We start from the raw sequence: 576,716 nt of genomic DNA on the forward strand, positions 1-576,716 counted from the left end.
TTGCTGTTTGGTGTGAGCCAAGGCTCTGTGTTGAAGGCCGTACCTTGACCTATAATGGTTTACTTTATAAATTGTTACTTGGATGGAGAGTTGTCTCATTGGCACTCATACCACATATTCCTATATCTAAATATATAAGGTATGAAATCAATAATAACTGCTAGACAGACTGACTGACTGATGGATAGACATAAACCAATATTCCTCCAAAACCCATGGTAGAGATTTAAATTAGTGACAATATATGGCATGAAATGCTCTTGTCACATTCAAATTGAAGGGAGATTTTTAACTGACAAATTTTCCACAATGAAGAAAGGACAGATTCCTTATTTTGCAAAAGTCAAAATAGTTTGGATACTTGTCTCATTGGCAATTACAAATCTTTATTCTACATGGTAATGACTAATAAAATGTAAAGACTTGCACTAAAATTTACTAGGACAATCATACAAAAAAACATGTATAACAAACAAATAACCACAAATAGACTACCTTGCATGATTATCTCCTTACTCAAAAAACATATTTCATCACAAACAAAGCCATGTACAAACTAAATGTATAGCATCTCTGAGAAAAAATATCTACAATCACATTAAATATTTCTAAAAAGTTAAACATCTCTTTCTTGCATAATTTTTTAAACACAATATACAAATTTCTTTTTCAAACATAAATAATACATATACAACATTTCTATCAAACAACTATTTCTTTGTCGTCTAATGGTTAATGAGAATCTGCAGCAGTTTCCATTTCACGCTGAAAGAAAAAGAGAAACTATTTTTTTTAATTTCATGTCATTTGGAATGAACTTTTATATTAGTAATACTTGCTTTGCTTATTAATCATACTCGAAAAAACTTTTTGATAGCAATTGATGACTAACAGTTAGTTTTTAAACTGTTCTATTGTTCTAGTCGTCTGTATTCTTTTTATGTGTTTTTTTTCTTCATCATGTTCATATTTTAACTGTTTTGTTTTTATTTCTTATGTCATAAGTTTTTTAATACTGAATAAATTAACTCACTGCCCAAATTTGAACTGTGTTTTCAAATTTTGGTTCTTAGCATTGCTTATCAGTTTCATAAATTTTGCAGGAGGTAAACTTAAATTAGAGAGTAGAAACAGTAGTTGGATGGATAGTCAAGGGCATCATATTTTGCCCCCTTTCGCCTAGCATTTACTAAAATCAAATATTTCTGTGACAGTCATTACAGATCAGGGATTTCCATAATGCATGATTTACACCAGTGATCTAGTTGCTGACATTGCCAAACAAAATATTTTTTAAGAGTGTTTTCAATTTTATAAAACATTACAAGAATTTATATTTCTGCAAATTTTCAAATCGACCAATAGTCCAGTCAATCTAGCATAAATTTTACCCTAACCCGAAAGTAATTGCAACAGAAGAATTTTAAGTTTTAATCTTTAGCATTATACAGTAAATATACACAGAAAAAAGTCCCATTAAATCTAACTTGAGGAAGACTAAAAAAAAAACACCATTTAAAATTCCTATGGAGATTTGCATTGAAAAGGGAGATAACTCTTGCAAAAAAAGGCAGAAATATCAATAAAAATTGATATAAAATTATAACTTTACCACTTCTATTCATCAGAATGTATTGATTCTTGATTTTTTAGTGGTCTTTAGAGTATGACAAACAACTCTAAAGGTGTTTTCATATCTTTTATCAAGCTATAATTTAGATTTTGTAATTCATTAGTTGACCATTTATTGAATTTTTTCAAGATGTCAAGGTAAAGAATCTCAAATTTAATAAAAATAATTAAGCATGTATTCTTCATTTTGTGGTATAAAGTTTATCTAGATAAGTAAGTTGCTGAAAAATATAATATACAGATATAAACAATACCAAATTTTCACATTACTTTTTCAAAATAGTCACAAAGCTTCAAATTTGAAATTTCTTTAATGAAAAATGCACAAAAAAAAATTAAACTACCCATAACACTTCGGTTTTGTACATTTCATGAGCAGACGATTATATAATTTAGTCAAATACAAACTTATAGCCCCATCAAAGTATTATACTTTAAAAAAAAAATCAAGAAAAACAACCAAATATTGACCAAAAAAGACTCATTTTTGCAAGAGTTATCTCCCCTTCCAATGTTAAGTTCCCTAGGAAATAAAAAATGCTGATTTTGAGTTTTCCTCAAGTTAGATTTTAAGGGACTTTTTTCTGTGTATATAAATGGCATTTTCTGTTGCAATTAGTTTGAGGTTAAATCTTAGTTTGACTGGAATAGAAAACTTTTGAACTGTAAAAGGTAACATAACTGGTTGATTTTAAATGCCTTTATTACAGATTTAAAAAAAAATAAAAACTACACGAATAAAACTTATTAAAATTCTAAAAATGTATTTTTCAAAATAAATTGTTATATACAATACAGAAAAAAAGACAGTAAAAAACTGTTTATGAACAAATAAAGAAATCTGGTATGTAGTAAGTAATATATTTTCTGTACAAAAAGAAGTTTGTGTGTGAGTGTGAAACTATTATATTACAATGCTTCACAAAAATTATCACTTTTTTGTGTGCTCTTTTCAATTCAGAAGTCTCTTAATTTCCAGATGGAATATCAATGTTATGACAGGCCCCAAAGAAGTACTTCTTTAGCTCAATTGGTTAGAACATCAATTTTGAACATAGAGGTCCCAGTTTTGAGTACCACAGTACCGGAGGTGACAATAGGAATTTCTGGTGGGAATCTTGCTCTACTGTTACAGCTACATTAGTAGTTTTTTTTTCATTGGGTTCTATACTTTTTAGACTATGTGTGTGTATGATACATCATTTAATGTCTATATCTACTAATAAAGTCTTACCTGCAGACAAAAAACTACATCCCATATGAAGTCAAGGAATTTTCTGTTTAATATGACATGTCATCAAGAAAATACACAGAACTGACAAGTCCTTTGAATTTAAACTTGTCGGGAATATTTCTTTGAAATTGACTTCTTCAACTGTAGCTTTTTATAGTTTAATTTAAACACATCACTTAAAATGTATTTATAAATCCTTATATCCTAGATTAACGCAGCACTTATGTAACCATCCAGCACTGATTTATGCACTCCAAGGTCCTTGCAATGTGGTAAACAATCAGATCCAACACACACATGGTATATTTCTTCCAATTCATTGTAATAATAAATATATAAAATGACATAAACATTAAAGTTCTCCTTCTTTTGATTCAAATAGTATATTACATCCTATTCACAAATATTTGTGCCATTTAATATGTCCAAATAACTCACTACATCCTATTCACAAACATAGTTGCCATTTAATGTGTAGTCTATGAGATCCCATCTTAAATTTGAAATATTGCTTTTAGAACTAAAAGATGAGATAATGTCTTTTCTAATCCTAATACTATTATTTTTTTTTTTAAACTGTTTAAACCGTAATCACATAATAGTTTCAGATGAACAACACATTTAGCCGAGTATTATTGAGAAGGGTTTTCCTCCTTAACCACATCCTTAGATTCTAACGTCTGATTGGATGAACTTGTTGAAACCCCTGATGTCATTGGTGCTTGACTAGTCTCATTAACAGTCGTATTACTAACAGACAACTGTTTACCTTCCTCTGTACCTGAAGTAATCTCTTTATGGCTTTCGTTACTTGATGAAGTGGTAGTTTGACTAATACTATGACTAGATGTTGTATTGCTTTGCCCTTCTATTGGTTGTGATGTGGAGACAATGGACTGTGAAGATGAAACAAACACTTTGGTTGATGGGATTTGTCCATGTGAAATTGTCCCCATAGCTGAGTATGTTGTACTTGTCTGTAAAGAACCCATTGGAGTCTGTGACATTTGTACAGAAGTGGGTAACACATTTTGATTGGAATTTGGTGGTATGTTTGTTGTACTTTGAGGAATATATGACTGTTGTATATGATGAGATGATCTAGGTATAGCAGATTCAGTAGGATTTAAGCTATTTTTATCTTGTCTTAATCCAGGAATTGCTGGTTCAGATGGGTTAAAACCAGTCTGCTCCGACTCTGATGTTCCTGCTGATGGTTGATTTCCTGAAGATAACGCTGGTGCAGACTGACTTGTAGGAGAAGTACCTGACTCAGCTGATGTTACCTTGGCTGTAAACCTTGGTAGTTGAGCTAAAGTTGATTCTGCTAATGAGGAAGTCACAGATTGTGGGTATGGATACATATACCTCTGTGACATTGGTCTCTGTTGTTGTTCTGAGGAAAACTGAGGTCGAAAATTAGGTTGCTGTTGAAATCTATTTGGAGCAGAGTGTTGCATCATTCCCGGTCTGAATGCATTACTGGTACCTTGATTATGAAAACTTACAGGCAGAGTAGATGGTGGGTATGGAGGCATACCTCTTCCCATAGAATTAGGCGCAAAGCCTTGTCCTGGTGACTTTCTACCAGGAAACTGTGTTAACATTTGAGATTGTGACATCATTTGGGTATCTGAAATAGGTGAAGGCTGAGACTGCCTTGGAGAAACCCTTCCAGGTGATTTCCCACGAGGTGGTATCTGATGAGGTAAAGTTCTTGACATAAAATGAGATTGTTGAATTCCAGGCATACCCTGATGTTGTGGATCAGCAGAGAAGTGCATATGTCCTGCTGGTGAAATACTTGGTGGTACTCTAGGACTTCCTGTTCTTGAACTATCAGAATTTGCTGATCCTGGTCTCTGTGGGTCCATTCGAGGACTAGGGATAGTTCTTTGAATATCTTTCGGAGATGGTGCATTAGAAACTCTTGGACTTGTGGCTGATTTCTGTAAAGAAGCATCCAAAACCCTTGGACTTGTAGACCCTGACCTATAGCCTTCAGGAACTGGAGGATGACGATAAGGTACACCTTGACGATACAAATCAGGAGGGGGTCGCTGATTTGGTGACTGAGGAATTCTTGGACTACTGGAAGTGGATCTTGCTCCATCCTGAGTTGGTAGAATTCTTGGACTTCCCGAAGTTGATCTCATCATGTCTGAAGACTGTGGAGTAGGAATTCTGGGACTGTTTGATTGGGGTAAAACTCTTGGGCTATTTGAACTTGATCGAGAGGTTTCCTCTGTCTGAATCATATCAGATAACTGTTGACTTTCTGGTTTTGAAACAGCTGTTTGTGGCACACCAGCAGCATTAAACATCTGTGGCATTGTTACCCTGTGTGGCATGCTTTGCTGATGTATCATTACATTCATAGGTAAAATAGGTTCAGAATCTTGTGAATCTTCTGACTCTCTTGACAGTTCAGCACTTGATGGTAAATTCAAATTAGAACCTGTACCCTGAACAACTTTAGATGCTAATGGTTGATCACTATTTTTAGAACTAGCCACTGATGAAGATGATGGTTCAGGTGTTGAGGAGGGTGTAGTGGCTGTGTTTGCTGCACTATGTGTTGTCTCAATTTTTGTCTCTTTTTGAGCTACAGATTTACCCGGGGTTCCAGGCTTACTCGATTCTTTCTCTGTCTCTTGTTTCTCTTCCTGTTGTCTACGGTGTAGTCCTGCTGTACTTTCAAGAATTTCCATGATACGTTTTTCTGTTTCTGACTGTGGTGTGAAATGAACAGGAGGCCTTGGTTCCAAAGGAGCTTGATTATGTGCAGGACCTGAAAATAAAAATTCTTCTTTATTAATGTCTCTTTAAATATGTTTTTTAAGTTGAGTTTGAACAAAGATTTCCTATTAAGGATGTTTGTTGCTCTGTTAAAAAAACCCAAGTATTTTAAAAGACTGTTAATATATTATAGTGTATAAATAAGGGAAATAAAACCATTAGGGGAAAAGATGGTCTCAAGGCTTTTCACAAGTTTGATGTTGGCACCTTTTTTCTTTAAAAACTAAAAAAAAAATCATGGCACTACATGGATAAAATCAGAGGGTTTTGAATATCTGACAAACAATTCAATAACAACAGCAGTGAATATCCTTTTAAAAAACATTATTGTGTTATGTATTTTAGTCTCGTCTGTAATTGTACCTGAAATTAATAATTATTTGTAAGTGTACCTAAAATTAATAATTGTTCGATTACACTTGGAATAACTGAAATCGATTACCTTCAGTTTTAGCCTATAAACTACAATTAACAAATTAATTAACTGAAAAATATGAAAAACATTATAAATTATTTACCAACCTCTTATAAAATAAATAATGGTTGTAAATAAACATAAATATCTTAATATTACAGAATCGAATCAATTCATTAAAAAAAGATATTCTGTTTTTCTATCTTATATAAAAATTGAAATACTTTCAAATGCTAAAACATAACATCAACTTCAGAGTGAAAACAAAAATAAAAACAAAGTTGTGTTTTTCTAATATAAACAATTGTGCTAGAAAACAAGGAGACACAGAATATAGCAAACTTATAGGCAGCTCTTGTAAACTTTTATTAAATAAAAAATTGTCAATTAAGGAATCCTTATATACCAAAAAATTGAAAGGATCACAATTATTTCATATAATTTCTCATAAAATACTTCCTCCTACTATTTAGATGGTATTAGCTGGGCTCATTAAGAAATATAGGCACTGGTGCTAGAAAAGTTATATCTTTAAAACTGTTACAAGAGTTGAAATCAATTAATCAAGAGTTCCAATGTATCAAGTAATATTGTAAAAATTTATATCAGCCCATGGACAAAATCTTCTTTTTTCTTTGAACTTTTTAATAAATATCTTACAAAGAAATGTAGGAAAACAACAACAAATATCTGCTGAATGCAAGATTTCAGATCATAACAAATTTGAGGTAATGACTGATTTTTGGGGACAGGAGGAAACCAACATTTTGAATACAAATTTCAAAGAAAAACAGAAAAGATTATCATAAAAAAATATTCTACACTAAATGTTCTATTTTATACTTCAGAATAAAAGGATAACATTTCTCGATACATCTCATTTGATTTGACTTTTAGTTATAGATTTCATATAAATTGTGAGGGTCATGATGTCATCATATATAAATTGTGAGGGTCCTGATGTCATCATTTATAATTTAAAAAAATGCAAAAAGCTTGATTGGCTGATTGTAGCATGTAAAAATCTTGAGAGGACAACAAGAGATGCAAAGTGATAGCAATAGCTCAAATCTTTCTTAAATCAGGTCATCTAAAAAGACAACATCTATTTAAATACAAATAAAGCAGAGAAAATTAGTGTATCTGAAGACTTCTTTAAAATATGTCCAGTGAGGTATTTTAGGGTTGTTGTCTTTTGTTTACATGTTTTGTTGTTTATTTCCATTCCTTCCACATTGATCTCAACCCAATTTTTTTTCTGTACAATCTTCAAATTTGTAAACTAGAGGCTTACAGGGTAATTAGTTCTATGTTGAACATGAGTGAAAAGATTTAATCCCTCCCCGGGGTAATCAGTTCTATGTGGAACATGATTGAAAAAGAGATAATACGGATATGAGAATGTGGCATTCTCTATATCATACCAAAATCTAGCTTGGCACCAAACACTAAGAAGTTATGTTTTTTAATTCCTAAGATTAATTGAGGGTTGATGTTTAATGCCACTTTCAGCACCATAAGCTATATTGTGGCGATCAGGTAGACCATGTACACAACAAGAACCAAAACCCTCGACAGGAAAACTGACATCCCTACTCAATTAAGATTGAAGTTTATTTGTACCTGTCGCTTGCAGGGACCGAACTAAAAACCTCAGTGTTAAAAGGCTATTAATTGATACAATAGATGAACTTCTATTTAAGACCATCAATCACCAAGGCCACAAGTCCTGAGAAAAATCTGATAAAATTACTTATAAATCATATAATGTGAAGAAAAAATATGTATGTGGCTAACAAAGTAAATACTGGAGGGCAGATGTCTCAGACCATAACTTATATCAAGCTTATTACCAAATACATGTATCTAGATGCTTTGACTAGTAGTTGTTGGGAGGAAATGTACCTAAAACTTTGTATAAGTGCATAAACATAAAGAACACACATGAATGTGGCAAAAAAGAAGGATTTGAAAATGTGTCACACAGTTTAGCTTATCAATTTAAAGTTTGATACAAAATATCAAGAAGCTCTGTAACTGCTGAGAAAAAATTCAAGAGAAATGTTTTAGAGACAAATAGATGAATAGAGGTAAATTGCTTTAACTATCACTTCCTTAGGAACAGGGGTATAAAAACTGTTGTCTTAAATAATAGCATTTTAACTGTACAATATGTTATAAACATTTTTTTATTTCTAGCAAAAAAATCAAAAAAAAGCTGTGAACATATCCAAGAACTTAACATTTTTTATATGGTCTTTGAATGAAAAAAATGATTTGTTGGAAGACCTCAGACATGAGTAGTCATAGATGATTACAGACCACGAGCAAAATAAACCATGAGAAAAGTGAAAGTAAAAATCTAAATATAACTTCATATAAATAACTAAATACAAAGTTGTATTTAATCAAAGCATATGTAAAAATATCCATGAATTTATGTAAAATGTGTATGTGAATATTCAATTATAGAATAACAATAAACAACATATAACATTCAGTCATCACAACATCTGAAGGCTCAATTACACGTTTCAGCACTATATTGGTATCAGTTTCTGAGAGTATAACTTTACAAAAACTAAATTAACTGTAGCAACTGTGAATATGCAAATCAATTTTCTTAATGAATTTACTGTAAATTTATGAAAATGTGTTCATTATTAATGGGAATAAAATTTAAAATTGATAAATAACTTCTCATAAGAAATCTCTCTGTACAGTACCCCCTGCCACTAATAATTTGAAAGATGAAACAATGATTATGTTCACTGATCATGTCTATTCATGTATGATCAGTTTTGGTCTGTATCTGTAAAAATCAAGATTTTTCAATTTTAATATGTTCCAAGGTTTATATCGCAAAAAAATTTGATAGAATTTTGGAATGTATTGCGTTTTCAAATTTCAAACTTTATATTCCTTTCCTTTTATTTTAAAACGGAATTGTAATCTCTTCATATGAGTTATAGAAAGAAGATTGAAAAAAGCAATTCAAACTGAATGAGTTGAAAAATGAGTACAAAAGGTAACAATGAATATCCCTCTTTTAACATAATTTTTGCTAGAGTATGATGAATAATAAAGGGCAAGAATGCCAAAATGGGGGGCAATAGATATTCAAAATTCAGTGTCAACTTAGGTCTTCATAATTGCTCATTGCAGAGTTACAATCAACTCTCACAGCTTCACTATTTAAATCATGTTTGTGTTTCTGTGAACCTACATATTAAATTGAAATGTTGAAGAAAAAAATAGTAAGAACCTGTATTAGGACAGTTTCAAATCAAAAGCAAACAAAATATAGACAGAAACAGTATAAATGAGCCTTTGTCTACAGCAGAAAGCACACAACAACCAGTATTACTCTCGGCTTTCTTTTTCTTTTTCCTTTTCTTTGGTTTCTTTTCTGCCTCAAGAGGTATGCTGAGGTCTGGTTGGTTAGCAATGGGTGGTTGTCCATAGCCTAGAAACAGCAGTTAGTACAAATACTGATATTCTACCTACTATTCTAACTATATAATCCCATAATAAAATCTTTAAGAACATTATCTAATTGTATATTTTGCCTTCTAGAGAAACAGATTTAACAATAATTTCCTGTGTCTAGATGTTCAAAAAGGACAAACAGATTAGACAAATAGCACAAACAGATTAGGTAAAAATCATTTAAAGGGAAACTTTACAGCGAGCCTATACTTATCATAAGAAAATAGAAAATAATGATATGCAAATGTATACTTCTTTTTACCTTTTTACAAATGTTCTTTCCATACCCACCTCCCCCCAAAAAACAATTATACAAAATTTAAAAAGCCTAAAATAATATTGTAGGATCAACCTTATAACATATGAACTATGATCATTCAGGTCAAGACTAGCGTACATACTAGCTGAAATGTGTCACCAAGTTTAATTGTAATTTTTAAATGTGAGGGTGTCGGAAATTTTTTAAGGTCAAGCATTTACTACAGCCATTGTATATACTTAACAATGTCAATGATCCATGAGATTGAGGTCAAGATGGACATGTTATCCTTACCACCACATGCTTGGCCTAAAACTTATAGAACTGAAAAACCGACCTAATCACAATAACTACATATTGATGAAATGAGGTGAAGTCACACATTCTGCCAGATAGACAGGAACACCTTACAATCATTCCATAAATCAAATAAATGTGGCTTATTGTTTATACATTGTAGTATCTGAGAAACAGACCAGGAAAATGTAAACATTTACCATGCACCCTGAAAACAATCCATGTAAATGGTGTCAAGGTCAGATGAACCCTGCCACACAGACATGTACATTTGACATCATACCATACACCAAATATGATAGTTTTCCTATCTTTTAAAGTATCATGGGAAACAGACATCAGCCAATAAAACTAAATATTGGCAAATGAATCATGAAAATGAGGTCAAGCTCAAATGAACCCTGCCAGACAACATCTTCACCTTACTATCATTCCATACACCAAATATAATTGACATATTGCATATAGTATCTGAAAATTAATTGAAAACTGAACTTAGAGCAATTGAATCCTGAAATTTATGTCAAGATTAAATAAACCCTGCCAGAAGGACATGTCCACCTTACAATCTATCCATTCAAATTAAGTTTTCATTAAAATACCAGAGAAAAGCACCTAATAACAAAACCTATTATGTTTGTCACTGACCAATGAAATGAAGTCAAGAAAGAAGAACACTGTCAAACATACTTGTATACCTTGCAATGATTCTTTATACCAAATATATTAGTACATCAGTGTTCTCCCAACAATTTTTGGATAGCGCTGTGGTAAGCGCATAATTTTTGACAATTCTCAGTAACCGTGTTGCGACGCGCGGTTTGTTTGTAATTGATTTGTTTTGTGTTTTTCTTATATGATGCTATTGATGTTTTATCTTGTAATGTCCTCATCATGCTTATGGAAGTTACCCCTTTGTTTGTTAATGTTATTGTCATGATATAGAAGAGTCTTTTTTTCTCCATTGACATTGTAAAGTCATATAATTACATTAGATGTATGTTTGATCATAATACTTTATTCTGATTGGCTAACAGCACATCATGTGTTATTCCGTAAGCAATTGCATCACTCAATAAAACTTTTTATTCATGATAACACGTGGTCCCACAATAAAGTGCACAGGTGAATTAAATAAAAACAATTTAAAATTCGTTTTTTCTTAATCATAGCTAAACTAGAGGCTCTAAAGAGCCTGTGTCGCTCACCTTGGTCTATGTGCATATTAAACAAAGGACACAAATGGATTCATGACAAAATTGTATTTTGGTGATGGTGATGTGTTTGAAGTTCTTACTTTACTGAACGATTTTGCTTCTTACAATTATATCTATAATGAACTTTGCCCATTAGTAACAGAGAACTATATTTGGTAAAAATTTACATAAATTTACCAAATTAATGAAAATTGTTAAAAATTGACTATAAAGGGCAATAACTCCTTAAGGGGTCAATTGACCATTTAGGTCATGTTGACTTATTTGTAGATCTTACTTTGCTGAACATTATTGCTGTTTACAGTTTATCGCTATCTATAATAGTATTCAAGATAACCAAAAACGGCAAAATTTCTTTAAAAATTACCAATTGGAGGGCAGCAACCCAACAACCAGTTGTCCAATTCATCAGAAAAATTCAGGGCAGATAGATATTGACTTGATTAACAATTAAACTTCTTGTCAGATTTGCTCTAGATGCTTTGGTTTCATAGTTATAAGCCAAAAACTGCATTTTACCCCTATGTTCTATTTTTAGCCATGGCGGCCATCTTGGTTGAATGGCCAGGTCATCGGACACATTTTTCAAACTAGATACCCCAAAGATGATTGTGGCCTAGTAGTTTCAGTGGAGATTTTGTAAAAGATTACTTAGATTTATGAAAAATGGTTAAAGATTGACTATAAAGGGCAATAACTCCTAAAGGGGTCAACTGACCATTTTGGTCATGTTGACTTATTTGTAGATCTTCCTTTGCTGAACATTATTGCTGTTTACAATTCATCTCTATCTATAATAATATTCAAGATAATAACCAAAAACAGCAAAATTTCCTCAAAATTACCAATTCAGGGGCAGCAACCCAACCGATTGACCGATTCATCTGAAAATTTCAGGGCAGATAGATCTTGACCTGATAAACATTTTTATCCCCATGTCAGATTTCCTCAAAATGCTTTGGTTTTTGAGTTATAAGCCAAAAACTGCATTTTACCCCTATGTTCTATTTTTAGCGGTGGCGGCCATCTTGGTTGGTTGACCAGGTCACGCCACACATTTTTTAAACTAGATACCCCAAAGATGATTGTGGCCAAGTTTGGATTAATTTGGCCCAGTAGTTTCAGAGGAGAAGATTTTTGTAAAAGATTACTTTAATTAACGAAAAATGGTTAAAAATTGACTATAAAGGGCAATAACTCCTAAACGGGTCAACTGACCATTTTGGTCATGTTGACTTATTTGTAGATCTTACTTTGCTGAACATTATTGCTGTTTACAGTTTATCTTTATCTATAATAATATTCAAGATAATAACCAAAAACAGCAAAATTTCCTCAAAATTACCAATTCAGGGGCAGCAACCCAACAACCGATTGACCGATTCATCTGAAAATTTCAGGGGAGATAGATCTTGACCTGATAAACATTTTTACCCCATGTCAGATTTGCTCTAAATGCTTTGGTTTTTGAGTTATAAGCCAAAAACTGCATTTTACCCCTATGTTCTATTTTTAGCCGTGGCGGCCATCTTGGTCGGTTGACCGGGTCACGCCACACATTTTTTAAACTAGATACCCCAATGATGATTGTGGCCAAGTTTGGTTTGATTTGGCCCAGTAGTTTCAGAGGAGAAGATTTTTGTAAAAGTTAACGACGACGGACGACGGACGACGGACGACGACGGACGATGACGGACGACGGACGCCGGACGCCGGACGCCAAGTGATGAGAAAAGCTCACTTGGCCCTTCGGGCCAGGTGAGCTAAAAATGTAATTATAAGTATTGAATGCTTCTTTTTGTAACTCCATAGGGTTGTAAAAGCGTTGACCGTGCGCACATTTTTAGAATGAAGCGCTTCTGCGCTTCATACAAAATGTACTTCGGTCAACGCTTTTACACCCCAATGAATTTACAAAAAGAAGCATTCAATTCTTAAATAATCCTCATATTGTCTGTGTATAAAACCCAAGAAGAAGTTTTTTTCCATGATGGGTCTATACCAGACAGCCTATCTGAAGATTTCTAAGAACTAACAGGTGATGTTGCAGAACATGTAGGACCAACAATAAAGTCATTGTCAGCTTCTCTGTATTTGGTTTTGTAATCCACTGTAGCAGTGTACTGTTAACCTTACGACGTTTGACATGAATTGAAATTTTTAGCATAATGATTTCTCATTTTTCTGACCTTAACGTTATATAATATTCAAATGGCTTCATCCAAGCTAGACATCGATAAAGTGAATTTCTCAAGTTGTTTGTTTTTCTAATCATATCCTCTCAATTGTTTTCAAGTGGTAAAATTCATTACTGCAGAATTGGTGACTAACCAATTATTAGTTTGAATAGGTGATAAATAATACTTCAAAGACTTGCTCATTTTCGGGGTTCGTATGGATAGTAAACCTGGCAAATTGTAACAAACCCCTGTGTTTGATCGTTTTTAAAATCATTTTTTAAAACACATCGTTTGTTCAAAGTTCGTAAAACAAGTTTGTGAGTGTCGTCGGGAAATGCGGTTAATTAATTTCATCTCATTTCATTCATAAACGCCTGTATATATTCTTTTAATTGAAAAAATAGATGTCAACGTTGAAATCTTTGTTTATTTTGATCTTCCAAAGTCACCATTTCGTAAAATTTATTAGACTGGTCCCGCAAAGTTACCTAATACAACGGAAATAATTCATTTAGAAAAAGTAAACCAGTCGATCATGTGATCCAAAGTGAAAAATAAGCGGGAAATTTGAAAAAATGACGAAAAAAATATAGCGACGCGCTTGCGTTGGATATCTCTGCGGTCAATGCAATAGAACAGCGGGAAATTGGGATCGGGCTGAAAAAGCGCAGCGCTAAAACGGCCTTGGGAGAACACTGTATACTATTACTCATAAATAGTGAGAAAATGACAGGACAAATCTACACTTTCCTTTTTTTCCAGATACCTCTTAACACATTTTAATCTAACATTTGATACCAATATTGAAAATTTAGAGGTGTTTCTCTGTACAGTTATGTTCATCCAGTCATTTAGTCTGTTGTCAAGTTTCATTAAGAATAAACTTGAATACAAACATAATACTGTAAATTCAGAAATTATTGCGATGTTTTTATTATTGCAAATGCGACAGGGTTATCATTGCAATAATTAAAACTCGCATTTTGAAATTTTTTATATGAATCAAACAGGATTTTTCTGAATATCGCAAAAATTAAAATAGCATTTAAGTCTAAAATGACAAAATCACAATAATAAATGCATGCAATAATTTCTGAATTTACAGTATATAAAAATATCAGATATAAAAAGGAAAATTCAAAACAGAAGCTCCCTTTTCAAATGGCATGGTATAGCTAATATATTCGAATCTGCCGCTTTATTGCATGGATATAATAAGCATAAATGACCAAACTATAGATGATGCAAATTCCATTAGTTAGTAGTAAGTATAATCAAACAAGCCATTCATAATTCATTTTTTAACTGTTTTACCTGGTCCATATGATGGAGCCCCTTGTCTGTAGACCATCCTTGTCTGGTCCATAGGTGGTCCTGGGAAACCAGTTGGCATGGGTGGCCTTGGTCCTTGGTCTCCCATCAAACTTGGATCTGGAAATCTTGGACCTTGAACTGAAAATAAAACCATAGCAATGGTCAGTTATTAGCAAAGGCTAATACAATTAGCAACTAAAACCACTGCTCTTTATTCAACAAAGAGGAAAATTACCAAAGATATCTTACAAAACCTTTTTTAACACAAAGCTTCCTCAAAGTGAATCAAATATAAAAGAAATGAACTAATGTATTTAAGTATGTTCTTTGATTCCATCAAAGACCCTTAATTCAAGAGGCAAAATGGCCTGATCATAATTTTCCTTCCTTCCCTTACTACAACACTTTTCTTTTAAAAAATTGGTAACTTCTTTTTGCAATTTCCTAAATGATTTAATTAACTAGGACTAACGATGGTATCTTTGTTGTTCACCATTAGATGATGCTGGCAGACGTATACTTTGATCATATGACATAGTTCTTTCACCATAAAATGGAACAGGTCTATCAGACTGGTCCCCTGTAAAATGAGACAATAATAAATTAATAAACCATTTTTTATCAAATATAATAAAGATCTGTGTCTTTCTGCAATAGCAAAAGAATTTGTTTAACTGCCCAACTTTGTTTGTAATTAATAACGGATGAAGCATTAAATTTTACCTCTGGGAACTGGAATGCTTCAATATATTATATCCAACAGTTTTTTGGATAACCTAAATATCATGCAACTTGAATGAATCAATTTTGTCCTAAATTTTTTATTTTCTTTATTACATATGTGTCAGCAAAAACATTGAAAAAAGTTTCTTGTGCATGGTTTTCAGATGACCGTACCTGTTTCTGCTGATGACATAGGAGGAAGAGCTGGTTCTGGGTGGACCTTCACCATTTTCTCACGTTCTTGATATCCTTCACTAAATGGATTATTATCCTTGAAAAAAAAGTAATTCAACAGATAAGTTTTCTTGCTACTTTTTTTAGTAAATTAAGAAATAAATACAGTTAAATGAGATTGCTACAATGTAGCTAAATATCTCCTCCAGCCTGCTTTGGAAAAAACATATATCACAGATAAATGTATAACATATTGATATAATAAGATACAAAATACAAAAAGTTTAGAAGGGACATAAAAATTTCTAAAAATAAAATGATCATCTTCACAACCAATAAAAACATGAGAGAATACATTTAAATAAAATACAGCAAAACCCCTTCTGAAACTTCATTAAATAAAAGAAAATCTCAGAGAGTAGTTTCCTAAAACATAATTCACCCCAGCCCAGCCCAGTGGCCTGGATGATTGAATAAACCATTAACATAAGGCATCTGTATGCAAGGGATGTAGCATCAAAGTCTTCTACCCTCTGAAATATAAAGCTTTATACCAATAGTTAAGGCTGACTAGGCTACCAGATTGCAATCCATATGTCATGTATTTTAAGATGTTGTAGCTGAGAAAAAAGATAAAAGTATAAAATATGCATACATTTTAAGACTATGGAAATAGATGTTTTTTTGTTTTTATTCAAATAATATGCTTAAAACTGATAAAAAAGCTAAATGCAAATGCCTGCCCAAAAAGGGAACTATACTAAACTGGAAGTGTAAAGTTGAACAGGTAAGATACGTCTCTCTTTGCAGGTGAAAATATAAAAGAGATAAAAGATGGAACTGTATTATGAATCAATTAATGTTATTCATGTATATTGAAGTTTTTGAGTATGTTCCTCTTGCAACTATTGGAATGTCAACAAATATATGCTGCGGTTTCTGCTTCACAAAATTTGTAAAAAAATAAAGATAGTACAGGTGCTGTCATTTTTTAAGATAATGAAGTCAGATTGGGTGTGACAGACTGACACACTGACCATCATGTGGCAGGGATGCATAATTGACAGCCAGAGACAATTCCTTGCAAAACACTGAAATACTGTGAACTCATTATCAAAGATGGCTATTTATTCGATTTAGCGGTAACTGGGTCATTAAATTCAAATTCAAATTCGCCTTTTATAAATTGATACAAGAGTGCACACGCTGAAATGTCTCGCCTTCTATACTAATCATTGATATTATGTTGATAGTCCTAAGTATAAAGCTTAGTTTTATTACAACTGTCTCATAAACTTAACATTAACCAAGATAACTAAACAAAGACCAATGAACCTTGAAAATGAGGTCAAGGTCAGATGAACCATGCCAGGCAGACATGTACAGCTAACAATGCTTCTATACAACATATATAGTTGACCCATTACTTATAGTTTAAGAAAAATAGACCAAAACACAAAAACTTAACACTGTGCAATGAACCGTGAAAATGAGGTCACCGTTAAATAAAACCTGCGCGACTGACATAAAGATCATAAAATATTTCCATACACCAAATATAGTTGACCTATGGCATACAGTATTAGATAAAAAGACCAAAACTCAAAAACTTAACTTTGACCACTGAACCATGAAAATGAGGTCAAGGTCAGATGACATCTGCCCGCTAGACATGAACACCTTACCATCATTCCATACAACAAATATAGTAGACCTATTGCATATAGTATGAGAAAAACAGACCAAAACACAAAAATTTAACTATAACCACTGAACCATGAAAATGAGGTCAAGGTCAGATGACACCTGCCAGTTGGACATGTACACCTTACAGTCCTTCCATACACCGAATATACTAGCCCTATTGCTTATAGTATCTGAGATATGGACTTGACCACCAAAACTTAACCTTGATCACTGATCCATGAAATGAGGTCGAGGTCAAGTGAAAACTGTCTGACAGACATGAGGACCTTGCAAGGTACGCACATACCAAATATAGTTATCCTATTACTTAAAATAAGAGAGAATTCAACATTACAAAAAATTTGAACTTTTTTTTCAAGTGGTCACTGAACCATGAAAATGAGGTCAAGGACATTGGACATGTGACTGACAGAAACTTCATAACATGAAGCATCTATATACAAAGTATGAAGCATCCAGGTCTTCCACCTTCTGAAATATAAAGCTTTTAAGAAGTGAGCTAACACCGCCGCCGCCGTAGCCGCCGGATCACTATCCCTATGTCGAGCTATCTGCAACAAAAGTTGCAGGCTCGACAAAAACCATGAAATAAAGATTTGAAAAAGATACAAATTTTGCTCAATCCCCCAAAATTGGTACCCACAAAAAATGAACGATTCCACAGTATTGGCTAAAGAATGAACGAGCAGATATTTGTTTTTCAAATCACATACAATATCATGCCTCTTACTGAGCTCTCAGGCAGATATAAAAATATGATGTTGATTTATAGAATAGGTAATATTCAAATAGAGAAAAATATTCAACGAGTGACCGAACAACACATTAATTCATGAATGAGCGTAGCGCACGAGTTAATTATCAGTGTTGTTTGGTCACGAGTTGAATATTTTTCGATATTTGAATTCTTTAAGTAGTTATTCTTTTTATTACATTGGCAAATGGCTCTTTTTAAAGAAATTAATGTAAAACAAATAAGGAACTATATCGTTTTTCTACGCATTCACAATTTGTTTTAATCTGCCGCTATCGGCGTCTTGACAACGCCTATTGTTGTATGACATCAGAGTGAAATAAGTGAAATTATCGGTTTTTATTTAACTGGGAAATCAATGTAATTCATTGCAACCAATGTAATAATATTTATTACCCGACTTATGTTGAATGAGTAACAATAAAACTGAAGAAACAGAATTTTAAAGCCCTCTGAAAGTACAATGTGCTGAATGTTTAGTAAACATATATCTAGCTAATTTCAAGTTAATGAAAAATGATATACAGACATAAAAAAAATTACAAGACAAACATTTATAATAAAAGACAAGATAAAACAACGAACAGCAATTTCCAGATGATGAGCTATTTTCAGAAGACAAATGCACAACATAAACACATTTAAAAAAAGATGAGATATTATGCAGTTTTCTTGGTTATTAAAATAAAAATCATTTCATAAGAAAATAGAAAAATGTGTGGTTTTATTTTAACAAGATCAATTGTTTGATTGCCAGTCATCCTCTATTTCACTTACCGAAAGGCAGTGCTGTCATTGCCAATATTTACACAATTAAGAAGCACCTGATTACTTTTATGGCAATTTACTTTTTTAAAGCAAAACAGTCAGTTGCATAGCATCCTGTACCAAGTGACATGATAGGGTCTCCTGAGTGTTTCTTTATGAGGAGAGTGGACTTTCTGTGAAGCATTTCAAAATCTGGTTGTAAAAAATTCCTGATTTTTAGGGTGGATACACAATACAGATATGTGTAACTATGAAACAATGGAGTGTAAAAAAATCATATGTTTTCAGCATGGTTGCAATATGTCCAAATGTGAGCTTTAGATTTTCTTCCAATAATAAAGGCCTTGGTAGATGGATTAAGTTATTACAGACAAAATATAAGGACAGTAATAGTGTATCTTAGATGAAAGGGTCATTTTGTTCCTATATCAAAAAAGACAAATGTGTTTTTTTCCTTTTAAACATGTAAACAAAAGTTTTACCAAAGCGACATTACAATACAAAAGTCTGAAATAACTTCAGAAGCATAATACCGACTCCTCACCAACAATTTTCCCTAAAACAGACAAGATCTAACTGGTTTTATTCTGCTATAAACTGACAACCTATTTCATTCACCAAAATTAAACTATATAGTGCTTCTGCTGTTTATGTATGATTAAATCATGGATAACTCAACAATAACACAGATGAACATTCTTTTAACTATTGCTCATGTGAAACAGTTTTCTTTCAGGTGACTTTTCCTTGGATTTACCCTGGTTTCACATGGACAATATCACTTTTAAATTATGTTAAGAGCATTTATACACTTAAATATCACATTCAAACTGGATTTGCACTTTTGTGGTAATAAGTATTCAAAAAAATTTTGGTTGAGGCAAAGTAATAAGAAGGAAAGGCAAATGCAGCAATTTTCCCATCTATTAAGGGAGGCAATTTAAGAATGGTGAAATTGATGCCACCTATATTCAAACTGGATCTGTTTTTGGTGGTAACAAACATTGTGTATTCATAACATATGGTTGAGGTAAATTAATGTTAAAGAAGGGAAATCAATTTAGGATGTATGGACAAGGGTTAATCTTAATGCCCCCTTTAAATTTCAGCGAGGGCATTAAAAATAACAAAAGAGATTTTAACATGTTGGTTCCTATTTAACCCATTGGTATGGAAAAGCACTGTGAATCAGCAACCAAACACTATCAGACGACAATGGCTAATGCAGGTCCTCTGGCAGAAATAAAGGTGTATTAATATTTGATAAAATGTCTTTGAAAATGCTATTTTAAAAATGTTTTGAAAATGACAATAACTGACCATATATACCATTATATCATACCAACTACTTTGAATAGCACACTCTTCAACTCTTAAATTTTTTACGCCCGAAAAGCAAACTATGAAGAACACTGGTAAAAACCTCCCTTTAAAAAATTAAGAGGAAAAATATAAGTCTCAATGCTATGATAGAATCCCAGAATAGGGAATATAAAAAAGAAGATGTGGTATGATTGCCAATGAGTAAACTGTCCACAAGAGACCAAAATGACACATTAGAAAGGTAAACACAGATTTTCTCATATGTCTCTATGATATAGTTACAGAAATATCACAGTAAGGACCATGCAAAAGATGGGCTTTTTTAACAAATGAGAAAAAAAATTAACTTAAGAAAAGTTTTAAAAAATTCTATCATTAAATAATTAGTTAATGTACAGAGACATTTTTATATGACATTTTCTGTATTGCTCCTATGTCCTTGAAAAGTTGATAAGCACATGGTTATTCCTTAGCCATAACAGCTGAACAAAGATCAATAATATGAACACTACAGAAAATATCTTATAAGTTTCTGTGAGATTATTGAGTAAAACCATCATCCTATCATAAACCAGTAGGTTCAGCATCATAAAAAGCGATCTGCAAACATCAAGACAATGTTAATTAAAGCGGTGCATGCACTGACTAGGATAATATATATAGATTGAAATTCTCACCTGTATAATTGCCACAGGGACTTTAGATGACTTTTTGGGCGATTTCTCTGGGTCATACTGTTTAATCAAAGAGGGCATGTGTAAGCAAACAGGCCAAGGAATATAATTATCCCATGATCTTAAATTTAACTAAGGGAATGTAGTAAGATTCCTTTGACTTCCAAACATTATTCATCTTGATTTGGCTGGATCCTTTCAATGCAGGAAAGTAGTCTTACAGATAAAACCAGAAATAGATGACGTAGCTTGAGGTAGCATGATACATCCATTTTTTTCATTGTAATAAAGAATGACTTAATTTGTGTTTATAATATAATCACATGTGATCTAGTTTTAAAAATTCAGTAAACCTAATTTTGAAATAAATAAAATAACATTTGCTAATTTCAATGTCATGTGTATTGGCAGTTCTTGATGTTCCACTGATCTAGCCAGATACCAATAATACTGCTTGGAAGTCAGACAAATCTCCCAACTAAAGGCATGCAAAGACATATTGTTCCCTCTTTTAAACTTGTGTATAATAATAAATTAAGTATTTTTTTCAGATCATGGGTTACATTAAATATAACCTTATCTGGCCAAAGCTTAGTTGGCACAGACCTAATATTATGACTGCTATAAAACAGCAGCATAAAAAGACTGATTTACAAAATATTTACTTCAAATACAATCCTTGCAGAATTCTCATGCATCAAGATTTGAAGGTAGTTTAAACTAGCAAAATCTTTAAACTACATGTATCTGAAAATCACTAATTAAAAATGTCTGGCTATCATAACAGAATGAAGTCCATGTTAGCAACTTTTTAACAATTAACATTCAATAGACCAAAAACAACATTTTTCTTAAAAGTTGTATGAAAATCAAAAGACAGAAGCTGGTAATTTTTTACTGATAGGGTGCAAAAGAAACTTGCAACTTGAATCTCTGCCTCATATTAATATTGACAGTTACTTCAGTAAACATAATTAATTGGATTACTGTAAGACCAATTAGACTACATTTATGCAAACGTTAGTTTATTATCTCAAATAATAATTTATTAAGATCTGAGAGATATTTCCTCATCAATTCTTAGAAAAGAGCCTCAACCTCATTAAAAGTAAAGAGTCAAACAAGATATATATAGGACTACAAATTGAACTAAAGCCATACTAGTACAATCAAAAGAAAATGTGAATCAATGTGTAACAAGACACTTTTCTACGGAGTAATGAAGTTTGGAGTAATGAATATATTTACAAGATTCATTTTTTTTTTAAAGATTACTTACATCTATTTCAATAAATGTGAATAATACTCTAAGGCCAAATTGATATATGGTATAAAGATAGTGTTACTTACTTCGACAATATGTACAGGTGGGCGTGGTGTTGCTGCTGCCATTGGGGGCTGTTGTCCAGTCATTTGCTGTTGACGCAATTTATTCATCATGTAAGCATCATACTCCTGTCGTACCGACTGTGGTAGTCTATTTGAACCATTATGAGGAATTCTTGGTTGTAGGTGTGGTGGCTGATTTTCTGGCTGTATTGAGACTTGCGGTTCACCAAACCTTTCCTGAAAAGATATGATAATCAGTGCATTATAATCAGGAGGAATTTATAACACAAAAATTGTAGCCTCTTTCACATATTTCGATGAAAAAGTCTGGAAAAATAAGATAAATTCCATAATAGCAGGTTCACAACTGAACATATGTGCAATCTTCTTCTGAAGGGATATTTTTTGAAAATTGTAGTAGTTGATTACCCATATTAGATGCACACTATTCCCCACCCACCCATCGACTTAACATCACCGTTATCAATTCATGCTTCCAATTATAAACAAGCTAGTTTTGGAATTAGTCAAAGCCTGCCAAAGAAAAAATACATACATATTACACATTTTATTTAAAATCGTGTACTAACCCTTTTCTTTGACCTGTAATCCTGTGTGACCATTTGATGATGACGTAGCTGCTTCCTCATGCCTTCAAGTTGCTTCTGTAACATGGTTTGTTCCTGTGTAGTTCTTTCTAATTCTATCTGATCATTTGGTGGAAGTTCCTTACCAATCTTCTTAGCCTAATATTAATAATCATCTTTTATTATTGGATGGTTCGAAAATCACTTCTTTTATAAAGCAAAACTATAATGATCAACAGGGAAACTTTCATGCAAATACTGTTATTAAATTATTTGTTAACTTCGATAGATATTATGATATTTCTATGTTGATTTATGACAATATTGACAAAAATACATGGATTGTTGTGCTAAGCCTTGCCACTCACCTAATTCAACCAATTAATTTATCAGATCAGTACACAAACATTACAATTTATCACTGTTGAGCGTCTGATTAATTATGAAGTTTCAGCAAAAATCAGTTGAGCGAAACCAAAAGTAAACTTGATCTGCAACTTATCATATTAGACTCACATACTAAAAATAAGCTAAATCTGTGAAGGACTTCAGAAAAATTCTGTATTACTGTTTGTGGCAAAATGAAAGAATGAAGGATAAGGGTAAAACTTTGTGGCACTGACAATGTAGTTGCAGGGCCATTAAAATGCATATGAAGCCAGGTATTGTATTAAGTGCACAGTATGATACAATCATTTACCATTTGATAACTTACAGCTAAAGCTATTACTGTCATATTTAACATTTATAATTGTTAACCTTTAGTTTATTTTATTTGTTTGTTATCTGAGTAAAGAATAACTTTTATTTTTAATATTAAAATTTAGAATGAAATTTGGGGGAATGTGTCAAAGAAACAACAAACTGACCAAAGATCAGAAAACAGTCCATGGCCATTGTATACTATTACCTGTCTATTTCTAGCATTGATAGCTTTTTTTGTACGTTTACATTTTGCTATTTGTGTTTCTAATGCTTTTATTTGCATCTCTAAATACTGAGAATGTTTCATAAGCCAGTCTTCATACTGTACATGCTGCCTTTCTATCTCTGGGCTAACCTCACCTGTAAAAAAATAAAAATAATTTACATGCACTGGTAAGGGTAAAGAACTGCAGCACTGTCAAACTAGAGGCTTTTAGAGCTGTGTTTCTATTACATCTTTGCACTAGCTTAATCTGATCACAATTAATTAAGCTCTCTAGGGGCTGGCCCTTCCTTATATATTCTAATACATGTTTGTGACTTACTTAAAACAAATTAATCTATATCTAAAAGACAATACTCAATTTCAAGAACTTGGTTTAAACAGGGGTCATCCACAATGTGTCTAAGTGAAGTAATCTTATCAATCATATTTGTCTATTACGTAGACAAATTATATCAACATGCTTTTGAATTCCACTTACCCTGCATTGGTGGGAGGGGAGGCTGAGGTGGGGGTGGTATCCCTTGAGGACCAATTCCCTGACCTGGGAATGGCGCTGGAAGTCTTGGTCCTTGACCCATCTGTTGTCCTGGCATGCGAGCATGAAATTGTGGCTGACCATCTGGAGACTGTGCAAACATCCTTGGGCCTATCCAGTTTGGATCTACTGGATGCCTAAAATGTCAGAAAATTACTTTGTCCAGAGATTTAGAACTGATATGAAAACCAATGATATTTTTACCCATAACTTTTAAAATCCAAAATCTGTATTTAATAATAAAGAATTGCAATATTCTGCAGCTTAAATTTGTAAAGGAGTGTTCACAAAATGACATTTTTAAAGATTATTCCAACAGTTTTCATTTAATTAATTTACCTCTGCATCACATTTTGTTCTATCATTCTTGGTCTATAAGCAGCAATTCCTGCAGGGACAGACATCTGTTGTGGTCCAGTGCTCATCATGCCTTCTACAGGACCACCTTCCCTTCTATGCATCATTGCCTGCTGTTGTGCCTGTCTTTGCTGTTCTTGTTTCTCCTACACAAATTTAAGAAGACATGTTTTACAGAGAAATTGACTGACACATATTGAATACGTATTCCATAAAAAATCTTTACAGTAAGAATTGAAATATCAATGTTAACTAAAATATTTATACTCAAAGTTTAATTTGGTCTATAATGGTATTAATTTGCTGTTTACTGATCTGTGGCTCGGGTGTGATAAATTTTAGTTATCTATGTGATCTTTAATTAATCAGCTACTGAGAATCATAATGTTCAATAATGTTAAATGTCATTAATAGCTAAATGTAACATCAATCTAAAATTTTACAGGTTTCAAAATGTGGATTTGAGAATTTTACCAAATTCAGACAAATAAAACTCTTATGTATGGTGACATGTGTTTCTTTACATCATCTTCCTAAGTTCTCTGAAAGATAGTTGTCTGATTGGCAATTATACCACATCTCATTATTTTAATAGTATGCCTGTATGTGTGGGAAAAAGGATCAATCATTATATCCATGCAACATTGCGATGTACAAATAGTTTGCTTTGTCTTTTTACCATGATGCAACTTCAGATCAAAATTTAAGAAGATAAAATAATCTATATTTTGTTTGTACTGTAAAAAACATTGCACCAACCTTTTCAAGTAAGTCTTGAATTAGTAATGGTTGCTCCTGTAATAATGCTGGTCTAGCTGATGGATTCATTGACGTTGGTATTGTCACCCCTGGAGATGCCATTCCCGGTGAAGGCTGCCTCATTCTCATTCCCTGTGGAAATCCTGCCATACCTGGTTGTCCTGGAGGACCAGGGAATCCTGTTGGCATTCCCTGTCCTCTCAGCTGTGGTTGTCCAGGGAACCGTGGCATTCCATCATGACCTGGTTGGTAAGGCATGGTACTTTGGACTGTTGATATTGGCATCCTTACTCCTGACTGTATAACATGCATATTTGGATCAACATCTGTAGCATATCCTTCACTTGTAACACCTGTATAAGGAAGCCTTTGACCAGCCATGGCTTGTCCATACATCATGCTATTTGGAGATGGTCCAAGACTGGCTCCCTGTTGTGAGACCTGTACAGAGGGTTTTCCATAGGGTCCTCCCTGTATAAACTGGTTGGTCGGTGTAATAGCACCTCTAGGTGACCTCTGACCAGGACTTTGAGAGGAGGTCATGGGTGAAGACTGAGTACCAAATGCTGCCTGAAGACTTCCTGGTGGTAGCCCATATGGAGGTTGTGACACAGTGGGCCCATATGGTGACTGAGGTGCAGAGGTTGATGCTGCTGCATTGAAAGGTGACTGAGAACAAGTAACAGATGGAGAAAAAGGAGAATTAGTTGGTTGTGAAAATGGTGACTGTTGCTGACCAGATACATTTGGAGTTGATGGTTGTTGACTGAAAGGTGATAGAGCATTAGGGGTTTTCGGCGATGGAGCTGAACTGCGAGGAGACGGCTGGATTTTAGGTGATACTAGTCCAGGAGTGCTTGGACCTTGTTGGAAACTACCACTTGCAGATCCTGGCGATGGCACTGCTTGAAATGACGGGTGCATTGGTGAATTTATTTGTGCCTGATAAGTTTGTCGTCCAACAGACATTCCTTGTGGTGGAATATTTCCAGCCGCATCAATCATACCTGATGGAGTATTAGGACCAGTATGATCCTTTCCACTTCCATCAGATTTCTGGGAATCTCTACGTTCTAGTTTATGACCTATCTGTTCAGACTTTTGTAATAATGCTGCAATATGATTTATCTCTTGCTTACTTTTTTCAGTTTCACTTAAATTATTAGACCTAGTTTGATCATCTGGTTTCTTCTGACTAAATTCTAAAAATTTGGTCTGAAAATCACTTTCTGGCTTGCTTTGTACATTTTCAACTTTAATGTTGTCTCCTTTTTCATTTGTTTTCGGTTTATTTTGTTTACTAGCACCTTCATCATGACCTTTATCTTCAGAGTCTGGAACAGGTTCATCCTCAAGATCATCAAATATTGTTTTTCCTTCAATGTTTAAATCAAGTTCTGGGTCTGCATACTTTAGGATATCAAATGATCCATCCAAATCTGCAAAAAAGAAAAAAAAAACATTTGAAAATTTGAAGGCATCCTTCCACGTTGTGCTACTTAACCTTATTTATTCTGAATAAAATAATGCATAAGTATCATCAACAGTCTGACACAAAGATAATGTCTTACCTGCAAACATTAACATTAAAAACCATGTGTCAATATCAACCTTATTCAACCATGGTTGCATTTACTACTAAAATACTAAAAACAATTTGAGAGAAGTACTTAAATAGTAGAAAAAGTTAAATTCAAGAAATATTTAAATTTTAACATAAATTCATCAGGAAAAACTTTCGTTACAAAATTACATTTACCCCTTATCCATTTTAACAATGCCAAATTTCATTGAACCTTGACCTACACATATTGAAGGGTCTTTCATTATCATATTGACCTTCTTTAAATTTGAACCATATTACACACACGCCTTTCAAAAATAACATGAATTATAAGTAGGTCAAGGTAAAATGTCCTGGACAAATAAAATTGAGAATGGAAATGGGGAATATATTTTCTCTATGACTCTAAGTCTAAACCAGGAACGTACATGACCAGGACATTAAAGAAGAAACAGGCAAAATGTTACTAAACCTCCAACTTTATTTGTACAGGTGACAGAAAAGCCTTTGATCAAACATCTGTTGGCATATATAAAAGCTTGAACAAGACAAATAAAGAAACAAGTTAACAATAACAGAAACAAACTAATGAAGGCATGATCATTACCTTAAACTAATACAAAATGACTCACCTGCTGTTGACTCATAAAGCTTCTGTTATCTATATTTCTATTGAAAATTCGACAACTTAAAATTACAAATACTAATAGTTGGAGTAAATCTGGGTAAACAGATTGAGCCCATTCATAATAATCCCCTATTAGAAATCTGGTTAACAAGACGTTGATGAGTAATGGGTGTGAAAAAGCATCACATGTTAAAACATGCTCACTCATATGAAGGCAGATACCAAATTTATAGGTGCTCTAATAAATAATTCCCTGAGAAAAAACTTTACTGATTTCGGACAAATTATCGGTCATAATCCTGGAAAAATACAAGGAAATTTCATACAAAAGCCATGATGTGTCTGTTATAAAGGATGATAAGTAAGTGCCATCAGATCATTAAGATATTATGTTTTGCAGTAGTGGTGATCTGGATTTTAATGAAGTTCACTATTATCACATTAGCTAGCCACATAAATTATGTGTCATGCCTACCTAGGAAATCATCAATATTATCATGTTCCTCTGTTTTCTCATCTGATGATGACATAGCCAGTTTTGGTCTAGTCATATCAGTTTTAGGTCCTCTGGGTATCTGACCAACTTGTGATTCAGTTGCTATTCTGGACTCCAATCCTTTCTGTTGGGCCTCCGAACCAGAAGTTTCTGGAGCACTTCCTACAGAGGATGGGGGTATTTGTTGTACTTTACTTGGATCAAATGCCATCCTCTGTTGGTGTCCAGGGTGTCCAGGGTGTCCTGGATGTCCAGGGTGTATTGGCATGTCTTGCTGTCTGTACCCCATGGGCATCTGGCCTGGTATTGGTGGTTGTGTGGACTGTTGCTGTTGTTGCATCTGTTGATGATACATTTCCAGTTGATTCTGTAATGTACAATGGGAACTTGAATAAAAGTAAAAAAAAACATGAGTACAATCAAAACAATGATAAAGATGTCTTATAATGCTCAGTAACCTAAAGTAAGCTCAAAGTAATTAAATTGATTAAGTGAAATCAGCCAATCCTACTCTCGTTGCTGTCCAGTAGATTTTATACAGTTATCTCATAGACTTGTGTATTATGGATTTTATGTTTTTGTTAAAATGAAAATCAGTAAACCCTAGTTATTATGACAAATCCAACAGTCATGATAACATTCTTTATGTGTATGTCACATCTCAGGAAGCTGTCATTCTGTGGTTGAAGTTGGTTTCTGTTTGTCATACAAGGTATTTATCTTTTGTTTACGGATTTGTCATAAATTAAGTTGGTTTTATTGATTGAATTGTTTTTGTTGAAGGCTATACAGTGACCTATAATATAGTTGCTTACATTCACATCATTTGGACTCTTGTGGTGGATAGTTGTCTTATTGGCAATCATTCAATATCTTATTTTCATGATTTTTAAGGTGTTTTTTTTTACCTGAGGATGATGACCTGGTTGTAATACCTGACCAGGTAGTCTATTCGGAGAGAAAGGTCCAGGTGGTCCTTGCATTGGTCCACCAGGTCTTGGTTGTCGCATAGGAACTCCTTGTCGCATCCCCTCAGGAAATGGACCCCTCATTCTCATTTGCATCTCTGGTTTCATATGTTGTGGATGAAGTGGTGGAGGTCCCATCACTGGTGGACCCTGCCAAGGTGGCATTCCAGGTACCTGAGGTACAGGGAATCTTTCATCTTGGTGGAATTGTCCAGGTCCTTAAATAATAAATTAAGAATTAAAAAAAACAACGTTGCAAGACATGTGATTATTATTCTTCATGGAGATATTTACACAAGCATCAAAATATCCAATGGAGTAGACAATTCCTTGTATAAAATCCACTGACAGTCAATTGTTAACAATTAACAAGTTAAAAGCATGCATATTACATTTATTTTGGTGGTACAACCATGAATAAATGTAAAATCTAAACATATTTTATAAACAGTGTTGCTGACCAACAGAAAATGTAGTACTACCTGGTGTCCCATCAGGCCACTGTTCTTTCTTTTTCTGTCTGCTCTTGCTTTTCTGAGCCAAAATTTCTCGCAACTGTTGCTTCTGGTCACCTTGGGGTGGCTTATCTGGTACCTGAATTAAAAGATTCTTGCCTTTTGTATGAAAGAGAAAGATAATTACACTTTTTATAAAACAAAAGATTAATAAACAATGGTGGAAAAAAGTTAAATGGATTTTATAAGGGATCCAACTGAAATATTGTTTTCATGTGTTTGTCAAACCAAGATTAGGCCATTTTGTACACAATATGGGTATGGTTAGCAAGTTTTCTTTTTATACTGACAGAGTGAGTAGTAGCCTTTATCCAACCAAAGAGAAGATTTAAAATTAAAACTATGATATAAGGGTAACTCTCCTACATCTACTTTCATCACCTTTGGTAATAATTACCATTTAATTGTAGAAAGTATAATTTCATTTAAAATGGGCATATATTGGAGTTTAGTATGGTGTTCATTATCACTGAACCAGTATATATTTGTTTAAGGGCCAGCTGAAGGACGCCTCCGGGTGCGAGAATTTCTCGTTGCATTGAAGACCTGTTGGTGACCTTCTGCTGATGTTTGCTCTACGGTCAGGTTGTTGTCTCTTTGGCACATTCCCCATTTCCATTCTCAATTTTATATACATATATAAAAGCAATACATTTAAAATGTGTCTTCTGCTTTTCCAATTGACAATGAGCTATAACATACAGACATCATGATTTATCAAGACCATCCAAATGGTAGTTAAAAATGTACTACTAAAATTCATTACAAATTGACAAATTAGCATAAAATTATTTTTTAAGTAAAATGTTATATCAAGTGTTCAAAGCAAATTACATGTAATTGCATTTTCTATGTAATTTTACACTCATTATACACATTTTAAAATAACTTTGCAGGTGCTTCAGGATTTAGAGAAGTAAATCCAGAAGTAGACATCCGTAGAACCAGTTCACAAATAGTTTTGTTAAAACATTTGGGTTTCATTGATAATCAAGACCAATATATCACACATTTGTTTTATCCTATATTGTCTCCTGTGCATCAGACTTGTCACAAAAGTCAAATTAAATAAATTAAGATTGTTTTTTTCGAAAATTTATCTCTCCCATAAATTCACCGATTTCCCTTACAACACTTGAATTTTTTTTCATTGACATGTTTAAATTTATGACCAATGAGATATTAATTATGTTCCATTCTTTATACTACAGAGTCAGGATCAGCAGACAATGACCAGTCTGACCAGGTGAGCTACTTTGAGGTTGTAAGAACCTGTATCACTTACCTGACTTATGTATTGTAGCCTAATTTTAACTATTGATATATTCATCACCAAGGCAACCCATTACTTTATTCAATTTGGGTTTGCTCTTGTTTAGAATCAAAGATAAAATATACCAGGTCTGATGAAGTTTGCTGAAGTGGTTCATTTAAGTCAGGTTCTTTTATCTGGACCAATGAATTCTTAACTTTGGTTGCAATGCATTTTAATATAATATAATTATCAATATGATTTCCTAGAGAAATAAAAAAAGATAATTTCATATGTAAAATAATTTCAGTTATTTCACTCCTATGATGTCATACAAGAATAGGTGTTGTTAAGATGTTGTCGATGACATGGCACCAAGGCAAATCATGAATGCGTAGAAAAAGATATTAAAAAAAAAATGTTGAAAAAATATTCATCTATTGACTGAATAATACTGACAAATAACTCACGCGCTACAAGCATTCCTCAATTAATGTGTTGTTTTGACCACTCGTTAAATATATTTCTATATTCTAACTTTTCATTTAGTTATTCTAGGAATCATTGTAAATACATTTTCCAAAACTGACAAAATTTGTTCTAGGCTTTTGATCTGGTAATGACAGTGTCAAAGATATTCTCACAAACATCAGTGAACTTGCTAGCAGAAGAAGTAATGATATCTAGCATCTAACTACTTTACAAGTGACAGTAAATATCAAAGTTGTATGCTGAAAAAGCAAAAGCCTTCGTATTTGATATTGGAAAATAAGTTAATTGATATTTTTTAACTGATAGGCCATTTCTTATGCTGTGCTGAAAAAACATATTTCTTGTTTTTTTATTCATACATTAAGTTGTTAGGGATAAAAAGTAGTTAGGGGGAATTTACATGCAAAAAAAAAATACTAATGGTGAAACAAAATATAAGAAAAGAAAGTGCGGGTTTTTTAAAACAAAGCAAAGCCAATTGAGATAATTAGCAAAGAGTACTTGAAATCTCTAATAAATAGTCTACACTCAAAACATAATATAAGAAAAGCAAAATATATATTTCAAATTTCATTGGGGCAATATAATACTTTTGATCTCATGTTAAATTCATTATTGAATTTAAAAATTTAGACTAAAAAGAGCCTGAATCACTGACCTATTACAGTAATAATATATCCACCTCAAATAAACTAAGATTTCTAAAACTTGATGGATGCTCATGTCTGTCCCCCAAATAATGATGATAGTCTAGTGACATACATCACCATAATAAATATAAGTACATAAAACAACATTTTATGTTAGTGACATTACTATCTCCCCTATAACTGTATAGTTTACGGCTTAGATTGGAATAGATGTTCATAAAAAGTTATACAGTTGTATACAGACTGATGAATTAGACACAGACAACAAGTGATGGCAAAACCTCATATTGGCTGTTTTGACCAAGTAAGCTAAAATGTCAAGCTGCTGACCAATGTCACGTTTATTTTTCAAATACTAATTAAAAGCAAATTCTAAACAGATTAAATTTTGCATGCATGTCTTGAAATATGGTCACACCAACAAATCAGCCGCCAGTTACACTGAGCAATTTTGGTTAAGCACATTAAGTATATTATATATTAACAGGTTTTTTTTTTGCATTTTACTTATAATTCATACAGAAGTATGCTATTACCGGATAAGAAATGTGTAAAAACACTCAATCTTAGATGAACAGTAATTGCACATTTTATAAAGGTTTTGTGATTTGTGTCAGGAACTAATACACAGAACCCATTCTTTTTTCTGTCCATTTATTTGATATAAAAAAAAAATATATTTTCATTGTTTAAAACTTGAACTAGGATAAATATAAAAAAGAAGATGTGGTATGATTGCCAATGAGACAACTATCCACAAAAGACAAAAATGACACAGACATTAACAGCATGGACAACTTTGAAATCAAGCAAAGTTCCAACTTTAGGTCAAAACAGGCTCTGTGATCTAAAAAATAACAAATTCCTATTCCATTGTTTCCACTGATCATCATGTCTGTTGGAGTTAAAGGGTAGATAGAAATAGCATGTACAAATTGATCCTTTAGGAGCTGCGAATATTTAATCCATATTCAGCCAGTACATATATTTTGGGATAAAACTCCTGATAAAAGATGAAAAAAAAAAAAAACAATTTGAGTTACAACATTAAAAGATTTGATGGTTTCTCTAAGATACACATTTTGAAGCATTATTCAGACAGAAGAAACACAACAAAAATAAAATAGAATAAATTTGCAAATTATAAATTCATCTAACACAGCCACTTTAATAAAAAAAAATATCTTACATTTTAAAAGAACCCTGTCTCACACCTGTGATTGCTGATGTCAGTGTTAAGGTGTTGACTTTAAACAGGGGGGGGGGTGTCCATTTATCAGTAGAAAAATTTAAGATAAGCTCGTGTCCAAGTTTCATATCAATCCATAAAGGTTTACAAATTTGTGATGTTAAAATGAAGGGAAGTTCTGTTGAAACCAGCCAGTCTGACATGTACCTCTTGCATTCATTCCATACACCAAACATAGTTGATCTAATGAAATGGAACTCTTTATAAAGTGAAAGTAAAAATGATAATTTCTGTTATATATATCTAATAATTTTCTCTGTGTTGGTTTAAAATATACAAATGAGAAACAATATCAAAGATTTGATATAAATAAAACAAAAATCTTGCAAACAAATTGCATTTTTTATATTACAGTTTGCTAATTTCAGTTAAAAATCTATGCTGTCCAAATGAAATCAACCTTAGTTTGTAATTGGGAAGTGCTTTATATATTAAATTGAATAATATACATATATATATATATATATATTACTGAACGAAAAGTGTCTGATTTGTTAGTGTGACCTTTGAACTCAAAAACTGAAGCAGCCCTACAACACTTACCACATAGTTTTGGTGCATGAAAGAAGAGAACATTCCGGAAAAAGGAAAAAGTGTGGGACGTCTACTGGCAGCAGCAAACATCTGCTGTAACTATGGTAACAAAGGTCAAAGGTCAGCAACATATAAACTAAATCAAACTCAAAGAGAATGGTGAGTTAACTAAAGACATAATATCTACAATTAAATACACTAAAAGCTAACTGCAATTTGCAAATTTATATCCTTTTCTTAAACATGGCATAACTGAATTTATTTTCTTCTAAATTTACATTAAAATCATTTTGGAAAAGTAAATTAATACTGTATATTTCAACATTAACTTTGATATCTAATATGAATTAATCACAAATTTCAAATGTCATACTTTCCAAGTGCACAGAATATGTGACACAAAATTGCTAAAATGTGTAAGATTTATAAATTATTGTTACCAAATGAGAATGTTGTTCATTCTTAAATCACCCTTTTGAAAAGTCTCACACCATACAATTTTTTAATACACACCAACCCATTTCATGCAAATTGCAGTTTATTGTTAAAATAATCCAAATGTTATTGCACTTCACTACATCGATATTGCCATAATTATTTCCTTTTCTTGATTTTTTATTCAAGTGAATTCTTTGCATAAAAATGATTGCGAATTTGTTCATATTACTATACATTTAAAATTATAATTCAGAAAATTGAAAACCATGAGAACAGGATTGAATAAACAGTGACTGTTTACAAACACCAATTATTTTTGTATTTGTCATCTAAACTCTTAATTATTTGGAAAATTCTTAAATTGAGTAAAAATCAATAAAAGGAAATACTGGCAACAATACTAAACACATCTATTGTGTATTGTGTATATAGTGTGTAACATGTGGTATTCGACAAGAGATAAAACTATTCATCTATCCATAATTTAATATATTGTAAACAGAGTAAAATTCACAACTCCAATATATTAATATCATTCTTTTTAATGTACATAAGAAACCAGGAAAAAGGTTTCCATTGACAAATATATTAATAGCAAAATACTGAAAAGCATATTTTTTGGTGAAAAATCTTTAAAAAAGACTTTCAAGAAGAAGAAACATAATGAGCAATCTTGTTGCAATGAAATTTTAAAGTTTGACAATATTGTGCAGTTTTAGAATATGTTTCTTCATACCACAATTCAGTATGTGACAGATAATATAATATTAATTATGAAATAAAATAGAATACTTATATTGAATACCACATGTAAGTAAAACCACACCACCCATTACCAAGCCTTTATTTATTCGTTAATTGTAAATTTTCTACATATTGGGTTTTTATGTTAAGCATTATACAGTAATATTCATATACATATTTGGTTAATGAAGCATTTTTATGGAATAAATCATTTCGTTAATTACTTCTGTAAATCTTTTGTTCAATTTTTACATATTTTTGTGTTTTGTTTTATTTTTATCTGAGAATGTACATAATAAGGGCCTGTATCGCTCCATCATCTGCTCTGCAAATTTAAAGAGAAGTGGAGTGAACAGCAATATTACTTTTAACAACAACGACGACAACAAAATTCCACTGATTTCCACGGGTCCTTAATAACCATGACGGGATAACAACAAACTAGTCAACTTAACCTGTAAATCAACCTATTAAAGGTTATACTGATTCCAGGAAAAAATTACCTCAAGGCATTTTACAAATAATAATATGTTGAGGACTCAATGTGATGTTCTAATTACCAAATGCAGTTGATTCTAAAAAGGGGGTGGGGTGGGGGTAAGGGGTAGGATCTTTTTCGGGATGTCCGGATCAGGTGTTTTTAAGCTTGGGATTTCGGGATTGACCCTTTTGGGATCCCGGAATTTTTCTTTCAAATTTCGGGATGCTGGTATTTAATTTGTTTAAAATTCAGGACCTCAGGATTTCATGTTTTTAAGCCCGGATTTCGGGATCAGGACCCCTCTAAGAACTTATCAATTCAGATCATCATATTTTTCTGTGCAGATTGTTGCCTAATTGTTGTAACTCCATTACCACAAGTAAGGGACAAACTGAAGGCCTATTTCAAGTTACCTTTGCTCATTGTTAAAGACCAAAAAGCAAACTGTAAACTTGAGCATTTTTGTTTATCTTTAATTAATGTCTTATTGATTATCATACCAAATCTTTAAATTTTAATGAAAACTTTTATATTTTCTAGACTCTTAGAGTTACAAGAAAACAAAAATTAATAATTATTTGAAGTTGGACCTCAATTTTCCAGCTTGAGGCAGAGATAAGACAAAATTGATGTCAAATTTGTTCCAAGAGGGTCATTTATCAAATTTTCACAGAACACAACTTTGTTAAAAAACCTTTACAGCCAGAATTGTAAAAACTTTATCTGGAGACATTCCCTTAATCATGTTAATGTTTTAAAACTAATTATTTAAGTTTGGGTCAAGCTTTCCAAGGGACATTACTTATAAAATTTAGAACCTGATTTTTTATTTTCAATATTCATTTAGTGGTAGTGAATTAAATCTTTATTCCAATGATATGCTCAATTTCTGCCAATCAGATTGACAAGTGCATAGCATTTCTGTATACAACCTCTCCATGTAATCATCCCGGTCCTATAAATAATATAGTTCTGGCAGTGCCTAAATAGTATTAACCACCATGCAGTATTTTATCACCAATACTTACCACTGAAGGTTCTCGTGATGGATCTATTCCAGGATGAGGGGTACCAGGCTGTTGACTGTATGGATCATAACTAATTGGAGGACGTACCATTGGCTGAGATGAGGGTGGCATATGTGGTCTAAATGGCTGACGCTGCATATGGAAATTCTCCACACCTGGGGGCATTGTTGGCATTCCAGGACCTGACATAGATCGCTGCAAAAACTGAGGACGAACATCTCCACTTGGAGATGGTGGCATGGACATACTTGGATGTCTTAGCATTGCGTGTGGTGGCATTCCAGGTGGCAAACCCTGTGGTTTGTAGCCCTCACTTACAGGTCTAGGCGTGGATGGTTGGAATGTAAACTGATCATCTGACTGACTTGTAGGAGCCATTTTAACAAAATGATCACCCTGAGAGGTCTGTCTAACAAAGTTTGGTCTTGACATATTAGGTCTTACCATTGGCTGTGAAAATCCTTCCGGTAATTTTGGTACTTGCCTTCCCGTTGGTGATTGTAAACCTTCTGGTATTTGTTTAATAGGAGACTGAGCAAATGGATCAGATTCCTGAGCTGCCCCTAGCCAGTGAGAGGGGGACTGTTGTGGTGTGCCAGGGTGTGTGCCAGACCTTGGTCCAGTTGGGGACTGATCAAATGGATCAGAAGCCACTGCTGTGAAAGAATCTCCTCTTTGGCTTGCCGCTGTTCCAATTGACTGGGGTCTAACATTAGCACCTGATGGTCCAAACAGCTCTGAAGGTCTTGGAGTTGCTGGTTGGTGAGCATATGGGTCCATTCCTGGTGGCCTTGGGTCCATAGGCATTGGTGTTGAAGGCTGTTGAGCATAAGGATCCTGTTGACGTCTCTGAATTGGTTCTGTCTGATTACCATGGTAGACTCTATGTATTGGACTACTTGGTACACCTGATGGGGGAATCTGACCTACAGGTGAATTTCCTGAAAAAAAAACAGTTGGACATTTTTTAACACTAGTATAGTGACTTCAATCAAACCTATGATAATATATGTAGATGTTAAATATAAATAGCCATTCATTATAGAATACCTATATCACATGATGGTTAAAAAAAAACTAAGGCTACTATACTATTCATCTTTTAGTCATTACAATCCAGCTGGCATCAGTTTTAAATCTAATCTTTAAATCCATCCATAGAAGTTATTTTTCAGTGTATATATGTGTTCACTTATAATCTATGTCAATATTTTCCATTCTCCTTTTTGAAGTGTACCTGAAAACATGCATCTTTATTGTGAATTAAACATAACTAGAATTTTCTGCTAACAGTTGTATATAAGAATCTAAATTACACACAGTTGCTACATCTAAACAAGAGTGCACACACTGAAATGTCTCGCCTTCTTTACTAATCATTGATTTTATGTTGATAGTCCTAAATGTAAAGCTTTATTACAACTGTCACATAAACTTAACATTAACCAAGAAAACCAAACATTGATCAATGAACCATGAAAATGATGTCAAGGTCAGATAAACATGATAAACCATGCCAGGCAGACATGTACAGCTAACAATTCTTCCATACAACAAATACAGTTGACCTATAGCTTATAGTTTAAGAAAAACAGACCAAAACACAAAAACTTAACACTGAGCAATGAACTAGTACTGTGAGAATGAGGTCAAAGTCAAATAAAATCTACGTGACTGACATATGATCATAAAATATTTACATACACCAAATATAGTTGGCCTATTGCTTATTGAATTAGAAAAATAGACCACAACTCAAAAACTTAACTTTGACCACTGAACCATGAAAATGAGGTCAAGGTCAGATGACACCTACCAGCTAGACATGTACACCTTACAATCATTCCATACACCAAATATAGTAGACCAATTGCATACAGTATAGCAAAACAGACCAAAACACAAAAACTTAACTATAACCACTGAACCATGAAAATGAGGTCAAGGTCAGATGACACCTGCCAGTTGGACATGTACACCTTACAGTCCTTCCATACACTGAATATACTAGACCTATTGCTTATAGTATCTGAGATATGGACTTGACCACCAAAACTTAACCTTGTTCACTGATCCATGAAATGAGGTCGAGGTCAAGTGAAAACTGTCGGACGGGCATGAGGACCTTGCAAAGGTAGGCACATACCAAATATAGTTATCCTACTACTTATAATAAGTAAGAACTTAACATTACAAAAAAATTTAACTTTTTTTTCAAGTAGTCACTGAACCATGAAAATGAGGTCAAGGACATTGGACATGTGACTGACGGATACTTCGTATCATGAGGCCTCCATATACATAGTATGAAGCATCCAGGTCTTCTACCTTCTAAAATATAAAGCTTTTTTAAGAAGTTAGCTAACACCGCCGCCGGATCACTATCCTTGTCGAGCTTTCTGCAACTAAAGTTGCAGGCTCAACAAAAATCAGGAAACAAGAATTGTAATAAAAAAAGGGTCAAAATTTTCAAAATTCAACTCTGGTAAAAAAATATTAATGGCAACACAAATCCCACTGTTGAACATATCTTTACATTTCAAACGTTTTTAATATAAATTGCACAAATTCTACAATGATTAATTAAATTTTAAAAGAAAAGTGATATCTTTTAAGACATTTATTACTGTAAAGTTTCCTACCTTCTGCTATTTGGGGATTGCTAGCAGCTTTACGCATCTCCGGCAATGGGGAACCTGAATTACATAAATTATCTTTACAGAGATGAAATAAAACTGTATAACTAAAATGGATCATCACATCCATGTTAATGGATACTTTTTGTAAAAAACATTTTCAATATGTGTGGAATGTCAAATATCTGGTTGAAGCAATTGTTATATAAATGGGTGATTTATAGCTAGCAAGACAAAAATTATAAATGTGAGGTTACTCCTCCTGGTTACATCACTGCCAAGACAAAAATTGTAAATGTTAGGTAACTCCTCCTGGCTTTGTCATGAGCAAGACGAAATGATAAATGTGGGGTAACACCTCCAGGCTTCATCACGAACAAGACAAAAATTATAAATGTGTGGCAACTCCTAGCTTCGTCACGAGCAAGACAAAAATGATAAATTTGAAGCAACTCCATCTGGCTCTGTCACTGGCAAGACAAAAATTAGAAATATGAGATACTTTCGCTTGGCTTTGTCTGTAGTTTAAAACTTTTAAATATCTTTATTGTTCACATATAATTCCATATTACATGTAATAGTTCATATGTATATATATAAAAGCGTGTCGGTCTCAGTGCTAAGAGATCTCAGTAGCATGAGTTCAAATCCCAGCTATGAAGAACAGAGTAAAGAAAGAATTAACCATTGTACAACTGATCTGACTTTTTACCTTCTGTACTCTGCGGGAATGGTGGCGGCCCTGGTGGCATCCCTGGTGGCATCCCAGGTGGCAATGGTGGACCCATGGATGCAGCAGCTGCTGCAGCTTTTTCTTTCTGCTTCTGCTTCTTAAGATCATTACTGACCTGAGTGAAAGACAAGAGAAATGACATAGTCTTAATGTTATAAGTTATTAGTAAGCAATCATTCCTTAAGAAGAAACAAATGTGCTTTTCATTGTATAAACCCACAAAATGATATTTTTTAAAAGAACATGTTAATTCTTATTATCAGATAAACATATAGCATTCATTATTTAAAAACACATATATGTAAAAAGAGTTTTTTATTCTACAAATAAAAGCAACATAATTAGTGAGCATGCTCACATCTGCAATGCTCCACACCAAGGAAAAGATAATGCTAAGACAATGAAATTGACAATGAACTAAGTGCATCAACTTGCTGATTGGTTTCAGTATCCCTCTCTAGAGAATAGATAATCAACAATTAAAAAGTTTGTTTTGTATCCCTTGATTAAATTAAATATGGCTAATCATTTAACACCGCACTAGATAATCTCAGAGCAATATAACAGCTGTTTGGTTATTTGGTGCTGAATGAAGAAAAACCTCTGGTATCTGAATAATGACTTATTTACTAAGGTAGATATCAATATCAGTCTCACAATATCATACAGTGTATAGAACCTAAGACTTTATACCTTGATAAAAATTTAAACACATGATATAAAAAAAATAAAATGTTGACCTTCTCACTAACAAAAGGATACAAACCAAACTGACTAACTGTAGATTGGATATTGATCTTATCATTTTAGAAAAGTAGACAAAACTGGCAATTTTCATCTTCTTTCTGGCTTTTTCATGACATAGTATTTATGATATGATCTTTGATGTAAACTTGAACAACAGTCAGAAAAACATGATCTATTCAGTAAAATTGACCTTAATTTAAGATTTAATCATTCTTAGACCTATATATAGTCTAATGTTGTTGAATGGACATCTCTGGTAAAAAAAATTAAAAGGATCCTAAAAATGCAGAGAAAAAAAACCCTCATGAAACATTTTGGGCAAGTTATCTACATACTAAGCATAACCTAGCTTGGTGATTTTCCCAATTAAACTGTTGACAAACAAAAACAAATGTACTGTGAGCTATTGTTCAATAATGATATCCCTGCTACAAGTATTTGGTAAACAGTTGATGAGCAATTGATGTCAAAATGCATCAAATGGTATAGCATGCTCACATGAAGCGTGATACCAAATTTCAGGAAGCTCTGATTTGTAGTTTGCAATGAAAGAAAAATATATAACTTCAAGAATTATAGCAATGAAAACAGATACAATGTTGAAAGATACAGTTTTGCTTGGTTTTAGGTTCACCAATTTTTAAAGACATAGAGTAAAATTTATCATGCAAAGACCAGTAATTGTTTTTATAAATTTCATAACATATTTATACCCTCTGCTCAAAATGTGTCAATCTAATCTGACTCAGAGTGGTCTGTATTGTTTACCTGGCATCTTCCCAACATTAACATACTAATAAAAATCTGACTATTTTTAAAATTTAAGCAGAGTCTGAGAGATGATAATTCCCCAAAAAGACTTTTTAAATTTCATTTATTTTAACTTTGGACAAATAATTTTTTTTAAAGATTTTTTTTTCTTTTACTTTATTACATTAAAAATGGTGAAGGTCAATGAGGGTTGACCCTTAATTCTTGTACGTAACATGTATAGGAATTAAAAACTTTGGTAGCTGCATACTCTTTGCATGATACTTATAAATTATCGGTGATCATCTCAACGAGATTGATTTTCTCGCAATGATAATCTGTTCATTGCTATTTACCTATGACGACATAGTCAATTTAATGTCAATTTCGTAAGAAACGCCACATGCCTCCTTAGTTTCTAGAAATAATTTTCCATCTCGGGCGAGAAGCATGATATGGAAAATTATCACAAAAAAAAAGATCAAAGGAAAAATGCACAAAATAGCGATAATCATAGTTCTTTTTATTGAATCACTTGGTAAAATTTATTTTTTCAGTAACTGGATGATTATGTTTATTGCTTTTTTTAGGGCATCAACTGATTGATTGATTGATTGTTGGTGTTTAGCTCCACTCTGAGCACCATATCATGGCAAGTGCACTGACCTGCCATATGCAGGATACAAACTCACAATGATACATCCTCAGTGTTGACAGGCTAGTGACTGCTGTAGATTGACTTCTTAAAACACTAAGACTTGAGTATAACATAAGATGTGGTATGAGAACTATCCACATGAGTTCAAATGAAGTGGATCCATTCATCCACTAAAATTTTGAAAGTGGATCACCACTGCATTTTCCTACCAAAGTCTAGTAGCAACTAACCATTGTTGGATTTTTCAGCTTTTTATTTTAATTCCAGAGACATTTGTACACATGTTTAATGGTGGATAGGGTCTGAAATATTATTTCGCAAGACAAAACAAAAATACAATTTTTTTACAAAGAGCAAACTTTAATAGAATTTTGAGATTTTTTTTTTTTTACTGAATTTTAGGTCAACTTTTGTTCAGTAACAGCAATAGCCATGGTCCAATAGTCTGGGACTATGATGTATACTTGGTAAAGGAAATTTCCCCAGTTTTGTAAAGTAAGGATACTGACGACTTCATTAAGGGTTTTTAACTTTTTTTTTAATTGATCTATTTCACGTCTTTTAGATTTGACAATGGTATTCCTGTTTATTCCTGTTCCAGGTCACCAATCATGACTCTAAAAGGCTAATAAGTTTACCATTAATGCCAATGTTTGGTAACAATTTGCAACTGACAGAATTTTTCAAAGGAATGTTCATTTTCATTTGATTCTGCTTACAGTATATATTTTTTTTTCAATAACTGCATTCATTTTGGGTGATAAATGGCAGAGCATATATGATTTTGAAATACCCTGATGTCAGTTTGCAGCCAAGACTTTTTCAACATGGCCATGTGATTTCAGAATAAAAAAAAAACAGTATAAAAAAGTTTAAAAAAAAAAACCACCTTGATGTTAGTTTGCAGCCAAGTCTTTTTCAACATGGCCCAGTGGTTTCAGAATAAAAAAAAAACTGTATAAAAAAGTTAGCAAACATTGGTACCAAGTGATGAATAAAAAGTCATTCAAAGCAAACTAGGAATATGTTTGTGTATCTTAAGTATAATTAATTCAGAAATTTGTTGTAAATAAATATTCCATGCAATGTTATTAAAATTCCTCTTAAAAACCAACATTGGACATTCTAAAATAACTATAAAACAGATATTGTCAGTATATACAATTTCTCAGTAAAATTGTCACAGTGCTAGTTTATACAATACTATTACAAACTTTTTGCTGTGCATCTGAATATTTTAAATATCAAAGTTACATAGATATTTAAAACACACTCAATCATATAACCAATAAGGAAAACCCTTTTTCAGACTTTGTTAAATGAGACCCATTTTTTGTCATTGAAACCCCCCCCCCCCACCCAAGTATGCCTTCAATGAAATTACTGTAAATTCAGAAATTATTGTGATGTTTTTATTATTGCGAAAAATGCAACAGGGTTATAATGGCAATAATTTAAGCTCGCATTTAGAAATTTTTTATATGAATTAAACAAGATATTTCTCAATATCGCAAAAGTTAAATTTGCATTTTAGTCTAAAATGACAAAATCGCAATAATAAATGCACGCAATAATTTCTGAATTTACAGTAATAAAAATAAATCATGTTCACTCACATAATGCCTTAAGATGAAAGAGACAAAAGGGTATGAAATGTTTGCTGATTCCCAAACTGCAGTATTAATGATAAAGGATGAGATAATTCTTAAAGTTTCATTGCAAATTCACAAAACAAAAATTTGATGATGTACATTAAGAAATATTGGATTTAAAAAAAATTCTGAATTTAAAACTGTTTTTTTTTTATTTCATCCCCATAAATCTGGAAAACCTGGTTAAATAAAAAAAATCCCATTATAAAATTTGCTGGCACTGTGACAATTTTGACCAAATGTCTTGACAAGATGCCCAAACCATATCATGCATAACTGGTAAAACCTTAAACTTACATCATTATCAAAAGCCTAATAAAAGTAAGAGCTATAGCATTTCACATCTTTATACAAGCAAAGAAGCAAATTCCTATATATCACTAATGTACAATGAGAACAACTGTCCTAACCAGTGACAGACAAATAACTGCCTAAAACTGTCAACAATTGCTTACTTGACAGCCCATGGTTGAAAAAGTTTTATCCCCCCCCCCCCCAAAAAAAAAAAAGTACCAGTAGTTTTATATTCTTTTTGTTGACAGTTTTAGCAACAATTATTCGTAATTAGGAAACAAATGTCAATGTTAAGGACTATTGCACTTTTCGTACAGTTATGTCAAATGTTATTATCACAAATTACAAAACTGACAACTGCATTAAAACATGTAGGTAGAAAGAAAACATAATCCAAATCATTGAACACAAGATTAAGGTTTCAGTTATATTCTTGGCATCAATCATTCAATGATATTAACTCAGAAATTGCTTCTGCATATATACTACTCTATTCACACATTTACAAATATAGCCAGTCAAGATCGTTAAAAACTTCCATTTGTTTGATTTACAAATATTTTCATACTTATCAATCTCCTATAAAAATTTCTCTTTCTGTTTCAATTTCCCTTATGTATTAAACCTAACAAAATGTGTTTTTTTTTAACACTTTACAAAATGTCAAGCTGTTTTATAAACATGCAGTTGTGACATTTTCAAACTTTTGTTATACCTTTGTGACTTTTGTATTCTGTCTGTTCTTCCTGGCTTGAAGCTGAAAAAAAATGTCATAAATAATTAGGGCTTGTTCATAGGCATAGAATACAATTTCAACAGCTGAAGGTGTATAAGCAAAGGTGTATTAAATTAATGAAAATAACAAACTTATAAACAAATAAATATCTTATAACATATCTGCACTAACAACTGTCCCCAAATTATTTCTCATAAAATAAAATTTATTATAGTATCTGAAGTAACATCTTTCCCAAAATTATAATGTATCAAACAGTATCCAATGATACAAGTCTCAAGGAACCAGTCTCAAGCTTAACCACAAGTCTTACAGCATTGGCTTGTAAAATTTTTCTCTACAAGCCAACAGAATCCAACTAAAATTTGAAAAAAATCAGCTTCTGGCTTGTGGACTTAAAAGTTAAGCGTAAAGGCAGAGGAACCAACAAAGGCCTTACCAAGTATGGTTGTTTTTCATCTGCACTAAGAGCTCTCCATAACTTAGCAATTCTCTTCACCCTTTCATTCCATTCTGGGAACTGTGTACGTAGTTCAATATGATTCATGTTACAATACAGAATAGCTGATATTGTAGCATTAGCACCTAACTCTTCATCACACTCCCATTTTAAGATTTTACGCCGACTGTTGCCACTGTCTGATTCGTCATCGTCTCCCTCTGCTCCAGGTGGCCAATTAGAAGGGTCAGGAAATTCTGGGTGAAATCTTGGATCCTGAAATCCGGGATGACCTGGTTTACCACTAAAATATAGTCGAAATTTTGTAAAAATGTTACTGCTAAAAACATCACTTCACAGAAATATGTACAAGATATTAACATGATATTCAAGAAAGGATGAAATTTTAATTCTTTAATGTCAAACAAGAGTACCTAGAAAAAATTCAAGTGGAAGCACTTAGGTCAAATAGCAATATCTCGCACTGATTTTTGGACAGACATAATATCAACTGGTATACATACCTAAAGCTTGGAACAAATCCTGAAGGATCAACGGCAAATGAAGGAATGTGCCCTGGGAAGTTTCCTGAAGAAGGACCTTGAGATCCTGGAACACCTTCATTAAAGCCCTCTGCAATGTCAGGTAAAAAAAAGTTAGGCTTGTACATGTCAACAATACCCATGTCAACAATTCCTCACAAAAGTTTCTTATCTATCAATTTTCTTCAATTACTCTATGTAAGATATATACCTTTGTGTTCATTTATTAATTCAATAATCAAAATTGATACTAAAACTAATACCCTGCTTCCATAAAAACACAATAACAGGGACATCTTACCAACAAGCTCATCTGTATACAGTAATTCAAAAATATACTTTGTGTCAAATGGACCAATAAAGGACTGTGATTACAATTATCAATCTCAATTCCCCCCTCACCTGCAGGTTGTTTTGCATGTCCCTCTTGTCCATCTTGAAGTACCCCTTTAAAAATATCTTCCACAGTTTGTCCATCAATATGAGCTAGACCTTCAGACAGCATCTTCTCAACATCAAGATTGTGTGGACTCAACATGCTCTCCAAATTTCCTGGTAGTTCTGATTTGTTCTGGTCACTACCATCTTCAAAAGATTCTGAAATAACATTTAAAATCTTTGGTTTCTTAAGTAGAACTTTATTTTTCAAGATTTTACAGAACCCATATTCAGTTGACAATAGTCTGAAGTTTTGACATTGTTGTAAGTTGTGAGATTTTTAATTCATATTTTAAGACAAACTTTCAATATGAAGAACATCATTAAAAAGAACTGATCCTTTAAAGTATTCATTGTCTACCAATACTTAATTTATTGATTTTTGATTGCTTAAAGACCAATATTTAAGAAGATTGGGATTTATGTAAATCAAGCCTACATTCTTTCTTTTCTTTTTAGTGCACTTCATTAATTAGAATCAAACATTGGTACATCTTCATAAAAACATTGAAATGCAAGTTGCTATTTGCGGTCAGGAATGAGGATATAGCAAAATACCTACCATCATCTTTGGTTAGTTCTGGGCCAATAATACTGAATAAATCCTCATCAGCAGGTACATGTAATTCTGATAAGTCATCTGGTAAAATATCTTTGAAATCACTATCCTCTATTAATGAGAAAGAAAAAAAAATAGGCAGTATACAAATACAATCAATTCAATTACATAGTGAATAATGAATATAAGTTGTTTCTCTTCAAAAACAAGGTTTAAGAATTTAATGATATAAAGCTCTTTATTTTATTTTAAGGACCATATTAATACTTAATTAAGGGCACATGACAAATTATTTTTTTCCTGTATTCATTTTTATGATATCCTACAAATATAATATTTGACAGTAAGAAAACAAATCTGTGATCAATAATATTTCAAAGCTTTATTCTATTGTGAACGAAATTTTTAGTCACTCAGGAAGAGAAAAAAGTAAAACTTAAATCTAAGGATAAATTCAAAGAGATTAATAACATTTTAAAAAAGTTTTCTAGCATAAAATTTTTATTACAAAAACCTAAATAAAATACTAGCTTTCTATCATTATAATTGGAATTATATGAATTGAAATTTTCTTTGCAATTTAAAAGATCTGTAAACTGGATTTCCAACTCTGAAACTTGTCAGAAAATACTTCCACACTTTAAAGTGTTTGAGCTTCTGTTCCAGTTTACACATATGAGCTTCGTCGGATAAAAACCAACCTGATAGAAGTGCACATATATATGTACATGTGTAAGTCTTTGATTGATTTTTGGATCATTCAAAAACAAAATTAAAGATTAATTTTGGTCCGTTTTATAGGGGTCTTATATCAACTCAACTTTCAAACTGCAACAGATTTTGTATAGAGATTTTTTCAACCAGAAATAGGTAACTTTCAAACTGTAACAGATTTTGTATAGAGATTTTTTCAATCAGAAATAGGTAACTTTCAAACTGTAACAGATTTTGTATAGAGATTTTTCAACCAGAAATAGGTAACTTTCAAACTGTAACAGATTTTGTATAGAGATTTTTTCAACTAGAAATAGGTAACTTTCAAACTGTAACAGATTTTGTATAGAGATTTTTTCAATCAGAAATAGGTAACTTTCAAACTGTAACAGATTTTGTATAGAGATTTTTTCAATCAGAATTAGGTAACTTTCAAACTGTAACAGATTTTGTATAGAGATTTTTTCAACCAGAAATAGGTAAACAGATGTATTGATATTCATTTGCATAAGATTGATTTTTTTACTACGCAGATCACATATTTACACATTTTATGAATAAGAGATTGTACATTACCAATATTATCAATAATATGGTCATTGTCAGCTAGTTTATGATCTTTAGATATAGACACCGGTGGTAACATCTGTTTTAGTGTTTGTCCACTGTCATTCAATAAAGATTCACCACCTAAACCGGGTATCTTTGGTGAAAATGGAACTTCTTGTTCCTCCTCAGACATGGCATCTATTTTTAGTCCTTGTTTGGCATCAAGTTTACTTTTATCTAGAATTTCCTTGCCAAAAAATGCCTCTTGAAGATAAGAAGGGAAGCTGTTTTCTAACTGGCTCTTTTTTCTGGCCTGCCTCTTTCGCCTTTGTTTTTGGTCAGGATCAATTGCTGCTTTTTCAATGCCATCCTCTCCAACTGCAAAAAAATATCCATACTAACTAATATTTATTTTCCATATTTACTTTTTGACCCTTTTTATAATAAAAGATAGGTATTTTAACACTTTCAGGACTTCAAAATTTAAGAACAATCTCAAGCGTGTTAAACGCTTCGATTTGAAAAAACAGAGATACATGACACAAACAACACAGCAGAAGAAAAAAATTCATATCACATTTTTCCAACAATGTTCTTTGTTCCTGAATGGCATAATAATAGCAGAGACTATGACTTCTCTTTTTTTCTAATGGAAAGTGGTTTAATTCTTTAAAGAACCTTTCCTAATTGTTTTGTTACTGTACAAACCTTCCTCCCCATCAGGAGCTCCTCCTTCAACTTGTTTACTTTTGTTAGGAGCACGATGTCTTTGCCTTGCTATAAACCCACCAACACCTAATAATATAAAATATGAGCAATTTAAGACGATGAAGTTTGATTATCAAACATAGTTACTAAAACATACATAAGTGTCCAGGTAAAACTTTCAAGTCACAGAAGAATAAACTAGAATAAAGTGATCTAGTAATCACAGATACCCCTGATTGCAGAAAAACTGTTAAAACAGGAAATGACATAACAAAAATTCCAATTGAATGTGACCCTGTATTTTATATTTCATAAAAATCTGTTAAAATCTAAAAATATTTTAACAAATGGTACTTTTTACAGATTTAAAAAAAAAAAAAAAAAAAGTTAAAAAAAAGGCCATCATTCTTTTGATCAGTAAATATCAAAATTATAAAAATCTAACTTAACCAGTAATTTATGATCCATGACATCGGATTAAAATTTCATTTTGTTACTTATGTTCTTATTTTACTTGAATTACCTAATCCAACAACATTTCTCCTTCTTCTTTTCTTTTCTTCTGCCACGGGTTCTCCACCACCTAATATTGGGACTGGAGGCATGCCTATAGGACTAAGTAGAGTGTCGTCTGTATCCCCAAAGGTCATAGTTGACTCACTATCTACTGACATCCTCAGCTCATCTAGTTCTTAAATAACAAGAAAAGCATTGAGTATATGCCTTATGATTATATATTAATCTTTATACCAGTATGGCCAATACTAATTGAAATTCTAAAGCTTCTGGAAAGACAACTTATGAAAGTCTTGACCTCAGATCTATACGCTGTAAAAACAATATTATTGTTGTTGACATTATCAGTCAGCAGTTTATTTCTTATTAGCTGCATGCATATAATTTTACTTTTTGTTTACTGGACAATGTGGCTTTAAGTCAATATTTTGAAATCAATTGCATGCCTCATTTACTTCCTGTTTATAAATGAAAGGAAAAGGTCCTTCTCAAATCCCCAAAATCAAATCCTGCTCTGTCTCAACAAATACCTCATTATTCTAAAATGTTTCAAAACGTCTGATTACTAAAACAGAGGAGACAGCATGGAAATCTAATACGAGGAGACGTTTGATTACTAAAACAGAGGAGACAGCATGGAAACCTAATACGAGGAGACTGCAAACAAATCAAGACAAAAACATGCACAAATTTATTCTTACATTATAGATATTACTTTTAATTTATGCTACCAAAATCTTGCATAAATCCAATAAACATGTAAGGGCTATTCCAGGGTAGGAACGGAAATTCAATTACTGAATGCAGGTCCTTGGCATTATGCAAAATTATCTAAAAACCAGATGCTCCGCAGGGCACAGCTATATACGACCGCAGAGGTTGAACCCTGAACAGTTGGGGCAAGTATGGACACAACATTTAAGCTGGATTCAGCTCTAAATTGGGATTGTGATTAAATAGTTGACACAGCATAGGTTTCTGACACAGAATGAATGTGGTCTAATGAACTTAAAATATTTTTTTTGCCTTTGAGCAATTCACTATGCTGTTGAATATTAATCCTCTCAAAAAAATGTTTGAAGAAATTTTAATTTTATTTTTATTTATGAAATCTGAAATGAGAAAAATTTAACCCCCCCCCCCCCCCCCCATTTTTTTTTCACATCCTCCTTTCCCTTTTTCCAAAACTGATCTCAATTCAAATTCCTAATGGAGTTTGCAACAATAACTACTCATTTAAATACATCATAAAATATTAAAATGTAAAATAAAGTGCTTGTTATCACTGAATGGTAAAGATTGTTTTAATTTATCAGTTGGTAGTAAAAGTGAATATACATTGTATATTGTATAAAACAATGATTTAAGTTGATTCAACTACTATTCTGGACAAAGAAAGATAACTCCAATTGAAAATTTCTTGCTATTGCACAATATTGTGCAATTAGTGATACTGTGCAATTGAAAATATTTGCTATTGCACAATACTGTGCAATTGAAGATTTCTTGCTATTGCGCAATACTGTGCAATTGAAAATTGCTTGCTATTGCACAATACTGTGCAATTGAAGATTTCTTGCTATTGCTAAATACTGTGCAATTGAAAATTTCTTGCTATTGCACAATACTTAATATAATAATTTTGGATCCTGATTTGAACCAACTTGAAAACTGGGCCCATAATAAAAAATCTAAGTATATGTTTAGATTCAGTATATATCAAAATAGCCCAAGAATTCAATTTTTGTTAAAATCAAACATAGTTTAATTTTGGACCCTTTGGACTTTAATGTAGACCAATTTGAAAACGGGACCAAAAATGAAGAATCTACATACACAGTTAGATTTGGCATATCAAAGAACCCCAATTATTCAATTTTTGATGAAATCAAACAAAGTTTAATTTTGGACCCCGATTTGGACCAACTTGAAAACTGGGCCAATAATAAAAAATCTAAGTACATTTTTAGATTCAGCATATCAAAGAACCCCAAGGATTCAATTTTTGTTAAAATCAAACTAAGTTTAATTTTGGACCCTTTGGACCTTAATGTAGACCAATTTGAAAACAGGACCAAAAATTAAGAATCTACATACACAGTTAGATTCGGCATATCAAAGAACCCCAATTATTCAATTTTTGATGAAATCAAACAAAGTTCAATTTTGGACCCTTTGGGCCCCTTATTCCTAAACTGTTTGGGACCAAACCTCCCAAAATCAAACCCAACCTTCCTTTTATGGTCATAAACCTTGTGTTTAAATTTCATAGATTTCTATTTACTAATACTAAAGTTATGGTGCGAAAACCAAGAATAATGCTTATTTGGGCCCCTTTTTGGTCCCTAATTCCTAAACTGTTGGGACCAAAACTCCCAAAATCAATCCCAACCTTCCTTTTGTGTTCATATACCTTGTGTTTAAATTTCATTGATTTCTATTTACTTATACTAAAGTTATTGTACGAAAACCAAGAATAATGCTTATTTGGGCCCTTTTTTGGCCCCTAATTCCTAAACTGTTGGAACCAAAACTCCCAAAATCAATCCCAACCTTCCTTTTGTGGTCATAAACCTTGTGTCAAAATTTCATAGATTTCAATTTACTTAAACTAAAGTTATAGTGCGAAAACCAAGAAAATGCTTATTTGGGCCCTTTTTGGCCCCTAATTCCTAAAATGTTGGGACCAAAACTCCCAAAATCAATCCCAACCTTCCTTTTGTGTTCATATACCTTGTGTTTAAATTTCATTGATTTCTATTTACTTATACTAAAGTTATTGTACGAAAACCAAGAATAATGCTTATTTGGGCCCTTTTTTGGCCCCTAATTCCTAAACTGTTGGAACCAAAACTCCCAAAATCAATCCCAACCTTCCTTTTGTGGTCATAAACCTTGTGTCAAAATTTCATAGATTTCAATTTACTTAAACTAAAGTTATAGTGCGAAAACCAAGAAAATGCTTATTTGGGCCCTTTTTGGCCCCTAATTCCTAAAATGTTGGGACCAAAACTCCCAAAATCAATCCCAACCTTCCTTTTGTGGTCATAAACCTTGTGTTAAAATTTCATAGATTTCTATTCACTTTTACTAAAGTTAGAGTGCGAAAACTAAAAGTATTCGGACGAGGACGACGCAAGACGACAACGACGATGCCAACGTGATAGCAATATACGACGAAAAATTAAAATTTTTGCGGTCGTATAAAAATGGTTCTTTGTTGTAGGGATACTTCGAGTCCCTTCCAACCCTCCCACATACATTTTAATGAAATAGCCCTAATGATGTTATTGAGATATTACCTTCATCTCCATCTATTGACGACTGAGTTGAAAGCATTCTAGCAATGGATGGCGTTTTAAATTGTCCTTCCAGCTGAGATTTCATTACTATTTCTGGTTCTACATTTTTCTTCTTACGTAGACGTTTGACCTTTGGCACCTGTGCCATTAGGGTCTGTATTAAGTTTATTCCAGGTTGATTAAGGTATACTCCATCCATTAAGAATCGCTTTGGAATTTCTACATGAAAAAAATAAGTCTATCCATATAAAATCACTTTTGTATATATCCAGTAAAGGAATATCATTTCTATGTTAAGAAGCAATTGTATACATGGTAAAAAGATTGAACGTTAACCCTGCAATTTGATTTTAAACTGATCCAAAGTAAGGTACAATATATGGCCATAAGTATTGGTCAATTTTGATTTTTTTAAGGTAGTAATGGTACATGAATTTTAATTAACTTTGAATAATACCTAAAAGGAAGGGAAATACGTATTCAACTAATCATGAAATGCAGTACACAGGGAGATATTCGTAAGATTATTATTTTTCTAGATCAATAATTATGATATGAACTTACCTGGCTCTCGTATAGGAGGTGGTAATATTGGCAATAATGGTGGTGTTGGTGACCTTAATTCTTCTGGTGTTGGGGGTGACGGTGGTGGCGGAGGTGGCACTGAAAATTTTAAGTAATTTATTAATGACATAAACATACACATGACCTGCCTTGTCAGCAAATATTGAAGATAACAAGCATTTTGAGGTTATGACTTTTGAATACTGCTTTTCCAAACTGGAGGGTTATTGGAGGAGTTAAAACTGTTTTGAATTTCCATTCTGATTACTGTTTTAATTTTAATTCAAAATCTAACCAGATGCTCTGCAGGGCGCAGCTATATACGACCGCACCTATATACAACTGCAGAGGTCAAACCCTGAACGGTTTGGGCTAGTATGGACACAACATTCAAGCTGGATACAACTTTGAATTTGGATTGTGATTAAATAGTTGACACAGCATAGGTTTCTGACACAGAATGCATGTGGTCTAATGAATTTAAATTTTTTCAACCTTCTAATTATGGTATTAAACATTGTGGTACAATTTCAGAACAATTGAAATACTTATAAACAACTTATTGTTCTGAAACTAGATAAATGCTATTTTTGGGCCCTTTGGGCCCCTAATTCCTAAACCTCAGGGACCATAACCCCAAAATCAATCCCAAGTTTCCTTTTGTGGTTATTAACATTGTGTTAAAATTTTATTGATTTCTGTTTACTTATAATAAAGTATTATCCGGAAAGCATCCATCTTAAGACGACGCTGGCGACGACTAAGACGACGTGATACCAATATACGACCTCAAAAATTTTGCAGTCGTATAAAAAGAGCTGTAAATAAAAATGTTAAAAAGACTTTATATTTACAGATGCAAGTATCTTAAACAAACGCCTGTCTGTCGTCTCTAATTAATCATATTATTCAAGAAATTTTTAATGTCACATTTTCACAACTTTTTACAACTCAGAATAAACACTACAATAATAAACCAAAAAAGTCTTACAAGGTCCTGGATGTCCTGTTCTTGGTCGACAGAATTTACAATTGTATCCAAAGTCAGCAGCTCGTTCAGTTTCATCTTCATTTTTTAATCCATCACATAATGCATGAAGCCAGCGATCACATGCAAGACATTGAATAATAAGTTCCTCCTCACAGTAAGATCTACGACAGCATGGACAACAGATTTTACTGTTACAAGGTCCACATTGTGTATAATTATTCTGCCACTGACATCCAAACCCTGGTGATGTTGTTCCACAATATACACATTTTACACACCTGTAAAAATAATGAAATAATATTTGAGAACTGTTATTTCAATATGAAGTTTAAACAGTTTGCCATATAATTAGGCAGTGGTAAATTTGAAAATTAACATACATTCAAAATATGCAATTATTTACCAAAATAAAATAAGGATTTGATTTAAAATGTATACAATGCACTGCATTGAAAAGGGAGACAATTCTGTAAGATCTGATTTTAAACTATTATTGTGGATTCATTATTTTTCCTTGGATACCAATTTAAGTAGATTTCACGGGTACATGAGAACCAAGAATTTGGATGTTCAAAGAAAATAAGAAATTTTCATTGACTTTATGTTGACTTTGGCACAACCCCGAAATTAAATATCCAGGAAAGTGTAAGTTTTCCTAAATCTTCCAAAATTGGTACCTACGAAAGTAAATAAATCCATAGTATGTTAAAGAAAATAATTTGCATTTATATATGATTAACATTATAATCTATGATACACATGGGTTGTAGTAATTCAGACCATATTTTGAAAAAAATGTGTAATTTTTTACAAAGTCTTAACTGGACACATGTCCAGAATATTACAATAAAAACTCTCCAATTTTCTTTTTTTTTTTAAACCTGTTCCTAGTGACTCACCATTTACATTTCCATGTGCCTTTAGGCACATGATCTAACGGTGGTTCTAAACAGTATATATGATAGCTGATATCACATTCGTCACATAGGATCAACCTTCCTTCATCATGAGGTTTACCACAACCTTCACATACTGTACAATCCAAACACCTCCAGCCTTTCTGAAGAACAACTTTAGTCACCTGAAGTAACATATAAAAAGATTCATAAAAAAGTCGGTAAAGTTAAGTGATAACTAAGATTAATATATCTTAAATGTAATGCTATCAAATCTAATGTTATTATGACTATAAGTTTTGATTTAGGTTGAGGTTATCAACTTTTACATAAGTTTTATTCAATTTGAAATTGCAAAAGTGGCAACTTGAAAAGATATTTACACCAAAAACTATATACAGATCTTTCTAAAATCTTTGTCAAAGACAATAAGATAGAACTTGGAACTTGGAAAGGGCTGACATTATATCTGTGTGTCAAAATAGCACAAGTCTGAGATAGCTAGGCAGCACATTGTTTTGATAGTGGTCTCTGATAGTTTGCTTGTAGTTTTTTTTTATTATTAAATTCTTTCCTATAAATAGAATTACAGAACTTGTAGGAAAACTTCCCATTTCTACATTATATCATTTTGTACTAAATATACCAAATCACATAACTTAATGCAACTCTTGGTCATATATCTTCTCTCAATTCAAATCTTTTTTTAACTAAGGTTTATTGTTTAAGATGTCAGAACTTAACAGCTTACAATGTTTACATTATTCTATAATTAACTCTACCTTGACTCCAACACAATATGGATGATAGCATTGTCCACATTGGGTACAAACAATTAACTTTCCTTCTTCTCCTTTACCAAAACTTCCACAACTTTTACAGACATCCTAAAATGATACAAAAGTTTCCAATATTTAGTCAAATATTTAAATTAGAATCTTAGGTTCAATTAAAACTTCCATAATTTTCAAATTTTGTGTTAAAAAGTATTAAATACAACTGACTGAATAAACATGATTTCAGTTTTTATTAAAATCAAATCAAATCAAATATTTTAATATAGCCTCACTTCGCTACATGTACAATACAAACATGAAAACAATATCTACAGCATGTTTTAATTAAAAGTATAAAACTATCTTAAAAACATTCGAGAGCCCGTCTCAAAAATGTTATGAGAGACTTTTACATAATCAAAGCACTGTAAGCGCTGTAGGCAGTTAACCAAAAACCAAGCCAAACATAATTATAAAAACTGTTGCAATGACGAATGTTGCTTCAATTTTTTTTAGATTTTTAAAAAGAACAAACATTAAACATTCATATATTGTACATTTATGTTCATTTAATGAATTAATCATTAAGGCAAATAATTCATATTTTGTCAAAGTTTTTAAAAGCAACGCATATATCAAGTATATTTTTTTCATGGTCATGAGTCTGCAGTGATACAAGTTTGCAATGATTGCAGTTCTTCTAGTTGATAGTTAACGTTGGTATTAGTTGACTGTTAGTAGTTCAAGTTGACTTTAGTACGAGCTTGTAAAAGTATGAATGGACTTGCTTCCCTGGGAAGAAAACTGAGTTTGTGTTCAACAGTACAAAAGTTATGAGACACAAATCAGACAAATGTTTACTACCGTAGATACTCGCCTATTAGTCGATCCGACTATAAGTCGGATGCCCTTTTCAGCTCCAAATTCTGAGGATTTAGTCCTGACCCTCGTATAAGTCGGACAAAATTTGGACATTTGTTTTGCAGTTGACAGTTACTGAACGCCGGTCAAACCAATGCAAATCCAGGAATTATATTCATTTTCTGCATGAATATTTGTTTTGTTTGAATTTAGTTGATGTTGATTATGATAATTTATATAGCTGTTAATAATAAAGATTTATTTATTCCTGTTGTTTTGTTCACTGTTTGATTACAGATTAGCCATGTGTTGTTTACGTAATGCATCAATGATTTTGTAGGGTATGACTAACAACCTATTGTTTGAGAAAAGCGAACATAAACCAATATGAACCTGAAAAAATTTAAAGTCAATCAATATTTTTCACAGCACACATAACTCAGTGTTAAAGGAGCATGTACACTTCATAATTCTTATTATATTGTGATGATTAAAGGATTAAAAAAATTAAGTGAAGCTAATCAACTTTATATTAAAATAACTCCCAACTCATTAGTGTCATCTGTTCACCTATCACTGATATTTTTCACACCTTTAGTGAATACAACTCTTTGTCTCTTAATTAGGGGTTATCAATGGATTATATTGGCTTGCCAATCAATTTTGTAATCTTTGTGTTTACCTGAGACATTTTAATGAATAACATTTTGATCTTGGGAATGAATCTTAAAATTATTTTTTATTATTGTATGATTTGTAAGTATTAAATTGATATCATGATATCACAATGATGACACGATAACTCCGCTGAATACATCTTTTCACATAGTTGGTACATTGTTATCTCGTTTTCATTTTTGGTTCTTGGCTTTCTTTTGGGTTTATGCACAAACCATTTGACCATGAAAATCAATACACAAACCGGAAACAGTCGAACATTCAACACAAATTGACAGAAAACGGTTAACAGAGAACAAATAAAACACAAAGATAGTATTGTAGTCATTTATTTTCAACAAAAACTTTTAATTTAGGGATTTATGTAGGTTTGGCAATCACCGACGTAGTTTTGACCAGGAAATTCACTCCTGACCACTTTTCTCGAGCTTGGATTTTTCCTCTGGTCGCTGGATCTCGCTTATAAGTCGGTACCCCTCTCTGGATTCTGAATTTTACTCCCAAACTTCCGACTTATAAGCGAGTACCTACGGTACTACAGGGATCAAAGGTGAGGGCTGACTAACCTGTCCATAGTAAATGTAAATGTCCCCCACCTTCAACCCAAGTCTATGATTTCTGAGTTTGGAATAAAATGACAGGTAATTATAAAAACAGTTGGTCAAACATTCTTGGGCTTGAAAGATATGTTTTCTTTAAAATGAGCCATATGAAAATGAAAATTTTTATAGGACCAGAAATAATTCAAATTATAATTAAGGTAAATTCTTTAAACCTACTAATTTTTTTCCATCAATAAAATTTTATAATTATCAAAAAAATGATTGTAACATAATGCTGTTATGAAGTCTTCCAAACAAAGCTCCCAAAATTATTCATTCCCATGGTCGCCTGAAATTGTACAAGGTCTAGTACACATTGGTTAGGTCTAGCAAAGTGACATGCATATGTGACGCCCATGAGATTGACATTGTATGTCATTCAATCTTTTTGAAATGACAAACAGGAATGAATATGGTTTAGTTTAGGAGTTGGTATTTCAATCTTATACAAGTTCTCAAAACACACACAAGAGGGGGTGGGGTGACCCTAGGAACTACCCTTATATTTCATTTAATGTGTTATCTTGTCCCATACATGAATATATATGGTTTGGGGTGGGGATCTCGACCGTTACCAAGTTCTCAAACAGGAGGGGTGGGGTGACCCCCAGGGACTCCACCTATATTTCATTTGATTATATATATATTGTCCCATACATGAATAAATACGGTTTAGGGGTGGGGATCTCTACTGTTTCCAAGTTCTAAAACATGGAGGGGTGGGGTGGCCCTAAGGACTCTCCCTATATTTCATTTGATTAGTTCTCATACATGAATATATATGGTTTAATTTAAAGGTGGGGATCTCGACTGTTTCCAATTTCTCAATCAGGAGGGGTGGGGTGACTGCAGGGACTCCCCCTATATTTCATTTAATTTAGAGGTGGGGATCCCAAATGTTTCCAAGTTCTCAAATAGGAGGGGTGGGGTGACCCCAAGGGAATCCCCCTATATTTCATTTGATTAGTTAAATTGTCCCCTACATGAATATATATGGTTTAGGGGTGGGGATCTCGACCGTTACCAAGTTCTCAAACAGAAGGGGTGGGGTGACCCCCAGGGACTCCGCCTATATTTCATTTGATTATATATATATATTGTCCCATACATGAATAAATACGGTTTAGGGGTGGGGATCTCGACTGTTTCCAAGTTCTAAAACATGGAGGGGTGGGGTGACCCTAGGGACTTCCCCTATATTTCATTTGATTAGTTATTTAGTCTCTGACATACATGAATGTATATGGTTGAGGGGTGGGGATCTCATCCGTTTCAAAGTTATCAAACAGGAGGAGGTAGAGTGGCCCAATGGACTCCACCTATATATCATATGATTTGCTTACATTCAGGTATCATATAATATAGTTGCACTATTTGTGCCTGTCCCAAGTCAGGAGCCTGTAACTCAGTGGTTGTCGTTTGTTTATGTGTTACATATTTGTTTTTTGTTATTTTTTTAATATAAATAGGGCCGTTAGTTTTCTCGTTTGAATTGTTTTACATTGCCTTATCAGGGCCTTTTATAGCTGACTACAGTGTATGGGCTTTGCTCCTTGTTGAAGGCCGTACGATGACTTATAGTTGTTAATGTCTGTGTCATTTTGGTCTCTTGTGGATAGTTGTCTCACTGGCAATCATACCACATCTTTTTTTTTATATAAGAAACTTTCAGCTATTTTAACTGACCTTAATTGAGTAGAAAAAAATACCCCTTGAAATTGCAGTAATATGTTTAACTTTAAAAGCATCTAACATGCATTACCAACATTTATCACTGATAAAGAAAATTTATACTGTTACCAGGAACATATATATTGTCAGATAAACTGTTCCCAGCTGTCACATTGTATTGGATTTTGACATTAAAATTGGTGTACAAAATATTTTCTGCTTTTTCTTTCTTTTACATATATGTTTTGGTTTTCAATTCTAGTGCTTATATTTCTTTACCATGCAAAGATGTATTTTGTCACCTGTCTGGATTTTTTTAGTTAATAGCCAAAACCCCGGATTACCCTTATCCGCTTCAGGAATCGGATCAGATATTGTAATTGTCTTCTCGCGGCAGCCATTTTGTTTTCAATGTTGTTTTTGACAGATAGTGAGATACGATTTTACTCGGATTTACACATTATATGTCGGCGATTTTCTGTATAAAGCTAGCGGTTGAACAAATTGAACATCGCTGTCATAAATAGTAATGATGAAAATAAGTTTGTGATCGTTTATTAGATCGAAACTTTGGTAAAAACGTTTGCAAAGTTATTTTTTATTTTCTTTCAAGGTCCGTCGGGCATGTCGGGCGTAGCTAGTAACCAAGTAGAAAGTCCGACTGCAAAAGTGGAATGTCGCAGACCTCGGACAACCGCTTATTTGAACCCCTGCGTCCAAATTGAAAAGATACGAAAATTTCGTCTTCTAATTCAAAATTGCCGCCAACAGCGTGATCAGTTGAACTTATATTAATAGACTACTGACGTAGTTGACTACGTATTGACGACAAACAATATTCCTACGACTTTTGCAATTTGGGAAATCTTAACTACTTGTCTTTAGAGATTTACGGCAATTAAATATTTCATACATTTGTTCTTTGACATCTTAGCCAAAAGCTCAGGGGATAATAAACTACATAAGGATTCCTAATGTGCTCTACTTCCTATGTGCAACTTCAAAACTTTTGGGAAAATCGACGATCATTTAAGGTTTTTCTGGTCATATTTTTTGTAATCCAGAATGAAAAGTATGAAAAAACTGTCCAATAAGTTATATATAACATAGTAGCCAGCTAGATGATAACAATGGCACGTATTTCAGCATTTATTGGGTAGAACACAAATCCAGGGTGCTCGCATAAGGCAGCTTAACTGCCTAAAAATGAACAAATCGTTAAAAATAAAAAACTCTTTTTTTAATCTATATAAAACATTCTTCCTTTGAATTACATTGTCTATTTGTATGTCAAAAGATGATACAACTCATCAGTAGCTATGGCCTACAACAAAGCTCAAAATAATACAAAGAACTAATAACTTTACTTAAACTGTACACAAACAAGTGATTATAAACAGGATGACAATATACTTTTCTTCAATTGGGAAGCACTTTAATAACCATACACGAGTTAAAATGTCTGGTGCAAGTAATCTAAAACATTGAATTAAAATAGATATAGGAAGATGTGGTGTGAGTGCCAATGAGACAACTCTCCATACAAATAACAATTTAAAAAGTAAACCATTATAGGTTAAAGTACGGCCTTCAACACGGAGCTACTCATTTATTATCAGGCGGAAACCCAGTTGAAATAGAACAAAAGAATCGCAGCTCTTGGTTAGAGAAGGCAATATATGCTTACTGTAATGTTAACTATAGTAACAAACATTTTAAAAGTTAATAGAAACAAATAAAACGAAAATTTTCTTCTCAATTACAAAGCGTTTTATTTTAAAAACAACATTTGCATAAGATTTCAATTTATCTATTACATAGTAATGCAGAACAAGAACAATTAGATATCAAGTCGATGATATGGGTATCTATCAAGTCGGATGTAGAAAATGCATAACCTTCGATTTAAAAAAAATAATTACCACTGACGGAGAACATATCAATCTATTAGTTCAGTTATTTTCATGTCTGCCCTTCCGTTATGTGACTCAAGAAAAAATTCCAAAGAAATATATGGGTCAAGTGAAATACCTATCTAATGAATCACAAAAACAGAGTAGGTGTGTTCGAATAGCTATTTTTTTAATTAAAATACTTGATGACAGCCATTTAAGTTGGATGATTAAAATGCATATCTTCGAAAAAAATATAATTTTTTGTGTGTGATAAATAGGGTTTATAATCTTCAACCACTGAAATGTTTTAGTCTGCCCTTCCACAAAATATTTTTAGAATTTTTTTAAATGTTTAAGAATTTTGGAAAGTTCCACCTAACAACCAATCACACAATAGTTTAAGTTGAATCAATGCAGACAAGATCATTAACTGATGCTCGTTAGCTAGTAGATACACATGTCTTTTAAAATACAACTGACATATAAGGATTGTAATGGTGCTACGTGGATAAATTTATTGGTTTTCAAGAGAAAAATTAGCAGTGCGTCATCCCTACAATGGCTTCCATTTCTACCATTGTGAGAATGAACTGGCATAATGGGGAGATAATTTTGACGAAGTAGAATCCTGACTGTTATGTCACATTTTAAGTTGCTTTGTTGACAGCTGTACCATTAATGTCCTCTCCAATCTCAGATTTTCTCTTGCTAATTTTAATGAATTGAGGAAAACTTTCATTTTTGTAGATATTTGATTTCCAGGTTTTGCCACAGTCTGTACATAACCTTATAAAAAAAGTTGCAATTCATTGAACACCTAAATAAGTGGTTTATCTGTATCCAGAATGTTCATGGAAATTGGTATCCAACGAACAATAATGAATCCACAGTATCTACATTTATCCACCCCTTAAAACTGCAACTGTATCAAATTGTTTTATACCTGATTAAGAACAAAGTGATCCTCAGCATCAGCCATGATGAGTGTCTGAGGATGATCATCTTCATCATCTTCATCTTTGACCTTGGCTTCACCGACTGTAATTGCTACTCCAAGCTGAATAAAAATGAAAAATATTCTATACAATCCATTCAACATGAAGCTACAAATGAATCGTATCATTCAAATGCAACAGTTACTATCTGATTAATTTCCCTTATATAAGATATTTTTAAGGTTAGGGAACATATTTGTCACATCAAGCTTCACTCCGATCTAAATTTAAGTCTAAACCTTAAAATAAAACTTCTTTATCTATCTATCCAAAATTATCTCTAACAAAATTCTCAATGAACATCTAGATCATCCTGTAAAAGTCATGATGGTTTGTAAGTCGAAGATCTAGAGGGTAACCTAATAATATTTTAAAGTAAAAACTTCAGATCCTGTTAAGAATTTTTATAAGATTTTCTGTACAAACTTACAGGTCCTGTTGACCCCAATCCAGTCTTAAGTTTGGGTTTCGCTCCTCTTTTTCTTTCACTGAAAGATGAAGTTCTTTTCTTTTTTTCTGCTAATGGTGGTCTCCCCTGAAAAAAAACATTTCCTCAACAACAAAAATGAAACATCAAAAACAAAAAAAATAATACTTTTATTTATAGTCATTTAAAGAGTTCATCAGAGCACAATTTTCATTGTTACTGTGCACATATAAGCAGACTTTAAATACAATTTACTTATAAAATTACTTACAGGGAATTCAGAGCAGCATGCTGTTTTAACCAGGATAATACTTCCTCAGAGCCAGTAAGAGGTTATGCATCACTTACCTGGATTCTTTGCATTACTCTTACTCATTATTTTTATGAGATGCTGGCACGTTCATCATAATTGTACTTTTTTAGAGTTGTCAAATTGAACATTTTACCAAACCAGTTACTCAGATAATCTTGTAAGTGTTTGACCTCTATCAAAGTTGATGTTCAAAGATAATACTTAATAAGTAGATATAGGAAGATGTGGTATGAGTGCCAATGAGACAACTCTCCATCCAAATAACAATTTATAAAAGTAAACCATTATAGGTCAAAGTGCATAGTTATATAATAAATAGTTAGTTGTGACATGCTTTACTAGATTATTTTGTTCATGTCTGCATACGACTGGCACAACCAGTTTAAGCCTTACACAACTTTTTAATCAGTATTGTGTTTCCTATTTGACTTACCCTTGTTTTTCCTACAGCTAATTTTTTCCTGCTCATAACACTTAGCTTTCCACCCTTTCCACCTGTGCTATGTTCTGGATGGGGATAGCTTGACTGTCCTAATTGCTGTGCCCCCTGTGAAAAGTATCAAATCAAAAAACATTGCTTGACTTATTGCTATGGGTAAAATCTGTATTGTTGAAAATATTTGTTATATTGAAAATATCTTGTTAATTTGTGGAAAAGAATATAGTGCCAAGGTCATGTGATGTCTGTTAAAATAAGATTCACATATATTTAGAATTTTTCTGATATCAAACAACTGATGACCAAATTTTGATATATCATATTGTTAGAAAGGGCTTAAAATACTGCATGGAAATAAAACATACCCATCAAATGAATGTTTAAAAGATGCAATTCACAGGATTCAATGTGAAAAATTTTCAAAGCTCAAATGAACAGCATATATTTAGTCATGAATAGCATTAAAGAAGAACACTGGTAAAATTTACTATTTTCAAACAATCTTTAATGAGATTAAAAGAGACGCCTATTAACACATATAAGTGTGGAGATTTGAATATGCAATTCATTATCATTGGTATTCTGTCAACTCTGAACAGATTAAAGATAAACAAACCACTTGAGCTAGTCTACAACATCTTCGTGTTTTTCCAAAGCTTAGAAGATGTCCTTGAAGAAGATGTACTTTTTAATAAGTTTGATCCTTTCATACCTTTTCTATAACACTGATGTCTATGTCCATACTGCAAACAGAGTCCTCGTTCAGGAAAAAGTTACTGTCTAACTGAGAAGAGTTGTCTCCTATTGAAGAAATGTCATAATCTGGATCTGTGTGAGAAAAAATTACATTACTTATCAACAGTGAATAGTAAATATTTTGAACATTAATAAACAAAAAATGTACATAAATCAGTCTGGTTTGTTAATCTAACAAATTTTCAAGTCCGGACTTTTGAAGCTTACTAAATATTGTGGGTTTTGCTCATTGTTGAAGGCAGCATGGTGACTTGTAGTTGCTAACTTCTCTTTAATTTGGTAGATAGTAATCTTACTTGCAATCATACTACATCTTCTTACTTTTATATAACAGGATTTTCAAATATATTTTATTATTCCAATTCAGACTCATCACAATCATACTTGAATGACAAAAGTAATTACTTCTACATCTGTGTTATTCATAAGCAGTAAGAACAATATCAAATTTGTCTCAAACCAAAGAATTTCATCAACTCTTTCTCAAAATCAGACATATATTAAAAACTTAAATCTTTGGGTTTTGGCTCAATGAATACCCCACTTGTACTTTATAAAAAGACTTTCCTTCACAATCATCAATTAGTTCAACATTAAAACCAAGTTCTTGCATACACTGTAAGCTTAAGATGAAAAACAGTTCTATTTCTTTTCTTTTTTTATGAAGTGTCAGTACGGATTTTGTGTTATGAATTAACACAATACATCCTTTGTATAAATTGCAGAAACCCATCCTTACCCACTCGTTGTTATATATCAAACTTAAAACACAATAACCAGATTTTGAGTTTTAAGCCAGTGAATCACATTTATCTTGCCTTTTAAAACGTTGATAATATCAGAAAATAATCCATTTTTTAAATAAAAGATCAACAAGTAATTTTTTTCTCAAGAAATATGTGCAATGCTATCAGCATTGTTTGTAGCTATATCTTGTCACTATAATTTGTACCTTTCATTATAAAATCATCACTAGGAACTTTCATAAATTCATCATTGCTCTCTTCAGGTGGTCCTGGGAAAGAATAGGATGGTAGATCTATGTCCATCTATCAAGTACAAATAAAATATGTTAAATATAAACAACTTTAAGATTTCAATATATGAAACACTCATACATTATAACTAAGTATATATTGTTTTATTTTGAAAAAAAATCCACTCATAGTCATTGCATAAATTGAAAATAAACATTGTAAGAAAATGTCTTTGATAAAGTCTTTCCATGAGAAAAGGTTGTTATTCATGCAAAATCTAAGGTTAATTATTTACCTCAGGTCCATTTTTACAGGTGATACAAACATATTCTGGTTGCTGCTCTCTTAATACAGGATCCATATACAACTCTATGTTTTCATCACATCCTCTGTGCACATGTCTACAAACAAATTCATTATCAAAGTTTGCTTTTGACAGAAAACATGCTTCTCCTTTTCCTCATGTATAGTTACAAATGATAGTAGGATTGTGACTATAAATTATACATCTTAAAATCGCAACACTTTAAAATGCCAAATAGCAAATATAAAGATACAATGCTGTCTACATTTTTCAGTCTTATCAATAAAATTGAGAATGGAAATGGGGAATGTGTCAAAGAGACAACAACCCGACCATAGAAAAAACAACAGCAGAAGGTCACCAACAGGTCTTCAATGTAGCGAGAAATTCCAGCACCCGGAGGCGTCCCTCAGCTGGCCCCTAAACAAATATATACTAGTTCAGTGATAATGAATATAAAAAAGAAGATGTGGTATGATTGCTAATGAGACAACTATCCACAAAAGACCAAAATGACACAGACATTAACAACTAGAGGTCACCGTAAACTGTTTAAGCCTCATATAGAAGAATGTATCTGTGGACATTACCGCCCTCGCTCAAGCTTTGCAATTTTCCAAGTTAGAGAAGACATAACTAAATTTCAAACTCTTGTCTGCTTCTTCTTGTTCTTAGCATTGTGTATGAGTTCTCGTAAAATTTGGATGTGGCAAACTTAAGTTAGAGTGCTGAAACGAAAACAATTTGCAATTTTCCAAGTTATAAAGAAGCATCTTTCTAGTAAAGTAAGACTTGAACTCTGTTTACCAGCTTTTGGTTCTTAGCATTGTGTATGAGTTTTATAAAATTTGCATGGCAGAGACAAACTTAAGTTAAGAGTGTAGAAAAGAAAATGGACGGCTGGATGGTCAAGGGTGACACTTTATGTCCCTTTTGACTACGGATGGGTATAGAAATCCGGAAATGGTTAGTCAAAGTTTTGCTGTAAGAGCTCCTGAAAATCAATGTGATGAATGTGTACATTAGTTTCACGAATACAAACTTACTTTTTACAGGAAGTACATAGTAACATAGCATTACTGGTGAACTGTCTGTAAGCCTTTCTACAGACAGGACAAAACAGTCCTTTGTTTCTTTGTTGGTAACAGCTATCACAAACAGAATAATTATGGTGCCATCGAGAACTTGGACCACTTCCTGGAGTTCGTGACTCACAGTCTGTACATACACGACAGTTCTAGAATAGCAACATTTCATTTTAATAATTATACTACACCAAAAAGACAATTTTAATTCTTTGTAAATTGTATGTAAAATATGGACAAGGCTATGATATAGATGTATATGAAAGTAACTACATGTATATCATATATCAATTGAATTACATTTCTATTATTCCAGATATCATATCGTTCGTAAATTGGCAGTTGTTGAAATGGATTAAGTGTATTCTAGTGTGGCTCATTGATTGCAGTCTGCAATTATTGATTTTAACATTAGACCATGTGTTGATTTTTTGTTTTAATTTTTTCACATTTTCTAGCTTACTATAAGGCATGCTTATTTTTCATTGTTTAAGGCTAGGTAACCTGTATTTAATTACATCAGAATCCTTTGGTCTCAGGTACATAAATGTTTCATTACCAATCATGTGAATGCATGTGAAAGCATTGGTTTAGTTTTTTCGTTTGAATTGTTTCATTGGCAATCATACCACATCTTCTTTTTTATATTATATTTTGACCATTGCCAACAATTTAACAATGACTAATAAGACACAGGTTACATGGTTATTGCTATGAACATAGAAATAAACAGGTTAATCATGTGTAAAACGGATTTCAAATTATATTCAAAACTTACTTTACATTTCCATCCATTTTTTGGAATAGTTGTCATAACTGGTTTGAGGCAGTATGTATGGTAACCTTTATCACAGGTGTCACAAACCAACATTTTATTGTCATCTCCAGCTTTTCTAAAAAAAGAAAAAAAAAATTGTAAGAAAACTATGTGAAAATGATGGAAGTTGAATACAGATCTCCAAGAAAAAGTGAAATTGTTTAAGTAGACATTCACATGAATGATCCACTGACTAACTTATCATGAGTGTATGTTGTGTGTTGTACTGCAGAATGAACATATTTGTTTTTCGTTAACTTTTTTGGTACATTAATTAGGCTGTTAATTTTCTTGTTTGAATTGTTTTACATTTGTGATTTCAGGGTCTTTTATAGCTGACTATGCAGTATGGAATTTACTCGTTGTTGAAGGCTGTACGATGACCTATATCTGTTAATATCTGTGTCATTTGGTCTCTTATGGAGAGTTGTCTGATTGGCATTCTTCTTTTTTATAGGTATGATGTGTGGTTTATAATGCCAGATTTAACAGAACGTACACTGACATTAATCATTAATTCTACTTCCTCATTTCATTACTAGCATTAATTGCAGGTAAAATACTTTTCTATCAGAGAAATAACCTCAGATGTATGTATTATTGATATCTTATGTTGAGAAGTAGATAAGGACAAACTTAAACTTTACCTAAAATAAATGTGCAGTTATTTACACTGAAGTTAAATTGCAAATTGGAAAAGCAATTCCCATTTCATCGCAAGTGAGACATGAGAAACCTTGTTTTGGAAAGAGCAATATCAACTTTTTATACAAGAGGCTGTCACAACGACAGCAAACCGGATTTATTAACATTTATTTGTGTCCTGGCAATATCACAAGAACCATTACTGATGAATGGTGAAAGTGAAAATCGTCAATATCAAATTTGACCTCCATTTTGTCATCAGTATCAACATATTAAAATTTGAAAAGCTTAGATTGAATGGTTCATGAGTAAATGCAACAACCTGAATGGAAACGCCATTTTAGGATCTTTCAAGAACCATAACTCCTGAACGGTAAAAGTCAAAATCGTCATTATTGAACTTGACCTCTATTTTGTCATCAGTAACAACATATTAAAATTTCAAAAGCTTTGGTTGAATGGTTCATGAGAAAATGCACGGACACGACGGGAAAAACCATTTTTCAATCTTTCAAGAACCATAACTCCTGAACGGTAAAAGTCAAAATCGTCATTATTGAACTTGACCTCCATTTTGTCATCAGTAACAGCATATTAAAATTTCGGAAGCTTTGGTAGAACAGTTCATGCATAAATGCACGGACACGACTGGAAACTCCATTTTTCAATCTTTCAAGAACCATAACTCCTGAACGGTAAAAGTCAAATACGTCATTATTGAACTTGACCTCCATTCTTTCATTAGTAACAACATATTAAAATTTGGGAAGCTTTGGTAGAACAGTTCATGCGTAAATGCACGGACAACTCCATTTTTCAATCTTTCAAGAACCATAACTCCTGAACGGTAAAAGTCAAAATCGCCATTATTGAACTTGACCTTCGTATAGTTGTCAGGAATAACATATTAAAATTTTAAAAGCTTTGGTTGAACGGTTCATGAGTTAATGCACGGACAACATTTGATTGCCGCCTGCCCGCCCGCCCGCCCGACAGCCCGCCCGCCATACATCCCCAAATCAATAACCGACATTTTTGTCACAAAAATCCGGTTAAAAATCTTAGACATTTGAATAGTATGATCAGTTGCTAAAGGTACCAAGTTTCAGCTAGATGACAAGGATTACTATACCTGCACTTTTGACAGACTTTACAATCAGGACACTGCCAACCGGCTCTAACCTCTGGGGTCAAAGATACTACAGGATTCAGACAATTACTATGGTAGTGGTGTCCACAACTGGTACAAAACAGCTGTTCTAATACATTTCCTACTGTGTCACATATAACACATAATGCTTCCTCTGCAGCTGGAAAACACACATTATAAAGTTTAAAATAAGGAAAAGTATGATACATTCATATCATAGTAATATGAAAAACATCAGTTTCTTTTTTAAAAGAGAGTTCAGTATTATTTGTGACAAAGTAAGGTGCTGTTTTACTAAGTAGTTAGTACTGTAAATGTTCTCTTATCTTATTTAAAACAATTAAAGAGCATCACAAATTTTTGGTAATATTTTGTAGGAGTAATCACTTTGGAAATAAACTAGAGGTTGAAAGGAATCTATATTCCTCATTTACTATTAAAGCAAAATATTAACTTTAATTTAGTTTAAGCAGCTGAAATGTCCACCAACAAGAGTATAATCAGTAAACACAAGGACCTGTTTAACGATGGAGGTCAGTCATATAGATAGTGTTTCCTCAGTCTCAAATAGTAAAAAACTGTTTGAGGTATGCTGTAAATAAACAAAAAACATCAAGTTAAGCTATTATAAAATACCCACCTATGGCATGAGCCTGATCTGTATGATCTGGACAAAGTAATGTCAGAGTTTTGATATCCTGAAAGCAACCCCTTGCAGCTGCACAGGGATAATGATACATATTCTCACACTTCTGAATACGACATTTGATAGTTGACCCAAATCTATGGCAGTAATTACATTTCTGAAAAAGAAGTGAGGTAAGTTCAGAACATTTTATAGGATTTAATTTTCATCAACATTAATTTCCTAAATTGCTGCATAATAAACATTAGCAAAATAAGATCATTTAAATCTACAATCATAAATACGATTTTTGAAAATATACTTATGTTTGGAATTTCAAGAGGACACCAAGGAACTTAAGAAACCTGCAAAAAATAGTATAAATCAAAACATTATTCTGACAATGTTCACACCTGAAGATCACATAAGTGTTACATTGGTTTTTATAACTATTGATACCATTATATGGTTTACCTGTGATATTCCACCAAATACAGCTTTGTCCACATATAACAAAAGTAAATTACAGGATTGGACCACTCCCTCAGACCAAGCAGCACAACAGTGATGGGCCCAAACATGTCCTGAAAATATTCACATATTTATCATATATATTTTATAAATCCTAATCTTTTCTAAAATATCAACTTCCATTTTTGAAATTTATGTTCATAGAAGGTGCAGAAAGTAATAAAAGAAGATTGAACTTAAGATGCTCTAGCTTGTAAATTTCTATTTATAAAGGGAAATAACTCCAGAATGGCATAAATGAGGCCACCCAAGTTCAATATAAATTTGTGTTTGTTGATTGTCATACAAACCTGAAAGTTCAAATAGCTGACTAGTATCAAAATCTTCTGTAAAACCAACATATGATAGTTCATTTCCAACAAAACAGGAATCATCATCCCAGTTATGTGGATATCTTCTGGGAGATTTACTTCGTTCCCTGTAATAAATTCATAGGATTTATTTTTTAGAAATTTCTTACAATTTCAAAATATTTTTTTTATTAACTAACAATGATCAATATAAAATTACAGATGACAAATTATTCTATTTCTGGACTCTAGAAAACTTTTTCTGTTAAGAGAATGTTATATTCAAAGTCCACAATCATTTGTCTTTGTTCAAAGGTGGCGTTTTATCAAATTAAACAGTCTATAATTATTTTGTATGTTTTATATTATATCATTTACTTTTGGTTCATGTATTATTATGTCTCATTATTTGTGCAGTGGTATAATGATATAGATCTTTCTTTTTTGTCCAAAACATCTTCATTTTTTACAAGACAAATATAAAGCTTATAAAGAGGATATAAGTTGAACAGCACAAATGGTTAATGAAAACTATGAAACAATTTATTTCTATACATACTTTATTCCTTTAACAGGACCTCTATTTCTTCTCCACGTCAAAGGCTTTGGACCTTTTTCTCCATCTTTTTCTTCGGGTTCTGGACTAAACTTTTTATCTAATTTTGACAATGTTTGTTTGGATGGATCAAAACCAGGTGTTGGCTCATATCGACAAATATCACCTTGTCCTAATAAACTTCTTTCAGCCAAATTACATAAACTGCACATCCTTAAAGGACTGGAAATAAAAATTAAATCTTTTATCAACATAAATGTATCTTTCACAACTTTTTCAGATATTTAAATTGGGACAAAAATCAAGAATATCTGTCCATAGGACTGCAGACCCTGATCACACTACCATATTTCCATGTTCAGTAGGCAAAGTAATCTGGGTCAACACCAGAATTTTGAAAATACATAAAAAAAAATGATATCAAATATATATTGGTACTTCTGTGGCAAGAATATATGTCAGTGATCTAGAATTCCTAGTATTTCTCATATAATGTGACAAGTGGAAAATTTAAAATCAGTTCTACAGTAACATTTAATTGTTTTTAGATTGATAATGATGTATAAAGTTAGCAGGTGTTTGTGCTCTAACATAAAGTCAACATAATCATGATTACATGTACTAAGTATAAAATAAATGGAAAACTGCCATCTGGGCAATGTATTGTTTGTTCTTGTTCGTCTTTTTTCCCCAGGAGTCATTCATTGATATGGTCTGTTGTAGTCCCGTATTTTTGGTGATTCATCTTATCCATCTTATGTATTGTTTGAGAGAACCACTTAAGTTTATGCTATTGTATTAATACTAAATCTTCAATTACTCCTGAAACCTTGTTTCAAGATCAAGAAAAATAATAAATTGTCCTTTTAAAACATAATTTCTTTGAATAAATAAATAAATGCACATATTGTCCTTTTAAAACATCTTTTCTTTGAATAAATACACATTTTGCATGATTTATTTTTTTAATTAACTCATTTTTTACTTGAGTTTAAAGAAGTTATTCACAACTTACTGTAAAAATACTACTTACATATCTACACCTTCTTCTAACTGATACATACAATCTACAAGAACAAAATTTGTATTGCAAAAGTATCATATATAAAATACTCAAATATATAAACATAAGAAAAATATGTTGTACTTTGTTCACAAAAATACATGTCCATTTCAACATAAGTGGAAAACTAGATATCAGTTTCCTACAGTAACTTGTTTTTGAGAGTTATGTAAAGATTTGATTTTTTGTGTTTTAATGCCACTTTTAAGCACCACTTTTGGGCTATTTTTTGGCAGACTGTTTTATTGGTAAAGGAAGCCGGAGTGCCCAGAGAAAGTGAGAGTTATGTAAAATATATACCTTTAACATGAGAAAGCAAAAAAGTTTAACCTTTTGTAATTTGGGTCATCATTGGTCTTTAATGTGATGAGTCTTTAGTCGACCTAACATGTGTCAGGCATACAAATTTAAGTCTAGTATTTATGATGAGTTTATTTCCAGCCCTCTATCCCATAGAAGGTACTGATTCTAAAAACATGAAAAATACTAGAACACAACACTTCCTGTAATTCAAAGTCTCTAACTATTAACTCATACAACATTTTCTATTTATATTCAAAAGGCCTACTTATCAATTTTTTTTTTTAAAACCTAATATTATATATAACTTACTAGATTCTTCTTCTGACATACCAAAGTTTTCCATATTGATTTCTGAAGATATTTCTCCTAGAGAGGAGGATCCTTGACTACTGTTATCAAGAACTTCCATCTGAGAGAAGTTACTGCTAGGATGCTGTGACATGCTGTGTATTCCCTTGATACTACTTTTTATTTTCCTGTAAGATATGAATTTATATCAGTATGATGTGTATGATTAGAAGCTAACAGTAGCCACAGTCAAAAGGGAAATTGAAAAATCAAGATCATTTACTGTGGTACCTTTTTATTTATTCCTTCATGGATGCGACTTAATGGATATGACCATTTTCAGAGCCATGCATAAAAGTATTTGTATCTGTCTATTCTGATAGAGATAATTTTGGCCATGAGATCTTCATGGATTTATAAAAATTAGACCAACAGATGTGAGTTCGGTGTTGAATGAAAACAGATGTTGGGTAACCTTCAATGAGACAAGAATGCAGACTAAGGACTAAATGTGTCCAATTACCAGTAATGACAATGTATTTCGCTACAGGCTTATTTCATTATATTTCAGAATTGACTCAAAGGTCTTTAAATCAAGTTTGGATTTAATTGATCCATTGGCTAAAGTTTCAGGCAACAAAAAGATTAGCAACTCATAAAATTTTGAAAAAGTATTGATTTTACCGACTTATGACTAAGTAAATTTTATAAAAGTCTTTTATCAAAGTGAAGTGGCAAATTTACAAATTCCAAACTCACGTTTTCTTTTTAGGCAGAAACTCTATCCCATCTTTCCTTGGTCTACCTGGTCCACGTTTAATTGGTAGCAGTTGTTGCTGTTGTAAATGAACATTTATCGGTTGAGCTCCCTGTACAGGTAAAATATCTCCTGGACGTACAGATAAAATATCATCAGGAGCAACAGCTAACAGAGTTTCACTATAACGGGACTCAGAAAATCTATTGAGCTGGTAAGTTTTTGAAACTTCCTGAGCTAAAGAGATGTCTGTTCCAGATTCTGATATAAATGGACATGAGTCTTGTGGAGAGTGAGCTGATAAAAATGTCTCACTTTCAATATTTACTGAATCACCAGTGTCTGTATTACATGCTTCTGCTTCAATAACATCAGGGAAATCAGATTCTTCTATTCCCAATACCTCCTGGTTACTACCGTAATCAAAATCTTCTGAGTTTGTTAAATCAGGTGGACCATTGCTATCAGTGATTTCTAAAGTATCAGTGACAGAAACAGTTTTAGGAAGATGGTCGATTTTATCCAAATCTGAATCTTCTGGATTTAGATCAGGTGGGTCACTGCAGTAAGCCTCGTTTTCATCTTCAAAAGATGATGCAATCTGTGTGATATCAGGAGGAGCGCCTGTTGAAGACTGACTGTTATCAGAGTCTGTCACTGTTGTGGTTGTGTCTGCCAAATCCGCCTCTAAGGTCTTAAGGCCCTGGTCTCCGGGGTCTACAATTTAATTTAAGATAATCTTTACAAATCTATGAGGTAAATAACAATTGATCTATCCAATAGGAAGTAATTGTCAAATTTATGACAATTCATGATCAACATCCTAGAACTCTGGAGTGACAAACCAAACCATTCTTAATCAAAAGCGAGAATACATTCACCAATCTCATGATCAACAGAGTTTTTACAATTTGATCCAACCATACATGAACTACCCCATGATTTAACAAAATGCCATGATGATCAAAGTCCTATCACTCTGAATTTCAGAGTCTGAAACGACACATCATATTTTTTATTTAATTTTACAGTGTGTTTTATTTATTAATTCCAACAATTTAAATTTCTCAGTAAATTAATCCAAGCAAATTCAGGATATGGTACAACATGTGGAAAATTAATTCAATCTTACAAATAAAGTTCAAAACTCTGGAATAACAATCCAGAAAATAATAAATTGCTTTGCCGGCCGCAGCTGGATACAACCACAGAAGTCCAATCCTGAACGGTTGGGGCAAAAATGGACACAATATTTGTGCTTGATACTGCAGGTCTGAATTTAGATTGTAATTAAATATTTGACACATAGACATAATAGGTTTATGACACATAATAACTGTAGTCAAATAACTTAGAATAGGTTATATGATTTGAATTTTGCTTTTGTGCAATAGACTATGCTATTGCGTATTGACCCCCCCCCTTTTTTTTTAAATTAAAAATGTAAAGAACTTTTATTTAATATCTGAAATCTGAAATGAGAAAAAAAATGCCCCCTTCCCCTTTTATTTTCCAAAAACAAAATTCTTTCCCTCAAAATATGGTCATAATCTCAATTCAAATTTCCCATGGATTTTACCACCATAATTACCCATTGAAATACATCATAAAATCTTAAATATATAATTTAAAAGCAGTGTAAGGAAGGTAATCCAACATTGTACAACATTGCACAATTTTGTTTTTTGGATTACCTCCCTTACACTACTTTGAAATTGTCCATTAACCAGGAAACCCTTGTTTTTCCCCCTTTTTGCCCCTAATTCCTATACAGTTAGAGGCATAATCCCACAAAGCCAATCCTAACCATCCCTTTGTGGTATAGTTTCAGAGAGATTCATACACTTAAACACAAGTTATTGTCTGGAAACTGAAAAAAATGCCTTTCTTGGCCTCTTTTTGACCCCTAATTCCTAAACTGTTAGGACCATAACCCCCAAAATCAATCCCAACCTTCCTTTGAGGTTATAAACTTTGTGTTTAAATTTCATAGATTTCTATTGTCTTATACTAAAATTTTGTCTGGAAACAAACTGTCTTTGGACGACAACGAGGGCGTGATACCAATATACCACCACAAAATTTGGTTGCAGTCGTATCAAGAAAAATAATAAAAAGTAAGCTTCCAATTATCTTTCCCAGCAATAACATATAGATTTGTGGAATTATTCAGTTATACTAGTGTGTGTTATGTGAATCAACTACATGGAATTGTGAAATGCCAACTGATGCTTTTAAATCTGCATATCAAATAACATTGAATTATTGGTTCCCTTTTAACCAAGGATTCAGAAAAATTTTCACACAATTTTTGTCATTTTGAGATGTCTAAAAAGTTGATACTCTTTTTTCAAGTATTAGATTTTACACAAGATTCTTAACATCAAGAATCTTGTATTGACTGTTTCATCCTTTTTATTTCATAAATTTTCTTATAATTCTACTTAAAACCTCCTAGAACATTTCAGGTAAGGCATCAGTTAAAAATGGAAATGATTTTAATGACCAAAATAGTAAATTTCTTAGACATCGCTAGCATTTATATCGGTTTTTGAGACGAAATTAAAACCAGAAGTATTGCAACAATACTAAAAGTACAAGTAATTATGGATTCATTTCTGGGATTAGTTACTCTTACCAAAATGACAGGTAATCACTGGGTTTTTAATTGTATTACCTTTTAAAGTGTTAAAATATAATAGATATTAGTTGCATTTGTTTAATTAAGCATGAAATCATTTAAGGGTCCTATCTGCTGAAAACAATTACATGCATGCATATTAAATAGTAAATAAAGCACCCGTGTTCCTCATAAAAAAAATACTTTTTATTCTACGTAAATAAAATTGAGTCTTAATTAGAACTTAGAACCAGGATAGTAATGATGTATAATGTATAAACTACAAAATGTTATAAAAAAAGAACAGCACTATCTTAAATGGAAATTTGTATGCTATTGTTGTATTTATTAGGTACCAATTTTCCACCCACTCGATGGTATTTTGTTGCAATTTTCACGTTTTTATTCTATTTCTGGTTAATGACAGACACAACCTTTCCAATGTAATTCTTTGTGAATTTGGCATATTTTAACATTTGTGAAGTATTCTAGAAGCATTTACAAGCACTTTAAAACTTCTTCTTGATGATGGAAAATGTTTGTTTTTAATGAATATACAGCAAACACCAACATACAATGTAAAATTATCAGAGTTTCACTAGACTTTTTAATAAACACATGACAAAATGTGTTTTTTTTTTCCATAGAACTACCATTAAAAAAAGAATACATCCTATTTATTAAGTTTGATTTTTGTAATGAAAGAATGTGAAACCATATTCAAGATATTTAAAATTACTTTACAATTGCATTAGTTCAATATTTATTTAAGATGGCTGTTTTAGGTTCTTGCTTCATTTACTGTTATAAGACACAATTGTAGGCTTAACATAATTTTGTTCGAAAAAATTTGAGAAGCACCAAAATTTATTGAATGTATTATTTATCAATTCCTCCATTTATTCATTCAAACTATAGCTACAAGGCAATATGTTGGGTGTCCACTTCTCCCTGTTTGTTAATTCTGAAGTGTGGTGAGTCACTGGTGGCCCCTGGACATCATTTTAAAATATTTCTTGGTGAAAAAACTATTGTATAGAAATTAGAATTCAAAAGGTTAACATCTTTTTATTTGTTCAAGTTTAATATCCAACATTTACCATCAGGCAATGTCCAATTACCATTCTGGTCTAAAGAGTTCAGACACCACCATGTGGGCCAAAATACTGATTGACAGTGTCATATTTTTTGTCAAAATGTGCATATAACATGCCTTTGCCCATTATGGAAATTGTAACAAACACAAACTCCTGAACTTGATAATCTACTGAAATAAAACCCTCTCACTGCAAAGTAAGCAAAGTGTTCATTCAAAACTCAATTCATACTCATAAGTGATATTAATAAATAAATATAAAATGCATAAATGAAACAAAATCTTTTCTAATCCATGCAAACCAAACATAAAAATAAATAGATACAAACCTGACATTTTCAGCTTGACAACATTGAAAAATGCTCAGGTGCCTTTGAACTTGTGTAGACCAAAACTTGCTGTGGCAAAATGGCAGCTTTTGGAACAGAAATTATAATAAAATAAATGTTCAACAAAACCAAATGTGTAATGGTAAAATAAAAGACACAACATTTTAACTGCAACACAGCAGGAGTCAGATGTTTTATTGAAATGAGAACAAGTTCTTGAATTTTTCTGATTAAAAAACTGTATACCATAAAAATAGCACAGGCAAATTTCTTGAGAAAGATAAAGTTGCAGCTTAAAAATACTTCTTTCAATATTTTTTTCCCTATCAATAAAACCTCCAGCTCAAGCAAACTTAGTTTTACAACATATAATATAAGATTTGGTTGAAAAGTGTGTTTTAATTTGTTTTCAAATTTTTACTATCATGGTCATTCATTGACAGGTGTCAACCTAATGTACATATACATGTATAGTATCAATTTTTTCTCTTCACTGCATATTCATGTTTTATTTTGTAACTGCATAATTAGCTCTAAAATTTGGACTATACATGTACATCATTATGCAATTAACATGCTTAACAGGAATCCAACGTACATTGTACATGTACAAATTTATGTTGTCCTAAAGCCTGGTTGGTCTCATGATGTTGTGCTCTCTTTAACTGCAGGAGGTTATTTTGGACCCTTGGCCAGATCAAGTTTCAGACTTCAAAGGTTAATTTTACTTCTTTTCCAATAAGCACATGGTTTAAAAATGAAGCAGCAAAAAAAAATTTTATGTATCCATTTTCTCATTATTTTCAAGAAAAAGTCCCTTTAAATTATTTTTAAGACATTCTTTAACTTAATAAATATCAAATGGAACATTTGCAATAATGTTTATCATAAGTCTGTGATCAATATCAATTTTCCTATGAAAAAGGTCTGCTTAAGGGGGCTCGTGGGTATAAATAAAAAAAAATGAATATAGGATTTCGCTATATTTTTCTATAAATGAACTTTAAAAATATGGGGTCACTGTTCATTTAAGCTCACAATTCAATCTGCCTTTGAAAGAAGCATACATTTTTGTAAAGACACTTTTTTTCTGTTGAAGTAATAAGAGAAATAAAGGTAATATCGAAATTAGAAAAAGGAACTTAATTACAGCAATCGCTCAAATTTTACAATAGTTAAGTGAAGTACAGCTTATTTGAAAAAAATAATAAAAAAATTTCGCTCGCCAGTGAGTTAAAAAAGATATTTCACTTTTAATGCCAAAAAATGGCATTTTTGTACCAAAGGGAGATAATTTGGAGCTTTTTCAATGATATTTTAAAAGTCGTCTGGGGACAACAAAAATTGATTTCTTTGGATGATTTTAGTACCATATCATATGATAATGTAACAACTAATAAAGTAATAAAATAAATTTGTAATGAAAAAAAATAAAAATATGTCTAATTTTTTTCTGAAAATTTTGTACCCTTGATTGAGCCTCCTTGATTATAAAAAAAACCCACCCATATTGAAATGAAGTAGTGAAATATTTAAGCACAACTGTTAAACAATTTGAATAGAAGAACAGAGTTCCAATGTACCTCACATTGCACATATTTTATTTATCCAAGATACCAGGTCAATAACTAAAACAAGAATGTGTCCATAGTACATGGATGCCCCACTCCTATTATCATTTTCTATGTTCAGTGGACCGTGAAATTGGGATGAAAAATATAATTTTGCAATTAAATTAGAAAGATCATATCATAGGGAATGTGTGTACTAAGTTTGAAGTTGATTGGACTTCAACTTCATCAAAAACTACCATGACCAAAAACTTTAACCTGAAACTCCCACTTTCATTTTCTATGTTCAGTGGACCATAAAATTGGGGTCAAAAGTGTTATTGGGCTTTAAAATTAGAAAGCTCATATCATAAGCAACAAGTGTACTAAGTTTCAATTTGATTGGACTTCAGCTTCATCAAAAACTACCTTGACCAAAAACTTTAACCTGAAACTCCCATTTTCATTTTCTATGTTCAGTGGACCGTGAAATTGGTGTCAAAAGTGTAATTGGGCTTTAAAATTAGAAAGATCATATCATAAGCAACTAGTGTACTAAGTTTCAAGTTGATTGGACTTCAGCTTCATCAAAAACTACCTTGACCAAAAACTTTAACCTGAAACTCCCACTTTCATTTTCTATGTTCAGTGGACCGTGAAATTGGGGTCAAAAGTCTAATTTGGCTTTAAAATTAGAAAGATCATATCATAAGCAACAAGTGTACTAAGTTTCAAGTTGATTGGACTTCAGCTTCATCAAAAACTACCTTGACCAAAAACTTTAACCTGAAGTCGGACGAACGAACGAACGAACGAACGGACGGACGAACGAACGAACGGAGCCACTGACCAGAAAACATAATGCCCCCCTACTATCGTAGGTGGGGCATAAAAAACATTTTATTTTAATTTCTTCATTTAAACTTTTTATAAATGAACAGCACTAATTTTTTAACATCTTTTCTAGCCATCTACTGGCAGATAAAAGTCATTGCCCAATTCCAACTACATGTACATTTTTCTTGTCCAACAACAGCACTTGAACTCTCTTTAATGCAGAGGTGTTATATGGTTTTGTCTAGTGTTTATAAATTTTGTGAAGCAGGAACCAATAACAATGTTACATACGTTGACATTCCAACATTTGCATGAGAAACATACCCAGGAACTTTAATTAGTCAATTAAGAACTTAAGGTGATACCTAAAACTTTCACTAAAATTAATTTGGCTCGTTAAATTTTCATAAAATTTTGACAAAGTATTCACTTTGACCATTTAACAAAAATATCAAAATATCAAAAATTTTGAACCAACCATTTTATCAGAAAAATTACACTTATATAGCAGTTTGACAAATTTATACCAATTTTGATCATTGAGAAACTTTATGTTCCCTTTACAACACAACGTAATTAAAACGTTTCGCTGACTTTACAGAGTTATCTCCCTGTAGTGTTAGGTACCACCTTAAGAATTGTAACTAAATATCGTCCAATGTTTTGAGTGTAAAGTCTAGATGCACAATCAGCATATGGTAATTGTTTAAGTTAATTTACATTTTCGACATTGACACATGCGATATATTGCTTCCAAAACGGTCCTATATTCCAGACATATGAATTTACCAAATATTGTCTGCCTGGGAAAATCCTGAAATGGACATCTACTTTTTAATGTACAAGGCTTTCTTAAGAGACAGTTATTTTAACATAATTCATTGAAATGGAAGTTTATGTAATCTTTAAGACCCAACCCTTTTGCCTTAAACAGCCACAAATTTCTGGTCATAAAAGTGACATATTGATTAAGTACATTTTACTATAATAACAAACCATACTTTAATACCTTCTCATTTCAATCAAAGCTTATAAAAATGACTAGTTGTTGGACAGTTGAAAATATGAGGCACTGTCAATTTAACAATTTACGTCAGAACATAGAATTTATATTAAAGTAATTTAAAAGTTTAATATCGTTTTACAATATCAATCATTGGTTTTATAATTGCCAAAATATTACTATTATTGCCTTTTACAAGTTTGTAGTATGTGCACATTTTTTTTTTAATGTTTATTATCTATTATGTGTGTAAATTAAAATTTTCTTTAGTTTACTATCTTGCAAATATAGAGAAGGAAAAAGTTGTTCAATGGAAGCACCTTGCTTACTTTTATGACAGAAATATGATGTAGACCAAATCTTTTGATAATAAACTTTTACATTTAACATTTGTAAGATCAACATCCAGCTTCAAATATTATCTATTATTCTACCTCAGTATGTTTTTTCTATATAAAAAATAATGAAATAGTTGTGCTATTTCATTTCACAGACTATTTGCAAGTCAATAGTTTCAAAGACTATTACCTGGTTAATAGTTCCATAATCATCTTTCCCGTACTTTTTCATGCTTATTTTTCATTGGACAATAATGATGTCATTGACTAATTTGCTTGGCTACGTCAAACTCTAATATTGTAAACGGTATGATCTGTTTGTGTCGATTGTAAATTCACTTACAAGAAGCAATTAAAAAAGAGAGAAAATCTTCGTGTGCATTTTTTATAGATCTAAAATATAGTACCTTATTCATAATATGGGTTTCGATCGTCGTATTCTAAAAGTAAATTTGCGTTTGGTGTACTTTAAAATAGCTTAAATTTATCACATGCACGGAAAATTAAACACAAGTATTTCTAGTCTTGATTGCAATTAATGAAATATTTACAAATACAAGAACTATAAAAAAAAAAAAACGTATAGTTCATCTTGTGCATGTCAAGTTATGTGACATTTTTTTTCTTTTCTATCATATGATGTATGTACACTTTTAGAAAATTAGTTAATTTGGTATATAAAAACACTTAATGACTGTGTTGTTCAGTATAATAAAACACCTAATGACTGGTTGTGCGGGTAATAGCAAGTTTGTTGTCCCTTCAGATACAAACTATTGCTTTCGGCTTGGCCACAAGCAACAGTTGGTATCTCAGGGACAACAAACTTGCTTTGTAACATAAAATATTGTCCTCCATGAAATATTTTCAGTCGGACAAATTTTCATATAAAATATTGTCCACTGACAGTATTTCATAATGAGATATTGTCTTGGACAATATTTCATTATGAAATAGTGTCCTTGTCCATGAAATTTTGTCACCTCCTTCTGCATGTTCTGGACAATATTTCACTATGAAATTCTGTTCATGACAATACTTACTATGAAATACTGGCTTTGAAAATATTTTTTAATCGAATTATTTCACAATTAGAAATAGTACACAAGCATGCAGCATGCACATTTCTAGATTTATAACTGAAATTGTTTTGTATAGTAGAGAATTTATATTATTGTTAATAGTGAGTTTCAAATTTGCATAGATACATTACAAATGGTTAATTACAGATTAAAGAATTGTCTAACAAAGGTTTCATTTTATTACATTATACTGTACAAATATAAGTAATGTACTGACAATCGCTTATTTTGTAAATATAAACACAGGTATGTGTCGCAGAAAAAAATCCTATATACCTTCTGTAACATGAATATATGTTGATAGGGTATTGGGACCATTCGCCCTAATAATATGTTCGCCCTAGGTCCGTTTGCTAGTAAAATTTACACGAAAAATATTTTTGTTCCCGATAATGAACTTTTGAAAGTTTTCCCAAGGGAGACAAATCGTGTCTGACAAATTTCATCCAATCAAAATTTAGTGATCACGCATTTACCAGTTGATTAATGTCGGCATAGTAAACAATCAAAGAATCGAAGATTGTTAGGTACTTTGAGTTGTTTTTTTTAGCTTGGGTGTTAAATTTATAAAAATTGGAATCATGATGGGCGAGTTATCACTTGCAAAATGGTTCTGTTACCGCCTAAGAAGAAAAAGCGTGTTGTTTCGTGCAAATACTTAGAGAAGTGGGAGAATGATGTCAAGTACAGGGGCTGGTTGTCTAAATCAACGTTAGGATTGTCACATGCCTTTTGTAAAGTTTGCAACAGAGACTTTAAAGTTGACCACGGTGGCCTTAATGATGTCTCCAAACATTCTAGTACTGCTCTTCACCAGAAGTCATTCAACACACAGAACATGCCTTTTGTGTTTGACTGTTTGACATTACAACTTGTGATATTGATCTTTATAATATATTGTTGTTTTTTTGTTATTAAATTATTCAAATTATTACTTTTTTTATTTCTTGACAATGTATCAGACAAACATAAAGTCATCTTACTGGTGTTTATCTCAACAAAAAAAAACACAACAATCAAACAATTTAAAAAAAGATGGGTTATCTTCAACTATCACCATCCAAAAAAGAAGTATGTCAGCCACTTTTAAGAGCCAAATCATCACTCGAAATAATGCCGCGAAAATTTTCTACCCTCAAAAATGGTACCGTGCACAAAAACCCCCATGGCCATTTTCAAAAGTTGGCAGGTATGTGTCTTGTGGTACAATATTTTGCTTTACACTTTTACCCTCACACCCAGTCAATTTGTGTATACTATTGCCCATTAATGGCATTATGAATGTGAACCGTTACCCTGTATATATATATATATATAGTATTTTTTTTAAAGGGGTGCACAGCTTTCATCTGAGATCTTCTTTTCTGTGGTCAAACATGTCAATAACTGAAATAAATTGGATTTTTAAGTTTTAAATAACGTCTTCGCACACAGGCACTGGTTTTCTATCCATGGGAAGATCTACTATCCCTATATATTACGGGGATAGTAGATCTTCCCATGGATAGAAAACAAGTGCCTGTGTCTTCGCACCAGTTCGGTACAGGACTTATTGGTTTGCTCAGTCTTTTATTTTATGTAAATTTTGGTGCATTACCTACAAATTATTGTGGCTGCAAAATTATGTTCCTTCAGTGTAAATGCGTCAATTACGAAGAAGATATAAACCCGCACATCCAATCGCTTCTTTTCACGGCTTTTGTTGATAGATTTTGGCATCCATTTTCATAGTTAAACAAAAATAGTTCTTACTTCCGGTTTCAGAAAGTTTCGAGTTTTTGTTTGTTTTTAATACTTTAACGATAAAAATATATAGTTCTAAACAAAATAAACGTGAGAGAATTCGTTTCTGGATGAAACTTTACACATTTACATCTTTATCGAAAAGGTCAAAATGTGAAAGGGCGATATTAGCGTATGAAAATATGGCCGAAAATATAACGGAGAGCTTCGGTAACAGTATTACTTCCCTTTAAAATGTACTTTTCCTTTAAAAATAAATTATAAAAAAAAATATTGGATAAAAAATATTTGTATTGGAGTGAGATTTTGGGGCTTTGTTTTTTGATAATTCAAGTAACATTTCCATTTAAAGGAAAAAATCCATAAAAAAAACTAATGATAATTTCACCAGAGACATATATATATATATATATATATATATAAAACAGAAGTGACAGAGCTGCAATATGTAAGATCCGTATAAGCGCTCATATACTGATGATTGAAAGAGGGAGACATCTAAATATTCCCAGAAATGAGAGATACTGCTCTGTATGTAATTCTGGTCAAATTGAAAATGAAAAACATTTTCTTTTACATTGTGAAAAATACTCAACTAAAAGGGCCATATTTTACCATAAAGTTTCAAATATAATCGTTGATCCTACAAAATTTCAAAAACATGAAAATGATATAATCTTTTTATTAAATAATAATTCATACACAATCTGTAGGTGTACTCAAGGACGTATATTATGTTAGTTACACGTCCTTGGTGTACTATACAAATCCTTGGTATAATACATGTATTATATTACTTATGGTTACTTATAGTTGATTTCCAGTACAAGATCCCTCAAGGTTCGATCCTCTTCACCAGACTCAATTGATTTAATGTTTTTCTAATACTGTTTTGTCCGTGACTTCCGGATATTTCTGCTCTGTAGTCATTAGTTATAATATATCTCTTCGTCTGACCAATATTTGTCTATAGTCTTTTATATGCTTTTAGCTTTAATACCTAGCTTATGCTTATATCCTGCTTTTAGTGCTTCATTTTTGTGCTGTGAAATTTATTGCATGTGTATTATATTATGTGTTGTATTGCTATAAATGTTGTATTAATTGTTAAAAATGTCTCATATGTCGGTTAAAAGCTCATGATCCTCTATGTCTAAAGATAATTTCAATACATACTTTCTTTTTCAATGTTCAACTACTTTAAAATAAATTCAAATGCACACTTCTCTTCCAATGTTCAATTATTTTAAAATAAAGGCCCTAAATTGCCTCGTTCAACTTTATCGAATACACCTGTGACTACATTCCGCATGTACAACAGCGTGTAATAACACTAGTACTACCCGTCTAGGTACACAAATATTGCAATTCTTAGGCCGCACCTATCTATTGCCAATAATTAAATTAAAAAACATTTATACCTGTAGCTACATTTAACATGTACAACAGCGTTTAATAAAAACTCTAGAACTATTCGACTAGGTACACAAATGTTGCAATTCTTAGGCCGCACCTATCTATTGCCAACAATTAAAATAAATAACTTACTCAGTTAGTGCACTGACTCAACATAATGTCCCAAATGGACAGAATGACAGGCCAACTGTTCAGGCCGACAGTTCAGCAAAGAATGACAGGATAACTCACCTTGTCTATTCTCGTGAGATCTCATTTAAGATATAGTAGACCTATTGCATACAATATAAGTAAAACAGACCAAAACACAAAAACTTAACTATAACCACTGAACCATGAAAATGAGGTCAAGGTCAGATGACACCTGCTAGTTGGACATGTACACCTTATATAGTCCTTCCATATACCGAATATACAAGACCTATTGCTTATAATATCTAAGAAATGGACTTGACCACCAAAACTTAACCTTGTTCACTGATCCATGAAATGAGGTCGAGGTCAAGTGAAAACTGTCTGACGGGCATGAGGACCTTGCAAGGTAGGCACATACCAAATATAGTTATCCAATTACTAATAATAAGAGAGAATTTAACATTACAAAAAATCTTAACTTTTTTTTCAAGTAGTCACTGAACCATGAAAAATGAAGTCAAGGACATTGGACATGTGACCGACGGAAACTTCGTAACATGAGGCATCTATAAACAAAGTATGAAGCATCCAGGTCTTCAACCTTCTAAAATATAAAGCTTTTAGGAAGTTATCTAACACCGCTCAAGCCACCGGATCACTATCCCTATGTCGAGCTTTCTGTGACAAAAGTCGCAAGCTCAACAAAAAAAAAAACTATGGACTAAAATATCCATGAAAATAAGGTCAAGGTCAGATGAACCTTGTTAGACAGATGTGTGAACCTTACAATTATTCTATTCATTGAATAAACATAATGAATTACTTAGTTTCAGAGAAACAAATACCTAATCCCAAAACTGAACATTAATCACTGAACCATGACTTTTGTAAGGCTAGGCGATGGTAATGGTGGACAGCTGTTAAAAGTCCTGTGGCAATTAAATGCATATTCATATTCAGGACAGGTACATGAATATTAACCCTGCTTTGTGCAATCCACAAGAAGAGCAGCAGCAAATACCAATTTTTGAGTCGTTTAGGTTTTAACATGCCAGAGTTCCAACTCGAGGCGAACACACTGATGTTATTGTATAAAAGACTCCTTAGTTGTAAATGTCTGTGTCATTTGGTCTCTTGTGAAGAGTTGTCTCATTAGGAATCGCACCACTTCTTTTTTATATGTATACCTAGCAATGAATCCATATACATTTGTACCAAATATAGTTGTCCATATTACACATAAAAATGGGGTAACTAGTCAAATAAAAAGACCATTTGGCATCTTCATACAAATATGGAGCTATCCAGCACCTTTAAAGTTTGGACAATAAAGCTTAAAAAAAGTATCCCTAAGTTCTGCTGATGATACACTGCCAAGCCAATGATGATGATAGACGCCAAGTGATGGAAATATAATTAAATACAAATAAATATGATTAAATATAAATAAATATAAAGCATTTGCATGTGTCATACCCTCGACCACAGAAACCTCTTCCCCCTTTACTTGTCATCCAGATACAAGTAAGATAAGATGATTTTCCAAATAAATTTTAATTACCAATTATTATGATCCTATATGATACAAAATAACCAAATGAAACCAAACACAATCTGCTTCTTTAAAGATGTGTGTAAATATCAAACAAACAGTTACTTGTGATATGCTTTTGATCACGGTTGTAAATTATCTTTAAATAAAAAGGAGGAAAAGGATCTGCATCATGGATTTGGTATCAGTAGCAAAATATTACAATAATGCAAAATAAATGACAGTACTGAAGATACTATCTATTTTCCTGGTTGTTTTTATTATAGGGGGAAATAATCCTAATGTAATTTCTTAGTCTATATAATTACATATAAAAGTTTATGAATAAAAAATAAAATCATGTAATTTTTTTGATACATTCAATAAATTGTGTAATCATTTAGTGACTATTCTTTGTTTAATATATAAACTTAAGGCTTTCTAGTCCTTACTTAACTTATAAATAAATAATAGAATTACATATAAAAAAAGAATCCTCAGTTTGTCTCAATTTTTAAAAATGACATCCAAAAACAATACAATTCTTATACAAAGTAAAACTGGTAAAAGCTATATTATAAAAATATTAAAACATGCATGTACAAATTATTTTTTGAGAATTACTCAACTTATTTACTGGGTAATTAAAACAAACTAAATATCTTGATCGGTGCAAAAATGATTAGATTACCAATGAAATAGCAGAGGTTGGAAAAATTTGGTTGATTATTTAGGAAATCACTGAAGTACCACTGGAGAAGGCCCCTTTAACAATCGTGAGCACCCCCCCCTTTTTTTTCCCTTTATGAAAATCCAGTGAACAGATTACATTTCATTCATTCACATTTTTAACCTCAAGCTGTTTTAAACTATATAGTTTTTTACTTTTTCCAAATTTCTAAGCTATTTGTTTTTAAAATTAAGTAGTATATTTTTATATTCATTTATGGAACCCAGGAAGGGAGATAACTAGTGTATAGTCTAATTTATGCATTAGGCCAGAATGTGGTATAGTGATTCAGTGTATGATCTATTTGCTCATCCATCTACAACTTTAACCCACAATTATCAAGATTAAATGGGACTTTCCCGATACTTTCAAATAATCTTCAGTCTCTGCCGACAATGTGTACTATTTCTTATAACTTCTAAAGGTTCTCTAATCAAAGAATGGATTTTTTCTTTTCTTATATCTTATTACTCATATTGAAGGATAGGTTAGTTCAGCTGATATCAACATAAATTAAGTTAGAGCAGATTCTCAACTTGCATCCACAAATCTAACAATTTGATCAATCTTCCAAGGACTGCATCAATAGTTGAAGGGTGAAAAAGAATGTTTATGAATTTAACAGAGTTAAAAGCATAAAAATGTCAGATCTCATTATGAAAATAAATATCTGCATGTAAAAGTAAATTTTTTTAGTTTCCAAACACACCCAATCATATTAAGATTTGGTACAACAAGATTTTACAATAAAAACAAATAAAATCAGATAAAAACCACTAAAATGAGATAAAATCATATAAAACACAAATGTTGTTATAGCAAACCTTATATATACTTCAAAGCTAAAGTGGTAATATACTATTGTCTTGAAGTAGAATATATTGAAAATTTGTATTAATGTCATGACAATTTTGTCATAATGAGATCCAACTTTTTAAGACAAAATTAAAAGCAGGATAAAAACATAATAAAAAAATTTCAAACTAACTTATCCGATTATATGATGAACTCATTTTAGGAGATGCTTCCAAAAGTTAAAACAAAGTATTTAAAAGGTCCATTCTTTCAATTGGGAACCCCAAAATTTCATTATAATAAAACAAAATACACACTGCCATTAGTTACAGAAGATAATCTGAAAGTTTCAATGAAAATCTACCAATAGTTTATAAGCCGTGGTTGAGAGATGATGATGGACAAACAGACAGAAAACACAAATCTTCCCATTGCAGAGGCGGTTTAGAGGGTTCCCCCCCCCCCCCCATTTTGTGGGAAAAAAATTGTTGATATAAAGGGAATCACTTGGGCTGGCCTGGTCCCCTCTAAGCCAATCAGTGGAGTAAAACCCAACTCAAAACCCAAACATTTTTATTTGGGGTCAAAAACTTAGTAGTTAAAATATTTTAAAACAGGGGACTAGTTTCATATTCTCTTTTCATAGTGTTTGGCCATCAAAATCCTACTATTTTGGATTGTAACCGACAAAATTCATTTCACAAAGCACTTGTAAGGCTTACATGTACATAACTTTAAAATATATGTAAACCTATGTACGTCTTGTGGGTACTTTGAGAATCCATATGGCATACCTTTGGGACCCCTCAAATAAGTTTTTTATAACAATAATTTCAGTTTAATTTTTCATCAATCACAAAACAATAATTGAATGCAAGTAATATAGATAAAAAAAAAATCTATAATTTGAAATTCAATACAGCAATAAAAATACAATTTGTTAAAAACTCATTCTACTAACAAGACTACTGTCTACAGATTGTTCCAATAGAGATAGTAACAGTTCATCCGATTGTTTGCAGGATTATTGTCTGAGGATTTTACCAAACAAGGCAGCAACTGTTACACTTTCAACTGAAAAGAAATAAAGTTAAGTTTCAATTATTTTATCAAAATAATCTTAAGGGTATATAATAAAATTCAATTAAAAAAAACAACATATCAATGAATATGAAAACTCTTCTTATTTTTGCTACTCCATTTTACGGGTATCTGTCAATACACAAAAATAAATTTTCCAAACTTTACAATTATGAGACTTGACATCAAATACCTGAGCAATTATTGGAAATATTTAACACAGTGAATGCAGAAGCTGCTGGTAAGTTCACTTAAAAGTAAAATTTAATGAATATTTTGTTATTTGTTGTTTTATTGACCCTTACTGAGATCCAAACAAAATTTTCTCCATGATAAAAAAGTAGGAATAAATTCTTTTGAAATTTGTAATGAAAATATGAATGACTGAATGTAATGCAGTTATCATACATGATCATCTTTTTTATGATAGCTAGGTTTTACTTGATATCAGATTATCTCCCCTTCACATCTGGCCCAAGACCACAATTAACGACCCCACTTTTCGTTGTCCACGAATATAGTTCCCTCTAATTATAGTGTATTTTTTCTTTATTTTTTTTCTTTCCCTTTCTCATACATTTCTTAGTTTTTCTGGGGTGGAAATGAAAGAAGAGAGCTGAAATAAACTTTTGGATGTTTTATTTTAACTGATTTTGATAAGGAAAGAGTGATTCGGCCAATGCAAAAAGGTAGTATTTACACTTTTCGGAACATCTCTTGACTTGCCTATAGGGGTATGGATGTGTATTGGCCAAATTTGTATGATGTAAACATGCAATTTTTCTGAAAATTGCATATCAGAAAAATTGCATATATTTTTGGACTTGAACTGTACATTACACACACCATAAATTAGACAAAAAGAATAGGCAAATTTTTTTTAAGGCGAACAAAACGTTATAAAGAACTGATAGAGGAATTAATTGTAGTCTCGGGCCTAATCTTGTTCAGGGCAAGGGAGACAAATCAGTAAATATAGATACACTTCTAAAGTAAAGGTACAACATTTTACATTGACATATATTCAGGATAGATATATAGATATCTAGGGGCATTTAAAATTAGATACATGTATAATAAATAAATTTAAATTGTTTGTTGATTAATAAATTCTCACCTTAAAACAGCTCTTATAACTCCCCAAGCAAGTAACCCCAAGGAAACTTGTGATGCTAACCTGTAAAACAAAGTTCAAGGTCAGTTATTCTCAACTTTCAAAAAATATGTACATCATAATAATTGTTTAAAAGTTCTCATATAACAAACAAAATTCTGCAAGAAAATAATTGGTATTCAAAATCAAACTAATGGTTATGTTTTTTGCCCTTTGTAAGTTTGTTTTTTTTATCTCTCCAACACAGTCCCGATTTACATTTTCAATTTTATTAAGTTAGCAAAAAATAAACTTGTATTTCATCATATTGTATAGTATTTCAAACCTTCAAAAAATTTATTGATGTCAAATACTATTAAAATTATTAAAAATAAAAGCTTTAATACCTACCAACATGTTAACAATATCAGATATCCATGTCTTACTCCCAACACCAGGTTAACATTGTAATTTCAACAACCTGAAATAAAAAAAATGTTTAAAAGATAAAATTAAGAAGAGAAACATAATTATGCCTTGTATCATTTCTTATGAATTTGTTATATAATATCTTCAAAACATTGACTTGATACATAAGGTAGAAAACATTTTCATTAAATACAAGTTATAATAAAATGTTATGAAATGATGCAGATATTTTCAATATCACACAAAAACCCTTAATAAATAAAAAGTTTTAAAAGTCTATAATAATATTATTATAAATTTTGTGGAACATTTCAACTCACCACAGATTTTTCCTGGTAAAGCCTCAGACTTGGTTTAAGATATAATTGACCATCTTCCTTAGAGCAGCTATCATAACTACCAAGGAGGTCCATGTCCTCATTATCTTATTGTCCATTTGCTTTCAGAAATAACATTATACATGTATAAAAAAAAAAATATCAGATGCACTTTACAGTTTTAACAAAATCAGTTTTTTTGAAAATTTCCCCTCATCAATTGTAGTTACCCACTATTTCTCAAACTCTCCAAATCTATTATCTATATATAGAGCTCTGCTTACATATTTTTTTTTATTTACAGAGCTCTAAATAATAGTCATTTTAGCTAGTATACATCTGATATTTAAAGAAAATGTGTAAAAAAAGTGAATATTTAAATAAAAAAAGTTATATTCCCTATAAACACTTGGGAAATTTAAAGTATGAGGAGTATAACAAGGAAATTACCTCCCCTTGCCTTGAAAATATGACCCTGTCGAGACTCCACATCCTTCCTACATTTAACAACGATACAAAATATAGTATAATTAAAAAGAAAAAATAAAACTTTATGTAAAAACTACAACACATTTCAAAAACTAATTTAGTACTTTAACTTTTACCTAAGGGCCTTATTGGCAGTGGTCTAAGAAGTATTATTGTATCTCTAGCATGTCAAAATGAGGTTGAGAATTCAAACCCAACCTGTGGTAGGTGTGTTTGACTCAAAGCTTAATTAACTAAAATTGACAGTTCCCTGGGGGAAAAGTTGGTGGGTATCTACTGTTACTTTCAACTTTTTCAACCCATAAAAAAATGGCCATCAAGATATTACAAATTGGGCTGAAAGTGGCATTATACACCAAAATTCAATCAATCAATCCATCTTTTTTCATCAATATGTTCTACTCTGCTTCTAGTGAAATAATTTTAATTTTTAAGCTAAAAGCACTGCAAAAAAATAACAAAAAGTTGGAAAAATATATAACAATTCAGGAAACACAAAAAAAACTATATTCTTTTTCAATTTTTTTTTTTTTTTTTTTTTTTTTTTTAGATTCTCCATTCTTAACCGACTGAAAGCCTTTGGACTAGACAGACCATTTTTAAGTTTATTTTTTCTGTTTCATTTCATTTTCAAAGTAAAAATGAAACAGAGTTACAGGGTGTTGGGGGAATAACGAATAAGATCTAAATTATGAAACATATAAAGTTTAGTTTCTATAAGGACGACAAGAAAAGTATGAGTAATTTGAAATTTTAACTACAAGCTTCCAATCTAGTTGAAAGTGGAGAATCTTTACACATTCTTTTTTTTTTTGTTTTTTTGTTGTTATAAAAAAATTACATTTTTTGAAACATATACAAAAGTTTTCTGACTAACTTTCTTCACTGTTATATCATATAATCATTTTATGTGGCAGCCACAGTCAAAGTTTCCTGAAAAAGAAATAAATATTCTTAAAAATATCTGTCAAAACATATGATCAAGCCTATATCAAAATTTAAACTATATCTAATACAATTATTAGCAAATAAGGATGAAAAACTAACCAATGGTTGGTGTGTGTCATGTTTATTTTTTTCGATTATTCTTTTTCATCAATCATTGCGTTGGTTTTCTTGTTTGAAATTGTTTGACATTTTGTCATATTCAGTTGCTCTTATAGCTTACTTTAAAACTGGTACTGTAAATTCAGAAATTATTGCATGCATCTATTCTTGATTTTTTAATAAATTGATAAATATGCAAGATTAATAATTCCGATTTCAGAAAAATCCACCTTCAAAGTTATGCATCAGAGATTAAAATTATGAATACACCAAGTTCCTATTGTGATATTCAACCAGTTGCATTATTTACATAAATAGTCATATAGATTTTGCTCATTTCTGAATGTCCTACGGTGACTGTAATTTGCTTCCTTTATTGATAGTTGTGTAGTTGGCAATCTTATAACATCTCTTTATTCTTATATACTCCTATCCAGATTACCGGTATAAATAAACTTTTAATTTAGATTTTCATATTTTAAATGTTAGATCTACATGTGTACATAAAAAAGTCCATGGTGCATTTACATACTCTTAGATGAATAATGAGTTCAATCTTTTTTTTTAGTTCTTACCATAAAATTCAGCTCCAATGGCCCTTTCCCAGCTTCAATCCCTACAGACAAGCTGTGGTGCTAACCTGAAATATAAAATGCTTAGTCAATCAAAATTGTTTTAAAGGATCACTTCTGGAATACTGTATCTACTTTATATACATGTGACAGGTTTTGAGAACATTGATAAGACATCAATCAAACAACCCAATTCAATCCTTAAAAGCGGTAGGTTTAAAAGGGCTAAAGTTGGCCATAGGATTTTAATCTTTTTTAATTCAGGTCCAAATGCTACATATAAATTGTTGTGGTATCATTTTTGATACAAAATAACCACTTCTTTTTTTGGCACGTAACAATATAAACTACAAAGTTATGACCTCTTGATTATGCAATTCTTGTGTTTTTGCAAAAGTGCCAATTAAGGTCCAACCAATTCTTCACAATTTAGAACAGTTTTCAGCATAATTCACTTTCCCTGATCCAGTAATAGTGTAGGTCTTGTAATTAATATATTACCCTCGGCACCTATAGGTTACTTAACATTTTGGATCAAAGGTATTCTTTAAGCTTTTAGGTAAGAACATCGCATTTTGATAATATCTCCCAATTTAGCTAATTATGGAGTCTACAGTGTATCATAAAGAAGCTTTTTCTTTTATGTGGCCATAAGTCTCTTGATATATCCATTTAAAAACCAGATTGGGGCCCTTTTGGAATTCTATGATGAAAGTTGAAATTTAAAATCTATAATAAGGCCATATTTTGCCAAGTGAACATTATCATATGGTACTGATAAAATAAAGAGTACCGGTATACTGTTGACCAAACTTTTATAAACCTTTAACCCTAGTCAGTATTTATTTCCAAATAATATTATTTATAGAATTATTTTTTTTAAACAGGATTAACATACTGGTACCTACCTTCATATTAGCTGTATTTGACCACCAAGTCTTATTCCAACACCATGAAAACATGCCACAGAAAGTACCTAAAAAGAAATAAACACATTTATTGATTTTTCAAACCAATTTCTATGTCAACCTAAAGATTACTTTACAAATTGTTTTGATTTCTTGCTTCATGTACCTATAGTATAACATCCACATATTCTGTAAAATTTATAAAGATTGAAAAACCAAAAAAAATTGTCAAAGTTTTATGATTTGAATTTCAACTGTACTCAACTAATTTGAATAATGAAAATGAGTTGTCTCCCATTGAATGAACAAATGTTGCTGTTAATAAAACTAGTCTCCCCTTGAGATATAATTCCTATCTCAGGATTTACTCCAGTAATTGTGATAGAAATTCTTGTTAATGTAACTGGTATCTCAAAATATTAAACTGGTAAATACATTCTTCAAAGATGTTTTTCACGCAGAAAAGAAAGATGTTTATGCACTTTTTTATCAAATATTTCTAGAAAATGTATAAAAATGGTTTGACTTCAATGAACTTGCCTTCTAAATTGCATGGTAAAGCCTCAGACTTGGTTGAAGATTTTATTGACCATCTTCCTTAGAGCTGCTCTGCTGGCTGCCAGGGTGGCTGTCATTATTATCTGATTGTCAGTCATTTTTTTGGTCCATTATTTAAAGAAATGAATAAAGATATCAGATGCACTTTCAATTAATCTCCTATCTTGAAAATTTCACCAAATCAATTCTACAAGAAGTAACCCATGATTTCTCCCACCCTCAAATCTATTATCTAGAGCTCTGTTTACATTTTTTTATTTACAGAACTCTGAATAATAGTCCCTATTAGCTAGTATACATCTGATATTATACCCAAAACTTGTACAAATGTGAAATTAAAGTAAATAGTTATATATTCCCTACCATGAGGAAATTTCAAGAATAAGGAGTTAAACAGGGGAATAATAAATTACCTCCCTTTGCCAAAAATTTCACCTGTTTGGACTCCACATCATTGCTATATCTAACAACAAAAAAATGGTATAGCTATAATTAAAACTAAATAATTTGATATAAAATATTCAAACATTTAAAAAAATTATTTAGTACATCAATTTTCAAATTGGTGGTTCTCTCCCATTACTTTGACTTTCTCAACCAATAAAAAAAATGGCCACCAAGATATAATCAATATTGCTGAAAGTGATGTTTAACACTAAAAATCAATCAATCTTTTTTCACCAGGATGTTTCTTTACTTCTATGCTTCTTTTGAAATAATTTGTTTGAGCTAAAACATTGCTAAAAATAAGTATAACAAAACATTGGAAAAATATTTATATAATACAAATCAGAAAACTAAAAAAAATACATTTCTTTTTCTTTTCTTTTCTTTTTTTTTTTTTTTTTTTTTTTTTTTAGATTCTCCATTCTAAAACTACTAGAAATATTTTGGATACACAAAGACCATCATTAAGATAACTTAAGTAGGTCTATAGGTAATAAAGTAAAATTATGAAGTATCAATTTAGCCTACAACTTCCAGCTTTGTTGAAAATGGAGAATCTTTACAATTTTTTTTTAAACATACACAAAAATAGTCTGAATTACATTCTTTTTTTGTTTCAGTTGAATTGCACAATAATTTCCTGCAGCCACAGTTGAAGTCACCTGAAAAAGAAATATACATTCTAATATCTGTCAGAACAATATTCAATGCAAAGAAACAAGTACATGTAACTGGCAATTACACTTATGATGCATAGAACATTGCTTTTACCATTATTTTGAAGTGATGTATAGACATGAATTTACAATCAACCAGTCTTCCTTTGCAAACAAGGGATTTTTTATTATTTCATTGTTTCATCATAAATGACAAGCTATTGGTTTTCTTGTTTGAATTGTTTTACATTTTGTCATGTTGTAGACTTTCATAGTTATATGTAAGGTATAGGTTTTGCTCATTGTTGAAGGTCATACAGTGACTATTAGAAGAATGCATCCATGTCATTTGGTCTCTGGGAAATCTTTATTTCATTAGCAATTAAGCCACATCTCATTTACTTAATTTACAGGGACAATTTTAGATATCGTAAAACAGATTGAAAGATTTTTTTTAAAGTTACAGCATAATTTTTTATTTTGTTTATTTATCTTGTTATCGCCTTCCGGATTATATATACAGATTTAGAAAAATTAAAATATAACGCTTCTCTACACAGTTTAAATATAATAATTCTATGAATAATCAAAATATAAAACTTCTTTGCATAATAACATTCTATGGTATTTACATGCTCTTGGCTGAATAATTCATTAATTTTTGTATTGGTTCTTACCATAAAAGTCAGCTCCATTGCCCACTCCCAGCTTCAATCCTTACAGACAAGCTCAGTGATGCTAAGCTGAAATTTAAAAGAACATAAAATGCTTAGTTAAACAAATTATTTTGAAAGGTTCACTGTTAATGTATGAAAATTATAAAGAAATGGGTCATATTCATGTAATAGATGTTGAGGACAGACTAGAGAGCAATCCAACTAAATAATCAGGTTAGAGCCTTTAATTTACACATATACATTGTATTTGTACTCATATAAAAAGTGAGAGTAGAAATTAATTACAGAAATTAAATGTTTGAATATTTCAAGGCCAAGAGAGTAAAAAACATGTATCTTTATACTTTGATAATTGATAATTTATTTCTTTTCAAAACAGTACTGGTACATACCTATATATTAGCTTTATCAGACCACCAAGTCTTATTCCCACACCAGAAAACATCTCACAGAAAGAATTTAACCTAAAGTATAAAAATTGACAATTTATATACTTTACATTTCAATTTCCCTGACATTAACAAAATATTGTTCCGATTTCTTACTATAACCTAAATAACTGAAAAATCAATATAAAAGATTAAAAAAAAAAAAAAAAAGTCTTATAAGTTTATTATTTGAATTTCCAACTCCACAAAAATAAGAATTTAAATATATTCCATTGTTCATAAAGGTAAATTATGAGTTATCTCCCATTGAATTGCAAAAATATCATTTTACATTAGCAACATCATTATCTCCACTGTAACTCCTCTATCATATGCCCTAAATATACATTTTAATCAAATTACCAATAGCATGTATGGAAATTTTTGACCTTTTTAAACATGCCTTCTATTTTAATCAAATTACCAATAGCATGTATAGAAATGTTTGGCTTATTTAAACTTGCCTTCTTATTTTCTTGGTAAAGCCTCAGACTTGGTTGAAGATTTATTTAACCATCTTCCTTGGAGCTGCTACCATGGCTACTTTTATATGCTTTTCAACATAGGTTCTTGTACTGATCAGTTCACTGAATCCATTTTATCCAATTAATGAAATGTCCTTTCTGTTGGATTTCACCAAATATACAATTGTCCCAAGAATGTTCCAAAGCATCTCCCAATATTTTCTTTTTCATGGCAGCTGAAGTAATTCTCGATATAAAACACAAATAATTGTTTGAATTCATACATAAAACAGTAAAAATATCAGATGTGCTTTTAGACATGTAACTTGTATTTTCAAAATTGACCAAATGTTTTTTGAAGTACACACAATTTCTCTTTTCCGTTATTATTTAAACTATGTTTACATTTTTTTTATTTACAGAGCTTAAACAATAACTTTTATATAAATTAGCAGACATCTGATATGTAAAAACTTAAACAGAGGTAACACAAAAAGAACAAAATAGTACTGTAAATTGAGAAATTATTGCGTGCATTTATTATTGCGATTTTGTCATTTTAAACTTAAATGCGATTTTAATTTTTACGATTTTGAGAAAAGTCATGCTTAATTCAGTTAAGATATTACCAAATGCGAGTTTTAATTATTGCGTTTACAACTCCGTCGCATTATTCGCAATAATAAAAACCTCGCAATAATTTCTGAATTTACAGTAATTGGCTAAAACCAATAAATCACACAACATTTTTTAATATTTTGGAGCAATAAAATATCCCTTGTTTAAAGTTTTGCATCATGCACATAAGCATAAAAATTATACTCCAACAAGAATGTGTCCACAGTACACGGATGCCCCACTCGCACTATCATTTTCTATGTTTAGTGGACCGTGAAATTGGAATAAATTCTTTAATTTGGCATTAAAATTAGAATGATCTTATCAGAGGGAACATGTATACTAAGGTTCAAGTTGATTGGACTTCTACTTTATCAAAAACTTCCTTGACCAAAAACTTTAACCTGAAATTTGCACTATCTTTTTCTATGTTCAGTGAACCGTAAAATTGGGGTCAAAACTCTAATTTGGCATTTAAATTAGAAAGATCATATCATAGGGCACATGTATACTAAGTTTCAAGTTGATTGGACTTCAACTTCATCAAAAACTAACTTGACCAAAAACTTTCACCTGAAGCGGGACAGACGGACGAACGAAAGGACGGATGGACGGATGGATGAACGAACAGACGAACGGACGAACGGACGCACAGACCAGAAAACATAATGCCCCTCTACTATCGTAGGTGGGGCATAAAAATTGATCATAGCCATATGTAGCTCAGTTGTGCAATTTGGTGATGACAATCAACCTTAATCAATTTGCATGCTCATTATGAGAGCTCCAAAGATATGAGTTCAAAACAAAAATTGTTACCGCCTTAAAAAGTTTTATACAAAAAGCTCCCAATTCAAGAAAAATTAGAAATATTATAAACTTTTCAAACTGCAGATTGAAAAAATGGGGGAAAACTCCTCAAGCAATTTCATACTAGGAAATACACAACTTCAACATGTGTACAATCTTTCTGCAAAGTTTCGATGGTGCAGAAACACTGAAAATAGAAAATACAAATATTATGCCAAATGGTGCTATATAGTGAAATATTTACACAAAGAACCAAATTTAGTAATGTGAAAGTGAACTCAAAGATGATACTGATTCTTTAAAATAAAAAATAATTGTTCATATTCAAATTGCATGTAATACTTCATTAATTTAGTTTAAACTTTAGTAGTTAAGAAAAATAGTTCTGAAATTAACAAACAAAAAAGTGATGTTTTTTGTTCCCAAATTAAGTTTCAGATAGCATTTAGATTGGTGATATCAAAATTTGTTTTTTTTATAAGATTCGCTTCCTATGACTTCTGTTGGAAAAGAAGTGAAAACACAGATATCCTGACATTAATAGAGATGGACTGACACAAGGTAACCTTTTAGAATGACTGGTTCCTTAAATGGAGGATAACAGTCAATACGGAACCAGCTCCATTTTATTCACAGACTTACAGGAAACAGCTGATTTTGTCCATTTGGAGAGGAAACAAATGTCATGTAATAACTTAAATAGATTTTTTTCCATCTTCAAATGATAAAAATGCAATTATTGAACACACCCCCACCCCCTACAGGGTTGGATCCAGCCATTTCTAAAGAGAGGGGGTTCCCAACCCAGGATAAAAGGCTAGGTTCAAACTAGTTTATGTTCTTATTCAATTGCATTGATCATCAAAAAAAATTGTAAGGGTGCCGCAGAACCCAGTGTCTTGCCTACTTTTTCTGTCAATTGCAGGCTCAACAAAAATGAGGGGGAAAAATCAATAAAAATATTCCTCTTGGTAGTATCTTTTGAATGTAAAAAGCTTCTGTCCAAGTTTGGTAAAAATCAAGGATAGTTTATGAATCTCATAAATGTTTTAAAAACTTTTACTGCAGACTGTATATTATATTACTGGAAGGAAAACTGGAAGGAAAACTAATTCCATTTATAAGTAAAATATGGATAAATAGATACAAAATTTTAACAAAATTTCCTTCTAGATACTTAAGCTTTTGATCATAAACAAGCTTCAGTCCAAGATTGGTACATTATCCAGGATAGCATAAACTTATTAAAAATTTAAAAAATTTATCCACAGTGTGAATGTATTGTATCCTGGCATTAATAAGTAAAATATGGAAAAATTAGTTTGTTTTATTTACAAAATTTACTTCTGGATACAATCTTATGATCATTAACAAGCTTCTGTCCAAGTTTGGTAGAAATCCAGAATAGTTTTAGAAAGATATTAAAATTTCAAAACTTTAACCAAAGAGTGAATATTTGTGATCGCCAACGTTGCCGACAGAATGAAGGATGACTATGTCTCATTTTTTTCAACTAAAGTGGAAGGCTCGACAAAAAAAAATATAAATGGTATTTTACATTTTAAGTTACATTAAGTGAAATTCCAAGTAAAATAAATAATCAGCAAAATGCATAGTATTTTTTTATTTTTTTATTTGAATGGTCTATAAAAGATTCACTTATGATAATACTTATAACAATTGATTATGAGGGATTGTTGGAGTAATTTAACTATACAGTGTATTGGCATATTTTATTTTCTATGGCACCTTCATCAGAATAAAAACTAAAGAGTACAAAATGAAGAAGTGATAATTTGCACTTCACAATGTCAACAGGAGGGAAAATAATAAAAAAAAATAAAAGAAGGTATGAAGGTAAACTTTAAAAAAAGAATGTTAAATAAAATTTGTTGAATAGTGTTTAATCAAATTTTGCAGAGGTACATGCTTCCAATTGGCTTCGCTCAGAGTTACTGCCTCTAATTGGGACCACTCTGCCGGGGGTACTGCTTCTAATTAGCTTGAGCAGACAGAGGTATATATGTACTGCTTCCAATCAGCTTCGCAACAAGACAGAGGGTATGTGCTCCCAATTAGCTTCACTTAGAGGTACATGCTTCCAATCGGCTTCGCTCAGACAAACGTACTATTTCCAGTGTTGAAATGGTACCGTAAGCAAGTCTGTACTACATCCAGCATAGTAAATGGTACATAATTGCAAGTCAAATGTCGTCCAAATTTACAAAAACATATTTTATTTTTACATTCTTGATCCAGTTAAAGATAATTCACATCTACCTTCACTCCCTATTTATAATTTATTCTGATGGTGTCATTGTGAAATGCAAATTATCATTACAAAATTCTGTACTTTCTTGTAGTTGCAATCCTGATGATGTGCCATAGGAACCAAAATATGTCTATCTTATTAAATCACTGTAGCAATCCCTTAAGTCTTTTTTTATCTTTTAATTGAAAGAAGCATTTGTCCAAGTTCTGTCCAAGTTTGGTAAAAATCCAGAACAGTTTATGAATCTAATAAATGTTTTTAAAACTTTAACAGCAGACTGAATGTAATGTTAACTTGAGGAAAAACTAAGTCCATATATAAGTGTTAAACAGAAAAAATGGAATTTTATTTTTACAAAATTTACTTCTGGACACTATCTTATGATCATAAACAAGCTTTTGTCCAAGCTTGGTATCAATCCAGGGGAGTTTAAGAAAGTTATTAAAATTTCAGACTTTAACCACAGAGTGAATATTTGTTGAGGCTGCCAAGGACGATGCCAACGACGGAATGTAGGACCGCTATGACTCACTTTTTCAACTAAAGTCAAAGGTTCAACAAAAAGGAGGATCCAACACCAAAACTCCCACCCTCTTAATCTGCCACTGCCCTCAAAGTATGGTACATGATTCAATTGGAATCTGCTTGGTTAATATAACTGATTGTGTGCAATTTTTAAAAGAAATTTAAGGGGAATTTCGAAAAGAAATGTCAATTTTATCTACAAATCATGATGAGCAATTGTTAAATGTGACAAAAATGTTTAAATTAAAAATAGTTGTCAATTATGTACTGATAATTATAAACCAAATAGTTACTAAATATTTTTAAATCGAATAAAAATTACATTGATTTTAGAAAAATATGATCTTGAATGGACAAAGAAGACTTAAACAAATAGCCTGTTCCCAGAAATTATTTTTAGAATTTTCATCATAAAATTAAAATTTGAAACAAGTTATCTCCCTTGCTTAAAAGTAGTGGATTTCAATTGTGTAACAAAGAAACAAACAAAAAATGTTGCTTATATACAACATTTGAGGCTTAATGATAAAACTTGATTACATTTTTTCATGCAAAAAGTGAATACTGTGGATTCACTATTATTGACAGTTTTTTTTTATTATTATTCATGAGAACCACAAATTTTAGTTTTTCACAAGATAATTTTTTTGGGATTTGTATGGAGAATTTGTAAAATGTCTGAATGAAAGCATATTATTGGGGATTTGAGTTGAAAAATTAACCCAAGAATGAGATATCTGAACCAAAATAGATTTTACTACCATTAAAGCAAGGGATGATTATTTAAATTTCTATGGGAAATGATGATAGATTTAGATAACTCAGAATGAAATTTTTTTTTAGGGGGGGGTGTGAAATGATTTAATTAATTGCTTTCCCATTTGGTTAAAGATTTATGTATTTTTTATAGATAAGAGATACATCCAATTAGATTATAATTTTTAAATGTTGCTTTTACTTCACCATTACCTTGTTAGCAATAAGTGCTTTAAAGAAACAGATACCCTGAAATAATTTTGTTGACGCTCAAGTAAATAACATTTTGGGACATTTTTCACAATACTGTATTTGAATTCAATACAAATATACATTTAATTTTTTCGTTTCCAATACATCATAATATGTCAAATACAATTTAGAATTTGATTTAAGACATTTGCTTTTGACATTGTTTCAAAAATTATAAAAAGTTCAAAGTAGCTTTAAGCTCCAAATTGTTTTGTTTTTTTTTAATATTTAAATAACCATACAAATATACTTTCATTTCAGAATTACATATGAAGATTCCTTTGAAAGCAGAACACTTGAAAACCATAACACCATCCAAAGAACAAATGAAAAAACAGAAGAAATAACCAGACCCTAACTACTGAAAGCTACACCAAAAAGAAACTATGTTATATGTTAGTAAGAGACGCAGCGCTCAAAGCTCAATGTATTTCTGAAATGATAATTTGATATTTGTTTAATCTTCTAAAACAACTTTCAAGATGAACAATAATGTTCAGCTATGAAACTCTAAATGCAGATGACTATGACCTAAATTTAGTTTCAAGTACAAATGTACTATGTTATTCTCCAATTTGACAATCAAGATGTATTGAAAACAGTAAAAAAATTGGGGAAATTGTTTAATTACAAATCTGAAATTTCAGTTTTAATCCTTTTAAACAAGTGTAATACCAAAAATTGCATGAATTGCTATGCAAACCCAATTCCAACCACCCAAAAGCACTGGCAATGCAAACAAGACAATGTTTAAAAATGTTTTTATTAATATCAGTTGATCATTGGACCCAACGACCTACAACTTAATAAACCTCATCTAAAGTTATTTCAACTACCACCATTTCTACATTAATCAATTTGACAAAATATTATAAACAAATCAAATAAGCGGGCTTTCCACTCTGGGTTAATCTCCAACCTCTTTTTTTAGCTTCAACTGTTGTTACATATTAAAGTATGCCAAATTGAACTACTGAAATTGATGGGCAAATCATTTTACTGCATTCCAGAAGAAAATTTTGTTCAATGGTTAAATAATAAGGGAGGCTTTTTGTGTATGTAGTAATCAATTCAAATCAATCTTCTTTCTGAGTTTTGTATTTAATTTCCAGTTTTTATAGTACTTTCTAAATTATATCTATACATCACTATTGAATGCCCAAATTTTTTTTAAATTTTTTTCCCGGTCAAAATTCTAACTACTTTGTTCTCATGAAATGCTTACTAAAAATACTGTCATTTATGTATTCAAACTGAATATTTTCTAAAGGAAAATACTTTTTGGTAAGTTTTAAATATTAAATGAAACTTAAATTATTCAAGAATCCACCGACAAGAATGTAATATTATGTACCACTTGGATTTATATTGGCATATCTATCTCGATATTTTTTTAATTATGAGAAAAAAGAAGGTGTTATGTACTTGGCTATTATTAATCAAATGATCATTTGGCTTCTGTAATAAATAACATGAGGAAAACTTTTATAATTAAAAATGGCTCATCATAATCCAGAAACATTGTTTAAAATTTTAATGGTGAATATTTGTGATACTCATAAATGATTTTGTTTTATATATAAATATTAACTAATTTCAGAAACTCAGAATCAAATTCAATCACATTTTCCCAATTACTAAATGCTTCTACCATAAAATAGTGGAGGAGGCTTTTTCACCTGGGCAAACTGATTTCAATTCAGATAGTATCACATTTAAGCAGTATATTTTAATAATAAAATACCCTAGGTTTAATAATGTACCCCCTCAACTTTCCCAAGTGTAAAATATACATGAATTTGGATCTTGGCATAGTGTACCTGAATTTTACTTCACAAATTTTGAGCAAAATTGCATCACTTAGTTGAAATACCATATCGTCGAAACCCTCATTTCATACGAGTTACCTCCCCTTCTAATTTAGTGAATTTTCATTTCACTACTCAGTGGCGAATCCAGAACTTTTCATGAGTTCCAGTCATGCTACAGTGATTCCTTATATAATCTTCCCACAAAAGGGGGGGGGAGAAGGCTCCCTGGATCCACCTACGCTATTGTCATTCAAGCTATCAGTGTTTTCATGTAAACCCGAGTCATTATATTTTCTGTAAAAAAAGATAAATTATTAAAAATTTTAACAGTTCAATTGTAAAAATTCATAGATGCATATCTTAATTTACTCCAAAAAATATAGAAATTTGTTATTTTTAATCTTTTATTTAACACATTTAATAATTTGGTTATGCATGAAAAAGGTTTGAACATTTCTTTTTTCATTCGTTGATTAAAGTAAATTAACATTTCCATTTTTTTTTCTATTCAAGAAATTATTTACTTATTATATTTTAGTAAAACATTTTGAAGAAAGAGATGAAAAAACACATAAAAAATTCATGTTGCATTTTGACAATTTTTGATAGAAAAAATGGAGCAAAGAATGAAAAAAAAAACATTTAACTTAAACAATTAGTAAATAAGTTAACATATCAAATACTTGCTACCATTCTGTGGTGCCTGAGATCACCCTTTTTTTTGTTGGTGCTTGGTGTCTGAGATCATTCCTGGTCTTTGGTAAGGTTGGTGTGTTGTGCCTGAAATGATCCCTGGTCTTTGGAAAGGTTGATGCTTGGTGCCTGAGATCATCCCTGGCTCTTTAGTTTGGTTGGTGCATGGTGCCTGAAAACCTCTTAGGTCTTTGGTTGGGTAGGTGCTCTTTGCCATAGTTCATTTCTGTTCTTTGTTTTGGTTGGTGCTTGGTGCTGGAGATCATCCCTGATCTTTGGTTGGATTGGTGCTTGGTGCCTGAGAACCTCTCAGGTCTTTGGTTGGGTTGTTGCAGTACAATATTTTGTTATCAGTGTAGACATTTTCCGTCACTTCTTTTGTTTATGTGTTGTCATGTCTTTTTTCACCACATGGTTTTAGATTGGCCCTTTGGTAGCCCTCCTTTTTTTATGTATGATCTTGTTAATCATTATACCTCACTGTTTGAATTTTGAGGATTATATTATGGAAATACCATTAGAGATATGCTATTCCCAGATGTTCCAGGACATGGATACCTTCTTGATTAGACTGTGTGTGCAGCTTCATTGAAAAAAGGTGAAAATTAAGATGTCTGGTGTGTTAAATTTTGTGAGGTAGGATATTTCTTGTGTTCCTTCTCAAATTTGTACACCAGTTAATACTTCTGATTGATTTTTTCTGTGTGTTTTATCTCATTGACAAAAATATACAAAAAGGCGGAAATAATAAATACCGTATACCCATACATCTTTGTAAGAACTCTGAAATGATATGAATAAGAGCGATTAGTAATTTATCACTTCCATCAAAGAAATGGACATACAGAAAACTATATGCCACTTTTCTTCATCTGTTACACCATAGCCATACTCTGGGTCTATGACTGAGGTTGCATCTGCAACAAAAAAAAAATTGTAAATTATCAGTGTTGGAGAACGTTGGTGTCACTTCCATCAAATGGGACCGTGACTGAAACATCCTCTCTGCTGCATCTGTAAAACAAAATCTGTAGTGTGTTGGAGAACGTTGGTGTCACTTTCATCAAACGGGCCCTTTAACAAGCTCATGGTAGAGTGATCTTGTTACTAATGTATAGTGCTGCGGAAACTATAGGCTACCCTCCCTGGTCTAGTACAACGGAGTCTATTCAAGGTCTATGACTGTAACATCCCCCTGCTGCAATCTGCAAAAATCAAAATTATAGAATTATAAATCTGTTGGTGAACTCTGAAATGAAATATAAATACATATACAACATTACACATATAAGAATAAAATCAATTAAACTTTTTTTTTTTTCGTTGAGGTAAATTTTAAAAATTAAATATATATTTTTTTTTAATTGACTTTTTTTACTTTATTTTTAGTGTAGCTCTTGTTGATCATTATACTGGACTGTTTACTATTAGAGATGTTCTATTTCTAGATGTTCAAGGACATGCATACATTCTTGATCACACTGTGTGTGCTGCTTCAATGAAAAACGGTGAAAATAAGATGTGTTAAATTTTGTGAGGTAGGATATTTTTTGTGTTCCAGGGTGTTCTGTCTCAAATTACACCAGTTAATACTTCTGATTGATTTGTTCTGTATGTTTTCTCTCATTGACAAAAACACACAAAAAGACAAAAATAATAAATATTGTATACCTATACATCTTTGTAAGAACTCTGAAATGGATATGAAAAAGAAAGATTAGTAATTTGTCATTTTTATACAAAGAAATGGACATACAGAAATCTATATGCCACTTTTCTTCATCTGTTACAACCAAGCCATACTCTTGGGTCTATGATTGAGGTTGCATCTACAACAACAAAAAAATTGTAAATTATTAGTGTTGGAGAACGTTGGTGTCACTTCCATCAAATGGGTCCATGACTGAAACATCCTCCCTGCTGCATCTGCAAAAAAAATCTGTAGTCTTTTGGAGAACGTTGGTGTCACTTTCATCAAACGGGCCCTTTAACAAGCTCATGGTAGAGTGATCTTGTTACTATTGTATAGTGCTGCGGAAACTATAGGCTACCCTCCCTGGTCTAGTACAACGGAGTCTATTCAAGGTCTATGACTGTAACATCCCCCTGCTGCAATCTACAAAAATCAAAATTATAGAATTAAACATCTGTTGGTGAACTCTGAAATGAAATATAAATACATATCCAAATTACATTTGGGCATATAAGCACAAAATCAATTAAACTTTATTTTATTTTCTTTAAAGTAAAATTCAAAATTTAAATATTTTATTTTTAATCAACTTTTTTTACTTTATTTTTCTATGAAAGTTAGCATTGTCACTGCTGTAAAAATACCAAAACTATTGCCATTTGGCTTAGTTAGTCTGTTTCTTATGTTACCTTTTCTGACATGGGACACAGACTTCTTTTTAAAACTTTGTGAATTGCTGTGTGTTTGTTTTTTCTACATTGGCTCCTAGAGGTATAGGTGTGGGTTGAGATCTCTCAAACCTATTTAACCCACTGTATTTATGCACCTGTCTCTAGTTAGAAGCATCTTGCCTTTGTTAGTCTTGTATGTTTTTTAAATTTAAAATTGAGAAAGGAAATGGTGAATATGTCAAAGCGACAACCACCTGACCATAGAGCAAACAACAGCCGAAGGCAACCAATGGGTCTTCAATGTAGCGAGAATTCCCGCACCCGTAGGTGTCCTTCAGCTGGCCCCTAAAATATGCATAATAGTACAGTGATAATGGACGTCATACTAAACTCCGAATTATACACAAGAAACTAAAATTTAAAATCATACAAGACTAACAAAGGCCAGAGGCTCCTGACTTGGGACAGGCGCAAAATTGCGGCGGGGTTAAACATGTTTATGAGATCTCAACCCTCCCCCTATACCTCTAGCCAATGTAGAAAAGTAAAAGAATAACAATACGCACATTAAAATTCAGTTCAAGAGAAGTCCGAGTCTGATGTCAAAAGATGTAACAAAAGAAAATAAATAAAATGACAATAATACATAAATAACAACAGACTACTAGCAGTTAACTGACATGCCAGCTCCAGACCTCAATTAAACTGATTGAAAGATTATGTCTTCATCATATGAATATCAGGTACAATCCCTCCCGTTAGGGGTTTAGTATCATACTATCATAAAATATATGAGAAGAACATAACCCGTGTCATGCCAACAACTGTTTTTTTAGAAATAAATGTGTTTAGTTCCGATGCAAAGACCCTATCAGTGAATCAATGTTAAAGCCAAAATATGCAATCTGTAATGACCTGACAACAGTATCGTAACTATATCCCCTTTTAATAAGTCTATTTAAAGGTTTTGTTAGTTCATTTATATTTTTTTGAGTGTAGTATGACATCTACTTTTACCGAACTAGTACACATTTTTGTGTAGGACCTGCTGAAGCCTGCCTCCTGATGCTGAATTTTCTGGTGGAGTTGAAGAGCCATTAGTGGCCTTTGGCTGTTTTCTGCTCTTTGGTTGGGTTGTTGTCTCTGACATTATTTTCAATTTTGTATAAGATTCATATTTTTTGTTGGAAAAACCAGTCAACAAACCTGTTGTGTGCGGTGGCTCCCCTGTTTCATTTTTTTATTTTGACATTCTGTTCTTTTTATTATCTGACCAAGCTGAGCAACCTTCTACTACAATGGTACCTATTAAATGTTGCATGTATACAGACCAAAATGAGGTTAAATTATAGTCTTGGAAAAAAATAATAAATATTCAAAGTTTTTAGCTCATTTTTACAAAATTTAACTAAACAAACTGCTACCCGTTGTTTTTCACGTTTGAATGGTTTTACACTAGTAATTTTGGGGCCCTCTATAGCTTGTTGTTTGGTGTGAGCCAAGGCTACGTGTTGAAGGACGTTCATTGACCTATAATGGTTTACTTTCATAAATTGTTATTTGGATGGAGAGTTGTCATATTGGCACTCACAACACATCTTCCTATATCTACTTGCTAATTGCATGTCATTACTTCATTATTCTACTTTAATATATGTTTATCAAAAATGAAGTGCTGTTATTTATTGTCTTTTTTTTTTTATAGCAAATGCCTCTTTAAGTGATAAATTATCTTAATGCATAATCATTTTTTCAAACTTTTAAAAAGTGAATGGAAGCTGACCAAAATACACAAGATACTTCAGTAATTTTTTTTTTAACAATTTCAAGCTCCTATGTCTGTAACATATCAAACCTTAAGCCTAGCTTTACAAATTTGATGGATTCTTTAATGTTTTTTGAGTGAAAGTGACGAGCTCCTTGTGAAAAAAAGCATATTCTAGTATTGCACAAACCATAAGCCTTGCTATCAACAGTAAATTTGGTGAAAATATTAAAATCAAATCTTCTTATCATGTAGAAAAAGTTATGCTGCATTTTGTTGAAACTCATTTATACTCTTCAGAAACTAAAAAAAAATCTGTCAAAGTCAATCAAATGTTTAGCATTGACAATGCATTGAACATTTCAATGGAACTAACATACATAAGGTCTTTATGACTCAAGAGGTCAAAGCCCATAAAACAACCAACAATGACAAAATGCTTTCCATGTCCTCAACCATAAGTCATCACTAAGGCCATTCAACTTCAATAAACATTTTGTTTGTCTTCGTCAAAGTCAAAGTGCAGTGCTAGTGAAATAGTCTCAACAGAGTAGAAATGAGTAAAAAAAAAAAAAAAAAAATGTTTTTGAAGATATTTGAATATTTATAAAATGATATTTATTTCAAGATGTAGGACACACATTGGACATTTTAGTGTGCTGATTTGGGTCTCCATGCTGTGGTATTTTGTTAGAAGAATGGCATCCTACATCTTAGCCTTGGAATTTATTTTGGAAAATGAAAAAAAAAATCTTTTGTTGATGAAAGCATGGCAAAAGGCAATTTAATGTAAACAATTTCTGTATTTCTTTTATCTTAGTTATCAATTATAGATATGAGGGTAGATAGGACCTATATCGGGACTCCGGGATTGGGTGTTTTTGAGCTCTGGATTTCGGGATTGACCCTTTCAAGATCCGGGAATTCTTTTTTTCAAATTTCGGGATGTTAGGATTTAAATTTATTTAAATTCAGGACCTCAGGATTTCAAGTTTTTAAGCCCAGGATTTCAGGAAAAGTTTTCAAAATTATGATCCATGTGGTCACAGTTATCTCCCATTGATTAAAGGTAACCTTCATCAAAACAACTCCATCCACTTGTTAAATTTTGAAAAATGACCAGAGCAACTGAATTAATTTTAAAGACCATTGAGGTAGTGGCCATTTTCCTCAATAATAAGAGTAACATTTTTCTCTTGCAGGGGAGTCAAGATTTCCAAATATTTTGTTGTTTGTTAATTGCATCTGGCATTTTTTTTTTTTAAAAGAACAAATTAGCTTATTCAAAATTTGAAACCCTTCAATTTGAAAAGTTTTCTGTATGAAATTTTGTAGTTTGGTTAGGCATTGCACAAAAAGGGTGGGCTTTATATAAAAAAAGTTCCACCATGCAACATGCTCATGTGCTTAGGTCAGATATTGGTGTGTATGTAAGTTATTTGTTAGTCTGTTCATTTTATTCACAAATCTTTTAGACTTTGGATGATTTACAAGTTCATGTATGGTATAAACATCAGTCTATAGTTGAAGACCTGTAGATGTCTTTGGTTATTTATTTTCATTGGGTAGCTGCCTTGTTGATTTATACCCTACATCCCCCTTTTTTCATAATGATACATAATATCTAACCAACAAAAAGAATACTTACCAAGTTTGATTATAGATGAGGTTCTTACCATAATATTTGGTAACCCCAGATATACTTAACAGCTGTCTTACTGTTCTCATTGCTTACTCTTCAAGGTCATCAATCTCTCTTCTGCTCTCTGCTCAGTTGTTGGCTCCTCTAAAACATCATTTCTTTTTAATAAATATGAAAGAATGGAACTTAAAACTCTATATTATTTATCATTCTTTATAAATCTTGGTTGGTTGGCCAGGCACCGCACACATTTTTAAAACTAGATACCCCAACGATGATTGTGGTCAAGTTTGGTTTAATTTGGCTCAGTATTTTCAGAGGAGAAGATTTTTTGTAAGAGTTAACGACGACAGACTACAGACGACAATGACGGACGCCAAGGTGAGCTAAAAAAGAGTACTTAACTTATATTACCTTATTATAACTTATAATGATAAATTTCATTGATAAAATGTATGTCTATAAATTTCTTGTATATCAATAGCAACAAAAAGTATATTTTCATAAGTTTAATTTTTTTTTAAAACTTATTCAAACTTTTGAGTGAAAATGATAAATTTTGTGCAAATTGATTATATATATGAGATGAAGAACAGCAATAAAAGCACTTTTCCTTTCTTTTGTTCGTTTATTTATGCCGTCTATGTACTGATTTTGTGTTCTGGATGGATATTCCTGTGTGCATATTCTTTGTTTACCTATTAAACTGTAGCACTAGGTCTATTAAAGATGAATACCGCTGTATACTTCAATGTCCAAATCATAATAGTCAAATCTGAGAAAAGTTTATCAAAAAGAATTTTGCGAGAAATTCATCATCAAAAAACTAATCCAGAAGCTTTTGGTCTCAAACATTTATGAATTTTTTTTTTAGATAAATTTAGTTTAGATCACCACAGAAACTTACAATCTAATTGTTAATATACATTTAGTACAATATATTATCAGATAAACCTGCTAGTAATCCAGATGGTAAACAAAAAATTAATTAAGTTTTGTAATAAACTATTTGACTATACCTATATTCACTTGGTCTACTGTATCAAGGGAAAATCAACATGTTTGTGAAATGAAGTTGATATACTGTCTTGCTTTCCTAGATGCATCTGAATATCAATTTAGATTTTAGATTACTAATTTTGTAGTGACAAAGTACTGAAAAGAAACATTTAATATTAAAATTATTCCAGAAAATATGTTGCAAACAAAAAAGTATGTGTGTTTACTGTACCCATACACCTTCCCTAAAGTTTTGTTGGGAAAGTTTTTGATTTACCAATGTTGCTCCCATATAGACTCAATATTTTTGGGTCTATTGACCCTACAATACCAAGGTTTTCAACATAGACGTTTTCAGTAAGTTTTGCCAACCAGTTCAAAAACTTTACCCAAATTTGATTGGTTAAACTGTTAATTGTTCCCTAGCCAGATACATTAATGTGAGCTCTATTCTTCTTGTTATATTTGCCACTGGACATTATGCAACCAACAATCAATCATGAATCTTAAATGGTTAAAGTAAAAGCTCTATGCTGTAACTCAAGTAAAGCTTGTAGATATATAGACATGCACAGACATTAAGAAGATGTTTTACATCTCTACTAAATCAAACAAAACAGATCACATTAAAGAAATTCTTCTTCTTCTTCTTTATAATTCAGCACTCCATCAACATACTGATGATAACGTGCCGGGCACTGATTTTACTATGCCGCGCGTGCGTGGGATATGCATTTTATTTACAGTGAAAATACAAAAATAAAAATAAAAATTTCAACATTTATAACTTCTTTTTCTTCTGTTTTTGTACTATACATTTTGGTTAAAACTATATACATTGTGGAATTTATTTAAATGTTAAGATGTTTATTGAGAACAGATATTGGAATCTGTTCTCGGAAGCTTTCAAGAGTAGTACATTGAACTGCAGCTACTGGGAGAAGGTTCCATTGCAAGATGGTTCTAGGGTAGAATGAATACTTGTATGAGTCTTTAGTGGTTTGTATGGGTCTGAAAGAGTAAATATGTGAATGTTGTCGTGTTCTTGTATCAGATTGTGTAAGTAGGTCTGTCGGATATATGGCAACAAGATGATGTATAATTTTGTAGAGGAAAATGATGCGGGTTCTAATTCGCCTTTTCTCAAGTGTTGCCCAATTTAGAGTTTGTAGCATTTCAGTGACTGAGCTGGTGTTATGGTATCTGTTGCAGGTGTACCTTGCTGCTCTGCGCTGGACCATCTCAAGTTGGTGTGTTTGAGATTTGGTGTGCGGGTCCCAGACGCAGCTGCTGTATTCTAGCTTTGGTCTTACTAGTGCAATGTATGCTTTTTCTTTGACTGTTTTTGAGTTGACTTTTAGATTCCTTTTAATAAAGTTCAGCTTTTGTGTGGCTGCAGCTGTGATATTGTTTACATGTTTGTTCCATTTGAGATCAGTTTGTATAGTTATTCCCAGATATTTTGTGGATGTTTCTTTTTGAAGTACATGTTGGTGGAGAGTATAGTCAAAATTTAATGGGTTTTTCTTAGTTGTTATCTGAAGGACTGAGCACTTGTCTGGATGGAATGACATGAGCCAGTCCTTCTCCCATTTTGCAGCTGATGTGAGATCTTCTTGCAGTTTTTGTGTGTCTTCTTTGTTTCGTATTGTTTTATAAATTATGCTATCATCTGCAAATAATCTGAGGGTACTGTGTTTGATGTATTCGTTAAAGTCGTTTATGTATACAAGGAAAAGGATCGGACCCAAAACTGTTCCTTGGGGAACACCAGATGTTACGTTTATTTTGTCTGACTGAACACCATCAATGATCACTGTTTGTGTCCGAGATGTGAGAAAATCTTCTATCCATTTTAAGGTGTTGTCATCAATGCCATAATGTTTTAGTTTGTAGAGGAGTCTTTTGTGAGGAACTTTGTCAAAGGCTTTGGCAAAGTCCATCACAATTATGTCCGTTTGGATGTTACTGTTGTTATTTTTTGCTAGTTCTTGGATGAAGGATACTAGTTGGGTTTCGCATGATCTATTTGCTCGAAATCCGTGTTGAAGGTCGTACAAAATATTGTTATTTTCTAGATGGTCCATCATACTACTGGCTATTATGTGTTCCATGATCTTACAAAGTATGCATGTGAGAGATATGGGTCTATAATTTATTGCGTTGTGTTTATCACCTTTTTTAAAGACAGGACAGACATTTGCATGTTTCCAATCTTTTGGGATTTTTCCTGTGTCGAGTGATTTTTGGAAGATGTAGGTGATTGCGGTTGAAATGTCACTACTAAGTTCTTTGAGTACTGTTCCGCAAATTTGATCTGGACCAGTTGCTTTGTTAGGATTGATCTTGTCCAGTAATTTTATGACACCTTTCTTGGAGATGGTGATCTTGTTCATTTTTGGATAGTTCGATTTTCCTTTATCCGGAATGGGTTCACTTGTTGTTTCTTCGGAAAATGCTTTTTGAAACTGACTATTTAGAATGTTAGTTTTGTCAGATGTATTGTCAGTAAGTTTACCATCTTTTCTAAGTGCAGCAATGCCTGTATTGTCATTTTTCATACTTTTTATGTATGTAAACAAGTTCTTAGGTTGTTTTTTTCTGATGTTGTCATCTGGTTCATCTACTGGTAGGTCAAATATCATTTTTTCAATGTATTTCCAGTAGGCATTACGCATTTCTTTTTGTAATGTTCTTTTTAAGTATTTGTATTTTTTCATTTGCTCTGGACTGTTTTTGCTCTTTTTATGTAGTCTTTTAACTTTGTTTATCATGATTTTTAATGTTTTATCAACCCAGGGTAGTTTTTTCTTGTTTGTGATTGTTTTCTGGGGGATGTTTTTCTTGACTGATTGAAGTAGTCTTTCTGTAAATGTATTCCATAGTTCATCAGTAGATGAACTATGGTAATGACCTTTGATTTCTTGTGTGAGTTTGTTCACATCTTGTTTGATGTTTTCCCAGTTAGGGAGCTACCATTTGATTTTTATGGGGGGGCTAGGATGAAAAATTTTGTCCTGCATTTTTTTTTAATTGTAATCTCTGTCCTGCCTTTTTATTTTTCACTCTTTTCGGTCCTGCCTTTTTTTTTAGTTTATCCTGACTTTTTTTTATACCTAAATTGTCATCCTGACTTTTTTTTTTTGCAAGTGTCTCATCCTGCCTTTTTTTTTTACTCAAAATTCCTGTCCTGCCTATTTTTTTCAAATTTCATCCTAGCCCCCCCATAAAAATCAAATGGTAGCTCCCTTAGCTTTTCTGTACTGGTAAGTTTTTCGTGGCATTTTCTTGTTGCGTTTGAGAGATAGTGCACATTATGATAAATAAATGATACCTTAAATCTTCTATAACTTTGAACTCATTTGATGTCCCTAAATTTTGTTAAGTAAAAACACAGGGGTTTGTCCAAGTAAAGATCAATTTAAACTAAAATGAAGCCCAATTCAAACCTGTTGATCACATGATAATTTATACACTCAAATCTACTCACTTCACACTTAAGTAACCAGCCGTGTAGCCAAATATTTTCACCTGACAAAAGTATTGCAAAAAAATATGTAACTGAATTTTGCTCAGATAACAAAGAACTGCCCTCAAGGGAATTCTTTTTAACTTGTTAAAGAACAGTAAAATCTGAAGCATGAGGCTCAAAGAACCTGCATTCAAATTTTTAAGTTTGACCACGAAAACTGATAAACTAAAAAGTGGACCAAGGACAGATATGAAGAATCAAGTTCTTCTACCTTTTGAAATATATCTTAATCATATATACACTTCAACCCCAGGCTGCATCTTCATGTTAACTTTAAAAAAAAATATAAGTCCATTTATCAGTAAAATACGAAAAAAATAAAAATAAAAATTTTAAAAATTTTTAAAAACTTTGCCATCGATAGTTGAGCAAAACATATGCTATCTATATTAAAATGAATATTCCTTTTCAGTTGGTGTAACTTTTACAAACATCAATATATTTGCTATTGCAAAGTTGACAAATCATGACTGCATCAACCCAGTCTAGTTTATTGTTGGTTGCTTAAAGTCCAGTGGCAAATATTTCATGCATATTCTAATTTCAGAACGATAAATGAACACGAGCCAGCTTCTCAAATTTCTTCAGATGGTTTTCGTTTTCGGATCCAAAATAAAAGCGGTGTTCTGAATGATCCATTCAATGAAAATAATCTGGAAGCATATCAAGGGGTGAATATTTACCTTGGGTTTTTGTGGCTTCACGAACAGTTTCAAAGTTTACATCGTAAATCTTTTGCTTCTGTAAATTGTCTCCATCTTGTTCGTTTGAAAACAAAGTGCTATTTGAAACACTTTGGCGGGAAGTTTTCCAATGGCCAAAAATGAAGGGTCTTAAAACTTCAAACCAATGAGAACTAACAAAACAAGACACACCCTTGGTATTAAAACTACTCATAAAATTTGTTTGACCACTGCCTTGTTGAACAATAAACTTAAGATCTCCAATCGAGCATAAAAAAGGTCTGATAATACATTTGATATGAAAAATGACATGTAAAGATCTTTTTAATTTATGCTTCAGCAATGGAAAACTAACGGAGTTCAAGGCCGTAACTACCCTTGAGGCAAGTGAGGCAACTAAAATTTCGACACTGATTATTTTTTTTATACTTTTTTTAAATATAAAAGTCATTTGTTGTTCTGTCTCAACCTTAATTTCTATAACTTTTCATCATAATGACATTCCTTTTAAACTATTCCTCCTGGATATAACTCAGCATCTCAACGGGTGAAGTTTCTCGATTACATTAACCTAGTAACGATAATCATCATGGGTCTCTAGTTAAAAACAGGCTCTTGAAGAAAAAGGAAAAGCGACACTGAAGGTAAAGAAGGAATAATTCTAGTAACTGACTAGGTTTTTTTTGTGAACAGAGTCTGAGTTTTGCATATAACTTCATAAGAACACTCAAAAAACGATAAGTAGACTGACAAATCAAGTACTGCAAATGGTCTTCGGAATGGGGCTGTCCTGTCTGTATATTCATTTCTCCGTTTCACCATCTTTTGACAAATCAAGTACTGGGCATCGCAAGGGGGCAGTGCTGTCTGTGTATTCATTTCACGAACTTTAATCTTTCTCTTTACAGATGAATAAAATATAAATAATATGAAGCATGCATGGATTAGTTTTTATCCATGTTTCTTTAACCTTAAAAATTGAAAGAATACCCGGTATCCCATATTCCAATTTGATTTTAACCTTTAACACAGGATTTTTCTTTACTTATTCGGGACTACGGAATTTCGTTTCTTTATATTCGGGGTTTCGGCCAGTATCGGATACCCCCAACCCCTAACCCCTAAATTTATAGATTCTGGAACTAAAATACCACCAACTATTTCCAGAAATAATTTGAAATTACGGACCGACATGTAAACGTCATAAACTCCATTCCAATTCCCCTGTACCCATATTATATATACTTACTCTATAGAAAGAATCATATACATGTATCTTATTTCATTCTCTCCCTAGTTTGTCTACTCTTTGTCAACATAAAAGCGAGTTGAATATTTGTAACTGCGACTGTATGATGGTGCTTACAGGAAAGCTTAATTCCCTTTTGCAAACAAAACTGTTACTACCGATGCTGCTACCGAATTGCTGATGGAGAAGGAATTGGAAGAAGACATTGATCATTGTGTTGATTATAATGTGCACCTTTAGAAACACAGACTGCCCTGAAACGACGGAAAACTTTGAAAAGAGCATGCATGAGTGGCGAGAGATTGTGCGGTCTTGCCATGCTCCATGTTCATCGCGATAAGGATATCAGCAGACCAAATTATGATTCTGAAACGATTTGACTGAACCGGTCATAGAAAAATTTGACAAACTCTACTGAATCGATGTTTGTTCTATGTTCTGGCAGCAGACTCAAATCAGTGATATTTGGATGATTATCTTACATATAAATTTAAATAAAGTTGTTAAAAATTTGGTGTTAGTAAAAGTCTTAAAATATGAAAAATTTATATAAAAAGTGTCCAAATTCAAAACATTATCAAACTCTCTAAAAATGCCTAGAATGCAGGATTTTGCACCATTCATTTCATACCCTCGAAAAAAAAAATTCACCTCGCTTCGCTCGGCTCAATTATTTTGCCTCACTAAAATAAGATGCCTAGTTACGGCCTTGGAGTTTCCCTTCAATCATGGATACTGGTTTCAGGTAGATGCTTAATAAGTGAAGAGTTTACGAACGTCGGCGAAATCCAGACTCCGCTTCTGCTTCTGATCAAGACGATTTTGTAGAACCTGCATCAGAAGAAATAAAGAACGCAGTTCTTGTGGCAACAGATACCTTTGTGGATATAAATTACGACGATCTGGTCAATGAAGATTATGATAGCCATCCAAGTGGTGTCATTCACGCCATTGTTCGTTCTGGGTCTCAGGACGAACACAGTTCTTCAGAACACAATGACACATCCACTGACGAAGAATCAAGTGGACATCACAATGAGGTCATTATATATCATCTCCTGTCAGAAATAGTAGATTTTAATTTTGTGCACAGTCAAGGCCAGCTAACAATGTTACGTCATAATTACGTCGTGACAATGTCATGTTTTCGTCGCATGGACGTCAGGTTATTACGTTTTATACTGCAATCAGCTATTTTACTATACAGATAAAGCTATACGTATAAACGTAAGCTTTATACGTCAATGACCCCAACTAACCTATAAGCCCCGCCTCCTTATTGTATTTCATCAACAACGATACGTCACGACCATGACAACGTAAAGTAACAATGGTCAAACTTTTATGAATTTAAACTTTTATGTCTTCAAATTGGTTATTTATATACCATGGTTATCAAATGTTATCAATTAAGTTCATTTTCCCTTTCTAATTCCTTAATATGTCAATGTTTTACCGCCTGGACTACGCTCTTAGGGAAATACCCCAAAATGGTACCCCAAGAGGGAAATTCCAAACACTTTTTTTAACAATTTTTGTTACATAGTTTTTTCATTTTTAAATATTTTTTTTCGATTTCAGTATAAAAACAGTATACGTATAGTGTCTTGAAATATGAAATTTATTTGTATTCGGCACGAAACGGGAAAATGCTCGGTAGAACCTCGCATTTTCCCGTTTCTAAGCCTCATACAAATAAATTTCATATTTCAAGACACTATACATATATTGTCTAAGTATTTACGTAAAAGTGTATGGGTTTCTTGACGTTGTCACAACGTCGTACATTAACGTTGTGGTGACGTAAATTTACGTTTCTACAACGTTATTCCTGACATTTCAACAACGTTTACATCACGTTACATGTCAATGTTGTCACAACGTCATACATTAACGTTGTGGTGACGTAAAATTACGTTTCTACAACGTTATTCCTGACATTTGAACGTTTATATCACGTTATCACAACATCATACGTTGTGGTGACGTAAAATTACGTTTCTACAACGTTAATATCACATGATGTCGACGTAATATACTTTCACTTTTATATTATGCTATATAATTGGCCCAAAAATTATCATATATATATATACACACATAGTATCAACTGTGTTTGGGACCATGAGGTGACCTCTAGATGATATATGTTGGTGTTATTCTCTGAAGGAATTCGTATATTCTGCATCATCATCTTTTTTTTTTGTAGCTTCAATCGAATTACTGTTTCAGTAATTGTGATATAACAGAAATGAATCATAGGGCCATCTATAGCTGAGTGGCTGCCTATTCGTATGTAGTTCTTGATAGTTGTTGCTTTAAAACAATATGCATTTATCATATATGTTACTCTATAAGAGGGATGTTGCCCCGGTCTCTTTAACCCGTCTTTTATTGCTGTCTATACTATGTGGGATTTGCCCATTGTTGAAGGCCGTACAGTGACCTCTATATATTTTTTTTCTGTGTCGTTTGGTCTCTTGTGGAGAGTCTCATTGGCAATCATACCACATCTTCTTTTTTTTATATTCAATTTATTTCATCGTAGTATACACTTCTCATTAAGCATGTTAACGTTCTGAATATAATATCTGGCTAGCTACATGTAAATACCCACCCATGAAAGTTATAAAAAAAAAGTTTATAAAAAGTAAATAATGCCTGTATATCAAAAAGTGAAGAATTGATCTTAACTTTGTTTATTTTAAATGTTCTCCTGGGTCCCTGGTAGTGGTATTTCCGGATCTGCTGCAATTACCCTCTTAGCAATTGGTTCCTGCAATGTACAGTGACCTCTATAGTTATTTTCTGTGTCGTTTGGTCTCTTGTGGAGGGTCTCATTGGCAATCATACCACATCTTCTTTTTTTATATTCAATTTATTTCATTGTAGTATACATTTCTCATTAAGCATGTTCACGTTCTGAATATAATATCTGGCCAGCTAAATATCCACCCATGAAAGTTATAAAAAAAAGTTTATGAAAAGTAAATAATGCCTGTATATCAAAAAGTGAAAAATTGATCTTAACTTTGTTTATTTTAAATGTTCTCCTGGGTCCCTGGTAGTGGTATTTCCGGATCTGCTGCAATTACCCACTTAGCAATTGTTTCCTGCAATGACAATACAAAAACTTATTTGTACAAAAAGTTAAATTGTAATTATTCTAGGTCAAACAGTATTGCAAATAAATACCAGATCTATGTAGCTGTGTGTAAGACGTGGCTTTCCAAATCTCCTTGAAAAACACATAAACCACATAATTATATATTCAGTTAAATTTAATGTTACCCTTTATTGTCCAAAAAAGAGTATCTTGATCTTCACTATGCTAGTTACAAATGCATATCTATAATAACAATTTTGTACTGAACAATAAAAAAAACCAACATAGAATACAAACAATAACAATTTTGGGAAATATTCCAATACAAGTTGCACTATACCATGGAAATAAGGGTATTATTACCTTATAGCTTGTTCCGCCTGGTTTTGGGGGTGTATGTTTTAGGGTTTCCCCAATCAATTCTTCAATATGTGATGTCCTTGCTGAGGGGTACATGTAGTTCTTCATATAAGACTCATATTCATATATTATAATGGTAAATTGGCATGAGAATGGAGAAAGATGCACTAACTATTTTTGTAAGTTAGAAAAGAAAGCCTTCTTAGATAAAACAATGACTGAACTCATTGATGACCAAGTAAATCAAATTTCTGATCAATCTAAAATACTGTTTGAACAGGAGCAGTTTTATAGGACACTTAATACATCTAAGTCATGATGACAATCAATTTTTTAATCATGACATAAAACTCAGTGCAGAACAAAAACTTTTTAGTGAGGGAAACTTATCTTATAGGGAATGTGGGGAAGCTTTAAAACAGATGCAAAATGGAAAGTCTCCTGGATCTGATGGATTTACAGTGGATTTTTTCAAATTTGTTTGGAAAGATATTGGTCCATTTGTCTTTAGATCTCTGCAATTTGGATATGAGTTGGACCATTTTTCAGATTTTCAATACCAAAGTTTTATTTCTTGTATTCCTAAGGAAGGGAAAGATAGAAGGTACATGGGTAACTGGCGACCGATCAGCTTGATGAACACAGATATGAAAATTGCATCTGCAGTTCTTGCTGGTAGAGCTAAAAAGGTACTGTTCGCCATTATTAGTGACACACAAAAGGGCTTTATGAAAGGGAGATTCATAGGAGAGAACACTAGACTTCTATGTGATTTAATGCACCATCTAGAAAAAAAAATTATATAGAAGGATTGTTATTAATAGTTATTACTAAGATTTTGAAAAAGCCTTTCATTCTATAGAATGGGATTTTTTTAAAGCAGGCTTTGGTTAGTTTTAATTTTGGTCCTTCATTTTGTAAATGGTTTGGTGTGCTTTATGCAGATGCTAAGAGCTGTGTCATTAATAATGGTAATATGTCCCAATTTTTCAACCTTGAAAGAGGCTGTCGCCAGGGGGACCCGTTATCTCCCTATTTGTTTATTATTGGGGTGGAATTACTTGCCATACAGCTAAAAGGGAATCCAAAAATAAAAGGGGTGAATATAAATGGGAATCTGCAACTCATTAGTCAGTATGCAGATGATACGTTTCTTACACTTGATGTAAGTGAAGATTCATTAAAAGAGACCCTTTCTTGTTTTGAAAAATTTCACAAAGTCTCAGGATTAAAGATAAATACAACTAAAACAAAAGTTGTTTGGATTGGAAGTAAGAGATATTCTGACTTGGTTTTATGTCCTGAAACAAATCTAAGCTGGTCCTGTTCAAACTTTAAGGTTTTAGAATTAAATTTCTCTTTAGATATAAAGTGTATGCCCAGTTTGAATTTAAGAGCAAAAATCATTGATATTTCAAAATTTGGCAGCATAGGAAGCTAACACTACTTGGCAAGGTTATCGTTATTAAGACTCTTGCACTTCCGAAATTGATTCATGTGCTTACATTTACCTAATATTTGTCAATCCATGTTGAATGAAATCAACAGATTATTCTTTAATTTTATATGGGATGGAAAAACAGAAAAAATCAAACGTGATACACTGATTGCAGATAAAAAGGAGGGAAGTTTGAAAATGGTTCATTTAGAATCTTTCAACTTTTATTTTAAAGTCGCTTGGGTGAGGCGATTTTTTGCAAATTTGAATGGGGACTGGCAAAATATTCTTAAGTTGATATTGAATAAATTTGGAGGTGCAAGATCTTTTTCTTTACAAAACTTCAAACTTTTGGAGATTGGAAATCAACTCAGCAATCCTTTTTGGAAAGATGTCTTTTGTGCTTTACACTCATCTAAACAACATGTTAAAACTAATGTCAAGGAGTGCCTCTCGCTTGATATCTAGAATTTTGTGAAAACAGAAGATTTCTCTTTATATAACAGAATGGGAGTTGCTGGTGTGCAAAACCTCTGTCACATAGAGATTTTTCACATTTGATCAGATTAAACAAAAAGTTCTGACAAATAATTATATGCACCATTACAGTTTAATATCAAATATCCCTATGGAGGTAAAACAGTTTATTAGGGAAAACACTGATACTGACTTAGAAAATTTTACTCCACAGGATAATTTTTTGAGAAAATTACTAGCAGTAAAAATATCAAATTTATATATAATAATCTTATTTTAAATGTGCACATCCTCCAGTTGTAAAATTTTCAAAATGGGAGGATGAGCTGCATTCTAACATTGAAGACTGGAAGAAATACTTTTGTATACTTCAGAAAGGTTGTAGAGATACATATTTGTATAATTTCCAATATAAGTTTTTACATAGGATTATTCCTACAAATACATTTTCATATAAGATTAAAATCAAAGATACAAAGTTGTGTTCTTTTTGTAGATGTGAAGATGAAACTATTGGACATTTATTTTATGATTGTCAAGTGACATCAAATTTTTATATGTGTTTTGTGCTTGTCTGAAAAATTTCTATGTTAACATTGAATTTAACAAAAAAAACTTTTTTCTTGGTTTTGTAGAAGAAAGCTTATTTTTAAATTTCCTTGTAATTTTTGCCAAAAAATACATCTATAAATGCAAGCTAGAAGAAAAGCTTCAAAATGCTATTGAAATGAAAAATAGACTGAAAAACTTTTATAACTTAGAGTTATATACAGCAAGAAAATACAACAAAGTTTTTGAACTTGAAAAACTTTGGGCCCCTATGCTAATTATTTATCCTGAATAACCAAATTTGTATCAATGTATATCTTTTTGATCTATTTATGGAACAGAACAAACAACATGTAATATATGCTTGGCACATGTAAACCTTTTTTTCTTTTAAATAATCTATAGATGTTTCTATATAAAGAGATTGTGAAATAAGAGAGAAAGAGAGAGAGAAAAAAAAAAGAGATTTTCAAAAAAAATATATTTTAGTTTGTGTCAATCTTGATAAAACAATAGTCTTTTGTTGTTATATATTTGAAACCCTGTAACACCTTAGTCAGGTGGTGCTGTAAGGGTGATGTTAAATCCTGACTATTGAAAAAATAAATTAAAAAAAAAACAAACTTGAAGCTACAAAGAATAAACAATTCCAAAAGAAACTGCAAAAGCCAGTTAAGAAAAGCAGAATGGAATTACACAAATGACATCATAAATGCAGAATTTGAAAAGTATTTTTCTAAAGCATTCTGGAACTATATGAAAGCAACGAAACAACTCAAATGGAGGCCTCACAAACGCCAACAAAGAAAAGGCAGAAACTTGAAACAATCAATTCAAACCTGTATTTACAAAAGCAGATCCAAATTCACAAATACCACCGCTAACAAAGAGAACAACTTCAAGTATTTCAAAATTGGACAGAACTTCTGAAGGCGTATCCAAATTATTGAAAAATATAAATCCTTCTAAAGCAATGGGACCAGACTGAATACCAAACACTGTCATAAAAAAACTGTGCAGAAGAACTCGCACCTAGTATCACTGTCATCTTTCAAAAATCAATTGACACCTGCATCCTTTCCTGAAGATTGACTGAGTGCATATAAAGCTCCAGTATTTAAGAAAGGAGACGTCCACGCAGCAGAAAATTACAGACCAGTCTCACATACATGTGTATCTTGTAAGCTATTGAAACACTGTCTGTAAACACATCCTCAAATATACGGAAAAGGACATTATACTGACAAACTTAATCACGGGAATGTTGACAAATAGGTGCGCTGAAATCATTGCCTATGTCATAATTTTCAGTTATTCATCAGCATAAAAAAAATGCAGACCTTTTTGTCCGTGGTATTCTGAATTTCACAAAGAATTTATAGGAAAATAGTAAAAGTAAAAAAGATCTTTTAGAGTACACTCTAAGACGCTTTCATCTTGCAATATTATCAAACCATTTGACTGTTCTACACAAGTATTCCCCGTCCCAGACTTTAAGACGAATTGCAAGAGTTGGTCATGCTTACTTTCGTAAAAAGAATGAAAAGTTGATACAAGCAGTGAGGGAAAACTCTTACTTTGTAAGAAATTTCCTCTGATTCGAGCAACGCATTTGTCTGAAACTAATATTATCAAGATGCTTGATTTATTGATTACAACAAAAAATCGGCATTCTCATTGGAACCATCTGCTCCTTTTCCTTGCCAACTTTTCCTTTATTCATATCAGGTGGACAACATGCAGGAGTTTCGTAGGAAGGAAGAAAATCAGTTAGCATTATCCTTTCAAGTGCCTGCATTCAGAGTATATTTCTAGGTCTTTTATTTCCTATCATGATTTCCTAGCTAGAGTGTTGCTGTGTTCTGCTGTATGTCCTTTTCTGATTTGCAATGGAGTTGACAGTTTATTTTATACTCGTGGGTTGGAATGTACTTTTGGTATCTTTTGTCTCAACAAAACAATGAATGTTGAATCAATTATTTATAAAGGTTAAAAATGCAGAGCGTTTCACATTACAGTCATAACTTTCTTTCATGTTGAAAATTCTAAACACAAAAGTTTTTCTTGGAAGATGCTTTGCTATTCCCTACATGTACTACCTACCCTTTTAGCCACATCAAACCTTGATTATTTTCAAAATACATGTGGTAGAAATGACGTCTTTTTAAAAGAAAACCTTGTAAAAATGAAAGTCATCCTTATTAGTAAAGACTATAATCAGATTTTAGGATGATTCGAATATATATGTATGTGTTATAAGAAGTATCTTTGTTACAACACGCACATAAATATCACTGACCGAATTTATTATATAATAACCAAAATATTATTTCATTGAAAAACGTGTACAGCATTAAACCTTTTAAATTGTAGTTTTTGAGTATTTAAATTTAAATGTTTTTAACGTGTGCAGTTACCCATAACTGTCATATTATCATTACATGGTTATGTAGATGCAGGAAGTTTTATCTGGTAAAAATTATGTTATTGCGTACCACATATATCAATTAAAGTAACTAAGGAGAATATACCGAAATAAAATGTGAGTATTATTATTTACTTCTTTATTTTGTAGAAATGAAGGTGTATGGATTTAATGACTAGAGAATCTCGGGTACTTTTACGGTCCAATTGGTATTGTTTTGTAAATTCCATATCTTTTGACTTTAGGTTATTGTTCTCGAAATTGTAATGAAAATTTAAAATCCAGATCACTGCCGCGAGACGAGTAAATACCACTTATTTATTCTGTACGTGTTAAAATCATACTTAGTCTATAAGTAGAACAGACAAATTCTTCTGACTTTTGTACTCCAGAATCAGAAGGCTCAAACCAATTTGGTATATATCATAATTGATATAGTAATTTATAATTTCTGTTCAAAATAGGTGTACAAATATACAAAGTTTGTCCTTACACTTTTAAAGTTGAATTACTTACCCTTTAAATGTTTAAAATAAAATGCAGTAAACATTTTTCAAAGCATTTTTTACCCGTGGTAGAAATGCATATTTATGCCCCACCTACGATAGTACAGGGGCATTATGTTTTCTGGTCTGTGCGTCCGTTCGTATGTCCGTCCGTTCGTTCGTTCATTCGTCGTCTGTCCCGCTTCAGGTTAAAGTTTTTGGTCAAGGTAGTTTTTGATGAAGCTGAAGTCCAAATTATCAACTTGAAACTTAGTACACTTGTTGCTTATGATATGATTTTTCTAATTTCAAGACCAAATTATACTTTTGACCCCAATTTCAAGGTCCATTGAACATAGAAAATGAAAGTGCAAGTTTCAGGTTAAAGTTTTTGGTCAAGGTAGTTTTTGATGAAGCTGAAGAGTAATCAACTTGAAACTTAGTACACATATTCCCTATGACATGATCTTTCTAATTTTAATGCCAAATTAGATTATTTACCGAATTTCACGGTCTTTTGAACCTGGAAAATGATAGTGCGAGTGGGGCATCCATGTACTTTGGACACATTCTTGTTTGATTATCTTTTAATTTCCATTAATTTAGAAAACAATTCTCATCTGAGACAAGGATTAACCTCCTAATCTCTTGATGTGAAATCACAAATCTACTGTTTTCAACGGTGAGTTCTTGTTGTTTTATCGTTATATATCTGTCATTCTGAGAAGAGCGACATAGGCTCAAAACAAAAGTAGTTTTTGACATCAAAATGTCACTCTGAGAAAGAGGATTCGTAGTTACAAAGTTTTTGATTTTCATGTAGTATTTTGTCGACTGTTGTTTGTCGTTTAGTCGTTTTTTGTCATGAGTGTGTCAGTCTCTTTTCGTTTATGTGTTTTAATTGTCCCCTTGGTATATTTTCCCAAATTTGATTATATATAGATTTGAGAACATACATTATTTTACCAAATAGAAAACATATAGTTTTATTTTCAAGAAACCAAGATGAATAACTAGGAATATAAAAAAAAACAATTGTATGTATATTTATGTATTACACATAATATTCAAAGGGGTAAACATGGCAGTGAATCACTATACAAACATAATTAAAAGAAACCAGATAGATATTAGACATACTTTTTAACTGGCAATTGTACTTAAGCTTGAGTACTATTCCTCACCTTTAACCTCTATAACTATTTATGATCTATATTTTTAAAACTAATATAATCTTTATCATACGATGATGAATGGATTGTTTAAATCAAGATATTTTTCAGCAAACTATATCCAATTCTTTAAAAGATTATAAACAAAAGTATCATATGGAGCTCATGCAACTTCCTCGTCTATTTACAGGTGATTGTTTTTTTTTATTTTTGATAAATAGATTAGAGTTCCTTGGATGTTTATTCTTACAAAATATATGAGTAAATTAGTAAAAACTAAATCATAAAATTAGCAATCAGAGGTAAGAATTCAGGTGTACGGATTTTGTTTTATTAAAATTTTGTTTTACAAAAAATTAGAAATTATTTTAAGTTCAGAAATATGTCTCCCTCATGCAAAGCTCTGATTCCTTGTACGATTTTGGATATACTCTTTTTGTCGTTTTGCTTTATATGCTCGTCATTTTTTATAAGCTTCTGTACTATAAGTTTTTGATAGTCTGTTTCTATGTATGTACTCGGTGTTTGTTTATGAAGCAGTTCAGTGTTTCTGTTGTTCCATTGTTTTCCTATTATAGTTGTTGTGTTTCCATCGGTTTTGGTTTGTGACCTGCATCCCTCGCCTAATCGAAGTACAACTACTGAACACGGAAAACTTCTGTTGCCGTTATTTAGATACGAGCATCACTGCATAGATATATATTGTCGTAGTGTTCATCTGGTGCACAAAAACTGGAATTGATGTTAATTTTACTAGGAATATTTCACAGGTTTGCCTTAAGTTTAAATAGCTAATCCTATAAATGCAATCAGATGTTGGATGTATATTTATATACGTAAATAAGAGGCACCAGTTGTTCACCGATGTGCACAACCAGCTAATTCACCTGAACAGTAACCAAAAAAAAAATAACAACATACAAATAAATCTTAATTTGAAACATGCAATTTGGTACACATACAATGTATGTTCTGGTCATATGACAGTGAAAAATCTAACTTTTGATTTGTTAGCAAAGTTTATTTTCAATCAAATGATAATGTATCTATACCATTTTTTTTTTATCCTAACACAGAATTTGAAAATATAACATTTAAACTAGGTGTCAATAGGCAGATACTATGATTAAACAGTTAAAGGGACACTAGCCGTCATATTAATGTTCACCGATTTGACTCAAATTCTCATATTTGATTTATAACTATGTAAATAAACTCTATCAGAGATACCAGGACTAAATTTAGTATATGCGCCAGACGCGCGTTTCGTCTACAAAAAACTCATCAGTGACGCTCGAATCCAAAACAGTTAAAAAGGCCAAATAAGGTACGAGATTGAAGAGCATTGAGGACCAAAATTCCTAAAAGTTTTGCCAAATACAGCTAAGGTAATCTATGTCTGAGGTAGAAAAGCCTTAGTATTTCAAAAAATTCAAAAATTTAACAGTAAATTTATAAATATAACTATATTTTAACATGACAATTCATGTCAGCACATTTATCCAAATTATTAAAAGTCTGAAAAAAACAATTTATAGAGCATGGGCTCGATAACATGTAGCTTTTTTTCGTGTGTATTTTAATGTAGAAGCCGACGCCATCAAATTGACATCCAAAAACCTCCGATGGCCATATAAACATATGAACATAAATATAAATATAAATAGATTAATTAAACTCGTGTAATTGGATTTTTCTAGGTGTATTTAATTTCATATTATAGATAAAAAATATATGTTAAAATCATCGTTTTTACCTGTACAAGAATGCATTTTGTTGTCGATCGAATCAGTTAATTAAATGATTCACCTTTGTTTCATTTTCAATGTTGACATTCTTTTCCTTTAAATGACTGATCACGCACAATTCATGCGTTATCCATCTCTAGCTAAAGGGTTAAATTGAAGTTCACATGAATACAGACTCAAGAAGGTCGAATTATTCACTTGCCATGGAGAGAACTGCACGAATTTCAAATACAGACCTTGTGCGTCGATAGGACAAGCGTCTTATGCTAAAATATATAGGAATATCCCCAGTCGATCGAATCCAAACTTTGTCAAAATGTCACGTTTCGAAAGGAATTAGAACGCAAGCAACAAATTTGCAAATCAGACGAGTTTTCTGGTATTTTGATGTTCACAAGACCATGCCAGGTGTCTCTCGCGAGTTAAGATACAGACCGTCATAAATGTCAACCAATTCTTTATTGTGGCCATACAACTCTATTTTAGTTCTTCATTCTTTTGATCCTACTGGAGGACTTTGCATTAGGATATTACCCTTGTGTTAATTCAGTCAATGTTATGTTTATGTATAACGTATCATTGAGATATGAAAACGACATACGATATGGCAGAGTGTATGTTACAACTGAAAATGTGAAATTAACACTAGAAAAACTGAAATCATCACGGTTGTCATGGATTCTAGTTTCAATTTTAAGACAGACATCGAAATATAAAGCAGACAATATATTTCGTAAGTCCAAAATGTATACCTAATGTCAAATTTACTGGGATATATGAGGTTAAATACTCACGTAAATGTAAGTTATTGAGCGATAGGACATCACCTGTACATCTGAAAGTGAAATGAAAGAACTTTTTCTTTTCCTTTTAGCCTTTGAAAAGGTTTTGTATGATTTTGTCTGCTTATGAAAACATTAATAAGTCTGCCAGTAGGGATGCTTACTTAATACGGACTATTTGTTGAAATATTGACCTACCTCTCGCGACAAATATGTTGTCAATAAAACGTTCAGCGTTTAGATGATATCAATTTCTGTAAATTTGTTGTTGAAAAGATTTTTTTTGTTTTTTTGTAAATTGAAATTTTACATGACCAGAAAGAAAGCATTTTAAATAAGAAACCGTATTTCAATTTAGCATTGGTAGTGTAGTGATTTGTATAGAAAAATTGAAAGTTTGATAATATTGTAATGTTGAGTGTGATTTATGATTCGAAGTAGATATTTTAGCTGAATTTTTAAGAATCGACATATGATTTACAACTCTAGTCGAGTTTACATCATTACAGTATTCTTTAAGTAAAATTAAGAATGGAAATGGGGAATGTGTCAAAGAGACAACAGAGCATAAAAACAGCTGAAGGCCACCAATGGGTTTTCAATGCAGCAAGAATAGTTATAAAAGGTACCAGGATTATAATTTAATACGTCAAGCGCGCGTTTCATCTACATAAGACTCATCAGTGACGCTCATATCAAAATATTTATAAAGCCAAACAAGTACGAAGTTGAAGAGCATTGAGGATCCAAAATTCCAAAAAGTTGTGCCAAATACGGCTAAGGTAATCTATTCCTGGGAAGAAAATCTTAGTTTTTCGAAAATTTCAAAGTTTTGTAACAGGAAATTTATAAAAATGACCATATAATTGATTTTCATGTCAACACCGAAGTGCCATATAAACTAAATATTAAGCTGTATAGATATATAGTTTACATGAGATAATTTAACTATACATTTTTATTATTCCATTCTATATCAGGGAGACACTGTAAATTCTGGCTTATATTTAAGCCAATAAATGGTTTATCAGGAAACATTTTTTCTCTATTCATGTTTTGTACTTAATGCAGTTTTTGATTTAATTCTCTGAGTTGACGATATAATTGTCACTTGACCTTAAAATTTAAAGTTATCAATTTAAAGTCATTTATCAATAAATTAAAATTATGCTGAACAGAATACATTAGGTAGATACACATAGTTTAAGTAGTATATTCCTTATTGTAACTTTAAGGGTAGGTCAATTGATTATGCTATTTAATTGGTAAATTTCCGTTTTTTTCCTTGGATAACGGTATTTTTGTTAGTTTACTTCTTTGCGATTTTTATTGTCTCCTTAGGTCCTTTTTTCTTAAAGATATCATAAGGTATTGATATAGAAATATTGCCGTCTTTGAATTGAATTTATTTCGCTATTTTGTAATTTTGTCGTTATCATAAGGGCGGCTATACTGAATTAAAAAGTCTTGCGTATAAAGATTCAATTATTAAAAAACAAATATCTTTTAAACATTTTTACCGGGGTTAAGGTACAATTAGATAATCGATACAACATATTTAAGGCAATGCAATCACAACAGTGTAAATATCATAAGAAAATATATTTTAAGTGACACATTTTGACCCGAATGTCAACTTCTGTAAGTACAATGATTTAAAAAAAAACCGGTGGAAAGAAATGAAAGAATGGCTCGAAAAAGTAATGATTATAATCATAAGTTTAAGAAATTTTATTTAAGTATACTGCTTTTATCATTTTCATAATTATTCTATTATGTACACTTATTATTCGTGTTGCTCAGACTTTATAGGCGATTGACAGTTTAAAAGAGGACGCTTAGGTATCGACGTTAATGCACCCACCTACCATACCGTTATAGTTACCGTTATAGTTATCAAATACCATTCGAAAGCTTATAAAACGGTTTTTTCTGGTTTTTTCCACGGTCGTCAATAATTCGTATAGCAAAATTTTCGTAAAATCGAAGTCGAAGGTAAACATTGAAAATTCGTAAAGTTTGTTAAAATTAAACAAAATGCCCGTTTCTTTGAACCTCTTTAATTTACAGAAAATTCCATTTCTTGAAAAAACTTCCAACAAAAATGATAAAATCGCAATAAAAGCTAAATGTTTCCTGGAGTTTGAATATTTATTTGTCAAAAATACAATAGATTAATCGTTTATAGGTCAGGGACTTTTTTCATAATTTTAAAAATTCTAATGATGCTTTAATAGTTGCCTTAAAAACACCATCTGCAAAAATGGGTTATTTTGTCTTTTTTGGCTAGATAATATTGTCAATATCGACAGAAAATGGTTAACCTTATTTTAAAACTAAAGATAATGGACGTACTTTAAGGAACAACAGGTATATTAAGTAAAAATAGTTTTTCGACTTCGGAAGACATGTTACGAAGTTTATCTTCGTTCCATATTCGAAGGGGTTCTGTTTGTACAATGCACTTTTCATTAGCAAATCCTGCGAATTGCTTTTTGTTAACCTATTTTTAAAATTCAAAATGGAAATAAGGAATGTATCAAAGAGATAACAATCCGACCATAGAACAAAAACAGCCGAAGGCCATCAAAGATTCTCTTCAACACAGCAAGAAACTCCCGCACCCGGAATTCAGCTGGCCTCTAAATAAAAATGTGTACTTAAAAGGCTATCTTTTTGCAGATTGCGGTATTTTGGGCAACTGCATGGGTTGTTATAATTAGCTGTTTAATTACTAAGAAGGGTAATTGCAATAATTGTATGATGCCAAAAAGCACTAAATTATGTTATTATTATTTTCACGGGACTGAAAAAAACGGCGTTTTTAAAATTCCGACATCAAATATTTCAATGGGATTTATATAAATAAATTTCATATTTCCATACAAAATATTATTATACTTATTAAGACAGAATATGCAAAAATGCTGACATCTTGTAAAATTAGAAATCTGTCCGACCTTTCAACGTTAGGGACTGTGCAATATTTATCTGAGGGTGGGACAGGTGTAAAGCAAATATTAAAAAAAAAACTTTACGCCCTGCCAATATTTATTATAGAAAAGTTCTTATCCCTCTTCAATTAATGAAAAAAAGTCTTTGCCCCGCTGGAAAAAATGAAACTCATATATGGAAACATGATATTTTTAAACTAAAATGCACAACATGCAATAATGCATGTATATCAGGGTTGATATTTCAACTCAAATGCATATAATTCGATATCATAAAGATTTTATTTTTGTGAAGGAAGTCAACTTAGGAGCGCTGTGATTGAATGTAAGGGTACAATATATTTTTGTGTATTTTTCTATGAATAACTGCAGTGTGTATATTTACAATATAAATTTTTGAAACCTACTGAAATATTTCTAGAGACTTATTCAAAAAGATTTCTAAAATTTCATAAATTTGGTGTAAAATGACAGTGGGCATTAGACTTCAGTTATGTTATACTATTTTGAAGCTTTTGGTTAGTACATTTGATTTTTATCACAAAGAATAAAAATTATTTACTGAGAACAATACTGTGTTGAGAAAAGTGCTGATTCATCATTATAAGTCAAATTGATGGGTACTGATATAAAACTTTATGCTAGGAGTTCAATATTAACTATAGTGTATGAAATACACCAAACTATAGTTCTTTTGTATTTCTTTTCACCTTTCGCTATATAGAGTTCAATTGGAAACACCAGAATTCAAGTCGCGACAAATGTTTTTAACTGTGATATTTGCCTTCTTTGCTGTGTAATTTCCTAAATGTATCACTTGGGTATTTCTCTATCTATAATCTATTAAAATGGGAAATGTTCTGGTTAAGTCTGTATACTGTTTATAGAACAAGGCAATATTAAGTCATACTAGAAGCATTTTCAATGTTAAAATTGTCCATCTAAGAAAATTGAGGCCAAAATTAGATAGAATTTATATTCTTCTGTGTAAAGAATTGTTCACATTCTTGGCAATTCATGCAAAAAATATTTCAATAGTGGTTGATTTTGTAGTTTCTATCTTTAATTATATCAGGCATATATAATTTTTCCCAAGGGACATAATTCAGTTTTTTCATAGATTAAGTTGTAATTCTTTTAATGTTTAAGAATTTAATTTTATTATGTTAAAGATTTATTTAAAATACAATTGAAGTTGTTTTATGTTTAAGCATTTATTTACCATATATTATGTCATATGTTTAATTTACAAAACATTGTTTATAGTTTTCCAGATATTTTATTTATATAGACAATGCTTAATAATAATGTACTATAAGCAATTTGATATTTTGATATTTAAGTGACAAACATTTATTTTTCTTATTTTAGTTTCAAAATTCGTTGTCCGTGCAATGTACATGTATATTTTATACATTCTGTTGATCAGAATTTCACTTTTTTTAATAAATGATTATTAAAAGCATAAACACATAAAAATATATTGAAGCACTGTATTAGGTTATTTTGTTTTAGATTCAATTGTGTATTTTCTTTTCTATGAAGTTACTTTTTCCTAAAGAAATCACAAATATATGTTTTGATAAGAATATTTAGACCTTTAAACATGTTGCATTCAGATAGTTTTAATCTGCTATACTCTGATTTTTTTATGCACACACGAAGAGTTTTCAAAAAAGTGTGCGCCCTGCCAAATGTTTGTTACAAAAAATTATCATTAATTGCATGAAAAAAATATTTGCCCCGTCCATGTTTGCACCGGCCCCACCCTCAGATAAATATTGCACAGTCCCTTATTTGACGGAAACTGCACCACATGAATATTTGACGACCGGGCAAAAAAAGTGGTTGTAAATAGTTATCAAAGGTACCAATCTTATAATTTGATACAACAAACCCACGTTTCGTCTACATAAGACTAATCACTGACGCTCGGATCAAAATAGTTAAAAAGCCAAACAAGTTTAAAGTTGAAGCGGGTTGAAGATAAAAAATTACAAAAAGTTGTAATATATATACGGTAATCTATGCATGGGTTCCGTATATTCAGATTTCTTGTTGTCAGTGATCTTCAGCTGCGAATGAACATTTAACCTGTCATTTCTTATGGATTCGAGCGTTACTACCGGCGTCTGGCGTACAGAAGTATAAGATTAGTAACATGGATTCGTTTTCTTATGTAGACAATAAGCTGGCATCCTGTGTTTAATGTATAAGCCTTGATGTATCTTTGAATTTTATCGTGATATATATTAAGTATTGGTATATGACTATTCTTACATTTATTTGTATTGTATTACTGTCTTGAAATGTCATTTTAGCGGTTTATTTAATATTGCGCCAGGTTTGGCTAGCCACAAAACCAGGTACAATCCAACATTTATTTTTAGCTCACCTGGCCCGAAGGGCCAAGTGAGCTTTTCCAACCACTTTGCGTCCGTCGTCCGTCGTCCGTCGTCGTTAACTTTTACAAAAAATCTTTTCCTCTATAAGTACTTGGCAAAATTAAACCAAACTTGGCCACAGTCATCACTTGGGTATCTAGTGACCCTGCCAACCAACCAAGATGGCCGCCATGGCTAAAAATAGAACATAGGAGTAAAATGCAGTTTTTGGCTTATAACTCAAAAACCAAGGCATTAAGAGCGAATCTGTTCATCAGGTCAAGATCTATCTGCCCTGAAATTTTCAGATGAATCGGACAACCCGTTGTTGGGTTGCTGCCCCTGAATTGGTAATTTTGTTTATTATCTTGAATTTTATTATAGATAGAGATAAACTGTAAACAGCAATAATGTTCAGCAAAGTTAGATTTACAAATAAGTCAAAATGACCAAAATGGTCAATTGACCCCTAAGGAATTATTGTCCTTTATAGTCAATTTTTAACAATTTTCATAAAATTTGTAAATTTTTACTAAAATTTTCCACTGAAACTACTGGGCCAAGTTCATTATAGATTGAGATAATTGTAAGCAGCAAGAATGTTCAGTAAAGTAAGATGTACAAACACATTACCATCGCCAAAACACAATTTTGTCATGAATCCATCTGCTTCCTTTGTTTAATATTCACATAGACCAAGGTGAGCGACACAGGCTCTTTAGAGCCTCTAGTTTTTATAAAAAAAATGTCCTGTACCAAGTCAGGAATATGACAGTTGTTATCTAATAGTTCGTTTCTATATCTGTTGCATTATCGTTTGTTTTTTTGGTGTTTCAATTGTGTCGTTGTCTTCCTCTTATAGTTGATGTGTTTTCCTCGGTTTTAGTTTGTAACCAGGATGTGTTTTCCTCGGTTTTAGTTTGTAACCAGGATGTGTTTTCTATCAATCGATTTATGACTTTTGAACAGCGGTATACTGCTGCTGCCTTTATTTAAGGAAAAAAGACATGCCAATTTAAAATAAAACACTAAACATATCGATAACTACAGGTATACCTATCAATCAAAACAATAGAGTGTATAATAGCTTCAAAAGGGTCGAAATACGTAAACATTATTTTACATTGTATATTTTATTGTCTTGATTAGTCAGCATCGTTGAAGTAAAAACACAAATTATGTACAAATATGTTATTTGTGTGATAAAGACATAGATTTTATCCCTTGTCATAGCTTTTATGAAAGGGGTTATTTATCCTTTCAATCGGATGAAAAAAATCCTTCTCAAACTTCAATATTTAAATATTTATGTGAGGTAATAATTCCAATTATTTAAAATCATAAAGGGATAAATTATATCATAAAGTCATTCTTGTTTATTACATTTCATATTCAGAATGGCGGCAAAACGATCAAGTAGTATCGACAGTGGTCTGTTGTCCTCCGACGTCCAAGCCAATAGAGAGGAAACACTGCTGAAACCAGTTTTCTCAACTCCAGGTCGTAAAACAGACAAATCCAAAAGTGACGAACAACCTTTATCTTATTCTAAACCAATGACACCAAAAGAACGCACTAAGAATGCTGAATATTATACCAACAGAAGAAGTTTCCATGCAGTACCTGATACAACACCCCCGTCTTCAAAAGCAGACTCTGATTCAGATCTTGGTATCGTACCTGATGTGACTAGGCTACTTTTAGGCAGTAGACAGCGTAGATCTAATAGACATCCAACATCGCCAACATATTCAATACATATCAACACATTGTATGTGTATCAGAAACCAACATTGCCGGTCGAGAATCCACTGTATGGTCAAGTTCCCGTTGGGAAACGCGATGACAAACCTCCAGCACCTTGTGTGAAACCAGCGGGATACCAGTATGTATGGCCGTCCGCAAATACAGGTAAATTATCTTGTCTATTTTGGTCTTATTTCATGCCTTTTCGTAGTGATTTTTATAATTTCTTAGTGGTTTAATGACCAAAGGGTGTATATACACTAGACACCAATTCAATGTGCAGACAAATTCTCTACAAAACTAACCTAAGGTTTGTGAATCATTCATCCGTATTATGACGTCACACAAAAGTCATTCACGATACAATTTCCTAAAGTACGTTGATGGTTTATTACGCGTTTATACATACAAATGTATATGTCCATTGATCTAATTAAAAATAGATACTAGTAGGGTTCATCAACTGTTTATGTCTATGATCTTTTTGAAAATACATACAAGTAGTTTTATTAACTGTTTATTTTCTATTGATCTTTATGAAAATACATACAAGTAGTTTTTTTCAACTGTTTATGTCTATTGAATTTTTTGAAAATTCATGAAAGTAGTTTTCAGCAACTGTATGTCTATCAATATTTTTGAAAATACATACATGTAGTTTCATCATCTGTTTTTGTCTATTGATCAATTTGAAAATAATTACTAGTCCTTTCATCAAATGCATATATGTCTTTACATCGGAACTAAACACATTTATTTAAAAACCAGTTGTTGGCATGACACGGGTTATGTTTTCTCATATATTTTTAAGATGGTATGATACTAAACCCTTAACGGGAAGGATTGTGCCTGATATTCATATTATGAAGACATAATCTTTCAATCAGTTTAATTGAAGTCTGGAGCTGGCATGTTAGTTAAATGCTAGTAGTCTGTTGTTATTTATGTATTATTGTCATTTTGTTTATTTTCTTTGGTTACATCTCTGACATCAGACTCGGACTGAATTTTAATGTGCGTATTGTTATGCGTTTACTTTTCTACATTGGCTAGAGGTATAGGGGAGGGTTGAGAACTCATAAACATGTTTAACCCCGTCGCATTTTTGCGCCTGTTCCAAGTCAGGAGCCTATAGCCTTTGTTAGTCTTTTTTAGTTTCTTGTGTACAATTTGGAGTTTAGTATGGCGTTCATTACCACTGAACTAGTATATATATTTGTTTAGGGGCCAGCTGAAGGACACCTCCGGGTGCGGGAATTTCTCGCTGCATTGAAGACCTGTTGTTTACCTTCTGCTGTTGTATGTTCTATGGTCGGGTTGTTGTCTCTTTGACACATTCCCCATTTCCATTCTCAATTTTACTGTTGATTTACATACAAGTAGTTTTCATCAACTGTTTATGTCTATTGATGTTTTTTAAAATACATACTAGTAGTTTCATCAACTGTATATGTCTATTGGTTGTTTTTTGAAAATACATACTAGTAGTTTCATCAACTGTATATGTCTATTGGTTGTTTTTTGAAAATACATGCAAGTAGTTTTCATCAACTGTATATGTCTATTGATCTTTTTGAAAATACATGCAAGTAGTTTCAGCAACTGTATATGTCTATTGATCTTTTTGATAATACATACTAGTAGTTTTCATCAACTGTATATGTCTATTGGTTGTTTTTTGAAAATACATACTAGTAGTTTCATCAACTGTATATGTCTATTGGTTGTTTTTTGAAAATACATACTAGTAGTTTCATCAACTGTATATGTCTATTGGTGTTTTTTGAAAATACATGCAAGTAGTTTCAGCAACTGTATATGTCTATTGATCTTTTTGAAAATACATGCAAGTAGTTTTCATCAACTGTATATGTCTATTGATCTTTTTGAAAATACATACAAGTAGTTTCAGCAACTGTATATGTCTATTGATCTTTTTGAAAATACATGCAAGTAGTTTTCATCAACTGTATATGTCTATTGATCTTTTTGAAAATACATGCAAGTAGTTTTCATCAACTGTATATGTCTATTGGTTGTTTTTTGAAAATACATACTAGTAGTTTCATCAACTGTATATGTCTATTGGTTGTTTTTTGAAAATACATACTAGTAGTTTCATCAACTGTATATGTCTATTGGTTGTTTTTTGAAAATACATGCAAGTAGTTTTCATCAACTGTATATGTCTATTGATCTTTTTGAAAATACATGCAAGTAGTTTTCATCAACTGTATATGTCTATGGATCTTTTTGAAAATACATGCAAGTAGTTTCAGCAACTGTATATGTCTATTGATCTTTTTGAAAATACATACTAGTAGTTTTCATCAACTGTATATGTCTATTGGTTGTTTTTTGAAAATACATGCTAGTAGTTTCATCAACTGTATATGTCTATTGGTTGTTTTTTGAAAATACATGCAAGTAGTTTTCATCAACTGTATATGTCTATTGATCTTTTTGAAAATACATACAAGTAGTTTCAGCAACTGTATATGTCTATTGATCTTTTTGAAAATACATGCAAGTAGTTTCTTCAACTATTTATGTCTATTGATATAGAATGTATTTGAAAATACATACTAGTAGTTTTCATTAAGTTTATATCTCCATTGAACTATTTGAAAAGTCAACAAATTGTACCTCTGGATTTTACCACTGTGTAAGTCCATTGGTGTATTTGAATTCAATAAATTTAAGTAATCTTAATTCTAATCAAATAGTCCGTTTCTATGTATTTTCGCGTTTGTTTCTGTGCGGTTCATTGTTTCTGTCGTTCCATTATTTCCTCGTACAGTTGATGCGTTTCCCCCGGTTTGGTTTCTAACCTGGATTTGTTTCGCTGTATCGATTTATGACTATTGAACATGGGTATATATTACTGTTTCCTTTATTTAATGCTGGTATTCACCATGATTGAAATTTACTCTTTGCAATTGAAGCACAGGAAATTATAATCCTTGATAGCATCTGAGTTCATACTGGTTTATGGAGTAGTTGTTGCTTAATGTTCAGTTTTGCTCTGACTGCTTCGTTGGTCTCTGTCTTTTCGACGTTTTGTTTTCTCTTTTAAACGAGGATGTTGCATGTCCGCTTTTAAAATATATTTGCCTGTAATATATATATGACACAGTTACCAATAGTTCGTGATTAATAAAAAAAATGCAAACTTATTAATTTACGATTTAAAGACCAACGACCGAGTTTTATTTTCTTGATTTCCATCTCTGATATAGTAAATTTATTATTATATTTACCTGTTGTGACGCAAGGTCAGTAGTATTTTAATTCGTAAAGACTGGTTTGTTCATTTGTATTTTTTTTTATTATACGTATGTTAAAATAATTCAATACTGTTCGCAACTGAAAGGAGAAAGTATCAACAAGTGAAACTTTACGACGCTCTTATACAGAAGAACGAGCTGAGAACTGTAAAACCGATTGGTTAAAAAGTAAAATCACAAAAATACTGAACTCCGAGGAAAATTCATAAAGGAATGTCCTTAATCAAATGGCAAAACCGAAAGCTTAAACACATCAAACGAATAGATAACAACTGTCATATTCCTGGCAAAAAAAGAAAGACAAGAATACGAGAATTATTATAGAACAATAACACAATCACCTTTTGGAGATTTTCATGTTGAATTATGTATCCATAGTAGAGGAAGCTGTAATTATAAGGCGAGTTGGAATAGTCACATGTCAGAAGGTTTTCTAAGTAGTGTTCTAACTCGAGATTCTGCAATGCTTGTTTATAATTACATATGTTGGGTGCAAAAGTTTTGGTGTTACTGTATGATACAATAGGAACAGACTGATTTTAAAAAATAAATTGGAATTTTAGATGTTACCTCCTTGTGATGATGAACGATGCTGATGTTGATTACATCAATTTCTCTATTGATACAGTTAACAGGAAGGAATTTCCTCTTTTCCTCATGTAAAGGTTCCGATCTTACTTGTTTAAAAAGACGGAATAGAGCTACATCAAAAATTATACTGACAAGTCTGCATAACAACCTGATCTTATTGCGTTCAATTTATGAACACTGTTCTTTTATATTTTCATTATGATTTTTGATATTTTAAAAATATGAATTACTCCAACCCTTAGGAGCCGAAAATCCCAAATTTGATGTAAATCAGCAATTAAGTCATTTAAAAGAAACTTTCAGGTTAACGACAACGTTTTTTCCCAATCCTTAATGAAGAAAAACAATTATTTAAGTGTTCCATTCTGGACCGATAGCTTTTTCGATAGTATATTGTCAAATTCTCTATGTAAATCTCCATATAACTGAAATGAACTATTTACAACTTTTCATTGTGTGACATTTATAGAATCTAAATTAAATAATTGTTTGTCTCATCATTAATCTGATCTCATAGAAATAGTTTTAAAGAGATTTTTATGTCAATTAAATCATAAGTACTAGAAATACTGATCTACTTAAACTGTATTACATAGAAATAATCGGCGTTCCTTTATTTGGAAAAATTATTTTCTGATAGAATATAATTGACCTTATTTTCGTCGTAACATTTTATCTTTGTGAAATACTTTGTATAGGTGTTTTATATTAAGATTGTAAGGCCGAACTAACTGATTTAGTTTTATTTAAGGATGGGCTATGTTTACGTGACAGAAAACATTTCGTCTGGTCCCTTTTCTAACATAAAGTTCATCGGAGGATACCAAGACTTTGTTAATAAATATTACGTATCAGCGTCACCCAAATAATACACGATGGTCTTTAAGTATAGATTATAGGTACTGGTTTATAGGTTTTCCATCTTAGTATAAAATGTTTTCATAAATTTTTACGTCGTATTCTTCATTTCCTCATGGCACTTGACATTTCTTTTAGTATAACGCAGATATGATATAGACTTTTCATGAGTATCATTTATGTCATTTTTTAATTGATATTTTATAGTGCGTCTTTCTATATTGTGATGTTAAACTATTGTTTCAAGTAAGAGTGAAGGTTGGTACCTATTAAAACTTTAAAACCCGCTGCATTTGTTTGCACCTGTTCTAAGTCAGGAACCTGATGTTTAGTGGTTGTTGTTTCTTGGTGTGGTTCATAAATGTTTCTCGTTTCTCGTTATTCATATATATTTGAATGGTTTTACACTAGTCATTTTTAACCTTTTATATCTTGCAGTTTGGTCGGAGTCAGGGCTCTGTATTGAAGACCGTACTTTGACATATACTGGTTTACTTTTACAAATGTGACTTGGATGGAAAGTTGTCTAATTGGCACTCATACCACATCTTCTTAATATATAGGAGAAAAACCACTCAACGAAATTAGATGTTTTACGTAAAATGGCGCCATTAATATAGCTATAACCTTTTTTTGCTTAGTCTTAATTAAAATGCAGTGTTTTGTGTGCTGCTGTTTGTCTTTTGTTCGTTTTTTTTATTTTTACAAAGGGATGTCAGAATGTTTTCGAGTTTGAATATCCCTTTGGTATCTTTCATCTCTCTTTTGAAGGATTTTGCTAAACGCGACATTTGTTCTCCCATTGTAAGGTTGTGTATCACTTTTTATAATAGAAACAACTATAATCTTGCTTGGTCTTTACAAATTTCTTCAATGCATTATTATTGAAATGACCCCTTTTTGCTTAAGCGTCATTTACTTATAGTCTAAATGCGACCTATAATATGACCTCATTTGGAGATCAAATGCATATGGGATCAGCATTTTCAGTTATTGAAAGAATGTCAACTAAAACAGTGAAACTTGGCAAGCCAACAGAAAGACCGATTTTATTGACAGATTTGGTCCGCACAAAATATTTTTTTAATGAAAGGGAAAAAGAAAAATTAATGTTTTCCATTTTTTAAATCCCTGATTTGAAGTCAAACAGATCATTAAACTAAATTTAATGCCGCTTTTAAATATTTATAGGTAAGGGTGAAGGTTTGGTACCAATAAAACGTTTATATCTGCTTCATTTGTTTGCACCTGTCCTAAGTTTGGAATCTGATGTTCAGTAGTTGTTGTTTGTTGGTGTGGTCCATAAGGGTTTCTGGTTTTTATATAGTTGAGACTGTTGTTTTTCACGTTTGAATGGTTTTACACTATTCATTTTTGGGCCCTTTATAGCTTGCTGTTCAGTGTGAGCCAAGGCTCTGTGTTGAAGACTGTACTTTGACCCTTAAGGGTTTACTCTTATAAATTGTGACTTGGATGGAGAGTTGTCTCATTAGCACTCATACCACATCACGGGTACTAAAAACATGTTTGGTTCTTTTACTTTTTTCATTAGTGTGGATATTTTAAGGTGGTACCTAACACTACAGGGAGATAACTCTGTAAAATCAGCTTAATGTTTTAATTAAGTTGCGTCGTTAAGGGAATATTAAGCTTCTCAATGATCACAATAAGTGTTTGTCAAACTGCTATATATCTAGTGTAATTTGTCTGATAAAATGGTTGGTTCAATTTTTTTTAAACTTTTATATTTTTTTCAAAGGGTCAAAGCGAATACTTTGTAAAAAATTTATGAAAATTAAACGAGCCAAACATTTTTTTTGTTTGTTTGATACAATGTCTAAAGTTATTGGTAATAATAATATAATTCAGAATAAAACTCATTTGTACAAATCTACACTTGTACTGCGAGCAAAAAATCATCTTTGACACTACCATATGATCGATCTTTACTTCCTTATATATTCTACCAAGCAGGTAAACATAATGCGGGTTTTTTTCTTCATTCTTTCAGGGCAGTCTTGTTTTCTTCTGTCCAGTTTGTGGTGTAAATGATATTTCACTTTGTTTTTAAAGCGTACGTTGAAGTTTACAACCCCTTTTTATTTGTGTGAATACTCATATATCAAATATTTTGCAATTATTCAATTATTCACTGTTTATAATATAACTGTATAATTATTTTACTGATTTCAGAAGACGAAAAACAACCAGAACAGCACCATGACAGTTTTACCTATGACAACTCAAAACCTTCATCACTTCATTCAGGTTCGGTAAGTTACGTTGCAATTTATATTTATGTTTTATTTGTGATATAAAAAAAGAAATAATCCCTGATTGGTTTTGAAAATAAAGAATATCACTCAAACATCTTTTTCTGTTTGTTGTTAGTTAAGAAATCCCGATTTTTATATAACTACATGCATTTTTATGTCTAGGATATTCATTTCGCAAATCTACGATATAAAACGTCAATAGCATGCAGATATCTTGCAATAACTGATTTATGATTTAACCGAATCTTTTGAAATGCATATTATTCAAAATCCGTATACAAATATGTGGAATGATCGGTCTTTTTTTTTATAAGCAAAATTAACGTTTTTACTTAGAATTTGTTTTGTTATGAATTTTGGGTTTGATTTTTTTTGTGTCCTTTTGAAAAAAGTAAAATATTTAAAAAATACCGAAATCCAAGCAAAATTCAAAGTCCCTTATCAAATGACAAAATAAAAAGCTCAAACTCATCAAACGAACGAATAACAACTGTCATATTCCTGACTTGGTACTGGCATTTTCTTACATAGATAATGGTTGATTACATCTGGTTTATAGTTAGCTAAACATCTCACTTGTATGACAGTCGCATTAGAAGACTGTATGTATCACACAACACCTATAATACTCACTTACATTTTAAAAAGTTGTATATCTACTGATGTGGTCGATTTTTTGAACTATAGAATAAAACAAATATGTATTGTAAGATTGAGAAATGAATTCATATTGAAAATAAAAGTATTGGTAACTACCGTTAAAGTTCTTTACATAGCTACTTGAATTCGATATATTACTATATTAAAATGAAATGCGTGAGGTAAATCAAATTCAATATAAGGTAATAGGTATAAAAATGTGTACACGAGATGTGTTTTGTTAATAGGATCTCAAGTTTTTAGTTTTTAGTCAAATAATAGTTATCAAAGGTACCATGATTATGATTTAGTACGCCAGACGCGCGTTTCGTCTACATAAGACTCATCAGTGACGCTCATATCAAAATATTTATAAAGCCAAACAAGTACAAAGTTGAAGAGCATTGAGGATCCAAAATTCCAAGAAGTTGTAAATTATAATAACTCAAAAATGTTATAAATAAGTGGACCTTGTAAATATTTATAAAACCAAATACAAGAGAGTTGGTAGTACTGTGTCTGCAAGGGTGGCAGTAGACCTTCTCTAAGATCCAAGGACAAACAAGGAGGCTGAGAATAACAGGGCATTTACAAACGGGGTTAGATCAATAACATATATTTCAATGGAAACAACTGATAATTATATTCTAAATACACAACAATTATCAACATAATTATATCAAAACTGAATTTTTTTATTTGTTATCCTGTTGATGTAAAGGCTGACGATTACAACAATGTGAGCAGTACAATAATCAGAAAATAAAATACTTTGTATGAAATTAATATAATTCCTTTGCAGTTACAGTTATTTAGTCTATTCGGTCGAATTATCAATCATGTTTATTACATATACTTTAATTTGTTACAGACATTTGCAGAACAAAAAACTAATTACAGTGGTAAGTGTATTTAAAATATATAGAAGGAACTTTAAATATATAAAGGTATATTCCTCAAGTGTTTGTTTAAATAAATGAGTCTATTTAAGACCATGTTTGAAACCAGGTGGAATTGGTAGTCAATTTTAAATGATTCTTACATGATTTTCTAACAATTTTTCTGGCATTCATAAAATAAAATGCACTGATCTCTATTCATCGATATTCGATGCAAATTTAATAGAACTTTGACTATTTTATGTGCATGTTATTCATGTCATGATAAATCTTAAATGTTATAAATTGTCCTTATTTCTTTAATGATTTATAAAATAATGTGTGAATACTTTAGGACATGACAAACAGGCCGAACCATACTTACAGTTTGGGCTTCCAAGTTCTGTGCTTTCACAGGTAATTTAATAATAACGACAGTTGTTTATTTCTAAATCGGTATAAAAATCAAGTTAACAATACTAGTACTACATCACTGGCTACCTAGTGGATGACAAACTTCGAGAACTGGTAGTACACCATACTGTCATGATGCAGTTGACCATACCTTGAATATCAATTTCAGCGTCCGCGGCAAAGGAATATAGACCACCATTTGCACCTTTAATTTTAGAGAACTTGGTGTGTTCGTGTACTAGTATCAGTAATATGATATGATTTGATTTTGTTTTTTTTGTGTATTTAATGCCACTTTAAGCGCCGCTTTTTTGCTTTTTCGTGGCGGCCAGTTTGTATTGGTATAGAAAGCCGGAGTACCCGGAGAAAACCACCGACCTTTCATAGATAAACTGGCAATCCTTGTCAATTATGATTGCAGTCGAATGCATCCGCACGAGCGCGGGGCTCGATCATAAAACCTCAGTGTTGACTGGCTAGTGATTACAGTAGTTACTAATAAGACAACTCAGCCCCCGAGGACCCTATCAGTTATATGTAATGGCTGCATATAGTGTGATTATTATAATGTGGGTGGTTACATAAAAACTCAGGATGTAATAATTTCAAAGGTAACATAGAGTTTGAAATGATAGGCTTAGAAAAATAAAACAAGGATTCATAAAATAAAAATGACACTAAAAACCCTGTGTGAGGATAATGAACATAATTATAACGAAAACATAGTTTATATTTTCATTTGTAACACTCCGCTAAAATGAGATTAAATATTGTACCTGCTAATAACCAAGGTCTCGGGCATCTTTCAACCTTGTTTTTAATTTTTCTCCTTATCTCGATTTTTCTATTGTTAGTAATTATTATGCTCAAATGAAATCTCAAAAAAGGAAAACAATTCATACCTAAAGGACTCTTTCTACTATCTTAATTCCGATTTTTTTTTTCGGTGTTAAAATGTTTGATTTTATTTCATTGAAAATTGATTTTAGAAATCATTTTCTGAATAATTGATTATTATGTTTATTATTGAAAGGGAGATGAAATGGAGATATTGATAAAAGGAAAACAAGGAAATTCTCGTCGCTACAAGCTTCAACCAATATCAGAAGACACAAACAATAAAAATTCGTTTGTAATGAACACATCTGAAGATGACAAAGTAATTATTGAAGGTTTTACAATTGATGATCCTGATGAAGCATTTTCGGAAACAAGGAGTAGACAATCCTCTTCTGCATCACTTTTCAGCAGTAGTAACGACGCGTCTAGTACTGCAATAGACACAACAGTCGATGACTGTAGAGTCACTGTCAATACATTTCAATCAAAGGATGAGGTTTGTATGTTTGTAAAGGACAAATGTGTTAACCATGATCTGCTAGCGGAGTTTTTAAGAACAGGATGTTCTATACCTTAGTATTTCGAGATGTTCACCAGTTTCGGCAATGTTAAAAAGAGGGACGAAAGATACCAGAGGGAGAGTCAAACTCATAAATCGAAAATAAACTGACAACGCCATGGCTTAAAATGAAAAAGGCAAGCAGACAAACAAAAACTAGGGGTGATCTCATGTGCTCCGGAAGGGTAAGCAGATCTAAGAAGCAATCACGGATTTAATATCTAGACAGTAATTTTTATCAAAAATTCACTTTGGGATAGATGTAACATATTTCAATAACCAGCATCCTAACGCCTGCCACTTCTGTAACTTTTGGACTAACATAAATCGTATTATTTGGCTATCAATGTAAATATTAATATGATTAAATACCAAACTTCGAGGAAAACTCTAAATGGAAAGTCCCTCAGGAAATGACAAAATCAGAAGCTCAAACACATTAAACGAATGTAATGTGAACCCGTTCCCTTTTCCTCAATTTTGGCATCACCAAATGAGACGTTTACAATAATTTGAACTACGATAAACAACAAGGCAGTTGTCAAATTTGAAGCAGGGTTTGCTAACTTTTCTAGATCTGCTTACTATTCCGTAACACCTTATACAACCCTCGTTTTTTAGTGTTATTAGTATTTTGTCGTTTTGCACTTTTTGTCGCGGTGTTGTCGGCTTTTCAACAGTGAATTTTGATTGAATGTAAAGTATCTTCAGCCGTGCCTTTTTGGAAGAAAAAGAAATATAAAAATTATAAATATCAATCAAATATATACTAAGTGGATCATTATATCATTAGAAAAATAAATATTCTGTATAAGTAAGTGAAAATATTTTAAAATTTACAGGAAAGCGAAGTACCATTTCCAAAACAACACATCAGTATGTCAGCAAGAGGTAAATGTTGTTGAATAAGTCATACAATAGATTCGTAATGTAAAAATAAAATTGAGAATGGAAATGGGGAATGTGCCAAAGAGACAACAACCCGACCATAGAAAAAACAACAGCAGAAGGTCACCAACAGGTCTTCAATGTAGCGAGAAATTCCCGCACCCGGAGGCGTCCTTCAACTGGCCCCTAAACAAATATATACTAGTTCAGTGACAATGAACGCCATACTTATTTCCAAATTGTACACAAGAAACTAAAATTAAAATAACACAAGACTAACAAAGGCCAGAGGTTCCTGACTTGGGACAGGCGCAAAAATGCGGCGGGGTTAAACATGTTTGTGAGATCTCAACCCCCCCCCCTATACCTCTAGCCAATGTAGAAAAGTAAACGCATAACAATACGCACATTCAAATTCAGTTCAAGAGAAGTCCGAGTCTGGTGTCAGAAGATGTAACCAAAGAAAATAAACAAAATGACAATAATACATAAATAACAACAGACTACTGGCAGTTAACTGACATGCCAGCTCCAGACTTCAATTAAACTGACTGAAAGATTATGATTTCATCATATGAAAATCAGGCACTATCCTTCACGTTAGAGGTTTAGTATCATACCATCATAACATATATGAAAAGAACATAACCCGTGTCATGCCAACAACTGGTTTTTGAATAAATGTGTTTAGTTCCGATGCAAAGTCCCTATAAGTGAATCAATATTAACGCCAAAATATGCAATCTTTAATGACCTGACAACAGTATCGTAACTATATCCCTTCTTAATAAGTCTATTCAAAGAACATTTATAACATTTATAACAAAACAGTTTACGAAAAACAAATATGACAGACTTGAACTAACGACAACCACTCGACACATAAAGAATGTGGCCGGATTAAACATTTTTTTGAGTGTTTAACCCTTTCCCTTACCTGGACAGTGATGTAACAACATTAGAACAAGTTTTAAAAATCAGTTAAAAAAACCTAACTTATCATCAGATTGATACAAATAGAAATGCATCCAACAAAAACACAAAATAAAAGGTGATGTAGACGGGTACTTATACATTAAAAACATATATATAATTCATGTAAACACTTTTTTTTATGATGAAATAGTATGGCCACCTGTAATCAAAGCCAAATTCTATTATGTAATTTATTGATATTGTTTGTCCAATTACCTCATTTCAATGGAATAGTTCAGTTTTTTCATTACATCTTTATGTTCTTTCACTTCAGATATTTCTTCATCAGCAGCTACACCAACCAATCATAGATATTCGGCAGAATCGAATCCTAATATTGTACAGGTACGATCTGTATACAATTTTACTTGATTTTACCTTTTAAGGCATCTCATTCTGCAGATGTAACGTTACCTTGTGAACCAGCTAGATACTAAAAAAGCCTGATACATTTTATTTTCATAAACATTGAAATTTTTTGGAAGCCTCAGTTGAATTCAGTCGCAACATGTCTATGTGCTTCTTGACACACGAAATGAGTAATTTTCTATCTCTTAGAAGTCTGCATATAAGGGGGCTGTTATGCAGCTATCTCATTGTGTCTACTTTTGTTTCAAAATAATAGATAATCTGAAAGAACAGAAGTAAGGTTTCGAACAGCAGTATAATACTGTTGTCTTTAATTATTCGGTTTTACTTTAAGATTAAAGTGAAGTTGATAGAACACCCGTTTACCATATACGTTGCTATCAAGCGAGATGACAACATTCATTTCGTTCCATCGATAGAACCCGAGTCTTGTGTATTAGTGTCGATCAGCCGTATACTCACATGATACCCAAAATTTAAGTGCCAATACGAAGAAATTGGTACCATCAGAAATACATCAGACTCTGTTACTCTCGTATTTAAGAGAGGAATAAAGATAGCTTGCATTCTCTGTATAGCAGTATAATCTAATAGTTTTAAGTACGGAGAGTCTCGAGGACAATTCCCTGTAAGAAACAATTACCTAGCCTTATTGTCTATAATATTTTTAACGGACAATAACGATGTTAGTCATCAATCATGCTGATTAATTATTCCACATTTAATAGAATGAATTCAGTCAAGCGTACTCGATGAATGACCCCACCTACAACGATTTTGACACATATAAGAAATCGGTGAGTAGTCAGAAATTGTATCTTTGTTGCTTGTAGACTGCCGCATTAATAAAGCATTAGGATAGCATCGGGGAAAATGCAATTTAAGATATGTTCCTGTGGCTTTCAGAATTTAATGGATATTTCAATATCATATATTTGCTTTCTTCTTATACATGTTATTAGGAAATTATGAACGATTCTTAATGAAATAAGAAAGGCTTAATAATTTACTCAGCTTTGATAAAATGAAATTGATTTAAAAAAATCATTGATAATTTACTCGGAAAAGATAAACAAAAGAAAAAAGGAAAAAAAATGCTAAAGGTGTAATACAACCAAATATTAGTACGTCACAGACGGTTGTATACAACAAAAAGAGTCGAAAAAAGTCTTTCCTTGAATATGACCAGTGTAGGAAATTAATCCTGCATTTAATTGTAGTAAAACATGTCTAGGTCATGAACATATATCTTGGGTGTTTCAAACCACCATTATTTTTTTCATTTGGTGTTTTTACAGAATATTTTGGAAACTTGATTTTGCATGATTACTAAAGCTTGTACACAGGTAATAAATAGGTGAACATTTGATTTGTTGACTTACAGTGTCAGATGGTTATTTTCTTATATACAATGAAATATTATGTGAAATTTGGTCTATATTACTGGACAGAATAAAACTTTACTCATGACAAGTGTTTTCTTATTTAAAACAAAGATAAATTCCGAAGAACAATTTGCAAATTTAATAAAGATCGAAAGGGGAAAATTGATGGTGATATTACACCTAATTAGTTTATTTCACATATACCTTAAAAGTTTAAATAGTTTAAGTAGTCACAACAATTTTAAAACACTCTCACAACAAGTTTAGCGTTCATAAAGTTTACTTAGGCTATTAATTTTTTGCCAAGGTCTCAAATTGATTTTTCAAAATAATTAACAAAAAATGTACCGAATCATTTATAGATGTTTTTTTGTTTTGTTCGGCGAACATCAAATGTGCAAATATTTGAAAAAAGTAAAATCACAAAAATACTAAACTTAGAGGAAAATCAATTCGGAAAGTCCATAATCACATGGCAAAATCAAATAACAAAACGCATCAAAAACGAATGGACAAGTGAAAATATTGATATGTACATGGTGCACTGATTTTAAACAAGATAGAAGACTACACGTGTATACATTAAAAGTTGGTCAATTAAAAACATTGAAATATACTTTCAATTTTTTCTGCTCTTTTCGGGATTTTATTTTATATTTTATATTTTATCAGAATCTTTTTGTAAAAAGCTTTTCAAAATTGAACTACAATAGGCTATACATGGTAAAACATAGGCATTATAAAAGTGTTGGCTTATATGTATATGCTAACGTTCTTTATGTTTATATTAAAGACATATTGTGATGACATAAACTTTCATTTACGATTGACATATTCTTACAAGCTCAAAGTTTCCTCTATGTCATTTCCAAGCTAGTTAAAAGAACAAATATTTTCGACACATGTTTCGTTGATAATAATACGTCATTCTGATTTCTTTAGTCTTCTTATCATGAAAATGCAATGTTGAATGCAGTGTTGGAGCAAAGACAATAATCATATGTTTTTCGATTTAACACATTTTCAACAACGGTATTTTAAAATACTGCATATAAATAGTGATGGTATAAACCATATTTTTAAATATTAAGAAATGAAAATCAAGTGAGAAGTTTTGTAGGTCCTGTACTGGTCCGGAGCAAATATAAAGAAGTACAAAGATATATTTTTTTTATCTGACAGACTAATATCTTGAAGTGTCTTGGGTCATTTTATCAATTTGCATTTTTACGTCAACATGGTCAAAAGGACACGACTTTTGGTTGTCAATTTGCTATCTCTATTATTTTGTTTGTCTTACAATTGCTAAATATCTAATTTCAGAATCCGTTCCAGACGACAAACAAAATACCAGGTAAATCAATATATAAACAAAGCAGTGGCACATATGTGTTAAGTATAGATTTTAGCACATGTAAATTATAGATAAAAAAAAATACGTTGTCCATATTTAAATTTCCTAGAGAATTTCGATACCATTAAGTTTCACTTTTTTAGTAAATCAAATGAGAAAATTTTGATGGCACATTTGATCAAGAATGTCAAAAAGTTTTCAATATCAACCATTACAATTGGAATATTTGTATATAGAAATTAAAAATCATCAGCACTTACATGGGACAAAGGCTTCGACTTGGGACAGGCGCAAAAATGCTTAAACATGTTTTGTGAGATCCAAATCCTCCCCTAGATCTAGACAATACAGATTAATTAAACACATAGCAATACGCACAGTTTAATTCAGTTTGAAAGATATATATGAATATGTGTGTATAACAAACTCGAAATGCTTAGCTTTGTTCTAAAGTATAAGTAAAAATCTGCATGTAAAGGGAATTTAGGATTCGTACTACTAGTATATGTCTTGCTACTACACCTACAATTTTAAACGTGTATGACCAGATTAAGTTTAAAATATGTAACATAGTTGCATTTATGTATTTTTAGGTAGTTTTTCACAATCTGTTCCGAATATTGCAATAGCTTCAAGAATAGACACTTGTTACGAATGCCGAAATCAAAAACGTGGTGGCATTTTTTCTTCTAAAAAGAAAGTATCACGGTCATGCACTCTGGACGGTTTCTTTTATATCACAGATGGGAATGAAGTGTCCTTAATGAAAGAAGTTCTCGATCAGAATGGAAAGGTAGGGAATGGTTATAACGTCTTAAAGTCTGGTTCAATGGTAAAATATTCTATACATTACTAGATTAAGAAAGACGTTGTTAAATGTATGTAACCACAATCACTTAATAATCTTGATCACAGACTGGCAAAGAAAAAAAATCCAATAATTATTGGTACTTTTGTACAGATTCTTTATCCTCCACATATTTTGATGATTTCAAAGATGCACAGCTCATTTAACTGTTTGATAAACGACGCAAGGTTTTAATTTCCAGTTGTGTCCGTGTTTGTTAGTCTGCATACAACAAATTAGTGAGTGGTGTATTTCATTTAAACGTGCAAAGAAACAATTAAAAGTGTCGTAGGAAAACTAGAAATGCCACATGGATTATTAAAGAAGGACTCACAAAAATATGGCAACAAGAAAAAAGCCGACCAACTGTCAACAGACGGAGTGACAGAACCGAAAGACAATAATAAAGTACCATTGAAACACGATTTATTTCAGATAATTAAACAACATTTTTCTTACACCTTAATACCTCACTGTACTTTTTTCCATCTCCAATATTGCTAACATGCATTTACATGTCATATTAATGTTCCTTTGTTACCAGTCTTGTTATTAACAACGTGTTACCAGCTTTGTTAAAGATCAAACAAGGGCAAAGAAAAACACATCAGAAATATCTTGAGCATTTTCTTTTAAGTTCTCGTTAATGTTTTTGTTCTAGATTTTTTTGTTTAGAGGAATAACATGAATTAAGCGGTATAATACCGATTTCAATTAGGTTGGCACTTGTTCTTGGAACAACTAAAACCATGTACTCTCGAGATCAAAAAGTGAGGGAAGACTTAAAACATTTACGTTTGTTGAACATAGAATTTAAATGGGATTTAAAAGTATAAATTTTTACAGTATAAATCAGCTAAGTCAAATCTTTGTCCTACTTTTAGTAAAACTATATAATTTGCAAATTTGAAACGACAGTCAAGCTGTATCATTCAAATAACACCCATACCCCTACGCACGCTATTAATAAGTGGATTATTTATTTATTCACTCCTATTTTAAGATAAGTATTGACTCATTACTACATGTAATTAATACAAAGGTATGATACTTATTGTATTGTGCACAACAATGATTCTTCGTCATGTTCTGTAATAGACCAAACGCTTAATTTATAACTAAACATGTTATAACATAACTTAAATGTCCATTGGTCCGGGTGTAATTTAATTGAAATATTTCAATATTGCACATATTTTGTTATACACAATATCACTATAATATACCCATTCTTTTGTGGATAGTTGTCTCATTGGCAATCATACCACATCTTCTTTTTCATATTGTATTGTATTGTATAATGCGATATTATAAAGATATGTGTTTATGTTAATTCCTTATATTTCAGTTGGGAAACTGGTTTATTACTCCAACTGTTAACCAGCCGGGATATGCCAATTGTTTATATTTAAAAACCAAGCGGGAAGTAACTAGTTTTCCGATCGCAATCAACAAAAAGAAAAAGATGTTTTTAGATTTTAACCTGAAGAAGGTATTATTTTTATTCATATCAATTTGTTCTGAAAAATGTATCCATTCGTTTGATATGTTTTAGCTTTTGATTTTTTCATTTGATTTGGATCTTTCTGTTTTGCATTTTCCTCTGAGTTCAATATTTTTGGGATTTTACTTTTAATAACATCATATACTATATATATATATACTATAATATAGAATATTATAGACCATTGATTTCATCTAATGAACAAAAAACTATTTAAATTAGATACAGTAACTGCAGTTTTATTATGTCCTTTCCTTTAATATGCATGTTCATCGCCAATTAACTTACTTGTAATGTGTAATTCAGATGGCGAAATTGTATTAAAGCTAAAAAAAACTTTTCTTTTCTTAATATGAAAAAATAGTAATTAAGCACATCATAGATAAAAAGGTGATTTATTAAATAAGAAAAAGCGGGCAAAAATAGAAATAACTACTTGAACGATTTTAACATAATTGATTCAATTAATTATATGTTAAATTGTTCGGACGCATGAAACTATTAAACGTGTTGTTTTCATTTTTTTTTCTTCAAGCAAATAAAGCATTACATATTCTGAATATATATATATTGGCATCCATTCTAACAAGTTATTTCCAGAAATAAATTTATGAAAGCCGGCAAAAATATTAATTATGGATACAACTCTTTCATTTAAAATGTCACTCGTTCGCTTCAAAGTTCACTAATGAGTAAATTCACAATTATGTATCAATAAATGGGGAGAATATAGGCTTTAGTGATCTTAATTAGACGTCAACCTGTAAGACATCGAAATTTTCATTTGCGCATTTGGAACTAGTTAGAAAACCAAAACAACTACAAATTTGAAGAGCATTAGGGATTCAAAATTCCAAAAGTTGTGTCTTATACGACTAAGGTTATATTTGCCTTGGATAAGAAAGTCCTTAGTATTTCGAATATTTTTTTGCAAACAGTAAATTTATAAAAATCACCATATAATTGATGTTAAACATGTTCAACCTTTTTTTTTAAATTTGAAGTTTTATATGACTTTTAAATCTTTGCATAAAATAAACATACCCGCTTCGAATAACAAAGCGAACGGTTAACATTCAGATAGAACAGATATTTAATAACATGCTGCCATTCAGGTTTTATTGTAAAATGTTCGCTTTGATAGTTTATCATTTTAATGATTTGTATGGGTTGTGGTTGACATATCGTCAAGCATTCTGTTTTTATACGTTTTTAAAAGACCGGCTCAGGGTGTAAATCAAGTAAAAAATTACCCGATATGGACCATCCAACCATTCAATTTGATAATCATATTAATCATCTGTATTTCAATATTTTAGAGTTTTCCATGTTTGTGCCAGTTAGTGGAGTTTTACAAATCAACACATTTACCATCAGTTAATATCAATCTTGGACAACCACTTCCAAGTAATGCTTTCCCAGATATGAACTTTGGAGCTGATAGCAGTGGAGTTTTACTACAACAATACCATGGAGTGAAATTATAATCATTGATATATGCATTTATCAAAAAAAGTAAAATTGAGAATGGAAATGGGGAATGTGCCAAAGAGACAACAACCCGACCATAGAAAAAAACAACAGCAGAAGGTCACCAAAAGGTCTTCAATGTAGCGAGAAATTCCCGCACCCGGAGGCGTCCTTCAACTGGCCCCTAAACAAATATATACTAGTTCAGTGATAATGAACGCCATACTAATTTCCAAATTGTACACAAGAAACTAAAATTAAAATAATACAAGACTAACAAAGGCCAGAGGATCCTGACTTGGGACAGGCGCAAAAATGCGGCGGGGTTAAACATGTTTGTGAGATCTCAACCCTCCCCCTATACCTCTAGCCAATGTAGAAAAGTAAACGCATAACAATACACACATTAAAATTCAGTTCAAGAGAAGTCCGAGTCTGATGTTAGAAGATGTAACCAAAGAAAATAAACAAAATGACAATAATACATAAATAACAACAGACTACTAGCAGTTAACTGACATGCCAGCTCCAGACTTCAATTAAACTGACCGAAAGATTATGATTTCATCATATGAACATCAGACACAATCCTTCCCGTTAGGGGTTTAGTATCATACCATCATAACATATATGAGAAGAACATAACCCGTGTCATGCCAACAACTGGTTTTTGAGTGTTTGATTATTTGTGTGTCTTTTAGATCAATAGTAAATAAAGCCGACACTGTCACTACAAGTGTATGTTCATTGAAACTTTTATTCTTTAAAGGGATAAGTATTAACTAGAATAAATTTCAATGCAAACGAATGTTTTCCCAACATATTTATATTGTAGTTTCATAACATTTTTGTGTTACATGACCCATCTCCTTTCAAGACATTTGTAGATATCAACGGAAATGTTAAGATATGAAGACATTTTTGCAAATCATTTTCTGTATCAACGGTTAACAGCACTCTCAATACTACATTCAAGATGAGAGAACAGCTTAGCCTGTTTCTATCAAGTGGTCTTTTTTTCTTCATACACAAACATTTACTTTCGGATATAAGTATTTATTGCTAGTATTAAATAAGAAGAAATAAATAACTAGTAGATGCGGACTTAATCATCTTCTAACAACAATAATGATAGTTATTTAATAAAAGATTTTAACTTTGAGTTCACCCAGTGTGTTTATTGCATTTATTTGTATTTATATTTTATTAGACTGTCAGTACATTAAAAGATAAAACCAGTGAATTTGTTTTTCTCCAAATATGTTACTTTCTAGCCGTGTAGATCTTACGTATAGAAAATTGATTTTATCTGACCGTCTTTTCGCAGCTGAAATCGAATGAGAACATATAACATTCAAACAATACAAAGCAACATGTTTCATTGATTCGGCAATTATACTTATTAAACTCGGTTTTAACACAACTTGATTTCAATTTCCACTTTCGAACTTTTTTTTTTCGTTCGATCTTTAAATACTAGTTGCAAGGAAATAATAAATCAAAGATACCAGCCTTACAATGATCTCCGGATGATAAAATGAACGCAAAGACATGATCAGTATACAGATACTGAACAAATCGTGCTACAGAATGATGAACAATGAAAAGTCAAGTTATTTCCTTTATATCTCGCTTATGATCATAAGTTTTTATTTTAACTTTCTCAGCGAAAGTCGTTCTTCAATGCAGACATGATTATATATGTTCAAAAATTAAGAGCCGACACAAAGGGGCAAACACAAAACCCGTCATTGAAAAAGAAACAATCCTTAACCATAAGAAACAAAAACAATACACTACACTGTAAACTCAAAATTGACAATCATAAACCCCATAAAACATGTGAGATGAACTCATTTGCTCTGAAAGTTAAGTCATGTTTGATTGTGACCTGTTGAAAAATCTATGATAGTCGACTCCGTTGTTGTCATAATCTCAGAAGAGAGGATTGGATTGTGAATGTGACAAATGGAACATATTCGTAGTAATCACTGAAAGATACTTCACACCAGTCAACCAAATTATAATGGCGCCTGTAAATTAATGCAACAGTATCTTAACGATGTTTAACAAATTTCAATAATATATTAAGAAGACAAATAAAAAAAAAAAAAAAAAACCGGAGGGAATCACATGAACTTCAAAAGTAGCGAGATTGGTTGCGTTGACATTGAAAACTGCTATTCAAACATGACCCGCCTTGCAAGTATACACTCAACATAACAGAATAGAAAATAGTGCACACTCGGAACATTACAGATTATGGGCAACTATTACGGAATCTAAAGATATCAGACTGAAAAAAGATTTTGGTAGTGAGTTGAGACACAGACATATAGAGTGGGTCAACTAATTTATAATGGTGACCGTAAATAAAGGCAATAGAAGTATACCGCTATCCAATAGTCATAAATCGATTTACTATTAACTGATCTAAATCTGGGTCACAAACGTAAACTGAGAGAAACACGTCAACTATAAGAGGAATAAAACGGAACAACAGAAACACTGAACTGTAACAAACACATGCAGACGCCAACATTCATAGAACCGGACTATTTGATAACAACTGCCAATATAGAAAGTAGTTTTAGTAATTTAAGTAATGAAGAAAAGTTTTTATTTATGTTTTATGATGATAGAGTTTGTTATTTTACAGCCAAAATCTGCCATGAAGTACTTTTTAAGAGAAAGTGTATTTTATACTCGTAATAAGTGTTTATAATGTTGTCTGTTTTCTTTTGTATATAATTGTTTTTAACAGTATGGTGTTTTACGCTAAGATATATTGATATATGTAATAGATGTAATATAAATGTATTTTAATCTGTGTTTTTACAGTCTCTCATAACTCTTTTTAGAGTGGCTCTTTTATAAATTGTTAATATTATATTGTGTTGTATATCAAATGTTTTAAAGAGGTGAGACTCTAATAAATTATTTGTTTGTTTGTTTGTTTGTTTTGCCATATTCAAAACTTGGTAGTTTTATTGGCTAGCCAAACATCCCGCTTATATCGCAATGTAAAAGTATCGCTATAATATCAACATTACGTAACAGGAATACAGTATAAATAAAACTTTTGCAGTATCGATAATATTGTTGGTGCAGTTTTTGTGTGCGAACCACACACCTGTTAATGCAATCCGCATATTGTGAACACGAACGAGCGTAATGTATCAAATAAGAATGCAAACACTTAACAATTGGGCAAAAGGTTTGTTACTGCTGTGAAATGGGGAGTTGACAATTGGAAAGTTGAAGTCATCACGCCTATCATAGATTCTAGTTTGAAGTCGTTTATCTGAGAAAATCAAGATATGAAAAAAGTAAAACATAAAAAATACCGAAATCCAAGGAAAATTCAAATCGGAAAGGCTCAATTATCAAATGGCAAAATAAAAAGCTCAAAAAATCAAACGAAAGGAATACAACTGTAGTATCCTGACTTGGTTCAACAGGTAAAGGGATTTCCTTTATGCAGAAAATTGTGGATTAAACCTGATTTTGTAGCTAGCTAAACCTCTCACTTGTAGACAGTCGGAAAAAAATCCATAATGATGACAACAATGTGTGAATAAAAATTAACACACACATTAAGTAAAAATGTTAAAAATGGGGATACATCAGTCTACATTGGGCTTCTTGTTTCGGAATCATCCTTAACCTCATGTTCACTGGAATATATGAGATGAATTTTAAAGTGCTCACTAAATGTGGATTAAGTCCTAGTCTCTGTAAGAATCAGTCAATTTATAAAAACTTCAAAACTTGACCGAAAAATCCTTATATTGAAGGTATTTCTGCGTGTCTGGTAATTTAAGAAATATTTAGATACATTTTGGATAGAATGATAGCAAATTACGAAGTTAAATGTTATTTTCTAGTGCATTTCAACAAAAACATATCTTGAATTACCAGAACAGGGAAAGGAAACGAATTTTATATTCATGCACCATTATCCATTCTAAACTTAAATTAATGTCGAGTTGAGCGGGTTTTTATGTGTCATGTTTTCATCACTGCCTGATTGTTAAGCAGACTGGCACTTAATGAGAGACCGGCCAGCGTTTCACAAAAAATCGTACGATCTACGTTTAATATGGTTGAATCGCCATAGGCTGCAATGATGAACAAAAACCCATACCTTATAGTATGCTGTAAAAGGCCCCGACATAAAAAAAAAAGGTAATAAAATTCAAACAAGAGGACTAACGACCTAATGCATGTAGAAAATCATACTAGTAAACAAAAACAAATACGACAGACAGCGACCATGATATTGACTACGACTGTACGCCAGACATTTATCAATGTGGTATGTAGTATGTTAAACAGTCTTTTTTATAACGATTGAAAGAGGGATGTTTTAAAACTGTCTGACTGTTCAGAGTCAAATTGGATCTGTTGTTGCCAGTGTAAAGGAAATTGACAAGTTCGTGTAATCTTGCTTAATTGATCTTAATTGAAGTATAGTATTTTTGTCAGGTGTGATAAATCATGAATTGATAGGCCTCTTTAATGAAGGGAAGTAAAACACACATTTACCTCCTTATACTGATTGCTTCATTAACTTCATCGTTGTTCTCTCTCTCTCTCTCTCTCTCTCTCTCTCTCTCTCTCTCTCTCTCTCTCTCTCTCATTTGGAATCAAAACTGACTGTCATTTGCATGTGTCTGTAGATTCAAGTTCGTTAGCTGTTGGGGGTTTCAACTGTGTTGATTGGTTATTGTGTAGCATCATTTTCTACAATAGTTTCATTAGCACCACAAGGGTTTTCATTTTATCTCATTCGTGCTCTCGTGCATCTACATTAAATTGATGATGTGTATCAGAGAGGTCATTTTTCCATACAATCATTTTGTTAATTACCTTCCTTACCCAAGATTGACAAACTCAGTCATTAGGGCAATTGTTAATACTGTGGCCGTCGCTAAACATAAGAGCACTTTTTGAACGACTAGTTGCCATTGGTTGACAACGATAAATTGGCACTGTATTTGCCTATCAGTATAGAAACTCGTCATAGATTCCAGTATTAAAAATTGTGTATGCCAGACGCATATTCTGTCTATAAAAGACTAAACTAATCCCCTTTTCCACCGTGTCAGCTAAAACACAGATATAATAGCCATAGTTGTGTGGCTTTTATATATCTATTATATCTATGGTTAAAATGGCATCCCTATTTCTTTCTTTTTTTGGGGGAGAATGTCAGTCATGTTCCATTTATCCATGGGCATTGATTGAAATGTCTTAATTCAAGCCGGCAAAATAGCATATGTCTATAGAGGTGGTTATTTTACCGGCACCATCACTATACAGTAAACTTGTTATTTTGCCTTTGACCGTTATTTGAAAAGAGGGTTGGTATTTACTATTGAAAAGTTCTATGAAAATGTGCACTATCTACATTAAACAATCAAACAATTACTGATATACCAGTATTTAAATAAGAAAGCATTTAACTATATTTGAGATACATGTAATCGTTTCAAAACACATATATCAGTCAAAGTGAAAATAAGAATTTATAACAAGTTGAAGAAACAAACTTAATTTTGAGCATCCATGTGTTGCAATGTAATCATATTAAAACAAGTAGTTGAAATTATTTCTATCATCAGTCAGTCTATACATGTATGCATTAGATAAATAAAATATCAGATTTTTAAAACTGTATGTTATATCAGGGGCGGATGCAGGAATTTTCGAAGGGGGGGGTGCTAACCCAGGGCACCCAGGGCAAAGGGGGGGGGGTGCAAAACATATGTCCCGATACAAATGCATTGATCGGCAAAAATAAAGGGGGGGGGGTGCGCACCCCCGGAACCCCCCCTGGATCCGCCACTGTATATAAAAAAAAACACGTTAAAAATCTCATTGTATCAAAAATTTTGTTAAAATATTATACAATATGACAAAGTCAATCACATACATGAGCTTAAGAAATCAAAAATGTTTAGATTAAACCTACTTTTGAAATAATGGTCAGTTCTTTGAATTGCATATATATGTAAACAAAAAAGTTAATCCGGCATTTCTAAAGAAATATGCTATTTTGCCGGCTTGAAATAAAGCGCACTAGCTACGAGATACACATCACTTGGAAATTAGAATTATGTTTTTGTTTGTTCAATCATTAATTATAGTGAAATAGTGAAATGATAATTCGCTATTGTTAGCCACCAGTGTGGTTCAATTTTGTCAAAATAAGCTAAGAAACATCGATGATGAATTATTCACTTGCAAGTGAATAATTTGACCTCATTGAATCCGTATTCATGTGAACTTCAATTCAACCCCTTAGTAAGAGATGGATTATGCATGTGTTAGGCTATTAAAAGAAAATAATGTCAGCATGGAAAGTGAAACAAGGGTAAATCATACGATTTACTGATTCGATCTTATTCAAAGAATCCGGCATTCTAACACAGCCTGTAACATGTGTATAAATCAAATTGAAATCAAATCAAATTGAAATCAAACAAATGTAAAAAATAAATCAATTTGCACGAGGTCCTTGTATCTTTTTATATTTATGTTTATGTTTATATCGTGTTGTGTGACCGTCGGCTGATGACCACTCATGACTCTCAATAGTTATTTAGATGGCGTCTAGACTAAAATTAACACGAAACGAAGCTACATATTATCGAGACCATGCCCTGTATCTTGTTTATTTTAGACTTTTTATAATTTGGATAAATGTTTTACATTGTTATAAATCTAATATATCACTTTGAGACAAATCGATGAACATGAATTTGACAGCTATATATCTAGTATTTTTGAATTTTCGTTTGGTTTGGTTTGGTTTGGGTCATTGCGTTTTTCTCACGGTTGTAAAAATACAAAAGATATGTAAAATAAAATCAGGGATAACAATAATATAAGCACGTGATTGCAACCGACAACTATGTAATAGTTTTGAAGTGCGTTGTTGTTCATCCTATTTTTTAGGGTCCTAATCACACCTCTAGGTTGGATCACATGATCAAGAAATGTCAGATTCGATGCAATGACATGTAGAAGTAGAAGTTCCTAGGGACAGTTGCAGCGGAATTAAGTCTTACGTATGATATTTTAGCACCAGCAATTTCTATAATATTCGTTTATTTTTATCTATTGGACACTCGATTTGCGAACAATATGAAAAATGTTGCAGGGAAAAGGGATATGGTTAATCCAATATTTAGACTTCTTTAAAAAAAAATGTAAACATGGTAAAGGAAGATCCTTATACATAATTATGCATGAGTATTATCCCAATATATAATGTGCAAAATCAGAGTTTTCAATGCAATACTTTATGAATGTAAATCAATCTCTTATTTGGGGCAATTTCCCCATGAGTGCACGGGGAAATTAATACAATTTGTACAAGCCTGTTTAGACTATAATTGCATGCATAGGTGTCCACTCCCCCAAATTCAGTAGGAGATATTTATCTATTTCCAAAATTCCAGGAACATTCCCTGATGTGGTCATTTCTTATGTAAGAGTTTAAATCTCCCTTTATTATAGAGCTTTTGAATTCATATGGCTAAGTTGAAAGGTTTACTGGTAAATGATATTTGCAATTGGTAAAATAAGTTCAAACTGAATTTAGTAGTGAACTTGGAGATGATACAATTTGCTACAAAATGTTACTAATATTTGGTAAACAAAATGCAAATGTGCCTTCCTATGTTATTGAAACATCTGAAAGTGTGCAAAAGGCTTCTAAATCAGCTGCTGTTATGTTACTAAAACAATCTAAAATCTATCTAAAAAATAAAAATGAAATATGGAACGTGCATTTATTTTGTTATTACAAATAACAGTAAGTGGCCTATAAAATGGCAAAAAACATTTATTGGACAGTAAATATCCCTCTTAAACATTTTTGTTGTTGGGAGATTGCCACTTTGTGCATGTTCTGAGGTTTTTAAAAGTGACACGCACAATTCATATAATGTTTTGCATTTCTTTACAGTTGTAGTAATTACGAAACTCAGAATTTATATTTTGAAAAGCATTTTATTATTGTATTTTCTAATTTCATCTCATTTTTTTGATAAATAAAAGATAAAGGAGTATGTTAGATAAGGTCCTAAAAGGGCCTCCTTTTTTAGCGTAAATTTCAAATTCGGATTTATTGACCAATATCACGATAAATTATAGCTAATACATTGACTAGATAGGATATAAGCCATTTTGTTGAAAATTTTACGTCTCTGCGTTTCATTATGACGTCACAAGTTGTGATCATATTGATTTTTCACGAAAAAATCAATGAAAATGGGTAAATTTCCAAAGATAATTTGACAGGAAACACAGAGCGCATACGTCGACAACAAAGATCTTTTAAAATAATGTTTGTGAAGACATTTAACATGTCTTATTTGAATATTAAGCTTGTCGACGCCTGCGCTCTATGTTTCCTGGTCCTTTAGTTGGTTGAAATCCAGCTGATTTTGTCAAATTTCACCAAAATCCCTTATCTTGACCTTTTTGGGATGTAAAAATCAACGTGTTAGAATTAAACTTTGACAAAAACAGCTCTGTTTAACTTTCTCACATGTCTCGAAGGCAACTTAAAACAATTATTGCCTTGTAACCATGAACTTTATAATTGGGGCCAAATATGGCGCTTACCGAACTGACTCCTTTGTGGAAAAATTTCAGAATTTTCGTATTGATGAGACAAAATCCCTATATACTCTTGAAAACTTAAAGCAAAAGAACATACATGTACCACCTTACCTTTTTTGAATGTCTTTTATCAAGGTTTTTCTTCTCATTGTAATGTTCAGCTGTATTTGACAAAACCTTTCTGAAATTAGGGTCTTAAATGCACTTTAACTTCATATTTTAATTGACCTTTGATTTGAACATAACTGATGAGTCTATTGTAGGAACAGTATTTGTTATATTAAAGTGTCCAATAAAGTAATTTGTTGATAGTCATGATATTACTTTGAACATGCACAAGTGTAGCATTGTCAACATTCAACAAAGCATTTTGCTCTCACTGGTGTTAGAAGTCTTGAAATTACACAAGGTGTCAGCTTCTGTTTCATAGTATAGCTCTAAATAAACTTGTCATACATGTAGATACTAAGTTAAAAAATTGTATGCCAGATGACCCTCAAATAAAAACATTAAAAATCAAGCTCCATTGACAAGTCTTTTGTAGAGGGGTGGGATTGTGTACTGTTAAAATGCTTTCTTCTCAATAAGTTGCTTTAATTTACAGCTTATGATGAAGTAAAGGAACATTGACCAACCAAGAATGTCTATTCCTGTAGTTCCAGGGGCAACAGCTGGCTCTGTAGGCTCTGTAGGATCACCACAGAGAAATGTTGGTGTTGCACAATCTCCAAGAACTCTTACACAACCACAGGAAACAAAGATAGTACAGGATATTCTAGGTATGACATTACTTATATATATACAATATGTGAAAGTGCTGAATAGATGCTTTCCACCATCTACAATTTTAAAAGTATGCATTTGGGATAAAAAAAGTGTCAATGTCAAATAATAATGTTTTTTACAAGCTACTGTAATGACCAACTAGCTGAGAGCTTTAGAGCCCACATGGTAACAGTCTGAAGGCAGACATGGCATCCTTTCCAGACACATTATATGTATCATAACCTTGCCATTGAAAGTGGAAGATATTTAAAAGTGCTCAGAGATCAAAGAATTTGTGAATACTGTAAAAGTGGCAAAATTGAAAATGAACAGTACATGCTGCTACACTGCAGAGGTTACTCCAGTATTAGAGAGACTTTTATATTAAAAATGTTCAAAATTACAGGAAAAAATATAACCACATTGTGTGATAAAAATAAAATAAATCTTATACTTAATAATACATCTTATACGGCACTAAAATTATCTTCCTCTTTCGTAACAAATTGTTTAAATGCAAGAAGTAATCTATTGCAATAGATTTTCATTATACCTTTAATCTTTTATTCACATATAAATATAATTGTTTGTATTTTACTACCATGTATTGCAAATTGTTTATCCATTCGGTCATTACCATTTATTATAAATGCGTTTGTGCCAATAAAATATTGTCTATTGTCTATTGTCTATGTAATCTGAATCAGAGTAAACTAATTGTAATTATGAATTACACGTACTCGCTTTGTTTATTTATAATTGAACTAGCTATGTTCATAGTAAAGTAGTAGAAAAAAGCAGGTTCAAAGTCTTTGGTTATATATAAGATGGGATTGGCAGCATATTCATTATCTTCTACATTTGTCGAAAGTACACCTAATTCAGATGATTATCCAGGATTTTGAATAAAAGGAGAGTTGAAAGGGGGGGGGGGGAGTGCAAACAAGGCATGTTAGGAGAGGGACTTGTAAGAGGTCTATGCAATAGTTTGCATTAAATATATGTAGCTTTATTTTGGGAGTCCAATTTTTGGGTAAAGATTGCATGAAATGCACTGAAAACCCTATGTTACTGACTTGATATCTTAATCTTCCAAGGCTTATAATTATCACTACCTTTTTGATACACAAAATATAGTGCATTGATCCTAACATTCTATACATCCTATCCATGAACATTTTCAGAAATGTATCATTATGATATATGCTCAGATATTCAAATCACAAAATAATGTTACAGTACCTGTCAAGAAAATTGCATATATTTTGCAAGGCACAGCTAGGAATCTGATATCTGTTCTAAAAATATAATTGATGTCATTGTTAAAGTCATCTTTAAAATTTGAATTTATCTCCCATTGTCCAGAATTATAGTTGAATGAATCAACTACAACCAATTCTTTATTGACAATGTTATATTTAATTTTACTTCCCACTGATAAATTAACCCAATCTTTACCCTTATGTGCTTACAAGCACTTTGATTACAAGAGTGTTTAGAGGCGTTCTCTGACATAACATGTAAATAATAAACACTTTTATGAAATGATGTAAGGTTCTCAGGGATTGGTAAGCCAAATTTTAAGCAAATTCATCAACACAAATAATTTGAATGTATCCTATTAAAAATTGTGAGATTCATGGTTTGAATTCTTGTGTATTTTTTCAGATTGTATTAACGAGATGAAGTCGGAATTTGAAGATAGTAAGATACCTATTGATGATGATAATCAACAATTGCAAAGTTTTTGTGCTAAGTTGGAGTATCTGTTTCAGAGCAATATGAAAGGTATCTTGTTATGTTAGATCAGGCTGATTCCTTGTTGAATTTGAAAAGACTGGAACTAGTGTTTTAATTCTTTCCTGCAGCATCTGTAGACTGGGTAGCTGCTAAATTATACACATTGAAATATAGTTCCAAACACTTCTTATGCTTATGCTAATATGCACAAATGAAATGTTGAAAATTGAGGTTATATCTTAAGAGCAGTTTATTGAAGTATGAATTTCATTAATTTAGTTTTGTCAATTTGCTAGCTAATTTTGACCTTTTTTTTTATTAAGTAAGAGTGCCGATACAAAAACAGTAGGATTGACATCTATCATAATTCAAGAAACAATTAGATAAAAATGTGAAGTTTTTAAAAAAATCTTTGTTTCTAGAGCCTTTCACTATTGAATATTTATTTTGTAATTTCTGTAGTTTCAATACAACTTGAAGTTGATTATCTGTTCCTTCTATTGTTGAATAGATTGATTGATCTAAGAAAATATAATGTCATAAGAAATAATGGTGTATTTTTTTTGTCTGGGTTATTTATGAAGGTATGAATGCCCTTTACGGTAAGGCGTCAAACAGTAAATTTAGCTACTGTTAGCGTCTAACTGGTTAAAATTTTACCTTCATTTGTCAAAATTCTCTTTCAAGATTCGTCAGAGGTCTCAAATAATTATTGATACCATAAAGTGTTTTATTTTTGAAAAAAAATTAACATGATTCATCTTGACAAAAGTAATTTTATTGTCATACACCAAAAATTACTGTTACCGTCATTTGGCAAGATTTTTTACTGTTACATGTATTCCTTATTAAGGCACCCCCATATATATACAAACTGCACAAGTGTACCAGGATGCAACTTTAATTCTTACTGTAAGGTAAGTACCTGTTTTTACATTTGATCAAACATATCATTTCTGAGTTTGTTTGATATTTTTCAGAAAAGAAGAACTTGCTCGGAAGAAAAAAAGATTACTGGGATTATTTTTGTAACTGTCTAGGAAAAACAAAAGGCATTAGTGATGGAATACGATTTGTCAAGAGTGTATCAGAGGTCAGGACATTTCCCCTAATTAAACACTTGATTACATTTCAAAATATCATTGGGGATATTGATTCATGGTTTTCATTCTGTAAAATCTGTCAACTGTTTATATTTTAAGTAAAAAAAAATGTTTTTCTATATATTTTTTCAAGATATTTGCATCTCACATCAGAGACAACATCCTCTTTCTTTTCATAAATAAATGACCATATATGAATAAGAAGAGATTTGGGTAAAAATAGAAAGCCTGAAACTTTATGCAGAAAATTTAAACTCTGTGACAAATGTAAAGTTCCCTAACAAATCCTTAAATAAAATGATAATGATTTAAAAGATTTATTGTATATTTGAAGAAATTACAATGTTTGTTTGCAAAGAAAGTTTAGTTCTAAAAAAGATTAATTCTTAATGTTAATTTCCCCAGTAGGTAATAAACTGTTAAATGAAGGCTCTTCAAGGCTCTTGCACTTTCTTATTTTTCATCTTGTTTAAATTTTTTTAATTTCAGTACAAGACATCTCTTGGCAAAGGAAGAGCATTCTTAAGGTTTTGTTTAGTGCACAATAGAATGGCTGATAGTTTACAGGCCTGCATCATCAATGGAAAAACAACAAGGTTTATATATATATCAAATATGACCACACAAAATACTGCACATTAATCACAACCTTTATTAAATGCAAAATAAGTCTCTTAATATATAAATGTAACTGTAATAGAAAGGAAATTTTATTGTAGCAACTTTTTTGCCAAGAATATGACATGCATATTAGAACTTCTCCCATTTCAGAAAGAGAAATACTAAGAGTTTTTTACAGTCCGTATTGCTGGCAAACACAATAGTTAGTTGAAAAAATCTTGCAGTTTATATTGGAAAGTAACAATAATTGACAGAATTGCATCAGTTGTTCATACCATGTGTAGTTGTAAAGGGAAATAAACAAGAATTGTTCATCCCTATTCAGCTTCAAGGTCATGTGACAGAAATTATTGTTGTGAATATTGCTGTCAATTTATGTCTACCGTTCATTGTTTGTTTAAATTTTGGAATCTTTTCAATGAAGCCATCAGTCAGGTTAGAACAAACATTTTGGCAGTCATTTTAAGGGTAAATAGGATATTTAGTATAAAAAAAATTATAATTATCCCTACATAAAATTGAGAATGGAAATGGGGAATGTGTCAAAGAGACAACAACCCAACCATAGAAAAAACAACAGCAGAAGGTCACCAACAGGTCTTCAATGTAGCGAGAAATTCACGCACCCGGAGGCGTCCCTCAGCTGGCCCCTAAACAAATATATACTAGTTCAGTGATAATGAACGCCATACTAATTTCCAAATTGTACACAAGAAACTAAAATTAAAATAATACAAGACTAACAAAGGCCAGAGGCTCCTGACTTGGGACAGGCACAAAAATGCGGCGGGGTTAAACATGTTTATGAGATCTCAACCCTCCTCCTATACCTCCAGCCAATGTAGAAAAGTAAACGCATAACAATACGCACATCTAAAATTCAGTTCAAGAGAAGTCCGAGTCTGATGTCAGAAGATGTAACCAAAGAAAATAAACAAAATGACAATAATACATAAATAACAACAGACTACTAGCAGTTAACTGACATGCCAGCTCCAGACTTCAACTAAACTGATTGAAAGATTATGATTTCATCATATGAATATCAGGCACAATCCCATTAGGGGTTAAGTATCATACCATCATAACATATATGAGAAGAACATAACCCGTGTCATGCCAATAACTGGTTTTGTACAGTTCATATATTTTCTTTATGAACTGTAATAATGATTTTTTTTCATTGCAGTGAATGGTTCTATCCCCAGTCAATATGGTTACACCAAGATAGGAATAGTGTATTAATCAGTGCTTTATATGATTTAAGTGGACTGCAGTTTGACCTTGCTTCAAGTGGATATGACCTTGACAATGCATGGCCATCTTTTGCAAAGTAAAGTATTTTGAATTTTCTGATTACTTTTGAAAAATAAGATGTAAGGTCATGAACTCTACAAACTATAATTAAGGTACACTACAACTTTGTTCTTGTTTGGCTTTATAAATATTTTGATATGCGCGTCACTGATGAGTCTTATGTAGACGAAACGCGCGTCTGGGGTACTAAATTATAATCCTGGTACCTTTGATAACTAACTAAAAGATACCAGATTTTTAAATGATTATTGATACTGTAAATGATCTGCAGTGAGTTGTTTGGTGAGTAGGTACAGTGAATATGACAAAAATTTCATATTATGTCAAAGTTTGAAAAAAAATGTGATATGAGAACTAAAGAGCAACAACTGAACAGGGTGATATATGTGCAGGCAAGTGTAATAAACTATTGATTTAGTACAAGACATTTATTTGTTATTATTATTTTCTAGGAAGAGTCTTGGGTCACATCACACTTGGAATATGCCATCGAGGACATCAAGTATGAGTAGTTTAATCAGTATTCCTGGGCAGGTAAACTTATTTAAACTGAAAATCAAATTACCTGTAAGAGCTTTTCTAAACATAAATGTTATATGTGATAGTCATACAATCACATTTTTGCAGGAAAGCATGAAAGGGTAACGTTTTACTGCTTTTAAAACAAAGCAACAAAATATATGGTTTGAATACTGTGAAAGTACTTTTATTCGTGGGGTACCAATTTTCGTGGTTTTCGTGGATGACTTTATCCACGAATTTAAGTGTTCAACGAAATAAAACAACCATTGTCCAAATCAAGACATGAAAAGATCCCCATGTAGGTTTGACTACTGATATGATCTATAGAATATATTGAATAATGCCAAATCTGAGAATACTTTTAATAGCAACCACAGACCTACAACTGCATGCAGGATTATACCCATTTAATCCTTAATAACCTAAACTTTACAACTTTTGATCTTTTAATTCTCACAAAAAATATTTTCGATCGATGAAAGTCAGATTTCCGGTATACATATGCTTGTATGATAAATTGTTCATTTTGTATCCTAATAGTTCTCGTACATATGGGAAATAATAATTTAATGCTTGGCTTGATTTTGATAAGAATTATTTTACAATTCAGGAACGTTTATAGCATTTGTTTATGTTACTGTTTTCTTTAGGGGACATGTTTATGGCCTGATTAACACCTTTGATGGTCTTAATTCTGTTGATTACTTTATCTTGGGTTAATTAATATTGTCACTATTTACAAGGGTCAATGTTTACTTTGCAATTTCTTTCAATCCAGACTATTTGTAACCTTCTATTCTAGAAGCTATAATTTTTCAATTATATTTTTAGAAAACTAAAATCCACGAATTTAAAAACCCACGAACATGTAAATATTGCTCAAACCACGACAATTAATACCCACGAATTAAAGTACTTTCACAGTAGTTACAGACACCAAAACATTTTTAAAACTTCCTACTAACGTTACATATTGTTATAAGGAGTTGTTCCACTATAAAAAGTAAGAATAACTTAAGATTTTTAATCTAGATTATTTACTTTAGTCAAAAATGAAAAAAATACAAAAATGTGCAATAGCACAATGATACAATGAAATACATGAACCAACGACGACTGGAATAGAGACTCCTGACTTGGGACAGGCACATTAGATCAAATTTGGTTAAACCCACCATTTTCTTTGGAAAATGTCTGTACCAAGTCAGGAATATGACAGTTTTTTTACCCCATTCATTTTTCCCCTTTTTGAATTTACCTTCGAGTTCTGTATTGTTGTTATAATTTTATGGCTCATGTTTTACTTATTAATATAGCAGGATGCATCACTGCACAGATTTAACTTATCTACAACACCTGTTGACATGGATGATTCTAGTCACATGAGTCCAGGATCACACATATCAGAGAGGATGCATTCATGTGTGACAGACAACACAGAGACACATAAACAAGAATTAGAAGTTTTACAACAACAACTGAATGAGGTTAAAGACAGAAACCAACAAATAACAAAGGAACACCAAGAACTTAATCAGAGGTGTATATTCAGAAACGTGTAGTATATGAATTTCTTTAATTTCATTTAAACATTTTAGCCTGGAAAGGGGTAAGGGCAGCAACATCCAATATAAAACAACTTGATTTAAAAACATTATCTTATTTGATGAATTTCCTTTTTTATCAGTGTGTTGTTGCACATTTATTCAAAAGGAAGGGATCATTTTGTGTCATACTTCAGGTTGAAGGTCATGTGATAGAAAAGGATAGTTGTAAATATCAATGTCAATTTCACACAATTTGCTGTTCAATGCTTGTTAAATTCTGGAAAATCTTTAGGAGCCATTAGTCCTATTAATACAAAAATTTTGGTTGTCATTGTTATAGAGTGCTTATTTTGAAATTTATATTTGATATTCTGGCAAAATGATGTCATATCTTTTGAAGGGCTGTATCACTGGCAATCATACCACATTCTTATTTGTCCCTCGCATATCACGTTGCACATTGTACTACTGGAAATCCTTCTGTGTGTCAATTAGTCTGTCCAGTTTATCAACCCCTGATTTTTGTCGAGCCTGCAACTTTTGTTGCAGAAAGCTCGACATAGGGATAGTGAGCCGCCGTGTTAGCTAACTTCTTAAAAGGTTTATATTTTAGAAGGTGAAAGACCTGGATGCTTCATACTATGTATATAGGTGCCTCATGTTACGAAGTTTCCGTCAGTCACATGTCCAATGTCCTTGACCTCATTTTCATGGTTCAGTGACCACTTAAAAAAAAAGTTCAGAATTTTTGTAATGTTGAATTCTCTCTTATTATAAGTAATAGGATAACGATATTTGGTATGTGCATACCTTGCAAGGTCCTCATGCCCGTCAGACAGTTTTCACTTGACCTCAACCTCATTTCATGGATCAGTGAACAAGGTTAAGTTTTAGTGGTCAAGTCCATATCTCAGATACTATAAGCAATAGGGCTAGTATATTTGGTGTATGGAAGGACTGGAAGGTGTACATGTCCAACTGGCAGGTGTCATCTGACCTTGACCTCATTTTCATGGTTCAGTGGTTAGAGTTAAGTTTACTGTGTTTTGGTCTGTTTTTCTCATACTTTATGCAATAGGTCTACTATATTTGTTGTATGGAATGATTGTAAGGTGTACATGTCTAGCGGGCAAATGTCATCTAACCTTGACCTCATTTTCTAAAAAAGTTCATCGGAAGATACCCAGAACTTGTTGATAAATATTCGGTATCAACTTCACAAATAATACAAGATGGTCTTGAAGTATAGATTTTGCGTACTGACATTGGTTATCATCTTAATAACGTGTAATAGTATTATTTTATTTGTCTTTATTAATATTACTTGTACTGTTAAGTCAGTTTTTTTAGATATTCTTTTGAAGTGACTCTGTGGTTATGTAAAACATCATACTTTGAACGACAAAATTATTTCATTTATTTATATTACTTTTACTTATGGATCTTGACATACTATGAATGACAAAACTATTTTATTCAATAATACTACTTTTTCTGTTAAGTCTGTTTTCTTATGATATACATTTGACGTGAAACTGTACTTATGTATCCCGTCATACTTTGAACCACACAATTATTTTATTAATTATTATTACTTTTACTGTTAAATCTGTTTTCTGTTATATCTACTTAACGTGACTCTGCATTTATGTATGCCGTCATACTTTGAACGACAAAATTATTTCTATGTCTACCTGTGCGAATTTCAAACGTGCAATTTTACACCAGTACTGAAAACCTTCTATCCTTTATGGGTAGACTTTACATAGATAAATTAAGTCGTATAAGAAAAACAAAACGAGTATGTTAAATTTTTTTTTTTTAACTTTTGATTTTTTTATTTCCAACAATTACAACATATACATGACATACATACAATATAATACATATAAGATAAATACAATGTCATTTTTATAAATAAATCTTAATTGGAAATATTTTACATTTTCTATTGAAAAGGTAAAGAAATAAAAAATTGAAAAATTAAAAAATTAAAAATAAATAAATAAATAAATAACGAAGGAAAAACAAAACACAAAAAACAAAAACAAAACACAAAAGGATTATCCAGTTACATCCCTATCTATATTTTAAATATCAAATAATTATGTTGAACAAAAATTGAAAATTTACGAGACATATTTCTTTCAGAACAGCCATCAACACTGATCAAGTACATAACACGACAATAATATTTTCTTTAAAAAAGATTATAATTAAGTAGTCATAATTTATTGTAACAACAACAAAAAAGACATTAGCTGGTATTCAATAACAGTTTTTCAAAAACATTCCATACATTGTCAAATTCAGTTATCTTTTTATTTTTTACAGCTATCATACTCTCTAATTTATACATATCTTTCAGTTTTATTATAATTGCTTGCAATGAGAGATTCTTTTTAAAGCATCTAGAATTATACACATATTGTTTAATATAAAGAAAAATCATGTTATATGGGTTGTTGGGAAATATCTTGGATAAGTCTCCAAAAAGAAAGTTTAATTTATTTATTGGGAGACTTATTCCACCGGAAAGGAACCAGTTATCAACATCCTGTAGAAAATCTTGTACAGTATTGCAATTCCAAAGTAGGTGTTCTATAGACTCATTATCTGATTTACAAAATGTACATAAAGGATCATCAGTCAATTTTATTTTAACTAAATACTGATTTGTGGCAATAATGCAATGGTTAATCCTATATTGCAACCACTGTAATTTACTATTTTTAGTAACAGCAAAAGGCAGTCTGAAAATCTTTTTCCAGTTCAGATTCTGTTCACCTAAAATTTTAACCCACTTAAGCTGTCCAGTAGGAATAACATTATTTCTTGTCAGTACAGAATACATATCTTTTGATCCTTTACAATGTTTTAAAAATATTTGTAGACATGATGGTATAAAAGGACAAACTAATTTGTAAGATCCTTTAGGGAAAGATTTTGATGCCTCTTTCACTGCCGAAATAACACTGTAAAATTTAAGAAAATCTGTGTTAATGTTATATTTTTGCTTAAATTGGTCAAATGAAATATACGATCCATTTTCGTCAACTATATCATTTACAAATCTAATACCACTATTGAACCATTCTTGATAAATTACTGATTTATGACCAATCTTAATATTATTATTCAGCCATAGTGGATTTGATAAAAATGAATCATAAGTAAAATTTCTTTCTTTTTGAATAATCATTTCCCAGGATCTTAGTACATCTTTCCAAAAATGGTTGTTAACTGTCATATACAGTTGTCTAATATAATCAACACCACAACTAAACAACTTTCTTTTATCTATATTTGACATGAAAATATTTTGCCATTTACTATCTCTCTGCAAAAGCCTCCTAATCCATGTTGATTTAAGTGCTGTAATGAACATATTCAAATCAAGCATTTTCAAACCTCCCTCCAAATAATCTTTGATTAGAATATCCTTCTTAACTCTATGTATAGGTGAGTTCCATATGTATGAATAAATAAGTTCATTTATTCTCTTAATAATATCATCTGAAGGATTTGGCAGAGAGATAATGAGATGGTTTACAATAGGCAAGACTAGAGTTTTAATCACAGTTATTCTACCTATAACAGTTAGATTACTTTTAGACCATTGATTTAAAGTATTTTTAATCTGTACAATTCTTTCAGAATAATTTATCTTAACAATTTTTTCAAGATCTACATCAAAATTGATTCCTAGTAATTTAAACGAAGTTTCACCCCAGGACAGATTTCTGTTAGGGCATAAAGTATCTGTACTATATTTTTTGCTCCCAAACCAAATAACTTGTGTTTTTGTGAAGTTAATATTCAGTCCAGATATTTTTGCAAACCAGTCTAATTCTAATAATGATTCTTGTAAAGATTTTTCACTCCCATCCAAAATCAAAGAGGTGTCATCAGCAAACTGTGACAATTTATGCTCAACCCGTGTGACCTCTATACCACTAATGTCACTATTTCCCCTTATTTTCAATGCCAGAATCTCAACACATAAAATAAAAAGATATGGAGACAGGGGGTCCCCTTGTCTACAACCTCTTCCAATAGTAAAAAAATCTGAAAGGTTCCCCCCCTGGATGACAGCAGAGTTGATATTATTGTAAAAAACTTTAACCCAATTGATGATAGAATCGCCAAAATTGAAAAATTTCAAAACATTTATCAAAAAGTCCCATGATATTGAATCGAAAGCTTTTTCGAAATCAATCAAAAGTAATAACCCTGGTATTTCATGTTCCTCTGTGTACTGTAATATATCATAAATGAGTCTTATATTTTCCCCAATATACCTTCCACTAATAAAACCAGTCTGATCAAAATTTATCAATTTATCAAGGACACTCTTAAATCTGTTTGCAATAGCTGCTGATCCAATTTTATACACAGTATTCAGTAAAGATATAGGGCGCCAGTTTTTTAAAAAGTGGCGGGGTTTATTCCCTTTTGGTAAACAAGTAATAATCCCTTGTTTTTGTGTAACAGATAGTTCCCCTGTTTTTGCACCATAATTTAAAGAATTTACAATAAAAATTTGAAGATCCTTCCAAAAAAATTTATAGAACTCTGCTGAAAAACCATCCGTTCCAGGAGTTTTGTTGTTTTTCATTTTTTTCAATGCTTCTCCGGCTTCTTTAACAGTAATTATACCTTCCAAGCTTTCTTTTTCCTGAGACGACAGTATAGGAACACTTAAATTTTTTAAGTCTTTTTTAAGATCACTTAAAGTACTTTTAGTATCCCTTTTTTTATAAAGATTGTCATAAAAATATTTAACTTCATTCAAAATATCTTTTTGTTTTGTTATAATTTCCCCATTTTCTTTCTCTACTTTGGGAATAATTTTGCTCATAAAATTTCTTGATTCTAAGCCACAGAAATAATTAGTAGGTTTTTCCCCTTCCTGTATCCATTGAACACGGGATCTTACTAATTTCCCTTTTAATTTTTGTGTTCGTAAACTTTCGAGCTCATGCTTTTTTGCTTCTAATGCGTTAATGGAATGTTCGTCAACTCTTTCTTCTAATTGAGTTATTTCATTTCGAAGATTTGTTTCCCTTTTTTCGTCTTGCTTTTTTTTATAGCTATGTTAAATTTGATGTATGCCTTTTTGTGCTTCTTCGTTACATTTGTTGTTTTTATAGTGATTAAGATGATAACACAATGTTGACTGCTGTACCCCTATTTTTAACATTTTTTACTCCTTGAGTATGTTTGTTTTGTTCATGCATCGTTGACAATGTAATGGAATTTGATACAACTGTCATACAAGTGAGAGGTTTAGCTATCTATAAAACCAGGTTCAATCCATCATTTTCTACATTAGAGAATGCCTGTACCAAGTCAGGAATATGACAGTTGTTATCCATTTGTTTGATGTGTTTGGACTTTTGATTTTGCCTTTTGATTTTTGATTTTCCTTTTTGAATTTTCCTCGGAGTTCAGTATTTTTGTGTTTTTATTTTTTTCATGGTTCAGTGGTCAAAGTTAAGTTTTTAAGTTTTGGTCTTTTTATTATCTAATATTAAATGCCAAAGGTCAACTATATTTGGTGTATGGAAATATATTATGATCTATATGTCAGTCCCGCAGGTTTTATTTGACCATGACCTCAATTGCACGGTTCATTGCACAGTGTTAAGGTTTTGTGTTTTGGTCTATTTTTCTTAAACTATAAGTAGTAGGTCAACTATATTTGTTGTATGGAAGCTTTGTTAGCTGTACATAAAATTGAGAATGGAAATGGGGAATGTGTCAAAGAGACAACAACCCGACCAAATAAAAAACAACAGCAGAGGGTCACCTACAGGTCTTCAATGTAGCGAGAAATTCCCGCACCCGGAGGCGTCCTTCAGCTGGCCCCTAAACAAATATATCCTAGTCCAGTGATAATGAACATGTCTGCCTGGCATGGTTCATCTGACCTTGACCTCATTTTCATGGTTCATTGGTCTTTGTTTAGCTATCTTGGTTAATGTTAAGTTTATGTGACAGTTGTAATAAAGCTTTATACTTAGGACTATCAACATAATATCAATGATTAGTAAAGAAGGCGAGACATTTCAGTGTGTGCACTCTTGTATTGATTTGTATTTACGTTGTATCATAGGTCAAATTTATTCGTTCAGTGTATGTCCACAAGTGTCAAATGGTCAATATGTCTTGATTGAGTTAAGCCATTTATATTGATACTTTATAGTGTGTCTTTCTATGTTGTTATATTAATTATGTTACACTTTTGTTACAGATAATTTTATTATATAGATTAGACCGTTGGTTTTCCTGTTTGAATGGTTTTACACTTTTGGGGCCTTTCATAGCTTGTTGTTCGTAGTGAGCCAAGGCTCTGTATTGAAGACATACTTTGACCTATAATGGTTTACTTTTACAAATTATGACTTGGATTGAGAGTTCTCTCATTGGCACTAAAACTTCCTATATCTATTGTTTCACGGTTACAATACTTGACAGATTTTTATAATAAACAGACTAATATTTCAACTTGGAATTGTTTTTAATTATGAAATTTGCATAATTTATTGTGCTTGAAATTTTTAATAAATTCCATATTTATTCTGTATTTTAATGTTTTGTGTCATCCTCTCCAGGTTGCAGGTGGATATTGGAATTATGTTCTTTTATTTTTATATTGAAACAGGTATATACTAATTTTATGGCCATTTCTGTCTTTTGATGATATGTAAGTTTTCTCTCCACTTATAAAATCTTTGCTGTTAAGGGATGATAGTGATATCAGTTAAAAATTGTCTAAAAACATATAATATGAATAATGGCTTCTCATTGGAAAATTTACTTCAGCAAGGCATTGAAAATATTCCAAAATTGGATATATAGATACCTTAAGCTTGTTAATTGTGTGTTCCAATATTAAACTCTTCAATGTTATAATTTTGATGAATGTTTTGCAAAATAGTCCTGAAATGATATATGGTAATTAAAGTTTAGAATAAGAAAGCTCTGATGATCTATCTGTTACACTGCACATTAAGAAGAATCACTCTTGCTAACTACCTAAATTAACAAGGCAAATTTAGCCTAACTCTTTTTTTTATCAGTTCAGTGAGCCATCAGAATATTATAGTGAATTTCTAGATTCTACAGAAAAATAAAACTTTTGACATCAAGAAAAAGACAAATTATGAAACATAACTTACTTTGTAGAAGCCGTTTGAACAGTCAGAATTTTCTTACCGGGTACTAAATAATTTGTGATAGGATTTTGAAGATTCTTTTAATAAAAAGAAAAAAAACCAACATTAAATATTTTTTTTTTTTTTCTAGATATGATCGATTAGTTTTAGAACAAGAATCAAAACAGAAAGAATGGGAAATGAAATACACACAGAAGACAGAAGAAGTAGACAAACTCAATAAACAGATAACGTCTCTTGACCATCAGTTACAAAATCAAAGAGAGGCTCATAGTAAACAAGAAAGTGAAAATATCAAAATGCAGTTTGAGGTCAGTTAACTGTGCACAAATTTATTGTTTAAAAAAATATAACTAGAGCAAAAATATTTTTATCAGTACATTTGTATATAAAAATAAGAAGTACTATAATTGCCATTAAAGATCAAATGATGTAGAAGCTAGTATATATACATTGAAATAAGTTTTGTACATCCCAATGCAATGAACTGAAATTATAAATTATTCTGTCTGATATATTTTTACCATTATGTTTAAGATAAATGATGTCTAGACACTTAATAATAAATTGATTGGTGTTTGTTCTTATAAATCTTCTGTGAATTTCTTTAAGAAATGCTTTAAAACAGAAAAGAAAAAGGGTTACATTTGTAATAAAAACAAACCCAAATTGTAGAAAGTTAATGCTTTTACTGACCTTAACAGATATTGCACACTTCACAAAACAAAGATGTGGTATGATTTCCAATGAGACAACTCTCTGCAAGAGATCAAATGACACAGAAATTAACAACTTAATGTCATTGTCTTGATAGGAAATCATTTATATAAAAGCAAAATATGGTTAATAACTTTTTTAAAGTTATGTCCCTTGACAATTGAAATTTGTAGATAATATTTGGATATGCAGGTTATACTTTTTGTTTGATATATTTGACTATTACTAAATTAATAATCAATGCAATGTATTTGTATTTGTAGACCATTTCAATAGATTGTCCTTTTTTGACTGAGTACCAGAATGTTCTTCCACTGATTAGGAAGCCTGTTAAATAAATTTACGTATACTACAATGTCAAAAGTTCGTAAAATAATCTATCGGTACAGAGAAATTCTTTGGTTTAACTAGTATAAATAGTTTAAAAATACTTGTCAGTGCAGAATTGAAGACTTGAAATATTTTTGTTAAATTTCATATTTATTTGTAATTCAGGTTAACTCATTGCAACAGAATGCTGTATCAGTGAAAGATCAAAATGATGCTATGGAGGATGAAATGTCAGTGTTGAGAGAAAAACTAACAAAACAAGAAGAGAAAAATCAAGATCTATTGAACAAGATTGAAAATTTACTTCAGGAAAAAAATGATGAGGCAAACAGTCAGAGAAGTTCTGTTGATAAACTTCAAGAAACATATGAACTAGTGAAAAGTTTAGAAGCAGAAAATATGACATTGAAATATGAAAACAAAGAGTTGAATGATAAATGTGGGAAACTACAATCAAATATGGAAGAGACTGAACAAAGTCGAATTTCATTAGAAGACATTTTGAAAAATAACAAAAAAGAACTTCAGGAAATGGAGAATAATTTATCAAAAATGGATATCCAAAAGCAGACGCTAGAAAGTCAAGGTCAAAGTTTGAATAGAGAAATAGCTTCTCTGAAAGAATTCTATGAAACTGAAAAAGGAGATACACAAAAAGTTAAAGGGAAATTTGAAGAAAAGGTTGAGCTAGTAAAAAATTTAGAATTACAAATGGATGAAGTGAGGCTTCTTCTGAAGATACTGGTGTCTGGTGTGAATATATCAGAGGATACTGAGGTAATGCTAAATAAGATTTTCTATACGCCCTTTGTGTTACCCCAGTACCCTTGTGTTTTCATCCATCCATCTTTCCAATTTTTGTTTCCGCACTCTCAATTAATTTGCCTCATCTGAATTTTATGAAACAAATACACAAAGCTTAGGAATGCAACATGCAGACAAAAGTGAATTGGGTAGTGAGACATCTACCGTTCTATGGTTATGCCCCTTTTGAAATTTAAAATTGCAAAGATTGATTAGGGGCATTGGTATCCTTCGACACATTCTTCTTTTATTTCAGAAATCATTTTTTTTTGTGAAAATAAAAGTTTCAGATATGAATGAAATTATAAATGGGCCAAAATACCAAATAAAGAAATGCGCCTTAAAGGAGTAGGTCCGGTAAAGGCCGATTTTGGCCTCAAATTTCAGGTTCATCTAACGAAAGTTTTTGGACACTTTTTAAACACTTAAGTGTCTATTTAATTTGATTCGATTAGTTTATGTGAAAGATTTCAACTGTTTTAGTCATTAAAAACGCTCTGATTCAAGCTTAAATATGAAAAATCTATCAAATATGCCAAAAAACGTCACTTTTCAGATGGTTTTTGTCAAATATGAAAGTGGCCGCATCCGTGTTCATCTTCAACCTTTATATATGTTTTGTATTATCATCAAATACAACTTACATTTCAACACTATGAATGAACACGAATGCGGCCACTTTCATTTTAGACGGAAACCGTCTAAAAATTAACCAAAATGCTAAAATTTTGAAGATTTCAGTAATTTAGCATGACTTAATCATGCTAGAACGCGATATTTGTGCAACGTATTGTCAAAAACAGCTCATATTTATGTAGCAGAAGCATTTTACTTTACAAAATATAGCTTAAAGATTACGTTTTCACAATTTTCTAAAACTGCTATATTTTGGGGCCAAAAAGGGGTCTTACTGAACCTACTCCTTTATGACAAAACAATAAAAAATAGTTATAAGAAAGACAATAACCAACTGCAAACTACAAACTGTAATAATCAACTGGAAATGGCTGTACTCATCAGATTGCACAAAAACATCTTAAGGGGGTTCGCGGGTCTAAATCATTTATATAGGATTTCTCTATATTTTTTCTATAAATGAACTTTATCTTATAGTTAATAGAAAAATAAAATAAAAAAGTGGGGTCACCGTTCATTTGCGCTCACAATCTGCCTTCGAAAGAAGCATACATTTTTGTAAAGGCGGGTTTTTTCTGTTGAAGTAATAGGAGAAATAAAGGTAATATCGAAATAAAAAAAAGAAATTTATTACAGAAATCGCTAAAATTTTACAATAATTTAGTTTAAGTACAGCTTATATGGAAATTATATTAAAAAAGATAGGTCACCGATGAGTTGAAAAAGATATTTCATTTTTAGAGCCAAAAAATGGCATTTTTCCACCAAAGGGAGATAATTTGGAACTTTTTCAATGATTTATACATTTTGAAAGTCATATGGGGCCAACACGAATTGATTGTTTTGAATGATTTTTGTACCATATGATAAAGTAACAACTACAAAAGGAAATAAATAAAATTTGTAATGAAAAACAAATGTTTGATTTTTTTCTGAAATTTTTATACCCTCGAGCCTCCTTAAGGGCATCCGATACAGTTTCAAGGGAGTTAACTCTTGGCGCGACGTTAAGCGTTTGAATTCCCGCAAAACGTCACTTTTTGCGGGACGTAATGCGTGTAATTTTCCGTAATAAGAAACGTAATGTGGATTTTCCGATGCTCCAATTTCTGTTTCTCCCGCATGCTAACTTCTACACCATTATATTAGTGCATTTGATTCTAAAAGGATAACAGTCTAATAAAATCATAAGAAATAAAACACATTACTGTTTCTGTGAGATCTTCAACAAATTTAAATATCGTAAAGTTAGCAATCTCAAGATGACTGACCCTTTTGATGTTATTAATATAATGCATGTCAATTATCATTTTAATATGAGGAAGGCGCTACCTTAAATTCCAGCTTTATACCAAGACTCTGTCCAATAATTTGATTGAATGTTGTTTGCTTAACGTCCAGGGGCAAATATTTCATGCATGTTCAGGACGTATGTCCTACATATGATATAGTTTTGTCTAAAATAGAATAATAAATTCAGATGGAAAATATTTATGGAACGATCATTGCACTTCAAAAGATTGGAGGAGGTATGGTATTTTACTAATCCAAACGTCTTGAAAGGCTACAGGAAGGCGGACCGTCAAAGCAAAAATTTAATATAACCTTCCTTACTGTCATAATTATTTGGACTACTAGTAGTATTTGTCTTGAAAACATATTCTGATTCCCAAATTGATGTAAAAAATATTCTGTTCAAGCATAGGACATTTTTATTATCATTCTGACATCCACAATTTAGTCCGGCTCCGATTTTCTGTCATTTTTTTACAGCACAGAAAACCAACAATGATATTTTAAAAATAGTACCTAAAATTTAGGTACAAGAAGAAGTAAACTTCCTAACTGAACAATTTATTTATGTTAAATAAACAATGGCATTCCGCTAACATCAACAATGATACAACTTTAATAAAGTTCCTATTACCTCCACGTAACACGTATTTTATCTAACAAAAAGTAAAACGACAAAAAATACTGAACTCCGCAGAAAATTATAAAGACAATAGCCAACAATATTTTTATACGCCCGTACAAATTTTGACGGGACGTATAATGGTATTGCCCTCGTCACACTGTCCCGATTTTTACGCCGATGGCAACACGATAATGGAAATTTTCAAAATCGGGACTGATCGTATCCAGATCGGGCTATTCGTAGTGCCATCTTTAACCATCGTAGAACCATCGGCCACTTTTTCTAGACTTCGGGGACAACTTCGGGAAGAGTTCTAAATTTTTTAACATGTTAAAAATCCCCGAAGGTGCGTCCGATGTTGAGGGTTCGTATTGAGTTCGTAGCACCATCCTCACCATCGTAATGTCACCGGGAATGCATCTTTGCACATCGTATTGCATTCGTGTTTCCATCGTTTCCATCGGGCAGTTTTGACATTAAGATGTCTACACGAATGAATCACGAAGATACCCGAAGGTCTTACGATGGCAACACGACTTCGTGAAGACCTCGTAATCCTGTCGTGTTGCCATCGAATAAAAGTACGAAGGCGACAAGATGGAATTACGACGGCAATAAATCCAGCTAAATGTAAGTTAATTTTCGCGCTAAAGTACATTTAAAGTGTCATGCGCATGTAACATATTGGGGACAAATATGGACACTATATTTGTATATGACACATGCAGAAAATGGTAAATTGAATATGCATATTTGATACATAAACTATTTTTTTTAAATCAACCAAAACATTCAGTAACTGGAAATACCTTTAATATTGTCTTTAGAACCAGCAGGTAAAAAAATGAGCAACCAATTTCCTGTGTATTATGCTATTTCAAGGAGAAAAAACCAGTTCATCTGCATGACCTTGACCTTTGGCCTTGAACGTACAAAATGTCAGATCATTAAAAGGAGGAACAATATACCAAATGTGGTTAAAATCTTTTGAAGCATATTGGTTTTAGAGTGTCCACAAGGGTGATATTGCCTTGTATTACAACTGCCACTGTGACCTTGACCTTTGAACTTTAAAGTCAATAGCGCTTAAGATATTCTTAACGAGTAACACCATACCAAGTTTTGAGCATTTTGGTTCTAGAGTGTCCATAACAAATTTATCTACACGCAACTTACATGTAGTAGGCGAGGGGATAATAAACTAAGTTTTATAAGAATTAGACAAAAAGATCGATTTCCCGCCATGCATGGCAGACTTGTACAGAAACGATATGTTGTCGAAATTCTGTTCGTATCTTTTAGACATCGTATGGCCATCGCGCCATCATCGTAATCCATCGTGTAGCCATCGTAATCCATCGTGTAGCCTTCGTGATCAATCGTGAAGGCTTCGGCTGAGATATGAAGCTTAAATACCCGTCTTCGGTTAACCTTCGTATGTCCATCTTTTGCTATCGTATATAATTTCGGCACCATCGTATAGACTTCGTTATTCATCGTACTTACTTCGGTCACTTTTTGGTATTTTAACGAGATCGGGACCAACTTCGTACGAACTTATAATTTTCGCATTCGGGTGTCCATCGTATATAAAAATCGGGACAGTGTGACGCGGGCATAAACAAATGTGCGGCGTCCGTCTGTACGTCGTAAAATGGTACAGCATATTATCCTAAAGTCATTAAACTAAATATGGTTGGTTTTTTTTCATGATGGTCAAACGATCTGTATATCTTTTTGTGAACTTTTTGAGTTACAAGAATTTGTAACTAAAACAGGGGGTGTTTTTTCACAGTTCGCGCTGTATCTCAAAAATGATTTTTGATTATTGCTTAAAACCTTACACACTTCTTAGTTATATGAATCTGAAGATCTGTATACTTTTTGGGGATGATTCTTTTATTTTAGAGTTATTGAGTTTATGAAAAAAGAGGGGTTTTTCACATGTCGAGCCGTATCTAAGAAACTATTAATAATTATTGCATAAAATTTCATATACTTGTTAGTTAAATTATTCTTAAACGGATCTGTATACTTTTTCGTGATGATTCTTTAATTCATTTTTTAGTTCTTGAATTTTTATTGAGCTTCAATATGATATCATAGTCATTATAAACTTCCTTTTGAGCAAGAATAACAAATGAGTCAAGATATACTTAGCATGACTTCCTGTACAAGCCCCGTGTTATTTCAAAAACATGTATTATGGTTTTTTTTTCATAAGACGACGGGTGTATCATGCGCTCGTAGCGCAGTTGTTTATTTTGGTTTTTTTATTTTTTTTTACAAATATATTAAGAGAAATGATGGAATGACAGCAAATACAATTGCAATTTCTAATATAATGTGTCCGTACGATAACAGTTTTATAGAAATTTGGCAAGAATTGTACACTTGAAAAATCTAATTAACCATAAGGACCGAAAGGACAGACAGATGCATGAACGTGCGATATTTCATATACCCCGCAATGCGTCGCGCTTTGGTGAAAAAATATATATATATAGTTATTTACCAATGAAATTATGGATAGGTAATATGTCCAGTCCTCTCGCTATTAATTCAATCGTTTTTGCGAAATCTAAAAATTTCAAAATATGGTCTGGTTTATCTCTCTGGACAAAAGCATCCTTTAGCATATTCCTTGATTAGATTTTGTTTTTGTTTTCTGACAGATATGGTATAATTTTCAATGCGACAACTCTTAACAAGAAACAAACATGCCACAGAAATTAACAACTATAGGTCACGGTCTTCAACAATGAGCAATGCCCATACCGCATAGTCAACTATAAAAACTGACCTTAAAATTATTTAGGAGCCTCCCAATTTTATTCAATTGTAATCATTGATCAGAATAAAAGTTTAATTTTATGAATAAATGTGAAATTCTAAAAAGTGATTACTGAAACGTGAATAGAAGGATTTAAAGCCAAAGGAGTATTGTTACAGTAATGAAATAGCAGCCAACCAAACCAAAAAAAAAAAAAAAACACATCTAGAGGCCAACATATGCTATAAATTAATACATAAATTAATGCACGAGTGTGTACAGTACATGTAACCTGTATGTCAAGTTTTAAATTGCCGAGTCTTTAATTTTAAAAGCCGGAAAAATTATCAACAGTCCGTAATCACTTTTCTTGGGATGTTTCTCACTTAGACCACAAACAAAGAGATGTATTGATGATTCACATGATTATATTTCCGAAAACAATATTACCAATTTTTAGAAAGCTCTTTACAAGCAATTTTTATACATCTGAAAAATGTTGCCGGTAATTTTCAAGTTTACGTCGAAAAAGTCTGCCAGCGACGTCGTGCACTTTAGCGCTAACGTTGAGGTTACAAAGGGGGGACGCAATTTTTAGGATAAATCGCGTTTATCATAGAATCCAGCACGGTGACATATATTTTTTATTTCATATTTGGAGAGAGCATGACAAAATGCAGTTCATGCAGAAAAATGATAAAAATGACATTTTCAGAAACACTTTATTGCTATATTTTTTGGAATAAAAAAATCCCACTTTGAGCATCTGGTTCGCTATTTCAAGCAAAGCTTGAGAATTTGTTTAGTCATTCGTGTAGGGATTAATTTTTTTCCTTATTGTCACTTATCACAGCTTCAAATTGAACCCGATCTTAATAATTTACGACAAAGAATATTTGCTCCAAAAAATTTATAACATTGTTTAACTTTTTTGCAAAATTCCACAAATCCCCAATTTTCAGCCTCAATTTTCTCGAAAACGAGCACAGTGACCTATGTTTTATTTTGTGTTTTATTTTATAACTCGCCAAGCCCTACAACATATTTAAAAATTAAGGAAATGACATTTTATCGAGAAACTGTATCGGATGCCCTTAAGTAATGTCATTAGACACAGATGTGACAGTACTCACCATTACTGATATCTAGTGCAAAGGGACTTATTAAAAAAATTCATCAGTCCTAAAGGTTTAAAAAAAAAGAAACCCATTTAAACATTCTCCTAAATATAAATGTACATTGCTTTGTGAAACCTAGCCTGACCTTTAAAAGCTGTGTTTCTTTGAAAACTATGAGATTGGATTTCTTTTGAAATTTGCAATTGTTTTTTTTTTCCAGGTTCCAGAATCTCTCAAGAATAGTGAAGTTGGCAATCTACTACACAGTATGATAGAACAGTCACTTAATAGTACATGTATAAAAGATAAAATGGAAAAACTTGAAAAAAATCTTGAAACTGAGTCTGATCATTATAAAGAAGAGATTGAAAATAAAGACAGGCAGCTACAGGAACTTGAAAGTTTAATCAATACTCTACAAAAAGAAAAATGTGATAGAGAGAGTAGATGCACTGACATTGAAGAGACTCTGCAGGCACAAGTGAATAATTTGGAAGAACAAAACTCACAGACAGAGCACAACATTGTAGAATTGAAAGAAATCAAACAAGCTCTTGAGCATGAAAGATCTGAACTTCAGAGGGACTTTTCAAATCAGAAAGGTGTCTTAGACAAAACTGTTCAAAACTGTGATACTTTAGAAAAGAAATATACATCTGTAGCAGAAGATCTCAAGATAATAGAAGAACAAAATAAGCAGTTAGAAACAGAAAATTGGTCATTACAGGAAAAAATGATACAAAAAGAGAATGAACTGGTTGAGCTTCGTCAAAAGTCAGTCTTAGTAGAAGATGAATTACAGCAAAAAAACAACAGTGAAAGTAATCTTTCCTCAAAACTTCAAGCTCAAATTCACGAAAATGAAACAACAATCAAAGAAATGAAGCATAACATTTCTGAATTAAACATCTCTGTTGCAGATAGTAATAAAACAACTGAAGACTATAGTATCAAAATTAAAGAAAAAGAAGCAGAAAATATAGAATTGTTAAATAAACTGACTACAGTAGAAAAAGATCTTAATGAAAAGAGTTTGATTCTACAAGCCGAATCTAACAAACTAAGCACATCTTTAAAAGAGAATGCAAGTTTAGAAGAGAAGTTAAAGGATTTAAAAGAAAAACAATTTGACCTAGAACAACAATTGGGTAATTGTGTCAAAGAAAATACAAATCATCAACAACAAAGACAAAAGGCGTTAGATAAACTTGAAATTGAACGTCATACTTTAAAAAAGCATTTAGAAGATGCTTTAAAAGATATTGAGTCTATAAAACAACAGTTGACCCATACATCTGCTGAACTAGATATTGCTTATACAGAAAAAGAAAAATTGGATTCTGAGAAAAATGACCTGATATTGAGACAAGATGAACTGGATCAAAAACTTAAACATTCTGAGGATAAAAATGAGATTCTTTCAAATGATAAAATCGATTTGACAAATGAAATAAAAGAAATGACATCCCTTAAACTAGACTTAGAAAAAGAATTAGATACTTTGAAAGATCAGGTCGGAAATCTTCATGACAAAGTTGGATGTTTGCAAAAGGAAAAACAGAAGGGGGATGATGAAAAGCATGATTTAGAATTACAAATTGCTGAGTTTAATAAGGACATGTTCTTGAAAACTGAAGAGATTTTCACAGCACAAGAATCCAAGAAAATTGTAGAGAAGGAGCTTAATGAATTAAGGTTAAGCTTTGAAGAAGGAAAACAGAGTACAGAATCTGAGATGGAAAGGTTTAAGATTGAACATGAAAAAGAAGTAGAAGTTTTGAAACAGGAATTATCGTCATTGCAGTTCGAGCTGAGTTCAGAACAAATTAAGTTTGAACAATCTTTACAGGTAATTTCAATTAAACTTGATAGTGTGAAGTTATTTTATTAGTATCAAAATGCAGTTTAAGTACTGATATCTTTAGCTATCCTTTTAAATAAAAAAAATAATACCATAGTTTGTCTCCCAGAATTAAAGCAAAAATGACATAATATAGAATCTTAAATAATGAAGGTGTCTAATTATCAAAACCTTTTTACAATAAACAGTTATAAACTACTCTATTAAAACTATTTGAACATGCATAACCTAAAAGGAAAATTGAGTTTTTTACTTGAAAATAATAATGTGGACATCAGCCTTTTCTTCCTATAAATTGGATACGAAATCGAACTAAACTACATTTATTTTGAGTTTATTAAAAAAAACCACACAAATCAGCTGGAAAATTATACTCCTGTCTATTGTTTATTGAGAGAGCCGTGGTGTAGTGGTTAGTGCATTGGACTACTAACACAAAGGTCCCTGGTTGGATTCCCGTTCCGGGATGAAAATTTCAGGGACTGAATTTTCAGCTCTCCCTTAACACCATTTGCGAGTATGGTCTTGAGGGGACGTTAAATGGCTGACCCACATTAAGCCATATCTCTTGCACGTAAAAGACGCCCTTGTAGATTACAAGGCAGCACTCGCCACCACAAAGTGGAAATGGATTAATATAAGTTACAATAACTTGTTTCCCAATCCACTATAAGTAAATGTGTTTAAACTAAACTATTGTTGAATACAGTAAGTTGACCTCTAAATGTCTGTTTATTTTGCCATAGCATTGTTGTCTTTTTGTGGTATACCTCATATTTCTTTTCATTCATCATAAAGTCTTAGTGATATTGATCATAATACAATGTTAGTAGCAGACATTTGGTTATGACAAGTCAGCAAAGTAAGTATATATATTTGGTATTTGGATTATATACTTTGAATCATACACAGAGTTATTTCTAGAAAAGAAAACTTTCATGACTGGATTCATTTATTTTTGTGGATTCACTTAACCTTATGATATTTATTTTATTTCAGACATTTTCTGATCAGGATTCCAGCATTTCAGGTATGAAAGAGAAACAATCAAAACAAGAGGAATTGGTAGCAGCTCTAGAACAAGAGATGTCAGAAATCAAAACTAATGCATCACTTAAACAAAATCAGCGAGAACAGGAGGTAAGGTTGAACAAAGAGGTCAGATCTGGTGAAAAACTCATTAAACTTTAAGCAATGTTCCTGAAATCAATGTTCATTTATTTCGGCTACTTTTGTGTTAACCTCTTCAAACAATCTTTATCAAAACAAATGGTGTTGTACTGCCATAGTCTTGACTTAATTGCAGGCAATTTGATGGAAAATTATTATGACAGGATAGGTAGAAGACTGTAAAGAGACTCCTAAAGCCTGATCAAACTTGAGTAAAAAATAATATGACTATTTAAAAAGGAATAATAACAAGGCAATTCAACAAAAAACGTAAACTTCATACAAAGTGCATTTCAAATTGACCCAGGTAATGCTGTACACTTTTTTCAGTTTAATAAAAAGAAATATGTATTTAAAAGGCTGTCATAACAAGGCATTTCAACAAAAAATATAAACTTAATACAAAGTACATTTCAGATTGACCCATGTAATGCTGTACACTTTTTTCCGTTTAATAAAAGAAATATGAATTTAAAAGGCTGTCATAACAAGGCATTTCAACAAAAAATATAAACTTAATACAAAGTACATTTCAGATTGACCCATGTAATGCTGTACACTTTTTTCAGTTATCTGTTTTTCTCAACTTTGTGCTAAATGACAACCATTAAGGTAGCAATATCAAACACATTTACATAGATGACTGAGGCTGATTAGCATCACAAATAAAATTGTGTCAATCATATCAAAACAAATAATAAACCAGGTAGAAATTCAATAAAATAAAAAATCATCATTACTAAAGCTATGTTTATTTTTTTCAAATACAAATCTGTATATGTGAGCCTGGTATTTTGAAACCTTTTTTAATTTGTTTTCTGTATATCTGTTTATGTGTGATTTTAAATATCTGATTTTAGCTTGAAAAACAAAGGTTGTACATCAGTTCAATAGAGGAAGAGAAAAAAGACCTTACTTCTAAGCTTCAGGAGGTAAATTTCACATAAATTGACTATACAAGTATCCATTAATTTTTTTCATTTTGGTATTTTCATGAATTATTCTCAATTACAAAATGAAATAATTAAATACTTTTATGTTTACTCAAGATATTTACAAGAAATAATTTGAGACATGCAGACATTGTATTTTTTATTTGAAATTTAACTTTAAAAAATATAATTTTCAAGTGTTATTTTTTTTATGCCCAGCATATTATTTGAAATAAATCAAGAAACAATAATGATTACATTTACCTTATCGCAATCAGAACATTGTATTTATCATATCACAAGCATACATCTTGATAATTTAAGTACAGAGGGTTTTTATATCATTTGCAGGTTTCACAAGAGTTAGAAAGTCAAAAGTCATTGGTTCTCTCATTACAGGTACAGTAAAGTCAAATGATTATATAAAGCATACTGGGAAGTTAATTCACCATGTGGATTACAATTTCTGGTAACCAATGAAAAATGAAATTCTTGCTTTTAAATGATTTTTTGTTGTTGTTGAACACTTAGTTTTGCAGTACACCTTTTATTAAAGAATGTTGATACAAAATCTATTATGAATACGAAAGTTTCACTTTGATTTGGTTCACATATAACAATACAAACATAATCAGGGCCTTTTATAGCTGACTATGCGATATGGGCTTTGCTCATTGTTGAAGGCCGTACTGTGACCTATAGTAGTTAATGTCTGTGTCATTTTGGTCGCTTGTGGACAGTTGTCTCATTGGCAATCATACCACATCTTCTTTTTTATATAAGCTATTGATAGGTTTTTGTCGAGCTCGACATAGGGATAGTGATCTGGCAGCGGCTGTGTAAGCTAACTTCTTAAAAGCTTTATATTTTAGAAGGTGGAAGACCTACATGCTTCATACTATGTATATAGATGCCTCATGTTACGAAGTTCCGTCAGTCATATGTCCAATGTCCTTGACCTCATTTTCATGGTTCAGTGACTTGAAAAAAAGTTAAGATTTTTTGTAATGTTAAATTCTCTGTTATTTTAAGTAATAGGATTACTATATTTGATATGTGCGTACCTTGCATAGTCCTCATGCCCGTCAGACAGTTTTCACTTGACCTCGACCTCATTTCATGGATCAGTGAACAAGGTTAAGTTTTGGTGGTCAAGTCCATATCTCAGATACTATAAGCAATAGGTCTAATATATTCTGTGTATGGAAGGACTGTAAGGTGTACATGTCCAACTGGCAGGTGTCATCTGACCTTGACCTCATTTTCATGGTTCATTGCCATATGCAATTGGTCAACTATATTTGGTGTATGGAAATATTTTATGATCTATGTCAGTCGAACAGGTTTTATTTGACCATGACCTCATTTTCAAGGTTCATTGCTGAGTGTTAAGTTTTTGTTTTTTGGTCTGTTTTTCTTAAACTATAAGCAAAAGCTCAACTATATTAGTTGTATGGAAGAATTGTTGCACATGCTGCACATGTCTGCCTGGCATGGTTTATCTGACCTTGACCTTATTTTCATGGTTTATTAATCAATGTTTAGTTTTCTTGTTGGTTAATGTTAAGTTTATGTGACAGTTGTAATAAAGCTTTATATTTAGAACTATCAACATAATATCAATGATTAGTAAACAAAGCATTTCAGTGTGTGCACTCTTGTTACCAATATATAAATAAAACATAGCTGAGAGGGTGATGGAGCAGATTGTTACACTGAGAAAACATTGTCAACCGCGGCGTAGCCAAGGTTGACAATGCTTTTTCGAGGTATACCAATCTGCTCTATCACCCTCTCAGCTATGTGTTATTTAATTTATCATACTGAATGTCCTATCATTATTTATATCTTTTACAGATTAATTTTATTTTTAAAGTATTTCATATGACGACACGTACATAACAACATTACGGGTATTAGGAAAAACAACAAAAGTTATGCAAGATGTTTTTTTTTAATTTTGACTGTCAAATAATAAAATCTGAGCCTAAAAGTAGAACTTAAGCATTGTATTAAATATTTAATTACTTGATGTAAATTCAATTCATTGTTCTTTAAATTATCGATTTTTGATTGGTCTGGACAAGAGGGTAACATTCAAAAAAATTGTCCCCGATCAGCCATGTGATAGAGTAAATTAACACCCTTGTATTAGCCAATCAAAATATTGCATTTTAACGTGAAGTATAATAAATATAAATATCATATAAATAAAATTAAAACATAGAACATGCAGATAAGATATATAAACAGCAATCATTATTTCAAATGCAGAGAACCAGCACAGGCATATTGAAATTATGCAAAACATTGCTAAAGTACATATCATTATGTGTATAAAGGATTTTTAACCGGATTTTTGTGACAAAAATGTCGGTTATTGATTTGGGGATGTACGGCGGGCGGTCGGGCGGGCGACAATCAAATGTTGTCCGTGCATTAACTCATGAACCGTTCAACCAAAGCTTTTAAAATTTTAATATGTTATTCCTGACAACTATTCGAAGGTCAAGTTCAATAATGGCGATTTTGACTTTTACCGTTCAGGAGTTATGGTTCTTGAAAGATTGAAAAATGGAGTTGTCCGTGCATTTACGCATGAACTGTTCTACCAAAGCTTCCCAAATTTTAATATGTTGTTACTAATGAAAGAATGGAGGTCAAGTTCAATAATGACGAATTTGACTTTTACCGTTCAGGAGTTATGGTTCTTGAAAGATTGAAAAATGGATTTTCCAGTCGTGTTCGTGCATTTATGCATGAACTGTTCTACCAAAGCTTCCGAAATTTTAATATGCTGTTACTGATGACAAAATGGAGGTCAAGTTCAATAATGACGATTTTGACTTTTACCGTTCAGGAGTTATGGTTCTTGAAAGATTGAAAAATGGTTTTTCCCGTCGTGTCCGTGCATTTTCTCATGAACCATTCAACCAAAGCTTTTGAAATTTTAATATGTTGTTACTGATGACAAAATAAAGGTCAAGTCCAATAATGACGATTTTGACTTTTGCCGTTCAGGAGTTATGGTTCTTGAAAGATCGTAAAATGGCGTTTCTATTCAGGTTGTTGCATTTACTCATGAACCATTCAATCTAAGCTTTTCAAATTTTAATATGTTGATACTGATGACAAAATGGAGGTCAAATTTGATATTGACGATTTTCACTTTCCCCATTCATCAGTAATGGTTCTTGTGATATTGCCAGGACACAAATAAATGTTAATAAATCCGGTTTGCTGTCGTTGTGACAGCCTCTTGTCTTACATTGTAATAATAAGTCTTGAATTTTTGTCAATTGTTCAAAAATTGTAACAATGAATGCACACAGAAATTTCTGATTTAAAGTATTTTCCCACATTTACATTTTAAGAATTGAGGACCATCAAACCAATAATCAATGCAGATTTGTATTTGGTTATATTTAAGTAGATTTAATGCAATGTTTTCTCAGAGAAAATTACTATCAGGATACACTAACGATGATAAATGAGATGTGGTATGCAGATAAGACAACTATCCACCAAAGTCCAAAGGAAGTAGATTTTAACAATTGTTTTTTAGAACTTCTCAAATATTTATGCATCTACTTGTAACTATTTTCATTGAGAAATGATGGAATAAAAAATTGGGGTGGAGGTGAATATAGCATTAAACCCGTCTACTAGAAACACACAATGATACACTAAAACACTCATTTTAAAAGTAAAACATTTTATTATTTGATATTTTTCACACAGACAAAATTAAAAAAGGGAGAAGAAGAGAAAGAAAAAGTGTGTACAGGTAAAGATAATGAAGCGGGAGAGCTCAAATCTGATATCCAACAGCTGAAGAAAAAAATTGTCAAACTAACCAGGTAAACTTAATTCTCTATCTACATGGGTTAAATATTATTTGTGGGTTACTCATTTTGGTGAATGTTATGGTAATATGTGAATTTAAGATTTAAGTGTAAATTTAGAATTTAAGTGTAAATTTAGAATTTAAGTGTAAATTGAGAATTTAAGTGTAAATTTAGAATTTAAGTTTAAATTTAGAATTTGTGCTAATGAGACATCTCTCCATCCCAGTCAAAATTTATAAAAGCAAACCAATATAGGTCAAAGTACAGTCTTCAACACATAGCCTTGGCTCACACTGAACATCAAGCTATCAAGCTGTATACATATATGTATACAGGCTTAATTTGTAAGTTGTTGAAAATTTTATTGTTTACTGACAAGCTTTATTTATGTGATCTGATAATATTTTGCAGAGATAAGGACTCCTTATGGCAAAAAACAGACCAGTTATCATATGAGCAAAAATTACAGGCAAAAGATAAATGGTTGGATGAAAAAGATATAACACAGTGTATGCAATGTCGGACAGAATTTAGTTTTACAATTAGAAAGGTATATTTTTAGACTTTACAACATAAAACAAAATTTGACCAGACAGAAGTTGTTTCCTTTTTCCTTTTTCCTTTTTCGATATTCAAATTTTGAAAAATATTACTAGTCCAAACTAAATTTTTTTTTCCCCTCAAAATTTTCTTTCACAAATTTTTTTTTTCCTCAAATTTTTTTTCCTGAAAAATTTTTTTTTTCAAATTTTTTTTCACAAAATTTTTTTTCCTCAAAATTTTTTTTCCTCAAATTTTTTTTTCCTCAAAATTTTTTTCTTCAAAAATATTTTCCTCAAATTTTTTTTTCCTCATTTTTTTCGTTTCCTTATTCGTTTTCTATTTCCTTTTTCGATTTTCATTTCCTTATTCGGTTTCTATTTCCTTTTTCGATTTTCATTTCCTTATTCGTTTTCTATTTCCTTTTTCGATTTTCATTTCCTTATTCGGTTTCTATTTCCTTTTTCGATTTTCATTTCCTTATTTGTTTTCTATTTCCTTTTTTGATTTTCATTTCCTTATTCAGTTTCTTTCTCTTTATTCGGTTTCTATTTCCTTATTCGATTTTCATTTCCTTATTCGGTTTCTATTTCCTTTTTCGATTTTCATTTCCTTATTCGTTTTCTATTTCCTTTTTCGATTTTCATTTCCTTATTCGGTTTCTATTTCCTTTTTCAATTTTCATTTCCTTATTCGGTTTCTTTTTCCATATTCGGTTTCTATTTCCTTATTTGATTTTCATTTCCTTATTCGGTTTCTTTTTCCTTATTCAATTTTCATTTCCTTATTCGGTTTCTTTTTCCTTTTTTAATTTTCATTTCCTTATTCAGTTTCTATTTCCTTATTCGATTTTCATTACCTTATTCGGTTTCCTTTTTCCTTTTTCGATATTCAAATTTTGAAAAATATTATGTCCAAACTGAATTTTTTTTTCCCCTCAAAATTTTCTTTCACAAATTTTTTTTTTCCTCAAATTTTTTTTCCTGAAAAATTTTTTTTTTCAAATTTTTTTTCACAAAATTTTTTTTCCTCAAAATTTTTTTTCCTCAAATTTTTTTTTCCTCAAAATTTTTTTCTTCAAAAATATTTTCCTCAAATTTTTTTTTCCTCATTTTTTTCGTTTCCTTATTCGTTTTCTATTTCCTTTTTCGATTTTCATTTCCTTATTCGGTTTCTATTTCATTTTTCGATTTTCATTTCCTTATTCGTTTTCTATTTCCTTTTTCGATTTTCATTTCCTTATTCGGTTTCTATTTCCTTTTTCGATTTTCATTTCCTTATTTGTTTTCTATTTCCTTTTTTGATTTTCATTTCCTTATTCGGTTTCTTTCTCCTTATTCGGTTTCTATTTCCTTATTCGATTTTCATTTCCTTATTCGGTTTCTATTTCCTTTTTCGATTTTCATTTCCTTATTCGTTTTCTATTTCCTTTTTCGATTTTCATTTCCTTATTCGGTTTCTATTTCCTTTTTCAATTTTCATTTCCTTATTCGGTTTCTTTTTCCATATTCGGTTTCTATTTCCTTATTTGATTTTCATTTCCTTATTCGGTTTCTTTTTCCTTATTCAATTTTCATTTCCTTATTCGGTTTCTTTTTCCTTTTTTAATTTTCATTTCCTTATTCAGTTTCTATTTCCTTATTCGATTTTCATTACCTTATTCGGTTTCCTTTTTCCTTTTGCGATATTCAAATTTTGAAAAATATTATGTCCAAACTGAATATTTTTTCCCCTCAAAATTTTTTTTCACAAATTTTTTTTTCCTCAAATTTTTTTTCCTGAAAATTTTTTTTTTTTCAAATTTTTTTTCACAAAATTTTTTTTCCTCAAAATTTTTTTTCCTCAAATTTTTTTCTCCTCAAAATTTTATTCTTCAAACATATTTTCCTCAAATTTTTTTTTCCCTCATTTTTTTCGTTTCCTTATTCGTTTTCTATTTCCTTTTTCGATTTTCATTTCCTTATTCGGTTTCTATTTCCTTTTTCGATTTTCATTTCCTTATTCGTTTTCTATTTCCTTTTTCGATTTTCATTTCCTTATTCGGTTTCTATTTCCTTTTTCGATTTTCATTTCCTTATTCGTTTTCTCTTTCCTTTTTCGATTTTCATTTCCTTATTCGGTTTCTATTTCCTTTTTTGATTTTCATTTCCTTATTCGGTTTCTATTTCCTTTTTCAATTTTCATTTCCTTATTCGTTTTCTATTTCCTTTTTTGATTTTCATTTCCTTATTCGGTTTCTATTTCCTTTTTTGATTTTCATTTCCCTATTCGGTTTCTATTTCCTTTTTCAATTTTCATTTCCTTATTCGTTTTCTATTTCCTTTTTTGATTTTCATTTCCTTATTCGGTTTCTATTTCCTTTTTTGATTTTCATTTCCTTATTCGGTTTCTATTTCCTTTTTCAATTTTCATTTCCTTATTCGGTTTCTTTTTCCTTATATATATTCGGTTTCTATTTCCTTATTTGATTTTCATTTCCTTATTCGGTTTCTTTTTCCTTATTCGATTTTCATTTCCTTATTCGGTTTCTTTTTCCTTATTCGGTTTCTATTTCCTTATTCGATTTTCATTTCCTTATTCAGTTTCTATTTCCTTTTTCAATTTTCATTTCCTTATTCGGTTTCTATTTCCTTATTTGATAAGGAATAAGGAAAAAGAAACCAAATAAGAAAATGAAAATCGAAAAAGGAAATAGAAAACAAATAAGGAAATGAAAATCGAAAAAGGAAATAGAAACTGAATAAGGAAATGAAAATCGAATAAGGAAATAGAAACGGAATAAGGAAAAAGAAACCGAATAAGGAAATGAAAATCAAAAAAGTAAATAGAAACCGAATAAGAAAATGAATATCGAAAAAGGAAAAAGGAAACCGAAGAAGGAAATAAAAATCGAAAAAGGAAATAGAAACTGAATAAGGAAATGAAAATTGAAAAAGGAAAAAAGAAACCGAATAAGGAAATGAAAATCAAATAAGGTAAAAGAAACCGAATAAGGAAATGAAAATCAAATAAGGTAAAAGAAACCGAATAAGGAAATGAAAATCGAATAAGGAAATAGAAACCGAATAAGGAAATAGAAACCAAATAAGGAAATGAAAATCGAAAAAGGAAATAGAAAACGAATAAGGAAATGAAAATCGAAAAAGGAAATAGAAACAGAATAAGGAAATGAAAATAGAATAAGGAAATAGAAACCGAAAAAGGAAAAAGAAAAAAGAAACCGAATAAGGAAATGAAAATCAAAAAAGGAAATAGAAACCAAATAAGAAAATCAAAATCAAAAAAGGAAATAGAAAATGAATAAGGAAATGACAATCGAAAAAGGAAATAGAAACCGAATAAGGAAATGAAAATCAAAAAAGGAAATAGAAACCGAATAAGAAAATGAAAATCGAAAAAGGAAAAGGAAATAGAAAACGAATAAGGAAATAGAAACCGAATAAGGAAATGAAAATCAAATAAGGTAAAAGAAACCGAATAAGGAAATGAAAATCAAAAAAGGAAATAGAAACCGAATAAGAAAATGAAAATCGAAAAAGGAAAAGGAAATAGAAAACGAATAAGGAAATAGAAACCGAATAAGGAAATGAAAATCAAATAAGGTAAAAGAAACCGAATAAGGAAATGAAAATCGAATAAGGAAATAGAAACCGAATAAGGAAATAGAAACCAAATAAGGAAATGAAAATCGAAAAAGGAAATAGAAAACGAATAAGGAAATGAAAATCGAAAAAGGAAATAGAAACAGAATAAGGAAATAGAAACCGAAAAAGGAAAAAGAAAAAAGAAACCGAATAAGGAAATGAAAATCAAAAAAGGAAATAGAAACCAAATAAGAAAATCAAAATCAAAAAAGGAAATAGAAAACGAATAAGGAAATGAAAATCGAAAAAGGAAATAGAAACCGAATAAGGAAATGAAAATCGAATAAGGAAATAGAAACAGAATAAGGAAATAAAAATCGAATAAGGAAATAGAAACCGAATAAGGAAAAAGAAACCAAATAAGGAAATGAAAATCAAAAAAGGAAATAGAAACCGAATAAGAAAATGAAAATCGAAAAAGGAAAAAGAAATAGAAAACGAATAAGGAAATAGAAACCGAATAAGGAAAAAGAAACCGAATAAGGAAATGAAAATAAAAAAAGGAAATAGAAACCAAATAAGAAAATCAAAATCAAAAAAGGAAATAGAAACCAAATAAGAAAATCAAAATCAAAAAAGGAAATAGAAAACGAATAAGGAAATGAAAATCGAAAAAGGAAATAGAAACCAAATAAGGAAATGGAAATCGAATAAGGAAATAGAAACCGAATAAGGAAAAAGAAACCGAATAAGGAAATGAAAATCATAAAAGGAAATAGAAACCGAATAAGGAAATGAAAATCGAAAAAGGAAAAGGAAATAAAAAACGAATAAGGAAATGAAAATCGAAAAATGAAATAGAAAACGAATAAGGAAACGAAAAAAATGAGGAAAAAAAAATTTGAGGAATATTTTTGAGGAAAAAAAATTTTGTGAAAAAAAATTTGAAAAAAAAAAATTTTAAAGGAAAAAAAAATTTGTGAAAAAAAATTTTGAGGGAAAAAAAAATTCAGTTTGGACTTTTTTGAATTTGAATATCGAAAAAGGAAAAAGGAAAAAGGAAACAACTTGTGTCTGGTCAAAATTTGCATAATGTACTATATTATTATTATCATTGGAATGTCTCTTCAATGGTCAAGGACTTACAATAATAAATACATGCATTAATTTCTGAATTAACAGTACTTAATCCTAATATCCAGAATTTAATGTATTATTGACAGTTATAATCATATATACCTAAAACATTAATTTTACCTCTTGTTTATATCTTTATTAGAGTTAATTTCTTTAATTGTGGGATGGTATCTACAGGTTTTGCTATAATGTAATATTTTGTTGTCAAAACAAGCTTTTACAAAAGTAAAAAGTGTTCCATTTCAAACTGAAGAATCAAAATATTTGAAGTTTTATTGTCCTATTTTTAGCACCACTGTAGGATTTGTGGAAGAGTGTTTTGTCATCAGTGCTCTGACAACTGGATGCAGACGGCACACAGCAGGTAAGATAACAAAAGATTATAAATTTTGGTTGGTTGTACATGTATATGATAAGTACGATTTTTCTTGTAAATGTTTTATATACATGTAAGATGGAATTTCTATTCCAACCTAATATTTGTATATCCTTAATAGAAATAAAAAACTGGAAAATAATATATTTAAGCTCAGGTTTTTTTTACATCCTTCAACAACAAGGTTACTTTCTTGATATACTTACTTATCCAGTTAGAATTGTTTTTTCCCCTTCCAATTTTTTTTAATTCCTTCTTAACTCTTGCAAATACTGCCAATTTCCCCTATTCCTTAATTATGACATAAAAAAAAGAGAACCAATCACCAAAATGGAAAAATCAAAATGATCTTGTCATGGGCAACCTGACAGGTGCCATACGTAGCACATGAAATCAACCCTATTTTATAAGTGGTTTATGTTAACTTTTACAAAAAATTTCTTCTTTGAAGATACTGGGCCATACAGATAAAAATTGGAAACATATTTATTCTACATTACATTATTTTTCTAATCACTGGCCTCTTAGAAACATTTATCTCTTTAAAAATTTAATAAACGTTTGAAAAATATATTTTCAAAGGCTAATGCTTCAGAGGTAAGACCTTTTTTTCAGTATAAAAAAATATTATTGTTGCCTAAGTAATATCAATTTCTGTGCTTTATCTCTTAATTTTTAAATTAATTATATCTTCTTTTGGAGAACAAAATTTGCAGAAAGAAATTATTTATGGTACATGTATTTATTTTTGTTGAGCCTGCGACTTTTGTCACAGAAAGCTTGACATAGGGATAGTGATCTGTCGGCGGTGGTGGCGTAAGCTAACTTTTTTAAAGCTTTATATTTTAGAAGGTTGAAGACTTGGATGCTTCATACTTTGTATATAGATGCCTCATGTTACGAAGTTTCAGTCAGTCACATGTCCATTGTCCTTGATCTCATTTTCATGGTTCAGTGACTATTGAAAATAAAGTTAAGTTTTTTTTTTAATGTTAAATTCTCTCTTATTATAAGTAATAGGATAACTATATTTAGTATGTGCATGCCTTGCAAGGTCATCATGCCTGTCAGACAGTTTTCACTTGATCTTGACCTCCTTTCATGGATCATTTCATGACATTGACTTCATTTTCATGGTTCAGTGGTCAAAGTTAAGTTTTTGAGTTTTGGTCTTTTTTTCTAATACTTTATGCAACAGGTCAACTATTTGGTGTATGGAAATATTTTATGATCTACATATCAGTCGTGCAGGATTTAATTGACCATTGCTCAGTGTTCAGTTATTGTGCATTGGTCTGTTTCTTTAAACTATAAGCAATAGGTCAACTTTATTTGTTGTATGGAAGAATTGTTAGCTGTACATGCCTGCCTGGCATGGTTTATCTGACCTTGACCTCATTTTCATGGTTCATTGGTCATGTTTAGTTTTCTTGGTTAATGTTAGGTTTATGTGACAGTTGTAATAAAGCTTTAAATTTAGAACTAAACATAATATCAATGATAAAAGGCGAGACATTTCAGCGTGTGCACTCTTGTTTTAATTTATTTGTTTTAACAAATATTTTTTTTTTAATAAACATGCATCTAGGTGAGCTTTTGCTTGCATATGCTTTCTAGTCTTTCTAGAACTATTGCCTGATATTGAATTTTACCCTAGATGCATATTTATTCAAAAAGTATGATGCTGGACTTCTAAGTACTATGCAAAAGACTGTCGTTACTGTATACACAAACAGTTTTATTAAATTCTGAGTGATAATCATATATGCCTGGCTTGCAGGGGGAAAATTGTCTCTAATCTTTTCCTTTCTTTTTGTTAACAGTTGTTAATTCTTCAAGTGTTAATTGTTATAAAGACAAGTGTTGATGTTAGCTAGTTTGAAACATTTATGTTTTTCTTATTCATTTAGAAAACTGACTTTGTCTCATCCCATTTAATATGTGCAACTGCATAACTTAAATTAAGGGTTTTCCGTTTCAAGATTATATACATAGCTATACAGTCAGTATTACTTTAAAAGCACTGAAAACTTTTATTTTTGATCAGATAAATTTTCAGATGAAATTTGTTTGAAAAGAAGCTGTTTAACCACATAAATATACCATACTTTCTGAATGATTCAGAATTTTTCACTGTTAAAATTTCAAGTTTTTCTTATTAGTGTTGAACACAATGATTAAATGTTATAAATAAAGGATATTTAGAGTGCTGTGGCATGTAACAACAATTCTGTTGCATGTTTTTCAATCCTATGTAAAATCCTTCTTCATTAGCTTTCTGGTTTATAACTTATTCTGAAACTCTATTTGTATTTTAAGAAATTTTTAGTTTTATTTCTTTGTTTCAAATTTAAGATGATGTTTAAATTAGAAGAAGTTTTCATAAAAAAAAATGCTGTTGCTGTTTACAGTTTAATGGTGGTCAATATTCAAAGAAATACTTCTAAAGACAACGAGGATATTGGCCAAGATCCTAGATTAATAAAGCCAATAGATATAAGAAAATAAATCTTATTTTGTTTGTTTCAAAACAACATGTAACAACATTGTAAATTCAAACACTTGTGAAATTAAACAAGCAGAAATTACAGTTCACAGTGTTATCATGGTGGAGAAAGCAATTGAAATGATTGATTGATTGTTGGTTGCTTAACGTCCAGTGGCAAATATTTCATGCATATTCAGGACGAGCAATTGAAATGACAAATTTTGATAAACATCAGGTTTTGCTAGTATTTCAGCTGTAACCGGAGAGCATGATTCTTCTTGCATAATCATATGTCTCCACCAGGACATGAACCCGGGACCTCTATGTTACAAGGCAGCGTGTTAACCGACTGAGCTAAAGAAGTCCAGTTACATTGGCGCCCAACAATAAAAACCCATGGTTAGAAGAAATACCTAGCCAAGTTGAATTATAAATATAAAAAAGATGAAGATATCATCATTATAGAGTATAATGACTCTTTAGGTGGGGGAAGTGTGACAGGATTGCTTCCCTTAGAACATTTAGTAGATACTTAGTCAGCCATAAGCGGTTGAGCTAAGGAAGAACTTCTTTAGCTCAGTTGGTTAACACGCTGCCTTGTAACATAGTGGTCCTGGGTTTCGTGTCCAGTTGCTCTCCGGTTACATTGGCATCCAACTAAAAAACACATTGTGGTTAGAGAGGATTTCTAGCTAGGGTATGTTTGTGTGAGAGTCATAATGGTATGATGACTCTTGAGGTTGGGGAAGTGTGATGGGATTGCTTCCCTTAGAACATGTGGTAGATACTTAGTCCGCCATAAGCGATTGAGCTAAGGAAGTACTTCTTCAGCTTAGTCGGTTAATGTGCTGCCTTGTAACACAGAGGTTCCGGGTTTGATTCCCAGTGGAGATGAAGATGATTTTGTAAGATGAATCATACTCTCCAGTTACCCAACAAAAATCAATACATATAATGGCTGCCAAATTACATATTCGTTGAATTTAAACAACAAGATCCTGTATCAATTCAGAATATCAAAATTTACACAATAAAGCAGATAACAATAAATTTAAAATGAATTGCTTCATCTGCATCAGTACCTGTATTAATTATTAGTCTCTGTACTTCATAAGAAATTTTGTAAGCAGGTCCTGAGTGCCATGTCAGTTTTCCAGTTATAATTTATATCTAGTTTTTATTTCATGCTGTCTTTTTAAAATATTTTTTAGTAAAAAATCTAGAGCCTGTAGGATGTGTTTTGAAAAATCCAAGCAGCTAGAAGATGATAGTTTAAGACCTAATAACAGTGAGAATGATTTTGAGGACACTGTTGAGATACCAAAATTACATAAGAAGAGAGGAGTCATGAATGAAAGTGATTCATCAGCCATATCAGGTAGGTGAATCTACAAACAAGAGGCTCAAAGGGTTCCTGTTGGTCACATGTCACCTATTCAACATGATGTAGTGAATAAACATGTTTGCTTTAGAATAGATAGAGTCTCCTAAAGTAGATACCTATAGACCTAAGATTAGTTAAATAATCTTTAAGGAGACAACCAGGGAAACAGTCAATCAATTTTGAATAAAAAAGCTCAAAAATATGTTTCTTCTGTTTGATTATCCTAAATATAAGCTATGTATGTTTTTTTCAGCAGTTTTATCCTTTTTTATTTGATTTTGTTTGAAAACGATAAGAGTTAGAAATTATGTTTTACATTCTGTCCGTGTCTATCAAGTTTAATAAGTACCAATTATCAGGTTGTCTGCAAATTGATATTGAAAAGTATCAGATGGGAGTCACAATATGAAGCTTTTTGTTGAGTGATAACAGTGAATAAGTTCAAAAAGGCTTCATATTGTGATAAGCTGCTAATACTTTAGAATGCAAATATGCAGACAACTGGATAATCAATTTATCTTTAATAGTTGTATTTTCATATTTGTATGATAGAAACAAGTGTTTTCTTTGTTTCATTAGTAAACTGAAAGAATACGTGATAAATTTGGGTCAAACTTATCAATGCTGGTTCATTCATTATGAAGTCAGTGATATGTCCTGGTCATTGTTATTAAGGCCAGGTCAAAAGTATTTGATGTTACAAAGCTGTGATATGCAATTTTATTTAAAAGAGCTCAGTAGAGTGATACAGACATTGGAAAGACCTATAATTCTATTTATATATCATTGTCTTATTTAGATGTTACCCAGACATCAGACAGTCAGTCTGATGACACAGGTTCTATTGCCATCCCAGGTCAGGTGGCATCTGCTATTACTGTATCAATGGTGGATGGAAATATTACAGATGAAATAAAAGAAAAACAGTAAGTAACAATTTTATCCTAAACATTTCTTTCTGCAGATAATATAGAAAAAAACTCAAAGGCAGACTTTTTAACATTAAAGCAGTAAACTTTTATGTGGAGCAGGATCAGCAACTGTGATGATAGCCACCATTTCATATCCTGTATCAAACCTTCAATCTGCATATGTCAAGTTACATGAAAACATATACTTGAGGTATATAATAGGTGTATATGATATGGAATTTTCAATATCACACTCCATATCAACCCTCAACCAATAAAATCCCTATAGCAGAGCTCTTGGAATTATATTGGCTCCGTTTAATACTGGCGGGATGTTGAAAAAGCAATATGAAATTCTTTATAGATAAAAATTGACGTGAATTAACTTTAAGTTAACAGAAACTTAAACAGGCAATATTGTGGATGTTGGGTGAATTTCGTATTAAACCATAGCATGAGTAAATTATGTTTTATATGATAACAATTCATATTTAAAAGCAAAATAAGTAATTTTTATATGATTCCAATTGAAGAATTCAGTAGATAATTTTAAAACAATCAATAAAACACACACACACAAACACATAATACACAATTATTTAGTTAATAAGTAATATAATTTATTTCAGAAAAGATGACCAATTCCATTTGATTTCCGATGAAGAGGTATCAAAATCTCTGACAGAACCTCAGAACAGTCCTCTTCTTACAACTGATCCAAAGTAAGAATATAGAATTAAGGAGATGTGATAAGATTGCTTACAACTTATCCAAAGTAAGAATTAAGAATAATGAGATGTGATAAGATTGCTTACAACTGATCCAAAGTAAGAATATAGAATAATGAGATGTGATAAGATTTCTTACAACTGATCCAAAGTAAGAATATTAAATAAGGAGATGAGATAAGATTGCTTACAAGGAATTATTGATTCAAGGTACTTCTGTTATCTAGTATAAGTATGGGTTTGAATGGGGTTTACAGATTAGAGAATGAAGGACAAATACACAGACAAATGAGCCCAAAGAAAATAAGAATAGAGAATAAAAAAAAATGAAGTAAAGAAGTAAAAAGAATACAGAAATGAAGAACCCACTATTCAGACACTCTTATAAAACCGTTTTAATTCAATTTTTAGGCCACTGTTTTAATAAAATTACCTGGGTTAATAATAAATTTGTTTTGTTTGATGGAATTTTTGTTTACTTTGAAGTATGACTTCAAGTATGACCATATCAACAGCTGACCTTGAGAAAGGAGAAGTTAATAGTCAGAATGAAATATGGATAAAGCCTGGTAAAACATTTGCTGTGCCTGTCCTAGTAGATCGGTTTAACACAACGCTTTGTTGGGAATTTAACTCTCATCCAAAGGTAAGTAACAATTAGTGTGTGAAAACTAAGCAATTGAATAAATGAATTAGGAGATAATTTGGACCAAGAATGTTGGTCCTCTTCTGTACTAGTGGATTCATGTTTTTCCCCTCTAAGCACATAAGTAGGGATTGATATAGGAACAAGAATGTGTCCTGAGTTCACGGATGCTCAATCCGCACTATCATTTTCCATGTTTAATGGACCGTGAAAATGGGGGAAAATCTCTAATTTAGTATTAAAATAAGACAGATCATATCATAGGGAACATGTGTACTAAATTTCAAGTTGATTGGACTTCAACTTCATCAAAAACTACCTCGACCAAAAACTTTAACCTGAAATGGGAACAGGAACGGACAGATGAACCAATGGACAGACGCACAGACTATGCAGATTAAAAGTTGTTATGTGTTTAAAAGATCATTGATCAGAAGAATCATAAGAACTGTCAATGTAATGTATATTTACATCCCTAATTGAGTGCTGAGATATATTTGAATTGAGTTTTATTGACAAAGTATTTTATTTATTTCATCCCAGCTTTGAAAGGAGGGGGATATTCTGGTACTGGTTTACTTCATTCTGTCAGGCAGCCAGTCACACAAATTTTTTTGTCGCACATTTCTCTTGACCTAACTATCAAAGCTTTCTGAAATCATGCTTCATATGAGCATACTTTACTGCAAGCCATTGTTAGATTTATTGCTCATCCACTTCCTTTTTACTAAATACTTAAATATTCTTACATATAATGGCCATGTATGAAAATTTGTCATCACATTTTTTTCTAAGGAACTACAAACCAAGGCTTTCAGAAATTTTGAATGAGACTGCATTTGTACTTGTTAGAATCGTCATACTTTGACTTATAATGGTTAACTTTCTTACAAATTGTAACTTGGATAGATAGTTGTCTCATTGGCACTCATACCACATTTTCTTGTTTTTTATTTTCTAAAGCCTATCCAATGGCTATTTTTGTTATCATAAAAACAATAAAAAATTTCCAAATTTGTAGTACCTGTAATCTAGACCTATCTATGCCAGGATGGAATACAATTATTTAAATTTTTATCCTTGTGATTGTACAAGTTTTCTTCTTTTATACAATTAATGATTTTAAATGTTGAGTTTAGAATAAAAGATACATATGATAGAAAGAAATGGATTATTGGCAAAGCTCATCTAAATTTTTATTTTAGGATGTTGTATTTGGTGTACATTACCAAACAATGACTGGATCTAGCAGTGAAGTGTTGATACCACCATGTAAAGTAGACTCCCATAAACAGTATGTCAAAGGAGAACTAACTGCCAAACAACTGGGAATTTACTCACTTATATTTGACAATACATACTCAAGGTATTAGAATAAATATTAATACAATATACTCTCAATTTTAGACATACAAACATTATTGAAGTATAATTCCACCTGCAGAACTCACTGTGTTTTGTTTTTGTTTGGATTAACATCAGTTTACTAATTTATAGTTTGTAAGAGAGTTATGCCCTTTTCAAATGGAAAAATTGTTGAAAACTTCAAATAATCAATCAAGTTAATTTTATTGTCTTTAATTATAGTTGAATCAACTACTATCAATGCTTATTAAAATCTTCTTTGAAAATTGGAGTTATTTGTTATTTTTTCTTTGTCCAGCATGGTAGTTGAATCAACTAAAACCAATGATTTATACAATGCAATATTCAATTTTACTACCAACTGATAAATTAAAGCAATCTACCATTCAATGTCTACAAACACAAGGTTGTGGTCAATAGTGAACAAAAGGCAAAAATTGCAATAAATTCCGTCTGTTGAAATTAGACAGTCCATGGGTAAAAGTGCAACCACGCATATTTGAAGCATTTTATAAATCTGTACATTTCTTGTGTAAGAATAGGAAAAGGACTATAATAAGTAGATACCAGTTTGCATTTAGAATGTCCATTTATAACGCTATATGCTAGCTGGGGCATCATCTGTGTCCTTATGGACACATTCCCCATTTATTTTAATTGAAATCATGTAATTTTTTTGGGCACTGGCACTTCTGGCATTGCTTATGAATCCCTGTATAAAGTCTACCCCAAAGTGAAATACCTGTTTAAAATCTACTCCAAAGTGAAATGCCTATAAAACAACTTCAAAGTGAAATGCCTGTATAAAATCTACTCCTAAGTGAAAACCCTGTAAAAAATCTACTCATAAGTACTACTCCTGATATTAAAATGACTTTTGTTTATGTTGTTGTTAGGCTGCTGTATCATCAATGTTAACCCCACATCTCCCTTTATTCATATATGAAAAAGAAACATTTAATGAAAAGAGTAACAGTAGATTTGAAAAGAAAGGATATGAAGTAGATGTACATGACACGAAACCACCAATACTAAGAAAAAACAATACATCAAGAGATAACACTTATATTGTGTTTATTACGTGAACAGTTACTTGAAGTCCAACAATGAACTGAAAATCTTGTACCTTTAAGCAAGATTTACATTGCCTTCAGCAGCATCTTTGAAAGAAGTATGCTGTCTAAACTCTAAAGTGAATATGCTATGTTTTTAAACCCATAGAACATTATCTTATGATTAATGATTAATCATACTATAATTGGAAAATAACAAGGATTGTACACCTTAAACATGAGAACATGTCTCATTTCTATATTTCTTTTGTGATATAGTGAAAAGATGTACAATACTATATTTGTGAAGCTGTCATATACATATAACTGTATTTATTTTGTACTATTGGGTGTAAATCCTATTGCATAAAATTAAGAATGGAAAAGGTGAATGTGTTAAAGAGACAACAACCCAACCAAAGAGCAGACCAGCCGAAGGCAACCAATGGGTCTTCAATGCAGCGAGAAACGTCTGCACCTAGAGGTGTGCTTCAGCTGACCCCGAAACAAAAATGTGGACTAGTTCAGTGATAATCAACATCATACTAAACTCCGAAATACACACAAGAAACTAAAACTAAAAATAATACATGACTACCAAAGGCCAGAGGCTCCTGACTTGGGACAGACACAAAAAAAAAACAACAGTCTTTTTGATAATGATAAAAGATAAAGAATAGTAGCCAGATGAATTGATGAGTCTCAGAAAGGCTCACATTATGTACAACTTTTTAAGTCTCCCAAACAAAGTTTGGAGACTTATTGTTTTTGCTCAGTTCTTATTATTTTTATTATGGCACCCTCAACGGAGTTGGGGTGACATATTGTTATTCTACGTTTCTTTTTTTTCTTATTTTTCTTCCACACATTTTGTCCGCGCGAGTTCTCAGAATTGAACGGACCAATGTTTATGGAACTCAACTATAATGAGGAACCCCACTTGAAGTTGTGCACCTTGCTATGGAATGGTAAAAGATGGCCGCCGTTTCCATGGAAACAGCACAAATGCGAAAAAAATCAAAGTGTTCCAAACTGGAAGAAACTCCACAGGAATGTTCACTGGCATGTGCTGATTTCCAGTTTGACTTTGGAATTTTCAAAATGGCTGCCGTTACCATGGAAACAGCTAAATTATCAAAAATTCTAACTCTTTCGTTATATGATCCAACTGGATGAAACTTTATGAAAATGTTCTCCAGTATGCCAAGATGTCAAGACAATATTTGGATAGTTCAAAATGGCCGCCGTTGTCATGGAAACTGGGGCCAAGTTTTGCATTGACCCTATGGAAAAATGCATAAAATCAGCATTTTCTCAGAGAGTAGTGCATCAAAGTAAATGAAACTGTACTGACATATAACATGACATGTGGCAATGAGATGTCTGCTTTTAGAATTTTGGAATTATCTACTGTAACCATGGTTGCAGCACAAATGTTCAAAATTTCCAAAAAAAATTAAGTGCTGCAAACTGGATGAAACTTTACAGGAATAGTGACTGGCATGTGCAGAGTTGCATTTTGAAGTTGGAATTTCCAAAATGGCCGCCGTAACCATGGAAACAGCAAAATTGTCCAAAATTTCAAAATGCTTCAAACTTAATGAAATTTTCAAAAATGATAACTTGCAGGTGTAGATGCACTCTTCGACTTTGGAATTTCCAAAATGGCTGCCGCTCGCCTGGCAATGGGGGGACGAGGTTGCCATCCGTTATTGCTAGCAATTACAAATCTAGTTTTCCTTATTCTTCTTCCACACATTTTGTCCACGCAGTTTCTTGGAATTGAGTTGACCAATGTTGATGGAACTATACCACAATGTGCACCAGCATGTGAAGTTGTGCACCTGACTTTGGAATGGTCAAAATGGCTGACGTTTCCATGGAAACAGCAAAAATCCGAAAATATTCAAAGTGTTCCAAACTGGACGAAACTTCACTAAAATAGTAACAGGCATGGCCTGAGCTGCATTTTGATCTTGGAATTTTCAAAATGGCTACCGTTACCATGGAAACAGCTAAAATATCAAAAATTCTAACTCTGTCGTTATATGACCCAACTGGATGAAACTTAATGAAAATGTTACCCAGTATGCCAAGATGCCAAGACGATATTTGGAAACTCCAAAATAGCCGCCGTTGTCATGGAAACTGGGGACAAGTTTAACATTGACCCTATGGAAAAATGCATAAAATCAGCATTTTCTCAGAGAGTATTGCACCAAAGTAAATGAAACTGTATTGATATATAACATGACATGTGGCAATGAGATGTCTGCTTTTAGAATTTTGGAATTATCTACTGTAACCATGGTTGCAGCACAAATGTTCAAAATTTCCAAAAATAATTAAGTGCTGCAAACTGCATGAAACTTTACAGGAATAGTAACTGACATGTGCAGAGTTTCATTTTGAAGTTGGAATTTCCAAAATGGCTGCCGTAACCATGGAAACAGCAAAATTGTCCAAAATTTCAAAATGCTCCAAACTTAATGAAATTTAACAAAAATGATAACTTGCATGTGTAGATGCACTCTTTGACTTTGAAATTTTAAAATGGCTGCCGATCGCCTGGCAATGGGAGGACGAGGGTGCCAACCGTTATTGCTAGCAATTACAAATCTAGTTTCTTATTATTTTTCTTCTTGCAACAAATTTTGTCCAGGGGATTTCTTGAAATCCAATGGACCAATGTCGATGGAACTCTACTATAATAAGGACCCCCACGTGCAGAGTTGCAGTAAGCATGGAATAGTTCAAGATGGCTACCGTTTCCATGGAAACAGAACAAATGTGAAAAAATCTAGTTTTTGGTTTTGGTGAACTGTTTGAATATGCTTACACTCAGAATCACCATATTTTATTACAATGTAGTTGCCCACTATATACAGGTGTTGGATGATTTTGGCACTCATTGGACCTACTATGTTGCCATGGAAACTACACCAAAAATTTCAAAAATATCAAAATGCTCCAAACTTCATGAAACTTCACAGTAACGATGAGCAACATTGGAAGATGTGGCATTTGGCGTTGGAATTTCCAAAATATCTGTAGTTACCATGGAAACAATGCAAAAAGGTCAAAACTTTGAATTTTCACAGAACATTCCAGAACATCAATGTTAAATTTACTCTAGAGACATTAAATGGTATATATGATTATGGAGGGAAACAATTGCAGCGGGGACAATATATGGATAGTTCAAAATGGCCGCCGTTGTCATGGAAACTGGGGCCAAGTTTTGCATTGACCCTATGGAAAAATGCATAAAATCAGCATTTTCTCAGAGAGTAGTGAACCAAAGTAAATGAAACTGTATTGATATATAACATGACATGTGGCAATGAGATGTCTCCTTTTAGAATTTTGGAATTATCCATTGTAACCATGGTTGCAGCACAAATGTTCAAAATTTCAAAAAAAAAATTAAGTGCTGCAAACTGGATGAAACTTTATAGGAATAGTAACTGGCATGTGCAGAGTTGCATTTTGAAGTTAGAATTTCCAAAATGGCCGCCGTAACCATGGAAACAGCAAAATTGTCTAAAATTTCAAAATGCTTCAAACTTAATGAAATTTAGCAAAAATGATAACTTGCAGGTGTAGATGCACTCTGACTTTGGAATTTTCAAAATGGCTGCCGCTCGCCTGGCAATGGGGGGACGAGGGTGCCATCCGTTATTGCTAGCAATTACAAATCTAGTTATTCTTCTTCTTCTTCTTTTTCTTCTTTTTCTTCCGCCACTTTTAAAAATGAACTTGTCCGCAGCGTTTCTCTAAAACCGCTTGTCAGATTTACTTAGGGTTTCATAGAATGGTAGACTAATATGTCTAGGTGAGCCATCAATCTTTCGTTTGTGCATTGGGGTCTATTAAGGGGTATTTTGGGAGGTAGAAAGGAGGGAGGGGTTTACTATAGAACCCTATGGGATTTTATTTTCTAAAATTTTCAAATGAATATAACTTGAAAACTGTAAGTGATAGACACATGCAGTCTTCAGAAATGATTATAGGACAGTAAAACAAATCACATGAAATATAGGGGGAGTCCCTAGGGGGTCATCCCCACCCCCTTAAATTTGAGAATATGCTTTTATCTTGTAAACGTTCCAGATCCCCACCCCTAAACCATATATATTCTTGAATGGGACGATAAAACAAATCAAATGAAATTAAAGGGAAGTCCCTGGGGGTCATCCCCACCCCGTTCAATTTGAGAATGTGCTATTATCTTGTTAACGGTCCAGATCCCCACCCCTAAACCATATATATTTTTGTAGGGGACGATAAAACTAATCAAATGAAATTAAAGGGGAGTTCCTGGGGGTCACCCATACCCCGTTCAATTTGAGAATGTGCTATTATCTTGTAAACAGTCCAGATCCCCACCCCTAAACCATATATATTCTTGTAGGGGACAATAAAACAAATAAAATGAAATAAAAGGGAAGTCCAGAGGGGGTCACCCCACCCCCTCTTGTTTGAAAACTTGTAAACGGTCAACATCCCCACCCCTAAACCATATATTTTTTTGTAGGGGACAATAAAACAAATGAAATGAAATAATAGGGAAGTCCTGAGGGGGTCACCCCACCCCCTCTTGTTTGAAAACTTGTAAACGGTTAACATCATCAACCCTAAACCATATATATTCTTGTATGGGACAATAAAACAAATCAAATAAAATGTACGTAAAGTACCTGGGGGTCACCACCACCCCTTCCTGTTTAAATACTTGTAAATGGTGGAGATCCCCACCCCTAAGCCATATATATTCTTGTATGGGACAAAAAATCAAATCAAATGAATATGGGACCATATGAATGGCGAGTTATGGGAGCTTTGTTTGGGAGACTTCGTAACAGCATCCTGTTACAATTACTTCTTGTTCTCATTGTTTTTTTTCCCTTTCCATTGTAGGTTTACGTCAAAGAAGATTATCTACAAGTTGTGGTCCAATAAAGGCAAATGAAAAGAACTCATTCAATAATGAAAAATCATTGATAGAGCATTTATATATCATACATGAATATATATCATTTTGTATGCATATTTTTATATGACATTTAATGAGATCACCCCCAGTTTTTGATGGGGTTCATGTTGCTCAGTCTTTAGTTTTCTATGTTGTGTTTTGTGTACTATTATTTGTCTGTTTGTCTTTTTCATTTTTTGCAATGGCGTTGTTAGTTTTTTTCGATTTTTGAGTTTGACTGTTCCTCTAGTATCTTTCTTTTCTCTTTAGAGAGGGGTGAAAATTAAAGAAATTCATTATAATAACTCACAAATGTAAAAATTTAATTTGTAACTGTTGTTTACGGTTCCGTTTGATTGACAAAATTAGGTGAGCAAGCAAACTAGATTTAAATTGTTGATAAACTAATATAGCATCAGATTTTATCACTAGTATAAATCTGTCATGCATCAGACAATGACAAGACAGACAACTCCACATGATTTTGAAAGGAAAAAAGCTTTGTTTGGGAAAAAAATGAGTAAAAAGAAATATCCATAGTATATAACCTTGTCAAAAGGATATAATTTCATCAGTGGGAAAAAATATTTATTATATAATTGTTTAAAGTTTCAAATAGAGGGTTCTTTTGTTAAAGGGAGTTACAGTGCTTATCCAGTGACCTTTGGGGTATCACAATAGCAATGGCCAAAACAGTTTACCAAATTGCAGTTAGATTTCTTCTCCAACTAACTGATCAACTGGTAAAATGTTTCAGTAGATTGCTCAAGTGAAATGTTGTTAGTATGAAGTGAGTGCTGTGAAATCAAAAGTAATACTTACCATCCAGATCCAGTTAGTTGATATCTTTGTCATTTGTTTCAAACACAAAAATGACTTACTATAGTATGAGTCACTGAATAAGAAGGTCTAATTTTGACATGGAAACTTCTATCATAAATAGATTTTATAAATAAATAGTTCAAACCATTGTTTTGTAGATGTATATTTTATAGCTTTGTCTTCTAAGACAAAGTTATTGTGTAAATATGATTCGTATAATATTTTCTATACAAATTACTGATCTGCTGGCATTAAAGGGAAATAATTTTTATTGAGTTATTGTACACTAAAAAATTAATCAATGATACCTGGCTTTTGATTTTGCCTACAATTTTTTTCAAAATTTTAATCATCTTAAAAATAAATTTCATTGTTTCTTTTCAAAACAGAGGATAAAAGTTTAATAATCATAAAAGTAATGTTACAAACAAATTAAGTGAGGAAAGTTGATATTTGTCAGACAAAAATTGTGACAACATTTTGCTGATTTTCAGTAATGTAAATTATTTCCCTTTAATGGTAGCAGATAAGTAATTGCTTTAGAAAAAAAAATCCAAATTACAATTATGCACTAACTTGTTGTTGGAAAACGGAGCTATTAATTATAGACTTACAAAACAATGTTTTGAACTATTTATTTATAAAATCTATCTATGATAGAAGTTTCCATGTCAAAATTAGACCTTCTTATTCAGTGACTCATATTATAGTAAGTCATTTTTGTGTTTGAAACAAATGACAAAGATATCAACTAACTGGATCTGGATGGTAAGTATTACTTTTGATTTTACAGCACTCACTTCATACTAACAACATTTCACTTGAGCAATCTGCTAAAATATTTTACCAGTTGATCAGTTAGTTGGAGAAGAAATCTAACTGCAATTTGGTAAACTGTTTGAGCCATTGCTATTGTGATACCCCAAAGGTCACTGGATAAGCACAGTAATCAAGTCCTGTTTTTTAAACTCTTTTAGAATAGACAGACAATGGCTTTATAGTTAATGGCAGCTTTGTATAGTTTACACTAATCTTTGACCTTATGTTTATCAGTCTTTCAGAATGAAAAATGGTTTTAAAAATATATAAACCATGAATGTTGTGAAAATGTCAACAGATATGTTTTCAAAACTTCATAAAAAAAAAAATTGAAATTGTAGTTTTGATAATAGATGATGGAATTGTCAATAAAATTAAAAGTTTTTTGGATATAATTTTTTTGTTTTTATTTAAATGTTTTTTATCAATAATTCAAATTACAAGATAGATGTTCTATTGATTATCTTTGTTATTGTTTAGTTTATTTTTTAATTTGAGAGAAATGCATTGTATTTTTAGAAAGTTTGGATTATTCGGCTTTCTTATACATATAAGTTTCATACACCATTGTTTAATGGTTTTTAATACTTATGTATAAGTAGAAATGTTTTCATTTTATTTCAAAATGTAATTTTTAAAATTGTGCTTTGTTAAATAAGAAAATGCAATTTAAGTATACAGTTTTACATCATTGCTCTTTTTTTAACATTATGTAGTGATATTTTTGAAGATAATGTATTTGATCATTTCTTCTGTTAACAGCTTATACCTATTTATTATGGTTTTTCAAGATAATTTGCAAAATTTTAAAAATAAGTTAAAAAAATGTCATTTAGGGCAATTAATAATTTGACGATTTTTTTAATTTGGCCATGTTGATATTTGTGTAAATGTTATTTAGCTTGTTGAAGTTTCTATCTACTGGACATTTACAAAACAAATGTAAGAATTTGGTAAAAATCATCAAGCAGGGTAAATGACTCCTAAAAGTAGTGAGTTGACAATTTCTACCAACTAATTGCGCTCAACATGTTTGATATTTACAATTTTTATGCCCCACCTACAAAAGTAGAGGGGCATCATGTGTTCTGGTCTGTGGGTCTGTTCATCCGCTCTTCTGTCTGTCCCACTTCAGGTTTAAGTTTTTGGTCAAGGTAGTTTTTCATGAAGTTGAAGTCCAATCAACTTGAAACTTAGTACACATGTTCCCTATGATATGATATGATCTTTCCAATTTTAATGCCAAATTAGAATTTTGACCCACTGAACATAGAAAACAATGCGAGTGGGTCATTAGTGTACTATGTTCTCTATGTAATAGCATCATAAAAGGTAAAAAGAGGTAAACAAATTGTCTTTCAAAATTTCATAATAAGTTAGAAAAACTTCAAATGATGATTTCATCTATGTTGATTTAGATGTAGATCTTATTGTTCTGGCCATTTTTTTTTTTTAATTTCTGTTTATCTTTTAGTTTTCAAGATAATTATGAAAAACTTAGAAAGTTGCAGAAATTTTAAACCAAATAGTTTACAGAATGTATTTATAGTTTAAAACGACTGACAAATAGGCACCAAGTGATAGCAATAGCTCACATGGCCTTTTAGGGTTTATTGTAATGGTAGTTTTTTGTTGCTTTATTTTGAAAATTTTATCAGGAAAGGTTGTCCCATTACAAATCTTAGATCAATGAATATTAAAAATATTTCATGTTTTTCTTCAAAAAATATTTTTCAATATAATTAAATAATTTGAATATCTTTGACTTGGCTTATAGAGAAAAAAAATCTAAAAATTAATATTGACAACAAAGCTTAATAATAATAGTAGTATAAATGTACAATTTTCAATCCACCATAAAATTATTTAAGAAGACAGTAGTTTTTGGCTGATGCATTTTAAATTATTATTCAATAATGTAAAAAATATGGTTGTTTGAAACTATTGTCTGATAGGTAACTGCATACTGCTGAAATTTAATTTTTAATTGTGAAAAACAAACTGCCAATTATTGTTGTTATAACATAATACTGCTGATCATTTTTAATAATTGAAATATTTTGACTTTTTTGTGTAAGCGGTTTTAGATGTTTATATCAATATTTTGTTTAATCATACCGGTAAATGCTGGATATTTATGTTAGTACTTTTGGTTGTTTATGTCAATATCTTTTTTTATCACCAGTTATGCTTACATTACCAATATATGATGGTTATTTTTATGTTGTAGTTTTATTTGTTTATATGAATATCTTTTTTTATACATCTGTTGAAAGTGTATTATGGGTTACCAGAACCAGTCCATCTGTCTGTCCATATGCAACACTTTGTACCATAAGTCAAATTTGCTGTTACAAATTCACATGTAATCTTAACACAATGTACATTATAGATTAACTGAAGAAAGCCCTCTTTTAATTTTGAAAATATTTGACTCTGTCGTTACAGGGTTACAAGACTAATAACCTATTAGAATTTAGACAATTTTTTTACATATTGCACACTTGTTCTTAGAGGCTTGGATTGTTTTCCTCAACATTTCACATTATTGTTGAAATGAATAATTTCTAGTTTGTTGTTCCAGAGTTACTTGACTAAGTCTTAAAGGTAGTCATTTAATTAAAATTTTTACCAGTTGTACAATTTAAGAAAGTTTTACTAGAAAACTAACACTGTTGTTTGGATTAATGGTGAATGTAAACTCGCTTTTGAGTAATCTAGCTGTAACTGTGGAAGATATTCTAGTGATTTTTGTCTGGCCTCAAAGAAGCATGATGTTTTCATCAGCAGCGGCATCTAAAATTTGTTTAAGATTCCAATAGGTCAGTTTAAGGGGAAGTTGTATTAGCATTCACATTTCTTAACGTCATTGAGGTTAATTGGCCTTCACCTAAATCAAGGTATATTGACTTTGAGACTTTTACTGTAATAGTTTAAAAGTTAAAATGTGTGACAAAGTCTGTTTAAGGCTGAGTCAATGATATTTGGTATGCAGCAGGCTTTGAATGTTTTGTATAGTTAACATGTTAAAGTATTGCCATTTAAACATGTCCATTTTATTGTTGAAATGACATACCTGTATTGGCAAGACATATCTCTGTGTTAACAGAATTATTGTGTAGTTGAGATGCACTTATTATATGCACATAGCCTTTTAAACAAGGTTGTTGAAGGTGCTATATATTTCAATCATGATACATGTATTATAACAAATTATCTATGCACTCATAAATGTAGATGATGGGTGCAAATGGTGTGAAAAAAATATATAATTTGCAGATTATTTAAACTCAGATCTGGCAGTTTGAACAATTGTACTTAGATGGTTTCATGATAACTTCTTCTGCCGTGTTTATAATGTATTTTAAATGTATTTATATATTTATGAGTATGTTAATGAATAAAGTTATGTTAATATATGTTTATGTATACTGTGTACTTTATAACAAGTCTTAAACAGTACAACATCACTAAAAAATAATAATAAAATTAGTTTTCAAGATCATAGGCAACAAAAAAAAAGAGTAAAATTTGTCGTATAAGGGCAATCACTCCTGTGAGAAGTTGCCTGATAGTTTCTACACCAATGAGCAATTTGTGGACCTCAACAATCTAAACAATTTTTGCCTTTTAAAAATTTCTCTATTTATAACATTTTCAAATTAATAGACAAAACTTGCATTTTATCCCTTTGTTCTATTTTTAGCCACTTTGGCCATCATAGTTAGCGGGCAGGGTAATTGTACACATTTTCAAACTAGATACACCAATAATGATAATAGCCCTTTTTTGGTTACAGTTAGCCCAGTTGTTTCAGAGGAGGATTTTTTTTTTAAAGTTAATGATACCGGATGAAGACAGAAGACGGACCCCAAGTAACAAGAAAAGCTCACCTGGCTGAAAATTTAGTTATTTTGTCGAGTGAAATATTCACACATTATTGGTTATAGCATAACTAAATTTGGAATATGGGTTCCTTTCAACACCTTGGTGTAAGGTTTAATTGTAAGGTGTACATGTCTGACTCAGGGCTTCCAAAAAATATTTGAGCCAGCCGGACATTTTAAATCTGATCTCGATTTTAATCCCTTAAGACTTAGTCACAAAAGGCAAGTATGGTAATCAGATATTGACATTAGATTAAAAAAAAAACGATTTTAAACTTTACTTTGATATGAATTTGATGTTCGGATGTAAACTGTTAAATTGGCAGTGCATCATTCAAAGTGTGCATATCAGCGTGCTCATATATCTGTCCAAGACTCTTTATTTGTGCAAAATGACATTGTCAGAAACTTTACTTTGGTTTTTTAACATTTTTCTCAAACCGGATGTTGACTTGACAATGGTAAAACATGGACCATAAACGGATACGTAAAATCCGTGTACGTTTACAAAGCTTGACTGAGCGAAGAAGCTCTTTCCACGTTATTTCTTCAACAAAATACTTAAAATGAACGTTAGATACAGGTATCAATGATAATTTTAGCATTTTTGAAGAAATGTAGAATGCATAATTAAATTTCCCACCTGTGCACACGTGTTCTAGTTCAGACAACGTAGTTCTACCGATTTTTCATTTAAAACCTTCTTAAATTTTTCATCAAATCATGGGATATACTACTTTCTTATAATTTTAATCTTTTGGACTAAATCAATTTGATAGATACAAACCGCTGAAATGAAAGAAAATAATTGTGAATAGACCGATCAATTTATATTTATTGAATATAATGCACATTTGTACCCATATGGGTTGAAGGCATACATAAATCAACATAGTAATTTTACAATACATCATACAGAAAAAACCAATTATACAATGTCCGGTACTGAAAATAGTTCACCTGTTAACTGAACAGGTAGATTTCAGCTGTCCAACAACTAATTAGCCTTGATTAAAATAAGAAAGTATTGAAGTAGGGATTGTTTTGATAGAATGTAGGACAGAAAGTCACAGGACAAAAAGTCACAGACAAAAAGTCATGGACAAAAAGTCACAGGACAAAAAGTCACAATTCATTTTTTCTGATTATTTTCTTTGAATATAAAACACTTATTTCCACAAAAATATTTTTGTATTTCTCTTGAACTATTGTATAAAATCTAACTTTGTAAACAAAATTTATCAAAAAAATATCAAAGTAAATCAAATAATTGTTAAAAAAACAAAATGTCAGAGTGGCTAGGCACTTAAATGGCTTCATGGTGCCAAGAAATCTTTCTTTTGCATGATTAAATTAAATAAATCTTCATTTTTCAAGTATAATGACACATTTCCTAAACTTTAATATGAATATATGTATTAAAAAGTAAATGTTTCAAGATATTTCTCTTATATATTCAAACAATTGTCAACATATTATTTGTGACTTTTTGTCCTACCAAATTTGTGACTTTATGTCCTGTGACTTTTTGTCCTGTGACTTTCTGTCCGTTTACCGTTTTGATAGTAATTAATCATCATGTCACTTTTATGACCGAAAATGTGTGGATGTTAAAGGCAAAAGGTTATGTCAAAAAGATCGTGAATTATGTTAAAATGACCGAAAAAGCCTTGAAAACTAAAAAGTAAATGACCGTTTCATGCTTTGCCCAGCCGGTCTTTTACCGGACATTAAACAAATGTCCGGAATATATGACCGTTTTGGAAGCCTTGGACTCTGACTGGCAGATTTCATGACTTTGACCTCAAGTTTATAGTTTATTGATCATTGCTAAAATTTTGATGTTTGGTCTATTTCCTCAGACACTATAAGAAATGAAACACTATAGGTTATTGGATGCAACAGTTACAACTGGAACTAATTGAAAAGATTACCTAGTGAATCAGAAATTCTTACTTTTCTTAATTTACCAAGGGTGAAGAGAAAGGGGACCTTATTGTAACCCTTGGGTAGCAAAGATGTAACTATCATATTAAAGGTGGTATTATGTAAGTAATCTTAGACTATCTGTAGTCTGTCTACGGGTAAAATATTGGAACTAGAGGCTCGCTCTTAAGAACCTGGGTTGCTCACCTTGGTCTACTTGCAAATTCAACAAAGGACACTCTTCAACATTGACTTTGTAGATTGTAGAAGGGAATAGAATTCATCACAATTTTTTTTGTTGATCTTGTAATGCTGATCATTTAGTCTCTTTAGTTTCAATCTTCTTTATTTTTTGCTCAGAACACAAAAAAGGGTAACAAAAAAAAAATGCTCATTTAAGGACAATCACTCCTATAAAGAGTGACATTCTTATCACTATATTGGCAAAATTTGACATTTCAGTAGATACCTTGCTGATCAGTTTTGTGATCATTTTTTATTTATCTTATCACACTTTGATGACTTAACATGAAAACCAACAAGAATCTTAAGAGGAAAGTAGGCAAAACTTAACTATATTATAACAAATTCCTATGATTTATTCCCTGGATTAAGCTAAGTAAGCCATTTCATTAAATAGTGTATAGTCTCAATGGCATTCATACAACATCTTATTCTTATATAACCGTATATATGAACAGAAGTCCTGCCATCAGCTGATTTCATATGGTTAAAATTGATAAAATTGATTTGATTTGTTACTTTTGAAATTAAATGATTTTTTTTTGTGCAAAAGAAGAAAGTATTTTCATGTACAAATTAACCAAAGCCACAATACACCTTAAAGCTATTCCCAGCTGACCCGAGAATCTGTCCCGCTTGAACTTTTGACATAATACAACAATCACTTTTCCATTGTGGCATCAAAATTTTACGGGAACCTGTGTCAGTGTGATGTCCAGTAATGACAGACAAATAGTGATAAGGTGTATCCAGAAAGGTCAAAATACAATACCAAAGTTCAAATGGTAGAAACCATCACACAAATTAGAACACAGTTCACTTTTACATTTTATTTTACTACTTGTAGTACAAAAATGTATCTTATTACAAAACAAAAGCAAAAGAAATAATGTTATAAAGACATAAGTGTTATAAGAGATTCTCTAATTGTTAGCCACTTTATCCTTTTCCTAATCTGTTAATTTTTCAGATTAGCTTTGGTTCTTCATTTGAGTTTTTTATTGGTCAAACTTGAAATATGATGCCATTTTTTTTTTACTTTTTCTTAGAATTTCTTATGGTGATGTCATGGAAAAAGGGACTATGCCTGATGACATCACATACAAAAAACATATCTTTTTGTAGATCATTGGTAAAGAAGGATTACTTTGTATACATATATATATATTGTCTATAAATTATTAAAAAAGCAGATTCCACCACCAAATCTTGTGCAATACATTATTTTTTCATTCTTAACAGTCAAAATTCAAATATCAAATAGGCTTAGCAAGCTTCAAGTTTAAAAATTTAACTGTCTGAAGTGGAAAAATATTGTAGCGCACTCAATGAAGTGATAAAATCTATAAAAAAATATCTATTTTCTTTACATATAAAGGAAAACAGTCAAAACAGTCATAATTATGTTCATTGTATCAGCTGAACAGACTATGTAGTCATATTTAAGTCACACAAAAATAGATAAATAGTATTATATAAAATAACATTAGAAGCAATCAGTTCACAACAATTTTTGAAGAAATAAACACTTTCTTTTAAGGTTTAAAATTTTGGAGAAACAGTGGATACATTGTATGAAATACTGGTCCAATAAAACAATTGATAGACAACAACAATTAACAAGATATAACACATAAAACTAAAGATTGAGCAACATAAGCCCCCTTTTCAAAAGTGGGGGTAAACTCATTGGACCAGGTAGGAAAAGTACTCCCTGCTTTTTCCTCATGCAGAAAAAGGGAAGATAACTGCATTTGATAATGTCAAAATCACATCAATATAAACATTATTGGCTTCATATAAAAAACAATAGAAACAAACTATAAACACATATAAATTATTGAAACTTCTCATCAATATAAATATGTAATGTAAAAAAAGATATCACAGGTAAAAATGTGTAAACAATAAATATATCAAAACTAAAAGATTACATGTGTAAGCAATGCAAGGTGTCAACTCTTCCAACTTAAGTTTCAATCTTCAAATATTTTCTTACTTTTTGTGAAATGCTGAGAGATGAATCTGAAAACGCATCATATGGTATAAACCAAGGCTTCCAAAACGGTCATATATTCCGGTCATTTGTATAATGTCCGTTAAAAGTCCGGCTGGGCAAAGCATGAAACGGTCATCTACTTTTTTGTTTATAAGGCTTTTTTGGTAATTTTAACATAATTCACGATCTTTTTGACCCAAATTTTTACCTTTAACCGCCCCAAATTTCCGGTCATAAAAGTGACATGATGATTAATTACTATGAAAACAACCCCTACTTCAATACTTTCTAATTTTAATCCAGTCTAATTAGTTGTTGGACAGCTGAAAACTACCTGTTCAGATGACAGGTAAACTTTAATTTTCAGTACCGGACATCGTATAAATTAATCGGTCTATTCACAATTATTTCCGTACATTTCAGCGGTTTGTATCTAATTGATTTAGTCCAAAAGATTAAATTATAATAAATACATTTATAAACATGATTTGATGAAACATTTAAAAAGGTTTTAAATGAAAAATCGTCAGAACTACGTTGCATAAATAAGAACACGTGTGCGCATGTGCACAGGTGGGAAATTTAATTATGCATCCTACATTTCTTCAAAAATGCAAAAGTTATCATTGATACCTGTATCTAACGTTCATTTCAAGTATTTTGTTGAAGAAATAACGTGGAAGGAGCTTCTTCACTCAGTCGTGCTTTGTAAACGTACACGGATTTTATGTATCTGTTTATGGTCCATGTTTTACCATTGTCAAGTCAACATCCGGTTTGGGAAAATGTGACTTTAAAAACTAAAGTAAATTTTTTGACGTCATTTTGCAAAAATAAAGAGCCTAAGGCAGATATGAGCACGCTGATGTGCACACTTTGAATGATGCACTGCCAATTTTAACAGTTAACGTCAGAACATCAAATTCATATCAAAGTAAAGTTTAATATCGTTTTTTTTTTATCTAATGTCAATCATTGGGATGGCCATCTGATTACCATAATTGCCTTTTGTGACTTAGTCTTAGAGATTAAAATCGGGATCAGATATAAAATGTCCGGCTGGCTCAAAAAATTTTTGGAAGCCCTGGTATAAACCCTGAAACCAAATTTCCGAAATCCTTGTATTGCAGTTCCTGAGAAAAATGTGACAAAAATTTTTAAACTTGGCTATCATGTGTAAAATGATACAAGGGTTTGGTAAACAGGAAGTTGTTGAGGGGTGAATCTGAAAACGCATCACACAGTGTAACTGACTTATATAAACCCTGAAACCAAATTTCAGAAATCCTTGTCAAGCAGTTCCTGAGTAAAATGTGAAAAAAATTTCTTGGGATGGACTGACTGACAGATTGATGGATGGACCGACAGTATGACTGACTGACAGATGGACAGACAGAGGTATAACAGTATACCCCCATTTTTAAGGCCGGGTATAATTATATAGTATCCATGAAAAGGTGCATAAAAGCATTACAATATATATCTCCTTATAAAATATTTTTGTCTCCTGTTTTAGAGGTAAGAAAAGTAGACACCAGGTATGATAAGTGTTAATAATCTTAACTAACAGATTAACAATAAATATAGTTATAAAAAGGAATAAATATAACTCGTTATACTAAATGTCAACAATTGTAAATTATTTTATAACAATCATCAAAACAAGTCATGGAAATTGCATATTAAATAAATAAATAATATAATAATTATGATTAAAAAAAGGATATATGACCTTGATGATTCAAAGGAATGTTGAATGCACCAACCCTATGACAATAAAAAATAATATTTTGTTAAACACTTTATTGTCTCCTTTGTTTCTCACTGCAGGAGAACATAAAGTGTGTTGTGTACGTTTGAAAGTTTTAAGTATTTAGCTTTTGGTATGTACAACAAAATGGTCATACAAGTTAATTTATATACCATTAAATTTAGAGTCAGTTTATCTACAAAATGACACAAAAAGTACTGTTATGTGACTTTTGTGATTTTTATGTTGTTTTTTTTATTTAAACCTTTGAATAGTTTGCTCAAATCTATAAAATGAATAAGAAATTATGGCATCCTCATAATTACATCTATGTATAATCAACATTTGACACTGCCTGACAATCCTAGTTTCTAATTGCATGATACATTTCAAAATTAGCTATACTTGTCATGTATAGCTGTACAACATAACATAACATTTCTGATTTATATATAATAATTTAGAATTAAATGCATTAACTTATATAACTAGTAATAAAATGATTTAATGACTCAATATTAAAGTAATGTAAATTCAGAATTATAGCGAGGTTTGAATTGATGCGAGTATCGCGATAATAAGAACTTTCATTCTGATATCTGTTACATATATGAGTATGCAGTTTTTCCTGAATTCACAATAATAAATCACATTTTTTCATTCTTCTAGATACACAATAATAAATGCATGCAATAACTTCTTTACTTAAGCATAGATGGCATTATAAGTATATAAAGCTGTTATTCAAAAAAGTTTCTAATAATTATATGGATAAATGTTTTATGCCATAGATTTTTTCAGGTCAAATAGAAAAAAAACTTAAATGAAAATATATTTTTAGAGAGACAGTGCTGCCCCTCATAACTTATTAAATTTAACATTAATACTAACAAGTAAGTCATCTAAAAAATGACAAAAAAAACTAAAGAAAGATGAAATTCTAATCTTGCAACTTATTTCATTCTTTTAAGCATAAAAACCTTAATTCAAATCTTACAACTTAAAAAAACTAGATACCATTGAGATGGGAGCCATCTCTGTGGGCCATGCTGTCAATAATGTGGGGTAAATAAGTTGTATGGATAATCTGATATGAAGCATTATTTGAAGTTATTACATAGTCTCATGTGTGATTTTATTCTAAGATTTCAAGTTAAAACTGATAAATATTCTCAACTTACTTTCATAGTATAATAGTGATATGACTGCATGATGTGAACTCATTGTTGACTACTCTAAGGTGACTTCTGGATATATGGATTGATGTTTGAACAATATGTTTAAAGGTGCTGCCCAATTGATATTTGTCACATATTTTTAGAATTATGCCTTCAATATATTATGACTTCAACTTTTTGAAAAATATGGATTTTACTTTAAGAAAAATATAACACAAAGAAGCAAACTATTTCTATCAGGAAAATTGTGGAATAAAATTTGTAAAAAAACTTATACACAATATTGCTTGTTTACAATTGAAGATCAGCAAAAACTTGGAAATGATCACTGTAAGGAGATCTTGCAAACAGTAATAATAATCTAGGTGATGCTCATTAGCTATTTGTCACATATTTTTAGAATTATGCCTTCAATATATTATGACCCTCCAAAAAAGAATGCTAATTAAATGTTGGAAATGATGGACAGACCTACGGACGGACCTTTGACACACACTCTGGTGTCACACACACTCTGGTGTCATGTACAAACCGACAGACAGACGGTCAAGTATAAAGTATGAAATATTAATGGTTCTCGAGAGGTAGAGCGGACACAATTTGTTAAGAACAACGAACGGATGGACAGACCGACGGACTGACCTTTGACCTAGGATGCATACATTATGAAACATTCTCTGGTGTTGGTTAATATATATGTTAAGTTGAAAATGTTTGTCAGGTATAAAGTATGAAATAATAACAGCTGTCCTCTCAAAATATAGTGTGGATAAAATTTGTTAGCGATGGACAGACCAACAGACAGACAGACCTTTGACCTAGGAAGTTGTATATACATCATGACACACCCTCTGGTGTTGGTTAAAATGGATGTCAAGTATAATATTTGAAATCATAACGGTCTCAAGATATAGAGCGGACACGATCTTCACCATAGGACACGGGGTTGTCAACTGAAACCAAAGTTTTTGACCTTGACCTTTGACCTAGGAAGTTGTACATACATCATGACACACCCTCTGGTGTTGGTTAATTAACATGTTAAGTATTAAGTATAAAATCATAACGGTTATCTAGATATGGAGCGGACACGATCTTCACCACAGGACACAGGGTTGTCAACTGAAACCAAAGTTTTTGACCTTGACCTTTGACCTAGGAAGTTGTACATACATCATGACACACCCTCTGGTGTTGGTTAAAATGGATGTCAAGTATAAACTTTGAAATCATAAAGGTTCTCAAGATATAGAGCGGACACGATCTTCACCACAGGACACAGGGTTGTCAACTGAAACCAAAGTTTTTTGACCTTGACCTTTGACCTAGGAAGTTGTACATACATCATGACACGCCCTCTGGTGGTGGTTAATAAACATGTAAAGTATAAAGTATGAACTCATAATGGTTCTCTAGATATGGAGCGGACACAAAGTTAAAGTGTTACGGACGGACGGACAGACAGACTGATCACTATAGGGCCCTAATTACCTGAAAAATTTCCTGTAATACTGATTCGTTGTAATTCAGAGTCAATAAAGCAATACATTCAAAATTTCAGCAATCTATTCAGATGTTAATTTCTTATTATAATTTTAACAACTTTTAATCAAAGTGTTTTGCTTTGTGGTCTTACGTCACATGACAGTACAGGCTGATTTCCCCCCAAAAAATAATTTTAAAACATCTACAATGTACATGTTCTAATATTATAATGTAAATGTTCTTCTATTAATTGCTACAGTGAACATGTTCTCCTATTGCTACAACAAACATGTTTTTCTATTGCTATAATGTACATGTGCTTATATTGCTACCAAGATCATGTTCTACCAGTTTTGTTACAAATAGACTTTAAGAGTTTTATAAAATGTAGTGTTCTGTTATTACTGTTATGTGTGTATACTGTTATAGCAGTATATATTTTTATTGCTGTAATAACAAGGTCTGTTATCACTGCAACGAACATGCTTGACTTGTGCGTCTCTGAGATTTTTGTGAGCGTTTAGATGAGGTAGACTGCTGTGAAGTTTCACTCTCGGCTGAGGACTCTCGACTCTTTAGTAGTCTGCTGTCTTTATTCTCAGAGGAAACATTTTGATCTTCTGCATTCTCTCCTGAAAATACATAAAAAAAAATTTCATGAGCACAATATTCTGGAATCCAATGTCTATTTTTTCTGCTTAAGGAGGCTAGAACATTAAAACATGATTTTTTTCGTCACAAATTTTATTTGTTACACTTTTAGTTGTTACTTTATGAAATGGTATAAAAACCAACCAAAAAAATCAATTCATTTTGTCCCCAGATGACTTTTAAAATGTTTATATCATTGAAAAGCTCCAAATTATCTCCCTTTGGTAAAAGCATGCCAATTTTTTGCATTAAAATTGAAATAACTTTTGAACTCATCGGTGACCTATATTTTTTATAATTTTTTTTTAAATAAGCTGTACTTAAACTAAACAATTGTAAAAGTGATTTCTGTAATGTAGTTCTTTTTTTATTTCGATATTACCTTGTTTACTCCTATTAGTTTAACAGAGTAAAAGTACTTTTAAAACACAAATGCATGCTTCTTTTGAAGACAGATTTTGCCATTTTTTGCATTCTTGTTTTTCATTTTTGCTTACGTGCTTTGACCTATAGTCTATTTTGTTTTTCATTGTTGACATATTTGTTTGCTTTTATAGTGATTAAGGGGGTTCGCGGGTATAAGTCCATTTTTTTTTTTAAATATAGGATTTCGCTATCATTTTCTTGAATAAACTATATTATATACTAATAGGAGAAATCAAGGTAATATCAACATAGAAAAATAAATATAGTTTAAGAACAGCTTATTTGAAAAAAATAATGAAAAATATAGGTAACCAATGACTTAAATGGCTTTTTTTTTAACATGAAAAATTACAAGAATATCCTCTTCAACCTCTAACTGAAACTGCAGTAGACAAACAAGTGCATTCTATTTTTTATCCATTTCAGCTTTGTAAGTTGGCAGTTGGGATCATCAGACACATTATTTGAAACCCAAATGATGATTGTTGTCAAATTTGGTTTATATTTTGCAAGGTTGTTTCAGAGAATAAGAATTTTGTTTAAATTAATTGACCATGACTATGACGAAAGGCAGATGAGCAATGGCAGACAATGGTAATAGTTCACACTAACCCTTCAAGTGAGATAAAAAAATCAACTGTAAGTTTCATAAAGTAAAAGAATATGAGAGAAATTGAATACAAACCTTTAGAATTGTCTGTAGTTTTTGGTTCTATTTTCTTTACTACATGGTCTTTCATTGTTATCCCTTCTTGTTTTAACTGCAGGATCACTGGATTTTCTGATAATGCCTCCTTAAAGTGTTTATCTTGGTCTGTAAGTACATGTCGTACTTGTCTTGTCCCATGTCGTATTTTTGTGGCTCCAACTTTGCTCATATGGTCTTTACATAAATAGGCAATTTTTCCATTTGGCAAACAACATCTGAATTGATAAGAAAGCAGCAATAAATACCCTATTGAAGCAAAATTGCCTTGAAAGAAAATTAGTTTAAACATATTCATTTATAGTGGATTGGGAAACAAGTTTTTCAACTTATATTAATCCCTTTCCACTTTGAGGGTGCGAGTGCTGCCTTGTAGCAGCATTAGCCTGCTCTTTTTCGAAATCTACAAGAGTGTCTTTAACATGCAAGAGATATGGCTCTCTCTTAACACGGGTCAGCCATTTATCGTCCCCTTCGGACGGACTATCGTCGTTTCCTCAAGACCATACTCGCAAATGGTGTCAAGGGAGAGACGAAAATTAAGTCCCTGAAATTTTCATCCCAGACGGGAATCGAACCAGGAACCTTTGTGTTAGTTGTCCGATGCACTAACCACTACACCACGGCTGTTCAGCTATAATTATGTATTGTCATTTTTAGGCAATATTACTGTCATGATTCTGACTCAATTGGAACTTTCTACTTAATGTATTTGAGTTGTGCAAAAAAATATATCATCCAAATGGCCACATGTTGCAAATATTGCTCATGAGTTACTATCTAGACACTAGAATTTCTAATTGAAGCTTATTGTATGAGCTCAATACAGTAATGTGAAACTTGGACAGAAGTGATGAGAGGATGAATTAAAAGGAATGAAGAAAGTTTAAGGATTAATGAGTATTTAAATGCTTTCAGTGGTATCATATAAACCATATCATGAGAACAAAATAAATCATTTTTAAAGGACCTCTTATTTTCCCCAGAGGGCTTGAAATGTTGCTTTTTTTTCATGTCATATATGATTTTAAACGTGTTCAATATATTGCTGATATAAACCTTTTTGAAGTTTGATAAGAAAAGTAGGTGAGAGAGAAATTATCATGTAAAATTTTCATCAATTTTATTGAATTTGATTTGAACTACAAATGTATAGGTGTGAGAAGGCCTACATTATCGGATGGATTGCCATTAGCATTCCATAACACCCTCTCTGCTTCACAAGATCATGACTAACATTTTCGCTACATATAAAAATCAAATTCATCAAAGATGCTTCTTAAAATCGTTTACCTCCAAAACTCATGTAACCACGATTTGTCCAATTCAGAGTAATCTTCTATCACTTTACGGAGAGCTCTGTAAGCTTCAGTGAAATTTTTAGTACTTCCCTCCTAAAAAAGAAACAATAAAATACACTCTTTTCAACAATATTTTACAATCTAATGGACCTCCACACTCCTATTTCAACAAGGAGTGTTATTAGTAAACTTTGAAACATCACATTAAAAAAGAGGCTTAGAAAGGGACATGAATCCCTCACCTACACTGCTTTGATGGAAACAAAAATTTATATAGCAACAGAAACACTCAGCTTATTTACTAAATGAGAGATTAAAAGTCATGCATGAAAAGTACATTAAATGATCATGACACTCGCCACATTAGATTTTTAGATTGCTTAGATGTTAAAAATCTGAGGGTTTTGGTTAACAACCTTTCAATGAAGGATTAAGGAATTATGTGCTGTCTTTTACTCTGGTTCGAAATTCACCAAGCATATTCTTGCATACCTGTCAACTGACCCGTATTCTGCAGGTGTGACCCGAGATTTTCACAATTCTGAGGGATCACCCGGGACACCCGCCGGGTCATTGAAATAACCCGGGAATTCTGAAAATGACCTAATTTCACCTGTATTTCTTAGCCTTGAGATGATTTAATAAGTAATATTCCTTTGAAATACTGTCAAATTCGTAATTCTTCCATGAACAGGAAGTTCATCTAGCTATGTAATCTGTCAAATTAAGTGACCCATTAAGTGAATTGCTTCATCTGACAGCTTTTATTGAAATACAAAATGTAACAAGTCAATAAATTCTCAAAATCAAAAGGGAACTTGTTCATATTACAGACAATTACATACAAAGCATAGTTTGACCTAAACTTCCTGTTCATGCATTTTAGTTGCTGCTATGAAATTGAGTACCGAATATAGACTTGTATAGTCCACAGTATTATTCTCAAAAATTGATCCTTCCAGACAGGGATGTGGTGTATTGATCTGAATAGTGAAGCCCTTTTTGACATATTTTTATAGTTTGTTTTATGTTGTACTGTTACACTACTTTCCAGGTTAGAGAGAGAGATAGTTAGAAGTCAGCAAACCTGTTTAACCCTGCCACATTGTGTATATGCCTGTCCCAAATCAGGAGACTGTCGTTCAGTGGTTGTTGTTTGTTGTTGTAGATTGTATTTGTTTTTTTGTTTATAGTGTTTTGAACATAAATCAGTCCTTTGAATTGTTTTAAATTTTGTTATGCTGACCTATGTCTTTGTTGTCAATCATAACACATCTTCTTAGTTTTAAGGTACAAACGTTTTGTGGCTGAAACAGAAGAATGGATGGACAGACATGGGGATCCTGATATATTCCCCTTTCAAACATTTGTTTGTGTAGTGTATAATAGTCCATTTGCCAATTTTGATTCTGTTATTACACACTTTTTAAACAAATTACTACCCTTTGTCAATCGTAGACTGGTTCCATGCCGGACAAAATTGGCTTTTGCCTATCAATATACCTTTTGTATAAACTTGAGGAAATTTTCTCCACTTAAAGATTCCATGCAGTGCAGGTCAACTCCATTTTGTTTAAGAATAGCATAAAACCTAGATAGATATGGAGATATATCTTTCAGAACTTTCATCAGGTTTTCTTTACCAGTAAATTTTTCAAGGTCAACTGTAATTCCATAGAAATGCCATCCCTGTAAAATTTATTATTAAGTATTATTTTACTGGTACCAGATTTTGGTTTATTTATGGTAGCAATGTTAATAAATGATTTTATAGTATGTTCTTGAACCTGCCTTGCATTTTTTTCTCCATTTATTGAGATAAATAAACTGTTATTACAGAGATATGTCTCTCCTTTTTGTAACTTTGATTATGCAAATTTAAAAATTAAAATAGCAATACTCAAACATGTAAATTTTAAAGTAAATATTCAAAGTCAATGAACTGAAATTATATCACTAAATAATCTCCATGGAAATGAGATGTGCCAATACTAATACAACTGCATACCAAATATCATTGACCTACCACTTGGGGTTCATCATAAACTAGACCTAATCACAAACGAATTCCTTGTTGATGATGACACTGGAAACAAAGCTAGTCAAAAAGGAGAGAGGATCAATCGAGTGCCTAAACCATTCTGTTTGCTATGTTATAGTAATACTCCATGTCCTGTTTAAGTATAGATTATTAGGTTTTCTACACTTTGATATTTTACGATATCATCTGTTTATCGTTCTTTTGTTCTTTTCCCCCTCTCCCTAAGACCGTTTTACACTTGAGAAAAGCAAGCTTGATAACATCTCCTCTCGCATTGTGACGTTGCTGATAACTTCTCTCACATTGTGACGTCGCTGATAATGCCTGAACCCTTAAAACGAGAATTACTGAGCAACAGAGCAGAATAATATAGGTGTATTCTTCTCCAAAAAAAAACGAAACTGAATAATCATAAAAATGGATGACAAATGCAACTTTGCATGGTACCTATAGGACACAGAGGCATGATGATTAATTTGTTGTGGAAGGAAGAGAAATTTAATATTATATATACCTGTTCATATTCACATAACACTCTGAGGTTGAGGTTTCTTTCTTTCCATTCATCATCTATGCTGTCTTCTAAAATTGCCTGTAATAGAATTATAATTTAAATGTATTCATTAATGCTGCATCCAAAATATTCTTATATTTGAAGATTTTGAATTGATTTTATAATAGTCTTAGATGCATGATTTTTTTTATTAGTTGATATTGGCTTTGAACTAGCTGTCAGAAACTGTGAATTCTGTTAGATCTGTACTAAGTCTTTAAGATGTTGGGATGTACAAGTACATGTCCATGTCACTCTGTGATTTTGTTAGATGTATTTTTATTTGGATCCACTTGATGAGTTAAACTTTTTCAACTGATTTCTATAGTTTGTTCTTACGTTGTACTGTTACACCACTGTCCCAAGTTAAGTTAGGGTTCTGTATGTGCCTGTCACAAGTTAGGAGCCTGTACCGGTAATTCAGTGTTTGTCATTTGTTGTTGTGTTACATATTTTCTTTTTGTTCATTATTTTGTTCATAAAATAGGCCATTAGTTTTCTCATTTGAAATGTTTTACATTGGTCGTTTTTAGGCCTTTTATAGTGAACTATGTGGTATGGGCTTTGCTCATTGTTGAAAGCCGAACAGTTACCTATAGTTGTTAATTCCTTTGTCATTACGTCTCTTGTGGAGAGATGTCTCATTAGCAATCATACCACATCTTCTTTTTTTACAGCACTTCTGGTATTATATATATATCCAAATACCGTTTCGATCCCTAACATCACCGAAGAGACATTTATTGTCGAAATCCGGATCTGGTGTACAAAAAAATATTAACACCTTACGTTTGTGGCATAACATTGTGGCCACAAGTTAATTGTTTTCTGTTTAGTATTAAATTTATATTAAGATCCATTTTTTTACATCTTGTGATCAATTTTATTTGGCAATCGCCAATGGCAGTCAGCAGGGTTAAAGAACATCAGTTGTTCGACCTGTTAGTCAAATGCGTTTTGTTTAAATATACTTTTCATTTTTTTTGGTCTTTTGGAAAATGTTGTTTCTGCTGTATTTAGACCCTTCTACAACGAAATTTGTTTTACATGCACATGTATAAAAATTGCGGTTTTTATCCAATGCAATCATAGGTTTGAACGTAGTTTTCAATTTAGACTCGTTTATATGTTTGTATAGCAACACTTACTGATATATTACTTAGAATTCTTTGTGTATATTGAATTTTAAACTGTTCTTTGCGTTTTAATTCTAAATCCCGCTTCTCTTTTGGTTCAGGCAATAATCTTTCCTTGAGACTTAATGGAATTGAATTTCTTTCATCATGTTCATAGAATTTCCCATCTAATTTTTTTGACTCTATGTGTACCAATTGTAAAGCCCATTTTAACTCTGAAGGCAGATTATCCTCACTACCATTTTCTAGAGCTGTTATTGTGCATTGTATTTTTTCAATTTCTTCCTGTAAGGCAAAAAGGAAAAATTAGGGATTTGATATTCAAAATAGTGGGAACAAGAATGTGTCCATAGTACAAATATGTCCCATTCGCACTATCTTTTTCTATGTTCAATGGACTGTGAAATGGAGGTCAAAACTGTTATTTGGCATTAAAATTAGAAAAATCATATCATACCAAGGAACATGTGTACTTAGTTTCAAGTTGATTGGACTTCAACTTCATCAAAAACTACCTTGCCCAAAAACTTGACAGAAAATGGGACAGACGGACAGACAAATGGCACACAGACCAAAAAACATAATGCTCCTAAGCTGGACATAAACCCCAGAGGAATAAATGATGTTATTATAATCATGGAACAAAAATTTGATTCTTTCTACTTACTGTATAGTCAATAAGCATGGCATGCATAATCTACAGTTAAACTTTCAATTTACCAAACAATAAAGAATGTTTATTTCTAATGACAAAACTAGGCAATTTAGGGATTACAGATATTTATGTGTGTCTTTTCAGTCTTTGCAGAGGATGACCTTTTGTCAAACATTGCAATTAAGATAGACATCTGCAAACAAAATGAATACCATAAGCACAGTTCAACCTGCATACATTATATTTAGATTCCTAGCCTCCAGAATAGCATCCAATCAAATTTAAGTATAATGTGTACTGGTTTAACTCTACCTTCTTATATATTGTTTGCAAATGCCAATACAAACAAAGCAAGCAAGCCAACGGAAGTCTCACTCTTCAATCATTAGGAAAATTAGCTCTAACCTTTATAAATAGTTATACATTGTATATGTCAAGTTGTCAGTGAAACAAAAAATAGCTATTCAGGTATTATCAATGTCAGTTTTCATATAGATTTTATTAAATACAGTTTCTTTGAAATTATTATAATTAAAAATAATATCCTAAAATGAAAAAAAATAGATAGAAATTGAAATTTAAGAGCAATAACTTCTATATGAGTCATCTGACAATTTTGACATAAGTAAACAGCAGGTAGATCTCAAAATGTTTGCCTCCGTCAGATTTTTCTCTATTTATAGTGGTTTTCAAGATTATCAACTAAAATTGCAGTTTACCCTCAATGTTCTTTTTTCTTATCTATGCCAGCCGTCTTGGTCAGCACTCAGCAAGCAGGGTAAATTTTCACACTTTTGAAACTAGATACCCCATTAATGATTGTGGCATAGTTAAATTAAATTTTGTGAGAAAAACTATATTTTGTGTGCCTGCTTTTAAGTGGTTGTCCTGGGTTGCTGTCTGCCATAATTGTTTTAAGAATAAATCAACTTTGGTTTTCTCTTTCTCATATTTGTCATGACATGTCGTTTATTGTTGAAGGCTGTATAGTGACTTGTCAATGTCTTTAACCTCCTCCTATGGTCCTTAGTGGATAGTGGTTTCATTTGCAATCATAACACATCTCCTTATTTTTATATCAATATAACTAAAATTTCTTGCCATCAGTCACCTCTCTAAAATGTGTAATTGTTAGTTTTAAACCCTAGTTGACTAACCTTAGCCTTGGCCTTGTCACCAGTATATGCTTCATCCATGGCTTTCAACACCATATCAATATATACTGGATTTCCATACTGCTATATAAAACAAGAATGTGCATGCTAAAAATACTTGGAAGCTTTATTTCTAGTAGCATCAATTGATTTGATGTAGTGGTCTAAATTTTATTGAAACATTGTCATTTTTAAGTTTTTATTTGTCAATTTATCTAACCTTTTAGCATTCTTTCTATTCAAATATTTTTTTGTTAGACAAATAACAACTTGAAAATGACAATGTTTCAGTTTAATTGAGGTTTTCTTGAATTTATTCTATAATTGAACAAAGACACATATAAAAGTAGATTGTGTTTGAGGATATAAGGTCAGAGTACACAGTTATCGTCCCTTGATTTTCATTGTTCATGAATATAGTCCTTAGTGTGGACAGTGTGTTACTTGTCATTTTTTTTTATACCCCTTCCAAATTTATTTATTGATGTTTTATGCCTCAAGTAGCAAGAAGGGTGATAAAACTACACTTAAAAAAAATTGATTCATGAATTATAATGTAAAGTAGTGAATTGGTCCAGTTGAAAAAGGTCAAAAATTAGCATTTCGGAAGCTGTCAAAAGATTTCAAGACCCCCTTCACATAAAATTGTCCATATTTTGAGTTAGAGCTGATGAAGTTTTCTATAATTTTGATATAATTTGTTCCAAAAGTAGTACAACACACTGTAAAAATATTATGGAGAAAGCGAAAGGTGGGATTTTTTTTATTTCCATTTATTGTCAAAAAGAAATGCACTACGAAATAACTGTGTACTCGAACCTAAAAGGTGAAATCATGAAATATAGAATCTGTACTTAGGCAACTTCCCTGAATGATTCAATGGTGCCAATGTGTCAAAAAGCATTAAACTAAAGGATTTAAACTTTTATTTGATAGAAATCTGCAAAAAATTCCCATTTTGGCATTACATGGTCAAAATGAGCATTTCAAAGCTTTTTCAATTTTGATGCATAAGTGGCATTCTAACTTGCTATCTGACAGATTTTCATGTGTCAATATTTGTGTTTCTATGCTTTATAAAATCCAGTTGTATAACTCATATGTGAACTCTGAATATACAGAAAAGAAGGTTATCTCAGATAATGTGTGCAAAATGTGCTGTATAAATGACCCTTGTCTAATGCCCTGTTTGGATCAAGTTAAAATGTGAGGAGATTGGTACATAAAAGTTGAAGTCCATATTGAAGATTTCACTAAAATTGTATAAAAGCACTTTATAATGTCTTTTGTACCTGTCTCATTTCACATAATATCTCTCTTTTCTTCTGTAGGATAGCAAGTGATTCAAATATAAGCCTGTTTGGGCTAAAATTGCATGCAAGTTTTTCACTAAAAATTGAAAAATCTTTGCATTTGACCATACTGTCTGCACAAAAAGTTGAACTAAAGAGTCCTTTTGTGCTCAGATTTATTGTATCATGTAACTTGAGTATAGAAATAATGAATAAGACACACATTTTTATTCCCTATAGCTTTAGTATGCATTTTTAAATGTAAATATGTGCTACGGCCTAAATCGACCCTAAACTATTTTCAGACTTCTTTGGCCTAAGACCCTTTTAAACTAATATGATATGCTATTTGTAATTTTTCTTTCCATTTAAAGTACAATAAATACATATGTAACGATTATTTATAACCAAAAAACTTGAATGATGGTGTTCTATTTACAAAATGGAATAAACTGTGAAATAGTATTTAAACCAAATTTGGTTTTGTTTCAAACCAAATAAAACAGAGAATGGAAATGAGGAATATGTCAAAGAGACCACAACTAAAGGCCACTAATTACCTTTAGCAGTCTCATGGCCTTCCATACAAAGGAAAATTTTAAACCTATGAAAAATAATTCTTACCTGTAAATTGTCCATAAGTGAATTTGTTGCTGAAAAAATTGGAAATATGATTAGAACTTAAATCTAATCAAACATACAAAGCAGAAAGAAATGATTACAATTGATGGATTTGAGTTTACTTTTTCACGAAATGAATCTATTTGATTTTGTGACTGCAAGTACAAATATGTTAAAGAAATCAACTCTGATGAAAAATTTGACAAAATTCAGCAAAGCTTAATATGGAAGGTTGCAGTAACCTACTATTTTTCTCCCCTTAAAGGTGATACATCATACCTGCCTAGTTTCATGACTGTAGTTTAAACTTTAGTTCTTTAGATATTAAACAAGTTCTTTCTAAAATAACTACTCAGTTTAAATGATAGATAGGACAACCCATATTTTGTGTAAATTCTTACAATGTTTTTTGTCATGTAAATCAACTACCAATAGTCGTGGAATGTACGTGTCTTCCATCATTGATAACTTTGTTACATATCTCATGAACTTTCTCTGTATAAGTTCTACCTCTTCCTATAAGACAAAAATACACATTTTTATAATGAAATAATGAATATAAATTATGTGATAGAGAAGATTTTCATAAATGTTAAATTGTATAACAGAACAGAACAACATCAGACGAGGAACATCAAGTGATGGTAATATCTCAATAACTTTTTGAATGATTGTTTGTTGATTAACGTCCAGTGGCAAATACTTCATGAATGTTCAGGATGAGAATAAGTTAACAATAAATACAATAGGTAGGTCTTGTAATAATAGATGCCAACCAGGATGATTGACTGTCACTGGAAAATGAGGGTATATTGGATAGGGACAGAAATTTTGCCTTGCAACAGGTCACCTACAGAACCCTCAGCGTTGTTGCAAGGGTTCTTAACATGCAAAGAGTGTGGCACTCTCTTTACCCAGGGCATCGGATTTAACGTCCCCATTCTAACTGAATGTGGCCGCAAACTTGATACATCCCACACAGCCAAACGGACACCGCACTTTGGAAAGCTTTTCCCTACCATTCGAAAGAAGACCAAGTGACCATATTTTGTTTCCCCAGTCACCCTTTGGGGGTATCTCAATAACTAGTTTCAGTCAAGTGGGCTATTACCAGCACTGAAGCAAGAAATATCATTAAAGATAAACATATTTCATATATAAATAGACACACCTGAAAGGACAAATTTGTATCTCCTTGTTGCTTTAATTTTTCCTCTAAGTTTCCCTTCTTCTTGAGTTTTGTTTTTGCTTTCTCCAGCTTTTCTCTGACTTTTTTCTGTCTATCTGTCTCAGGTTGTAGTAGGTAATTTTTAACAGCTGTCAAGACTTCGTCATATACATCAGGAGTCTCTTTCTGCATTTTGATAACAGTTGCTAATTCTGGCTGCTTCTTTATCATTAGACTCACCTAAAATAAAATATATTTTTAGTTTAGAAATTACATCAATTATTTTTACTAAATTTGTTGTAGTTGTTTCTACTTAGTATTTTAAATACAATAAATTATTTAAAAGGAGCAAACAATGATTAATTTCTCAAAATTTGAACTAAAATCGAGTAATATCATCTTGCAAAGTATGAAATAATACATTTATATATTTATGCTTAAAATGTTTAGTTTAATCCTCCATTTAATAAAATACATATATTAATATTGCTCCTCCTGATTCAAATTAGAATAGATATTCCACTTAATTCTCAAACTAAATGCATGCTTTTAATTTTTGTCTTTATTTTTTTTTAGCTTAAGATAAATGTTATGTTGTTGAATATACCATCTCAGCTGCTACTTTTTGGTGGAATAGAATTAATTTTATCCAGACATGGACCAATAAATGGGTAAATCAATTTACACTTTGGCAAAAGTATTCAGTTGAGAAATGCCATTCTTTCAAAACGTGTTAAAAAAACATCTAAAAATTTAATATACAAACCTCTGATTCCTTCCAGAGCTTCCCTGTGCCTACTATACAAACAACTATTGGCAAATACAAATTATGTACACCAAATCTAGCTTCCATCATACAAGCATCAGATTCCAAATACTAAAAGTATATAACCACACATTTCAATATCGCATATACATGTACTTAGATATAGGAAGATTTGGTTTGAGTGCCAATGAGACAACTCTCCTTCAAAGTCACAATTTTTAAAAGTAAATCATTCATAGGTCAAGGCCCCTAAAACTGTTGGGACACCTTCCTTTGGTGGTTTCAAAACTAGTGTTTAAATTTCATAGAGATCCGTTAACTTATACTAAAGTTATTGTCAAGAAACCAAATGTCTTCAGACGACTCTGTGATACCAATATACAGCCGAAATTTTTTTTTGTGGTCATACAAAAATGATAGCAAATTAGGAAGTTAACTCCCATTAATTTCTTGCGCATTTCAACAAATTTATTCTTTGAAGTACCAGAACAGGAAACAAATGTTATATGCATGCACCATTATACATTTTGAACATAAATCAAACTGGAACGAGTCTTTTTTTGTCATGATTACAACACTGACTGAGTGTTAGGCAATCAGGACTTGAACAGATATAAGGTGATAATTAGCCTTATTAGAATCTAAAGGACTATGGGTAATCTCATTGTTTGTACACCAAAATGAAAATAACGTTATGTCATTGGTTGAATTTCTATTGTTTATCACGTTTTAAACCAATCACATCATTTTGGTGTAGGCTTTTGAAAATATTACCCAGAATGCTTTAGATTCTAAAACGAATTATGTACTTACCTCATCGGACACACAAATCACCAATACCCTGGAATTCTGAAGTCCTACAGTAATGTCTTGATACAGTCCGTACTTTGAAATATAAAAACAAAAAAATATTAAACAACACTGTAACAGAAAGTTACTAACAGGCTATTATTTAAAGTTGGAATTATTTTTAATTATGGAATTTGTTTAATTTTCTGTGCTGGAAATTTTTAATAAATTCCATGTTTATTTGGTATAATAATGTTTTGAGCGGTTCATAACACTTTCCATAATAATGTATTTTGTATAGATAGTGTTGTGCGCGGCACAGTACATTCTATTGAAAATGTACTATCTTCTTTAAGAAAGTGTTGTGCGCAGCACAGACCATTGAAGTACAGAATAAGCATGGAATTTACTAGAAATTTCAAGCACACGAAATTATAAAAATTCCATGATTAATAATAATTCCAAGTTTAAATAATAGCCTGTTAACTGTAAATTCAGAAATGACTGCGTTGTTATTTATATTGCAAATATTGCAACAGGGTTATAATCGCAATAATTTGAACTCTTTTTATTTGAATCAGGTTTTTCTCAATATCTCAAAAACAAAAATCACATTTTAGTCTAAAATGACAAAATTGCAATAATAAATGCACACAATAATTTCTGAATTAACAGTACTGATACTTGGAAAAGCAGCAAGTGTTTCAAATAAAAACATATAATATTGAGACTAATTTCAGCATAACCATTTGTTCAATTACTTATTATAACCTCTTTTAAATCTAAGAGTATAGGTGTCAACTGAAAGATTATAAATAGTCTTCCTAAAAATTATATAAGTGAATTTATTATAGACAGTAATACAGTTTAGTTTTGAACAATTAAAAAAAAAAAGTAAAAGATAAGACTTAAAAAATTTGATGATTTACCTTTCCCATTGTTAATTTACCTTTCCCATAGTTAATTTACCATTCCCATTGTTAATTTACCTTTCCCCATTGTTAATTTACCTTTCCCACTATTAATTTACCTTTCCCATTGTTAACTTACCTTTCACACTATTAATATACCTTTCCCATCTGTAAATTTACCTTCCCATTGATAATTTTCTTTCCCTTCTGCTAATTTACCTTTTTCGCAGTTAATTTAGCTTTGTCATACGTTAATTTACCTTTCCAATCTGTAAATTTAACTTCACATTGATAATTTTCCTTTACCATCTGTAAATTTATCTTTTTCCTTTGTTAATTTATTTTTCCCATTGTTAATTTATCTTCACCAATGATAATTTACCCTTTCCATTGTTAATTTACCCTTTCCATTGTTAATTTACCTTTCCCATATGTTAAATTTCTTTTCCCATTGTTAATTTACCTTTCCCATCTGTTCTATGTCCATCCAACACCTAATACCATTCTTTTCTAGGTGTGTCTTCATTACTCTTGGATCACCATAACCAATGGATCCATCTTTAGCTTCTGTTGTAATTGAACAAGCCTCCTGAGAGTTTGCCCAACAGTAACTTATAAATACTTCAGGGGTTTTCAGTTTCATCTTAAACCAGATATGAGACGTTATCAAAAGATTAACACTATTTTTCAATAACAAGCAAATATTATCATATACATGTATTTAGGTGTTTATACTGTTGTTTTGAATTTGAACAAAAGTATATGTGGGATAATATTTAAACCACAGAAATAACCAACAGACATCCAGAGGGCAACAAATAGTCTTCAACACTAGAGTGGTGTCTTTATCATATGTGTCAAGCTCTATATTATCTTGAGTGTTTTATATGTAAAGTTTATTATAAAATTTTATAATCAGAATTTTGAGATTATTTCATATGAGGTTTTTTACTACTGTTAATAGTTGTGCACTTTGCACCAACATGAATCTCAATTGCCAAACAGAAAAAGCAAACCAGATGTGTGTAAATGCCACAACACATATGCTAGTTTAAAATATGGACTGAGAAAAGGAAGAAGATTTAAACCTGAAATCTGTGTGTATTTATCCGTGTGATACAAATAAGTTCACATATTTCTGTTTATCAGTACATAATGTATTGGAAACTTATTCATCAGGCAACAATTCAATTTAGTCCAGTAATTAATTTATGCAAGTTTCAAAGGAAATAATGATCATCAAGTAATACATAAATAGCATAATGAATAAAGTCTTAACTTAATTTTTATGAAATTATGAACCACTATGACACTACTGTAAATTCAGAAATTATTGCATGCATTTATTATAGTGAGTCATTTTAGACATAAAAGCGATTTTTTTTTTTTTTTCGATTTTAAGAAAAATCCTGTTTAATTCATGTAGAAAGTTTCAAAATGCGATTTTAAATTATTGCGTTTACAACTCTGTCACATTTTTTGCAATAATAAAAACCTTGCAATAATTTCTGAATTTACAGCATACCAAATCCTACATACCTTCTCTATTATATCCATATGACCTTTGATAATATCTATCAAGTCCTTTATTTTCTCTGGATACCTTTTCATATTCTTTATCATCGCAAATCTCTGGAAAAAAACATTTTCCCTTCTTAATGACCGTTTTATTGAAGCAATACTTAAATGTCATTTTATTCAGATATCTATCTTTATACAAATGTGCATTGTAAATTATTTTACCTTTGAAAATATGACTGTTTAAACACCTTTTTTTTTTTTAAATTATAAGGTGACACACTTCCAAAATAGTGCAAACCTATTTCTCACTTTTGCAATATTGGTAAAACATGAGACAAAATTAATATTTTTACTGTGACTTGACTGTAAGTGTAGCTCTCCACCTATTGCATTTATTCAAAATTCTGACCAAATTGCAATTTGTTTTATAGAACCAAACTGTTCAACTGGTCAGAAAATTGAACTGATGTAGAAACACATATTCAAGTCGTGAAAGTGTAAGGTGATAAAATAAAACATACTTACAATCCTATGAGATTTTAATTTCACTTCAATTATATTATGAAAAATCATACAATATCTTCTATATCCATAAGAATCAGACATCTTTTATATTTAATCGTCTTATATTCAGTAAAATATACGGGTATGTCAAATTACAATATGTTGTTAGGAAGTTACCATATAGGTGGAGATCTACACTTAGACAAGTCACAGTAACACAAAGCTATCCACATTACCATTTAAACAAGAATGTGTCCATAGAACATGGATGCCCCATCCACACTATCTTTTTATATTCAGTGGACCATGCACATGGGGTAAAAACTCTTAGTTGGTGTTTAAATTAGAAATATCATATCATAGGGGAACAATGTGTACTAAGTTTCAAGTTGGTTGGACTTCAACTTCATCAAAAACTACCTAGACCAAAAACTTTAACCTGAAGCAGGACAGACGGACGAACGAAAGCACAGACCAAAAACATAAGGCCCATAAATGGGGCATACAAAGGTAAAGGAGTTACTTACAGGGTTACCAATTTTAAATCCAATGTCTGTGTGCTTCCATTCAAGGGACTCATTCATCACTGCGATGGCAAAAGGCTTGTGTAATTGTTCTATAGCGTATAGGAACCATCTGTGGCATTTCTCATGGTTGACAAAACGTTCAGACATGCATGCAACCAATACCTGTAAAAAAAACGTTACTTTAAGTTACCAAATAATTTAGCTTCATACTTAAAACTCAAACATCAAAGAACCATAACCTATCCAGATATGTTCAACCATTATGTTTTTTTTTCTGATTTCTCCCTTAAAATTGTGATAAATTTAATATCATATTAAATAAGTTGGTTCACTTACATGGAAAATGTATGTTAAAATATCCACTTGACACAGTTAAAGAAGATTTTATTAATGAAGTATTTGAGACGTCATAAATGTAGATTTCGTTAAAACCTGATTTTTGCCATAATTTGGAACAATTTGGAAATAGATTTCCTTTTCGTGGTTTTGCAAGTACATGTATAGGCGTCATCATTTTTTTTTCTTGCATGAATGGTTTATATTCATGCCTATTGTGTTTGAATGTCTTGACTTATTTGAGGTGAGTTGATACTGATTTCACTGCATTAATCAGCAATATAGGTAAACAAACAATACTTTTATTTTTATGAAAAATACATAAATCTAAAATATGTCTCTCTTAAAGATTGTACAGAAGAATAGATAATCACCTTTGAATTTTTAAGAGCCATAGTCATTTCCATGTCTGATATGTTGTCAATATCCTCAGGGAACCAGCTGAAAATTCATGAAGTAAATGCAATGAAACAGTCAAAACAAGTTGGTTGGTGCTATGAATCTAGTTTTGACCAAAAAAAATTGTAAATGGCACCAACTTTTTAGTTATCTCAAATTCAAAATGACTGAAATTGTCTGAAAAAAATTCAGGATCCTTTCTTTAGATACCTTTTGTTTCATTGATAAAATAAAATGAATTTTTAACTCATCAAATGTCCAGTTTGATGATCAATTAAATTAACAATACTGTACATATGTGTGAAAAAAAGAAATGGTTTCCGATATACTTAATTTATCATAAGCATTCAGATTAGGAACTTTCGAACAAAGTTTAATTATGGCTTGTTATGTAAAAGAGTCCCAATTGGGGGATTCATTTCTGTGATTTATAGGTCATTTTTCTTTATTCTCAATTCATATTTCCAACATTCTCTAGTCTGCAACCCTATCCAGACCTTTTAAAAGTTTTTAAGAACATAGCAAATTGTATTCACCTTTAACAGCAAAAAAAGATATATGAGAGCAAACAAATTTTCCTAAATACTTTTTTTCTGCCAAATAATTTAAAAATACGCTCACCACTTATAACCAGTCTTTTTTAAGTCTTCATGGATATTTCTGGGATCAACAGTCATTCCAGCAGCATTCTCTGCTGTGGTACTAGAATTAAATGGCAATGATGGCAAATCACCATTACAATACAAAATGGCAACATCTTGTGCTATATTTCTACTAATTTCTTCTAAAGTGCTGATACTCTCCTGCATCTGAGCATCAAACTCTGTTTCTTTATTGTCTGGCATTATTCCTGTAAACAAACATTTACTTGGGCTATTTTTAAAATTCTACAAATATAGAACAGCCTATGGCCTAAAGATGCACAGAAACAGTTTCACGTTGGACGTAAAAATTAAAATTGATTTTGCTGTTTGACATAAAAAATCTTGAGTCTTAAAAGTTGCGATGAAGATGAATTTTTATATAGGCTTGTATGTAAACTTTTGTAAAATGCTGAAATCAAATATTCATGGAATTCTTTTTTTTTCCTCAATCCACAAAGTTCACATGGAAAAAATGAAACTACAGTATTATTACTTTCTTGCTTAGACATTTTTCATCAAATTGGTGTAAATATTGAAACATGTATAACAATAATTTGTTGAAGGAATTGATGTTGACCAGTGTAGTTCATATCCTAATCAAATTGTATTTACTTACTGAGCAATTCTCCTATGGATACTGTATGAAAGAACTTAGTACACTGCAGGAAAGGAGCATTAACACTATAAGCTCTGCTTATCAACTCTGCTTTAAACAAAAAAGGTTCTTTGGTTCCCTGAAATAAACATAACTTTAATACATTGTTTACAGATGAAAACAGACATATAATCCAGTATTTTTACTTGAACTTTTGTTTCAAGTCAATTTAAGATTTCTTAATTTTCAAATCCTCATAAATTATTCCTCTTGTATTTCATTTTATGTTACAGTACTGTTTGTTGAACTTGTGTCATTAAAATATATTTCAAAATAAAAAACTATACTCAAAATAGGAAAAGGATGTACAACAGATAATAATCTCATGAAATACTAAAAAATAGTCAATTAAAGTTTCTGGATAATCTTAAACAATGAACTAAAGCCCTCAAAATATGGACCAAGACAGCCCTAACTACTTCTATTAAAATGGCACTCAAACTGTCCTTACTTTTATATGAAAATGGATAATGGAATTGAATACCTAACTGAGTAATTGGGATCTAAACTACAATCAACAAATTAATCACTTCAATGGAGCACATTATACAGGGCAGAGTGGCCTACTTTTAGTGTGAGCCTTGTTATTCTCTGCAATATGCATCAATGATTATAGATTGTAGAACATATCATGGATCTAAAATCAGAAATAAATATTGTACAGACCATGAAGAAGTATAACAAAAATACCAAACTCCATTGCAATGTAAATTCAAAAAGAGGGAGTACATAAAAACTGCCAAAATCAAAAGTTTGACTATCATCCAACCAAAAACAAATAGAAAACAAATGACATATTCTTGACTTTGTACAGACATTTTCAAAAGCAGTTTAATCAAAGAACTTGGAAGCTATTGTCTCCCTTGATGTCAGTAATTTTGCCCCAAAATAATTGAACTCCATATCTATTCCTCTTAGCAGAAAATAGAAATTCAATTTTATTGATTGTTCAAAGTATGATTCTTTCAAAAAAACAACCCTACCATCATGAATTACTATATGCAGAATGACAGCAAAACTGCATATATCCCAGCATCAGTGATGCTATTAATAATATAGGATGAAAAACATTTTTTTCAAGAGGTTATTGATGTGTAAACTGGTGCCAAATAACTCACCAACTAAATAAAAGTCGAAAGCACTTCATTGAGAGTAAGAGATTTATTAAAAAAAAAGACAAGATCAGCATGTTTAATGACAGCAAACAATTACATTTTCATTAATGCAATACCAAAGAATATTGCTAAACTTTTTGTTACATTTGACAAGGCATATTACATTGCTATACACTTAATATATATATCTTTTATCTTTATTACAAAATGTACCTCTTTTTCAACACAATCTGGGCATTGTATGAAGTAGTCATAGTGCACTCCATCGAACGCCTCTGATATCAGGGTAGTTAATGTCTCATGGATCAGGTCCAGTACATTTTTAGGTCTTGGTCCCTGCACTGATACTATCATTTCATAATCACTGAAACACAAACTAACTTGATTAGTAGGTGTGAAAAGGTTTATAGTTATCAGTAATCATTCTCTATAATACCGCAGAGAGGCATTAATATTGTAATTAGGAGGGCCCTCATGATTATTATACTATAGCAGTTTCATTACCAGAAAAAAAAGAAAATCAGAAATTGGTGTTTAATGTTCATTAAGAAACCTGATCACTATAAAATTGACCAATATTATGTATGTAAAAAAATGCTTTTGACTTGAACGCCAAATTCACCATTTAGGTTAATGACCTTTCAGTTAGGTCATGCTGGTAAATACAACCATTTCTGGACTATTGATTTGGATGTTATTTACCTGGAATTCATTCATGTGGCTCGTTTAGAAGTACAATAAACTAATACTTTTGATATCTTAGTCAGTATTTACAACTTAACAAGAATGTGTCCATACTTCACGGATGCCTCACTCACACTATCATTTTTTCTATGTTCAGTGGACTGTGAAACTGGGGTAAAACTCTAATTTGGCATTAAAATTAGAAAGATTATATCACGAATAGACAGACAACTCACACACACAGTTCGATTACATAATGCCCCTAGAAGGGGCATAAAAAAGTTAAGGTTGCTGCCAAATTTTCTTGAACTTTAAACTTTGACAAATCAGGGCTAATCTATATCAATTTTTCTTCAAAGAGACTAGGAAGTAAACTGAGTAAACCAAAATTTGGAATCAAACCAGTTCAACACATAGAGTAAGACATGCATTAAACAACCGAGAATCTTACCAGAACTTACAAATTGCCTTGACTTATCCAACTTTTTGACACAACCAAGTTCAACACAACAAGGTTTTACTGTAATTCATTAAATATATACATGACTTTGGTGATTTGATAATTCAAACTGATTGATAATACTTACTTCAACTGTCTGACCAAGGCATAGTGCTGATTTTTCTTTAATATGGATCCTTTCTTCCATAGAAACTGTAGTAAATCATGGTCAGTAAATCCTTGACTGAACAATCTAGCCTGAAAATTTAACCCTTGTAATTGTTTAAATCTTTCAACTAACATACTCATTGAAGAACATTTACTGACTCCTACACTTATTTTGACTTTAGTAGATCCTTAATGGACACTGGATTCATTTATTTTTCATAGGGACTCATTTTCATGGATATTTATTTTTAAAAAAACACTATCACAATGAATGTCATTTTTGATGAGGTGACAAAATCAAAATTCATAATAAAATTTTTAATTTTCAAAACTAGATTGGTAATAATTGTATGATTATCTACCTGTGCTCTATTGAACAAACCGCTAGGAAGATATGCAAACTTGTACAGAATTGTCTTCTCTCTAATTTCTTCTTCTTCACTCAGATATGGCCAAGGCAACTAGTAAATATAAAATAAAATAATACCCCTTACACCTTTTTCATGACAACAACAATAGTTTTAAAAGTTTGTTGGAACTTTGACTCTAAACTGGATTATGTTTAATATGTCTTTTGGTTGCCATAAAAAAAGGTAAGTATAATATGATTATGTTCATTAGCGTCTTCCATTACCTTATCTTACATCAGACTCAGACTTCCTTTGAACTCAGTTTTATTGAGTGTATTGCTGTGTTCTTTTTTATTCCAAATTGGCTAGAGGTATAGGGGAGGGTTGAGATATCACAATACATGTTTAACCCTGCCACATTTTTGCGTCTGACCCAAGTCAGGAACCTCTATCCTGTGTTAGTCTTGTATGGTTTTTTTTATTTTCGTTCATTTATGTTTCTGAGTTTAGTGTGTGGTCAATTTTTTTGCTGAACTAGTATATATTTTTTTAAAGGGCCAGCTGAAGCCTGCCTCCTGTTTAACTGTTTTACCAGTTGATCAAATAGAAGAGATGATTTCAAACTACAATCTTATCTATTTGGTATAATGGAACAGCAGATGTTTGTATAAAGTATACATACATTGAGAGGTTTTGTTTCTGGCAATAAACATGGAACTATGTTATACTTTTCTTTTTCCCCAGGTAATGGAAACGTCAGGTCAAACGTCTCAGTAAGTTTCAGCATCCACTGATGCAGACTTTTGTCATAGTCCTTCCAGATTTCTGGAATATAACTGTGGTAAAATCTTCCAAGATTTTCCTACAAAAATAAAGAAATGAACCAACTGAATCAAGATTAGGCTGCTAGTTTCTTGCTAAAATTGAATTTAATTGTGTCATTTGGTAACCTTTTATAGCTGACTATGCAGTATGGGTTTTCTCATTGTTGAAGGCTGTAGTGACCTATAGTTGTTAACTTTGATGTCATATTGGTTTCTGGTGGAATGTTGTCTCTCTGGCATTTATACTAAGACAGGAGTATGAGAGATGTTTTCCATTCTTCTGAGCTTATGATTTTGCCATTTGTTAAGAACATTGTGTTTTACTTTGAGTTTGGTGTTTTTTGTTATTTTACTTTTTACCAAATCTTCTTATTTTCATATATACATCAAAGGTGAACTTTTAAAGTTCCAAGCATTTTCTTTTTTTTTATGTTTCAGTATTTTGTGAACTTTACCCCTCACATGTTTTGATTTACAAAGCCACAAAAACAAATATGTTCACAGTAAAAATATCTTTAGCGCCATACAAATTGTTTATATTGTCAGATATTTGCTGTCAGAGTATATTAAAAATACCTTTATTGCTTTCTCATTTACAGACACAACCTTTGCCATAACATCTACAATCCACTGTGGATTAATAACAACTCGATCACGTAGAAATTCGGTGTCAAAATGCTGTACAGTACCTAAATCATTCAGAAAATCTACAGCAAGCCTTATCTGTAAGTAATAGCATAATAGAACAAATTATTACATGAAAATTGATATGAAATAAAGAGATGAGCGCATAATAAGCCCATTGTTTTTTTAAAGAATAAAGTTCTATTATAACTGCTCAATGTCATATCAGAAATTTATAAAAAAAAAAAAAAAGTCATCAAAGTTTAATGAAAAATGTTCAAATTACATTTGAGTTATTGTTAGAAAACAGGAAAATTCCCCTTTTTAATGAATAAAAACCCCATACTGTAAATTCAGAAATTATTGCGAGGTTTTTATTATTACGAAAAATGCGACAGAGTTGTAAACGCAATAATTTAAACTCCATATTTAATATGAATTTAACAAAGATATTTTTCAAAATCGTAATAAATAAAATCGCAATAATAAATGCACGCAATAATTTCTGAATTTACAGTAATTCGGATAGGAATTTATGAGACAGCCAAACTTGATTCGTAGACATTTTACAAACAACTTTTTATACAGATCTACCATGACTTTTATAATTCATAAAACCAGCAACAATCATACATCTCATAATATTCCCAAGGCAATTGCCTGCAGTACCTCATCGAGCACATTCAGTTGAATTGGTGTGAAATTGCCAGCGAGGTGTTTTCCATTAGGAAATTAAAACGAACATTTTACATCCAGTTATCTACCCCATTACAGTGGTTTTTCTTTCTACAGAACAATCACTTACATCACTATCGTCATAGATACCATTGTTTATAGCACATTTTCTCAATAATGACCACTCCATTATATTTCTTCCTTCATTTCTTTCCCTATCACAAAAATATGTAAAAAGAAAAATTAGGAATCAACAAGAATCTGTCCATAGTACACAGAAGCCCCGCCTGCACTATCATGTTCTATTTTCAGTGGACCGTGAAATTGGGGTAAAACTCTTATTTGGCAATAAAATAAGAAAAACAAGAGGCTGTCACAACGACAGCAAACCGGATTTATTAATATTTATTTGTGTCCTGGCAATATCACAAGAACCATTACTGATGAATGGTGAAAGTGAAAATCGTCAATATCAAATTTGACCTCCATTTTGTCATCAGTATCAACATCTTAAAATTTGAAAAGCTTAGATTGAATGGTTCATGAGTAAATGCAACAACGTGAATGGAAACGCCATTTCACAATCTTTCAAGAACCATAACTCCTGAACGGTAAAAGTCAAAATCGTCATTTTTGAACTTGACCTCTATTTTGTCATCAGTAACAACATATTAAAATTTGGGAAGCTTTGGTAAAAAAGTTCATGTGTAAATGCACAGACACGACTGGAAACACCATTTTTCTATCTTTCAAGAACCTTAACTCCTGAACGGTAAAAGTCAAAATCGTCATTATTGAACTTGACCTCCATTTTGTCATCAGTAACAACATATTAAAATTTGGGAAGCTTAGGTAGAACAGTTCATGCGTAAATGCACGGACACGACTGGAAACTCCATTTTTCAATCTTTCAAGAACCATAACTCCTGAACGGTAAAAGTCAAAATCGCCATTATTGAACTTGACCTCCATTTTGTCACCAATAACAACATATTAAAATTTGGGAAGCTTAGGTATAACAGTTCATGTGTAAATGCAAGGACACGACTGGAAACTCCATTTTTTAATCTTTCAAGAACCATAACTCCTGAACGGTAAAAGTCAAAATCGCCATTTTTGAACTTGACCTTCATTTAGTTGTCAGTAACAACATATTAAAATGTTAAAAGCTTTGGTTGAACGGTTCATGAGTTAATGCACGGACAACATTTGAGTGACGCCCGCCCGCCCGCCCGCCCGCCCGACCGACCGACCGCCCGCCCGCCGTACATCCCCAAATCAATAACCGACATTTTTGTCACAAAAATCCGGTTAAAAATCATATCATAGGAACATGTGTACTACGCTTCAAGTTGATTGGACTTAAACTTCATCAGAAACTACCTTGACCAAAAACTTTATTCTGAACCAGGACAGACAGAAACACAGACCGAAAAACTTGATGCATAAAAATGGGGAATAAAAACAAGAAACAAATCGTTTATTGTTAACAAGCAGCTCCTGGGACATTAAAATAATATACATTAGATATACCTTTAAGTCAAAATAGTTAATACATCTTAATTCTCTTGCATTTGAATGAAACAAGTTACAATATGTAGATGTCTTGCCAATACAAACAACAATTATTGTCCCTTTCTGTACAAAAGCTATAAACAATTTTTTCCCCACTTATAAAATGGAATGTTGCTCATTAATGAAAATTTAACAACTGATTTGTAACCCATATTTTGTGATTCAAACTTCAATAACTAATCTAATATTGAATAACTTACTTTAAAATTCCATTCTCAAAACTAAGCCAAACTTTTGGTATTTTCATTGTCATCTGAGAACAGTGATGCATGGTAACGTTAGTCAATGTCTGCTCCAACTCAGCTATATTCTAATGGCGAAAAATGGCATCTTTATTGATAAAATATTCTCTAAATTTTTCATGCAAATATACTTTTACATGTAGAAACAAAATGGCATTATAAAATAGTCTCTAATTTTATATGCAAATATACTTTTACATGTAGAAACAAAACAGTATTATAAAGTATTCTCTAAATTTTAAATGCAAGAATACTTTTGCATGTAGAAATAAAATAATATTTATTATACACATATGACTAGACAAAGTAATACCCTCACACTTCACTCCGAAAAAACTGTATTATAACAAAGTCAATTTAGGACTTTCTTTGAGATATTATTGTGTCTGGGAGATACAAATAGTGCCCCTGCAGATGCAATATGTTATTTTAAAACACACAAAATAAATGAGTAAAGTTTATAAATAAAAAATAATATGCACATCTACATATTTTTGTCCTATTCAAGTCTTCATTTTAAGAAGTCTTTATAACTGTGGGGGTTAGACCCATGTCAGACAAGTTTTTAATTGGGTTTTTTTCACAAATTTGTTAATTGAACTGTTTTTTTAAAATATGTTCTACTGTATCTAATTGTATGTTTGTTTGTATTGCCTTGACACTTATGGGTGTAATCTTGCTATAAAGATAACATGTTATGCACAACAACTAGACATTTCTGAAAATTTGAGATTATCAAAAACTTTTAAAAAATTAATCCTCTTGTAGATTTTGCATTTACAAATATTGTTGAGGAACAAATGGACAAGGTGAAAACAATGGTGCTTCTACATCCTTGATGTAGGGCCTTGATAACTTAATTTGTAACCTATGTAAAATATTGCTGGTTTACAGATAACTTATATAACTTACTGTTCCAGCTGTAGAGCTGACATAACAGAATTTTTTAATCTGTGGATATTTTTCCATAAGCTCTGCCTCAGGCATGTCTGGCATTGGAATCTAAATAAGAATGAAAAAATATACAATACAATCCTTTACCATTTATTTGCATCTATTCTATAACAAGAATGAACAATATACACTAATATGCAACTTTAAATTAGAAAACCCCAAAAACCATCTTCACATGTGTAAAAATAATGTATATACAGTCCAAACAATAATTAACTAGACTTAGAACCCTTACCTGATCTAACTGTGTTCCAACTATGATGACAGGGGCATCTGGACAGTGGCAAGCCACAGAACTCAACCAGAAATCTAGTCCAGCATGCTCAAATCCCATCCTCATGTTCCATAATAATACATATACTGCTTGCTTGGACAGGAAAAACTAGAAAGAAAAAAACCAACATGCATTGTAATTAGTGTTTGAAATTTGTGAGCACATACACAATATGTACTTAACTTTTCAGTCGAGTGAATTCAAATTCTAAACAACCATTCTTCTTTAACCAACATTTTTTTCTAGGTAAAATTCTTGCTCTGCAAGTCAAATTATTTAAACTGTCATTTGATTGCTATACTGATTTAAGCACCTTTGAATTTAGCTAAATCAAAGTTATATTCAAATGAATCCAACTTCATTTGATACTGTTTCCAGGTTCGATTCCCGTTTGGGGTGAAAATTTTCGGCTCTCCCTTGACACCATTTGCGAGTATGGTCTTGAGGAAACGATGATAGTCCAATGGAAGGGGACGATAAATGGCTGAACTGTGTTAAGAGAGAGCCATATCTCTTGCACGTTAAAGACACCCTTGTAGATTTCGAAAAAGAGTAGGCTAATGCCGCTACAAGGCAGCACTCTCACCCGCAAAGTGGAAAGGGATTAATGTAAGTTGCAAAACTTGTTTCCCAATCCACTATAAATAAATATGTTTAAACTAAACTAAAACTGTTTTCAACACCTTAGAGTGCAGTTTAATTTAAGATTAAGTCAAATGAATCCAGTTGTTTCTTTGGAGCTATACTGATTTCAATACTTTGGAATTTTGTTAAATTCAAGATAAAATCAAATGAATCAAGTTGTCTCTTTGGAACTTGTAGTATACTGATTTCAATAATTTGGAATTTAGTTAAATCTAGGGTCAAGTAAAATGAATCAAACTTTCCTATTGAGCTATACTGATTTCAACTCTAAGTGATTCAGTTAAATCTTAGGTCAAGTCAAATGAATCAAGCAGTCCTATGGAGCTATACTGGTTTCAACACATGGAAATTCAGTTACAGTGTAATCTGAGTTATCCCACACACTGCAGGGCCAGAAAAAACGTCGGATAAGACAGGGTGTCAGAATACATTTTTTTCTGCAAGGATAGGCATATTTTTGGACAATAAAAATGTGTTGGTTAAAGCAGCATGTTGGAATACATTGTATATCTAAAGTTAAGTCTTATTAATCAAGACGTCCTATGGAGATACTCTGGTTTGAACACCTCCAAATTTAGTTATATCTTAAGAAAAGTAAAAAACCAACACCAAGCAAAATAGTTAAATCTAAGGTCAAGTCAAATGAATCAAACTGTCCTATGGAGCTACTCTGGTTTGAACACCTCCAAATTTAGTTATATCTTAAGAAAAGTAAAAAAAAAACAAGCTGTCCATTGGAGCTATACTGATTTCAATGGCTTGGAATAATTGAAATTGCATTTATTCAAATCTAAATTGCTATGATCACTTGCCAGATATTGATTCACTCATATTTTGTTTATGGTTTAATTTGTGCTATGATTACCTGATGGGTGTTGTAATATACAGTTTGTCCTGCTATGATTACCTGATGGGTGTTGTAATATACAGTTTGTTCTGCTATGATTACCTGCTGGGTATTGTAATATACAGTTTGTGCTGCAATGATTACCTGATGGGTATTGTAATATAGTTTGTCCTTCAATGATTACCTGATGAGTATTGTAATATACAGTTTGTCCTGCAATGATTACCTGGTGGGTATATGGGTGTTGTAATATACAGTTTGTCCTGCTATGATTACCTGATAGGTATTGTAATATAGTTTGTCCTGCTATGATTACCTGATGGGTTTGTAATATACAGTCTGTCTTGCAATGATTACCTGATGGGTATTGTAATACAGTTTTTCCTGCAATAATTACCTGATGGGTGTTGTAATATACAGTTTGTCCTGCAAGGATTACCTGATGGGTATTGTAATATACAGTTTGTCCTTCAATGATTACCTGATGAGTATTGTAATATACAGTTTGTCCTACAATGATTATCTGATGAGTATTGTAATATACAGTTTGTCCTGCAATGCTTACCTGATGGTAATTGTAATATACAGTTTGACCTGCAATGATTACCTGATGAGTATTGTAACAGACAGTTTTGTCCTGCAATGATTACCTGATGGGTATAGTAATATATGGTTTGTCCTGCAATGATTACCTGATGGGTATAGTAATATACAGTTTGGCCTGAAATGATTACCTGATGATTATTGTAATATACAGTTTGTCCTGATATGATTACCTGATGAGTATTGTAATATAGTTTGTCCTGCAATGATTACCTGATGGGTATTGTAATATACAGTTTGTCCTGCAAAGTCCCAACAACTGTAGGTAATGTCTATTTTTCTGCCCTCATGCTCAACTGGTACAATCCAAGGTATTATATCTATCCCATCAGTTAGTTCAACATCCTCTGTTTTCTCAGTCTTCTTCTTCTCACTTCTTAAAGCATTCAGTAATCTAAATGAAATGAAGAACTTAAGTAATCTTAATGAACTAAACCCAACTGTATTATAAATAATAGATCCCAGTAATTGATAGAGTGAAGTATTTCTTATGAAATAGACTATTTAATTGAAATTCTATTGTATCTGATATGGGAATGCAAGTTCTTATTATTACTCAGTCACATTATTCGCATTTACAGAAACCTGTCAATAATTTCTAAATTTACAGTTATAGGATTTTCATAAAATTTAAAACATTTAATGTATCTCCTCATTGCAAGAATTTTTTGGTACACATCAGAAAATTTGATAAATTTTCTGCAGTTCTTAATCTTCTTTTTAAGAGCTCAACTAGACTTTAAAATCAAAGTTGCTTTTAGAATAATTAAATAATATTTACGTTGTTTTGCCAGCTTGTCCTAGTCCTATGAACATAAGTTTTGTGCGATGACATTCTATAAATCCTCCTGCAATTCTCTTTAGAAAAGCTTTGACAGAAGCAACCCCACGTCCAACAATATCTTGTGGAGGTGTTTCTAAGGAGGGACAGTTGTTCAAATTAATACCTACAACATACATATAGATAGTTTTTAAAAATAAATATCTAGAGAATAGACAAAGGAAAAAGGGAATGTGTTAAGGTTTGGACCCCTTCTGTGGCCTGTGAATAATAAACTTTTCAAACTACAACAGTATCAAAACAGCAAAGAAAATGAATAATAAGGACGGGCCATTTTGTACATATACGGAGGGGAAACTTCGTGCAAAGCATAATAATTTATAGTTTCATTGCATTTAGTAGAAGAAGGGAATTTGGTGAAAAGAAAATCACAGAATTTTGACTTTAATACAGAGATTTTTGTTATAAAATTTGAAATATAGTTTACTCACTTGTTTTTCTATGATCAGCTAGCCTTTATTGTTTACACATAGTCCTAAACAACCTTTAAATTCCAAAACACCTCATGCTAAGCCACTAAAGTTGAGCGTACCCTAGAAGGTGTACTGAAATTGGTCCATATTTTTTTTTTTTAAACCAATTTATAAATTTATAAACTTGTTTCAAGGAAATCATTGCTAGCACTACATGCAATAATCCTCTATCTCTCAAGTACGGAATTGCCAAATATGAAAGTGTAAGGGGAAAGGCTGTGGATTTTTTATAAATTTTCCATATGTTTAGCATTGAAACAACACAAGGGTACATAATTCTTAAAGAAACAACCGGACCAAAGAGTGAAAAAACAGCCCATGGTCACCAATAGTTCCTCAACTCAGTGAAAACTACTGCACCTGAGGAAAGTTTCAGCTGACCCCTAAATATTTACATAAACTTAAGAAATATTGGTATAGCTACTGTTGCTTCTCTGATAATTACACATCACATAAGTTGATTCCAGATAAAATGTTAACAGATTGAAAAAGAGCAGGACTGATGTAGGTCATGATACCATATAGTGGGTTATTTTTGCAGGGTGTTTATTTGAGCTTATTTTAGCGGATGAAAGAAAATCGTGAAAATAAATTCCGCATTATCAATGCATACTTTCATTACTTTCTAATAGCTAAAGCGTCGGTCACTAGGTCAATAACAGTATAGGTTAGTTTTAACAAACTAGACAAAAAGGGCATTGAACTTACATGTATTTTATAAAATGACTTTCATGTATGTATATTCTTATTACATGTAATTAGTGTCAAATAAATTATGAGAGTAGGGTACTGTATCAGGTAATGACCCTTTTTAATTAGTGTCAAATTACATAAGAGTTGTAAATCAGTCTTGATAATTTTATAACCTAATTAGTAAGTACATCAAAGTTCCAGTCAAGAACAATAAATAGGATGTCATTAAGGTAAACAAATCAATTAACGTTGCTTCTCAGTTTTTCAATTATTTTATATGTAACAATTGCAGTATCCTCTAAAATAATTAATTGGGATTTAAGAATCATCCAAAATAAAAAGCATCAAAATTTTTTGTATACTTTGTTGTTCCTAAATAGCGAAATTTTAAACCCGCCATACGGTATGACTCTTAAATAAAAAAATGTTAGTTTAATATACACCGTAACTAACCTTAAAATTTTTATCGTCATTTACATCAATATAACCTTCTCTGCATTATAAACTTTTGTCAAGTTTTGGTAAAATCACATCAATCAAAACTGAACTTTGGAAACACTTAAGGAGGCTTCATTTGTTTGACACAAGTTTTAATGGCACACTTTTCCTTTTAAACTGAGATAACAGTTTTGTTACAACTGACTGAATAGAAAAACTTTTTACAAGGTTGTTTTTTGCATTAGATATTATTAACTTTTTGCTACCAGGAAATTCTTTTCTATTCATTAAGAATCTTACTCTTTAGGTTAGGCAAAAGTCCAACATCTCCAGATATACCCTCTAACAATGGACAATGCCCCAAGTTAAGGGAAGTAAGTTCCAACAAATTTTTAGCTTGGTATGGCACCATTGTTATGGCTGTATACGATAAGTTTAACTGCTCTAATGACTTCAGCCTAAAAATAGCAGGAGGGATTCCACCATACTCCTTGTCTCCTGTAAATAGAATTTATAAAGGGAATATGAGAAATGCAGATCTGAACCTTTTTGTTGGCAGAATCAGTCCTCGAAATGGTCTTTCCAAGTGGCACTATTGATCGTTTCACTTTTTGATGTTGACACTATTTTTTTTTTAATAACTGTACATGCTTAGCTCTATCAATTACATTTTTCAGGGTGCAAAATAAGAAAAAATTGTCAAAAATTGTGTTTTATCACAATTACTCAGGGTTTAAGAAATTTATTACAGTTCACTAGTTCAGGACTTATTGGTAGAAGGATTTTACTAGTCCTATTGAAAGAACTGCTATCCTAGCAAAACAGACCTGCTAGCCAGGGCTGCCAAACAATATTTGATCCAGTCAAACATTTCTTTCTTATTCCAATTTCATTCCCATAAGATTAAGTAACAAAGGCAATCATGACATGGTAATAATTTGGGTTTCAAATTAATGATTGACATAAAAATTACTTCAGACTTTGATATAAAAATTAAAAAAACAAAAACAAAAATACCAATCTCTGAGGAAAATTCAAAACTGAAAGTTCCTAAGCGAATTGCAAAATCAATATGTATTTCTGATAGGCTAAACCATTCCTACTTAGCTTCTAAGATGCAAACTGGTCATAACAATCAACGCTTTACCTCCCCCCACCCCCTAGTAAGTATGAATTTAGGCCTGTATAGGCCACAGTTTTATTCTCCTTATCTTGGTTTTTATTGTTTTGTGATTTCATGTTTTGATATATTATCTTTTAAGATGTACACCATTTCTTATAGTATTTTGTTTTTGTAACCACAATTATTGTTCAGCTATCTTGCTGTATTATTGTATTGTTATAGTTAAATCTTTGTTTACACAACCTGTAATAACTTACCTAATGATTTAAGGCCAATACGAGGTATATTCAGAAGTAAATACATGTTCAGTCTGGCTAATTCATGCTGATCCAGTATGCTGTTGTTGTTCAAATCAAACTTACTAAATAGTTCTTCAAACTCCTAAAATACAAGTAAAATGTTAACTAAATTTTTCCCAATTTAGAAAAAAACAACACATTTTTATTGTAAGTTTTCCTTTTTCCAATTAAAATACATTTTTATCCTTTACAGCTAATTTCCTAATGCATGTAGAGGAAGACTTTGGTATGCTTGCTTGCTTTGTTTGTATATTGTACAATTATATTGGGATAATGTCCAATTACAGTTTTAAAATATGATATATACAGGTTTAACCATGTCATATATATTGTTTGGAGATGTAATTCTTAATTACAAAGTGGGAATAAACATTTAAACAAACAAAGCAAGCAAGACAACCAAAGTTTTACTCTTCAAGCTATAGGAAATTAGCTGTAACTTAATTTTTGGTTTGTTTTTACATACCATTCTTATATTTGCTAACAATATTGTATTTTGATGAAAACATAAAAATTACACGTACTTGCCACACAAAGGGTAGTAACTCACAACCTCAGTGTTGATAGGCTAGTGATACAGTAGATCACCTTCTTAGACCTCTAGACCACTGAGGCCCCCACTGCATCATTGATGTATACCCCATATCTCCTTTTGTGAGCTTAAAGGGACAATAACTGTAAATGCCAATTTAGGAAAATCAGAAACCATTTCTCCTTGGTTTTGTTGTGGGTCTTATTGGGGTCTAAGAGTGATGCGGGATTGACGATTTTTTGTAAGTGTGACACGTGAAAGTCGAATTATTGTGCAGTGAAAATGGGAAATGAGGTCTAGTGAGAAATTACAAAAAAATGAGAATCACTTACTTAGTGTAAGCGGAAAAACGGGTCTAACAAAACAGTAAGCGGGATCTGGGATCAGAACCCCTTAGTTGTCTAAACCCATGTGTGATACTTTAAATTTTTGGGAAATATTTATCCATACCTCCTCACTGTAGTAGTTTCTAATGCATGAATTTTCTGCATACCATTGTGTGTACATTGCTTTTGGCATTTCTGACTTTTGTTGTAAATGTATCCATGGTATACCTAGAAAAATAAAAAGGTTACAATAAAGACTAGCACAAAGGTGTCAGAATTCACCTCAGAAACTTACAATACCTTTGAATAGACTTATTAAGAAGGGATATAATTACGATACTGTTGTCAAGTCATTAAAGATTGCATATTTTGGCGTTAATATTGAGTCACTGATAAGGTCTTTGCATCGGAACTAAACACATTTATTCTAAAAACAGTTGTTGGCATGACACGGGTTATGTTCTTCTCATATATGTTATGATGGTATGATACTAAACCCCTAACGGGAAGGATTGTGCCTGATGTTCATATGATGAAATCATAATCTTTCAGTCAGTTTAATTGAAGTCTGGAGCTGGCATGTCAGTTAACTGCTAGTAGTCTGTTGTTATTTATGTATTATTGTCATTTTGTTTAGTTTCTTCGAATACATCTTCTGACATCAGACTCGGACTTCTCTTGAACTGAATTTTAAATGTGCGTATTGTTATGCGATTACTTTTCTACATTGGTTAGAGGTATAGGGGGAGGGTTGAGATCTCACAAACATGTTTAACCCCGTCCCATTTTTGCGCCTGTCCCAAGTCAGGAGCCTCTGGCCTTTGTTAGTCTTGTATTATTTTAATTTTAGTTTCTTGTGTAAAATTTGGAAATTAGTATGGCGTTCATTATCACTGGACTAGTATATATTTGTTTAGGGGCCAGCTGAAGGACGCCGCCGGGTGCGGGAATTTCTCGCTACATTGAAGACCTGTTGGTGACCCTCTGCTGTTGTTTTTTATTTGGTCGGGTTGTTGTCTCTTTGACACATTCCCCATTTCCATTCTCAATTTTATTGTCAGCTGGTAAGTAGTATTTGTCCTGTTCAGGTTTAGGCTTAACAAGTCAAGAATTTGATGAAAGCCCTGGTTCAAGAATAATTGTCATATTTAACATCCAAACTGCCTATCATAGTTAATACAAAGACTCTTCAATATTGGAAGTTCATCAAAATGATCTCCGTGATTATCCAATGCAGATTCCACAGTGTAGCGATGGGATTAACAATCTTTTTAGACTTTAATCCCCTGTATTTCCATTTATTCTCTTTACCATGATAATGTACTGTAAACATTCTGAGATTTCTTACATTTATTAAATATGATAGTTGAACAATGGACAAACAAGTGGAATTAATTATTGCAGTTTCAGAAAATTTGGCACACAAATAATGCTATTTAAAATTCAAAGTGCTAGCTTTTATTTTGAGATACCTGTCCTGTCTCATTGTTTGCAAAAATGTTACAAAAATTCTGAATTTACAGTAACAGGTTTTAAGTCTGAATATTCATGAACTGTTAGAAAATGTAAATATCTTACTTTTTTTAAAACAAAAAGTTAAACTGAAAATTGAACTCTCTAAGACAAAATTTCAAAAACAATAGTTGTTGCCCTAGTAGCAATAAATCAAACATTATTATAATAACTATGAATAATAAAAGCTACCTTTCATGCTAAGAATTTTCAGCTTTTTCAAACGTCCAATCTCCTCTGGTATAGATGTAATTGGATTGTAATCTAAAATTAGTTCCTCCAGTCGGTGTAAATTGCTGATTTTAACTGGTACCTCCTCTAACAGTAATCCAGTTAATGTTAAAGAGGTCAACAAACTAGATACAGGCCAATCAATGTTTAATTTCTTAATGGGAATATGGTAAATATGGAATATTCTAAGAGATGGTCCTAAAATGACATCACTTGGTAGTTCCTTTAAACCATGCATACCACTCAGAAATACAATCTCTAGATTTGTACATTTGGACATGCCTGATGGAAAAATAGGTGTCTTCTCCATAGGCACATCTGTGATAGCAAAAACCTTCAATTTTTTAAAAGTTTGGAAAACATCATCTGGTAATGTGTCCAAAGGTACCCCATTGACTAGCAGTGTACTCAGATTTTCGGAGTATGGATGATAAAATTCCTTTTCTAGAGAAAACCTTATCAGAGGAAAGAGATTCTGAGCACGCATGCCATTACTGTGTGCTTTACATGCCAAAAAATTGAGCACTCTTTTAAATTTATTGGTGTCTTTCATCATAGTATAGCTTCCTTGGTCGTCTATTACAGAGAGTGCTATTTGTGAGTCCATATAAAGGTCATCAATTCCATCAGTGTAATTTGCAGGGCTCTGTTGGTAAGGTAGTCCACCGTACTGAGTAGAATAAATACAACACAGTGAAGCATAAGGTTGTATCAGCTGGTACAGTAAACTTTCAATCTGAAATCAGACCACACAATGTTTTACACATGCAGCAAGACAATTTACATCTGAAATTCAGATCACACAATCTTTTACACATGCAACAAGACAATTTACATCTGAAATTCAGATCATACAATGTTTTACACATGCAGCAAGACAATTTACATCTGAAATTCAGATCATACAATGTTTTACACATGCAGCAAGACAATTTACATCTGAAATTCAGATCATACAATGTTTTACACATGCAGCAAGACAATTTACATCTGAAATTCAGATCATACAATGTTTTACACATGCAGCAAGACAATTTACTTCTGAAATTCAGATCATGCAATGTTTAACACATACAGCAAGACAAGAAATGGAAACAAATATAGTAGATCATTTCATTTTTTTATAATTTAATTTTGGATGTAACGCATCTTCTGATTGGCTGACGTTATTTTGTTATCAGACCATAGACATAATTTAATCATGTGACCGTGACGTCATCAACGTTTTTTCAAGGTTTTCTACGGTTTGAAATGGAATTTAGAATTAAACTATAAGAAATGACTGTAATATTTTTTTCTGTCTATTCGAAATAACATAAAAAATGTGGTGCACACTGTTAAATAACCCGCTACGTGCGTTATTCAGTGTGCACCAAATGTTTTGTTATTTCTTCATAGACAGAAACCAGATGCTCTGCAGGGCGCAGCTTTATACGACCGCAGAGGTTGAACCCTGAAGGGTTGGGGCAAGTATGGACACAACATTCAAGCTGGATTCAGCTCTAAATTTGGATTGTGATTAAATAGTTGACACAGCATAGGTTTCTGACACAGAATGAATGTGGTCTAATGAACTTAAAATACTTTTTTTTCCTTTGAGCAATTCACTATGCTGTTGAATATTAATCCTCTCAAAAAAATGTTTGAAGAAATTTTCTTTTTATTTATGAAATCTGAAATGAGAAAAATTTAACCTCCCCCCCCCATTTTTTTTTTCACATCCCCCTTTCCCTTTTTCCAAAACTGATCTCAATTCAAATTTCTAATAGAGTTTGCAACAATAACTACTCATTTAAATACATCATAAAATATTAAAATGTAACAAAAGGTGCTTGTTATCACTGAATGGTAAAGATTGTTTTAATTTATCAGTTGGTAGTAAAAGTGAATATACATTGTATATTGTATAAAACAATGATTTAAGTTGATTCAACTACTATTCTGGACAAAGAAAGATAACTCCAATCAATTGAAAATTTCTTGCTATTGCACAATATTGTGCAATTAGATATTTCTTGCTATTGCGCAATACTGTGCAATTGAAAATATTTGCTATTGCACAATACTGTGCAATTGAAGATTTCTTGCTATTGCGCAATACTGTGCAATTGAAAATTTCTTGCTATTGCACAATACTGTGCAATTGAAGATTTCTTGCTATTGCTGAATACTGTGCAATTGAAAATTTCTTGCTATTGCACAATACTTAATATAATAATTTTGGATCCTGATTTGAACCAACTTGAAAACTGGGCCCATAATCAAAAATCTAAGTACATGTTTAGATTCAGCATATCAAAAAAGCTCAAGAATTCAATTTTTGTTAAAATCAAACTTAGTTTAATTTTGGACCCTTTGGACTTTAATGTAGACCAATTTGAAAACGGGACTAAAAATTAAGAATCTACATACACAGTAAGATTTGGCATATCAAAGAACCCCAATTATTCAATTTTTGATGAAATCAAACAAAGTTTAATTTGGACCCGATTTGGACCAACTTGAAAACTGGGCCAATAATCAAAAATTTAAGTACATTTTTAGATTCAGCATATCAAAGAACTCCAAGGATTCAATTTTTGTCAAATTCAAACTAAGTTTAATTTTGGACCCTTTGGACCTTAAGGTAGACCAATTTGAAAACGGGACCAAAAATTAAGAATCTACATACACAGTTAGATTCGGCATATCAAAGAACCCCAATTATTCAATTTTTGATGAAATCAAACTAAGTTCAATTTTGGACCCTTTGGGCCCCTTATTCCTAAACTGTTGGGACCAAAACTCCCAAAATCAAACCCAACCTTCCTTAAGTGGTCATAAACCTTGTGTTTAAATTTCATAGATTTCTATTTACTTAAACTAAAGTTATGGTGCGAAAACCAAGAATAATGCTTACGTGGGCCCCTTTTTGGCCCCTAATTCCTAAACTGTTCAGATCTCAACTCCCAAAATCAATACCAACCTTCCTTTTGTGGTCATAAACCTTGTGTTTAAATTTCATTGATTTCTATTTACTTAAACTAAAGTTATTGTGCGAAAACCAAGAATAATGCTTATTTGGGCCCTTTTTTGGCCCCTAATTCCTAAACTGTTAGAACCAAAACTCCCAAAATCAATCCCAACCTTCCTTTTGTGGTCATAAACCTTGTGTCAAAATTTCATAGATTTCTATTTACTTAAACTTAAGTTATTGTGCGAAAACCAAGAAAATGCTTATTTGGGCCCTTTTTGGCCCCTAATTCCTAAAATGTTGGGATCAAAACTCCCAAAATCAATCCCAACCTTCCTTTTGTGGTCATAAACCGTGTGTTAAAATTTCATAGATTTCTATTCACTTTTACTAAAGTTAGAGTGCGAAAACTAAAAGTATTCGGATGACGACGATGACGACGCAGACGACGACGCCAACGTGATAGCAATATACGACGAAAAATTAAAATTTTTGCGGTCGTATAAAAATATTAGAGTCATTGCTTAAATAACACAAATTCAATGTTCAGTAGAGTCAAGCAAGCGTTATAATACACAACAAGCAATACAAGTTAACAGCACTAAAACAGGCGGGGGAAAAAAATCACTAGTCTGAGAACCTGCTTATCAGCTTTTTCTTTTAATTAAATACTAATATATCGGAAATACCTGTTTTCTTTCCAAGCTTTTGGTTGAAATCAACTGATCAAAAGATGGAACTGAGAGCTGAAAAGCAAAAACAAAGAAAAAATACCATTACATGAAGCCTCATATTTTAGGTGCATACGTTTGATTGTTGCTAATTCCAGACTGTAGATAGTATTTGAATTCACAGACATCTTTGCCAAAATGGTTTCAGATTATATTTTTGATTTTAGTAGTCTCCCTGTGGATTGGCCAATGTTTCCTGCATAATCAAGACGTTTTAAACTAGAGGCTCCAAAGAACCTGTGTTGCTCACATGATTTTATTTACTATTGATGCATGAAATAATGCAACAGTTATACTTTTGCTCTAGTATCAGAGATACAAGTCAAAAACTGCATATTCCCCCTATTTTCTATTTTTAGCCATGTCTGCTATGTTGGTTGACAGACAGGGTCATTGGACACATTTTTAAAAACCAAATACCCTCATGATTATTTGAGGCCAAGGTTGTTTTAATTTGTCTCATTTGTTTCAGGAGAAGACATTTGTAAAAGATTACAAAAATTTTATGAAAAATTGACTATAAAGGGCAATAACTCCTAAAGTGGTTGACTGACTATTTTGGTCATGTCGACTTATTTGTAGACCTTAATTTGCTGAACATTATTGCTGTTTATAGTTTATCTCTATCTATAATAATATTCAAGATAATAACCAAAAATGTCCTTAAAATTACCAATTCAGGGGCAGCAATCAAACAATGGTTTGTCGGATTTGTCTGAAAATTCGAGAGCGGATAGATTATAACCTGCTGAAGATTTTAACCAAGTCAGATTTGTTCTAAATGCTTTAGTTTAGAGATATATTGGCACTCACACCACATCTTCCTATATCTATATAAGCCAAAAACTGCATTTTACCCATATGTTCTATTTTTAGTCATGTCTGCCATGTTGGTTGACAGGCGGGGGTCATCGATCACATTTTTGAAACTAGTTACCCTAGCGATGATTGTAGTAAAGTTTGGTTTAATTTGGGTCATTAGTTGCAGAGAAGAAGATTTTTTTTTAAAGTTAACAGACGACTACACATGGAGGACGACGGGCGGCAAGTGATGAGAAAAGCTCACTTGACCTTTCAGGTCAGGTGAGCTAAAAACCAAGCAAAATATGTATATATTTTTTCCTTATGAGAATTATTAAGAGATAAAATGAATACTTCATCATAATACGAATAATTCAGTTGTTATATTAGGCTGATATACAGTGCCTAACATGAGGGAAAATTGTACACATAGAGGGACTGGATTTTTGCATCATCATCATCAGAAGTCTGGCTTCCTATGCTCGAAACAAATTTTTCATTGGAAGTAAAAGGTTGAAAGTTGTACAGCTTAGGTTTTTTAAGGACTGATATAAAGCTAATGGTGTTTTTGCTGATATACTTTGCATTCACTATATTATAAGCTTGTATCCATTTACAGGGAGGGGGCACAAATATATAAGTACTTTCATATAAGTAAAGTGTTCCCCAATCCTTGATGTAGGGCCTCATTATAAAGGAAACAATTACCTGATATGCTAATAATGCAACATAAGTCCAACTTTGATATAAACATCCATAACTTAAATCCACAGGAACAAACTGCTTTACAGGAAATCCTGGGATATCCATAAAATGGACACATATTTCCTGTGGTTTCTTAAGTTTGTATGTCTTCTCTTTCAAACCATCTGAAAAGGTAGATATTATATTTTTTCACTTGGAATTATACCAAAGTTTTATTGAAAAAACTAGCAACTACAACAACTGACATAGCATTCAAGACTAATGTCAAAAATGGTAATAAGCCTGTTAACATTTCAAACTTGGCAGATTTTATTCAGGATTCTTCTGTAAAAACTTTTGCACATTGAAGGTATCTCAATCATGTTTCCAATAATTCAACAACTTTTAAATAAGTAAGGAAAAATTAATTAGCTAATCAGAATCATAGTTTCCATGGTTCCAATTTTTTCCCCTTTTAAATAAAAAATTCGTAAGGGTTCCACGGAACCCGGTGTCTCGCCTACTTTTTGTCGAGCCTTCGACTTTAGTCGAAAAAGCGAGACTAAGCGATCCTACATTCCGTCGTCGTCGGCGTCGTCGTCGTCGGCGGCGGCGTCCACAAATATTCACTCTGTGGTTAAAGTTTTTGAAATTTTAATAACTTTCTTAAACTATACTGAATTTCTACCAAACTTGGACAGAAGCTTGTTTATGATCATAAGAAAGTATCCAGAAGTAAATTTTGTAAAAATAAAATTCCATTTTTTCCGTCTTTTACTTATAAATGGACTTAGTTTTTCTGCGAGGAAACATTACATTCACTCTGTGGTTAAAGTTTTTAAAATTTTAATAACTTTCATAAACTATCCTTGATTTGTACCAAACTTAGACAGAAGTTTGTTTATGATCATAAGATAGTATCAAGAAGAAAATTTTGTAAAAATAAATTTCCATTTTTCCGTATTTTACTTATAAATGGACTTAGTTTTTTTGCCAGAAACAAAACATTCACTCTGTGGTTTAAGTTTTTAAAATTTTATAATGTTCTTAAACTATCCTGGATTTCTACCAAACTTAGACAAAAGCTTGTTTCTGATCATAAGATATTATTCAGAAGTAAATTTTGTAAAAAAAAATTCAATTTTTCCGTATTTTACTTATAAATGGACTTAGTTTTTCTTCCAGTTAACATTACATACAGTCTGCAGTTGAAGTTTATAAAACATTTATTAGATTCATGAACTATCCTGGATTTTTTACCAAACTTGGAAGCTTCTTTCAATCAAAAGACAGTATCGAGAGGGAAATTTTTATTGATGTTTTTCCTCATTTTTGTTGAGTCTGCGATTAACAGCAAAAGTAGGCGAGACACTGGGTTCCGTGGAACCCTTACGAATTTTTCTGTTAATCGCAGACTCAACAAAAATGAGGAAAAACATCAATAAAAATTTCCCTCACGATACTGTCTTTTGATTGAAAGAAGCTTCCAAGTTTGGTAAAAAAATCCAGGATAGTTTATGAATCTAATAAATGTTTTATAAACTTTAACTGCAGACTGTATGTAATGTTAACTGGAAGAAAAACTAAGTCCATTTATAAGTAAAATACGGAAAAAATGAATTTTTTTTTTACAAAATTAAATACTTCTGAATAATATCTTATGATCAGAAATAAGCTTTTGTCTAAGTTTGGTAGAAATCCAGGATAGTTTAAGAACATTATAAAAATTTTAAAAACTTAAACCACAGAGTGAATGTTTTGTTTCTGGCAAAAAAACTAAGTCCATTTATAAGTAAAATACGGAAAAATGGAAATTTATTTTTACAAAATTTTCTTCTTGATACTATCTTATGATCATAAACAAGCTTCTGTCCAAGTTTGGTACAAATCAAGGATAGTTTATGAAAGTTATTAAAATTTTAAAAACTTTAACCACAGAGTGAATGTAATGTTTCCTCGCAGAAAAACTAAGTCCATTTATAAGTAAAATACGGAAAAGTGGAAATTTATTTTCACAACATTTTCTTCTTGATACTATCTTATGATCATAAACAAGCTTCTATCCTAGTTTGGTACAGATCAAGGATAGTTTATGAAAGTTATTAAAATTATAAAAACTTTAACCACAGAGTGAATGTAATGTTTCCTCGCAGAAAAACTAAGTCCATTTATAAGTAAAATACGGAAAAAATGGAATTTTATTTTTACAAAATTTACTTCTGGATACTTTCTTATGATCATAAACAAGCTTCTGTCCAAGTTTGGTAGAAATTCAGTATAGTTTAAGAAAGTTATTAAAATTTCAAAAACTTTAACCACAGAGTGAATATTTGTGGACGCCGCCGCCGACGACGACGAAGGAATGTAGGATCGCTTAGTCTCGCTTTTTCGACTAAAGTCGAAGGCTCGACAAAAACTAGTGGTTCTAAAAAATCTGTGTTGTTCACCTTGGTCTATGTGCATATTAAACAAAGGACACAGATGGATTCATGACAAAATTGTGTTTTGGTGATTGTGATGTGTTTGTAGATCTTACTTTATTGAACATTCTTGCAGCTTAAAATTATCTCTATCTGTTATGAACTTGGCCCAGTAGTTACAGTAATAAATATTTTACAAAAATTTATGAAAATTGTAAAATATTGACTATAAAGGGCAATAACTCCTTAAGAGGTCAATTGACCATTTTGGTCATGTTGACTTATTTTTAGGTCTAACTTTGTTGTACATTATTGCTGTTTACAGTTTATCTCTATCTATAATAATATTCAAGATAATAACCAAAAACAGCAAAATTTTCTTAAAATTACCAATTCAGGGGCAGCAACCTAATAATGGGTTGTCGGATTCATCTGAAAATTTCAGAGCAGATAGATTTTGACCATATTAACAATTTTACTCCAGTCAGATTTGCTCTAAATGCTTTGGTTTGAGAGATAAAAGCCAATCAAAGTGCTTGTAAGCACTATGGGTTGAGATTGCTTCAATTTATCAATGGGAAGTAGAATTAAGTGTTGCATTGGTTGTTGTTGATTTAACAGGAATTCTAGACAAAGGAAGATAACTCCAATTTTTTAAGATGAATTTAATAACACACCTGCCAACCCTCCCGTTTTGAGCGGGAGACTCCCACTCAAAAGGGGAAAATCAGGAAATCTCCCACTTTTGAATAAATCTTGAATGATAAGTCAACATTAATTATGTGTTTGTATCACTGATGAGGATTGTTTTTACCTGCAACGACCATGTAAATTGAAAATGAGGTCAAGGTCAGATGAACCATGCCAGGCAGACATGTACAGCTAACAATTCTTCAATACAACAAATATAGTTGACTTATTGCTTATAAATTAAGAAAAACAGACCAAAACACAAACACTTAACACTTAGCAATGGACCGTGAAAATGAGGTCAAGGTCAAATAAAACCGGCGTAACAGACATAAAGATCATAAAATATTTCCATACACCAAATATAGTTGACCTAATGCATAAAGTATTACAAAAATAGACCAAAACTCAAAACCTTAACTTTGACCACTGAAACATGAAAATGAGGTCAAGGTCAGATGACACCTGTCAGCTAGACATGTACACCTTACAATCATTCCATACACCAAATATAGTAGACCTATTGCATATAGTATAAGAAAAACAGACCAAAACACAAAAACTTAACTAAAACCACTGAACCATTAAAATGAGGTCAAGGTCAGATGACACCTGCCAGTTGGACATGTACACCTTACAGTCCTTCCATACACCGAATATACTAGACCTATTGCTTATAGTATCTGAGATATGGACTTGACCACCAAAACTTAACCTTGTTCACTGATCCATGAAATGAGGTTAAGGTCAAGTGAAAACTGTCTGACGGGCATGAGGACCTTGCAAGGTACGCACATACCAAATATAGTTATCCAATTACTTATAATAAGAGAGAATTTAACATTACAAAAAATCTTAACTTTTTTTTCAAGTAGTCGCTGAACCATGAAAATGAGGTCAAGGACATTGGACATGTAACTGACGGAAAGTTCGTAACATGAGGCATCTATATACAAAGTATGAAGTATCAAGGTCTTCTACCTTCTAAAATATAAAGCTTTTAAGAAGTTAGCTAACGCCGCCGCCGGATCACTATCCCTATGTCGAGCTTTCTGCAACAAAAGTTGCAGGCTCGACAAAAATTATGCAATTTTTATTCAGAAATAACTCATATTTATCAAATGTTCATGAATTGAGGAAAAAACGTCATTTTTTGCTGCACATTTATCAAAATAAAAAAAATTGCACTATTTACAGTTTTATAAAATTTGGGTCACATAATTTCCTTGCAAAATGACACAAATTGCCATTTTAAAAAATAGGGGTCCATGCACTCATTTTCAAGTTAAATAAGTTTGAATGATAAAACTCTGTTGAAAACTGAATCTTTTCCTGATAAGTCATAGTTTGACGTCGCAAAAATACCAATTTACGTTAGCAACGTCATTACCTCCCCTGTAACTGTATCGTATGCCCTTAAGAGGTCAACTGACCATCTTGGTCAAGTTGACTTATTTGTAGATCAGGGCAGATAGAAATTGACCCGATAATAATTTTACACCATGTCAGATTTTCTCCAACTGCTTTGGTTTCAGAGATATAAGTCAAAATCTACATTTAACCCCTATGTTCTAATTTTAGCCATGGCAGCCATCTTGGTTGGTTGGCTGGGTCACCGGGCACATTTTTTAAAAAGGATGATGGACGCCTTCGGGCCAGGTGACCTAAAAAAGGGGATTGTGTCCATGGGACACAGATGATGCGCCCTGCAGCATATCATATAAACTTATAGAGGGACATAACTGATTGATTGATTGATTGTTTGGGTTTTGACACCACAATTAGGCACCACATTTGGGCTATTTAGTGACAATAGTTTTAATTGGTGGAGGAAGACGTAGTGCACAGAGAAAACCACCAACTTTCCATAGGTAAAAACTAACAAACCTAGTTAATAAGAATTGGAGTCCAGTGCCTCCACACGAGCTCGGTTCAAACTCACAACCTTAGTTTAACTGGCTAGTGATAACAGTAGTAGAACTACTTAGACCACTTGATCAATGAGGCAAAACCTTTTCCATTGGTAAAGGGGCATAACTTTAGAAAGGTTAAAACTAAGTTTAAACTTGATCTGTTTTCATGTTTAATAAGCATTTTGTTTAAGTTTCATTATAATTGGTTGAGGCAAACTAAAATTAGAGATCAAAAAACGAAAAATTCAGCAATTTTTCCATTTATAAATGGGCATAACTCTAGAACAACTAAAGTGACAACACCAACATTCAAACTTGATCTGTGTTTTGTGGTAATAAGTAGTGTGTAAAAGTTTCATAACACTTGGTTGAGTCAAACTTAAATTAGAGAACTGAAAAGAAAAATTCAGCAATTCTTCTTTTTGAAAAGGGGCATAACTCTAGAATGGTTAAAGTGAAGTCACCAAAATTCAAACATGATCTGTTTTTTATTAAGCATTTTGTTCAAGTTTCATTATATTTGGTTGAGACAAACTAAATTTAGAGAACAGAAACCAACTTTGGGACATACAGACGGACTGACATACAGAAAGACAAGGGAAAAACTTAAATCCCCCTTCCCTACGATGAGGGCACAATTGTTAAATTTTACAATACTCCTACAAAGATGGTAATATTTTCTGATGATCTACTTTAATTTCCCTAATTACTTATATGCTAAGTGTCATAAATCTTGCCAAAATACTCAATGTTGATTTTCCATATCAGTTACATTTGCAAGGGGCAGAACTTCCTAAATTTTTTTTAATTCCCATTATAATTACGGTATAATTCATCCAAGATAATGGTGCATTGGTATCAAACTTTTACACACAAAAAACTTAAACTCATCCTATACATTGCTTAAAATTATCATAAATATCTGGCAGGAATTGTATATGTGACAGCACTTATAAAGACAATATGGACAGAATGGACAGATGGAGGGATGCCCTGTATCTCTGTTTGCATTTTACAGGGGAAAATAATAATTAAAGAACCTTTGTGAGTAAGCTCACATACCCCATGCCCCTAAAATGTCACTAGACAAACAAAATATCATCAAATTCCTAAGTTAAAAGCTCATAGCTCTACAAAAGTCAACTGATAAAAATTTTCTAGTGGATATGCACACTTACATATGATGTCCCCATTAACTAAAAAGTTTCATGGTTGTGTGGTTTCAGACAACTTGTGATGACAAACTGTTGCAGCGGTGTATTGAGGCTAATAAGTTCAAAGGGGCATAACTACTAGACAAAAATTCAATCATAATTTCCTGTCGATATGCACATCTACATAGAATGTCCTCATTATCTACAATGTTTCATGAAGTTCAGTTGTGTGTTTTCAGAGGAATTGGGATGAAAACTGTTGCAGTAGTATATTGAGGCTGATAAGTTCAAAGGGCCATAACTACTAGAAAATAATTGAATCATAATTTTCTGTTGATATGCACATCTACATATCATGTTCTTAATATCTACAATGTTTTATGAAATTCAGTTGTGTTTTTTCAGACGAGTTGCGAATACAAACTGTTGCAGTAGTATATTGAGGTCAATTAGTTCAAAGGGGCTTAACTCTGAGAAAAAATATTGAATCATAATTTTCTGTTTATTTGCACATCTACATATTATGTCGTTAATATCTACAAAGTTTCAAGAAATTTCTTTATGTGGTTTCAGAGGAGTTGAGATGACAAGTATAGTATGGACGGGCTGACAGACATGTCAAAAACATTATACCCCTAGAAACATTGTTCCCTGGGGTATAATAATCCGAGATATTGTTGATGTTAAACTTTAAACTTAATCATATTAATAAATTCCATTGAAATCATAAGAATCACATGTCTGTGTATATCTAAAATAAGGAAGTTCTTCGCCCAACCTTTTTCTTAATTTAAGGACAAATAACATATTAAAAGTTGGCAGATGATGATTAAAAAGATGTATACAGTTTCCGCAAGTCATAACAAGAATGTGTCCCCAGTGCACGGATGCCCCATTCGCACTATGATTTTCTATGTTAATGGGGTAAAATCTCTAATTTGGCATCAAAATTAGAAAGATCATGTCATAGGGAACATGTGTACTAAGTTTTTCAAGTTGATTGGACTTCAACTTCATCAAAAACTACCTCGACCAAAAACTAAAAACGAACAAACAGACGGACGCACAGACCAGAAAACATAATGCCCATAAATGGGGCATAATAATAAAAACACATAAATAGTTTCGTGATGACTTCATCTAAGTATTCTGCACCATCTCAAAAACCAGAGTGATCACATAGATCCAGCATGGTTCAATCAAAAATTGATAGTCACAATAGCAATTAAATGCATTTAAAAAAACTACCATTCTCTTACCTTCAATGCTTATAAAGTTCTTCCGAGTATTGTTATACAAGGATTTTACATTTGGCAATTTCCATTTTTTTATTCCAAATGTAATATCAAGCCTTTCTCTTCGACCCATTTCATCTGCTGCCTCCTTTTTCAACTTTTGATCAAAGTACTTTTCTGAAAAAAAATATATTGAATAAAAGTCAAATGACTTATTTCAAAAATGAAAATCAGCACATTTGCAAGTAAGCAGCATTCAATTAGTTTGACCCCACCCACCCATCCCAAAATATTGCAAATCCTTTTGAGTTATCATGACAGTTGATAATTTTTATCATATCTAAATATTGTTTGTAGATTTTTGTGTTCATGGCTTATAATAATTATTGATAGTTTCTATCTAATTCTTCACCTATTTTTTTAACTTGTAGCTTGCCATGTTTTACAGACACTAGTCTATTGTTGAAGACTACATTCTGACCGCTAGATGGTTTTAGGCTGTTTGTATCATTGGGTAGCTGTCTTAACCAAGTATACCCTACATCTCCTTTTATTCAAACATATTGTAAAGCAAATAAAATGAAATGATGTAAGTTTCACAGAATTTTATTCTATTTCAAATTTATACATTTTTTCAACCTTAAGGTATTATTTTTTTTTTTGCAATGATCCATTAGAATTAGAATAACAGTATTGCAGTTGAAGTGTTGCTGCCGTCAATTTTGATTTGACGGTTGCAAATTTCTGATTTACTGTCTCCACTATGCGTCCCTACCCCCCCAGTAAAACTGCATTTGCAACATTCAATTGACAGTATTCTTTATATACAGATGCAGGCTAATACAAACATGATGTGTTTACACTAAATAAATTGGATGTGTACTGGTTAAGAAATATTTCCTTCATGTCATGGTTTAACATAATGCCTACCCAGAGGACAAATACAGTATTTTTATACGTTGAAGTGTAAGAAAATCCATTAAAATGACTGACTGTTTTCGTTAGAAGTAAAAAATAATTAAAGCAGGGTAAATAAATTAAAGTGTGTGTAAGCTGCTAAAATGTATATATTTTATTAAAATTACAAAGAAAATAACTATAATATTAACAATAAATATGCCCTCATTTGTCAAACCATTTGTGCTAATTAGAACACGACTTTGTTTTCAAAAGGTAATAAGGATGTCATTTAAAAATTGATATTTTAGTCTAGGCAAACCTGATTCATTAGTTGTAATAACCTTTCAACTAGCTGTGAGTACTCTTAGATCTGATGTGTCAAGTGATTTTTACAATTTGTTCATATGTTGTGCTGATATACAACTGTCCCAGGTTAGGGGAGGGTTTCTGAGCTTGCATAGATAAAGGAAGATGTGGTATGGGTGCCAATGAGACAACTCTCCATTCCAAAAGGAATTTATAAAAGTAAACCATTATAGGTTAAGATATGGCCTTCAACATGGAGCCTTAGCTCACACCAAACAGCAAGCTATAAAGGGCCCCAAAAATTACAAGTGTAAAAGTATTCAAAGTGAAAAACAATAGTCTAATCTATATAAAACTAGAGGCTCTAAAGAGCCTGTGTCACTCACCTTGGTCTATGTGCATATTAAACGAAGGACACAGATGGATTCACGACAAAATTGTGTTTTGGTGTTGGTGGTGTGTTTGTAGATCTTACTTTACTGAACATTCTAGCTACTTACAATTTTCTCTATCTATAATAAACTTGGCCTTTTCGTTACAGATGAAAATATTTTTTAAAAATTTACAAAAATTTACCAAATTAAAGAAAATTGTTAAAAATTAACTTTAAAGGGCAATAACTCCTTAAGGGGTCAACTGACTATTTTGGTCATGTTGACTTATTTGTAGATCTTACTTTGCTTAACATTATTGCTGTTTACAGTTATCTCTATCTATAATAGTGTTCAAGATAATAACCAACAATGGCAAAATTTCTTTAAAAAATACCAATTGGAGACAGCAACCCAACAACCAGTTGTCCAATTCATCTGAAAATTTCAGGGCAGATTTATATTGACTTGATAAACAATTTAACCGCATGTCAGATTTGCTCTATATGCTTTGGTTTCAGAGTTATAAGCCAAAATCTACATTTTACCCCTATGTTCTATTTTTAGCCATGGCAGCCATCTTGGTTGGTTGGCCGGGTCAACGGACACATTTTTCAAACTAGATACCACAATGATGATTGTGGCCAAGTTTGGTTAAATTTGGCCCAGTAGTTTCAGAGAAGATTTTTGTAAAAATTAACGACGACGGACGACGACGACGACGGACGCCAAGTGATGAGAAAAGCTTACTTGGCCCTTCGGGCCAGGTGAGCTAAAAATGAGAAACACTTATAAACCACATAAACAGATGACAACTACTGAACATCAAATTCCTGACTAAGGACAGGTGCAATACATGAATAAAAAGTCAGATTCAGTGTTTGTAGTTAGTTGCTGTCTATCATATTTGTTTTTCACTTGTTATTTTTATCATTAACCATGCTGCTGATTTTCTGGTTTAAATTGTTTCCCAATATTTACTGACATTCTGCAACCCCAGATTTTCTCTATTGATTATAATTTTCAAGAAAATAGACAATACTTGTGCATTTTTACCTTTGTTGTATTTATAGCCTTTTTGTGATCATCAGACATAATTTTAACAAGAGTGCACGCACTGAAATGTCTCGCCTTCTATACTAATCATTGATATTATGTTGATAGTCCTAAGTATAAAGCTAAGCTTTAATACAACTGTCACATAAACTTAACATTAACCAAGATAACTAAACAAAGACCAATGAACCTTGAAAATGAGGTCAAGGTCAGATGAACCATGCCAGGCAGACATGTACAGCTAACAATGCTTCTATACAACATATATAGTTGACCTATTACTTATAGTTTAAGAAAAATAGACCAAACACAAAAACTTAACACTGTGCAATGAACTGTGAAAATGAGGTCACGGTCAAATAAAACCTGCGCGACTAACAAAAAGATCATAAAATATTTCCATACACCAAATATAGATGACCCACGGCATATAGTATTAGATAAAAAGACCAAAACTCAAAAACTCAACTTTGACCACTGAACCATGAAAATGAGGTCAAGGTCACATGACATCTGCCCGCTAGATAGGTACACCTTACAATCATTCCATACAACGAATATAGTAGACCTATTGCATATAGTATGAGAAAAACAGACCAAAACACAAAAATTTAACTAAAACCACTGAACCATGAAAATGAGGTCAAGGTCAGATGACACCTGCCAGTTGGACATGTACACCTTACAGTTCTTCCATACACCGAATATACTAGCCCTATTGCTTGTAGTATCTGAGATATGGACTTGACCACCAAAACTTAACCTTGTTCACTGATCCATGAAATGAGGTCGAAGTCAAGTGAAAACTGTCTGACAGACATGAGGACCTTTCAAGGTACGCACATATCAAATAAAGTTATCCTATTACTTATAATAAGAGAGAATTCAACATTACAAAAAATCTGAACTTTTTTTTCAAGTGGTTACTGAAACATGAAAATGAGGTCAAGGACATTGGACATGTGACTGACGGAAACTTCGTAACATGAGGCATCTATATACAAAGTATGAAGCATCCAGGTCTTCCACCTTCTAAAATATAAAGCTTTTAAGAAGTTAGCTAACACCGCCGCCGCTGCCGGATCACTATCCCTATGTCAAGCTTTCTGCAACAAAAGTTGCAGGCTCGACAAAAACCTAATGTTTTGAAATAAAAGTTTCAGTGCATTGCTAATGAACAAGTGTTAGTCTTTCTGACTTTATCTTTGTATTAACAGTGTTGTCTGTTTGTGAAATAACATTTGTCTGGGGTATATACCCCAAGTTTCTTTTTTCTACAAATTATGATTTTTTTGTGGGCCTTCTTAGTATCTTTACATCTTACTTATGAGACAACCTACCATGTACACAACAAAGTCTGTTGATTTTAACATCACTGAACATTGTTGTGACCTTTGGGTGCTTCAAAGTCATGTCGTCCAGGGTGGATGGAAGAAAAATGGATGAATTTGAAGTTTTTGGAAATGTCACCCATTTCAGGAGAGTTCTTGAACTCACAGTAATTGCCTGTTCTTGTATTGTTGGTCTTGTATTGGACTGTTTACATGAACTGAACAACTTTAAAGTATCTGTCTGCCACTTTGGGTTTATACTGTTTAGCATAAATGCACTTCCCTACAAATAGATAGGTAACAGCATCCTGAAATACACAAGCCAACTTAAAAAGAAAGCCCACTGTAGATTCATTTATTTTTGGAGTAACAATTTTCTTTGATTGATTTGATTTGCTTGTTTTTTTGTTGATACTTTATTTCATGATTTAACTGAATTTCTACATACATGCCTTTAGAATATTTCAAGGTGGTACCTAACACTACAGGGAGATAACTCCCTTAAATCAGCTAAACGTTTTAATAACGTTGTGTTGTTAAGGGAATATTTAGCTTCTCAATGATCAAAATTAGTGTTTGTTAAACTGCTATATAACCAGTGTAATTTTTCTGATAAAATGGTTGGTTCAAATTTTTTGATATTTTTATATTTTGGTCAAAGGGTCAAAGTAAATGCTCTGTCAAAATTTTATGAAAATTAAATGAGCCAAATTAATTTTAGTTAAAGTGTTGGGTACCACCTTAAAATAATTGAACATTTTAATTTGTGGTTAACCTTTATCCCCCGAAAAATTGGTATCCCATGATTAATAATGGATCAACAGTATTGGGCTTTACATCCATTTACTGTTAGAGCAATCAATATTATAACAAATTATCTGATGAGGTATAAAACCTTTAAAACAAACATTTTCGGAGTCAAAGTCACACAACGCATAGAAGAATTGTAAAAAAATTAGTATAGATAATACAGACACCTATACATAATGGCAAATAATCAAACCAAGAGCGAAATATTTTAGATAAATCTTTTACGAGGAAATGCATTTAGAAGATGACTTTGTGTTACAGAATTAGAAAAAGGTAAAAGTTTAATAAATCCTGCCAAAATTGTTTAATCAAAAAGAAGGTAAAGTAGTCATATGATTAAAAACAACCCTACCAAAGGAAGACAACTCTCTATCATAGGATCTCATATACGTGTCCTCGTTGTTTTACAGTACATGTAGTAAAATCAACAGACGGTCAAAATGACACCTGTGTTTTACCAACATTAATTGTTAAAGCAATCAAGAGAATCGTACTTGAACTTCATTTTTTCATCTAAATTATATAATAAAATCTGAAAAGGATTTTTTCTTTCATTTTTAATTTGTCCCTTAGACAAGACATAAAACTCCAATTTTCAATCAATCAAGGACTATAACTCTGTATCAGAAAAAATTGTAATAATATCTAATTTGACATTCATTTTGTTATTGAAATAGTACATGAAGATTTGAAAAAGGATTTGTAGAATGTCTCTGGTATTATTGGAAGAAACTGCATAAAGCACAATTTTACAATCAATCAAGGAGCTAACTCTTGAATGGCAAAAGTGAAAATCATCAATTTTAGATTTTTAACTCCATTTTGACACAAGGAACATGTCATTAACCTCTGAAGAGGATTAGTCAGAGCTATTGCAATCCATTAGCACACCTGCTGTTCTACCAAGAATCAATAACAGGACTTCTTATCGGAAAACTGTAACTTAGAGTCTCTAAAGAACCTGTGTTGCTCAATTATGTATCTATCTAACTTTAATAGTTCAAGAAAGCATGTAAAAAATAAAATGGTACAAATTGACATTAAAGAGCAAAAACCATGATCATTTATGCTATTTAATGGGTCTATCTTTCTGTAATAGTATTCAAGACAAAAACACTAAAAATTGGTATAAATCGTCAAGAGCAATAACTCCATTTGAAATTAAACTATCAATTTCCGCAACCAGACTTTTTTTGCAGATCTGGTCTTACTAATCAATTTTTTTTCCAAAGTTTCTATTATAGTCTTTTATGAGTTATACTAAAAAACTACAAAAAATGGTTAAAATTGTCATTAAAAGGCAATAACTGCAGAATTCATAATTTCCTTCATTCTTGTTGTCCAACATAGCATAACCTACCTTTTGCATTATAATTGTTCATATTTTCTCCTCCTGGATATGCATGAAAAGATTACCAGTGAACATTAAACAAGCAACAATCAATCAATCAATTATATCCAAGCTCCACTTTACAGAAGGGAACTTAAAAAAGGGTCTTTCCTGTATTCTATCTTAAAATCAGATACTTTTAAAATTATTTTAAGTTTTCATGTAATTTTTTACCAAAGACAGTAAAGCATGACAAGTAGGTCAAGATGTCTAAATGTTGCTTATTGCAAACAATAATTCATCTCATCAAGGAGAAATATATTTTTTGTTAAACAGGAATTGTGGACCAATCTCAATGGATGTATGAAGCAGTTGAAGCAATTCTACAAATGATACTTTATTAGTGGCATCAGTATCTTTACTACCGTATAGCGGGTTATTTTCGCGGGATGTAAATTTTTGCTTATTTTCGCAGATGTAACAAAATTGCCAAAATAAATTACATCAACTTAAAAGTGTAAATGTAAAGGTATTGATAAAAATTTTGAATGCACCAACATATTTCACATACCTTTTTCAATGAAAATTGCAAAATTTTGCATCCACAAAAATAAGCCACTATACAGTATTTAAATAACATTGTAGAGTTCATAAATACCTTGGTAGTTAAATATGGAGGTGCTGGTATGTATGTTTCATAAAGAAGAGTACTGTCAACTGACTCTGTAATAAAAATCATATATTGCTGGTATGTATGTTTCATAAAGAAGGGTACCTGTCAACTGACTCTGTAATAAAAATCATATATTGCTGGTATGTATGTTTCATAAAGAAGGGTACTGTCAACTGACTCTGTAATAAAAATCATATATTGCTGGTATGTATGTTTCATAAAGAAGGGTACTGTCAACTGACTCTGTAATAAAAATCATATATTGCTGGTATGTATGTTTCATAAAGAAGGGTACTGTCAACTGACTCTGTAATAAAAATCATATATTGCTGGTATGTATGTTTCATAAAGAAGGTTACTGTTAACTGACTCTGTAATAAAAATCATATATTGTTGGTTAAGCACGAGCTGTCAGAAATTTCATAAACATGAACTACTTATTATACAAACTTATTTTTTACTCATCAGTGACCTATATTTTTTAATGATAAAATTTAAGCGATTTCTGTAATTAAGTTCTTTTTTTTATTTCGATATCACCTCTATTTCAACAGAAAAATAGTACCTCAACAAAAATACATGCTTCTTTCAAAGGTAGATTGTGAGCTTAAATGATCGGTCACCCCATTTTTTTGTTTTATTTTTTTATTACAGTAAGTATATGATAAAGTTCCTTTACAGGAAAAAAAAAGCGAAATCCTATATTTAAAAAAAAAAGAGGATTTATACCCGCGAACCCCCTTAATAAAGGAAATAAAAAAATGTTTTATCTCGTTCATTGCTTTTCATCTAATAATACTGCAATACATTTGACTTTTACTGACTTACTTGAGTATTTCATAAAGTCTTTCATTGAAATTACGTCTGTCCTGTTCTGCCAATCTAAATCTTCAATACCAACACATGTATCTTTAAGGATCCATGTTACTTTTTTAGTACTGTCTTTACTTCCATAAGGAGTATACTCTAAACTATAATCTCTGTCAACCTTTCCAGTCACAACAGCTTCAGCAAATATGCCACTGAAATATTTATTTTCTTCAATTACTGTGAATAGGAAAAGCTTTGTTGTTTTCAATTATCAATTGGCCAAAATGTTGTTCTCAGTTGCAGTTAGAATTCGACATCAAATGTCATAAAAGTCTGTAATTCATAAAAGTGTATTCTAGTCTATCTGCTTTGATAATTAATTACTTTGAAATTCAGAAAAAAAAAAGAAAAAAAAATTGTATTTAAAGGAGCAAAGCCAGTAACCCCAATAAAAGGCCATGCAATGGTGCAGTTTTAAACTTCAAACATTACTGTGTATATATTGCTAATTTTAAAGTATAATAAGAGACAAGGTATATCTAGTTCATATATTATGAATATATTACCCTGAAATAGATATAGATTTCATTTCAGTCTATTTTTCTTAAAATTCATCATCTCTTTCTATCTTATTTTATGATTTCATATATGTGGTGTCACCCATGGTCTGGTTAAATTTTTGGTTGAAAAGTTAAAAAAACCTGACATAAATGTCATCAAAATACTTTGGATTCATTATTATTCGTTGGATACCAATTTTTCGTGGATTTCGTGGGTACAGGTAAACCACAAGACTAACTTTCAATGAATAACAAATTTTCTATAGGCTTGTATGCTGACCTCGGCAAAACCATGAAATTAAATATCCACAAACATACAAATTTTCCTTAATCCTGGAAAATTGGTACCCATGAAAATTAATGAATCCACAGTATCCAGATATGTTTCATAATATGAGGCAGGCATTACCTGTAAATGGGGATGAAGTCTGTATGAATTATTTTTTTGTAACTTAAATATTTGTTAAAAGAAAGAAACAGAAATACCGTAACGTTTCCGATTTTGGTTCTGTTGTAAGGGATTTGGTTGTGACGTTATTTAAGTTATGACGTCATATGCAATGTAAACAAAGAAACGCTATCATCAGGTAACATTTTTTCATATCAAGGAATTATTAAAAATGAAATTGGTATTGCATCCTTCCGATTTTATACTAGACTGATAAATATATATTTTACTCAAAGTTTTATACAAACGAGACCAGAAAAAGGAAGTACATTGTAGATTTCTGCACAGATGCAGGAATTCAAAACATGACATCCAAAAAATTGAACGATTTTGAGGTCATTAGTACAATGAAAATTTCGGGAACATTTTCCCGATTTTTTTTTTTTTTTTTTATTGATTTTTCTACTGTTATTGTGGACTTTGTCCCCATACAATTTTCACACATCACAGTTAAAAATATCAGGTTTTTAAAGTCAAAATTATGAGTTAGAACAACCAACTCTTTTGATATCATTATTTATATCTAGCATTTCCTGACATTGATATAATTCATCTTCCACTATGTTAATTTTTTAGATCATTAAAAACTATGCCAAACAATATTTTGGACAATAATGAGAGTGATAAACATTTATTGTTACAATTTGGAAAAGATTACTTGCATCATTGAAATAAAAAACATACAAATTGGACAAACGCTGGAGATGGTCAATGGAAATACAGATTAATATATTGTTTTACATTCACATATATATTTTGATTTTTAGAAACAAATTAAAAGATCTAAACTGAGAAAATAAATGAAAGATACAAAAACATCCCCTAACCATAACCATGAATGAACTCTACCTTTAAAGTATAGGGACCCTTAAAGTAAAAGAAGGCTCAAATTAAACAGAATAAACTCATCATAGATACCAGATTAAATTTTGTATTTACCCCAGACGCATGTTTCGTCTACAAAAGACTCATCAGTGATGCTCGGATCAAAAAAAATTTAAAAAGGCCAAATAAAGTAAGAAGTTAAAGAGCATTGAGGACCTAAATTCCTATAAAGTTTTGCCAAATACAGCTAAGATAATCTATTCCTGAGGAAGAAAAGCCTTAGTATTTTAAAAATTCAAAAGTTTTGTAAACAGTTAATTTATAAATATGACCATATCAATGATAATTGATGTCAGCACAGAATGTGAAATTAATGTTAAAGACTAGATGTATAAGAGATATAAGCAGCTAAACAGAAAGTTGAATTTATCCATTTCCCAACATGTTTAACCCTGTCATATTTTTTTGGCTGTCCCAAGTCAAGAGTGTCTGGCTTTGTTAGTCTTGTATGTTGTTTTAATTTTAATTCAATTATATGTTTCAGAGTTTAGTGTGACATCTATTTTCACTGAACTAGTACACATTTGTGTTTAGGGTTAGCTGAATCCCACCTCAGTCTTGTATCAAGATTTTCTCGCTGTGATGAAGAGTGGCCTATGGTTGTTTTCTGCTCTTTTTTCGGGTTGTTGTCTCTTTGATACATTTCCCATTTCCATTCTCAATTTTACATACATAACTCATAATGATCTACTTTTGAACACAACTAATGTGATCTGTTGTTTCCATCTCCTCTAATGAAATATCTTTTTTTATTGTTATAAATGAATAACTGTTTGCACCTGTCCTCTGTCTGGAATCTGATGTTCAGTAGTTGTTGTTTGTTGATGCAGTTCATAAGTGTTTCTTGTTTCTCATTTTTTATATAGATTAGATCGTTGGTTTTCCCGTTTGAATGGTTTTACACTAGTAATTTTTCTGGCCTTTTAAAGCCTGTTTTTCATTGTGAGTCAAGCCTTTAATTTTCATAAAAATTTAACAAAATATTTACTTAGACCCTTTGACAAAAATATCAAAATTTCAATAAACATGGACCAGACATACTAGGAAAAAAATGGTTGGTTATATAGCAGATTGACAAACACTAATTTTGATCATTCAGATGTTTAACATTTCCATAACAATACAACCGGATTAAAAAGTTTAGTTTAATTTACAGAGTTATCTCCCTGTAGTGTTAGGTACCACCTTAAGCTGTCATATCATTGGTCAGTAAAGCAGACTACACTTCAAACTATGAGGCATCCGTAGATTAATATACAATTATGGCCCATTGAAAAGGTGAATATCCAAAATTGTCAACAAGAGAAGGTTATTTCAATGAGGGCGCAGCCGAACTAACAGTGGAAAGGCCTTTCGAACACTTTCTATATTTTTTAAACTTTACATAACAAAGTGAAAGACAAACTGACGTTAAAAAATACATTTGTGTTCTAGAATTTCTAGAGTGTACAACAAAGGTAGAATCTTTTTGTAAAATATTGATGGTCCTGAAAAGGACCGTTACTCTTTAAGAGCTATCATCAGCTGCTGGCACTCTATTCATGTCCAATGCCTTATTTCCTCGACTCTCTGTGGGCTTCCAGTGTAATGTGAACGCTGCCATTTTGTTTATTTACATCTGTGACATCATTTTCATGGGAGATAACTCAAGTACAAATCAACAATCTCAAAAGGTATTCGCCGTTGAACAATAGGGTTATTCTCCGCTGGTGGAAATTTTTAGGGTTATTCGTCCTTCCTTGCATTTGAATGAAAAACAACTGAATTATTCCATGTCATGTGATAACGTTTCACCCAATAGAATTGTTTTAAATATATGTAAGGTATAATAAATATGGAATATCAGGCTGTAATCATTCAGGAGAGGTAAACATTTATGTGGTATTTATGTTATTGTGGATAATGTTTCTGTACATATAGATTTGTGATTGCTAAGCACTCAGCAACATTTGTTTCAAGGCAAACATTGACTCACCTGTCCACATTACAGATCACTTTCATTCCTCTTCTTACAGATGCTGGATACAGAAAAGACTAAAAACACAAACAGTATTTCGTAAATACACAGTACCGTAAATTAAGAAATTTATAAGCTCATTTTTTATTGGGATTTTGGAAGAATGGACAAAAATGTGAGATTCTTTATTTGGACGTTAGTAATAGCTTCATGCAGATGAATGTATCATACATGAATGCAAGTTCTTGTTATTGAGATATATTTTCACCCAGTCGCATCATTTGCATTAATAAAAACCTTGTCATAATTTCTGAAATTTTATTATATAATAAACTGCTTTGCCAAGTGCAGCTGGATATGACTGCAGAGGTCCAACCCAAAACAATTGGGGCAAAAATGGACAAGCTTGATACAGGTCTGAATTTGGATTGTAATTTGATATTTGACACATTATAGGTTTCGGACACATAATAAATAGATGAATTTTTCTAACAATTAGCAAAAAAAATTGTAAATTTCTTTTAGAATCCAAAAAATACATAAAAAACATTTGAACAACTGTTCTATTATAAAGATTACTCAGACAGTAGCTTCTATACATTCTAACAATTTCTACAGCAACAAAAAAGCTCAGGAAGATCATTCTACAGAACTGGTGCAACTTTGTGGTAAAGCAATTTTCAAAGTATAGACAAATATCTAAATAAAATAATGTCTACTTACAGGACATTTTGGCCTTTTCAGTATATATTTAGCAGTCTTGTCTGGAACCAGATTATAGACATCCACCATGTATTTGCCTTTCCTCAAACAGTAAGCGGTGACCAGTTCACAATTTTTGTATACTTCTAGCTTATAAATCTCCTGTTGATAAAAAAAAGCTTGTAAGTTATAATTTTGATGATAAAATTTCTTTCAACTTTTCAAAACAGTAAAACTGCTTTTAGTCATAGGCTGTAATCTGCTCTTTGGTAGGGTTGTTGTCTCTTGAACACATCCCCTGTTTACTTTCTGTATTCTACTTTTGAAAACTTTTGAATGGCTGTTTATATGCTTTATTTATTGTCTGGTGGAATAAACTTGTATTTTTCCATAAACTTTTCAATAACTTTATAATTAAAGATGTCAAAATTTTCATATTTCACCAAAAGTCAAGGCCTTATCCCAAAAGATATTATACATATAATTACATCTTTTTTCTTGATTAGGCCTTGGCTCATATCTAAATATTATTGACTAGACAATACAAAGACAATGCTGTTTTGAACTAAATGCAGGCAATTTGAAACCCTAATGCAAAAACTATCAATACTAATGTATTACAGAACTTTTGATATTATTCGGTAGAATTATAATACTTTTTCACATTCAAATTATAAGGCAGGGTCCTCACTTTAAATTTTTTAAGGTGAGTTCAGAGAGTCATTTTTGGCCATGATGATTCCAAAATTGAGAAGATGAATTTTATTGCTATATAATTTATTATTTCAGTCTCCATAACAATTCGCCTTTTCAGATTCTAAAGGATTATGGGTAATCTCATTGTTTGTACACCAAAATGAAAATCACGTTACGTTATTGGTTGAATTTCCATTGTTTATCATGTTGTAAACCAATCACAACGTTTTGGTGTACGCTTTTGGAAATATTACCCAAAAAGCATTACATTCTAAAACGGCGAATTAAAATAAGACATGGAAATGACACCATAATTAGATTCTTTTGAACCTTTTAATATTAAATGATAATATGTGATCAGTTGATCAAGCATTTTTAAATCTTGATACATGTACAGCCCTACTAGTATTCAAAATGACGAGGTCCAGACAGATATAGACTTGCCTTTGTGAGAACTCTGATTAAGGCCAAAAAGTGGAATAATCACAAATTTCTAAAAGGTTTGCTAAATACAGCTCAGGTAATCTATTCCTAAGGAAGAAAAACATTAGTCTAAAACCTACCTCTAGAGGATTTTGAAATTCATTGAAGAGTGGTAAGGTTTCTGTATCTGCAGAGTAATTGGACTCACCTACACAATTCAACCTATAATGAATAAGCATTTATCAAAACATTACAAAAGAGAGCCTAAAGATACTGAATGGACAGTAACAAAAAAACATCCAAATGGGGACTTTTTCCCTAATCTCTTTCACTATAAGTATAAACTGCACCACTGCCAGGTCTGCACCAAGGGCCTAGAATTTTGAATTTTGGAGTGAAAACCTACATATAAAGTCCAAATTCAGTAGTACCTGTATTTATAAATAGTTGTTGATTATTATTTTCTTTCTAAAATCATTTCAAAATATGTTAAGCTATAAATTAAGGAATATGGCAAGTGTCCCTTTCTGATAATTGTTATGGCGGAGATTTAAATGTCTCTTGAAGAAATGATTGACTTTCTAAAATGTTAATCCTATGTGGTCAGGCTTCTGTCTAACATTGAATTTCAAATTCTTAGATTATATCACATTTTATTTCCATTACCCTTGGACTATAGTTATATAATTCAATTTTGGATGTAACACGTCTTCTGATTGGCTGATGTTGTTTTGTTTATCAGCCCATAGACATAAAATTGTCATGGGACTGTTACGTCAGCAATGTTTTTTCATGATTACTCTAGTTTAAAATGGATTTAAGTATTAAATTATAAGAAATGACTGTAATATTTTTTTCTGCCTATTCGAAATAACATAAAAAATGTGTTGCACACTTTAAATAATCCGCTACACAGGTTATTCAGTGTGCACCACATTTTTTATGTTATTTCTTCACAGGTTATTCGGTGTGCACCACATTTTTTATGTTATTTCTTCATAGACAGAAAAAATATTACAGTCATTCCTTAAACAATATACCTATGTTGACCAATATCAGCTTTATTGGCTTTCTCAAACATTTGTATTACATCTTCTGTCGAGTAAGGTTTGTTCTCAGCTACTTTTAGCCATACAATCTTTATTCCAGTTTCTAATGGAGATAGTCCATGATCTAAAAAAAATAAGATTATTTAAGCTAAATGGCAATTGTGATCCTAAATCTCTCAATTTAATAAAAGTAAACAAACATAAATAATATAATGATATAAACAGCCCATGTTTATGCCCTTAGAAGAATCTGTGCAAGTTTGCCAGAATGCAGGCATAGTATATATTCTTCAAGTATATGATGATAGAAAAAAAATCCAAGATACAGAGATATTGCCAGTCTACATACACACTTCAAAAAGACCTGCAATAACTATAACTTCATTACACGAAGTAAAAAAACAAATATGCATTACTTACACATTTAAAAGTAATATACATGTACCAAGGATTCATGTATTTTTTTCAGGATATCAATTTTCCTGTATTGAGAAACAATTGTATTTTCGTGTATATTTGACTTGGTGGTTTTGCCCAAATCTGCATACAAGCCTATACAATATTTGTACAATGCGAACATTTTAAATTGTAGTTTGTCTAACTTTACCCACAAAAATTGGTATCTCATGAATAATAATGAAGATCTTACTTTGAAGCTGTTGAGAAACAGGAATCGGGAGGGATTCTCCTGGTTTTAAACATCCTTCTCCTTTTTTTATGTAGTTGTTGGGCTGAATCTATCAAATAGATAAATGATACACTGAACAATATGCTAAAAAGTCTTCATGGTTAATTTCTGACTTCACTTAATGGTGATCAAGCAACCTTGAAAATGAGCTCAATGTCATTTATAAACATCTAATAATGACACAATCCTTATATGATATGGACTCTCATATCAGGGTCACATCAAAAATTTCAACTTTCATGGGGAGGCTTCTTTCTAAGTTTTGAAATATTCATGAAAGGTTTGAAAAGTTATTTATGTCTGAAAAACTTTAACAACATAGTTGATAAAGCAGATAAAGGTAATGTAAGATCCTATGTCTTACCTCCAACACTTTGATGGGAGACTAAAAAAAACTGTATATTTCTTTACAGCAGCAAGAGAATGATTTCAAAAGACAAGACTTCTTTCAGATGGAAACTTTTGTACATGAGGCATCTGTACACAAGATACAAAGTAAATAAAAGATCTTCTACCCTCTAAAATATAAATCTTTATGCAAAGAGCTGATGCCATGACCACTACTGGATAAGCATCCCTATTCCTTGTATTCATTTCACATTTTTTGTCAGGGCATTGCCAGTTTGTTTCCGAATTACGAGTATGAATAGCCCTTTGATATCTTTTGCCTCTCTTCAGCAATTTTGAAAATCTGTTTAAAAAAAAATATGCATGACAAAAATAAAGAGTTTTAAATTTTGTTCTTTCTTAAAATATTCAACAATCCCAGAAATCAATGTAAGACCCTTTAAATCATGCCGCAAAAGGTTGTATCCCATAGATGTATATCCTACACACGCACACACACACACATAAATAAATTCTTAATCAATACAATTCTCTTAGATTTAAAGAAATACTCAAATGTGTGTATATGTTGAATTCTAACATGACGTCCTTCAAACGCTTTGAGTACACACCCGTGGTAAAATATGAATATATTGCCAGTGCTGTTCCGATTGTACTCCCACGTCATATGCTTTTTTATGAATGAGATACCCGACGTCATAGAACAATGACGTTAGAATGTAAGCATTTTACGGGAAAATACATGCTTGTGAATCCGAAAATCATCACAAGGAAATACACAAATGATGCTAAAATGTGGCAAAAGCCCTTTATTGTACATCATATAAGACATATAAATAAATTATCATTCAAATTCATCCAAAACTGTCTAAATACATTATTTTAAATAGTTTAAGCATGTCACTAATGCAGTTTGCTCCGTTCTTTTACGCTAGTTTATTAGTGCGTTTATTTATGGGAACGGCAAATATTTGCCTACACCTAGAGCGCTTCGATCCAAAAGAATTGCCGTATGTGTCCTATCAGAATCGAAATAATTCATGGGGGCTTGAATATATCTAGATTTTACCACGGGTTGTCCCTTTATGCCGATATTTTACCCCTCGCTATCGCTCAGGGGTAAAATATTTGTCATAAAGGGCCAACCCGTGGTAAAATCACGATATATTCAAGCCCCCATGAATTATTTCTTAAATATAAACAAGTCTTAAATGAAAACAATGATCAAACCAATGATTGTGTTGGATAAAAATCGCAATTTCTATACATGTGCATGTAACAAATTTTGTTGTAGAGGGGTCTAAATAAAATGAATATGATGATATAATATGATGAAATAAAAGTAGGTACCATATATAAAACTAGTTGATCAGTTGGATTATGGAGAATTATCCATCCATGTAACTGTCTTACTGTCTTTGTTGGTTTCTTTATTCTCTTCATGGTCATCATCAAAGTCTTCCCTGGACTGGAAGAAAAAAACATTCAACTATTCATAGCTGCTTATGAATCAACTTTTTCTAAAATGGAAGTACCATAATCTGCTACCTTTCATATAACATTTCAAGACAAAAAAAAATAATTAGTAACTCAAGTCATTTAAATTACCTGCTTTGTTCAATTTCTATCCCTCAGTAATAATATGCTCAACCTTGAAGAGTAGTTACTCTACAGACTTCAAGAAAGTTTAAGAATGATACATGCATATCATATAGTAGTGATGCTCATCCAAACTTGATCTCTGTATTGTGGTGATTTGGTTGAAGCAAACTAAAGTTTGAATGGAAAACAATTTTGATATATAAAAAGACAAGGGTCAAACTTACTGCCCCTCTGCTGCGGAGTGGTGGGGGTGGGGGATAAAAATTGGCCTGCTTTCAGTAGTTTTTCATTTGTTTTTTTACTATAAAATATTCTTTTACATGTGATCTTCATATGCATAATAAATAGTAAAATTCCATAGGCTGCATGTTAATAGTTCCAAGTATGTAGCAAATTTCTTACCTGATCCATAAATCACCATACTTGTAGATATTAAAGGCTGTAGGTTTCTTCAAATCTCTCACCTAAAGAACACAAAAAAAGTTATATCAGTTCTATTTGACTTTTACTTTGTTTTGAGAGTTTATTCTTTCACACTTCAGGACTAAGTCATATTGACATTTGAAGTTAGTCATCGCTTAATTCAAGCTCTTCATGACTAAAATAAAATTATGAAATAATTCATGAGGACTTGATTTTATCGTGATTTTAGAGTGTTAGCCATTTAAGTTATATATTCTTCCACAAGTGATAGCAAATTTTGTTCACTTTTATATGACATTTCCTTATATAGTTTCTGAAAGAATTAAAAAATCAGATTAATATTTGCAGCCATCATAAAGTTAGTTATAGAAACACTGAAGGGAAACAACACGCAAAGGTAACAATATGGCTTGGGAAACAAGATATTATCTTTATTCATACCCTTTCTAAATCAGGCATCCAGGGATTTTTTTCCATCAACTGAACACATTCTCCTTCTGAGTTCATACTTATTTGTGGATAATATCCTCCTTCTGGCATCTCAACGGCAACTTCGTAAAACTTTCAAATAAAAAAAATAATTAATAATCTACAATTTTACTTCGTAAAACTGTCAAATAAAAAAAATAATTAATAATCTACAATTTTATTGTTAATGATGTTATAATTGTATGTGGATGATTTTGGAAAAAAAAATATATTCCAGAATTCCAGAATGTATTTGATCACTTACTTACTGAACTACAGAACCATGGTGTCTGCTGGCGGTCGCCAATTTCACATTTTGCCAAAAAATAAAATTGTTGCGACTAAATTCATTAATGGCGAAATATTTGGCACAAGAGATTAAACAATTCGATTTCATCCATATTGTTTACTTTTTTCTGGTTTCTCTGACTTTATCTGATCAGACAATATTCGGTATTCACTTTGATTTCAATCCGACTTTGACAGAAAATCAATAATCAGCTGTAGGAAACAATGGACTAAAGGGTTTATTCCTTGAATGCCAACATCCTTTGATCTACTGACAATTTACCTGTAAAATTATGTAAGCATTCCAGGAATAGGTGCCAATAGTTATCACAACAAAAGTGCATGCTTATCAAAACAATCATACTAATTAAACAGAAAGGTAAACTACAGTGGCGTTTTACCTTTCCAAAAATTGGCATTACTTTTCCGGAAAAAAAAGATGACGTTTCTAGAAAAAAATGTTCGCAAATAGTAACTATTCAGGAAAAAATCAATTATTAATTTTCCACAAATAATTAATTAACCTGTTGATTCGAATCAATGCCATAATAAAAAAAATATATCTATTAAGTTAAAGGTCATCTTACATGCAAGTAAAATTCATCATTAAAAATGTATGAACACGTATTTTTAAAAGTCAGCACTAATCAGATATTTCTTGATATGAGTCAGGGACTTTCTATACTAAGTTAGTATAGAAAGTCCCTCTATGAGTTCATAGGTCAGTTCTTGCAGAATATTTGTAGCCAACACGTCGTACAAAGTCCACAATAGTACATTCGCTGTTTACAAGTTTTGTATTTTGTTCAAGAAGAAATTCCATCTTCTCCTTTTCATATTTGCAAACGAATGCTTTGACAGTTAGAGTTCTCATCTTTATTTAAGATATTGTTTGCAGTTTCAATAACATGTCGACAAAAAACAAAAATGTTAGGATGGCTAGCGTAAAACTGCTCGTTCAGGTGGGCATGAAAAGACTCTGCACTATTCGTTGTTCTCTATTCCTCAGGGTCTGGAGGTGATGTCCAAATGGTTGGTGGTAATCTGAACCAGTTTTATATATTGTAGATTTATGATTAGAACCTTTTCCTCATCAAAACAATAAAATAAATAATTTATCTAATATACATCATGAATATTTGTAATTTACCAGGTATATTTCCGAAAAAATAATAAATACAAACTTGGGAAACGTATACTTTAAATTTGCGGAAACGTAGTATAGGGACTTTGAAAAATTAGCGGAAATGCAATACGCCCAACTACAGGTAGCTAAATCTATATAATAGATATTTGTCAAGCTGTTGAAAATATTTTTTTGCTGTTACTGCTTGAACAATATGGATTTTCTTAAAATGAACATCAGAATACGGTCTTGGTCTCCATCATCAATGAGCAGAAAGTTATCAACCTGTTGTCGTCTAATCCATTTTCCCTCTAAGTTAATCTCCTGTCTTGAAATTGGTAGTTGAGGTATCAGTTGACTGTGCTGGGTATAGTGTGATGTCTTGCAGGTTGTAAAGGTGGGCATACTCTGGACTAGTCTTTCCAAGTCATTGTCCTAGTCTCTGTTGCTTAGTTTGACTAAAATTCGTCTGCATAGATTGTTGGTACTGGAGTGCTTTCAACGAGACATCTTTGTTTCATTCTTTAGAGTACTTGATCAAAATTGAGTTAAACTGGATCAGACAGATGATTATGTTGATCTCTGGTATTCTATTGAGTATGCAGTCAGACTTTACACATCTCCAGTAGCAACTGTCTTTCAGTTTAGTCTTTACTCTGTATTTAAACTTGTAGACCAAGTTTTCTTTGCCAAGACAATTCTTAAACTGTGCATTAGTCATACTTGAAAAGTGAATGACACAACTTGCCTATCCTCAGCTTATATGTGCACCGTATTGGCTTTCGACGTTTGAAATAATTGTATCAAGTAAAATTTCTTTAGTATTTCTTATATGTCTTATGTTAATAAATACATTTCCATTCCCAAAATTACAATATTTTTTTATTTCAAAAATAATAAAAATGTTTTAACTTGTTGATTTTTTTAAAATTCATAATAATTTTAACCCTAAATTGTACTATTTTTTTCAAATGTTGCAATTTTATCAGGTTTACTAATGATTTTTAATAGTTACTTGTAAACACATTTAAATAGTTAAAAAAAAAACACCTATTGTTATTTTATAAACATCTATTGAAATATTTTTGTTGGCATTCAAGGAATTGGTACCATATAAAATGTAGGCATTCGAGGGGAGTGTTCTCATTTCGAGGTAGACACCGACTAAAGGTGTTGATTGTATTATTTTTACGAAATGATGTGGTCAGATTAAATGGCTTCACATGTCACTATAAGGATTTATTTACAATTTTCAATGTGCATGTGTTTAAAGCATAGTTTTACGTTTATTCATTGTCTTTATGACAAAAACTGTTCAAAAGCAAGAAAAATATCCGACTTTATAAATGTTTTCCTCTAACTTTGATAAAAATAATTGATTTGAAATGGTATAAAAACTTACAACCAGATTAATTTTCACAAATTAAACATAAAATACACTTGATATAAAAATCTGGGATTCTGTTGGACACCAATTTTCATGGATTTCATGTGGGTCTCATTGGGGTATAAGTGTGACGCGGGATTTTTTTGTAAGCGTGACACGTGAAAGTCAAGTTTTTGTGCCGTGGGTAAAATTGAACCAAGAAATTAAATGTTTAAAGAATGGCAAATTATCTATAGGCTTGTATGCAGACTTTCACAAAACCATGAAATTAAATATCCACGAAAAATGCAAGTTTTCCAGGAAAATAAATGAACCCACAGTACTTTTTAAAACAAATCAGCTGTACAGGAACATTTCTAACATTTGTGCCCTGTTAGATTTTCTCTATCTATAGCAGTTTTCAAAATAATTGTAATTGAGATGTGCCAATGTAAACCAAATACCATTGACCTATTATAAGTCGTTCTCTATAAACAAACCTTAACACAAACATTAACTGGTAAATAAAATTAAGATAAAAGTTTCAAAGTCAATAAACCATGATGAGGTCCACGGTGGACCCATATAATCTCCATGGAAACAATTCTTGCAAATGCCAATAAATTTGCGTACCAAATATCATTAACACTGACTTGATCACAAAATAATACATGTGAACTTAAAAAAAATCAAAGTCAATAAACCATGACTAAGGGGGTGGAGCCAAATAGTCTCAATGGAAATGAGATATGCTAATGCTTATAATACAACTGCATTACAAATATCATTGACCTACCACTAGTGGTCCCCATAAACTGACTTAATCACAAATGACTTATCACTTGTGGTTCACCAAAAACTAGACCTAATAACAAAATTATACATTGTTGACGTTGCTGCAGACGACGCTGGAAACAGCATACCTATGTCTCCCTTTTTGACTCTGTCAAGGCGAGACAAAAACTACACCAGAAAAATATTTTGTGAATATCTCAGTTATTTTTTGTTTTTAAATAAAGTGATTCCAGCAGGATGATCAGGGATTGGCAAATGAACTACTACGGATTCATTATCATTTATTGGATACTAATTTTCAAGGATATCTTGGGTGCAGGTTAATCACAAATTTAAATGTTCACTAATTGCAAGTTTTCTATCAGGTTTAATGCAAAACCACAAAATATCATATCTACGAAAAGGCAAGTTTTAGGCAATATATGAAAATTGGTTCCTACAAAAATAAATGAATTCACAGTATACAAAGATAATGGACATCTGAATCCATAAAAGAATAATATATCTATACCACAACATCATTCCTGAGGAACCTCAGCTTGTTTGTTGTGACATCACAATTAACAGTTATAACATCACCAATATTACTGCCATCTTTCTGCACTATAGCTCTTCCTGTATTATATATCCTACAATAGTTTCAAGAAAATCTATGTAAATAATGCATTTAAACAATTTCTTTTCAATGATGTAGTTAACATTTATCACATAATTACATTATCTTGATGTTTGAACAATGAACTATCACTGCTTCACAACCAATTCACAGCACACCTTTTTTCTGTATTCTGATAGGCACTATCAGGCTTTTTTGACCTGCTATTTTTTATTACTTCTCTGCAGACGGACATTGAATAGTAAAATGCAAAATGATTTTATGATAAATTAAATGAGTGCAACTATTATCTGTTATATTCAAACACTTTTAAAGGTAATTACATTATAAACTCTGTGATTACCTGTCAATTTGATAAACAAAACCAGTCTAAGAAATAAATCTAGCTTAGTTTGGACATTTTTATAGCAATTCAAAATTACATTTCACCTTTAACATGATGATGAAAATGACTATAATATATCTATACAAACTGATAGACTAAATTTTCACATCAACAGTAATGTGGAGTTAAAGTCTATTAGTATGTTTTTATTTTATCACCTTGCACTTTCACGACTTGACTGTGATTTTCTACAGCAGTTTGTTCAAATTTCTGACCAGTTGAACAGTTTGGTTTTATAAAACAAATTGTAATCTGGTCAAATTTTGGAATGAGTTGCAAAATTCAGATAGCAACACTAACAGTCAAGTCACTGTAAATGGACTTAGTTTTTCTACGGGGAAACATTACATTTACTCTGTGGTTAAAGTTTTCAAAATCTTAATAACTTTCTTAAACTATCCTGGGTTTGTTAAGTTCTTCAAGTCTTTTATTTCTCAATTCAATACTGGAGACAATAGTACATATTCTTCTCGCCAAATTGAACGGTATGTTTGTTCTTGTGTGTTTTGGGTGACAAGAATTGAAAAGTAAGTATTGTTTAGAGTCTGTCGGTTTAAAGTAAATATCGGTTTCAATTTCTGTATCTTTTTTTGTTATCAAGATATCTAGAAATGGTAATAGTTTATCGCTAAATTCCATAGTGAACTGAATACTTTTGTTGATAGCATTGATTAAATTTCTAAATTCATATAATTTTTCTAAACTAGAAGTCCACAATATAAAACAGTCATCTAAGTAACGTTTTCAATTATCTAAAATATATTTGTGGAATTGGGAACCGAACTGTAATTTGGATCGTTCGTACATTTGAGTCTCCAGATACGCCATTACTAAATTTGCATAGGTTGGGGCAACTTTTGTTCCCATGGCTGTACCAGATATCTGTCTGTAAGATTCCCCGTTGAAATTGAAGTAGTTATTTTGAAGAATAAATTTAATTCCTTCAATAATGAATTTCTTCTCTATCCGATCAGGTACTTCGGATGGAAATTTTTCAAGCCAAAATTCAATAGCTGTTAATCCATATTCATGTGGTATGGTAGTATACAGGTTAACTACATCAAAAGAAACCATAATGCTGTCTTTGCAAACTGTTCTGGGAAGATGGTTCAACATATCTAAGTCATCTCGAACAAAGCTTGGTATATGTTTAAGTATTGGTTTCAAAAGAATATCTAGAAAATTACTTAGTCTATGTGTTTCACAAGAAGGACCTGCTACAATTGGTCTCAATTTCAGATCGTTAGGATGTGGTATATTCACACATTCTGACTTTGAATTTTTACAAGATTCCCTAATAACATTACTTTTGTGAATTTTTGGAAGTCCGTAAAAATTACTGCTTTTACATTTAATATTTGTTAGGTAATCGCATTCTTTGTCGGTTAATCCTTTTCTTAGTAAGTGGATACAGGCTATTAATTTGCTTTTTATTTTTGACTGATTGTAGTTGTTTACTTTTTCATAATAAGTATTGTCCTGTAATAAGTTATTGGCTATATTTATATAGTAATTAAGATCCATAACTACAACAGCACTTCCTTTGTCTGCTTCTTTGATTATTATATCTTTGTTATTTTTTAATTTGTATATTGTTTCCCATTCCTGACGACTTGTATTGGGTCGGCATTTCGGACTTTGTATTTTGTTAAAGGGAAAATTTGTTATATGATCACAAAATGTATCTAATGCTTTGTTTTACCCTTTGATGATTTATAGGTACTTTTATTCTGGACAATAGATTCGTCTGGGTTCTCTTTATCAAATAATTCTTCTGTTAAACATAATTTTTGAAAGAAATTTGAAATGTCATCTTTAACCTCATTATAATTTGATGTTTGTGGAGTCGGGGTAAATTTTAGTCCCTTTGAAAGTATTTGAATCTCTGGTGCTGATAATGTTAAGTTAGATAGATTAATTATTCTTGTTATCTCACATTTTGACGGTTCCACCGAGTGTCACGGTTTCTCTCGCCTGGTTCTAAAAAACGTTCTCTTGAATTTCGGTTTCTTTGATATTGATTCCTGTTATTATTTTGACTCTCTGTACTTTCGTCCTTTCTTTTATAATTACTATTACTTTGTTCATATCTTTGTGAACGTTGTTGGTGGTTCTGTCTAAAATTGTTCGTTGGGCTGTGGTTTCTATTTCCCTGCATAAATCTGTTTCGCTGATTTTGCTGGTTTTGGAAATTGTTTCGTCTAGAAGTTGACGAATTACGGTTTCTGTTATTGTATGTATTTTCTGGTCTTACTTTTTCTACATTAACATATTTCTTTTGATATTTTGACTATTTGTTAGTCTTTCTATTCGGCGCTTGTCTAGCTGCTTGGGCATATGATTTATTTTCAATTTTCTTGAAAAAAGGGTTTTCTGAATTATATTCTTGTTTAAATTCGGTTTCGTAATGATGAAACCAATTGTTACTCTTCTCCCAACGTTGAAGGGATGAAATTTCTTCATTTTCACATTCTTCTTTCCAGAGTTTAATTGTATTATCACGTAAAAATCCCTCCACTTTTTTAGAAATTTCTTGTTCAATTTCTTCATCGATAAATTTAACTTTCTGTTCATTTGAATCAGCTCTTAATCAGAGTAATTCAATCTCCGTGCAGATTTTGTCCATTGACATTTTTTCTCGCAGACACCTTTGCTGTTCGGGTTCATCAGGGATTTCTTTAACCTAAAGTTTTCTTGGAAGAATGATTGGTGTACATGTTATCCAATTTTCGTATATGTCGGCTTTATTTCTGTTTTTTAGCATATTCCAAAAAGCAAATTTTCGTAAAGTAAGGTTCTTATTCCAAAAATGGCCTAAACGGCTCTTGATTAGATAAGTTGATCGCTGTTGACCATCATCATTATTGTCTGATTTTTGTTCAATATTCGCTGATTGAGGTCTCAATAAAACAGTGTCTAATTTTTTGTACAAGTCATTTATATTTTGACTGACCTGTAATGTTTGAGATCTTTCTTCCTCTTCTTCCTTGAATTCTCTAACATAACAATGAATTCCATCAACTTTTTCCGCTAAATTTATAATATTCTTGTTTAGTTCCTTTAGTTCCTTTAAAATTTCCTCGTTTAAAGGTTTTAACAATGTGACGACCAATTCACAGAAGAAATGAGGATTACAGTAATAAAGAAAATATGTTTATACAAAAGTACAAAAGTTTTGAACAGCGGTATACTACTGTTGCCTTTATTTATACAAACCAAGCCTAAACATATAAGACGTTACTTTTGTAAGGGTTACGTCCCTTTAATGCATTGTTACAGACTTATTATCGTGACGTTACGTTACCGTTAGTTACATTCATCCATGATTATCACAAAGATGTGAAACCGGTTGAAGAAATTTGTAGAGAATAAAAGGACTTTAAGAGCATTTTGAAATTTAATTTTATTTATAAAGTACATCTGAGTCAGTGACAACTCTACAACAGATTTATCCATAGGATCACCAGTAATGATGGTGATACATGGCTGTGTACATTATGAATATACAACTCGTCTAAACATCAACCCAACAATGTTAGATCTGTAAATTTGTTTTCGCAAATTTTTTGTTCTTCCCTCGCCAGGATTCGAACCCATGGTACTGAGATATTGTGACACCAAATCGCCTCCACTGTAGCCGTCCCGCTTGACAGATCTAACATTGTTGGGTTGATGTTTAGACGACTTGTATATATATATATATAAACGAGTCTAAATTGAAAACTACGTTCAAACCTATGATTGCGTTGGATAAAAACCGCAATTTTTATATGTGTGCATGTAAAACAAATTTCGTTGTAGAAGGGTCTAAAAACAGCACAAACAACATTTTCCAAAAGACCAAAAAAGTGAAAAAGTATATTTAAACAAAACGCATTTGACTAACAGGTCGAACAACTGATGTTCTTTAACCCTGCTGACTGCCATTGGCGATTGCCAAATAAAATTGATCACAAGATGTAACAAAATGGATCTTAATATAAATTTAATACTAAACAGAAAATTCTTTTTAACTATATATATATATATATATATACGAGTCTAAATTAAAAACTACGTTCAAACCTATGATTGCGTTGGATAAAAACTGCAATTTTTATACATGTGCATGTAAAACAAATTTCGTTGTAGAAGGGTCTAAAAACAGCACAAACAACATTTTCCAAAAGACCAAAAAAGTGAAAAAGTATATTTAAACAAAACGCATTTGACTAACAGGTCGTACAACTGATGTTCTTTAACCCTGCTGACTGCCATTGGCGATTGCCAAATAAAATTGATCACAAGATGTAACAAAATGGATCTTAATATAAATTTAATACTAAACAGAAAATTTTTTTTAACTTGTGGCCACGATGTTATGCCACAAACATACGGTGTCAATATTTATTTAGTACACCAGATCCGGATTTCGACAATAAATGTCTCTTCAGTGATGTTAGGGATCGAAACGGTATTTGGAAGGCCATATAAAAAGTACCCTCATTTTTAGAGAAAGTACCCTCACTTTTAGATAGACTCTTGAATTTTAAGAGTCAATGTAGGATGAACGGATCATATAAACCGGAGGGAAAATATATATATATACAACTCGTCTAAATATCAACCCAACAAAATATATATATACAACTCGTCTAAACATCAACCCAATGTTAGATCTGTAAATTTGCTTTCGCAAATTTTTTGTTCTTCCCTCGCCAGGATTCAAAACCCATGCTACTGAGATTTATATATATATATACATAAAATACAAATCATTAGAATATTTGAGTAAGTTGTTATAAATCATTTATAGTCAAGAAATCGACACATTTTTGTTTAAAAGTGTCCAGGTTTTCACAACATTTTATTTCATTTGGTAGTTTATTCCAAAGTATAGATGAGCTATATGCAAAAGATTTCTTCATTGAATTTGTGTTCAGTCATACAACAGTTAAATTATTATTTGCAGATGACCTTAGATTTCTACTATGTAGGTTAACAATTGGACAACAGAGTTCCTTTAAGTAATCAGGTGCTTTATCGTTTAGAATTTTATGAACAAGAATAAGTTTATGATATGAAATTCTAGATTTGAAATTCAACCATTTTAGCTCTTTAAATAAATGTATACTAGGTGTTAGTATTGGTGCATCAAGTATAATCCTTGCAGCTCTTTTCTGCATTTTAAGAATTTTTTTTATATCCATCCTCATAGCAATTTCCCCATATATTGAACAACAAAAATAAAATATGGGCAGAATATAAGCATTATAAAACAGCTTTCTACTACTTATATCCAAAAATTTCTTATTTCTAGATAGCTGGTCTTCTTCATATTATAGGCAATAAGGAAATCAGAACTGGGAAAAGTTGGATGGTTGAAACAAAAGATTTTTTATAAAGTTTGCTTAAGATTTTGTTAGGTTTCAAAAGATTTGGTTCAAGAACTGAAATGTTGACTGCCAGCAACTCAACAAAGTAGAGGCTCTCAAGGGCCTGTGTCGCTCGCCTGTGTCGCTCACCTGTATCTACTGTGGTTTTGGAAATCATGTAAAATAAGATTAATCATAATAATAGTATTAGATACCCCAATAATAATTGAGACAAACTTTGACTTTTGTTTCGGGTTTGTACTGTAAGATTGAAATTATAGAATCTAAATGGCAAGTTTCATGAGCAAAGTCCTTTCAAAATTCATAATAGATGGATTAATATCTTAATACCTACCCTCCTTTGTTGATATAGTACTTTATAAAATTAGCCTGCCTTAATTCCCCTCGTGATCTTTCAGACTGCTGAAATGACCTGTCAAAATTTACTCCAATTCCAATGTATTTCTGTTCACCTGTTTCAAGGATTTCTGAAAGAACAACAGTGATCTTAAACAATTACAGTACAAAACTATCTCTAATATCATTTCAGGTCAAAGAACATTATAAGGGAGACCCCTTAGTAAAGGAGCAGCATAGAGCAGAATTTGCTGTCAAGGATTATTATAAGGCAGATATTATAGTCAAGGGACAGTATAGCTCAGATCTATGTCATAGTAAAGAAACAGTATAGTGCAGATCTATGTCATAATCAAGGAACAATATAGCTCAGACCTATGTCATAGTCAATGAACAGTATAGCTCAGATCTATGTCATAGTAAAGGAACAGTATAGTGCAGATCTATGTCATAGTCAAGAAACAGTATAGCTCAGATCTATGTCATAGTCAAGGAACAGTATAGCTCAGACCTATGTCATAGTCAAGGAACAGTTTAACTCAGATCTATGTCATAGTCAAGGAACAATAAAGCTGAGATCTATGTCATAGTCGAGAAACAGTATGGCTCATATCTATGTCAGGCCAACATTAAAAATGTCTTTGTTTCCCCTCCCCGACTGAGGTTATCAGGGTATGGGTAAGTAGGTAGGCAAATTATTTTATTTTATTTCTTGATATAATTTTTTCTATATTGAATTTTTACAAAATTCAACAGGTAAGATAAGTCAAGAAAAGTGGGGTATTCCCTGATTTCAGTGTACATCCCAGTTTTCTGGTGTTAAAAACTGTATACAGGGACCTCCTTTTTTTCCTATTTATTTTATGGTATGAAATCTACAAAAGCACACATTCTTCATGTGATAACAATGCTTAATGAAAGCAAGTATTTAATTAGTTAAAAATCAAGCTTATTTCAAGTCTAATTTGATGCATAACTCACAACAAAACAATTCCTGTGTTCACCGATTCATACCTTGATCATCAATTATGAGATGACAAAAAGATATGTTAATGCCTTGGGAATTAAAATTCAATGAATAAATATTTTCAATAGAAGTGAACATAATTCAGTTATGTTCAGTTACACCTGGATCATGCAGCTTGGTCAATTAATTCCTAAACAAAAGATTTGTATGTTTTTTCAAGTTCTAGAAAAAACAAGGCTTCACTTATTCATGTTTTGTTGTTCCTAGAATACTTTGAGTATTTACAAATTCAACTGATGCAGTTATAACGTAAAACGTGCCCTTTTGTAAATTTCATGCCATAAATTGAAAAATAAAAACACATTTAAACTGGTCTTGTTTACACCAGAAATCAGGGAATTCACATAATCAACATTTTCTGACTTGTGCCCAACCTGTTCGAATTGAAGACAAAGTAGATTGATTTCAAAGCACGATTCAGACCATTTTTACTCAAAGATTTTATCCCTTAAACAGGAACAGAGGCAAAAGACAAAGCCAATCAAGGTGCATTCAGTGGGTTGAAAGATTCTTCAGATTTTTTATTTTCAAATATCACCCTTGCACATAACACAAATCGTGTGGCAATGCATATGTTTGTTTTCCTTGATTCCGTATCATATAGACGCTTCAATGCAACAAGAATGCACACGCTGAAATGTCTCGCCTTCTTTACTAATCATTGATATTATGTTGATAGTCCTAAGTATAAAGCTAAGCTTTATTACAACTATCACACAAACAGAACATTAACCAAGATAACTAAACAAAGACCAATGAACCTTGAAAATGAGGTCACGGTCAGATGAACCATGACAGGCAGACATGTACAGCTAACAATGCTTCTCTACAACATATATAGTTGACCTATTACTTGTAGTTTAAGAAAAATAGACCAAAACACAAAAACTTAACACTGTGCAATCATCCGTGAAAATGAGGTCACCGTCAAATAAAACCTGCGCGACTGACATAAAGATCATAAAATATTTCCATACACCAAATATAGTTGACCTATGGCTTATAGAATTAGATAAAAAGACCAAAACTCAAAAACTTAACTTTGACCACTGAACCATGAAAATGAGGTCAAGGTCACATGACATCTGCCTGCTAGACATGTACACCTTACAATCATTCCATACAACAAATATAGTAGACCTATTGCATATAGTATGAGAAAAACAGACCAAAACACAAAAATTTAACTGTAACCACTGAACCATGAAAATGAGGTCAAGGTCAAATGACACCTGCCAGTTGGACATGTAAACCTTACAGTCCTTCCATACACCGAATATACTAGCCCTATTGCTTATAGTATCTGAGATATGGACTTGAACACCAAAACTTAACCTTGTTCACTGATCCATGAAATTAGGTCGAGGTCAAGTGAAAACTGTCTGACAGACATGAGGACCTTGCAAGGTACGCACATATCAAATATAGTTATCCTATTACTTATAATAAGAGAGAATTCAACATTACAAAAAATCTGAACTTTTTTTTCAGTGGTCACTGAACCATGAAAATGAGGTCAAGGACATTGGACATGTGACTGACGGAAACTTCGTAACATGAGGCATCTATATGCAAAGTATGAAGCATCCAGGTCTTCCACCTTCTAAAATATAAAGCTTTTAAGAAGTTAGCTAACGCCGCCGCCGGATCACTAACCCTATGTCGAGCTTTCTGCAACAAAAGTTGCAGGCTCGACAAAAATGCCTTGATTTAAAAGGCTTGTTGACTACAGCATTGGAAAGGTATGACAAAAAACAACGCTTTTTACTACAGCATCAGAAAGATATCACCAAAAACCAACATAGCAACAAAAAAAATTTGGGACAAGAATGGCAATTTTACCAGGTAGGTCGGAGGAGGGGAAACAAACAATATTTTATTTTTGACCTCATAGTCAAGGAACAGTAAAGCTGAGATCTATGTCATAGTCAGCTATAGCTCAGATGTCACAGCCAAGGAAGATATGGTCTGATGACACAGTTATCAGCCTTTGATTTTCATTGTCTATAATAATAGTCCCTAGTGTGGACTGTGTATAATTTGCAGATTTTTTTCCTACTTTTCTTTATATTTCATGCATGTAATATTCAGTAAGGGGATGAAACTACATGTTAAATATACTGTGGGTGATGAATTTTTAGGTAAAGTAATGATTTGGTCTGGTTGAAATAGGTAAAACAAATTGTATGTCTGAAGCTTTCAAAGAGAATTACACACTCTTAATATAGAATTGTCCATATTTTGAGTTACAGCTGATAAGATATTTCTATAATTTTAATATAATGTGTCCTAAAGATAAAGCATCTGCATTTTTTGTAATTTATATATATTTTCCAAAAGAACTGCACTACAAAATATCTGTGTACTCGGGCCATATAGGACAGATTTCACAGTGAAGGACAATATAGGGCAGATGTCATAACTAGGGGCTCTAAACAGCCTGTGTTACTCACCTTGGTCTGTATGCATATTCATCAATAGTCTATTTGTCTTCAGGGGGAAATGATTCTTGTAAAGGTTAACAACAGCAAAGACTGTTGACTGTCGACAGAATTTACATGTTAAATGCAGGGTTCCTGGTCCTCATAATTCACAGGCTTCATTTGAGCCATGATGGATAATTGTCTCATTGGCAATTATACCACATTTCCTTATTTCTATAGTGATACTTGACAATCTATACCCCTTATAAATATTAAAAAAATTATTGATGGTTAATGAAGAAAAAAAATCTAAAAAGAGTAAAAACTTACTTATACTAAATGACTTGAAGTTCTCTGAGAAAGGCCTGGAACCAATAACATAAGCTTTATGAGATGATCTCTCTTGAGACAATGGTGCATGGTAGCTGTAAAGAACATGAAAAGACATGTAATGTGAAATTTTTTATAAACCTGTTAATATAATGATATAAGAAGATGTGGTATGAGTGCCAATTTGACAACTCTCCATCTAAGTGACAATTTGTAAATTATAGGTCATGCAGTAGGTAAGGTAAATTCTTCAACTAGGAGTCTTGGCTAAAATAGAACATCAAGCTATAAAGGGCCACAACAAATGCTAGGGTAAAATCATTCAAACAGGAGAACCAATGGTCTAATCTAGAAACAAGAAACACTTATAGACCACAAGTCATTATTTTCATGTTTTAGCTTTTACCTATATAGAAACACTTATAGACCACAAGTCATTATTTTCATGTTTTAGCTTTTACCTATATGCAACTATTTTCATGAGAAATCTTATGAGAAACAAATGAAGGTTGTATCCATTGGACACAGAGGTCCCAACTTATAAAGGTAAGGGAAATTTATTAATTTTTTTCAATTTACAAACTGACATAACTGAAAGGAGAGAGTGATGCCACCCAAATTTGAATTTGATCTGTGTTTGGAGATAACTAGCATTGTGTTAGAGTTTTATAACTTTTGGTTGAGAAACACTTGAGTTAGAGTTTGGAAATGGCAAATTATTAAGCAATTTTTCCATTTATGAAATTAACACAAATCTAGAACAGAGAAAGTTATGGCAGCCAAATTAAAACTTGATCTTTGTTGTGTGGCAATAAGCATTGTGTTCAGATTCCTATCATTTGGTTGAAGCAAGCTTTAGATCAGAATAATGGAAACTGATTTTGAAAGGTACATACATATGTTTTGATGGACAGATAAAGAGTTAAACTAAATGCCGCCTCTGCCACAACCGGGGCAAAAAATATTTGTAAGTCATAAACATTTCAAAATAATGAATGATTAATTTCATTCTTAAGATATATTGTGAAATGAGCCTCTGGTGATGGTTACAGGTGTTGCACAGTATAATAAAAATCAAGGAATTTATCTGAACAAAATTGACAGCTGATGTTAAGAATAAGTTACAAGGGAAAATATGTTAGAGAAATAAAACAACATAATAACTTAACTTATAAGTTTCTTTAAAGCTGCGGTCACAACTTTTAACTGAATCTGTTAAAACTATCAACAAAGTTATGACATCATCTTCACGTAGTAGGTGTGTAACAGAAGGACAAGTGTAACACTTTGTGCCCTCAAATGCAGCATAAAATATCAAGAAGGTTTGACAAAGTAATTTAAAATGTCTGAAAAATCTTGAACCTCATACTGAACCTAAATGTTGAAGACACAAATAAGGGGTAGGAGGGGACCTGATTCTGAAATCCCTGGCTTAAAAACATGAAATCAAGAGGTCTCAAATTTAAAGAAATTTAAATCCTGACATCCCAAAATTTGAAAAAAGAATTCCCAGATCCTGAATTCCAGAGCTTAAAAAATCTGATCCGGACGTCCCGAAAGAGGTCTTGCTATCCCTCACTAATGGCAGTATGAAGGATTGCTATGTCTCACTTCAACAACAAACTCTTGCAGGCTTGACAAAAAAGGTCTTACCAGAGAATTCCAGTTTCATGACTGATCATTGCTTTTGTGCACATTGCAGTATGATAGACTACTTTTGATTCCTGTGATATATTTTCTGAAGTAGACTTCTCTCTTTGCAATGCCCTCTGAAAAAGAAAATATTACATGTTTGAAAAACAGTTATACAAATGAATAACTCATAAACATATTTCTGGCAATCAAAATATGTACTTTTCATAAACCTGGTTCATTAAACCTTCTTTTTTTTTTTACAATTTAAGCACTTAACTTTTTCTCATTTGCTGTGTGACATACATGAATATCAATCTCAATGAAGAATAATGATCTCACAAAATAAAATTCACAGCTTCAGAGAAAACAGTGGATTCATTGTTTTTCTTTGTTATTTTAAAAATACGTCTCTATGGTGTTTTTTTTGGTAGGATGTCTAACTGGTAGGGATTTTATTAACAAAGTTTTTATCAGGTCTACCTAAAAAAAAAATTAATTGACAAAAAAACTTAAATCTGTAATGATGACATAATTTGTTAGTAATGATCCAGAAATTTAATTTTACAATAAAAAAATTGTGCTTGTTCTGATTAGTTATAAATTGATAAGCACATTATGAACCAACAGATGGTTGATAGTAATCAATTTTATTTAAATCTTGAGTTGACTATCTATCAAATTAAGTTGCCAATGAAAAATGTGCAATTAAGAATCAACTAATCATAAATTTTACAAACATCCAAAACAGAGTTTCACGTTATTCCTTTTTTAAAGATCAAAATAAACTTACAAAGGGGTCAGTAATTCTAATTTTCATACTATCTCCTGGGTAGAACTTGTACTTGTAACCTTCCATATTAGAGCTAAGACGTGAAATATTTTGAGCAATTTCACTTTCTTTCAAGTTTTCATCCATTATGATGGCTGTAGCTTTGCCTGGGTATACACTTATCATTTCTCCAGTGTCAATTCTTAAGAAAAACAAAAATATATAAATTGCACATATAAACTTCTATAAATGACATTCTTCTTCAGCTTTTGATACAAAGCCATGTTTTTATTCCTATAAAATATAAGCTGCATGTGATTGACGTCACAATTGAAATTGCAACCTCAGATAATTTTAATTGTGACAATGCCAGAGATCAAAATTTTTGTTGGTGCTGCTCACTAGGAAATATAATTAAAACATTTTAAAGTGAGTTTAAAATAAAATAAAATAAAATAAAATAAAATAAAATAAAATAAAATAAAATAAAATAAAATAAAATAAAATAATTAAAATAAAATAAAATAAAATAAAATAAAATAAAATAAAATAAAATAAAATAAAATTTAAATTTAAATGTTTCTGCTCTCTTTTTATTGTTAACATCTTGATTTTCTATAATGGTTTAGATTCATCAAATCAAAATGGCAACATTTTGAGCCTGGATTATAGGTCCGCTTCGAAGTATTAAAGTTCAAAATATTAGAATCGAAATAATTCTATCATGCCATGCTCTATGCTCATTTTAACAAGGGTAGGCATTATATTTGTAAACATTTAAAACCTTGGTATTAAGATACTGACAAATATAATTCATACCCATGTCCAAATGAGCAGAGAGCAGGGCATGAAAGAATTATTTCTTAATCATTTCTAGTTTTAATGACACAATTGACTGGTGTTCTTAAAGTGATTTCATAATGGAAATTATGTTGTTTTTCAGAAAAAATGACTCATTTCAGCAACATTTTGACTAAAAAAAAACAAGGGTTGCAGTGAACTGGACTGTGTAAAACTTCTCTTGATCTGTTATAGTTTTCAAGCTAATATAAAACAAAAACTTGGAAATTTTCAAAAACTGGCATTTCAGTGGCACTTAGTCCAAATGGTTGATAAATAAGGTGAGACAAAACCAGTAAATGTTTGAAATGTTTTTGAAAAAAAAATTTGGATTTTAGTGGTAGCTTGGTAAAAATTTTAACTGTATTTCCCTGAGGGGTGCCAATAATGCAATAAAGCGGACAGCATTTGAAGTTTACATCCTTAAGATAGACTTACTCCTTCAGAACAATTCCTAAAATTCCATCAGCAATATGCTGCACTTCAAACTCATTATTTGCAATAGGATCTAATTCTGATTGTATAAAATCAACAGTTTTCTCATGAGATTGTACTTCTATTTCTTCATTCAATATTTCTGCATTCATTGCTAATTCTTCAAATGGATTTTCTACTAGTTCAATTTTCTGGTCATCTTCAGGCTCCAAATCATTTTTCTCTGCTTGTTTATTTTCATATTGGCCTATGTTTGGACATGCTGCTAAAGGCCTCAAATAACTTCTTATGTCCTAAAAAAGAAATATTTGATAGGTGAATTTTTTATCATTTTTCTTTCTGTTGAAGCAGAACTGACCAACTCTACAAAATTGAAAAGAAATGATAACAAATTAACAGATATAACAGTCATAGGGCATGTAAAAGATGATAACAAATCTATGGCTTGCATGAATAATTTAGATTTTTACATAGGAAGGAATACAGCAATTTCTAAAAGCTGAAGCAAAGATTAGCATGCAATGAGTGTGGCTGTTACATTTTATCATCATCCCTGTAAGAAAAAGCAAAAAAATATACAACTTGCATGAATATTTTCTCAATAACCTCAGAAAAAAAAAACGTTTTTAATCCTTATAATTCTCAACCCAAGAAATTTTTTTTGTTTCCCTACAACTTACCATCAAATCCAATGAGTGAGTCCCCATTTGACTAGTGAAATCCATAAATGTTTGAATAATGCAATAGAATAGAAAATTAAACAACACCTATTTATAGTGGTTTTCAACATTTATAATTGTCAAACTTTGCAATTTACCCCTCCTATCTACTTTTAGCCATTTCAGCCATCTTGGTTGGCAGGAAGGTTTTTTTTTTTAACAAGTGGTCAAGTTTGGTTAAATTTGTCCCAGTAGTTTTAGAGAAGATTTTCATAAAAAGACAATGACATATGGGGGCTGCTTCATTTGTTCTAGGTTGGGCTATGCCTGGTTTGCCCTATCACGTGACAGGGTGAAATATGGCTGAAAATAAAACGAGTGGAACCGCTGATATAAAGAAGGCGACATAAGTTCAAATTTATACTGTTTTGCTCTCTAAGCTAGGGAATATAAAAAATGAACCTGTTAACAATATAAATATATATTTTTAAAATGCAATCTTTTTTTCTTAGCCCTTATTCATCATAAAAACGTTTCTCTGACATAAATTTTATAAACTTGAAAATAAAATATAGCAGGGCAATTTATAATCGTCAAAGTTGACCAATGCAGTATCATATAATATAGTCTGATTGAAAAAAATTAAAACTTCACCTTTCAAATTCCGACAATTTATCTAAAATTACACTTCCCACCATACTTTTATGACCGGCTGATTGCATGCCAGTGAGTGAAGACCGGCAAGACCGGTGTATGCCTATTTGTGCCGGCGGCTGATTTTACAGCAAATGAAGCGACTGTATCTATACTGGAAGCGTCGACCGGGCTAACCCCGGTAAAGCCGCTGTAGCAAATGAAGTACTACCATGGAAATGGAGGATGAACAACAGACGCCAAGTGAAAAGCTCACTTGACCTTTTAGGCCAGGTGAGCTAACAAAGACTATATGATGTGTAACTATCCTTATATGATGTGCAAAGATATTTATTTGATGTGCCAAAATACTTATATGATGAACAATATGTTAAAAGTTTCCATTAAGATAAAAAAATAAACTATGATTTACCCAGAGTCTTTCTACACATTGGACACATATTCCACAACTTGCACATCCAGATAGGTCTGCCTTGCATAAACATTCCCGTAAATAATCTCCAATCATTCCATTATATTGACACTTCCTGCCTTTGTCAGTACATTTATTACATAGTGTACAAACTGTCTGTCGTGGCCTAATAAAGTTAGGTCCCCAGGAATGGCTGCAACCAACTGACACATTTACTAAAAGATAGAAAAAAAACTGACACATTCATTGTTAAATAGAAAAAAACTGACAAATTCATTGCTAAATAGAAAAAAACTGACACATTCTATATCAAATAGAAAAAAACTGACACATTAAATGTCATATAGAAAAAAGTCTGACACATTCACTATAAAAAAGAAAAAAATCTGACACATTCACTATAAAAAAGAAAAAAACTAACACATTCATTGTTAAATAGAAAAAAAAACCTGACACATTCACTGTCAAATAGACAAAACTGCTAACACTAACACATTTCTATGCTTAGTAAATGAAAAAAAAAATAGTTCATAAACCAAATTTAAAATATTTTTTAAGTTCATAACCAACAGAGGAACTAACTTGATATGATAAAAACTTCATGGTTTACTACCTTAACTCAAAATTTATCAGGCAGGACTAATGCACAGAAAAATTTAACAGGGAACTAAAGATTTAAAAAAAATGCACTATTTTTTAGGGGAAGGAGAATGGGCAAGGGGGTAAATTTTACATGTAACAGAAGTCAATGAACCTGATGACTTACAATAAAGTATTGGAATATCATTTCTACATGCCTGCCAACTGTCACTATTTGAGGGTGATTTCCCCCATGGAGGCTTCCAAATGAAAATTTTGAAAGAGCAATTTTGTCCATAATTTTAAACAAAACATTAATTTTACAATGGCAATGGGCTTGTTAAAGTATGAAGAAGCAAAAAATAAACACATTAAAATGTATCTGAAGGCCCATTGAAGGTTTTATAGGACTATAAGAGCCATCTTGCATGTAAAACCCCCATGGGTATTTTGAAAAGTTGGCAGGTATGTTTCTAACATATATTTTTGAGGATACTATGGGTACCCTGTATGATATTTTGATAACCATAGGTGACCTCAGGTGTCTATCCAAACACAGCCATAGTTTGAATGACGTGAGAAATCAGTGTATAGTAAAATAGTATTTCTGGTAATGGAAATTATATGGATCAAACATATTGTGGACATTAAAGTTATTCTTGAATATATATTGATTGAGCTCAGTAAAATAATGAGACCAACACTTGATTATCTTTATTTTTTACCGTTGGCTATCAGGGCATGTAAAATTACATGTACTCACCAAACTCTTGTGGAATATGACTCCACAGAGTATACACTACCAGTGACTGTTTCAAGACCTTGTCTATAATATCTGTATACAGACAGAAAATGTTCCAAGTATACTCTTTAGTATAAAATTCTGTATCAGCGTTTACTGGTTCTGATTTAACTTCAGGAAAATAACATCTGGATTCAACTGATATCTGCAGCTTTCCTGGAAATAAATAAAGTTATTGCTTATTTTTGTTTTTTTCCTTTTCATCTTTTTATAATTTTTCACTCTACCATAACTAACTTCTGTCAAAGTTTCATAATTTGAAGATTTGAAAGTTATAAATGTCTAATTAAAGCTTTAATTCCATGCTGTATTTATACCAAACAGCAAAAAAGAAAAAAAATTATAAACAGTTCTAAATTATGCATTGGATACTGTATATTATTCATGCAGAAATTCTTAGTTCAAGTTAATTTCATAAATACCATGGAGGTTTGAAAAATTCATTAATGTCTTAAAGAGATTATCATTTGCTTAAAGATGTTTTTTAAAATTTTACTGAGATTGAAGGTTAACTACAAGCTATATATGATATATAAAAAAGAAGATGTGGTATGATTGCAAATGAGACAACTCTCCCTCCATAAGAGACCAAAATGACACAGAAATTAACAACTATAGGTCACTATACAGCCTTCAACAATGACCAAAGCCCATACTGCATAGTCAGCTATAAAAGGCCCCAAAATGACAATGAAAAACAATTCAAACGAGAAAACTTACGGCCTTATTTACATAAAAAAATATGATATGTTCTCTAACATGACTTAAAAGTTAACGTAACTGTTTTTTTTTGTATTAGAATACTGGTAACTAGAAAAATTAAGGTTCATTTAACAGTTGCAGTGGCATCAAATAGGATCTAACAACAAAACAAATAAAAAATAAACAATTTCTGGTTAAGTCCAAATCACAAGTTCATTTATTTAGATGTTTTGTCCTTACCATCGTTGTCCGATTCTTTAAGAACTGCTGTCTGCACACATCCAATTTGAAAAACAGCCCCATCTGCAGAAAGAAGTATTGTTCTACCATACTCTGTACAAGATGAAAGTATCCCTGCCAACAATGTGTAAGAAGCCGAATGGAGAACACTGTACACTTTCTTCATGGTAATAATATTTTTGTCTTTTTCTTCTTTTCTCCAAAAATCATTCTGAAATTTATTCAAACATCTTATTTTTCTTTTCAAATCTATGTGACACCACATATTTTATCTTTATTTATTTATGTTGCCAATTGTTAATTGATTGTTGCTGTATATTGTCACTTTCAGCTCTTGGCTTTATCATGACAGCCCTTTATTTATTGGCAATATAGGAAAGGTGTTAATTATGTGTATTGGCATATATACTAAATGTTTATCCCTTTATTTATTAGTAGAGGAAGCAGAGAAATCTAACGAGAACTGATCTTCAACTGACCTTCGTCAAATTGCAAGCCTATTCCATTAAGACTATGGTCAAACACACCTCGTCACGAGCAATGCCAACTATTGAGGTCAAGTTAAAATAACATGTTTCCCTATCATTTTTTTCATAATTTAGTTATTGACAACTTTAAATAAAAACACTATCTGCACAAATGACTCATTACTTTTCCTGGAATCTTTTTTTTTGAAGATGAGAAAATCAGACAATTGTTTAGAGAGCAACAATGAAAAACCACTGTAAGAAGTTGCTCTCACCAAAGTATAGTTTATGATAGCCATTATGTGTAATAATTATACTTACCAATGGTAAATCTGGTGTACTCAGTGCAGCAGTGACAGTGTACAAATATTGTGGATCTGTAGGCTGTAGTCTCCATGCTGGTATTTGTATCAAACCAAGATATTCCTTTAAAATTTCCATGATCAAATCTGTTGGACTCTGAAAACACAATAGTTAAATAAATCCATGGTGACATATGGAGTCTCTTAATATAAGATTGGGTCTTTTAGACAAACAGGGTATCATACAACAGATGCAGTGTCTTAACACAGATGTGGTCTCTAAGACAGATGGGTTCATTAGGACAAATGAGCTCTTTTAAGATAGAAAGTCTCTTAAGACAGATGGGTCTTTTGAACAAATGGGGTCTTTAAGACAAATGGAAACATCAACAAGTAGATCATAAAGTGTTTTATTTAAGCAAAGAAAGGCAACAATTGATCTATTTTCTGTTCTTACAGATGACAACAATAACTTAATTTTAAAGGATTTTTAGGATACATAATTTCTAATTCACAGGTTTTCAATTTTCAGATTTTTCAATATGAAAATCAGATGTGGTATGATTGACAACCATCCTTCAGACCAAAACAGGAGATGAAAAGAACTATAGAGCAATGTACAGCCTTCATAATTAGCAAAACCTATATTGTACAGTAAGCTATATAGGTCCCAGCATGAAAGAATGTGAATATTTATCCCTATGGCCATTTTAGTTGTTGAGCACCAACAAAAAATCCCAATATCTCTTTAACATCTTGTTAACTTGTCCCATCTATGGCTTGATACTGAGCAACTCCTTCAAAACTATATGCAAGCCAAAAAATATGATCCTGCTTCCTCCTAAAATGCACTCTTATGCGAGGAGAGATGATTTCACATTTGCATTTGATAGTAACAGGAATCTATACTATTAAACGAGAAGACCTCATTTTGTGTGTCGCTTCTCTTCCTTCCACAATAAATCAATAATCATGCCTCTGTGTCCTATAGGTAACATGCATAATCGCATTTGTCATCCATTCTTATGATTATTCAGATTGAGTTATTTTGGGAGACAAGAGTGCACACGCTGAAATGTCTCGCCTTCTTTACTAATCATTGATATTATGTTGATAGTCCTAAGTATAAAGCTAAGCTTTATTACAACTATCACACAAACAGAACATTAACCAAAATAACTAAACATAGACCTGAACCTTGAAAATGAGGTCAAGGTCAGATGAACCATGCCAGGCAGACATGTACAGCTAAAAATGCTTCTCTACAACATATAAGTTGACCTATTACTTATAGTTTAAGAAAAATAGACCAAAACACAAAAACTTAACACTGGGCAATGAAGTGTGAAAATGAGGTCACGGTCAAATAAAACCTGTGCGACTGACATAAAGATCATAAAATATTTCCATTCACCAAATATAGTTGACCTTTGGCATATAGAATGAGATAAAAAGACCAAAACTCAAAAACTTAACTTTGACCACTGAACCATGAAAATGAGGTCAAGGTCACATGACATCTGCCCGCTAGACATGTACACCTTACAATCATTCTATACAACATAGTAGACCTATTGCATATAGTATGAGAAAAACAGACCAAAACACAAAAATTTAACTATAACCACTGAACCATGAAAATGAGGTCAAGGTCAGATGACACCTGCCAGTTGGACATGTACACCTTACAGTCCTTCCATACACCGAATATACTAGCCCTATTGCTTATAGTATCTGAGATATGGACTTGACCACCAAAACTTAACCTTGTTCACTGATCCATGAAATTAGGTCGAGGTCAAGTGAAAACTGTCTGACAGACATGAGGATCTTGCAAGGTACGCACATATCAAATATAGTTATCCTATTACTTATAATAAGAGAGATTTCAACATTACAAAAAATCTGAACTTTTTTTTCAAGTGGACACTGAACCATGAAAATGAGGTCAAGGTCATTGGACATGTGACTGACGGAAACTTCGTAACATGAGGCATCTATATACAAAGTATGAAGCATCCAGGTCTTCCACCTTCTAAAATATAAAGCTTTTAAGAAGTTAGCTAACGCCGCCGCCACCGTAGCCGCCACCGGATCACTATCCCTATGTCGAGCTTTCTGCAACAAAAGTTGCAGGCTCGACAAAAAACGACAAAAAAGGAGTCCGGATATGATTCCGTCATCAGACTTCCGGTTTAAAACATGAACAAATACAACCAATCGTATGATAGATAACAAAAATGAAAAATAAATAAGCCTATCAGAGCGTTCTCAATATCATGGTTTTTAGATCGCAAGAACCACAACTATTATACCTCTTTATAGAGGACAATTATTTTTCGCGTTTATCTACATGTAAACTACGATTATACTACTTTAATATATAGAGACTCTCTGTATTCTGTCTACTGTTTTCTTTGAAATGTTAACGTTTACTATCTAAGAGGTCATGCCAGTTGCATATATATTAAAATAAGTAAAACATGTGACACAAGTACAACCAATCTTATGATAGATAACAAAAATGAAAAATAAATAAGCCAAAAATGAAAGTAAGGTAGAGATTAGAGGGAGGCAGGACCTTTTTCGGGGCGTCGGGATCGGGTGTTTTTAAGCTCGGGATTTGGGGATTAATCCTTACGGAATCCGGGAATATATTTTTCGATTTCGGGATTTTTGGATATGAATTTTTTTAATTCTGCATCTCGGGATTTCATGATTTTAAGCCGGGATTTCGGGATCAGGACCCCTCCGACCACCCCTCAAATAAGTCTAAGTCGGTCTTAGTCATTTATACATGATTCTTATCCTACCATTGGTATGTTAATAAGGCTTTTGATACCTTTTATGAAATTCTCCATACATAATATCTTTTACAAAAAATCATTCTACAATAGTTCACAAGCTGTATATGCCCGCGATTTTGCGGGTGTGTTATAGTAAAAAGTTTGAAATCAAGATCCACCATCAACTCAATATCCTTATAACAAGAATGTGTCCATATTACATGGATGCCCCACTAGCACTATCATTTTCTATGTTCAGTGGGCCATGAAATAAGGGTCGAACTCTAGTTTGCCATTAAAATTATAAAGATCATATCATAGTGAACATGTGTACTAAGTTTCTAGTTGATTTGACTTCAACTATATCAAAAACTACCTTGACCAAAAGCTTACATCTGAAGCAGGACAGACAGACACACAGACCGGAAAATATAATGCCCCTAGGTTGGGCATAAAAATTCTGATAAACAATAAAATAACAGGTGTACAATAGTAATATGTTATCGAGATTATGTGAAAATTTCCAAGATGATTTTTAGAACTATTAATTCAACATGCCTACCTTGTTTAGTATATATTGAAAGGTCCATTATTTTCCTACAAGAAAGTCATAAGTTCATAGTTGTAAACAATGCTGTGTAATCTGTTCCTGATGGAACAAATATTCCATACCCTTTATTCTGTAGGGAACAAATATTATAACATTTGTTCAAGTAGAAATAATATAGAATATTTCTTCATCTTGGAACTTCTTCTTTTCCATATGACAATAGATATGCTAAACAAGCAAAGACTGAATTTTTATTGATTTATAAAAACTGTGAGCATGAGTAATTATCATACCTTTTCTTTATTTTCCCCTAAAAAATGACTTTCAGCTGTATTTGATGTCCACACTTTTGTTGAATCACCAACAGACGTAGATAATTGTTTGCATGACTGCATATTTGATTTTTCTGTCAGCTTTAACATCATAGCTTCCAAATACTCAATATCTGCAAACACAGTCTTTGAACCTATGGCAATAAAACCAATTTTGCCCTAAAAGATAATAAAAAAAATAGTAAAAGATCCATCTTTTTTAATAAATATTTTTTTGCAGAAAATATTATGATAATAAATGTCTGTACAATTAAACAGGAAGTAAAAAAAGTTATGGAAGACATTGATGATACACTGAAAACTGATCAAGTAACAGAAAAACAACATGAATACATAATATGTCAAAAAGATTTTTTTTTTTAAATGATCATGCTCAAAAGGAGCTTTTATCCACCCTTTCTGATTAACCTTTTTTTTTAATGAAAATCCAATTTACAGAAATACTTGAGTTCTGGTACTTCAGAACTTGACCACTGATAGAGTTCTCAATCATGACATCCCATATATCATCTGATTCATATACACAAATCAACAATATTTACTTTCTTATCTTGTATAAAATAGAAAGTAACTACCAACGTTTGTTTACTATACCTGTTCGTGTAATGTTTTCGCAAGCTCAAAAATTTCTAGACCAGGAATTTTCAGGTTTCTTTCATCAGAACTAAAAGCACCAGAGCCAAATTCCACAATTTTGTCTGCTTTAATAATATCTAGAACGATATTTAAAATCCTTTTGTTTTTCTGTGGAATGCTATACTTGATTTCTTGATGATATTTGTTGTTTTCCATTATGTCTATCATTTTGTCTACCAGGATTTTAGCTCCCTGCAAGTGAAAAAATGCACTTCATATAAAAAAAAAACATGTTATAGGTAATGTCAGATAAAAACATGACTAAACAGGTCTGAATCACCTAATGTCAACTAGTAAAAGGCTTGATAAGGAGAGAAGGGAAGTCGCAGATAAAAATAAACAGGCGGTCTGAGAAAATATAAGACCGCTGACTGTGAATGAGGAGTTTAAAGCAAGAGAAACTCTTAGCTACTGTCACTGATGATAGCCCGCCCAAATACCAGACAGTAAACAGGAAGTTGTTAAGTTACACATCTGAAAATACATGGTTTAGCAGACTTATAAAGACCCTGAAACTAAATTTCAGAACTCCTTGTAATGTTGTTCCAGAGAAAAATGTGACGAAAATTTTCAACTTGGATGGCATGTTTAAAATGATGCAAGTGTTTGGAAAATAGGAATTTGATGAGTAATGAATCTGCAAACACATCACACAATATAGCTGACTTCTATAAACCCTGAAACCAAATTTCAGAAATCCTTGTAATGTAGTTCCTGATAAAAAATGCGACATAAATATTCATGGGACGGATGATAGAACTGATGGACAGACAGAAGTAAAACAGTATACCCCCACATTTTTTAAAGCAGGGGTATAATTATGTGAATGTTTCTTATGTCCTCTAGTAATGAAAGTTGCTATTTAAAAAAATTGAAGTTGATTGCAGATCTTCAATTGTTTCTGTAAAATTTATTCACCACTTTTATAGACTAGGGCTATCCAGATATATTTTATAGAAACTTGTCTATTGTTAAAGACTTTGCTGCTCTCTAGATGTCCTTTATGGTTATTTCCGTAGTCAAGTTGCTGTCTCATTGAAATATATCTACATCTCGATGCATTCATATGTACAGATTTTGTAGTAACTTCTATGCTTTGAGATGTGAAATAAAAATACTCTTAGTTTAAAATATGCAAACTTGGACAAGTTCAGATCAAATATTGAATAAAATATCTAAGCTTTACTTAATCAAATACAATACAATATACTCAACTAGATAAAGAAAAAAAAAAGGTTATAAAACTACAGGCTTCAAGGTACCTTAATTCTCACCTCCTGCTGAAATATCAATTGTTGTGATTCAGTGCTTATTAACCATAGCCTAAACAGAAATCAAATATAAAGAATTTTTAAACATAAAAAGTAAAGAGAAAACATTGGGGATGTAAATAATTAAATTACAAATTGTTTTCTTATTAGCAGATTAGTTTTACCTGAATGGTTGTTATGTCTGTAGACATATAATGAATAGTGTCAATATGTCTGCAGAATTCTTCAATTTTCTCCTTCATTTCATAAAGTGAAGAATATACTCTCTGACCATGAAGATCTAAGTACTGGAGGTTTCTATAAAAAAAGATAATTGCATTTTATAAAAGATAATGTAACATAGAAAAAAGGTTTTTTCAATAGATGGAATTACCTCTATATGGTCATTTTACAATCTTCCACACTACTTGCGAAGTTTAATTTGAAATATTCAAATTGGTAAGTGTGTTCTTTAAAGAAATTTTAAAGTTGCTTTTAAGTATTCTGAGTTAGCCTGATGTAAAAATCGTTGATTACTAGTATGTTTGACACCCAAGCTGGCAAGTGAAGCCTTATAATTATGCATGTTCTTTGATTTACAGGTAAAATTTAATAACCTGATTCTACTTGGGTTTTTAGAATCATATAAAAAAAGATAAAGTCTGGCTAAAAAGTAACGACACTTGGCCAGCACCTCATTAGGAAAGGAACATTTATGCTATGTTTGGTTTCATTCAATTCAGTGGTTCTCTAAAATATGAAATTTGTATGTATTTTTCTAAAGGGTCCTATGTTAAACTAAGCCACGCCTGCGGGCCAGGTGAGCTAAAAAGGTATTAAAATTATAAAGTGTTATATTTCCAAATTCAACAAGAAGTTGATTCTTGGTCTACTGAAAGTCTAGGTAATATGAATCACAACTTACTGCTCATGTTGAACAATACAATCATTGATCTGTTTCAAAGTTCTGCTAAAATCGTCTGCCTTTATTTTAACTCGGTCTAGCCCTTCTGGTTTGTTCCCTGTTTCCAGAATGATAAACTCACATCCTTTGTATACAGACTGAGGTTCTGTCATACTGGTTTCCTAAAAAGATTGTTGAATTTGAAAAAAATCTTAGAATACAAAGAAATTTACAGAAAGAAAAACTTAATATCAACAACAGAATTGAAATAATAACTTACCAGCAAGGCACAGTGATTGAAGTTAATTAAACCCTGGTTTGTGAGAAAAAAGGGCAGTCAGTGTCTTAACTAAACCACATACCAAACATTAATGACATAAGTTACTCTGAAACAGACATTACATAAAATCTAACCCACCTATATATTAATATAATAAATTCAGTCAAGGTCACGACATACAAACAAATTCTCACCCCAACCAATCAAAATATTATCGTTAACCCATCATGTAAATAGTTACCTAGAAATCTGACCACCACTGAATAGGAAAATTTAAGTCATTCAGTGTCATATGAAAATGTTGAAGGTATGTAAACTCCTCTAAACTATCTACCTATTTTGACCTACATGTATTATCAGGGATGGTGACAAGTTACTCAGCATGCTGAGTACAAGACTATACTCAAGTTATCAGAGCACTCAAGTATTTGATACAACAAAGAACTGTCATTCCTACTTATTATGTATAAATACTAAGAATCTGACCTTAAAAAACGTAGTTTGACCATTAGAACATTAAATAAGATAAAGGTCATACAACAAATTGACAATTAGATTGACAAATAATCCACACAACCAATTAATCTACCAGACCTTCACATTTAACTAATCTTGAATTGACCTCATCCAAAAAACTTAACCTGACCTTTTATTTTTAAAATGAATAAATAATGAATGTGCAACAAATTTGCACTTATTTCTGAAGTAAATAATAGTATGCATTATTTTTATAACATTTTCTAAGACAAGGGTAAATATAACAAATTCCATAGTATTTCACTTGTTTATCTTACCTGTGAATCAGAGGACATTTTTCCATCCTTTCTGTCCCTCCCCCATACTTCAATAATCAAGGAGGACGCCTCAAAATATTTTATAACCTGAAAAAATAGGATTCAGTAAAATACTTCATTATAATATATGTAGTGTATAATATGACAGAATAATGGTTTAACACCAATCAAGTTGTTTTTGAGTGATGAAGGGAAATGTTATCTAGTTCCAATAGAGTAGAGTGGGGCGCACATATTCACCAGGGACACAATTTCGCCGTTTTATTTTGACGTGTAAAAACTTCAAAGGATGGCTGAAATGGACAAAATATGCCGGTAAATTATATTTTTATAACAAATATGATTATTTTTTAAACTGACAACTATTTTCGGCCAATTTTCTGAATGAAAAACACGATTTCAAAGAAGTATTTCATAGTAAATCTATGACTGATTGCCCTAAATTTCAGTTCTTTACACCTTTGAAATGTCTACTATTCATCTTTGATGAAATTATTTAATAACTATTGTTTAAAGCTGCAGTTATTTGGTTTTAAATAGATGTGTAAAAAGGCGAATATGTGTCACCCTTGACAAAACATCAGGAAAGTTCAAACACCCTTTAAGCTAATTTTTCAGATGATTATTTTCAAACAAACACGTTTTCAAGCTAAGAATATTTTGCATAAATATCAGTATAATTCAAAAACATAAAGACCTGAACATAAACAGCAGAAAACATGGAAAGATATGGTGAAAATGAGCAACCCATTCTACCAACTACGTTTTGATACTCCATTGATAAAATAATGGGGCATAAAAAACATCATGCCCTCTACTGTTGTAGGTGGGGCATAAAAATGTGTTTAAGAACACAAAAACAAACTTCTAGCAGAATTACCCCATTTTCATTGATTCTTACTTAATGAAAGAAGTGATCCCAACTAAAGAAAAACCTATTTATAATCAATATAGAAGTAAAGTCTTTTACCTTTTGTCTGACTGACCGTATAACAAAGTCTCTCTCATAGTTGTAGTAAGGACTACTACCAACTATCTCAGATGTACTTATATAATGGTTAATTACATGGAAAAATTTAAACCTGCAATAGCTCTGAAATAAAGATTTAAAACTAAAATATAATGTCATTTTCTGTATCATGATTCTGTATTTGTTTGTATACTGTGGATTCATTTATTTTCGTGGGTATCAATTTTAGTGGATTGAGGAAAACTTTGTAGTTTTACCAATCTCTGCACACAAAGCCTATAGAAAATTTGTAATGAAAATTTAAATTCGTGGTTCACCTGTACCCTCAAAAGCCACGAAAATTGGTATCCTTATAAATAATAATGAATCCACAATATCAATAAATACATTTCCAATAGTCCATTTGCCAATTACCGATTTGATTCTGTTATTACACACTTTTAAACAAATTACTTCCCTTTGTCAATGGTAGACTGGTTCCATACTGGACAAAATTGGCTTTTGCCAAAGCAAAGTATGATGAATTGAAAGTGATGTATCAGCAGTTTAACTAATTTTTCATAAAAAATAATTTCTGATGTAAAAAGTATTTAGATTAACAACAAATTAATGTAATTTAAAGATTTGAAAACCTTTAAGATTACCCACATTACGCACAGGTAAATGCTAGCTCTCCATTATAAATGAAAATGAATGTCCCTCATAAGGGAGACAACTGAAAGAGAGATCTCTAATTACAGGGTCAATTACGGGAATTGGCAAATAGCCTATTGCATATGATTTATAAAAGACAATTGTATGATTTCATTGTTGAATACCTTCTATTGTCTGTTAAAATAGAGACCAACAATTAGAATTCAGTTATTTACTGGTAATAGATGTCAACATATCAAAGAATTATTGTTTTCATTCTGATTTCTGAACGATTGCTAATATAAGCTCTTTTAGATAAGTCCTTTTTGCTTATATTTTTCTTATAAGAATTGTGTATTGAAGGTAGATTATTGTAAAGTCGATGTAAGATTTATCTACAACCTGTCTGGACTAAGGTGATTTTAGCAGTTGACAATACTTTGAAGAAAATATATTGACCTCAAGATGTTTTCATGTTTTTTTTGCTTTGCTATCTCACTGATGCACTTTGTTTTTTTAATTTTTAAAACAAATTAAAATCATTTCACTCTTTCTAATTTGTATATTTGTCAAATTTTGTGATTTTAACATCAATCAGAGCCATATAATGAAAATGTATCCTTACACTCTGTAAATCTGGTGACAGTCCTTTACCAAAGTTAATCTTCAGTTTAAATCTAAGTTCCTGTCCAACCTAAAAAAACAAAAAACGTTTTGCAATTATATACAGTTAACTCTCGTTGTCTCGAACTTGGTTGACTCGAAATGTTGGATGAGTCGAAGTTTTCAGGTGGTCCCGAACTTTGTTCCATATAAATGTATGTATTTCGACTCCTGATGAGTCGAACTTGGATGAGTCGAAATTTCGGTTGAGTCAAAATTTTGGTTGAGTTGAAATTTCGGTTGAGTCGAACTAAATTTATGGTCCCAAGGTAAACAACAGCATTCAAAATTCATTATTTATCTCGAACTAATACAAATATGTCAAAACATGACCTCCGGGATTTAAATGGATTAAGGCCAACTAAAATTAATTAGTAGATTTTCATCCAAATTTAAAAAAAAAATGGGGCGGGTGGGAGGATTTTATTTTTTAAATTTTATTTCATATGAAACCCTTTTGCATGTTTTGTGACGAGTTCTTCATATATGCAAGTGTAATAATAAGCTTATATCATGTATTGTTAAGGCCGTACAGTGACCTACATGTATAGTTGTTAATGTCTGTGTCATTTTAGTCTTTTGTGGATAGTTGTCTCATTTGCAATCATACCACATCTTCTTTTTTATATACACAAGTATGAGGAATCTTACATAATTTTTCAAATCCTTAAATAAATATATCTAATTGCGGCTTTAAAACCTAACAACAAAAGCGTGTGAGAAATACTCTCTTCAGTTAGACTACCTACATTGTACACCAAATGTATTTGGGTTTCTAAACAATGGTTTGTATTCCAATAAAATGAAGCAAATGCATTGGTATGCAACACAATTATTATGAGTACAGAATAAAACGAAAACTCAGAGAGTGTTGAAAATAATAGGGTTGGTACTTTATATGCAAGATGAAAATATAATTATCATGTAAAACATGAACTTAATAATAAAAAAAAAAGTTGTTGTTTAATGACTCTTTTTGGGTGTATTGGGACATTTGCTGTTTGTCAACATAAAAAGACGGTAAAATCAAAGGGCTTGCATAAATAAAATGCATATGTTAGTCGACTTTTTAATTTCAATAAACGGTCATAAATCTGACAAGTTCGTGCTTGTATTTCAATATCTATAATCCAGTCATGTTTTCTGTATCAATGGTTTCCATGAATCTTGCGCTTTGGGTATCATTTACAGTTTAAATTTCCTGAGACAAAGTCATTGCATAAATAAAAAAAAGTCCGCAGTTTTCTAATCTCAGAAATTTGTGACATACCGCGATTTGCAGTCTTGGTAACAGATATAGGCGGAACAGTACAGACTAAAGTAAAAGGTAACAGCGTGTTTCTCTTAACACCAATATTTCACGTCATTCTCGTTATCAATCTTTACTCTCGGAAGATGATGTTGTCATCATAGAGCAGCGGAAAGGTCGACTTAATCATTTTTGTTAGATTTACTTGAGGTACAAAACCGAAATTTGAAACAGGAAGCTTTGAGGATGAAACGAAATTTTAACGGTTACCGGTAACGGGAATGAACGAAATCCGGAAATCGTAAATTTTATAAAATAAAAAAATTCGGGGCGGGACGATTTCAGAGGGGCGGGCGGGGATGAAAATCTATCAATTAATTTTAATTGGCCTAATCTGACAATACACATGTAATTTCCGGTCACTGATCACTGTATTGATTTATGACATGCTATTTCCACGAGCGTTTACCTAAGATTATCTTTTATAGAATGTTTATAAATAATTATTGATGCATTGTTAATGTTCAGGAAAAAGTATTTAAAATGTTTATAAAAATAATTAATTGTGATTTACACTAATGAGCTTGGATGTGTATAAAGTGAGGATTAAGACTTCTGTTTATGATCACCTAAAAACTACCCAATTGGCGTCTTTAATCTTGTTGTATTTCTTTTGAAAAGAAAGAGTGAGATGAAACAAAATGAAGAGAAATCTAAATTTTCTAAAATCTCTTGTATCCGACAATAAACAATTTTATCAACTTTAAACGACCTAAATAACGCTAAGATCGATTGGAAATTACTCTCTCGGATAAAAGCCATAGGAAAAACTTGTAACTGAAACAATTGAATAAGTAATAATAATGTTATCATAATAATGAAAGACCATGACATACAAATACGTCGATCTGATACCAGAATATCGATCCCCTTCCCATATTCATTCGGATTTATTTTAGCTTTACCAAGCTAAGCAAGAGTTGTGTCCCTTGGTGTGTCAAACTTCCGGTTTTCGTTTGAGTCGAACTACATGTATCTCGAAATATTTCTCTTGTCAGGCTGACTTCGAGATAACAAGTCGACTGTATAGTACACCAAAAATGTATCTTGTTAACAAAACGAAGTCAGGACCATTAATTCGGTGGTTGTCATTTGTTGATGTATATCATATTTGTTATTTTTTGTTTTTGTCATTACATAAATCAGGCTACTGGTTTTCCCTTCTAAATTGTTTTTCATTTTGTCATGTCAAGGCCTTTACTAGATTGCTACTTTGCATGGGTTTTGCTAATTGTTGAATGCTGTAGTGTCACTTGCTAAATTACTTTATGTCCAGTTATGCAATTAAGCAATTACTGGACTTGTGTGACGACAACCAGAGCATACTATATGTAATTAAAATTACTAAAAACATGTAGTAGATTCCATACAGATCAGAAAAGCAAACACATGTAACAACTCATAGCTGCTCAGCTTACCAAATATGAAGTCATTCTGTTCAGTGGTATTTGAGAAAAGAGTGACAATAAATTTATAATCCATTCAGCATATAGAAAATTCAAAGTATGTGCAAACACAAAATTTGCTATTTGACAGATACCAAAAGTGCTCACACATTACATGAAGTCATTCTGTTAGATAGCTTTTGAGAAAAGTGGGATGAAACAATTTGTTGGACAGATAAACAGACCAAAAGACAATCAGATGGATGAAAAATGTACAGACATGGTGCTTGCAATAAATTGCTGATTCTATGATGGTAAATTATAAATAATTAGAGTGTCATCAAACCAGTAAAAAGTAAGAAGAAAATCAACTCACAGAGAGAAACTTCAGACCATGGGTCATTTATAAATAACAAGAATGGGTCCCCGGTACACAGATGCCCCATCCACACTATCATTTTCTATGTTCAGTGACCGTGAAAATGGGGTAAAATCTCTAATTTGCAATAAAATTAGAAAGATTATATCATAAGGAACATGTGTACCAACTTTCAAGTTGATTGGACTACAACTTCATCAAAAACTACCTCGACCAAAAACTTTAACCTGAAGCAGGACAGCCGGATGGACGGATGGATAGACGAACTGAGGAACAGATGGACGGACGGACGAACAAATGGATGCACTGACCAGAAAACATAATGCCCATAAATGGGGCATAGAAATTACTCTTCTTCAGATATATTAAGCTAAATATAGTACATGCTACTTCCATTTGGCTTACAACACAAATGTGTGGCTTTAAGTAACATCTGTCCAAGTCCTATTAGCTATGAGATAAAGAGTTGACTGTATCATCAATGAAATTTGTTTATACATTTGTACATACCAATTTTACAGCTTGTTTTGACTTTTCTTCCTCCTTCAATGATTGGTCTTGCTCTTCAAGCATTATACAACACTCTAACTGTCCTGTAATGATTAAATATTCTCAGTAATATCTAAACTTGAATGGAATATCTGAACTAAGTTTATATTCTGGTTTTAAAAATCTATGATATTGTTACATTTAAATTTGACTGTACTGTTACTTGAATTATCACTATTGGGAACAAACTTATTCAAATTTTACAAACTTAAGAAATGCATATAGACTGGATTTCTACAGATTTGTCAATGGTTCTTATATTGAAATAAGGTTCATATTACAAACAAGAGTGCACAAGCTGAAATGTGTCCTTTGCTTTAGTAATCATGACTGAAATTATGTTGAAACAAATATCACATAAACTTAACATCATCAAAGATCAATTGTAAATGAGGTCAAGGTTAGATGGACCCTTCCAGACACCTGTCCACTTTACAATCATACCATGCACCATGAAAATTAAGCATCAAATGATCAATGAACCATAAAAATGAGGTCATGGTCAAATGAGCCCCATAAGACAGATAAATAAACCATGCAAGCATTACATACACCAAATATGTCCAAGAAGTTTTCATCAATCCTCAAAATTTGGTACCAGATAAAATAATGTATCAGGGTATTTCAGACACTGTGACGAGGGACTTAAAGGGGGGTATCTGCACACCCGAACGTGAAATAAAATTGCCATTTCACGATGAACGAACAATTCAAAATTTCTTGCAGGTTGATCTTTTTACTGATTTCAAGAAACAGAGTGAATAACAAACCCTTTTCACAGCTGCACAAGAAATAAAAATGGCAAAACATGTTGCAAGAAAATAACCCTTTACCGACCTCTGTGACAAAATACCTTTTTCATTTCCATCACTGTCCACTATTGGCACCATTTGTTTCTTTATATCTCTCAAGTAAACTAATGGCATAAGTTTTAGATGTGCTGTTCCATAGTGGTATGGAGGGTTAGAGGTCTCCTAAAAATCAAGAATTATAACTAATAAATGATATGTAAACATTATGTCCTGCAATAATTATTCCTGCATCCAATAACGCTTAAAATAGTAAAAAGAATAATAGGAAATGAAATCTGTCATTTTCATTATCACCTTTAAAGGTAAGGAATTCCCTTTAACCTCAGGCGTCAAACAGTAATTTTCAGCTACTGCTAGCATCAAATTGGTCAAAATGGTACTGTTAGCATCAAATTAGTCAAAATGGTATCATGATTGGTCCAGGATTTATCTGTAACTGTTATTTTTGGAAAAAATTTAAGGTGATTTGTCAATAGCAATAAGTCAATTTTTTCTTAATAAAGAAAATGTACTTATTATTGTCACGCAACAAATATTACTGTTGACATCAGTTGTCAAGATTTTTAATTGCTATTCATCACACAGGTACCCCAATTACCACCTTTCTGTACATCTAAAAAAAAATAAGAGGAATAAGTCTAGAACAGAAAATTCTACATGTAATGGCAGGGAATATGACTGTTTTGAAAGCCATGAGGTAAAGTCTTGAATAACAATTGTGAAACAATAAACAATAAACAATTCAACTTGACCTCTATTTTAGGATCCATGACCTTGTATTCAGATTTCAAAAGATTGGTTAAATGGTGCTTTAATTATCATCCAGAAACCACCCTTGTGACAGACGCATATATGGATGATCACTTGCACCACTATAAACTCTCTTCTTTATGGTGGAGATATAAAAATAAAATGCAAAACAAATTGTCATATTAAAAATACTTACATAAACCCTAACTTAAATAAGTCAAAAGAAAAATGAAAACTTTCTTTGGGTGATAAAAATAATAACCCTGTTCACAGATGATCTTATAAAATTTGACTTGGTCTTGATTCTACTTTTTTGGTTCTTAAGTATTCTGTTATTTACCTCTAGTTGTTCTTGTGTTTTTCTGTAACTTCCAACAAATGGTGTCTGGAAAGAATACATAGAATAAATGCTTCAATTATCAGGCTATGTCTTGTTAAACTTCATAGTACATGAAAGCATAAAGATTTCTATAAAATATTTATAAAACATTTTTTTTTTCAAAATATTTATTTGATTTTGAAATAAATTTACTGTGAGAACCAACTTCCATATTCATCAATGCAAACTTTATTTAATTGCCAAATGCTGCCTATGAAAAATGGAATATGAAATAATAATTACATTAGATGTATGTTTCATTATAAATAATACATTATTCTGATTGGCTAACAGCACATCTCGTGTTATTCCTTAAAGGGAAATTCCGCGATTTTTTACTTATCATCTAATTATGTTCATCTTAACATAAAAAACACATTTGCAAAGTTTTAAATTTATATTCCTTCTAATAACGGAGAAAATCAAGTATTTGTAACTTTTTTGGTTGAATTCTCGAGTGGGTCGTGACGTATTAGCCCGATTTATTGAATTCTGGGAAAAAATAAAATCTGTTTAACTCTTATAGCTTATCGACAATATACTAATTAAAAGCGCACAGCTGACGAATGGTCGAAGTTATAAACCACAATATAAGAATGAACAAAAGTGAATATGCATATATATACCGTTTTGTATTGATTGAATTAAACTCCTATAAAATTATCTCTAGTAAATGTTTTTGAATAAATTTAATTAATTATTGTTGAGATTTTTTTCATAAAATATTTATTGAACATTTTTACTGATATTGAACTGAAAATATTTCAGTTCTATTTACCGTTATTGTTTTGATAATCATTTCAATGCAACTAATGTGTGAGCAGAGTGTGTATATTATTTTGTAAAGGTCACTGTATATTTCTCGGCTTGAGGTCAATTCGTTTACCTTGTAGCTATTTAGCCGCAGGTGTGAGTTCAAGCGTACACAGGTATAAATGTTGTTATTTGGAAAGGATAAATAGAAAGGATTAGAGTATATGCTGTCATGATGTTAATACACTAAGATTAAATACACGATGAGAATAAAGATACAATAATTAAATTGTGTAAATTAATTGAAAATAAAATTCAGATTCGTAATTCCGAAAGTGTATAAAAATAAAAGGAAACAATTTTTGATTACTTTCTTAGCGGCAATTGGCGTAAAGATTCAAATATGAAGCAAAAAATAGTAGTTTTAAACTTTAATAAAAACTAAATGCAATATTACCCAATTTGATATACCATTGTACATCTGTTTGATATCATTGACTTTACCGGAATTTCTTAACTTGTATTCAAATCTGGCTGTGTTTAAATGCTAATAAAACTATTGCAATTTTAAAGTTTTTAATTGACAAAAAAATACAACATACAACATGCATAATTTTTTTTTAGTTTCTTTTTAACATTTTATTCTTACATAATTAAATTCATTTGACAATCATTTACACGAACTTTTTGTGAAAAGAATACTAATTATCTAAGCTAAGGCATTATATCTTTTGAGGATTTTTGAGGATTTTTTTTTAAATTCTATGATAATAGTTGTGCAATGTTGAACATGATAGCCGTCATTAATCCAAATAAGTAATACAGTAGTTGTAATAAAAGTTATACTTTAGTCATGCATTACAGATATTGACGAATTTATAATAGTTCGTTCATACATCGTTGTTCATGAAACAATCATTATTAGTATACATGTAAGTTTCCTGACGTATAAGAGCCATTGAGGATGAGCTCCAGAGAAATCAGACTAGTTGCGTTTCGTTCGTTTGTTTGTTGGGAAAGGAGAGGAAATGCAACCGCTTGTACAGATAAACGACAGAATTACCATACAAGCATTTATAGTCAACACAATCAGAAAGAGTTCCCATCGTTAGACGGGGAATATGAAGGCTTCCAAGAATGAACAAGTGACATGTCTAACTCTGAACAGTTAGATAACAGACTATCGACATCGAACGCTTGTTCTTGATATTTGAAACTGTATGCATATATATACGTATACGTTTATGATATAGTGATGAGTTCTGACAAAAACTAAATTCCTTCATGGTTATATCTTGCCATACGTTTATATTGGTTTGTAAGGTGATTACTCAAAATCGTTATTTGAAAATCCTGTTTGTGAGATGTAGATTCATTTCAATACAGAAATTTCGTCTATATATTTCACAAGTGTATAACACGGAGAAGCTCTGAAGGTTCATTGCTCCCATTTTGTTTGGGTGTGAACCATCGATGTTTACAGCAATATCAAGGAATAAGGTGATGATGGTAGAAAGAACTATGCCGGGCGTCATGTGGCAAATATTACATGCATATCGGACAATGAGTTGTCAATCTGTATGAAAAGTTTTCCAATACAACCATATTATTGAGAAGGAATGTTTACATGCTATACTCTCGTACTAGTATTACAGGGTTCTTGTGGCGTTCACCTTAGACACACATCGTTTTAACGATGTTTAAAAAAAGACAGAACCAATTTAATGTCATATTTCCCTATTTTTTAAATATAACTAAAATTCTTTTATCTGACAAGAATATCCCTATTTAGCGAACAAGTAATTTATTCTTTTTTCGGTTATTGAATACCAAGAAAGAAAATAAATCCCGAAATTAATTTGAAACTTTGATACTCAAAAGTTTCCCAGCAAAATATTCACATCCCCTGGGGATAATTAGTGTTCGTCCAGTGGCATATATAACAATTGTGATGACGAATTCCTTCCTTTGTTTGAGAACAATCTTATTGAAATATAAATCTGTGATTTTCCTAGGTCCACAGCTTCAATGAACCAAAGCAAAAGTTATACATCGACCTGTATTTAAATCAAATTGGTTCTCTTCTTCTTTTGGTATACAACTGTAGTCTATCGACATTCGATGATTACATACTGTTGGCATACGTTGGCTAGTCTATTTACAACACTTTTACCCCTATTTATTCAAAATATATGTTTTTTTCTTATGTTCAATGTATACACGTATATATTTTAAATTGCGCTATAGTTCCGTAACTTTATATCCAGTCGTATAAACGAATCGTCGGCAAGTGCGTACATTTTTTTAAATCAATATTTCTGGTCTGTTCCAATCTGTCCTTCACTATTGACAATGACTATATATTACATTTTCCCAAATTCACCCTTGGAAAAAATATTTAAATAGATTTTAATTTCATCAAATCTTATTTTTTGGATATTATTTATATATTATGAATTATATTCTTTACACCAGAAATGTTATTTATAAACAAGCGTATGAGTTTAGTAATGACAAGTAAGACAGAGTTGTATATTATACATCTGATAGTTCAAAATGGAAAGTTATAAGTTATAAGTTATCAGCCGTGTACAGTGATCAATACCTGCAGAAGTGAAACGATGCATGAACTTGCAAGCCCGACAGGAAATCGCTTGAATACCTGGACGTGTCACCTCACACCCCTCACAATACCTTTGGAAGTAATACCTTTAGCCATGCTGGTGATCAGATAAGGGAAGATCAAAATATATTTGAAAAAAGTTTATTACTTTAAAGAATTATGAATAAATTAGATTTTCGAAAACAATTTTCACGGAACACTTATTTATGATTTCAACTTTGACTTTTCACCTAATTCCAATATCAACAGTTTAAAAACAACAGACCATGGTAATTTAAAAAAAGTAAGAATATTTTCCGTATCAAGTTAGTTAGTAGTATTAAACAACCGTACGATTGACAAGATATCGACACGCAATTACGACTACATCGGTTACTGTAGTTTTGTTTCTTTGTGGTTTATAGACATATCGTTTTTATTCATCGGGAAAGAAGACAAGATGGCGGATCTCGGAGAATTGATACTCTAAATTTAAAATCGATGGTGATCGCTTATCTAGCGGAATAAAACTTTAATATCTATGAATTTGAACATTTTTATACAGAATGAACATAATATCAATTTTTGATTTTTTTGCGAAGTTTCCCTTTAAGCAATTGCATTACACAATAAAATGTATCATTCACGATAACACGAGGCAACACAATAAAGTGCGCAGGTGAATTAAATAAACAAGAGGCTCTCAAGAGCCTGAATCGCTCACCTTAATTCTTTTGGTTAAATCTCTCATCAATGATTATTTTGGCTTTTCAATTTATTTAAATGTTTTTTGGATCGTCCTATTTTCTTCAAAAGCCAAAAAAAATAATCATTTTCTCCTATGTTCTATTTTAGCCATAGGAGCTATGTTTCTTGACATACAAGGAAATAAAATATAAAATTTATACTAGATACTCTGAAACTCATTTAGCCTAAGTTTGGCTGAAATTGATACAGCAGTTTCAAAGGAGAAGATTTTTTAAAGTAAGTCAACATGATGAACAAATTGTGAAAAAAGTCTTTAAAGGGCAATAACTCCTTAAGGGGTCAATTGACAATTTTGGTCAAATTGACTTAATTGAAGATCTTACTTTGCTGAACATTATTGCTGTTTACAGTTTATTTCTATCTATAATTATATTCAAGATAATAAACAAAAACAGCAAAATTTCCTTAAAATTATCAATTCAGGGGCAGCAACCCAACAACAGGTTGTCTGATTCATCTGAAAATTTCAGGGCAGATAGATCTTGACCTGATAAACAATATTACCCAACGTCAGATTTGCTCTAAATGCTTTGGTTTTTGAGTTATAAGCCAAAAACTGCATTTGACCCCTATGTTCTATTTTTAGCAATGGCGACCATGTTTGTTGATAGATCATAACTTCGGATACAATTTACAAACTAGATACCCTAAGGAACATTCAGTTAAAGTTTGGAAGTATTTGGCCCAGTAGTTTCAGAGGAGAAGATTTTTGTAAAAGATTACTAAGATTTACGAAAAATGATTAAAAATTGACTATAAGGCCTAAATTAATATATTGTTTGTTTCCCCAATCCCGACCCTGCCAAGCCAGGTGTGGGTAGGTAGGTAGGGAAATATTTTTATTTTTTCCAAAAAGCTGTCACACTAAACTGTTGATCTGGCAAACATGAAAAATTGGAAATGAATAAAATAATATTTGACTTAGCTGTGACAATAAAATTTTATGAATAGCACCGTTTTGGCAGGGTAGGTCGGGATTGGGGAAACAAACAATATTTTATTTTAGGCCTAAAGGGCAATAACTCCTAAAGGGGTCAACTGACCATTTCCGTCATGTTGACTTATTTGTAAATCTTACTTTGCTGAACATTATTGCTGTTTACAGTTTATCTCTATCTATAATAATATTCAAGATAATAACCAAAAACAGCAAAATTTCCTTAAAATTACCAATTTAGGGGCAGCAACCCAACAACAGGTTGTCTGATTCATCTGAAAATTTCAGGGCAGATAGATCTTGACCTGATAAACAATATTACCCCATGTCAGATTTGCTCTAAATGCTTTGGTTTTTGAGTTATAAGCCAAAAACTGCATTTGACCCCTATGTTCTATTTTTAGCAATGGCGACCATGTTTGTTGATAGATCATAACTTCGGATACAATTTCCAAACTAGATACCCTAAGGAACATTCAATTAAAGTTTGGAAGTATTTGGCCCAGTAGTATCAGAGGAGAAGATTTTTGTAAAAGATTACTAAGATTTACGAAAAATGGTTAAAAATTGACTATAAAGGGCAATAACTCCTAAAGGGGTCAACTGACCATTTCCGTCATGTTGACTTATTTGTAAATCTTACTTTGCTGAACATTATTGCTGTTTACAGTTTATCTCTATCTATAATAATATTCAAGATAATAACCAAAAACAGCAAAATTTCCTTAAAATTACCAATTCAGGGGCAGCAACCCAACAACGGGTTGTCTGATTCATCTGAAAATTTCAGGGCAGATAGATCTTGACCTGATAAACAATATTACCCCATGTCAGATTTGCTCTAAATGCTTTGGTTTTTGAGTTATAAGCCAAAAACTGCATTTGACCCCTATGTTCTATTTTTAGCAATGGCGACCATGTTTGTTGATAGATCAAAACTTCGGACACAATTTATAAATTAGATACCCTAAGGAACATTCAGTTAAAGTTTGAAAGTATTTGGCCCAGTAGTTTCAGAGAAGAAGATTCTTGAAATAGTTTACGACGACAGACGACAGACGACGACAGACGACGGACGACGACGGACGCCAAGTGATGGCATAAGCTCACTTGTCCCTTCGGGACAGGTGAGCTAAAAATTGATAAAATTCATGTTTTCATGATCCTAAGTATTGAATGCTTCTTTTTGTAACTTCATATGGTTGTAAAAGAGTTGACTGTGCCCACATTTTTAGAATGAAGCGCTTTAAAAAAATGTACTTCGGCCAACACTTTTACACCCCAATGAAGTTACAAAGAGAAGCATCTAATTCTTAAAAAAAAAATCTCTGAAGGCCTCTTTAATATGACCTACCTATTGTATTCATTTTTAATTTACTCTTGACATGCAAGAAATATTTGCAACTGGATGCTAAGCAACAAATAATATATTAATTGAAGTAAACAAAATAGATAGAGATAAGGTCACAGAAAAGAAAGAAATTGTTCTTCAGAGCAACAAATAATATATTAATTGAAGTAAACAAAATAGATAGAGATAAGGTCACAGAAAAGTAAGAAATTGTTTTTCAGATCTAGAGCAAATTAAAACAAAACTTTTCCATGAATCAAGAGAAAAAGAAGTTTTGGTGTCTAACATCAAAATTTACAATTTAAGCAGCATTAATAAGACTCAAAATTATCCTTACATGTCATTAATTATCACTTACTTTTGGTGTTTTATATGTGTGTTGCAGTGACTGTAGAGCCTTGCCAGTTTTTAATCAGAGCTACTAAGGATACTTTAACAGTGCTGATTCTGCTGAACAAATAAAACATTACACAATCTAAAAAATAGTGTTGTACAAGTAAGCCATAACTGTATTAAGTACTCACTTTAGAAAGAATTTTCAATACTGTGTCTGTAACATGCTTTTTGACATCCTGTGTATCAGCTGCTCCATTAAACGGTATAATTACCTGGGAGAGATTTCTGCTTACCACAACATCAAACAGTGGCTAAAAAATAAATATTGAATATTGTTTAAAAAAAGTTCAAACACATTTTATTAACTGTCCTTAGCAAGGTTGCAATCAAAATAAAGTTTCCAGCACTAAAATAGCTGCATTTCATTGATAAATGGAGAGAGAGTCCATGGGACAGATGATGCCACAACCCCCCCCCCCCCCCCCCCCACCCCTTTTTCTGCACATAATGGTATAAAGGGACATAACTCAAGAAATGTAAAAGTGATGCCATCCAAATTGACTTGATCAGAGTTTTGTAATTATAAAAATTGTGTATAAGTTGCACAACATTTGGTTTAGGTAAACTTATCTCAGAGAGTGGAAACAAAAAATTCAACCATTTTTCCATTTGTAAAGGGGCATAACTCTTAACTTTAAAAATTACCTTCTTTCAGTCACAGGAAACAACTTATCTCAATTTGAAAAGATTTTGTCAAAGCATTTTCAAGTTATTGAACAGACAATGCTCTAATTTTCACTTTTAGCTACTTAAGGGCAGGTCTAAATCATTTTTTTTTGTTTATTTAATATAAGATTTCGCTATATTTTTCTATAAATGAACTTTATCTTATACTTAATAGAAAAATTAAATAAAACTAGAGGCTCTAAAGAGCCTGTGTCGCTCACCTTGGTCTATGTGCATATTAAACAAAGGACACAAATGGATTCATGACAAAATTGTATTTTGGTGATGGTGATGTGTTTGAAGTTCTTACTTTACTGAACTTTCTTGCTTCTTACAATTAAATCTATAATGAACTTTGCCCATTAGTAACAGAGAAAAATATTTGGTAAAAATTTACATAAATTTACCAAATTAATGAAAATTGTTAAAAATTGACTATAAAGGGCAATAACTCCTTAAGGGGTCAATTGACCATTTAGGTCATGTTGACTTACTTGTAGATCTTACTTTGATGAACATTATCGCTGTTTACAGTTTATCGCTATCTATAATAGTATTCAAGATAATAACCAAAAACAGCAAAATTTCTTTAAAAATTACCAATTGGAGGGCAGCAACCCAACAACCGGTTGTCCAATTCATTTGAATATTTCAGGGCAGATATATATTGACTTGATTAACAATTTAACTCCTTGTCAGATTTCCTCTAAATGATTTGGTTTCCGAGTTATAAGCAAAAAACTACACTTTACCCCTGTTCTATTTTTAGCCGTGGTGGCCATCTTGGTTGGATGGCCAGGTCATCGGACACATTTTTCAAACAAGGTACCTCAAAGATGATTGTGGCCAAGTTTGGTTTAATTTGGCCCAGTAGTTTCAGAGGAGAAGATTTTTGTAAAAGATAACTAAGATTTACGAAAAATGGTTAAAAATTTACTATAAAGGGCAATAACTCCTAAAGGGGTCAACTGACCATTTCGGTCATGTTGACTTATTTGTAAATCTTACTTTGATGAACATTATTGCTGTTTACAGTTTATCTCTATCTATAATAATATTCAAGATAATAACCAAAAACAGTAAAATTTCCTTAAAATTACCAATTCAGGGACAGCAACCCAACAACGGGTCGTCCGATTCATCTGAAAATTTCAGGGCAGATAGATCTTGACCTGATGAACAATTTTACCCCATGTCAGATTTGCTCTAAATGCTTTGGTTTTTGAGTTATAAGCCAAAAACTGCATTTTACCCCTATGTTCTATTTTTAGCCATGGCGGCCATCTTGGTTGGTTGACCGGGTCACCAGACACATTTTTTAAACTAGATACCCCAATGATGATTGTGGCCAAGTTTGGTTAAATTTGGCCAAGTAGTTTCAGAGGAGAAGATTTTTGTAAAAGTTAACGACGCCAGACGACGGACGACAGACGACGGACGACGGACGCCGGACGCCAAGTGCTGAGAAAAGCTCACTTGGCCCTTTGGGCCAGGTGAGCTAAAAATGGGGTCAACGTCCATTTACGCTCACAATCTGCCTTCGAAAGAAGCATATATTTTTGCAAATGTACTTTTTTTCTGTTGAACTGATAGGAGAAAAAGAGGTAATATTGAAATAAACAAGAGGCTCTCAAGAGCTTGAATCGCTCACCTGGTAAACAATGCCTTATTGAACATATTGAACCATGCCAGGCAAACATGTACAGCTAACAATTCTTCAATATTACAAATATATATGACTTACTGTTTATAAATAAAGAAAATGAGACCAAAACACAAACACTTAAAACTTAGCAATGGACTGTGAAAATGAGGTCAAGTTCAAATAAAACCTGTGTAACCGACATAAAGATCATAAAATATTTTCATACACCAAATATAGTTGACCTAATGCATAAAGTATTAAAAAAATAGACCAAAACTAAAAAAGTTAACTTTGACCACTGAATTATGAAAATGAGGTCAAGGTTAGATGACACCTGTCAGCTAGACATGTACACCTTACAATCATTCTATACACCAATTTTAGTAGACCTATTGTATATAGTATAAGAAAAACAGACCAAAACACAAAAACTTAACTATAACCACTGAACCATGAAAATGAGGTCAAGGTGAGATGACACCTGCCGGTTGGACATGTACACTTTACAGTTCTTCTATACATCAAATCTACTAGACTTATTGCTTATAGTATCTGAGAAATGGACTTGATGATATTCAAGATAATGACCAAAAACTGCAAAATTTCCTTAAAATTACCAATTAAGTGGCAGCAACCCAACAATGGTTTGTTTGATTCGTCTGAAAATTTCAGGGCTGATAGATCTTGACCTAATGAACATTTTTACCCCGTCAGATTTGCTCTAAATGCTTTCGTTTTTGAGATATAAGCCAAAAACTGCATTTGACCCCTATGTTCTATTTAAAGTAAGGGCGGCCATGTTTTTTGACGGATCAAAAATCGAAGCACACACTTTGTGCAGGATAATCTAAGGAACTATCATGCTACGTTTCATCCAAATCCATTCAGTAGTTTCAGAGGAGAAGATTTTTTAAAGTTAGCAAATATGATGAACAAATTGTGAAAAATTGTCATTAAAGGACATTTACCCCTTAAGGGGTCAATTGACAATTTTGGTCATATCAACCTATTTGTAGATCTTACTTTGCTGATCATTTTTGCTGTTTACAATTTATCTTCATCTATAATAATATTCAAGATAATGACCAAAAACTGCAAAATTTCCTTAAAATTACCAATTAAGTGGCAGCAACCCAACAATGGTTTGTTTGATTCATCTGAAAATTTCTGGGCTGATAGATCTTGACCTAATGAACATTTTTACCCTGTGTCAGATTTGCTCTAAATGCTTCCGTTTTTGAGATATAAGCCAAAAACTGCATTTGACCCCTATGTTCTATTTTAAGTAACAGCGGCCATGTTTTTTGATGGATCAAAAATCGAAGCACACACTTTGTGCAGGATAATCTAAGGAACAATCGTTTTAAGTTTCATTCAAATCCATTCAGTAGTTTCAGAGGAGAAGATGTTTGAAAAATTGTTAACGACGACAGACGACGATGTCGACGACGACGACGATGTCGACGACGACGACGACGGACGCCAAGTGATGAGAAAAGCTCACATGGCCTTTTAGGCCAGGTGAGCTAAAAAAGAACTAAATGACAGAAATCGCTAAAAACCTGGGACCAACACGAATTATTTTTTTGGAATGATTTTTGTACCATATGAGAAAGTAACAACTACTAAAGGTAATTAATAAAATTTGTAATGAAAAAAATAAATGTTTAATTTATTTCTAAAAATCTTATACCTGCGAGCCTCCTTAAAGGTCTACATCTAAGAATAATAAAAGCTAAAATAGTGAAAAACGTACTTGACCTTCATTTAGTCTTAGAAAACAACACATCTGAATTTGAAAATATTTCTTCCAAACATTTTCAAGTTAATTTATAGACACTGTTTGGCAGACACCAGATCGCCTGCCTACTGTACATCACCAAATCAATAACAGATATTTTCCATCAGAAATCGCATTATAAATTAGATTTAAAGAAGCTGTAGCTTATTGAGGCTGGTTAAAAGGAGTAGGTCCGGTAAGGACCGATTTTGGCCTCAAATTTCAGGTTCATCTGACGAAAGATTTTGACCACTTTTTAAACACTTAAGTGTCTATTTTATTTGATTCTATTAGTTTATGTGAAAGATTTTCACTGATTTTGTCATTTAAAACGATCCGATTCAAGCTCAAATATGAAAAATCTACCAAATATGCCGAAAAATGTCACTTTTCAGATGGTTTTTGTAAAAAATGAAAGTGGCCGCATCCGTGTTCATCCTCAACCTTTATATATGTTTTGTATTATCATCAAATACAACTAACAATTTAATATTAAGGATGAACACGAATGCGGCCACTCGTTTTACACGAAAACCGTCTAAAATTATACTAGAATGCTAGAATTGTGAAGATTTCAGTGATTTAGCATGACTTTATGGTGCAAGTACTCAATATATGTGCCATGTATTGACAAAAACAGCCCATATTTATGTAGCAGAAGCATTCTACTGTCCAAAAAATAACTAAAAGTTTACATTTTAACAATTTTGTAAAACTGCTATATTTTGGGGCCAAAAAGGTGTCTTACCGGACCTTCTCCTTTAAAATACAACTGAATTCATGTGATGGCAATAGCTTTAATGGCCTGAGAGGGCAAGACTGAATGACACTAAAAGCCTACATGAACACTTCAAAGTAATTGCTTTACTGTTCATTAGTTGGATACCAATATTCTTGGATTACATTTGTACAGGTGAACAACAAATTTAAACATTCAACAAAACACAAATTTTCTATAGGCTTGCGTGTATGCTTAAAATCAAAACGTCAAATATTCATATGAATATAGTTGTTTCCTTTATCCACAAAAAATTGGTACCAATGAAAATAAGACGAATCCACAGTTCTTAATTAAAAATATTTACTTGTGTTAAAGACAGTTCTGTCAATGTAAAATTCCAATTCCCATCTGTTTTAAAATCTGTCATATGATGAAATGTTTGTCTTTTCACTGTTTTCTTCTCCATAATTAAATGAGCCAGACTATTTTCAATACTGTCATGTGGAACAATTACAGCATGACTGTCTTTCATATCCACTGAAAATTAAATAATGTATTTTAAAGTTATTGTAACAAAATAGTCTATCTTTGTAGAAAAGACAACATTGATAGATATATGTACTAAAATGTAGTACTAATTTTCCTCAGTGATCAAGGAATCCTCCTGACATCCAGTATTTTGTGATTTTTGTTTAGTAAATTGTGACGTAAACCCAATATCAAGACATTTAGTTACATTAAATTAAATTAGAGGTTTAAACTGTGAGTCCAAATTCTTCAAAAATTGTAAAATCATCATCAATACCTTTATCTTTTATTCATGTCTAGTGTTTTCTTGCAGAAATAACATGGAGAGAGCAACTTTAACACTGTCATGCTTTGTTAATGTACACAAATTCTACATATTCTTAGCTATTTGTCAAGTCAACATTCAGTATCAAAAAATGTACCTTTTAAAGAACAAAAGTAAAGTTATTGACAGTGAAATTTGGCACAAGGTTTGAGCATGCACATTTCAAATGATAAAATGTAAAAACTTATAAGTTATTTCAGACCATATAATTCATACCTAAATTCAAGTTTGATATTGTTTTTATGTCAATCATTGTTTATATGATGGTCAACTGATTACCATGAATGCCTTTTGTTACTATGTCTGAAGGAATTAAAATCAGACAAAAAATGTACAGCTGACTCAAATATATTTTGGAAACCCTGCCCTATCAAGCAGCCTAAATTTAGTTGGTCCAGGGGTAAAATAGGAAAGATCTTTGAAAAAAATACACTGGATGACAGAGGCAAAGGATGACAAAAGCTTCAGTCCAGGTGAAATTATGCCAAACTGTTCATTAATTTTAATTTTTTCCCCTTTCCTGTTAACATACCTATAGAATCAGTACCCAGTATAGTACAACCAAGACAACTGACCCTGTTCCTTTCAATATCAGTGATATATCTTAAAGATGTGCCCCTCATGTTGATCACACAGAAAGGTCCCATTGTCTTAGCAATTAAATATAACTCATTATCTGTCAAATCCTTACATCCATCTAAAGTAATCTGCAAAAGAGAAAACAAAATCTTGATTTAATTCAGTTTAAACTTATTTTATCTATTAAAAAACTCCACCTGATTAGACAAAGCATGAAAGACTAACTAATAAAGAGCATGCTCAATTTAAGTACTGTGGATTCATTTTTATTCGTGGTATACCAATTTTCGTGGTTTTCGTGGGACACAGCAAACCACGAATTTAAGAATTCAACGAAGAATAATCCCGACAAATGTGAAATGAATCGGATGTTTACTTCCGGTTAACTTTTGCAATACTAGTATAGTGTTGATTCGGGACAAACATGGTAACAAAACACGTGTTTTAAATAAAATAGAAAAGTAATAGTATTTTGATTACATTTATTCATATACTAGTATTCTACTTTCATTTAAACATTTTAACAAACATTACATACAAGTACATATAATAAATGAAATACACATAACAACACATTTGCACACATACTTTTGATCACTTTTAACAATCTTTAACAAGACTTTAGTTCACATACATACAATGTCACTCAGTACGAAACAAAGCACTAGATAGAATGTTATAATGTCAAATTTACAATAAACCAGCTTTACGGAAGCCAGACTTGATTAGGTCAGTACGGGTGGAAATGATCTGATGTGTTGAAACTACCCACTGGGCATGAATGGGTTTCATGACGGACGTCTTCAAATCTACGATGACCTTTGGTTCACGTTCACTGGTGATGTCTTCTTGATGGTTTAGCTGTTGCACAACTTGTGCTGAATACCAGTCATGAAAATTAGATTTCAATTGTTCTTTATACTCTCGGTTTACAGATAAGTCCAACGGCTGTAGTTTGTCAGTACAGGCGGCAGGCACAAACAAGGGAATAATGTCATTTTTCTTTAAGTGGCTTAGTAGCTTTTCTCCTGTGTGAGCTCTGTATACATCAAAGATAGCTACGGCTTTCTGGTTTTTCTGAGAAAGAGGAAGATCTTCAATAATACCCTCTACGTAAGGCAAGATGACTTTATCTACAAAACGGATCATTGTGTCTTCGTTGCTCCAATGTGTCTCGGTACTTGTAACATCCCAGTTGTCTGGAAAATCAACACCCTTAGGTAAGCTACAATCTGTTTTACCCTGGTAGATTAGTTGAGGTGGCAATAAGGACCCATTCATAGATGTTGCTAGAAGAAGTGTTATTTGACGTTTGTCATCAATACCGGTGATTGGTACCTGTTGGGAGCCCTGTTGCTCCATTGTCCAGTCGCCGCCTGGTATCAGCTGACACCCGGTCTGGTCCCAGTTAATCACAAGAGAGTCAGGAATGCTGTGTTGCTTAATGACTGTGCTGACTTTTTTTACGTACTCCTGTTTAATGTCGTCGAAATCAGCTGGTAGATGTTTTACACCCTTGGTTCCCTTACGCTTAACGAAGCCCATGCGGCGGAGAACGGAAATAGCGTAGGTCTTTGTGATGTTGATATGCCCGCCATACTTTTGCAGCTTGTGTCTAGCGAACTTTGTCACAACGGCCTCAGCTGCTGCCATAACGATGCGTGAGTTGATGACTCCGCCGTTCTTACGAACGTTAAGGATCCATTGTTGAACGTCGTTATCTAGGTGACCAAGTAAGAGAGGATTTCCACGTGGCGATCTTGGTAAAACTTCTATGTCTCCACCTCCTTACATAAATAATAAAAACTTTAAAATATCAATCATACTTTACGGTTTAAATTGATAAAAAATATGCAAATAAAAATAGAAAATAACGGTAAACGAGTTGTTAATTACCGTGTCAAAATCCACTTTTATTGCTCATTAAAAGGATTAAGGACGGGACATTGGCCTTAGGTGATATTTTTGTGACAGGAACAAGAAAATTCACACCTTTGACTTTACAAATACATTTATGTAAACAATCGTTTAATAAGGGAATACAGGTAAAGATGTGGGTTTTTTTACATAAAATTTCGATAAATTGTAGATGTTGTCTTGCTTATTCTTGACAAAAACGACACAACTTGCATTTCAATTAATATTCTGATAAAATGCCGTTTAAGCATTGTGTTTCTTTATTCTGGACAGAAACAACATTTTATCAAAATAAAATTTACTGTGCAAATTGGATTAAGAAGGGACAGGGAGGAGACAAATTGCAATTGAAATAATATTCCGTAAAATTGTCATTTAAGCGTATAATTTATTTTTCTGGACAAAAAGCACATTTTTTTTCGAAATAAAAATTTTACTTAATAAATTGGATAAGAGATCGGGGGTTACATATTGCTTTCAAATAATATTCTGATAAAATGCCGTTTAAGCATCGTGTTTCTTTATTCTGGACAGAAACAACATTTTATCAAAATAAAATCTTACTGTACAAATTGGATTAAGAAGGAGCTGGGAGGACACAAATTGCATTTCAAATAATATTCCGTAAAAATTGTCGTTTAAGCGTGTACTTTAGTTTATTCTGGACAAAAACGACATTTTTTACGAAATAAAATTTTACTAAACAAATTGGTCAAAGGATGAGCCCCGAGGTTACAAATTGCTTTCAATTAATATTCTGATAAAATGCCATTTGAGCATTGTGTTTCTTTATTCTGGACAGAAACAACATTTTATCAAAATAAAAATTTACTGGCACTTGAACCTTACGCGATTTACTGTTACATAATTTAATTATAGTCCCTTTATACATGATCAGTACATTATACATACGTTATGCAAATAAAAAATTTAATTAAAAATTCGATCATCGACATTTTAAGTGCAATAATTAATGCCAATATGAAACTAGTTAGTAAAAATAAGAATAAAATTATCTTTTTCACGTAAAAAAATTAGCATTGAATCTAAAAATTGAATAGAAAAGAAAATATTTTCCTTTGAAAACAGATAAAAAAAAAATCCCGATAGTTACCTTGTTTTTTTAATTTAAGGTAGGTGTCTCTCATGCTACGAACAGACGTCTTGCTAACTTTCTTGTTGAGGTCACTGGAAAACTTGCGTGCAGCTCTAGCAACGCCATTCTCGACTGAGTATCTGGCAATTTTAGCACGTGTTTCGTCATCATAATAGTTGTAGTCTCCCTGTTTGCGTTTTCTGGTTGGAGTAGTTAGAAGGCTAGTAGCAGAGTTCATCGTGTCAATACCGTCGTTGGCTGCTTGGGTTACAAGAACATCACGTTGTGTACTGCATTGAGATGGATCGGGCAAGCCTGGTGTGGCAGGAGCTTTCACCTTAATACTACCGGACTTTAACCACTATTGAAGCGACATTGTTTGTTATGAAGGAATCATATTCCCCAGAGTATATATAATAAAATCGTGAGATGAGTAAATTTTATCATTGTTTTATGGCTTGGGTTTTAGCTTGGATGGCAAACCTCGTTAGCTTGTTCCTTACTTTTGATCATTTTCTAATTACTTCATATTATGTCTTGATTAGGAAAAAATAACTTTCAATCAGTTGTACATCAAAGACCTTTGTATACCTTATAAAATTCTAACGACAAATTATAAATTGTAAAGCAAACAAATCATTAGTTGCCTTTGTCCACTCTTGTAAATGAACACTTTAACATAGAATGATTAAGGGAAGATTTTGACAATTCAAAACATTTTCAATGATTTACTTCTTTTTTTAACTATTCTTCATACAGAGATCCACGAATTTAAGTATCTGAAACATTTTTTTTATATTTTTGAAACAGCGAACCACGAATTTACGTATCCCACGAAATGCCTTTTTTCCTCTATCCACGAAAATTGATACCCACGAAAATAAATGAATCCACAGTAAATTTATTCTATGAATTAGTTTTTCAAAGTGTTCATTATGTTTAAGAAATAATTGATGCAAGCTATGCTTTATTGTAGTTTTAACATGGGTAGGCATTATATTCAGGATTATTTTTGCCCGATTGATAGTGAACGCTAAAATAACACAAATATAATGCCTACCCATGTTAAAACTACAATAAAGTATAGCTTGCATCAATTATTTCGATTCTGATTAGGACAATTAGGGTAATTTCTATGTCCAATGTGAATAAGTGTAGAGTGTTTGTGTAGGCTCTTCCATAAACCTCCCTTTTTTGTTTGTAATCAAGCAAACGACTGGCAATGTAATTTTTCAGAGGGATGAGTTTTGAAGAGCCAGCATGAACGGTTGCCGTATCTAGGTCAAAAATGTCAATTTCGAAATGCAACACATTACAGTCATGATAAATGAATTAGTAACAACATGTGCATCTTTTTAGAGTTTGGAAGTGTTTTAAGTTCATGAAATATATTACAGTGAGTTGACTGTTAGTGTTGCTCTCCACCAATTGCAATTCATTCAAAATTTTGACCCAATTGCAATTTGTTTTATAAAATCAAATTGTTCAACTGGTCAGAAATTTGAACCGACCGCTGTAGAAAACCACAGACAAGTCATGAAAGTGCAAGGTGATAAAATAAAACATACTTACAATCCTATAAGACTTTTACTCCACTTTAATGATGTTGTGACAAAATTGGTTTATCAGTTTGTATAGTTATATTATATTCATTTCCATGCTGAAGGGGAACTGTTTATTTTGAATTGCTATTAAATTGTCCAAACTAAGCTTTCATATAGTTCATCTTTCTAAAAGTATTCTATATTTATAAGAATCAGATATCATTTTAAATAAAACATCATATATTCAGTAAAATATGTGTGAAATAACAATATGCTATTGATAAGTTTTCAGGGGAGATAACCTAAAATAGGCAAGGATTGTGTCTGATATTCATATGATGAAATCATAATCTTTCAATCAGTTTAATTGAAGTCTGGAGCTGGCATGTCAGTTAACTGCTAGTAGTCTGTTGTTATTTATGTGTTATTGTCATTTTGTTTATTTTCTTTGGTTACATCTTCTGACATCAGACTCGGACTTCTCTTGAATTGAATTTTAAATGTGCGTATTGTTATGCATTTACTTTTCTACATTGGCTAGAGGTATAGGGGGAGGGTTGTGATCTCATAAACATGTTTAACCCACCGCATTTTTGCGCCTGTCCCAAGTCAGGAGCCTCTGGCCTTTGTTAGTCTTGTATTTTTTTAATTTTAGTTTCTTGTGTACAATTCGGAAATTAGTATGGCGTTCATTATCACTGAACTTGTATATATTTGTTTACGGGGCCAGCTGAAGGACGCCTCCGGGTGCGGGAATGTCTCGCTACATTGAAGACCTGTTAGTGACCTTCTGCTGTTGTTTTTTCTATGGTCGGGTTGTTGTCTCTTTGACACATTCCCCATTTCCATTCTCAATTTTATATTTATAAGAATCAGACATTATGTGAATTAAAACATTTCATATTCAGTGAAATATGTGTAAAATTGCAATATATGTTTGTAGGAAGTTTCCATGGGGGAGATAATAACTTTTCTTTCAAAAAGTCTTTATTCAAAAGAATAATATTTTAGGTTATCTCCCCTGAAAACTTATCAATAGCATATTGTTATTTCACACATATTTTACTGAATATATGATGTTTTATTTAAAATGATATCTGATTCTTATAAATATAGAATACTTTTAGAAAGAAAAACTATATGAAAGCTTAGTTTGGACAATTTTATAGCAATTCAAAATAAACAGTTCCTCTTCAGCATGGAAATGACTATAATATATCTATACAAACTGATAAACTAATTTTGTCACAACATCATTAGTCTTATAGGATTGTAAGTATGTTTTATTTTATCACCTTGCACTTTCACATTTTGACTGAACAATTTGTTCAATATTCTGACCAGTTGAACAATTTGGTTTAATAAAACAAATTGCAATTGGGTCAAAATTTTGAATGAGTTGCAATTGGTGGAGAGCAACACTAACAGTCAACTCACTGTAAATGCATGAAAATTGATAAAATTCATTATTCTACAGTAGTCAGTATACCCATGTGCAAAGAAATTTTATTGGATTTAAAGCATGGGTTTATTCATAAAGCCAAAGAAGCATTCATATTAGAATTTACTTTTGAATAAAAATTAAATAATCTGAAATCACTGCCTCTAGGATAAAATGTTTATTAATTACTCATCTATCCAAAAAAGGTATCAATTAAGCCATTTGAAATTTGTTAAGTTATATCCTGAGAGTCAAATATGAAGTAAAGATTTTGTCTTATTTTTATACATCCAATTTTCATTTTGCCTTTTTATCCAAATAAAAGAAGGAAACAGTGACTTTTTTTTCATGCCTCCATTTATCCAACTGATTGGTGGGAATTTCCTTATTTCTTCATGTCCATCAAAAATATGCATTAGATATGTTAGATATGCTTTGATAAAAATATGTAAAAAGGTAGTAAAATAGGATTTTATGAAAATCGACTGATTTGGTACAAGTGAACACAATCCACAGGTGTCATATTTAATTGCACAATTTAATTCTTCCAAAATTTTAAAAATATCATTCAGACATTCATCTTACCCTCATCTCAAGTATTTTTCTAGAAGAAATATGGTAAGTTCAGAAATTATTGCTAAGTTTTTACTAATGGGATGTAGGGATTATCGCAACAATAAGCACTAGCATTCTAAAATCTTGTACATATATCTGTATGCAGATGTTCCTATAATTGCATTAAATAATGTTGCATTTTTGTCTTTTCTTCACAAACTGCAATAGTTTCTTAATTTATAGTAAGAACTTATTGACCTTATTTGTGCTTGTCTGATAAACATTCACCACTTTCACATATCAGTTTCTGTTTGTAGTTTTACCATTGTCAAGTCAACATCTGACAGGTATTAGGAAAACTTGATTTTCAATATCAAATGTAAAGTTTCTTACAGCATGTTTTTCCATCAATAAAAGTGTTTAACGAATTTAGACAGATATTAGTGTGCTCATGTTGCACATTTCTAATGTTGAGCTGTCAAAGTAACCATGGTAACAGTAAATGTCAAAAGTTGTGATATAATACCATGTTCTGACCTCAAACACGGGAAGCAATGCATGTGGTTTTTAAATTTGAAAGATGCTTTTTGTTCTTTTTTGTTAAATATTTGTTTGTTTTCAGATTGTGACACAATGATGACTGCTGTACCCACATTTTGACTATTTTACCTATTATGTTTGTTTTGTGCATGCATCGTTGTAATTATAATAGAATTTGATGTGATTGTCATACAAGTGAGAGGTTTAGCACAAGAAAACCAGGTTCAAGCCACCATTTTCTACATTTGAAAATGCCTGTATCAAGTCAGGAATATGACAGTTGTTGTCCATCCGTTTGATGTGTTTTATCATTTGATTTTGCCATTTGATTGGGGACTTTCTGTTTTGAATTTTCCTCTGAGTTCAGTATTTTTGTGATTTTACTTTTTGTAATATTGAATTTTATCCAGAGTTTGAAGTTCATTATTGTTTTTAGGTCAGTCATTGTTATGATTATTTCCTTAACTGCCTTTTTTTTCTAAGTCTAAATGGATGAAAAATGGGATCAGAATAAATATCCAGCTTGCTTAAATAATTTTTAGAACCCAAAGTTCAGATCAATTGAAATTCTAGGCAGATTTTAACGAAAGTAAATGAATAAACATCAGTTTGATTCAACCATATTAGTCAGCTACAAGGTAAGGGTGTAATCATTGCATATTTTAAGTCTATAACTAGTACTAGTACCTTTTTCAGATTTTTTGCACCTTGTAAAACATCAGACAGCCATTTGATACCAGCATTTGTAATTAAAAAACATCCATCAAGTTTGACCTCTAACAAGTTCTCGTAGTCTTTCTGAAATAAACAAATACATGTATTTGAACATATACAGACATATAAATACATATGACTAGTCTGTTAAAAATAGTGTTTCCTAGAGGAAGTTTTAGGAGGGCCTGGCATCCTACCATGTAGACCCTACGCCTTTCTGTAGGAATTTTTCACCTCATGCCCCTTTTATAACGTCCTGACATATTTTCATGATCATTTCTGCAATTCTTCTTTACCTATAAACTGTTAAACACAAGAGATATGTCTCGCCTTTTAGTTAGATAATGCAAATGTGAAATCAAAATAGCAATACTTTATATACGATGCAAGTTATGCAAATATTCAAAGTCAATTGACCATGACTGAAGATACAAGGCTAACTAAGTTTCAAGTTATTTTCTTCTGTACAAAATCTAAATTTGAATTGCAGACATTTTATTGAATTTTGTAATCATGTTTAAACCTTATTTAAGTGAATGAGTACACATACTGTCATGACTGTTGATGACTAAATCTAATTAAGACAACAGACATTTTACCTCAGTTGATGACTAAATCTAATTAAGACAACAAACATTTTACCTCAGTGAAATTTAAAATGATAACAATTTCAAGGAGAATCAGCCAATTTATCTAAATAGATTTCAATTTGAAAGCCTTTTGCAACTGTTTATATAGTTTTTTCTTATGTTGTACTGTTACACCACTGTCCCAGAATAGAGAAAGGGTTGGGCGCCCGCTAACATGTTTAACCCTGCCAAAATCTGTAAGTGTCTGTCCCAAGTCCTGAGCTTGTAATTCAGTGGTTGTCGTTTGATGCTGTGTTACATATTTGTTCATTATTTTGTAAAAAAAATTAGAAAATTTAAGGGGCACTAGCTACAAGATGTATAAAAAATCTAAAGTATGATTTTTTTTGTTCAACCATTTAATGAATTTGAAATAGTGAAATAATAATTTGCTTTTATCAGCTAAAATGGTTCAATTTTGTCAAATTAAGCTAATAAACATTGATAATGAATTATTCACTTGCAAGTGAATAATTTGACCTCATTAAATCCATATTAATGTGAACTCCAATTTAACCCTGTAGAAAGAGCTGAAATAACACATGCATTGTCAGTGTACGGTTCTTTAAAGGAAAAGAATGTCAACATTGAAAGTGAAACAAAGGTAAATAATTTGATTAACTGATTCGATCCACAAAACATAATTCTTATTTAGGTAAAAACGACGATAAACATAAATTTTTAATCTATAATACAAAATTTAACAGACCTATAAAAATCCATCTGCAAGAGTTGCTTAATCTATTTATATCTATGTTTATGTTTACATAGCTGCAGACTATGCGAAATACGTCGGACCGTCGGACAAATCCGGTGAATAATGGATCGGTCTGGTAAAATTTTGTTGAATTCCGGTCCGAATGTCCGGTGTTTTTTTTCATGGAACATTCTAGCAAAATTGCCAAACGATCTCAAATTCATTTTCATCTTTATTATTCACCACAGCGATGTTTATTTTGTTCAACCGCTAGCTTTATGCCGAACATCGACAACCAGTAATGTGTAAATCCGGGTAAAAACATATCTGACTGTCAAAAACAACAATGGATGCCATCATTGGCACAACCGGAAATGTAAATAAAACCGGATCAGATTCTGGGAACGGATAAGGATAATTCCGGGTTTGCTGATTTAAATACAATAAATGAATAAACATCCAAGCAGATCACAAAATTTAGCTATGAAATATAACCACAAGAATTGAAAACCAAAAGATATATGAAAAAGAAAGAAGAAACAGGAAATAATATTTTATACAGAAACTCTATTAAATTATGTTTAGTTCACAAACATTGTCAAAATCCAATAAAATGGGACATTACTCTTCACTGAAATGCATTCAAGCAATTGTGCACAACTTTCATAACAATATCCCCTCTTGTTACATCATTTTGTTTTAATTTTTGCATTTCGGGGAGGAGTAGGGCACAACAAAGTCATATGTTTGTTGTTTTTTGTCGGATAATATACAATTAGATGTAAAAAAAAATTGGTCTGGTAAAATTTCATTCGGTCTGGTAAAGCTAGGATGCTTACCAGACCGAATGTCCTGTAAAAATAAAATTCATTCGCGTAGTCTGATAGCTTATATGGTCATAGAAGGTCAGCTCAATAGTAAATTAGATGGCGTCTTGGCTAAAATTCACACAAAAAGAAGCTACATCTTATTGAGACCATGTCCTGTAAATTGATTATTTTATACTTTTGGAAGTTTGGAAAAATGTTTTACATTGTTATCAATAAAATATGAAAGTTTTAGTCAAATCGGAGAACATGAATTTGACAGCTAGTGCCCCTTTAATGTTCTCATTTAAATGGTTTTACATTTGCCAATTTGAGGCCTTTTATAGCTGACTATCAGTATGCTGTATGGGCTTTGCTCATTTTTGAAGGCCATAATCTGATCTTTAGTTGTTAATTTCTGTGTCATTCGGTCTCTATTGAAGAGCTGTCTTATTGGCAATCATACCACATCTTATTTTTTTATAAATAAATTTAATTGAAAGCTGAAAAGCTAGACTGCTGACTCCACTAGCACAAACCTTTTTGTATGACTGAATGAGTTTCAATACTGCATCATTGCAATAGCCATTCCGTGAAAAACTTATCTTGGTGACCTTTGTTTCATCATGATTCTTCAGAATATCCTGAAATAAAAAAAATGAAGAGTAAATAAAATAAAGGGCTGTGCTTTAGCACATGATACGCCCGTTGCTCTTTTAACTTGTCTTTTATGCTTTAAATGAATTTATACGATCAACTAGAAATATATATACAAATCAAAAGGGATGTTACATTAATATATTCACCAAAGTTTCATAAAATCCCCCTTTTTTAAGTATAAAAATTCATTACTTAAGAAAACGTAAAATCTAAAATTTATAAAAATGGAAAGGGAGCTTAAGTCAAAAGATATAAACAATTTATCAAAGTTGCATAAAATTTTGTGAAAGTGTTAGTTATTGTCCCAAAATTGGAAAATCCCCCCTTTTTTTAAGCATAAAAATTCATAACACGGAAATGTAAAATCTGAAATTTATAAAAATTGAAAGGGAGCTTACATCAATAGATAAAAACAATTCACCGAAGTTTCATGGACATTGGTGAAAGCCTTTTTGAGTTATTGTCCGAAGTGTTGAAAATCCCCCTTTTTTTATGAATAAAGCCCCATAAATCCAAAACTTAAAATCTGAAATTTATAAAAATTGAAAGGGAGCTTACATCAATAGATATAAACAATTCACCAAAGTTTCATGGACATTGGTGAAAGCCTTTTTGAGTTATTGTCTGAAGTGTTGAAAATCCCCCCTTTTTTATGAATAAAGCCCCATAAATCCAAAACTTAAAATCTGAAATTAAAAAAAAACGAAAGGGAGCTTACGTCAATAGATATAAACAATTCACTTAAGTTTCATGGAAATTGGTGAAAGTGTTTTTGAGTTATTGTCCAAAGTGTGGACGACGGATGGACAGACGGACAACGGTATACCATAATACGTCCCGTCTAAAAGACGACGGGGGTATAAAAACTATTTTAGATTTCTATAAATTAAAATATTGTTCATTGATTGAAAATACTTGATATTGAATTTTGAACTAGCTTTCATTATTGCAAATACTTATAGATTAGTACTTTGTTGTGTTTTTTATTTGTTTATTGTGCTTATGACCAATTAGATGGGTCAATTCCTTCCAATTAGTTTTTACAGAATGTTCTTATGTTGTGTTAGTATATCACTGTCCCAGTTTAGGAAAATGGTTGACACTCAAAAACATGCTTTTCCCCACTGCATCCTTTTTGTAATCTGTCATCCAGTTGTTGCAGTTGTTTGATGTCTGCTATCATTTTTCTTTCTTTTATTTTTGTAGTATAGGATTTTTTTCTCATTCAAATTTTTACATACATGTATATATGGACTTTTGTTATTTTTCTTTTTCTATTGTATTAATCTGTAAAACAGTTTTAAATCAGTAGGAACTATGATTAATATATATCTTTAGATTCTAGATTTTACAAGTTATCTATACCCTAAACTCTTTCAGGGGAATCTGCCCTCTAAGAAGTGATTCCTCAGGATCAAAAGTCAAAACATCTGAACTCGTTATCCTTTTCTTGAAATCCGTCATCTTTTAGCTTCATACCAAATCTGTGAAAAAAGATTTCAAAATAACTGATAATTTGTTGTTTTAATGTCAATCTCAAGAGACAATCTACACTACATGTACTATATGTACAATGTTTCCATTGCCAAATGGTCTCATTATAGGTTTATTTCATCAATTTCATTATCATATTGACTTGAAATTTTTTTATTTCATTAATCTGGAATTCCTCTCTTAGTGTTCCAGTAATATAACATCACTATCTTACTTTCTTGTTCAGCTCTCCATACAAATTTAATTTACCTACCAGGCAACCAGACTTCTGTTAAAATTAAACACAAGTGGCGCATTTGTCTGATTTATTTTCTAAATCATTTCAGATATTTTTGAAGAAAAAAGATAATATTTATTTAAAATTGAGTTTTCAGTAAATAATTCTAATCAAATTTGATGCAGTCTTTGTCGAGCCTGCAACTTCTGTTTATGTCACAGTATGTGTGATAGGTCATGCAACTGTTTTTAAAGCATATGATGTACACATAAAAAAAAGAAGATGTGGTATGGTTGCCAATGAGACAACTCTCCACAAGTGACCAAAATGACACATAAATTAACAACTATAGGCCACCATGTATATGTAGGACTCGGAACCGCGATGGTACTCCGAACCGCGATTGTCAAGCTGAAGTACGATGGTCCACGCTGAAGTGCGTTGGTTAACAAGCTGAAGTGCAATGGTGACATTTTGACGCCTACTTGTTGTTAGATACTCCGAAGTGCGTTGGTGTGTACGCTGAAGTGCGATGGTCTAACTGTGACGTCTATAGTACTAACTAAACAGGACAATTGTTTGTCAAATATACTAGTAACTTGTTCTTGTCATGTCATCGCAAAGAAATTGATTACAATACATTTATCTATTTATCTGATATCCTAACAGTACACTCATGAATGCTTGACTCATAGTGAGCCTTTTCTGTAAAAAAAAAAAAAAAGCTTAACGATTAGCTGTTTCTCTGCTGAGAATCACAAAGTACACCAAGTTTGGACCATTCGGGTTTATTTTGACCTATCCAATTGACATGATAACTGTATACATGCATTTTTTCTTACAAAGCAGGTTTCATCTCAAGAATTAAACAAAAATATAGCTACTTGATACCAGGAAAACATTTCTAACAATTAATCTTAGTATATTATTAAGTTTTAACACAAAATTATGTGATGTTTACTTGAAGAGAAGAGTAAATTAATATTAAGATCAATACATTTTATTGTCTTGCAAAACGTTTTCAGCATGAATTATACATGCTTCAGCAAACACTGTAACCACATCTGCAGACCAAGATCATCTTTTAGTCGCCTTCAGAAATGGTTTGTTTTCCGACTTAGTTTGACATATTTTTGTAACCCCCACCTCTAATGCTCAAAACTGTTCGGGATTTGAATCCTTCATTTCATTCTGTTTCTTTTCCTTTGTATGTATGAAACCTTAAGTCTCATCTACAAAATCTTATTATCCTGCCTATGTAGATATCAGATGTGGCATGAATGCCAATGAGACAACTATCCATCCAAGTCACAATTTGTAACAGTAAACCATTGTAGGTCAAAATAAGGTCTTCAACACGGAGAAATTTAATTTAATAAAGATGTATTTCAAAACATCACATTGTCCAAACGTAATTGCAGAACCATCGCACTTCAGCGAAAGGACCATCGCACTTCAGCATGACCATCGCACTTCAGCGTCCCCATCGTACCTCAGAGTCCTACATATATACAATGATTGCAAAGTGACATGTATTTCAAGTTTGGTTTATCTGAACTTGACCTCATTTTCTTAGATGATAGTTGTGGTAAGGCAGCAACCATTTGATTTTCTGGGGGGGCTATGAATTTTTTTCTGGACAAACTTTTTTTTCTCCTGCGGCGAAAAACAATCTATTTTTTTTTGGCGACAAGTCGAAAACAATTTTTTTCTTTCAATTTTAGCATTACATATAGTGGCAGCTGAGGGGGAAACAAACAATTTTTTTTTTCTCAGAATCAAAAACAAATTTTTTTCTCCAAAAACTGGAAACAAACTTTTTTTTCCAAAAAAATCCATAGCCCCCCCCCCCCCCCCCCCCCAGAAAATCAAATGGTTGCTGCCTAAACCTTTATATTAACATAGAATCAATGGGAAAGTAAAGAAGGCCGGACATTTCAGTGTGTGCACTCTTGTTAGGCTATATGGGCGTTTTTCAATAAAAGCGTATATTTCAGACCTAAAAAAAATGGAAAATCAACTTGTCTAAAATTTAATTTCAAGAGTTATTTTGAATACCTCTATAATAGACCTGTTTGTAAACAAAAAGTGCAATCTTAAATATTCTTTAAAATGATATTATTTTCATAATTTGTGTACTGTTTCGTAGGGGACTTTTGTCCCCTACGAAACTTCTTCTAAACACACATATTTTTTGCAATTTTAAATGTTTCCTATAGACATTCCAGTTTGTTTACTTTAAATACTAGAAAAAATGTAATTTTTTTCTGAATTGGAAAATCATTTTTATGGATAAAGATTAGACAGTACTTCACATATGAAGGTTCAACTCATGTTACATAGTGGACATTTTGATGCGTTTCGTAGTGGACAAAACGGTTTCGTAGTGGACAAAAAGTTTCGTAGTTGACATTTACATGAAACTAACCCTTGTTAATTGTTTTGCACGAATATAATTGAAAAAAGATTAAAAAAAGACTGCATGGTAGTGGTAGTGTCCACTACGGAACGTTTTTCTCCCATACTTGTTTCGTAGGGGACCGTTTCGTATTAGGGACGTATTCGCATGTTTTATTTTTTCCCCACAATCCCTATATTGCATTAGTAACAAGACTGATTGTATTCATCAAAGCATTTATCAAGCTGTACACTGATATTTTTTTCATAATTTTAAAACCAGATACTGAAGGAGATTTGACCTGTTTCGTAGTGGACATTATCAAAAATACGGTATCATTCTGGTCCATTTGATGTACTCAATTTTTCTTACCAACAATTTAATTGCCGTTATAAAAGCATTACTTCTTTTGTAAGACCCTAATGTTTATATCTCTTGCAAACAAAAATTACATTGATTTTTTAAAACTGTTTATTGGCAAATTTTAATGACTACGTTTCGTAGTGGACATTTTGTGAGGGACACACCTTCTGAAATTAAAAAAACTCAATATTGAAAGCTGTTTATTAAAATATGTTGGCTCTGAACATACTTTTGAATTATTAAAGAACTTATGTAAAGTAAAAAAAAACATTTATTTCTTCATTTTTTTACGATATTTTAGAGTATGAATGTTGAATAGGCGGTCTAGGGACATGCCATTTTGGTTGTTTTGGACCATTCAGGAGTCAATATCTTATCAAGCCCTCTAAAAATAAACTGTTTCTTTGCTTTAAAATGTTAAATCTAATTCAATGTACAGACTGCACAAAAAATTACTTGCAAAGATCAAACACATTTTTTTTAAAGTGGCTGGGACAAGAAAAACGCCCATATAATATTAATAAAGAAGAAATATACACAATCAAAGGGGTCTGATCCTGTATCCCGATTATTAATTGTTTTGTCAGATTCTGGATGTCTGCATTTAATTGTGATGACGATTGGACGAGTTCTATTTTACTTGATTGTGTTTAATTCAAATTCACAGCTTGGACAGTTCGCCAAATCTTAACCAGATCGAGGGAGTTAACTACTCACTAATGAAGTTTGCCGTGCGCGCGAACTTCTTCAATTTGAGTTTTCCATTTTTCAGGTACCCGAGGAAATGTCTTAAATCTTAATATTGAATAACCAAATAACGGAGAATCTGCATTGATTACACATAGGTAATGTTACATTCACTTCAAAAAGGATAATTTGATAATTTGGCGGGTTGTTTTTCTTAGTTACAATGTACACTTCCGGAAGAAATTTTCCTGTACAAGTATTAGCTTTCTTAAAACACTTGTTTGACTTTATTTTGGGCGATTAAAAAAAGGGGGAGGGTTGCAAACCGTTTCAACTAAATTCAACAAGGGTACAAATTATAAGCTAAAGCTGAGGACAAGTCAACCTATGCTTTGCAAATTTTAGCCTGTGCATACCCTCGACTGAATCCCCTGCATATTGTGAATTGAATCACTGTTTTGTGTAGAAATTTATACATTTAGGGAGCTACCATTTGATTTTTATGGGGGGGCTAGGATGAAATTTGAAAAAAAAGGCAGGACAAAATTTTTCATCCTAGCCCCCCCATAAAAATCAAATGGTAGCTCCCTTAAGTTAGGCAAATACGATTCTAAGTTTTAGTGTATTATTACTATACTATATATAAAAATATTAATTTTCGCGAACCATTTAGGTCACGGAAATTCCAAAATATGGCATCAGTAAGGAGAGTTGTGCAAATAATGTGAATACACAGAACCCCCATCCAAATTATCTCCAGCTAAAAGTATTCATCTTTTTCTATTTTATATGTACTAACAATGTTCCATTTTTCTATAATTTCCATTAAAATATTCCAAAATCTGAGTAAAATTAGATAGAATGCCCCAAATAAACATTGTCTGATTGGTTGAAGTACTGTGGCGTCGATGCTTAGCATAATAAGCCTCGATGTAAAGCACACGCTTCACAGGAAGAAGGAGAGTTTTACAAATAATGTGAATACACAGATCCTCCATCCTATTTTTATTTTGATGGAAATGTTGCAGTGTTCATCATTTCTGTTTTGATTCTGCTCACAAAATTCCATTTTTTCTATAATTCCGATTTAGATATGTGGAACCCGCAATAAAAATAGATGGCCTCAATCACGTGGTTTCAATGATTTAATAGCAACGCAAAAAATTCCATTAATCATGTTGTACTTTGTTACCAATCGGAACTACTCGGCCTTTCTGGTTGCACGAAGTGAATAGCCGAGTAGTTCCGATTGACGATTGTTACATAAGCCGAATCACACATACGATCTTTGCGCTCAAATGTAGTTCTTGGTGAAGTATACAGGTAACTTCGTTTACGAAAATTCATACACACTTTTTCATTAACATATTATCAGACTTTTGCATATTCACGTTTTTTTTTTGCTGAACTGTAGTCGAATTCAATTCTATACAAATTTTTTTTACGTGAAGCAGTAGGAGTAAGAATATTTTTTCGCGCCAATTTAAGCAGTTTCATCACGAAGAACAAAATTATTTATTGTTATTTTCGTGAAATTTTAGTCATATAGTTTATCAATTAGAGAATTTTTTGTAAGTATTACTTATTCATGTTAAGGTTCTACTGATGTGCTTCTCTAGACCTTTTTGACGGTCCGTTTTATCCCATTTATCTCAATACTATCTCCGATGACAGAAATGTCAACTCGACCTATTCGTGTCGAAAGTGAAAATCCATCTATTTGATGAAATAATTTTTTCTTCAACGGTTCATGCATTATTTTTGTATTATTTGATAACCAATCACATTCACGTTACATGTTTGCATGAAAATGGTTATGTATTGGTGAATTGTAAGGGCGATGCAACATGCGAGGTCAGTGCGCGATCACGTGACATTATTATTTGTAAACAAACATGCTCCCCGTGTAACACGTGTCTGGATTATCTTTTCAAAGTGTTGTGAATTTTTCAATCACTATTTTATGATATATTTCTTTTTGTTTTTAGGTTTGCATATTAGTAGTCCAAGTGAATTAGACATAGTTCTGAGTCGTGTGTGTTTTTTTTTTTTATTGAATTAGAAGGTAAGTCTACATAAGTTATATTTAACTTAAGTTTAAAAAGATGACTCCACTTTCACTCTATATTTAAAACCCGCATACTAATTTAAACAGCATTTGCTCTGCTTGAATGTTAATTTGCCCCTTCCCCGTCATTTCCCAGTGACGGATCCAGGAATTTTCATATGTGGGGGCCCACTGACTGACCTAAGAGGGGGCCCGCTCCAGTCACGCTTCAGTGATTCCTAATATAAGCAACCAAATTTTTTCCCAAAAAGGGGGGGCCAGGCCCCCCCCTAAATCCGCCTGTTTCCCTTTTAAATTTGCGCAAAAGTCATACTTTCAGTCCATTTCGTTAACGGCTGATTTGTGATTTTACCATCTTAACTGCATTTTTCATATTGAACACATTTGACCATTCAGTATGAGTTCCCAAGTTTTTGACTTATATGAAGGAGGCTATAGGTCATGTTTTCCTAAACACCTTATTGCTATTTGTCTGTCTGGATTGTTATACCCATAAAATCAGATAGTGATGAATATGCAAGTTTTCAACAATCCCAGAAAATACACCTTATTGCTATTTAGTCCAATCTGGCAAAACCAGTCACATGTAAAACTTCCTGTTTGGGTCATGCGGCTGAAAATAGAGGTTTTTCAGTAGAGAGCTGAGGGAGGAAAAACTTTAGAAAGCGATTATCAAGAAACTTTAATATAGTATGATCCACTTTTTTCGAAATTAAATTGAAGTAAAAATTATTTTGTTTTAAGTATTTACGGTAAGTTAAAAGGGTTTTCATTAAAAAGTATTGTGCATGGTGAATTGTTTCAATGGGCCCCAGATAGCTTCAACTGGATGAAAAAGTTGTGTAATGTTAGAACTTATCCGGTATGGAATAAATAAGATTAGGTGTATTGACATCCACGGAAAAAAATAGGAAGTAAGGTGCATGTACACATGTATCTCCCCTTTAGGTTTTGATAAATATTGGATATGACATTAAGAAGTTATAAAACTGTATCCTTTGAATATGTTTCTAGCGTAACATGCACGCTTAGTACTGCTTTTTATCAGATATTTTTTAACTTTAATATGTCTTAAAATTCGGGTTTTATCCATTCCAATAGGTGGATTTAAGTTAATGAGAAAAATGCTCTGTTCACTAACTCAGCAATGCTTTAACTGTTGTGAATGTGAGCTCCCTTTTGCTATTATTAGAATCTAGATTTACATCATTCATTTTCAACTTATGAGTTCTCCTTTCATTCAAAAGGTAGATTTCAATGTCTGCTGGTCACTTGACAAGAAAATGCACTCAATGATATTATTTGCCTCAATTTACACCTGGAATGCAGATTTTCCACTAAAATAAATGTCGTTTACTTAGTAATAAATAGTTTTGTATATTACTATCATATTCATGTTTTCATTTGACATTACGAAAGTGCTTTTGAGATCCAGGATTCTGACTTGAATTAACAGTGTTTGTAACACACATGGTTTCTACCGTTTCTTTCCCTTCCCTTAAAAGTATCTTTCAGTTTTAAAACTACCTGATAATAATACAGAGTTCACACCTAATTTGAATTGGATTGACATTAACTAATTTGAATTAGTTTAATTCACATTTGAAAAGGTTTACATCCTACCATCAATTTTAATTTGAATTGCAATGCGCCTCAAATTAGCTTAGCTGTCTGAATGACGTTTACTTTTAATTTGTATTAACAAAAACATAGTTCAAATGCGAATGTAAGTGAATTGTTTGTCTATCTATGGTCAATTTTTAGCCACATTGTTGAATTTTATTTATGGAGCTTACTTTTCATTTACATAGATTTAAGATTAATATTTCTGAGTGGTACGTTACTTATAAAGGGGGTGGATTCCCAGATATTTAATGAAATTGTATTCAGTTTATGGTTTGTGGGCCTCTTATTTGGGGTTATTGATATCAATTGAGGTGTAAAAGGGAAACCAAAATAGTGAAAGATCATTGAAAACCTGATCTATTAAAGTTCATTGATACATGTGTATGTTTAATCAGCCAGTCAATTTAGGTATTTAGAAATCCAAGATTCAATAAAAAATGAATTCTTGGGAATATGTAGAATTATTCACTCAAGGTGCAATCAAACTTATTTATTTCACTTTTTGATTTCTCTTTATTTCTTGGTCTCTTAGTAGGTGTTGCAGATTAGAAGTATTTTCGTACCATAGTATTGTTAGTGTTCCGGATCCTGTTCAGTAGTGAATAGTGAAAATTTAGGTAAGTTTACATTATGTTTATAAATAAACTAAGCTCATGCTAAACTAACTCTAATCTTGCTGTATTTTCCTCAAAATTTTTGAAATACACTTGCATAATATAATAAGAGATTGGCATAAGCTTTCTTCTTCACACTGCCCTCAAAACTCAGTGGCAAAATGACTAGTCTTAGGCAAAAAAATAGTATGTTTGTTTACCGTTACCTGATGACCTACCCTAATTTTAGCGCTAACCCTAAGTCATTTATTTTCCTCTTAAAAGTGAAAAATAAATAGAACTTGTGTCACGAGGGTAATAAGGGTTGCCAATAAATAATATAATAAGAGATTGGCATATATAATTATAATAAGCTTGCTTCTTCACACCACCCTCAAAACTCATTTTAGAATTGATAGCAATACAGTTTTTGTGTCTTTTATTAAACTTAACATTTATACGTTATTCACACAGTTTAACGGTGCTTATTGAAAATTGTACCAAAAAAAACGTTAAGTAGGCAGTACTAAGACTGGAAGAAAATTAAGACGCTTAACATTTTTTTATATGACCAGAACAATTTCTTTGCGTTGTATATAATGCTATCATGTTGTCTTCGTACTGAGACTTATTTAGTTTGCTGCAGTAACTTTAGTTCTGGTGAATGGATCTCTAAAAATTTTATACTTGGAGGTTGAATACCACCATAGGAAGGTGGGGATAGAACTTGGGGGTTATAGTCTCAATAGTTTTGGAATTGGGGGCTACAAAAAAAAGCCGAAATGAGCATTTTTCTTGGTTTCCGCATATTTACTTTAGTATAAGTAAATAGAAATCTGTGAAATTTAAACACAAGATAATAATGAACATAATGGAAAGGTACATCAATGGATTGTTTTTATACGCTCGTCAAAATTTTGACAGGACATATTATGGTACAGAAATGTCTGGTGTCCGGCTGTCTGGCGTAAACATGTCTCACCATAACTGGAGAACGACTTATCCAAATGCCATGAAATTTAATATAGTTGTTTCTTATGATGGTCAAATGATCTGTTTTTGGTGAAAATAAAATTGTTGAGTTACTGCACTTTATAACTAAACAGGGGGGGGGGTGTCTTTATCACACTGTATCTCAAAAACCATTCTTGATTATGACTTAAAACTTTAAACACTTCTTAGTTATATTAATCTCAATATTATGTATAAACAAAAAATATTTTTTTCAAATTTTTTAGTTTAAGGTTCCACCTAGCTACCATATTAGAAAACTGGGATTTAAACGCTAGTCTATTAGAGGGATATTTCCAGTGGAGAATCCAGAAATTTTCATAAGTGGGGGCCCACTGACTGCCTAAGAGAGGGCCCACTCTGATCATGCTCCAGTGGTTCTCTAAATAATCAACCATTTTTTTCCCAGACAGGGGGGGGGGGGGAGGGGGGCTCTTAATTCGCCTTTGATTTCATTGGTTGTAATTTTTATTTTATCATGAATCAGATTTGAACAGGACTTAGGGAATGAAGGTAAAGACCGAATGTCAGTTTTAGTCTTATATATGTACTTTAATTTTAGTCTTACATGTATTTATGTGTACATATATCACTGATTCAGTGGCGATGGTGAATAGCTATATATAGACACTGACAAGTCTTAGACAACATTTTATAGTTTTGAATGTTTCTTCATCAGTTGACTAAAATTAGGTGGAGGTATGTTTTTATTTCCAACAGAGGGGCACTCATGCTCAACCTATATCAGTTTGTGCATGAAGCGATTGATAGTTGCCAGACACTGAATGATTATACCACAAATTTGTGAAAGTTTTAACCTATGCATATATACTTTAAATACCATAAAAAAAAAATTCATGTCTTTTTCAGGACTTCTGATCCAACCATGTAGAATGGCATGTTATTGAGATATGGTTCTGGTTGATGGATGTTCATGAAGGACCTGTAGTACAAAGTATATCACTGGATTGAGCTCTCTGTCAAAGTGTATTATTAAAGTGCTTTGCTTTGAGCTCAGTTCATTGTTATGCAATTCATTCTTTGTGAAATAAAGATTTTACAGACAACTCTCATGTACAAGGATGTCTCCAAGTATTATCATTTCTATGTACAATGTAAGTAACAGGGAGTTAAAAGCATTTTTTGTTTGTTTGAACCAAACATTATTTGTCCATTGACCAAATTTGTTTTGCTTTCACCAGCTTTGAAGGAGATATTATCAAAGAATTGATAGAAAACAGCACAGAAGCTTACTTTCTAGCTCATCAGGCCCAACCATCATGTTAGGCATTGTCATTACTAAAAACCAATAAATGTCTTCTAATCTGAGGATCAATTCAACATTTTAAAGTGTTTTACTAATGATACTGACAAGCCACCACAAAGATATACTGAGTGCCAATGAAAACGCAACACTTTTGTTTTTCAAAAAAGTCTGATAATTTTTATTTATTTTATATTAGAACTTTGTAAAGTTGGTTGAAAATGACTTTAAAGACAATTGTCGACAACTTTTCAGTTGGGTGATTTTTGGAACAAATGCGAAGTAAGGGTTATTTTGAACGGACATAAACCGAGTTCACCGCTTTTCCACATACGCACCATTTTTACGATTTTGTCATTTAAAGCTTGGCTAATGTCATGAATTTTCCCGCCCTTATTGTAAGGAAACTGCAATAAACATCTGAGTAAATGCCAGGACTTTCTGACAACCAGCGACATGCAGTTTCGGACATGATCCAATGAAGCCTTTCACAGCATACAATAACCCAAATCATCCACAAATTCAACAAAAATGGATCAGTTAATGATAAGCCACATCCCGGGGTTCAAAAAGCAAGAAATGCTCAGCAAAACCGATACATTTGGTCTTTAACATATCCAGTGGTGGTTACATAGACGTTTGGCACCCGCCTTGGCCAAAAGTCGTGGGTTTCGCCAGATTTAGGGCCGATAGAGCAAATTTTGCATCAGATTTGACATGGTTTAGACGATGAAAACCACCACCAATATCATAAAGTTGGCTTGAGTTTGCTTTACAGGACAAGTGGAATAACATTCCTTGAGATCACATTAAACGTCCGGGAGGATCAATTCCACGGCGCTGTCGAGATTGCACTGCACAAAGGGGTTGTAACATTTTTAGTTAGGACTGTGATTTGATGATTCGACATTGGATGTTTCGTTTATCTTTTGCGCCCGAAAGATGACAATGAAACATTTTTGTTTGATATCGATCTATTGTTAGAATTGTTAATTTTCAAGAACAATTCATTTTGAAAGATTATGATTTCTAATATAAATTTTATTTTTGAAAAACCAAGTGTTGTGTTTTCATTGGCACTCAGTATATATAAATAGAACCATACAAATAGTTAGCAAATACATATAAAAAAAAATGTGACATGATTGCCAATGAGACAATTCTCCACAACAGACCAAAATGACATAGAAATTAACAACTACAGGTCGCCGCACAACCTTCAACAATGAGCAAAGCTAATGCAGCATAGTCAGCTATAAAAGAGGGGGGGCAAGGGGGGTCCCAATAACAGCAAAACAGCAAATTGATTTGGCTCATAACAGATAACAAGGAATTAAAATGGACAAAAACAGATAACAGTAAATGAAATATTAAAATAATTCGGTCTTTGACAAATCAGTATTTCTTATTACGGATATAATCCTTTGTAATGCATTCCATTTTTTATGACTATGTTTTTAGTATTAATTTATGTATCTAGAATGTGTTTAAATTACTACTCAATATATTATAATATTTTTTATACGCTCGTTTACGGAACGTATTATGGTATACTGTTGTCCGTCTGTTGTCAACATGTCGGACATTAACTCAAAAACTCTTTAACCATTTGCATTAAACTTTGGGAAATTGGTTATATCTATTGACGTGAGCTCCCTTTTTTTTTTTTTTTTTTTTTATAAACTTTAGATTTTTTAAGTTTCTGGGTAATGGGTTTTTTTTTTCAATAAAATTGGTGTTTTTTTCAGTTTTCTGATAATATCTCAAAAATGCTTTCACAAAGCAAGGAATTTTGGTGAATTGTTTATATCTATTAACATGAGGTTACTTTCAATTTTTATAAATTTTAGATTTTACGTTTCCGAGTTAACGGGTTTTATTAATCAAAAAGGGGTGATTTTCCAGCTTTCAGACATTAACACAAAAATGTTTTCAGCAGTTCTCATGAAACGTTGGTGTATTGTTTATATATATTGACTGAAGCTCCCTTTGTTGCTAATCAAAAAAGTGACCTAAAAGAGTTTGAATATTCTGACTTTTTCTAAATGACCATTTAAAGAGGTGTGTGAATTTTTCTTAATAAAATTTTGAGGCAAAGTGGTATATAGGGTAGAAAAATCAAAAGCACCAATTATAAGCATGCAATATATCAAGTACTTCGAACGAATTTTGACACTCTAAAAGTAAAAGCAATTTATTCCACTATTTTCAAAGGCCTTATTTGAACAATTTTTTATCAGCTGAGGTTTTTGATTGTACCAAGTGTACTATTAAGTAGAATACATAGTTTAGTAGGGAAACAATGGCTTGAAACGAAATAAATCTTTGTTTGTAATGAGTTATGTGCAGCTTCGGACCCAAGTACATGGTTGGAACTTTCACTGTACAATGCATTTGGTTCTGCTTTGAAAAGAATCACAGAGCTGAGTCTATGTACCATATTATATAAAAGGTTAAGTGGTTGTTAGGACCTAGTCCTTAATATGACAAAAAGGAAAACATATGGCCAGGAATATCTGACAAGGATCTCCAAGGAACATTATTCTCATACAAAAAATTAAGATAATTCTAAATACACATTCATAAAAAAAAATGGAATTTATTACAAAGGATAATCATAAGATATACTTGAATTGTCCTGGACCTCACTTCTGTGATGGGTATATGTTAATGGAATCCTTCTCAGAATACGGGACAAACATATTAGTAATGGTAAACCCCAATGGCCAATGATCTTCAATTTATACCGAATATTGACTGTCAAAAAAAATGCTAACATTCCAATTTTCAATAACAGTTAACAGCAAATACATTATCACAATAACAGATAACAAAAAAACTAAAAGCCCAATAACAGCTAACAAAGAATAAGACAATAACAGCTAACAGCAAATATATTTTCAAAATAACAGATAACAAAGAATTAAATTGCCCCATAACAGCATAACAGTTAAACCCCTTGCCCCCCCTCATAAAAGGTCTGGAAATGACAATGTGAAACAATTCAAAGGAGAAAAATAACAGGCTTATTTATGTACAAAAAATAAAGAAAAAACGAATATGTAACACATAAACAAACGACAACCACTGAATTACAGGCTCCTTATATCATGTTCTCAGATATCATCTCCCAATTCAAAAAAATCACGAAAAATTGAACCATATTATGTGTTGCTCTCCTAGCTATAAAATGTATCCAAAATCAAAGATGTGGAACATATTCTATCATAATCATTTGGTAACTAATGCAATTAGTGTCTCTTCCATGCCTATCTTGAACATAAAAACTAAACTAAATATAAAATAAACAATGCTCCGGTTGGTTGTCATCGTGCAACACAGTTAATAACACATATAGGAAAATCATAGAACTACATTTATCATAAAACACTGTCAAACATCCAAACATACTATCCACACTCATCTGTGTCCACACTTGTTTAGAATAAAAAAAGAATGATAGAACAATAAAGCGTAAAATTAGATAATTACTTCAAACGACAACAAAAAGAAGAAATTTATCTATCTTTGCTAAACCAAGTACAGAAAAACTATCAACACATTTAGAGGCCAACATACAGTCCTTAACAAAAGACCGGTGCTCATACAATAAAGCGGTAAATAGAAATTTGTGTGCAAAAAAAAAAAGTGCATGCAGGCTTCAACAAAAGACAGGTCAGTAATGTCAAGCTTTAAGTCCTCTAGAGTCAGGAAAGTTGCAAATAAATCATACTAAAACTATCAAAGATTTGCAATGAAGGTTGTATCATAAAACTTTGACACAAGCTGCTATGATAGTACCAGGGGCGTAGCTACCCGGAGGCACGACAGCACGTGCATCCACGTTGTTTTCAAAAAAAAAAAAGAAAAAAAAAGCAGAAGAGAGAGAGATGAGTTGGCCAATCGGAATCGGAGACTGTTGGTGTCTTTTCCGTCTATCCCGGATATTAGTTTGACAACCTAGTTACAAGTGTTGATGAAGCTGTTCATTCAGAAAAAGATCGTAGCTCCGAAGTTGCGTGCACATTGATTCGGTATGCAAAAAAAGAAATGGAAAAATAAAAATTTATAAATTGAATGTTAAAGAAAACACCTACAATGTATGTTGTCACTTTTTTTAATTGATGAAATATCATTAGATAACGACATTTGATTTCAAAATAATAATTTTGTTTGGAGATTATGACAAAATCGGAAGGTTACTTGTATCTTTTACAAGATTTTTACTTTTGAATTTGTAATACTCAGTCTATTCTAAGATATGTAGTTTTGAAGCACATTTTACAGTGTACAGTTCATCAGTTTGGAATGAGATGTACCAATCGGCATTAGAATTATCAGATCCCTTCGATATCGTTGAAAATATGCCGAGGCGATGTGGTTGACAGACTACCGGAGCCAATCATCCTGCAACCACGCCAAAACAGTATTGGAAAGCCTCATTATTTTTTGTGTTCATAGACCATATGATAAGGCAACTGGAGAGTGGAGTCGCGTCAAGTTATCAGAAAATCGCTTCTTTGTGCTGTATCTCACGGCTTCATCATGTTGTAGGAAATATCACAAACGAACAAATCTCAATATTGTCTGAAACATACGAAACTGACCTAGCATGTAATTTTGACGGATTCAATTGGGAGGTCGCTCGATGCCGAACATGTACGCTGGTTTATAACATCTAGCGAGTGCTACCATGCCATGATGGCCCTGAGATATATCAGTCACGGTACTACGTATGTAATTGAAAACAAATGTACGATCAACAATGAACAACGAAAGTTACATAGCATTACTGCATGTTCATCGGGATTTCAGTGTGAATGTTGACAAAGTAATAGAAAGTTTGTTTCTGCCCAGACCCGAAGAGCAGATTTTGGACAATTTTGAGTAAATTCTGTATCACAAATATTTGTTGTTTATGTATTACTATATTCAGAAGATTTATTAATAGTTTTACATTCATAAATTTTTATCTACATATAGCTCCTCTTTTAACCGTCCTATGACCGAAAACCGAAAAAAAAAAATTCTGCATAATAGGGTCCCAAATTTTTTTAGTTGCTTCCACATCGTTTCTTTCTAGCTACGCCCCTGAGTACGATGTTGCAAAATAATACATTTTAAACATTTTTTAGGGTGGTAATGGGAGATATAAACACGGAAGCACGTTAAATAAAAATCGCAAAAACGTTGCACTGAAAATAAAAATTGGGAAAAACGAAGCACGAGATATAAGATCGTTAATAAGAAGTAATTAAAGCACTAGAAGTTAATTACTCAGCCGTTCTTGGATATCATGCAGTTATTATAAATGACCGGCACAAAGACCCTGCGGTCACCTTTTAGTGTCCGCTTGTTGCATCTTATTTGAAAACTGAATATTAATCATAGTATAAATTTGATAGCAGTTTAGGTGGCACGGTAGTATTTGCATTCCAGAATTTAGGTTACTTAGGTAAATGTATCTAAACAGTGTGATTGGACAAAAAATACAGTATTTACTGAACATACTTTCCCAAACTGAGGGATGAATCAGGTGTAGAAAAATAGGAAATAATTTTACATACAGATGAAAATGAATTTTTGAGATTTTTTTTTAATTTTGTATTAACTGCACCATAAAAGACCTAAACGTACTAGTGGCCTTAGGTTTTTAAAAATAGCAAAAAAAGTAAACGGTCATGATACATATTGAAATTCATTTCTGAATAGTAAAATCATAAAAAAAAATAAAGTGGAGAAAAATATATTGTTTTGGCGAAAGAGGTGGCGTCAAAAATAATTGACACAGGGGAAACCCTGGTAAAATGAAAGTACGTCAGTTAACTGTGAATGTAGATTTTTTTGCAGTGTTAGAAAGTGGCGAAAATTCTACAAAGGCTATCATTATTATCACTTATGGGCCAGGAAATACTACCGTGCCACCTTTATATCCTAGGAACACATAATTTTAAAACAATTTGCGGACTGACCCTTGAATCTAGTCCTAGTTTACTTCTTAATAAAATGCGAATGAGACAAGCATGGGAGTAAAGACACGGAAAATAAATCAAAGTACTGAAGTATTGAACATTGGATGAACGCAAGTTCTTTTGGATAGTAAATAAAATCACATCTCTATAACTGAAAGTGAGGTTGATGTTCAGTTAAAAAAATTCTGAGACAAGTTAGGGCGGAGATGATAAATGAATGACAGGGAATTCAACATCACCATAATAGTTATTATATTGTAGTGATACAAATCAGTATACTCTGGTTTATTGTTGTATATTATATTAATATTTGTATAGCATAGTTACATGTTTTTTTGCCAAGTTGCTAACATTTGTTTTTACTAAAACTACTGTTCTGCTTCATAAAAAGTAAATTGTAGCTTTTTTTTAATTTTACAAAAAGAAATGTTCAACCATTTAGATTCAATTCTGCATTCGTCTTCACCATGCATGAAATATTTGCCACTGGACATTGAACAAACATCAACCGTTCAATCAATTCAGCATACGCATTAAATTAAAAAGGAATAAAATTGCTCCAGAAGTTTATCTGAATTAAATATTACTTTTTTTCATTTCCCTCAAAGATTACAAAACCCTAGTTGTTGGCCACTTTCAGCAACCACGACTATATGTGGCAGTTAGTATATAATAGATGAAAGAATATAGATAGAACAAGTACCGGGAGAGAACCACCAATCTTTAGCTAAAAACTCAGTCTTAATCAGGATCGGAGTTGAATCCTCGCAATAACTGCATCAAAGTCAAAATAAAATTGAGAATGGAAATGGGGAATGTGTCAAAGCGATAACCCCAACCATAGAACAGACAACAGCCGAAGGCCACCAATGGGTCTTCAATGTAGCGAAAAAAGGCTACTAATGATGGGGCCAACTAATTTACATGGGAATGAGATGTGCCAGTGCTGACACAACTGCATACCAAATATTTTTTACCCATAACTAGTGGTTCCCCATAAACTGACATAATAACAATTATATATTAATATATAATTGTTGATGACACTGGAAACATCATACCAATGTCTTGCTTTTTGACTCCATTCAGGCTGACAAAAACCTTTTCATTGTGTTAATTAACCATGATGGAGAGTCCAATCGTAATTTTTAAAGAAATCTCATTTGTAGATGCTTAAGTATAATACTAACTCATTTTCAATTGGTCCTGATAATTTTACCCTTCAAACTAAGAAAACTTGTGTTTCCATGGACCACGGATATAAAGGCGAAAAGGGGTTGAACACCAAATAATTTTGAATAAAATGGTTTCAAATCACATGTATATTATGATGTAAATGTTTACCAAATATCATGTACTGTTTAAATTATCACTATCACCAGCCTTTAACACATTAATTAAAAACAAAGAGTGCACACGCTGAAATGTCTCGCCTTCTTTACTAACCATTGGTATAATGGTTATAGTCCTCAATACAAAGCTTTACTACAACTATCACATAAACTTAACATGATCCAAGAAAGTTGACCTATCGCTTATAGTTTGAAAAAAAACAGACCAAAACACAAAAAATGATGTAAAGGTAAAATAAAACCTTGCGAGACCGACATGTACATCATAAAATATTGCCATACACCAAATATAGTTGACTTATTCATATAGTATAATAGAAAAAAGGACCAAAATTTCAAAAACTTAACTTTGACAACTGAACCATGAAAATGAAAATCAAGGTCAGATGACACCTGCCAGTTGGACATGTACACCTTACAATCATTCCATACACCAAATATAGTAGACATATTGCATACAGTATAAGAAAAACAGATCAAAAACTTAACTATAACCACTGAACCACGAGGTCTCGGGTCAGATGTGACACCTGTCCATTGGACATGTACACCTTACAATCTTTCCATACACCAAATATACTATAGTATCTGAGATATGAACTTACCACCAAAACTTAACCTTGTTCACTGATCCATGACGACCGGACGGGTGCAGACCAGAAAATATAATGCGCCATAAAAAAAAAAATTTCAAGTAGTCACTGAACCGTGAAAATTGACATGTGACAGACAAACTTCGTAACATAAGGCGTCTATATACAAAGTATGAAGCATCCAGGTCTTCTAAAATATAAAGCTTTTAAAAAAGTTAGCTAACGCCGCTGCCACTGGATCACTAACCCTATGTCGAGCTTTTTGGGGCAAAAGTTGCAGACTGGACAAAAATGAGTATACACGTCTTAGGATGGCAGGGCTCAAATAAAACTGCAAGCGTTGTAATTGTAATGCTAAGCACACGCATCTCAATTTTATAGCAAACGAATAAAAAGTTCATAAATCTAATTTCAGCACTGGTTATATTCTATTGTTTTGTTGTTCAATTAAAGTTTGTTGAGCACTAAACCATATTCTTGAGTCTGTTTTGCACAACATATTCCCGAATCTGTTTCTTTTGGATCTTTATATGTCTCTTCCCTTCCACAGCTTGTTCCCGAGTCCATTAGTGTTTGTAGTCTATATTCTATCACAGCAAATTAAATTCCAGAGTTGTATTTTATGATGGAGTCTTTCTTTTAAAAATTTAAAAATCTGCTACAAAGAGAGTCTGATTAAAACCAGCCCCTACTGTAAGTTGATGGTGGGGCTGGTTTTAATCAGACTGCAAAAAAGAAAGATTACACACAAAAATAATAATATCATTGATGTATTAAAACATGTGATTGCAAAGTCAAAATTTGTCTTAAATTTGTAAAATTCTATTGGAAAGTCAAACTTTTCTCAAAATTGTTAAATTATATTGACCTAAAAATATATTTATATTTAATTCTTAACACTTTCATTAATTCCTTTAGAGCCAATACTTGCTCTTCCCAAATGGAGCTTAGTCCAGTTGTGTAAGGAACACAAAAGTGTGTAAAGTTTTAAGCAATAATCATAAATGGTTTTTGAGATACGGCACAACATGTAAAAAAACCTCCCCCTTTTTTAACAAAATACTCAATAACTCAAAAATGAAATTTTGAATCATCACCAAAAAGTATACAGATTAATATAACAAAGACATGTGTAAAGTTTTAAGCAATAATCATAAATCGTTTTTGAGATATGGTGCGACATGTAAAAAATCCCTCCCTCTTTTTTACAAAATACTCAATAACTCAAAAAGTATACAGATATTAAGATTAATATAACTAAGTGTTTAAAGTTTTAAGCCATAATTAAGAATCGTTTTGGCGACATGTGAAAAAACAAACCCCTGTTTTAGTTACAAAGTGCCGTAACTCAAAAAGTTTTAATCTTATTTCCACCAAAAAGTATACAGATCATTTGACCATCATAAGAAACAACTATATTAAGTTTCATGAAATTTGGATAAGTCGTTCTCAAGTTACGGTGCGACATGTTTACGCCGGACAGACGGACGGACAGACTGACAGACAGACAGACGGACGGACACCGGACATTTGTATACCATAATACGTCCCATCAAAATTTTGACGGGCGTATAAAAACTGCAAAATTTCCTTAAAATTACTAATTCAAGGGAAGCAACCTAACAATGGTCCGAAAATTCAGGGCAGATAGATCTTTACCTAATGAATAATGCTATCCTGTCAGATTTGCTCTAAATGCTTCGGTTTCAGAGATATGAGCAAAAAAGCTGCATTTTACTAAATCATAGGCGGATCCCGGGGGGGGGGGTGGGGGGGGGGGGGGTGGCACGAGCCCCCCTTTCGTGGAAAAATTTGGTTGATTATATAGGGAATCACTGAAGCATGACTGGAGCGGCCCTCCCTTCCCCCTTAGGAAAAGTTCTGGATCCGCCACTGTAAATACACTAATGACGTTTGCGGACAGCTTGGTTAAATTTGTCATTGTAGTTTCAGAGAAGAGGATTTAAGTAAGCTAACAAAAATTTACGAAAAATTGTTATAAATTGACTATACAGGTCAATAACTCCTTTAAGGGGTCAACTGACCATTTTGGTAATGTTAACTTATTTGTTTATCTTACTTTGCTGAACATTATTGCTGTTTACAGCTTATATCTATCTATAATAAAATTCAAGAAAATAACCAAAAACTGCAAACTTTTCTGAAAATTACCAATTCAGGGGCAGCAACCTAACAATGGGTTGCTGGAATGGTCTGATAATTTCAGGACAGATAAATATTCACCTATTGAACAATTTAATCCCGTCAGATTTGCTCTAAATGCTTCGGTTTCAGGGATAGGAGCCAAAAGCTGCATTTTACCCTATGTTCTATCTTTAGGAAGGACAGCCATCTTGGTTCGCGGGCAGTGTCATCGGACACATTTTTAAAACTAAATACCCTAATGATAATTGTAGACAGCTTGGTTAAATTTGTCAAAGTAGTTTCAGAGGAGAGGATTTTAGTAGAATTACAAAAATTTACGATAAATTGTTATAAGTTGACTATAAAGGGCAATAACTCCTTAAGGGCTCAACTGACCATTTTGGTTATGATGGCTTATTTGTAGATCTTACTATACTGAACATTATTGCTGTTTACAGTTTATCTCTATCAATAATAAAATTCATTAAAATGACCAAAAACTGCAAAATATTCTTAAAATTACCAATTAAGGGGCAGCAACCTAACAACGGGTTGCCAGAATGGTCTGAAAATTTCAGTGCAGATAGATCTTCAACTAATGAACAATTTTATTCTGCCAGATTTGCTCTAAATGCTTCAGTTGCAGAGATATGAGCCAAAAGCTGCAATTTACCCTATGTACTATTTTTAGCCATGGCAGCAGTCTTGGTACGCGGGCGGGGTCATCGGACAGTTTTTAAAACTACATACCTTAATGATGATTGTGAACAAGTTTGGTTAAATTTGTCATAGCAGTTTCTGAGGAGAGGATTTTAGTAAGATTACAAAAATTAACGATTTTGTTTATAAATAAACTATAAAGGGCAATAACTCCTTTAGGGGGTCAACTGACCATTTTGGTAATGTTGACTCATTTGTATATCTTACTTTGCTGAACAGTATTGCTTTTTACAGCTTATCTCTATCTATGATAAAATTCAAGAAAATAACCAAAAACTGCAAAATTTCCTAAAAATTGCCAATTTAGGGGCAGCTACCTATCCATTTTGGTCATGCGACTTATTTGTAGATCTTAATTTGCTAAACATTATTACTGTTTACAGTTTATCTCTATCTATAATAAAATTCAAGAGAATAACCTAAATCTGCAATATGTTCTTAAAATTACCAATTCAGGGGCAGCAACCTAACAACGGAATGTCCGGTTCATCTGATAATATCTCAACAGATATATCTTGACCTGATTAACAGTTTTATCCCTTGTCAGATTTGCTCTAAATGCTTTAGTGTCAGAAATATAAGCCAAAATCTACATTTTACCCCTATGTTTTATTTTAAGCCAAGGCGGCCATCTTGATTGGCCAAGTCACGGAACACATTTTAAAAACTAGATACCCCAATGATGAGTGTGGCCAAATTTGATTTAATTTGGCCCAGTAGTTTCAGAGAAGATTTTTGTAAAAGTTAACGACGAGGGATGCCAAGTGATGAAAAAAGCTCACTTGGTCCTTCAGGCCAGGTGAGCTAAAAGGAACTATTAAAGTTAGATTTTTAACTAATTCTGCTATCATATATGCAACTTAAACATCAAAATTAAGCAAAAGGGAGTTCAATTTCAAGTGCATTTCTATTTAATAAATATTATGTCTGCTCAATTTCATAAAAAAGGTTTTTTTATGATCTTACTCATTTTTAAAATTTTTTTTTAGTATAATTTAAATTTCATTATATGCGAAAATACCTGCTACAAGCAATTTTTTAATGATCATGAAAAGAAGGAGAAATAGCGCAAATATATATCTTTATTAGTATTCTGACAAAGTTTTTTCTTCCATCTGTATTAAATTTCAGACTTGGATATTTAAAATTTGAGAATTTAAATCAGAAACCAGAAAAGAGCTGCTATCAACACCAAATTCTCGACTTAACAAATAAAAGAAAAAATGGACAAGGATCTGGACAATTTTAGCAGATGAATAATAAGCACTACAATGGTAATATTATTAAGAAATAATTACGAAAAATATCAAATTGTTAATGAATCAAATGAGACAATTTAAAAATTTTAATAATTCAAAAATAGATTGTTTTTTAAAGTTCTTAAAATAAACAAACTTCAGAAATACATAACTAAGAAACTCTTATAAAACTAAAGAGAACGTTTCGACTATCAAATATAGGAAACCATTCAAACCAGCAAAATAGTCAGAAATAAAGAAATCACAACTCAGAAATGACCAAGAAAAAATGTTAGGTTTGTTAGATTGTAGGTTAAATATTAGTATAGAAATGGCTAGAAAGTAAGATGTATTTCTGAATTTATAATTTGATATTTAGTTGCATTAAAACATTTTACTTTTGAATACAAATATTTTTCTGCCAATTTATAATGTAGTGCACATATTCCCCTTAACATAAGATAATTATGGCCATTAACACCAGATAACATCTCAAATTTATTTAATTGCTTATAATTCAACATTAACCAGACATCCAAATATGGCATTACATGTTTCTGAAAACTGAAATCATTTTTTTTTTAAATTAAGTAATTAGTTGATGAAGATCTTTGATAGTCTCAGCTAGATTCATACACTTTTTTTTTTCTAAATTAGTGTTTTAAAGAGGGACGAAAGATACCAAATGGATATTCAAACGCATAAATCGAAAATAGACTGACAACTGACAACGCCATGGTTAAGAACAAAAAACCTAAGCAACATCAACCCCATCAAAAATTTGGGTGATCTAAGGTACTCCAGAAGGGTAAGCAGATCCTGCTTCAAATGTGGCACCCGTCATGTTGCCCATGTTAGTTAAACCTATTAGTCTAATTGGGTAGGTCACATTCGAGAAAATGGATTGTAGTTAAAACAGAAGGAACATATCCTTTATAATATGTGAAACACATATTCCATAACGGTCAACCAAGCTGACATATACAAGACACTTAATTTTCGATTGTTGGAGGCCATACTTTTTGAGTAATTGGGTTGCTGTCTAATTGATAAAAGATGTAGGATTGATTTAAACAAAGCTTTTTTTGCAAAGAAACAGCTTGTCAAATGCCAATTTTCAAAGCTGTTACAATTTTCCAAATATAAATGAGTATAATCACAACTATTTATAATCTATTTTTTAAACTGTTCATTTTGTTTTAGATGTCCTTAGTTAATCAATTAAATGTGCTTCTGTACAGACACAAGCAAAGAAACATCTACATTAATTAAGGCTATAAGCTGACATTAATCCACTTATAGTGAAAAAAAAGGTAAGTTATCATTATGCTGAAGTAACTGATTAACAACATATTTGTTGAATTTGGAGGTAGACTTTTTCTATAACAAGTATATATATTCTATCAAATTAACTTAAGCAAAAAACTTAACATACAAATTGGTAATTAATTCAAATTCGCTGGACCATGACCTACAGGGAAGAACCTCAACATAGTTTTCAAGATGTGATTGCAAAGTCAATCTTTTCTTAAATTTGTAATTATTATTGCAAAGTCAAAAACTTTTTTATTTGTAAAATTATATTGCAAAGTCAAAATTTTCTCTAATTTGTTATGTTATATTGACCTAAATAATATGTTTTTCATTTATTTGAACACTTTCAGTAATTCCTTAAGAGCCAACACTTGCTACTCCCAAATGGAGCTTAGTCCATTTGTTTGAAGAATGGAGCTTGAACAGTTGTGTGAAGAACAATCTGCTACAAAGACAGTCTGATTAAAACCAGCCCCTACTGCAAGTTGATGGTGGGGCTGGTTTTAATCAGACTGCAAAAAAGAAAGATTACACACAAAAAAACATCATAAATAACATAAATATTATGGATGTATTAAAACATGTGATTGCAAAATCAGTTTTTTTCTTAAATTTGATAACAAAGACCAACTTTTCTTAAATTTGTTAAATTATATTGAACTAAAAATGTATTTTTATTTAAATCTGAACACTTTCATTAATTCCTTTACATCCAATACTTGCTACTCCCAAATGGAGCTTAGTCCAGTTGTGTGAAGAACAATCTGCTACAAAGACAGTCTGATTAAAACCAGCCCCTACTGCAAGTTGATGGTGGGGCTGGTTTTAATCAGACTGCAAAAAAGAAAGATTACACACAAAAAAACCCAACATCATAAATAACATTAATATCATGGATGTATTAAAAACATGTGATTGCGAAGTCAATTTTTTCTTTAATTTGTTAAATTATATTGCCCTAAAAATATATTTTTATTTAATTCTTACCACTTTCATTAATTCCTTTACAGCCAATACTTGCTACTCCCAAATGGAGATTAGTCCAGTTGTGTGAAGAACAATCTGCTACAAAGAGAGTCTGCTTAAAACCAGCCCCTACTACAAGTTGATGGTGGGGCTGGTTTTAATCAGACTGCAAAAAAGAAAGATTACACACAAAAAAACATCATAAATAACTTAAATATTATGGATGTATTAAAATATGTGATTGCAAAATCAGTTTTTTCTTAAATTTGATAACAAAGACCAACTTTTCTTAAATTTGTTAAATTATATTGAACTAAAAATATATTTTTATTTAATTCTGAACACTTTCATTAATTCCTTTACATCCAATACTTGCTACTCCCAAATGGAGCTTAGTCCAGTTGTGTGAAGAACAATCTGCTACAAAGAGAGTCTGATTAAAACCAACCCCTACTGCAAGTTGATGGTGGGGCTGGTTTTAATCAGACTGCAAAAAAGAAAGATTACACACAAAAAAACATCATAAATAACATAAATATTATGGATGTATTAAAACATGTGATTGCAAAATCATTTTTTTCTTAAATTTGATAACAAAGACCAACTTTTCTTAAATTTGTTAAATTATATTGAACTAAAAATGTATTTTTATTTAAATCTGAACACTTTCATTAATTCCTTTACATCCAATACTTGCTACTCCCAAATGGAGCTTAGTCCAGTTGTGTGAAGAACAATCTGCTACAAAGAGAGTCTGATTAAAACCAGCCCCTACTGCAAGTTGATGGTGGGGCTGGTTTTAATCAGACTGCAAAAAAGAAAGATTACACACAAAAAAAAAACAACATCATAAATAACATTAATATCATGGATGTATTAAAAACATGTGATTGCGAAGTCATTTTTTTTTTTAATTTGTTAAATTATATTGCCCTAAAAATATATTTTTATTTAATTCTTAACACTTTCATTAATTCCTTTACAGCCAATACTTGCTACTCCCAAATGTAGATTAGTCCAGTTGTGTGAAGAACAATCTGCTACAAAGAGAGTCTGCTTAAAACCAGCCCCTACTACAAGTTGATGGTGGGGCTGGTTTTAATCAGACTGCAAAAAAGAAAGATTACACACAAAAAAACATCATAAATAACATAAATATTATGGATGTATTAAAACGTGTGATTGCAAAATCAGTTTTTTCTTAAATTTGATAACAAAGACAAACTTTTCTTAAATTTGTTAAATTATATTGAACTAAAAATATATTTTTATTTAATTCTTAACACTTTCATTAATTCCTTTACATCCAATACTTGCTACTCCCAAATGGAGCTTAGTCCAGTTGTGTGAAGAACAATCTGCTACAAAGAGAGTCTGATTAAAACCAGCCCCTACTGCAAGTTGATGGTGGGGCTGGTTTTAATCAGACTGCAAAAAAGAAAGATTACACACAAAAAAACATCATAAATAACATAAATATTATGGATGTATTAAAACATGTGATTGCAAAATCAGTTTTTTCTTAAATTTGATAACAAAGACCAACTTTTCTTAAGTTTGTTAAATTATATTGAACTAAAAATATATTTTTATTTAATTCTTAACACTTTCATTAATTCCTTTACATCCAATACTTGCTACTCCCAAATGGAGCTTAGTCCAGTTGTGTGAAGAACAATCTGCTACAAAGAGAATCTGATTAAAACCAGCCCCTACTGCAAGTTGATGGTGGGGCTGGTTTTAATCAGACTGCAAAAAAGAAAGATTACACACAAAAAAACATCATAAATAACATAAATATTATGGATGTATTAAAACATGTGATTGCAAAATCAGTTTTTTCTTAAATTTGATAACAAAGACCAACTTTTCTTTAATTTGTTAAATTATATTGAACTAAAAATGTATTTTTATTTAAATCTGAACACTTTCATTAATTCCTTTACATCCAATACTTGCTACTCCCAAATGGAGCTTAGTCCAGTTGTGTGAAGAACAATCTGCTACAAAGAGAGTCTGATTAAAACCAGCCCCTACTGCAAGTTGATGGTGGGGCTGGTTTTAATCAGACTGCAAAAAAGAAAGATTACACACAAAAAAAACCAACATCATAAATAACATTAATATCATGGATGTATTAAAAACATGTGATTGCGAAGTCATTTTTTTTTTTAATTTGTTAAATTATATTGCCCTAAAAATATATTTTTATTTAATTCTTAACACTTTCATTAATTCCTTTACATCCAATACTTGCTACTCCCAAATGGAGCTTAGTCCAGTTGTGTGAAGAATAATCTGCTACAAAGAGAGTCTGATTAAAACCAGCCCCTACTGCAAGTTGATGGTGGGGCTGGTTTTAATCAGACTGCAAAAAAGAAAGATTACACACAAAAAAACATCATAAATAACATAAATATTATGGATGTATTAAAACGTGCGATTGCAAAATCAGTTTTTTCTTAAATTTGATAACAAAGACAAACTTTTCTTAAATTTGATAACAAAGACAAACTTTTCTTAAATTTGTTAAATTATATTGAACTAAAAATATATTTTTATTGAATTCTTAACACTTTCATTAATTCCTTTACATCCAATACTTGCTACTCCCAAATGGAGCTTAGTCCAGTTGTGTGAAGAACAATCTGCTACAAAGAGAGTCTGATTAAAACCAGCCCCTACTGCAAGTTGATGGTGGGGCTGGTTTTAATCAGACTGCAAAAAAGAAAGATTACACACAAAAAAACATCATAAATAACATAAATATTATGAATGTATTAAAACGTGATTGCAAAATCAGTTTTTTCTTAAATTTGATAACAAAGACCAACTTTTCTTAAATTTGTTAAATTATATTGAACTAAAAATATATTTTTATTTAATTCTTAACACTTTCATTAATTCCTTTACATCCAATACTTGCTACTCCCAAATGGAGCTTAGTCCAGTTGTGTGAAGAACAATCTGCTACAAAGAGAATCTGATTAAAACCAGCCCCTACTGCAAGTTGATGGTGGGGCTGGTTTTAATCAGACTGCAAAAAAGAAAGATTACACACAAAAAAACATCATAAATAACATAAATATTATGGATGTATTAAAACATGTGATTGCAAAATCAGTTTTTTCTTAAATTTGATAACAAAGACCAACTTTTCTTAAATTTGTTAAATTATATTGAACTAAAAATGTATTTTTATTTAAATCTGAACACTTTCATTAATTCCTTTACATCCAATACTTGCTACTCCCAAATGGAGCTTAGTCCAGTTGTGTGAAGAACAATCTGCTACAAAGAGAGTCTGATTAAAACCAGCCCCTACTGCAAGTTGATGGTGGGGCTGGTTTTAATCAGACTGCAAAAAAGAAAGATTACACACAAAACAAAACAACATCATAAATAACATTAATATCATGGATGAATTAAAAACATGTGATTGCGAAGTCAATTTTTTCTTTAATTTGTTAAATTATATTGCCCTAAAAATATTCTTTTATTTAATTCTTAACACTTTCATTAATTCCTTTACAGCCAATATTTGCTACTCCCAAATGGAGATTAGTGCAGTTGTTTGAAGAACAATGTGCTACAAAGAGAGTCTGATTAAAACCACCCCCTACTACAACTTGATGGTGGGGCTGGTTTTAATCAGACTGCAAAAAAGAAAGATTACACACAAAAAACCATCATAAATAACAATAAAAGCATGGATGTATTAAAACATGTGATTGCGAAGTCAATTTTTTCTTAAATTTGATTGCAAAGTCAATCTTTCTTAAATTTGCTAAATTAAATTGCAAAGTCAAAATTTTCTTTAATTTGTTAAATTATATTGTGAACAGATACATCATGTTAAGGAGGGGTATTTGCAAAAAATACCAGTTGAGAGAATGTTAAATTCACGAGCCGTAAGGCGAGGGAAATTCATTCTCAAGACTGGTATTTTTCGCAAATACCCCTCAATAACATGATATATCTGTTTAATTACACCGAATGTTAAGTTGTTCTCCTCTTATATTTAATGCGTTTCCCTCGGTTTTAGTTTGTTACCCCGATTTTGTTTTTTGTCCATGGATTTATGAGTTTTGAACAGCGGTATACTACTGTTGCCTTTATTTAATGTACTAAAACGCATTGATGATCGTGACGTTACAAGCGTCCAGTCGGATAGAGTATTTTTTGGCAAATACCACGGCAGAGAGGTTAAAAAAGGCATATCCTTTTAGCAAATACCCCGGCGGCGTTAAAAATGAACGATATTCATTTGATAACAGTAAATTGGTGAAAAATACACTGGCTATTAACCAATCAAAAACCCGGATTCTTACATAAGGTGTAATTAACCTAAAAATATATTTTTATTTAATTCTTAACACTTTCATTAATTCCTTTACAGCCAATACTTGCTACTCCCAAATGGAGATTAGTCCAGCTGCGTGAAGAACAATCTGCTACAAAGAGAGTCTGATTAAAACCAGCCCCTACTGCAAGTTGATGGTGGGGCTGGTTTTAATCAGACTGCAAAAAAGAAAGATTACACACAAAAAAAAAAAACCATCATAAATAACATTAATATTATGGATGTATTAAAAACATGTGATTGCGAAGTCAATTTTTTCTTAAATTTGATAGCAAAATCAATCTTTTCTTAAATTTGATAGTTTATATTGCAAAGTCAAAATTTTCTTTAATTTGTTAAATTATATTGACTAAAAAATATGTTTTTAATTTATTCTGAACACTTTCATTAATTCTTTGAGAGCCAATTCTTGCTACTCCCAAATTAACCTTAGCACAGTTGTGTGAAGAACAAATAAACATTATTATTAGAGACAATACTTGCTACTCCCAAATGAAGCTTAGTACAGTTGTGTGAAAACCAATCTGCAACAAAGACAGTTTGATTAAAACAAGCCCCTACTACAAGTTGATGGTGGGGGCTGGTTTTAATCAGACTGCAATAAAGAAAGAATATACATTAACAATTATATCATTGATGTATTAAAACATGTGATCCTGAAGTCAAGTTTTTCTTCCATTTGAATGCAAAGTCCAACTTTATATTCTGTTCTGAACACTTTCAATAATTCCTTAATAGCCAATACTTGCTACTCCCCAATGGAGCTTTCAATTCAGATTCTGATAAAAAATGATTACACACAAAAACATCATAAATAATGCCATGCTATGTTAATCCATGCCATACTTATGTTTTCTTATGTTTTGCTAACCAAAGGTTACAATCTATCTTGCTTTGAAACAGATTGTAAACACTGTCAAGCAAAATTATGCTACACTGAACTTTTTAACATTATGGTGTTGTGCTTTACAATCATAGATTTAACCTTAAAATTAATTCTCAAAACCTTTTAAAACTTATCACTGTTAATATTTTTTTGATTGAATTTTGTGCACCTACCTAAAGGTTGAGAGTACAATTTAAAGCAATATCAGCTTTACAACTGATCAATAAATTTTGGATTGTTGTCATACTAATAACATTCTGGTGTACAAGACCTGAAGCATCCATCTACGGGAAAGCTGAGTTAGCAGGAAATGGTTGCTTCCATGCTTTATTCGTGAATACATAGTTTATAAAATTAAAACACATCTGGTGGTCAACATATCTGAGATCATTGATATTTAATTTAAACATATTTATTTATAATGGATTGGGAAACAAGTTATTGCAACTTACATAAATCCCTATCCACTTTGTAGGTGCGAGTGCTGCTTTGTAGCAGCATTAGCCTGCTCTTTTTTCGAAATCTATAAGGGTGTCTTTTATCAAGCTGTAAATTAGACAAGTTGAGAAATCCAGAGATTATCTTAGAACTTCCACTAGACCAATTTGATAACGGGACCAACAATTAAGAATCTACATACACAGTTAGATTCGGCATATCAAAGAACCCCAATTTTTTAATTTTTGATGAAATCAAGCAAAGTTTAATTTTGGACCCTTTGGGCCCCTTATTCCTAAATTGTTGGGACCAAAACTACCAAAATCAATCCCAACCTTCTTTTTAAGGTCATAAACCTTGTGTTTAAATTTCATAGATTTCTATTCATTTATACTAAAGTTATGGTGCGAAAACCAATAAAAATGCTTATTTAGGACCCTTTTTGGCCCCTAATTCCTAAACTGTTGGGACCTCAACTTCCAAATTCACTCCCAACCTTCCTTTTGTGGTCATTAACCTTGTTTAAATTTCATTGATTTCTATTTACTAACACTAAGTTATTGTGCGAAAACCAAGAATAATGGTAATTTGGGCCCTTTTTTGGCCCCTTATCCCTAAATGTTGGAACCAAAACTCCCAAAATCAATCGCAACCTTCCTTTTGTGGTCATAAACCTTGTGTCAAAATTTCATAGATTTCTATTTACTTAAACTAAAGTGATAGTGCAAAAACCAAGAAAATGCTTATTTGGGCCCTTTTTGGCCCCTTCTTCCTAAACTGTTGGGACCAAAACTCCCAAAAATAAACACAACCTTCCTTTTGTGGTCATAAACCTTGTGTTAAAATTTCATAGATTCTATTTACTTATACTACAGTTATAGTGCGAAAACCAAATGTCTTCGGACGACGACGACGCAGCCAACGTGATACCAATATACGAACTATTAAATTTAGATTTTTAACTGATTCTGCTTTCATATATGCAACTTAAACATCAAAATTAAGCAAAAGGGAGTTCAATTTCAAGTGCATTTCTATTTAATAAATATTATGTCTGCTCAATTTCATAAAAAAAGTTGTTTACTCATTTTTTTTATTTTTTTTTAGTATAATTTTAAATTTCATTAAATGTGAAAATACCTACTACAAGCAATTTTTTAATGATCATGAAAAGAAAGAGTAACAGCGCAAATATATATCTTTATTAGTATTCTGACAAAGTTTTTTTTCCATCTGTATTAAATTTCAGACTTGGATATTTAAAATTTGAGAATTTAAATCAGAAACCAGAAAAGAGCTGCTATCAACACCAAATTCTCTACTTAACAAATAAAAGAAAAAATTGGACAAGGATCTGGAGAGTTTTAGCAGATAAATAATATGCACTACAATGGTAATATTATTAAGAAATAATTACGAAACATATCAAATTGTTAATGAATCAAATGAGACAATTTAATTAATTTTAATAATTCAAAAATAGATTTTTTTTCAAAGTTCTTAAAATACCAATGAATAAACTTCAGAAATACATAACTAAGAAACTCCCTAAGAGAACGTTTCAACTATCAAATAAAGGAAACCATTAAAATCAGCAAAATAGTCAGAAATAAAGAAATCACAACTCAGAAATGACCAAGAAAAAATGTTAGGTTTGTTAGATTGTAGGTTAAATATTAGTATAGAAATGGCTAGAAAGTAAGATGTATTTCTGAATTTATAATTTGATATTTAGTTGCATTAAAACATTTTACCTTTGAATACAAATATTTTTCTGCCAATATATAATGTAGTGCACTTATTCCCCTTAACATAAGATAATTAATTATGGCCATTAACACCAGATAACATCTCAAATTTATTTAATTGCTTATAATTCATCATTAACCAGACATCCAATATGGCATTACATGTCTCTGAAAACTGAAATCATTTTTTTTTTTAAATTAAGTAATTTGTTGATGAAGATCTTTGATAGTCTCAGCTAGATTCATACACTTTTTTTTAAATTAGTGTTTAAAAGAGGGACAAAAGATACCAAATGGCCATTCAAACGCATAAATCGAAAATAAACTGACAATGCCATGGCTAAGAAAAATAACCTAAGCAACACCACCAAAAATTTGGGTGATCTAAGGTACTCCAGAAGGGTAAGCAGATCCTGCTTCAAATGTGGCACCCGTCATGTTGCCCATGATAGTTAAACCTATTAGTCTAATTGGGTAGGTCACATTCGAGAAAATGGATTGTAGTTAAAACAGAAGGAACATATCCTTTATAATATGTGAAACACATATTCCATAACGGTCAACCAAGCTGACATATTATACAAGACACTTAATTTTCGATTGTTGGAGACCATACTTTTTGAGTAATTGAATTGCTGTCTAATTGATAAAAGATGTAGGATTGTTTTCCACAAAGCCTTTTTTGCAACTAAACAGGCTATCAAATGCCAATTTTCAGACTAAGTTGCAATTTTCGAAATATAAATGAGTATAATCTCAACTATCTATAATCTATTTTTTAAACTGCTCATTTTGCTTTAGATGTCCTTAATTAATCAATTAAATGTGCTTCTGTACAGACACAAGCAAAGAAACATCTACATTAATTAAGGCTAAAAGCTGACATTAATCTGTTTATAGTGAACAAAAAGTAAGTTATCATTATGCTGAAGTTTCTGATTAACAACATATTTGTTGAATTTGGAGGTACACTTTTTTTATAACAAGTATATATATTCTATCTAATTAACTAAAGCAAAAAACTTAACATAAAAAATGGTAATTAATTCAAATTCGCTGGACCATAACCTGCAGGACAGAACCTCAAAATAGTTTTCAACATGTGATTGCAAAGTCAATCTTTTCTTAAATTTGTAATTATTATTGCAAAGTCGAAAACTTTTTTATTTGTAAAATTATATTGCAAAGTCAAATTTTTTTCTAATTTGTTCAATTATATTGACCTAAATAATATGTTTTTAATTTATTCTGAACACTTTCATTAATTTCTTGGGAGCAAACACTTGCTACTCCCAAATGGAGCTAAGTCCAGTTGTGTGAAGAACAATCTGCTACAAAGAGAGTCTGATTAAAACCAGCCCCTACTGCAAGTCGATGGAGGGGTTGGTTTTAATCAGTCTGCAAAAAAGAAAGATTACACACAAAAAAACATCATAAATAACATGGATGTATTAAAACATGTGATTGTGAAGTCATTTTTTTCTTAAATTTGATAGCAAAGTCAATCTTTTCTTAAATTTGTTAAATTATATTGCAAAGTCAAAATTTATTTAATTTGTTAAATTATATTGACTAAAAAATATGCTTTTAATTTATTCTGAACACTTTCATTAATTCTATGAGAGCCAACACTTGCTACTCCCAAATGGACATTAGCACAGTTGTGTGAAGAACAAAATCTGCTACAAAGACAGTCTGATTAAAACCAGCCCCTACTGCAAGTTGATGGTGGGGCTGGTTTTAATCAGACTGCAAATAAAAAAAGATTACACACAACAAAACGTCATAAATAACATTAATATCATGGATGTATTAAAACATGTGATTGTGAAGTCATTATTTTTATTAAATTTGATAACTGAGACAAACTTTTCTTGTATTGTTAAATCTTATTGACCTAAAAATATATTTTTATTCAATTCTTAACACTTTCATTAATTCCTTTAGAGCCAATACTTGCTACTCCCAAATGGAGCTTAGTCCAGTTGTGTGAAGAACAATCTGCTACAAAGACAGTCTGATTAAAATCAGCCCCTATTGCAAATTGATGGTGGGGCTGGTTTTAATCAGACGGCAAAAACGAAAGATTACACACAAAAAAACATCATAAATAATATTAATATCATGGATGTATTAAAACATGTGATTGCGAAGTCAATTTTTTCTTAAATTTGATAGCAAAGTCAATCTTTCTTAAATTTGTTAAATTATATTGCAAAGTCAAAATTTTCTTTAATTTGTTAAATTATATTGACCTAAAAAATATGTTTTTAATTTAATCTGAACACTTTCATTAATTCTTTGAGAGACAACACGTGCTACTCCCAAATGGAGCTTGGCACAGTTGTATGAAGAACAATCTGCTACAAAGACCGTCTGATTAAAACCCGCCCCTACTGCAAGTTGATGGTGGGGCTAGTTTTAATCAGACTGCAAAAAAGAATGATTACACACAAAAAAAACATCATAAATTACATTAAAACATCATAAATAATATTAATATCATGGATGTATTAAAACATGTGATTGCAAAGTCATTTTTTTCTTAAATTTGATAACAAAGACAAGCTTTTCTTAAATTTGTTAAATTATATTGACCTAAAAATATATTTTTATTCAATTCTTAACACTTTCATTAATTCCTTTAGAGCCAATACTTGCTACTCCCAAATGGAGCTTAGTCCAGTTGTGTGAAGAACAATCTGCTACAAAGACAGTCTGATTAAAACCAGCCCCTACTACAAGTTGATGGTGGGGCTGGTTTGAATCAGACTGCAAAAAAGAAAGATTACACACAAAAAAACATCATAAATAACAATAATAGCATGGATGTATTAAAACAAGTGATTGCCAAGTCAATTTTTTCTTAAATTTGATTGCAAAGTCAATCTTTCTTAAATTTGCTAAATTAAATTGCAAAGTCAAAATGTTCTTTAATTTGTTAAATTATATTGACTAAAAAATATGTTTTTAATTTATTCTGAACACTTTCATTAACTCTTTGAGAGCCAACAATTGCTACTCCCAAATGGACCTTAGCACAGTTGTGTGAAGAACAAAATCTGCTACAAAGACAGGCTGATTAAAACCAGCCCCTACTGCAAGTTGATGGTGGGGCTTGTTTTTATCAGACTGCAAAAAAGAATGATTACACACAAAACAAGAATGTGTCCTCAGTACACGAATGCCCCACTCGCACTATCATTTTCTATGTTCAGTGGACCGTGAAATTGGGGTAAAATCTCTAATTTGACATTAAAATTAGAAAGATCATATCATAGGGAACATGTGTACCAAGTTTGAAGTCGATTGGACTTCAACTTCATCAAAAACTACCTCGACCAAAAACTTTAACCTGAAGCGGGACAGACGGACGAACGGACGAACGAACGGACGGACGAACGGACGCACAGACCAGAAAACATAATGCCCCTCTACTATCGTAGGTGGGGCATAAAAAACCATCATAAATAACAATAATAGCATGGATGTATTAAAGCATGTGATTGCCAAGTCAATATTTTCTTAAATTTGATTGCAAAGTCAATCTTTCTTAAATTTGCTAAATTAAATTGCAAAGTCAAAATTTTCTTTATTTGTTAAATTATATTGACCTAAAAAAATATGTTTTTAATTTATTCTGAACACTTCCATTAATTTCTTGAGAGCCAACACTTGCTACTCCCAAATGGAGCTAAGTCCAGTTGTGTAAAGAACAATCTGCTACAAAGAGAGTCTGATTAAAACCAGCCCCTACTGCAAGGGGCTGGTTTTAATCAGACTGCAAAAAAGAAAGATTACACATAAAAAAACATCATAAATAACATTAATATCATGGATGTATTAAAACATGCGATTGTGAAGTCATTTTTTTTCTTAAATTTGATAGCAAAGTCAATCTTTTCTTAAATTTGTTAAATTATATTGCAAAGTCAAAATTTTCTTTAATTTGTTAAATTATATTGACTAAAAAATATGTTTTTAATTTATTCTGAACACTTTCATTAATTCTTTGAGAGCCAATTCTTGCTACTCCCAAATGAACCTTAGCACAGTTGTGTGAAGAACAAAATCTGCTACAAAGACAGTCTGATTAAAACCAGCCCCTACTGTAAGTTGATGGTGGGGCTGGTTTTAATCAGACTGCAGAAAAGAAAGATTACACACAAAAAACATCATAAATAACATTAATATCATGGATATATATTAAAACATGTGATTGCCAAGTCAATTTTTTCGTAAATTTGATAGCAAAGTCAAACTTTTCTTAAATTTGTTAAATTATATTGCAAAGTCAAAATTTTCTTTAATTTGTTAAATTATATTGACCTAAAAAATATGTTTTTAATTTATTCTGAACACTTTCATTAATTCTTTGAGAGCCAACACTTGCTACTCCCAAATGGAGCTTAGTACAGTTGTGTGAAGAACAATCTGCAGGGTTCATACACCTTTTTAGTTCCATTTTTCCATGACTTTTCAAGGATGTTTTATGAAATTTCCATACCCCAAAACTATAGACCAAAAAGTCATCCCTAATGCTATAAACATGCTTTAGTGTCCTTTCCATGCAACTAAATAAACAATCTTTTTAACACCCAATAATGACACAATTGCACTGAAACACAATGAGAAATACCAACATATTTATGAATGACAATACTGAGTTATGTTTGCTAACAATGATGTAGACCTACTTGTTATCAAAGATTCTATGAAAGAGTATGACCTACACACTCATTTGAATGTCCCCTTTGGTATATGTTCTGCCTCTTTTTACAGTATAAAAGAATATATACAAATTTTGAAGTATTTTAATAAACAAAGTATTAGAAAAGGTTATTTGGCATAATCCTCTTGACTGGTTGGACTCAAACAGATAATACATTGTAGAAAAAAAAACTATCACCTTCCTACTTAGAGGCATCATTGCCATTTCAGAAGTGACATTTGTCTACTATCCAGAAACATATTCTTAAATACCGAGACGATATCCTCACAACTTTTGTATGAAAAATTGCTCTATATGTAGGACTCTTATCATTTCAGCTCCTCTATCCATACATTATCATTAAAAGTGTTTTTCAACGGCTGTTTGGTAGCAATAACTTCGTTTTCGAATATTCCGATAGCTGGTTTCTTATTTCAATAATGTTTAAGCAAATTGCACTATGAAGGGAACCAGATGCGGTTGCATATTTTTATAAACAATTTTGAAGAAACGAATTTTAAATTCTCATTTACACTTACCACAACTGGGGCCTTGTTTCTAGCATTCTAAAAAGAAACAGTTTCGACAAAAACTACGGGGATCATTTAATTTTAGATGTTTGAAGACATGCAATAAAGATTACAGTGCAAATAATCATTTTCCATGACTATTCAAGGACTTGTCACTAAAATATAGCTTTCCATGACTTTTAAAGGCCTTTCCCCCCCCTAAATAAAAATCCATGACTTTTCCAGGATTCCATGCCCCGTACGAACCCTGAATCTGCTACAAACAGAGTTTGATTAAAACCAGCCCCTACTGCAAGTTGGTGGTGGGGCTGGTTTTAATCAGACTGCAAAAAAAGAAAGATTACACACAAAAAACATCATAAATAACAATAATATCATGGATATATATTAAAACATGTGATTGCCAAGTCAATTTTTCCTAAAATTTGATAGCAAAGTCAAACTTTTCTTAAATTTGTTAAATTATATTGCAAAGTCAAAAATTTCTTTAATTTGTTAAATCATATTGACCTAAAAAATATTTTTTTATTTTATTCTGAACACTTTCATTAATTCCTTTAGACAAAATACTTGCTACTCCCCAATGGAGCTTATGGTTCTGTTGTTTGAAGTACAATCTGCTACAAAGAGAGTCTGATTAAAACCAGACCCTACTGCAAGTGGATGGTGGGGTTGGTTTTAATCAGACTGCAAAAAAGAAAGATTATACACAAATAAACATCATAAATAACAATTAAATCATTGATGTATTAAAACATGTGATCCTGAAGTCAAGTTTTTCTTCCATTTGAATGCAAAGTCCAACTTTATATTCTGTTCGGAACACTTTCCATAGGCGGATCCAGGAGGGGGGGGGGGGGCTTGGGCCCCCCTTTTGTGGGAAAAATTTGGTTGATTATATAGGGAATCATTGAAGCATGACTGGAGCGGTCCCCCCCCCCCTTAGGTCAGTCAGCAGGCCCCCCTTAGGAAAAGTTCTAGATCCGCCAATGCTTTCAATAATTCCTTAATAGCCAAAACTTGCTACTCCCCAACAGAGCTTATAGTTCAGATTGTTTAAAATGATTACACACAAAAACATCATAAATAACAAGAATATCATTCATTTATTAAAACATGTGATGGCAAAGTCAAACTATTCTTAAATTGATAAAATTTATATTGCTAAGTAAAAAAAATCAGTAACATCATTGTGAACATCATTAATTTATTTCAACATATGTTTGTAAAATTAAAGTTATAAAACACACAGTTGAAGATCCTGGTGAAAAATGAAAAAAAATAGGCAGAAATTTTGTGATATTTTTTTGTAAATCTTATAGGACAGGTTAGGAATCAAGCACTCAGAAAACAATCAATTTATCAATTTGTGTCAATTAAAATTAAATTTACCAGAAATTGAGAGAATAAGAACAACCATAAGATCAGCAAGTCAGCATAGCATTTAAGTTTTTATGCTTATGCATGCTATTAGTAGTGTTATTTTGGTGCAGCTGCTATGTTAATCCATGCCATGCTTATGTTTTCTTATGTTTTGCTAACCAAAGGTTACAATCTATCTTGCTTTGAAACAGATTGTAAACACTGTCAAGCAAAATTATGCTACACTGAACTTTTTAACATTATGGTGTTGTGCTTTACAATCATAGATTTAACCTTAAAATTAATTCTCAAAACCTTTTAAAACATATCACTGTTAATATTTTTTTTATTGAATTTTGTGCACCTACCTAAAGGTTGAGAGTACAATTTAAAGCAATATCAGCTTTACAACTGATAAATAAATTTTGAATTGTTGTCATACTAATAACATTCTGGTGTACAAGACCAGAAGCATCCATCTACGGAAAAGCTGATTTAGCAGGAAATGGTTGCATCCATGCTTTATTGATGAATACATAAAGTTTAAAAATTAAAACACATCTGGTGGTCAACATATCTGAGATCATTAATATTTAATTTAATATACTTATTTATAGTGGATTGGGAAACAAGTTATTGCAACTTATATAAATCCCTTTCCACTTTGTGGGTGCGAGTGCTGCTTTGTAGCGGCATTAGCCTGCTCTTTTTTTTAAATCTACAAGGGTGTCTTTTATGTGCAAGAGATATGGTACCTCTTAACACAGGTCGGCCATTTATCATCCACTTCCTACGGACTACCATCGTTTCCTCATAACCATACTCACAAATGGTGTCAAGGGAGAGCCGAAAATTCATTAATAGTAACTGCAGATTTTATCAAGCTGTAAATTAGACAAGTTGAGAAATCCAGAGATTATCTGAGAACTTCCACTAGGCCAAAAATAATAAACATTGAGATATGGGAGGGACATTCTGACTTTTAACAGTGCTCATTGTAAAATAACAAAATAAACTTCAGGGTAGGCTATTTTCGAGCTTGAAAAATAGGGTGAGTACCATAATATGAAACACACTTCTTTTTTATTTGGCCATACCAATTTCTAAGAAACAAGAGGAATCACAATTATAAAATCACGAAATATAACAACTATACCTGGGTTCCTGATTTGAAACAAGCGTATTAACAATAACACTATTTTATCTATTATATATAGAATATTATTACATTGTACTGTAAAACGATCTTCCCCTATTTTTAGTAAAAATGTATTTGGACAAACTTTAAATATGGGAGATAACTCAGGTTTTCAATCATTATGAAATTATTTCTTCCTTGCTTAATAAAAATGTAATCACTATATATGCTTACCATTCCTCAACCAAATTTCTTTCCTTTAAGACTTTCTGTCTCTTCATTGTCAATCTGTTATTCAAATTCCATCTAAAAACAGTAATTAAGCAAGTTCCTTATTAACAAAACAGGATGTAGCAATCAATGAATTTTCTAATTCAAATGTACTCTCTTTACAAAGCCATTATAAGTATTCAGATGGTTCTTGAAATCATTTGATTGATTCAAGGATGTTTATAATCAAGATGGAATCTTGGAAAAGGGGGGGGGGACTTGGGGTTAACAATATATTTTGAAAGAAAAAACAATTCTGGGTTTTTGCCACTAAACTTAAATGGATAACAAAAGGTCTAATCTATAAAAAAACACAAGAGTGCACACGCTGAAGTGTCTCGCTCGTTTCTAACCATTGATATTATAGTTCTGATATAAAGCTTTTAATACAACTATCACATAAACTTAACATGATCCAAGAAAATAAAGGCAAGGTTATATAAACCAAACCAGAAATACATAGATATAGGAAGATATTGTATGATTGCCAATGAGACAATAAAAGTAAACCATTATAGGTCAAGGTTCAGCCTTCAACACGGAGCCTTGGCTCACACCAAACACCAACCTATAAAGAGCCCCAAAAATTGCTAGTGTAAAATCATTCAAACAGGAAAACCAACAGTTTAATCTATATAAAAACGAGAAATTTTGTACACCTTACAATCATTCAATACACTTAATATAGTTGACCGATTGCTTGTAGTTTTTAAGAAACAGATCGACTTAACCAAGAAACTAAACATATTGACCAATGAGCCATGAAAATGAGGTCAAGGTCATATGAATCATGCCAATTGGATATGTACACCTAGCCTACAATCCTTCTATATTTATAACAAATATAGTTGACCTATTGCTTATATTTAAAAAAAAAATTAAAAAAAATAGACCAGAACACAAAAACTTAACACTGAACAAATATGAACAGTAACCAGATGCTCCGCAGGGCTTAGCTTTATACGACCGCAGAGCTTGAACCCTGAACGGTTGGGGCAAGTATGGACACAACTTTCAAGCTGGATTCAGCTCTAAATTTGGATTGTGATTAAATAGTTGACACAGCATAGGTTTCTGACACAGAATGAATGTGGTCTATTTAACTTAAAATTGGTTTTTTGCCTTTAAGCAATTCACTATGCTGTTGAATATTAATCCTCTAAAAAAAATGTTTGAAGAAATTTTCTTTTTATTTATGAAATCATAGAGAAAAATTGAACCCCCCCACCCCTCGAATTTTTTTTTCACATCCCCCTTTCCCTTATTCCAAAACTGATCTCAATTCAAATTTCTAATGGAGTTTGAAACAATAACTACTCATTTAAATACATCATAAAATATTAAAATGTAAAAAAAGTGCTTGTTATCAATGAATGGTAAAGATTGTTTTAATTTATCACTTGGTAGTAAAAGTGAATATACATTGCATATTGTATAAAACAATGATTTAAGTTGATTCAACTACTATTCTGGAAAATTTCTTGCTATTGTGCAATATTGTGCAGTTAGATATTTCTTGCTATTGTGCAATAGAAAATACTTGCTATTGCACAATACTGTGCAATTGAAGATTTTTTACTATTGCACAATACTGTGCAATTGAAGATTTCTTGCTATTGCACAATACTGTGCAATTGAAGATTTCTTGCTAATTTGCTGTATACTGTGCAATTAAAAATTTCTTGCTATTGCACACAATACTTAATATAATAATTTGGGATCCTGATTTGGACCAACTTGAAAACATGGCCCATAATCAAAAATCTAAGTACAATTTCAGATTCAGCATATCAAAGAACCACAAGGATTCAATTTTTGTTAAAATCAAACTAAGTTTAATTTTGGACCCTTTGGACCTTAATGTACAATGTAGATCTAGACCAATTTGAAAACGGGACCAAAAATTAAGAATCTACATACACAGTTAGATTCGGCATATCAAAGAACCCCAATTATTCATTTTTTGTTGAAATCAAACAAAGTTTAATTTTGGACCCTTTGGGCCCCTTATTCCTAAACTGTTGGGACCAAAACTCCCAAAATCAATCCCAACCTTCCTTTTATGGTCATTAACATTGTGTTTAAATTTCATAGATTTCTATTTACTTATACTAAAGTTATGGTGCAAAAACCAATAAAAATGCTTATTTGGGCCCCGTTTTGGCCCCTAATTCCTAAACTGTTGGGACCTTAACTTCCAAAATCAATCCCAACCTTCCTTTTGTGGTCATAAAGCTTGTGTTATTGTTATTGGGGTGTGCTTGACTTTAGTGACTCAGCATGAGTAGGTGGTTTAGGACTTTTTGTAAACAATAAACGCAGCACATCATAGAGAAACAAGTCGGGACTATGTTTAACAGGTTGGGAACAACCCCTCAATGTAATGACTGTCCATTTTATCATAGGTACATTTCAAGTGATAATTTTATTTTTTTTTATACAAAAAACACTTTTTAGTACAAATAAGCATTTATTAACTTATTTAAAGAAACTTTTCCAAAAGAACTTTACATCTAGTATCTGTTATTATATGGTAAAAACATGTCAAAGAATATTTGTAATATGGGACCCCTCTTTTAGACAACTTGAGTTGTTCCAAATCTAAGTTTTTCTTTTTTTCTTTCTAAAACTGTAAAATGACCCTTGCATGAGGAAAAGTTACTTCATTTAAGGGATATCCCTCATTTGTGGGTTTGTTCCGAACCTGTTTTATAACAAAAATCTGTTTTAAAGTCTGAATTTTATACAAAATTCGTGGTTTTCTTTGCCACAAAATCACCTTTATCTATTAAACAAAAAATGATAATGCTTTTCACGAAGTTTCCCCTTGCTACATGCATGCACAAAATGGCCCATCTCTATTGTTCGTTATCAGTGGCGGATCCAGGGGGGGGGGGGGGGGGTTCCGGGGGTGCGCACCCCCCTTTATTTTTGCCGATCAATGCATTTGTATCGGGACATATGTTTTGCACCCCCCCCCCCCCTTTGCCCTGGGTGCCCTGGGTTAGCACCCCCCTTTCGAAAATTCCTGCATCCGCCCCTGGTTATCATTGCTGTTTTGATACTATTGCTGTTTGAAAATGTCATGATTCACATGGCTACAGAAGGGGTCACAAACCTTAATGCATCTATACGTCCCTTCGTTTTAACATTTAGCTTTATCTGAAGGAATTGAAAAACATGGCCGTTTTTACACCCAAAATCTACTGTGAGTACCAACAAACTGATGCATCTAGGAAAGTTTTAAGGCAGACTGGACCTATATATATAAAAGTTATACAAAGTGCATGTTTCAGAAAATTAATTACTTACCTGGATTTTGAAGTGCATTTTTTTCCAGTCTGCAGAAGATAGCAAAATAAACAAACACATGAGTTTCATTTGATACCTCCACTCAGTTACACAGTTTAAATCACCTATTGTTTACAGGTGTCTATTGTCCATTTAAATCAATACTACTCACAACATCGATTATATGAGGGGAGCTTCTCAAACGTTTTCCCAACTTAGTTTATTTTTGCACCTTCTGCAGGAATGAAAAAAAATGAATAGCAAAATCCAGAAAAGTTTTTAAAAATTAATTATCTAAGTCCAGTCAGCCATAGCCATGCCTTAAAACTTTTGCATGAGCACAGGTGTCAGTGGCGGATCCAGCCATTTGAAAAAAGGGGGGGGGTTCTTACCCAAGATAAAAGGGGGGTTCCTACCACATGTCCCCATTCAAATGCATTGATCGTCCAAAAAAGGGGGGTTCCAACCCTCGGAACCCCCCCCCCCCCCCCGTGGATCCGCCAATGGGTGTGTCTGTACTCAGAGTAAAATTTGTGGAGTAAATACGGCCATTTTAGCCAAAAGGTTATGATGAACTTTAAAACTTTTGAAGGAGGATTAAATCTCTCCATGTGTAGCCTAATTATAAGACTATAAGACGTATAATGACGACACTTTCGTTCCACAGGCACCAGTGGCGTAGCCAGGGTTAAAATGATGTGGATGCGAAAAAAAAATTAGGACCTTTTATGAACTTTTTTTTTCAGACGTTTTTCCTGTATACATGTGTACACCCCTTACAATCCGACAATGTCTAGATTTTTGTTTAATTTTTAAATACCCATCAATATATAAGTTTCTAACAGAATTTTGTTGTTTTCTCGTAACTACCCTCATTAGATACAGTAATATGTGATGTTAAAGTTTAACATCCAATTGAAATATGAAATCTCAAAATGGACCCATTACAAAGGCCCTTTTGTATGTGGAACTTCGAAATATAGGCTCTAAAGTGATACCCCCCTTTCCCGGAATTTGAGCCTCCACATGGGATTTTTTTATTACTTGTCTTAACGCGTTGCAGGGGACAGAAATGCAGGGCGTCCGTCATGTGTTGCCAGATTTTTGTGAAATTTATATCATCAGCAATGTCTTTGAAACTCGTGAAAATAAGTCCTGATCAAATAATTTAACCAACTATGCCCCCTTTGAAATATAAATCATAATTGATACAAGTACACACCCGTGATATCGCGGGTCCGTGACTGAATTAAAGAATATAACTATGCCTAAGCCTTATTTTAGTAATTGGTATTATCATCTGATAAGTCATGTCGATTATAAGATACACAGTTTTCTCTGCTTTCAAATCTTTCTGTTTGAACCCGTCGACCTGAAACTTATCAATTATTGGAAATATTAATTATTTGGAAAACAAAAGGTCCTGGCTATCCAGGAATGGAGTATTTTTTAATCAACAGCATTGTCCTATATTAGTTATCTTAGAAAGTCTTGCTGATTGCTGAATAAAACTACAATAGGGAACAATTTGACAATGATTGAATTTAGTAGTGTCAGTCCTTTGATTATGACCAGTGTATATAGCAAAATCCTAAATACACCGTTTGATGGTGCGCCTGTCAAATGCGGAACGTACAGATAAGGTAATAGTTGAATATACTATTTGTATCGGTATCAGATTCGACCCGGAACTTGTTAATTATTGGCAATATTAATTATGCTGAAAACAAAAGGTTCTGGAGTGGTGTAATTTTTAATCTACACCATTGTCCTATATTAGTTATATATAGAGTTGAATTCTTTGATTTGTCGTTTTACCCGATGACGGCTGACAAATTGGACTCGTAATTTTAGTATTATAGATACAGCCCGTAACAGAGTAGTGATCGAATTCGCGTTTCTTTATCGTCAGAATAAGTAACGTTATCGACAAACTTATTTCAGAAGTGACATAATTTAATTTTCTTCGTCGACAAAATATTTCATGTCCAACGTGTAAGTTTTCATTGTTTAAGTCGAAATTTTTTAACACAGTAAAACATTTTTTATAATCATCCTCTGTCATTGGCATTTTCATTTTAACGGTTGTGGCACGGTTTGAAATGTTGAAGACAAAATTGCTCTATATCTTAAGTTATTGACGAATATTTGAAATGTAAACCTCTATAAGATGTGATGTACGGCATTTCATTTTATCATTGGTAATGATCCATATCTGACAGAGAAGAAATATTCATAATTCTCAGAAAGTTTTCATAAATATTGTTAGATACCACTAATCGTTCCAACAATCAAGACAACAGAGACAAACAGGGAAAAAAATATGAAAATGAAAAGATATGACTTAAGTGTAAGCATGTTCAGGGAGACGGCACTGAATTTACAAAAAAATAATTGATGTTTTAAGGAACTGTAGAGGTCTCCACAGGTTTTCAACAAGGGTAGAATTCAAAACCTTGAATATGAAAACCTCGAAATCCATGATACTTTTTCTGTGCGGTAGTTATATCTACAAAATCCAATCATGTACACGACATATAAAACATGTATATTTATATATTGGGATTTTTTTTTTTTCCAAACAGAATTATAAGGTTATGTATAAGTGCCTCCGTTCACTGCACAATTGTAAAGTGTCTTCCTAAAGACCAGCAAAAATAAATGGCACAAGTTCACGTATAGTCATAAAAAAAGTCGTATAATTTACATTATCGAACAAAAAATCAGACATACGGAATAGTATATGTGAATGGTTAGGAAATCCGTTTCCCCTACATGTTTTAAAAGAGTCTGATTTGAAATTATCTTTTAGAACTTTTTTTAGTAATTGAGAACCGTTATGTTGTTTATGGGTAATAGGTGAAATGTTGCACGATCCCTCAAAATGACAGCAAACGCAGTTTTCCGGACGATTTTCATTTGTACACTGCTAAAAACTGTCAGGTCCTGGCCATGGTATATTTTGGAGAATTTTTTTTTTACTGATTTTTACTAAAAAAAATATTATCTGTGTGTGCCATTGCAAGAAAAAGTTTTGCACGTTACTATGTCATATTAAAAAAAAATATCAACAAAATTTTCCCGTTTAAACTGTACTAGAAAAAAGTTTGGCATGTGAAACGGACGAAGACATTCTAACAGAAAGACAAATACCAGTCCTCCCTTTTGTGTATACATATAAGAAAACATTTCAAAGTTATTGATTGAATTCAAATCCATCACACATACGGTACACATTGTAGTCCGAAAAAATAAAGGACTTCATTCCTATCAAACACCTTTTTAATTGTTTACCAGTATATTTCTTTTAGTTCTGGGTAAAATTGTAACGGAAATAATACTATCAAGACGTCCTTCCATAAATCTTTTTTTTCTGTTCTGACTTTGAAGAAATGACTACTTTTCGCCCAATCGAAATGGTGCATGGACATATTTTGTTTCATATTATTAGAATTATTTTCAATATTATCGGTATTAAACTTGATTATCGACACATGAAAGTTTGTCAGCATTGTCAATCTTTTTAACGTTAAAGTACCAATAGTTCGGTCACTACTCAATTAAGTTTGTCGATAACGTAGCTAATTTTGACGGTAAAGAAACATCAATTCGATCACTTCTCTGTTACGGGCTGTACCATTGCATTTGGCCTGAAGCTTTTATTTCTCTTTTAAGATATTAAATTAAAAAAAAAGGAAGAAAATGCTTTTTTTTTAGTAACTGCCCTTGTATATTAGAATAGATAAATATGTGCACTACAGGGACTTTTGAACTCTTTTTTTGAAAATGAAATTAATATATAACCAAGTTTGAAACGGGTATTTATTAGCCCAGAAATGATCACACTCCATAATAAATACTAGTCGTATTTAATGTCACAGGAAACGATATCAGGCAATGATGTGTTCGTTGTTAACTAGTAACGTTGCTATGTCATCGCTCCGCTTGGTTCAATCTCAAACCAAACATGTCTGCAGGTCTACGTATTATCATCCTCTGCGCTTGCCGTTGCCGACGACGCGCTAAGACATAGACTTTTTACGAAAAAGTTGACAGCACTTTTCTGCGATTTATCCATCTTGTTTACATAAACTGTAAATGATCTTAAAGGAAAGACCATGTATACTGCTTTGGAAATGATTGCACGATGTTCACATATCCTCACCCTTACGTTCAGACACAAAATATGCAATTATACATATATATATATTTTTTTTATTTTTTTTTTGTCACAATGATGTGGATGCTTGAGCATCTGAGCATACATGCAAGCTACGCCACTGGGCACTAGTCTCTGTCAATGTGAGGTTTACTAACCACACCGGTACGAAATTTTTTTTTTTTTAACAGAAACAAAGGCCTGTGTTTCGTTCATTTTAAAAACATGTATGAACACATTTATACTTACTTTTCGTTTAATGTTTTTCGTCTGTTTCAGATTCGAAAATGCTGTTTCCCTTGTGAATAAGACATTTACTCTCGAATTTTCTATCGATGTTCCTCGATGTCCAACGTAACATTTGTGGTTCAAATTTAAAAAGGTGCATGCGCAATGAGCTTTATAGAATTTCGGATAAAGGTAAATTTTACTTACTTTGACCTTGACCGTTGACAAAGGTTCATTCGATTTGAAAAGTTTTAAATTGTTCAATGATGGTCCGTGTAACACTTCACAATTCAAAGTTTTAAAAAGTTTTGAAATTTTAGATTTTTGGAATTTTGATCTTGAAATACCTCCATATTCTATTATTGACTTTAATACAAGTAGAGGACATAGTGACCCCTCAATTTTCAAACAACAGGAGGAGGAATTATTAGCAAAAATTCATGATATCAACAGTCAAATCAGGCAAATCAACGAATCATTAAATACTTTCTCACCAAATTTTGCAGTAGACATTAGTCATAACCACAACGCAAAAACTTCTAAATAAAAAAAAATAACATTACGGGATAAATATTTATTCAATTTATACTTGGACGGGATTCACCCTAACACAGAGCTTGGACGAGTCTGGTTAAAGAAGATAGCTGTCCATATTCAGAGGGACTGTTGGGGCTAGGTACATAGTCAACGGTGGGAACATCCACGACGAACTCCCTGTATCTGACCTCTGCATCCTTGTCTGTTTAAAACTTTCCTGTCTTTAATCTTTTTAAGATTGAGTGATAGAGCTCTCCAACGGTGGGAGTATCCACGACGTGTTAGATCTGTTGCTTGATCTTAAACCGCTTGATATGGCTCTTAATCGTATAGAATCCACAGATGCCTCTACCAACAGTCGTACAGTAGCAAAAATTGGAATCACATTTACTAAACCGTATAGTCTAAATATTGAAAAATCTCTGCTGAAAAAATCAAAGGCCGCTAAAAGAAACCACATTTCATACAACTGCACAGGTGGGGGATTCACTGCCGAGTTAGATGCTATAACATTTGAGCTATTCTCCAATGCATGTGAAATATTTTATATTCAATCTGCCAACAGCTTTTATGATGTCAGAAAAGATGTGTCAAATGATAAATCTGGTAACACTGTTCAAAAAACATATAAAGTTAGAGAAGATGAAACTGATAATTACACCATTAATCTTTATTTGACAAAATGCTCAATACTAGTAAATGGCAAATATTCAACCAATTTCATCAACAGAGACCTGCCAAAACTACATGAAATTATCAGTCAAACTACAATCAATGGTGAAACTATAGATATACAAGAAACAAATAAAGTTCTAGCACAAAAACTAGACAGTATTCTCAAACAATCAAGCAATGACTCAAATAAACATCATGTAAATGAGCATAACAACACAAAAGAAGAAGAGAAATGTCAGAAATGCAATAGAATCTGCAGAACTAGAGCTGTCTACTGCGTGAACAAACATTGGGTACACTTTAAATGTGAGAGGCTCTCGGAAACTGATATCAAAAAACTAGAAAAGCAAGATAATTCTACATATGAATGCTCAATGTGCTGTGATAGTCAACTTAAAGGAATCAAACCTTTCTCCTTATGTAACACTTTTAAAAAAGTAGATAAAACAGAAATTACTGCCACAGACACTAGTTCCAAACCTACTCTTGCTCAAGAAATACTTTTGGATGAAAATCTGGAGAACTGCCCAGCTTGTTTACATATATTAACATCTGAGAAATCTGCATGCTCAATATGCTGCCAACAATTTCATGATCAGTGCTTCCTCAAAGATTCAAACTTATGCTATGCCTGCCATGGCACTTTCATACAAACTTTGGATAATACAGCTCTTCCGAATGAACAACAATCAGTGAACTTCAAAACACATGCCAATATAAATACAACTGTAACTCCAATCTCGCAAACTCCAGTAGTGTCTTATACTCAAGACAACAATAACATCACAAGAAGGGCTCTGCAAACAAAAACACCATGTAACAATGGATCAGAACAAAGTTCTATTTCAACGGATAATGATCATACTCAAGAACCATCTATTAAACTTAAAGAACTACGCCAACTGGAACAAAAATTAAAAAAGAAGGAGGAACAACTCAAAATTAAAGAAGCAATGCTTAATGACGATTCAAAAGAAAAAGAGAAAATACTGGAACGACTTTTCAAAGCAGAAAATAGAAACTTAGAGCTCGAGCTAACAGTTAAGACACTCAACCGTAGAATTTCATTGCTAGAAGAACAGCCGAAACATCCTATGACAGAACAAGCATCCTCAAAACATTCTAACAGCTCCAATGGATCGACAGATGAACTAATAACTGGTGTACGTGACAAAGTAACACGTTATGTACTCTCAAAGATTGACTCCGAACTAGACAAATTGCTTGGACAGGCCGAACAAACCCAGAGCTCTCCTTTATTGTCTTCTGACTATATACATGTACCAGATAATTCAAACCGTAGTTTCAGTCCATCATCTGTGAGCCAAAGTATGAACAATGACAATGCAAGTAAAATTCAAAATCAGCCTAATAGAAATGATATAATTGGTATGACCCACAACCCAACTCAATGTTATGCCACTCAACAGCAAATGCTCAATCAAAATATCAGGCAAAGTACTAAACCATCACAGATAACTACTCCAAGGACACACCAGCCACAACATCAGGAGCATCAATATAATCACCCAACCCATACTCCTACTAATACACAGTACTTTTCTAAAACTGGACAACCAATATTTTATGCAGCACCGTCCAATAACCATTTTTTAGCCAGTGTGAGCAAACACAACCAAAGCAGCTAACAGTAGAACCTAATAGTGCACACACAACTGACAATGATCCTGTAAATAGTGTAAATAATGATGTTGATGTTGATCTTGTCCGTAGTGTTGTCAAAGTTTTAACTTTTAATTGCAAAAATGTCTTAACATGTGGACCATTTTTTGATGAGGCTATGAAACATTTTGATGTATGTATGATACAAGAACACTGGCTGTTTAACTGTCAGATTAACCTTTTGAATGAACTTAATGAAAATTTAATTGGTATAGGAAAATCTGTGGATGATAAAGACCCACTTCCACCGACACATATGCCAAGAGGGTATGGAGGTGTTGCAATTTTATGGCGGAAAGAAATAAACCATCTCATTACACCTATACATATTGGAAATGAAAGAATACAATGTGTTGAATTAAAGGGAATTTCCCAACAGTTATTGCTTGTCTCAATTTATATACCATGTAAAAGCTCAGCTAATAGCATATCAGAACTTAAAGAATGTATAGATATCCTGTATGAAATATTACAATCATTTAAAGACACTCATACAGTAATCATTGGAGGTGACTACAACGAAAATTTGCTTGCAAATTCGAATAATGCAAGAAATAAATATATTTTCGATTTTATGAATGAATGTAATTTAAAGACCAAAGACGTAGGAAAAACTTTTATACATAGTAGTGGCAAAGACAGTACAGCCATTGATTACATCGTGTATCCAGAGGTATTTGATGAAAGTATTCTACACATGAGAAGACTAGAAATTACCAGTAACATCTCTGATCACTATCCTGTGGGAGCAAATATGAAATTTTACTTTTCTATGAAAAATACAGAAAATATTTCTTTAAACAATAAGCATGCTAGTCAAAAGGTGAACTGGAGCAAAATTGATAAGGACCAGTATAAACAAGCCATATCTGATCGAATAACTGACTACAACATTCAAACTGACAATACTGAGCAGATAGATGATGCAGTTTTGAAACTTACCACTGCAGTAATTGATGCATTAGCAGCTGTTGCTCCTCCTCAGAAAGTAAAAAAACATAAACCTAAATTAAAATTGATGACTCATGATATTTATAAAGCGATTAAGGCTAAGAAATCCGCCTACTGTGAATGGAATATCAAAGGAAGACCGCAAGACCCAACCAATCCTTTACTTCTTCACAAAAAAATTACTACTTATGAACTAAGAAAGATATGCAGAGCCGAAAATGCAAAATTAAGAATAAATGATAGACAGAAACTTACTGAGGCAAGAACTATGGATAGCAAACTGTATTATCAGCTTATAAGAAAGCAAAGAGGAAAGTTAAACAGATTTATAGATGAGCTACAAGTAGGCAATAACTGTTTTAAAGGGGACGAAAACATCTTGGAAGGTTGGAAGTTACATTTTGCCAATCTAGCCAAACAATCAGAACCCACCAATTTTGATCAGGAATATTTTAGCTTAATTGACTCTGAATATTCCCAAATTATTGAGATATGCCAAGAAGTTTATGACCATGAAGTTGTCTCAACTGAAGAATTTGAAAAAGCAATAAAAAAAATTAAATAGAAATAAATCAGCAGATATTTTTGGAATTACAACTGAATGTTTAATATATGGAGGGGAAAAATTAGAATACATGCTCCTTAATATCATAAATGCATCTTTCAAACACTGTTATATAACAAACTCTTTGAAGACTGGTACTCTGTCACCAATATTTAAAAATAAAGGTGATATTGTGAATTCAAAAAATTACAGAGGAATTACTATTACACCAACTATTTCAAAACTGGTAGAAACCATCATTAAACTTAGAATTAATCCAGATATCATCTTTAATCAAAATCCTATGCAACGAGGCTTTACAGAAAATACTGCTCCTTTGATAGCATCCCTCATTATGGAAGAATATAAAAGAGAAAACAAAGATCTAAAAAAGCCTACACTATTTGGAATGCTAGATGCAAAATCAGCCTTTGATGTGGTTCGACACACAAACTTAATAAGAAAATTATACCATATGGGAATTTCAGAACAATGCATACTATTAATTGACAATCTCTATAAGGAAGCCACAACAAAAATAAAATGGAAAGGACAAATTTCTGGAGCATTTGATATTGAGCAAGGTGTGAGACAAGGTGGTACTCTCAGTGCCGATTTGTACAAGGTCTATGTCAACCAACTCTTGGATAACTTAAATGAGTCAAATATTGGCGGGAAAATAGGACAGATTAACTGCTGTGCCCCCACCTGTGCAGACGATATTGCTCTATTAGGAAACAACCCTCTTGATCTACAAATCTTGATCAACATAGCTTTCGACTACAGCCAACGTGAAGGTTACCTACTACAGCCAGAAAAAAGTGTTGTACTACCAGTAATTACAAGTAAGAAAGTTTCATATGAGGATGAAAAATGGTTTATGAAGGACAAACTTATGCCTGTAGTCAATAAAACAGCTCACATTGGGATTCAAAGAGACAGTAGAGATACAACTGCAAGTACCATCGAAGAGAACCTGAAAAAAGCCAGAAGGACACTATACAGCCTAATGCATCAAGGACTGCATGGAGAAAATGGACTGGATCTTATTACCTCTGTTAGCCTTCTACAAACCTTCGTCTTTCCAGTAATGTTTTATGGTTTAGAAGTGTTGTTACCTAATGGCAAAAATTTGGACTCAATAACAAAGCAATACAAGAAAATTATAAAACAAATTCTGTCACTACCAGTAAATGTTGCAGATCCAGCAATATATATAATTTCTGGCCTACTCCCGGCAGAGGCAATAATACACAAAAAAACATTAATCCTATTTGGAAGCATTTGCAGAGCAGACTGTAATGCAACTGAATGGAAAATTGCAGAAAGACAACTTGGTTTAAAAACATTTAAAAGTAACAGCTGGTTTATTGTTCTTAAAACAATATTTTTAAAATATGGAATTCAAGACCCTTATACATCTTTATTTGACCAAACTATAACTAAATTAAAATGGAAACACATGATTAACCAAAAAGTCAACACTTACTGGACTGAACGAATACAACAAGACTCTTTAATGTTCAGCTCTCTACAATACCTTGGTGGAATGTATCGCATAGGAAAATGTCATCCAACCGCATCTACTTGCTCTGCAAATATTCGAGATATATCAAGAATCCCAATCCGTTTAAAGATCCTAACTGGTAGCTATATACTGCAAACAAAAAGAGCTGTATTCAACATCACTAATCCTGATCCGACCTGCATGTTATGTGGAAAAAGTGATGAAACACTGAGTCATTTTCTTCTTGTGTGTACTGAGTTGGAAAATATACGAATGACACTAATTCGTGAAATTATTGAAGTGTGCAGTGTGCTTTTTGCAAAATACAAGCTCAATATTAAATTTGATCTGCTTACAATTCTCATCAACCCATATTATTATTGTGGAGAACAATGGAATTCTAGGAATCTTATATCAGACATTGATCAATTGCTGGAACCTCTCTGTAGATGCTTATGCTACAAGCTTCATGCTAAAAGATATCAACTTTTAGACATTCAAACTAAACCTAGAACTGTTAGAAAGCTTGCAAAGTAAAATGTTCGCATCTTGGTACTGCCCACAATCCCATTTTTTTATACTTTTAGATCTTAAAATATACCTACTAATTTCATATTTTCTAGCCCTGCTTAAAGTTAAAGTGTAAATAATTATATCCTTCTAAAGAGACATTAATCTTAAGTTAGTGGATACAGTGTGTTGTAATTATATCCTACTAAAGAGACATTAATCTAGTGGAAACAGTGTGTTGTATATATATTTTTTTTCTTCTTTTATTGGTGGAGGACTTTAGAACAGATATATATTATTTAATTTTTTTTTTTATATAAATTATATATCCGTGTATATATATTCTTGGTGGAGGATAACCATATTATTACTCCCAATAAGTGGAGGTGTGCCTTTATTGGCAGAAGTTAGACAGATACAGATACAGATCAAAGTTTTAAAATATCAAAATTCCAAATTGTGTAAAAGTTTTGAAATTTTGAAACTTTAACCAAATAATTAAAATATTAAAATTCTAAATATCGTTTTTAAATTTGATAGTTTAGAAATTTGATCAAACTTTTAAAATACTAAAATGAATGTGCAATTTTGATTATTTCAGTTTTTGAAAGTTTGATATTTTAAATTTTTGATTAAAATATCAAAAATAGAAAAGGGGCAAAGAAAGGGGTACCTGTAAACTGCGAAACGAAATAAAAGCGAAACGAAACGAAACAGAATGAAATGAAAACATGCTGATACATAAAAGTTAATGTATAAAATAAAACCACAGGTACGGACAGTTCTATGAGGTGAAAAATAGGATGACAAAATAAATATTTCTCAAAAGAAGAGAATTCATTTTGAAACAAGACACACGGCTCTGATAATGACCATTTTACATGATGGTTTACCCAACACCCATAGTTTAGGAGTAACAGTAAAACCTGACCAACTCGCAGTAGGTCAAAAAGTATGGTTAGGTTGAGTATATATGTGTTTTCTGCTGGACTTTAATCAATAAAATGGTATTATCTCATTTGATTTCAACTTTTTTTGTTTTGCTCTACGATTTCTTAGTTTCTGCAATCATGTCGGTAGATGAATAAATCTTTAACGATCATCTTTAACGTTTTAATCAACAACAATTTCCTTTCCTTATTAATTGTTGGCCTTAGATATTCAGCTTTGAGCGTTCCTGATCCAGAAAAGTGCTTCAGTCGTAACTTTTAACGTTTTGTTTTCATTTTTTTATCGTTTGCATGACGATCGTATATTGCCTTCTATGAATGATTTCAGTTCTAAGTATTGGTACGGTACATACACCAATGTTGCTTTCGAAAAACCAGTACATTGTAAAATGCTGAATTTCAAGTAAAGCATTCACCTACAGAACGCTGAAAACTAAATATTTGAAAGTGAAGTATATATAAGAACCGAATCAATTAAAGAGGTGTTTCGCCAAAATGAAGTTAATCTGATGTACAGTGGTTGTCGTCTGTTGATGTAGTTCATACGTGTTTCTCGTTTCTCGTTTTGATATAGATAAGACCGTTGGTTTTCCCGTTTGAATGGTTTAAACTATTTTTGGGGCTTTTATAGCTTGCTGTACGTTGTGAGCCAACGCTCCGTGTTGAAGGCCTTACTTTAACTTATAATGGTTTACTCATATAAATTGTTATTTGGATGTCGAGTGTCTCATTGGCACTCATACCACATCTTCCTATATCTATTAAACATATCACAATTATGGATTCGGTAATTTCCGCTAAAAAACGAAGTTTACCGAATGATCTCATCATACATCAATCTCATCATACAACAAAAAACGTATAATGTTGTGAGCACTTCATATAATGTTTTGACCACTTCATATAATGTTGTGACCTCTGCATATAATGTTTGGACCACTGCGTATAATGTTGTAAGCACTTAATATAATGTTGTGAGCACTTAATATAATGTTGTGAGCACTGCATATGATGATGTGAGCACTGCATATAATGCTGTGAGTACTGCATATAATGTTGTGAGCACTGCATATAATGTTGTGAGCACTTCATATAATGTTGTGAGCACTTAATATAATGTTGTGAGCACTTAATATAATGTTGTGAGCACTTTATATAATGTTGTGAGCACTGCATATAATGGTGTGAGCACTGCATATAATGTTGTGAGCACTGAATATAATGCTGATCATTAACATAAGGCAGTCATGGCGGTCCATACAAATGTACGATAGCAGATTTTATATGTCGTGTTTTGATCCATAAAACGAAAATAATCTGGGGAAATATATACCTTTTATGTGTGGCTTAAAAAGCTTCAAAGAGTACATTAAGTCTTTTTCTTCTCTAAAATTTGTCAGACTTGTTCGTCTAAAGAGAAAGTTTGTTTTTTTTGAAAGAGAGGGTGTAAAATACAATCTTTTCCCGAGCGGAGCAAAATTTTTGGACCTTTTTTTGGCTAAAAAACATAAAATGATTGTTAAATGCACTCAGTAACGTTATGGTTCTTGACTGTCATGTATATTTTATAGTTAAAGTGTCAGTGTTTAAGCCCTCTCCCTTTTAAGGGCATACAATACAGTTTTGATCCTGTATTTACAAATTGATGAAAATTTGCATATAGACTATTTGTTACCTGATTAAATCAAATATGTAATAAAAAAATATACCTTCATGTGCTACTTTTTGAGTTAAACGAGGTCAAAATTTTGTATATTTGCTCAAAATTCGGATTTGTTGCCGTATTTTCTCTTTCGAAGGAAATCCATAACTTTTTTGTTTTTAAAGATAAACACAAATTGTTTTTTCTTAAATAATTTGTAATTTCTGTATTTTATAAGTATCTTAAAAATTTATGCATTTATTATTCAGAAATAACTCATATTTATCAAATGGTCATGAATTGAGAAAAAAACGTCATTTTTTGCTGTATATTTATCAAAATTTAAAAAAATGCACTATTTACAGTTTAATAAAATTTGGTCCACATAATATTCCTGCAAAATGAAACAAAATGTCATTTTAAAAAATAGGGGTCCATGCACTCGTTTTCAAATTAAACAAGTTTGAATGATAAAAATCAGTCGCAAAATGCATCTTTTCCCGATATGTCACAGTTTGACGTCGCGAAAATAACATTTTACGTTAGCAACGTCATTACCTCCCCTGTAACTGTATCGTATGCCCTTAAATAAGTCCGTTCTGTGTTTCCTTTCTGTTAAATTCAATTATTTTTAGTGTTTCTGGCCTTATACCACAACTATTCTTCCCCTTTGCCACAATATGTTTGGTAAAAGTCAAATTTAAATTAAAAATTTGCACCGCTTCAAACGTGAAATAAATGAAACTGCTGATAGACCATTATTATTCTAATAAAATGTGCTTCTATGACAATCCATCAGTGCTTTTCCTTTTGAGAGCACTATTAACATGCCAATGGTAGCATTTGAATCTCGTATAAATGACTAAGGCTCGTTTGAGTGGTGGTCTGAGGGGCCCTGATCCCGAAATCCCGGGCTTAAAAACATGAAATCCCGAGGTGCGAAATTCATATCCCGACATCCCGAAATTAAAAAAAAAAAATTCCCGCATCAAGTAAAGATCAATCCCGAAATCCCGAGCTTAAAAACACCCGATCCCGACGTCCCGAATAAGTCCTGTCTCCCTCTTTCCTACTTTCATTTTGGCCAAACACATACATTCACTTTCAACAATACATTTTTATGCCCCATTTATGGGAATTATGTTTTCTAGTCTGTTCGTTCGTTCGTTCGTTCGTTCGTCTGTCTGTCCCGCTTCAGGTTAAAGCTTTTGTCGAGGTAGTTTTTGATGAAGTTGAAGTCCAACCAACTCGAAACTTAGTAATAATGTTCCCCATGATATAATCTTCCTAATTTTAATGCCAAATTATAGATTTTACCCCATTTCACGGTCTATTTAACATAGTAAATGATAGTGCCGATGTGGCATCCGTATACTATGGACACATTCTTGTTTCCACATGTTTTACTTATTTCAATATATATATGCAACTGGTATGACCCCTTAGATAGTAAATATTTCAGAAAAAATTAGACAGAATACAGAGAGTCTCTGTATATTATAGTAGTATAATCGTAGTTTACAGGTGGATAAACGCGAAAACATAATTGTCTCTAAGGAGGTATAATAGTTGTGGTTCTTCCGACCTAAAAACCATCAGATATTGAGAACGCTCTGATTGGCTTATTTATTTTTCATTTCGTGTAATCTATCATACGATTGGTTGTTCTTGTGCATGTTTAAAACCGGAAGTCTTATCTATGACTAAAAGTCAGTCTGATAACGGAAACAATATCCGGACACCTATTTTGTCGTTTTTCTCCCAAAATAACTCAATCTGAATAATCACAAGAACGGATGACAAATGCGACTATGCGTGTTACCTAAAGAACACTGGTATAGGGTCCATTGGGAAGGTCAGAAGCTTCTAATTTTCAACAATTTAGCATCAACATTTTAATGGACAAAGCTTGCATAAACAGCATTTTACCCCTATTTTTTTGCCATGTCAGCCATGTTGATGGGCGGTTCATCATACACATTTCTTGAACTGTATACCCAAATGATTATTGTGGCCAAGGTTTGATAAATGTGTCTCACTAAACTCAGTAGTTTCAGAGAAGTATTTTATATAAAGACGATTGACACATGATGCAAAGTGACACGTAAAGATCAGTAAAGCTCAATTTGGCCCGGTGAGCTAAAAAGAGATTTTTGCCATGACTTGTATAATACTATTCAAGTCTACAATGTTGAAGAGTGTCCATTAGGCAGCAACCATTTAGTTTTCTGGGGGGGGCTATGGTTTTTTTTTCTGGACAAATTTTTTTTTTCGCCTGTGGCGAAAAACAATCTATTTTTTTCGCGACAAGTCGAAAACAATTTTTTTCTTTCAATTTTAGCATTACATATAGGGGCAGCTGAGGGGGAAACAAACAATTTTTTTTTCTCAGAATCAAAAACAAATTTTTTTTTCTCTCCGAAAACTGGAAACAAACTTCTTTTCCAAAAAAAACCATAGCCCCCCCCCCCCCCCCCCCCAGAAAATCAAATGGTTGCTGCCTTAGGGAAGATGCACATAGATCTAGGTGAGCAACATAAACTTTTTAAAGTTTCTGGTTCGTTTTATGCATTAAATAAAATTTGACCTAACTAGCTTTCAATGTATTAATATCAATTTGTCTCACCAACTGCACGAAAAATATTGATGGTACTTTAGCCTTCATTTTAGTGCTGTAATAGTTTAATACACAATTCTCAAAGATTATGGAGATTGAGGGCTTACAAATATTTAACCCGCCATATTCAGTATGTGCTTGCCCAAGTCAGGAACCTGCAATTCAGTGGTTTTCATTCATTATTTATATATAAATCAGGCAGTTTGTATTTGCTAAATATTATAAGTTTCACATTTTTCCTGTTGGGTCTTTAAATCTATAGAAGCTCATTGTTGCCAATAAAGATTCCATAAAACCATTTTATTTAGACTCTTTTCATAGCTAATAAAGTTGAGAATGTAAATGGGGGATATGTGAAAAACACAACATCCTGACCAAAGAGCAGATAACAGCCGAAAGGCCACAAATGTTGTCTGATTGGCAATCATACTCTTTATTTTATTTTTGCAAGATCAATTATTTTCCTTCATCATATCAAACTACTAAAATTACTGTACATTTATTCATGCTCATTCAGTTTACTGTCAGAATAAAGATCAACTTAAATCTTTCAGATGGTTTTAAATTTAGAAAGTGCAAATCTGGTTACTTAACAATCATACAATTCAACAACAGACACATGAGACAAGAGGACATAAACATCCAAACATTTTTAAGAACAGTCTTGTCAGATATTTCCTTAGCATCCTGATAAACAGGGAAATTTCACATACCATCTTGATTCTAAAAATTTAATAACATCCATAACCCAATCTATGAGAAAATTATTTCAGTTTAGCATCACATTACTATGATCCTAAAAGACCCTGTGAACAACACTACTTAAATAATTATTATTATAAGAGCTAGTTTTTGAGAAAACCATAATTGTCAATTACAAATTTTGTTTTTGTTTTAACTGTCTGTTGCCCAACATACCATCTGCTTGCTAAAAATTGATGATGACTGTAACCCAGATTTACAATTCATGCACCCCAACTGCCAATTTTGTTATTTCAAAGACTTGGGTATATTAACAACAACAACTAATAACTCTCTCTTATTTAAACCACCATTAATTGATTATTCAATTAATCAAAAACAAATATTAATCTTGCAACAACATAACAATTTGGGATAAAAATAAAAATCAAACCTAATGTAGTATTACATGTACATTCTTTACAATAGATTTTACATAAACAGTAAAATAATAGATAATTGATGATGCAAAAGCTTTTTAATTTTCATTCTCATTTTGTAAGTCTGTCCTTCAGCAAATTTTGTAAAGGCATAATCCCAAAAGTATGGCCTATGGCCAATGGGTAGAACAACCTTGAAGTTTCATGTAACATACATTGAAATACTTTATTGTTGTAATTGTTCTTAACAAAAATTTTAAACTAAAAGTTGAATGTTAGGACAGTTGTTGAGCATATTACATACAGTTTTATATATGTATATATTTTACAAATCAATTGCAACCGTGGGAATTTTTAAGATGCATTTTTTCCTGCTAGAATTTCAATGTCAACTGATAGCTAGCACAGGCACTTCAATGTCTCGGCCAAAAAATTCCTATATACCTTATTTTTTTTTCTGAGCCAAATGCCTGTGATAATTTGGTATAATATGCTCCCCAAGTGTCAAAAGTCAAATGGATTTTTGTGAATACCCCAATAAAAACTAAATTTTGAAAAAAATAATTGTGATACATATTTATGTGCTCTACTCCAACAAAAATTTAATTAAAGGTATGATACCTAGTCCAAATTGATCTTTTGAAAAATTAAAAAAAAAATTATGGTACACAAGGTAAAATTCAGACCTCCATGATATAGGCAAGAGTACTGAAAGTGGCATAAAAAAAAAACAATAAATCAATCCATAAAACTAACTTTGATTCACAGTGAACATTATGACAAAAGTTGATTTACACATAACACACTGACCCTTATGTGAAATCTTACAAAAAAGTAGTAATAACATAGATTTTCAAGATTTTGGTCAAGAATTTTAAAATTTGAGAATCATTATTTTTACAGGTTTGCACTGCAAATTGATAATATATATGCACTATGCTATTCCAAATTAATTACCTGTGTCAAATTTGCAGTAAAAAATTTTATTTTTTATTTTTAGAAAAATGCTTTGGCTTACAGGATTTCAAGAAAAAAGTGATTTCCTGCATCAAAAAACTTAACTGTCTGCCTACATACATAAACAAATCATGAAGTCAGCTAGGTTTATGAAACTTTTAAATATTTACTTGGAATACAAGCTGGGCCCTACCCCACATCAATATATTTTTAATGTATTTTTTATTATTTAGAGTAAAAATTCATCACATCCAAGTTGCAATAACAAATATCTGCAACAATCCCCAATTAATATTCCTCGACTGTAACCTAATATTATATGATTATGAGTGTCTGTTCATCAAGGAGACAACATAAACATGATAAATTTAAGTAAGGGAAATGCAGCAAAAATCAACAACATTTTTGTATACAAAACAGACAAATAGAAACAAAGCATATATAACAATTCACTATCATACCTTTTAAAATTTTTATACCAAGGTATTTAGCTTAATATGCACTGTTTTCAGGTGGAACAAGTTCATATTTATGAGTTGATCCACCTTCATTAATTAGATGGTTAAATAACTGGTTTGTTGTTCTCTTTCTACTTAATGTTAAATGTCGATCATCTCCCTTTCCACGACTTTGTGATTTCAATCCAAGTCTCTGGCTTACTGTATGTATATATGCACGTTCTTCCTTAGTATAGTCTGATGTAAATGAAAGATCTTCCTGCGTTTCAGATTTTGCATAATCTTCCACAACTTTTCTTACTTTATTTCTGAAGTCTTTCATTCCATCACCAGAGTTAAGTCCAAGACCTTCACGTTTGATAATTTGCTGCAATGAAACTGCAACTGGTTCCTCTCTTCCGATATTTCCCTCTGCTCCAACACCACCACCACTCCAACCCATTTTACGAAGTAATTTGCTTCCAATATTGTCATCAGATATTGTCTCCATTTGTTTCTGAATTTCTCCCATAACTGAATCTCTTGAAATACTATCATCACTTTGGCAATCAATACTTTGCTTAATTTTAATTGTCCAGCATATTTTTCTAAGTTCCTCGATAGCTTTGAGTGCTGCAAGGGTTTTTACAAGGACTTTACCTACTTCAGAAGCTTCTGCAATTGTCTCCCCTTCAATGTCTACCGTGCAGTGCATATTGACACCATTTGCTTCTAATTCGTAATGGAATTCCAATAATGCCTTATTGATGTCACAACTCTGTCTCAAAATTGAATATGGATTACTTGTATTATCAATACTGACATTTTCGAAAATAATAAATTTTGTTATATCCCCATTCAAAGAATTTGCTACTTGTCTGTTACCTTTGCTAACAGCTTTAAAGTTTGATTCATACATCTCTGTATTATAAGATGAGTCATCATAATTGGAAGAGTCATATGAAAATGATTTTGATGCCTCATAAGAATCAGGTTGTGTACTATGACTTACAAAGCTACATGGTAAAGAGTATGCACTTTTTTGTTTGTCTAAATGATCATTGGTAGCTGTTTGTTTTGTTGTACATTCACTGTTAAATGATTGACTTTGGACAGTATTTTTATTTGCTTTTACCAGTACCAGCCTGTCCAGAATGGACTGATCAACATAAATATCTGTATTTTCCAATTTTTCAACAGCTAAATCAAATGCTGTATGTTTAGCTGCTTTTTTATTTGTTGCCTTCCCTTCTGAAATCTCTACCAAGTCAATATTCAGGCTGCACACAAATGTATGTGCATACTGAGAACCTACAACATCTCTAAATTTAGTATCAAGAGACATTTTGGTTTTATCTACAGCCATCTGCAGAATCTCAATACTGTTTTTAGCACTTCCAAACTTTTTCTTTAGATCTGATATAGCATGGACCAATGTTCTGAACTTTATATCTATATCTGTTATGCCAGTAGTACTGTATTTTGGTGTCCCATATCCTAGTCCTGTTCCTTTAGCTCTTTGAGCAGGAAATGGTTTCATACCAGATACAAACGATTGTTCTTCATGCATTGCAACATCTGTACTTTTAAATTCTGAACTTGATTTTACAAAGTTCATACCAAACATAGGTACAATCTTTTTGGCAGGTGATGGTCCTGATATTGAACTACTATCTCGACTTCCTTTGTCACTTGATTTTACAAATTTAACAGTTTCAATGCCTTTGATTCGACTAGGTAGATTTGTGATATCTGATATGTCATCTTCTCCCAGGTCTTTTGCCAACTCATTCAGTTGTTTCATCACCATTGTGGGGTACTTGCATCCCATCTGCCTGACATTCACATAACAGAGAGATAAACATATCAAACGATCCTCATCAAATTTGTTTATATGTTCGACAAGGAATTTTTTCCTAATTTTCCACTCTGTATTACTTTCAAATGGAGATCTAAATCTCTCAACATCAGTTTCCTTAGAGCTAGAATACATTTTTCATGTACCTGAAAAAAACCAAGGTAATAGAATTTATAATCTTTTTCTAAACAAACAGACATACAATTGTGTAGCTTCTGTTAAAACAAGTCATGACAGATGCCTATTTTTAAATAAATATTTAAAGTAAAGTAAAAAAACAATAATGAAAATCAATCTTCTCTCTAACAATTCTTTTAAAATGTTATTGCGAAACCCAATGAAAGTTTTCCACAGTGCCATAGCTTATTCTTAGAAGAAGAAATTTAAAGAACCCAGTGAAAAAAAAACACACAAACAATAGCTGTTGAATTTATTTAATAGGACACGTGAACTTCCAAAAGTTTAAATACCTTGTCCAGAAGGCAAATAGAGATGGCACTTTGGAAAACTTTCATTGAGGTCGCAATAATACTTTTGGGTTTCGAGTGTTCCTAATGAAGATGAATCAAGAAAAGTGAAAGCGACTGTGACTCACCAAATTTATTTCATTTACCAGCACTAAATTGATACCGTTACTATCTATATACATGTACAATATAGTAGATTGTTAGTACCAGAGAGTATCAACAGCAATGTAAAGCCAGTGCTTTGCCCTTGATTCATAGCTTATAAATACATATTTTGTTTTCTGTTGATAAATTACATGTAGAGTGAATATAAGCATGAAACTTGTGTTCCATCTCAATCTAAGAAGTCTCATTGATGTCGAGTGGTAATGTGTATTATAAATCTGTTTACCTGGCGACATTGCATATGCACCAATTTTTACAAAATTCAATTTTTCATTTACGCTATTTTACAGGTAGCATGCATATAAAGGGAAAGTTAAAATATTCATTTCTATATCACAAATAAGATTTTTTATATACCGTTCCCCCTGGGTAATCAATTAAATTCATACTAATTTCTAACACAAAACTGAGAGTCACTTAGTTGTATAATTATATAGTGTTCATATGTTTGATGTGTCAAAATGAATATTGTAAATTCGGGGAAAAACAGAAAAAATAAGTCTGTAATTTATGATGACCACACATGTAGAGCTCATAAGTTTTTATTAGATAAAATTAAGACTGCAAATGGGGAATGTGTCGAAGAGACAACCACTCGACCAAAGAGCAAACAACAGTAGAAGGGCACCAATGGGTCTTCAATACAGCGAGAAACTCCTGCACCCTGAGGCGTACTTCAGCTGGCCCCTAAACAAAAATGTATACTAGTTCAGTGATAATGGACGTCATACTTAACTCTGAAATATACACAAGAAACTAAACTTTAAAATCATACAAGATTGACAAAGGTCAGAGGCTCCTGACTTGGGACAGGGGCAAAAGTGCAAAAAATAAACAATTTTAGGTCATCATCAAGACTTATTATGTCTACCAGATTTCTACAAAATCCATTTAGTATGATTGCCCAATAGGGCTTTTCACGGTTAGTTCGGCCATATTGGATAGGGGGCAGATTTTCATAATGGAGGTAAAAATAGTGTGAAAAATACGGGAACACATCATTAAAACAGAACAGTTGGGGCAATATGCGTAATTGTTTCTCCATAGCCGGTAATGGTAACGTTTTCTTCTGTTGCTCAGCCCATATTGTAAACTTGTATATGTAAGATGGCTTGTTTTGAAGCTGAGGCATTTTTACATATGTGGTTAAATTTTCGGAGTACAAAGTGTGATTCATTTTTCTGTAAATTAGCATTCCCCGAAAATCCTTTTGTGATGCGGCTCTTCATGGTAAAAAGTCCCTTTTTTCACACAATAATTTCTTTGAAAATTAAATACTTTGAATACATATAATAACTCCATAGTTTTTACACATTTATTCTAAGGTCCTATACTTTCCAGATCAACACAAATGGTTAAGCTCAGTCACTTGTTAAAAATTGAAACATGTCCGATATCACTACACAGAGATTTTTTGTTTACAAACAACTTTTCAACTGTTCCTCAATAGGAGGCGCATTAGGGATATTGTCCCAAATGCTTAGAAACATGCAAGATTTCCCATACTTTCATACTTTTTCCACCTCTTTCAAAAAAATCTGCCCCCTATCCAATATGGCCGAACTAACCGTGAAGAGCACTATTGGGTTGCTTTTTTGTGTGAATGTTATCAGTTAATGAAGCAGTGCTCCTTCTTTCCTACTACTAGTATGAGGGGGGATAGGACCTTTATCGGGACTTTGGGAACAGGCCTTTTTAAGCTGGGGATTTCAGGATTGACCCTTTTGGGATCCAAGAATTCTCTATTCGAATTTCGGGATGTCAGAATTTAAATTTATTTAAATTCAGGACCTCAGAATTTCGTGTTTTTAAGCTTGAGATTTCGGGATCAGGGCCCCTCCTACCCTCCCTAGTATAGAACTAGATATATATTTTTGTAATAGAAATATAATTTCTGTCTGTTTGTCACTTTCTTTTCAGCCATGGCGTTGGCAGTTTATTTTCAATTTATGAGTTTGACTGTTCCTTTGGTATTTTTCGCCCCCTTCTACCAGTCTACTTTTACTTCTACCACTAAGTGACCACCGTCATTTGGTTCACTATCCTGTCACTGTTTGGTGTGCACTTGCAAGCTTAAAAAGTCCAAAAAAATAATTCCCCTTTTCTGTATTTCACCTACCTGCCCACAGGCACTTGTTTCTGTCAATGTGCAGATTACCATCTTCACCAGTATGAAAAATCACGATTTTTCGTACTGGTGTGGATAGTAAAATGCACATTGACAGAAACAATTCACAGGCAATTGTTTTCTATCCATGGCAAGATATACTACCCCCAAGTAAAATAAATAAAGCCAATAGTATACTTGGGCTGATTAACCGAACTTTTAACTTTAAAGATCAAGATACATTTTTAAGACTATACGTTGCGTTGGTACATGTACGACCACATGTGGAATATGGAAATACAATATGGTATCCGCATTTAAAGAAAGATATTAATGCTGTAGAAAAAGTGCAGATGAGAGCAACTAAACTAATTCCTGATATACGACATTTAAGCTATGAAAACAGATTAAAAGTACTTAAACTACCTTCGCTAACTCACAGAAGGCGAAGAGGTGATATGATACAAGCTTTCAAAATATTAAAAGGAATCAAAGATATATCTTATGAAAGATTTTTTACTGTCATCAGTACAAATACCCGTGGGCATAATTGGAAATTAGCAAAACCTAGATGTAACACTTCTTTTCGATTAAGACATTTCTCACAATGAATTATTAATGATTGAAATAACCTACCAGTTGAAGTTATTTCATCAAAAACTGTGAAAGCCTTTAAAATTAGTATAGACCGTCATTGGGAGTCAGTCATGTATCAGTTAAGAAAATGATGAGGACACAAATAGTTTTCTATATAACTTTTTAATTGTGTGAAATATTGCACCAAATCATGCAGGATTGATGATTGTATCAGTTTTGAAAGTGGAAATATGGTGGGCTAAAAAGGATAGGATCCTTCCATATGAGCCCCACAACGATCTTACAGGTATCTTACAGGTATGAGGGCCATTTTAAAAAAAATGAAGCAAAAGTGTGACATGGGGGGTCCAATTTCAAACTCAATATTTTGTATTTCTTTTTGTCTTACCCTATTACCGATACTTTAAATTTTACAATTCCAAAGTTTCAGGCAGAATGAAACAGACACATTGAATAATCTTAAATTTTAATAACATACATCTCAAAAAATTTGAACAGAAACCATACTACTTATAAACAAGTTTGGTAATAAAACAGTTAAGAAAACATTGCTCAAACCTTTTCCAAATGAAAGTCAATAGAAAAAGAAAAATTTTAAAACCAAAGTTTCCATCTTTTCTGCTAAATCATATAATAACAATCAAATTGAATAGCTTAATTTGAAAAAAATAATAATAACTAGTGATTGAAGTTTTTGCCAATAAAAAGAATCTTAATATATTTCAGTTAAAATAGCAAACTTTGAAAGCCCTGAGTTTTTGTGATCATTTGCAAAAAAAAAAATGTCATTTCATTGTACCGTTTTTATGTGTATGTAGAAAAAGCCTTCTATTTTCAGTATTTTGTCACACTCCTGACATATGTTACAAAGATTGAAAAATTCTTTAAACTTTCACAAAAATTCACTTAACACATTGCTATATCATTGATTTCAATTACTGATATCTTTTGCCATAGAACAGGACTTTCTTTTTAGGGCCATTTAAAAAAATACAAAGAGAGGCACCCAAAAATGTCAAGATTGTGACAACTGTCTTTAAACATCTACCAAAGAATACATAGGACTTAAATGTTTTCTTCTTCTTTATTTTTCAGAAGTGGCTATTCCAAAGAGAAGAATTTTTTTTTATTACAACTGTGATATGTTTATATCATAGATGTGGGAGTGCATTATATATGTCAGGAGTGTGACGCTTTTTTTAAGGCATTTTCTGTCAATTCATAATTTCACAAGGACAAGTCCCAAAAGTTTCTTTGTGTTAGAAATGTTGAAACCAAGTTATATTCCTATCATTTACCTCTTAAATGTGTTATTTATTATTTATCATAATTGTTTTGGCACAATGAGTTTTAATTAGTAATTTTTCTATTTTTTGTGCACAGTAATGCAAATTTATCAAAGGAAATAAGTGTGTACAACTATAATATCATATAGGAAAGTGAGGAAATGTGTTTTGTACAAAATAGAACAATTATTTTGATTTAGAATGGTATATTTAAAGATGTTTCAAGGATTAACCATTCAGATGTAATTCGTCACACTCCTGACATGAATTTAACAATTTAAGAAAAATATGAAAATTAGCTTTATTTTTAGGACAGATAGTTGAAAGACAGCTAGTAAAATGAAGAAACTTTTGGTAAAACTTCCATTCCTTAAAACATCTACTAGATTTGCTGAAATAAGCAGGGCAAAATTCTCTAGAAGAAATCAATCAAAGAAAGATACCTCGAAAGAGAGAACCCGCAAATACTGGCTGAATCTGAAATTAAAAGATGATCAGAGGAAGTTTGACCATCTTTAACAAAATAAAAACCTATAAAACCAAGCTAACAAAAAAGTCTTAAAGAAAGAAGAACTTTGAATTCCAAATTTGATAAACAATATAAAGAAAAACAAAGGCAGTGGCAGAGAAACAGTAGAAAAAAAGGAAGAAAGATGAAAAAGAAGTTGGGTTGAATAAGGACTTAGAATCAAACAAAAACAGCTCAAAAATTCAAATGAGAACAGATCTGTGACTGTGTCAGATTCCAGATCTACAGTGAGAAAACCTCCACAACACACAAGAAAACAACTGCCACAAAACCCAAATGCTTATGAATGATCTCGTCTAGAAGGCCCTTTCTTCTTGGTATAGCATTTTTTATGATGTGTTTCAAAGTACTTGTCCAAGCATTTGGGTTTTGTGGCAGTTGTTTTCTTGTGTGTTGAGCAGGTTTTCTCACTGTAGATCTGGAATCTGACACAGTCACAGATCTGTTCTCATTTGAATTTTTGAGCTGTTTTTGTTCGATTCTAAGTCCTAATTCAACCCAACTTCTTTTTTATCTTCCTTCCTTTTTTTCTACTGTTTCTCTGCCACTGCCTTTGTTTTTCTATATATTGTTTATAAAATTTGGCATTCGAAGTTCTTCTTTCTTTAAGCCTTTTTTGTTAGCTTGGTTTTGTAGTTTTTTATTTTGTTTAAGATTGTTCAACTTCCTCTGATCATTTTTCAATTTTATATTCAGCCAGTATTAGCGGGTTCTCTCTTGACTCTCTTTCCAAGTCTCTTTCTTTGAATCATTTCTTCTAGAGAATTTTGCCCGGCTTATGTCAGCAAGTCTAGTGGATGTTTTAAGGAATGGAAGTTTTACCAAAAGTTTCTTCATTTTCTCTGAAGTGGTTTGAGATATCTTCATGAAACTTGGCAGCAAGCTAGCCCTGACTATCCTGCATTTTATAACACTTGTGTTATAATTCTAAACTTAACTAATATAAAAATATACCACAAAAAGTAAAAATCCTCATTGTTTTTGAAATGGCCCATATCTTACATAGGGATAGTAGATCTTGCCATGGATAGATTTTAAGGTTCATGTGGACCCTATGGCTAAAATGGCCGTATTTTCACCTCAAAATTTACTATGAGTACAGGCAAACCTGTGCATCTGGAAACGCTTTAAGACATAGCATGCCCTAGATGAATAAAATTCAAATGCCTTGTATGATTTAGAAATTTCATTACTTAACTGGATTTTGCCGTACACTTTTTTCGTCCCTGCAGAAGATGATAAAATTAACAAACAGTTGAGTTTACCTTGATATGGTCCACTCAGGTACACAGTTTACATAACCAATTATTGTCATGTATCTATTGTCCATCTAATGTCCATGTCAATCAATACAGCTCACTTCAATTATTACCTGTGGGGAAGTTCTCAAACCTGTTTCCCAACTTAGTTTATTTTGGCACCTTCTGGAGGACTGAAAAAAAGTGCACGGTAAAATCCTTGTAAGTTTTTATTTTTCTAAAGCATAAAACATATTTGAAATTATTTTATCTAGGGCATGCTATGCCTGAATATTTTTACAGATGCGCAGGCTTGTCTGTACTCAGAGTAAATTCTGAGGTGAAAATACGGCCATTTTAGCCATAGGGTCCACATGAACCTTAAGGTTCATCATAAGGAATTGAAAAATATGGCCGTGTTTACACCTCCAAAATTACTATGAGTACAGACAAACTGGTACATCCAGGAAAGTTTTAAAGCATGGCAGGAACTAGATATATAAAAGTTATATGAAGTCTACGTTTCAGAAAATTAAAAACTTACCTAGATTTTGATGTTCATTTTTTTCCAGTCTGCAGAAGATAGCAAAATAAACAAACACCCGAGTTTCATTTGATACGGTCCACTCAGTTACACAGTTTAAACCTGTTAAATCACCTATTGTTTACAGGTGTCTATTGTCCATCTATTGTCCATTTAAATCAATTCTACTCACAACATTGATTATATGAGGGGAGCTTCTCAATCGTTTTCACTACTTAGTTAATTTTTGCACCTTCTGCAGGAACGAAAAAAATGGATAGCAAAATCTAGAAAAGTTTATTATTTTCTGAAACATAAAATGCATTTAAAATTTATATATCTAGTTCCTGCCATCCCTTAAAACTGTCGCAAGTGTATAGGTTAGTCTGTACTCAGAGTAAAATTTGGGGTGTAAATACGGCCATTTTAGCCAAAAGGTTATGATGAACCTTAAAGGGAAAATTCACGATTTTTTACTTATGGTTTAAATATGTTCATTATGACATAATATATATATTCACAAAGTTTTATCGCTATATGTGCAGTAATAAAGGAGAAATTCAATAATTAATGAAAAAATATCAACTACTTCCTGTAGGTCGTGACGTTTTCTCCTGATTTTTGCATGCCGGGATTTAAAATACAATCATTAAAAGTCTTGGTTTTTAATCATATTTTAACGTAATCGTAAGCGCGCCGATGACTTATGCTTTATCTAATAACCATCCGATAATAAGAAGATAAAACGCACAGACGTTCAATTGTACTCATTCGTGAGATAAATTATCTATGTTAAACGTATATATTCGAATTATTTTTGTAGACAACACAAAAAGTTATAAATTTATTTTTAATAAATGCATTTTCGGACTGATAAGGTGAACAAATTAAAGTACAATAATCTGTAAAGACAATATGTTGGTGTACTATTATTGACCTTTTACTATCTCTGCTATGACTAGGGTTATACGATGTGTGTATTCACGGTTCTGTGGCAATACTCGTAGATGGCTTGTTGAAAGGTAAATTGTTATTTGCACTTCGGTATTTAACCACGCCTCTAGGGCACACCTTGCCAGGTGTGACTGTCTATTCGGATCAGTGGGAGCATTTAATATACACACATTAAAAATACATATTCAAGTTGGTGACAAATAAAAATTGGTCGCCGTGGAATTATTTAATTATATTTGGTGCTATTATTTATTTGAATTCAAATAAGTTAATTTACTAAGAAATACACAATTTTCGGTTAAAGACGGGAAACTTAATGCATATGTCAGAATGAAATGATATACAAGTCTTGTCCTTGATTTATGTCTCATAAAAAAGGGGGACTTAGAAATTAGAAATAGCTTTACTAAATCATTTTTATTTGTCTTTATTAGGCGAAAAAATGTACGAGAACACTTACATTTAGACTTTTGAAAGCCATGTATTAATTAATATATGAAACTATCTGAAGATAACTTTACCGAAGCGGAATATAATATGTACGAATAAAGAACAAATACTTTTGTATTGGAATGGAATCGAAAAATTACGAATAGATATTCTTTTCAAGTGTGAAAAACGTCAACCAAATTTATTCATAATCGGGAACGTCCTTATTAAAATCTGAGACTACTATAATAATCGTCGTCTCCCAACGTATATATATACTTTAATAACTATTTGACCAACGATGTTTAAAATTAAAAGACAACGAATTTAATGTTATCTTTCCCTATTTTTGAATGTTATTATAAGTCTGTTCAACTTGCAAGAATACCCCTAAAGCGGACAAATATCCGACAAGCAGTTTATTCTTTAAATTGCTGTCATTGAATATCAAGAAAGAAAATAAATCCCGAAATTGATACTCAATAGTTTTCCTAGAAAATATTCACATCCCTTGGGGATTATTAGTGTACGTCCAGTTGCATATATTTTACATGAATGTTGGAACAATTGTGATGAAGACGAATTTCGTCCTTTATTCGAGAACAATCTAATTGATATATAAATCTGTGAGTTTACTATGTTCTTAACTTCGATGAACCAAAGCAAGTTATAAATTGACCTGTATTTAAATCAAATTGTTTCTTTTTTTTTCTTCTTCTTCTTTTGGTATACAATAGTCTATCGAATTCGTTGATTACATACTGTTGGCATACGTGGACTAGTCTATTTACAAAACTTTTACCACAATTTACACAAAATGTATGTTTCTTTCTTATGTTCAATGTATACATGTATACATATTTTAAATTGCGCTACTGACTATAGTTCCGTAACTTTCTACCCAGGCGTATGTATACACGAATCGTCGACAAGTGCGCACATTTTTTTTAAATCAATAATGCTGGTATGTTCCAATCTGTCCTAAACTATTGACAACGAGTATATATTACATTTTCCCAAATTAACCCTTGGAAAAATATGTAAATAGATTTGTATTTCTTCAATTTTTTTTTTTGTATTATTTTTTTTTTATAAATAATATTCTTTACACCAGAAATGTTATTTATAAACAAGCGTATGAGTTCAGTAATGACTAGTATATTATATCACTTTCGGACACGCAAGACAAATATGTATATTATACATGCACCTGATAGTTCAAAATGGAAAGTTATAAGTAACGGTCGTGTACACTGATCAATACCTACAGAAGTGAAACGATGCATGAACTTGCAAGCCCGCCGGACAGGAAATCGATTGAATACCTGGACGTGTCACCTTACACCCCTTCCAATACCTTTGGGAGTAATACCTTTAGCCATGCTGGTGATCAGATGAGGGAAGATCCGAATTTATTTAAATAAAGTTTATTACTTGAAAGAATTATGAACGAATTAGATTTTCGAAAACAATTTCCACGGAACACTTATTTATGATTTGAACTTTGACTTTTTAACTAATTACAATATTATCAGTTTAAAAATAACAGACTATATGGTTATTTAAAAATATAAGACCATTTTCCGTATCAAGTTAGTCAGTCAGATAAAACAACCGTACGATTGACAAGATATCGACACGCAATTACGACTACATCGTTTACTGTAGTTTTGTTCCTTTGCGGTTTATAGACATATCGGGATTTTTCATCGGAGAAGGTGACAAGATGGCGGAGAGCAAAGAACTGATACACAAAATTTAAAATTGATGGTGATCTCTTATTTAGCGGAATAAAACTTTAATATCTATAAATTTGATCATTTTTATACAGAATGGACATAATATCAATTTTTGATTTTTTTGCGAAGTTTCCCTTTAAACAAGTGCCTTTAATTTCACCCTTTTGGCGGAATGACAATGCACACATTAAGATAAATCTAATTCAAACAATAAACCTACCCAAAAAGGTTAAATCTTCGTTATCTCTTACTAAAGGTGTGTATAAATCATTGCATAGCCTATTATCGTGTATAATTTTTTTTTCGTTCTTTCAACCGGAAGTGTAACAGCTCTTGTAATTTTCAAATCGTACCGGACCGTAAGAAGATTTACTGGCACGACAAAGACTGAAAGATTAAAATCGTTCAATTTCACGATTGATATACACAAACACGACTAAGGTATGTTTCATTAACTACACATACCTTGGAATAATAGCATTATTAGTCCTAGCATTTATACAAAAGAAAATAACAAAGTTCTTTTAAATTTCATGCGTTGCGCTTTTCTGGATGGAAGCAAGTTAACTCGTACCAACGGAAACTCGTACCATGTTAACTCGTACCAAAAAAGTTAACTCGTACCAACTTAAAGTCGTACCACTGGGAAGTCGTACCATTAAAAATATATTAAAAAATACGAATGTTTTGTTGGTTCTGATAAGTTTAGAAACATAATTAGTCCCTGGATCATTAGTATTCTATATTTAAAGCTATAGTAAAATTAAATCACTTCTTCTAGTGATTATTTTGTACTACTTAAATAGGTTTTTATTAAAGAAAGACAACTCTTACTTTCAACCTTTATAGAAATAATGTTACTTGAATCAGTGATTTAGAAAATCACTCATTTAAGTAAGTCCCCTGACTGATTATTGGTTGATTATTAACTAATCAACTTGTTTTCAGATTTCAGGTCTCATTTACTTTCCTGTCAAGGTGTCACTTCTCTTTTTCAAAGCAATGCATATCTCGTTTATCATTACAACTAAAAAAAAACAACCTTCGCTAGCTAAACAACCCTTACTCTGTCGGTAATCATACCTTACGCAAAAAATATTATATATAAAAAATTTAATACTTTTACAGCTTTTACATTAATGCTAGCAAGACAAATCTTTGTTTGGCTTGCTTGCTTTGTTTGTATCAGTGATTGCTCAAGCATGGTAATTAAGATAGGCGGGGCTTCAGCTTGTATACATCATACTTAGATTTTATTGGACGTTATGTCTGAGGTTAAGGACACTTAATTTTAAAACATCACATGACAAATACACTTTTTTCTTGTATGAGGCTGAGAAACTGGCCTTCAACATTAATTGACTTAATATTGTTTTTATAACATATCAATCTATTAGTTCAGTCAGTTATTTCCATGTCTGTCCTTCGATTATGCAACTCCAGAAAATATTCTAAAAAATGGGAAACAATTGTATTGAAAAGAGAAAATCGAGTGCACCTTTTTTATGTTAGGGTGTGTTTGAGATGAATATTTTGTCTTGAAAATGTACAAAACAAGAGTATTTGATACATCATCTCGCTTCAGACTCTATCATTTTATATAGCAAAGCTACAGGTTGAATTTATAACATAAAAAAATCACAGTACTAAAAGATGAAATATAGGGGTCAAATGAAATACCTATCCAATGGATCACAAAATCAGAGTAGGTGTGTTCGAATAGCTATTTTACTAAAAGTGCTTGACGACAGTCTTTAAGTTGGATCTCTGAAAAAAAATTGTCTTCCGTTTCTACGATTGTGAAAATGAACAGATAATTTCGACGAAGTAGAATCCTGTCTATTGTATATTTACAGGTAAGGAAACGTGAGAATATGTGTCATGTGATGTTTTAAAATTTAGTGTCCTTAACCTCCAACATAACGTCCAATAAAATTTAAGTATGATGTATACAAGCTGAAGCCCCGCCTATCTTAATTACCATGCTTGAGCAAACATTGATACAAACAAAGCAAGCAAGCCAAACAAAGATTTGTCTTGCTAGCATTAATGTAAAAGCTGTAACATGTTGGTCATAAACAATTTACAACCTTTAAAACACACTAAATTAATTCTGTCAGTGAATAAAATTCCTTCGAGAAACAAAAGAAAAGTACCCAAATCTATTCAATGTAACTGATTTGGAATGATTAAAAATTAAATCCAATGGTTATCAGTATAAGTTTAAAAAAGAATGATTCAAGGGAGACAACAAATCAAATCTGCCAAGGTATTGTCTATATCTAATACACATGGAACATTAGCTACAGATTGGTCATTTTACTTTCAAATTATATACATTTTACAGACTTAAGAGGTATTGAGAAAAATAACAGTATATATTATTAATTAAACACCAATCAAATGCATTTAAATAAGTTGGTACGAGTTAGCAGTGGTACGAGTTTACATTGGTACGAGTTATTTTTTAGTGGTACGAGTTGACGTTGGTACGAGTTTACATTGGTACGAGTTAACTATAATTCTTCTGGATTTCATCATATCTGCATCCGGAACGCTCAAATCAAAGCATTCTAAAGCCAGTGATGTAGAAACATTTTTTTCAATCATACCCCTTTTTTAAGCACTCTCCCAGATAATGATGGGAGTCTATTTTTTTTTCTTTCTGTGAGGCCTTCCAACATCTTTATTATTTGGACCACTCATTCCCATCTTCCCTGATTCCAATGTGTTGAAGGCAGTCACTACAAAGTAGAAGTATATTACAGACTTTAGAATTGTTATCAATTTTAACAGAGTATCGCATACTCAAATTTAGAGATATTGTTTATAAAGCCTGTAAATTTTAAATATGAAATCTTTCAACATTGTTTTTATTTGTACTTACAGTCTGAGACTACTATATAGTAGTCTCAGTTACAGTGGATTTTGTTTATGATTTTTTTGATAAACATATATCTAGATATACATGTATATTGCTCTATGTACAGTTATGTGTACCAGGAACTTATGATCCTACATCCTGGCCATCATGTTTTGACATTCACTGATTGCGTTTCTCAGACTGTCCTTACCCTTCAACGCACTATTTGATTGATACTATAGTCTGGAAAAACATGATTCATTTATCACATACAATAATTGCTCAGGGCTAGAACCAGCGATTTTCTAAAGGTGGGTTACCAACCTAGGATTAAAGGAGGAGGGGGGTTCCAACTGTGTTGTCTCTATTCAAATGCATTGACCATTCACAAAAGCAGGTGTCCCAACCCTCTGAACCCCCCCCCCCCCCCCCCCCCCCCCCCTCTGGATCTGCCACTGATGCTTTAATTTTATTTTCAGAAAATGCAAGACACCTTTGATGTGGAAACATACAGAACTCCCTATGAAAGTAATACTGAATGGAGAGAAAGGAAAAAGTTTTTAGAAGCACATCATGACAAATTTGAGGAGGATCGTCTGGTTTGCTTGTCTCAATGTTATTTGAATGTCCGTATGACTAGTTGTAGGTATCCAGTAGAAGTCATGAAACAACTTAGTGAACTAGCCAAAGAAATGGATGAAGAAATGAGCTGATGAATAAAGAATGCAATGGGTCAGGAGATTATTGATGTTTGTCAACAAAATCAACACACATGTTTGTACTTGATGATCAAGCAAAGTTATGACATTCTATATACATTTTAGATAATCTTACTACAAAATATCTGGTCGTTTTTTAATTTGTGTACAAAGTTTTGAAACTAGAAAGCCTTGATTTTACTTTTAGACTGTAATATATTGATGTTGAAGGTACAATTTGTAGAGATCAGTTTTATATGAATTAAGGCATTAAAGTATACCAGTAACAACAATGATTTTTTTGCAATAAAAATACAGTTATCTGAGTTAACAATATTTAATTAATAGTAGAATATTTGTACTTATCCTATACTAGACCTTTCTATATTTCTTTGAACTATATATGTGTATATAGATCAGATATCTATTAAAGTTACATGTATATAATTTTATGCTGATGGTTTGCAGACTCATTTACATAATAAATATAAGAAGATGTGATATGAGTGCCAATGAGACACATATCTCCTTTTAATGATGCTTTGTTTACCTCATTAATATTTTTTTCCCTGTCTGCAATATTTCTTTGAACAGTTTAAACATATGGCAGGTACAGTTACTTTTCTGCTGGACATGGTTATTTGGACTTAAATATTTACACACTTTTGTTACAATGTTTCTTCCCAAGTTTCAGTTACAAAGCTTTTCAACTTATGTAGATAAGACCAAGGGTGTGACCTTACATTTAAGTTTACAGTACAGTCGGAGAAAGAGTTGGACTTCATGCTAGACTAACTTTTATAGTTAGTGAATTGGATATGGATTCTTTAAATTTGTAAGTGAATTTGATTTTTTTTTAAACAAAGGGTGCCTCATCTTGAGCAGTATCTGCTTACACTTCCAGATCAACTGATAACACATGTGTTTTGGTGGGGTTCCTAATGCTTTGTTTTCTATGTTGTATTTTGATCATTTTTTTAGTTTTTTACACTGGAATTGTCAGATTGTTTTCAGCTATTAATGAGATGAATGTCCCTTTGGTATGGCCTCTCTTTTTTAAATCTAATAAAAGGATTAACCTCAAGTCCTTAACTGTTGTATCTGTATCCAAACTTTCAGCTTTTGTTCACTACATACATGTCCCAATTCCTCTTGACAAATAACAGAACTGTCTCATGACTAAACCTTCATCAAAATATTGGAAATAGAAGATATTCACATCTGGTTTTAGAAAGATATTTTGCCATCAGAAACAAGAAGCTTCTACTTTGTGATTTGGTTAAAATGGTGGAGTTTGTTATCTGTAACTTTATTTTGAACTTGCATTGTTGATAACTGTTTATGCTCCCGAAGCATCAGAGACCGGCCACAAAGTTTTACCCTTGTCAGTCTGTATGTCCATATTTTCCAAAATTAGTTTCTACCAAACTCAGACCAAGGATAAATTTGAATGGAGTTACGTTTACTTTTCTGGAGTTATGTCCCTTATGAATAAAAATAAAAGGCTTAATTTGCTGTTTCCACACAGTAACTTTCGATTGCCTCAACAAATATTATAAAACTTATACGCAATGCTTATTACCATCAAACACAGAACAAGTTTGGAGTTTGGTGAATTTGTTGTATATATATATTAACAAGCTGGAGTTCCTCATCACTTGTTGAACTTTTTATTTTTTGAATTTATGGATCAGTTATTGATTCTTTATTTTATAGTATGCAGATTAGAGCTGTAACTGCTGCAGGGTTATGATTTAAGTTTTCAAATGGAGAGTTTTTCCTGTTGTGCATAGCAGCATACCTTTATCTGCTATGATATATATTATATTATATCAGCTCACGTCATCTGAAATTCCTTGAGACTACATACTGTAATCAATGACCAATAAACTGTACTGCTATTGAACTTGTATCAATTTCACTACCATAAGTAAATCTAGCCACAAATTGGTTATCTAATGAAATGAGGTCAATAATAATGGACATGACTTATAAAAACTAAAGAACATAAGGTATCTTCATACATGGTAAGAAGCATCTAGGTCTTCTATCTTTTGCAATATAAAGCTTTATACAAAGTCTTCTCTGTCGCTGCTGGATAGTAATCTGTTATTAAAAAAATTGAGAATGGAAATATCATTGTTGACACTGGAAAAGTTTTTCCTATTGGTCATATAGAACTTGTCTATTATTAAAGACGTTTTGCTGACCTATTCTATAGTCTTGGTATTCTGTAATGTTGTGTTGCTATCTCATTGATTTTTGTTTATTCAATAACTCTTATTATTTATAAAAAAAAGAAGATGTGGTATGATTGCCAATGAGACAACTCTCCACAAGAGACCAAAATGACACAGAAAATAACAACTATAGGTCACCGTACAGCCTTCAATAATGAGCAAAGCCCATACAGCATAGTCAGCTATAAGAGGCCCCAAAATGACAATGTAAAACAATTCAAACGAAAAAAGTAACAGCCTTATTTATATAACAAAAAAATGAAAGAAAAACAAATACAATGTATGTTACACATAAATAAACGTCAACCACTGAATTACAGGCTCCTGACTTGGGAAGGCACATACATACATAGTGTGGCAGGGTTAAACATGTAAGCAGGATCCCAACCCTCCCCCTAACCTGGGACAATTGATGATTGAAGTAAAGCATTTTTTGTAGATCTTTTATAGTAACTGCTGATCCTTTTCATTGTGTATAAATTTCTGTGTGAGGTGGATTTATTTATTGTCATGGATATTTGATATCCTGGTTATGGCATGGTCTTCATACCAGCTTATAAAAAATGAACTTTCTTGGAACAAAATAATTGACAGTTAACCTTTTAAATACCCATAAAAGCCACATACATATAAATTGGAATCCCATGAATAATAAGGAATCCATAGCATCACAGTTTTTTTAAAAGATAAATTGTAAAAAGGCTAATAAAAAGTTGTTGGGCATCAACCCAGGTAAGAATCTCAACTCACATGGTCACTGATGCATTCAGTCATATTTGCATCTTTATTGACCTTTAATGAACTTAAAATTTTCTGACACTTACAATGGAAGATCTTCAACAAGGAATATATAACATCTCAACACATACATTTGAAGGTCTATAACTTGAGTGGTATTCTTTGATATATATTGATAATTAGGAAATCTGACATATATCATATAATAAACTATTGACGCTTATATCTCCTACCTATGCTAAACATTCAAAATCAATGAAGGACAAAATCACCTTTGTTGAAATGAGATGTGCCAATGCTACAACTACTCCATACCAAATATCATTGACCTTCCAGTAAACATTGTTGACACCTTTAGACACTTTTATCAGCACTCTTACGTTAAGGTAGGACAAAAAGCATACTGAAGAGTAATAAACAAATAACATATACAATGTAACATTTATCTTATTATCATTTTATTCAATATGACTGTTGAATAGAACATTGTCTTGTCAACTTATAACCAATAGGGACTAGTGGTTTCAACAAATGATTTTAAGTTATGAGACTGACAGATGTCAAAAGGTGAACAAACATGGAATTAGTTTCATAGTTCTTTTGTCAGATGAAAATAATTTTTATCTGAGTTTATATACAGACCCATTGACTATCAATGGTAATAATCTGGTTAAGTAAAATGTTTAAGGAATATTGCAGTTATTGTGCGACATATATTTCCACATCTATTATGCTTACATTTACAAATCATAATATCTTTCCTAATAATTTGGTAGTACAGTTTAAAGTTATTAGTCCAAGGCATAGTTGAGTAATCTTGAGACATGCCATTTTACAGTTTTGAAAAATAAAGTCCAATAACTCTTGAATGACAAAAGCAAATATCATCAAAATATACAGGCCCTCAGTGTATTGGTAATAATTTAGTAAAGTTTAAGTAAATCATTTGAAGCAAACAACAAATTTCCAATTTTTATTATTAGATTTAAGTCTCATATCTCTGGAAAATCAAAATGTAAAATCACTATTATATAAACAGAAAATCATTCCTCAAAATTCATGGTCAGGTTTGAAGAACATCACTAAAGGCATACTTCAATTTTGACATTTGAAAAAATTGAATATTTTTCATGAATTTATTACTTAAATAACCTGGAATAACAAAAGCTAAAATCTTCAGAAAAGTATACAGAATATCCTCAAAAGTTTTCAAAGTTTTTTAGTACATTGAAAGAAAACTTGAGCAGTGTATGGTTGAATATTGATTACAACAGAATACGATTCAAATAAAATTTGAAAGATCTACATAAAGGTGAACATTTATAATTTTTGAAGATACACATTGATTCTGCTAGATGGCCTATGCAAATACACAAGTAAATATTTTGTAAAAAGAAAAGACATTTTTCATTCTAAGATGCTTTATTAATAGATAGAAAAAATATTCAGGTTAGAAAATTGTTTTATAATAGTGCTATGGATTTGAAGGAGAAGAATTTGACAAGTTTTTAGATAAACAAAAACTGGACCATAAATAATGGCAATATCAAAATTGAAGTTGTAAAACTGAGGGTAGGCTAAATCTAACAAGAAATATATCAAACATATAAATGTACATCAAAAACATTATTTCTATATACATTTAATTAATAAATAAATAAATAACATACATTCAAACTTAAAAATTCACATTTAAAGACATAAAAGTGATGTCTAATACAGTAATAAATATTAGTGTACATAGGAACACCATTTAGAAACAAAATGAAACCCACTATGTACAGAAGTTTAATGTATTCAGTTCATGAACAATCCTACTTTAAAACACAGAACTTGTTTTCATAATGGCAGGGGCAGAATGGTACAACCTCAGTTTGCCAATATCTTTATATTTAAGATATAAAAAAAATATATTTACACACAGCACAAATCGGTTTGCTATATCTCTGCTGAAACAATGCTAGAATAAGTCTTATTTCACAACAGACAGGAAAATTTTATATGGACATCATGAAACAAAATGAAAAATAATTGTTAAACATGAAAAATATGAAAAATGCAAATCATAATTTTTTTCATCCTGAAATAATCTGGGCCAGAACTCACAAGGCAATCCAATTCTTTGTTTTGTATCATAGACAAATAATAAACTTTAGAAAGGATCAATCAACTAGAAAAAAGTTACCCTTTAAAACAAATAAAACAAATTCAAATGGTGCATGTTACATCTTATTTCATTGGTGTGCATCATTACAACCCTAAAATGTATAATACCTTGACATGAAAAGTATGAATTCTAACACAGGCACTGTCAGTGCTGATGTCATTTTGATTTGGAAATAAGTTTCTGTGCATTCTTTTGGAATTATAAGTAATTTAAAGTTATATGTATGGAAGTTATTTATGTGTACATATCAAACAACTTCTTCACAATAACCTTGATTACTAAAATAAATACAGACTACAACTACAAAGACAGCTTCATAAGGTGACTAAAATCAGTGTGGTTGCATAACAAGTTTAATGTGATTTAATCTACAGGATTTCATCCGAACACAGATGGATTTCAAAATACTGCAATGTATATACATTTTGAAGTATGCACAATAAAAAATAACAAATGTATTAAAATTCAACATAAATAGACTAGAAAACCTTCAACTTTCGTTTTGTACAGTCAACTCAGAAGTCTCTTCTTTCACTGAACTTTCTGACCTTTGTGAGCTAGACTCAATCCCTGAATCCTTTGATCTCGATGTTTTGCTTTCCATTGAAGCTGACCGTGTGACGGGAGACGAGCATGATGTCCTGACAGGAGACGCTGACCTTGCCGTCTTAACTGGTGATGGTGTTTGTTGTTTGATTACTAATTCTGGTCCTCCTCCATAAATATTAAATAAGAATTTCCACATTTCTTCTGATAGCTGCCCATGATCAGAGTTGACCTTCAGTGTCATCTGACCTTGCTTATTATTTGTAATCCTGGAATTGTCAATCTGTCCTGGTGGGGCTGAAATAATTCATATGAACAATTGTATTGCAAAATATATCTCAAGAACTTAAAGGAGTAGGCCTGGTAAGACCCCATTTTTATCCCAACATATAGAGTTTTTACAAAGTTGTTAAAATGTTAGCTTTTAGTTATTTATTGAAAAGTAACATGCTTTTTGTTACATTTATATAAATAATGGCTGTTTTTGATAATACAATGAACATGCATCAGGTACTATCATCATTATGTCATGCAAAAATATTGAAATTAGCCCTTACCTATCATAAATTTTCTAGGGATTCATTTTTAATATTCATTCATTGTTTTATCACAAGGGTAAATATAATTTTCTTTTGCTTCACAGTAATAAATTTGGGTGAATATAATCATGATCATTTCAAGCAGTGTGAAAATTATTATAGTGTTATACTCACTATCCATTTTGCCTCTGACAAAATTCTCCCAATCTTTAAACCAGGACATGCTGATGGCATATAAAACATTTGGATTGTCTTCGTCTTTAAATTTCTCATTCAACTACAAAGAAACATAAATAATTTATCATAACAGCTATTAAAATAAAATGAATAAATAAATTTTAGAAATTAAAAGATTTTGAAGTTGTAGACACTTCTATCATTCTATGTAAGCCTTGTTACCATGTTGGTTGGCAAACAGGATCATCAGACACATTTTCAAATTTTTGAAGGAAAATACCACAATGATGATTGGCATAGTAGTTTTAAAAGAAGAGATTTTTTATAAGAAATAATAGATGATTGGCGATAAACACTGTGGCCTAAATGAGCTAAACATGGAAAATATGAGCAACCTACTTCAATGAATGTTTCCATTTCCAACTGTTGTCTTTGTTTTAATTGATCCAGTTCTCTTTGACAAGACTGACAGGCATACAAATGATTGCAGACTGGACCACCACCAAACCTGTCAACAAATCAAAATAATTTACACTTTATGGGTTAAACATGAATCTTTTTTTTCCTTCTTACAAATAGTTTATTTCACAGACTATAGATTCCTTAGAGCTCTTATAAAATAAGTTTCAATACAACTGAGCTGATTAAAAATAACCCCTAGTAAATGCACACATCATCTAGAGCCAAGTGAGATACTGTTAATCAGAAATTATTGTGAGGGTTTTATTATAATGCAATGAACTCACATTCTGATATCAGACACATATAATGTATGGACATTATCCTCAAATCGTAATAATTAATCTCACAATTTGGTCCTTTTTAAAAAAAGCAATAATAAATACACACTATAATTTTGAATTGACAGTATTATAACCAGGGCTTCCAAAACGGTCATATATTCCAGTCATTCGTATAATGTCCGGTAAAAGTCCGGCTGGGCAAAGCATGAAACGGTCATATATACTTTTTAGTTTTCAAGGCTTTTTCGGTCTTTTTTACATAATTCACGATCTTTTTGACCTAACCTTTTGCCTTAAACATCAACACATTTCCGGTCATAAATGTGACATGATGATTAATTACTATCAAAGCAACACCTACTTCAATACTTTCCAATTTTAATCAAGGCTAATTAGTAGTTGGACAGCTGAAATTTACCTGTTCAGGTGACAGGTGAACTATGTTCAGTACCGGACATCGGTTTATTCACAATTATTTTCTTACATTTCAGCGGTTTGTGTCTAATTGATTTAGTCCAAAAGATTAAAATTATTAGAAATTAGTTTATCAACATGATTTGATGAAAAATTTAAAAAGGTTTTAAATGAAAAATCGTCAGAACTACGTTGTATGAACTAGAACACGTGTGCGCATGTGCACTGGTGGGAAATTTAATAATGCATCTTATGACTTACATTTTTTCAAAAATTCAAAAATTATCATTGATACCTGTATCTAGTTCATTTCAAGTATTTTGTTGAAGAAATAACGTGGAAAGAGCTTCTTCTCTCAGTCGTGCTTTGTAAACATACACGGATTTTACGTATCCGTTTATGGTCCATGTTTTACCATTGTCAAGTCAACATCCGGTAGAAAACAAAAGTAAAGTTTTTGACAACGTCATTTTGAACAAATAAAAAGTCTAAGGCAGATATGAGCATGCTGATGTGCACACTTTGAATGATGCACTGCCAATTTAACAGTTACATCCGAACATCAAATTCATATCATATCAAAGTAAAGTTTAAAATCGTTTTTTTTAAATGTAATGTCAATCATTGGAATGGCCATCTGATAATCATAATTGCCTTTTGTGACTAAGTCTTAAGGGATTAAAATCGGGATCAGATATGAAATGTCCGGCTGGCTCAAATATTTTTTGGAAGCCCTGATTAAAACCACATAAATCATCTAATCCAAAGGCAGTTTAACTTATGAAGCAATGCAAGGATTTGCTAGAATCTAGGTTATCAGCCAAGAATGAAAGTTTTTATGCGTTAGATTATAGACAAAATGCTGTAACTGATGGTGCACAAATGCTTTTTATTTATATGAGTTGGTTTGACCAAAAACAGAGATTCATGAAATCGTTGCTTGGAATATATTTTTTTAATATTCAAGTGTATAATCCTGAGCTAAATTCAAGTTCTTGTAATGTTTTGGTTGACCTTTACTTTAAGGGATTAACTTTTTATGATTTGAAAATATTCAAAGAATTTATATTTGAACTGGCTTTTTTCATAATGCCTGTTTATATTGAGGTAATATTTGGTTCCTTAGTGTATAATGTTGAGTAACAAATAAAGTTTTGCTTCCTGTCATTAAACAGGCAGCCATTTTTTTTTCTAAATTTCATCTCTGAGCAGTCATCCAAAGTACATCCCAAAACTCAATATTTAATGGCATGACGAACAAAATTATCCTGATTTAGAGTAATTTCTCAATTTGATTGTCCTAATAAATTTCAGTACAATTTTTTTTTACGTCAATTGGAATAATCTCCCTTTTACCATTGACCTAATAAAAAAATAATTGTTGACATTGTCCTTGTAATTGAATTTCAATATAATAATATGAATATGACAAAATCAGGATAAATTTGTTACACAGTGTGCAATAGACCTGATACAGAATTTATTGAGTCAATAAAATTCATATCGTGTTTGGCTTTGCCTCATCTGATATGAATTTTATTGACCAGATATATTCTCATATTAGGACAATTGCACTCTGTGTAACTAATAATATCCAGTCATGTTGGTTTAGAATTAAAAATACAAGACAAGGGTAACATTATAAGCCCCAGTCAGTAAACTATATGTCAATTTGGCATAACAAATAAGGACGTTGATAACATCTATAACATATTATTTCAATATTTAACAAATAAAATATTCTATCCTAAAAGATATATTGTACAAGATAAATATATATGTAAATATCTTACTTGCTGTACAAAAACTCCCAAAGTGCCTGATTAAATGGTATAGCTTGTTCCTGTACATATTCTACTTTATGAGGTGGAACACCTGAAATATACCGAAAAATCCAAAAATTATCAAAGTTTTAAGGAGAAGGTATGCTAAGGCCATTTTAGACCCTTTATTCATATTCCTCTCCAACAAGGATAGGACATTTTTGGGCAGCAAAAAAGGGGATGATGAACTTTTCAAAAGTATTTTGTGACATATTTTCTTCCTGTGATGAAAGATAACCAAAGAAGAAAAAATAATAAACCAGATATCATCATGCAGACTTTAATGGTCAAACAATGACAAAGTGCATAGCTTTCTAAATATTTGATAACAAAAAGATCTGTTCATTGTCTAACACAAAAAAAATACAATATTTGATTATTGTAAAACAACTTATTGTCATATTATGGTCTTTGTAACCAAATTTGCTGCAATTTATTTTATCGGTCTTTATATTTTCTTCCTATATTTATAAAAAGGAACATCCAACTGTAAGGTGACCTATAGATGTTAATTTCTGTGTCCTTTGCTCTCTTGTGAAGAGTGGTATCATTTGCAATCAAATCGCATCTCCTTTTTTATATCCAAGTATGACATATATTTCTGGTGATTCAAATTCTACTTGCAAAATTGCGAGAATAAATGTCCCGAGATTATTAGCTGGTTTACAGTATTCACATCTAAAATACTGTGGATTCATTTATTTTGGTTGGTATGAATTTTCGTGGATTGAAGATAACTTTTTATCGTGGATATTTGGTTTTTGCAAATCTCTCTGCATACAAAGCCTACAGAAATTTTGTAATTTGTTGAACATTTGAATTTGTGGTTCACCTGTACCCACAAAACCAGTGAAAATTGGTATCTGAAGAATAATACTGAATTCACAGTGTTTAAAATAATGAGCAATAAATACCTCCATGTCTACAAAGAAAGTCATGATTACTGATGGGTCCTGGCTCAGCAAATGTATTAAATCGGTTTATCCATTGTTTGGAAATAAAGAACTGCATCAGACTTGGCTGTAAATAGATGCAAAGTTTGCCATAATCATTTTAGTTTCAATAAGAAACTTTTTCAAAATATATTTGCCCTTAAAACAAATTAATTTTTCTAAATTTTAATTTATGATTGAAATTGTAGTTTAATAGTTTTACAATGTAATGAAGATGCAGCAGTTCTACATCAGTTAATATATGTTTTTTCCAGAACATAATCTATTCAGATTAAAAGGTCACATCCACAAGACTGTTAATGACTTGGAGGAAACAAAGAATAAGATATAATGGTATTTGTAGTTGTTTTAAGATTCCGCATTTTCTGCTTGAAATCAAATAAATGTATTATCTAAAATATATTTGATGTATGCCAGATAAATCTTCCGCTTTAACTTACTAGCCTGGGGTGGTGTTCTCAAAGCTATCTTAGGATTAGGACGTGTCCTAAGACCATCTTATGACTTTGTCTTTGTCCTAAGTCGTGTTCTCGAAGCTCTCTTAACTTAGGATATATCACATTGTTCGTCCTAACTTTAGAACACCTAATTAGGTGGCTTAAGATCATCATATCTTCATCCTAACTTTTTGCATGCTTTTTTCTCAATTTTTTACGTGAAGATGAACATGAAATGAAGCGCACCATCGATTATTAACTCGTATACAGAAATTGTGCATGATTTAAAACTTTTAACTTTTGTTTTAAGATACTATGACACTACGAATTCATTATTCTCATTTCAAAACAAATTGTTTTCCAGTTTAAATCACGATCCTTTTTGATATTATTTTATAATTACAATCGAAATCATGCATTTTATTAAATACATGTTATTCCAAAATTTCGTAAATAATTTTATCATATGGTTTCGTCTTTAATAAATGTTTTATCAAACAATTACTTTTACTATTTAGAATTTCGCACATAGGATATGTTTAGGACGTCTTAACATAAGATGTGTCTGATATAGCTTAGAGACACAACTTAAGAGTGTCCTAAGTCGATCCTAAGTCCATCCTAAAATTGGTCTTATCTATGACTTAGGACGAATCTTGGGATACTTTTGAGAACACCACCCCTGGTGTGTATAGATTATCTTCACTTCCAACACATTGAAATCATGCAATGGTTTTTTATGGTATCTATAACAAACCCAATAATCAGTTTATCATGCATATTTCCCTTCCTATAACTGTTACAAAAGTAAGCTTGATAACGTCTCCTCACACATTGTGACATCTCTGATAATTTATCCCCAAACATTGTGACAGTGCAATTTAAGATCTGCTCAAGTCTCAAAGCCTTCATACAAGAATTAATGATCAATTGAGAAGGTTGATTTAGGCAAAGGAAGCCTGATAATTAATTTTATCCTGATTTATAGTAATTTCTCACAATTTGATTGACTGATATTGTCCTAATAAATTTCAGTATAATTTTTTATTACGTCAATTGGAATTATCTCCCTTATACCATTGACCCAATAATTTTTTTCTTTTTTTTTCATTTTTCACAGTTTTAGATTAAATATCTAAATATATTTGGTTGATATTGTCCTAATAATTGAATTTGAATATAAAAATATGTAATATAACAAAATCAGGATAAATTTGTTACACAGTGTGCAATTGTCCTAATACGGAAATTATTGGGTCAATAAAATTCATTTCGGGTTTGGCTTAGCCTCACCACATATTTGAATTTTATTGACCCAATAAATTCTTGAAATTAGGACAATTGCACACTGTGTAATGAATTATATGATAACATACTTCCTGTGCTTCTATCAGTCTCATTCCCTTCTGTCTAAGTGATACCATTTGATCATTTCTCTTCCTGAAACAAATTGTAACCAAAACTTTTAAGTACATGCAAGAATATAATCAATCATAAAAAGTAATTGAGAACTTTTGATCCATATTTCAATTTATTCCTAGTTGGAAGTTAAATTTTTGAAAAATTTATAAATCTTAATCTTTCAAAATGTCAATGTTCTAAAGTGCTTTGAAGTACCCTTTCTTTATTATACATACTGGTACATAATATATATACAGTTTGTGTCTTATTTTATAATACATTTAGGCTTAAACATTTTCCAAATAAAGTCTGAAGTTCATAAGATCTGTAGTGGTTCATAAGTGTTTCTCGTTTTTTTATTTACATTAAACTGTTTTACCATTTAAATGGTTTTACACTTGTCATTTTTGGGGCCCTTTATAGCTTGCTGTTTGGTGTGAGCCAAGGCTTCAAGTTGAAGAATGCACTTTGACCTATAATAGTTTACTTTTTACAAATTGTGACTTAGATGGAAAGTTGTCTCATTGGCACTCATACCACATCTTCTTTAATTACACAAATTATGGTGTTGCTTTGTACAGCTTGTCATCAATATCAAGATTTACTGCCTAATAAATGATACTGCATCAAGTTATATTCTCACCTATAGAACAAGACATAAGCTTCACAGTTCATGACCTGGTTAATGTCAACCTCTGTCACATATGTATCATCAAACTCATACCACTGCTCATTTACATAGTTCAAACAATAGGCTGTGTAATGGCCAGCTGAAAGTCATCAATAGTAAAATCATGCAATAGTTAACAAAGTGTTCTTATATCTTATAAATGTTTCAAAATCATATGTTTGATTTTATTTTTAATAGTGATTGTACCAAATATATTTATGAAAATAGCTAAATCTTTTATTTTGGAAAATACTACCTTTAATCTTAAATTTAAAAATTAAAAAAGGTTCTGGAAGGCTGAATCTGCCTTATTTACTGTATTTGCTGTAATTGCATGTATCCATATGGATCATCTTTTTATATTTGTGTTATAACACATGTCGGAACAAGTTTTGTTTGGAAATTTTGGACTGGTTATTAATGTTTTAATTATATAATTTTTTTCCATAAAATCTAAATATATAATTGACTTACATCCATCAGATCCATGGTGGCATATAACTCCTGTCAAATCATACATTGTCACTTCTGAAGTACAGTCTGAAATAGAAATATGTAGCTACAGCTCTAAAACATTAATTTCAAAGTAATCTAAATTTGACTGGTTGTTACAGCAATTATAAGCATGTGACATTTATAATCTACTTGCATATATTGAAAAATTGTGGGGTGCATATGGCTTAGTATTTTTTTTTCAGTGTAGTCTAACTTTTTTAAAACCATAAATTTCATGAATGTACCCCTAGCAAACCTTTTTTTCCCCCACAACATGAATTGAAAATATGGTTACTTGAGAATGTATGACATAGGTCGGTGGTTGAGAATTGAGGTCAGACCTCATTTAATTTGAAGCCTATTTTGCAGTTTGTATCAAATCTCAGATATGTCACATGTACATTTTCATTACTATGCTTCTTCTATTTAAATTCCAAATCTGTATCATTTTTGACTACATCTACCAGTATTAAACAGTATTTAAATATTTTTTCTACAAATCATCTATTGTAATTGAAGTTAAAACTTTAATCATGCATAAGTAGTTTCTTTTAACTAGATAAAAATACATAAAAAGTGGAGTAGACAATTCGATAACAAGAGGCTGGCAGAGCGACAGCAAACCGGATTTATAAACATTTATTTGTGTCCTGGCAATATCACAAGAACCATAACTGCTGAACAGTGAAAGTGAAAATTGTCATTATCAAATTTGACCTCCATTTTGTCATCAGTAACAACATATTAAAATTTGAGAAGCTTTGGTTGAATGGTTTATGAGTAAATGCAACAACATGACTGGACACACAATTTTTCAATCTTTCAAGAACCATAACTCCTGAACAGAAAAACTCACAAAAGTGAAAATCCCCATTATTGAACTTGACCTCAATTTTGTCATCAGTAACAACATATTTAAATTTGAAAAGCTTAGATTGAACGGTTCATGAGTAAATACACAGACACGACTGGAAAACAGCATTTTTCAATCTTTCAATCTTTCAAGTACCATAACTCCTGAACGGTAAAAGTCAAAATTGTCTTTATTGAACATGACCTCCATTTTATCATAAGAAACAACATATTAAATTTTTAAAAGCTTTGTTGAACAGTTCATGAGTAAATGCACAGACATGACTGAAAATGCCATTTTTCAATCTTTCAAGAACCATAACTCCAGACTGGTAAAAGTCAAAATCTTCATTATTGAACTTGACCTTCATTTTGTTGTCAGTAACAACATATTAAAATTTTAAAAGCTTTGGTTCAACGGTTGATGAGTAAATGCACAGACAACATTTGGCTGCCGCCAGCCCAACCAACAGACGTACATCCCCAAATCAATAAAGTCACAAAAATCAGTGAACATATAGAAAATCTATAAATAGTCAATGGTGTATATTTATAAATAAAGGAAATCGGATAACACTATACTCCATATTCATTAACAACATTTTTGTACTAAACTCATAATTATTTTCCCCATGTAATAAATTACCTTTGTGTAAAAATGGTTTGAGATCAAGACTATCTAGTGGAAAGGCTACATAGGTAGATATCTTTGTTGAATAAAACTCATGTCGAAATCTTTTCAAATGAACTGTCAAAATCTGAAAAATAGAGTATGAAAACTATGAACTTAAAACAAAATGACAAATGGTATGGCAAAAGTCAATTTGAAATATGTAATACAATTTGTGTAACAATCAATCATTTCTCTTGCCTTAGAAGATATACAATTGTGGGTAGCTTTCAGTAGTTTGTTCTTTGTATTCACATTGTAAGGGGGTTAGAAATGAATATCATAATAAATACTGTTTTCAAGAAAGGGGAGTAAGTTGTATTCTGTGATGACATAAATGAGAAATAGGACTCAGAAAAATAAGATATATGCTCAGTTTATCCCTTTAATACATATAACACTGGAATTGCTACCAGTTTATATAAAGATTTTTAACTGAAAATGTATACATCAAATATTATTAAATGTTTTCCTCTTTTGTTGACTACACTTTAAAAATAAATAACATTAAAACTGCTTTCTTTTTTTATATAGAATCAACACACTTTAATTCTTTAAAAATATAAAACAGAAAGTAGGGTTATCTGCTCATATGCAAATTTTCACTTAAATAGTAAAGCTGTTACAACTATTCTTTAGTTTCAAAAAGGTGGACTAACAATGGTTGATACATACCTCTGGTAATACCATTACCCTTGAGAACTTGATTCCATTTCTGAGTCTGAAAAAAAAACACCAACCATACTTTTAATAAATCAGCAATGCTATAATTATTGATGTGAAATTCCCTCATATGATATAGTCAATCTTTTCAAACAGAACAATTGTAAATATTAAAACCATCTAAATAGATAATTCTTTAAGGCTTACAATGAAATTTATAGACTATTGTTATATCATGTGTGTTAACTCAACACCTGTCTGATATAAACAAAATTGTCAATTCTGAAAAAATTCAGTTTTATCTGTATTAACTGTTGAAAAGCTTAATATACTCTTGAAACAAATACAATTGTCAATGACAAACTTTAGAAGTTCACATTCTAGGGTCATGGCATGATGACAGATGGATCTTTGACCTTCTATTTTGCAAAAAGAAATTTCTGCAAACAATGACTAAGCATTGCATTCTTTTGTGGTCCTTGTTCAGTTTATTGATAGCTTGTCTTATTACATGGAAATAAGACTTGGGGGTAATTGTAATTGTAATCATTAATCAGCTGTAATTGATTACAATTTTTCAAGTAATCAGTGTAATCATTAATCAGCCAAAAATCTGATTACATGTAATTTAATTTAATCAATTACTTTTCAAAATACCCTGTAATTATGATTACTTTTTGATTACATTCTGATTGCAATGAAAACAAATCTAAAATTGTGTTTTTGGTCATAAAATGAACCTCTTTGTTATTCATATTTGATAAATTTTTAACATACTAAAATGGTTTGGTTACTTTAAGCATGTCTACTTCAGTAAAAAATAAACTGTTACAGTATTGAAAAGTCATCATTAGCCTAAGCAGAGACATATAATACAATTATATACCTTTTATCTTGGTAAAAGATATTGTACATGCATGTATATTCATCGTTTTATAATGATCTTCATATTAATATTTGATAATAACTGTTATATTCAAGTAATACTTTTCTTTAACCCTGAATTATAATCTTTTGTTAATTTTTGTGATTTTTGTCAACTTTGAATTGACAGGAAGGAGACTAATTAAGGTTTGTTTTTATTGCAATTACCAATTGAGTATAGCTGTAGGGAAATATATATGATAAAAGATAAATCAGACATGAAAATTTATCTAATTAGCACAAACTAAATTAAAAGTTGGACAAATATGTTGTTTAGAATTTTAAAAAATTGGACAGGACATGTAAAATGTAATGATTTTTAGTACTTGCATATTGTTTACAATTTGGTTAAACATTTCTATTAAAACATAGTTTTAACCAGTAACTTTATTTCATCCATAATTAAACTTCCATAAACTGCAACTTGGAATACATATAAATTATGAAAGAGGTCAGAAGACAAACAAAAAACTCTTATGATATATCTTTATTAAATTTAATTCAAAATAATTCAGAGATCATTGGTGATAAAGTGTAATGTATATATATGTAGTTAAATTTGGTGTTTATTTAAATAGATGAAGTTTAATTTGAAGTTATCATTTTATAATTGAACCAAATAAAATACTGTCTCAAAAATGCTATAGTTATATTGAACGTTTATCATTCACATCATTCAAAATGTTTTGTTTTTAAATTCATTGTAATGAGATGTAATCATGATTACTTTGCCAATGTAATCATTAATTTAATCAGATACTTTTCAGAAATGATGTAATCATTAATTTAATTTAATCGTACAAATGACAAAGTAATTGTAATTTAATCAATTACATTGAAAGTAATCGGACCCATCTCTGATGGAAATTCAAAGCTTGACGTGTGAAATAAACACTTGTGTATTGTTGACCAAATCACCAGTATGAACCAGTATGAAGAGATCTAAGTTATACAACATTATCATAAATAAATAATCATTACATGCTTACTTTTTACATTTTTCACAGCTGTACATATTGTCTCCTTTCAGTTCATCAGCTGAGAAGAAAGCTGCCAAACAGTCTTGTAATGTTATTGCAGGTCCAACAAACCAACTGAAAAAATAACAGTAATGTTATTGTGGGTCCAACAAACCAATCATCTCTGTTCATCATTGGTTAAAATCTGATTATGACGTTGAATTTTCTTGCTTTCCTCTGAATTTCCTATTGTGACGGCATGAAAAAAGGCGACCATGCCTGATGACGTCGACGTAGAGAGACACACATCTTTTTGCAGATCATTCGTAAAGAAGGAATAAGTTTACCTGCATATTCACTGAAAATCATTAAAGAAACAGATTCCACCACCAAATCTCGTGTAATACGATATTTATCCACTCTCGACAGTTAAATTTTAAATATTTAAAACACGTTTAAAATTTGAAAATTTAACTGTCTCAAGTGGATAAATATCGTATCACACTCGATGCAGTGGTAGAATCTACATGTAGCTAATATTATTTTTCATTAAAATGTTTATATTAAACTGATGAATACATGTTAAACTTTACAGAGCCAAATTAGTAGAGGCATTATTTATTGTCCACAAAATTTTCATGCTTTGAGACATACTGAATATTTTCGTATATTATAAATATTTTCATAAGAATTTGATGAAATTTTCAATGAGTCGAGTTTCCTTTATTGACTCGTCTACAATGAAGACTTATACGCTATCAATATATAGAATCAGCTTATAAATTATAAAAAAAGATATAAATTATAAAAAAAAACTAAAAAAAGAACATCACATGTGCACTTTGTGCATTATCGAATTTATAAATTAGTTCTTTTGTAATGTTAATTTCCATATTTAAAAAATAACTGAATAAAAAATAAAATGAATGACGTTTGAAGTGATAAGTCACCACTTACATTGATATCATCTATTATTGCATCGACTGTTTACATTACCTTTTCATCCAAGTCATTATCCAAGTCATCCAGCTCTGATTAGCCTCCCCACAGGTTCCTCCCTTAATTGGACTTCCTTGTGAGTTAGAATGTAATACAAAAATCTGGTCTTTACTTGGGATGGGCAATGACAGGTCTTGAAAAGTTTCCTTGGTTGTTGAAATCTAAAAATATTCAAAAAAAAGATTATATATAAGATAAAAGTCAACTGCCATATATGTATTCCTTGAAAGGCACACAAATGATAAAGCCAATGGAAGAAAAAAATCCCTGAAATCAAGGTGATCAAAAACTGAGAAAAAAGGTGCTTAATTTCACTTTAAGAGAATGACTCTGTGCAAGTTCAGTTGCTTTCATTCAAGTAGCCATATATAGTGCAGTTAAGGGATAAAGAACAACCTCTGAATCATATTTAAACTTTTGTACTAGGCTATATCAATACAACAACTCATTGTGACAAAACAAATATATTAACAAAGCACAACCTCAATTATGAAAATGATAGACACACATGATGATGGATATTGGTCACTCCAATAAAACAGTCACCATAAACTCTGTCTTATATATGGATGCAAAACAGTGAGTGTTTTAAAAAAATATTAATTTTGATTATTGAGTTAAATATTCAGCCTATTCTTTTATAACAGGGTTACTGATGATAACCAAACTAATTTCCATGCAACTTTTCAAATAAATTTCAATCTTTTTATCTCTCTTTTACTTATTGACAACCTGGTTCCACAGGTCGAAATACATATTCTATTATTTACTTTGACATCTTTTTAGTGTTTCAAACACTACCAAAATTAACTTAAGCTTAAATAATGAAGCCCATATTATATATCCTCACCCTCTCACATGTCAAACACTGAACTGAACTGAGTATTCTGCCATCAAATATGTCTGATATCACACTCTGATATTGTATATTTTTCCGCTTCCCTGAAAATAAAATTAAACATTCATCAAATGGTTGTCAATTTCAATGTATTTTATCTGAAAAATGTCCATCAAAAAGATTGTTTTGTATTAAATGGTTTCACTTGCTTCTAGCACTGAACTACAAGTGTTTTAGAAATTAATACATGGTGGTTCACAAATTAACAACATTTTATAAAACAAGATAAACATGTGTAATACTCTAGTAAATGTGTCCATGGGACACTGATGCCCTTGCATGCATATAACATAATCAAGGGACATAACTCAAGAAGGGTGAAAGTGACGCTGCCTTTATTTGAACTTGATCTGAGTTAAGTGATAATAAGCATTGTGTATACATTTCATAACATTTGGTTGAGGTATAATTAAGTTACAAAACAGAAACATAAAGGGGCATAACTCTAGAACTGTAAAAGTGACTCCACCCAAATTCAAACTTGATTTGTGTTTTGTGGTAATAAGTATTGTTTATAAGTTTTCTAACATTTGGTTATGGCAAACTTAAGTTAAAGAATGGAAACCAATTATTGGATGAAAGAAAGTAAAGATGGACAAGTATGATGCTGGCATAAAAATTAATCTAATCAGTTAACAAATTCCTATTTCTATTAGGATGAAGAAACTTCTCTTTTATCTTTTCCAATTCAATACTTTACCTCTTCTGGGAACAGAATTCATTTTTGACAAGTCTGGGTCACTTTTGTGCTGTATCCAAGGTGATCTGACTTCCTGGCACCTATCTGAACTGGTTTCCACTTCTTCATTTTTTGTCATGGCTATCCTTTCATTAGTAAAATCTTTTTTCTCTTTATTAGATTTTTGACTGTCATCAATAGAACATTCATCATTATTTTTACCAGATTTTGGTTTTTGACTAGCTTTAAGTTTATTTGAATTGTTACTTGTATCAACTGTTTCAATACTTGCAGAATTTTCATTTGACGAGGCTGTGTTTCCACTAGTAACAGAATCACAGGTTTCATAGAATTCATCTGACTGACTGCTATTTGATGAGTCAACGGACATCTGTCTATCATGTCTAAGAAATGATGTTCTGGTCGGAAATTTATCTTCATGGTCACTTTGATGTTCTTTATCACTTTGTTCATGTTGTTCTTCTATGTCTAATTCATTAAGAGGAAGGGGTTGCTTTAATTCTTCGTGAATTTGGTCCATAAAACACCTTAAAAATTCTTGTGCATCCTGAAATGCATTTATACATTTTTGTGAAAAATTATCATTGCTGTTATGTTTAAATACTTTTTTTGTTGACAGATGAAATATAATGAAACAAAAATCATAATTTTTTGCTTTTTTTTTATTTTAAAAAACATATATAATTTTTTACCTTTCCTTGTCTTTCTAATCTCTGCATACTTTCAAAGTTAATAGAATAGCTGTAATCTTTAACTTTCACAAACAATAAGACAAAAATTTAGAAATAGATATAGGTAGCAGTAATAAATAGTTCTTCATAAAGGACATAATTTCAAGTCTATAAACAGGAGGCATATACTAATTCCGAGTCAGAGCCATTTTCCATTCATATCTGTGTTAGATTCTATTCATTACACAATTGATTTATTCATGAAATTCTAATACAATGCTACAACATGCTTATAAAACCCACCTGTTGTGAATATCCTCGAAACATAGGATGAACTATCTTGATACCATTTACTACACCACTAGGAATAGTGTAACTGGGTCTAAAATAAAGATTCCATGTTTCAAGTAGTTACATATACATTTACTTGTGCATATATCATTTTATTGTTATTACCTTTAAGTTTGTTGATACCAGGGCAAAAAAACCTTTTACTGTCTCAGGAGGTATTGTATGTGGTTAGAAAAATCCAAATATTTCTTTCTCTAGACTTATTGTCTATAGGTATAACTTCATGCATGTCAATCAATGTTTTAACTTTTATTGTCCTTATGAAGTCACGGGTCTAACTTAAACAAATTATTACAGAAAATAACATGGATAAGGTTATTGTAGAATTCTGTCAGAGTTATCTTCAAGCAAAAAACCTTATCTAAAAACACATTTACGTTATTACAGATGATTTTTTTTTAATTAAACGCAAACCGCATCTACATATTTAACGAATTTAAACAACATGACATTGACAGTGGCAAGAAATAAGAAACAAAGATCACAAGTTTATTTGTGTCAGTTAATGTCTTAAGGGAAATGGCTTCTCAGTTTCAAAGTAATTAACTTTTCATAACACTAGCATATATTGATAGGGGATTAATAAAGGAATCAAAAGAGCAAAAAAAATATATAGGTCACCGTGCTTGTTTTCGAGATATAAGCCATTGAAATTTTGGCGGGAAACTGTTTTCTCTTGACTTTTCATAGCTTTATTATTGACAAGTTCAAGTCCTCAAAAACTATTAAAAAATAATTAAAATTTTATAAGACTTTAACAGACAGCTTATCATTATACATGTAAAAGAAAAATGGGGGTCACCGGGCAAAATTTGTTAAGGCATTCAAATGGATAAAACCAGAGGATTCCGAAAATCTGATCAAAATTCCAAAACATGACAAGCGAGCTTCCTTAAGAGACACTCCTATTTTTTTATGAAGTATCATGATATATCATACAGTGTATCGCATCAAAACGAGTGTCTATTTGGTGTGTAAAAAATCACCCAGTGACAAAGAATTGATCAATAAACTCATCATAGATATCAGGATTAAATCTAATAAGAGGAATTTCAGCATCAAATACCAAAGCTAGGCATAACACTGTAAGTGCAGCTATTCATGTTAAAAGGTCTTTTTACTGTTGGCGACCTTCTGCTGTTGTCTGTTCTATGGTCGGGTTGTTGTCTCTTTGACACATTCCCCATTTCCATTCTCAATTTTATACTTAATACACAAACCCATTATTTTGCTAACAGCTCCGTTACTTTTAGAAACTAATGAAAAAAGGTCTGCTACAAACTCAGGTAATTTGTTTAACCCTACAATGTTTGAATAAAAGAGATAAAGAGTTTTTCCACAAACCCATTAAAGAGATATATATTTCAGTTTTACCTCCTTTTGCTCCACAGCTCTGTTACCAGTTTTAGGTATTGTTTAGATAACATGGGAGACTTTTCTGGTTTGATAAATCCTTGACAGTCAAGGAAGAATCTTGTTAGAGGAGGACTGAAATAGAAAGAAACATTTACGGTACTAAATGCATCATATAATTAACCTCAATAAGGGCTATTCCATTAAAATATATGTGGGACAGTAGGAAGGGAGGTTTAATTTTTGAACGTGGGTCATAGCTCTTTTTTCAGCATGTGTCAATTACGGTATTACCATTAAATGCAAAATTATCTAAAAATGGTTCTTGGTTGTAGCATTATTTTGAAAAGTGCCTTCCTGTCCTCCCACACCCATTTCAATGGAATAGCCATTATTTCTTTGGCTATACAGATCAGAGGTATATATTATTTGAATCTGCAGGCAACATTTAACCTAGTCTATTGTTTTATATTATTTTTTAAGGGACTTCTTAACAAAATAAAACAATGAACTAGCATATTAACTTCAAATTAAATATTGCTTAGTATTGTGCCTGTTTATTCTTGAGAATAACATAAAATTGGTTCACTAAACTAGGTCGATCTGCTAACTTTCAGGATTGAACATGACAAAGGACAAGTGTACAAATAAGTGTAACTTTTGACACATACAAATTTTGTAAATACATACCAGTTAGATAATGCTTGCACAGCTGCGTTCAAATAACAGGTGTTACCTAAATTCTTCAACCCAGTCAAACCTGTATTCAAAAGAGAACAAAAGTTGCTGAAGGTAAAAATTAATTCTTAGTTACTCATTCAGACAAAATATTACTTAAAGATTTGTCTAGCAAATATGACTGTATGGAAGCTCTGCCCCAAGAAGAACATGTCAAAACTACATTTTGATTGAGTGGTATAAAAACAATTATAAAATAAAAGGCAGAAATACCAAATGGACAATCAAAGGCGATGAGTCAAACAGACAGCAAATGCTATTTTATGTCAGGGGACATTTTTTATCAGGTTTTAAGAGGTGAAGGTTGAAACTAAGAGCATCAAGGGTCTTGTTTTTCGTCCAAATTGGGCTAACCAGACCACTGCATATTTTTAGGCTGATCATAAAAACTGTAAAAAAAGATATCTTACCCCTTGGTCTGCCGTCTCCTTCATCCTCAGATTCAGTTTCATCCCCACCTGATAAACTTCTCTGAGGTGAACTATTGACAGAATTTAACTCCTGTCTCACATCATCCATTTTCTTAATCTTTAACATACTAGCTGAATTTTCAGGAATTCTACAAATATTAATCATTAAATAAAAATGAAATTCTTGACCATTTTTAAACTTTTATGTATAAAATTAAATATTATATGGTAACCTTGATTACATACAATTTGATAGTATGTTCGTTTATGAAAATAAATGAAAGTAATCCAAAGAGTCTGTTCTCTTTTCACAATTCAATAAATAGGCAAACATATGCATGAATCTGAAACAAAAAGTAGAATATCTTTGGAAATACCTGCGTCAAGAAAAGTAATGATGAAATCAATATTATCATGATTATATTAGGAGACAGAAGTACCCTTCTTGATCTAGCTCAATACAGAAACATTAATATGTGTTTATACTCACATAAAACTTGGGATATTCTTGTCATGGAGGACTTCTGTTTCACATTCGTAACACCATACTCTCATAGAACTTAAATTTATGGTCAAACTGTGTTTCTTGTCCTGAAATTTAAAACAGTTACTTTCTTTTTTAATTTCTATTTTGCTTTATTTAACAAGTACTAAACTAATGATGTGTTTGGGACCAAGTGAATGTTTCTTAGAAGACGTTTTGTCATTTCCAGAATTCTTGTAAAATTGACAGTTTTTCAGAGAGGACTTCTTCAAGCATCCACAATCTGATTACAAAATACACATTTAATTGCTCAATTTCTAAAATTAATTCTAACCAATAGTTAGTTGTGGATAAATATGGAGGTTGAACCAATCGAATAATGGAGGGTTCATCGTTATCTAAAAAATGAAAATATTAAATGAACAATAACAACAGACAGTAAAAGATCATGAAGACTTTAAATTGAAATTAAAATACTAAGATATTGTTCAATTTTCTATTTATTTAAAGCATTGAAAGGACTATTTGGATTTAGACCATTAAACACAACCTTAGCATGGGCAGAGCTGTGATCTTTAGATGATTCTCCACAACCAATGTGTTGACATGCTCCTACTAAGCACAGCCATAGGTTGCTGACTTTTACACCGCAGGTAAAACATTCTTGTTGGGTCTACAAATACAACATTTTATTTGTAAAACAGAATTGTATTGAAAATTAACATCATATTTTATATTAAGAGCATAACGTATCCCTGGAAAAAAGAGCTCACCACATACATTTGTACAGTAAGATAAGAAAATAGTGTCTGAAAAGTCCAGGATTCATGAAAATTAACTGAACTTTTTTATATCTGTTGATAGTTAATTGAAAGACCTATATATCATGTATATAATATCCAATGGGTCTTTTTGAAAGATTTTGAAAAAAATGTAACCAAATGATAAAACAAAGAAATATCTTGTTTAAATCATATAAATTGAGGAAAACAATATTTATAAATAACCTATTACAAAATGTACCATGCTGTCTACATCTTATGTTTGTTCTTATTTTGATATCCTGTTTCATTGACAACTAGCATATTTTTTATAATACAAAATGCCATTTTGTTCTTTTCAGCCACTTATAGACATGACAGAAACATTTTGTAACTGCATGTCTGAAATATTCACAGACAACCAGGGTGCTGGATTATAAAATTCAGGATTGTGGGCCAGTTGAAAAGTTTTCCCAGGATTGCCCTTACTACAATTATACTTGTATTAGTTCATGTAATTAGTGTTTTCAATTTACATGCAAAAAACATTGGAAAAGAATACACTCTACAAGGATGTGGCCAAAGATATGGCAGACCTTTATTGTTTTCATTTTAGAAGCTCCATTAAATATCGCCAAATAGCTAAAATAACCAAAAAATATTTAACAGACACAAGTCACAGGATACATGTATGAAAATTTTAGGGGTATGACTCATTTTCAAATGTTTTTTGTAACATCAATCAAATCAATTTCAAATTAGGACTTCAACCATCTCAATAGCTACAGCTTACATGTATTTTTTTCTTTATTCAGCTTACCTTGCTTTTCGTTCTAAGTTCCTCCCATGTAACACTATCAACTGAAACCACATGTGGGCATCTTGACATTTTGCTAGACATATTTCTAAAATGCAAAAATTATGACAATAAGAAAAAAAAAGGCTACCTGGATCTATATTTACATGTTTGCAACTGTATAAAGGTTATGAAAAAACTAAATGTATACCTATTGCTATACAAGCAATGTACCTAAATTTTAAAAATACTTTAATTTTTTTGTGCTTATGACAAAGACATTTTGAAAATCCATTAACCACAGCTAAATGTCAGTGATCTCCATAAATGAAACGATGGAGGAACTTTCACCATCACAAACCGTGGCTACGCAATACTGTGTAGCATGATCGAAAGTTGTAAGGAATGGTGAACATGCTAATTCATTTGCTTATCTAAATTATATTTATTTGAATTTTCATTATAGAAGTATCAATATTTTCATTAATTACCTTTTGTAACCATTCAAATACCAAGCCTTCATAGTTCCCCTTTAGTCGAGAAAGACCAAAAGCTGTCATGAAGGTCCCCATGTAGTTTTCTTGCTATTTTTGGTAATTGTTATGGGGGTTAAAAATAATGTGGAGCTTATTTTTCACGGGAACTGTCAAATTCAAGTCATGAACCCATTACCAGTATGGCTGATTTGCAGCAACAGCAAAAGGATAATAAGGGTTATGTAAAAGATTAAAGAGATTTGTAAAGCAAACGTTGACAAATAAAAAGTTTTTTAATGAATTTATCTAGCAAATTGATGCAATGCAACATGCATCTTTCAAGTCTGAATATAAACCGGAAACGCGGATGTATCAATTTGATTGTAAATTACAAAATGAATTCGGAATTGCGATACCGTTAAGATGTTTCTTCACAGTAAATATTTAAGTTTTTACTTTTTAACTTTTAAAGTAATTCTATATGATTGTTACAGCAGTACTCAAGTTATTTGCTATGAAATAACATTAATATTTTACATCTTATTTTGTACTTCTTCACAAAGGGGAATGCTGATTGCGTAAGTCAAAATAAAAGCACATGTTCGACTTGTTAATCGTTATTCAATCCATCTAGCTTGAACTTTCTTGGACCTTTGACCCGATTTGCTCCTTTACCGTTCTCGTTTTTCTTTGTAACAGGATTATAATTTATTTATTTAATCTAAATTATTACAAGCTTTTTCTGAAACTAAGTTGAATAATTCGATAAATGAATCGTCTTTCTTCAGATATTTATTCTCCTGTCTGGTTTGTTGATCTACTGTACAAGCTCTGGTACAAGTGACTAACCATATTAATCCGGATATCCCTCAGGCGTTAGAACTGTATTGGATTATAATATAAAAAAGCCTAAGGGTTATTCAATTACATGCATTTGATTATAATTGCTAAAAAAAATGGTGTTGGGCTTTAAAAAAGGTAACAGTTTTGAACGATGGCGCAAGATATTTGAACAATGGTGTGGCACCATCATTAAACAGGCCATGGAGATCCCTGAATGTATTAATTAAAATTTTTAAAAGTAGTACACCATTGTACACAGGGTCTTCTGTCACTGTGGTTTGTTCAATACAAAATTAGTATACAAAATTGGAACTAGAATATGAGTTTTATATATAAAAAAAGGTGACTATCTTGATTAACATAGTACTTTCTAAGATCAACGCTTAACCCTTTGGCCGGCTAATCTTGGTTTAGCCATGTTAGCAGGATTCACACTTCAGACAGCTACATTGAGTCCAGGTTTGCCAGTCAAAGAAATTCATCTAACTGCAAGTTTTAACTGTTAACAAATGTAACCAGAGTGCATGATTAATATGAGAAGATCACATTGTCTCCACTGCCACTGGGACTCGAACCCGGAACCTCTGTGTAAGTAGGCAGGAAATATACCGACTCAGCTAAAGAAGTACATGTACTTCCCTTGCTCAACCGCTTTCTGCTGGCTGAGTATCTACTAGACTACTACATATACCAAGGTGGTGAGGCAAATTTATAAAATGTTTTATTAACAAATTTGCCTTTATATGGGGACAAAGTCCCCTATTACAGTAGAAAAATCAATAAAAAAAAAAAAATCCGTGAAAATTTCACGTAATTTTCATTGTACTTATGAACTGAAAATCGTTCAAACATTTTTTTTGTCGCTTTTTTCAATTCTTGCATTTGCCCAGAACGCAGAAATCTACTTCCTTCTTCTGGTCTCGTTGTCGTGAAACTTTGAGTAGTCTAGTAAAATATAGGAACTCAAGGAACACACTTATATTTTTGTCCATCTGATGAGTTCAGCCTTTTTCAACTGATTTTTATAGTTTGTTCTTATGTTGTACTGTTATACCACTGTCCCAGGTTAGGGGGAGGGTTGGTATCCCGCTAACATGTTTAACCCCGCCACATTATTTATGTATGTGCCTGTCCCAAGTCAGGAGCCTGTATATTCAGTGGTTGTCGTTTGTTTATGTGTTACATATTTGTTTTTCGTTCATTTTTTTACATAAATAAGGCCGTTAGTTTTCTCGTTTGAATTGTTTTACATTGTCTTATCGGGGCCTTTTATAGCTGACTATGCGGTATGGGCTTTGCTCATTGTTGAAGGCTGTACGGTGACCTATAGTTGTTAATGTCTGTGTCATTTTGGTCTTTTGTGGATAGTTGTCTCATTGGCAATCATACCACATCTTCTTTTTTATATACAATACCAATAGTTCATTTTTAATAATTCTTCGTCTTTGATATGAATCGGTGTTACCTGATGTATTGCGTTTCTTTATTTACATTGAACATGACGTCATAACTTTAATAACGTCACAAGTAAAATCCCTAACAACAGAACCAAAATCGGAAACATTACGGTATTTCTGTTTCTTTTTTTTAACAAATATTTAAGTTACAAAAAAAATAATTCATATCCAGGTCAGTGTGTTGATAAGTCGTTATCCTAAGGCTATTTTTTTCTTATTTTTTCTGTAGACTTAGCTTTCATTTTTTATTACCATGCATTGTCAAGTTTGGTAACTCATAATTGTTTCTCAGTAACTCAATGTACGATGCTGTCCCATACTGAACCTTCTGACCTTGTTTGTTTACATTAAAATTTCAATGGCGTCAAAATCACGTGAAGTCAAATCTTCTACCCAAAAAGTGCAGAAAAAACGTATTCTGCACTGTTTTTCTACGCTGGAAGTAGCGTAGTGACGTCAATGGGTAGTTTCCCTGTGTGTTAAGTTCAAACACAAATACCTAACGAACTGACAAGATGACCAATTTTAGACTACGGTAGGATACAGACTTCGTCCCCATTCACAGGTAATGCCTGCCTCATATTAGAATGAGATTTATGTGGACTTAATCACAAAGGCATTTCGTCGCTGGGCTTCTAAAATGTTGTAAATTACAAATTTTTCAAGAAAAAAATATCTCACAAAACTTTGAAAATTTTGGCAAAATGCATGCTTCCAAAATGTCGTATGTGAACTTGAACATTTTTGTAAATAGCAGTAAAATAAAACCTTTGACATTTCTGGATTATCCAAGTACTTAAATTATTTTCACAGAAATAAAGAAATGTACAATTATTTTTTTCCCAAAGCCATTCTACAACGATTTTCAAGTTTTCATACAACATTTTGGAAGCAAACTTTACAAACAACTGACATTGGCAATTTTGTAATATGTCTTATTTCACACATTTTGATTGGTCTAACCAGGGTTTCCCCTGGGTCAATTATTTTTTTCGCCACCTCTTTCGCCAAAATAATATATTTTTCGCCACTTTATTATTTTTTTCGCCAAGTAACATAAATATATTTTTCGTTTAAAATTTACCTTTTTTTCTAACCCCCCTTCCCTTAAATAAGATGATTTTGTTTCATTGTGTCTATGATTGTTCTCTCAAACTTATTTAAGAGTCTACATTTTAATGAATAAACACTAAATATTTACTTTAAAACAACAGATCTTTTTTTTAACTTAAAAGGGAAAAACATTCATTGTATTTTAAACAATTTTTCTAAATGAGGGGGCCACTTAACTTTTAATAATAAAGAAGATATAAGTCCTGGAATATAACAAAATTAATGGACATGTTTTGATAATATAATACCAGTATATAGTTCGTAGGGAAAGTTTCTTTAAAAGAAAAATACTGATGTGCCCTTTTGTACTGAGAAGTGGTTTTTACAACAAAACAAAAGCTTTTATCACACGAAATTGATCCCTCATTTCATGTGTAGCCATTACATTGAAGGGTTACTCTCATTCAAGGGCATACATGTGATTCTTCCGGCGGGAGTTAAAATCTCCCGCTTTTCAGAACCTCTTCCGTCCCTCCCGTTAAAATTTGAAATCTTCCGCTTTTTCAAAATGTCAATCTCGAAAAAATTTCAGTAGACATTTCTGTTTACAAAATAGATACAGACAGGGAAAAAGTCCGAGAAACTCTAAATTGATATGGGAAAAGTTCGAGAAAATCGGAAGTTTCCTGTAATGGAATTTGTGTCAAAAAGGTAAATAGAAAATAGCCTCGAGTAGTCAATGAAGGTGTTAAGGATTAGACTGTATATACAACAATAAAAGATGATTGGCTGGCATTTACCTAGTAATCAACTAGCTAGTTAAATAAACATGTCTGGATGATTAAAAGTGATACTGACAATGGAACAGTTGTATAAACATCGACTTTAATTAATTTTGATGCTGTTGAAAACATGGAACAGACTTAGTTTATACTGAACCTCAAAGACAATAAAATCAACTCAAATATGATATGTCTTCTATCTGGTACAATGAAATACCTAAATAAGTGTGTTTGTCTTATAATTTGACAAAATGCAAACTGTATGTTATCACCAAATACTTGTACCCCAGCATCAAATTAAAGAAGACACAGTATCTAGCCAAATTAAAAAATGGTGCAAGTCCAGTGCCAAGGGTCAAGACCATGCTTACTACACTTCAGGCAAAGCTGATTATGGTTGCCCTAATTACTTGACCAAATATATGGAGACAGCTACCCACCAGAAAGCCCACAACTTTATCAATTCAACACCTTCTGTTACAAACATGTTCAGTAGTGGTACAAAAGTTGACAATGTGGCTAAACTAAAGCAGATGTACTTTTTGCCAACTATGTATGATGGCTGATCACTTTATCTTGAACTATATAAAATTATGATGAATAAATATTTGAACCCCCCTTATCTTCTATTTTACTAAGTAAAAATGGCTATGTAGGTGCTTGAAGGTATGGAATCATTGTTGTGTTTTAACAAAAAAAGGTAGATATGCAGTTTAAACACACACGAAAAAATCTTGCGTATGTCGATAAAAAGGTCGATAAAAATCTCCAGTTTTGAGGCCCAAACTCCAGCTGAAAATTTCCAAATCTCCAGTTGTGGCTTGACATCTCTGTCACATGTATGCAAGGGGTTGTTCTCAACCTTTTAGATAGATTTCGTCATAACGACAGTTTTCTTTTCTTGACCATCGTAAATGATAAAGTTGAGACGTAAAACTATGATTGAAACACATGTGTCACTTAAACGACTTTTAAGTAGTCTCCCTAATCAATTACCTATATTAAAGTCAAAGGATAAAACGGAGATTTTTCTTGCTTTTGAATATTTTTAGTCACAACAACAGCTTTCTGGAGGGAGACGTCAAAAGTTTGCTTCAAACACGTGCGTCGCAAAGTGGTAAATAAATTCTTTATGCGACATTTAGCAGAAGCCATTTAACCATATCATATTGTCAAACAATTCAATCAACACCTTTGTTAATTAGTCCTTTGTTATCGATAGCTATGAAATGCAATCAGCTGATTATTGATATTCTGTCCAAATCATTTGGCCTTGAGGTCAAGGTGAATTCCGAGTATTGTCTGATCGGGTAAAGTCCGAGAAACTCGAAAAAGTAAATAAACAAGATGGAGGAAAATGAATCGTTATATATATTTCTTTTGCCAAATTCTTTCGCAAATCACAAATATTTATCGCCACAATTATTATTTTTTCGCAAATTGCGAAAATGGCGACCGCCAGCGGAAACCCTGGGTCTAACTGTATGCTATTTTGTAATACCAAAGATTTCCTCCCGCCCTGACCATTGGTGTCAAAAAGTATTTTTAGCCAAAAAAGTCATATACGACATTTTAGAAGCCCAGCGACGATTTGTTTCTGTCTAATGGGGGAGGGGGGTAGAACCATTTTCGGGGGATAGTAAACCCCCATAATTTAGCATAAAATTTACAGAAACAAGAAGAAGTGCCTAAGAGCATTGATCATGGTGTGACACTGGTATCTGAGGTACTGGTGAGATGTAACTCTCCTAAGCCTAAGGCCTATAAGCCAAGGCAATACCTCCTTCAATTGAACACAGAATTATACATTTAAAAAATTCGTCTTATACCTAAAGTAACAATTTATTCCGTCCTTCTTATGCCTTCTTATAATATATTACGTACAAGTCTAATTTTCTTATGTCAGTTATCTTCCTCGAAAGTCATGCCGGAAATGCTGCAAAGGCAGATAACTCTGTGTAGAAATTTGTACAAAAGGTGTGTTTGAACAGTTTTCTGTAATTAATCAAAGGCTGAATAATTAACCTAGATCAATAAAATAAGAAAGGCATACAAATATTTTTTGAACACTTTTTTAAAATATAAAAGAATGACTTTTTTGCAATAAAAAAAAAGTCGAGCACGTCTTACTTTCCTTTTGGATTTCTCGGACTTTAACCATATTAGAAGAGTGCCACATAGCAGACAACATGTCGTGCCACACTGCCTTACACAGTGGCTATCACCATCAGGTTTTGCGGTCATGGCAGCAAACAAACACATCAATTACTGCCGATAATTTAATTTATCCATTATTTATAACGTAATATTCAATATTTCATTAAGTTCTTTATGAGTTTATCAGGTTGGGCTCAAATCAAGAAAAGTGAGATATTCCCTGTTTTCAAGGTCTTCAAATACACCCAGTTTTCTTGTTTTAAACATATATATGCATCTTTAGGTCCCACAAGGGCTTTTAATGTTTAAACAATGTTAAAGTACACTTTCATATACACTGCAGGCTATTTGTACAAAATTGATTTTACTTATTTCAAGAAAAACAAAACTTGTTTGTTCTTATTAAATTCATCAAAGATAAGTAATACAACAATCAGTGTGAATAATTATTAATTCATTGGACAATTAATGCTTCAAAAACAAGCCATCAACCCTTGTATATTTCCATGTTTACATGAATTTCAAGAATTTATACCATATAAATATTTGAATAAGGTTATTTAACTTTAATGCCCATGATTAATATATATATTATAAATGAAAAAAGGGAGATCCAACCCAGATCGAACAGACTCTTTCGGGAATTTTAGATTAGGGAGTATGAGGTTTCCTCGAAACAGCACTTCTCAAGGGGTATGGATTTGTGACCAAGCTAAAAGTGGCTTGGCAAAAGCCGCATAATATATTGGGACTCTTACTTCAAATTAACATATCAAAACATAAAATTGAGAATGGAAATGGGGAATGTGTCAAAGAGACAACAACCCGACCAAATAAAAAACAACAGCAGAGAAATGTAAATAGAAATAAAAAAAAACTTCCTTGGATTTTAGTTATGCCTATCAGAACATTAAGTATAGCAATAGACTGACCACCTGTCCCTTGGTTTCGAGCACATATCAGTTAGCTCCCCCTTATCTAACAGTGCTCTGGACCTTGGTGACAGATTTATGTCCGACACCTAATGAAACTTGTTGGTGAGATATGATGGGGCATAATTTTTGATGCACTTAAATGTCATCACAAACTTGTGATATTTTATTCTCTGTTCAACTGTGATTCAGTTAAAGTGTTTGAATACTAGCAAATAGCTAGTGACCTGAAAAATCTTAATCTTGCTGATCTGAAGTATAATTCTCTCTTTATAACATTATTAATCTGGGTACTCCTATACACATAATTTTGTTTTGAGCTAGCAAGTAAACCAACATTGCAGCAAATTGTCAGAAAGATATTAATAGATATAGGAAGATGTGGTATGAATGTCAATGAGACAACTCTCCATGCAAGTAACAAGTTTTAAAGTAAACCATTATAGGTCAAAGTACATGTACTGCCTTCAACAAGGAGCCTTGGCTCACACAAAATAGCAAGCTATAAAGGGACCCAAAACTTACTAGTGTAAAACATTCAAACAGGAAAACCAACGGTATAATCTATATAATAACAAGAAACACGTATGAACCACATAAACAGATAACAACCACTGAACATCAAATTCCTTCATTAAATCATTATTTTAAATCAATTATATATTTGCAGAGATGATGATGACACTGTACAAGAAATTACCAGCATGCCTGGCCAATCAAGATATGGTGTTAACACACTCAAGAATGCCTTAGAACCACTAGTAGCTAAAGGCCTTAAAACTGTACTGATATTTGGTGTTCCAAGTAAATTGCCAAAGGTATGGATAATACATCTACTTTGGTCATTCCACTTCATTTTTTTTTCTCCAGATTTTGTGAATTGCAAAGCTGAGCATTCTGTTCCAGATATAATAAATAAGGAGATGTGTAATGATCAATAAGACAACTAACCAACAGAGTCCAAACAAAGCAGCTATGGGTGGCTGTATGGCATTCATCAATATACAAAACCAATACCATGACATCTGTATAGTCTGCTATTGAGCCAACATAACAAAATTTGATACAATTTAAAACAAAAACAACAAAGGCCTGATTTATGACAAAACTATTAACATGATTAAATAAAAATCAAATATGACAGACATCAACCAATGACAACCACTGAATTACATGCTCCTGACTTTGGACAGGCACATATAGAAAGTGGCATGATTAAAACTGTTTGTGTAGTTTTATAAAATTCATTTTATCATGTTTAAAAACTTTTCAAATTAGAAAACATATCAAAGACCCTAGTTCACCAAAAATCATCGAACATGCTTTATTTTTTCCTTTAGGAGTCCAAATCTTCAAACCTTCATCTAAGTTAATTCACTTTGTAGAGCCTATCAAATTGATTTATTTTTTTATGTCATTTTCATTTCTGATAAGCACAAAATATTTGCCACTGATTGTTAAGTATTACAATTTGTATAAGTGTACACGGACGGTACATAAGGATAAATTAAGTGTGATTTTGTTTTGATATAAATTCTTGGATATATATTTGAACTGCTTGCAATATTTACTAAAATCAAGCTAAAATAATAAAATGCATGTTAATTTATAAAGGATGATGCTGGTTCCAGTGCAGATAGTTCAAATACACCAGCCATCATAGCTACAAGAAAGCTTAGAGAATGGTTTCCTAGTTTAATGGTAGCATGTGATGTGTGCCTGTGTCCATACACCAGCCATGGACATTGTGGTATGTTGACAACAGTATGAAATTCATTTGGTTCAGTTGTTCTGATCCAAAAATAAAACTATTTATGTAGTTAAAGCTAATCTTCAGTTGTTCTGATCCAAAAAAAAAACTATTTATGTAGTTAAAGCTAATCATTTGATAGAAAATGGAAAATTGTCTCCCCTGACTCACTGTGATGCTCAATGATATAAAAATTAGTGTTACCGGTATATAAACAACAATTATTATTCAATCCATCTTGTATGGGAAAAGATTTATATATTGTTCAATTCCTTTGTTTAAATATAATTGAATTAAACAATTAAATATTTGAATTGTAAACCAGCACTTCCATCTGAAGTCTTTCCAATACTTTATATATGATTCTGATTCATTGTTCAGTATCTGTGTCATTTGGTCGCTTGTGAAGAGTTGTTTGATTGGCAAACATACCACATCTACTTAATGTTATCTTTAAAATATTGCCATGAGTTTTATGAAAAGTAATGATAAAACTTAGTTTTTATTTTCATTTTATATTCCTTTAAAAAACTTTGTGACTTAAATGTTCTTTTCTTAATATCTTATTTTCCACTCTTTTTGAATTGATAGAGACATCCCAAATTTGTCAGTTCATCACAATACATTTGGAGGCTTTATTCACAAAAGTTGTCAATATAAAATATCTTGCTATTTCTACATATAGGGAATGAGTATAAAATTTTATGGTATTAAAGCACCAGTGAGACAGCAACCCAATAAAAAAAAGGTACATATAACCTACATCTATTGGTCACCAGTTGGTCAACACAAAGTTAGTTTACATTGGAATCGAATTAAGCTTGACAGAGTTGCATATATATAACATTTGCATTATGTATTTATAAGCAGTATTGCAGTTCAAATAATTATTCTATATTTTGTTGTAGAATTTCCTTATCAATTAAGACAAGTAAACTAACTTGGGTTATATCAAAATTAAATAACTGATACAGTGAGTTACTGTGAATTCATTTATTTTCATGAATACCAATTTTCGTGGATTGAGGTAAACTTGCATATTCGTGGATATTTAATTTCGTGGTTTTTGCAATGTCTGCATACATTCCTTTAGAAAATTTGTAATTTGTTGAAATTTTTTGAACCTGTACCCACAAAATCAACGAAAATTAGTGTTCAACGAATATTAATGAATTCACAGAATATCTCTTGATGCTACAACAACCTATTAAAGCAGATGAATGATGTTTTATTTAGGTATACTAAGAAAAGATGGAAGCATTGATAATGATGCCAGCATAAAAAGATTGGCTGAGATTTCTGTAGCCTATGCCAAAGCAGGTATAAACAGATTTTGTTTTAATGATGTACTCTGATATAGGTGATACATTTAGATAAGTGTGTTTTTGATTTTCTAGCATATATGTTCTTAAATGGTGTACATAACTTAATTGCAAAGTAAAGAGGTCTACATACATGACATACAATAGGAAAAGGTTATAATTAAAACATCATAATTAACTATATATTATGTCGACAATAAAGACAACGTTACAACACTCAAGTTTTTACTGCAAAGTATTTGTTTATTCGGTCTACATGTTTCGCTTAGTAGATAGGCATCATCAGGACAATTATACAAAGAAATATGACAGTGATGTATGAATCTTGCGGTTTAGCGGTTTAACCGGAAGTGTAAGTTATAGTGATGTTATATAAATAGAAAGTGAAAGTGAAAGTAAATTAAAATAGAAAATATATAAATAGGAAAGTTAGTGTTTTCTTGAATGGTAAGAGCATCTGGTGTGGTTGACATCTATCCTGTTCTGTGTAGTTAATCTCATGGGAGGTCTTTGATGGTATTGTACGTTGTGGTTATCTAATAATCATGTCAGTGAATTCCAAATTGGACAACACCTTACTAGTCATTCCGTACAGTCAACTGGCTTCGCTCTGGAAACCTCGAGTTACTGCTTCTAATTGTGTTGGTAATGGTGCGAAGTGTATGATCGTCGCACATTTTGGAAATTAAAATAGTGGTAGATCCGTGAATATTTAATTATGAGTTGTGTTAATGATTAAAGCTGTGGTTTGATGTTGAATCTGTTAGAGCTTCCAGAACTAACTTTTCTATTTATATATTTTCTATTTTAATTTACTTTCACTTTCACTTTCTATTTATATAACGTCACCATAACTACTATTATGTAACTTACACTTCAGTTTAAACCGCTAAACCGCAAGATTCATACTTCACTATCATATTTCTTTGTATAATTGTCCTGATGATGCCTATCTACTAGGCGAAACATGTAGACCGAGTAAACAAATACTTTGTGGTAAAGACATGAGTGTTGTTGTCTTTATTGTCGACATATTCATATTTTTAAGATGACTGCATGCCCGGAATACCTAGCGGTATCCACTCGTTTTTACCCTACCACACAATCACCACTCCAGGTGTTGGTTCACTTATATTCTAACTATATATTAGTAAGAAAGTAGCAATGCATGTTTGCTTCGCATCACGGTGCGGAGCTATTAGTTTCAGTCGAAATACACTCCATCTTGAATAAATTACTCATCACGTATAGATTCTTATTGGTTGCATTATAATGAGGCTGAGATACAGCAACAGCTATTGGCTTAAATGAGATAAAAAATTACAGACTTTTCTTGTCCAGGATAAGAAATCAAATGACAGAAAATTAACTATGTGTATATCAGTTCCGATCAACTGTCATTAATTCATGTTCGTTTTATTATGCATACATTTCACAGATAAATTCAATATTGAAATAGTTGCTTTGTTACTCTGCAATTTGCATGATTTGCTTTGCTAAACAATGTTCCTATACAATGTTTACAAAAATCCATTATCTGTATTTTATAACTTCTTACAATATAGGCACACCTCCAGAAAGGCACACCTCAAGAGTCATGTCTAAATTTATAATTGTTTTAATTTTCAACAAAAAATTTAAATTTTTGAAAAGCATGGGTGTATAACGCACACTGTTAACATGGTTAAAGTACATTCATTTTATATCAATCAATATCTAAAAATTCCACATTTCCAATACTAATTTAACAACCACATGCACACATATAACCTTAAATTAGTGTAGAGCGGAACAGTCCATAGCTTTTTAGAAAGCTAAAACTTGTTATGTTTTTATCTTCAGGTTGTCAGATAATAGCTCCATCAGACATGATGGATGGAAGAGTTGGTGCAATTAAACAAATCCTTGCTGACAATGGTTTGGGAAATACAGTTACAATAATGAGTTATAGTGCAAAATTTGCATCATCATTCTATGGACCATTTAGGTATAGTGTAAATAAATTATAATAAAGTGTTTTTTTCACAATGTATAACAATATTTCCATGTTAACCTAACTATCGCTGGCACCTAGACTTTTTATCTGCATTATGGTATTTGATGATATCTCCTGGTTTTTTGGAAGGCAAAGCAATAAATGCTCTTAATATTCTATGTAATATAAAACTGAAATGCTTTTTTTTTATTGATATTATACTGCTTGGTTTTAAACATTATTTAAATTGTCAGTAAGCAAGATTTCGGTTCCTTGTATATTGTTTTTAATCTCAGTTACTTTTACAGGATTCCTATATGAATATGCTTGTACAATGTATTCCAAATTGAATCAAGGATTTGAAAATTGTGGACTTACATTACTGTTGTTTGTGATGAACTTAATTTATTTGTCTCAACATCATTTGGTCTGTTGGAGAGATGTCATTACCTTATTTTTGTATTAAACAGCTTGCAGTATGAATTGAATGAAGTTTAAGTTGGAATGGGAGATGGAATAATAGTTTAGACTTGATTTTTAGTATTGATTGATGGTTTGCTTAATGTCCAATTGTACCTGTTTCATCCATATTTAGGATGAGTTAAAAATTAACAATTTATGTTGAATGTAGTCTCTGTAAAATGTGTCAACCATGATGATGGGTGAGAATTTTGACCGTCTTTGGACAGAGGCAGAAATTTGCTTTTCAACTGTCTACCTGGTACCTACAGACCCCTGTTAGAATTTTTGTGTAGAAAGTGTAAAAAAAAAAATACAGTTATGGTGTTTATTTTTTTTAACTTTTATTAAATTATAGAGATGCAGCAAAGTCAGCTCCTGCATTTGGTGATAGGAAGTGTTATCAGTTACCTCCAGGTTCATCAGGTCTAGCAGAGAGAGCTGTTGTAAGTCAATTATTTTCAAGAAATGTTTATGATATTGTAAAATACTTTTATGAGAAAAAGGATGACTTAGTTCAGTATCACTATAATCAGGAGTCAAAGGTCCAGCTGAAGACAAAATTCAACATCACAACGTTTTGCCAGAATTATCATTTGCTGTTTTTCTTCTTGAAAATAAACTTTAACCTTGAGCACACCCTGACAGTACCAGGAAATTGGCAAGAGTCCTCTTGAAGGGTTTTCTTTTCAATTTCTAAAAGTATATATTTGTAAGAAAAAGTCTAGTCATATCTTCCTTCAAAATCTGACATTGGTTGCCCACCAAAATATTAACTGATCAAATGATTTCAAAAATGCTAACTCTGCCTTAAGTTTGTTAAATATGTAGTCATGTGGTATTCTCTTATCAAACATATCAATTATTAAGTTCATTAGAAGAACAAACATCAAACACATGAGTTTAACTGAGTTTGGGAAATAGAAATAGAGGTAGTTGTATATGAATACAGAGAGTGATGATGTGTCAACGAGCCATACAAGCTAATAAGAGCTCATTTAATGTTTGTCTTGCTTGAGATGAAAGTCCTAGTATGTGAGACATAGGTATTATAGTAATTATGTCAGTTTATCAGATACAATGTAATACAAGCAATAGGTCAACTATATTTTGGTGTATGGAATGATTGTAAGGTGTATATGTCTGTCTGGCATGACTCATCTGACTGTGACCTAATTTTTATAGAACATTGATAATGTTTATCTTTTGATGGTACACAATAACAAAAACAACATAAATTTACAAGTTAAATAGGTATAAGAGGATTTGGAGTGAGTGCCAATGAGACAACGCTTTATCCAAGTACGCTCTTCAACACGGAGCCTTGACTCACACCAAACAGCCAGCTATAAAGGGTCCCAACAATGAATAGTGTAAAACCATTCAAACAGGAAAACCAATGGTCTAATCTATATTCTAATATGACGTGCTTCTTTCGCTTTGTAAACAACACCGTGATAAAATTCTCCATATATCTATACTAAGTGCAGATTTAGAGATATACATAATAATGGCTGTTACAATATACTTCCCACGTAAATTTACATCTATTGGAACCTATTTGCAAACCATTTGCCGATTTTTTTGTTTTAAAAATTGCAGTTTAAAAAAGACAAAATAATTTTTATTCTTATTCGGATGCATAATAAAAAATAAAAAGAAGTAATGCACAAGAGCTCGGAGAAATCAACAAAATAAAATAAAATAAAATTCTGCAAAAGTCTTTTAATGTTTTTGACGCATTTTAGTCATTTCAAAACATGACGTCATACAAATGAAAACACTACAGTTGAACGTTTTCTGATACGGGTACCATCGAAATTCGTATAATATTGTATTAAAATTGATTTGTAAGGTAGTTTTTGTTTTATTTTCTATTCTATTGCATTTTTTGCATATTTACTGATTTCAGCAAGATAACATGGCGGCTCCTTAGTTACGAAATGTCAACTTTGGATTTGACGGTAGCTTACGAGAAAAACATGTAAATGAAAATGGCAAATGTTGGGTTTGAGAATTTAAAGAATTAAACAATTTTTTTTCTAGCTGTTATTAACGAAACAATCCATGCAAGCTACAGATTTTATGAATGTTTGAACAGAGAGTAAAAAAAGAACAGCCACACACACCGAATTCCTATCATCGCTTCAGTTTTTTAATGACCATATTTGTCCTATTAGAATCGAAATAATTCATGGAAGCCATAGATTGTTGGAATTTACACATGGCCTGGGCCATAATATTCGTTAATTTTATCCCTCGCTTACGCTCAGGATAACATTTGAATATCACTGCCCAGGCCATGTGTAAATTTCCAACACTCTATGGCTTCCATGTATTATTTCTTAATTAAAAACAAGAAACAAGAATCCCTTATGAACCACATCAGCAAACAATAACTACTGAACATCAGATTTCTGACTTTAATAGGACAGGTGCAAACAAATGCAGCGGGTTTAAAACTTTTAATAGGTACCAACCTTCACACTTATCTAAAACAATAGTGTAACATCACAACATAGAAAGACACAAAGTTTATTACTGGATTTTGTTTAAAAGAAAATCTAAATTAATTCCATGTGATCAACCAATTCATTCTCCAATCCAGGATCGTGATGTACAAGAAGGTGCAGATATTTTGATGGTAAAACCTGGTCTGGCTTATCTAGATGTGGTCAAGATGGTTAAGACAAAGGTAAATACTATTTTAAAGCAGACATATAAATTTACTCACTTATTTTGCAAACTGGATGCAATGTGTTATAAATTATTTGATATTAATGTAATATTTGTAACTGCACATCAAGTATGATTTAGAGCTGTCAAATATTTTACGCATCAAAGTATTCCATTGTGAATATTTGAATCATTATAAAGTAGATTGTATTCAAACTATTGAAACTATGTGCAGTTGTACAAAATTTTGCATTTTTGAATTTGTTTTGATTGGCTTACATGTAACTTTTTATATAAAATGTTGCATACAATATTTTTTTTGTTTTTTGTTGTTATGTTTTTATTGGTTTTATGGTAGACAATAAAAGTCTTTTACTAGCTGTTAATGCAGAATAAATAATTACCATTCTCTTATTATAAATGTTTATTATATTAATTAAATAGTACAGAAAAGAAAATAATCAGCATTGCTTTGTTTTCAGTATCCTAACCATCCACTTGCTATTTACCAAGTGTCAGGAGAGTATGCAATGTTATACCATGGTGCTAAGGCTGGTGCTTTTAATCTGAAGACCACATTACTAGAAGTTCTGACAAGTATGAGGAGAGCTGGTGCTGACATTATCATCTCATACTACACTCCTGACTTATTGGATTGGCTAAAAGAATGATCTAGGGTTTTATTAATCTAAATTCCATCAAACAGCTGACGGGGACCAGGGCATAGTTAAACTTTGTCTGTCCTTTGAAATACAACAATCATCAGGACTTTTTCTGTCATGCCTACACATGTTCTGTCATGCCTACACATGTTGCATGAGTTACAGACACTTTTATGTTTTGTCCTGGTAGACATACTATTGGATGAATAACAACTCTAAGACTTAAGATCATACTTATCTGGACTTTTCTAATGTTTTTCCTTTGAATATTTTCTCAATGTTAGTTATATAGTTGCATGATTATTTTTATACTACATGTATAACTAAATAAATAAAGAAAGTGTTTGTTGCACTTTAAACAGTCATCATATTAAAAGTAGGTTAACATTCCAATATAACTTTCTAACCTAAGCATGTGCGCCAAGTGTAAATTTTTGCAGTTTTCTTATGTTGCTTACACAAACCATTCTTCATGCTAAATGTGGTATCATGTACACACAAGTGTTCTAAGTTTTGTTAAACAAATTTTGAGACGTCATATTTAAAGCTTTTATTTTATTAATTTTGTTCAGTAAAGAAATAATGTGGATTGAATATCTATTTGATTCAGGTAGTTATGAACACTTTTTTCATTCCTTTTTGAATTTTTGAAAATTTATTTGGAATGACCAGAAGTTCTGTCATATTGGTTACTGATAAAACCATTTTACTCCAGTGACCAGAAACAAGAGACTGAATCACCTTCCTCTACCTGGTAAATTTATGTAAACTTTGTTTTCTAGTGTAATAGAGTTTTTGAGTCTCATATAAAAATATGGACTTTGCACTTTCTGCTGATAATGAATGCAACTACATAAATAGGAAAGAAATCTAAGATTCCATTTATATGTTATTGTTCAAAACATTTTTATTTTTCATCTAATATTTGGGATTTCTGATTTTGGATTTAAATTTAATTCATAAATAAGGTGGTTCAACAGTGTTGGTGCTATGTATATTAAATCACCTTTGTTGTTTCAATATAAACATTTTGGGTGTTAAACTATGAAGATCAGGCATTTATCATTGTTAGGTGCATCTCTGATTACTGTTAGATTTGAATTAACATAAAAGATTTTTTTATTATAAGATTTACACTATTTTATAAAAATTTATTACACTGTTGTTGTATATATGATCTGTTATGACATCTGTATGTCAACTTTTTATTTACAACAGTTTAAAGTTTGTTGCAACTTTGTTTAAAATACTTATCTGTGAAAGTAATTGTTTATTTATGAAAAAAGTTAATAAGATTTTTGTATTTTTTATGATCCAATTGTATGAAGAAATGAATAAAGCATATTGTACATTATGACTATTCATGACAGTGAAATAGAAACTTTGTGTTCCAACTTTTAATTACCGGTATTAATTCCAGATTATTTCAAGTTTTTATTCAGTTGTTACAATATCTATCCATGCATTGCTTAGCATTTACCCATTGACAAATGTGGATACAAAACCCTACATGTGAACAAGACTTTAAAAAGTTTGTAATTGCTGCTTCTTTATCAAGTTTAAAAAATAGGACCAAAGGACTGATTGGTTTAGAGACAGAAAAAAGTGTCCAGATAGGGTAACATGTCTTACTATAATGTCAGTCTACAATCTGGAGGCTTAACATTTTAAGAATCTGACACATGAAAGTGGTAAACACTGTATATATCTATTTACCCCGTAACATGCTCTGAAATGTATTTCTTTAGTTTCTAGCTAATTTATAATTTCCCTGACCGGTTATTCTATTTGTATAACCAATGTGTTGCTTGTTTGATATTATTTCGTTCATTGGTTAAAAAAAATAAGGCAAAAATGCTGATGACTTGCATAAAAAGAACGCATATTTTGCAATTTTACAGATCAAAGGAAAAGGATGATAAGATTGTCGTGGGATTCATAAAAAAAAAAGATTCCACCACCGAATTTGTGTAAGAAGATATTTCTCAGCATATAAATTATAAAATATCTAAAACATTCAGCTTCAAATTTTAAATATAGCTGGTTAAAGTGGACAAACGTGGTATCACACTCAATACAGTGGTAGAACCTATATATTTCGTTCTTGCATCTGGACATGGAATAGGCACCAATCAATTAATATCATGAAAACACCAAGTGATTTCTGAGAAATCAGTAATGGCAGTCATATGGAAAATGAAAGAAAATAATATGTTAAATTATACCCCCACTTTAAAAAAGTTGTGGTATACTGTTTTACCTCTGTCTGTCCTTCAGTCAGTCCCATAAATATTTTCATCTCATCTTTCTTAGGAACTACAATAAGGATTTCTGAAATTTGATTTCAGGGTTTATATGAGTCAGCTATACCGTGTGATTCGTTTTCAGGTTCATCACTCAACAACTTCCTGTTTACCGAAGACTTGTATCATTTTACACATGATGGCCAAGTTAAACATTTTCATCACATTTGTCTTAGGAACTACAATACAAGGATTTCTGAAATTTAATTTCAGGGTTTATATAAGTCAGCTATACAGTGTGATATATTTGCAGATTCATCACTCAACAACTCTGTTTACCAAAATATTTGGGCTGGGGTATCATCAGTGAGCATAAGCTCACAATTTCACTTGTTTGAAACTAGAGAGAAAACATTGGGAAGATTTTTGAAAATCAAATTCAATAAAAGCTAAATCCTTTAGTAAAATCTAAAATTCCCTCCTACTTAAAAACGGTCATCCATCAGCTCATTTACGTATACCTCTTTCTGTGACTAAAAGTTCTTAACTGAAAATTACATTTTATAAATTTGGTATGTCCTAAGTGCTTTATGGATTTACCTTCATCAGGAAAGCTCACAAAAATACTGAACTCTGAGGAAAATTTAACGTCCCTAATCAAATGGCAAAATCAAGATAAAACATCAAACGAATGAACAACTGTCATATTCCTGACGTGGTACAGGCATTTTCTTGTGTAGAAAATGGTGGATTGAATCTGGTTTTATAGTGCTTTTAAGCCTCTCATTTGTATGACAGTCCCATCAATTTCCATTATATTGACAACGATGCTATTGAATCAAGGGTTCTAAATGATTAAGTTGATGTCATTCCTGGGTAAATTTTACAGATGCTCTGATTTGGGTGAAAATTGTGAAATATCTGTTTAACATGTGGCTACAAATATGTTCCATCTGTATTGCCTCAATCTTGTCTTGATATTACCAAAGTTTTACTTGCCATGAACATATGGCAGTATTGGAACAAAAACTTCTTATCCTTCTAAAGCATTTGAGTCCGACCTTCTTTTTGAAGGGGGTAAATGTTGCTCAATCTTTAGTCTTACTTGCCATGTTTTGTGGAGATTTGGTCTTTTTGGTCAAGGTATTGTTTAATTTTCTGAGGAATCTTCTATATCTTTTTAGTTTATTCATTAATAAACAAACTGTTACGTCACTCTTTTTGTAATTTGGATAGTATAATGCAAACATTGAAGTAAGAAGATCAACATTTATTTATGTAAACTATGCAAAACATTTAAAATCTATAAACCATGACTAAAGGTGCAGGGTCAAAAACCTTTATTGGTGTATCTTGATTAACTTATGCATAATAATAGCTGCAAAACATTTATTTAAGACTATGACTAAGTCTAAGGTGGCAGAGCCAAATAATCTCAATGGAAGAGATGTACCAATGCTAATACAACTGTATACCAAATTTCATTAACTTACCTCTAATGTTCCCCCTTAAACTGACCTTATCCCAAAATAAAACATGTTGGAGAGCCAAATAATCTCCATGGAAATGAGATGTACCAATGCTTATACAACTGTATACCAAATCTCATTACCTTACCTCTAATGTTCCCCTTAAACTGACCTTATCACAAAATAAAACATGTTGGAGAGCCAAATAATCTCCATGGAAATGAGATGTACCAATGCTTATACAACTGTATACCAAATTTCATTAACTTACCACTAATGTTCCCCCTTAAACTGACCTTATCACAAAATAAAACATGTTGGAGATCCAAATAATCTCCATGGAAATGAGATGTACCAATGCTAATACAACTGTATACCAAATCTCATTACCTTACCTCTAATGTTCCCCTTAAACTGACCTTATCACAAAATAAAACATGTTGGAGAGCCAAATAATCTCCATGGAAATGAGATGTACCAATGCTTATACAACTGTATACCAAATTTCATTAACTTACCACTAATGTTCCCCCTTAAACTGACCTTATCACAAAATAAAACATGTTTGAGATCCAAATAATCTCCATGGAAATGAGATGTACCAATGCTAATACAACTGTATACCAAATCTCATTACCTTACCTCTAATGTTCCCCTTAAACTGACCTTATCACAAAATAAAACATGTTGGAGAGCCAAATAATCTCCATGGAAATGAGATGTACCAATGCTAATACAACTGTATACCAAATCTCATTACCTTACCTCTAATGTTCCCCTTAAACTGACCTTATCACAAAATAAAACATGTTGGAGAGCCAAATAATCTCCATGGAAATGAGATGTACCAATGCTTATACAACTGTATACCAAATTTCATTAACTTATCACTAATGTTCCCCCTTAAACTGACCTTATCACAAAATAAAACATGTTGGAGAGCCAAATAATCTCCATGGAAATGAGATGTACCAATGCTTATACAACTGTATACCAAATCTCATTAACTTATCACTAATGTTCCCACTTAAACTGACCTTATCACAAAATAAAACATGTTGGAGAGCCAAATAATCTCCATGGAAGAGATGTACCAATGCTTATACAACTGTATACCAAATCTCATTAACTTACCACTAATGTTCCCCCTTAAACTGACCTTATCACAAAATAAAACATGTTGGAGAGCCAAATAATCTCCATGGAAATGAGATGTACCAATGCTTATACAACTGTATACCAAATTTCATTAACTTACCACTAATGTTCCCCCTTTTACTGACCTTATCACAAAATAAAACATGTTGGAGAGCCAAATAATCTCCATGGAAATGAGATGTACCAATGCTTATACAACTGTATACCAAATCTCATTAACTTACCACTAATGATCCCCCTTTTACTGACCAAATCACAAAATAAAACATTTAAAGTAATCAAAAGTTTCCAAGACACTAGACTAAGGGGCTGAGCCAAATAATCTTCATGAAAAGGGTTTGTGTCAAATCAGCTCCATCTGCATTTCAAATATCATTCACCTACTACTAGTGGTTCCCTTATGTATAACTGCTATAATTACTAATTACAAACTTATATTTCACAGCCACAGGAAACAAAACAAAAACCCATTTTTACTATCTTTTTCAGAAAAATCCTTTTGGCATATTTTTGAATTTCAAGATTTGAAAGATTTTTTTCTCAAACATTGAGTGTTTTTTTCTAGTCTTTACCTCACTCTATTATCACCAGGATAGCTAGACCAAAACATACCGGTAAGCCATTTGAATAAAATGTACAGTAAAAAGCCTGTTGTCAAATGATGCAAGGAAAATTAGTCCATTCCCAACTTATTTAAAGCAAATAATGCATATAATGAAAGCAGAAATACAAATAAAATTTCTCATATTTTATTCTTGTTCTCATTAATAACAAGAGGGTACAATTTTTCTGTGTCTGGGCATTACATGACACAAAAAATAAAATCTCAAAACATCTCTCACTTTTTCATACACTTACATCTTTTTCCACATGTACAACATCACTATCTCATACACACACTCCATTTATCATGTATATTCACATTCAACTGAATTATTCAATGTTGTTGTCATATTACAACCTTTAAATTATGCAGATAAGACTTGTGTTGACCAATGAATAGATGACATAATTTAGTCTTTCACAGAAAGAAGGCTGTTTCGCATTCCAGACATATTTTTACAAAACTATGATTAAGCTGCAAATAACATATATCAGACATGTCAGATGAGGCTAAAATCTAATATTTCAATGTAGAGAATTAAATTAAATGGGAATACTATTTTCATATTTTTTCAATTCTAAAAGACAGATTTCTCAGCTGAGCAGAATCAACGAAAGAAATCATAGATCCATACCATTATCAAGTAAAACTAGCTAGTTTAATTGATGAACAATGTTTACTTAATTGGCCTTCACTTGCTTTATTTTCAGCTATTTTATAATAAAAACACTGCTAAGGTTGCATGACAAGATTAAAATCTACATACAATATATAAGCTTCGCAACATAAACATCAGGGCAATATTATGTACAAATCTTTTATACATATTGACAATTTTCCCAAATTATTTACATATCAAGTTCATGTACATGGTAAGTACAGGGATTACACAATTATCAGGTTCGAAGACTGGAATTGGATGCAAGAAAAATTTATAACAAACTAATAAACAGAATCCAATGTATACTTTACACAGAAAATTTTCAATGAAACAATCAGAATTGCATTTATATTGAAAACATTTTTTTTCTCTCCATCGTTTACAACATTTGACAAGAGTACCGTCAATATATCAAGCCATTTAATCCAATGAACACCAGTTTTAACAAAACTACCACGATTTGGGAGGCCAAGAACCTATGAGCTGCCTATCATAAAGGACACAGAAAAATTGCATCAATAAATTTATGAAACTTTCACCTTGTGAAATTATTTAAAGAACAGGATATGAGACAATCTATGCAATGGTAGTTAAGTTCTGTACAACTTATGTTTGCATGACAAAACTTTTTTACCCTTCATATACTGCTAATATATTTAAGTATTTCCTTTTTTCCCATAAACTTAAATAAAATCCATTTAAATGCATTTTTCTTACTTCAATTAAATATGAAAATGAAGCAAATATAAACAATGCATTAATAAAGTGTCTGTGACAAAAGTGCAAACATACAGCATGTCTATGAATTCTCTTCTATTCATGTTCATCAGTTTGCTTAGTAAATTTACAGTTTATCTTTCACCCTGATTCAACAAAAACTTTCACACTACACATACCATTTTAAGGGTTCAAATAACAGACAATATTAGCTATCCATATGACAGATGTTTTATACCAATCGCTTTTTCATTGCATGCCATGAACACTTAGTGTGTATATCTGAATGACAATATTGTAATTATCAAATTGGGTATTTCTTTTTATCTTATTTACATAAGCAAGCTGTACAGGGTGCATGTCAAAACAAAAATTTAAAATAATAATAATGTCTTGGCTTATTGTCTTTTATCACCAATATTAGCACTTCTTTGATAATCTTCATCAATTTCCACAGCAGCTGACATCCAGATGATATATTTTAATACACTTTATCTCAGCAATGAGAATTTATGATTGTAAACACTGCAGTTTAATAATCACTTTTCAGCATCTCAAATGGGACTTATTCTTTGCCATAAACCTAAAATAGAAAGATAAAACTTCTGATTACGGTTCTAATATAATCATTGTCATAAGTATTATGAAAATGATGTTACAAATAACAATATTCTTAAGGATTTTTCCAGGTATTTGTAAAAAGCTCTGTGAAACCCTGCGTTTGCTGTTGTCTGTGTAAATCTGTATTGTTGACTGTATAAAGACTATTCATCAGTAAAATAAAAAAAAATTTAAATCAAAAGTTTTTCTTTAGATGTAATTTCTTGATCTTCAGGATTAGGGCTGTTCCAGAAAATACTATGTCCCCCCCAGGGACGGCACTTTTTTTTAACCCCCACCACCCACAGAAATAAAATTTAATTAGAACAGCACTCCCTTTGCATTTTGGTATTTCAAATACAACCACCCACATAATATTTAAAAAAATTGCCTTCCCTGGGGGGGACATAGTATTTTCTGGAACAGCCCTTAGATGAGGTCCAAGTTTTAAAACACACTGAATAAGGTTTTAATTTTTTTTAATCAAAAACTGTCTGCTAATGTTTACTTCAAAGAGTCCATCTAACACATAGATGCCAACCCCCTTTTGACACAATCAGTAACAAACTATCAAATTTTCCGTATTTTTGAAAAGTTTTCAGTAATCATTCATAAACGTGCATTTACCAATAAAAATTACTGACGAGTGGTTGCAAAGTGATGTACACTAAAATTTGTCATTTAACATGTTGTCTGTAGTATGTATTCCATTCATTAATTGTTCAGATGTTCTCGACTCAAACATTTTTGTTTTGTCAAGGAGAAGTAGAGAAAGGGGGAAAGCTACTTAATAAAATGCAAGTTTGCCTCTTCGGAAGTCAGTTAGTTATCCAACAATAGGTTGATAACTCCCGAGAAACCGGAAGCATTACATTGGCGTTTCCTAAATACTGGACCAGGACGGAAAAGTAATGATAAAAATCCGCGTTTTACAAAATTGAACGTCGATGATTGGGAATCCGTAACTATTCGACTTTGACCGTAATAGCGTAGTTTTTATCGCAAAATCGGAAAAACTATGGAAAAATCGTAATGGTTGGCATCTATGCTAACAGTAAAATATTGAAAAAAGCAATATATATCTATTTTCAAAATTTAATTTAAGGGGGCTCCTGGGTACAAATCAATTTTTTTTTCTAATATAGGATTTCGCTATATTTTTTTATAAATGAACTTAATCTATACTTAAAAGAAAAATGAAATAAAAAAATTGGGTCACCGTTCATTCAAGCTCACAATCTGCCTCTGGAAGAAGCATACATTTTTGTTAATGTCCTTTTTTTCTGTTGAGCTAATAGGAGAAATAGAGATAATATCGAAATAAAAAAATAACCTAATTACAGAAATCACTTAAATTTTACAATTATTTAGTTTATGTACAGCTTATTTGAAAACATTAATAAAAAATATAGGTCACCGATGAGTTAAAAAAGATATTTCAAATTTAATGCCAAAAAATGGCATTTTTGCACCAAAGGGAGATAATTTGGAGCTTTTTCAATGCTATAAACATTTTATGGTGACTTGAGAAACACCGATATCACTCAGATTACAATTCTACCTTGACAGGTAAGTTTGTATCTAGCCTATAAAATACTTATTTAGCCTTGAGAATTGAAAGGTCAGTTTATCCCATTCATACAAAAGAAGTTGGTAAAATTGGCTTCATGCCATTTACCTTGTCCAAAATTAAGGTCACTTTATTGTTATTGTGATATTGTTAAAGTACAAAAGAACCCTATATTCTGACCAATGCTTAAACTTTGTGCATCTTGATTCAATTGTTCAAAATATGTTAATGTTGAAATTTAGGGGTTACTTTCGGCCTTTTTTTTACGTGTTAGTTTTCTTTTCAGATATAAAAAAACTATCGGCTTTATAGAAATAGACTCTGCTTGCAGGTTCTCTTGTTTTTTGTTTACACCAAATTCTAAAGGATTATAATTTAGTTGCAAAATATTCTAAACGAGAGCTGATTTTTTTTTTATCTTTTAATGTGAATTGAAGGTTAAATAATTATAATGTGAATTAGAATGAAGAAAACATCTTGGTCCCAAAAAAAATCATCAATCAGGATATGAAATTCCAAATATTAATTTATTATACTAAAATCAGTTCATATAGAATAAACTTTTAAGATTTTATTGATTCCTTTTAAATTGAAATCTCAAGCCACTGTTTTGCAGGTTTAGATCATGCCCCAACAGAAAACCAATAAATATGACAGTACAATGTACTCTAAGCATTAACACATAAGGTCAGTGTGAAATAGACATCTAGGGCAGGAGCAAACTGTCAGTTATACCAAACCAGTTTGACTAGATCTCTAGTTTAAAACCAGTTTGACTAGATGTGTAGATTATTCTTGGAATAACAATGGTGTGGCCTATATTTTGACAAGGTAAATAACATGAGGACCTGGATGGGTTTTTTAATACCTGTATTCTTTAAAGTTTTAGGGCATTTTATTTTAATAGCCTTGAAATAACTCTCATTCTGTAAAATTCTCATGAAAATGATTTTACTATTTAGTCTTTCTGTTACAAGATTATTTATCAATTATGTTCATTGATCATGATTATATTATCAGTATGCCTTACAGTTACCTAAGTTACCTTTTTATTATGCACAGTTATTCTTTATACTTTTGCACTGCAGTAAATTATTCTCTATTCTTTATTTTGATGTTCATTTTCTATATTCTCTATTATTTTTTGTTGCTATAACATGTATTCTCTATTCTGTAAACCCCATTCTGACCCTCATAGGTAAACTTCTTTTGTATGCATGGGATAAACTGACCTTTCAATTCTCAAGGCTAAATAAGTATTTTATAGGCTAGATACAAACTTACCTGTCAAGGTAGAATTGTAATCTGAGTGGTATTGGTGTTTCTCAAGTCACCATAAAAGTCATCTGGGGTTGGTTTTTGTACCATATCATAAAGTAATAACTAACAGTGTAATAAATAAAATTTGTAATGAAAACATAAAGGTTTAATTTTTTGCTGAAATTTTTATAACCAAGAGCCACCTTAAAAAAATATTTCTTAAAGATATATTCAAAATTTAGCTCCATTAACTTTTACCACTTATAAAAAAGTTTCTGCCAAAATTTCATAAAATTAAAAGAAGGTTAGACAATGTAATTGATGTCTAACAAATTTTAACTCCAGACTGTATCTACATGTTAAAACTGCATAAAAATGTCCTTTTATTAGTAAAATACAGCTGTTGACAGAGAGAAATATAGATTATGAAATTTTTTTGTGTACCTTCCTCTTTATAATTAAAAGATACTCATATACTGGTGTGATTGACTGTATATTGTAAGAAACTTACTTGTCAAGAACTTCCCAAAATGTCTGAATGTGTGCTCTGTCTAAATGTCTTTTATTCCTGTCTAGATTGAGGACAGTCACATTCCATTTCTTTACATTGTTATCCAACGGTAAGTCAGACCATTTTATATGAAATGCTTTAACTGAAAATAAAAATAAACATGAAAGCAGAGATTTCAAATGTGATTCTTCATCTACAAAAAAAGTTTTATAACATTTTTAAGAGCAACTTTTAATTCTGTTATTAAGCGTAGCTAGACAAGAGGCCTTTCAGTTACTTGATGCATGGTCTTAATTAATCAACAGTACATTGAACAAGAGCACTCCATGGTCTCATATTGGTCTAAAAGAAAACACTGCCTTGTTATTATCCAACATCTTTCTACTGGAATATTCCTCTATCGCATGCAACTGCTTGCAAGTTCTACAATTAACATCGAGTTGTAAAACCTACACAAGAACTTATTAATTAAATGGACTTACCTTTAGCAAATATATCAACAGGGTTACCATTCCATGGCCATCCTTTAAACTGCCATGCTGGTCCCTGTACAAAAACAGCCACAACCCTATCCCAATCATCTTTACTCAATTTAGAAGCACTATCTATTATCCTGTATGGCACTGTTAACCCACCATTCTTCCGTCTCTGTATTAAAACTTCATTGTCACGTTTCGCTCCCTGCCCTTTCTTGTCATCCGTTGAAACAAATCTGAAACATATACATCATTTATCATATATTAATCTGATAAACATATTCACAATACATTTTTTTTTATTAAAGTATAAACATATACACCATATATCATATATTAATCTGAAACATAAACACAACACTAAACTGAAATGTATGCACCATACATCATGATTTATTTAAAGTGTTAATATACCCACCAAATATCTTAAATTAAAGCGTAAACAATTTGGTTTTTTTGACAACTAGTCAATGAAATTTCACCCTTACTCTAAAAGAAGTGGGTTATATTGCAAATACCTTGTCTGTCATCACAAACTGTAATATGTAAAGTAAGATAGTTTCAAAGTCAAAATATCATGACTGAGGGGGTAGGCCAAATAATTTCCTGGGAAATGAGATGTGTCAATGCTAATTCAACTGCCAACCAATCATTTATTACTCATTGATCTACCACTAGAGGATCCCCTTGAACTGACCTACAATAAAACTTCCCAAATGAGTTGTTTAGCCAAGAATCTTGAAAGGAACATAGTATTTATATTATGGAAACTGTGTCTTTTTTTATCAGTTCTTTTAAAACAATAAAGTGGTTTAATGTAAATCGATTCGAGCGTCACTGATGAGTCTTTTGTAGACGAAACGTGCCACTGTGGTATATAACAAATATAGTCTTGGTATCTATGATGAGTTTATTTATCTAAGCATTTGTAAATGGTATACCTTTGTATTTAAAGATACTTGTATCATATGAACAAAACGAGATATGGAGTATTTGTCATGAGACAGCTACATTACAACCATTTTTCTTTATGTGTCTGATTCAAAACTCAATTCATATCATCTTTATTCTTATATTCTAACTCATATTTTTCCACGGACTATTTAGACTATATAAAACACCTCAGAATCCATTTTGAACTATTTACTTGTATATACTTTGCTCAACTTACCTAAATTCCTGTAACATATCTTTAGCATTAAACATAGTGATGAGGGATGTGAGAGCTGCTGGAATAATGATGATTGGTGTTCGAGATCCTTAAAAGATAAATAAAACATTTAACTTGACTTCAAAACATCTTTTATTTTTTTTACGTTCTATTCACAATTATGCATATGTATTTCATTAGTACAGTAACATCTTCTTATAGCTATTAAACAACATGTCATAAAGTTCTTTTAAAACATTGCAATTTAATCATTTGATACCATGGCTGTTAATTAGGGGTTTTAATGAGATGTTCCTCACAGCCTGAATCGCTCGCATGTCAAAAGTTGAAAAAACTCCAGTTTGTAAAAAATTGTCTTTAAGCAATTACAATGTACTACTATAAGAGATCAGCTAATGCATGTAATGGTTTCTATCATATAGACATTCTTATAGATCTTGTATACTGATAGTTTTATGCTGCTATAAAAGTTGCTACTCATCTATTATAATTTTCAAGATCAGAGGCGCTAATATTTGAAAATGATTAGAAACTTCATCTTATATAGGCAATAACTGAATTTCAATCGATGAATGGATCTGACCAAGCCATTGAATACCATCATGGATATCAGAAACTATGAATTGAAGAGTAAAAAGAACTATTTATTCCACACTAGTATCTTACCTTTCTTTTGACTAGGAAGTGGTCTAGCCTGTGATATTGGCCATTCTAAACTAGTCTTTTACCTTTCTTTTGACTAGGAGGTGGTCTAGCCTGTGATATTGGCCATTCTAAACTAGTCTTTTACCTTTCTTTTGACAAGGAGGTGGTCTAGCCTGTGATATTGGCCATTCTAAACTAGTATTTTACCTTTCTTTTGACTAGGAGGTGGTTTAGCCTGTGATATTGGCCATTCTATACTAGTATTTTACCTTTCTTTTGACTAGGAGGTGGTCTAGCCTGTGATATTGGCCATTCTATACTAGTAGTTTACCTTTCTTTTGACTAGGAGGTGGTCTAGCCTGTGATATTGGCCATTCTATACTAGTATTTTACCTTTCTTTTGACTAGGAGGTGGTCTAGCCTGTGATATTGGCCATTCTATACTAGTATTTCATCTTTCTTTTGACTAGGAGGTGGTCTATGCTGTGATATTGGCCATTCTATACTAGTATTTTACCTTTCTTTTGACTAGGAGGTGGTCTAGCCTGTGATATTGGACGTGAAACTTGTTGTGGTGTCTGATGTGGTGGTGTTTGTGATGGCAGTGATGGTTCTTTAGGTTTTTCTGGTTTCTCTGGTTTTCTAGATGATTCTTCTGTCACATGTTTCAATGCCATTCCGTGAAACGACTGCATGGTATCAATATTGAAACCCTCAGTTTCTGGAAAAGAAAATAAGGTTAAGCCACATGATTTAGAAATAACTGTTTAACAGGCAACCACAGTCATTCAAAATTCACAAAGACCTTCACTAAAAAAAGATAACAAAATTTATAACATGCATTGGAAGACTTCATCTGTTACATGTGCAATTCATTAATAATCCTGGTTTTGTTTATCAAAAAAGATTCAACAAATTTTGAGTTATACTATAAGTGATTGTTTTAAAAATTCGTAAGGGTTCCACGGAACCCAGTGTCTCGCCTACTTTTGCTGTTAATCGCAGACAACAAAAATGAGGAAAAACATCAATAAAAATTTCCCTCTCGATACTGTCTTTTGATTGAAAGAAGATTCCAAGTTTGGTAATAAATCCAGGATAGTTTATGAATCTAATAAATGTTTTATAAACTTCAACTGCAGACTGTATGTAATGTTAACTGGAAGTCCATTTATAAGTAAAATACGGAAAAAAGTCAATTTTTTTTTTACAAAATTTACTTCTGAATAATATCTTATGATCAGAAACAAGCTTAGTTTGGAAGAAATCCAGGATAGTTTAAGAACATTATAAAAAAATTTTAAAACTTAAACCACAGAGTGAATGTTTTGTTTCTGGCAAAAAAACTAAGTCCATTTATAAGTAAAATACGGAAAAGTGGAAATTTATTTTTACAAAATTTTCTTCTTGTTATTATCTCATGATCATATACAAGCTTCTGTCCAAGTTTGGTACAAATCAAGGATAGTTTATGAAAGTTATTAAAATTTAAAAAACTTTAACCACAGAGTGAATGTAATGTTTCCTCGCAGAAAAACTAAGTCCATTTATAAGTAAAATACGGGAAAATATAATTTTATTTTTACAAAATTTACTTCTGGACTTTCTTATGATCATAAACAAGCTTCTGTCCAAGTTTGGTAGAAATTCAGTATAGTTTAAGAAAGTTATTAAAATTTCAAAAACTTTAACCACAGAGTGAATATTTGTGGACGCCGCCGCCGACGGACTGTAGGATCGCTTAGTCTCGCTTTTTCGACTAAAGTCGAAGGCTCGACAATAATACTGTAATTCATTAGATTATATGAGAAACAGCAATATTAATAAAGGTGCTACGATATTTCCATATCCATATATTTTCTTTCTGAAATGGTATTATTAAGTTTTAAATAAGTTCAAGTGTAAACACATTTAAGTATAATGAAATCTGAATTCACAAGAAATATGAGCTTTATTGACCTTTAATTATAATCATTTAATAATATATCAAATTTTATGATATTTTTAAAACATTCAAGTTTTGATTTTAATATACCAATTTATTTTGCCCATCAGCATAATGCTTATTCATTTTAAGCCAGGATATTATAAGTTATATAATAGAAACAAATGTATTATGTGTCACTGATTACAAAGCATTTTGGCTATGTGACCTATGAAATCTAGTTTAGTCTGATGTAAAACCCACCTGCTTTGCCTTTAAATCTCTCCTGATCGTATCTACTGTAAGCTGCCACTTGTGGAGCAGGTCTTGGTTGAGACTGAAATTAATATTAAAATTTCCAAAAATCAGTCCTCTGCAGTTGTTTTTTTTTTTAATAAAATTTAGACATTTTAAGAAAGTGTCTTCATTAGTTAAGGAAAAGTTGTATGTATGAGTGATTTAATTGTTTACTTATTTGAGTGATTTTCTTTACATTTCACATCTTTTGTATATAAATAAAATGTAATAAAAGTGCCTAGTAATGAAGCTGAAAATCACACAAGTTATGATTGTTAACTTTTATAGACCTTGTTATCATATAAACAGAAAAATATATTTGATATAAATTATTTCTAAATTTCATTGCTTAAAACAAAGGGAGCGGATTTATGTGTCTGTCCCAAAGTCAGACGCCTGTAGTTGAGTAGTTGTTGTTGGTTCATGCTGTCATCATATGTTGTATTTTATAAATAAGGCCATTCTTCTTGTTTATAAAATATTTCAAAATTTTCATGTCAAAGCCTTTTATAGCTAACTATGCAGTATGAGTCTTTTTTCATTGTTGTCAATTTGTTAAAGGCCCTAAGATAACCTTTAATGGCTTTTATCTTCATCAAATGAACTCTGGTAGATAGTTGTCTCATTGGCAATCATGCCACACCTCCTTGTTGAAGGCCCTATGATTACCTATAATTGATTTTATCTTCATTATCTGAACTCTGGTAGATAGTTGTCTCATTGGCAATCATGCCACACCTCCTTGTTGAAGGCCCTAAGATAACCTATAATTGCTTTTATCTTCATTATCTGAACTCTGGTGGATAGTTGTCTCATTAGCAATCATGCCACATCTCCTTTTTGAAGGCCCTATGATAAACTAAAGCTGTTTTTATCTTCATCGTCTGAACTCAGGTGGATAGTTGTCTCATTGGTAATCCTCTCAAATCTCCTCATTTTATAATCATACTTACTGCTGACGGTGTGTGTGATGTGTGACTTGATTTATGTTTTTGTGATCCTTCTTCTCGAGCTTTTATAGACTGAAGTATTCCAAAAATGTTCTTTGCAAAACTCTACAACAGAAACAGTATCAAAACTCAATCAAATGTATGACAATAATGCAAAATATATGTGTACTTATTTCACTTTGTAAGAATAACTTTGAAAATGGCAATTTGTGTACATTACCACATTATCAAAGGGAAACTGTATACAAAAGAATAGAAAATTTCATTAGTTCTTGAAAATGTTCAATAAGATATTATATTTTAAAAGTTATATTTGTTTGTTTCCTTGATTTTCCACAATTAAACTACCAGCATTTTGAAACCTTTGATGCAAAAGATTTGTCATTTCTTATACCGTGAATGTAACTGAAATATCAATTTAAAAATATAACAAAAGTAATTTTTAAATCAATATTTTTAGGGGTATACCAACTTTTGCATTGCTTTGCAGTATTGTTGTTCTTGTTCTCCACAGTCTTTCTCTACTGACAATATCCCTTGTAACATCAACTTCAGCATCTACGAAGCTACTATGTTCTAATGGTCCAGGTTGTATGTCAGCATCATCTACCTTTATCATAGATCTTTTTTTGGCCCATCTCTTAGCTTTAATGGCTGCAATTCTCTCCAATGGCATAGCCTCTGGGAGGGAGGAAGAACTGAAAATAAATAGTTATACTTATAGATTATCATTTATCATCTCAACAAGATTGTTTTTCTCACTTGAGCAGGTACAGGAAATTTGAGAAAAGCAATGGAGTTGATGATGACCAATGATAATCTGTTTACCGCTATTCTACCTATGACGATGTTGTTAATTTCATATACAACAGGCATGTGTGCCTTTATTTCTAGTGATAATTTTCATATCACTCTACTGTTCTGTAAAAAGAAATTATCAGTCAGTAAGATCAAAGGAAAAATCTGTCAAATAGCGGTAAATTTTGCTTATTACAAAATCTATGAAAAATTATGGATATTCAGACTATGGTTTAAAGCTCTTCAAACCTGCCTTCAAATGTGATTTAATAGTTTTAAAAAGACATATTAAATATCATTGAAGATTCATCTTTGTTGGTGTCATGTCAGGCTTGTTAAAATAAATGCCTTGTGCTTAATCAAAAATAATGAAAAACAAGTCTATAGAACTTTTTATGATTATTTTGTCAAGTAAATCTTTGATAAACTTTTGCTACTATCCAACAGACTATTGAAATGGCTAAAAGTAACTTTATTCTTACGCTAATTGTGCAGGTTTTACTGCTGTTTCTCTTGGAGCGTCCATCTTTCTGGCCCATATAATTTTGTCTTGTAGAACTTTTTCTTCCTATCAACACACAAAAAATACTGTTCAATTTGCAAATGTACATGTATTATAGACAAGAACTTACAGGATGAGTCTTCCTGCCATTATATACTATATATAGCTATCACCTAATATTGCAAAAAGTTCCATTATTTCCTCTTTATCTTGTAAGATAGAGATTATATTCCTTTAAGCACATCCTCAGTAGTATTCTACAACTGTGTAAAGATTCATCAATACCCATTCTCTTTGTTAGAACGAATTGCTTCAAAGCAAACAAAGAAACAACAACAAACTATGAATCCTGGGTAATAAAAAAGATTTTTTTACATTAATAAATTTTTTTTTCAATTAGATTGCATATGCTGTAAATAAATTGTATCGATTAATTGTGCTGTTTTGTAGCAGTCAGTTTATTAAGGTGGTTCAGGGAGATAACTCTTTAAATCAGTTATGTGTTTGTTAAAGTCAAGTTTCATCAATGTTTTTTAAGTATTTACCTGAAACAGATTGGAAATAATCTATGTAACCTAGAAGCTTAGAATATATTTATGAAAATGGTTGACACAAACGTACTGATGATTTTAAGAGTTATTTCCCTTAACCTAGGTCTACCTCCTGTGGACAAAGCTGAAGTGTCCCGGAGAAAACCACTGAAGGTAAATTGACAATCCTAGCAAATTAAGATTGATGTTGAATGCACCTGCCACATACCAGATTTGAACTCATAACCTCAGTGTTGACAGGCTAGTGATACAATAGTTGGACTACTAAGACCACTTAGCTTGGACTCTAAATATAAGGGGGGATAGGAGGGGTCCTGATCCCGAAATCCCGGACTTAAAAAACGAAATCCCGAGGTCCCGAATTTAAATAAAGTAAATCCCGACGTCCCGAAATCCGAAAAAACAGGATTCCCGGATCACGAAAGGGTCAATCCCGAAATCCGGAGCTTAAAAAGACCGGATCCCGGAGTCCCAATAAAGGTCCTATCCCCCCTCAAATATGAAAGACAATTTTGATAAACTAAAGTATACATATAAAACGGATGCTTTTAACTTTTTATTCAATGCAGAAAACACAAGATAATTTCAAAGTTGTAACTCAACTATGCTGTAGTAAATTAAAACCACATTAAATAAAAACAAAGATAATGGGTACAATTTTTCAAATGGTCTATTGTACTAAATGCCTTGAGGAAGATTTTATATTGCAATTTTCACTACTTTTTTTAAGAAAAAAAACTAAATATTTAATATAAATGTTCTCCAAATGTTACCTCAAGTCTTGGTTTCTTCTTATCTGCCTCTCCTGCATCTTCTGCAAATCTTTTGACTAAAATAGAAACATATTTAATTAATTCTTGAATGATTAAACGTTAATACATGTATATTATTTTTCATAATTTCTTGTATTTTAAGATCAGATAAAAATTGTTAGACATGTAAATGAACAAGAGGCTCTCAAGAGCCTGAATCGCTCACCTGAATTTTTTTGGTTTAATCTCTCATCAATGATTATTTTGGCTTTTCAATTTATTTAAATGTTCTTTGAATCGTCCTATTTTCTTCAAAAGCAAAAAAAAATCATTTTCTCCTATGTTCTATTTTAGCCATAGGAGCTATGTTTCTTGACATACAAGGAAATGAAATATAAAATTTATACTAGATACTCTGAAACTCTGAAACTCATTTAGCCTAAGTTTGGCTGAAATTGATACAGCAGTTTCATAAGAGAAGATTTTTTAAAGTAAGTCAACATGATGAACAAATTGTGAAAAAAGTCTTTAAAGGGCAATAACTCCTAAAGAGGTCAATTGACAATTTTGGTCAAATTGACTTATTTGTAGATCTTACTTTGCTGATCATATTTGCTGTTTACAGTTTATCTTTATCTATAATAATATTCAAGATAATGACCAAAAACTGCAAAATTTCCTTAAAATTACCAATTAAGTGGCAGCAACCCAACAATTGGATGTTTGATTCATCTGAAAATTTCAGGGCTGATAGATATTGACCTAATGAACATTTTTACACCATGTCAGATTTGCTCTTAATGCTTTCGTTTTTGAGATATAAGCCAAAAACTGCATTTGACCCCTATGTTCTATTTTAAGTAACGGCAGCCATGTTTTTTGACGGATCAAAAATCAAAGCACACACTTTGTGCAGGATAATCTAAGGAACAACCATGCTAAGTTTTAACCAAATCCATTCAGTAGTTTCAGAGGAGAAGATTTTTTAAAGTTAGCAAATATGATGAACAAATTGTGAAAAATTGTCATTAAAGGACAATAACCCCTTAAGGGGTCAATTGACAATTTTGGTCATATTAACTTATTTGTAGATCTTACTTTGCTGATCTTTTTTGCTGTTTACAGTTTATCTTTATCTATAATAATATTCAAGATAATGACCAAAAACTGCAAAATTTCCTTAAAATTACCAATTAAGTGGCAGCAACCCAACAACTGGATGTTTGATTCATCTGAAAATTTCAGGGCTGATAGATATTGACCTAATGAACATTTTTACTCCATGTCAGATTTGCTCTTAATGCTTTCGTTTTTGAGATATAAGCCAAAAACTGCATTTGACCCCTATGTTCTATTTTAAGTAACGGCGGCCATGTTTTTTGACGGATCAAAAATCAAAGCACACACTTTGTGCAGGATAATCTAAGGAACAACCATGCTAAGTTTTAACCAAATCCATTCAGTAGTTTCAGAGGAGAAGATTTTTTAAAGTTAGCAAATATGATGAACAAATTGTGAAAAATTGTCATTAAAGGACAATAACCCCTTAAGGGGTCAATTGACAATTTTGGTCATATTAACTTATTTGTAGATCTTACTTTGCTGATCTTTTTTGCTGTTTACAGTTTATCTTTATCTATAATAATATTCAAGATAATGACCAAAAACTGCAAAATTTCCTTAAAATTACCAATTAAGTGGCAGCAACCCAACAATGGTTTGTTTGATTCATCTGAAAATTTAAGGGCTGATAGATCTTGACCTAATGAACATTTTTACCCCATGTCAGATTTGCTCTAAATGCTTTCGTTTTTGAGATATAAGCCAAAAACTGCATTTGACCCCTATGTTCTATTTTAAGTAACGGCGGCCATGTTTTTTGACGGATCAAAAATCGAAGCGCACATTTTGTGCAGGATATACTAAGGAACAATCATGTTAAGTTTCATTCAAATCCATTCAGTAGTTTCAGAGGAGAAGATGTTTGAAAAATTGTTAACGACGACAGACGACGACGACGACGACGACGGACGCCAAGTGATGAGAAAAGCTCACATGGCCTTTTAGGCCAGGTGAGCTAAAAATTGGTTACCTTTCAAATAAGCAGAAACTTTCTGTTTTTATGAAGGAAATTGTGCTAGTTTTTAACTTAAATATTCACTGTATGCCAGTTGGTAATGCAGTTTGTACCAATGATTACTTCTGCTTGAGACATTGTAAAAAGATACTTTTAGGTTTTTTTATGGAGATCTTTGTTAGAACATTTAAAAACTGATGTTTAATATTGTTTATATATATTGAGACCTGAGAAATTAACTTTTTGCATTAATACAAATGAAAGACGGATGATGGATGAATGGCTGTTTAAAAGTGTTCAGTGGCAAATCGAATGCCTTTTTTAGAACCAAAGAATGTGATATCCTTTGTAGTCATGGTAGTAATTGTACTTGATTGACTAGCTGAGCTAGAAATTGTATAAAGTGCTAGCAGCTCACAAGGCAACAGTCTGCAGAAAGACATGTCAACTCACTTGGACACTTTTTCTTTCTCCTGGCCGACCAGTCTTTGTTCTTACTTGTAAATGTGGCATACTTAGCAGAGAAAATGCAAATACAAATGTTCAAGTCTTTGATGTAACCTGGCTGGGTATGGAACCGATGACCAGCTGCACTTCATGTGAGCATACTCTCACGAAACCAATGCGGCCCAACGAGAAAAAAAAATCTTGGTCTCTGTTTAAATCTTTGCACTCACAGATAACATAGTTTCCATGATATTATGTAGGACAAAGATTTTAATTTATTTCTTTCTTTCCTTCAGGTTTTGTACAAAAAAAAGAAATTTTTGCAATACCTTGTGCAGGTCTCTGAAGTGGAATTTCCAATGGAGCACTTTTGTCAATGTTAGTAGAACTTTGAGTTTCTCCATTTAAGTAGGCAAGTAGATCTTTTCTATCAGGACGACGCACAACAGGTACAGAGGCAGCCTACAAAATTGTTTAATATTCAAAAATGAAAACAAAATACATATTTTCTTTTCAACATGATAAAAATGTTTGTATGTATTTTAAGTCACAATAAAACTGTACTGATCAATGTACAATGGTGAATTCATTTCCTATGAAAATTTGTGAAATTTAAATTAAACTTAGAAAAAGATATTTATTGTGGATAAGAATTGATATAAATGATATTAAAAGAAGAAGGCAATATATTAATGGAACAGTAGCCTTATCATGCTTATTGCTGTTCCTCAATTGATAAATTAAACTAAAGTTATATTCAACTACAAAAATGTACTTCCATGTAATGGGAAAATAAATCACTTGCAAAAATAATTTGGTTTGCAGTACATATATCCACTTTTTAAAAATCTCAATCAAAGAGTTAAAGTGAAGAGGAATTGGGATATAACAAATGCCAGAGAAATGGTAGATTACTTACAGCTGCCTCTCTCACATACAATGGATGCTGTAGCTGAACATTTCTCAACAAAAACAAAATGCAATCAAGTGTGTAATACTCTTTTGTGACGCCATCTTTTCCAGTTCTGAAATATATACACATGATACAATTATATTTTACAAAAGGTAGAAGACCTACATTGTAGATACTTCAGATAATTTGCTTTATAATAAAAAAAAAGTTATCTCCGTCATGCAAAGCTCTGATTCCTTGCCCAACTTAGGCTATACTTTTTTGTCCTTTTAGATTTATAGCACTTCATCTTTTAATAAGCTTTGGCTATGGAATTTCAAATATTTTGGCCTGAAGCATCACTGAAGAGACATTGTTGAAATGACATCTTGTGCAGAAAAGCTGGCACCATTCATGTTATTACTTACACTGGGTTGATACCTTTGCTAGTGGACTGATAAATTTTTATTTGGAATAAGTACATGTAATCTTAACCAAAAAATTAAATGTATTCTTGTTATTATTAAATAGTCTTTTTGTTGCTAAATTATTCTTCTTGTCGCTAATAATAAAGACCCACTGATAGAGCTTTGGATTTTCAAATATATGGTAACAATTGTATCACTGAAGAGACATTGATTGTCGAAATGTGTATCAGGCACAGAAAGATTGGTACCTTTTATGTTATTACATATATACATATAAAATTAAGAAGATGAGGTATGATTGCCAATGAGATAACTCTCCAAAACGACCAAATGACACAGAAATAAACAACAATACACATGTAGGTAACCATATGGCCTTCAACATGTACATTTGTACATGTAAGATTCATTTTTTTGCTTTGTTTTTAAAATTTTTATATATCCTAGTATTATCGGTTCTCAATAGTGTAACAAACATTTGCTCCAAGGTGCCAGTTCTTCAAATAAATGTGGTCAAAGTTGATAGTGTTAATCTAATAGAGACTTTTATTCATTTCCCATATTCCTCATGATTTTCTCTTGCGTAAATCGAGAAAAAATCAAAATATCTGTTGTTGTGCTCAATTTTGACATTGTGTGCAATATGTCATCAGTTATCAATAGTTGTAAAAAGCATAGTAGGGTAAGCATGTTTGATATTAATAAGAGATTTAAAGTTAAACAAATTGAAGATAAGTTTCAATTATATAATTAAGTATCATTGGTCTCTAGAAACAAATATTATTTTATGAATTTTAGCCTTATTGATCAAGTAAGGCATCTTTAACAGATATCATAGGAATTATCAGTCAAGGACAAAAATATGCATTGAATATTAATCTTTAATATATTTTAAAAGATGATTTTAATTATTGAAATAATTCTTATACATATATGTTATAACATGTTGTCACACTGACAGCTGTTATTAATATTTATTGTCACAGCAACAATATTTTAAGGGCATTACTTTTCCGATAATTGAATTGAATTAAATTTTAAAGTTCATAAGATATGGCCCAAACTACGTTCCATAGATTCTTTTCCATAGCAACGTCACACCACATCTAACAATGTGTATTACGTATGTTGACGACCTTCTTTTCGAGCTAAGTTTTGTTTACATTTGAAAACGTGCTATTTATGAACCAAGGGGATAAAGTTGGGATTGTTTTGGGAATAAGGAAAAGTAGGTTAAAATCATAAAATATTATTTTTACTGTTGTTCCATGTCTGAAAACTTGAAACAGTGAAATTATTGCTTGCTTGAAGCGAGATTTTATTGTCCTTGAAATACTGACAAATAGAAAACATGTGCGATTTCGTGAACTGCATTGTACTTCTACTTTAACCATGCGCATTGCTATCAAGAACAGATGACTATGCGATACATATAGATGTAGCATATGTCAGATCGACAGAAAATGATGTCAATGAGCAGAAGCAACTGGTACAATTGCAAACTAGTGCTCATGTGAACTCATACCACTGCAAACTCATGGTCCTCAAAACTCTCCAAAATAAAAATAAGATGTGGTATGACTATGAAGTATGATTGCCAAATTATTTTGTACATGAGACGACTCACCGTCTTTCAAAAAAGTTAACAAATTTAGTTCACTGTACGACCATTAACACTGAGCAATATTCCCTTTTCACATGGGAGCTATAACAGGTCCACGTGGGGTATTGTTTAATTAGCAGTAATTTTAATCAGTTGGCTACAGTTTGTATACTTTTTTCAAGTTTTCTGCAGTCAGTCTGATATTGTTATGTTTACCTTTTGCTTATTCACTGATCGCAAATATTGCTTACCCCCAAATGACGTAATTTGTTTTAACTGTTTTTGGCCATGCTAAATCGTTAAAAATAACTTGGTCATCCTTCTCTATAATATCCTTTTTGTTGATATTATACTGACGTAAAATGCTTAAAACGTCAGCCATTGCTGCAAGATCGGAAATGCTATTGTAATCTCAAAAATAACGATTTTAACGATCGCAAATATTAGAAATAAAACTGTGCAGGATTTTTATATTAAAAAATGCTTGAATGCTTAATATGTGAATTTTAAAGGTCAATTTTGTAAGTTATAATAAAAGTTTCTTTTGTTCAAAGAGTACTAAAACTGAAGACCACTTTCAGGTTTGTGAAATGTATAGGTAATGACGTACCCTTGAATGACCCAAATTAAAATTTACGTTTTATTGAGGATCATAATATATTCTTAATCATGTACAAAAAAAATACTACAAGTTTACAACCATGATACACGATTCGGTTACTTAAAGTATATAAATTATCTTATTGTCTATGTACTATATACTGTTTAATGTTACCAAATACCAAAAACTGTTACACAGCGAATACACAAAATCAAAATGTAAATTAAATCTAAACAAGAGAATACTAGAACGTCTTTATTTGAAACAACCCGAATATTTCCCCGCTGTATACTCTCCTACGTTCGATGACCCACCATAAAACTGCATGATATTAATTGGGTTATTAAAATAGTAGCATACATTTTCCTTTTCAATTGAATAGTGAGGGCCCTCATGGGGTTTTTGATTATGTGATTACTTGGCCGTTTTTTTAATGATTATTTGATTATTAAGCCAAATATTTCATGATTATTTGATTACCTAGGACTGTATTTTTAGTTTATGATTATTTGATTACTAAAGATAAGCAAATATTTAATGATTATGTGATTATTTTGGCAAAAAAATGGTGATTATGTGATTACTAGGACCCCCCATGAGGGGCCTCAATAGTTGTCTGAAAAATCTGACTTGTAACTATTTATTTGCTGTAACTCACCGTCTTCTTCTTTAATGAGAAAGGTAAATATACTAGATATAATAACTAGAGGTGTAATGAGATGATAAAAGCTGTATTTTTCTCTCTCTTCTTGACAGCATTCATGTACGTTTAGGCAATAAATGTTACCAACAGATTGTAGGTATTCATATGGGCACCAACTGCGCCCCTTTAAGACCAAACTTGTTCATATACTGTTGTGAATTACAGTAAATGGTCAAAATCAGTCAAAAGCCCTCCTAAATTCCATTTCAATAAGTTCAACAACACCTACCGTCATCATGATGATTTTTTTTTCGCCAAATTACAACAATCAGAGCCCTCGTGAAATATGAATCTTCTTGGGTGAATCTTCATATCTCCCTCAGACACGGGAAATAAATGTATAATATTAAAAATAAATTCCAATGAATACCTGTATAATTTTAATGGCTCTTAAAATTCTCTTTGTCCGTTGCAGTAAAATTTTGGCATAGCAAGAAAAAATTCAAGAGGCCATAAAGCAAATTGATAGTTGTATGACCCACAAAGCAAAAATTATTGTTGTATGACACAACACAGCAAAGGTGATTGTTGTGTGACGCCAAAAAGTCGGAATTCGGATTGGATATTTGAAAATAAACTTTCAGATTTTAGCTTCAGCGCAATCGGGTAGCTTTAAATCTAAGCATATGATTTATAAAAAAAAGGGGTGAGTTCCCTCTGCACTCAACACAAAAAAGAAAAAAAAATCATAACACATTTGTTCCGTTTAAAACGGGGTGATGGTCAAGTGATAGGAAAAATAGTTAAGCCTCGCAAAATGTTCACGTGTGACTGTCTATCCCAAGTCGGGAGCATTGTCAGCTAGGGAATGACTTTAGTTAATCAGAAAGTTTATGTCCTTATTAGGAAATGAGGTGTGGGAGGCAGATATAGTTGATAGTCTCTCTTTCAATCAGTTTAATTGAGGTCTGGAGCTGGCATGTCAGTTAACTGCTAGTAGTCTGTTGATATTTATGTATTATTGTCATTTTATTTATTTTCTTTTGTTACATCTTCTGACATGGGACTCGGACTTCTCTTGAACTGAATTTTAGTGTGCGTATTGTTATGCATTTACTTTTCTACATTGGCTAGAGGTATGGGGGAGGGTTGAGATCTCATAAACATGTTTAACCCCGCCGCAATTTTGCGCCTGTCCCAAGTCAGGAGCCTCTGGCCTTTGTTAGTCTTGTATGATTTTTTATTTTAGTTTCTTGTGTATAATTCGGAGTTTAGTATGACGTCCATTATCACTGTACTAGTATACATATTTTTTAAGGGGCCAGCTGAAGGACGCCTCCGGGTACGGGAGTTTCTCGCTACATTGAAGACCCATTGGTGGCCTTCTGCTGTTGTCTGCTCTATGGTCGGGTTGTTGTCGCTTTCACACATTCCCCATTTCCTTTCTCAATTTTATCTCGGTTGAAATTATCCACAATATTTCAAGATTCAGGTCGATTCACAAGTTGACATATTGTAAACAGAAAATATACAAAACTTGCCAAATTTTGAAAATAGCATTTCGCTTAAATGATCTTAAATAATTAACTTAGATAAGACAGTCAGAAGAAAAACATGAGAAGTAAGTGAAGACGCGTATATGTGTTTGTGTGCCATGATCGGGTTTGAAAATCGAGAAATACCGCTGAATAACTATTTTCAAACATCGTAGTTATTTAAAGAAAACACTAGAATGAATGCGTACAATGCAGCTATATCAATTCGCTGCAAAATGACATTACGCAGAAAGTTTTCAGAAATCACTCAGACATAACAGACAGTAGTTTTAATGTTTTGTTGTTGTTTGTTGTGTTTTAAAAAAACAAGCCTCATAAAGAGTCTCCTTACACAAAGATGAGGGTGGTAAAGAGTTATTTTCGTGCAACGTTTTCGGCCTTTTTATTTCAAGTGTTTTCGTGTTTTGATATTTTATTTCTCGTTCTCTCGTGATTGGTTAGACGCGCGTGCTTCGTGTTTCCCATATTTATTTTCCGTGTTTCGTGTCGGTACTCTTAGTTTCTCGTGCTTGTCTCGCATTTTATTAAAAAGTAAACCAGTACTAAATTCAAAGTCATCCCGGAGATTGTTTTAAATTATGTGTTCCCAGGATATTAACTACTATCAGAGGCGGATTTAGCGGGGGGGGGGGGGGGGGGGGGGGCAGGGGGCCCGGGCCTTTTGGGAAAAAATGTGATTACTTATATAGGGAATCATTGATCAAAGCGTGACTGGAGCGGGCCCCATCTTAGGTCAGTCAGTGGGCCCCCACTTATGTAAATTTCTGGATCCGTCACTGACTATCAAAATACTATGCATAATATTTTTTTCTCAAATCAAATACAACTAGCGGACGCTGAAAGGTGCATGATCTTCAAGAACAGCTGAATAATAACTTTTAGTATTTATTTTCTTAATATTTACGATGTTATTTCTCGTGCTTCGTTTTACCCGATTTTTATTTTCCGTGCAACTTTTTTGCGATTTTTTTCACGTGTTTCCCGTGTTTTAAGAGCTCCCCTTTTACCAACCTCTTAAATTTGATCCCCTTTCTGTTTAGAAAAATTCTTACAAAATCAAATTGTGTCAGGAAATAATATTTAAAATTATGATTGTTTCTCTGTAGATTCAAATCTGGTTGCCGTTATGAAATCTAGATATCAGGTGTACGTCTCTTAAGGACAAATTCGCCTGTTAGACCTCGATAGGTATATACATGTATATGCTATTAAAAATAAATAATAAATAAATGAAAAAAAAACGCTTCTTGAGTATATAGATTTTAAATGAATGTTCGTTCTTTATTATAATTTGTCCTTAAGTTACATTATCATGCTCAATTTGAGATCGATATTTAATTGATCAACAAGGCTTTGGTCGAATGAATTTGTGAGTTGTTTTCGTGTCGAGGGTGTGTCTTGTTTTGTTGGTTCTCATTGGTTTGATGTTTTATGACCCTCAATTATTGACCAGTGGAAAACTTCCCGCTGAAATGTTTAAGAAAAAAAACCTTTCTCTTTAGACGAACAAGTCGGACATATTTTTAGAGAAGAAAAAGACTTAATGTACTCTTCGAAGCTTTTTAAGCCACACATAAAAGGTATATATTTCCCCAGATTATTTTTTTTATGGATCAAAACACGACTTATAAAATCTGCTCTCATACATTTGGGGTACGTACGAGACAGATCATCAGACGTTCAAACTATTTTATATATTTATATATAAGATCAATAGATGTCCCTTTCCTAAACATCCATTTTTTTCTATACCAAGTTTCTGCTATTTAGGACATTTGAAATAAGTCATGATGCAAGCCGAAGGACAAGCAATTTATCATTGAACAATTTAAAACTTTTCAAATCGAATGAACCTTTGTCAACGGTCAAGGTCAAAGTAATTGAAATTTACCTTATCCGAGATTCTATAAAGCTCATTGCGCATGCATCTTTTTAAATTTGAACCACAAATGTTACGTTGGACATCGAGGAACATCGATAGAAAATTCGAGAGTTAATGTCTTATTCACAAGGGAAACAGCATTTTCAAATCTGAAACAGACGAAAAACATTAAACGAAAAGTAAGTAAAAATGTGTCCATACATATTTTTAAAATGAACGAAACACAGGCCCTTGCTTCTGTTACAAAAAAGATTTTTCGTACGGATGTGGTTAGTAAACCCCACATTGACAGATGCCTATGGAACGAAAGTGTCATCATTATACGTCTTATAGTCTTATAATTAGGCTACACATGGAGAGATTTAATCCGCCTACAAAAGAGTAAGGTTCACCATAACCATTTGGCTAAAATGGCCGTATTTACACCACAAATTTTACTCTGAGTACAGACACGCCCATTGGCGGATCCAGGGGGGGGATTTCCAGGGGTTGAAACCCCCCTTTTTTTGGACGATCAATGCATTTGAATGGGGACATGTGGTTGGAACACCCCTTTTATCTTGGGTTAGGAACCCCCCTTTTATCCTAGGTTAGAAACCCCCTTTTTCAAATGGCTGGATCCACCACTGACACCTGTGCACATGCAAAAGTTTAAGACAAGGATGGCTGGACTTGGATAATTAATTTTTAAATGCATTTTATGGTTCAGAAAATTAAAAACTTTTCTTGATTTTGCTAGTACATTGGGGTAATTAGTTGAAAAAACGTGTTCTATGACCCGGCCAACCAACCAAGATGACCGCCATGGCTAAAAATAGTACCTAGAGGTAAAATCTAGATTTTTGCTTCTATCTCTGAAACCTTTAGCATTAAGAGCAAATCTGATAGGGAGTTAAATTGTTTATCAGGTCAAGATTTATCTGCCTTGAAATTTTAAAACAAATTGGACAACATGTTGTTGGGTTGCTGCACCTGAATTAGTAATTTTAAGGAAATTTTGCAGTTTTTGGTTATTATTTTGAATAATTTTATAGATAGAGATAAAATGTTTACATTAATAATGTTCAGCAAAGTAAGATCTACAAATAAGTCAAAATGACCAAAATTATCAGTTGAATTTTAATAATCTTTTTAAAAAAATCATCTCATCTGAAACTACTTTGACAATTTTAACAAAAATTGGCCACAATCATCATTGGGGTATCTAGTTTAAAAAATGTGTCTGATGACCCCACCCACCAACAAAGATGGCCAACATGGCTAAAAATTGTACATAGGGGTAAAATGTAGTTTTTGGCTAATATATCTGAAACCAAAGCATTATAATCAGGGCCTATGCAGTATGGGCTCATTGTTGAAGGCCGTACGGTGACCTATAGTTGTTAATGTCGGTGTCATTTTGGTCTTTTGTGGATCGTTGTCTCATTGGCAATCATACAACATCTTCTTTTTTATACATTAAGAGCAAATCTGACAGTAGGCAGATTGTTCATTAAGTCAAGATCTAACTGCCCTGAAATTTGAGACATATCAGGCAACCTGTTGTTTGGTTGCTGCCCTTGAATATAGAGTTGAATTCTTTGATTTGTCGTTTTTACCAGATGACGGCTGACAAATTGGACCTCGTAATTTTAGTATTATAGATGTGGGAAACACAACAAAATAATAGCAATATATAATTGAATTAATATTATGTTGACATTGACTGAACTAAATCTATGTTGATAGAGTACAGAAAAGCCTGAAAATAACTGAAATGAATAAAATATATAAAAAATGATGGATTTTGGAAAAAAGGGGGAGGGCTTAAAAAAATTGTCCTGTCCCCAAGTACCTATGGGCATTTCTACTTGTAATTTCAGATTATGATACACTGTATTACATCAAGTTTGATATTCTTTCACTCTATTTTAGCTCACTTTGTGAAAATATTGTGTGTCATGGAAAAGTCTTTGAAATACCTGTATGAATGAATACCGATTTGCTTTTAGTTTGAAGTTGGTCCTATATGATTTTTTTTGTGACTTTTTCAGCATCATTCAATGGCTAAACTGTGAGGGATATATGTAGAGTTTGGTAAATGAAACACCAAATTATAGCTATAGAGCAAGAGAGAGATACATTGTAGGTAAGTTTCAAACTAAGGGAGATAATTTAATTCATGAATAACATAAAAACACAACAGAATTGTTTTTTTGTTGTTGATTGACTATTTTTAGCTCACCTGACCTGAAAGGTCAAGTGAGCTTTTCTCATCACTTCGCCTCCGTCGTGCGTTCATTTTTTTTCAAAATCTTTTCCTCTGAAACTACTTGGCCAAATTTAACCACAATCATCATTAGGCCAACTAACCAAGATGGCAGCCATGGCTAAAAATAGAACATAGGGTCAAAATGTAGATTTTGGCTCATATCTCTAAAACCAAAGCATTCACAGCAAATCTGACCGAGATAAAATTGTTCATTAGGTGAAGATATATATATCTGACCTGAAATATTAAAACCAATCAGGCAACTCATTGTTGGGTTGCTGCCCCTGAATTGATCATTTTAAGAAAATTTTGCAGCTTTTGGTTATTTAATATCTTGAATATTTTTATAGAAGGAGATAAACTGTAAACAGCAATAATGTTCAGCAGAGTAAGATCTACAAATAAGTTAACATGACCAAAATGGTCAATTGACCCCTTAAGGAGTTATTGTGATTTATAGTAAGTTTTCAACCATTTTTACAAAATATTTTCCACTGTAACTACTGAGCCAAGTTTGTTAATAGATACAGAAAATTTTAAGTAGCAAGAATGTTCAGTAAAGTAAGATCTACAAACACATCACCATCACCAAAACACAAGTTTGTCATGAATCCATCTGTGCCCTTTGATCACCTAGCTTGCTTGCTATGTTTGTTTGGAAAAGCTGTAAATGTTGAAACCTGCTGCACTAAGTGCACTTGTTTGCACCTGTCCTAAGTCTGGAACCTGGAGTCGATTTTTTTGTTGATTTCACAAAAAAATTTACAACTAAGATTGATCGTAACTCATGAACAATTCTGTATACTTACAATTTATCTTAGTCGCAAGTTTTTTGTGAAATCTACTCCTGTTGTTTAGTGGTTGTCTTTTGTTGATGTGGTTTATGAGTGTTTCTCGATTCTCGTTTTTAATGAGCCTGTAGAAAACTCAACATAGGGATAGTGATGGGTGGCGGCAGTGTTAACTAACTTCTTAAAAGTTTTATATTTTAGAAGGTGGAAGACCTGCATGCTTCATATTTTGTATATAAATGCCTTACCTATGTTATGAAGTTTCCGTCTTGTCTATCCTTGACTTTATTTTCATGGTTCAGTTACTATTTGAAAACATTTTTTTCTATGTTAATTTCACTCTTGTTATGTGTTATGGATAACTATATTTAGTATGTGCATACCTTGCAAGGTATTCATTTTTTATTTTGTAGCCCAGATTTGTTTTTATGCCCCACCTACGATAGTAGAGGGGCATTATGTTTTCTGGTCTGTGCGTCCGTTCGTCCGTCTGTTCGTTCGTTCGTCTGTTCGTCCGTCTGTCCCGCTTCAGGTTAAAGTTTTTGGTCAAGGTAGTTTTTGATGAAGTTGAAGTCCAATCAACTTGAAACTTAGTATACATGTGCCCTATGATATGATCTTTCTAATTTAAATGCCAAATTATAGTTTTGACCCCAATTTTACAGTTCACTGAACATAGAAAATGATAGTGCAAATTTCAGGTTAAAGTTTTTGGTCAAGGTAGTTTTTGATAAAGTAGAAGTCCAATCAACTTGAAACTTAGTATACATGTTCCCTTTGATAAGATCATTCTAATTTTTATGCCAAATTAGAGAATTTATTCCAATTTCACGGTCCACTAAACATAGAAAATGATAGTGTGAGTGGGGCATCTGTGTACTGTGGACACATTCTTGTTTCTCTATCGATTTATGAATTTTGAACAGCGGTATACTACTGCTGCCTTTATTCATGCCCGTCAGACAGTTTTCACTCGACCTTGACTTCATTTCATGGATCAGTAAAGAAGGTTAAGTTTTGGTAGTCAAGTCCATATCTCAGATACTATAAGCAATTATGGTCTAGTATATTTGGTGTATGGAAGGATAGTAAGGTGTACGTCTCCAACTGGCAGGTGTTATCTGACCTTGACCTCATTTTCATGGTTCAGTAGTTATAGTTAAGTTTTATGTTGTTTTTTTGTCGAGCCTGCAATTTTAGTTGCAGAAAGCTGGACATAGGGATAGTGATACAGCTGCGGAGGAGTTAACTCGATCATATATAACTTCTTAACAGCTTTATATTTTAGAAGGTGGAAGACCTGGATGATTCATACTTTGTACATAGATGCGTTATGTTACGAAGTTTCCGTCTGTCACAAATCCATTGTCTTTGACCTCATTTTCATGGTTCAGTGACTACTTGAAAAAAAGTTTTTTTGTAATGTTAATTTTCTCTTATTATGAGTAATAGGATAACTGTATTTGGTATGTCTGTACCTTGTAAGGTCCTCATGCCAGTCAGACAGTTTTCACTTGACCTCGACTGCATTTTATTGATCAGTGAACAAGGTTGAGTTTTGGTGGTCAAGTCCATATCTCAGATACTATAAGCAATAGGTCTAGTAAATTTGGTATATGGAATGATTGTAAGGTGTACATGTCCAACTGGCAGGTGGCATCCGACAATGACCTCATTTTCATGGTTCAGTGGTTTATAGTTTTTGTCTGTTGTTCATATACTGTATGCAATAGGTCTACTATATCTGGTATATGGAATGATTGTAGGGTGTGCATGTCCAACTGGCAGGTGTCATCTGACCATGACCTCATTTTCATGTTTCAGTGGTCAAAGTTAAGTTTTTGAGATTTGGTCTTTTTCTTGTACTATATGCAATAGATCTACTTTATTTGGTGTGTGGAAATATTTTATGAAGTACATGTCAGTATCACAGGTTTTATTTGACCTTGATCTCATTTTTACTGTTCATATTTGCTCGGTGTTTTTGTGTTCTGGTCTGTTTTTTTTTTTTTTAAATATAAGCAATAGGTCAACTATATTTGTTGTATAGAAGGATTGTAGACTAGGTGTACATATCCAACTGGCATGATTCATCTGACCTTGACCTCATTTTCATGGCTCATTGGTCAATATGTTTAGTTTCTTGGTTTAGTCCATCTGTTTCTTAAAAACTACAAGCAATCGGTCAACTATATTTAGTGAATCGAATGATTGTAAGGTGTACAAAATTTCTCGTTTTTATATAGATTAGACTTGGTTTTCCCATTTGAATGGTTTTAACCCTTTTTGATTTTTTAACCCTGTATGCTAACATTCCCATGAAAATTTTAAAATTGTTTGTACGCACATTGAACGACAAATTTATGTGACGTATAAAATTTTCTGACGTCAGACACTCAATAAATGTGTTCGTAGATAGTAGATGTTTTTGTGTTCTGTTAAATTGTTCCTTTTAAAATTGTTAAACGATGATGACTGATGTACCCATATTTTGACTATTATATTTATTGTGTCTGTTTATTTAACGCATCAATGTAAAAATATCGGAAATTGATGAGACTGTCATTAAAGTGAGAGGGTTAGCGCTATAGAACCAGGTTTAATCCACCATTTTCTACATTTGAAAATGCCTGTACCAAGTCAGGAATATGACAGTTTTTGTCCATTCGTTTTTGATGCGTTTTGTTATTTGATTTTGCCATGTGATTATGGACTTTCCCAATTGATCTTCCTCTAAGTTCAGTATTTTTGTGATTTTACTTTTTACACAAGCAATTTGTGGGGCCCTTTATAGGTTGGTGTTTGGTGTTTGGTGTGAGCCAAGGCTCCATGTTAAGGCTGTACCTTGACCTATAATGGTTTACTTTTATTGTCTCATTGGCACTCATACCATATCTTCCTATATCTATATCTATGTATTTCTCGTTTGGTTTATATGACCTTGCCCTTATTTTCTTGGATCATGTTAAGTTTATGTGATAGTTGTATTAAAAGCTTTATATCAGAACTATCAACATAATATCAATGGTTAGAAAAGAAGGCGAGACACTTCAGCGTGTGCACTCTTGTTTTTTTTTTTTTTTTTTATAGATTAGACCTTTTGTTGTCCATTTAAATTTAGTGGCAAAAACCAAGAATTGTTTTTTCCTTCAAAATATATTGTTAACCCCTCCCCCCTTTTCCAAGATTCCATCTTGATTATAAACATCCTTGAATTAATCAAATGATTTCAAGAAACATCTGAATACTTATAATGGCTTTGTAAAGAGAGTACATTTGAATTAGAAAATTCATTGATTGCTACATCCTGTTTTGTTAATAAGGAACTTGCTTAATTACTGTTTTTAGATGGAATTTGAACAAGCAGAATAACAGATTGACAAATGAAGAGACAGAAAGTCTTAAAGGAAAGCAATTTGGTTGAGGAATGGTAAGTATATATAGTGGTTACATTTTTATTAAGCAAGGAAGAAATAATTTCATAATGATTGAAAACCTGAGTTATCTCCCATATTTAAAGTTTGTCCAAATACATTTTTACTAAAAATAGGGGAAGTGAGAAAAGATCGTTTTACAGTAATAATATTCTATATATAATAGATAAAATAGTGTTATTGTTAATATGCTTGTTTCAAATCAGGAACCCAGGTATAGTTGTTATATTTCGTCTAAACTAATTGTGATTCCTCTTGTTTCTTAGAAATTGGTAAGGCCAAATAAAAAAAGAAGTGTGTTTCATATTATGGTACGACACCCTATTTTTCGAGCTTAAAAATAGCCTACCCTGAAGTTTATTTTGTTATTTTACAATGAGCACTGTTAAAAGTCAGAATGTCCCTCCCATATCTCAATGTTTATTATTTTTGGCCTAGTGGAAGTTCTCAGATAATCTCTGGATTTCTCAACTTGTCTAATTTACAGCTTGATAAAATCTGCAGTTATTATTAATGAATTTCCGGCTCTCCCTTGACACCATTTGTGAGTATAGTTATGAGGAAATGATGGTAGTCCGTGGGAGGTGGACAATAAATGGCTGACATGTGTTAAGAGACTGCCATATCTCTTGCACATAAAAGACACCCTTTGAAGATTTCGAAAAAAGAGCAGGCTAATGCCACTACAAAGCAGCACTCGCACCCACAAAGTGTAAAGGGATTTATATAAGTTGCAATAACTTGTTTCCCAATCCACTATAAATAAATATGTTTAAATTAAATATTAATGATCTCAGATATGTTGACCACCAGATGTGTTTTAATTTTATAAACTATGTATTCATGAATAAAGCATGGATGCAACCATTTCCTGCTAATTCAGCTTTTCGGTAGATGGAAGCTTCAGGTCTTGTACACCAGGATGTTATTAGTATGACAACAATCCAAAATTTATTTATCAGTTGTAAAGCTGATATTGCTGTAAATTGTACTCTCAACCTTTAGGTAGGTGCACAAAATTCAATCAAAAAATTAATAACAGTGATATGTTTTAAAAGGTTTTGAGAATTAATTTTAAGGTTAAATCTATGATTGTAAAGCACAACACCATAATGTTAAAAAGTTCAGTGTAGCATAATTTTGCTTGACCGTGTTTACAATCTGTTTCAAAGCAAGATAGATTGTAACCTTTGGTTAGCAAAACATAAGAAAACATAAGCATGGCATTGATTAACATAGCAGCTGCACCAAAATAACACTACTAATAGCATGTATAAGCATAAAAACTTAAATGCTATGCTGACTTGCTGATCTTATGGTTGTTCTTATTCTCTCAATTTCTGGTAAATTTAATTTTAATTGACACAAATTGATAAATTGATTGTTTTCTGAGTGCTTGTTTCCTAACCTGTCCTATAAGATTTACAAAAAAATATCACAAAATTTCTTCCCAATTTTTTTCATTTTTCACCAGGATCTTCAACAGTTCATGCTTCAATGATTCCCTATATAATCAACCAAATTTTTCCCATGAAAGGGGAGGCCCAGCCCCCCCCCCCCCTGGATCTGCCTATGGAAAGTGTAATATAAAGTTGGACTTTGCATTCAAATGGAAGAAAAACTTGACTTCAGGATAACATGTTTTAATACATCAATGATATAATTGTTATTTATGATGTTTATTTGTGTATAATCTTTCTTTTTTGCAGTCTGATTTAAACCAACCCCACCATCCACTTGCAGTAGGGTCTGGTTTTAATCAGACTCTCTTTGTAGCAGATTGTACTTCACACAACAGAACCATAAGCTCCATTGGGGAGTAGCAAGTATTTTCTCTAAAGGAATTAATGAAAGTGTTCAGAATAAGATAAACAAATATTTTTTAGGTCAATATAATTTAACAAATTAAAGAAATTTTTGACTTTGCAATATAATTTAACAAATTTAAGAAAAGTTTGACTTTGCTATCAAATTTAGGAAAAAATTGACTTGGCAATCACATGTTTTAATATATATCCATGATATTATTGTTATTTATGATGTTTTTTGTGTGTAATCTTTCTTTTTTTGCAGTCTGATTAAAACCAGCCCCACCACCAACTTGCAGTAGGGGCTGGTTTTAATCAGACTCTATTTGTAGCAGATTCTTCTTCACACAACTGTACTAAGCTCCATTTGGGAGTAGCAAGTGTTGGCTCTCAAAGAATTAATGAAAGTGTTCAGAATAAATTAAAAACATATTTTTTAGGTCAATATAATTAAACAAATTAAAGAAAATTTTGACTTTGCAATATAATTTAACAAATTTAAGAAAAGTTTGACTTTACAATCAAATTTATGAAAAAATTGACTTGGCAATCACATGTTTTAGTATATATCCTTGATATTAATGTTATTTATGATGTTTTTTGTGTGTAATCTTTTTTTTTTGCATTCTGATTAAAACCAGCCCCACCATCAACTTACAGTAGGGGCTGGTTTTTAATCAGACTGTCTTTGTAGCAGATTGTTCTTCACACAACTTGACTCCATTTTGAGAGAAGCAAGTATTTTTTTAAGGAATTAATGAAAGTGTTCAGAAAGAATTAAAAATATATTTTTTAGGTCAATATAATTTAACAAATTAAAGAAATTTTTGACTTTGCAATATAATTTAACAAATCTAAGAAAAGATTGACTTTGCTATCAAATTTAAGAAAAAATTGACTTCGCAATCACATGTTTTAATACATCCATGATATTATTGTTATTTATGATGTTTTTTGTGTGTAATCTTTCTTTTTTTGCAGTCTGATTAAAACCAGTCCCACCACCAACTTGCAGTAGGGGCTGGTTTTAATCAGACTCTGTTTGTAGCAGATTGTTCTTCACACAACTGTACTAAGCTCCATTTGGGAGTAGCAAGTGATGGCTCCCAAAGAATTAATGAAAGTGTTCAGAATAAATTAAAAACATATTTTTTAGGTCAATATAATTTAACAAATTAAAGAAAATTTTGACTTTGCAATATAATTTAACAAATTTAAGAAAAGTTTGACTTTGCAATCAAATTTATGAAAAAATTGACTTGGCAATCACATGTTTTAGTATATATCCATGATATTAATGTTATTTATGATGTTTTTTGTGTGTAATCTTTCTTTTTTGCAGTCTGATTAAAACCAGCCCCACAATCAACTTACAGTAGGGGCTGGTTTTAATCAGACTGTCTTTGTAGCAGATTGTTCTTCACACAACTTGACTCCATTTGAGAGTAGCAAGTATTTTTTTAAAGGAATTAATGAAAGTGTTCAAATAAATTAAAAACATATTTTTTAGGTCAATATAATTAAACAAATTAAAGAAAATTTAGACTTTGCAATTTAATTTAACAAATTTAAGAAAGATCGACTTTGCAATCAAATTTAAGAAAAAATTGACTTGGCAATCACATGTTTTAATACATCCATGCTATTATTGTTATTTATGATGTTTTTTTGTGTGTAATCATTCTTTTTTAGCTCACCTGGCCCGAAGGGCCAAGTGAGCTTTTCTCATCACTTGGCGTCCGTCGTCCGTCGTCCGTCGTCGTCCGTCGTCCGTCGTCCGTCGTCCGTCGTCGTCCGTCGTCGTTAACTTTTACAAAAATCTTCTCCTCTGAAACTACTGGGCCAAATTAAACCAAACTTGGCCACAATCATCATTGGGGTATCTAGTTTAAAAAATGTGTGGCGTGACCCGGCCAACCAACCAAGATGGCCACCACAGCTAAAAATAGAACATAGGGGTAAAATTCAGTTTTTGGCTTATAACTCAAAAACCAAAGCATTTAGAGCAAATCTGACATGGGGTAAAATTGTTTATCAGGTCAAGATCTATCTGCCCTGAAATTTTCAGATGAATCGGATAACCCGTTGTTGGGTTGCTGCCCCTGAATTAGTAATTTTAAGGAAATTTTGCTGTGTTTGGTTATTATCTTGAATATTATTATAGATATAGATAAACTGTAAACAGCAATAATGTTCAGCAAAGTAAGATCTACAAATAAGTCAACATGACCGAAATGGTCAGTTGAGACCTTTAGGAGTTATTGCCCTTTATAGTCAATTTTTAACCATTTTTCGTAAATCTTAGTAATCTTTTACAAAAATCTTCTCCTCTGAAACTACTGGGCCAAATTAAACCAAACTTGGCCACAATCATCATTGGGGTATCTAGTTTAAAAAATGTGTGGCGTGACCCGGCCAACCAACCAAGATGGCCACCACAGCTAAAAATAGAACATAGGGGTAAAATTCAGTTTTTGGCTTATAACTCAAAAACCAAAGCATTTAGAGCAAATCTGACATGGGGGTAAAATTGTTTATCAGGTCAAGATCTATCTGCCCTGAAATTTTCAGATGAATTGGACAACCTGTTGTTGGGTTGCTGCCCCTGAATTGGTAATTTTAAGGAAATTTTGCTGTTTTTGTTTCTTATCTTGAATATTATTATAGATATAGATAAACTGTAAACAGCAATAATGTTCAGCAAAGTAAGATCTACAAATAAGTCAACATGACCGAAATGGTCAGTTGACCCCTTTAGGAGTTATTGCCCTTTATAGTCAATTTTTAACCATTTTTCTTAAATCTTAGTAATCTTTTACAAAAATCTTCTCCTCTGAAACTAAAGGTCCAAATTAAACCAAACTTGGCCACAATCATCATTGGGGTATCTAGTTTAAAAAATGTGTGGCGTGACCCGGCCAACCAACCAAGATGGCCACCACAGCTAAAAATAGAACATAGGGGTAAAATTCAGTTTTTGGCTTATAACTCAAAAACCAAAGCATTTAAAGTAAATCTGACAGTAGTAAAATTGTTTATCAGGTCAAGATCTATCTGCCCTGAAATTTTCAGATGAATCGGACAACCCATTGTTGGGTTGCTGCCCCTGAATTGGTAATTTTAAGGAAATTTTGCTGTTTTTGGTTATTATCTTGAATATTATTATAGATAGAGATAAACTGTAAAATGCAATAAATGTCGGCAAAGTAAGATCTACAAATAAGTCAAAATGACCGAAATGGTCAGTTGACCCCTTCAGGAGTTATTGCCCTTTATAGTCAATTTTTAACCATTTTTCGTAAATCTTAGTTATCTTTTACAAAAATCTCCTCTGAAACTTAATACTGGGCCAAGTTCATTATAGATTGAGATAATTGTAAGCAGCAAGAATGTTTAGTAAAGTAAGATTTACAAACACAATTTTGTCATGAATCAATCTTCGTCCTAAAGTTTAATATTCACATAGACCAAGGTGAGCGACACAGGCTCTTTAGAGCCTCTAGTTGCAGTCTAATTAAAACCAGCCCCACCATCAACTTGTAGTAGGGGCTGGTTTTAATCAGACTGTCTTTGTAGCAGATTGTTCTTCACACAACTGGACTAAGCTCCATTTGGAAGTTCAGCAAGTATATTGGCTGTAAAGGAATTAATGAAAGTGTTAAGAATTAAGTATAAAGATACTTTTAGGCCAATACAATTTTACAAATTATAAAAATTTTGACTTTGCAATATAATTTAACAAATTTAAGAAAAGATTGACTTTGCTATCAAATTTAAGAAAAAATTGACTTCGCAATCACATGTTTTAATACATCCATGATATTATTGTTATTTATGATGTTTTTTGTGTGTAATCTTTCTTTTTTTGCAGTCTGATTAAAACCAGCCCCACCACCAACTTGCAGTAGGGGCTGGTTTTAATCAGACTCTGTTTGTAGCAGATTGTTCTTCACACAACTGTACTAAGCTCCATTTGGGAGTAGCAAGTGTTGGCTCTCAAAGAATTAATGAAAGTGTTCAGAATAAATTAAAAACATATTTTTTAGGTCAATATAATTAAACAAATTAAAGAAAATTTTGACTTTGCAATATAATTTAACAAATTTAAGAAAAGTTTGACTTTACAATCAAATTTATGAAAAAATTGACTTGGCAATCACATGTTTTAGTATATATCCTTGATATTAATGTTATTTATGATGTTTTTTGTGTGTAATCTTTTTTTTTTGCATTCTGATTAAAACCAGCCCCACAATCAACTTACAGTAGGGGCTGGTTTTAATCAGACTGTCTTTGTAGCAGATTGTTCTTCACACAACTTGACTCCATTTGAGAGTAGCAAGTATTTTTTTAAAGGAATTAATGAAAGTGTTCAGAATAAATTAAAAACATATTTTTTACGTCAATATAATTAAACAAATTAAAGAAAATTTAGACTTTGCAATTTAATTTAACAAATTTAAGAAAGATCGACTTTGCAATCAAATTTAAGAAAAAATTAACTTGGCAATCACATGTTTTAATACATCCATGCTATTATTGTTATTTATGATGTTTTTTTGTGTGTAATCATTCTTTTTTGCAGTCTAATTAAAACCAGCCCCACCATCAACTTGTAGTAGGGGCTGGTTTTAATCAGACTGTCTTTGTAGCAGATTGTTCTTCACACAACTGGACTAAGCTCCATTTGGAAGTTCAGCAAGTATATTGGCTGTAAAGGAATTAATGAAAGTGTTAAGAATTAAGTATAAAGATACTTTTAGACCAATACAATTTTACAAATTATAAAAATTTTGACTTTGCAATATAATTTAACAAATTTAAGAAAAGATTGACTTTGCTTTCAAATTTCAGAAAAAATTGACTTGGCAATCACATGTTTTAATACATCCATGATATTATTGTTATTTATGATGTTTTTTGTGTGTAATCTTTCTTTTTTGCAGTCTGATTAAAACCAGCCCCACCATCAACTTGCAGTAGGGGCTGGTTTTAATCAAACTCTCTTTGTAGCAGATTGTTTTCACACAACTGGACTAAGCTCCATTTGGGAGTAGCAAGTGTTGGCTCTCAAAGAATTAATGAAAGTGTTCAGAATATATATTTTTAGGTCAATATAATTTAAAAAATTTAAGAAAAGTTTGACTTTACTATCAAATTTAAGAAAGAATTGACTGCACAATCACATGTTTTAATACATCCATGATATTAATGTTATTTATTTATGATGTTGTTTTGTGTGTAATCTTTCTTTTTTGCAGTCTGACTAAAACCAACTCTACCATCAACTTACAGTAGGGGCTGGTTTTAATCAAACTCTCTTTGTAGCAGATTGTTTTCACACAACTGGACTAAGCTCCATTTGGGAGTAGCAAGTGTTGGCTCTCAAAGAATTAATGAAAGTGTTCAGAATAATTTAAAAACATATTTTTTAGGTCAATTTAATTTAATAAATTAAAGAAAGATTGACTTTGCAATCAAATTTAAGAAAAAAATGACTTTGCAATCACATGTTTTAATACATCCATGATATTAACGTTATTTATGATGTTTTTGTGTGTGTAATCATTCTTTTTTGCAGTCTGATTAAATCAAGCCTCACCATCAACTTGCAGTAGGGGCTGGTTTTAATCAGACTCTTTGTAGCAGATTGTTCTTCACACAACTGTGCTAAGCTCCATTTGGGAGTAGCAAGTGTTGGCTCTCAAAGAATTAATGAAAGTGTTCAGAATAAATTAAAAACATATTTTTTAGGTCAATATAGTTTAACAAATTAAAGAAAATTTTGACTTTGCAATATGATTTAACAAATTTAAGAAAGATTGACTTTGCTATCAAATTTAAGAACAAATTGACTTTGCAATCACATGTTTTAATACATCCATGATATTAATGTTATTTATGATGTTTTTTTGTGCATAATCTTTCTTTTTTGCAATCTGACTAAAACCAGCCCCACCATCATCAACTTACAGTAGGGGCTGGTTTTAATCAGACTGTCTTTGTAACAGATTGTTCCTTACACAACTGGACTAAGCTCCATTTTGGAGTAGCAGGTGTTGGCTCTAAAGGAATTAATGAAAGTGTTTAGAATAAAATAAAAACATATTTTTAGGTCAATATTATTTAACAAATTAATTATGACTTTGCAATATAATTTTACAAATTAAAAAGTTTTGACTTTGCAATAATAATTAACAAATTTACAGAGCTCCACATAAGCTGCGTATTTGCGTGATCACGCAGTATAAATAATTAAACACCCAATGCAATTGCCCATTGCAGGGTTCAATAACCCAATTAATTCAAAGGAAAACCCAATTATATGCCAAAACCATGAGTTTTCAACGCTTTTATTCTCTATCTTTTGCGTTATTCACCCTTAACGGTTTATAGTCTTCACGTAATTCTATTTTTATACTAGCTTTCAATACATATGTAACGACCTTTAACCCCACTGACAATTTGCGTCTGTGTCCATACTTGTTCTATTTTTATAATATATATAATTGGAAATGTCCTTTCGTTCTAAAAATAGAGCCCTGCATCAAGTAGCTGAAATGGGTCCCCGTTGGAATTTTCTATTGCTCAAAAGGTACACATGTTTATGAAAACATTTCAATCTTGTCAGCATTTATCCAATTAGCGTGTATGGTTCATTTTCAAAAAATGTCGAATTTTCAGTACACCCATGCTAAAAGTTTTATTTCTAATGGAAATTTCAGTTGTAATGGTTTAAATGAAAGCTTGTCGGATTTGTGATTCAGAACATTAATAATAAACAAACCTTACATATATTTTGATCAGATTAAACTGCATTTAAGGCTGATTTTGGGGGTATTTGTGTGCGTACATTGTCAGAAAAACACATTTCAAATGATTTTTTTCCGATTTTCTGATCGCCTTGATATCTGCAAAAGGGACTTTTTAAGAACGTTAATTATAATTCTAACGAAAAATCGTAGCTTCTTTATCATTGTATGTAACAGATTATCTACAAACTAAATTCAATCAGCGTACAGGAGGTTCATGTCTATCCTGTTACCGCTACTTAAATCAGTCGTTAAATTATTCTCCCTATGAATATTGAATCAGTCAGTGTTGATTTCAAAAATGCAAAGTAATCTTTACATTTAAAACGCCTCGTTTCTTGAACGACAGTGTAGAGAAAAGAAATTTCAAGACATTAACTGAAAAAAATAGAGCGTACTTTTTTTCATGTCTATGCTGTTACCAACCTTTTTGATTAATTACACTAACAGTATGGTTGTAAAAAGTGCAATAACGTGTTGGAAACCAAATTCACAATAGAAAACCATAATCACTTCACCAAGGGGAGTAGTTATTTCACAACAGCAATCAAAAACGAAGAAATTTGTCTATCCTGTTATGTCTATCCTGTTACTATGGTTGCTATGGTTACAGTAACAGGATAGACAATTATAGACAAAAACGTCGTTAAATTTTTTATCTTAACATGTAGGTGGAAAACGAATGAAATATTTCATTGTTTGAACTCATCTTAAGGTTATAACGTCTTAATCTTCCCAATTAAGCATTTGCAGGTGCAATACTGATATCGGTAACAGGATAGACAAAAAGGTAACAGGATAGACTTTTATATAGTGATATATCAGAAACGTACGTTCCTGTTACCAACGAAATAAAGAGAAAAGTAAATTAACTTATGAGGGATTTACTTGATGTTGGGTTTATTTGAAAGGGTGGAAAAAGGCCGAACAATATAAATTGCTATCTTAGACTTGCATTACTGGTGGTAATTTTTACAACCTTTGAAAATCAATTTTTAGAGCCATTTTTCAGTACAACCTAGAAAATTGGCAAATAATCTATTATTTTACAAAATGAATATATATAGAAGTTTATTCTCTTGAAAACCATCTAATTGGTAACGTTAAACAAGCTTAACATTTTATCTAAACCTTTTCTTAATAACCCAAAATTTCTTTTGAAAATGGTAACAGGATAGACAAAATATTGTACCACCGATCAAAAAATGTTTCAAGATATTCTTGTATGACATCATTAAGATTGCATCTTTTAATATGTTGTTCTTAAAGTACTGTTTGTTTTGATCTGCTTATGTAGAGGGTTGTTTGAATAAGTAACTTTTAATAAATTTTTCAATTTCAAAATTCGACATTTTTTGAAAATGACCCGTATCATGTTGTCATATATATTTTTTTTAATTTCTCGGGATTTATCATTACATACAATAAGTTAAAAACGAAAGTTAATGTCTGGTAAAAATATTGAATAGAAGCATGTTTTCAGCTTCTTTTGAATAGCTGAGGAAAAGTTATGATGATAAAAGACTCAGTTAGTGTTTTTAGGAAGGGTCCATCGAATTCATGGGCGTACGTGTTTGCGTACCTTAACGAGAACATTACTAATAACGTCCCAGAAAAAAAATAAAATAGCCTTGCCAGACGTCATAATTATTTGGACTTATAATAATAATGGGGTTTGTCTAAAACGAAATCAGTTGGAAAAAGTGAAAAGCCAAATCAATTATGACATGATATGTAGTTGGAAAACATTTCTAATAAGGGACAACTTAACTCAGATTTATGTAAATTGAATTAAACAAAAACATTCAAGTATAATTTTAGTTTATATACTATTTTTTTCATTTTAGTTGAGTGAATACGCATATATCCGTTTTTTACAGTTTACATAAGTTGTGAGAAAATACAAAACTCAGAACGTTTGAAACAGGACACAGACACAAATTAAACGTACAATTGCTCGTCAGTGAATAAAACAGCTACATGTAGCACATATACAAAGAAAGAAACATATATTTTTTTAGATGGGAAAATATTCAATATTGTGTTGATGAAAAAAACCAATACATTAAGAAGCTTGGTGGTGAAAAACCCCAATTTGATATTTGCTTGAGGGGTGAATTAAAATTGAAAATCACCCAATTACATAAGAAAATGGTGGGTAAAAACACCAGTTTGTGAATTCTTATCTGGAGCTCTGAATTTAGCTTATAGCCTTAATTAATGTATCGGATGTTTCTTTGCTTGTGTCTGTACAGAAGCACATATATTAAATTGCTGATCTAATATATATTTAATTGATTAATTAAGGACATCCAAAGTAAAATGAACAGTTTAAAAAATAAATTATAAATAGTTGTGATTATACTCATTTATATTTGGAAAATTGCAACTTAGCTTTGAAAATTGGCATTAGACAACTTGTTTAGTTGCCAAAAAGGCTTTGTTGAAATCAATCCTACATCTTTTATCGATTAGACAGCAACCCAATTACTAAAAAAAATATGGTCTCAAACAATCGAAAATTAAGTGTCTTGTATAATATGTCAGCTTTGTTTAACCGTTATGGAATATATGTTTCACATATTATAAAGGATATGTTCCTTTTGTGGTAACTACAATCCCTTTTCTCGAATGTGACCTACCCAATTAGACTAATAGGTTTAATAAAATTAACGGTACCAATTTTCTTGCACCAGATGCGCATTTCGACAAAACATGTCTCTTCAGTGATGCTCGTGGCCAAAATATTTGACTAACATGGGCAACACGACGGGTGCCACATTTGAAGCAGGATCTGCTTACCCTTCTGGAGTACCTTAGATTACCCAAATTTTTGGTGGGGATGATGTTGCTTAGGTTTTTTTTTCTTAGCCATGGCGTTGTCAGTTTATTTTCGATTTATGCGTTTGAATGTCCATTTGGTATCTTCCGTCCCTCTTTTAAACACTAATTTAGAAAAAAAAGTGTATGAATCTAGCTGAGACTATCAAAGATCTTCATCATCAACAAGTTACTTAATTTAAAAAAGAAATGATTTCAGTTTTCAGAAACATGAAATGCAATATTTGGATGTCTGATTAATGATGAATTATAAGCAATTAAATAAATTTGAGATGTTATCTGGTGTTAATGGCCATATTTAATTATCCTATGTTAAGGGGAATATGTGCACTACATTATAAATTGGCAGAAAAATATTTGTATTCAAAAGTAAAATGTTTTAATGCAAATAAATATCAAATTATAAATTCAGAAATACATCTTACTTTCTAGCCATTTCTATACTAATATTTAACCTACAATCTAACAAACCTAACATTTTTTCTTTATCATTGGTCATTTCTAAGTTGTGATTTCTTTATTTCTGACTATTTTGCTGGTTAGAATGGTTTCCTTTATTTGATAGTCGAATCGTTGTCTTTAGTTTTATAAGAGTTTCCTAGTTATGTATTTCTGAAATTATTCATTGGTATTTTAAGAACTTTAAAAAAAATCTATTTTTGAATTATTAAAATTAATTAAATTGTCTCATTAGATTCATTAACAATTTGATGTTTTGTAATTATTTCTTGATAATATTACCATTGTAGTGCATATTATTCATCTGCTAAAATTGTCCAGATCCTTGTCCAATTTTTTCTTTTATTTGTTCAGTAGAGAATTTGGTGTTCATAGCAGCTCTTTTCTGGTTTCTGCTTTAAATTTTCAAATTTTAAATATCCAAATCTGAAATTTAATACAGATGAAAAAAAAAACAAACTTTGTCAAAATACTAATAAAGATATATATTTGCGCTAATTCTCCTTCTTTTCATGATCATTAAAAAATTGCTTGTAGCAGGTATTTTCACATATAATGAAATTTAAAATTATACTAAAAAAAAATTTAAAAAATGAGTAAGATCATAAAAAAAAACTTTTTTATGAAATTGAGCAGACATAATTTTTATTAAATAGAAATGCACTTGAAATTGAACTCCCTTTTGCTTAAGTTTGATGTTTAAGTTGCATATATGAAAGCAGAATTAGTTAAAAATCTAAATTTAATAGTTCCTTTCACCTCACCTGGCCTGAAGGGCCAAGTGAGCTTTTCTCATCACTTGGCATCCCTCGTCGTTAACTTTTACAAAAATCTTCTCTGAAACTACTGGGCCAAATTAAACCAAACTTGGCCACACTCATCATTGGGGTATCTAGTTTTAAAAATGGGTTTCGTGATTCGGCAAATCAAGATGGCCGCCATGGCTAAAAATAGAACATAGGGGTAAAATGTAAATTTTGGCTTATATCTCTGAAACCAAAGCATTTAGAGCAAATCTGACAAGGGGTAAAAAATCAGGTCAAGATCTATCTGCTGAGTTATTAACAGATGAACTGGGCAACTCGTTGTTAGGTTGCTGCCCCTGAATTGGTAATTTTAAGAACATATTGCAGTTTTATGTTATTTTCTTGAATTTTATTATAGATACAGATATACTATAAACAGCAATAACGTTTAGCGAAGTAAGATCTACAAATAAGTCACATGACCAAAATGGATGGATAGCTGCCCCTAAATTGGTAATTTGAAGGAAATTTTGCAGTTTTTGGTTATTTTCTTGAATTTTATTATATATAGAGATAAACTGTAAACAGCAATACTGTTCAGCAAAGTAAGATATACAAATGAGTCAACATTACCAAAATGGTCAGTTGACACCCTAAAGGAGTTATTGCCCTTTATAGTTTATTTGTTAAAAAAAAATCGTTAATTTTTGTAATCTTACTAAAATCCTCTCCTGAAACTACTATGACAAATTTAACCAAGCTGTCCATAATCATTATTAGGGTATGTATTAAAAAAAATGTGGCCGATGACCCTGCCCGCGAACCAAGATGGTTGCCCTGGCTACAAATAGTACATAGGTTAAAATGCAGCTTTTGGCTCATATCTCTTAAACCGAAGCATTTAGAGCAAATATGACAGTATAGAATTGTTCATTAGGTGAAGATCTATCTGCCCTGAAATTTTCAGACCATGCCGGCAATCCGTTTATAGGTTGCTTCCCCTGAATTGGTAATTTTAAGAAAATTTTGCAGTTTTTGGTTATTTTCTTGAATTTTATTATAGATAGATATAAGCTGTAAAGAGCAATAATGTTCAGCAAAGTAAGATATACAAATAAGTCAACATTACCAAAATGGTCAGTTAATCCCTTAAGGAGTTATTTACCTCTATAGTCAATTTATAACAATAAGCCTACTAAAATCCTTTCCTCTGAAAATTTATCAGGGTTATAACTTTTCAAGTGAGTCTTCCTGGTTAATCACCACTCTTCGCTACTATACTGTTTATTTTATTTTATTTGGTATTTTCCTCTCATCTTGTCATGTGTGTTTGTGTTATGTTATATAACTTTTGATGAACTTCTTTGTACCATTGTAATTTATGGTGTTTGAGAAATAATCTTGAATCTTGAATCTTGAAACTACAATGACATTTAACCAAGCTGTACACAATCATAATTAGGGTATTTAGTTTAAGGAATGTGTCCGATGACCCCGCCCGCGAACCAAGATAGCTGCCCTGGCTAAAAATAGTACATAGGGTAAAGTGCAGCTTTTGGCTCATATCTTTGAAACCAAAGCGTTTAGAGCAAATCTGACAGAATAGAATTATTCATTAGGTAAAGATCTATCGTCCATAAAATTTTCGGACCATTCCGGTAGCCCGTTGTTAGATGGCTTCCCTTGAATTTGTAATTTTAAGGAAATTTTGCAGTTTTTGGTTATCTTGAATTTTATTATAGATAGAGATAAACTAAGCAGCAATAATGTAAAGCAAAGAAAGACCTAAAATAAAAGATAAGTCTAACATTTATGTGCAGAAATTTAGAACTTTTAAAGGAATTAATGAAAGTGTTCAGAATAAATTAAAAACATATGTTTTAGGTCAATATAATTTAACAAATTAAAGAAAATTTTGACTTTGCAATGTAATTTAACAAATTTAAGAAAAGTTTGACTTCGCAATCACATGTTTTAATATATCCATGATATTAATGTTATTTATGATGTTTTTTTTGTGTGTAATCTTTCTTTTTTTGCAGTCTGATTCAAACCAGCCCCACCATCAACTTGTAGTAGGGGCTGATTTTAATCAGACTCTTTGTAGCAGATTGTTCTTCACACAACTGGACTAAGCTCCATTTGGGAGTAAAGGTGTTGGCTCTTAAGGAATTAATGAAAGTGTTCAGAATTAATTAAAAACATATTTTATAGGTCAATATAATTTAACAAATTAAAGAAAAGTTTGACTTCGCAATCACATGTTTTAATGTATCCATGATATTAATGTTATTTATGATTTTTTTTGTGTGTAATCATTCTTTTTTGCAGTCTGATTAAAACCAGCCCGCCCCACCATCAACTTGCAGTAGGGGCTGGTTTTAATCAGACTCTCTTTGTAGCAGATTGTTCTTCACACAACTGTGCTAAGCTCTATTTGGGAGTAGCAAGTGTTGGCTCTCAAAGAATTAATGAAAATGTTCAGAATAAATTAAAAACATATTTTTTAGGTCAATATAATTTAACAAATTAAAGAAAATTTAGACTTTGCAATTTAATTTAACAAATTTAAGAAAGATTGACTTTGCAATCAAATTTAAGAAAAAATTGACTTGGCAATCACATGTTTTAATACATCCATGCTATTATTGTTATTTATGATGTTTTTTTGTGTGTAATCTTTCTTTTTTGCAGTCTGATTAAAACCAGCCCCACCATCAACTTGTAGTCGGGGCTGATTTTAATCAGACTCTCTTTGTAGCAGATTGTTCCTTACACAACTGGACCAAGCTCCATTTGGGAAGAGCCAGTATTGGCTCTAAAGGAATTAATGAAAGTGTTAAGAATTAAATATAAATATATTTTTAGGTCAATATAATTTAACAATTTTGAGAAAAGTTTGACTTTCCAATAGAATTTTACAAATTTAAGACAAATTTTGACTTTGCAATCACATGTTTTAATACATCAATGATATTATTGTTATTTATGATGTTTTTTGTGTGTAATCTTTCTTTTTTGCAGTCTGATTAAAACCAGCCCCACCATCAACTTACAGAAGGGGCTGGTTTTAATCAGACTCTCTTTGTAGCAGATTTTTAAATTTTTAAAAGAAAGACTCCATCATAAAATACAACTCTGGAATTTAATTTGCTGTGATAGAATATAGACTACAAACACTAATGGATTCAGGGAACAAGCTGTGCAAGGGAAGAGACATATAAAGATCCAAAAGAAACAGATTCGGGAATATGTTGTGCAAAACAATAAGACTCAAGAATGTGGTTTGCTCAACAAACTTTAATTGAACAACAAAACAATAGAATATAACCAGTGCTGAAATAAAATTTATGGACTTTTTTATTCGTTTGCTATAAAATTGAAATGCGTGTGCTTAGCATTACAATGCTTGCAGTTTTATTTGAGCCCTGCCATTCTTAGACGTCTGTATACTCATTTTTGTCCAGTCTGCAACTTTTGTCCCAAAAAGCTCGACATAGGGTTAGTGATCCGGTGGCAGCGGTGTTAGCTAACTTTTTAAAAGCTTTATATTTTAGAAGACCTGCATGGATGCTTCATACTTTGTATATAGACGCCTTATGTTACGAAGTTTCTGTCTGTCACATGTCCATTGTCCTTGACCTTATTTTCAAGATTTTTATGGCACATTATATTGTCTGGTCTGCACCCGTGGACCGTCCGTCCAGTCGTCCGTTCCACTCCAGGTTAAAGTTTTTGGTCGAGGTAGTTTTTGATGAAGTTGAAGTCCAATCATCTTGAAACTTAGTACACATGTTACCTATGATATGATCTTTCTTATTTTAATGCCAAATTAGAGATTTTATACCATTTTTACGGTCCACTGAACATAGAAAGTGATAGTGTGGATGGGACATCCGTGTACTATGGGACACATTCTTGTTTGTAATGTTAATTTCTCTCTTATTATGAGTAATAGGATAACTATATTTGGTATCTGTGTACTTTGCAAGGTCCTCAAACCCGTCAGACAGTTTTAACTTGACCTAATCATTATTTCATGGATCAGTGAACAAGGTTAAGTTTTGGTGGTCAAGTTCATATATCAGATACTATAAAGTAATAGGGCTAGACTTAGTATATTTGGTGTATGGAAAGATTGTAAGGTGTACATGTCCAAAGGGCAGGTGTCATCTGACCGGAGACCTCATATTCATGGTTCAGTGGTTATAGTTAAGTTTTTGTATTTTGATCTGTTTTTATGCCCCACCTACGATAGTAGAGGGGCATTATGTTTTCTGGTCTGTGCCTCCGTTCGTCTGTGCGTCCGTTCGCTTCAGGTTAAAGTTTTTGGTCCAGGTAGTTTTTGAAGAAGTTGAAGTCCAATCAACATGAAACTTAGTACAGATGTTCCCAATGATATGATCTTTCTAATTTTAATGCCAAATTATAGTTTTGACCCCAATTTCATGGTCCACTGAACATAGAAAATGATAGTACGAAGTTCAGGTTTAAGTTTTTGGTCAAGGTAGTTTTTGATGAAGTTAAAGTTACATCAACTTGAAACTTAGTACACATGTTCCCTATGATGTGATCTTTCTAATTACAATTCGAAATTAAAGTTTTGACCCCAATTTCACGGTCCAATGAACATAGAAAATGATAGTGCGAGTGGGGCATCCGTGTACTATGGACACATTCTTGTTCTTATACTGTATGCAATATGTCTGCTATATTTGGTGTATGGAATAATAATAATGTATGGTTTACATGTCCAACTGGCAGGTGTCATCTGACCTTGACTTCATTTTCATGGTTCAGTTGTCAAAGTTAAGTTTTTGAGTTTTGGTCCTTTTTTCTAATACTATATGAATAAGTCGACTATATTTGGTGTATGGCAATATTTTATGATGTACATGTCGGTCTCGCAAGGTTTTATTTTACCTTGACATCATTTTCACGGTTTAGTTTGTGTTTTGGTCTGGTTTTTTTCCCAAACTATAAGCGATAGGTTAACTTTCTTGGATCATGTTAAGTTTATGTGATAGCTTTGTATTGAGGACTATAACCATTATACCAATGGTTAGTAAAGAAGGCGAGACATTTCAGCGTGTGCACTCTTGTTTTTAATTAGTAATGTGTTGAATGCTGGTGATTGATAATTCAAACAGTACATTGTAAGTCAGTCCATGATATTTGGTAAACATTTACATCATACTATACATGTGATTTGAAACCGTTTTATTCAAAATTCAAAATTATTTGGTGTTCAACCCCTTTTCGCCTTTATATCCCTGGTCCATGGAAACACAGGTTTTACTAATTTGAAGGGTAACATTATCAGGACCAATTGAAAATGATTTAGTATTATACTTGAGCATCTACAAATGAGATTTCTTTAAAAATTACGATTGGACTCTCCGTCATGGTTAATTAACACAATGAACAGGTTTGTGTCAGCCTGAATGGAGTCAAAAAGCAAGACGTGGATATGATGTTTCCGGTGTCGTCAACAATATATTAATATATAATTGTTATGTCAGATTATGGGGAACCACTAGTTATGGGTAAAAAATATTTGGTATGCAGTTGTGTCAGCACTGGTACATCTCATTCCCATGTAAATTAGTTGGCCCCATCATTAGTAACCTTTTTTCGCTACATTGAAGACCCATTGGTGGCCTTTGGCTGTTGTCTGCTCTATGATCGGGTTGTCGCTTTGACACATTCCCCATTTCCATTCTCAATTTTATTTTGACTTTGATGCAGATCTGAAACTTGGTTATTGCGAGGATTCAACTCAGATCCGGAGTTTTTAGCTTAAGATTGGTGGTTCTCTCCCGGTACTTGTTCTATATTCTCCCATCTATTATATACTAACTGCCACATATAGTCGTGGTTGCTGAAAGTGGCCAACAACTAGGGTTTTTTATTCTTTGAGGGAAATGAAAAAAAGTAATATTTAATTCAGATAAACTTCTGCAGTAATTTTATTCCTTTTTAATTTAATGCGTATGCTGATTTGATTGAACGGTTGATGTTTGTTCAATGTCCAGTGGTAAATATTTCATGCATGGTGAAGACGAATGCAGAATTGAATCTAAATGGTTGAACATTTCTTTATGTAAAATTCAAATTTAGGGATCGAGCTACCATTTTATGAGTCAGAACAGTAGTTTTAGTAAAAAAAAAAATGTTAGTAACTTGGCAAAAAAACATGTAACTATGCTATACAAATATTAATACAATATACAACAATTAACCAGAGTATACTGATTTGTATCACTACAATATAATAACTATTATGGTGATGTTGAATTCCCTGTCATTCATTTATCATCCCCGCCCTAACTTGTCTCAGAACTTTTTTTTAACTGAACATTAACCTCACTTTCAGTTATAGAGATGTGATTTTATTTACAGGGACAAGTGCTTGTCGGACCATCCAAAAGAACTTGAGGTCATCCAATGTTCAATACTTCAGTACTTTGATTTATTTTCCGTGTCTTTACTCCCATGCTTGTCTCGCATTGATTCGCATGTTATTAAGAAATAAAGTAGGACTAGATTCAAGGTCAGTTCGCAGATTGTTTTAAAATTATGTGTTCCTATGATATAAAGGTGGCACGGTAGTATTTCCTGGCCCATAAGGGATAATGATAGCCTTTTTAGAATTTTCACCACTTTCTAACACTGCAAAAAAATCTACATTCACAGTTAACTGAAGTACTTTCATTTTACTATTCAGAAATGAATTTCAATATGTATCATCATGACCGTTTACTTTTTATGCTATTTTTAAAAACCTAAGGCCACTAGTACTTTTAGGTCTTTTATGGTGCAGTGAATACAAAATTAAAAAAAAATCTCAAAAATTCATTTTCATCTGTATGCAAAATTATTTCATATTTTTTTACACCTGATTCATCCCTCAGTTTGGGAAAGTATGTTCAGTGAATACTGTATTTTTTGTCCAATCACACTGTTTAGATACATTTACCTAAGTAAACCTAAATTCTGTTCTGGAATGCAAATACTACCGTGCCACCGAAACTGCTATCAAATTTATACTATGATTAATATTCGGTTTTCAAATAAGATGCACCCAAGCGGACACTAACAGGTGATCGCAGGGTCTTTGTCGGTCATTTATAATAACTCCATGATATCCAAGAACGGCTGAGTAATAACTTCTAGTGCTTTCCTTCTTATTAACGATCTTATATCTCGTGCTTCGTTTTTCCCCGATTTTTATTTTCAGTGCAACGTTTTTGCGATTTTTATTTAACGTGCTTCCGTGTTTAGATCTTCCATTACCACCCTAAAAAATGTTTAAAATGTATTATTTTGCAACATCGTACTATATAGCAGCTTGTGTCAAAGTTTTATGATACAACCTTCATTGCAAATCTTTGATAGTTTTAGTATGATTCATTTGCAACTTTCCTGACTCTAGAGGACTTAAAGCTTGACATTACTGACCTGTCGTCTTTTGTTGAAGCCTGCATGAACATTTTTTTGGTATGCAGTAAATTTCTATTTACCGCTTTATTGTATGAGCACCGGTCTATTGTTAAGGACTCAGTGTATGTTGCCTCTAAATGTGTTAATAGTTTTTCTCTACTTGGTAGCAAAGATAGATAAATTTCTTCTTTTTGTTGTTGTTTGAAGAAATTATCTAATTTAACGCTTTATTGTTCTATCATTCTTTTTTTTTATTCTAAACAATACAATAAAACTTAGAATCGTATTTGCCTAACTTAAAAGGTAAAAATAAATGAATTTTAAATATTCAATTGAATACCAGCATTTTCATGGATAAATAAGATATGGAAAAATGTTGATGCAGGAAAGCTGTACTTTTTATATTTCATCATACAATATGATGCTTAATATATTTGTAACAAACGGATGTTTATAAAATCACTGTGTCTAAACCACACCGGCAAAATTTGCTCGGACTCGATGGTATCTAACATCCGTCACAATGACGGAATACCAATAGACGAAAGAAAGGTAGGTTTCTCCTTATTTTTTTATTTTTTTTTATGATATCGAAGAATATATATACATATACAACTATTTTCTATTGTGAGATGCAATATTTTCTACAACCGTTCTATATTAACGGAGAAATAAGTCATAATGCATGTCAAAATGACGAATTGAGTGAACCTTGCCTCGAAATTGTTTAATTTCTCGTTAAATTGTTCACATTGTACGGAAAGAAAGGTACGGGAAGATAGATATTGACACGGAGATTGCAAATTTAGTTATTATGAGCATCTCAATAATTGTATTTCTGTGTATGGAACGAAAGAAATGGGTCATGTCAAATTAAAATAAACCGGTTTCGTCAATGTTGTTACTACACAATCACCCGGTTTCGTCTATATATATCACCCGGTTTTTTTTTTTAACAAACAATTTATGAAAAGAAACTTTGGCATGGATCTGAACATTGTCTTTCGAGAATTTAAATATATATTTATTGTAAAGTAAACTTGGCGTGTTAAAATCTATTTTAAACGGGCACTTTTGGACATAGTTAATTATGATAATACACATTTTCCTAATGAAAGGCGTATCCCTTATTTCACTTAACTTCAAACTAATTTTAAATGGAATATAAATACTGAATAGCAAACACTGTATCTAATTATTTTGTAACATTATTATATTTTCTTTGTTTATAATAGTAGTATGTAAAGATGAAAAATAAAAGGATGTGTTTTGATTGTGCCATAACTTTAATTTACTATACTATATTATATACACTTAGTTTACAATATTTACTATCAATTATTAATACATTTACGCATTCAATCATTGACGAACAGTCCCAAACCGACTATAGTCTATACTGTTCTGCACAAATTAATCATGCATGCAGTCCTGCCAGATTTTCTGGTACTATATATACTGTCTTACTTGCACACTAAAGCGAGTTTTCACACTTAACAATCAATAACATAGCAGTGAGATTTGTAACTTTCTTCCCGTTTCTGGTAGGCACATTTATTTTCATAGGCATGTTTTTCACATTATTTTAACAAGTTCAAATTCATTTTTTTAACAAGTTCAAATTCAATTGAAACTTCAAGATATCTTTCGAAAACAATATCTGACAGTTTTGTATTTTCAATGTTAATAAAAGTTGGTTTGCAAAACATGACCGTCATTTATATCTAGGTCTTATTAAGAAGAAATGACGGTAACCACTTATCCCATAAACATTGACAATGAGACAACTTTCTTTTAGACACAAAAATTATGTTGAATTAATCAAGTTTAGGTCAGCGTATGCCTTAAACAATGAGAAAAACACACAAACTGCATGACAGCAAGCTATAACAGGGTCCTAAATTATAAATGTAAAACAATTCAAACAAGAAAACTACCTGCCTATTTTATGTTCAAAACGCATGTGGTATAAAGCAACTAAAGACAACCATGGAATTACAAGCGTGTGATTCGGGAATGGACTGAGTCAAAGTGTTGTCGCTGACACAAACAGTACAACAAAATTCTGATTTCCCGGGTGTCCCTGTTTTCTCATTTCTTACAATATTTTAATTCGGTATACACTTTATAAGATAAGTGGCGAATCTAGATGACGTATATGTTGCACGCCCCGACCCCACCTTTGGTTGCCAAAACTATATTGATTCCTGTATTTAACGATTTTGTAAAGCAAAAAATAATCAAAATATTGTTCGACTCACTACTCTCGGCGGTATGTAAAAGTTGTTCGAATTACGCCCACTTTGAAACAAAATGAATCCGTCTGTCCGTATATATTGTCAAAATATATTGACCAACGTCAGTGTACGATCATCATAACACAACGGCGACAGTACAGACTCGTTTTTAGTAATGTTAACAAAATAATTATTATTGAATTTTGTCGATGACCTGAGACTATTATACTAATTTATACATAGCAGTATAGTTACAATAAGGGATAAAAAATTATTTTAATGCATGGTAGTTGTAATCCTACATTCATTTTCTATATCGATTATGCATGCATATACAGTTGTCTTATTTTCAACGTTTATCCTTAAGGAGATTTATTTTTAACGATTGTAGAAAAGATAACATACATAGAATGATTAGATTACTTATAAAGGTGTCCATCCTTTTGTGCGAGAAAATCACATATCAATTATGTGTTTCGATTTTTAAGACCGTAAACTTTAATTTCAAGTTTAAACATGTTCAACATATTTTCCCATAACTCATATAGAAAACGCATATTTAGACAGCTTTAATCTCAATATGCTGTTAAAAAAATTTCGGAATGCAAAGTAAATAAAAATATTTGTGTTCTATAAAGAGTAGGAATTCAAGTTTTTGCTTATTATTTATTTGAATCTGAGACTCATATAAATAATAAGCCGTTGACGGTGAACGAACTTGTTTTCCAACGACCCACAAAACTCCTTTTGAACGCTGAAGTTAAATAATCAATTATAATGTAATGCGATTATGATTTTTTTTATTTGACCAAACCGGGTTATGCATTTTGAAATCTATGACGAAACCGGGTTGTGTACATTGACGAAACCGGCCAGTTCCATTTTGACATGACCCATTTCTTTCGTTCCATACACAGAGATACAATTATGGAGATGCTCATAATAACTTAATTTGCAATCTCCGTGTCAATATCTATCTTCCCGTACCTTTCTTTCCGTACAATGTGAACAATTTAACGAGAAATTAAACAATTTCGAGGCAAGGTTCACTCAATTCGTCATTTTGACATGCATTTTGACTTATTTCTCCGTTAATATAGAACGGTTGTAGAAAATATTGCATCTCACAATAGAAAATAGTTTTTTATGTATATATATTCTTCGATATCATAAAAAAAATAAAAAAATGAGGAGAAACCTACCTTTCTTTTGTCTATTGGTGTTCCGTCATTGTGCCGGATGTTAGATACCATCGAGTCCGAGCAAATTTTGCCGGTGTGGTTTAGACACACAGTGATTTTATAAACATCCGTTTGTTACAAATATATTAAGCATCATATTGTATGATGAAATATAAAAAGTACAGCTTTCCTGCATCAACATTTTTCCATATCTTTTCTACATCATTATTGGTACAACTGAAAAATATATTTAACGGAATCATTGGAAACAGGTCTGCTAGTCAAAGGACGTTTTATTTACACCTAAAATACTTAATATATTAAAATGAGATTTATCTAAAGATCATTGATATAAATGGGTTATACGAGATAAAAATAGACTTAAGTAGGTCGTCAACATGGACGTTCTATTCAATTTTGGATACTTAGACTTGATATTCATTACTTCCTCTGTAAGTCTTTTGTTGCTATGGGTCAGGTCGAGGAGACCATCTGACTATCCTCCAGGACCAACACCCATCCCAGTTATTGGAAACTTTCATAATTTAGTAAATAAGGATTTTATGCAATCACTGCGAGACCTCAGACAAAAACACGGAGATATATTTAGTCTTTCGTTGGGGACGTTTTGGGTAATTGTGGTGAATGGCAGTGATAATTTGAAAGAAATTCTAATAAAGAGAGGAGAGAAAACATCCGATAGACCAACATTTTTCGTATTCAATCTAGTTAATAATAGAGGCAAGTAAACTTTGTTTAGGTAATTTAATATATGTGTGTCAACGGTTTACATCTGTTTGTGATTATCGTTAGTGGTCATAGCATTTTTGGCTATTATTTGTAGATCTATTTTGCACTTTGAGCTACTCTTCACATTTTTTATTAGGAGCTGTTCCTGGTGAAATTAAAACACTCACAAAAACCAGCATTTCGGACTCAAGAATTTTAGAAAGTTTTAATATCATTAGATATTCATTTATGCACTAATTTATTTTGTTGTTGACAGTGGCGTAGCCAGGGTTGAAATGATGTGGATGTTTCGCCGAGCGGAGCGAGGCTGAAATTTTTTTTTTACCTTTTTATGCAGAAAATTATTTTTTATTTAAGCACATGTACTCCCTCAGAATTTTATTGTTTCCTCGAAACTACCATCATTCAATCATAAATATTTGATGTAAAGTTTCCCACCCAATCTTATATTTGACATATCAAAAACGGACCATATTACCCAGTTGCGGATCCAATGGCGGGGGGGGGGGGGGGGGGGTTCCGGGGGTTGGAACCCCCCCTTTTTTTGGCCGATCAATGCATTTGAATGGGGACATAGTTGGACCCCCCTTTTTAAAATGGCTGGATCCGCCCCTGTTACCGCGGCACTTCTGAATAATTTAGAAACTTCGGAATATAGGAACTGAAGTGACTTCTCTTTCCAGGAATTTGAGTCTACAACCTTGGGTTTTTGATTGTTTATTACTGAGCTAGACGCGTTGCAGGAGACATACAAATACCGGGGGTCCGATCGTCCGGTCTTGTTAGCGCTCTCATGTGTACAATTCTTGTCAGATTAAGTGAAACTCATATCATAAGCAATGTCTTTGACAATTTGGAAAATAAGTCGTAATCAAATATTTTTAATCAGTTATGACCCTTTGAAATGTAAAGTGTAATGGAAAACCCTATTTCATTTGCTGTGAAAATGAAAAAGAAAAAGAAAAAAAGTGTTTTTTTAGTTATTCCCTTGTTCCTTGCCCTTTGATAGATAAACTATGAAATATAATGTGCATGGCGGGGAATATTGGATCTTTGTTCTTTACTGATCGAAAATAGAACTAGTATTTGAACCTAGATAGAAACGGGAATTCATAAGCCTAGGACTTATCTATTACAAATAGATTTTTTTTCATCACGTCGTTTACCATGTCGCAAGAAACGATATCAGGATATGGTGTTTTAGTTGTTAGTTGCTATAGTCAAATGAAAAGCCATCACTCCACTAGGTTCAATTTCAGATGAAATATGTCCACGGGTCTACGTATCAGTCCTCTTCGCATGACGTAGACTTTTTTTTTACGAATAAAAATTAACTTGAAACTCTATTCTGCGATTCAACTATCTTGATTACGTAAATTAAATTTTCCTAAATGAACTTAAGACCAGGCATACTGCTTCGAAAATGACTGCATGGACATAATCCTCATATCCTCAGCCTTGTTACATTTGGATACTTCCGAGTTAAACTGCTGCTATTTTTTTTAGTCAAAATGATGTAGATGCTTGAGCATCTAAGCATACATGCAAGCTACGCCACTGGTTGAAATGTTCTTATATATATATATATATATATGTTTCTGCTTTTTGGTCGGTTGTCTTTTTGAAACATTCGCCATTTCCATCATCAATTTTATATCATAAATAAACATAATTCTAAAATAGATCATCACGAAATGCAATTTGTAAAAATGAGATGAGACAGTTATATGGAAAAAAATAGAAGGAAATTTCAGTCTCAAAGTTAATCATTGATAATTTTACCACTAAACTGCAAATCTAAAATAGGAAATTTTATTACTTATATCGATCAAATTATTTCTGTACTCACATAAGTAACTTCAACGTTCTAGCCAATAACTGAAAATCAACACATGTCTTGAATGTTCCCTTTGCCACTGTCGCACATTCAGTGACCGTCGAATGTATTGTCGGTTTGCATCTTGTATCAGGGAGAATAAAATCACCAAATGTTTAAAGCAGTAAAGTATTTACTTATAGTCTATAGTCACATGTTCACGTTCTTTTTCGCATTTTCCGATGTTTCATAAAATAAAGATGATTCAACGTTTGAAATTATATCTTACATTTTTGTATTTATATATTTGCTAATCATTCCAGGAATAATATCTGCAAGTGGTCCTAGTTGGAAACATCATAGAACCTTTGCTTTATCAAAACTACGTGACTTTGGGTTCGGAAAACGAAGTTTTGAGTCAAATATACACGAGGAATTAGAAATATTTCTGAATGAACTGGAAAAATATGACGAGCAAGCTTTTGATATATCAGAAATAATTCATACAAGTATGTCGAACATCGTGATGGCCATCACCCTTGGACGACGATTCGACTATAAAGACCCCGAATTTTCGTACTTTGTTCAACTCTTAAATGAAAATTTCAACAATGGTGCAGTGTTGGGTCCAGTAAACTTTATTCCTATTCTTGAAAAGTTGCCCATTGACATTTTTGGTGCAAAGCAAATGTCGAAGAATGCTGAGAGATGTGATGCTTTCCTTCAAAATGAAATAAATGAACATGAAAAGACATTGGATGAAAATAACATCAGGGATTTCATTGATGCATACCTAGTTGAGCTCAGACAGGAGCGAGATACTGATAACTACTTTTCTGGTAATTTATAATTAAGATTTTTGTTGAATAATGAAATTCGATTTTAGGGATTAGAAACGACTTTATTACACACGCAATTACAGCTTAAATGATACCTATGTTTAATACTGATAATAATTTATATACAATAATAGTAAGAATTTTTACAAAATATTCCTTAGTTTACACCATGTATAGATATTTAAGTATAACTGACATACAATAACAATACAATATATATCATAATTCAAAATACGAGTAGAGTATTGTACACCGTAATGGACACATATCATATGTGAAAATACTGTTGAATATTTTATAAGTTCATCTGCAATATATATATATATATATACACAATGTATTAGTTTCATAATCTGGACAGCTATTCATACGCTGATATTTCCACAAAGAGGACATATAACAGTAGCGGATTCATGAGGGCGTCTTTGATAAAAAAAATATAATAGCATCAAATCATTCAAATTCCCTTCGCATCGCCCCACTCGGCAGAATATATACCATTTCATTTTCTGCAAACGAAAGATGCTCCTTGCAATTATAGTTATTAAACTTTGCAGTAAATTATTTCTTTCTCAATGCAATATGTTTCACTTTGCAGATTCAAGCACGATGTTGACATGTCCTTGATTTAGAGTATCCTAGGATAAATATATTTCAAAAGATCCAAAAAGGTTTTTTGACAAGGGACAAGGATGACCCATAAACTACTTTTCATCGCTAAAAAGTAGAATGATAGAATCTATCTGCAACGTCACTCGTTGCTTTCAGGGACTAGTACTGCGATCATGGTTTAACTTCACCAATGATGCTATAGAAATAATGGAAACAAATATACTGGTGTCAGCAGTTGATCAAGGACTTGTCGATTTATAGAGGGGGGAGGATTCTATAGAATGAAAATATAAGATAAAAACGGCTGAGGGGAGCGCGGCGAAAACCAAATTTGGACGATTTTATAAAAAAAAAATCGATTCATGGGTTGTTCGCCCTTTACTCACCTTGAATCCGCCACTTGCATGGCATTGACAAGAAGTTATACATGATCAGTTGTAGAAACTATTGACGCCAATGACAAACTTTGACTAGCACTACTCACTTACATATAGACTTCACATTGAACTGTGCCTGTCCCTTTACAGATATTAATTATACCAATTTTTTTTTAATATATAGGTGCAAATTTGTTAGCATCGATTGGCGATCTTTTTGCGGCGGGAACGGAAACAACAGCAACAACTATAAGATGGGCTTTAATGTACCTCTTGAACAATATGGACATCCAGCACAAAATGTGGAAGGAAATTAATGAGAATGTGGGCAGTGGCCGACTGCCAAGTTTGTCTGACAAGCCAAACCTTCCTTACTGTGAAGCTGTTATTCTTGAATCTCTCAGACTTGGAAATATTGTTCCCTTTTCCCTGCCACACACCGTATCAGAGGACATCTACTACAAAGGAATGAAGATTCCAAAGGACTCTGTCATATTTCCAAGTCTTGATTCTGTGGTGTATGACGAAAGCTTATTTCCAAACAGTCATATTTTTAATCCTGAACGCTTTATTGATGAAAATGGAAAACTGTGTGGTCAGGAGAAAATATTAACTTTCTCATTGGGTAACTATGTAATATGAATTCTAGTTAACGCGAAAAATAAAACATCTGCAATTTTGGAATACTTAATATGAACACATGAAAAATGTCAGTCTTTCTATCGGAAAATTACTTCTAATGAAATTCTTTTTATATTGTCATTCTTCTAGCTTAGAAGTTAAGTTCGCTTTAAAATTCACTATGCCTATGTCATCAAATAAAGGCAACAGTAGTATACCGCTGTTCAAACTCATAAATCCATGGACAAAAAACAAAATCGGGGTAACAAACTAAAACTGAGGGAAACGCATTAAATATACGAGGAGAACAACGACACAACATTACTATGTAAAAAACACAGAAATGGACCAAGCATCAGACAAAATCCCACGAGAATAACAAATATAACATCAAAACAAAATACATGAATTTGGGATAGACAAGTACCGTGACACGTCTTATCGCAATGTGAATTTACACTAAAAAATAAGTGAATACAAACGACGCAACGTTAAAATGTAACCCACACAGAAACGAACTATAATATAACAATGGCCATATTCCTGACTTGGTACAGGACATTTTTAAAGGAAAAAATGGCGGGTTGAACCTGGTTTTGTGGCATGCCGAACCTCCCCTTTTATAGCCATGTGAAACATAACATTAAAATGACAAAGCTCGAATGTTGTATATCTTAGTCTTTATTTTAAAGCCACAGTGAACTTTAAAGCAACCTGTTGCGTCATGTTCTCCATATGTTTCATCGAAGATTTACATATGTGTGTTTCTTGAAAATCCTTTTGATTTGCTGACAACTTTTAAGAGGCATTTGAAAGTCAAATTTTGCTTCACAACAAAATACAACATTTATGACAGCACTTGCTTCACGTCACAACGTCACAACAATGCTTAGGAAAACACACGAACAATTAAAATATAAATCATTATTTCATGGTTGCAGCATACAACTGTAGTAATAAAAAAATGAATGCTCCTTTTTGTTAATTTATAGGCTTATAAAAGCTTTGATCGTGCAAACATTTTCAGTACGAAGCGCGATTGCGCTTCATACAAAATGTACTTCGGTTAGCGCTTTTATTCCCCTATAAAATTACAAAAAGAAGCATTCAATTCTTAAATAAAAATAAATAGCGTGTAACAAAAAAAAGTAAAATCACAAAAATACTGAACTCAGAGGAAAATCAATTCGGAAAGTCCATAATCACATGGCAAAATCAAATAACAAAACGCATCAAAAATGAATGGACAAGAACTGTCATATTCCTGACTTGGTACAGGCATTTTCAAATGTAGAAAATGGTGGATTGAACCTGGTTTTATAGCTAGCTAAACCTCTCACTTGTATGACAGTCGCATCAAATTCCATTATATTGTAACCGATGCGTGAACAAAACAAACAGACACAATAGGTAAAAATGTCAAAAATAGGGGTACAGCAGTCAACATTGTGTTATCATCTTAATCACTATAAAAACAACAAATGTAACGAAGAAGCACAAAAAGGCATACATCAAATTAACATCCTCATTTTGATTATATTATACGATTTTATTTGTCTATGTAAAATGCACCCATCAAGGAAGGAGGGTTTTGAGTACTGGTGAAAATTGCGCGTTTGAAATTCGCACAGGTAGACATGAAATAATTTTGTCGTTCAAAGTATGACGGGATGCATAAATACAGTCACGCAAAATAGATATAACAAAAACTGGCTTAACAGTTAAAGTAATAATAAATAAAATAATGGTGCGGTTCAAAGTATGACGGGATACATAAGTACAGAGGCAGTCAAATGTATATCACAAAAACAGTGGGTTAACAGTAAAAGTAATATTAATAAATAAAATAATTTTGTCATTCAAGGTATGACAAGATACATAGGTACAGAGTCACATCATGAAATAATTTTGTCGTTCAAAGTATGATGGGATACATCAGCACAGAGTTACGTCAAAAGGATATCTAAAAAAACAGACTTAACAGTAAAAGTTATATTAATAAAGACAAATAAAAGAATAATATAACACGTTATTAAGATGATAAACAACGTCAGTACGCAAAATCTATACTTCAAGACCATCGTGTATTATTTGTGAAGTTGATACGGAATATTTATCAACAAGTTCTGGGTACCTTCCGATGAACTTTTTTAGAAAAAGGACGAGACGTTCTTTGACATACCCCTGGTTCATCAACTTTCTGCTCAGACACTGGTGACGTTTTACAAAGTCTGAGTAGGAGCTGCAAGCTCTAGAATACCGAATAAGTTGGGAAATGTATATTCCATATGCAGGTGAAGTTGGTATATTGCTACTAAGGTGGGGGAAATTGATAATTTCAAAATCAAAATCGTCTCGTTTGTCATAGATTCTGGTACTAAGATGACTGTGTATGTCAAATTCGAGGTATAAGTCTAAAAATGAGGCGGAGGAAGCCGTGTCTGTTGTCTCTTTAATTTCTAGTTCTGGTGGATATATTAATGGAACCCAATCAGAAAAGTTCGGATTGTTAATGGAAAGAACATCATCAATATATCTGAAAGTGAAATTAAATAACCTGGCTTCTTTGATCTTCTTGTTTTTGACAAGTGTCTGAAGGAACTCAGATTCATATGAAAACAAGAAGAGGTCAGCAAGGAGAGGCGCGCAGTTCGTTCCCATAGGAATGCCGACAATTTGTTGAAAAAGTCTACCTCCAAACTCAACAAATATGTTGTCGATAAGAAACTCCAGCATACTGACCACTTGTTCTTTTGTGTAACATGTTTTACCTTTTTGTTTGTCACTATTAACGAAATATGCCTTATGAAATCCCAAAGTAATAAATTTATAGCGTATGCTACCATTTTTATGTTGAAAGGCATTGTGGATAATTTCTTTTAGGCGATTTTTCAATTTCACATGGGGAATGGTGGTATACAGGGTTGAAAAATCAAAAGTTTTGATAGAACTAATTTCAGAAATAGACCGAGATTTAAAATTGTCTAGAAGTTCTTTAGAATTTTTAAGAATCCACATATGGTTAATACCACTACGCGAGTAAACAGTTTCACAGTATTTCTGAAGACCCTCTTTCACTGCGGATAAAATTTTAGTCAATCTAATGGACAATTCTTTAGTGGAACATGAAGATGAGCCAGCAATATACCGTTGTTTGTACGGAATTTTATGAAGCTTTGGTATCCAATACAAACAAGGTAAGTCCTCCGATTTGGTGTTCAATGTAATGTTTATTGAAGCCATGAAGGACTTATGATTTGCTAAAATCTCATCCTTGTCAAATGATATGTCTTTGTATGTGGGATTACCTGAGTGCTCATTTATACCCAATTCTTTTACAAGACATTCGTAGTAATACGATTTACATACAAAGACAATATTATTTGAAGCTTTGTCCGTAGGAACAACAACATACTTATCATGAAGAGATGATAGACATTTCATGGCCTCTTTGTCTCTGAAAACGGACTTTGGTCGATCGTTCACACAGTTTTTCAACTTGTGAATGCGACGTTTTATCAGAGACCTGATAGTTTTAACCCATTCTGACAAAGTGTCCAGTTCAACTTCTTCTCGCTTAGCCCATGCTCTGGCGTAGTCCTCAATGGAATCCATAATTATTTTGAAGTTATGGTTCCAATTGATGTGTTGGGGTTCTCTAAACTTAGGACCATGAGAAATCACCTTTCGGAGATTTTCATGTTGAATTATGTTTAGATCTCCAGTTATAACATGACCAGGGTGGCTGTAATTATAAGGCGAGTGGGAACAGTCACATGTCGGAGGGTTTTGTAAGTATGGTTCTAAGTCAAGGTCCTGCAATGCTTGTTTATAGTTAAATATTTTAGGTGCAATGGTTTTGGTGTAACTGTAGGATACAATAGGAACAGATTGATTTTGAAAATAAATAGGAATTTTAGATGTTACCTCCTTGTGATGTAGAACGTTGCCGATATTGATTGCATCAATTCCTCTATGTTGCAGGCTCGACAATTAGAAACTAAAAAATCGTTTGATCTTTGATTGCATTAGAAAAAATATTAGTTTTAGGTTTATCTTTTAGCGATTATATTTTCTAGGGTATGGTAAGATAACAACTAACTGCTTTATCATACACAAACTTTATATATATATATTTTTTTATTTTTAGGCCGGAGAGTGTGTCTTGGTGAATCTTTAGCAAGACTTGAGTTATTCTTGTATCTAACAGCTCTTGTTCAGAGATTTCAGTTCTTGCCTCCAGAGGGCGACAATCCACCAGCTGTGGAAGGAAAACTAGGCGTTACTTATTCACCGATCCTTTATAAGATAAGAGCAGTTAGGCGAAGTTGATAATAACCAAGAGATCGTTTATAAGACGAGAGCGGTTAGGCGAAGTAATTTTAACCAATAGATAGGAGCAGTTAGGCGAAGTTAGTGATAACCCATAGTTTAAAGTGAAGAATGTTGTTAAATTGAAATTTTTGAAAAAGATAAAATACAACTGTCACAATATATGCTAAACATATAGAAATTATTAACAAATAAGTGATTGTTACAAATAAACACATTTACAAAGACGTATATATGTTGTAATTGTTAAACAAAAAATAGTATACAGATATATATGTAAAACAAGAGTGCACACGCTGAAATGTCTCGCCTTCTATACTAATCATTGATATTATGTTGATAGTCCTAAGTATAAAGCTTAATTTTATTACAACTGTCTCATAAACTTAACATTAACCAAGATAACTAAACAAAGACCAATGAACCTTGAAAATGAGGTCAAGGTCAGATGAACCATGCCAGGCAGACATGTACAGCTAACAATGCTTCTAAACAACATTTATAGTTGACCCATTACTTATAGTTTAAGAAAAATAGACCAAAACACAAAAACTTAACACTGTGCAATGAACCGTGAAAATGAGGTCACCGTCAAATAAAACCTGCGCGACTGACATAAAGATCATAAAATATTTCCATACACCAAATATAGTTGACCTATGGCATACAGTATAAGATAAAAAGACCAAAAACTCAAAAACTTAACTTTGACCACTGAACCATGAAAATGAGGTCAAGGTCACATGGCATCTGCCCGCTAGACATGTACACCTTACCATCATTCCATACAACAAATATAGTAGACCTATTGCATATAGTATGAGAAAAACAGACCAACACACAAAAATTTAACTATAACCACTGAACCATGAAAATGAGGTCAAGGTCAGATGACACCTGCCAGTTGGACATGTATACCTTACAGTCCTTCCATACACCGAATATACTAGCCCTATTGCTTATAGTATCTGAGATATGGACTTGACCACCAAAACTTAACCTTGATCACTGATCCATGAAATGAGGTTGAGGTCAAGTGAAAACTGTCTGACAGACATGAGGACCTTGCAAGGTACGCACATACCAAATATAGTTATCCTATTACTTATAATAAGAGAGAATTCAACATTACAAAAAATTTGAACTTTTTTTTCAAGTGGTCACTGAACCATGAAAATGAGGTCAAGGACATTGGACATGTGACTTACGGAAACTTCGTAACATGAAGCATCTATATACAAAGTATGAAGCATCCAGGTCTTCTACCTTCTGAAATATAAAGCTTTTAAGAAGTGAGCTAACACCGCCGCCGCCGCCGCCGCCGTAGCCGCCGCCGGATCACTATCCCTATGTCGAGCTATCTGCAACAAAAGTTGCAGGCTCGACAATTAGAAACTAAAAAATCGTTTGATCTTTGATTGCATTAGAAAAAATATTAGTTTTAGGTTTATCTTTTAGCGATTATATTTTCTAGGGTATGTTATCATTTAAAACTCAAATTCACCTCTGTGGTTGTGTTCAATTACCATCTAGGCAATTTTTTCGGAAGAGAGAAAATTTGTTTAGGTTATATTATTGTTTTAAATCATGTTTTAACTATTACCTGTTAAAGGTGTTGCTCTACCTGATCAGTTAAAGTTTTTCGAAATTCTATTAATTTGTTATGCATTTTTGTCACTCATCAGAATATTGTTGAAAATTTTCGAAAATGTAATCGAAGTATGTCACGGCCGGTCACCGTGCTATTTATTTTAAGCTAACAATTGTGCAAAACTAGATTATTCAAGTAACACACTTTGTTGTGAATAGAGAGAAATCGGATAGAATTTTGAAATAAAATATAAGAAGTCGGGTTTTATAATATACTTTCAGAAATTAAAAGTTAAAAATGATGTCAGCAAACTTGTTTTCTTCAGATAGTAAAAACATTCCAAAACATATTTTTTAAGAGTTATCTTTCATTTTATGGCAATGCTCAAAAATTTAATCGAACCAAAACAAATATTTCGCATTTGTATCATAGGCTTACTTTTTATTTATTATTCAAATAAACAGTCTAACACATAAATTGTCATTCTGTCTCAAAATTGTAGATCTAAAAAGCACTTGACCGATATATATTCAGGTTTGGAACATCAGTATATTTAAAACGGTAATATTACACAGAATCCAGAACCAATGTACAATGCTAAATAAATTATGAAGATATTCACATAACAGTTTGAAATATAAAATTCTTTAAAAAAAATAAAAATCACACATTTCATTGAATCTGTATTTTGTTTATTTATTAGATTGCACAAAAAACAGTAAAATTATTAGGCATTGAAATAGACTTTGGCATGGCATTTTTGCACTGAGAAAAATTCAAAAAGACTAGAAAAGGTGCAGGAAAGAGCACTCCGTTTTGTGTATGAGGATTTTACCAGCTCCTACGAGGACCTCTTACTTAAAGCTAAGGTGCCCTCCTTGCAGATCAGACGGATAAGAACAATGGCTCTAGAAACTTTTAAAATTATAAACAACATAGCTCCTGTGAGCTTACAAAATTTGGTGAATTTCAAAAAATCTAAATATTCTTTCAGGTATGTAAATATTCTTGAAATTCCACAGGTAAAGTCAACCCGTTACGGTAAAAAAAATCGTTCAAATTTGCTGCTGCCACTTTATGGAACAGCCTTCCAAACCATTTCAGGACTGAAAACAGTTTTTCACATTTTAAAAGTTTTGTTCAGTCCTGGAACGGTTTGGAATGTCGCTGTTCTGCTTGCAGATAATTCTTGAGCTGTTTATTATGTTTGTGCTTTTGGTTGCTCTGGTCAAGCATGTTTTTACTTCATTCGAATTTGTTGCATATTTTTATTACAGGTTGTTTTTATATGTCAAAATGCACTGTTTTTATGTTATTTATATGTTTTTATATTCGATCTAGGAAATCAAAGTATATACATGTAATTTGAAAAGCAGATCAGTCAAACTGTACAGGACATTTGCGATTTTGTATCACTGAATACCTAAGTACTAGTCACTCCATGGACAAACGTGCCTGATAGTCTACCAGAAGCAGAAGCGGCTTATGACAAAAGAAAAAAAGATAATTTATTATGTCGATCACATGGGATAGTTAGACCGAATATCATGCGATTGAAATTATGTACGCTTTATCCAAAATACGTGATACTTTGTTTAAGAATAAGGCGTTTAGGTGTGATTGCCAATGAGACAACTTTGAGACAAAGTTCAAATCAAGTGGATGTTACCAATTATTTGCATCCGTACGGTCTTCAACAATAAGAAAAACCCATAACGCATAATCGGATATAAAAGGTCTCGACATGACATTTTTTTTAATTTGAAATAATTCAATTGAGAAAACTAACGGCCTAATTTATAACAAAACTATTCACGAAAAACAAATATGACGGACATGAACCAACGATAACTACTGAACTACAGGCTCCTGACTAGGGACAAGCACATAAAGAATGTGGCAATGTGAAATATGTTTTCGAGCGGTCAACCATCCTCTAACCTGGGGTAGTGGTGTAATAGCACAACATAATCTTAACATACTATAAAAATCAGTTGAAACAGACTGAACTCATCACACCAATACAAAGAAGAAAAAAATCAAACATAAACACAGATTGGATGTGGCAGGGTATTTATCCATCCCTCATCCCTAATTCAAGTAAAGAAGAATTACAAGTTTTGTTATTATAACACACTATTTCTAAATAGTCTTCCGTCAGAGACTTTTTCCTGCGTAAGGCAAACGAGGGATAAATGTCACAGAATGTAGAAGAACACAAATGGTTACATTGTTACATTGAATTTCGAAAGGAAGCAGTGGATCATTACCTGTTTAGGCTCAACAACTTGAAAAGGGTTTATAGTCGATAAACTCTGCAATGCTGCATTAACAAACAGTATTTCAATTTCAAATGGTTTAGCTTCCTGTCATTGTTTCCAAGACAGTAAAAAGTAACAGGGCAATTGTTGTCTGGAGACGGAAAAGACATTTTAGCAATTATGAAATTACATATATACGTATGTTTAGTAAACTTGCATCCTTTACCCTAAATGTGAATGCAACAAAACTTAACTTTAAAACATTTTTGATCACAATTTCACAATCTTTCATAAGTATGGAAACTTGAAAGTTACGTTTAAATTGAGTTACCCTTCTTTACTTATATTAGGTATGGCGTCTTTAGTAACATACCAGTAAACATATTTAGTTTTCTGTCATGTGTTTAAATTAAGGCGTCTCTAGCAATATATTTAGTTGTCTGTCGTGTGCAAAAAATGGGGTGGTGTTTGTCTTTTCGTCTATTTCTTATATAAATACAAAATGTAGTGCTTTATTTTACTTCGGATGAAATTTAGTTCTCCCTCATCTCATCTCCCCTTTTTTGAAAGTTTATGAACAGACAGTATTTTTTATGAATATTCCCCATTAATGATTAAAAACATCAACACAATATATTTTCATGAAGGATTGATTGATTTTTGTTTGGTAAGCGTCCAGTGCCAATGTTCATACCTAAAGAAAATAAAAAAATAAATCCATTATGACGGTTCTGTCATGTAGTTCGAACAAAATGTAGGCCGAGAAAGATTGTTCTTAAAACACAACAGTTTTCGTTTGATGTTGACAACATTAGCATGCAAGGAGCCATATGCGAACCCTAAAGAGTTGCTGTACTGGTTCTTTTAACAGTGGCATCGGATGTAAAGTCCTTGTTCAGACGGAACGTGGTTGCGTATTTATACATCCCGCACAGCCAAACAACCGCCACTCTTTAACTTATGTTTTTTTTGTTGGATGCGAGAAGCCCAGATGACCGTATTTCTATAACGCAGTCAACAATTGTTTTTTATACCCTAAAATGACATATTTTCAAACAAATAACACATAGTGTACCAGCATAATGATAAAAAAATTGTTATGTGTAGATGCTCAAGAACACAACCATTTGAACATTTCCAGAGGTAGAAAACTATTTCTCTAAAATTATCGTTCAAAATGTGAGAGGAACATAATGTTGACCAGTAGGAATTTATTCAGTATATGTGAAAGTTATGCTGCCCACCCAGGGCCCTAAATTGGAACAATAAATATTCTTCCTAAGTCAGTAATCTGATGTTCAGTGGTTGTCGTCTGTTTATGTTGTTCATAAGTGTTTCTCGTTTTCATATAGATTAAACCGTTGGTTTTTTACACTATAGTAATTTTTGGGGCCCTTTATAGCTTGCTGTTCGGTATGAGCCAAGGCTCCGTGTTGAAAGCCGTACCTTGACCTATAGTGGTTAACTTTTATAAATTGTAACTTGGAGGGAGAGTTGTCTCCTTGACACTCATACCACATCTTCCTATATATAATTAAAAAACCTCACACTACCTTTTATTCATACTAAAATGAACCACTCGTTCAGCAGCCGAAATACTAAGTCACTTGTTTAACATTTTTAATCGAAAAACATCATATTTAGGAACATACTTTTTCTGTTACAACAAATTCATTGCTATCTGCCAACTATGTTATTTCTAGGCCAGAAAGTTTAGAATGAATTACACTTTATTTCAGTTGTTTATAGCTGTATAATCATAACTGTACTTTTACAAACGATCAATCTCAGACAACATAACATCTTTGCTTTTTCAATCCATTTTGTGATCATGTTTATGAGATTAAGATAGTGTTATTGACCGAGACAATTCATATGGCTCAAAGTTTTCCTCATAAATCGTATTTTTTCAATATTTCTTGCAAAACGAAAGAATTAAAAAAAAACACCACAAAAGTTGTATCATAGTCATGCATTACAAAACTTATTTCTATACAAGTTGTCATTTTATAACCCCAAAAAATCTTATTTTTGCGACGAAACCAGAAAAAAAAAGATATATACAACAATTCATATTGCAAAAGTAACAATGTGATGACAAAACATTAGACACAAATGAAGATTTCATTCCAAATCCAAATCTACAAAACATCTTTTGAAAGTGTTACTGCATCTGGAAAAGAGATGATGACACTTTTCCAACATTAAAAAGATAAAATATGTATTTATTACTTCTGTGGAATCAGATGTTATCCTCTCATATGTTAGGGACGAACGCCCCTCAGATAAGAGAAGCTTACAACAACTTAATTACATACTGTATGTATGCATTGTAACCTATTCTGGCGTCGGACTCGGACATCTTTTAAACTGAGTTTTACTGTGCGTATTGTTGTGTATTTGTTTTTTTCTACATTGGCTAGATATAGCCCATAGGGGGAAGGTTGAGATCTCAAAAAGCATGTTTAACCCCGCCGCATTTTGCGCCTGTCCCAAGTCAGGAGCCTCTGCCCTTTGTGATTCTTGTATGATTTTTGTCGAGCCTTCGACTTTAGTCGAAAAAGCGAGACTAAGCGATCCTACATTCCGTCGTCGTCGGCGGCGTCCACAAATATTCACTCTGTGGTTAAAGTTTTTGAAATTTTAATAACTTTCTTAAACTATACTGAATTTCTACCAAACTTGGACAGAAGCTTGTTTATGATCATAAGAAAGTATCCAGAAGTAAATTTTGTAAAAATAAAATTCCATTTTTTCCGTATTTTACTTATAAATGAACTTAGTTTTTCTGCGAGGAAACATTACATTCACTCTGTGGTTAAAGTTTTTAAAATTTTAATAACTTTCTTAAACTATCCTTGATTTGTACCAAACTTGGACAGAAGCTTGTTTATGATAATAAGATAGTATCAAGAAGAAAATTTTGTGAAAATAAATTTCCACTTTTCCGTATTTTACTTATAAACATGATAAATTGACTTAGTTTTTTTGCCAGAAACAAAACATTCACTCTGTGGTTTAAGTTTTTAAAATTTTTATAATGTTCTTAAACTATCCTAGATTTCTACCAAACTTAGACAAAAGCTTGTTTCTGATCATAAGATATTATTCAGAAGTAAATTTTGTAAAAAAAAAATTCACTTGTTCTGTGTTTTACTTATAAATGGACTTAGTTTTTCTTCCAGTTAACATTACATACAGTCTGCAGTTAAAGTTTATAAAACATTTATTACATTCATAAACTATTCTGGATTTTTTACCAAACTTGGAAGCTTCTTTCAATCAAAAGACAGTATCGATAGGGAAATTTTTATTGATGTTTTTCCTCATTTTTGTTGAGTCCGTGGAACCCTTACGAATTTTTAATTTGAGTTCTTTAATATATTTCGGAGTTTAGTAAGACGTCCATTATCACTGAACTAGTATACAATTTTGTTTAGGGGCTAGCTGAAGCACGCACCCGGGTGCGGGATATTATCGCTGTATTGACGACCCCATTTCCATTCTCATCTTTATTTGGATACATGTTGATTTAATCAACTGTGTGATGTCAAATTCTTCACAATACAGAAACTGAATTTAATATTCTTTAATAATCTTTGCTAACTTTTTGTTCAATTTCCTGACTCTACGATTTATTGTATGATGATATTTTTATATTGTTATATTACAATATATGTTATAACTATTTCATAGATTAGTTTTCACTCATTTAATCTATGATCACGAATAAAGATTTAATTCGTGATATCGAATTCAAAACATATTTTCAGTGCGACGTCTTGAATGTTCCTGAATGGGCTGTCGTACAATGCATTCGTTTTGCTCGCAAGATACAATTTATCAAGATCACACCAGGAACGACATTCAATTATTTGAAACACAAATTGAGTCATTTGACGACAAAGCTCAATTGAATGAAAGAATTTTTAGAAAGTACAGGATTTTCAAAGTATAATATCATTTACTTTATAGATAATTGTTCTTGCATTACTCCGTCACGATATTGTATTCAATATACATGTATAGGATCTTGAAAGATTAACTGAAAGCATTCCAAATTTCGTCTACGCAAATCAAGGATTTATTTCAGGAGGATTGTATCCGCCCAACTTTTGTTTTAATTTATATTTGAGAACAGTTCTGTTTAAAATGACGTCATCTATTTAATCACATAGTACCAGATCATGAGATAATGAATGCCAAAAATGCTGATGAGATAGTATTGGTCAAATAATAGTAAACATTTTTGCTTTATCAAACAATGGAATGCTAAGTTATTATCGTAAATCTACCAACGGGGAAACCTTTCCTTTTTATGGAATTAATTTTATTCAATGTCAACGCGACCGGGATGCAGTTGTTGATATTATGGTCCCGCCGACTTAAGTCGGAACCATATAGTAAAATTGAGAATGGAAATGGGGAATGTGTCAAAGAGACAACAACCCGACCATAGAAAAGACAACAGCAGAAGGTCACCAATAGGTCTTCAATGTAGCGAGAAATTCCCGCACTCGGAGGCGTCCTTCACATATATATATTTTTAACTTTGTTTTATTAAGGGCTTCAAATGGAAGTGTATTTCTGTGTTCCTTGGCACATCTGCCTCTAAGTAAAAATATCTTTATGACGAGGAGAAGAAAAGGCTGCTTGATGTCTTATATATATTGTTATTATTAGAAAACAAAGTAGTGGTCTTTTTATCTCTATCGTTGGTTATAGCAAATGTAAAATGTTTATCAATGTTAGTTAATTTTAGGTAGGGGTCTCTCGGGATAATGTAAATACTTGTGCAAACAAGGCTGCTATATAAATATAGAAAAAGAGGTGAAACAAGTTCAGTGCGATCTCCGACGGAATGACACCGACTTTCAAATGAGGACACACACAATTTGCGAAGGCGTCAATTTAGAATTAGTTTAAATAGGATATCAATTTACCATTTCTATAAATGTGCATTTTAATTGCTGAAATATATAATTACATTCTGAATATTGCCCTACAATTATGACACCTTCATTGTATGACGTGTCAGAAGGTACTATGATGATATATAGGTCATGACGTGATATACCATGTGACGAATTTATGAAAGCGACCGCGTCCTTGAATTCATTTAAAAATAAAATTTTCATTGATAGAATGCTAAAAATAGTTACAGTTGTTTATATGGAGAAGTCCAGGTAGCTAACCACTTCAAAGGAGCCGCATTTCTACATCACAGCTATCCTATGGATGGTACAATAAGGGGCGCATGTCTGATTTATCACATGGTCTAAGGTTTCATGCAACCTATTCTAACGTTTCAAATTAAGGTTTAAAATTGTATGGAAAGGGGTTGATATAGCATAAAATTTAAAAGATTAAGTGTTATAAAGACATGAAATAATTGGGCTAATCAAATAACAACCAGTTGAAGTGTACTCAAAACTATGTGTTCTCGGACATACAATACCGGCATTGCCATTTTTTTGTGATAACTCTGTTCCCTTTAACCATCATACGAAGCCATCCTTTCCCCCAAAAAACAAGAACCACAGATCTATTAATCATGATACAATATCTAAAAAAATGAAACATGAGTGCATCCTTTCAATTTATACATAACATGATAGTCTCTTAGTCTATATATCGCAAGCACGGACACAATAGTGTAATACACTTTTAAATCAGATAAAACTTGGAGTCGAATATGTAAAAAGTCTGAAGTTACCATGCATTTTACTCCATAAAGTCACCCGACCCTCTTAATCCGCCTCTGGTGTGTGCCCCATGGTTGTATTTACGTTTGTATTTTTACTGTATTTTGCAGTGACACTATTGGTTGCTTTATGATAGTATTTGCTAGATTTTATGATTTTATTACTTTTGTTGTGTTCTTAAAAGACACATTATATTGATCATAATATGACTTTCAGAAACTGCGATGTTTCTTAGATCGATACCTCGTGTTTTGTCTTTTTGTTAGTTTTTTATGTGATTCTTGTCAATCTGATGAGCCAACCCTTTTTCAACTGATTTTTACAGTTTTTAGTATATATGGTAGAGGGATGAGCACTCACAACTAGGTTTAAACCTGTCACATTCTTGATGTGCTTAGCTCAAGCCAGGAGCCTTTGGTTCAGTGGTTGTTGGTTTTCTCTTTTTGATTTTGTAATGCAGGTTATAAACACAGCATTTTTCTTGCTAATTTCCCGATGTTTTTAAATATTGATAAATTGCAAATATTAACTGGCAAGTCAGAGGCATATGATGTTTAAAGAAAACATATCATTGGTTTTAAGGATAGTTTTTAAAGTTTCTTCACAATATCATGTACACTCAATCTGAATTTAAGGGGTCGGAAAAATGGTTATTTATATACATTTAGAATTTGTTTAACATATGTAAACTAAACAGAACAAAATCTACACCATCGCTTCAAGCCTTGGAAAACAATACCTGTATATGATATTAGAACCCCCCCCCCCCTCCCAAAAAAAATGAAATAAAAATAAATAAAAAATAAATAAATAAATAAATAGAAAAATCATTTGTTGATAAAAAAAAAAATGACAAAAAGAAGTGCACGATGCAATGATTTACAGAACAATCATATAAAGATAATGATCGATTTCCTATAAAAAATATTTACTTGTGAACAATAAGTAACAGATAAGGATGCACACTAATACATGCAAAACCGATCAAAATATACAATACATGCATACCCCCGCTATCGCTTACTTGGTATAAAGTAAAAACCAAAAATACTTAACACTGAGGAAAATAAATTTAAAACGGAAAGTCCCTAAACAAATGGCAAAATCAAAATTACAAAAACATCAAACGAATGGATAGCAACGTATCGGACACTAGCCTGATTTAAAGACCTCATTATTATAAAACATTGGTGATTTCCTAACTTAATATTTTCAATAATCATGATAATGGTTAAAAATAAAAAAAGGTTATAAACTAAGAACTTTTCATGCTATTTCCTAATGTTTTTAAATATTGATAAATTACACATATTAACTGACAAGTCAGAAGCACATGATGTTAAAAGTAAAAAGGTCATTGGTTTTTAGGATAGTTTTCTTTCAGTTTCTTCAAAATATCCTGTAGGAGTATACTTAATAAATTTATATTTGATATGAATTTATGGGGTCGGAAAAAAGGTTAGTTATACACATTTAGTATTCACATATGTAAACTGAACAGAGCAAAATATATATCCTCGCTTGATAACCCCCAAAAACTTTTGTTGATAAAAAATGACAAAAAAGGAGGTGAAAGATATCAAGATTCACTGAATAGTCAATAATGATTTCCTGTAAATAAATTTACTGGTTTACAATGAGTTACATATAAAGATGTAAACGTAAGAAGTTTATTATAATATTGTATGACATTCTTTTTTTAAAATTAAAAAGTTTGTCGCACTGCCTTGTTTCAAAACTATTGAACTGGAAATTTACCAAAATCCATCAAAACCCACAATAACTTTATACCCCCCGTTATCGCTTACGGGGTATGATACAGTGTCCTCATTTAAAGTCCTCATTGTTACAAAACAATTTGCGATTTCCTAACCTAAAACATTCGATTTTGAATAATGATTAAAACATTAATAAAAAGGGTTATAAACTAAGATATTTTCTTGCTATTTCCTAATGTTTTTAAAAATTGATAAATTACACATATTAACTGACAAGTCAGAAGCACATGATGTTATAAGTAAAAAGGTCATTGGTTTTTAGGATAGTTTGTTTTCAGTTTCTTCAAAATATCCTGTAGGAGTATACTTAATAAATTTATATTTAATATGAATTTATGGGGTCGGAAAAAGGTTAGTTATACACATTTAGTATTCACATATGTAAACCGAGCAGAGCAAAATATATATCCGCGCTTGGTAATCCCAGAAAACTTTTGTTGATAAAAAATGACAAAAAAGGAGGTGAAAGATATCAAGATTCACTGAATAGTCAATAATAATTTCCTGTAAATAAATTTACTGGTTTACAATGAGTTACATATAAAGATGTAAACGTAAGAAGTTTATTATAATATTGTATGACATTCTTTTTTTAAAATTAAAAAGTTTGTCGCACTGCCTTGTTTCAAAACTATTGAACTGGAAATTTACCAAAATCCATCAAAACCCACAATAACTTTATACCCCCCGTTACCGCTTACGGGGTATGATACAGTGTCCTCATTTAAAGTCCTCATTGTTACAAAACAATTTGCGATTTCCTAACCTAAAACATTCGATTTTGAATAATGATTAAAACATTAATAAAAAGGGTTATAAACTAAGATATTTTCTTGCTATTTCCTAATGTTTTTAAATATTGATAAATTACACATATTAACTGACAAGTCAGAAGCACATGATGTTATAAGTAAAAAGGTCATTGGTTTTTAGGATAGTTTGTTTTCAGTTTCTTCAAAATATCCTGTAGGAGTATACTTAATAAATTTATATTTAATATGAATTTATGGGGTCGGAAAAAAGGTTAGTTATACACATTTAGTATTCACATATGTAAACCGAGCAGAGCAAAATATATATCCGCGCTTGGTAATCCCAGAAAACTTTTGTTGATAAAAAATGACAAAAAAGGAGGTGAAAGATATCAAGATTCACTGAGTAATCAATAATAATTTCCTGTAAATAAATTTACTGGTTTACAATGATTTACAGATAAAGATGTAAACGTAAGAATTTTATTATAATATTGTATGACATTCTTTTTTAAAATTAAAAAGTTTGCCGCACTACCTTGTTTCAAAACTATTGAACTGGAAATTTACCAAAATCCATCAAAACCCACTATAACTTTATACCCCCCCCCCTTCCCCGTTATCGCTTACGAGGTATGATACACTGTCCTCATTTAAAGACCTCATTGTTACAAAACATTTTGCGATTTCCTCACCTAAAACATTTGATTTTGAATAATGATTAAAACATTAATAAAAAGGGTTATAAACTAAGATATTTTCTTGCTATTTCCCAATGTGTTTAAAGATAGGCGAATTACAAATACCACCTGGCACTTTAAAGAAGTCAGAAGCACATGATGTTGAATGTTAAATGGTCATTGGTTTTAGGGAAAGTTTTTTGACAGTATCTTCACAATATCACGTAGGAGTACTCTTAATGAATTTATATTCGAAATGAATTCAAGGGGGTCGAAAAAAAAGGTTAGTTATTTACACTTATGTTACATATGTAAATACGTATACAAATATTAGGACAAGGAGACCGACCGTATAACTTAAAAAAGATATAATTTAGTACGCGCGTCTGGCGTACTAAATTATAATCCTGGTACCTTTGATAACTAATTAAAAAAGATATAATGTACATCTTTATTCATTCGGGTAGAACTTTCTTTCACTGAAATACGGAAATCCGATTATTTATTTCTAAAATCAATTGCGGATCAAAGATAGTGAGTAGAGGGCGTACACTCCCCCTTTTGGCCTTTAATCGCCAAACAAATATAAAAATCTCATTTTATAACCATTAACAAATAATGTATTTGAATTTTTATCATAAATCGTCCCCCCCCCTCCAAATCAGTCTTCTCGGCGGATTATCTGCACTTTTATCAAATTACGCAGCCCTTTCAAAAATCCTGAACAACCCCTGAAAATAATATATTTTCACCTACGAAGCTATTTCCTCTTCAAAATCATACAATATATATAGGAAATAAAGGCAACAGTAGTATACCGCTGTCCGAAACTCATAAATCGATAGAAAAAAACAAATCCGGGTTACAAACTAAAACTGAGGGAAACGCATTAAATATAGGGGAGAACAACGACACAACATTAAAATGTAGCATACACAGAAACGAACTAAGCGTTAGAAAACATCCGATGAGACAAACAAGTCCTCAGCAGTCTATTGTAGGATAAATCCTTATATAGAATTAAAAACAGAAATAACCGGTGGGAAAAATCTGAAACAGTTCAGAAGAATATTTAGAATGAGAAATAAAAATGGTTATCTTATGATAAAGTACTACCTTTCAGCCGTTTGCTTCTTGTACTAATTTGAAAAGTTAAGACTTTTATTGTTTATAAGTATATAACAATAAAAACTAACATAACATCAACAATACTTTTATTCTGAGGCTTTTGACATCTCGTCGTTACACTGTAATACAGCGATTGTAAAATAATGTTCAAATAATTCATAAGATATGTTTTACGGATTGACAAATCAAACTTATAAATTGACAACAAAAAGAAATCTGAAGCATTTGATGTTAAAACGGACAAGGTAATTGGTTTTTAGGATAGTTTTTTTGCAATATCTTCATATATGTATCACGTGGGAGTAATAAATTTTCGCAGCAATTTATGTACATTCTATACATTTATATAAATATTTCACAATTTTTTATTTGATTGTACAAATGCTTTACTTTTATCATTTTTTGATTTTTTTTTTTCAGATGTACTTTAAGAAGTTCTAAATTATACCTTTCATTCTTTGCCTTAAACAACTTTGAATTGTATTATTTGTATTTGTTTCTACGCCTTCTAGTCTTAGAAATTATATTTTGCTTCGACCGACGTAAAAATGGAAAACTTTAATTAGAAAATAATTTATTTATCTAAATAATTATTATCAGATACAAAAGAATCAAATTAAATAAATACATTTTGATCAGCATATTGAGCAGAAAACCTTGAAAAAATCAATATAAAAATAAGAAGTGGTATGGTAATGATTGCCAAAATGCGAAATCTCTCCAGCAGAGATTAAATGACGCGGAAGGTACAATTCTTATAAAAACATACGTTATTTAAATGTCACGATACACAAAAGGTCAATTGGACGTTCCACCTACAAAATAAGAAATTTAATTATACTTAAAACGGTATTAAGTCGATTGAACTTTTAAATTCAATTAAAAAATTTCAAACATAGAAACGATAGCTGTCTACACGTTTGGTTCTTTTATGCTTTTATCAGTTTTTTAAAGTTTGTATTTGATGTTTTTTTTACAATTATTGTGGCACCGAGCTTTACGAAAGAATGAATATTTTTCTGAAACGCACATGCTGCCATTGTATTTGTACCTTGTCTGGAAAACGTCTATATATACAGATATTTTTTTTCGTTAATGCGATGTTTTGGAATTTTCTAGATTTGCATATTCAAAGAAACAATAATAATACCAATAAAGGCAACAGTAGTATACCGCTGTTCAAAACTCATAAATCCATGGACAAAAAACAAAATCGGGGTAACAAACCAAAACCGAGCGAAACGCATTAAATATAAGAGGAGAACAACGACACAACATTTGTTATGCGACGTTGACCACCGTGAGATATGACAATTAAGCCTAAGGGTAAATATCGCTATAAGTAAAGCTTTTTCTTTCATTATTATATAAAACACAATAAAATAACACAATGTACCATGACTGCTGTAGCAAATCATAAAAGCACTGTCACTCTATATAGGAATGTCATTTCTATAGTTGCAATACGTATACGGTACTAGTTTGGGTTATTTCTCACATATAGCTGTATTTCAATGTCCAAAGAAATTGAACGTTAGAGTTTTTAATGAAAGTTAATCAGTGTTCCACACGAATTAGTAATCAGCTTCTGATTTTTTTTCAAAATGTTACTGTTTTTTTTTAAAGTATAATAATAAGAAAAGTGCTTCGAACATTAAACATAAACAAAGTAAATTTTATTTTTTTGGTATTTGACACATCATTTTTTTAAGATAATAAGATGTCTTAATCGATTTATGACTTTTGAACAGCGGTTAACTACTGTTGTCTTTATGTAATACAACCTCTCAAGGGTTTTGATTTGAAAAATATGTTCGTACCGAACTATTTCGTTCACAAATGCATTATCAAGTTGACAAAAATGATAAGTTTCACATTTTTAGAATACCAACCAAGTTGGAGCCTACAACAAAAGCAAACTTTATGAATAGAACAATATGTAACAAAAATAGACGCTCACTTATTGACAATGACCCTGTTCTCAATTACGGTCCACATATTGCTCGCAATTAATGACGCTTGTATTGCGTGACGCAATCTGTTTTCAGATTTGATGACAAATATAATATCTGACGTATTCAAACAGAATGCAACTTGATCATGCATATGAAATGGCTCCATTGATAAAAAATTTAAATTTCTGTATTTTGCAATACGAAAATGATATGAATAGATGGAAACATCTTATCAGCTTTCTTTGATGATTTACTAGATATCATTTATCGTATCGATCAAATTAAAGCACACCAAATACACAGTACATAATTGAACCTTTGGATCTTGTATGAAATAATTTGATGTGTAACCTTTGATAACTGTTTACACCACTGGATCGATGCCACTGCTGGTGGACATTTCGTCCCCGATGTTATCACAAGCCCAGTAGTCAGCACTTCGGTTTTGACATGCATATCAATTATATGGTCATTTTTATAAATTTCCTGTCGACAAAACTTTTAATTTTTCGAAAAACTAAGGATTTTCTTATCCCAGGAATAGATTACCTTAGCCGTATTTGGCACAACTTTTTGGAATTTTGGGTCCTCAATACTCTACAACTAAGTATTTGGTTGGCTTCATAATTTTTTGAGAGTCATTGATTCATGTAGACAAAACGCGCGTCTGGCGTATTAAATTATAATCCTGGTACCTTTGATAGTAACTGTCGACTACACATCTTGATCATCACCAGAAATACGTGAATTCAATATTTCTGAAATGGTGCTTTGCGGGCTGATATGAAAAAAATATCAACTGCTTCCTTTCCGTAACATAATCGCACATGGCGTTCCGTCGTTGTTCGTCAAATTCCTGAAAATACACCTTAATGATACATTTTCAGTGAAAAAAAATACAAAGTAGGGTACACAAATGTTGACTTTTCCAAACAGTGTTGATTATGTTTTGTTGATTTTTTTTATCGTCAATATAAAAATATACGATTTTTCTTCTCGTTTGAAGCATATGTTTAAGATAGTATGTCGAACATAAGAGATTTTGGCGTCCGTACTCCAAAAAAGTTGTAACTTTTGAACTTTTACTCGGGAACCACTAAAAAGGATCAATATATTAAATTGTTATTTTCTCCATTGTTCAAGCATCTATAGTACTAAAAGTTCAGTTTGTAATGATATAATTAATGCACTTTTAAAAGTTTAAAAAAATACTTTAAAAATGTTGACTTTTCCAAAAAGTGTTTATTATGTTTTGTTGAATATTTTTTTTATCGTCGATACAAAAATATGTTATAAAAGAGAGACGAAAGATACCAGAGGGACAGTCAAACTCATAAATCGAAAATAAACTGACAATGCCATGTCTAAAAATGAAAAAGACAAACAGACAAACAATAGTACACATGATACAACTTTGAAAACTAAAGAATAAGCAACACGAACCCCACCAAAAACTAGGGGTGATCTTAGGTGCTCCGGAAGAGTAAGCAGATCCTGCTCCACATGTCGTGTTGCTTATGTGATAAAAATACCGGTAAATACTCTAATTCGGTAGGTCACATTCATGAAAGGGAAGGGTATTGTAGTTACGACGCAAGGAACATATCCGATATCATTCGTGAGACTGTTATTCCATAACGGTCAACCAACTCGTGATGGCGTCCGTAAAATTTACGAAGGGATGATTTCAACTTCACCATTTGGAACTCTTGGTTTAATAGCTTCTTGTGATAAAAATACCGGTAAATAATCTAATTCGGTAGGTCACATTCATGAAAGGGAAGGGTATTGTTGTTACGACGCAAGGAACATATCCGATATCATTCGTGAGACTGTTATTCCATAACGGTCAACCAACTCGTGATGGCGTCCGTAAAATTTACGAAGGGATGATTTCAACTTCACCATTTGGAACTCTTGGTTTAATAGCTTCTTGTGAGCAGCAACCCTCTATCAAGAAAATCATGATAGGAAATCCAAGCACGTGAATGAATCGATTGAGGGATTGTTTTTCTTTTTTCTTTTCTGTTGAAGCATATGATAGAATGATTTCATATCAGATGTACAACATCTAACGTCCGACGTCCGTTAAATTTTCTTCTACTTGAGAACTACTAAAAAGGATCAATATATTAAACTGTTATTTACTCCATTGTTGAAGCATATAATAAAAAAGTTGTAACATGTCATATTTTATATCAGATGGATTATCAGCCCTCGGTCAATATCAGCCCTCGAGACTGCGGCTCTTGGGCTGATATTGACCGAGGGCAGATAAACCATCTGATATGAAAGATGCCATGTAAGAACCGGATATTATCAAATACTTATAGTAAATAACTAATAATTTTACGGTATGATAATAGCATAAATTTACGTGAATTCCATATTTTTCGAAATGCAGCTTAGCGGTCTGATATGAAATATGTATCAACTGCTTCCGGCTATTCGCCTGTCTTTCCGAAACGTTATCGCATGGCATTTCGACGTCGCTCGACAAATTCTGGTAAATTCACCTCAATGATACGTTTTCAGTGAAAAACATAACACAGTAGGTTACAAAAAATTATTAGGAACCAGGACAACATATTTTGTAAAATGAAAAACAAATGATACAAAAAATACATTTGTCAAAGTTTTAAGAATATTTCTTTTCTTTTTTCTTCTACAATATTCATCATCAATGTTGACTTTTTAAAACAGTATTCGTTATCTGTTGTTGAACAGTTTTTATATCATCAATATAAAACTGTATTATACTGTTGTTTTTCTCCTTTTTGAAGCATATGAATAAAAGATCATAACATGTCATTTGCCATATCGGATGATTTATCCGTTCTCGAGCCTTTGGCTCTTGAGCTGATATTGAACATTGGACTGATAATACATCAGTTATGAAAAATGCCATGAAATAATCTGACACTATCACGTATGGCTAGATAATGATGGTAATTTTTTGCTCAGAATAGGCTAGCAGTACTCTTTGAAAACTATAGTTGTTCCCCACCAGGAACCTCCATTAGAATTTTTGTGATACTTGTCTAGGTAAACTCTAGCTTTTTGCATAAATCAATTTTTCATTGCAAGTGTGATATTAAGTTAAATATCTGTTTACACTCTATCTTTAACTGGTCTGTACGATTAAACTGCAGTTTGCTTAAAGTATAAATTTTCCTAGATATAGGTACTAAGTTATTATGTATGAATTATTTCCAAAAATTCTGACGAAGGAACTAGTACAAGTATTTATAATAAAAATAATTTGTAAAGAATGTCTTGTGCGTTCGACATATTCATGGCACTTAAAGTACTCTTAGAATTATAATTTCTTAATAGCTCATAAGGGGTTTAAACTAGACAAAAATAAATAATTTTGCAAATAATGTGAAACAACCTCTCAAGTGTTGAGATTTAAATATCAATTTTCATACAATACTATAACGTTCAAGTTTCGTTCACAAATGCATTAACAAGTTGAACAATACCTTGACAAAAAAGACAAGTTTCACATCTTTAAAATACCAACCAAGTTGGAGCCTACAACAAAAGCAACCTTTTATGAATAGAACAATTTATAACAAAAATAGACGCTCACTGACCCTGTTCTCAATTACGTCCAACATATTGCTTGCAATTAATGACGCCTGTATTGCGTGACGCAACATGTATTAAGATCTGATGACAAATATAATATCTGACGTATTCAAACAGAATGCAACTTGATCATGCATATGCAATGGCTCCATTGATAATAAATTTAAGTTTCTCTATACTGAATACAAAAAATTTAATGAAGAGATGGTAACACTTTAACAGTTTTCTTTGATGATTTACTAGATATTATTTATCGTATTGATCAAAGTAAAACACACCAAATTCGCAGTACATAGTTGACCCTTTGGCTCTTATATGAAATAATTTGAGGTGATAAACTACACATCCCGAACATCACAAGCATTATTCTGCACTAGTTAACAAAACTGCATAAATCAGTCTTTTATTTGAAACAGTTGCAAGAATATCGCTTTTTTTTTTTTTTTTTTTTTTTTTTAGAACTTATGGATTTGATTTATATAACAAATACGTAAAACAGGAATCATGACATATTTACCCTTCCCTGTGCGCCCAAGTTAATCCCTGTGTCAATTGTTATTCGCATTTGAATTGTTTTATCGACTGTTGTTTCTCTTGTCTTGCTTTTTATCTTTGGTTCCTCCCATTAATAATTCTTGCTAGGTTAACTATTATTATTATTTTTGTAAAAAAACACATAACTTCTAATGAAATACAACTTCTGGGTATATGCTTTTATTATTAAAACTTTGAACCGATGCTTTAAAGAATCTAATCATCCTTAAGTAGTGCTAAAATGTCAACATTAAAAGTTCAGTATAGCATCGACATACGCCGGGAGTGGTCAAACACCATGTACGCTGCCAATACGTTAGTAATTTGAGACGCATTCATCTTGTCAATCATATCTGTATCGTGTGCACAACTAGCTTTAAGCGTTTTTAGGGCGTACGAGAGGCGTTCATGTAACGTATGTTGGCGTATGTCTTGCGTTCGTCGAACGTAGATGAAATGCACGCTATGAAGGACAAACGCCCCTTGAACGTATATGAGACGCGTCCCGGTCGTACCTGGAACGATTATTCGTTTGTCGGAGTTTCTGGGATATGTAATTATGGGGTGTTTCACTGAACGAGTACACATTTTTATTTAGGGTCCAGCTGAGAACCACCTCCGGGTGCGGGATTTTCTCGCTGCATTGAAGACCCATTGTTGGCCTTCGGCTGTTATCTGCTCTTTGGTCCGATTGTTGTCTCTTTGACGTATTCCCCATTTCCATTCTCAATGTTATTATTTGTACTACTTCTGGATACACATTGTCTTGTCAATTCACGGACATACCCGGTATTCCACTAAATAAATGTCAGAGCTAGTTTTGTTGAATGCTAGCATACGTTTTTGATAATACACAGGTGCGTTTTATACGTTTATAGAGCGCTAAAACTACACCAGGCGTATGTTACAAACACGCCCCGCATACGTCCAAGTAAAAGTCCAAGTAAAATTAGAACGATCTTGAGGCGCATACAACGTACCATAAACGTGTCTTAAACTTATCTGTAGCGTTGTCCAACACGCTTGTAACGTATGTATTACGAGCTCGTAGCGAACAGGTATACGATTGAAAAATAGTTGTTTCCATTTTAAATTTTTCTTGGAGTTCAGTATTTTTGTTATTTTACATATTTACTTACTAATACATAATCTGATAGACGGATGACCAAACTTTTTCTCATTTTCTCGAGAGTGACAAATAAAGGCGACAGTAGTATACCGCGGTTCAATAGTTATATATCGAGTAAGCGATAGGAATCCGGTTTACAAACTAAAACGGAGGGAAAGACATCATCTATAAGATAACAACAACAGAAACACTTTATACTTGATTTGATTTGATTTTTTATACTGTAAATTCAGGAATCATTGCGATGTTTTTATCATTGCGAAAAATGAGATTGGGTTATAATCGCAATAATTTAAACTCGCATTTTGTAATTTTTTATATGAATTAAACAGGATTTTTCTCAATATCGCAAATAATGAAATCGCATTAGAGTTCAAAATAACAAAATCGCAATAAAAATTGGACGCAACAATTTCTCTATTTACAGTAACTTCAACAAACAAAACACCCATATACATAGAAACGAACTACTAAGTATTTGATAGCAAATGCCATATTTAAGAATTGGTACAGGACATTTTAAGAAAACAAGGTGGATTGAACCTGGTCCGTCAATAGATAAGGATATATATACCTCGTGCTGAGTTATTCTTTTTGTCTTTTATTGTCTATAAACTCTTCTTTTTTCTAAATAGGTTTTGGTTTGGAACATCACTAAAGAGACAATTTTTTCGTGTGAGGAAATATTGGAGTTCATGTTATTTTAAATGAGTTACACATACAAATGAATACATAGAATTAATTTTTGGTAGTACATAGCCAATTTTCAAAAGTAATACGATGACCTACAAGGTTGGTGACACGAATTGCATCCTTTGTTCTCAAATATATCGGTAAGTTGTGAAATTCGATGGACTATAAATCAAACTACTCATAACCTCTACTTTGTATATTTGGAGAAACTTGATCTAAACAAACATTAAGAAGCAATACTTTATATTTACCCCATTAAGTGTGTATTATAAAGTATATTAATGTTGACTATAATCTATTTTGAAATATTAATGCAAATGGAGTAAAAAAAAAGATATCGATTTATTTTAAACAAGAAGAGGGAGATGTACTCTGTGGTTTATAAAAATGAATGACCTATTAGAATAGATGTCATTGTATAATATTGAAGAAAACAAATATGTAAATATCTGTTTGTGTTCCTTTTGTTTCGATATAAATTAAAAAGTTCTATGAAATAAGACCTGTCCAACTACAACTCTGAAGATTATATATATATTAAACCCCAGTATATTGAAACTTGTATGAATCTTCAATGTAGACACGTTTACTTAACTTGAAACTTTTGAGAGTTTTTATGTTACATACTTGATATTCTTTCGCATAACCACGCGCACCCCAATGAAAAGTGTATAGTGTCTCATTTCATAATTAAAGCGATGTTCTGCTAATGGTAAAAAATATGCAAAGAAAATGTGAAATATAAAATACTGTGGACTTTAAAGTATTTTATATAGAAAATAACCATCCAATGTCACATAATACGAATTTTAATTGTACAAGACAGAATGCGAGTATTTGACGAGGTTCGGTGCATTGTAACTTTGTTTCAAGTCAACTACAAATAAATGTTTTTTGGCAATGCATGGTTGTCCTCATCATACTGCAACCTTTGAAACTGTTCCAAATGAAACATTTTGAGTAAAAATCAACTTTCTAAAATCAAAGCGGACAACATATTATGTATACATATAAACTGCAAGAAAGGTTGAAATTTAAATTAGATTTTAAGATTTCGATCGTACACATCTTTTTAATTAGTAAGCGCCACATATAAAAAATAAATAATCAATTTAACTTAAAACTAATAAAGTGTTTCACCATACATGCACTTGTCGTTATTTAAGGAAAGATAACAAATAAATGCTATGATTAAAAAACATACTGAAAACGTTAAAAAAAAGCCAAATGAATTAGGCATTCATTTCTGATTGCTGCTGCAAATGAACTATTAATAGCGCTTAAATCAAAACGACCGAACAGCAATAACAGAGATGAAGAACATTGAAGACCTAAAAAATACAAAAATAGTACTTTTCAAATTTTGTCAAAATTTATATATATATATGCCTTGGATACAAAAAACTTATTGCTTCGATTGATTTAGAAAGGTATGACATTTTATCAATTGTTTGAGTATGTTTAGGTTGCGATCAAATATTAAATTACAGAAAATATCATTAAAGCGAACTTTTTTGTAAATTCTTTGTTTATGAAATTTTACTATAATTCGAAACGCTATGGCTTTTCTGTCAGGTTTGATCAAAGTTATTTTATTTTTTTCGTTTTTTAAGTTCAACAACTTTTTAATGGAGGATTTTCCTGCCAACTTGATTGATTCAGGCGTCATTGGGTGTTTTAAATAAGACGGTACTAAGTTTTGTCTGATCCATATGTCATTTTGAAAAATACAATATGTTTAAACTATATGTGAGTGTTTAATATGTAGACGAAAAACACATCTGGCATACTATATTATAAAGCCTCGGTCACACCTTAACGGATAGCTCGAACGGATGCTCAACGGATAATTTTTTTTCCATCCGTTCATGTCCGTTAGACGTCCGTTCTTATCCGTTAGACGTCCGTCCATATCCGTTGCATGTCCGTTTAGCGTACGTTTTATCCGTCGAAGTCCGTTCAATCCGGTGGAAAAATTTGAGCATGTTCAAAACTTTGAACGGACGTCCAACGGATGAAATGTTCGTTGAACGTCCGGTAGGCGTCCGTTTTGTACGGTACTCGTCCGTTTCGTTTCCGTTTTGTATACGTTACGTGTCCGTTATACATCCATTGGAGGTCTGGCAGATAAGCCTCGGTCACACCTTACCGGATAAAACGAACGGACGTCTAACGGATGAAAATAAAAGTTGTTCGTTGACAAAATTGTTATCCGTTGGGAGTCCGTTGATGTACTGACATAAAAAAACGGACGTGTAACGGATGCACAACGGACACACACCGGATATGCAACGTACGAGAAACGGACACGTACCGGACAGAACTGATGAATAAAAAGAATTCATGAACCTTAAGAAATCTGACATACCAATAAATAGCATTTCTGACGCAAAGTTTTCAATTGGCATTTATCCGTTTCAGATCCGTTCATCATCCGTTTTATCCGTTATACGTCCGGTAGAAGCCCGTTGCTCATCCGTTGAACATCCGTTTTATCCGTTAAACGTCCGGTAGAAGTCCGTTGGTGAATTTATCTTCCAGACCTCCAACGGATGTATAACGGATACAAAACGGAAACGAAACGGACGAGTACCGTACAAAACGGACGCCTAACGGACGTTCAACGGACATTTTATCCGTTGGACGTCCGTTCAAAGTTTTGAACATGCTTAAAATTTTCCACCGGACAGAACGGACGTTTTGAAGAACAAACCAAAACCAGTTATACACAGAAACATTTTAAATATTTATGCGATTTACATGTATTATAATTGTTGCCTTTAATTTTTCGGTATATCTTGTTCATCCGTTTTATCCGGTACGCTTCCGTTAGGTGTCCGTTTTATGCGGTACTCGTCCGTTGAATGTACGTTCGACATCCGTTCTGTCCGTTACGTTTCCGTTTCTCGTACGTTGCATATCCGGTGTGTGTCCGTTATGCATTCGTTACGCGTCCGTTTTATTCGGTCAGTACATCAACAGACTCCCAACGGATAACAATTTTGTCAACGGGCAACTTTTATTTTCATCCGTTAGGCGTCCGTTCGTGCTATCCGGTAAGGTGTGACCGAGGCTTTAGCTTTGTGTCTTTAATAGCTTAATAAAACCTGTGTCAATGCACTGCTAGTAAATGTTTTGTTCCCATGGTATCAACACCGAATCTCATTTACTAACATGAAAATCATTGATGGAACCCTTTTCTCTAATTTTGATCCCCTGTTCCTTAAATGTTATGTATCTCGAAACACTACGGATTTTCTGTCTCACGCATAGATGGGCTTAGCTAGATTTGATGCAACTGTTTGCAATATTTTGGTTTCAATGCTCTGCAACTTCAACTTGAGTTTTAGTTTTCCAATTTGTTTTGTACGAGTGTATATTAATCAATAAATAAAAAAATAATTGAATAGTTGAAGAGAACACTGGAAGAGTAAATATCATCTGAATGCACCAAAGATATAAATTTTTTATAAAATGATATGTTTTGTGTATTTTGATGTAATGCACATTCCTCGACCTTTTTATTAAATAATGTCCCCACTGTTTTCCTCTGACTTTTGAGAATGTTTTGAGATTATAACAATTGTTCTCCATTAACATTTATGATGAAGGAAATCTGAATTGTCCTTAGATAAGGATCAAAACTGGAAAACAAATGATACTGTTTAAAATATATAAGAACACATTTGTTTAAAATAACCCCTGCTTAGTTTGAAACCTTTATGAATACATAATTTTCTCTAGTTATGTGACTATTATCTCCTAGGAATACACAAACTATAAAGAAATTATAATTTGCGTTATGACGTTAAACAGCAAATTTCAATTGTCCCCTGATTAAACTAAACAAATATTACGCGATGCACAAGAAATAAATTTAGACCGTGGTTGGTATAATTAGCAGAAACCGCTTTAAAACACCCACGCCAATGTCAACATTAGTATAATGTATATATATAAATATTTTATGTTATTTCATGGTTGTATCACTTTAGAAAAATATTATTACTTACATTAATATATAAAAGTACATTTCATGTATGTGTTAAATTGTAACTTATCACTTTCTATACTTGCTCAAGGTCAAGTTACAGTTAACTGGTTATGTATAAAATATTTTAGTATAATTTTGTAGACAACTATAGATCGTTGAACTGTATATGTAAATCGGAACAATAATTCATTTATCTCTTTCAAAATAGATGAAAATTTGTATAGAAAGCACAACAAATCGACAAAATTTTCTTATATTAGTTCATATACATATATATTTCTTATGCACAAACAAATTAAGATATATATGATTATTATGTCATATATTTTTTATGAGGGAAAATCCAAGATGAATAAATTTTTTCAGTCTCAAATAACAAACAAGCTCTTATTTTTTCATTATATGAAAACAAATATTTCTTTTTTTTGATATTAAAAGAGAATTGTAATTATAAAGACCTTTTCAGAAATATATAACATTTTTCTATAATTTAGATAAATGATAAAAACAAATTGTTCATATAATTTATGTTAATTATAAATAGTTTATGTTATTTCATGGTTGTATCTCTTAAGAAAAATATCATTTCTTACATTACGATATAAAAGTTCATAGCATGTATGTGTTACATTCCAAGATTTAAGTATAATTTTGTAGACAACTGTAGATTGTTGAACTATAAATGAAAATCGGAACAATAATTCATTTATCTCTTTAGCTATATGAGTTCTTTCAAAATAGATGAAAATTTGTATAGAAAGCACACGAAATCGACGAACTATTTTCTTATATTAGTATCGTTCTTTAACAGCTGTGCCAATCAAAATGACCGTGCACATCATTTCTTTTTACTAGGGCTGTGTAGTGGAACACTCTCCGTGAAAAAACAACAGTAAGCTGTATTGAAAGTAACTAAAACAAATATGAACAAATCTGGTCTAATAGATAATTGATCAAACTATTCTTAAACTTAAATATATCCGTCAGACAATATTGAATTTAGTTTCATATATTGTAAAGATAAAGTATATCCCTATGTTGTACACCATTTCCTCCAGATATATTAATTTGATGCAATAATATACACGGTACCAATTTGTCTGCACCAGATGCGCATTTCGACATCAATCTCTACTTAGTGATGCTCGAGGCCAAAATATGATCTAAAGTCTATTAAAAAGATGAAGAGCAATAAACCAAAAAAGACCAAAAAGCTAATGAAAATTTATAGAAAATTCATTATTTGTTTGAGAAGATGTTGATTAATTTCGATGTTAATAAGACTGAGAGCATGACCATATCCATGAAACTTAAGAAATTCAAACAATTCATCCACGGCTTTTCATGAATAATTTTTATATAAACTATGTTAGTGGACACAAGTATCTTGGATGATACTGTCAATCGACGGTTATTGACACAAGCATATCGATATATGATAGTAAAGAAAACTTATTTGCGTTTAATATACTTAGAAAATTTAAACAGAAAAATACTCTAGAACAACTTTACTTTTCTCATATAAGGTCAGTCCTTGAATATGCCGATATAGTTAGGTAGACATCTAATCTAATTTTAATAGAAAGCGTCCAAATATAGTCAGCAAGGATTGTGACAGGGAAAACACGGCTAACATCAATTAATTTACTATATACGAATCCTGGATGGAAAAAACTAAAGACTTAGATATTTGTTCAGCGTGACTAACAATATTACTTCAACTTATTTTAGTAATGTTTTACCTGAAAGGTTCCGTAATATACTTAAAAATAATAAAAATTTCTATCAGAATTTAGACTTACGTTTTACTCTTTGTCTTTAATAGACTAACAGTATATAAAAAGAAATATATATTCAAAACTATGCATAACTTCCATGATCAAATAATAATATGTAAATTTATTCCTCCCTTATCAAGAAATATTGCCCCTTTCTGTAATAAAACTAATTTTTGTAAACATCTTTACCGCCTCCATTTGCTATTTGTATATATATAACAACTAATAATAAACTTTTTTTTATATCGTTGTATTCATTGACTGTATTTTGTTTCGTTCATATTCGTTTGCTATTCAATATGTAAACATAGATTCGTAATTTTATTTTTTAATTAAGGACGACGGATTGATATAAGACACTGCTCTTTTTTCCCTATCCAAGTTATTGAACTTGAATATTTCCTATTTATGTAATTAGTCTTGTAACTATACATAACGAATTCTAAAAAAGATATGTTTACACTAGGTCAGATTTTCAATCGTTCCGTTGGTAAATAAAGTTGAAATTTTTTTGGACTTCCCCTTCTTAATTTTACCTTGGGCTTCGCCGATATTTTTGATAATACTTATTTATACATTTGACCCCTGGGGACAAACTTTTAGCATAAACTAAACATATACTGAACACGTACGTACAAGTTAGAGGATGAATCAGCTAAAGAAAAATATAATATAAAATAGGTTTTAAAACTAACGAATATCTGTCATGCATATTCCCATATATTTGTGATCATTGTCATGAAAGTACTTCAGTTGACTGTGTGTGCATGTTTCGGGTTGGTGTAAGAAACTGATGAACAATCTAAAAGGGCACAATTATATACCTACAACAGTTAAAGAATATTTTTAACAGTATGGAATGCTGTCAATAAAATTTCGTAGCTTAGATTATAATTCCCTATCTCAAAAGTAGAAAAAATGCAAATAGCTAACTTTATAAATAGAAATGATGTCAAACACATATATATTGACACGAAAATAAAGGCTAAGTTGACATTGACCCAATTTCCATAAATATACATTTATTTAAATACCATTCTATAAATTGCTTACGGTAAATGACGCTGGCATTGCGGGAGACTAGTTTTATTTTGCTGATGACACAAAATAATATCTGACGTATTTATCTTGCATATCTTTTGATTTAAGTACAAATTTAAATCTTTCATTAAGGATATTGGTAATCTTGAACAGAATTTCAGTGATGATTTCATATGCATATATATGTCTTATGCACAAACAAAATAGAATATATGACTCTTGTGCAATATATTTTAGATGAGGGAAAAACCAAGATGAATAAATTTGTTGAGTCACAAATAACAAATAAGCACTTATTTTTTTCATTAAGTGAAAATATAAATTTCGTTTATTGATATAAAAAGAGAATTTTAATTTTGAAGACCTTTACAGAAATATAAATTTAGATAAATGTTAAAAAAAATCATCTGATAAAAGTGGTAGTGCCAAACTTTTATTTAAAAGATTAAAACTGAGATGACTGATCTCATTTATATTACTTAAAACTGCATCAGAGGCAATTAATAAAACCGATTTTTTTAATATTGCAATTCATTATATTAACAAAATAAAAAAAAAGATGCATCGACACAGAATTATTTAATACAAACTTAAGTCTGTCTACATGTGCAACAGTAGGGTTGAACTCACAATTTAAAAAAAAAGAAAAAATATTCTTCATTTAATATTAATAAATAAATTTTCCTCTATATTAAACAAAATTAAATTATAGGAAATTAATGTACCTTTGAACAATTTTACAGGGTTGCAAAATGCATAAGTGGCTAAACATCTCTACATGTATGATTCAGGGGAGGAAAAAGTCAACAGTTTTGTTAATTGTTCATCTAAGAAATAAGAAGATCAGTATTAGTTATCAAATGAGAACAGTTCAGTTATATAACCCACACTACACTACATGAAATATCCAGCTTTGAAAGAACACTTTGTTTAATAGTGGACAGTTTAAAGTTATAATGATATAATACTTATTTGCAATTATCATTTTTTATAGTATCTTAACTTTGTGAGCACAAATATTTTCGTGCCGCCTTGAAGTTGTTGGATATCATTGTAAGCTAAAGTAAATGAAATACAGTGTCGTAAAACAAGCCTCTTGTTTACAATAAGTGAAATACAATATCATCAAGCTGAATTTTCCTTATGATTTATTTTATTTTGCCCATATAGTGTCCACTTTAAACCTGTGATCATTCAAATCTGTACTGGGTAGCCTTTCTTATTATTTCAAAATTCAAAAGTTCTATTTTATGACATTTTTAAATTTAAAAAGAAGAATTTTTAATAGGCAATTAAAGGTGATGAAGATGATCATATGATGTTGGAAATACCAAAGTCCCATGATTTCATTTCAATTAAAATTGACCATAGCTTGAAGGTTTTAAACAAGGTTATTGTTTTGTATATAGATCAGGCCTAGGTTAATCTTTTATCGTTTGAATTATTTTACATTTTTGTCGTTTTTTACCCTTTTTCAGCTTACTATACAGTAAATGTTTTGCTAAATGTTGTTGTCCGTAAGGTAATATATAACTGCTTACATTTACGTCAATTGGTCTTTTGTCTTTTTATCTTTGTTTCAATTATAATCCCTTGTGTTTGGTTGTAATGTGCACACTACCATTGCAGAGAAACCTAAAGCAATTGCGAGCACAGTAATCATTGTATTAGCTTACTAGCACTTTTATAATAAAAAAATATATATTTATAACAAGAACAATCGTAAACTAATCGGGAATTTTAACAGTCGTCGTCGAAAATATTTATAAACATTCACGGAGGATATTTCAAAAGGATCATTAAAAGGTTGTTTAGATGTTGTGTCCGAAGTAGTCAGCACAAGTGAGGCATACTTCCAAATGAACCTTAACAAGTGGTTAATGTTTTCTGAAGGGATCGAATTATTTATTTCGAAAAATTATACAAAAGAGGCATGTAATTTCTTTTAAACTGAATTTTACTGTGAGTATTGATATAGGCTTGTTTATTTTACATCGGCTAGAGGTATAGGGGAGGGTTGACTTGA

At 31.8% G+C, this 576,716-nt stretch overlaps 9 protein-coding genes and 6 long non-coding RNA genes across 28 annotated transcripts; 6 read left to right on the top strand and 9 right to left on the bottom strand.

Annotated features, from left to right (window-relative positions):
* Positions 1-420: 420 nt before the first annotated feature.
* On the bottom strand, positions 421-84,324 carry LOC143063678 (uncharacterized). 10 transcript variants are annotated; one of them, XM_076235989.1, is made up of 52 exons: positions 84,177-84,324; positions 77,770-77,855; positions 73,727-74,441; positions 73,010-73,155; positions 72,347-72,380; positions 71,317-71,535; positions 70,758-70,885; positions 70,411-70,520; positions 69,952-70,114; positions 69,294-69,471; positions 67,478-67,592; positions 66,661-66,851; positions 65,606-65,711; positions 65,286-65,382; positions 64,290-64,405; positions 63,572-63,685; positions 62,829-62,933; positions 62,347-62,460; positions 55,703-55,807; positions 54,924-55,105; positions 54,025-54,302; positions 53,034-53,132; positions 52,470-52,688; positions 49,175-49,342; positions 48,652-48,738; positions 47,971-48,321; positions 46,684-46,791; positions 46,086-46,280; positions 45,666-45,774; positions 45,142-45,445; positions 44,682-44,723; positions 43,970-43,984; positions 39,845-39,980; positions 39,139-39,192; positions 36,497-37,437; positions 33,815-33,904; positions 29,596-29,707; positions 29,054-29,331; positions 28,125-28,512; positions 25,458-26,896; positions 24,681-24,844; positions 24,285-24,478; positions 23,786-23,940; positions 22,879-23,034; positions 22,310-22,525; positions 20,963-21,019; positions 15,734-15,830; positions 15,309-15,416; positions 14,837-14,974; positions 9,448-9,546; positions 2,867-5,657; positions 421-765 (listed from the first exon to the last, which is right to left on the bottom strand). In XM_076235989.1, the coding sequence occupies exons 2-51, from the start codon at positions 77,774-77,776 to the stop codon at positions 3,499-3,501; spliced, it is 11,901 nt and encodes a 3,966-aa protein (XP_076092104.1). In that variant the 5' UTR covers positions 77,777-77,855; positions 84,177-84,324; the 3' UTR covers positions 421-765; positions 2,867-3,498. The 10 variants fall into 10 exon arrangements, with proteins under 10 accessions (XP_076092104.1, XP_076092100.1, XP_076092101.1 ...); XM_076235985.1 differs by having other exon boundaries at positions 72,989-73,155; XM_076235986.1 differs by having other exon boundaries at positions 72,989-73,155; positions 84,181-84,322.
* Positions 84,325-87,408: 3,084 nt separating this feature from the next.
* Positions 87,409-94,944, bottom strand: LOC143063680 (uncharacterized). The gene is made up of 6 exons (XR_012975073.1): positions 94,865-94,944; positions 93,960-94,024; positions 91,852-93,270; positions 91,514-91,583; positions 91,127-91,186; positions 87,409-90,003 (listed from the first exon to the last, which is right to left on the bottom strand). It is a non-coding gene; the product is annotated as an uncharacterized LOC143063680 (long non-coding RNA).
* Positions 94,945-95,448: 504 nt separating this feature from the next.
* LOC143063681 (uncharacterized) lies at positions 95,449-97,666 on the bottom strand. The gene is made up of 3 exons (XR_012975074.1): positions 97,595-97,666; positions 97,203-97,268; positions 95,449-96,531 (listed from the first exon to the last, which is right to left on the bottom strand). It is a non-coding gene; the product is annotated as an uncharacterized LOC143063681 (long non-coding RNA).
* Positions 97,667-110,664: 12,998 nt separating this feature from the next.
* LOC143063682 (uncharacterized) lies at positions 110,665-112,753 on the bottom strand. The gene is made up of 2 exons (XR_012975075.1): positions 112,622-112,753; positions 110,665-111,746 (listed from the first exon to the last, which is right to left on the bottom strand). It is a non-coding gene; the product is annotated as an uncharacterized LOC143063682 (long non-coding RNA).
* Positions 112,754-126,382: 13,629 nt separating this feature from the next.
* LOC143063683 (uncharacterized) lies at positions 126,383-157,987 on the top strand. Of its 2 annotated transcripts, XM_076235996.1 has the most exons (13): positions 126,383-126,537; positions 137,342-137,856; positions 144,621-144,700; positions 146,214-146,244; positions 146,576-146,637; positions 147,668-147,970; positions 148,876-148,924; positions 150,171-150,241; positions 150,994-151,062; positions 152,974-153,004; positions 153,598-153,797; positions 155,200-155,343; positions 156,675-157,987. In XM_076235996.1, the coding sequence occupies exons 2-13, from the start codon at positions 137,343-137,345 to the stop codon at positions 156,840-156,842; spliced, it is 1,722 nt and encodes a 573-aa protein (XP_076092111.1). In that variant the 5' UTR covers positions 126,383-126,537; position 137,342; the 3' UTR covers positions 156,843-157,987. The 2 variants fall into 2 exon arrangements, with proteins under 2 accessions (XP_076092111.1, XP_076092112.1); XM_076235997.1 differs by lacking the exon at positions 150,994-151,062.
* Positions 157,988-166,071: 8,084 nt separating this feature from the next.
* Positions 166,072-216,482, top strand: LOC143063684 (uncharacterized). 3 transcript variants are annotated; one of them, XM_076236000.1, is made up of 23 exons: positions 166,072-166,241; positions 167,896-168,015; positions 168,948-169,060; positions 169,560-169,666; positions 170,881-171,024; positions 171,461-171,542; positions 172,850-173,070; positions 180,389-180,569; positions 181,471-182,082; positions 188,775-190,403; positions 191,415-191,555; positions 192,446-192,517; positions 192,869-192,916; positions 196,259-196,377; positions 196,777-196,915; positions 201,917-201,990; positions 202,585-202,599; positions 205,702-205,868; positions 206,674-206,800; positions 207,415-207,507; positions 208,000-208,159; positions 209,365-209,525; positions 215,497-216,482. In XM_076236000.1, exons 1-23 carry the CDS (start codon positions 166,103-166,105, stop codon positions 215,546-215,548), a joined length of 4,716 nt encoding a protein of 1,571 aa, XP_076092115.1. In that variant the 5' UTR covers positions 166,072-166,102; the 3' UTR covers positions 215,549-216,482. The 3 variants fall into 3 exon arrangements, with proteins under 3 accessions (XP_076092115.1, XP_076092114.1, XP_076092116.1); XM_076235999.1 differs by having other exon boundaries at positions 172,847-173,070; positions 215,497-216,481; XM_076236001.1 differs by lacking the exon at positions 202,585-202,599 and having other exon boundaries at positions 172,847-173,070; positions 215,497-216,480.
* A 7,581-nt stretch (positions 216,483-224,063) lies between these two features.
* LOC143063686 (uncharacterized) lies at positions 224,064-362,343 on the bottom strand. Its single transcript, XM_076236002.1, has 74 exons — positions 362,084-362,343; positions 358,260-358,378; positions 356,774-356,878; positions 354,076-354,186; positions 346,249-346,423; positions 345,228-345,400; positions 340,180-340,302; positions 333,206-333,250; positions 332,157-332,277; positions 331,265-331,347; positions 327,644-327,712; positions 326,386-326,508; positions 325,416-325,502; positions 324,363-324,523; positions 323,623-323,755; positions 322,146-322,379; positions 321,513-321,710; positions 317,903-318,040; positions 317,115-317,325; positions 316,134-316,328; positions 314,792-315,006; positions 313,070-313,359; positions 311,813-311,993; positions 311,041-311,156; positions 309,388-309,482; positions 305,606-305,738; positions 299,407-299,524; positions 295,294-295,413; positions 294,832-294,893; positions 294,178-294,295; positions 292,441-292,528; positions 291,783-291,915; positions 290,883-290,964; positions 289,645-289,785; positions 288,940-288,998; positions 285,090-285,283; positions 284,247-284,311; positions 281,458-281,731; positions 277,509-277,661; positions 270,097-270,257; positions 268,546-268,602; positions 264,865-265,639; positions 263,285-263,388; positions 262,261-262,384; positions 261,181-261,378; positions 259,217-259,382; positions 258,649-258,829; positions 256,302-256,448; positions 256,025-256,114; positions 255,071-255,180; positions 253,426-253,510; positions 252,573-252,719; positions 251,855-252,034; positions 251,185-251,283; positions 250,803-250,912; positions 249,745-249,895; positions 248,378-248,495; positions 247,739-247,967; positions 247,093-247,159; positions 246,383-246,544; positions 245,370-245,462; positions 244,294-244,473; positions 242,944-243,015; positions 242,131-242,241; positions 241,368-241,604; positions 240,598-240,712; positions 240,200-240,228; positions 238,287-238,367; positions 236,487-236,759; positions 235,300-235,377; positions 234,248-234,433; positions 232,737-232,837; positions 231,423-231,661; positions 224,064-230,292 (listed from the first exon to the last, which is right to left on the bottom strand). Exons 2-74 carry the CDS (start codon positions 358,356-358,358, stop codon positions 230,129-230,131), a joined length of 10,641 nt encoding a protein of 3,546 aa, XP_076092117.1. The 5' UTR covers positions 358,359-358,378; positions 362,084-362,343; the 3' UTR covers positions 224,064-230,128.
* Positions 362,344-377,016: 14,673 nt separating this feature from the next.
* On the bottom strand, positions 377,017-406,270 carry LOC143063685 (uncharacterized). The gene is made up of 3 exons (XR_012975076.1): positions 406,061-406,270; positions 398,326-398,397; positions 377,017-377,168 (listed from the first exon to the last, which is right to left on the bottom strand). It is a non-coding gene; the product is annotated as an uncharacterized LOC143063685 (long non-coding RNA).
* Positions 406,271-418,142: 11,872 nt separating this feature from the next.
* Positions 418,143-432,392, bottom strand: LOC143063688 (uncharacterized). Its single transcript, XM_076236005.1, has 2 exons — positions 432,283-432,392; positions 418,143-422,174 (listed from the first exon to the last, which is right to left on the bottom strand). Exon 2 carries the CDS (start codon positions 422,161-422,163, stop codon positions 420,226-420,228), a length of 1,938 nt encoding a protein of 645 aa, XP_076092120.1. The 5' UTR covers positions 422,164-422,174; positions 432,283-432,392; the 3' UTR covers positions 418,143-420,225.
* On the top strand, positions 432,391-435,949 carry LOC143063690 (uncharacterized). The gene is made up of 2 exons (XR_012975077.1): positions 432,391-432,503; positions 435,405-435,949. It is a non-coding gene; the product is annotated as an uncharacterized LOC143063690 (long non-coding RNA).
* A 3,081-nt stretch (positions 435,950-439,030) lies between these two features.
* On the bottom strand, positions 439,031-467,754 carry LOC143063687 (ubiquitin carboxyl-terminal hydrolase 20-like). 2 transcript variants are annotated; one of them, XM_076236004.1, is made up of 22 exons: positions 467,691-467,754; positions 461,220-461,304; positions 460,189-460,311; positions 459,645-459,745; positions 459,155-459,303; positions 458,697-458,766; positions 458,028-458,141; positions 456,606-456,684; positions 455,632-456,178; positions 454,884-454,975; positions 454,031-454,194; positions 453,065-453,169; positions 451,164-451,209; positions 450,465-450,576; positions 448,946-449,011; positions 448,445-448,571; positions 447,777-447,840; positions 445,925-446,030; positions 444,981-445,062; positions 442,430-442,538; positions 442,028-442,130; positions 439,031-441,611 (listed from the first exon to the last, which is right to left on the bottom strand). In XM_076236004.1, exons 2-22 carry the CDS (start codon positions 461,298-461,300, stop codon positions 441,259-441,261), a joined length of 2,793 nt encoding a protein of 930 aa, XP_076092119.1. In that variant the 5' UTR covers positions 461,301-461,304; positions 467,691-467,754; the 3' UTR covers positions 439,031-441,258. The 2 variants fall into 2 exon arrangements, with proteins under 2 accessions (XP_076092119.1, XP_076092118.1); XM_076236003.1 differs by lacking the exon at positions 467,691-467,754 and adding an exon at positions 467,477-467,526.
* Positions 467,755-467,959: 205 nt separating this feature from the next.
* On the top strand, positions 467,960-477,865 carry LOC143063691 (delta-aminolevulinic acid dehydratase-like). The gene is made up of 8 exons (XM_076236006.1): positions 467,960-468,108; positions 469,566-469,713; positions 470,510-470,645; positions 471,882-471,965; positions 473,810-473,954; positions 474,760-474,847; positions 477,010-477,096; positions 477,560-477,865. Exons 1-8 carry the CDS (start codon positions 467,996-467,998, stop codon positions 477,746-477,748), a joined length of 990 nt encoding a protein of 329 aa, XP_076092121.1. The 5' UTR covers positions 467,960-467,995; the 3' UTR covers positions 477,749-477,865.
* Positions 477,866-483,342: 5,477 nt separating this feature from the next.
* On the bottom strand, positions 483,343-502,464 carry LOC143063692 (parafibromin-like). Its single transcript, XM_076236007.1, has 13 exons — positions 502,297-502,464; positions 500,042-500,147; positions 499,452-499,584; positions 496,620-496,675; positions 495,276-495,361; positions 494,468-494,693; positions 493,999-494,100; positions 493,013-493,085; positions 491,342-491,545; positions 490,180-490,267; positions 489,015-489,244; positions 488,533-488,674; positions 483,343-485,174 (listed from the first exon to the last, which is right to left on the bottom strand). The coding sequence occupies exons 1-13, from the start codon at positions 502,425-502,427 to the stop codon at positions 485,138-485,140; spliced, it is 1,614 nt and encodes a 537-aa protein (XP_076092122.1). The 5' UTR covers positions 502,428-502,464; the 3' UTR covers positions 483,343-485,137.
* Positions 502,465-506,261: 3,797 nt separating this feature from the next.
* On the top strand, positions 506,262-529,229 carry LOC143063694 (uncharacterized). Its single transcript, XR_012975078.1, has 4 exons — positions 506,262-506,425; positions 508,761-508,855; positions 513,118-513,199; positions 528,983-529,229. It is a non-coding gene; the product is annotated as an uncharacterized LOC143063694 (long non-coding RNA).
* Positions 529,230-537,095: 7,866 nt separating this feature from the next.
* Positions 537,096-546,304, top strand: LOC143063693 (cytochrome P450 2B4-like). Its single transcript, XM_076236008.1, has 4 exons — positions 537,096-537,471; positions 539,620-540,135; positions 541,309-541,749; positions 545,896-546,304. Exons 1-4 carry the CDS (start codon positions 537,129-537,131, stop codon positions 546,075-546,077), a joined length of 1,482 nt encoding a protein of 493 aa, XP_076092123.1. The 5' UTR covers positions 537,096-537,128; the 3' UTR covers positions 546,078-546,304.
* Positions 546,305-576,716: the final 30,412 nt, after the last annotated feature.

This window comes from Mytilus galloprovincialis, chromosome 2, assembly GCF_965363235.1.
Source record: "Mytilus galloprovincialis chromosome 2, xbMytGall1.hap1.1, whole genome shotgun sequence".
Classification (NCBI taxonomy): Eukaryota; Metazoa; Mollusca; class Bivalvia; order Mytilida; family Mytilidae; genus Mytilus; species Mytilus galloprovincialis.

Bases quoted from the DNA above. Each gene is read 5' to 3' on its own strand.
- LOC143063692 (XM_076236007.1), bottom strand. From the start codon at position 502,427: ATGGCTGACGTTTTAAGCATTTTACGTCAGTATAATATCAACAAAAAG. The intron at 495,362-496,619 runs GTAACATTTGGA...GTGTGTTGATAG, and splicing joins AGAAGAAACCAAGACTTGAG to GAAGAAAAAGTTCTACAAGA. The intron at 491,546-493,012 runs GTGGGTTTTACA...TTTCTTTTCCAG, and splicing joins GAGATTTAAAGGCAAAGCAG to AAACTGAGGGTTTCAATATT.
- LOC143063688 (XM_076236005.1), bottom strand. From the start codon at position 422,163: ATGTATTCTAGCTCTAAGGAAACTGATGTTGAGAGATTTAGATCTCCA.
- LOC143063691 (XM_076236006.1), top strand. From the start codon at position 467,996: ATGTCGTGCCACACTGCCTTACACAGTGGCTATCACCATCAGGTTTTG. The intron at 470,646-471,881 runs GTATGTTGACAA...TGTTTTATTTAG, and splicing joins CACCAGCCATGGACATTGTG to GTATACTAAGAAAAGATGGA. The intron at 473,955-474,759 runs GTATAGTGTAAA...ATTAAATTATAG, and splicing joins TCATTCTATGGACCATTTAG to AGATGCAGCAAAGTCAGCTC.
- LOC143063678 (XM_076235985.1), bottom strand. The intron at 71,536-72,346 runs GTAAGTAGTATT...TTTTATTTCCAG, and splicing joins TTAGAAGAAGGTGTAGATAT to TCCTTTAAGGATGTGCAGTT. The intron at 49,343-52,469 runs GTAATATCTCAA...TTGTTATTTAAG, and splicing joins GTCAATAGATGGAGATGAAG to AACTAGATGAGCTGAGGATG.
- LOC143063686 (XM_076236002.1), bottom strand. From the start codon at position 358,358: ATGACGGATTTCAAGAAAAGGATAACGAGTTCAGATGTTTTGACTTTT. The intron at 356,879-358,259 runs GTATAGATAACT...TTTTTATTTCAG, and splicing joins TTCCCCTGAAAGAGTTTAGG to GATATTCTGAAGAATCATGA. The intron at 270,258-277,508 runs GTAAGAGAATGG...CTACCTTTTCAG, and splicing joins GAACTTTATAAGCATTGAAG to ATGGTTTGAAAGAGAAGACA.
- LOC143063684 (XM_076235999.1), top strand. From the start codon at position 166,103: ATGTCTATTCCTGTAGTTCCAGGGGCAACAGCTGGCTCTGTAGGCTCT. The intron at 182,083-188,774 runs GTAATGCTAAAT...TTTTTTTTCCAG, and splicing joins ATATATCAGAGGATACTGAG to GTTCCAGAATCTCTCAAGAA. The intron at 209,526-215,496 runs GTATTAGAATAA...TTTCCATTGTAG, and splicing joins TTTGACAATACATACTCAAG to GTTTACGTCAAAGAAGATTA.
- LOC143063693 (XM_076236008.1), top strand. From the start codon at position 537,129: ATGGACGTTCTATTCAATTTTGGATACTTAGACTTGATATTCATTACT. The intron at 537,472-539,619 runs GCAAGTAAACTT...TAATCATTCCAG, and splicing joins CAATCTAGTTAATAATAGAG to GAATAATATCTGCAAGTGGT. The intron at 540,136-541,308 runs GTAATTTATAAT...TTTAATATATAG, and splicing joins TACTGATAACTACTTTTCTG to GTGCAAATTTGTTAGCATCG.
- LOC143063687 (XM_076236003.1), bottom strand. From the start codon at position 467,511: ATGATCAATGCTCTTAGGCACTTCTTCTTGTTTCT. The intron at 454,195-454,883 runs GTGAGGATATAT...GAATATTTTTAG, and splicing joins AGTGTTTGACATGTGAGAGG to ATTTCAACAACCAAGGAAAC. The intron at 448,572-448,945 runs GTAAGTCAATTA...GATGACTTTCAG, and splicing joins CCACCATGGATCTGATGGAT to CTGGCCATTACACAGCCTAT.
- LOC143063683 (XM_076235996.1), top strand. From the start codon at position 137,343: ATGGCGGCAAAACGATCAAGTAGTATCGACAGTGGTCTGTTGTCCTCC. The intron at 151,063-152,973 runs GTGAGTAGTCAG...ATCTAATTTCAG, and splicing joins TTGACACATATAAGAAATCG to AATCCGTTCCAGACGACAAA. The intron at 153,798-155,199 runs GTAGGGAATGGT...CTTATATTTCAG, and splicing joins TTCTCGATCAGAATGGAAAG to TTGGGAAACTGGTTTATTAC.